The sequence below is a fragment of the Bubalus kerabau genome, chromosome 17, assembly GCF_029407905.1.
Source record: "Bubalus kerabau isolate K-KA32 ecotype Philippines breed swamp buffalo chromosome 17, PCC_UOA_SB_1v2, whole genome shotgun sequence".
Classification (NCBI taxonomy): Eukaryota; Metazoa; Chordata; class Mammalia; order Artiodactyla; family Bovidae; genus Bubalus; species Bubalus kerabau.
Genome location: NC_073640.1, coordinates 41163496 through 41740211, shown reverse-complemented (window position 1 = coordinate 41740211; position 576716 = coordinate 41163496). Strand labels below are relative to the sequence as shown.

At 43.8% G+C, this 576716-nt stretch overlaps 1 protein-coding gene and 3 long non-coding RNA genes across 16 annotated transcripts; 2 read left to right on the top strand and 2 right to left on the bottom strand.

Moving 5' to 3' along the window:
- Nucleotides 1-204350: 204350 nt before the first annotated feature.
- On the bottom strand, nucleotides 204351-494491 carry ZFHX3 (zinc finger homeobox 3). Of its 12 annotated transcripts, none has more exons than XM_055554169.1 (12): nucleotides 493682-494490; nucleotides 492839-493203; nucleotides 374636-377427; nucleotides 369289-369785; nucleotides 310214-310445; nucleotides 253360-253467; nucleotides 235973-236106; nucleotides 235619-235819; nucleotides 226021-226123; nucleotides 219383-224821; nucleotides 209043-209093; nucleotides 204351-205144 (listed from the first exon to the last, which is right to left on the bottom strand). In XM_055554169.1, the coding sequence occupies exons 3-12, from the start codon at nucleotides 377379-377381 to the stop codon at nucleotides 205119-205121; spliced, it is 9537 nt and encodes a 3178-aa protein (XP_055410144.1). In that variant the 5' UTR covers nucleotides 377382-377427; nucleotides 492839-493203; nucleotides 493682-494490; the 3' UTR covers nucleotides 204351-205118. The 12 variants fall into 12 exon arrangements, 11 of the variants coding, with proteins under 11 accessions (XP_055410144.1, XP_055410143.1, XP_055410138.1 ...); XR_008704554.1 differs by lacking the exons at nucleotides 204351-205144; nucleotides 209043-209093 and adding exons at nucleotides 215189-215288; nucleotides 217565-217883; XM_055554168.1 differs by lacking the exon at nucleotides 204351-205144 and having other exon boundaries at nucleotides 205390-209093; nucleotides 493682-494491.
- Nucleotides 266749-268283, bottom strand: LOC129632491 (uncharacterized). The gene is made up of 2 exons (XR_008704555.1): nucleotides 267938-268283; nucleotides 266749-267263 (listed from the first exon to the last, which is right to left on the bottom strand). It is a non-coding gene; the product is annotated as an uncharacterized LOC129632491 (long non-coding RNA).
- LOC129632492 (uncharacterized) lies at nucleotides 441291-511059 on the top strand. 2 transcript variants are annotated; one of them, XR_008704557.1, is made up of 3 exons: nucleotides 441291-441415; nucleotides 469376-469453; nucleotides 510846-511059. It is a non-coding gene; the product is annotated as an uncharacterized LOC129632492 (long non-coding RNA). The 2 variants fall into 2 exon arrangements; XR_008704556.1 differs by lacking the exon at nucleotides 510846-511059 and adding an exon at nucleotides 477228-477632.
- A 44439-nt stretch (nucleotides 511060-555498) lies between these two features.
- LOC129631981 (uncharacterized) lies at nucleotides 555499-556650 on the top strand. Its single transcript, XR_008704248.1, has 2 exons — nucleotides 555499-555869; nucleotides 556052-556650. It is a non-coding gene; the product is annotated as an uncharacterized LOC129631981 (long non-coding RNA).
- The last annotated feature ends 20066 nt before the right edge of the window (nucleotides 556651-576716 follow it).

The following is a 576716-nucleotide window of genomic DNA, read 5'->3' as shown; positions in this document are numbered from 1 at the left end:
TGGGGCTGGTGCACTGGGACGACCCAGAGGGATGGAATGGGGAGGGAGGAGGGAGGGGGGTTCGGGATGGGGAACACATGTATACCTTTGGCGGATTCATTTTGATATTTGGCAAAACTAATACAGTTATGTAAAGTTTAAAAAAATAAATAAATAAAAATAAAAAATGAAAAAAAAAATAAATAAAATAAGCATTGCAGAATAGATTTTTATTGGAAAGCCTCAAGTCTTACTATTTTAATGTAGAGGAACAGTTTAAGATGATGACAATGAGGATATATTTTAAGATGAAAATGAAGATATTTTAAGAGTTAGGCTTGCAATAAGAATTATTAAGTTCAAGTTTGATTTCCTATTTTAAATTTCCTTTATAGAATGTTATCTTCCTAGAGCACTTATAAGAGGAGAAAATGTTTGTCTTAGAGACATCATTTCAACCCCTCTCTGCTCTGGAATTAGGTATGTTATTCAGTGTAACACAGAGTTTAGTCCTTCTATTTATAACACCACAGATATAAAAAGAAATGTTTTTGAGAAATGGAACTAGCATAAAAATCAAATACTGCAGTGATAATAGGCACATTTCCTTCCAACTAAACATAGAAATAAATTTTATAGTAAAGATTTTAAGTCATGTTTCTGATGTAAACTATCACATGCAAAAACTTCAAGAAAACTGAACTGATGTAGAAAATTTTTTTAAATATTTGGATAAGAAAGAAAAGTAGAAGATTCTTACTCTGTTCTGAGTATGATTGCTTACAATAGGTTGATCTTAACTATTAAGACTTGTCTGTGGAATTCATTTTGATGAAATTGACACGATAATAGCAAAAACTTTGGAATAAGCAAAAATTCTTACTTATTCAGGAACATATATTATTTCTGTGCTGCAAGCAGTCATATCAAATGAATGCCAATTGACTTAGGCAATTTTGGAGAAGATTTTTATATCAGAACTTAGACTGGTATGTACAGCTTTGAAATCACATGTTCTTGGAAATGAAAATAGATAGTCAAATCCAGACAGGCTTATAATCCAGGGACTCATTTAATCAAGATTTACTGATATGTAAAATATAGTCAATCCAAATTTTATTTCTAACAGGAAAAGAAAGACTAAATTCAATAAAAAAAAACATTTTAAAGGCGTGATCAAAATGTTAGAAAGTAGTAAAAGTTTATTAACTAGGAAATGAGTGTTTTCTAAATAGTTCTTCGGGGAAGGATTTTGTTTTGCTGATTGTGTTTTTCTTGGGCTTTGTGGCTAGGAAGATTTTCTTGGCTGATTAAGTCACATGTATAGACTGACCATCAGCTTTTGGAAAAAGCAGTACAAAATGCTCTAAGACTATTTGATTTCCTTTTGATAAAGCCACATATGTAAGAATCGAGGTATAAGATTTGGTTAACTAAAGTAAATAGTCATTGGGGAAAAAAAGTACATGCCTATAATTATCACATCTATGATGGATAACAAATCCTGAAAACAATTTCATAGATGATAATACACACTATATTTCTGAGAAAATATGAATGATATACATTGGTCATATATTCCATTCTTCTAAATGTGTATTACAGATTCTTAGATCTGGTACTCAAAGGAATATGCAATAATGCTGAAGAAAAAAAAATATCAAAGAATTCTAACAGCCCTTCTAGGCCACCTTTCCACAGAAATTCCAACCTATAACCTCTGAAGCAAAAATTACTATTAGACTCAACTTCTACACTTTGGTTTCTTAGTTTTCTTTATTTCAACCTAAAACAATTGTCAATATCCTTAAGATCTGTAGGGAAAGAAGCAATCAGAAAAGGTACTTTAAGTTCCAATTTCAGTCACCTCCATGAGAATATTGAGAGCGAGGTCACATATTCCTAGTAGGTACCCTTTCACTCTTCCTAGCTTTTCACTTTCATGCATTGGAGAAGGAAATGGCAACCCACTCCAGTGTTCTTGCCTGGAGAATCCTAGGGACGGGGGAGCCTGGTGGGCTGCCATCTGTGGGGTTGCACAGAGTTGGACATGACTGAAGCGACTTAGCAGCAGCAGCAGCAGCGGTTAAATCATTCCTGAGTAGTAAGTGAAAGGACACAGAAAGGTGCATTAACTCTGGCCGCTTGGGAACTATTTGGTATACAGCTATGGAAAGGCACTAAATGTGCCCTTTAGCGCATGGCTGACTGTCTCAAGTCACTCAAACAATTGAGAGAAAACTCTCTATTGCTGTTTAACATTATGTACTAGATTTTGCTGCAATTTAAACTGGGTCTATGCAAAAAGTTTTAGGAGGTGATATTCAAATGGAAATATATATACCATAGGCTCAGAAAATAATACCCCATTAGGCAACCATGAAGCTCAAAATTCTATTACACCTTGATAATGCAGTCTTCTTCTCAAATGTTTTCATGCAAAATGAGACCATTTGTTTAAGCCAATTGTGACAGTGACTTTTAAAAACTGAAGAGGATGCACATGCACACATACACACATGCATATATGTATAGACACACATTTATATGACATCCAGTTTAATATAGGTGAAATGGAGTAAGTAAATATTTCATAAAGCATTGAATGTATATACAAATGTGATTAGAAGACACAGAATATGAGATCAAATGTCCATCTTAAAATTTCACTACTTTGGTAGTTAAAACAGTAAGAGAAAAGCAACATTGTTTTACACTTAGAAACCTGTTTCTAATCAACTAAGCTACTCCTATGGGGTCAAATAAAAATGATTAGCTTATTAAAAGCATAGCTTTGCTATTTAATAAGCAAAAATGATTGAAAATTCTGTTCCAGATCCTGATAATTTTAGTGTTTCTAGTTAAGCCTGCAAAATTGCATTCATTATTAGTGTCTAGATTCATTAACAATTCAATTTATAGATATTAATGCTTATAATGCATGCTTCGCTTGCCAAAACTTGAAGAGAAATTGTTTCAATTAGCTTTCATGGATCATGAATCCTACCGGCTGGGTATTTTTAGACAAAAGATACAAACACATCCCCAAGCAATGCTAATGCACAGCTGGGACTCATGTGTAAGGTCACTTGAGCTAACAGTTTAAAAGGAAAAACAGTAAATGAGTTTTACCCAGATGAGCAAGACAGGAACAGTCTTCTATTTCCAACCAAATATTTGAAAGGCATATACACACCTTGAGAAAAATGGCAACAGAATTATTTGCTTTTGTGATTTCTAGAAGATAAAATCACTGGATAGAAATTGGTAATCTTAACTCAGCAAGCAGTAGCTAGCACATAAGACAATGTAGGAAGCCTCGGTGATCTTAAATCATTCTTTTGTAGGAAAGAAAGGGAATCTCTGGGTTGTCTCAATCTTAACAGAAATACAAATTCTGTCTCTTGCACAAGAGCCATGCTCTAGGTAGAAGTATAAAAAAACAAACAGATTTATGTCCCCAAAGATCTAGGCAACAACTCAAGTTTAGAGAAAATTATTAATTTTCTACTTCATTTTGGGCAGCACACAACTAGCTCAAAGTTGCTAATTAATGTCAACAGCAAAGGGTACCCTTTAGGTAGAAGAAAATTTTTGGACGATTTCCACCTCCTCCAGGTACGTTTCTCTCACACAAATCTTCACATAAATTGACGACAGCAGCCCATCCTTGCACTTTTCACTTACTGTAAAGTGGTGCAGTGTAGTGTAGTGAAACCTACATAGCATAACACCGTATCTCCATCCCTATGTGGTCTCTCATTGTTCGTAGCTCGGTATCTAGCAAAGTATGAAGAGAATGGGGTGACTTTCACCTTAAAACGAGACAGTTCACTTGTCTTCAATGAAATGAAATGCTGACTCACATCACATACTTTCCTGAGTGCCTCAAGAACAATTCCAACTCCCTCAAGCATCCCTTGAGAGAAACTTGGAGAAGGTTAAACTAGTACTATGAAACAAAAATTAGGTTTGAGAAAACCATGAGATTCCAGAAAACTGATGAGACACTAAACTCTATGAACATTAATGTCAGAAAAGCACAGCTGGGAGAGAGAGTATAAACTCTTCAGGAACATTTTAGATGAGAAGGTATGAAAAGATGTAAAATGTCTCTTCTAAAACTAACTGAACTTTGGATTAAATATTTGATATTGGTCTGGAGGAACAATAAATACATGTCTAGAACAAATGTTCATTTCATTATTATATTTCTTAGCCTTAATAGTGTTATAATATCTCCAATGACAACTGGGAGTCTGACACAAAAATCACCACAAAAATCATCACTGCCACAAAAGACACTTAATAATACTCACAAATATAAAGATTAAAATCTAGATTTCAGGGAAAATGTATATATAAATAAAGGGAAATATGATTGCCTCTGGAAAAGTTATAAAAACTAATGTATGAGAATGAATTAAAGGATGATGGGAGAAAATGGAAAAAGAATTTAGAGGGAAAAGTAAAAATTTCAGTTTCTGAAAGAATAACTTGGAGAAAGATCTTAAAGCCTGATAGAAAAAGGACTAGGCTAAAAGCAGTGTGTTTAATACGTGGGAATAAATACAAGAAATAATGATGTAACCTATTCATTTATTCAGTCAGTATGATTACAGAAACATATAAAGTGAATTTCCCACACTGCCAAATTAATAATAAGTAAATTATTCCTGAAAAACTACAATTTATTTTTTAAGCCAAATAGGTTATTTAATAAGTTAACTGGCCCAAATGCACACACATAAACTCACATATACCCAAAATGGAATGACAAGGGCCACGGCCACTGATGAAATCATTAGCACTACCACATTACTATTCAGGCCTATAATTCATTCTTTAGTATTAGAGTCCATAGGGGCCTGCTTTGCTTTGCCACACTGAAAATAGAGAACAGCAGGGATCCCTGTTACAAGAATATCACTTCCCCATTCTTTCATAAGCTTCCTCCAGCTTTTAAGCCCTCTGATTATTCTCCTGTCTCTCTCTGGCTAACCTATTACTTAAGGTACTTCTTCCACCCTGCTCCTTCCATACCTCTGTAATGGATGTAAAGGTCAGTGACCCCCTCAGGAATAGTAGTATTTTCCGTAAGGAGTGTGGTGAGGTAGTCATGGGATTCCCATTACTGTTAACAGGGCTTGAAGGCTATATTCCCTTACTAAAAATCCAACCCAGGCTTCTGATGCTGAGAATTATGTTTAAACATAATCTGTACTACCTACAGAGCCAATGGTTGTAAGACAACAAAGGATTTTTAGAGGATGACAGTGTATAGCAGTAAATATAACCAGGTATACAGATGATCAGAAATCCAAATAGGCATATATATTAACATTATGGAGCAGTTTGTGAAAGTGGCTAAGTATAGAGGTCTGGAGCTAACTATATCCATAACTTTGAGGAGACCAATTGGGTGGTGGGGTGACAGTTCATACTATTTCACTCATGAGATAAACATTTCAGCGCTTTTCCTATAACGACTTCCCAGAGGAACAAAAAGGAAATTAGTTCAATGTAGTGTTATACAGAACAAATAACATAAATATTACAATTCCATGAAGGCAAGCATACCATCTTACTCACCAGTGTATGCCCATGGTCAACCCTAAAATAATGCCTGCCACATAGTACACTCAAATATTTGTTGAATTAATAAATTACTCTTCACAATGTGGCCTAAGCTGCTTCTTACAGAAAACAAAATAGTAGCTTCTTTCAAAGGTTGTGTGAGGATTAAAATAAACCAAGGAGTAATATGATAACCTGAGGGGAAAGCGAAATCTGGTAAGAGGTATACTCAGACTCTGTACTATCTTTGCAACTTTTCTGTAAATCTAAAGTTATTCAAAAATAAAAAGTTCAGTTAAAAAAAAAAGTATCAAGCAAAACACTTGAGCCAGGCATCAGATATTTGGCTGGTATGATCAACAAGTGTTTCCTGATCTTCCTCACAACATCACCCATTCATGCAGAGGAATCAGGAGCATGTTAGTGATGTTGACCCAAAGGACTAACCAACCAACTGACAAATCACAGTAGAGATTTGTTGGCTTTATTTATTTGTTGGTTAGTGCCTGAAACCTGTGAAGTAATGTGAAACTTGCTCAGTCATGTCCGACTCTTTGTGACTCCATGGACTGTAACCCGCCAGGCTCCTCAGTCCATAGAATTTTCCAGGTCAGAATACTGGAGTGGGTAGCCTTTCCCTTCTCCAGAGGATCTTTCCAGCCCAGGGATTGAACCCAAGTGTCCCACATTACAGGAGGATTCTTTACCACTGAGCCACCAGGGAAGCACAAGAATACTGGCGTGGGTAGCCTATCCTTTCTCCAGGGGATCTTCCCAACCTAGGAATCGAACCAGGATTTCCTGCATTGCAGGCAGATCCTGAAACCTGTAATGGCCCTAAATTATTTTGATTATTCTCACTAGATACAACTGAAGGACTCTACCATTACCATTTTTTCTTTTTTTCTCTTATATTTTTTTATCCCATGGTAGTTTTCTTTGTTGTCCTCCCAACGGTACCCACTGACACTTACTGGCATTTCTTGGCGGTGACTCCTAAAATATGGTCACTAAAGCTACTGCTTTTGGAAGAGAAGAGTTAGACTTTATTAAAAATCTAACTCTGGTTCCCAGATGTTCCAATGCCTTAAGCCTGATATTCATGAATAGGATAGCAGCTAAGTTAAAATATTAAAAATAATCATTCCCTTGAAATGCAAAAATAATGTTTCCATAGACAATCTTCCAAATAATGGTGATATAACTGCCAAATCTCTATATCTACATATGAGGTTCTGGTGGGATATTTATTCCTACAACTGACAATTATATTTTTAAAGTTATTTCAGAAAAAAAATTGGTTCTTTCTAGAAGCAATCTTTTTTTATATATCAAAAAGTTGGGAAAAAAAGATTTAACATTGATTATCAGTTTATCTGTCCCATTTTTAATGAATATACAGAATCACTGCTGAAGGTTTAAAGGCGAAACAAATACTTAAATGACATCAATTTCCTCATGCATGTGTGTGTGCTAAGTAGCTTCAGTCGTGTCCAACTCTGTGATCCCATAGACTGTAGTCCACCAGGCTTCTCTGTCCATGTGATTTCCCAGGCAAGAATACTGGAGTGGGTTGCCTCCAGGGAATCTTCCTGACCCAGGGATCAAACCTACATCTGTCTCCTGGGTTTCCTGCATTGTAGGTGGATTCTTCACCACCTGCAATACAGGAGACCCTGGTTCAATTCCTAGGTCAGGAAGATCTGCTGAAGAAGGGATAGGCTAACCCACTCCAGTATTCTAGGGCTTCCCTTGTGGTTCAGCTGGTAAAGAATCTGCCTGCAATGTGGGAGACCAGGGTTCAATCCCTGGGTTGGGAAGATCCACTGGAGAAGGGAAAGGCTACCCACTCCAGTATTCTGGCCTGGAGAACTCCATGGACTGTACAGTCCATGGGGTTGCAAAGAGTCGGACACAACTGAGTGGCTTTCACTTTCACACTCTCTATGGGTGGGTACCAGAAATCCATACTTCTTGAAAACTTTCCTGGTGATTCTAACATAGCCAATCAGACAAGCTTTTTGATCCAAACAGTGCTGCTCCAGAGTTAATAGACAGAAATCAATTATAGCATAGGTTTTCATATCAAAATATATTTTTCTTTAAAAAGAAAAACTATTAAATTAGCTAAACAAACACAACTGACATCAATTTGCTCCTTTTGGTTCCTTGAACAGTAAAGTTCATCCTCATTCATTTTGCTCTTGTCTCTGGCTGCAAATTTTTTTTTCATCACACTCACCATTCATCCAGTTTACTCTTCCTCTCAGCCTACTGGTCTCAGGGTAATCATTTTACTTTCCTAGACTTCTTTAAGGATTCCTTGCCACCTATCACCAGCATTCCCTTCCTTTATTAATCTCACTTCCCTGTTACTTCTTTCATGCTACTCATCATAACCTAGAATTATATTGTCAATTTGTCTTTTTGCTCAGTCTCTCCCCACTTAACTTTGTCTTTCTTTTCACCATAATAATCCTACTGCCTAGAACATTTGGTGGGGTTGGGGGGTGGGGGTAGGTTATATTAGCCGGGTTTCCCAGGTGGCTCAGTGGTAAAGAATCTGCCTGCCAATGAAGGAGATGTAGGTTCTATCTCTGGGTCGGGAAGATCCCCCTGGAGAAGGAAATAGCAACCCAATCCTTTATTTTTGCCTGGAGAATCCCAGCATAGCGAGCTATAGTCTTTGGGATCGCAAAGAGTTAGACATGACTTAACAACTGAGCATACACAGTACACAGGTTATATTAGCCAGGGACTTTGGAAGTCAAAAAACTGACACCAATCCCAGTTAATCAAGCACATAGGTTACCCAGTCAGAAACAAAGCCCAAAGAACACGTCCAGTAGGATGAGAAAACTACTGTCTTTGGTTCTGGGTGTTTATACTGCTGACTCCACTAAAGTAGAGTCTGGTGATGGAAACATGGCCATCTCTGGAAAGTGGACAAGGCTTTACTCACTGTTCTGCTGGCACAGCACATCAATGAAAACAAAGTCCTAGTCCTTCACATCACCAGGTCCGATTACAAAATTTGTTTGTTTGGCAGAGCTTAGGTTTGATGCCTGTACCCCTAAGGTTGCATTTTCAGCCTCTACTGTGGTAGATGAGCTTGGCCTCATACAGAAGGGGTTCAAATATAAGAAGGGGTTCATATACACCTAAATATAGGTCGGTGGCCAAAATGAAGGATGCTGCTGCTGCTGCTGCTGCCAAGTCGTGTCAGTCGTGTCTGACTCTGTGCGACCCCACAGACAGCAGCCCACCAGGCTCCACCATCCCTGGGATTCTCCAAGCAAGAACACTGGAATGGGTTGCCATTTCCTTCTCCAATGCATGAAAGTGAAAAGGAAAAGTGTCGCTCAGTCGTGTTCCACTCTTCATGACCCCATGGACTGTAGCCCACCAGGCTCCTCCGTCCATGGGATTTTCCAGGCAAGAGTACTGGAGTGGGGTGCCATTGCCTTCTCCAAAATGAAGGATAAATGTGCCCATTTATCTCAGATATTTCTTCAATGAATAAATCCTAAAATATATTAAAAATATTATTAGACTAAGTTTTAAATAAATACATGTAATTATGAATGTTCTCATATTTAACTGCTATCAATTACTCTTTATTCTAATTCTGGTTTCCTCCTTCCAGACTTGAATAAAAAACACCTATATTTCCAAGCAGCTTGAATTTCTTTAACAACAATGTGGGAGAAAATGTGAGAATCTTTTCAGATTCCCCTTAGATAAAGGACTTATTACCCAGCTGCTGGGAGAGTGATCAGCCATCATCTGGCACGCCCTTCTACAATGGCATCAGCTGGAGGAAGCCATATTCCCTAAGGTTGGATCTCTTCTCAGGGTGGCTTGCATCCAAAAGCTGATCAAAATGGGAATATAAAGGCTTGATCCTTTGGCCCCAGCTCCAGATAACTTTAAAAGCCAATCAAAGCTGAGAGCTCCTCACAGGGTCAGTCCAGGCTGGCATTTGACTTTCCAAATGCTTGACTTCTCCTGCTACCCAGCTCTGCTCTCTTCCCCTGCCTTCACAAATGTTGACCCCAAGGGCACTCCTTAATAAACACTCTGCAAGCTAAAAGGCCTTTTGGAGTCTACATCCTGGGGAACAGCCAGGGATAGTTAGTACCACTAGTGATCCAAGAAAGCAGGCATTCAGGTGGAACTGAAACACCTCCTGGCTGACAGGAGGTGGGAACTTTGTGACGTAATGTAAGTATTCTATATGTAAATTGGGTTAATATTTAGATTTGTGTACACAAAATTTGTGTAAGTTTGTTTAATAAACAATTTTAAATAAAAATAAATAAATTAAAACATGTATATGTAATTTGTTTAATAAAATTTATTTTACCTTTTACAAATTATACCTCAATAATATATAAAAAGAGAGAAGGCAGAAAATTCAGAGTGTCTTATTGATTAGGTGGCTTCCAGTTCCTTTCATAGTGGGCACTGACATATGATGTAAAAAAGATAGCTGCTGCTGCTGCTAAGTTGCTTCAGTCTTGTCTGACTCTGTGCGACCCCATAGACGGCAGCCCACCAGGCTCCCCCGTCCCTGGGATTCTCCAGGCAAGAACACTGGAGTGGGTTGCCGTTTCCTTCTCCAATGCATGAAACTGAAAAGTGAAAGTGAAGTCGCTCAGTCGTGTCCGACTCCTAGCGACCCCACGGACTGCAGCCTACCAGGCTTCTCCATCCATGGGATTTTCTAGGCAAGAGTACTGGAGTGGGTTGCCGGTTGCCATTGCCTTCTCCGAAAAAAGATAGCAGATAATTCCTATTAAGAAATATCAGCTAATAGGTAGTCAGTGATGCCTTCTGGTCTTTAGTTGACAGTGTTAGTAGTTTGGAAAGAAGGCCTTTTGTGAGACATTCTCATTGTGAATATATAATTGACACAAATCTATTCAAGATGATTAGGTTCAACTGACAAACGGCTAAAATGAGATCATATGCTAGCTGCCATATTCTATCTGAATAAGTTAAATTATTATCAAGACAGTACAGATAGAACAAGGTAATTACAGGATATTATAATTTTCTCCCTTAAGCTAAATAGCTTTTCAACATAAATACAAATAGCAGGTATTGCCTGAGAAACTATTTAGTGTTTAGCACCCTTTTGATTTTGCTTCAAAATTCTAGTGAACACAGACCAAACAATTAAATTTGAGGGCAATACATAACTAAGTCTTTATCTAAATAAGTACCTAAACATCTCAAGGATCAAAATTTGAACACCTTGGTGATCTTTCATTTACATATGCAGAGAAACTGATAGAAAATTGAATATCCTCAACCAAAAGTCAAATGAAAACCAAGAAATACCACTGAGAACACTTTCTCTAGTTTTATTTTTAAATGTCACTACTATATAGAAGTCTGGAAAATAAAAATTTTAAATTAAATTTGTACTTTTCTTTCCCTGTAGTTTCCCCTCCTCCTCACTGCAAAAAAAAAATTCCCTTATTTTAAACAAGTAGAATATTAACACTGAAGTTACCTCATAGCTATGGTATCTTTAATTATTATTTTCAGAATATAGGTAGAAAAATGGAACTGAGAAATAGCTTGCCTCAAGGAACAATTCAGGTTGTAAAGCACTGAATCAACCAAAGCAGGAATTCTCAACCTTACCATCCTACTAACAGATTCTAGGTTGTAGCCTCAAGAAAAATATGTACCCAAACATCCTATGCTGAAAAATAATTTAGCTTAGAAAATAAGTTAAACCTCCTTTATGCAGAAGCAGGTTTTTTGGCGTGACTTCAGGTTAGTGAGAGGAATCCACTCCCTTATTAAGACATACCCAACTATGGAAATAATGTGCAACTCCAAAATTAGTAACAGTTTTATTATTACCATGGTGTGGAAATAAAGTATGTTCTTTTGCTCTGTTATTCAGTCTGGTTAATTATCCATGTAAAGTTATTCCTGGCAACTCCAAAGCCAAAATTCTAACTTGAACGTTGTTAGTGTTAAAAGAGAGAGATTTCTGCTAAAGGAAAAGTCTTGCTTAATTCTAATATATATGCTATACTTTTCTGACTCAAAGGAATGTGATCCAACAACCACTAACACTGAACACTCTGGTTTCAAGGCAAAATAGATAACATACTTTTTTTTTTTGCTAATCAGACCACTCACATGATATGAGGAACATTGGTTTTATATATCTATACCCAACAATGGCAGCATTCAAAATGCTAAAATAGGAGCAGGAAGAGGAAGAAAGTCAGAAAGTACTCAATATAAAGCTTCCATGAGCACCACTGTATTTAGGGGGTTTACTTAGGCAATGAAGCATAAAACAACAATTTACAGCACAAATACACTATTATAAATCATGACAATGTAGAGACTGAAAAAACAAATATACTAAGAGTGGAAAAGGGAAGGACATTAGAAAGTTGCTGCTATATCCCAAAGATGCCTGAACTAAGGCAATAGGAGGTGTGATGGGAAACATGAACCAAATTTGGAAGACACTAAGTGAATTAATGGGACTCAGCAGGCAATGGAGGACAAAAGGGGAAAAAAAGGAGGATTCATAGGAAGCTCCTACTTCTGTGGACTCTACTTGGGCATCACCTTTTCCAAGAAGCTTTTCCTGAGTCCACTATTTGAGTTCTATGTTCTTTTTTGTGATATAAATGTCTATGGCAGACACTTCTACCATTGTGTTTACTAAATCGTGATGTTATTCTCTGTTCACGTGTTTTCTCTCCTATTAGTCTCTGTGATAGAGGGCAAGGAACTTATCTGCCTCTCTAACAGCTCTGTACTCCAGAACTTAGTGCCTGGCACAAAACATTTAAAAACAAAAAGAAAAAACTTATGAAATAAAGAAGGATGCAGATGATGCCACCAACTAGAATAGAAAATACATAACAGAAGCAGGTTTATTCTGGGGAAGGAATATGCTGAGGTAAGATAATAACGTTAGGTTTTCCTTATGTGACTATGACATGTCCAAATACAAACTGTGAGTCTGAAAGTTGAAGATCAAGAGAGAGATTCAAAATAGAATTAGTAAGTATCAGAAAGTAGGAGGTACAGGCAGTAACTAAAACCTTGTGCATGTGGACCAGATTGTCCACTAAATGCATAAGATAGAAGTAAGGCCAAATAAAAGCCGAATCTTGGAAAACTCCTACATTTAAGGGACAGGGAAAATAATCGAGTTCCCAAAAGGAGTCTGAGGAGGGATTAGAGAGGAAGAAGGAAAAAAATCAGAAAAAAAGATACCAAAGAAGGAAATTTAAAAACCGGTGATTCTGGTAGAAGCAGTTTCAGTGGAGAAAGGTTGGTAAAAAGCCATCCTACTGTTGAGGAAGAGCAAATGAGAGATCAGAAGGGGAAAGAGTGAGAGGAGTCAAGAAGCTTGAGTGTGAGGTAAAGAAGAAAGGAGGGTGGTCCAGGGTCAATGGCAAACTTCATATTAACTTGTTTATTTAATTGAGACATCTTAACCATGTATATATACTGAGCAGAAGTCAACAGAGAAGCTAAGGGGGAAAAATCAAAAGGGATGTAATCACAGTTTCAGACAAAAAAAATGGAATATGGTACATAAATACAGGGGAGCAATGAGAAGGCCACATAGAGATAAGGGAGCTCCCTTCTGAATGCCTCAACTTTCGTGGTAACCTAATAGGTGAAGTCACACACTAAGAGTTTTTTTCATAAGAAAGAAACTCTGAGGACAGTGACAAAAGTTTGAAATAACTGTTGAAAGAAAAAGAAAACTGAATTGGAAACACAGAGAGCTGCCACATAATACTAGAGGTTCCAAATGAAGTTAAATCCAAAAATCTACACCAAGTATAGCAGTCTTCAATATTACGTGATTTTCCCCTCCAGCCATAGAAGATAGAAGTGTAAAAGTTAAATAAAATGGAAGTGGGAAAGAGAGAAATGAGTTACACATATGCGAAAATTCATTTAAGCTGTAAACTGCTGATCTGTTCACTCAACTTTTAAGTTACACCTTAATATAAATATTAATTTTTTTAAAAAAGAACTCTATTATACATCTCAGTTCAAGTATCCTATTCCTTTCACCTTCAAATCAAGAGCCAAAAAAGTACCTCTAAAACAAACAATATCTATTTAAAACAACAGATTAAAAAAGAAAGTAACAAAAAGACTAGAAATAAAAACAAACAAAAACCTGGGAAAAGACCCTCCTCCCCTTCAAATGCTTGTTTTTAATCTGGAGTAAATTACAGACCACCAAGTATAGTCTGACTTGGATATCAAGCACCAGTTCCCACATGAAAATTGTTATTGTTGGCTTTAGCACTTTAATCCAAAGAGGACACAAATTCTGCTCATGTTTGAATAACCCTTGCCAACAAATTGATCCCATAGCAGCAGGGCTGCAAGGAGTAGTTTCAAAGATTGAAGAGAAACATAAATGGGGAAAAATTCAGTAAATATATTTCTTCCTACTTAGAACCTAGGCTAGATTCCTTTAAAAAGAAAAAAAGCTTTTAGTCTTTCCTCTTTTTTTCAAAAGCAACCCAAAAGGGCATTAGAGAACATCTGTAATTTACATAGAAGGGAGCAATGCCAAAGAAATACAGATTCCACAGCTGTTAACCCAGGGGACAACTCAAATCAAGCAAATCTCTAAATAAGGTCTGAAAGGCAGATGATCTGCTAGAGGGCAGCCAACTTCCAAAACCAGGAGTATGGAGTGGGCACTTGGAATGCTAATGTCTGCCTTTCTGGAAAGCTACCTTTTGTCTTTATACGGGCAAGCCAGAACAATTCATAATTCCTTTGCCAGTTAAGATATACCCAAAGAAGACTAGAAATTTTGCCTGGCCACTATCTAGCACATGAACATAAGAAAGGACTTTCCTTGTGATTTTACTATTTATCTTCTTCATCTATTCAATATTACATGTTGGTTTAACAATGTAAAAGCTCCTAAATGTACAATATCGAAGTTGATAAACTTTCAGAAACTCTCAAAAAGAATAGGCTATAGAACCAAACTCCATGGATTCAAAATCCAGCTTCTTCATTTCCTGTGTTGCCTTGGGCAAGTTACCTTACATTTACAGGCCTCAGGTTACCATTCGCAAAGTGAAGATGATATTATTACATTACCTATTTATAGAGCTATGTAGATTAGACAGTCAATACATCAATACATATAGACACATAAAATGTAATTTCAGATACAGACAAGTGTTCCCTTAGTCTTAGTTCTTTTATTAAGTCCCTATCTTATCGGTTTGCAGCAAGCCTGTCTCTTTACTATGACTTCTAAAATTTGCATGGCACCCAGCATTAATTAATGTGGTTTATACCCTGTGAATCGGAGAAGGCAATGGCAACCCATGCCAGTACTCTTGCCTGGAAAATCCCATGGATGGAGGAGCCTGGTAGGCTGCAGTCCATGGGGTTGCTAAGAGTCAGACACGACTGAGCAACTTCACTTTCACTTTTCACTTTCATGCATTGGAGAAGGAAATGGCAACCCACTCCAGTGTTCTTGCCTGGAGAATCCCAGGGACGGGGGAGCCTGGTGGGCTGCTGTCTATGGGGTCGCACAGAGTCGGACACGACCGAAGTGACTTAGCAGCAGCAGCAGCAGCATACCCTGTGAATGCCTGATAGGTAGGAAAAGAGTCTCAAGCTGTGGCATGGTTGGTGAATTTGCTAGCCAATAACTGTGCTTAATCTCTCAGTCATGTCTGACTCTTTGCAACCCCATGGGCTGCAGCTCGCCAGGCTCCTCTGTCTATAGGGATTCTCCAGGCAAGAATACTAGAGTGGGTGTCATGCCCTCCTCCAGGGGATCTTCCCAACCAAGGGATCAAACCCAGGTCTCCCACATTGCAGGCAGATTCTCTACCAGCTCAGCTACCAGGGAAGTCCCCACCACTAATTAGCAAGCAAATATTAATGTCTCCATTATAAAAATAAATACATTCAGACCTGTGATTTGAAGGTTAAAGGCTCAATACACTAACTCCATTTCCCTTGACTAGTAGCCCTCTTCCACATAATATATGTGTTTACAGTTATGACCAACTGACTGCCTTTTCTACAAAATATTAATATATTTAATATTAATGTATTAATTAATAAATATTAATATATGCATACACAGCATCTAGAAGGATTAAGCAGAACACTAGGAAATTAAGAGATACAACTGAGTGAAAATTAAGAAGGAAATAGAAAGAAAACTGGATTCTAAATCCCTAGAAAAGAGTTTTAGTAAGCTTTCGTACTTTTCCCCCCCTTTTCTGTTAGGCTAATATTAAATAGAGTCTGTCCCTTTAACTGTCAAATGGCTTTTCAGCCTACAAGTAATCTTTCTCCACAGAGGAGTCTTTTAAAAGTTATAAATAAAATATCCCAAATATTTTCTTTTTCCCACAGATGAGAACATTAGAACACTGACATTTTAATCTGTTCTGTACAAGAATGAGTTGTGTCAACACAGTGCTCCCAGCTATAACACTGAAAAAAAAAACAAGTTTAATTAAAGACAGAGAAGAAACTGCATGTGGAGCCTAAGCCACTGAGATACAATGAAGTGTGTCATCTTCAGAGTCAGTTCTCTAGGAACAAATCTCTTTGTCAGTGTCGGGAAGAAAACAAAAGACATAGCAAAGTAAAGGTCTGATGCTATAAAGGAAAAACATGGTGGTGTCAAACTTTAATATTAAGATTAAGAATTGAAACTTAATATTTGTGCAGTACTCGCTACTTAATTCCAGAGTCTGAACACTACTCCTAACATCATAAAACATTTTTGGATATAAATAAATATCTATCAACTATATGTTGTACAAGATAGAGCTGAAACACAAAAAGGGAAAGAAGCTTAGCCAAGATCACAAGATAATGGTTTAGCAAAAATGAATAAAGCTTTTACTAGGTTTATTCCAGAATATTGATTATATTCCTTCCTCAAATTCTAACTTGAAGACAAAAAGTACCAAGATCACAGCACTAGTTTCCATTATTAAGCACAGCTCTATTCTAACAGTGGCTTGTCTGCCCATCTCCTGCACTTCTGCCAGGGCACCCTACATCAGAGAGGCAGGGCAGCACAGTGAAGAGAAAACAGGGCACACAGGCCCAGGTTCCCACCTCAGCTCTACCACTCCCCAGCTCAGTAACTTTTGAGCAGCCTACCTATTTTTGATTCTTTTTCCTCATCTATAAAATAGAGATGATAGCAAAGAGTCAATATTATCGTGGTAAGGCTTCAATGTGATAATACATGTAAAGTACCCAGTTCATTTCTTGTCGTATATACTTGATGCTCCATAAATAATATTCCTTTTAACTTTAGATTTTTATAACACTGATCATTTGCTAATTGTATGTTATAGATACCATCCTTTCCAGATCGTATATTTCTTATGACTATAATCTCTTTTCTTATCTGTAATATTCTCTAACGCACGACAGTGGGAATATTTAGCATTAGGTATAAGTATCTCCTGGTCTGTTGTTTGGTTGTTGTTTAGTTGCTAACTCATGTCTGAGTCTGCCACCCCCTGGTCTATAGCCCACCAGGCTTCTCTGTCCATGGGATTTTCCAGGCAAGAATACTGGAATGGGTGGCCATTTCCTTTTCCAGGGGATCTTCCTGATCTAGGGATCAAACTGAAGTCTCCTGCATTGGCAGGCAGATTCCTTACCACTGAGCCACCAGGGCTCACATATATATAACCTGGTTTTCTTGCAGCACAGTATTACAGAATAGTTATCAGTATGGGCTCAGTGTCAACACTGCCCACAGTAATGAATTATACTTCAGTTCTGCTGTTAATATTTATTTATTTATTTAATTTTATTTTTTTAAACTTTACATAATTGTATTAGTTTTGCCAAATATCAAAATGAATCCGCCACAGGTATACATGTGTTCCTATTTAATACTGATCAACTTTTGGTAAATTAATTTACCTGTGTTTCAATTTTCTCATTTGTAAAATGGAGATACAGCATTTTTGATTTATACGGCTGCTGTGAAGATTAAATACATTCAATGCAGTTCAGTTCCATTGATCAGTTGTGTCTGACTCCTTGCAACCCCATGGACTGCAGCATGCCAGGCTTCCCTGTCCATCACCAATTCCTGGAACTTACTCAAATTCATGTCCATCGAGTCTGTGAGGTCATCCAACCATTTAATGTATATCCAATCATTTTATGTATATTCAATACATTAAATAGACATAAAGGTATTAGAATAATGCCTGGTTCAAGTATGGACTTGAAAAACATTTCCTATTACTTGATAAAAACATAGGCATAATGAACATCATTTTGTATGTATTGTAATAGTATTAAATACTTATCAGAATTTTTTTCCAGTAGTCATGTATGGATGTAAGAGTTGGACTGTGAAGAAAGCTGAGTGCCAAAGAATTGATGCTTTTGAACTGTGGTGTTGGAGAAGACTCTTGAGAGTCCCTTGGACTGCAAGGAGATCCAACCAGTCCATTCTGAAGGAGATCAGCCCTGGGATTTCTTTGGAAGGAATAATGCTAAAGCTGAAACTCCAGTACTTTGGCCACCTCATGTGAAAAGTTGACTCACTGGAAAAGACTCTGATGCTGGGAGGGATTGGGGGCAGGAGGAGGAGACAACAGAGGATGAGATGGCTGGATGGCATCACCGACTCGATGGACGTGAGTCTGAGTGAACTCTGGGAGTTGGTGATGGATAGGGAGGCCTGGCATGCTGCGATTCATGGGGTCGCAAAGAGTCAGACATGACTGAGTGACTGAACTGAACTGATATAATATAAAGTTACAGGGGGAAGGAGTAGGGTAAATATCATTTTAAGAACAATAGGAATATATATAAAGGGAAAATACTGACAAATATAACACAGAAAGTAAGTGAATAAGAATTAACATAAAGAAGGAATCCAGGCTTTACAGAGGACACCAAACTTGAATGAGTTAATGATGTAATCAAATGGAAAAGAATACAACAAACAAAACTATCGTATTTTAACTGTATTAGGGATAGCATCAGAGAAGACAGAAGATTCATATAGATGACAAAGGAAATACAAGTTATTCAAAAACAGTAAAAGACATGAGCAAAGGTATAAGAGGAATATGCAAGTCCCATTGGGAGACCAGTAAACAGATTTGTTTGCATGGAACTGAGGTCTCATGTAGAATACCTGATACAGTGCTCTCAATTCCATTCCCCAGAGCTTAGCACGGACACAAGCAGTACTCATTAAATATCTATGTAAACCAATGAATTCCAACCGCAGTCCGTCTATCATGATAGATTAAGGGACTTCTCTGGAGGTGCAGTGGCTAACACTTTGTGCTCCCAGTGCAGGGGGCCTGGGTTTGATCCTGGGTCAGAGAACTAGATCCCACATGCCGCTCCTAAAAAAGATCCCGTGTGCCACAAATAAGACCTAACACAACCAAATAAATAAAATAAATAATTACTAAAAATAAATAAGATTAAGCAGTGCTTTCCAATAAGTATACCAAGGCATACCGGTGTGCCCAAATTAGGTAACTACTGTACTGAGAGGGTGATTCAGCCTTTAGAATAAAACCCTCCAGTCCTAAGATGGCTTGCTTCCTATCCTAGTATACCATATTAATATCATCATTTTCTAAGTGTAGTATGCCATAAAAAAGTTGGGAAACATTGAGTTTAAAACATGTCTATGAGGAAGTATGCAATGGGATGAAGATAAAGATTAAATTGAAGAGGGTATACTGGCGCTAGTGGTGAAGAATCTGCCTGCCAATGGAGGGGACACAAGAGATGCAGGTTTGATCTCTGGGTTGGGAAGATCCCCTGGAGGAGGGTGTGGCAACCCACTCCAGTATTCTGGCCTGGAAAATCCAATGGACAGAGGAGCCTTGTGGGCTACCGTCTGTAGTGTCACAAAGAGTCGGACACAACTGAAGTGACTAAGCACACATGCACACACTCTATACAACAGTCATTGCCTGGTTTGATGGTTCTATTGAAGATCAAGAGAGAAAGACAAGGAGAAGAAGGAGTCATTCAAAACAGCTCTAGTAGCCAAGGCACCAAACATATAGGCCTAATTAAGAGTAGCTACAAAATACATGAATTCAAAACAGATTATGAAAGAATAAGTTGCTTAGAAGTAAGTTTAGTTCAGTTCAGTAAACACTGCTGCCTGTTAAATATCAGCCATTTGTCAGGGACTAGGGATTTAAACTGAAGAAATAACTCCAGTCATTAGGGATTTATTTTTAGTTGTAGAAACAGAATTGCAGGTTTTCCTTAATGCATTCTATTTCACATTAGCTCTAAGGAGAAAGGAAATATTACAAGGTATTACATATTGCACTATAAATCAAAGGTTGCTTTTGTTCAGTCGCCAAGTTGTGTCCAACTCTTTGCCATCCCATGGACCACAGCACGCCAAGTTTCCTTGTCCTTCACTATCTTCCGGAGTTTGCTCAAATTCTTGTCCTTTGAGTCAGCGATGCCACCCAACTATCTCATCCTCTGCATCCTTCTTTTCCTCTTGCCTTCAACCTTTCTCTCCTGCCTTCAACCTTTCCCAGCATCAGGGTTTTTCTAATGAGTCAACTCTTTGCACTGGGTGGCCAAAGTATTGGAGCTTCAGCTTCAGTATCAGTCTATTCAATGAATATTCAGGGTTGATTTCCTTTAGGATGGACTGGTTGGATCTCCTTACTGTTTAAAGGACTCTCGAGATTTTTCTCCAGCACCACAGTTTGAAAGTATCAATTCTTCGGCGCTCAGCCTTCTTAATAGTCCAACAGTCACATCGGTACACGACTACTAGAAAAACTATAGTTTTGACTATATGGACCTTTGTTGGGAAAGTAATGTCTCTGCTTTTTAATATGCTGTCTAGGTTTGTCATAGCTTTTCTTCCAAGGAACAAGGATCTTTTAATTTCATGGTTGTGGTTTTAACTTACTTATTAAAGTTTCCAAAAGTAAGCCTTTTTCAGTTAAAAGGCTCAGGTACCAGGAGTCAGAGGGCTATAAACAGAATCCTGTGGAATGGTCACATAAATCCAATGGCTGTAACAATCATTCTTAATATATTTTTACCCAATCAAGTGTTAGAATGCATGCTGCTGACAAATCTCTTCTAGCCTTTATGAGAAGATAATACCAGCAATCATTTATTATGGGATCACTATTTATCAACATTGTGCCATTTTACATATATTATCTCATTTATTCTCTAAATATCCCAAAGGGTAGATATTATTATTCCCACTTTGTTCATAAAAATCAAGGCTTAGAATATTAAGTCACCTGTCCAAGGTTATCCAGCTAGTAAAATGGCAGAGCCAGAATTTAACCCAGGCCCATACTCTCAAGTCCATGTTTTTATTAAATGCATTTTAATAAATAAGTCATTCAAGAAAGGGCTTTGAGGAAGACACCTGAGATATAAAGGAAGAGCTACTGAGGCAAACGTGGGCAAGGCCCACCCACGCAATATTCTAGGAGACAGTGTGCTTGCCCAAGGCTTACTGACTAGATTCATATTATAAGAAATCTAGAGGTCTGTGTTTTAGGTTTTCATTGCTGCTATAATCAAATAATTTAGTGGCTTAAAACAACACAAATTCATTACAGTACAGTTTTATAGGTCAGAAAGCTGACATGATTCTCACTGGTCTATGATCAAAGAGTCAGCAGGGCTCTATTCCCTTCTGAAAATTCTAGAGGAGACTCTACTTCCTTGCCTCTTTGAGCTGCTAGAGGCCACCAGCAATCCATGGCTATGGCCTCTGGTCACCATCTTCAAAGCCAGCAATGGTGGGTTGAGCTCTCCTCTGACTGCCATTTCTATTGTTCTTCCATTATCCCATCACCCTTTCACCACAAAAGAGTTCTCCAATTATAAGAGAACAGGTGATTAGATTGGACACACCTATATAAACCATCATAATCTTCCCATCTTATATACTTTAACTTAATCGCATCTAAAAAGTCCCCTTTGCTGTGTAAGGTTAACAGTTTCCAGGGATTAGGACAGGTATCTATGGGGATTGGTAGGGAGCATTATTCTCAGTATGATTAAGAGAATAGTGTCACTCAAAGTTTAAACCATGTAACTAGCCTCCTTATTCTAGTTTCACAAGCGTGAGGCAACTTACTGACGACACTTTAGCTTGCCCTAAAACCTACTTATAGGAGAATGTGCTGTTTGCTGGGGGTGGAGTGGGGGAGGTGGGTTCGATGTCCTATGCCCTGAGCATATACATTTTATATTATATTGACTCATTTTTTTCCTGAGTCACACATTAGTATCTTTTGAGTGCTGATAGCCAGAATGAGCCAGAACATTTTGGCCAGGAACTGCAGGATTTTGACAAAATCAATATTCTGAAACTTTAAGTTAAGGATCAGAGTTGGGGTATATTTAACAGGTCTATATCTATGATAAAAACAACCATTTGAAAACCATGTTTAAGAAACTATATCTATGAATGCAGTTATATGCCACCTTCTTTGGGCTTCCCGGTGGCTCAAATGGTAAAGCAGCTGCCTGCAATGCAGGCAATGCAATGCAACCGGGTTTGATTCCTGGGTCGGGAAGATCCTCTGGAGAAGGGAATGGCAACTCACTCCAATATTCTTTCCTGGAGAATTCCATGGACAGAGGAGCCTGGTGGGCTCCATGGGGTCACAAAGAGTTGGACATGGCTGAATAACTAACATTTTCACTTTTTGATTTACAAAACTTCATTCAAAAAAGACAATAATTGTGCTTTTCTGATTGTACCAGTGTAATCAATCAAATGGCTTGAAGTAGAATGTCCTTGGAAGGCAGGAGGGAGTTTCAAATCAACAACTTTTAAAACTTGGATCGCAGAGATAAGTGGTTGCCTAGAGCTGGGAGACTAAGGGAGAATAGGGAGACACTGCTAATGAGTATGGGGTTTTGTTTTAGGAAAATAAAGTGTTCTAAAATTGGTTGTGGTGGATGAGGGGAGGAGCTAAGATGGCGGAGGAGTAGGACGGGAGAACACTTTTTCCCCCACAAATTCATCAAAAGAACATTTAAACGCCGAGTAAATTCCACAAAACAACTTCTGAATGCCGGCAGAGGACATCAGGCACCCAGAAAAGCAACCCAAGTCTTCGAAAGGAGAGAAACTTTTCATCTTTAATGTAGATGCTTTATCAGTGGTGCTGTATAGAAGGAGAAGCTTTGAAACTACTGAAAAATAAGACCAATAACTGGAAGCAGGAGGCTTAAGTCCAAACTCTGACTTCAGGGAACTCCTGACTCCAAGGAACATTAATTGATAGGAGCTCATCAAAGGCCTCCATACCTGCACTGAAACCAAGCACCACACAAGGGCCAACAAATTTCAGGGCAAGACATACCAAGCAAATTCTCCAGCAACAAGGAACACAGCCCTGAGCTCCAAGATACAGGCAGCCCAAAGTCACCCCAAAACCACAAACATCCCATAACTCATTACTGGACATTTCATTGCACTCCAGAGAGAAGAAATACAGCTCCACCCACCAGAACACCGACATAAGCTTCCCTAACCAAGAAACCTTGAAAAGCCACCTGTACAAACCCACACAGAGAGAGGAAACGCCACAATAAAGAGAACTCCACAAACTGCCAGAATACAGAAAGGACACCCCAAACTCAGCAATTTAAACAAGATGAAGAGACAGAGGAATTCCCAGCAGATAAAGGAACAGGATATATGCCCACCAAACCAAACAAAAGAGGAAGAGATAGGGAATCTACCTGATAAAGAATTCCGAATAACGATAGTGAAATTGATCCAAAATCTTGAAATCAAAATGGAATCACAGATAAATAGCGTGGAGACAAAGATTGAGAAGATGTAAGAAAGGTTTAACAAGGACCTAGAAAAAATAAAAGAAAGTCAATATATAATGAATAATGCAATAAATGAAATTAAAAACACTCTGGAGGCAACAAATAGTAGAATAACAGAGGCAGAAGACAGGATTAGTGAAATAGAAGATAGAATGGTAGAAATTAATGAATCAGAGAGGATACAAGAAAAACGAATTAAAAGAAATGAGGACAATCTCAGAGACCTCCAGGACAATATTAAACGCTACAACATTCGAATCATAGGGGTCCCAGAAGAAGAAGACAAAAAGAAAGACCATGAGAAAATACTTGAAGAGATAATAGTTGAAAACTTCCCTAAAATGGGGAAGGAAATAATCACCCAAGTCCAAGAAAACCAGAGAGTCCCAAACAGGATAAACCCAAGGCAAAACACCCCAAGACACATATTAATCAAATTAACAAAGATCAAACACAAAGAACAAATATTAAAAGCAGCAAGGGAAAAACAACAAATAACACACAAGGGAATTCCCATAAGGATAACAGCTGATCTTTCAATAGAAACTCTTCAAGCCAGGAAGGAATGGCAAGACATACTTAAAATGATGAAAGAAAATAACCTACAGCCCAGATTATTGACCCAGCAAGGATCTCATTCAAATATGAAGGAGAAATCAAAAGCTTTACAGACAAGCAAAAGCTGAGAGAATTCAGCACCACCAAACCAGCTCTCCAACAAATACTAAAGGATCCTCTCTAGACAGGAAACACAAAAACAGTGTATAAATTCGAACCCGAAACAATAAAGTAAATGGCAACGGGATCATACTTATCAGTAATTACTTTAAACGTAAATGGGTTGAATGCCCCAACCAAAAGACAAAGACTGGCTGAATGGATACAAAAACAAGACCCATACATATGTTGTCTACAAGAGACCCACCTCAAAACAGGGGACACATACAGACTGAAAGTGAAGGGCTGGAAAAAGATTTTCCATGCAAATAAGGACCAAAAGAAAGCAGGAGTAGCAATACTCATATCAGATAAAATAGACTTTAAAACAAAGGCTGTGAAAAGAGACAAAGATGGTCACTACATAATGATCAAAGGATCAATCCAAGAAGAAGATATAACAATTATAAATTTATATGCACCCAACACGGGAGCACCGCAATATGTAAGACAAATGCTAACAAGTATGAAAGGGGAAATTAACAATAACACAATAATAGTGGGAGACTTTAATACCCCACTCACACCTATGGATAGATCAACTAAACAGAAAATTAACAAGGAAACACAAACTTTAAACGATACAATAGACCAGTTAGACCTAATTGATATCTATAGGACATTTCATTCCAAAACAATGAATTTCACCTTTTTCTCAAGCGCACATGGAACCTTCTCCAGGATAGATCACATCCTGGGCCATAAATCTAGCCTTGGTAAATTCAAAAAAATTGAAATCATTCCAAGCATCTATTTTGATCACAATGCAGTAAGATTAGATCTCAATTACAGGAGAAAAACTATTAAAAATTCCAACATATGAAGGCTGAACAATAAGCTGCTGAATAACCAACAAATCACAGAAGAAATCAAAAAAGAAATCAAAATTTGCATAGAAACTAAAGAAAATGAAAACACAACAACCCTAAACCTGTGGGACACTATAAAAGCAGTGCTAAGGGGAAAGTTCATAGCAATACAGGCATACCTCAAGAAACAAGAAAAAAGTCAAAGAAATAACCTAACCCTACACCTAAAGCAACTAGAAAAGGAAGAAATGAAGAAGTCCAGGGTTAGTAGAAGGAAAGAAATCTTAAAAATTAGGGCAGAAATAAATGCAAAAGAAACAAAAGAGACCATAGCAAAAATCAACAAAGCCAAAAGCTGGTTCTTTGAAAGGATAAATAAAATTGACAAACCATTAGCCAGACTCATCAAGAAACAAAGGGAGAAAAATCAAATCAATAAAATTAGAAATGAGAGACCACAACAGACAACACAGAAATACAAAGGATCATAAGAGAGTACTATCAACAATTATATGCCAATAAAATGGACAACGTGGAAGAAATGGACAAATTCTTAGAAAAGTACAAGTTTCCAAAACTCGACCAGGAAGAAATAGAAAATCTTAACAGACCCATCACAAGCACGGAAATTGAAACTGTAATCAAAAATCTTCCAGCAAACAAAAGCCCAGGTCCAGACGGCTTCACAGCTGAATTCTACCAAAAATTTAGAGAAGAGCTAACACCTATCCTGCTCAAACTCTTCCAGAAAATTGCAGAGGAAGGTAAACTTCCAAACTCATTCTATGAGGCCACCATCACCCTAACACCAAAACCTGACAAAGATGCCAAAAAAAAGAAAACTACAGGCCAATATCATTGATGAACATAGATGCAAAAATCCTTAACAAAAGTCTAGCAATCAGAATCCAACAACACATTAAAAAGATCATACACCATGATCAAGTGGGCTTTATCCCAGGGATGCAAGGATTCTTCAATATCCGCAAATCAATCAATGTAATACACCACATTAACAAATTGAAAAATAAAAGCCATATGATTATCTCAATAGATGCAGAGAAAGCCTTTGACAAAATTCAACATCCATTTATGATAAAAACTCTCCAGAAAGCAGGAATAGAAGGAACTTACCTCAACATAATAAAAGCTATATATGACAAACCCACTGCAAACATTATCCTCAATGGTGAAAAATTGAAAGCATTTCCTCTAAAGTCAGGAACAAGACAAGGGTGCCCACTTTCACCATTACTATTCAACATAGTTTTGGAAGTTTTGGCCACAGCAATCAGAGCAGAAAAAGAAATAAAAGGAATCCAAATTGGAAAAGAAGAAAAACTCTCACTGTTTGCAGATGACATGATCCTCTCCATAGAAAACCCTAAAGACTCCACCAGAAAATTACTAGAGCTAATCAATGATTACAGTAAAGTTGCAGGATATAAAATCAACACACAGAAATCCCTTGCATTCCTATACACTAATAATGAGAAAACAGAAAGAGAAATTAAGGAAACAATTCCATTCACCATTGCAACGAAATGAATAAAATACTTAGGAATATATCTACCTAAAGAAACTAAAGACCTATATATAGAAAACTATAAAACACTGGTGAAAGAAATCAAAGAGGACACTAAGAGATGGAGAAATATACCATGTTCATGGATTGGAAGAATCAACATAGTGAAAATGAGTATACTACCCAAAGCAATCTATAGATTCAATGCAATCCCTATCAAGCTACCAACGGTATTCTTCACAGAGCTAGAACAAATAATTTCACAATTTGTATGGAAATACAAAAAACCTCGAATAGCCAAAGCTATCTTGAGAAAGAAGAATGGAACTGGAGGAATCAGCCTACCTGACTTCAGGCTCTACTACAAAGCCAGAGTCATCAAGACAGTATGGTACTGGCACAAAGACAGAAATATTGATCAATGGAACAAAATAGAAAGCCCAGAGATAAATCCATGCACATATGGACGCCTTATCTTTGACAAAGGAGGCAAGAATATACAATGGATTAAAGACAATCTCTTTAACAAGTGGTGCTGGGAAAACTGGTCAACCACTTGTAAAAAAATGAAACTAGAACACTTTCTAACACCGTACACAAAAATAAACTCAAAATGGATTAAAGATCTCAACATAAGACCAGAAACTATAAAACTCCTAGAGGAGAACATAGGCCAAACACTCTCTGACATACATCATAGCAGGATCCTCTATGACCCACCTCCCAGAATATTGGAAATAAAAGCAAAAATAAACAAATGGGACCTAATTAACCTTAAAAGCTTCTGCACATCAAAGGAAACTATTAGCAAGGTGAAAAGGCAGCCTTCAGAATGGGAGAAAATAATAGCAAATGAAGCAACTGACAAACAACTAATCTCAAGAATATACAAGCAACTCCTACAGCTCAACTCCAGAAAAATAAATGACCCAATCAAAAAATGGGCCAAAGAACTAAATAGACATTTCTCCAAAGAAGACATACAGATGGCTAACAAACACATGAAAAGATGCTCAACATCACTCATTATCAGAGAAATGCAAATCAAAACCACTATGAGGTACCATTTCACACCAGTCAGAATGGCTGCGATCCAAAAGTCTACAAGTAATAAATGCTGGAGAGGGTGTGGAGAAAAGGGAACCCTCTTGCACTGTTGGTGGGAATGCAAACTAGTACAGCCACTATGGAGAACAGTGTGGAGATTCCTTAAAAAACTGGAAATAGAATTGCCATATGACCCAGCAATCCCACTGCTGGGCATACACACTGAGGAAACCAGAAGGGAAAGAGACACGTGTACCCCAGTGTTCATCGCAGCACTGTTTATAATAGCCAGGACATGGAAGCAACCTAGATGCCCATCAGCAGATAAATGGATAAGAAAGCTGTGGTACATATACACAATGGAGTATTACTCAGCCATTAAAAAGAATACATTTGAATCAGTTCTAATGAGGTGGATGAAACTGGAGCCTATTATACAGAGTGAAGTAAGCCAGAAAGAAAAACACCAATACAGTATACTAACGCATATATATGGAATTTAGAAAGATGGTAACAATAACCCTGTGTACGAGACAGCAAAAGAGACACTGATGTATAGATCAGTCTTATGGACTCTGTGGGAGAGGGAGAGGGTGGGGAGATTTGGGAGAATGGCATTGAAATATGTATAATATCATGTATGAAACGAGTCGCCAGTCCAGGTTTGATGCACGATACTGGATGCTTGGGGCTCATGCACTGGGACGACCCAGAGGGAGGGTATGGGGAGGGAGGAGGGAGGAGGGTTCAGGATGGGGAACACATGTATACCTGTGGCAGATTCATTTCGATATTTGACAAAACTAATACAATATTGTAAAGTTTAAAAATAAAATAAAATAAAATAAATCCTTAAAAAAAAAGTAAAGAAAAAAAAATTGGTTGTGGTGATGGCTGCATAACTCTGTGAATAACAAAAAAATCATTGCAGTCTATATTTTAAGTGAATGAATTTTATGATATTGAATTATATCAATAAAGTTGTTAAAAATGGGTCACAAGGAGAAGGCAATGAAAGGAAGATCCGATTAAATACTAGAATGAAATGCAGGGGAGTGTCTTATGCAATTTATGATCTTAATGAAGAATCTTCCTTAGCATTTGCTACTTTCCTCTTTCTGTTCTCTACTCTAGCTTTTTAAAGATTCTGCTCTTCGAAAAGTCACAACTTTCTACCTCTTTCCTTTTTTGTTTACTAATTAATTAATATACACCAACATACACAGCAAACTCATTCCAAAAATTATAAACAATATAGAATGTGATTCCAACGTTAATTCCCACTGCTAATGTATGGATGTGAGAGTTGGACCATAAAGAAGGCTCAATGCTAAGGAATTGATGCTTTTAAGCTGTGGTGTTGAAGACTCTTGAGAGTCCCTGGGAATGCAAGGAGATCAAACCAGTAATTCCTAAAGGAAATCAATCCTGAATATTCATCAGAAGGACTGATGCTGAAGCTAAAGCTCCAATACTTTGGCTACCTGATGTGAAGAACCAATTCACTAGATGCTGGCAAAGATTGAAGGCAGGAGGAGAAGGGGACAACGGAGGATGAGATGGTTGGACCACTGACTCAATGGACCTGAATCTAAGCAAGCTCTGGGAGATGATGAAGGACAGGGAAGCCTGGTGTGCTGCAGTCCATGGGGTCACAAAGAGTCAGACACGACTGAGCGACTGAACAACAACCAAGTATGAATAAAGGAACATTCCCATCCTGATCCTCTTTTTAGATGCTCATGTTTTATTATCCTTGTTCTGTGTTGTGTGCTGATTCTCCATATTCCCTAAATCATTCCACATGCCACAATAGGCCTGTGCAAGATTCATGTGTCCTTGTATCATAATTCTCATATTAAATTCAAAGAATTATTGCTTTGTTTTATAGTTGTAACTATTACAGTGCCTAATAGTGACTCCACTGATGTGTACAAAGTTACTGAATGAGCACTATGCATTTCTTTTTATCTTCACTTTCTTTCTCAAGAGCAATGATACCCCCCTTATCCAAACACCACAGCAGAGGAAAAACTGCTTGTCAGAGGTCACTAGGTAAGTTATGCTTAAAAGTGGAAGGTCAGGCAAGGTTTTTCATGAAGCTTTCTTATAGTTGATATGAAAATAATCAACTACTTTTCAAATAATCACTTTGAACAAGTGATGAAGCCATTTCAAAGAAAAAAACCTTCCTGAAACTGACACAATAAATTTATAGTTTATTTAAATTAATAAAATACCATTACCCAAGCCATAAAAAGGGGTTCCTTCAACCATGAGATGAAATACTTGCCTCGTATGAGCTTAGATGAAATGATTGTTACTTTTCTACATGAGCATTATAAGAGATCAGCCTCCATTCTCTGACTATCAAAAGAACTGAAGATGCAAACCTTGAGTGTAACTGTGCTTATATACACTGGGTTATCCATAAATCACCAGTCTATCACATTCTGTCATATGACTCCATGAAATTCAATTTATCCCACATCATAGTATACCTAGATGATATGCAGAAGGAACTTGATGCTCTAAGAAGTGAAGATCAATATGTACAATTCACACTATTACTCTTTTAAATATGAACAACTGACCTTGTAGAACTAAAATACCAAAAATTCAGTTCCTCATATAAACCCACTACCTTTGTCAAATAGTTTATATTATTCATTTTTCCAGGTTTCTGCAAAAAATAAGTATTATAGTTGAAACTGAATACCACTGAATGTTGTTATAAAATACCTTCAGTTCAGTTGCTCTGTCATGTCCAACTCTTTGTGCCCCCATGGACTGCAGCGCGCCAGGCCTCCCTGTCCATCACCAACTCCTGGAGTTTACTCAAACTCATGTTCACTGAGTTGGTGATGCCATCCAACCATCTCATCCTCTGTCGTCCCCCTCTCCTCCCTCCTTCAATCTTTCCCAGCATCAGGGTCTTTTCCAATGAGTCAGTTCATCACATCAGGTGGTCAAAGTATTGGAGTTTCAGCTTGGGCATCAGTCCTTCTAATGAATATTCAGGACCGATTTCCTTTAGGATGGACTGGTTGGATCTCCTTGCAGTCCAAGGGACTCTCAAGAGTCTTCTCCAATACCACAGCTCAAAAGCATCAATTCTTCGGCACTCAGCTTTCTTTATAGTTCAACTCTCACATCCATACATGACTACTGGAAAAACCATAGCCTTGACTAGATGGACCTTGTTGACAAAGCAATGTCTCTGCTTTTTAATATGCTTTCTAGGTTGGTCATGACTTTTCTTCCAAGGAGTAGGCGTCTTTTAATTTCATGGCTGCAATCACCATCTGCAGTGATTTTGAAGCCCCCAAAAATAAAGTCAGCCCCTGTTTCCCCATCTATTTGCCATGAGGTGATGGGACCGGATGCCACGATCTTAGTTTTCTGAATGTTAAGCTTTAAGATAAACAATTTATAACACATTTATAAGTTGGTCAAGATAGTGTTTTAATATACACAGAAATTCATGTTTATGTTCTGAGAATCCTTTTACATGATCAAAGGCTGAATTTTCCAAGCAGGCAGATGTAGCTCATTAGATTTGCCGTGGACTGTGAAAGCCACTTGCCAATAGCATCAAAAGACTATTATTCATTTTAATCTCTCAAAGAGGACAGATCTTTCTTTGACAAACATTAGTGAAAAAACTAAGTTTGGGGCTTAGTGACTGGAATAGCTCAGCACAAGGAAATAACAGTGAAACTAAAGCCAAATGGAGATAGACTGATGTTCTAGCTTTTCACCTTCAGAGACCAGAGCTTCCACCTAGATTTCAAAGAAAAAAAAAAAAACAAAACCAAAACACCCGCTCCCCACAAACCTACATAGCAATAATGCACTTGCTGCATGCATAATGATCTTACCATCTGACCTGACAGAACTGTCAGTCTGAATGGCAAATTCTCTGCATATGATTGAGTTTTGTAATCTCAACAGCTCAAAATAGAGAACTTAAGGGGCCAATCAAATCAGTTTTGACTGTCAATCACTGTCCAAGCAATGTAGTTAATCAGAAAAGTCGGGATGACATTCAGAAATTGTCTAAATCCTTGTTCAGCAATCATAAAGACAACTAAGAAAACTCTAGATATTTAAAATTCTGTAGATTTAAACTGAATACTGACATAGCTAGTATATCAAAGATGAAAATGTAACTATCTGGATAATTTGTGCAAATTAAGTAGTCTTGCTTTTCAGGCAGTTTTAAATCTTGATAACTAAATATTCAACTAAAAGTTTAGCTGAGTAAATAAAACCTGATGTTAGGTTTAGAAGTTATCGCTAACAGGGGTTCCAGGGTGCAGCTGTTCCATTACTTGATCAAGGTGCTAAGTTACATAGGTATCATCAGATTATAAAAATTTACTGAACTATACACTTAAAATATATGAATCTTTGTGATCAAAGAAACGCCACATCCTCTAGTCAATTGCCCCATGAATTTAGTCTCTGAGAATTTGGTATCAAATTCCCATCTTATCTAGATGCTCCCTGCTTTATACTTACTTGTTTTTTAGCTTTTCAAGCTAAACAGTTTAAGGATAAACTCAAGTTAGATATATTACAGCAACAGAACATATTTCATTAAATTTGGGCCAATTATCTTTTAACTTATAACAATGAAAATGATTTCTATGCTAAAGACTTGTAAAGGTATTTTTTTAAATAGTCTTGATAATCATGATACTTTATTCCTGAGAATATCTACCAAACCACAATTCATGCATATTATTCTTTAATAGTCACAAAGTAGTTTGTGAAAAATATATATAAGATTGAGTATAATACTTCAGTAATAGAGGGCACTCAAAATATTTGATATCAATGACAGAGGTAGATCAAGAGATATACTAAGACAATGTCAAAAGTATTTAAGGAATATCATGATGGGAAAAAGAATGAAACCCAGATATGAGTTCCAATTATGCAAAATACTAGTCTTTAAGTTAATTTCTTAAAATCCTATATTAGCTTATTATTTTTCTAAGGTAGAATCATTGCTTAAGTTGGTTTAGTCCACTTTATGCACAACTTGGAACCATAAAGGGATCTTTTTTTTTTTATGAGCCAAGTGTTATACAAATGTGGGATGAATGGGGCAAAAGAGAAAAAAGTATGCTTTTAATATAAAAAATTAACATGTACAATTTTATACATACCACAAGAATCTCAAAATTATGATAGTATATGCTGCTGCTGCTAAAGTCGCTTCAGTCGTGTCTGACTCTGTGCGACCCCAGAGACGGCAGCCCACCAGGCTTCGCCGTCCCTGGGATTCTCCAGGCAAGAACACTGGAGTGGGTTGCCATTTCCTTCTCCAATGCATGAAAGTGAAAAGTGAAAGTGAAGTCGCTCAGTCCTGTCTGACTCTCAGCGACCCCATGGACTGCAGCCTTCCAGGCTCCTAGTGTATGAGGCTAAGATAAATAGTAACTGGCTACATTTCTTAAAAAAAAAATTAACAGTTACATCCTGTGTTTGTTCTAGAAGCTAAATAATCCAAGAAGGCAAATCCGAAATTAGACTGTCGAAAAGGCACAGAAAGTAATCTTATTGGTTGATATTTTTTCTGTTAGTAATACAGCAACAATTTTAAATCAAATTCAATGAAAGGAGCACTTTTCTTCCAAAAAGAAAATTTACATTACCCACTATAGCTTAAAATTAATACAATGGGTCAAAATTCTGAGAAAGAAAAGTGGTTAAAGTTGGTCTTAAACTTTGGTTAAAATAAATTTTTATTTATTTATTTTTTATTTATTTTTTTTATTTTTTAAATTTTATTTTATTTTTAAACTTTACATAATTGTATTAGTTTTGAACTGTCTAATATTAACGGCTGTGCAACACTCAGTTTTTCCACATGAGTTATACTTTTTAAAATGTAATTTAGCAAATTGGCAGCATAGAGTAATAAGTCCAAAGTTCATCTCACTTCCTCCATAATATTAACCAGGGTTTCAATGGAATACTCTGCTTAGATTTAGGTTAGCACCCCAATGTTTTCACATAACCAAAAGCCGAATTAAATATTAGTTGGGTCATATGACAATGCCATTGCTGTATCTCATAAATAGCCAAATCTTGGCAATTTCATGTGTTTTAACCTAATACGAGTTTTTTGACAGTTCAAACTTCAGAAAACATCAAATACACACAAAAAATTGTTTACATGATGTGAAAATACATGTAAAAGATGTTTCCAAAGGAAACAATTAAATGCAAGGTATAAAGAGAAATAAAGATAGTGGGCTTTATGAGAAGGGGAAAAAATCAGGCAGTTCAACAGGTTACTGAAATACTGGTAGTGATCGATAAATTGACTTCTGCTTCACCTTTTATGAAGAGGCTGTACTTAGCAAATCACTGTGTAAGCTGCCTCAATAACAGGACTCCTGCTATCAAGTTTATGTGAAATGATTCCAACAAAGAAATTAATTTCTTCATGACAAGAAAAGGTTATCCGAAATGGGGAAAACACAGGAGACTGAGCTTTCTGCTAATAAAACAGACAAATATCAGTTTAGGCACTGAATTCAAAGCTGTTTTATGCTCTGCAAAATCTGAATTCCTTGTAGCTCATCTACTATATTGCTTTAGAGACATACACACACATATACATACATGTATATGTAGATACATACTTGCCTGTTATCTGTTTTTGCAAGTTTCCTAGTTTTAGCACTGAAAGTTTCATGATCTAGAAACTCAAGCCTAGGCAAACTGGGAAGATTAGTTACCCTAATGTACAGCTCCCAATCCATGCACCTTGCATGTATGTGCTTATGTGTATAACCCCCACACACTCACCATCCCAAGCCCCCCAAAATGGTTTCCTATAACTTACAATGAATTTATTATCTCTTTAGAAAATAAATGGTGTTATAAAAATAATCTAAAAGCTGTTACATGTTTTGTGACTATATTAATAAAATATGTAATCAGCAGTGATCAAATCTGAGAACTTAGAAATAGCCATTCATCACAAGCGATCAGACCTACTCTTTCCTAAAAAGTTTCATGTTTCATTTATATGTTGATAAGCATCAACCTCTTACAATTATGCTCCATTTTATAACTATGAGGAAAAACTCAGGCATTCTATAGGTTCAAATCTCAGCTTCACCACTTACCAACAATGTAGCTTTAAGAGAAATTACTTGACCTATCAATTCTCTACTTTCTATTATAGGGTTTTCATGATTATTAAATAATGCTGCTGCTGCTGCTAAGTCACTTCAGTCGTGTCCGACTCTGTGCGACCCCAGAGACGGCAGCCCACCAGGCTCCCCCGTCCCTGGGATTCTCCAGGCAAGAATACTGGAGTGGGTTGCCATTTCCTTCTCCAGTGCATGAAAGTGAAAGTGAAGTCGCTCAGTGGTGTCTGACTCTTTGCGACTCCATGGACTGCAGCCTACCAGGCTCCTCTGTCCACGGGATTTTCCAGGCATGAGTACTGGAGTGGGGTGCCATTGCCTTCTCCTATTAAATGATGCAATATATATAAAATGCTTAGCATAAAATTAATTCTCAATAAAAGTTACTTATTACTATCATTGCTATTAGTATATTGTATGGGTAAGAACTTGCAAGTGCACTGAAGGAGGCAGTCACCCATTCCTGTCTTCTTTGATGGAAACATTTTCTATTAAAAACAATTTATTTCCTTTTATAATATTAAGATTTTCAGAATTATTCTTTCTGAATGTAAAAACTAAGAGAATTCTCAATAGTTTACAAGGTTGTCCTTATAATAAGATTAATTACTTCTTTACATGGAACTTCTTCCAATTACTGAATTTCAACATTGGATATAATAGTAAAAGAAGAGAATAAAAATCAAAGCTCCTTGCTCTCTAACTTTAATAAAGTATAATATTTAATGGGCTAAAATACAGGTGGTAAAGTTCTACTTGTACTAAAAAGAACAAGTAGAAACATTAAATCAAAATAGAGTCAAATTATATTTTAGAGTTTGAGGAAATCTTTAAAATCATCTAATCCAATGCCCTCATTTTATAAGACCCAGAAAAGGTGATTTGTCCCATGTTATATGGCCAGAATCAGAAATAATACAAGAATTCAAGTCTCCTGACACCTACTGCAATTATCTGTTAATATGCTTCTCTCCAAATCACAAGTGAAAATCATAAGACAAATTCCTTTTCCAAAATTTCTAATAAAAATTATCTTCGAATACACAAAGATAATTATGGGGAAGTGTGACGAGAAAGATGAAGGAAAAATAACTAGTATTGGGTTGGCCAAGAAGTGCCTTTGGTTTTTTTAGGTAAAAATAAGAGACACATTTTTTGTTTTCACCAAGAACTTTATTGAACAACATATTCACCGTTTTGTTCCACTACTTTCTACCATTATCAAGGCAACTTCATAATTCCATCTTCCCAAAACCTTTTTATCTTTTTGAGCAAAGAACTATTCCAGGTACCTTTTACAATCTTCCAGGAAACTGAAATTCTTCCACTAAGAGACTTCTGTAAAGATAGAAATAAAAAGAAATCCAAAGGTGCGATTTCTGGTGAATATAGCAGATGAATCAGAAGTTCCTAGCCAAGTAACAGTTTTGCTTGGTCATCAAAGAAACATGCAGTCTTGCATTATCCTGATGGAACATGTGTTTTCTTTTGACTAATTTCAAATGCTTTTTGTCACGTGCCGCTTTTATTTGATCTAACTGGGAGCACTACTTGTTGGAATCAATTGTTTGGTTTTCCAGAAGGAGCTCATAATAAAGGACTCGCTTTCAATTCTACTGTAGATACAACACCACCTTTTTTGGATGAAGATTGGACTTCGATGTGGTTGGTGGTAGTTCATTTTGCTTGTCCCATGATCTCTTCAGTTCCACATTATTGTACAGTATTTACCTTCCATTACCCATCACAGTTTGTTTTAAAAATGGAACATTTTCATTAAGTTTAAGTGGAGAATTGCATGCAGAAATGAGACCAAGAAAGTAAGAAGGTCTTTTCACTTAACTTATGTGAAAGCCAAACATCAAAGTGAATAACATAACCAAGCTGATACAAATGATTTTCAATGTCTGATTTGGATATTCTGAGTATATTTTGAGAGCTATCTCCTCCGTGGTGTAACATTAACTGTTCTCAATTAATATTCGAGTTGACTGCTATCAACTTCAACTGGTCTATCTGACAGTGGAATATTGTCCAGCGAGAAATCTCCAGCATGAAATTTTGTATGCCACTTCTGACATGTTCGATCAGTCACAGCACCTTCTCTGTACACTGAACAAATCTTTTTTTGTGCATTTCAGTTGTGTTTTTATCTTTCTTGAAATAATAAAGCATAATATGCCAAAAACATTTCTTTTTTCTTCCACCTTCAATATTAAAACAGCTATACAAAATTCACCAGTTTTGTGAAGTTTTTTTTTTAAATGAACACTGATATGACAGCTGTCACAATACAATCTAACAAAATTGTTTCGCATGAAGTTAAAGACAACTAAGCACTACTAGAGTTATCTTATAGGAAAAGCCAAAGAAACATTTTGGCCAACCCAATACTATGTCATAGAATAGACTTTGAAGTCTAACAGAGCCACCTCTGTCATTTCTCCCTTCTGCAACAACAGCCAAAGTACTTACTCTATCTGATCTTCAGGTTCCTCATTTGTAAAGTGGGAATAATACCACCTAGAACAAATAACATATAAAAATGGTTAGAACAGTACAAGTTGGGAGTCACACTACCAAACTCAGAATTTTAAAAGCACAACCTACTTGTTTGACCAAATTATATAACCTTTTTGAGCCACATAAAGTACTTTAGCACAGAATATGACACATAAAAATTGCAACAAGTTTTAATTTTATCAATACTATACATAACTCACCAGGCACTTAGTGGGCAGTGAATAAAAAAAATAACTACCACCACCAAAACACCTGCTTTTAGAAGTAAAATAGATGACAAAGGTAACATGCTTTATAATGTTCAATATCATCTATCTTAAAATATGCCTACATATATAAAGTTCATTAGACTGGGATTAAATGTCAATTTTTATAAGTACATTAAGCAAGAGAGTTCCAGAAAAACATATACTTCTGCTTTATTGACTATGCCAAAGCCTTTGACTGTGTGGATCACAACAAACTGTGGAAAATTCTGAAAGAGATGGGAATACCAGAACACCTGAACTGCCTCCTGAGAAATCTGAATGCAGGTCAAGAAGCAACAGTTAGAACTGGACATGGAACAACAGACTGGTTCCAACTCAGGAAAGGAGTATGTCAAGGCTGTATATTGTCACCCTGCATTTAACTTATATGCAGGGTACATCATGTGAAATGTCAGGCTGCATGAAGCACAAGCTGGAATCAAGATTGCCAGGAGAAATATCAATAACCTCAGATATGCAGAGGACACCAGCCTTATGGCAGAAAGTGAAGAGGAACTAAAAAGCCTCTTGATGAAAGTGAAAGAGGAGAGTGAAAAAGTTGGCTTAAAGCTCAGCATTCACTTCATGGCAAATAGATGGGGAAACAACGGAAACAGTGACAGACTTTATTTTTTTGGGCTCCAAAATCACTGCAGATGGTTACTGCAGCCATGAAATTAAAAGACACTTGCTCCTTGGAAGAAAAGCTATGACCAACCTAGACAGCATATTAAAAAGCAGAGACATTACTTTGTCGACAAAGGTCTATATAGTCAAAGCTATGGTTTTTACAGTAGACATGTATGGATGTGAGAGCTGGGCTATAAAGAAAGCTGAGTGCCGAAGAACTGATGCTTTTGAACTGTGGTGCTGCAGTCCCTTGGACTGCAAGGAGATCCAACCAGTCCATCCTAAAGGAAATCAGTCCTGAATATTCATTGGAAGGACTGATGCTGAAGCTGAAGCTCCAGTACTTTGGCTACCTGATCCGAAGAACTGACTCATTAGAAAAGACCCTGATGCTGCAAAAACTGAAGGCTGGAGAAGGGAATGGCAGAGGATGAGATGGTTGGATGATATCACCAACTTGATGCACATGAGTTTGAGTAAGCTGCAAGAATTGATGATGGACAGGGAAGCCTGGTGTGCTGCAGTCCATGGGGTCATAAAGAGTTGGACGCGACTGAGTGACTGAACTGACTGACTGATATTATAAGTATCAAGTAAATAATTCTATAGTGACATATTTAAGAAAATCTGTGGCTTTCAAAGTATTAAATTTTAAACTTCTCATTTCACAAGTCAGAAAACATGACATAAAGTCAGAAGTTAGGTGAGAGCAGAAGTATTACAAACAATGAAATAAAGACAAAATTATAGCATCAGTACATTTGAAAATCTGTAGAAGACTGTATATAGAAGAAACCATATGTTTATTATGACATGGTTTTCATAAATTCCTAATCAAAAATATAATAAAAGGAAAAGAAACAGTAGAAAAATACATTCAACATATCACCATTTAAGAGAACCAATTCCCTGGTGATTAGAAAAGATCTATCTCTGAACTGGGTGGAAAGGCACGATTCCTAAATCCAAAGGGAAATTAAAACCACAAAGTTTAAACAAAACAGCATGAAAAAAAAATCAATACCTTACAAAATAAAAAGGTATCATTTAGTTTTCGGCTTTCTCTTTACAAAAATTCTATTTTTATATCTGATACATTGGTTTAAGATACTATCATGTGTTCAAGCTCCAGTTGTAGGAAAATACCTGTTTCTCTCTGCTACTTTTAAAGGTAAATAGGAGATTTTGTATTTAAGTTACAATGTGGAATACTTCAGAGTAACCTCATGCCAAAATGGCACATTTCTGAGGGATGCAAAGGTATTCAATAAAAAGCTTTTAAAGGCATATTTTTAAACTTGCAGCAGGAAAGCTTTTCTGTGTCAAGACAGTAATTCTTTTAACAGCATTGATCAAAATGTCATTCTTTTATGAGTGTACAATACCTTTTAATGGCATACAACAAGCCATTAGGGTTATACACCTCTGTATAGCAGACAGCTTACTGGAAAAAAGGAACACTGGCCAAGATACAGTCAGTAGGTTTTATGCTTCTAACAGGCAACCTTTTCCCCTCTAGCTGCTTCATTGTGAAGTCCACAACTGAAATTATCCAAAGATTAAGTGTAAGCTCTCTTCACTTCTGTAATTTGGAAGCATTTTCACAGAGGCATAAACTGCAAGGTCTAAACTGTATCTCTGTAGATACCATGAGATGGCCTTGAAAACTGCCTCTCACCAAGGGCCAGTGAGAAATTATTCATGAAGATTAGAAAAGAATGATGGTTTTATTTACTTTCTGGGGAAAGAAGAAAGTGAATTTAAAAAGTGTTATGAGATAATTACTTTTCATATTTATTTATAAAGCCAAATAGTAAAGGAACATTAAAGTTATATAATATTTTACCATAAAATATCTATCTTCATCAACTAATGTTGATTAGGTAATTTTTTGTAAAGGAAACCTATTTAAAAATCATCTTAAAACAAGTCCTTGTCTTTGGGACATTCAGGCTTTAAGAGAGAAAATAAATTCTGAAACTACTTATAAAACTTAATCACATGATTATACAAACTCACACAAAAATACTTTCTTCAATTTACTAAATTTCTAACCATGCAGGAAATGAAGAGCTGAGGGATAGAACATAAACAGAAAGGGAAATTATTCCTGCTTTTCATGTTAAACCTTTACGGGTTTTTCACTGTTAAAGCTAATATGACTTGAGTGTAAGTAAATTCTTAGCATAACAGAAATATCCCAGATATTAATATATTGACTGTAGCCTAAATCTCTACCTTCTGAAAACTATTCAAGGCCTTTACAGAGCTTAAAAAAATGTTACTGGTAATAATTACAGTCCTGCACCAAAAAGTAAAATTCAACCTTACAGACAATACCAGATGAATCTCATAAAGCTTTTCCCTAAAAGAAAGTTTAAAAAGTAGAAGAATCTATCTCCTTTTAAAGGTGTGAATATGTAGGTGAGGGTGTGGGTATGTGGATGCATAATGGAAAGACAATGGTAAGAAAATAAGATATGTATACCTGTGGCGGATTCATTTTGATATTTGGCAAAACTAATACAGTTATGTAAAGTTTAAAAATAAAATAAAATTAAAAAAAAAAAAAGAAAATAAGAAAGCTTTCTTTCCAAATTTTATCAAATTTTCAGGCAATGTAGAGAACAAGAGTATCTGCACTGACTCCATCATTGTGAAGTCGCTCAGTTGTGTCCAACTCTTTTTGACCCCATGGACTATACAGTCCATGGAATTCTCTAGGCCAGAATTCTGGAGTGGGTAACTTTTCCCTTCTCCAGGGGATCTTTCCAACCCAGGGATTGAACCCAGGTCTCCTCAATTGCAAGCGGATTCTTTACCAGCTGAGCCACCAAGGAAGCCCAATTCTTTGTGACCCCGTGGACTATACCGAAAACAACTGAAATGCAAAGTAATAAACAAAAACATTTTAAAATCATACCAGTTGATAAAAATAGTTAAAAAGAAAAAAGAAGAAGTACCAATACAAAAATCTAAATGAAAGTGGAAATTCAGAGAAGGCGGTGGTGTGCTGAATCTGCTTTTGCCCATTTTAAACAGAGTTAAGATGTACAGATCTGGTTTGGAATGAAGGAGAGAAGACAAATAAAAATACCACCTAAGAGGTTGTCCACCCAAGAAGCTGAGAACTTGGTTACGGTGATCCAAGAGTCTGGGTTTAAGGGACTATAAGGAAAGCTATCTTGGAAATGAGCAAAACAGGGGAAAAAAGAGCAACAAGTTGCAACCACAATCTAGCACTCAAGTAAATGTACACACCAAATTCACATCACCTGAATGGGTCCAAATAAATAAACAAACATAAAATGGCATGCAACTCTTCATACCCCAAGAAGCCAGAATGCAACAAACACAAATGTTAACTGGTGGAACAAACTTATTAAATACATAAATAAACAAGGCACTGTGAAAGAGAACCAGTAAAAACAAACCTATAATGATTTCATGTCTTGGAATTATCACAAAAAGATTATATAAAACCCAGTTTAATATGTTTATAATAATTTTTAAAGTGAAAAAACAACTTCACAGAACAGGAAAAAAAAACAACATATGACATAAAATGCTCACATTTATACAAATTAAATATACAGTAGTTGAAATTTTAAAACCCAGTCAAGAGGTTTTCACACATTATCTCAGAAGAGACTAACCCGCCCAAGTAAAAAATAGCTAGAGAAAGTAGGTAAAATATGGAAAACAACAATGTGAAGGTATTAAAGAGCTACCAAAGGCAGTCAAGAAGTATAAAAGAGAAGTTCAGAAAGCTAAGCTCAACTTTCAGCATGGGCTTTATTAAGTCATTTGTCAATCCTCAGACAGGAGGCAGAGAAGCTAAGCAGAACTGTTCGTAGTAATCACATATAGGGGAAAAAATTTTTGAAGTTTCAGCACTCGGGCTTCCCTGGTGGCTCAGCCGGTAAAGAATCCACCTGCAATGCAGGAGACTGTCTGCAGTGCAGGAGACAAGAGTTCGATTCCTGGGTGGGTGGGGAAGATCCCCTGGAGGAGGAAATGGCAATCCACTTCATAATTCTTGCCTGGAGAATCCTATGGACAGAGAAGACTGGGGGGTTACAGACCATGGGGTCGCAAAGAGTTGGACATGACTGAAGTGACTTAGCACGCATGCACACATGTCTTAGGGAAGCACTGCTTCTAGGGGAGAGGACAGTGAGTGACTTAAAAGTGATACTATTTGGATGTTTAGTGGTAAGGAGAAAGAAGAAAACAAGAGAGAAATAATAAATGATCCTTCAGAAATAAAAGGAAGCACAAAATTAAAGAAAGGAAAACTTCACTTTCCAAACAAACGCACCATAAATTTAAAACACTGCCCTTCATTATAGCAACAGAATAGGGTCCTTTTGAACTAAGAAACCTTGTAAACTCTCTCACAACTTTCTATATAAACTAGTATCACTGGTCAAGAAAAATAAAACTTTTAAAATGGATCAGAAAACAGTAGGCAACAACTGTAAAAATTATTATGAAATAATATAGAAAATAAGAACAAAAACTCTTCAGCTGATGAACACTCCTCTCCAAAAAGAAAAATGGAAAAAGAAACCATAGAGAAAACTACAACACTGTCTCAAATTGAACCATATATCGTTAAACCAGTATTTACAGATATTTTTCAAAAACTTTAAATCAAACGTTCAATAATTCAGAACAGAAATAGAACAGAATTGGGCAAAAATCTTCACTTCAGGAAGATCTGAAATAAAAGATAACTGGTCTCATGAAAGAAACTGAGAAGACAAAAATTATTTTAGAAATAAAAAATCAATTATAAAGTACTCAAGAGAGAAAGGGATTGAATGAAAATACAAGGGGCACTGAACAAAAGCCTGAATATAACCAAGGGAATAAAACAAAATGAAGGAAGAGTGTAATAAGGATCAGGGAAACGTTATAACATACCAGAGAAAGAAAGAGGACCCAACATACATAAAATTAAAGAGCTAATATTTAAAACTAATTAAAAAAAATAACCAAAATAAGAAAACACATGAATATTATAAAGGTCTAAGAAGGGCCTGGGAAAACTGATACAAACAATTCTAAGATCTATTAAAAACACATAATTAGACTTTAAAGATAGAAAAAATTATCTGGGATCACTTGCAAAGGAAGAAAAATCAACTTGGGATCAGACTACTGAGCAGTAACCTACAAATAAAGATAACAGGAAGGTAGGAATCAAATTATTTTATTTAAACTGATGAAATTGAACAGTGAAATCTTAAGTAAGCAAAAGAGGGACAAAAATAAGGGCATTATAAATAATAATATAAAGACAACCACTAGAACAAAAATATAAACCTTCCAAACTGCCAAGGAAAATACAAAAAGGGAGGAACATAATACAAAATGAAAGCGAGGAAATGTAGTAACATATACATGTGTGTGTACGTGCTCAGTCACTTCAGTTGTGTCTGACTCTGCGGCCCTGCAGACTGTAGTGCACCAGGCTCCTTTGTCCATGGGATTCTCCATGCAAGAATGCTAGAGTGGGTTTCCATGCCCTCCTCCAGAGGATCTTCCCCACCAGGGATTGAACCTACTTTTGTTACATTTCCTGAATTCCAGGTTCTTTACCACTAGCACCACCTGGGAAGCCCCATAATATATGAGAGTCTCTTGGACTGCAAGGAGATCCAACCAGTCCTTTGTGAAGGAGATCAGCCCTGGGATTTCTTTGTAAGGAATGATGCTAAAGCTGAAACTCCAGTACTTTGGCCACCTCATGCAAAGAGTTGACTCATTGGAAAAGACTGATGCTGGGAGGGATTGGGGGCAAGAGGAGAAGGGGACGACAGAGGATGAGATGGCTGGATGGCATCACTGACTCGATGGACGTGAGTCTGGGTGAACTCCGGGAGTTGGTGATGGACAGGGAGGCCTGGCGTGCTGCGATTCATGGGGTCACAAAGAGTTGGACACGACTGAGCGACTGATCTGATCTGATCTGATTAATATAATATTTTGTTAGAATTGTGTCATATCAATAAATATACACTGATTTACCACTCCTATTAGAAAAAACCTACAACGTTGAATTAACTCACAAAGCCAAACAACTCTAAAATGTATTAGAGAAGCTCATCTAAAATAAAGTAATTCAATTATTAAAAATACAAGGGCTAGCCAATGTATTCTACGCAAACAGAACAATAAGAAAGTAGGTATTGCAATTCTGATATCAGGTACAGTAGAACTAACACCAAAAGCACTGCATACTAAAAGGAACATTTTATGATCTGAAAGCCAATTCAAAATAAATATAGAATAGGAATATATATGTGTCAAATAATACAATGAGTATCATGATAAAATAGAATCAAGGAGAAGTAAAGATGCAAAAAAATAAAGAAAACAAAAAGAAGATATCAACATACCAAACTCAATACAAAAATATAAAAGGATGAGGAATATATAAACTAAACAAGCTATGTCAATATCTTTATCTTTAAACTCCTATAACAAGTAATTTCCTTTTTAAGTACATATGAAACTTTCATAAAAATTAACCAAATGCATGTGTCTCAAAGAAAGCTTCAATATGTTCCATAAAGTAGAAACAATATAAAAATATTTTGATCATACAATAGAAGTAGAAATTAAAAACAAAAGATTATTTCACCATATAGTATTAAAATTTTGTAGCAATGTCTTTGGTGAAAGGGGAAATATAAACTGACATACTGAATGGAATGGTTAGATTTTAAACTACTAACAAGATCAAGAGCTGATGTGAATGTAGAATAATTAGAACTGTCATATGCTGCTTATTGGAAAACAAATGAAAACTTTGGGCAAAAGTTTGGTAGTATTTTAGGATGTTAAACATTTATCATATAATTCCTAGGTAGTCATCCAGCAAAAGTAAAAATCTATGACCACAAAAAACCTGTAGGGAAATGTTTATGGCAGCTTTATCACTAACAGCCAAAAACCTGGAAAAATCCAAATGTCCATTAACTGGCTAATAGATAAACAGATTATGGTACATATGTATAATGCAGTACTACTCACACACAAAACATAATAAACTGATACATGCAACAACATGAATAAATCTTAAATTCATTTGCCAACTGAAAGAAGTCAGATATAGGCCTCATACTACAGAATTCTATTAACATGATGTTCTCAAAGTACAAACCTACAGTGGCAATAAGCAGATCAGCAGTTGCTAGGGGATAGGTATGGGACCTGAGAAATGATGATAAAGGATCATGAGGTAACTTTACAGACTTACAGAAATATTCCATATCTTGATTCCATATATTGATTATGGCAGTAGTTTACAACTGTTTATATTTGTCAAAACTCATAGAACTATATTCCTAAAAAGTGAATTTTACCATATGTAAATTAAGCCTCAGTAAAACTGACTTCTAAAAAAGAAGCAATCAGGGAGTTGGAAAAAAAAAATTACATCCAAGAGAACAAAGATCAGAATGACTCCAAATAATCTTATAACACAAGGCAGAAGGCAATAGAATATTAAATTAGTACTAAAAACATAATTATATATCCACGTTAAAAATAAATCTTTTGGGCTTGCCTGGTGGTCTAGTGGTTAAGAATCTGCCTGCCAATGCAGGGGACATGGGTTCAATCCCTGATCTGGGAGGATTCCACATGCTGGGGAGCAATTCAGCCTATATGCCACAACTACAAAGCCAGTGTTCTAGAGCCCGTGGGCTGCGGCTGCAGCTACAGAGCCCGCAGGTCCTAGAGTCCATGCTCTGCGCCAAGACAAGCTACTACAATGAGAAGCCAGGACATCTATCTCAATGAAGAGCAGCCTCTGCTCACCTTAACTAGAGAAAGCCTACACACAGCAATGAAGACCCAGTGCAGCCAAAACTAAATAAATCTTTCAAAAATGAAAGTTAACCAAAAACATTTTCAAGTAAAAACAAAACAAAACAAAAACAGAATCCATTTCCAACAAGCCATCCCATAAGCAATATTAAAGGAAAACTTCAGACTGAAGAAAACAAATGAAAATTTGGATCTACAAGAAGAAATGGGCTTCTTTGGTGCCTCAGATGGTAAAGAATCAGCCCACAATGCAGGAGACTTGGGTTCAATCTCTGGGTGGGGAAGATCCCTTGAAGAAGGGAATGGTTACCCATTCCAGTATTCTTGCCTGGATAATTTCATGGACAGAGGAGCCTGGTGGGGTTGCAAAGAGTTGGACAACAACTGAGACACTGACACTTCATAAGAAGAAACAGAGTGCCAGAAATGGTAAGATGTAGGCAAATATTAATAAAATTTATGCTCATTTTCTTAATTCCATTAAAACCTTCTCACAAAGAAACTGCTAGACTTGGATGGATGCATGCTGTTTTCTATCAAATTAAAATAATACCAATCCTATACAAAATTTTTTTAAAAATAGAGAAGAATATAACACATCTCAGATCATTTAGTCAGACAGCATTGCCATAATGCTAAAATCAGAAAATCACAATAAAGCAAAACAAAGACCAATCTTCCTTACGAACACTCTAAAGAAAAAAAAAATTAAGATCACATTAAAAGACATAAAAACAATCAGGATATACAATATTCATGGATGGAAAGAATGAATATGGTAAAGATGACAGTTCTTCCCAAATTAATGTAGAATATACACATTAATTCCTATCAAAGCAATTCCTGTCAAAACCTAAGAAGATTTCTCATTAAAATTAATATAGAAAATCAAAGGGCCAAGAATAAATAAGAGAACAGCTTGGTGTGGGAGTAAGGGGAGCAGTTTAACCTACAGAATATTGTCTTCTTTCAGAGATAAGGTAATTAAAACACCAGAGGCAAATGAAATAGACTAAACGAGCTCAAAAACAAAGGCAAACATATATTTATAGAAACTGTATGGGAACATGACATTACCCATTCAGTCAAGAAAGGATGTCTTATTCCAGGGCTTGTACATTTTTTCTATTAAGGGCCACATGGTTAATATATTAGGCTTTGAAACTCATATAGTTTCTGTCACAACTACTCAATTCTGACCTTGTAGACAACACGAAAACAAGTGGATGTACCTGTGTTCTGATAGAATTTCATGTACATAAACAGATAGTGGACCAGATTTGGCCCGTGGGCATGTTTTCCCAAAAAGCAACAAAACAACAAAAAATTTTTTAGTTAAAATCATTTTTCACACATAATACAGAAAACTAAGTTTCAGGTGAAGTAAAGTTTTAGTGTGGGGGAAAAAAAAACACTTGATGATGTAAATTATAATCAGGACAAGCTACTGGAATTTCACAATAAAAATCATTTTAATATAAGGCATCCAAAACATTAAGGCACAAAAATTACTTTAACTCTTTAGGTTGATCAAGTATTTTCCTAATTAATGTAAAAAGATACAAAATCTCAAGTGTGAATGAACTTTCTACAATTCTAGAAAGCATTTCAGTGACTTCTCTAAAATTCTTAACCCAGTGCTCATTTGAAAGTGATAATACAACTGCTTCAAGGTTTCTCACTTTCCCACTTTCTTCAGAACAAGTCTCAATTCAGAAATTAAATGACGGCCATTTAAAAGAAGTAGAACATTTAGCTGCTTTGGCTGTTTCTTTCTACTTTTAAGAAATAGAAATACACTTCTAGAATACTAGAGTTCTTCCGTACAGATTTAAAACTCCCTGAAACTGATACAAAAAATTTGCGTATTATATGTCATATTGTACACAAAAGCTTCAAGGTTTTTCTTGCTTCTTAAAGGGGACTATCCCCCCACATATCCCCCAACCCCAAGAAAGTTAAATTCTGTTAAACCTCGGTTCCAGAGACTGGACATACAGAAAATCAAGTTGAAATATCAAATTAGAAAGAAAAGAGGATTTTCATAGTTATAGACAGGGATGTCAGACAAAATGTTCATTCATACTATAGAACTCCTTAAAGTGGTTCTGAATCTCAACTTGAAATTCAATAGTGTGGTGTGGTGAGGGGAGTCAGATCATAATAGACACAGAAGGTTAATGAAGAGAAGACTTTTCAATGGGAGTTATTTTGTTTGTTTCGTTTTTTAATGTTTCTGATCAAGCCTCAGAGTTTCATTTTATTCCAAAAGATCTATTGGGTTTCTTCTAAGATCCAGACAGTACTCGCAATGCCAATATGAAATGTGTCAACAGGGTCCGACCAAGGACAAAGTAATCATGTTTTCGACAGGAATCCGCTCATTCGGAATCAGCAACGGGGTCAAGATCTTACATTTCTGTAGCGTTTTATACAGAGCTTGCACTTGCCGCTTTCCACGGGACCTTTATTAAGTCTCAGTTGGGAGCAAGTGGACAGCAGCATCCTATTCCTTGATAAGGAAAGTTCTGGACTCAGTTTGTGAGATGTGGGGCGCTCCCCAGGACGCTCGGGAGTTTCCCACCCTATCACGGACAGGTAGAAAGTTCCTGACAGTGTGGGTGATGGAGAGCAGACTATAACTAGGAAAGAGGTGGGAGGGTAGGAATGAGCCGGGAGTCAAGTACGCTTGGGGGACGTGTAAGCACGTCAGAGTTGGAAGGTTGCTACTGAGGAGGGTTGGAAGGTGAGAGACACCCGTTTGTGAAAAGGGAGGGGAGACTCCCTCCTGGAACGACAGAAGCGGGGCGGGAGCGTTGTCTCTGAGATGAGAGGAAAACGTCGTGAGGGAAGATCTAGAGGCTGTGAGGAGGAGAACGGTGAGCCTGCCTCAGGAAGGGAAGTTCCAGCCCGACTGAAGTCCCCCATCTCTAGGCGACCTGTTTAACGCAGCGCCCCTGCTCCTCGGCCGCCCTTTTCGTCATTCTCCCCTCAGGGTCTCTCACCACCGAGTTTGTTGGCTCCTGCAAGACGCCCAGCACCATTGTCGCCTCATGAACTGTCCGCGCCACAAATTCAAATCAGAGTTCCAGAGCCTAGCGCTCCGAACTTCTCCCAGAGTGAAGGACAAATGGACCAATGGAAGCCCCGCTGGCCACAGACGTACAAGATGGTGGGCGGGACGAAGGGTTGGGGTGGGCTGAAGAGCGTTGTCTTGACGACGGCTTCCGGTGCTGCGGTGACTTACCGCCGGAAGGCGAGAGTCCGCGGGAAAAGCGGTCTTGTTAGGTGGTCACTGTGGCTTGGGGCTGAGGCGGTCCCCTCAAGAGTAACCGCGGGCCTGTGCCACGGTCACGCCACTGGCCTTCGTTTCCTTTAGCCTTCTCGCTCACCAAAAGATTTTCCCGTCCAGTTATAAAGTGCAAGTTGTTTGCCAAAGGTAAGCGTGTAGTACAACACCATTCCCTTGTTTTTTGAGGGTAACGGAAACTTGAGTCCACTTTGTCACCAGGGAGCGGGTACTAAAAAAAAAAGAAAAAAGTGAAAATTTGGATTTCTAAACATTTAGTAAAGTTTTGCCGTGTGCATTTTTACTGTATTGTACGCAGTTTGTAGTCTGAAATATTGGGTGCAATTTTATTTACAATTAAATTTAAAATTCTGGTTCTTTAGGACCCGCAAATTTCATCTGAACCGGGTATATTAAAGACCTTTAATTTTAAAATTTTATGTAACCATCTAGAAGCTTCTCTAACTTAAGTTCTTACTCTCCCGTAAATCTCAAGTTAGATGGTATAAGATGGACGGGTTCTCTGAGTCCAGACCATTACAAGAATCAAACTAATTCAGCTGAGGTGCCTCCTTTCATAGAGAATCACTTGAATCTAAAATAATTGAAACCAGATGCTAAGCATGGCTCCTTTAGTTCAATGTGTATCTCTTGGCGATAATGGTCTCACTTCAGTCTCTCCTTTATGGAAGAAAGTAAGCACTGTTGAGATGAAGGAGGAAAAATAAGGCTTTTTACAGACAGGTATTAAAAAAAAAACCAAAAAACGTAGGAGCTTTGAAACACATCTTTTAACAAAAGTCGTTAAATTCTTGTCACCAAAATCTAAAAGAAAAAGTTCATAATTTATCTGCTTATCAAGAAGAATTTCTTCCTTTACACTTAAGACAGGGAAACATTTATGAAAGCTTAGATCTATATGTTTAGGTCCCTGCCAACCCTTTTCTTAAAATTCCAACTTCAAAACTCCCTGCTAATGAGCACTTTTCCAGCAGCTTGGATGAAATGTTCTGAATAACTTCTTCAGCCTGGAGGTTAGAAATTTCATTAAATAAAAAATTAAATATATTAGAATACTTAGGTATGAAACATTAACGAACTGAGTAACATTCTTCAGAAGAAGAAGCACTTAAGAAAACATAGGCCACCTGCATTGTGGAGCCATCTAAAATGATGAGATTTGATAGATAGGCGAGAGATCAAAAAATGGCCAGATTTCAAAAGAGAATGTTCTGTGAGCTGCTTATTGCCCTCATAGACCATTCAAAAATAAAACCAACTCTCAGCAGAAGCCCAAGAGTTATTAGAGATGAACTAGACTATCCTTTGGATGTCAGTATTGTACTGAAAAAGTCAGTTACACTGTTATTTATCTGCAGGGGGAAATGCCTAAATTTTATAAGGATTTAGAACTTTAATTTAAAAGTGTATAGTGACTATAGAGTTTAGAAAGGAGACTTGAATCTAAGTTAGATGAACTTGGGAAAACAGTGTTGTCTGTAGTAGCATCTGACTTTGTACTCTCCATTCCTCTTACTTAAATGTTCTGTTACTCCTGCTTTTTTGAATCTTATCTCGGAATACTCAGGCCAAATTCTGAGTTTTTCTGACCTGTAACTCATAGTTAACTGTCTCAGAACACCTATAGAATTAAAAATACACTGTTTTTTTGGCTTTTTTCTTTCCATTTAGGCCTGGTAATGTTTTTCTCATTTATGTTGATGAATGTATCTTACATATAACTTGCCTTATCTGTTGGATTCTAAGCTACTTAGAGTTGTATTCACCACTGTACATGGCAGAATGACTTGAACATGGTAAACATCATTCTTTTCAATCACTTTTTTTTGGCTGTGTCGGGTCTTAATTGCAGCATGTGGGATCTTCATTGCCGAGTGTTGGATCATTATTGCCTGGTGTGGGCTCTTCGTTGCAGCCTGTAGGATATAGTTCGCTGACCAGGGATTAAACTTGGGCCCCCTGTGTTGGGGGCACAGAGACTTAATCACTGGACCACCAGGGAAGTCCCAGTAAACATAATTCTGATGTAAAAATGCCACTGTTAAGATTAATATTAAATATAGTGGCAGCTGCATTAGTTTGCTATAACAGAATACCACAGACTGAGGGCGTAAACAATAGAAATTTATTTTCTCACAATTCTGGAGGCTGGAAAGTTCAATACTAAGGTATCAGCGGGGATAATTTCATTCTGAGGCTTCTCTCCTTGACATGTAGTTTTGCCTTTGTCTTCACATGGTCTTTAATTCATGCCCATCTGTGTCCAGATTTCTTCTTATAAGGACATTAGTCATACTGGATTAGGACCCATCCAAAAGACCTCATTTTAATTTAATTACCTCTTTAAAATCCTTATCTCCAAGTATGGTTGCATTCTGAGGTACTGGGGATTAGGACTTCAGAATATGAATTTGGGGTACACAGTTCAGTCCATACAATAATCAACATTCAGAAAGCAGAAATGATTGGCAGTAGTTGTCCATTAGCACTCTCATCTTCAGACCTGTAGATAACATAATTGTGTACATCAAGTTTGTTTAAGATAATAGGGAATGGAAGTGAAAGTTGCTCAGTTTGTGACCGACTCTTGGCGAATTCTCCAGGCCAGAATACTGGAATGGGTAGCCCGTCCCTTCCCCAGGAGATCTTCCCAACCCAGGGATCGAACCCAGGTCTCCCACATTGCAGGTGGATTGTTTCCCAGCTAAGCCACAACGGAAGCCCAGGGAATGGAAGAGCCTGTGGTAAATCAGAGAATATTTGCCAAAGACTTTCAAATTGAAATTTGTCAAAAAAACCAGAAAACACAACCCACACACATACACCAGCATGCCACACAATCCTGCGTCATCCAAACAAATAAACAGCAACAACAAAACAAGCAGGCTGATTGGTTTTGCCTCACAGGGGGCTGGTTTACAAAAACCACCAGCATATTTCATTTGGAATCTGTAACCTCTTAAGTGGATACTGGACATAGTATGTTTTTCCATATCCAAAAGACGTTTTCCCCAGACCCCATTGGTTCACACAAAACTTTAAGTACCTACTTTGTTGAAGGAATTGTACTAAGTGCAATCACTGAGGTTAAATCCATAAATTTGTCCACATATATCTGAGTGTTACAAGGACATCCAGTTTTTGATTAAATTTATAAAATGTGTGGGCTTCCCAGGTGGCTCAGTGGTAAAGAATCTGTCTGCGAATGCATGTTCAATCCTTGGATTGGGAAGATCCCCTGGAGAAGAAAACGGCATCCACTCCAGTATTCTTGCCTGGGAAATCCCATGGACAGAGAAGCCTGCTGGGCTACAATCCATGGGGTTGCAAAGAATCGGACACAACTTAGCGACTAGACAACACCACCACCATAAGATGCACAACCATGCATAATTTAGTATTTTGAGTGGTACAGGTTTATCCTATAAATGAATTAGAACTCTTGGAAAAAAAAGTCTTTATGAGATTATGTGCTCTGATAAGGTCAAGGCTCTGATCTTAAGTACAAGTGGAGACGACAGGACACATATAAGAAAATAATTATAGTGCAAGATAAAAATGAGACCATAGGAGAGTTATAAAATACTGTGGGAAATTAAAGGAGGAAAAGATTTCTTCAAGGTTGGCGTATTACTAAAGGTATTTAATGCAGTTAGGATTATTCTTTTTTATAGCACTTGGTACTTCAAATATAGCATTAATCAGTGTGTTGTATCTGAAGAAACAGACTCCAGTATTCTTGCCTGGAAAATCCCATGGGCAGAGGAACCTGGCAGGCTACATTGCCATGGGTTTACAAAACAGTTGAACATGACTTAGTGACTAAACAACAAGTGTCTTACATGTTATTTGCATATGTTCACATTTCCCCAGTACAATCTGAAATACTCAAGAATATTTTAATCTTTATATGCTCCAGTCTAGTGTTGTTTAGGGAGAAGGCAATGGCCCCCCACTCCAGTACTTGTGCCTGGAAAATCCATGGACGGAGGAGCCTGGTAGGCCACAGTCCATGGTGTCGCTAAGAGTCGGACACAACTGAGCGTCTTCACTTTCACTTCACTTTCGTGCCTTGGAGAAGGAAATGGCAACCCACTCCAGTGTTCTTGCCTGGAGAATCCCAGGGACGGGAGAGCCTGGTGGGCTGCCACCTATGGGGTCGCACCGAGTCAGACACGACCGAAGCGACTTAGCAGCGGCAGCAGTGTTGTTTAAAAGTATCAGGGTCACCTGGGTAACTTTTTTTTTTAATTAGAAGATAATTGCTTTACGATGTTCCATTAGTTTCTGCTATACAACATGAATCAGGTGTCAGGTCAGGTCAGTTGCTCAGTCGTGTCAAGCTCTTTGCAACCCCATGAATTGCAGCACACCAGGCCTCCCTGTCCATCACCAACTCGTGGAGTTCACTCAAACTCATGTCCATCGAGTCGGTGATGCCATCCAGCCATCTCATCCTCTGTTGTCCCCTTCTCCTCCTGCCCCCAGTCCCTCCCAGCATCAGAGTCTTTTCCAATGAGTCAACTCTTCGCATGAGTTAGCCAAAGTACTTATAGGTGTACATATATTCCCTCCCTTGTGAACCTCCCTCCCCTGCCTCATCCCACCTGTCTGGGTCATCAGAGAGAACCAAACCGAGCACCCTGTATTATATAGGAACTTTTTAACAGTAAACTTTTTTCAACTCTGGCTCTGTAGATTCTAATTTAATAGGCCTAGGGAAGTGGTAGAGAATCTCTTTTTAAAATGTTTCTCCCGCTTAATGATTCAGATTATCAGCCCCACTTAGAACCTTCTGCCTTGAAGCACCTGGTATATAGTATGCTCTCAATAAGCTCTTGTTACATTAAATGAGTGGAGCTGTGATTTAGTAAGATTAATAAGGCCCCTGTGTGTAGGATGAATTAGAGTGGAAAATATCCTAGAGGCAAGGAAATCCTATTACACAAGTCCAGCTAAGAGATGAAGCAGCCTTAAACTAGAGTAGGGGCCATAGAAAGGGAGAGAAATAGATGAGAAACGTTGAAAAGGTAAGAGTCTACAGAACTAGGTAAACTTTATATAAGGCACTAGTTTGCAAAACAGTGTGGCTAAAATTTACATGAAGTGTTTATTTCATAAGCAGGTTGCCGGACTCTGTATGAACTCCTGTTTGGCTGGTCCAGGGTGAAGCACATGAATTTGCATTTTTAAAAAATTTATACTGGAGTATAGTTGATTAAGGGACTTCCCTGGTGGCAACAGTGTTGTGTTACTTTCAGTTATACAACAAAGAGATTCAGCTATGCTGATTTATGTATCCTTTTCCCGTTTAGATTATTAAAGAATATTGAGCAGTACTGTGCTATTGAGTAGGTCCTTGTTGGTTATCTGTTTTAAATATAACTGTCAGTCCCCAATTCCCAATCTGTCCATTCCCCACCTTTCCCCTTTGGTAATCACAAATTCATTTTCTAAGTCTGTGCATCTGTTTCTGTTTTGTAAATAAGTTCATTTGTATTAATTTTTTTTTAGATTCTGCATACAAGTGGTATCATACAATATTTGTCTTTCTCTGACTTCACTTATTAAGATAATCTCCAGGTCCCTCCATGTTGCTGCAAATGGCATTATTTCATTCTCTTTTTTTGTTTTATGACTAACATGCTTTTGTATATATGTACCACATCTTCTTTACCCATTCATCTATTGATAAAAATTTAAGTTACTTCCATGTCTTGGCTATTGTAAATAGTGCCTCTATGTATATTCTGGTGCATGCATCCTTTCAAACCATGTTTTTTGGGTTTTTTTTGATATGAGCCCAGGAGTGGGAATGCTGAATCATATGGTAGCTCTATTTTTAGTTTCTTAAGGAACCTCCACACTTTTCTCCATAATGGCTGTTTAGTTCAATTCAGTCGCTCATGTCCAGCTCTTTGCGACTTCATGGACTGCAGCTCACCAGGCTTCCCTGTCCATCACCAACTCCGGAGCTCACTGAAACTCAAGTCCATCAAGTCAGTGATGCCACCCAACCATCTCATCCTCTGTCGTCCCCTTCTCCTCCTGCCTTCAGTCTTTCCCAGAATCAGGGAAAGATTCTGTGAGTCAGTTTTCCAGTGAGTCAGTTCTTCACAAAGTATTGGAGCTTCAGTATCAGTCCTTCCGATGAATATTCAGGACTGATTTCCTTTAGGATTGACTGGTTGGATCTCCTTGCAGTCCAAGGGACTCTAAAGAGTCATCGCCAACACCACAGTTCAAAAGTATCAATTCTTTGGCGCTCAGCCTTCTTTGTGGTCCAACACTCACATCCATACATGACTACTGGAAAAAACCATAGCTTTGACTATATGGACTTTTGTTGGCAAAGTAATTTCTCTGCTTTTTAATATGATATCTAGATTGGTCATAGCTTTTCTTCCAAGGAGCAAGCGTCTTTTAATTTCATGGCTACAGTCACCATCTGCAGTGATTTTGGAGCTCAAGAAAATAAAGTCTGTCACGGTTTCCATTTTTCCCCATCTATTTGCCATGAAGTGATGGGACTGGATGCCATGATCTTAGTTTTCTGAATGTTGAGTTTTAAGCCAGTTTATTCACTTTCCTCTTTCACTTTCATCAAAAGGCTCTTCAGTTCCTCTTTGCTTTCTGCCATAAGGGTAGTGTCATCTGCATATCTGAGGTTATTGATATTTCTCCCCGAATAATGGCTGTACCAATTTACATTCCCACCAAGAGTGTAGAAGGGTTTCCTTTTCTCCACACCCTCTGCAGCATTTATTGTTCTTAAACTTTTTGGTGATGGCTGTTCTTACTCCTGTGAGGTGATATCTTACTGTATTTTGGATTTACATTTCTCTAATAATTAGTGATGTTTAGCATCTTTTCATGTGCCTCGTGGCCATCAGTATGTCTGTCTTGGAGAAATGTCTCTTGAGGTCTTTTTTCTAGTTTTTTGATGGACATGAACTGTTTGTAAATTTTGAAGATAAATCATTTGTCGGTTGCTTCATTTGCAAGTATTTTCTCCCATTTTATGGGTTATCTATTCCTTTTTTGCCATCCTGGGATGTAGTCAGGATGTGGGCTCTGCTACACTCTTTTTTTTTTTTTTTAATTAAAACTTATTTTTGGCAGTGCTGGGTCTTTGTTACTTTGTGTAGGCTTTCTGTAGCTGCGGCAAGTGGGGGCTACTCTTCGTTGCCGCGCGTGGGCGTCTTCTTGCGGTGGCTTCTCTCGTTGCCGAGCACAGGCTCCAGGCGCTCCAGCTCCAGTAGTTGCAGCACGCAGCTCAGTAATTGCACTCACCGGCCCTGGAATGCACGGGCACGGAGGCTCGGTCACTATGGCAAAAGGACTCAGTTTCTCTATGACATGTGGAACCTTTTCCTACCCGGAATCAAACCCTTGTTCCCTGCATTGGCAGGTGGTTTCTTATCCACTGTGCAACCAGGGAAGTCCTCTCTTTTTGTTTATGGTTTCCAATGCTATGCACAGGTTTTTTAGTTTAATTTGGTCCCATTTGTTTATCTTTTGTTTGTATTTCAATTACAGTAGGAGATAACTGCTGCAACTTAAGTCAGAGAGTATTCTGCTTATGTTTCCCTGTAAGAGTTTTCTCACTTTCTTTCTTTCTTTCTAGCTGTGCTGGATCTTCATTCCTGCATGCAATTCTTGAGTTGTGGCGAGTGGCAGCTTCTTGTTGATGAGCTCAGGTTCTAGGCGTGCAGGCTTCAGTAGTTGCAGCACGCGGGCTCAGTAGTGGTGTTGAATGAAAGTGAGAGTGGACATCTTTGTCTTGTTCCTGATCTTGGAGGAAATGCTTTCAGCTTTTCACCATTGAGAATGATGTTTGTTGTGTGTTTGTCATATGTGGACTTTATTATGTTGAGGTAGGGTCCCTCTATGCCCACTTTCTGGTGAGTTGTTCTTTTTTTTTTTAATCATAAATGGGTGTTGAATTTTGCCAGAAGCATTTTCTGCATCTATTGAAATGATTATTTGGTTTTTATTCTTCAATTTGTGGATGTGGTATATCACACTAATTGATTTGCAGGTATTGAAAAATTCTGGATTCACTGGGATAAATTCCACTTGATCATGGTGCATGATCTGTGTAACATATTGTTGGATTCAGCTTGCTAGTATCTTGTTGAAGATTTTTGTGTGTATGTTCATCAGTGATATTTGCCTATAATTTTCTTTTTGTGTGATATCTTTGGTTTTGGTAATGGGTGGTGGTGGCCTCATAGAATGAGTTTGGGTGTGTTCCTTCCTCTGTGAGGATATTTTTTTTTTTTTTGGCGGGGGAGGGGAAAGGTTCAGGATAGGTGTTAATTCTTCTCTAAATTGTGGTTTTATTCTCATGTGTTCTGCTTGGGGTTTGCTGTGCATCTTGGAGCTATAGACTTATATTTTAATTAATTTGGGGAGGTTTGTCTAGTATGTTATCAAACATTTTTTCTGTACTTTTCTCTTTTTCCTTTTCCTCTGGGGCTCCAATTTTAAGCATGCTAGATTGCCTAATTTTGAACACATGCATCATTAATGATCTGCTACCTTTTTTCATACTTTTTCTTTCTGTGTGCTTTGGTTTAGGTCATTTCTGTTGAGTTGTCTTCAAAGTTATCGATCCTTTCTTCTACACTATTCAACCTGCTATTCTGTTCAGTGATTTCATTAATCATTTTGGATATTATGGTTTTCAGTTCTTGTGTTTCCATGTTTGATTTTTAATTTTTGTTTTTATATCTTGACTGGAATTCCTCATGTTTTTACTCTGACTCATCATCACTCGAAAACTGCTGAAATTTCTACTTGGTTCCTTTAGTCTTTTGTCTGTAACTTTCTTCTAGGTTTCATGGATATCATTCTGTACATGCACAGTTCAGGAGTCAGCCAAGGATCTGAGGAGAGAGATTATGCAGATTTTGCTACCTTTCCCTCTTAGCCCCCAGTGGCTTCCCCTTTATGGAGGCTTTCTGTTTCAACTTCTAGCTGCTCCTGTAGCCTCAAACTCCAAACTTTTTATCCCTCAGTCCCCCAAACTGTTGCTTTCTGTTTAAGTACTATTCCATGTGCAGTATGCAGACAAGGAGGTAATCTTAGCAGAAAAATTAGAAAAATGTAGATCTTATTTATTGGCTACTCTTCGTTCAAGGGTCATATCCCCTTCAGCTTCTACCTGCTATTGATTGCTCCACTGCTGCTGCTAAGTCACTTCAGTCGTGTCCGACTCTGTGCGACCCCAGAGACGGCAGCCCACCAGGCTCCCCCGTCCCTGGGATTCTCCAGGCAAGAACACTGGAGTGGGTTGCCATTTCCTTCTCCAATGCGTGAAAGTGAAAAGTGAAAGTGAAGTTGCTCAGTCGTGTCCGACCCTTAGCGACCCCATGGACTGCCGCCTACCAGGCTCCTCCGTCCATGGGATTTTCCAGGCAAGAGTACTGGAGTGGGGTGCCACTGCCTTCTCCTGATTGCTCCACAGTGCCTTCCAATAGTTGTTTTCTTTTAGTCAAAATTTATAATTGTCATTGTCAAGAGTTATTGAATTGAATGTACTTCAGTACTTAAGAGTACCAAGTATCATTACATCTGTATTTATAAATGGAAAAAACAAAGGTATGGTTTCTAATACATTGTTGGGTATTATTCAGTAGCTCAGTCATGTCCAACTCTTTGTGACCCCCATGGACTATACAGTCCATGGAATTCTCCAAGCCAGAATACTGGAGTGGGTAGCCTTTCCCTTCTCCAAGGGATCTTCCCAACCCAGGGATTGAACCCAGGTCTCCCACAATGCAGGTGGATTCTTTACCAGCTGAGCCACAAGGGAAGCCCAAGAATACTGGAGTGGGTAGCCTATCCCTTCTTCAGCAGATCTTCCTGACCAAGGAATTGAACTAGGGTCTCCTGCATTGCAGGCAGATTCTTTACCAACTGAGCTATGAGGGAAGCCTATTTCTCGGAGTACATATCCAAACTCATATCCATTGAGTCAATGATGCCATCCAACAATCTCATCCTCTGTCATCCCCTTCTGCTGCTTTCAGTCTTCCCCAGCATCAGGGTCTTTTCCAGTGAGTAGGCTTTTTGCATCAGGTGGCCAAAGTATTGGAGCTTCAGCTTCAGCATCAGTCCTTCCAATGAATGTTCGGGGTTGATTTCCTTTAGGATTGACTAGTTTGATCTTGCTGTGCAAGGGACTCGCAAGAGTCTTCTCCAGCACCACAGTTGGAAAGCACTGATACTTTGGCATTCAGCTGAAACATATTGTATATGCAGCTATATTTAGAGAAGTAAAAAGACATCTCCTAGACTGGGGAAAAAATTAGGTAATATTCTTTAAAAAATAATTTCTGGTATTTTAATATTGTGTAAAATTATGGGCTGTGGTGGGCATGAAAATGTCCTTTCTTCAGGGACCATAATTGACTGGTGGATCCAGATACTGGTATGTTTTGGAACCCATTCCCATATTCATGTCAAGGCCATGATTCCCAAGTGATCCTTCCAGGCCATGAGTCCATATGGTGCCGATTGTAATCCAGGTTCTTTCCTATAACATAAGGGACTGTATTAATGGAATATTTTGTCAATGGGCTCCCATTTGACTGGTCCAAGACCTTAGATGTTCAGCAGCCTGAGACTCTTCCTACCCAGTTCTCCCTCTTTCCATTTTCTCCTTCATAGGTGTCCTAAGGCTTCTTGCCCTCCTTTGCTCCCTCTTTGTTGCCTTTCTCAGGTAAATCCTCTAGTGCATGCTCAATCCCATCTTTGTATCTGCTTTTTGGAAGACCCAGACTAATACATAGACTCAAACCATCAACAGAAAATTGACCAAAGTTGACTTTTTAAAAAGAATATTTTTTAGAGAAAAATACCAAATAGCATATGTAGCAGATACTTCCTCCTCTATTAGTTAGAACTTTATTTCCATCCGCTTGGATATGGGCTGGACTAAGTAATTTGATCCTAATGAATAGAGAGGAATTTGCCAGTCCCTTTTTTTTTTTTTTTTTTACTACCTCCTCCCCCACGCACACACATAAACATTTTTTTTTGACATTCTCCCCCACACTCCTGATGAAGTTTTAATATCACAAATATACTTTATCTGTTTATGTATTATATGAATATCAATGTTTAATGCATAATAGAGTAAAATTTCCCCCCAAGATCAAATTTTTATTCCTTTAGGGGCATTGTAATAACCCTCACAAAGAATGCACAGTGTAGAGTAAAGATAGGGAAAATTTCTAACTTATTCCAGAGGAAGCTGGCAAATGATCAAACAAGTGATCAGAGTTTATATCACCAGTGGTGATATCATCTTAATACCCTATACCTCAAGTTGATGAAATGCAAAGGGTATTTTTAACCTCTGTGATAGTCTACCCAAAAAGCTGTAACCCCAGTCTTATTGTGAGAGAACATTAGACAAACCAAAAATGAGGGGCATTCTATAAAATATCTGACCAGTACTCTTCAGGAATGTCATGGTAATGAAAACACAAGACTGAAAAATTGTCAAATATCATTGAGATTATGGAGACATGACTGCTAAATGCAGTATGATGTCCTAGATCATATAAGGGAACACACTGTATGATCTTTGTAACTTTTCTGTAAATTTAAAATTATTCTAAAATTAAAAGTTAAAAGCACATGACAAAAGTAAAAACCATAGTGTCATCAGTATTCATTATATGAAAATAGTGATTCTAATATTGAAAGCAAAGTAAATACATAGCAATTGCTACAACTATAAACATTGAGCTAAACTGAAAATATCAGTTTTCTACATATAATACTAGTAAATGAAAAAATATGGTACATTTATTAAATTTAGTGAAGCCTATGATGCAGTGTCTCATGACATCTATGCACAATTAATTCAGATTGTCCTGGATATAAGCAGAGTCACACGGATTCAAAACTGGCTGCAGAGTCATAAAAAAATATTGATAAACCACAAATGGAAATGGATCAAGTTGGGGAATATGTGTAGGTGCTGCCGAGATCTGTATTTTGTCCTATCTTATATAGCAGCTGCATTAATGATGTAGAAGAGGGAGTATAACAAATGTTAATGAAATTCACAGATGATATTAAATTGGCAGGTGATGCAAATAACAGTAAGAGCAGCAAAGCAATATAAAGGTACCCAGAGAGCTCAGAAATATGGAGTGGAAACAACAAAATGAGATTCTGCCCCTTCAAAATAGAAACTACAACTGCTTTAGGAGAAAAACAATAAAGTAGGTATTCAAAGGGAGCAAAATCTGAAAGTCATTAAATGATCAAAAGGCCTAAGAGTGAAAATGAATTATAAAGTAGATACGAATTTATGACGTAGTGATTTTGAAGATTATGGCTATGTATACTGCTTGCTACAGAGAAAGAACAGAAGAATCTGTTCTTCATACTAATGGTAAAATGACATCAAAAGACAGAACTCGTTCTGTGTCAAGTTGGTACCTAACTGCCATCAACACAATAGGAGTAGTAATAAAAATGATTAAGCTGTGAACCCTACAGAGAAGTATATTCACCATCAGCAAATTATACTGAGCTATTTGACTAGTCTTGCCATTTGTAGTTGCTGATTCTACTTCATATCCCATGTAGGTGACCCTTCCTTCAAGATATATAACTTAGGCTAAACCTCAGAGCAGTTTACCTAACTGTTTAATCTTCTCCCCTCTATCCCAAATTAAATTTACAAACTGCTTCTTTCTAATATGTTCTTATTTTAATTTATATTCAGTTATGTATAGGATTCCTTGATTGCTCATTAAAACTGACTTCTGCCTTTGTCACATCTTCATCTAAATGCTGCACACCTTATTTGCAAATACATGCATATGCCCCTACCAGCATAAGCAAAAGTAACATCTGAGGAGATTATTGGAATTAATACTTAAGTAAATAACAATCAAAATAAATAAACCACAGATCAAAATTCCTATAGCAATGCAATATTCTAATGATCATAGCGTGAATCAGATTGCCCCAAGATGTTATCATCCATTGGCAAGAAGTCATGTAGAATAATAAGAAATCTCTTCAGGATGGCCACATATGCTTATAAAGTGTTACAAAATAGATGCTTTTTTTTGCATTTGGTGTCTTTTTAAAAAATAATTTTATTGGTGTATACTTGATTTACAACATTGTGTTAGTTTCAGCTGTACAGCAAAGTGGACCAGTCATACATACATCCACTCTTTTTTAGGTTCTTTTTCCATATAGCCATTACAGAGGTACTGAGTAGAGTTCCCTGTGCTATACAGTGTGTCGTCATTAGTTATTTTATACATAGTAGTATGTATATCTCTCCTGGAGGAGGGCATGGTAACCCACTCCAGTATTCTTGCTTGATGAATGCCATGGATGGAGGAGCCTGGCAAGCTACAGTCCCTCAGATCATACAGAGTTAGACACAACTGAAGCGACTTTGCTTGCATGCATGCATGTATATGTCAGTCACGATTTCCCAGTTTATCTCTCCCTCCCTTAACCCTGGTAACCACAAGTTTGTTTTCTACATCTGTAACACAGCTTCTGTTTTGTGGATAAGCTCAATTGTACCTTTTTTAAAAAAATCCCATAGTAAAAAATATAATAATTTGCCTTTTTTGTCTGACTTCATTCATTATGATAATCTCTAGGTCTATTCATGTCACTTCATTGGGCATTGTTTTGTTCATTTTTATGATTAATATTTCATTGTATACATGTACCACATCTTTGTCCATTCCTCTGTCAGACAGGTTGCTTCCATGTCTTGGCTATTGTAAATAATGCTGCAGTGAACATTGGGGCGCATGTATCTTTTTGAATTTTATGGTTTGCTCTGGATATATGCCCAGGACTGGGATTTCTGGATCATAAGGCAGTTCTATTTTTAATATCTTAAGGAACCTCCATACTGTTCTCAGTAATGGTTGTACTAATTTACATTCCTACCAACAGTTATATAAGAGTTTCCTTTTCTCCACACTGTCTCCAGTATTTATTGTTTGTATGTTTTTGATGATGGCCATTCTGACCTGTATGAAGTGATGTCTTATTATAGTTTTGATTTTGTTGCTGTTGTTGAGTCACTCAGTTGTGTCCGACTTTGCAACCCTATGGACTGCAGCATGCCAAGCTTCACTGTCTTTTACCATCTACCAGAGCTTGCTCAAACTCATGTCCATTGAGTCACGGGTGCCATCCAGCCATCTTGTCCTCTGTCGTCCCCTGCTCCTCCTACCTTCAATCTTTCCCAGCATTAGGGTCTTTTCTAGTGAGTCAGCTCTTTGCATCAGGTGGCCAAAATAACGGAGCATCAGCATCAGTCATTCCAGTGAATATTCAGGGTTGATTTCCTTTAGGACAGGCTGGTTTGATCTCCTTGCAGTCCAAGGGACTCTCAAGAGTCTTCTCCAACACCATAGCTCAGAAACATCAATTCTTCGGTGTTCAGCTTTTTTTATGGTTCAGCTCTCACATCCATACATGACTACTGGAAAAACCATAGCTTTGACTAGATGGACCTTTGTCAGCAAAATAATGTTTCTGCTTTTTAATACGTTGTCTAGGTTTGTCATAGCTTTTCTTCCAAGGAGCAGGTTTTGATTTGTATTTCTCTATTAGCTTTTTAGCCATCTGTATGCCTTCTCTGGAGAAATGTCTACTGAGATCTGTCCATTTTTTCTTTGGGTTGTTTTTCTGTTGTTGAGCTACATGAGCTGTTTGTATGTTTTGGAGATTAATCACTTATTAGTTCAGTTCAATTCAGTCGCTCAGTCGTGTCCGACTCTTTGCGACCCCATGAATTGCAGCACGCCAGGCCTCCCTGTAAATCACCATCTCCTGGAGTTCACTCAAACTTACATCCATCGAGTCGGTGATGCCATCCAGCCATCTCATCCTCTGTCGTCCCCTCTTCCTCCTGCCCCCAATCCCTCCCAGCATCAGAGTCTTTTCCAATGAGTCAACTCTTCGCATGAGGTGGCCAAAGTACTGGAGGTTCAGCTTTAGCATCATTCCTTCCAAAGAACACCCAGGGCTGATCTCCTTTAGAATGGACTGGTTGGATCTCCTTGCAGTCCAAAGGATTCTCAAGAATCTTCTCCAACACCACACTTCAAAAGCATCAATTCTTTGGTGCTCAGCTTTCTTCAGAGTCCAACTCTCACATCCATACATGACCACTGGAAAAACCATAGCCTTGACTAGACAGACCTTTGTTGGCAAAGTAATGTCTCTGCTTTTGAATATGCTATCTAGGTTGGTCATAACTTTCCTTCCAAGGAGTAAGCGTCTTTTAATTTCATGGCTGCAGTCACCATGCGTAGTGATTTTGGAGCCCAGAAAAATAAAGTCTGACACTGTTTCCACTGTTTCCCCATCTATTTCCCATGAAGTGATGGGACCAGATGCCATGCTGTTCGTTTTCTGAATGTTGAGCTTTAAGCCAACTTTTTCACTCTCCACTTTCAGTTTCATCAAAAGGCTTTTTAGTTCCTCTTCACTTTCTGCCATAAAGGTGGTGTCATCTGCATATCTGAGGTTATTGATATTTTTTCCAGCAATCTTGATTCCAGCTTGTGCTTCTTCAAGCCCAGCATTTCTCATGATGTACTCTGCATATAAGTTAAATAAGCAGGGTGACAGTATACAGCCTTGACGTACTCCTTTTCCTATTTGGAACCAGTCTGTTGTTCTATGTCCAGTTCTAACTGTTGCTTCCTGACCTGCATATAGGTTTCTCAAGAGGCAGGTCAGGTGGTCTGGTATTCCCATCTCTTTCAGAATTTTCCTCGGAGAAGGCAATGGCATCCCACTCCAGTACTCTTGCCTGGAAAAATCCCACGGATAGAGGAGCCTGGTAGGCTGCAGTCCATGGGGTCGCTAAGAGTCGGACTGAGCGACTTCACTTTCACTTTTTACTTTCATGCATTGGAGAAGGAAATGACAACCCACTCCAGTGTTCTTGCCTGGAGAATCCCAGAGACGGGGGAGCCTGGTGGGCTGCCGTCTCTGGGGTCGCACAGAGTCGGACATGACTGAAGTGACTTAGCAGTTCAGAATTTTCCAGTTTATTGTGGTCCCCACAGTCAAAGGCTTTGGCATAGTCAATAAAGCAGAAATAAATATTTTTCTGGAACTCTCTTGCTTTTTCCATGATCCAGCAGATGTTGGCAATTTGATCTCTGGTTCCTCTGCCTTTTCTAAAACCAACTTGAACATCTGCAAGTTCACGGTTCACCTATTGCTGAACCCTGGCTTGGAGAATTTTGAGCATTACTTTACTAGCGTGTGAGATAAGTGCAGTTATGCGGGAGTTTGAGCATTCTTTGGCGTTGCCTTTCTTTGGGATTGGAATGAAAACGGACCTTTTCCAGTCCTGTGGCCACTGCTGAGTTTTCCAAATTTGCTGGCATATTAGTGCAGCACTTTCACAGCAGCATCTTTCAGGATTTGAAAGAGCTCATCTGGAATTCCATCACCTCCACTAGCTTTGTTCGTAGTGATGCTTTCTAAGGCCCACTTGACTTCACATTCCAGGATGTTTGGCTTTAGGTGAGTGATCATACCATCGTGATTATCTTGGTCGTGAAGATCTTTTCTGTACAGTTCTTCTGTGTATTCTTGCCACCTCTTCTTAATATCTTCTGCTTCTGTTAGGTCCATACCATTTCTGTCCTTTATCGAGCCCATCTTTGCATGAAATGTTCCCTTGGTATCTCTTAATTTTCTTGAAGAGATCTCTAGTCTTTCCCATTCTAATCACTTAGAGGTTATTTCATTTGCAAACATTTTATCCCATTCTGAGGGTTTTCTTTTAATTTTTTTCATGGTTTCCTTTGCTGTGCAAAATCTTTTAAGTTTAATTGCTGCTGCTGCTGCTGCTAAGTTGCTTCTGTCGTGTCCGAATCTGTACGACCCCATGGACGGCAGCCCACCAGGCTCCCCCTTCCCTGGGATTCTCCAGGCAAGAACACTGGATCGGGTTGCCATTTCCTTCTCTAATGCATGAAAGTGAAAAGTAAAAGTGAAGTCGCTGAGTCTAGTCCAACTCTTGGCGACCCCATGGACTGCGGCCCACCAGGCTCCTCTGTCCTTGGGATTTTTCAGGTAAGAGTACTGGAGTGGGGTGCCATTGCCTTCTCCATAAGTTTAATTAGGTCCCAATTATTTATTTTTGTTTTTATTTTCATTAAGAGTTGGATCGAAAAATTCTATGACTTATTATGAAGAATATTCTATGTTTTCCTACAAGAGTTTTGTAGATCTGGCCTTTAGGTTTTTAATCCATTTTGAATTTATTTTTGTGTATGGTGTGAGGGAGTGTTCTAATTTCACTCTACACATGCAGCTGTCAGTTTTACCAGCACCACTTACTGAAGAGATTGTCTTTTCTCCACTGTATATTCTTGGCTGCTTTGTCATAGATTAGGTGACCATAGCTGTGTGGGTTTACCTCTGGATCTTTTATCCGGTTTCATTGATCTATATTTCTGATTTTGTGTCAGTACCATACTCTTTTTTAAATGTTTTAAATTAAGTAATTATTTTTGGCTGCACTGGGTCTTCATTGCTGCACGTGGGCTTTCTCTAGTTGTAGCATGCGGGCTCTGGAGCATTCAGGCTTCAGTAGTTGTGGCTTGTGGACTGTAGAGTGTGGGCTCATTAATTACAGCACACGGGCTCGATTGCTTCACGGCATGTAGAATCATGCCGGACTAGGGATTGAACCCATGTCCCCTGCATTGGCAGGGGGATTCTTAACCACTGGACCACCAGGGAAGCCCTGTTGAAAGATTTTTAATCGCAGTTTCAATTCCAGTACTTTTAATTAGTCTGTTGATTATTTTATTTCTTTCTCCTCAATCTTGAAAGTTTGTACCTTTATAAGAATTTGTCCACTTCTTCTAGGTTGTCCATTTTATTGGCATATAGTTGCTTGTATAGTCTCTTATGATCCTTTGTATTTCTGTGTGGTCCCTTGTAACTTCTCCTTTTTCATTTCTAATTTTATTGATTTGAGTTCTCTCCCTTTTATTTGATGAGTCTGGCTAAAGGTTTATCAATTTCGTTTATCTTGGACAACCACCTTTTAGTTTTACTGATCTTTTCTATTTTCTTCGTCTCTATTTCATTTGTGCTATAATTTTTATTTCTTTCTTTCTACTATGGGTTTTGTTTGTTCTTTCTGTGTGGCTTTAGGTGTAAGGTTCAGTTCAGTTCAGTTCAGTTGCTTAGTCATGTCCGACTCCTTGCGGCCCAAGGAATGCAGCACACCAGGCCTCCCTGTCTATCACCAACTTCCAGAGTTTACTCAAACTCATGTCCATTGAGTCAATGACGCCATCCAACCATCTCATCCTCTATTGTCCCCTTCTCCTCCCGCCTTCAATCTTTCCCAGCATCAAGGTCTTTTCTGATGAGTCAGTTCTTCGCATCAGGTGGCCAAAGTATTAGAATTTCAGCTTCAGCATCAGTCCTTCCAAAGAATATTCAGGACTGATTTCCTTTAGGATGGACTGGTTGGATCTCCTTGCAGTCCAAGGGACTCGCAAGAGCCTCCTCCAACACCACAGTTCAAAAGCATCAATTCGTCGGTGCTCAGCTTTCTTTATAGTCCAACTCTCACATCTATACATGACAACTTGAAAAACCATAGCTTTAAAGCTATGGTGTAAGGTTAGGATATTTGAGATTTTTGTTTCTTGAATTAAGATTGTATTGCTATAAATTTCCCTCCCAGAACTGCTTTTGCTGCCTCCCAAGGATTTGGATTGTCATGTGTTTGTTGTCATTTGTCTCTAGATATTTTTTGATGTCCTCTTTGATTTCTTGAGTGTTCCATGGGTTATTTGGTAACATCTTGTTGTTTAGCTTCCTTTTTTTTTTAACAGTTTTTTTTTCCCTGTAATTGATTTCTTTGTTGTTGTTGTTGAATTTTTTTTTTAATTTATTCATTTTTAATTGAAGGATAATTCTTTACAATATCGTGTTGGTTTCTGCCATACATCAACATGAATCAGCCATAGGTATACACATGTCCCATCCCTCTTGAACCTCCCTCCTATCCCATCCTACCCCTCTGGGTTGTCACAGAGCACTGGTTTGAGTTACCTGTATCATACAGCAAATTCCCACTGGTGATCTATTTACATATGGGTAATTGATTTCTAATTTCATAACATTGTGGTCAGAAAAGATGCTTGATATGTTTTTCCATTTTCTTAGATTTACCAAGGCATGTTTTTTGACTTAAGATGTGATCTGTCCCAAAGAATGTTCATGTGCACTTGAGAAGACAGTGTTTTCTGTTGCTTTTAGAGGGAATGTCCTATAAATATCAATTAAGTATCTGGTTTAAAGTGTCATTTAAGGCTTGTGTTTCCTTATTAATTTTCTGTCTGGATGATTTGTCCATTGATAAAAGTGGGGTGTTAAAGTCCACCGGTGTTATTGTGTTACTGTAGATTTCCCCTTTTATGATGATTAGCATTTGCCTTATATATTGAGGCACTCCTTTGTTGGGTGCATATGTATTTGCAATTGTAATACCTTCTTCTTGGGTTGATTCCATGATCGTTAAGTGGTCCTTCCTTGTCTTTTGTAACAGTCTTTATTTTAAAGTCAATTTTTTCTGAGATGAGTATTGCTACTCCAACTTTCATTTGATTTCCATTTGCACAGTGTCTTTTTCCATCCCCTCACTTTCAGTCTCTGTGTGTCCCTAGATCTTAAATGGGTCTCTTGTAGACAGAATGTATATGGGTTTTTTGTATCTATTCAGCCATTTTATGTCTTTTGTTGGAGCATTATTAATTCTGTTTACATAAGGTAATTATCAATACGTGTGATTCTGTCGCCATTTACTTAATAGTTTTGGGTTTGTTTTTGCAGGTCTTTTTTACTTCCCTTCTTTTTTTTAAAGATTTATTTATTTAATTTATTTTTGGTTGTGCTGGGTCTTTGCTGCAGTGGACTTTCTGGTTGGTGGCAAGCGGGGGCTGCTCTTTGTTACTGTGCACAGGCTTCTCATTGTGTTGGCTTTTCTTGTTGCAGAGCATGGGCTCTAGGCTGGCTTCAGTAGTTTTGGCACACGGGCTTAGTTTCTCTGCCACACGTGGGATCTTCCCAGACCAGGGATCGAACCCATGATCCTTGCATTGGCAGGTGGATTCTTAACCACTGGGCCACCAGGTCCCTTCTTGTGTTCTTTTCACTTATGGTTTGATGACATTTTTAGTGTTGTGTTTGGGTGCTTTTTCATTCTTGTGTGTTTATCTATTGTAGTTTTTTGGTTTGTATTTCCCACGAGGTTTTAAAAAAGCAAGATTGTAGTTCTTGCTTCTGGTGTTTGCCCTTTGGTGGATGGGGTTGTTCCAGAGGGTTGTGCCATTATCCCCTTGATGGGGGGTTTGACTGGTGGTGTGATGACCAGAGCCTGCCCTGAATATTGAATGGGGCCTCCTCTTTGCTCTGTGGTTGTAACTGCCCTGCTAGGGGCAGTGTCTGCTCCCTAGATGTTGGAATAGAGGCCCCCATACCTGTTTTTAGCTGTGTTTCTGATCTGCGGTGTGAGCTAGGCAGGATTGGAGCACTCCCTCTAGGAGAGAAGCCACTGAGGATTCCTTCTCTGGAGCTCTTCACTTGTGACTGTGCTCTGTTGCGTCCCCGTTTACCCCTTGTGTGGGCTAACAAAATACATTGTTGTTAGCGGTGTTTGCAGTCCCACCTTAACTGTGCGTGTGTCGGCAGTTGGCCCTGGTGACTATCAGGCCTTGTTTTCACCAGGCCACTGGTGCAGATCCGCTGAGGTCAGGTCCCAGGGAACTGCAGTAGCCTGCACCTGGACCTGCAGTGGGAGCTCTTATCCAGGCAGCTCAGACTCTGGCCTTGCTCAGCCTCTGTGTGTTTGTGCCCACAAAGCCGACAGCTGCTCAAGCCAGACCTGTCTCAGCTGCAGGAGCACTTGCTGTCCTTTCAGATATTTCACTGGTGGTGAATTTAAGAAGCCATTAGCCGAGGTGTAACTCTGTGATTCGTGCCACAGCAAGGAGAGATTTCAGCTCTCTATCCATAATCACATGGCTCTTGGGTCTCAGCCATGATTTCAGCCCCACCTCTGCCTGTATTCCTCCCATAGGGGTTTGTTCCAGAGGTTGCTAGAGCAGACAACCCCATCAGGCAGGTAGGATCCTGGGCGAGAAGGTGCTGGTGTAACAATTGGAATCCGTGGGCCCTCACGTGGCAGTCTGGGCAAGTGGACCACCCCAGTGGGATGGTGCTGGGTAGAAGTACTGGGTGGCAGGAGTGTGATATGTGTGTGTGAAGGAGGTGATAGCAGAGGCATACAAGCTGCCTACAGTCAAAGCCCTTCCTAATGCATGTGGAGGCAAGGGCCAGCATGTGAGCAGAGAGGCTGCAACGGCAGCCCGGTGCTTTGTACCAGTCAACGATGGTGCTTCGCTTCTTTCGTGGTCTGGGATTCCTCCATTAGCGTTTCTGGTTGAAGAGCTCCTCATCTCCATCCACTCAGGCTGTCTCCTTGCAGCCAATAATAGCAGTCCCTCCCTGGGTCTGCTCTCCAGACTACACATTCCAGCACCCAGCCCCTGTGTGCACTGGTGGACAGGAGTTTTAGGCTGGGGCTCTTGGGGCTGTGGCATAGACCATCTGTGTCACTGTCACTCTGTCCTGACTGCTACAGGAGGACTGCTGGGCTCCCCTCTGAGCTGAAGCTGCCTTATGTCCCAGCTGATCTCCCTGCTGGTGAGGGGGCTTCCCCAGATACAGGAACTGCTCCTCACCTTCAGCTCCCTGCCAAGGGTGCAGGTCCCATCCCACTTCCTCTCCTCTTCCTTTTACCTTATTCTTTTCTTTCATCCTACCTAGTTACATGGGGATCTTTCTTGTTCTTTTAGATGTCCAGGGTCTTCTGCAAGTGTTCAGCAGATGCTCTGTTAGAATTCTTCATTTGTAGCTGTTTTATTGATGCGTTTATGGGGAGAAATGAACTCCACGTTCTACTCTACTGTCAACTTGGAAAGCCTCTGTGCTTTGTAAAAATTTTCTTAACACAAAAAAGTATATGAATCTTCATTTTTTATGGCTTAAGAATAAGAATACTTATTTCTTTAACTTTCACACTTAAATATTCAAAAAATACTCATAATCATGAGAGTACACATAATGTTTAAGCTCAATAAGTTCCAGGTGGCAACAAATATGAGAATCAATGAGTTAAAGAGGATATTTGAGATTTTGTCTCAATGGGCTCACAGACTTGAAGAAAAGACCACCCTCACAGAGTTGGTGAAAGAGTGTTGAATGATAAAATAAGTTGGTTTTTCTTGTGTGTGTTTTTGAGAAACTGAGGATAATGCTACATTGGATGGAGGACTGGATCAGATCTTTTCTAAGGTCCCTTCTCATTCTTTGAGAATATTTTGTGTTAATCATTTGGCCACTTGAATGCCTGTAAGTACAGACATAATTTTTGTTGTCTTGAAATCTGTACAAAACAAAATAGAATATCACCCATTCACTTCTTTCAATAAACCTCCCCACTGTTGAACAGCTCTTCAAAATAAAATATAGGAAATTTCACATGTATCATAGTAAGAATATATAAAGTACAGTAAGAACACCCTTAATTTTGGGTTCTAGTTGCCTAGGTGGTATGTTTGGTTATTACATTATTCATTATTAGACAGCCTAATCTTAAGTCTCATAACATTCAGAACTCCAAATACCAGAAGGATGGAGAGATTAAAAGGTTAGACATAAGCACTTCTAAAATTAATCTTTTTAAAAACTTCATGATGACAAATAAAAAGGGGCATAATGCTTCTGTACCTGAACAGCTCATACTGTTCATTATTGTCTTAGATATTTTTATAGCAAACTCCAAGAAGCTGCCTCCTTTATATTCTTGGAGTAGTTGTCATAATTTTATTCTCAACCATCTGACATAGGCATATCTGATATTTCTACAGTCACTTCAACAATATAAACTGATCATGTCCACAAATTTAAAGTATAGAAGAATCTTATTTACTAGTTGTGCTTGTCTAGAATGTAGTTTCTTTAGAAAGCATCATATTCCTCAGTATCCATGTCTCCTAGATGCCATTAGTTTACTATTTTAAAATTCTTATTTAGGTCTTAAGATCTGTATCTCTTCCTTAGAAACTAAGACTGTTCCCTTGACTATGAGTTCTTTGCTGCCCAGCATATCTTTTTATCTTTCACCATGTTATAGTCAAAATATTAGGAACCATTTTGACTATTTATAGTTTGGAAGGGCTCCTTGTCTTCAGTTCAGTTCAGTCGCTCAGTCATGTCCAACTCTTTGCAACCCTATGAACCACAGCACTCCAGGCCTCGCTGTCCATCACCAACTCCCAGAGTCCACCCAAACCCATGTCCATTGTCTTAGGAAGGGTCAATTATGTTTCACTGTAATCATTTTCCAAATATTCTTCATTAAAATGACGGCCTTGATCTGGCTTTTACCAGCTTCCTGTATTTCCATCAAATAATTTTTATGATAAATTGTAAAACAGAAAAACTGAGCAACAAGATGTTTGTTACAATGAAATGCAAACTTGGTTAACCAGTAGTGAAATTAAATTGTTGGCTGTTTGTTTTTCTTTTTACAGGAGCAGGATTTTATTAGCCCATTCATTTTGCAGATTTCCAGATTTCTCTGGATTTTTCTTTAATCTTTGTATCATGGTGGGTGGTGGATTTCTCTTGCTGGCTTCACCACCTGGAAGCACCTTTGAAAAGATATGGCAAATAGACTCCCCACTCTTCAAATTTTATCCTGAGACCCATTGCCTTAGCCTATGACTTTTGATCCTCTCCATAATAAATGAGTCAAAATCCATATCCACCCTCTAAGAAGTCTTAAGATATTTGTGTGTTTCATTCACTCTGAAGCTTAGCTATCATGGTCCCTTTTCATCATCCTTCTTGCTTTACTCCATCTGTCATCACCTGTGATATATTGGCCTTTACATAGCCATGGATTGGAATAATCCCATGTAACTCTGGCATCTTTAAATGAACTCTGTGTTGTTAAAATGTATTTTATATTTGTAAACTTCCAGATAAGTTTTGGTTAAATGTAGAATATGTTTATTTCCAATGTCCTTACTACTGCAAAAATATAAGACAAACTGGATTCTTTATAATGTTCACAAAGGTGAGAAATGCTTTCTTTTTGCTACTGTAGTAACTCTGAAGTTATAAACCTTCAGTCTTGACAGCAGTTAAAATATTCAAACACTTGTATGTATATCTGTAATTTAGAAATAAAGACCTCAGGGGAAAAGGAGTTGATGTGATATAGCTCAAAAAATTTGTTGCTAGACCTGGAGTTTTGGTAGAATATGTTCCAACTTTCCATTCTGAATATAATCAATATAGTGATAATAGAAGATAAAGAGTCTTTTTATGATCTAAGAAACATAAGACTTGCCATACTTTGTCATGAGTGAGTGAGTGAGAAAGTCGCAAAGTCGTGTCCAACTCTCTGCGACCCCTGGACTATACAGTCTATGAAATTTTCCAGGCCAGAATACTGGAGTGGGTAGCTTTTCCCTTCTCCAGGGGATCGTCCCAACACAGGGATGGACCCCAGGTCTCCCGCATTGCAAGTGTATTCTTTACCAGCTGAGCCACAAGGGAAGCTCATACTTTGTCATAGTCATTGCTCACCCAGAATGGTACTGAGCTTCTAGATGTAATGCCAAAGTATGTTTTGTGGAAGTCAGCTGTTCACCACGCTTCAAATCTCAGAAGGTTAGAGATTTCTAGGAGTCCTTATAATTTACTATGGATCTGACATTTATGATGTGTAAAAAAAATTTTTTTTTAATTTATCAGGTTCTACTGCTTTTGAGTAATGGGTCACCGAAGTTTGGGAGCCATGGTTATTACCTGCATTTGCGTTATCTTACCATATTGGTTTGTCTTAGATTCTAAAAAGTATTATCAGGGACCACTTGGAAGATTATGGGGGGATATTTTCTTGCTGCTTCTATGAAAAGTAAGGTTAGAATTACTGATTGCCTCAGTTTGCCTAGTTATTTCAGAAATTCATCATTTTAACAATATGATTACTATTTCACTTTCACAAATAGGTAATTTATTCTGAATCTGACTCTTCAGTTTTTGTCTTGGTCTTTTACATTACTCAGTTGTTCTGTCTCTTTAGAGAATTTCCCTATGAATTTTTTCCTAATTTCAGATTATTGCCCCTTATTTTTCATATTTTTATTTAGACTAACCAAATATTAAAACAGTTACAGAATTGTTCTAATTATGACACTAGATTTCCGTTCCGTTATTATTGTCATTCACATATTCTAGTCATGAGATAAGATCTCTACACACTTTTTTGTATAATTATAATCCGCTACCTACACTATATAGAAAAAAAAGCAAGTAATATGCTAAACTTTGAGTTACAAAATGTAACAACATTTAGATTATTTGCAAAACTTCATCTAGTGTTTATCTTCTAATTCTTTCATTATAATTTGAATTCACTTGAGTTATTGTTACTTTCCTTTATAGGGATGTTGACATTTATAGAGGTATTCATAATAGAATCTATAATATCTTTCAAACTGATGTCCCTATACGGATTTCTGAAGCATCCCTGAGTACTGCAGATATCTCTAGATGTCAGTTTAAAATGTTTTCTCTTTCTTCCCAACTCATTTTGTCCCATATTACTCTGTCTTTTCCACAAAATTTTGATAGGAGATTTCAAAAGTCACCATTTTTTCCTTGTGCATAAAATCTAGAACTCAGATATGTATTCCATTAACTTAAAATGAGTCAGTGCTTAGTTTAGACACTGATAAAAAGGGAAAGTAATGTGGAGTTTAACTCCGTTTCTTCTAGTTTTTCTATTATTATTCCTTTTACCATAGATAACTATTCTTTATCCCCGAGTTATTAATCAGACTTGAGCATATACTATGATGAACTTTTAGTTCACCTTCTTTTGTACTCAGTTCATTACAACTGCATGTAATCAGGCAATATTTGACGAAAATGAAATACTGGGACTTCAGTGTCACCTTTACAGACTCTGTCATACAGAAATCAGCCCACAATAATTTTATGTTTTTGGAATCTCTTCCTTATCACAAGAGATTTTTAAAATAATAAGTAGCTATTGCAAAATGCCTGATGATATCCAAATATTCTTGCTCTCTCCATTCTAAATTACCATTTGGTAAATCCTGAGTTTTATGAAAAGCCTATGTGGTTTATTTGATAAGGATTATTTAGGAAAAATTAGGGTTGCTAGTAATCAGTCATCTTTCTCTTCACTCTTTACATATGAATTAGTGAGTTTATCGTTTCCATGAAGCTTATGCCAGGTTATGTAACACAAGGTTTCTAATTCTGTTACCTTGAGAATGTGGAAGTAGAATCTTTTTGTCTGTTTGGTTTTTTTTTGTCCTTTGATAACGGATTTAACCCTGGACTCCAAGCTTTATTATGAGTGTTCTATAGTTTTTCATTCTTGAGATTACTTCATACAAAACTGTAGATTCAAATACAATTACAGAAACTGTTCTTTCCAATTTCTTTATTAACCCTTTAGGTTTGTAGTTTTTTTTTTTTTTCCCCCAACTTTTGTCTTCAATTGCTGGTGTCTTATATAATGTTCTTTATTTTCTTATTATTAACCTTTTTGCAGAAAGTTAAGAAAAGAGCTATTTAACATTCCTGCCAAATCTCCTTTGTTGTTCTTTGTAGAGGTCCTCTCCCAGTCTTTTCTGAATCTATTTTTAATCCCTTTTGATTTTGTTTAACTGCCATACTGAGCATTAGTTCATTTTGGTTTTTTGTCTATTTTAAGTATGCCTTTCTTGATGATTAGCATATTATACCCTTTTCAATTTCCTATACACTTGTTTTTTAAAATTCATTTCTCCATTTCATTTATAATAGTCCTCAATTTAACCATATGTTTTTCAAAAATGCAGTGTCCCTCTGTGTCTAGTTGTAACTGCAACCTTCCTTTACATCATAAATTTGATTAACTTGTGGCTGCAACCCTCAGGTTTTTTCCTACCTTTAAATATGCTTTCATTTATCTTAAGAGGTTAAAAACTCAAGATCAAAGACAAACCATGGTTAACTAATAAAAGGAAATTTATGCCAGTTTGGGAGTGGCAGAAATTGGGGTGGCATTATGGTTTCTCCTAGAGCTACTTGGTGGGTTTGGTTAACCCCAACAGTTATTTAGTACATCACTTAGACTGGCACTTACATCTGCCTGTGCCCTTTATCACAACTCTTGCTCTTAAAACTGGGTTTTAGGGTCCATTGTATATTCCTCTATAAGCGTATCTCAACTCCTAAAGGTTGCTTAAAAGGAGGAAGGATTGGACGTACCCTAGTCATGACAAGCAGTTCAGATCTGAAAGATACACAAATTCGAAATGCTTCACTACCTTTCTGAAACACATCTATGATCTCATTAGAGGTGGATTCAATGAAGCAAAAATGCTTAGGTTTGCTTCTCTCCATTGTTTAAGGCTAAGTCTATAGACTTGGTATCACATTGTCAGTGTTCTGTCCTTGAACCACAGCTGATTGTGCTTCAGAGTCACCTAGCAATATGTTCACCGTCTTAGCTGTTCATGTCTCCTCCTATCCTACATTTTACTTTGAGTGGGCTATATCATTTAAGTCCTATTATTACTTTATAGGTTCACTTTAATTTTCAGTTACAATATAAAGATTTTCATTTACCAAAAAAAATTATCTACCCAGATATTTAAAGCCATATTGATAACTGGGGTGTATTTTTCCAAAGAGTAAGAATTCTTGAATAAAATTTTGAGAGAATAAAAACTGAAATTCTGAGATTCTGTTTATATAATACCACTCTCATGGACAAACAGAAAAGAGAAGAGAGAGAAAATAGCAGCTTTTAAAGGAATAAATGATTAGAGTAAAATCTGAAGAGAAGACAAAAATCCAGAACAGTGATTTTCAGAGTTAATCTAAAGCCTTTAAGTAGAACTGAGGACAACTGATATATTAAAGGGATAAAAAACAAAAATAATATTTTACAATAGGATTATTTCACTTGGCAGGTACCTACTGCTTGTGGAAAGTGTTAAGGAGATGGAGGAGAGAAGACTTAGAGAAAACACTAAATTATCTTTGAGTCTTTTAAAATTCTTTCTGCAGATCCTATTACAGTTGTTATTGTTTAGTTGCTAAATCATGTTGGACTCTTTTGTGACCTCATGGACTATAACCCTGCTAGGCTTCTCTGTCCTTGAGATTTCCCAGGCAAGAATACTGGAGTGGGTTGCCATTTCCTTCTCCAGGGGATCTTCCTGACCCAGTGATTGAACCCGCATCTCCTGCATTAGCAGATGGAGTCTTTACCGCTGAGCCATCTGGGAAGCCACCTGTTACAGTAGAGGGTTTGAAGAAAGGCTGCAAAGCAAATCATAAGAATGCCTGTATCCACCATTCATGAAAGAAAACTGGGAGAGCAATAAAAGATATATTCATGTCCCATTCATCACTACGTCAGCTTCAGTTCAGTTGGTCAGTTGTGTCCGACTCTTTGTGACCCCATGGTCTGCAGCGTGCCAGGCCTCCCTGTCCATCACCAACTCCCAGAGTTTACTCAAACTCATGTCCACTGAGTTGGTGATGCCATCCAATCATCTCATCCTCTGTCGTCCCCTCCTCCTCCTGCCCTCAATCTTTCCCAGCATCAGGGTCTTTTCAAATGAGTCAGCTCTTCGCATCAGGTGACCAAAGTATTGGAGTTTCAGCTTCAGCATCCGTCTTTCCAATGAACACCCAGGACTGATCTCCTTTAGGATGGACCGGTTCGATCGCCTTGCAGTCCAAGGGACTCTCAAGAGTTTTCTCCAATACCACAGTTCAAAGGCACGAGTTCTTCGGTGCTCAGCTTTCTTTACAGTCCAACTCTCACATCCATACATGACTACTGGAAAAACCATAGCCTTGACTAGACAGACTTTTGTTGGTAAAGTAATGTCTCTGCTTTTTAAGATGCTGTCTAGGTTGGTCATAGCTTTTCTTCCAAGGAGCAAGCGTCTTTTAATTTCAAGGCTGCAGTCACCATCTACAGTGATTTTGGAGCCAGCCCCCCAAAAAATAAAGTCTGTCACAGTTTCCATTGTTTCCCTATCTATTTGCCATGAAGTGATGGGACCAGATGCTATGATCTTAGTTTTCTTAATGTTGAGTTTTAAGCCAACTTTTTCACTCTCCTCTTTCACTTTCATCAACAGGCTTTTTAGTTTTTCTTCACTTTCTGCCATAAGGATAGTGTTATCTGCATATCTGTTATTGGTATTTCTCCCAGCAATCTTGATTCCAGCTTGTGCTTCCTCCAGCCCAGCGTTTCTCATGATGCACTCTGCACATAAGTTAAATAAGCAGGGTGACAATATACAGCCTTGACATACTCCTTTCCCTTTTTTGAATCAGACTGTTGTTCCATGTCCAATTCTAACTGTTGCTTCCTGACCTGCATACAGATTTTTCAGGAGGCAGGTCAGGTGGTCTGGTATTCCCATCTCTTTCAGAATTTTCCAGAGTTTGTTGTGATCCACACAGTCAAAAACTTTGGCATAGTCAATAAAGCAGAAATACATGTTTTTCTGGAACTCTCTTGCTTTTTTGATGATTCAATGGATGTTACCAATTTGATCTCTGGTTCCTCTGCCTTTTCTAAAACCAGCTTAAACATCTGGAAGTTCACGGTTCACGTACTATTGAAGCCTGGCTTGGAGAATTTTGAGCATTACTTTACTAGCGTGTGAGATGAGTGCAATTGTGCGGTAGTTTGAGCATTCTTTGACATTGCCTTTCTTTGGGACTGGAATGAAAACTGACCTTTTCCAGTCCTGTGGCCGCTGCTGAATTTTCCAAATTTGTTGGCTTACTGAGTGCAGCACTTTCACAGCATCATCTTTTAGGATTTGAAATAGTTCAACTGGAATTCCATCACCTTCACTAGCTTTGTTTGTAGTGATGCTTCCCAAGGCCCACTTGACTTCACATTCCAGGATGTCTGGCTCTACATTGCTGATCACACCATCGTGATTATCTGATCTTTTTTGTATAGTTCTTCTGTGTATTCTTGCCACCTCTTCTTAATATCTGCCTCAGGGGCAGGGGCTCTGGGTGTAGCAGACCTGGGTATGGCATAAGCCCTCTTGGAGGAGGTTGCCTTTAACCTCACCAAAGAGCTGCCAGAACTTACACAGGACTGGGAAAACAGACTCTTGGAGGGCACAAAGAGAACCTCGTACACACCAGGACCTAGGAGAAAGGAGCAGTGACCCCACAAGAGACTGACCCAGACTTGTCTGTGAGTGCCAGGAGTCTCTGGCAGATGTGTGGGTCAGCAGTGGCCTGCTACAGGGTTGGGGGCACTGAGTGTAACAGTGATTACATGGCACCTTTTGAAGGAGGTCACTATTATCTTCATTACCTCTGCCATAGTTTGGCCCCAGGTAAATAACAGGAAGAGAACACAGCCCAACCCATCAAAAGAAAATTTGATTAAAGATTTACTGAGCATGGCCCTGCCCATCAGAACAAGACCCAGTTTCCCCCTAAGTCAGTCTCTCCCATCAGGAAACTTCCATAAGCTTCTTAGCCTTCTCCATCAGAGGGCAGACAGGCTGAAAACCACAGTCACAGAAAACTAACCAATCTGATCACTTGGACCACAGCTTTGTCTAACTCACTGAAACTATGAGCCATGCTATTTAGGGCCACCCAAGACAGATGGGTCAGGGTAGAGAGTTCTGACAAAATGTGGTCCACTGGAAAAGGGAATGGCAAACCACTTCAGTATTCTTGCCTTGAGAACCCCATGAACAGTATGAAAAGGCAAAAAGATAGGACACTGAAAGATGAACTCCCCAGGTCAGTAGGTCCCCAATACGCTACTGGAGATCAGTGGAGAAATAATTCCAGAAATAATGAAGAGACGGAGCCAAAGCAAAAACAACACCCAGTTGTGGATGTGACTGGTGATGGAAGTAAAGTCCATTGCTGTAAAGAGCATTATTGAACAGGAACCTGGAATGTTAGGTCCATGAATTAAGGCAAATTGGAAATGGTAAAACAGATGGCAAGAGTGAACATCGACATTCTAGGAATCAGCGAACTAAAATGGACCAGAATGCGTGAATTTAACTCAAATGACCATTATATCTACTACTGTGGGCAAGAATCCCTTAGAAGAAATGGAGTAGCCATCATAGTCAACAAAAGAGTCCAAAATGCAGTACTTGGATGCAATCTCAAAAATGACAGAATGATCTGTGTTCGTTTCCAAGGCAAACCATTCAATATCACAGTAATCCAAGTCTATGCCCCGACCAGTAATGCTGAAGAAGCTGAAGTTGAACGGTTCTATGAAGACCTGCAATACCTTTTAGAACTAAAACCCAGAAAAGATGTCCTTTTCACTGTAGGGGACTGGAATGCAAAAGGAGGAAGTCAGGAAATACCTGGAATAACAGGTAAATTTAGCCTTGGAGTACAGAATGAAGCAGGGCAAAGGCTAACAGGGTTTTGCCAAGAGAATGCACTGGTCATAGCAACACTCTCTTCCAACAACACAAGAGAAGACTACCCATGGACATTACCAGATGGTCAACACCGAAATCAGATTGATTATATTCTTTGCAGGTAAAGAAGGAGAAGCTCTATACAGTCAGCAAAAACAAGGCTGGGAGTTGACTGAGGCTCAGATCATGAACTTCTTATTGCTAAATTCAGACTCAAATTGAAGAAAGTGGGGCAAACCACTAGACCATTCAGGTATGACTTAAATCAAATCCCTTATGATTATACTGTGGAAGTGAGAAATAGATTCAAGGGATTAGATCTGATAGAGTGCCTGAAGAACTATGGATGGAGGTTCATGACATTGTGCAGGAGGGAGGATCAAGACCAAGAAAAAAAAGTGGAAAAAGGCAAAATGGTTGTCTGAGGAGCTCTTACAAACAGCTGTGAAAAGGAGCGAAGCTAAAGGCAAAGGAGAAAGGGAAGGATATACCCATTTGAATGCAGAGTTCCAAAGAATAACAAGGAGAGCTAGGAAAGCCTCCCTCAGTCATCAATACAAAGAAACAGAGGAAAACAGCATCAGATGCAGATAATGTTTAACAATACTGCAGAGCTAGTGAAAGTGAAAGTCACTCAGTTATGTCCAACTCTTTGTGACCTCATGGATTGTATAGTGGAATTCTCCAGGCCAGAATACTAGAGTAGGTAGCCTTTCCCTTCTCCAGGGGGTCTTCCAGAGCTAGAATTTGGTACAAATTAACATGTATTTTCTGATTTCTAATATTTTCCCTCCCACCAATTCAGAATAACTCAGCACTTTTCCTTTTATTTTCCAAAGCAAAACATCATGTGATTCATTTTCCTTTAGACAAATTTTTACAATGTAAGAGTGAGTTTTTGTTCTTGTACCAGAGTTAATACTGAGTTTGTGGTATAATTTTTGAAAGACCATAGCTGTTCTTCCATTCCATTGCTTCTTTCTTCAGTAACAAAGTGTCACAACTTCTCTGACTTGTTTTTTAAACTGCTCTATTTTCATTCTTAATATTTTGGGCTTCCCTCGTGGCTCAGTGGTAAAGCAGGACTGCAATGCAGGAGATATCTACAATGCAGAACATGTGGGTTCGATCTCTGGGTCAGGATGATCCCCTGGAGAAGGAAATGGCAATCCACTCAAGTATTCTTGTCTGGAGAATCCCATCGACAGAACAGCCTGGCGGGCTACAGACCATGGGATTGCAAGAGTCAGACATGGCTTAGCGACTAAACCACCACCACATTTGAGGGGTACTGAACAGAAAACAATAAATAAGTGGTAGAGTTGAGTGTAAGCTCCAGTATAAAGTTTGTAAGGGGTGTGTGTGTGTGTTCTGAACCAGAGATTATGACACACAAGAAGAAATTATCAGATGAGTATTGTCAACGGTAAGTAAGAATCCCAAACCCAAACGATGAGTTGAGTTAGTAAGCAAGAGCTATTTGGGATAATTTAATGGGCAGGAATAGAAATATCTACCTATTTTCCCATTCAATTCAATAATACTTTAATAGTTACAGAACTAAAATTTGAAATATATTTTTGCTAAGTGAATCCTTTCCCCTTACTATCCAGGGTTTTTGCTCAAAGCAAAACTTTGAGAGAAGAGGTCAGAAAAATGTCATTGATACAGTCTCACTCATCATGTGGTTAAGGCAACAATAACTTCATTTCATGTACTTCAAAAACAGTTTTTTGAGTCCTTGAATTATTTTATCAATATGTGGTTTCTCTTTCATTTTTGTATTAAGTTCTATTTCCAAATGTCCAAAGTAAGAAAAAGTATTTAAATATTTTATACTGAAGAACATGCCATAAAATTAACATTTTATGAAACAAGCCTGTGATCTCCTGGATGAAAACCTAAATAATAAATATATTAATTCATCAGTGTTTTTCCTAATTTTATTTATTGTTGGCTTCTTCCTTTTCTGCCCATTTCTGTTTTTAAAAAATAATTTTAAGTTTGGCTGTGTTGAGTCTTTGTGATCGCATGGGCTTTTCTCGAGTTGCAGAGAGGAGGGCCTCTCTCTGGTTGTGTGCGGGCTTCTCTTGTTGCAGAGCACAGGCTCTAGGGTGCTCTGGCTTTAGTAGTTGCCGCACATGGGCTCAGTAGTCGCAACTCCCAGGCTCTAGAGCACAGACTTGATAGTTGTGGTGCACGGGCTTAGTTGCTTTGCAGCCTATGGGATCTTCCTGGATCAGCTATTGAACCCATGTCTCCTGCATTGACAGACAGGCAGATTCTTTACCAGTGAGCCACCAGGGAAGCCCTGCCCATTTAGCCTTTATTTTGTCTGGCCAGGAGTATAGATATTTATCAAAACTTTAATTCTTAGTCCTACCTTTTATCACTTTTGTTTCATTATCTTTTGGTTAGGTAATCTGTAGTTTTTTATTTTTTTTATTTTTTTTTATTTTTAAACTTTACATAACTGTATTAGTTTTGCCAAATATCAAAATGAATCCGCCACAGGTAAAGTATATTAGGCATCAAGGCAATCTTGCATCCAGTATTATGGCTGTAAGGAATATGGGAGTCACAGAGATTGAATTTATTGTATTTACTGAGATTGAGTATTGTATTTATTGGTTGGTCATTGCTTCTGTGAAAAATTAGAAATGTTTAAAGGTTTGCAGGTTTTGAAAATGTATCTGTGAGCTTGTTAAATACAGTGATTTCCGTATTTGAAATGATTCATGTAAAATTCCTTTAAAAGACCATATCAAGATAAATGTTTATTATAAAATTTCATTTGGTTATTTGCATAAACCAAGTCACTTAAATGGTTCTGTATTTCATGGATAGCATTTTTTTATGTTGTTGTTCAGTTGCTAAAATCATGTCCAACCCCATGGACTGTAGCATGCTAGGCTTCCCTGTCCATCAGCATCTCCTGAGCTTTGTTCAAACTCATGTCCATTGAGTTGGTGATGCCATCCAACCATCTTATCCTCTGTCGTCCCCTTCTGCTTTCAATCTTTCCCAGAATCAGGGACTTTTCTAATGAGTCAATTCTTCGATCAGGTGGCCAAAGTATTGGAGCTTCAGCTTCATCATCAGCCCTTCCAAAGAATATTCAGGACTTTTCCTTTAGAATTGACTGGTTTGATCTCCTTACAGTCCAAGGGATTCTCAAGAGTCTTCTCCAGCACCACATTTCAAAAACATCAATGCTTCGGTGCTCAGCTTTCTTTATGGTCCAACTCTCACATCCATACATGACTATTGGAAAAACCATCAGATCAGATCAGATTAGTCGCTCAGTCGTGTCCGACTCTTTGCGACCCCATGAATCGCAGCACGCCAGGCCTCCCTGTCCATCACCAACTCCCGGAGTTCACTGAGACTCACGTCCATCGAGTCAGTGATGCCATCCAGCCATCTCATCCTCTGTCGTCCCCTTCTCCTCCTGCCCCCAATCCCTCCCACCATCAGAGTTTTTTCCAATGAGTCAACTCTTTGCACGAGGTGGCCAAAGTACTGGAGGTTCAGCTTTAGCATCATTCCTTCCAAAGAAATCCCAGGGCTGATCTCCTTCAGAATGGACTGGTTGGATCTCCTTGCAGTCCAAGGGACTCTCAAGAGTCTTCTCCAACACCACAGTTCAAAAGCATCAATTCTTCTGTGCTCAGCCTTCTTCACAGTCCAACTCTCACATCCATACATGACCACAGGAAAAACCATAGCCTTGACTAGACAAACCTTTGTTGGCAAAGTAATGTCTCTGCTTTTGAATATGCTATCTAGGTTGGCCATAACTTTCCTTCCAAGGAGTAAGCGTCTTTTAATTTCATGGCTGCAGTCACCATCTGTAGTGGTTTTGGAGCCCAGAAAAATCAAGTCTGACACCGTTTCCACTGTTTCCCCATCTATTTCCCATGAAGTGGTGGGACTGGATGCCATGATCTTCGTTTTCTGAATGTTGAGCTTTAAGCCAACTTTTTCACTCTCCTCTTTCACTTTCATCAAGAGGCTTTTGAGTTCCTCTTCACTTTCTGCCATAAGGGTAGTGTCATCTGCATATCTGAGGTTATTGATATTTCTCCCGGCAATCTTGATTCCAGCTTGTGTTTCTTCCAGTCCAGCGTTTCTCATGATGTATTCTGCATATAAGTTAAATAAACAGGGTGACAATATGCAGCCTTGACGAACTCCTTTCCTATTTGGAACCAGTCTGTTGTTCCATGTCCATTTCTAACTGTTACTTCCTGACCTGCATACAAATTTCTCAAGAGGCAGGTCGGGTGGTCTGGTATTCCCATCTCTTGAAGAATTTTTCACAGTTTATTGTGATCCACACAGTCAAAGGCTTTGGCATAGTCAATAAAGCAGAAATAGATGTTTTTCTGGAACTCTCTTGCTTTTTCTATGACCCAGCGGATGTAGGCAATTTGATCTCTGGTTCCTCTGCCTTTTCTAAAACCAGCTTAAGCATCAGAACGTTCACAGTTCACATATTGCTGAAGCCTGGCTTGGAGAATTTTGAGCATTACTTTACTAGTGTGTGAGATGAGTGCAATTGTGCGGTAGTTTGAGCATTCTTTGGCATTGTCTTTCTTTGGGATTGGAATAAAAACTGACCTTTTCCAGTCCTGTGGCCACTGCTGAGTTTTCCAAATTTGCTGGCATATTGAGTGCAGCACTTTCACAGCAGCATCTTTCAGGATTTGAAATAGTTCAACTGGAATTCCATCACCTCCACTAGCTTTGTTCGTAGTGATGCTTTCTAAGGCCCACTTGACTTCACATTCCAGGATGTCTGGCTCTAGGTTAGTGATCACACCATTGTGATTATCTGGGTCGTGAAGATCTTTTTTGTACAGTTTTTCTGTGTATTCTTGCCATCTCTTCTAAATATCTTCTGCTTCTGTTAGGTCCATACCATTTCTGTCCTTTATGGAGCCCATCTTTGCATGAAATGTTCCTTTGGTATCTCTGATTTTCTTGAAGAGATCCCTAGTCTTTCCCATTCTGTTGTTTCCCTCTATTTCTTTGCATTGATCGCTGAAGAAGGCTTTCTTATCTTTTCTTGCTATTCTTTGGAACTCTGCATTCAGATGTTTATATCTTTCCTTTTCTCCTTTGCTTTTCGCTTCTCTTCTTTTCACAGCTATTTGTAAGGCCTCCCCAGACAGCCATTTTGCTTTTTTGCATTTCTTTTCTATGGGGATGGTCTTGATCCCTGTCTCCTGTACAGTGTCACAAACCTCTGTCCATAGTTCATCAGGCACTCTATCTATCAGATCTAGGCCCTTAAATCTATTTCTCACTTCCACTGTATAATCATAAGGGATTTGATTTAAGTCATACCTGAATGGTCTAGTGGTTTTCCCTACTTTCTTCAATTTAAGTCTGAATTTGGCAATAAGGAGTTTATGGTCTGAGCCACAGTCAGCTCCTGGTCTTGTTTTTGCTGACTGTATAGAGCTTCTCCATCTTTGGCTGCAAAGAATATAATCAATCTGATTTCGGTGTTGACCATCTGGTGATGTCCACGTATAGAGTCTTCTCTTGTGTTGTTGGAAGAGGGTGTTTGTTATGACCAGTGCATTTTCTTGGCAAAACTCTATTAGTCTTTGCCCTGCTTCATTCCGTATTCCAAGGCCAAATTTTCCTGTTACTCCAGGTGTTTCTTGACTTTCTACTTTTGCATTCCAGTCCCCTATAATGAAAAGGACATCTTTTTTGGGTGTTAGTTCTAAAAGGTCTTGTAGGTCTTCATAGAACCGTTCAACTTCAGCTTCTTCAGTGTTACTGGTTGGGGCATAGACTTGGATTACTGTGATATTGAATGGTTTGCCTTGGAAACGAACAGAGATCATTCTGTCATTTTTGAGATTGCATCCAAGTACTGCATTTCGGACTCTTGTTGACCATGATGGCCACTCCATTTCTTCTGAGGGATTCCTGCCCGCAGTAGTAGATATAATGGTCATCTGAGTTAAATTCACCCATTCCAGTCCATTTGAGTTCACTGATTCCTAGAATGTCGACATTCACTCTTGCCATCTCTTATTTGACCACTTCCAATTTGCCTTGATTCATGGAAAAACCATAGCTTTGACTATATGGACCTTTGTCAGCAAAGTGATATCTGTGTTTTTAATACACGGTCTAGGTTTGTCATAACTTTTTCCCCAAGGAACAGGGTCTTTAAATTTCAAATATTATCTTTCAGTTCCAAAATATTGAACACAATACCCAGGTTATTTTAAAAAGACTTAATAGAAGAAATATGCAATTGTGAGATATTTAGGCTAATGCAATAAATCAGGTTTTTCACAAATATAAAGTGAGTAAAGTTGGTAGGACAAATTTTCTGAGCCTCAAGTTTCCTACCTGCTTCTACTTTATTTATATGAAAAGGTATATTTCTGAAGCAAGATTCTGACAATTTGGTAGATACATTACCTGAAAACTGTTATCGAGTATTTCTAGGTAAACTATTTCAAAATCCTTTTGAATGCATAAATGGGTTAATAAGAAAATAAGAAAAATCATTTCCCAGGAGCCCAAAACAAAGATAAAGAAATTGAGTCAATGAGAGCTAACATCTAGCTGCCTGGAGGAGTTTGCCAATCTCTATACCCAAGGATCTCAGGTTTCAAGTCCAGGACTTAGAGCTACAATTCGGAAAGCACAGAATTGTAGGTAAGATTGCCATATATAAAACCAAAATCCTCCAAAGACTACATCTCAGGTGAAAAGGATGACATTAAAAAGTCCTCGTTTGGGGACAATAAGAGCTCAAGAAAAGTTGTCTAACTAGCCCTGGGCTCTGGATTAAGAGGATGGGGAGAGAGAGAGAAAGAAACAAAGTGAAATAAAGAAATAAAGAACCTGGATGGGAGGGGAGTCTGGGGGAGAGTGGATACATGTATGACTGAGTCCCTTTGCTGTTCACCTGAAACTATCACAACACTGTTAATCAGCTATACTCTGGTATAAAATAAAATTTTCTAAAAAATGAAAAGTTAGAAAAAAAAAAAGAATTAAAGAAAACATTTGGGTTCAACCCAAAAGTTTTCCCAGAAAGTTGGGGAAAATAAAAGTTTTAAAGAAAAGGCAATTTAGTTTGCCAATGCCCTAAAAAACAGACCATATTAGTAGTTATCTTTTGAAAGTGTCAATAAAGTCAGAAGGCCTTATGGATTTCTGTAAAATTAGAAGTACTTATGTTTTGGATTTGTGTTCTACAGGAACATAAGGACTGGAATTTTTACATAACTTGATTCTGCATGTCAAAGCAATGCCTGGTTATTTCAGATGTTTTAAGGGTAGAAAAGCATAGACAAGAAAACTATGGATTTGCCTGTTTTCATGGCTCACCCCATCCTCCATAAAAGGCAGGTAGGGGGCGGGAGGTGGGGCTATTGGCTTCTACAAACAAACCTACTGCATGGGAGACCTTGCATCTGGACCCCCAGCTCCACTGGGACCCCTCCAGCTCCCAGCTCCTGGACATTAGCACCCAGGCCAGCACATCAAATTGGCCTCAGCACACAGGTCTTATGAGAGCACCACCATTTATAAGTCCTCCAGCAGCCCCAACCTGCTCTGGATTCTTAGTGCACCTAATATTTCCTTTAATTGAAGGAAAGCACCCATGGCAACCAAACAGGTGCTAAGAAATGGGGAGAACAGAGAAGAGAAACCCAACTTCCATCAAAACCACAGTCCTCAAAGAATGGAGGGCAGAGACAGGGAGTTTGGGCTGGACATACACACACTGCTATATTTAAAACAGGACCACCAAGGTCCTCCTGTGTAGCACAGGGAGCTCTGTTCAATGTTATGTGGCAGCTTGGATGGCAGGGGAGTTTGGAGGAGAATGGATACATGTATATGTATGGCTAAGTCTCTTGGCTGCTCACCTGAAACTTTCACAACATTGTTAATTGGCTATACCCCAGTACAAAATAAAAAGCTTTAAACCTACCCCCCCACACACACACAAAAAAACAAATTATTTAGTTTCTCCTTAGTATCCACTGCCATGGGCCTGCCCTCATTCTGATTTGGGATCAGATTTACTTTACTTGCATTGTTCAGGGATTCCCAGGCTAAGAAACTGATGTAAAAAGTTAACCTAAGCTGGAAAGATCCATGTAAGCACCTGTAAAAATCAAAAGTTTTGAAGAAATACACCCTCATCCAAGGATTCCCACAGAGAGAACCCCACCAAAAATAAGTGCATAACCCAAAATTAGAAAATACAGAAAGTAGTCCATCTGAAGAATCAACAGACATAACATGGCACTAGTAGATTCCCAAGAATTTCCAATAATAGCATTATCAGAGAATATAAATAACTGTTTTAAATACTTAAAGAATAGAAAACATGAGGTAAGAACAGATAGTATCAAATATCCAGGCAGATTTAAAAAAAATTTTTTTGAGATTAAAAAAATTGAATTTGTATATTTAAAAAAAATGTTTATTGAAATCAGAGGATTTATGTTCAGATACAAATATTTTTTTCCCAGTGTGGGGAGAAAAAATTACTTCTGAGTTGAACAATGAGATTCTTCATAGACACTTTTTTTTTTTTTTTTAACTCATACAGCATGCCATTTTGCCAGTGACTTCTGGATCTTTCCATGTGACTCTTATAACCTCTGAGAGCTAGCTTACTGAGTTCTAGCAAATCCTAAGCCAGCATGCTATGTGTTAGTTACACTGAATAGAGCCTCTTCAAAATAAACCACACAGTAGTGATGTTGATCCTGTTAGATTAAGACAAATTAAAAATCTAATACATAGTTTTGCTGTCAGGTCCTAAAGGTCGAAGGTCAATATAGTATATTGCATTAAGGCTATAGGTTACCCATGACCCAATATTTTACCATAATAAACCAAATAGGGCTGAAACACCCAGCAGTAGCCCATAAATCTATTAGCAGTGAACTGTCAATGTCCTATATACCAGGGTAATTTGTTAATTCAGAGCTGGGTCTCTTTTTTCACTAGACCTTGTAAACTCCTTTCTGAAATATCAATAAACCATCTGCTTTGACTTGTTAATCAAATGACTTTATTCAGTCCAAAGCAATTTTTTCCTAATAAAAACAGAGTATTTATCTCCATGGCTATAAAAGAGGATTGTTTTCAACTGTTCACTTATAGTTAAGAAGCACATTTAGTTTGGATTGATTTCCAATGCTTCGGTCATATCTTGTCACTTTCCATTTCTTACACACAGCATCTCAGTTTAGCCATTTGCAGAAGGAAAAACAGTCAAATTCTAAATTGTGGTACAGGGCTAATGCACAAAAACTGAGGAAGAAGTTTGAGAGAGAAAAGAATTCACCCAAAATAATTGTAGACCAACATTTTAATATCACCATTTCCTTCTGTTTGGAAGTTTCCTTATCATTCTAGATAAAGTATTTATACTAGCCACTGTTTCTGCTTTAACTGAGGTTCCAGATGTTTGCCTGTTAGTTAGTGTTGCTCTGTTCTGAATCGAAGGGCAGATAATGTTTATCCATAACAGAAACTTTTTTATCCTCTTAAGCTTTATTGTGCTAGTGTAAAATAAAGTCGCTTGCAGTGAGATGGGATCATAGCATGTGAAGCTCTGCAAAGCTACTCTAGAAAATTGACTCCCTTTTCTTCCAACCCACCAAACTGAGATAAAATGAGTATTTCTGAGGTATCCGTGGGGATACTCTGTATGCTCTGTGAATGAGCATCTTGAGGAATCGTCACGCTTCTTGCACCCTCTGTCCTTGGAGCTTACTGCCAGCTGGCAAATGGAGCACAGTCTATGACCTCTGACCTTGAATCAGCTTCTCTTGGACTGTTAAAAATGATGTCTGGGGAGAGGTCTGGGCGTTTGAGTTATTACTGGATTCTGCCCTCTTAAAAAACAAAGAAGAAACTCATAGGTGTTCTTAATGAGCAGAGGTCTCAAATGCAGCACAAATCATGGTGCATTCTGAGAATTCTTTCTCAGGGGGCACAAGTTCCTTTCCAATTGCAAGTCCCTGAACAAAGGAAAAAATATGCAGCAAACAAAAAGTGTAATTAAAATGCCTCAAGTGTCTTACAGACACTTGTTTTGATTTTCTTTACTCAGGCATTCCTTGGTGAGCCACCATCTAGTTTTTTATGTTGAAGGTGGCATCATAGAGAGAAGGGAGGACACAGTCCTGTTTCTCTCTACCTCTTTTATCTCCTCATTTTCAGAATGGAGAAGAGAAAACCTTCTAAGCCCTTAAATCAAGTCTTAGGCTCTTTTTTGAGCATAAGAAAGAAAATGTGAGACATATGAAATTTCATGGCCATACCAATTGGTTTCTCACCTAGCAAGTTTTTCTCAACATTTTAATTTCATTGATTGTTAACAGTATCCCCTTGAGATTTTCCTCTTAATACTATTTCTCTAAAAAGTATGAACCAAATACATTAAACTTAACTTCCTCCCCTCAGGCATGAAATTTTTACCAAATTAGATATCAGCTGTTTTTTACTTAATGATTTCATTTATTGACTCTTAGCCTTCACTCCAGCATAAGGTCTTCTCACCCACTTCATATCATAACTAGGAAAGATTACTCTGCTAATGTTCTCTACACTGTAGTGTTCTCCCCAGTGTAGGTTATTTTCATGACAACTAAAGACTGTTACTGGAAACCTTAGTAAATACAGGCCTTCAGGTATGGTTGAGTAATCCAGTCTTTGCATGAAATGACCTGATAGATTCCCTGACTTTAATATTCAGAAGCATAAATTGGGCTGGAATGAGAATGGGAGTCCCAGAAGTACAAGAAAATTGAGTACATAAACTAAAACATGTGTTAAGCAACATAAAATTTTTTTAAAACCCACACTGTCATCATCAAACTCAGTGTTGTAGATGCCTAGATGCTTCTTAGGATTGATTTATGGATTCAGGAGTAGTATTTGCGGGATAGAGAGCAAAACATGATACAAATTATACATAGAATTCAGAATCAAATAAACAGCCAATTCATCCTATTCATCCCAAAGCAAAATACGCTTGGCCTGAGTAAGTTGGATTGACCATCAGTATGGTCCCAAATTCCCTCAGTAGTTGAGTTGTTTTCTTTTAACCTTGTTGATTTGTTTTATTGACTTTCTCTTTTTCTATAGTAACATATAGTTTGGATTTGGATTTTGTAAAAATGTTCATAGAAAGTTTTATTAAAGAGATCAGTTACAGAGCAGAGAGGGAAAACACATTGGTTTTAAGAGGCAGACTGTCTGTGACTCAAAGTCCCACGAGAATTGGCAGCAGGATTGAAGGTCATCTCTCTCTCTCTCTCTCTCTTTTTTTTTTTTTGCTAGAAATGAAGATTCGAAGAGGATGAATAGAGTGCTGGGAAGTGTTATAGATGGACTGGGTTAAAAGATCAAAGACTGTGCAGAAACTTTATGAAAATGACTAATAGGTAGAAACAGATATTAGGAAAACAAATTGATTAAAATGTTCCTACCTGGCAAAATAGTAAGTATATGAAAAATCATGTGGCATATAACTGGAAGGAATATAGTTATGTGCTTCTGTTTCTTTTAGCAGAACTTTACAAGAAAAATTGTGTTGCATTTTGAAGATGTTAAAAAAAAATTAATGACACCATATTTTCAGACATTGAGGAGTTAAAAGAAACTCATATCTCAGTCAGGTTTAATAGAAGTTAATGTATAAGGCTTGGCTAAGCAAAAGCTAAATGAGAACTGGCTATAAACATTTAAAATTTCAAGGAGAAATATAAGGTGTCTAACGTTCCACTGGGGATTACATATGTAAGACAATAAAATTGTTTATCATTTTTTCCTAAACATGAAATTTTAAGCTTACCATTAGGAAATTTTAATCAAGATTTATTAGGCTAAGTTTTAAATATGTTCTGTAATGTTTACCCTTACCATTTATCTTCATCTTATAATTCTTTGATCTAACAATTCACTAAATAAAAAGCCTGAATTAGTATAGAAAAGATAAAATGGTTTCAGTTATTGGATAGTTTCTTATTATAACACACCTTGATCTTATTAATGAGATGAGCTTGTCTTGATTTGTATCTTTTCATTTCATATTTTACACATAGTTACAGATATCCTAATCATGTTTTAAAATAAAAGTTTACATTTAAGTAAAAGATCAGAAAGATAACATTTTTTTTTATGTGCAAATTTGCCAGTATATATTTGCTTACCCTTTTAAGAAAAATTGTTTTGAAAGTATGGACGTTTGCTTAGTATTTGTCCTTCTTTTCTTCTAGTAACATTTTAAAGAAGTAAACTATACTAAGAGCTTTTGTTTAGGGGACAAATACTTCCCTTAGCTCTTCTGTAAAGTAGTTACTTTATGACTGGAGGATCAATTATCATTATATAAATGAAAGTCTCTCCAGTTAGTCATTTTTAATACACACATAGATACTCAGTGAACCGAGATGTGGGCTAAAAATGTATTTCTGACTCAGAGATATAGGAATTTGCATTTTTTTTAATATATATTTATTTTAATTGGAGGCTAATTACTTTACAATATTGTATTGGTTTTGCCATACATTGACATGAATCTGCCACAGGTGTACACATATTCCCCATCCTGAACCCCCCTCTCACCTCCCTCCCCATCCCATCCCTCTGGGTCATCCCAGTGCACCAGCCCCGAGCACCCTGTATCATGCATCGAACCTGGACTGGCGATTCATTTTACGTATGCTAATATACATGTTTCAATGCCATTCTCCCAAATCATCCCACCCTCACCTTCTCCCACAGAGTCCAAAAGACTGTTCCATACATCTGTGTCTCTTTTGCTGTCTTGCATACAGGGTTATCGTTAACCATCTTTCTAAATTCCATATATATGAGTTATTACACTGTATTGGTATTTTTCTTTCTGGCTTACTCCACTCTGTATAATAGGCTCCAGTGTCATCCACCTCATTAGAACTGATTCCAATGTATTCTTTTTAATGGCTGAGTAATAACTCCATTGTATATGTACCACAGCTTTCTTATCCATTCATCTGCTGATGGACATCTAGGTTGCTTCCATGTCCTGGCTATTATAAACAGTGCTGCGATGGACATTGGGATACACGTGTCTCTTTCAATTCTGGTTTCCTCGGTGTGTATGCCCAGAAGTGGGATTGCTGGGTCATATGGAAGTTCTATTTCCAGTTTTTTAAGGAATCTCCACACTGTTCTCCATAGTGGCTTTACTAGTTTGCATTCCCACCAACATTGTAAGAGGGTTCCCTCTTCTCCACACCCTCTCCAGCATTTATTACTTGTAGACTTTGTACAGCATCTGTTGCTTCTATAGCAGCCATTCTGACTGGCGTGAAATGGTATCTCATTGTCATTTTGATTTGCATTTCTCTGATATTGAGTGATGTTGAGCATTTTTTCGTGTGTTTGTTAGCAATCTGTATGTCTTCTTTGGAGATATGTCTGTTTAGTTCTTTGGCCCATTTTTTGATTGAGTTGCTTATTTTTCTGGAATTGAGCTGCAGGAGTTGCTTGTATATTTTTGAGATTAATTCTTTGTCAGTTGCTTCATTTGCTATTATTTTCTCCCATTCTGAAGGCTGTCTTTTCACCTTGCTTATAGTTTCCTTTGTTGTGCAGAAGCTTGTAAGTTTAATTAGTTCCCATTTGTTTATTTTTGCTTTTGTTTCCAATATTCTAGGAGGTGTGTCATAGAGGATCCTGCTCCATGGAGAGTGTTTTGCCTATGTTCTCCTCTAGGAGTTTTATAGTTTCTGGTCTTACATTTAGATCTTTAATCCATTTTGAGTTTATTTTTGTGTATGGTGTTAGAAAGTGGTCTAGTTTCATTCTTTTACAAATGGTTGACCAGTTTTCCCAGCACCACTTAAAGACACTGTTTAAGACATTGTCTTTTCTCCATTGTATATTCTTGCCTCCTTTGTCAAAGATAAGGTATACATAGGTGTGTGGATTTATCTCTGGGCTTTCCATTTTGTTCCATTGATCTATATTTGTGTCTTTGTGCCAGTTCCATACTGTCTTGATGACTGTGGCTTTGTAGTAGAGCCTGAAGTCAGATAGGTTGATTCCTCCAGTTCCATTCTTCTTTCTCAAGATCGCTTTGGCTATTCGAGGTTTTTTTGTATTTCCATACAAATTGTGAAATTATTTGTTCTAGCTCTGTGAAGAATACCGTTGGTAGCTTGATAGGGATTGCATTGAATCTATAGATTGCTTTGGGTAGTATACTCATTTTCACTATATTGATTCTTCCAATGCATGAACACGGTATGTTTCTCCATCTATTAGTGTCCTCTTTGATTTCTTTCACCAGTGTTTTATAGTTTTCTATATATAGGTCTTTTGTTTCTTTAGGTAGATATATTCCTAAGTATTTTATTCTTTTCTTTGCAATGATGAATGGAATTGTTTCCTTAATTTCTTTTTCTATTTTCCCATTATTAGTGTATAGGAATGCAAGGGATTTCTGTGTGTTGATTTTATATTCTGCAACTTTACTATACTCATTGATTAGCTCTAGTAATTTTCTGTTGGACTCTTTAGGGTTTTCTATGGAGAGGATCATGTCACCTGCAAACAGTGAGAGTTTTACTTCTTCTTTTCCAATTTGGAGTCCTTTTATTTCTTTTTCTGCTCTGATTGCTGTGGCCAAAACTTCCAAAACTATGTTGAATAGTAGTGGTGAAAGTGGGCACCCTTGTCTTGTTCCTGACTTTAGGCGAAATGCTTTCAATTTTCCACCATTGAGGATAATGTTTGCTATGGGTTTGTCATATATAGCTGTTGAGGTGTGTTCCATCTATTCCTGCTTTCTGGAGAGTTTTTATCATAAATGGATGTTGAATTTTGTCAAAGGCTTTCTCTGCATCAATTGAGATAATCATATGGCTTTTATATTTCAATTTGTTAATGTGGTGTATTACATTGATTGATTTGCGGATATTGAAGAATCCTTGCATCCCTGGGATAAAGCCCACTTGGTCATGGTGTATGATCTTTTTAATATGTTGTTGGATTCTGATTGCTAGAATTTTGTTAAGGATTTTTGCATCTATGTTCATCAGTGATATTGGCCTATAGTTTTCTTTTTTTGTGGGATCTTTGTCAGGTTTTGGTATTAGGGTGATGGTGGCCTCATAGAATGAGTTTGGAAGTTTACCTTCCTCTGCAATTTTCTGGACGAGTTTGAGTAGGATAGATGTTAGCTCTTCTCTAAATTTTTGGTAGAATTCAGCTGTGAAGCTGTCTGGACCTGGGCTTTTGTTTGCTGGAAGATTTCTGATTACAGTTTCTGTGCTTGTGATGGGTCTGTTAAGATTTTCTATTTCTTCCTGGTTCAGTTTTGGAAAGTTGTACTTTTCTAAGAATTTGTCCATTTCTTCCACGTTGTCCATTTTATTGGCATATACTTGCTGATAGTAGTCTCTTATGATCCTTTGTATTTCTGTGTTGTCTGTTGTGATCTCTCCATTTTCATTTCTAATTTTATTGATTTGATTTTTCTCCCTTTGTTTCTTGATGAGTCTGGCTAATGGTTTGTCAGTTTTATTTATCCTCTCAAAAAACCAGCTTTTGGCTTTGTTGGTTTTTGCTGTGGTCTCTTTTGTTTCTTTTGCATTTATTTCTGCCCTAATTTTTAAGATTTCTTTCCTTCTACTAACCCTGGACTTCTTCATTTCTTCTTTTTCTAGTTGCTTTAGGTGTAGAGTTAGGTTATTTCTTTGACTTTTTTCTTGTTTCTTGAGGTATGCCTGTATTGCTCTGAACCTTCCCCTTAGCACTGCTTTTACAGTGTCTCACAGGTTTTGGGTTGTTGTGTTTTCATTTTCATTAGTTTCTATGCATATTTTTATTTCTTTTTTGACATCTGTGATTTGTTGGTTATTCAGCAGAGTGTTGTTCAGCCTCCATATGTTGGAATTTTTAATAGTTTTTCTCCTGTGATTGAGATCTAATCTTACTGCATTGTGGTCAGAAAAGATGGTTGGAATGATATCAATTTTTTTTGAATTTACCAAAGCTAGATTTATGGCCCAAGATGTGATCTGTCTTGGAGAAGGTTCTTTGTATGCTTGAGAAAAAGGTGAAATTCATTGTTTTGGGTGAAATGTCCTATAGATATCAATTAGGTCTAACTGGTCTATTGTATCATGTAAAGTTTGTGTTTCCTTGTTAATTTTCTGTTTAGTTGATCTATCTATAGGTATGAGTGGGGTATTAAAGTCTCCCACTATTATTGTGTTATTGTTAATTTCCCCTTTCATACTTGTTAGCATTTGTCTTACATATTGTGGTGCTCCTATGTTGGGTGCGTATATATTTATAATTGTTATATCTTCTTCTTGGATTGATCCTTTGATCATTATGTAGTGTCCTTCTTTGTCTCTTTTCACAGCCTTTGTTTTAAAGTCTATTTTATCTGATATGAGTATTGCTACTCCTGCTTTCTTTTGGTCTCTATTTGTGTGGAATATCTTTTTCCAGCCCTTCACTTTCAGTCTGCATGTGTCCCTTGTTTCAAGGTGGGTCTCTTGTAGACAGCATATATAAGGATCTTGTTTTTGTATCCATTCAGCCATTTTTGTCTTTTGGTTGAGGCATTCAACCCAGTTACATTGAAGGTAATTATTGATAAGTATGATCTCGTTGCCATTTACTTTATTGTTTCGGGTTTGAGTTTATACACCCTTTCTGTGTTTCCTTTCTAAAGAAGATCCTTAGCATTTGTTGGAGAGCTGGTTTCATGGTGCTGAATTCTCTTAGCTTTTGCTTGTCTGTAAAGCTTTTGATTTCTCCTTCATATTTGAATGAGATTCTTGCTGGGTACAGTAATCTGGGCTGTAGCTTATTTTCTTTCATCACTTTAAGTATGTCCTGCCATTCCCTCCTAGCCTGAAGAGTTTCTATTGAAATATCAGCTGTTGGCCTTGTGGGAATCCCCTTGTGTGTTATTTGTTGTTTTTCCCTTGCTGCATTTAATATTTTTCTTTGTGTTTGATCTTTGTTAATTTGATTAATATGTGTCTTGGGGTGTTTTGCCTTGGGTTTATCCTGTTTGGGACTCTCTGGGTTTCTTGGACTTTTCCTTCCCCATTTTAGGGAAGTTTTCAACTATTAACTCCTCAAGTATTTTCTCATGGTCTTTCTTTTTGTCGTCTTCTTCTGGGACTCTGATGATTCGAATGTTGGGGCATTTAACATTGTCCCGGAGGTCTCTGAGATTGTCCTCATTTCTTTTAATTCATTTTTCTTTTTTCCTCTCTGATTCATATATTTCTACCATTCTATCTTCTACCTCACTTATCCTATCTTCTGCCTCCATTATTCTACTGTTGGTTCCCTCCAGAGTGTTTTTGATCTCATTTATTGCATTATTCATTATATATTGACTCTTTTTTATTTCTTCTAGGTCCTTGTTAAACTTTTCTTGAATCTTCTCAATCCTTGTCTCCAGGCTATTTATCTGTAACTCCATTTTGTTTTCAAGATTTTGGATCATTTTCACTATCATTATTTGGAATTCTTTATCAGGTAGATTCTCCATCTCTTCCTCTTTTGTTTGGTTTGGTGGGCATTCGTCCTGTTGCTTTACCTGCTGGGTATTTCTCTGCCTCTTCATCTTGTTTATATTACTGTGTTTGGGGTGGCCTTTCTGTATTCTGGCAGTTTGTGGAGTTCTTTCTTGTGGAGTTTCCTCGCTGTGGGTGGGGTTAGATGGGTGTCTTATCAAGGTTTCCTGGTTAGGGAAGTTTGTGTTGGTCTTCTGGTGGGTGGAGCTGGATTTCTTCTCTCTGGAGTGCAATGAAGTGTCCAGTAATGAATTATGAGATGTCAGTGGTTTTGGAGTGACTTTGGGCACCAGGTATATTGAAGGTCAGGGGTATGTTCCTGTGTTGCTGGAGAATTTGTGTGGTATGTCTTGCTCTGGAACTTGTTGGCCCTTTGGTGGTGCTTGGTTTCAATGTAGGTATAGAGCCATTTGATGAGCTCCTGTCGATTAATGTTCCCTGGAGTCAGGAGTTCTCTGGTGTTCTCAGGATTTGGACTTAAGCCTTCTGCCTCTGTTTTTTAGTTTTATTCTTACCATAGCCTCAAGACTTCTCCATCTATACAGCACCAATGATACAACATCTAGGTTAAAGATGAAAAGTTTCTCCACAGTGAAGGAACTCCCAGAGAGGTTCACAAAGTTACATGGAGAAGATAAGAGAGAGGAGTGAGATAGAGGTGACCAGGAGGATAAGAGGGGGAACCCAAAGGGGAGAGCACAAGCTAGCCAGTCATCACTTCCTATGTGCTCTCCACAGTCTGGACCGCTCAGAGATGTTCATGAAGTTACACAGAGAAGAGAAGAGGGAGGAAGGAGACAGAGGTGGCCAGGAGGATAAAGGGGGGAATCAAAAGGAAAGAGACAGATCCAGCCAGTAATCAGTTCCCTAAGTGTTCTTCACAGTCTGGAACACACAGAGAGATTCACAGAGTTGGGTAGAGAAGATAAGGGGGAGGGAGGAGATAGAGGCGACCTGGTGGAGAAAAAGAGGAGAGTCCAAAGGGGGAGAGAGGAGTCATGCCAGTAATCTCACTCCCAAGTAAAAATGAGTACTGAAGATTGGATTCTTAAAGGTACAAAATTGATAACAAATACCGAAAAGCAAAGATTAAAAATCTACAGTAGAGGTTGGATTCTTCAAAATACAATTTTAAAGAAAAAAAAAAAAGAAAAAATTACAAAATATATATATATATATATATAATTTGCCTTAAAAAATAGGGTCTTTTTTTTTTTGCAAAGTAATAGTAGGTTACAAAAATGAAAATTAAAGGAGTAATAGAGGACTTAAAAATATATATTTTTTTAAATTTAAAGAATGATAATAGTAAAAATATATCTAGGAATTTCTCTGATGTTGTTGCGGACAGTGTGGGGTCAGTTCATTTTCAGATAGTTCCTTGATCTGGCTTACACTTCTCAAGATCTATAGGCCCCTTCCTGTGTACTCGGTGCTAACTGCAGGATTTTAATCTATTGCACCTGTCACTTCCCAGACAGTTCCCTCTGTTTTAGCTTCTTCTTTAGCTCTGTTTGCTGGTCTCTTCAGTGTCTAATTTCCACCCTGACACACGGGGGCGGTGGTGGACACTTTTTTAGGCTCACTTGTTCAGTTGTGCTGTGGGTAGGGAGGAACGCTGCAAACAAATAACACAGGTGTGTGTGGGGAGTGCTTGCAGTGTCTCAGCCACACTGGGTTTGCCCCTCCTCACGGCGTGTGTGCTTTCCCTGTGTATACTGCTTAGACTCTAGGCTGCTCTACTAGGAACTGTCTGAGGCCAGCCCTGGGTTGTAAGCACTTCCCAGGTCTAAGCCGCTCAGGTTCAGGCACTCGGGTAGTCCTCAGAGGCGCAGACTCAGTTGGGCCTGCATTTTGTGCCCTTCCAAGGTCCGAGCAGCTCAGGTGACCAGGTGTTTGGCGAGCGCGGTCGCTGTGACTTACTGCCTCCCCCATCCCTGCCGCTTGGTTTTCTGGGTGTACAACTGGCACACCTTCTCAGGTGGATGTCGACCGTCCAGAATCCCAAGACGTCTTGGTTAGCAACGAAGCCTGCTTGCAGTTTGGTAGTTGATGCCTCTCTGGGGCCGCGATTGCCCCCTTCTGGCTCTCCCTGCCCTCACCTGCCTGTCTCTGGCGGGGGATGGGGTGGTCCGCAGTTGGCTAGCTCTAGTCAGTCCTTTGTTCTGTGAGCGGGCCTGGCGGTGTCTTAGTTTAGGGCTTTTTGTGCGGTAGCTATCCCACAGTCTGGTTTGCTATCTCAAGTTAGTTCCCTCAGGTTGTCCTCGGGGCATTCAGGCCTGGTCCTTACTCTAAGCAATGCAGCCCGTGCCTCCATGCCCAGCTCCCGCTTGCTAGTGGCAGATGCAGACCTCTGCACTGCTTCTCCACTGGGAGTTACCGTTGGGCACATAATCTGTGGTTTTATTTATTTCTCCTCCCGGTTATGTTGCCCTCTGAGGGTCCAGGGCTCGCCACAGACTCGCCAGTGAGAGTGTTTCCTGGTGTTTGGAAACTTCTCTCTTTTTTAAGACTGCCTTCCTTGGACGAATCTCCATCCCTACCTCTTTTGTGTCTCTTTTTATTTTTTATATTTTTTCCTACCTCCTTTAGAAGACAATGGGCTGCTTTTCTGGGTGCCTGATGTCCTCTGCCGGCATTCAGAAGTTGTTTTGTGGAATTTACTCAGGATTCAAATGTTCTTTTGATGAATTTGTGGGAGAGAAAGTGGTCTTCCCGTCCTATTCCTCCACCATCTTAGGCTGATTTCCTCAGGAATTTGCATTTTAAACCAGCATCATATATGATACTTATATAAATGATCTGCAGACCAGTTTGTGACAATTTACTTTGACAGGTAAATGTGCTTTTAAAAAACAAGGTATGGAGTTTGGCTTCTTGTAATGATGGTAGACAAAGTAATTTGGACCATCCCCCCTTCTAAGAATAATTAGAAAAGCTGGATGAAATAGAAAAAAAAAAATCTGTTGAAGGCCTTCTAATGCTAACAATATAGTGGAAACCTATGAGACCACCTCAGAGTTCATGCAAGAGTGATAAATCTGGCATTTAGAAGTGCTTTTCCCCAGGCATGTCTGCCATTTCCTGCAGATCCAAGTTATCTGTGATTTCCAATAAAGTCATCCAATAAAGATGGCTAGAAGACTGAGAAGCTAAATAGAGATACTCAGAATCCTGAAACCTGTGAGAAAACCTGGAGTTCAAGCCTACAAAGAGGGGGAGCAATACTTGATTAAGTCTAAGAGGAAGGATGAACCTGAAGTAGGCCAGCCTACCCAGGGATTGAAAACCAGCTTCACATTATTTCAAATTTTGTTCTGATTTAGATGACACAAAATTGCTAGTGTCTTTACCCACTCCAAAAAATAAAGTTAAGTCTTTCATAGTGGAAGATAAAAGAATCCTAGTTTGCTAACTGTCTCTCTGCAGTTGTTTATATACACTGGTGCTCATTCAGAAAAAAAAACAGGGACAGGAAAAGATGATAGAAAATCAAGAGAAACAACACCAAATAGAAAGAGACTTAATCAGATGAGTCAGATAATAGTTTTTAGATAGAGATTTCATAATGAATATCCTTTTCTGTAGGCTGAATTTTTAGTCTATTGATAGTATCCATTGATGCACAGAAGTTTTTAATTTTCATAAAGTCCAGTTTGTTTATACTTTTATTTTCTGTACCTTTAGTGTTACATCTAAGAAATCATGGCCAAATCCAGGATTGTGACTCTTTTGTCATATATTTTCTTCTGACTTTTATAGTTTTAAATTTTATATTTCAGTTTTTGATCCACTTTTAACTCAAAATTTTTGGATATAATATTTAATAAGGTCTAACTTCATTCTTTTGCATGTGGATATCCAGTTTTCCCAGCATTGTTTGTTGAAAAGATTGTCCTTTTCCCTACTGAACAATCTTGGCACCCTTGTTGAGATCATTTGACCATTGTATTAGTGAGCTTAGGATGCCAGGACAAAACATGATTTTGTGTTGGTCTTTTCTATGCCTTTATCTTTTGCTGGGCCTATGCCATAACTTGCTAAATTCTGTATATACAGTCAGTTTTGAATTTCCTAAATATGTGGTTTCCAAAGGGGATAAAATAAGGGGGGGAGAAAAGTGTGTGAGTCCTTTAAATCCACTGGCAGTCACTTCAGGTGGAGGAAAAGGCTTACGGTAGTGGCTGCCTAAATCTTCATCTGTCCTTCCACTATGAGGAACACCAGGCAGCAATTGGAGCACATGTCCCCAGTATTTGGAGACTGGTTCCCTATTGCCCACTGTGACTCTCACAGGCTACATAAAAGCTGCTATGTGGAACATAAGCTAGGCTGCTTGCCATGGGGCTAGGGAGTGTGGGATGGCTACTATAACAAAATTAACTGCTGTTTATTGTCCAAGCCTTCATCTGAAAGTTACTAGCCTTCAAATAGACTCCATAGTTCCAAAATAGTTACATTAGACATATTCTGTCACTGCAATTGTCACCCAGGTGGGGAGAGAGATTCCTGGTACAGTATATTCAGCTCATTATCTTCCTAGAATCCTTTTGCCACAGAAGTCTTTTATTTTTTTTTGAGACCTTTTAATTTTTAGAACAGTTATTGGTTCATAGTAAAATTGAGAGGAAGGTACAGAGATTTCTTATATAACCCTTCCCCTCATGCATACTTCTACCTCAATATCACTGTCCTCCACCAGAGTGGTACATTTGTTACATCTGATGAATCTACACTGACATAGCATTATCACAAAGCCCACAATGTACACTAGGGTTCATTCTTGGTGTTGTCCATTTCATAGGTTTGGTCAAAAGTATAATAGGTATCTACCATTATATGTACAGAGTCTTTTCACTGCCCTAAAAAGTCTCTGTGTTCCACCTGTTCATTCCTCCTTCCTCTTCTCCTGGCAAGCTCTGATCTTTTTGCTGGTTGCATCATTGCCTGTTCTAGAACAGCATACATTTGGAATCATATAGTGTGTAGAAAGCTTTTTCAAATTGACTTCTTTCATTTAATGATTATCCATTTGAGATTCTCCATATCTTTTCATGGCTTAATAACTGATTTCTTTTTAAGCACCGAATAATATTCCATTGTGTGGATATACCACAATTTATTTATCCATTCACCTAATGAATGACTCTTGGTTACTCCAGGTTTTGGTAATTATGTGTAAAGCTGCTATAAACATCTGTATCACACATTTTTCTGTAGACATGGGTTTTCAACTCCTTGGAGTAAATACCAGTGAATACAATTGAGTCATACAGTAAGAGTATGTTTAGTTTTGTAACAATCTGTCAAACTGCCTTCCAAAGTGGCTATACCATTTTCCATTCCCATCAGCAATCAGTGAGAATTTCTGTTGCTCCACATTCTTGCCAGCATTTGATATTGTCACTGTTCTGGATTTTTGTCATTCTGACAGGTGTGTAGTGGTGTCCAAAAGTCTTTTTACATCTTGTACATGCAGTTGCTCAGTCCTGTCCAACTCTTTGCGACCCCATGGACTTGAGCCCACCAGCTTCCTCTGTTGGGATTCTCCAGGCAAGAATACTGGAATGGGTTGCCATTTCCTTCTCCATTTTACACTTCACTATATAATTGTTTTATTTCAAGATGGCAGTGCTTCTACTGATTTATCTCTCTCAAAAACTGCCTGGAGTTTCATATTAGATTCTATTCTGATCAACTATATTCCAAAAACAACACTCAATTTTTTAAAAACATTTTTACTGGATTATAGTTGGTTTACAATTTTGTGTTAGTTTCAAGTATACCCCAAAGTGATTCAGTAGTATTGGGATGGCCAAAAAGTCCATTCGGATTTTTCGATAACATCTTACAAAAAACTCAAATGAACTTTTTGGCCAACCCCATACATAATATTCATTCTTTTCCAGACTCTATTTTCATATAGGCTATAACAAAATATTGAGTAGAGTTCCCTGTGCTATACAGTAGGTCGTTGTTGATTACCTGTATTATATATGGTAGTTGTTGTTGTCTAGTCTCTAAGTCATGTCTGACTCTTTTATGATCCCATGGACTGTAGCCCACAAGACTCCTCTGTTCATGGAGTTTCCCAGGCAAGAATACTGAAGTGGGTTGTCATTTTCTTCTCCAGAGGATATTCCCAACCCAGGGACTGAATCTGCGTCTCCTGCATTGGCAGGCAGATTTTTTTATACCAGTGAGCCACCAGGGAAGCGCCATATATAGTAGCATGTGTATATTAATCCCACCTCCTGATTTATGCTTCCTCTCTCCACATTTCCTCTTTAGATCAGATCAGATCAGTCGCTCAGTCGTGTCCGACTCTTTGCGACCCCATGAATTGCAGCACACCAGGCCTCCCTGTCCATCACCAACTCCCAGAGTTCACTGAGACTCACGTCTATCGAGTCGGTTATGCCATCCAGCCATCTCATCCTCTGTCGTCCCCTTCTCCTCCTGCCCCCAATCCCTCCCAGCATCAGAGTCTTTTCCAATGAGTCAACTCTTCGCATGAGGTAGCCAAAGTACTGGAGTTTCAGCTTCAGCATCATTCCTTCCAAAGAAATCCCAGGGCTGATCTCCTTCAGAATGGACTGGTTGGATCTCCTTGCAGTCCAAGGGACTCTCAAGAGTCTTCTCCAACACCACAGTTCAAAAGCATCAGTTCTTCGGCGCTCAGCCTTCTTCATAGTCCAACTCTCACATCCATACATGACCACAGGAAAAACCATAGCCTTGACTAGACAAACCTTTGTTGGCAAAGTAATATCTCTGCTTTTGAATGTGCTATCTAGGTTGGCCATAACTTTCCTTCCAAGGAGTAAGCGTTTTTTAATTTCATGGCTGCAGTCACCATCTGTAGTGATTTTGGAGCCCAGAAAAATAAAGTCTGACACTGTTTCCACTGTTTCCCCATCTATTTGCCATGAAGTGGTGGGACCGGATGCCATGATCTTTATTTTCTGAATGTTGAGCTTTAAGCCAACTTTGTCACTCTCCACTGTCACTTTCATCAAGGGGCTTTTTAGTTCCTCTTCACTTTCTTCCATAATGGTGGTGTCATCTGCATATCTGAAGTTATTGATATTTCTCCCGGCAATCTTGATTCCAGCTTGTGTTTCTTCCAATCCAGCGTTTCTCATGATGTACTCTGCATATAAGTTAAATAAACAGGGTGACAATATACAGCCTTGACGATTAACCAAAAATTAGTTTTTCATATCCATAAGTCTGTTTCTTTTTTGTAAATAAGTTCATTTGTATTGTATTTTAACTTAGATTCCACGTATGAGTGATATCATATGATATTTGACTTTCTGTGAGTTACTTCTGACTGACTTCATATAGAATGATTATCTCTAGGTTCATCCATGTTGCTGCAAATGACATTGTTTCATCCTTTTTATGGCTGAATAATATTCCATTATATATAAGTACCACATCTTCTTTATCCATTGCTCTGTAGAGGGACATTTAGGTTATTTCCATTTCTTAATAGTGCTACAATGAACATTAGGATGCATGTATCTTTTTGAATCTGAATATTTTGCACTCATCTCACATGCTAGTAAAGTAATGCTCAAAATTCTCCAAGCCAGGCTTCAGCAATACGTGAACTGTGAACTTCCAGATGTTCAAGCTGGTTTTAGAAAAGGCAGAGGAACTAGAGATCAAATTGCCAACATCTGTTGGATCATTGAAAAAGCAGAGAGTTCCAGAAAAACATCTATTTCTGCTTTATTGACTATGCCAAAGCTTTTGACTGTGTGGACCATAACAAACTGTGGAAAATTCTTAAAGAGCTGGGAATACCAGACCACCTGACCTGCCTCCTGAGAAATCTGTATGCAGGTCAGGAAACAACAGTTAGAACCAGACATGGAACAACAGATTAGTTCCAAATCGGGAAAGGAGTACGTCAAGACTGTGTATTGTCACCCTGCTTATTTAACTTATATGCAGAGTACATCATGAGAAACGCTGGGCTGGAGGAAGCACAAGCTGGAATCAAGATTGCCGGGAGAAATACCAGTAACCTCAGATATGCAGATGACACCACCCTTATGGCAGAAAGCGAAGAAGAACTAAAGAGCTCTTGATGAAAGTGAAGAAGAGAGTGAAAAAGTTGGCTTAAAACTCAACATTTAGAAAACTAAGATCATGGTATCCAATCCCATCACTTCATGGCAAATAGATGGGAAAACAATGGAAACAGTGACAGACTTTATTTTTTGGGACTCCAAAATCATTGCAGCCATGAAATTAAAAGACGCTTGCTTTTTGGAAGAAAAGTTATGACCAACCTAGACAATGTATTAAAAAGCAGAGACATCACTTTGCCAACAAAGGTCCTTCTAGTCCAAGCTATGGTTTTTCCAGTAGTCATGTATGGATGTGAGAGTTGGACTATAAAGAAAGCTGAGCACCGAAGAATTGATGCTTTTGAGCTGTAGTGTTGGAGAAGACTCTTTGAGAGCCCCTTGGACTGCAAGAAAATCCAACCAGTCAATCCTAAAGGAAATCAGTCCTGAATATTCATTGGAAGGGCTGACGTTGAAGCTGAAACTCTAATACTTTGGCCACCTGATGCGGAGAGCTGACTCATTAGAAAAGACCCTGATGCTGGGAAAGATTGAAGGCATGAGAAGGGGATGACAGGATGGTTGCATGGTATCACCAACTCAATGGACATGAGTTTGAATAAGCTCCAGGAGTTGGTGATGGACAGGGAGGCCTGGCGTGCTGCGATTCATGGGGTCGCAAAGAGTAGGACACGACTGAGCAACTGAATTGACTGGGATAAATCCCACTTGATCAGAATATATAATCCTCTTAATGTATTGTTGGATTTGGTTTGCTAATTATATATATATATATATATATATATATATGTTTATATATTTGATTGTTTTTGCATCTTTAGAATTGTCACTCCTGTTGCTTCTAGTGTCTGCCCTCTGGTGGATGAGGTTAGTCCTGAGGCTTGTGAAGGCTTACTGGTGGTATGGACTGATGCCTGTCTACTTGTAGATGGAACTGGTGTTATCCCTCTCAGGGGCAGGCCTGAGTCAGTGGGTGTGTTTAGAGGTGTCTGTGAACTCAGTATGGCTTTAGCACCCTGCCTTCTGGTGAGCAGGTCTGTGTTCTTGTCCTGCTGGTTGTTTGGCCTGAGGTGTTTTAGCACTGGAGCCTTTAGTTTTTTAGGTGGGGCAAGGTCTTGCATCCCTTGATGACAAAATGGTGACCTCTAGGAGAGCTCACGCTGAGCAGTATTCTCTGGGGTCTCTGCCCTCAGTGTTCTTGCCTGCACGGTGAGCCACAGCTGACCATCACCTCCCCAGGAGCCTCTTCGAGATCAGTAAGTAGATCTAGCCTTGGCTTCCATGGAGTTATTGCTCTGTATTGTGCTGGGTCCCAGTACATGTGTAACCTTGTGTGCACCCTCCAAAAGTGGAGTCCCTGTTTTCCCCAGCCCTGTGGAGCTTCTGCACTCAAGCCCGAGTAGCTTTCACATCCAATTGCTCGTGGGTTCCTCCTCTCAGTGTCAGATCCTCGTGCTGGGGAGCCTGATGTAGGGCTCAGGACTGTCTCTTAGGTGGGAACACCTCTGTGATAGAATCATTTTCTAGTCTGTGTTGCCTACCAGGTGTTTATAGGATTTGATCTTTCACGAAAGAACCCTCTTGTTTTGGCTTCTTTTTCTTCTTTGAATATAAAATATGTTTTTTGGTGGATTCCAGTATCTTTTGCTGATGGTATTTCAGTAGTTAGTTGTGATTTTGGTGTTTTTGTGACAGGAGGTGAGCTGGAGTCCTTCTATTTGGCCAACTTTTCTAGAATCTAGAAGCTGTTTTTAGTTTGGATGTTCGCAGCCTCTTTCTTCAGTATCTGCTGGCCATGAAGCTCTTGAAAAGGGGTGGGCAGGCATGGTGGTCCTTGTGTGTCCGGGACCGCAGGGGCAGTGCTTGGTGCCTGCTCACGCGTCTCATGGTGGCTGCCTGTGTCTGCTCCTGGGGCCCACAGTGGTGGCAGTGACTTGTGCCTGCTCCCGGTGCTCCTCTAGGTAGTGTCCTGTTGACTGGGAGTGCTCACAGGGAAAGAACCTCTTATGGTAGTTGCCCCTCTCCTCATGCACCCCACAATAATGATGCCTTGCCTCTCTGGTGGCCCAGGCTCCTTCTGAGCACACCCTCAGTTGCCACATTCCAGCGTCTTCGGGTTTCCTCAGCACAGCCAACTCTGGTTCTCTCCATGCACTGGGAGAGGACCCAGCCTCCAACCCCCATCCCCGCTAACAGATGAGTCTGTCAGGCTGGGGAGTCCAGGGCAGTGGTGCTGACCTTCTGTGCTGGTTACTCCCCATTTTGCCTTCTGCAGACAGTTGTTGTGCTCTCCTCCTAGGCTCCAAAGTTCCCCCTTCATCCAGGCTGATCTCCCTGCATATGAGGAGACTTCTCTGGGTGCTGGAACTATCCCCCTTCACAGCTTCCTCCCTGGCATGCAGGCTCTGTCCCAATTCCTTCTTTTTTTCTTTTTCCTCTTGTTGCACCTGGTTATATGGAGGTTTTCTTGCCCTTTTGTAAGTCTGAGGTCTTCCTTCAGTGTTCAGTAGATGTTCTGTGTGAATAGTTCCACTTATAGATGTATTTTTAATATTTTTGTGGGAAAAGATGAGCACCATGTCCTACTCCTTCCCCATCTTGATCCTCTCCCACCCCCAAAATTCTTTTTGAAACATGTTCTTCTCTCCATATTTGAATTACAGGTACTTGGTGTGCATCACACTTTTGTGGGACTGTGCCTTTTATATTTCTAAAAGTCACCTTTTTCTCCCCCAGTAGAGATGACCTGCAAGATAACCACCTCAGTTCTTCCAGGGGTCTTACCATAAGATCTAATAGCCATAGCCTTGATTTATTCTTTACTTGGTACCCTGGATTTGGTCTTTTCCCTGAAGCTGTTTCTTAATGGCTTCAGCTTTTATTTGATAAGAAAGTTTTATTTTCTAACCTTGAAATGTCTTCTCAATTTGTAGTCTGTTTAATTCTACCTCTAAAGAGACCACTTTTTTTTTCATCAAGTTACCACTTTCTCATCTGACCAGATACGACTAGAAACAAGACATTTCGTGCATTTAATATTTTCCCTCAAATTCTACTCCCCCAGTCTTTTATTAGCTACCCTATGTTTATTACATAATTTTCTGTCAGGTAATCTTATGCAACATTTTTACAAAATATTTTGCCATTACATGAGTCATAATTTCCCCAGTCTTCACTAAAGATTTCCTTGCTATTTTTACAGCTTCTTCTTATAGTTTCCTCACTACCTGCTTTCTGGTTCCAAATCTACTATTTTATATTTTATTAATAGATTTTTACTTCTGGAGCACCCCACTTACATCTTACCATCTATATAGGTTCACTTTTGCCACAATAATGCCCCTGATTCAGTGGCTTGAAACAAAAGTATTTCTTCTCATACATCTTTGGATGAGTTGATAGACGTAGCTTGGTTGCAAACTGGAATTTGAGTCCAGATTAGGTCCTCTTCCTTGGACCAGCAGTACAATCAGGGCATATTTTTGTTTTCTTCTTTTTATTTTTAAAAACATGTATTTATTTGGCTGTGCTAGGTCTTAGTGGCAGTCAGGATCTTCGTTCTTCCCGCAGGATCTTTAGTTGTGACATGAAAGTGAAAGTGTTAGTCGCTCAGCCGTGTATAACTCTTTGTGATTCCATGGACTGTAGCCCGCCAGGCTCCTCTGTCCATGGAATTCTGCAGGTAATAATACTGGAGTAGGTTGCCATTCCTTTCTCCAGGGGATCTTTCTGACCTGGGGATCGAGTCTAGGCCTCCCACATTGCAGATGGAATCTTTACCATCTGAGAGTTGCGGCATAAGAACTTTAGTTGTGGCATGTGGGATCTAGTTTCCTGACCAAGGATTGAAGCCAGGTCCCCTGCACTGGGAACACAGAGTGGTAGCCACTGGATACGACAATGGTAGAAGCATGAGCAAATTCTACTGAACAAGCACATTTCAAATCTCTGTATGCAGTGTAGCTACAAACATCTCAAGGCCAAAATAAATGTTATGACTGAACCCAAAGGTAAAGCTCAGGGAGGTACTCGGCCTCTAGTGGAATGAAGAAGCAGTCCCCTGGCAAAGGATGTAGACGCTAGAAGGGGTGAAGAACTAGGGTCAATAATACAGTGTCCCCCAAAATTTAAACACTAACCAAAAGATATATGTGAATGCTGTATTAAGATCATATGAAGTCATTTAAAGTATCATTAGTTGTAAACAGTGACATTTCTTGACAAAATACTTAATTTACCTGGAAGCTAAAATAATTCTAAGTAAGTATGTCCCTAATAACACAGCCTCAAACTATAGAAAACAAAACTTTATGAGACAAAAAGGAGAAATATGGAAACTCATGATCACAGTGAGTGATTTTATCACACCATTCTCAATGACTTTTAGAATAAACAGACAGAAATTAATAGAAGGAAAATGTGAACAACTCACTTAACAGTTGTGACTTGTAAAACTTCAGAATTCATGTAACAACTACATAATACCCATTTTTAAAAAAATAAAATTAAATTTAAAAAAATTTCAAAAAAAAAAAAACTGAATTGCAAAGCAACTATACTTCAATAAAAATTTAACTAAAAAAGAAAAAAATAAAAAGTAAAAAACTGAAGTATAGTTGATTTACAATGTATTAGTTTCAGGTGTACAGCAAAGTGACTAGATACATTTAGATACGTATTCTTTTTCAGATTCTTTTCTGTTATAGGTTATTATAAGATACTGAATATTAGCTTCCTATGTTATACACTAGGTTCTTTTTGTTTATTTTATGTATAATAGTATCTGTTAATCCCAAACTTGTAATTTATCCCCTTTGGTAACCATAAATTTGTTTTCTGTGTCTGTTCCGTTTTGTAAGTAAATTCATTTGTATCTTTTTTTTGTAGACTCATATGTAAGTGATATCATATGATATTTGTCTTTCTTTGTTTGACTTTTAATACCCATTTTTAAAAAATGCACACAGAATAGTTTAAAAACTGGACTGTAGTTCTATCACTAGAGATTACGTAAAAAGTCAAAATATTGAAAAAGAACAGTATATTCTCAGATCACTAAGGACTTAGACTAGAAAAGAGTATCATGCTTAGAAGAAAAAGAGAACATTTTTAGAAGGAAAATTTTGGCTATAGAAGTGTATATTAGAAAATAAGAAAAGCTGAAAACTCAATGATCTAAGGATCCATCTGAAGAGGGTGGAGAAAAAAGAACAAAACCAAAAGAAATTAGAAGAAAAAAAATAATAGACATTCAACAAATCAATAAAGCCAGCAGTTCCTTTATATAATAAAATTGATGCTTATTACCAGGCAAGTTTCATCATAAACTCATCATTTAAAAAAAAAAAAAAAAGAAAAGAGATAACTAGCTAAAATCAAGAATTACAAAATGAGGAACCTTACTCTACATCCTAATTCAGTATTTGGCAACCTGTAGTAATATTAACAGTATTCTGCTTGTGACATAACTTTTCACTGCATGAATAATCTATAATACTCATGTATATAATTTAGAAAAACGGATAAAATAAAATATAGTCCCACCACTTAGGAAAAGTATTTTCAATCCTAGATGCATATTGGAAACACCTAGAATGCATTATTTAAATATTGACACCTAGGCCCCTTAGAGAATCAGTTAAATCAGAATTTCTAATTGTGACCCTATATCAGTTTATTATTTCAGTTCCTCTCTTGGTTTTAACATTTAGTCATATTTGTGAACAACTTGATATAGGAAACGATGACATTTTGATGTTGTCCTTCCTGTCATTTTGCTTATATAGACATACACTATGGAGTTTTTTCGGAGAAGGCAATGGCACCCCACTCCAGCACTCTTGCCTGGAAAATCCCATGGATGGAGGAGCCTTGTAGGCTGCAGTCCATGGGGTCGCGAAGAGTCAGACATGACTGAGCGACTTCACTTTCACTTTTCACTTTCATGTGTTGGAGAAGGAAATGGCAACCCACTCCAGTGTTCTTGCCTGGAGAATCCCAGGGACGGGGGAGCCTGGTGAGCTGCCATCTATGGGGTCGCACAGAGTCGGACACAACTGAAGCGACTTAGCAGCAGCAGCAGCATGGAGTTTTTTTAATAAGTAGATTCTTATTAAATATGCAACTTTGAAACCTTTTCAAGTTTAAAATCTAAACAGAGATTTACCAATGTGTCATAAACATCTTTCCATACTAGTGAATATACTTCTTCTGCTGCATTTTTAATAGTTATGTAGTATTTCATTATAGGGATTTATTATCATTTATGTAACTAATCCACAATTATTGGGCACTTAAATATTCAACAGTATAAACACAGTGCTAAGAAATATCCTTATGAAAGTACATTTCACATATCTATAAAAATCATTTATTCAAATACTTTTGTACCAGTATAATGCAAATAGTTTGTGACAATTGGTAACTAAATTTTCATCTTAGGTGCTCACCTAGGCATCATGTAGGTTATTTAGGTTGAAAGAAATACAGTAATATATTTTATCTTACTAACTTTATCATCCCCAACCCAGTGCATGATATACAAGAGACATATAGTACTTGTTGAATAAATGAATAAATTTAATTCTTGGTGCTAACTTGAATTCCTAGAGTATGTGGACCAGTCACATTCAAAAGAAAGGTACCTTGGGAGCATATCCGGTATGAGAAGCCAAACTTGGAATGTGTAACCCAAAATCTTTTACTTTCAAATTAAGAAATGAACTAGTTATTGAGATCTTTGCTCACCTAGCCATGACACTTTAAATATGGCCATTTCAGCATATATGTTTTAAGCTACCATTTGTTGAATGTTTTATATCCATTATCTTATTTAATCTTCCCAACCATCCTATATAGTGAATACTATTGTTATCTTCATTGGAAAGGCGCAGTTCAGAGAGGCAAGGTGAGGTGGCATGCTTAAGGTCACAGAACCAGCAAACTTCAGAATGAGGAATTCATCTCTGGTTTGTCAGGCAGGGAAAAAAAGAAGCACTCTTATTTTTAACCACTGTGAAAAGAGAAAAGTCGCTTAGCCATGTCCTGCTCTTTGCATCCCCATGGACTATACAATCCATAGAATTCTCCAGGCCAGGATACTGAAGCCTCCAGGCCAGAATACTGAATACGGAATACTCCAGACCAGAATACCAAATACTGAAGCCATTCCCTTCTCCAGGGGATCTTCCCAACCCAGGGATTGAACCCAGGTCTCCCGCGTTGCAGGCAGATTCTTTACCAGCTGAGCCACAAGGGAAGCACTTTAACCACTGTACCTCCTAAGTAGTTTGGCTTTGTGATGCATTGAAGTATAATTTTTGATGTTGCAATTAAAAAATAACATCCTTACAATACCAGTGCATGATGATGGAGAAATACTTGAAAAATCAGATAAATGAAAAGAATACAAACATATATATGGAATTTAGAAAGATGGTAACAATAACCCTGTGTACGAGACAGCAAAAGAGACACTGATGTATAGAACAGTCTTATGGACTCTGTGGGAGAGGGAGAGGGTGGGAAGATTTGGGAGAATGGCATTGAAACATGTAAATATCATGTATGAAATGAGTTGCCAGTCCAGGTTCGATGCACGATACTGGATGCTTGGGGCTGGTGCACTGGGACGACCCAGAGGGATGGAATGGGGAGGGAGGAGGGAGGAGGGTTCAGGATGGGGAACACATGTATACCTGTGGCGGATTCATTTTGATATTTGGCAAATCTAATACAGTTATGTAAAGTTTAAAAATAAAATAAAATTAAAAAAAAAAAAAAAAAAAACAAATTATGCCTAAACTAATTATAGTATCTTTTGAGAGAGCAGTGAAGTGAAGTGAATTCTCCAGGCCAGAATACTGGAGTGGGTAGCCTTTCCCTTCTTCAGGGGATTCTCCCAATTCAGGGATCAAACCCAGGTCTCCCACATTGCAGGTGGATTCTTTACCAGCTGAGCCTCAACGGAACCTCAGGAATACTGGCGTGGGTATAGCTTGTCCCTTCTCCAGGGGATCTTCCCGACCCAGGAATTGAACCCGGGTGTCCTGCATTGCAGGCGGTTGCTTTACCAACTGAGCTGTCAGGGAAGCCTAATACTTGGGAGAGCATTACTTTTTTTCAATCTAAAGTATTTCATATTCTGACATCACATTTCCCATCATTCATTTTTGCTTACTATCTATAATCTTAAAATTTGGGTACTTAACATGCACGGAAGCAGCACAACAGCATGTATATTTTAACTGACCATTGGCTATTTTTCCCCCAAGCATTCATCCATTGATAATTCAATCATAGATTTTTATTAAACTCCTGTTTTGTTCCATGCATTCTGCTACTTTTTAAGAATTCATCAGCGATCAAAAACAGACATGGTGCCTGCTCTCATGGAACTCTCAGTGGATATGAAGAGTGTGATATGAATAAAAAATGATATAAATAAATGTAAACCTGTCACTATAATAAACACTATGCAAGAAAAGGATGTGAGTTTGTAAGAGGAGAATGTGACCTAGTCAGAAAAGGCTTTCTTGATGATAAGATAATAAATAAGCTGATATTTGAAAGAAAGGTCTTTAAGGAAGGAGGAGCCTTCCAAGGAAAGGTAATATTTGCAAAGCCCTGAGGGGCCTGGTGGGCTGCAGTCCATGGAGTCGCTGGGAGTCGGACACGACTGAGCTACTTCATTTTCACTTTTCACTTTCATGCATTGGAGAAGGAAATGGCAACCCACTCCAGTGTTCTTGCCTGGAGAATCCCAGGGACGGGGGAGCCTGGTGGGCTGCCGTCTATGGGGTTGCACAGAATCGGACATGACTGAAGCAACTTAGCAGCAGCAGCAGCAGAGAAAAAGGAAACCTGGAAAATGAGGAATATAGAAAGAAAACTCATGGCTAAGAATACAGACAGCAGCTGGAGACTGTTATATGTGACTGGAGAGGAAGGTGTGGACTAAACTATGCAAAGGTCCTGAGGCAGGATCATACCTGGTATACTTGGGGAGCAACAAAGATCCCAGCATGGCTAGAGTAGTATAAACAAGGATGGTAGAAAGTGAAATTAGAGCATCAGTAAGGTGCTAGATAATCTTGTAATGCTGCCCAATAGCAGTTTGTGCAGTGATAGGAATGTTCTGTATGTGCTGTCCACTGATAGCCACTGTTCACTTGAAATTGAGCACTCAAAACTATAGCCGGTACAATTGAACTCAATGCTTAGTTTAATTTAATTTTAATTTTAATAGCCTCTAGCTGCAATGATGTCCAATATAGTGGCTGTTGAACACTGAAAGTGTTGCTAATGTAGCTGGAGAACTTAATTTTAAATTTGAATTAAAATTAAGTTAAATAGGCTAGTGGCTACCATGTTGTACAGTACAACTGTAGCCTTCTGGCCTTTGACTTTTACTCTAAAATTAATTTAAGTTGCCAAATTTGTCTTTTGTTTTACTTTTAAGCAAAGTAACAAAATTTTCTTCTTTGATAGGATAAATGAGATGTGAAGCTATGCATGCATGCATGCTCAGTCACGCCTGACTCTGCAACCCTATGGACTGTAGCCTGCCAGGCTCCTCTGTCCATGGGATTCTCCAGACAAGAATACTGGAGTGGGTTGCAATTTCTTCCTCCAGGGGATCTTCCCGATCCAGGGATTGAACCCTCATCTTAGGTTGCCTGCATTGGCAGCTGAGTTCTTTACCAGTAGTGTATAAGTAAACCTAAATAAATACATCAGTTTCCTGACACTTGTATTTAATTGATATCTTGAGATGTACCTCAGAAGATGAAAATGGAATTAGAGCATATCTCACTTTTTCTTTCTGGGCTTAGCGTAACTGTCTTGTCTTCATTAAAGCCATCCCTGACCCCCTGCTGAGGAGGTAGGTCCTACCAGTTAATATTCTCATAGAGCACTGCTCTTTCTCTTCATATCTCTTGCCAGATGTTTATTTATTTAGATATTTGTATAACTATGTAATATCTTTACCACCACCCCTAACCACATATAGAATTATTATCTAGGGCAGAATCTTAGTAAGCCTTTAATGAATATTTGATAATAGAGTAGATGAATAAAGAAATGAATAACTATTTAGCATTCTTTTCTCTAATATTGGAGAAGGAAATGGCAACCCACTCCGGTACTCTTCCCTGCAAAATCCCATGGACAGAGGAGTCTGGTAGGCTACAGTCCATGGGGTTGCAAAGAGGCAGACACAATTGAGCGACTTCACTTTCTTTCTTTCACTTTCTCCAATATACTGATCCATTGGTACTACTAACCCCTACCTCTGAACATGTAGCTTTAGGGGACTCCCTTTAACCATTTATTCATCCCATTTGCTTAAACCTTTGATAAGAATAAGTGTCAATATCATCCTAATCCGTTAAGCAGTCTTTATTTAGAGATTTTTTCCTACCCAGTTAGAAGGAATTTAACCATCTTAAAGTAAGACCCAAAAGAACTTGTAAAAGGTTGCTTGGTGAACTGTGTGGCTCAGAACTGAATTACTCTACAGTAACAACCCACGGTCTGTCCCTCAGCTTTCATGTAACTGGTATGATTCTACTTTATTTCAAATGAATTGCCCACTTTAAGACAGGGAAGTAAGGTGTATGACAAATGGCAGTTACCTCATGGCATTTTGTTTAGCTAGCTTTACACAACTCCATCATCGTTAGGCTGCTTAAGGATGTATATGCCCTATGTTGAGTTTGTCTTTGGAATTCAGTCTCACCAAGGACCCTCAGTTCTGGTTCTGTAGCACCTGACACTGACTTTCAGTTACTTTGGTTCGCAGTGGGACTGCTTTCTCTACTACATTTGAGAGTAGGAGGACTGTCAGAACATCTTAGTATAATTTCTGAATTGTACTAAAAAATAGAAGCGTATCATTGAGTCATTTCTTCTCATGAAACATACGTGATAGTTAGGCCTGAAGTGAGCATCCAGTGACCTGGGTTTCACTTTTAGCCTGCCTCCAGCTTACTGTATCACCCTCATGTACTTAATCATTAATCACGCTGTGCTTCCACCTAGAACTTGCCAAGAGAATCTCTTTTAATCCCTACCTCTTACAGTAATATTAGAAATAATAAAATGATTCACCTCTCTGAAGCTTACTAAAATCCTTCAGAACAAAGTCTATACAAAGATTGTTGAATGTATATGTATAGCATTACTGCTATTTCAAGCCAGGAAAAACAGTAGCATCTATTCAGGTCACCACCACAGGAGGCCTCTTAAAAACAGGTTGACTCAGCTATGTGATAGCTTATGATTTTTTATTGATATATGGTTCTCCTTTTCTGCCAAAGAAAAACCTTGAGTCTGGAAGGAAGAATTAAAAATAGGAGCTTCCTGGGAAACTAGTGTCACAACGAACTGTATATCAGTTTGTTCTTTAAGCAGGTCTGGCAATTACCTTGGAATAGTAGGCCTTTATATTTTTTCTAAAGTGTTTTTCTTTATGCTTGATGATTCCTGATGAAAGAAACAAAGTAGTTAAGAGAAAAGCTACAGGTTGTTCTGAAAAGACACCAACTTCCTCAGGGAAGTGGTTGTCACCAGCAATGCTCTGACCACAGGGTTGAGAGCTGCACTGGTCCAGTGAGTAAAGCATGGCCTTTTTGAATCATAACATGCGGTATGTTTTCTATTCCCACTGCTGATTCCAGGATTTATTATCTCCTGCCCTGGGAAATCATAGCGCGCGCACACACACACACACACACACACACCCCCACCCCACCCCACACCCCCGTCCCTGTCCAGTGCACCCAGTGGGGGGGAGGGGACAGAAAAGACAAAGTCATTTATATAATGTGTCTCCCTGCTGAGCCCCTAATGGCCGAAGCTTTTGTTCTGCATTCAGTGGCTGCATGTGATGGGCAGGAAGCTGCAGTCTCCCTTTGTTCCATGGCCTTATTCAGCAATTTAGATCCATCATAAAAATCAAATATGCATGTTGCAATCGCCTTGCCTACAACAGCTTCAATTTTCACCTTTCTTTAATTTGAACTCCACAGGGGAAGAAAGAGAAGGAAGGGAGAAAGGGAGAATGAGGGAAGGAAAAAAATTGCTTTGTGTTTTTGCTCAGTGGACTGTGAAAATAGGCAGTAATGAAAAAATATATTTTAATCTCATGATGCATCCCATTCAAAACAACATATACCAACCAAACCAGGCCAGTAGAATCTCTTCTGAAAATGCCCTCAAACCATACCAGTTGGCTAAAGCTCCAAAACTGGATGTGAAATGATAGGAAAAGAGAAAAGCATGAGAGTATTACAAAAGATTAGAAACAGGAAGACTGAGAAGGCTGGCTTTTGGGCTTGAGAAGTCATCCTGTTCAGGGAGGTGACATCTACACCACTTGTAATTATAGCCAGAAAGACTGTTTTACATTCATATGACTGTCATGAATTTCTTTTGTAAAAGAAATGATTTGGGGAAGGGGTTCATAGAGGGAGTGAGAGTTTACATTTAAAGATATATTTCCTCTCCAAATAAAAATGAACACATTGACAGATGTTTTTGTCCACTTATTGATTTGCACACTGTTTTTAAAAATTTGCCAGAATTTCAAAGGATATGTTCCCTGGGGTTCAAATAAATTTGCATCAGCAGCTTTGATATTGATTATTTAGAAAAATACAGAAAACCTTCACCTATTTCATTATTAGACTTAAGCGGTGACTTTACAGAAGACTTTGTGCCCTAATGTAAACAATATGGCCAATATTTATCTTACTTATTAAAAAAAAAAAAGATACGAAGAACTATGCCTCTTTATGCCTGGTTTCACTTACTAATATAGATTTTGAAGGCTCAGGCTAAAGTTGAAGCTGACCAGTTTTGAAGAGTCTTTGCCTGTTCTTATAAATGGAGCTCTTTCAGGGTAATTCCAGGGAGATTTGCTGGAGGCAACATTAGACAGACATTGAACATAATATAGGATGGATGCACACTGAAAGAGTGATCTTGGTGATCATTCAAGGTTGAAAAGCCTTTGATTGTCTTGAGTGGAGCTTCTAGAAGATGTACTGAATGAGTCTGGGATCAAAACCAATTTCACAAGTTTGATCCAGTTGTAATATGGAAATCCACCAGATTCTGCCATGACTAATTAGAGATGTGTGAAGAAGGTTTCTCTTTCCCAACATTATTGATTTTCCTTTCAAACCCCCCAGTTTCACAGAGAAAATCTCTGGCATTTAAAAGTGTTCAATTTAGTACAGTTCACTGATGCATGTAATCTTTGCTAACTGCATCCTATTTTCTCTGAACTTGGTTTTTCAGGCCCTCTCATGTTCTGAATGTATTTTAAATTTGCTTTAGGTTTTGAGTAAAATAAAAAATGTGCCCAGGACATGTGAGCACTGAGAATAAATTTAATACTGGGTTTTTTTTTTAGTTGTAATTTTCCCCTTCCTTCTGTTGGAAAAAATTTTCATGCCCATAAAAAAAGTGTAGTTTTAAAATGTAGATTCTACACAATTTAAGCTTACATATGAGTCAAGGGATTTATGTCTTGAATCTTATCTGTTCTGGAAAAAGTGAGAAAATTAAGATGGCTAATAGTACTTGGAAATTTTTAACATTGGAGGAAATCTGTGATTGAATAGTATAACTCAGGCAAAATCTATGGCTATGGCCATAACTATGGCCTTAACTCCTCTCTCCCCACCCCATCTTTTAACACTGCCCCACATCTCTTAGAATATTGTGAACAGATATACTGGAAGGAAAGTTATGACCAACCTAGACAACATATTAAAAAGCAGAGACATCACTTTGTCAACAAAGGTCCTTCTAGTCAAGGCTATGGTTTTTCCAGTGGTCATGTATGGATGTGAGAGTTGGACTATAAAGAAAGCTGAACACCAAAGAATTGATGGTTTTGAACTGTGGTGTTGGAGAACACTATTGAGAGTCCCTTGGACTGCAAGGAGATCCAACCAGTCCATCCTAAATGAAATCAGTCCTGGGTGTTCATTGGAAGGACTGATGTTGAAGCTGAAACTCCAATACTTTGGCCACCTGATGCGAAGAGCTGACTCATTTGAAAAGACCCTGATGCTGGGAAAGATTGAGGGCAGGAGGAGAAGGGGATGACAGAGGATGAGATGGCTGGATGGCATCACTGACTCAATGGACATGGGTTTGGGTGGACTCCAGGAGTTGGTGATGGACAGGCAGGCCTGGCGTGCTACGGTTCATGGGGTCACAAAGAGTCAGACACAACTGAGCGACTGAACTGAACTGATAGCCTGTAACTTCTCATTAAAGTCTGGTCCATATGCCATTTTGTGTTTTCAACTTCTCTCATGAGGAAAGATGCTTAGACAGATGTATCAAATGATAAACACTGCATATTGAAGAGTGAAGCCTTTTCTCTTTGAATTTAAAATTATTTAATGTGTAAGGTTTATCTTTAATTGAACATTTTCCTCTCCTCTTTCATATGGGAACTTTTTAACTTTTGGTCCTTCGTTTGTTCTTCTTAAGAAATAAATTGTGGAAGCCATAGAGGTAAAAATTGTTTGATTATTTTCTTGACCAGTCTTCCTTTTCAGGCCACCTGGTTTACATTTCAGGTCATTCCAGCTGCTAACATTATTCTTGCCTATGCTTTAAACATAAATGTTAGATATCTTTTCCCTTTAAGATCTGAGAGTCCTCACAGTGCCTCTTTCCCCTCCGTGTTAAATACATGTTGAACTAATGACAAGTCTCAACATAAACAGTCTGTATATATAGATTCTGTCTCTATATATACAGTTTTATAGAAATTTAGGGTATAGCCTCTAGAATTATACTTCTCTGTTCAAATTCTGTTTCCATCCTTGACCAGCTCTATGACCTTGGGAAAGTTAAACCTTAGTATTTTCATTTGTAAAATGATTATATGAGAATAATAGCATCTGATTCATAGGATGGTGAAAGTTAAATGAGATTCTGTGAAATGTTGTTTCAGGTTGGGTTCCTAGGGAAACAAACTCTCAGGTCAAAGTTAACATTCAGTATGTTTCTTATTTATTAGGGATTACTCTTTGGATTAACACCTGTAGGAAATGAGCTGCACTGCATCCCAGCGAAGACCTCAGCCAACCCCACAGGTAAGTTTTTTCAGTGAGACCTGGTAGTTGAGGGCTGTCTTCTTTTGGAACTCCCATCAACTAGTCCAATAAGTCCTTCATTCCTGAGGGGGATCTAGGTCACATGTTACAGTGTCTTCCAGAAGTTATTTAGTGAGTGTTCAACAAGTATTAGTTATATGGCAGTACCAGCATATATTTACAGGTGAGACCATTCTCATTTTTCATGACCCCAGTCAGTTGCTCCCATTATATATTTTGATTACAAGAGGCAATATAGGGTTGTGGTAAGAGCATAGCTCTGAAACAGGACCTCCTGTGTTTGAGTTGCATTTCCCCAACTTTTTTAATAGTGCCTACTAGCATGTGATATACTGTATTGTGCTTATTGTTGTTAGTATTTTCTTTTTTCTCAAGTTAAACATGTAATCAGAAAGTACTTTGGAATCAGAGAATTCTTAGTTTAAAACCCAGCTCTTCGACTTACCAACTCTTTTGATCATGGGCGAGTTATTTAATGGATACTCAGTTTTTACGTGTGTAAAATAGGAATAATGATGTCCTTAAAAGAATGCACTAAGAATATAAAGGTGTTACAAGCCTCTGTTTCAGTTCCTTATCTGAAATACGGGAATATCTTATACTTGCGATGTTGTAAAGACTGTACATTACATGAGTTCATATATGAAAAGCACGTAGAATGATGCTTGACATGAGGTACACATTCAGTTAAGTGTTAGCTATACGACAACTGCATAAAGCCCTCTACATGGTGCCTTGCAAATAATGAGCACTCAGATACTATTTTTGGAGTCCGTCAAGGATGTTTAATTCTTTCCATGTAGCCTTTATTTCCCATTTTATCTGGCCTGCTGTTCCTTTGTTTTTGATTTGTTATATATATATAATATATTATTATATATAATATAATAATATATATTATATAGTATTATTATATAATATATAATATATTTATAATATATATTATATTAAATATAAATAATATATAAATATAATAATATGATATATAATATATATATATATAAATACATATATATAATCCTTTGTTTTGATTATTCCTTTCCTCTTCCCTCACTTCCTTAGAGTTCTAGGATGTCACATGTAGATCAACATTAAATCATATTTTTGTAACACAAAAAAAGTTACTTTTTTTGTTCTTGAGATAAAAAAACTGATCAGGGATTAAACATTATCTTCAGGTACAGGAAGGCTTTTGTTACGGAGACGATGGTTGCCAGTTCTTGTCCATCTTCAGGACAGAAGAGAAATAGACTTAAATGTAGCATAAGTACTGTATGAATGACAAAAAAGAATGATAGAAAAAAAAGAATGATAGAATCTCCAACCCTAAGAGAGACTAAACATGAAGAATGTTCTTAATTTACCTAGAATAGCTGTGTATATGTGTTCCCAGCCAAAGGAAGGGGATTAAGTTTTTCCTATGCATAATGAAAATGTTATTTATTTTTAACATTTAAAATTTTTATTTTATATTGTTGTATAGTTGTTTTACAATGTTGTGTTAGTTTCAGGGGTACAGCCAAGTGATTCAGTTGCACATTTATATATATATATATATATATATATATATATATAGTTTTAGATTTTTTTCCAAAATAGGTTTTTATAGACTATTGAGTAGAGTTCCATGTGCAATACAGTAGGTCCATATTGATTATTTTATATATAGTAGTGTGTTAATCCAAAACTCCTAATTTATCTTTCCCCCTTCGACCCTTCCCCTTTGGCAACCTTAAGTTGTTTGTTTTTCAGTCTGTTTTTAAAATTAATTCATTTGTATCATTTTTTAAGATTCCATATAGAAGTGGTATCATGATATTTCTCTTTCTCTGCCTGACTTCACTTAGTATAATAATTTCTAGGTCCATGCATTTTGCTGCAAATGGCAATTTTTCATTCTTTTTTATGTATTTATTTACCATATCTTCTTTATTCATTCCTCTGTGGATGGACATTTAGATTGCTTTGTTGTCTTGGCTATTGTAAACAGTGCATAAAGAACATTGGGATGCATATATGCTTTTGAACCATGTTTTTTCCCAGATACATGCCCAGGAGTGGGATTGCTGGTTCATATAGTTGCTATTTTTAGTTTTTTTAGGGAACCTCCTTACTGTTGCCCACAGTGGCTGTACCAGTTTACATTCCCACCAACAATATAGGAAGGTTTTACTCCATACCCTCTCCAGCATTTATTATTTGTAGACTTCTTGATGATAACCATTCTGACTGGTGTGAGATGACATATCATTGTTTTGATTTGCGTTTCTCTAACAATTAATGATGTTGAGCATCTTTTCATGTGCCTCTTGGCCATCAGTGTGTCTTCTTTAGAGAAATATCTGTTTAGCTCTTCTGCCCATTTTTTGACTGAGTTCTTTGTTTTTTTTAATATTGAGCTATATGAGCTATTTGTAAACTTTGGAGATTATCATTTGCAAATATTTTCTCCCATTTTTTCTGTTGTCTTTTCATTTTCTTTATTGGTTTCCATTGTTGTGCAGAAGCTTTTAAGTTTAATTAGGTCCCATTTGTTTATTTTCATTCTCTAGGAGGTGGATAAAAAAGATGTCACTGTGATTTATGTCAAAGAATGTTTTGCCTATGTTTTCCTCAAAGAGTTTTATAATACCTAGTCTTATGTTTAGGTCTTTAATCCATTTTTAGTTGATCTTTGTGTATGGTGTTAGAGAATATTCTAATTTCATTCATTAACATGTAGTTGTCCAATTTTCCCAGCACTGCTTGCTGAAGAGACTGTCTTTTCTTCCATTGTATACTCTTGCCTCCTTTGTTGTAGGTAAATTTGCCATAGGTGTGTGGGTTTATTTTTGGGCTTTCTATCCTGTTCTGTTGATCTGTATTTCTGTTACTGTTCCAGTACCATACTTTTTAAAATGACTGTAGCTTTGTAGTATAGTTTCAAATCAGGCAGCCTGATTCTTCTAACTTTGTTTTTCTTTCTCAGGATTGCTTTAGCTATTTGGGGTCTTTTGTGTTTGCATATGAATTGTGAATTTTTTTTTGTCTAATTCTGTGAAAAATATCATTGGTAATTTGATAGGGATTACAGTCAATCTAGATTGGCTTTTGACAGTATTGATTCTTCCAATTTAATAACATGTTATATTTTTCTATTTGTCGATATCATCTTTGATTTCTTTCCATCAGTGCCATATGCTTTTCAGTATAGGTCTTTTATCTCTTTAGCTAGATTTGTTCCTAGGTATTTTGTTTTATTTTGATATAGTGGTAAATGAGAATGTTTCCTTATTTGAGTATTGCTACCCAGCTTTCCTTTGATTTCCATTTTCACGAAATACCTTCCCCCTCACTTTCAGTCTGTATGTGTTCCTAGATTTGAAGTGGGTCTCTTGTTAACAGCATATATACTGGTTTTGATTTTGTATCCACTTAGCCATTCTGTGTCTTTTGGTTGGAGTATTTAATTCATTTTCATCAAAGCTAGTTATTGATATGTGTGTTCTTATTGCTATTTTGTTATTTTGGGATTTGTTTTTGCAGGTCTTTTTTCTTGCATTGGTCTTTTGTTCTCTTGTGACTTGAGGACTATCTTGAGTGTTAGATTTAGATTTTGTGTGTGTGTGTGTGTGTATCTGTTGGTTTTTGGTTTGCAGCTACCATGAGGTTTTGATATAGTAGTCTATAATCATACAAGATTGTGTTAGATTCCTGGTCTCTTACTTTCAAATGTGTTTCCAATAACCTGCATTTATATTCTTGAAATATGTGTGCGGATGATTTCCAACCTTTCCTGTATGTTTACCTTTACCAGTGAGCTTCCCCGTTTGTAATTTTCTTGTTTCTAGTTGTGGCCTTATCTTTTCCACCTAGAGAAGTTCCTTTAGCATTTGTTGTAAAGCTGGGTTGGTTTTGCAGAATTCTCTTTTAGCTTTTGTTTGTCTGTAAAGCTTTTGATTTTTCTGTGAATGAGAGCCTTGCTGTGTATTCTTGGTTGCATGCTTTTCTCTTTCATCACTTTAAATATTTCATGCCATTCCTTTCTGGCTTGCACAGTTTCTACTGAAAAATCAGTTGATAACTTTAGGGGATTCCCTTAGATGTTATTTTTTGCTTTGACTTGTTGATTTTAACATTTTCTCTTTGTCTTCAATTTTTGTTAATTTGATTTATGTCTGTCTTGGCATAATCCTCCTTGGGTTTATCTTGTATGGGACTATCTGTACTTTCTGGACTTGAGTGAGTCTTTCCTTTCCCATGTTAAAGATGTTTTCAGTTATTATCTCTTCATATACTTTCTCAGGCCCTTTCTCTTTCTCTTCTCCTTCTATAATGCGAATGTTGATGTGTTTAATGTCCCAGAGATCTCTTAGACTGTTCTCATTTCTTTGCATTCTTTTCTCTTTTTGTTCTGTGGCAGTGATTTCCACCAGTCTGTCTTCCAATTCACTTATCCCTTCCTCTGCCTCAGTTATTCTGCTGTTGATTCCTTCTGGTATATTTTTTGCTTAAGTCATTGTATTGTTTAGCTGTTTGTTCTTTAAATTTTCTGCCTGTTTGTTAAACATTTCTTATATCTTCTCATTCTGTGCCTCCATTCTTTTTCTGAGATCTTGTATCATCTTTATTATACTTATTCTGAATTCTTTTTCAGGCATATTGCCCATCTATACTTTACTTAGTTGTTCTGGGGTTTTATCTTTCTTTTTTTTCAACCAAATTTGTCTCCCATCTCATTTTGTCTAGCTTTCTGTGTCTGTGGGCTCTTTTCCATAGGCTGCAGGATTGTAGTTCTTACTTATGGTGTCTGTCCCCTAGTGAGTGAGGTTGGTTCTGAGGCTTGTTCAGGCTTCCTGGTATGAGGGACTGATCTCTGTCCACTGATGGTGGAGCTGGATCTTGTCCCTCTAGTGGCTGGGTCATGTCAAATGGTGCATCTACAGGTGACTGTGGGCTTAGAAGGACTTTAGGCGGCCTGTCTGTTGACAGGTGGGGCTGTGTTCCTGCCCTTCTGGTTGTTTGGCCTGAGGCTTTTCAGCACTAGAGCCTGCAGGCTGTTGGATGGGGCCAGATCTTAGTGCCAAAATGACAGCCTTCAAGAGAGCTCACACCAATGAATATTCCCAAGGGGCCTCCACCACCAGTGTCCTTGACCCTGCACTGGGCCATAGCCAACCTCCACCAACCCCAGGATGCCGTCCAAATCCTGTAGATAGGTCTGGCTCAGGCTCCTGTGGAGTCATTGCTTTGCCCTGGGTCAGAGAAGAGTCTCCTTTTTCCAGACCTGTAGAGTTCTTGCACTCGAGCCCCACTGGTCTTCAAAGCCAAATGCTCTAGGAGCTCCTCCTCTTGATCCCAGACCACCAGGCTGGGTGGTCTGACATGAGTTTAAGAACTCTCACTCTTGTGGGAGAACCTCTGTGGCATAATTATTTTCCAATTTGTGGGTCACCCAACTAACAGGATTTGATTATATTGCAAAAGCGCCCCTCCTATCTTGCTGTGGCTCCTTCTTTGTCTTTAGATGTAGAGTATCTTTTTTGGTAGGTTCCAGGTTTTTTTGGTGATGATTGTTCATCAGTTGTGATTTTGGTGTTTTCGTGAGAGAAGGTGAGCTCAAGTCCTTCTATTCTGCCGTCATATCTCCAGTCCCTCAAGAAGATTCTAATGAGTCCTTTTCTAACCTCACAATCCTGTGATTCTTTTTTCCCTAAATATTTTAACTATAGGATGGGGTGGGAGGTAGGAGGGGGGTTGAGGATGGGGGACACATGTACACCCATGGCTGATTCATTTGAATGTATGGCAAAAACCACTACAATACTGTAAAGTAATTAGCCCCCAATTAAAATAAATAAATAAAATTTTAAAAAAAGATCAAGGTGTGTACCTTGCTTGAGCTATAGTCTTCTGTTTTCATGTTGTCATTCCTGGTTTTATAATAACTGATGCCTCTTATAAACACATCAGAAAGGATCTTGGTTTGGCACGGCCATCTACTATTTCTAACAACTTATAAACCTTTCCTCTTTACAAAAGTGTATCAGTTCAGTCAGTTGACTTGCTCAGTCATGTCCAACTCTTTGCAACCCCATGGATTGCAGCACTCCAGGCTTCCCTGTCCATCACCAACTCCTGGAGCTTGCTATAGTAGTAAATAATAAGGTAGCCATAACTTTCGTTTGCATTCCAGCAAAAATAAATAGCCTGAATAAATTCACCTTATTCCCACACAGGTTTTGAAAAATTACTACGTTTTAGAGTTAAACAGTGCCAAGTGTTAAGATTTTGCATTAAATTGTTGTTTTGAAAGAATTTGATAGTATAATTATGGCCTTTATAGTCAATCATATAGAAAATCATCTTAATTAAACAAAAACTGAAAGAAAAGAAACATTTTGATTTTTATTTCATAGGAATAAGAGGAAGAGTAGCTCAAAATAGATGCAGGATGCAGGCATCTGTAGAAATAAAAAAAAGAAAAATTCTCAAAAACTTAGACTTGTCTTTTGCCTACGGTGAATGTATTTATTTTCATGATTTCACCCATCAGTGCCGGAGAAGGCAATGGCAACCCACTCCAGTACTCTTGCCTGGAAAATCCCATGGACGGAGGAGCCTGGTGGGCTGTAGTCCATGGGGTTGCTAGGAGTCGGACAGGACTGAGCGACTTCACTTTCACTTTTCACTTTCATGCATTGGAGAAGGAAATGGCATCTCACTCCAGTGTTCTTGCCTGGAGAATCCCAGGGACGAGGGAGCCTGGTGGGCTGCTGTCTCGGGGGTTGCACAGAGTCGGACACAACTGAAGCGACTTAGCAGCAACAGCAGCAGCAGCACCCATCAGTAGTTCATTTATTTCAATTGTAGCAATTGCCTGCCAGTCTTCTCTATTAGTAACTGACACTGAAGGGGTCCAATGAAAGTGAGAAATGGTTCTGCTCCTGCAAGTTATAATTTAGCAATGTATGTACAAATAGTACAAAATACAGTGTTACACTATTTGTAGAAGTATCTCAGTGAGCTTCATGGAAAAGATGATATTTCAGATGGAACTTGATGGATGTGGATAGCCAGCACAGAGAGAATTGTAACCAATACCCCAAAGCAGAAAAGCATTTGGTTTAGTCAGAGAAGGATGAGTCATAGTTAAGCTAGGAAAAGAAACAAGCAGGTAGAATCCTGGAGCCAGAATCCGTGGGTAAAAATCTCAGTACTGAAGCCTATTATCTGTGTTCTTTGACAAGTGACTTGAACTCTGTAAAATGGGGATAATACTTTATCTGTAAAATGGGGATAATATTTTTACCTTCTTTACAAAGAAGAATAAGTGTAACTACCTAGAATAGTGCTGGGCACATAGTGCGTACTATGTAAGTGTTAGAAGGCGAGAGAGTGGAGAATCTTCCCTGGAAGCCACTGAGCATTTGTGACCAAGAGGGTAAAAGACAGAAGAGTTATGCTTTGAGAAGATGATCTTGGTGGTAGTGTGCATAACTGATCATCAGAAAGACATTACTTAAAAGACAGAGGTCTGGGAAGGGGAAATGAGGACTTGGACTGGGGCATTGACTGCAGGAATGAAAAAGAAAAGATGGATGCAAGAGATGATATAAGGTCCCCATGACACATGTACTAACTTTTACAACTCTTGATAGTATCTTTGTATTTGAAACAGGAGTCATTTGGAAATAGGTCTAGTAACCAAGGTGGGAGGTTTTTGGTTCTATAAAGAAAAAGATGAATTTTAAAAGTAATTAGATGGATTTTGTCTGACTTCCTAAAATGATACTAAAGCCCATTTCAAAAGAAATTTGCTAGAAAACAAAAAATGTACAGTACATTTATCAGTGGAATAGACATATAATTTTCCCCACAGTAAGGGAAAATCCTCACTTAGTTGTATGAATGTTAGTGTCCTTAATCAGTAATATTGCATATACTAACTTTTTAGTGAAAACATTTAATAAAGTTTAAATTCTATGAGGCCACCATCACTGTGATACCAAAACCAAAGACAATGCACAAAAAAGAAAACTACAAGCCACTATCACTGATGAACATAAATGCAAAATTCCTCAACAAAATTGTAGAAAACAGAATTCAGCAACACATCAAAAAGCTCATACACCATGATCAAGTTGGGTTTATTCCAGGGGTGCAAGGATTCTTCAATATATGGAAATCAATTAATGTGATACACCATATTAATAAATTGAAAGATAAAAACCATATGATCATCTCAGTAAATGCAGAAAAAGCCTTTGACAAAATTCAGCACCTATTTATGATTAAAACTCTTCAAAAAATGGGCATAGAAAGAACCTACCTCAACATAGTAAAGGCCATATATGCTAAGCCTAAAGCAAATATTCTCAATGGTGAAAAACTGAAAGCATTCCCTCTAAGATCAGGAACAAGACAAGGCTGTCCACTCTCACCAATAGTATTCAACATGGTTCTGGACGTCCTACAGCAGTCGAGAAGAAAAGAGAAATAAAAGAAATCCAGGTCGGAAAAGAAGTAAAGCTGTCACTGTTTCCAGATGACATGATACTGTACGAAGAGAACCCAAAAGATAGTATCAGAAAATTACTAGAGCTAATCAGTGAATTTAGCAGTTGTAGGATACAAAATCAATACACAGAAATCACTTGCATTTCTATATACTAACAATGAAAAATCAGAAAGCAATTAAGGAATCAATCCCATTCACCATTGCAACAAAAAGAATTAGATATCTAGGAATAAACTTACCTAAGAAGACGAACTGTACACAGAAAAATCTAGGAATAAACTTAACTAAGACGATAAGATGGCATAAACAGATGGAGAGATGTTCCATGTTCCTGGGTAAGAAGAATCAATATTGTGAAAATGACTATACTACCAAATGCAATCTACAGATTCAATGTGATCCCTATCAATTTACCAATGACATTTTTCACAGAACTAGAACAAAAAATTTCAAAATTCATATGGAAACACAAAAGACCTCGAATAGTCAAGGCAGTCTGGAGAAAGAAGAATGGAACTGGAGGAATCAAACTTCCTGACTTCAGATTTTGCTACAAAGCTACAGTTATCAAGACAGTATGGTACTGGCACAAAAACAGAAATACAGACCAATAGAACAAGATAGAAAGCCCAGAAATAAACCCATGTACCTATGGATACCTTATTTTTGACAAATTAGGCAAGAATATACAATGGGGCAAAGAAATCCTCTTCAATAAATGGTGCTGGGAAAACTGGACCACTACATGTAAAAGAATGAAATTGGAACACTTCCTAATGCCACACACAAAGATCAACTCAAAATGAATTAAAGACCTAAATGTTAAGACCAGAAACTATAAAACTCTTAGAGGAACACATAGGCAGAACACTTGATGACATAAATCAAAGCAAGATCCTCTATGACCTACCTCTTGTTGCTCCTGCTGCTAAGTCACTTCAATCGTGTCCAACTCTGTGTGACCCCAGAGACAGCAGCCCACCAGGCTCTTCCGTCCCTGGAGTAATGGAAATAAAAACAAAAGTAAACAAGTGGGACCTGATTAAACTGACAAGCTTTTGCACAGCAAAGGAAACTATAAACAAGGTGAAAAGACAACCCTCAGAACAGGAGAAAATAATAGCAAGGGAAACAACTGACAAAGGATTAATTTCCAAAATATAAAAGTAGCTCATACAACTCAATACTAGAAAAACAACCCAATAAAAAGTGGGAAAAAGACGTAAACAGACATTTATCCAAAAAAAACATACAGATGGCTAATGAACATATGAAAAGACACTCAACATCGCTCATTGTTCAGTTCAGTTCAGTTGCTCAGTCGTGTCCGACTCTCGGCGACCCCATGAATCACAGCACGCCAGGCCTCCCTGTCCATCACCAACTCCCGGAGTTCACTCAGACTCACATCCATCAAGTCAGTGGTGCCATCCAGCCATCTCATCCTCTGTCATCCCCTTCTCCTCCTGCCCCCAATCCCTCCCAGCATCAGAGTCTTTTCCAATGAGTCAACTCTTCACATGAGGTGGCCAGAGTACTGGAGTTTCAGCTTTAGCATCATTCCTTCCAAAGAAATCCCAGGGCTGATCTCCTTCAGAATGGACTGGTTGGATCTCCTTGCAGTCCAAGGGACTCTCAAGAGTCTTCTCCAACACCACAGTTCAAAAGCATCAATTCTTTGGTGCTCAGCCTTCTTCACAATCCAACTCTCACATCCATACATGACCACAGGGAAAACCATAGCCTTGATTAGATGGACCTCTGTTGGCAAAGTAATGTCTCTGCTCTTAAATATGCTATCTAGGTAGGTCATAAGTTTCCTTCCAAGGAGTAAGTGTCTTTTAATTTCATGACTGCAGTCACCATCTGCAGTGATTTTGGAGCCCCAAAAAATAAAGTCTGACACTGTTTCCCCATCTATTTCCCATGAAGTGATGGGACCAGATGCCATGATCTTCGTTTTCTGAATGTTGAGCTGTAAGCCAACTTTTCACTCTCCACTGTCATTTTCATCAAGAGGCTTTTTAGTTCCTCTTCACTTTCTGCCATAAGGGTGGTGTCATCTGTGTATCTGAGGTTATTGATATTTCTCCCGGCAATCTTGATTCCAGTTTGTGTTTCTTCCAGTCCAGCGTTTCTCATGATGTACTCTGCATATAAGTTAAATAAGCAGGGTGACAATATACAGCCTTGATGAACTCCTTTTCCTATTTGGAACCAGTCTGTTGTTCATGTCCAGTTCTAACTTTTGCTTCCTGACTTGAATACAGATTTCCCAAGAGGCAGGTCAGATGGTCTGGTATTCCCATCTCTTGAAGAATTTTCCACAGATTATTGTGATCCACACAGTCAAAGGCTTTGGCATAGTCAATAAAGCAGAAATAGATGTTTTTCTGGAACTCTCTTGCTTTTTCCATGATCCAGCGGATGTTAGCAATTTGATCTCTGGTTCCTCTGCCTTTTCTATAACCAGCTTGAACATCAGGAAGTTCACGGTTCACATATTGCTGAAGCCTGGCTTGGAGAATTTTGAGCATTACTTTACTAGTGTGTGAGATGAGTGCAATTGTGCGATCGTTTGAGCATTCTTTGGCATTGCCTTTCTTTGGGGTTGGAATGAAAACTGACCTTTTCCAGTCCTGTGGCCACTGCTGAATTTTCCAAATTTGCTGGCATATTGAGTGCAGCACTTTCACAGCAGCATCTTTCAGGATTTGAAAGAGCTCAACTGGAATTCCATCACCTCCACTAGCTTTGTTCGTAGTGATGCTTTCTAAGGCCCACTTGACTTCACATTCCAGGATGTCTGGCTCGAGGTGAGTGATCACACCATCGTGATTATCTGGGTCGTGAAGATCTTTTTTGTACAGTTCTTCTGTGTATTCTTGCCATCTCTTCTGAATATCTTCTGCTTCTGTTAGGTCCATACCATTTCTGTCCTTTACTGAGCCCATCTTTGCATGAAATGTTCCCCTTGGTATCTCTAATTTTCTTGAAGATATCTCTAGTCTTTCCCATTCTGTTGTTTTCCTCTATTTCTTTGCATTGATTGTTGAGGAAGGCTTTTTTATCTCTCCTTGCTATTCTTTGGAACTCTGCATTCAGATGTTTATATCTTTCCTTTTCTCCTTTGCTTTTTGCTTCTCTTCTTTTCACAGCTATTTGTAAGGCCTCCTCAGACAGCCATTTTGCTTTTTTGCATTTCTTTTCCATGGGGATGGTCTTGATCCCTGTCTCCTGTACAATGTCACAAACCTCATTCCATAGTTCATCAGGCACTCTGTCAGATCTAGTCCCTTAAATCTATTTCTCACTTCCACTGTATAATCATAAGGGATTTGATTTAGGTCATACCTGAATGGTCTAGTGGTTTTCCCTACTTTCTTCAATTTAAATCTGAAAATGGTAATAAGGAGTTCATGATCTGAGCCACAGTCAGTTCCCGGTCTTGTTTTTCTTGACTGTATAGAGCTTCTCCATCTTTGGCTGCAAAGAATATAATCAATCTGATTTCCGTGTTGACCATCTGGTGATGTCCATGTATGGAGTCTTCTCTTGTGTTGTTGGAGGAGGGTGTTTGTTGTGACCAGTGCATTCTCTTGGCAAAACTCTATTAGTCTTTGCCCTGCTTCATTCCGTATCCCAAGGCCAAATTTGCCTGTTACTCCAGGTGATTCTTGACTTCCTACTTTTGCATTCCAGTCCCCTATTATGAAAAGGACATCTTATTTGGGTGTTAGTTCTAAAAGGTCTTGTAGGTCTTCATAGAACTGTTCAACTTCAGCTTTTCAGCATTACTGGTTGGGGCATAAACTTGGATTACCGTGATATTGAATGGTTTGCCTTGGAAACGAACAGAGATCATTCTTTGAGATTGCATCCAAGTACTGCATTTTGGACTCTTCTGTTGACCATGATGGCTACTCCATTTCTTCTGAGGGATTCCTGCCTGCAGTAGTAGATATAATGGTCATCTGAGTTAAATTCACCCATTCCAGTCCATTTGAGTTCACTGATTCCTAGAATGTCGACATTCACTCTTGCCATCTCTTGTTTGACCACTTCCAATTTGCCTTGATTCATGGACCTGACATTCCAGGTTCCTATGCAATATTGCTCTTTACAGCATCAGACCTTGCTTCTATCACCAGTCACATCCACAGCTGGGTATTGTTTTTGCTCTGGCTCCATCCCTTCATTCTTTCTGAAGTTATTTCTCCACTGATTTCCAGTAGCATATTGGGCACCTACTGACCTGGGGAGTTCCTCTTTCAGTATCCTGTCATTTTGCCTTTTCATACTGTTCATTGTTAGAGAAATGCAAATCAAAACTACAGTGAGATATCACCTCACACTGGTCAGAATGGCCATCATTGAAAGGTCTACAAACAGTGAATGCTGGAGAGGGTGTGGAGAAAAGGGAACCCTCTTGCACTGTTGGTGGGAATGTAAATTGATACAGCCACTATGGAAGATGGTATGGACATTTCTTTAAAAACTAGGAATAAAACCACTATGTGACCCAGCAATCACCCAACTAGGCATACAACCTAAGGAAACCAAAATTGAAAGAGACACATGTATCCTATTGTTCATTGCAGCACTATTTACAATAGCTAGAACATGGAAGCAACTTAGATGTCCATCGACAGATGAATGGATGAAGAAGTTGTGGTATATATATACAATGGAATATTACTCAGCCATAAAAAGGATTGCATTGAGTAAGTTCTGATGAGGTGGATGAATCTGGAATCTATTATACAGACTAAAGTGAGTCAGAAAGAGAAAGATGAATACTATATTCTAATACACATATATGAAATCTAGAAAAATGGTGCTGAAGAATTTACTTACAGGACAACAGTGGAGAAACAGACGAAGAGAATAGACTTATGGGCTTGGGGAGAGGGAAGGAGAGGGTGAGATGTAAGGAAAAAGTAACATGGAAACTTACATTACCATATGTAAAATAGGTAGCCAACGGAATTTGCTGTATGACTCAGGAAACTCAAACAGGGGCTCTGTATCAACCTAGAGGGGTGGCAAGGGGAGGGAGATGAGAGGGAGCTTCAAAAGCAAGGGGATATATGTATACCTATGGCTGATTCATATTGAGGTTTGACAGAAAACAACAAAATTCTGTAAAGCAATTATCCTTCAATAAAAAATAAATTAAAAAAAAGTTTAAAAATAAGTCTTAATTTATAATTTTTTGCAGACATTCTTATGAATTAAGGTAAAAGTACTCACAGGATAAGGACTAAAATTTGGCCTTTTATTTATTTTCTGGTAATATATGTTCCTCTTGGATGTCGCCAAAATTTGTTGATTTTCTTTCTGTTAATATTTGTTTTTATATTCTTTTTAAAATATACCAGCTACTTAAAATGGAAAAAGGGAGGGAGAGTGTTCAAGCCAGGGTTTGTCAACTTTAGTGACTACTAAAGCTGGGGCTTTTATTACACTTAGGTAATCTGAAAGGTTTTGCACAGCTATTCAAAAGAGCATTCTTACACTGCTATTTTTCTATATTCTATTGCAATCCTGATAACAGTGGATTTATTATGGGTCTCCTTACCATATTGTTTGCCTTTATGCATTTCACTAAATATTGCCCCATGTTCTAATTCTATGAGCTTTCTCACTTTACACCTGCCCTGGAATGATAATAAAGTGCCAAAAGCTTTTCTAGGAGAATTTCACATGAAGCATGGAACATTATGTTTTACTAAAGACATCCTTTTCAGATATATGAACCACAATGCAAATTTTTAAGGTGAAATTACTAGAAATGTTTCCAAGATAAGCATACAACTTATAAATCTTTAAAAAATTATCAGTTAACGAATACATAATAGGATATACATTTTCACAGTAACCCACGAAATAGAATGATTAGTAATGTGCATTCTTGTGACTGGAGACTATTCTGGACTACAGTAGGAGTGGGGTTTCTTTCCACCAGATATGTCCAAGGATCTCAACATCTGTTTTCACTTCCATAGTGAAAAAAGGTTTGAAACAATGTGATATCCTAAAAATGAAACAGAACTCCTTGATGAATAAAGAGCAGAAATCTTGATGTAAGTCTTTGTGAACCGTGGTTTCTTCCTTTGGTTGAAAAGAGAAGACAGTAGAAAAAACTTTCAGTATCAGTTTAACCAAAAGCATCAAGACTTCCACTGGAGATAACGGAAGGAACTGGGTTCTCTTTGTCAATTCTAGTATAGAATTTTCTTTTGATACTTGTTACCTAAGCCTCATTTGCAAGAAAACATAGAAAAAATCATGTAGCAGCAAAAATGCCAGTAATTGTTTTTGAAACATAATTGCTTCTCAGTTTAAGGTTAACCATTTGCTACCTATGCTGCTGCTGCTGCTAAGTTGCTTCAGTTATGTCCGACTCTGTGTGACCCCAGAGACAGCAGCCCACCAGGCTCCCCCGTCCCTGGGATTCTCCAGGCAAGAACACTGGAGTGGGATGCCATTTCCTTCTCCAACGCATGAAAGTGAAAAGTGAAAGTGAAGTCTCTCAGTCGTGTCCGACTCTCAGCGACCCCATGGACTGCAGTCCACCAGGCTCCTCCATCCATGGGATTTTCCAGGCAAGAGTACCAGAGTGGGTTGCCATTGCCTTCTCCGATTTGCTACCTATATCTTCTCCCAAATCCAAATATGGGTTTTTCCAAGCCCAGAAGTGGGAAATTGAGAAGCAAGAGACAGATCCAAGCTGTTAATCTTTCAGTATAACATCAGGCCAGTGAAAATGGAATGGGATGGAACCCATGAGGGCACATTGCAAATTCCTATATAAATCATCAAAGGAAACATATGAACATCCAAAGTATAAGACTGAATTCTCAGCCCTGGTTACCATTCTCTCCTTGAATATTCACAAAATTCCAAAGTAACTCGGGGTTATAAACAAAAAATTACCTGATCTGACTGGCTAGCTTTCATTTCTTAGCTGTGACATCTTAGTCTGTTTGGGCTGATAAAAAAAATACCATAGACTAGGTGGCTTATAAACAATAGAAGTTTATTTCTCACACTTCTCAAGACTGGGAAGTTCAGGATCAGGTTATCAGCAGATTTTGTGTCCAATGAGAACCTGCTTCTTAGCTCATCACTGGCTGCCTTTTCTGTCTTCACATGGTCAGGAGGAGTAAGGGTTTTTTTGGGGTCTCTTTTATAAGGGTACTAATCCCATTCATGAAAGCTCTGCCCTCATGACCTAATCATCTCTCAAAGGCCCCAGCTTCAGATGCTACCACATTGAGGGAATAGGTTTCAACAGTTAAATTTGGGGGGAACACAAATACTCATTCTGTAGTACATGATGTTACCTTGTAGCTACTCTGGGCAGTATAACTTGTACTAGTCCAAAAAACAGAAATAAAAACCTCACTTTTTTCAGGGACATTTTTGGCAAATGAAAGCAGAAACTTTAATGTCTGTTGGAAATGGCAATAAAAACTTCAAAACTCATTGAAATAATACAGTTTGTTACTCTGTACATTCTACTGACTGTCCTTCTTAAGCCATTGCTTTGAAAGGAATTTCAGCAGTAACTGGTCACACAGTTATGCCAAGCATTTAAGTTGGGCTGAGGGCCTTCAAGCAAATAAGACTTCTGATAGAAAACAGAGTTCCCTGCATTATAGGTGTTTAATATAACTAGTTGGCATGCAGTATAACTTCCTGTAGGATATTGATTATTGATGAATATGGGTGCACTTTCTAAATTGTGAAGCATGACCAAACATGTCTCATTTAGGATTATCCCATTCCCACTGACTGATACAGTGGTATTCATTCATTCAGCAAATGTTTACCAACTACATAGTATATACCAACTAATTTTATAAGTACTTGAAAAGCACTAATGACTAAAACACACAATTTTATACATAACCATGTAAATAAAGCATAACTTAAAAGTGGATTAATTAATAAAGACCTTCTGAAAGTGCTATTCTGAGGAGAAGAAAGCAGGCTCTTGAAATAGAGTGTGAGGAAGATTGAGTTGTGGATAGGGAAAAAGGAGAAACGTCTTAAAATAGGTTAGTCAGTCAGGAAGGGTCAACCTGAGGATCTGATAGCTGAACAGAGCCGTGGGTGTTGAGAAGTTTGCCGTAAATTCCAAGTGGAGAGAACAAGTATTGTGAAAATTCCAGGTGATAGGAACAAGCCTGACTTAGTCAAGAAATGACAGGCAGGCCAGGTCATAAAGTAAGTAAAGCTCCTTGGAACTTGTAATCTTACAGTCACAGAATGATAAATGACTGAGAGAAGATAAGAAATGCTAAAATCTTTTATGAATTTTTATTTTTATGTGTCCCTTCATAGCTGAAGAGACAAGATGAACCATTTTGAAGAACAAGAATTATCTTCACTGTTTTACAACTTTCCCTTAGTGTCCTAAGAAATCTTTATCTTTGAATATCATACCTCCATTCCGCTTCCTTTGACTATGCAGAAATATTCTCCCCAGCGGTTACTTTTTGATAAAATTTACACAGGAACTGAAGATTATTTCTTATATGCCTTTTCGTTATAATCTTATCAGAGGAAATGGAGGAGAGGAAAATGCGGACAAAATCCATACTATAGTAATTATGTGTTTGAAGTAAATTCTGCCTTTGTTTTAATAGATTCAGGCCATTTGTGTTCCGTCAGGTCTATGTCACTTACTATGTGGATTTGGACAGGTTATGTAACGAACGTAACTTGAACTCTGATTTCCTCATACATAATGTGTGGAGGTAACTACTCTTCATCTTCGGTTGTGAGGATTACATGAGGTCATGCACACAGTGTGTTCATAATAGTACTGGGCACATAGAATAGCTCATGTTTACTGTTATCATGTATTTGTGAACATCTTCATTGCTTCCAGTCACCTCCCAGTAAACGTTTGCTGTAAATTTTTCAAGGAACACCAGTAAACTTTTATGTTGGCTTTCCCCCTAACTCATGCCGCTGATCACATGTCTTTCTATTTGGTGTCCAGCTGAAAGAAATTGTATATTTATGAGACCATCTACGCTAGGAACCAGTGCTTTGTTAGAAACCTAGTATTAATTCAGGCTCCTGTCAAGCTCCTGACAAAGCTACACATACTGTGTAACTATGCCAAGGATTCCAGAGCATAGGTGAAAATGTGTGAGTACGTAGCCCTTGATCTCCTGAGATGCATTTGGCAAGTATCCAGTCATTCGTTTCTGTCTAATTAATGACATTCCTGGCATACAGGGATCATATAACACAGAATGCGTTCATACTCTGCCTGGGAAAGCCGACTCTGTTCTGTACCTGCAAAAAAAAAATTTTTTTTGGCAATGTCTTTTTGCTTCTTTATTATGACATTTTGAATACAATTGTTCTCCTTTTCTTTCTTTCCTTTCCCTCCCTCTCTCCCTCTTCCTCTTTTTTTAATTTTTTCCCCTTCCTCCTCTCCCATCCTCCCCTGACCCCCTCCTATCTTCCCACATCTTCCTTCCCTCTCTCTTTCTTTTCTAGTAAAAGGAGAATAGCAGAACCTTTGTTCAGTTGAAGGTGATGGTATAATAGGAAGAGACTAACATCATCATCTGAATTGATTCAAAGTTTTCTTGAAACTCAAGAATGGTTTGCTTCAGTGAAGTTAACATTATCATGGTCCTTTGGCAAGACTGTGACCATTCCCACTGCCCCATTTTAGCATCTGCTATTTCCTTGCCTAGATGCTTTTTTCTCTTCTCTTCTTCCATCCTTCAAGACCAATCTTAAATCTCATGCCTTCCAGTAAATCTTACTATCTTTGGACTTGATTGATCTTTGTTCTCCCCCCACCACTAGGCTGGTAGATACTTTTGGCTATTTAATAAAAATGATAGGACCTTGCGTGTAAGTTTAAAGGCTTGTTTTCCCAGTTAGATTTTAAGATTATTTTTTAGAGCAGTGATCATGTCATAGTCATTTTTTGTTTTTCATTGTTTCCATTTTCTTCCACCCAGCAATGATCATGCTTTTTAAAATACCTGAACATTCCTCCTTCCAAGGAAAAGGCCATGTTAGCAGACTTTTAGACCTTCTGAATGGAATCAGAGACAGCTGTTTATAACCTTATAGATAACACAAGGCAAAACCTAGGTGTTCTTGTAAGAAGCCTATCTACAGTAACAGACAGGCCAATTAGAATGCTTCAGGGCATACATGTACATCCTGTTTCACCCCAGATTTCTTTTTTTTTTTTTAATTTTTTTAAATGAAGGCTAATTGCTTTACAGAATATTGTTTTTTTCTGTCAAACATGAACAAGAATCAGCCATAGGTGCACCCATGTCTCCTCCTTCCCAAACCTCCCTCCCATCTCCCTCCCCATCCCACCCCTCTAGGTTGATACAGAGCCCCTGTTTGAGTTCCCTGAGTCATACAACAAATTCCCATTGGCTATCTATTTTACATATTGCATTATAAGTTTCCATGTTACTCTTTCCATATATCTCACCCTCTCCCTCCTTCCCTCCCTGTGTGTCCATAAGTCTGTTTTCTATGTGTGTTTCTCCATTGCTGCTGCTGCTAAGTTGCTTCAGTCGTGTCCGACTCTGTGCAACCCCATAGACAGCAGCCCGCCAGGCTCCCCCGTCCCTGGGATTCTCCAGGCAAGAACACTGTGCTACCCTGCAAATAAGTTCATCAGTACCATCTTTCTAGATTATATACATTAGTATACAATATTTAACTTTCTCTTTCTGACTTACTTCACTCTGTATGATAGGCTCTAGGTTTGTCCACCTTATTATGAGTGACTCAAATGCATTCCTTTTTATGGCTGAGTAATATTCTATTGTATATATGTTCTGCAGCTTCTTTATCCATTCATCTGTTGGTGAACATCTAGGTTGCTTCCATAGTGCTGCAGTGAACATTGGAGTACTTGTGTCTTTTTCAATTTTGGTTTCCTCAGGGTATATGCCTAGTTAGGGCATTGCTGGTCATATGGTGGTTTTATTCCTGGTTTTTAAAGAAATCTTCATACCGTCTTCCATAATGGCTGTATCAATTTACATTCCCACCAGCAATGCAAGAGGGTTTCCTTTTCTCTACACCCTCTCCAGCATTTGTTGTTTGTAGACTTTTTGATGATGGCCATTCTGACTGGTGTGAGGTGGTGTTTCATTGTAGTTTTGATTTGCATTTCTCTAATAATGAGCGATGTTGAGCATCTTTTCATGTGTTTTCTAGCCATCTGATATCTTCTTTGGAGAAATGTCTGTTTAGGTCTTTTTTCCACTCTTTGATTGGGTTGTTTGTTTTTCTGGTATTGAGTTGTATGAGCTGCTTGTATATTTTGGCAATTAATCCTTTGTCAATTGTTTCCCTTGCTATTATATTCTCCCATTCTGAAGGTTATCTTTTCACCTTGTTTGTAGTTTCCTGCTGTGCAAAAGCTTTTAAGTTTAATTAGGTCCCACTTGTTTATTTTCGTTTTTATTTCCATTACTGTAGGTGGTGCGTCATAGAGGATCTTGCTTTGTTTTATGTCATCAAGTGTTCTGCCTGTGTGTTCCTCTAAGAGTTTTATAGTTTCTGGTCTTAACATTTAGGTCTTTAATTCATTTTGAATTGATCTTTGTGTGTGGCATTAGGAAGTGTTCTAATTTCATTCTTTAAATGTAGCTGTACAGTTTTCCCAACACCACTTACTGAAGAGGCTGCCTTTGCCCCATTGTATATTCTTGCCTCCTTTGTCAAAAATAAGGTATCCATAGGTGCATGGGTTTATTTCTGGGCTTTCTGTCTTGTTCCATTGAACTATATTTCTGTTTTTGTGCCACTGCCATACTGTCTTATGACCGTAGCTTTATAGTATAGTCTGAGGTCAGGAAGGTTGATTCCTCCAGCTCCATTCTTCTTTCTCAAGACTGCCTTGACTATTCGAGGTCTTTTATGTTTCCATATGAATTTTGAAAGTTTTTTGTTCTAGTTCTGTGAAAAATGTCATTGGTAAATTGATAGGGATCACATTGAATCTGTAGATTGCATTTGGTAGTATAGTTATTTTCACAATATTGATTCTTCCTTCCCAGGAATACGGAATATGTCTCCATCTGTTTATGTTGTCTTTAATTTCTTTCATCAATGTCTTATAATTTTACATACACAGTTCTTTTGTCTCCTTAAGTAGGTTTATTCCTAGATATCTTATTCTTTTTGTGGCAGTGGTGAATGGAATTGATTACTTAATTTCTCTGATTTTTCATTATTAGTATATAGGAATGCAAGTGATTTCTGTGTATTGACCTTGTATCCTGCAACTTTGCTAAATTCACTGATTAGCTCTAGTAATTTTCTGACAGTTTCTTTTGGGTTTTCTATGTATTGTATCATGTCATCTGAGAATAGAGTTTCACTTCTTTTCCAATTTGGATTCCTTTTATTTCTTTTTCTTCTCTAATTGCTGTAGTTTGTACTTCTAAAACTAGGTTGAATAATATTGGTGAGAATGGACACCCTTGTCTTGTTCCTGATCTTAGAAGGAATGTTTTTCACCATTGAGAATAATGTTTGCTGTGAGCTTATCATATATTATCATATACTGCCTTTACTGTGTTGAGGTATGTTCCTTCTGGGCCCATTTTTGAAGTGTTTTTTTTTTTTATCATAAATGGGTGCTGAATTTTGTCAAAGGCTTTTTCTGCATCTATTGAGATGATCATATGCTTTTTATCTTTTAGTTTGTGTATCACATTGATTGATTTGCATATATTGAAGAACCCTTGCAAACATGGAATGAACCCAGCTTGATCATGGTGTATAAGCTTTTTAATGTGTTGTTGAATTCTGTTTGCTAGAATTTTGTTGAGAAGTTCAGCTTTCTCTGTTTTCTCCCCTATAAGTCCTAGCTTTGTCCAGCTTTTTGACATTCTGCAACTCCCCCTTGGGACCCCCAAAATAAAAAGCTCCCTGTTAGGGAGCTTCTCAGTGCATGGGAACTATTCCAGCTTCATGACTCCCTCCCTCCCTCCCTCAGGGCACAAGCTCTCATGCAGAAGTTCTCCATCTTTTCCCTTTTTATGTCTCCATCCTCTCTCCTATGTCATTCCAGGGAGCTTAGCCTGGCCCCCGGGGGGCCTGGGGTCTTCTGAAGTCGCCTAGAGGTTGCTTTGTAGGAGTTGTTCCATATCTTGATGAGTTTTTGACGTGTTTGTGGGGCGGCTGGCAATCTCCCCGTCTCACTCCTCCACCATCTTATTCTTCCTCCTCCCAAATTTCTAAGTGAGTTTAGAACATCTGAGTTGGAGCATCAGAGTCACCTCTGGAGAACTCATACTAACCCCCCAATAAGTTAAAAATCCTTGAAGGAAAACTAGGTTTTTTGTTTCTCCAGTTACATGTCTTTGATTCTTCTAGCTTCTCATTTATGCCACCACTAGAAGATAAAAAATGAACACCAGTCATTCCCATTTTAAAATATTTTGTTAATAGCCTTAACAATTTGGTTAGAGAAGTTAGGGAAAAGTCTGGAGTAAGAAGAGATTTAGAGGCCATGATTTTCATTTATCCACTCCTTCATTTCATCAGTTAATGGCAAACCATAAGAACAGATCAACAGTTAAAATGAAGATCAGTGTATTTCTTCAGAAGGGAATACTTGTTGAAGTTTATAAAAAATGGAGATTTCAAAATATAGAGAATGGTAGCTAGTCAGCTTTATTAAGTAAACCAAAGAATGTCATTGGAATCCTGAATAAACAGACCATCTAACAGAGGAAGCTATCTCTACTTAGTAACTGGATCCTGCTATGTAGTTTAAAAAGGAAGAAGAAAAGACAGTGCTGAGGTGCCATGTATACCTGGATGTGCTCTATTAAAACAGGCGCTTGATTGCTCAGTAATTGCAGAGCTAGGCTCTTGGGGAGGCCTTTGTCATCCCTCCTTTGCTGACACCAGACGATGGTGTGACTCTGTGATAAGAAACAGAGGACCAGTGTCTCCATGGTAACTAACTGAGCACTATATATTACACCTCATTACAAATGTGGATAGATAGTAAAAAATATATGTATATAAATAATAAAAATATTAACACAAAGAGGGACTATATATGTACAGGCATGTGTATGTGTGTATTGTCTTCTATCTAGAAAGTGAATAAAATAAAAATGTGATTGCTTGAAAGGACAAGTTTGATAGGCCTTTTGCCCCACTTCTGCAGGTAAATATTTCATTTTTCAGTTCCTCTGATGGTTTTGTTTTGAATCTACCAGCTGTAGCTTGAAAGATTAATGATGAGCAGCAAAAGAACCCGAGAAGAGGCAGTGAGTGAATAGAAACCAGCACTGAGAAGAAAGAGCACCGCCTGGCCTTTTGGGACAAATAAATAAGGATTTACTAAGTCTGCTAGTTTCATCCCCTTAGCAGGAAAACCTGGAACCCATTAGAACGGAAACCTGGAGACTTTTATAATATAATGATTCTTAGAGTTCCAAACTTGTACAGACTAGTGAGTGACAGGAAAGAAGAAAAAGGAAAGGAAAACCAGCAGTTTCCTTTCTAATTTTCTTTTCTGTAGGTATTGATTTTACTTTAACACAACTAACTTTACTGTGTCTCGCCTCACATAAGACCATTACACCTATGTGTAGATCTTTATAAGGTTAAACACATCTCCTGAAAACTCTGCCTGTGTCATGCATTTTAAAGAAAAAGATCAAATTAAAGAAGTCATCAGTGAGTAAACTGTTAACACTAGAAATTAAAAGTTTTGATTCAAGACACGGAATGCAAATATTTGGTCAAAGGACAAAGACCCGGGAGCTTTTTGCAGCTGTTACACTAGCTTTGATATATTAGTCCATCTGCTTTTAAATGAATGACTTTAAACTCTGAAAGGATCCTTGGTAGCCCAGCAGGGATTTTTACTGATCCTTAATGTTGGTTCTTCCCTATCTAGTGTCTCCTCAAACACTTTAATTTCTGAACAGTTACTTGGGTCATTGCTAGAAAGGGAATAAATGTATTTTTGAAACATAATAACTATTTCACTTATTCTAAGTAACACAGTTTTCTACTTTGAATCCTTCTTACTTATTGCTTGCTCTTCTACAAAGGCTTATGAAAACTCTTCATTAAGGTCTTCTAAGGTAGGGGTGACAAAAAGGGAGGTGGCATTGGTATATACCTGAGAGGAATCAAAATATATGTCCACACAAAACTTCAACACAAATGTTTGTAGCAATATTATTTTTAATAGCCAAAAAAGTGGAAACAGCCCAAACATCCATCAGCTGATGAATAAATAAATATAAAGTGGTATATCCATACCATGGAATATTATTAAACACGGAAAAGGAACCAAGTACTGATACATGCTACAACATGGAACCTTGAAAACATTATACTAAGTGACATAAGCAAGTCATAAAAGACCGTATATTGTATAACACCATTTCTAGGAAATTTCAAGAATAGGCAGTTACAGAGACAGAAAAGAAATGAATAGCTGCTTAGAGCTTGGAAAGGAGCATGAGGGATAAGGATGACTGCTAAAGGACACAGGGTTTCTTTCAGGGGTGATGAAAATGTTCTAAAATTAATTGTGGTGATGATTGGAAAACTTAGATTATGTTCAAGTAAAAAAGTATGTTGGACATTTTAAATGGATAAATTGTGTGATACATGAAATATATCTCCATAAAACTGTTACAAAAAAAAAAAAAAAAAAAGGACCTAGGTGGAGATGAACATAGTGATCTATATCCTGAATGACCATATGTTCTGATTGGTCCAGAAATGACCCAGTTTTTGCCAGTTGGGCCAATGAATTAATAGCCCTGCTTTTCCTTTTGAGAGTGTCCTATTTAGATGGTAAACTATATGGTCACCACATATTTAAGTCAGAATTATTATGACTTTCTTCAGTTTGTCCTAAAGTCACCTAGTGAAAATATCACTTGGGGTTCCTATTAAAAGTAAAGATTTTCAGAGTCCCTCTCATGGATTCTAATAGGTCACAGGTAGAAACTGATGTTTCTAATAATTATCTAGTGATTCTTATAAATTTTTGGCATTCACTGTTCTACTTTTTTAAAAAATAATTTTGTTGCACTGGGTCTTAGTTGCTGCTCAAGGACTTTCTCTAGTTGCAGCTGATGGGAGGTACTCTGGTGCCATGCATGGGCTTCTGAGGACAGTGACTTCCATTGTTGCTATGGGACACAGGCTCTAGGCATGTGGGGTTAGTAGTTGTGGCTCTTGGCCCTAGAGCATGCAGGCTTTAGTAGCTGTGGCGTGCAGCCTCAGTAGCTGCGGCTCTTGGGCTCAGCACATGGGCTTAGTTACTAAGCTCCATGACGTGTGGAATCTTGCTGGATCAGAGATTGAGCCCCTGTCCCCTGTATTGGCAGGCAGATTCTTATCCACTGTACCACCAGGGAAGTCCCACTGTCCTACTTTTTATTAAAAAAAAAAAAAAAGATGACTTAATTACCTTTTGGGACAAATGAAATTCCAGGGAGCTATGAGAAGGCTCTGTAGGAAATTTGCCTGTCACAGAAGGCTGAAAATGAATTCTGTGATGAGGATCGGGAGAACAATGGGAATAACATACAGTACATATGATGCTTCCAAGAAATACTCTTCTCTTCCTTTTCTTTTTAGAAGAAGAGAGATATAGCATCCATTGTTCTGTAAGAATGAGTGAGGGCGAAACTAGTACCAGTTCATCTGGAAGTTTGATCTCTAACAGGCTCAAAGTAGAGGAATGTGGATTCCAGGGAGGCTGTCACTGGGCAGTGCTGTCCTACCTCAGAACTTTATATCCACTGTCATCAGTCAGACCCATCTGGCTGGTTGCATCCTACCCATTAACACCAGTGAAAGTGTCAGTTGCTCAGTTGTGTCCTACTGTTTGAGACCCCATGGACTGTAGCCCGCTGGACTCCTCTGTCCATGGAATTCTCCAGGCAAGAATACTGGAGTGGGTTACCATTTCCTTCTCTGGGGGGTCTTCCTGACCCAGGGATTGAACCTGGGTTTCCTGCATTGCAGGGAGATTCTTTACAGTCTGAGTCACCTGTAATCCTGGTGGCTCAGACTGTAAATCTCCAGGGAGAACCCCCTCCTGCTCCCTCATCCCCACCACCCGAGATTCTTTACAGTCCAAGCCCTTAGGGTCAGAGACAAAAAGAAGAACCCTCAGATGAGATAGAGTAGTATATTAGAAACATAGGAAAATATAAGAAACTTGAGCCTCAGGACAATTTTTTTAAATTGCTGTAGACTGAAGTCTTATGTTCCCCCAAAGTTTATGTGCTGGAACTTAATCCTCAGGGTGATGGTATTTGGTGATGAGACCTTTGGGAGATGATTAGGTAGTGAAGGCAGAGTCCTCATGAATGGGATTAGTGCTCTTATAAATGAGACCCCAGAGAGGTCCCTCATCCCTTCTGCCATGTGAGGATGCAGTGAATAGACAGCTGTCTGTGAATCAGGAAATGAATTCTCAACAGACCCTAAATCTGCTGGTGCCTTGATCTTGGACTTTTTAGCTGTCAGAACTGTGAGGAATAAATTTCTGTTGTTTGTAAGCCACCTAGTCTATGGTATTTTGTTATAGCAGACTGAGCAAACTAAGACAACAAAGAGGAACAAAGGAAATTGGGCCATAGGTTTTAAAAATAAACATGAGCATTAGGATATATGGCACAGTGTGAACCAAACTTTGAGAAAAAGCAATCTGTCATAATATGCATGTATATAAAATGTATATTATTGAATCTTTGAAATTATTTGTGACTTACTGTAATGCATCATTAACTTCTATTTTATCACATGTTCTTCATATACATGAGCTCTTTAATTTCAGAATCTGAAATGAAAGTTGTGCTAAAGAAGCCAGTATATTCCCACATGTGCAAAATGGTCATGAAATGTCTTAAGGAAAAGGAAAAAGTCATTATGAACCTGTTTTATCATTTGTCCAGATTGCTTTAATTCTTAGCCTTATTTGCTTCTTTAATCAATCAAGAAATAGCTCTCTTACAGAGTCAGAACTTAAAGGAAAATGTCTCCTTGCTCCTATCCGTGTCCAAGCCTCTTGATCTCCAGGGAAAAAGTTGATGTCTGGGAACATTTCTTTGTTTCACTTTGTTCCAGCAAACTGAAATATTCAGTACTTTTATTGAAATTTGAATCTTCTTTCTCTCTTTACCATCAGTGCTCAGTCATGTCTGACACTTTGTGACCCCATGGACTGTAGCCTGCCAGGCTCCTCTGTCCATGGAATTTTCCAGGCAAGAATACTGGAGTGGGTTGCCATTTCCTTCTCCAAGGGATCTTCCCACCCCAGGGATCGAACCTGTGTCTCTTGCATCCCCTGCATTGGCAGGCAGATTCTTTACCACTGACAACCTTCTTTTAAAGAGGAGAGTAAAAAAGTTGGCTTAAAGCTCAACATTCAGAAAACGAAGATCATGGTATCCAGTCCCATCACTTCATGGCAAATAGATGGGGAAGCAGTGAGAGACTTTATTTTTTTGGGCTCCAAGATCACTGCAGGTGGTGACCGCAGTCATGAAATTAAAAGACTCTTACTCCTTGGAAGGAAAGTTATGACCAACCTAGACAGCATTTAAAAAAGCAGAGACATTACTTTGCCAACAATGGTCCGTCTAGTCAAGGCTGTGGTTTTTCCAGTAGTCATGTATGAATGTGAGAGTTGGACTATAAACAAAGCTGAGCACCAAAGAATAGATGCTTTTGAACTGTGGTGTTGGAGAAGACTCTTGAGAGTCCCTTGGACCGCAAGGAGATCCAACCAGTCTATCCTAAAGGAGATCAGTCCTGACTATTCATTGGAAGGACAGATGGTGAAGCTGAAACTCCAATATTTTGGCCATCTGATGCGAAGAGCTGACTCATTTGAAAAGACCTTGATGCTGGGAAACATTAAAGGCAGGAGGAGAAGGGAACAACAGAGGATGAGATGGATGGCACCACCGACTCAATGGACATGAGTTTCAGTAAACCCCGGGAGTTGGTGATAGACTGGGAGGCCTGGCATGCTGCGGTCCATAGGGTCGCAAAGAGTTGGACACGACTGAGCGACTGAACTGACTGACCTTCTTTCTGTCTTAGGAACTGTATAAAATTTTTCAATGTTTTAAAAAGGATTCCTGAAATGTTTTAAAAAGGATACCTAATTAGTTGATTAGACCACCAGGGTGAATATTACTGTTATTATATAACACAAATTAAACTTTTATTGTTTCTAAACTTGCTTTTTAATGGAACATTCCACGCATGCCATTTAGGCTCCAATATGATATTAATAAGATATGTTAACTGAACAAATCAATGTGGTAATATTATTTATCACAAGAATGTTTACTTGCCCAGGTTTGGTGCTTCTGTATGATTGGACTTCCATCACTAGAAAGGAAAGCATAAATTTAACATTTTCTAAAAGACAAAGATTTGGAAAGTTTTAAAAGGTTTTTACTACAAAGATTACAAGTTTTAGGATTACAGTGATACAGATTTATTGGATCCTGATAAGCAACAGAAATGAATTGTTTCATTTTTATTTTATATTGGATTATAGTTGACTTACAATGTAGCATTACTTTCAGGTGTATAGCAAAGTGAATTAGTTATATGAATACATTTTTTTCCAAATTCTTTTCTCACTTAGGTTATTAAAGAATATTGAGTAGAGGTCCCTGTGCTATACGGCAAGTCCTTGTTGATTTTCTATTCTTTAAAAGATTTTTATTGGAGTATAGTTGATTTACAATGTTGTTTTACTTTCAGGTGTACAGTAAAGTGAACCATTTATACATATATGGATATCCATTCTTTTTTAGATTATTTTTCCATTATAAAGTATTGAGTAGAGTTCTCTGTGCTATATAGTAAATTCTTATTAATTATCAGTAGTAGTGTGTATATATCAATCCGAGTCTCCCAATTTATCCTTCTCTGTTTTGAAAATTAGTTCATTTGTACCTTGTTTTTAGATTCCGCATATAAGCAGTACCATATGATATTTGTCAGGTTCTTGTGAGAGCTCTATTCCTGGCTTTCAGATCTCAGCCTTCTTGCTGTGTCCGCACGTGGAAGAGAGAGTGCTGTGGTGTTGCTTCCTCTTCTTTTAAGGGTACCAGTTCTGTCTGCTCAGGGCTTTACATTTATGACCTCATTTAACCTTAATCGTTCTTTAGAGGCCGTATTTTTAATTCAGTCATATGAAAGGGTAGGCCTTCAACATATGAACTTGGAAAGGGGACACAGTCCAGTCTGTTACAGCCATACATGTGAGGCTTTGTTTCTGGACACTCTATTCTATTCCTTTGGTCTATTTTTATGTCTTTATGTCTGCACCACACTATTTTGATTACTGTAGTTTTGTGGTAAAATTTGAGATCATAAGTGTGAGTCTTACAACTTTATTGTACTGTTTCAAGGTTTCTGTTTTTGTTTTTTTGTAGCTAATCTGAGTCCCATATGAATTTTAGAGATTCCAATTTTGAGATTCCATATGAATTTTAGAGTCTTTTTTCTCCAAAGTCATTGAGATTTTGATCAAATCTATTGATCACTTTGGATAGTATGGACATCTTAGCAACATTGTCTTCCAGTCCATGAACTTGGGATGTGTTTCTGTTTGTTTATGTCTTCTTCAGTTTCTATTTTTTCTCGATATAAATATATCATTATGTAAATTTAAGATATACATGCAATGATTTGATATATGTATAATTGCAAAATGATTACCACAGTGAGGTAGTTAACACGCCCATCACTCCACATAGTTACCATTGTCTGCGTGTACAGTGGGAATTTTTAAGATTTACTTTCTTAGCAGTTTTCAAGTATAGAGTATTGTGAACTGGAGTCACTATGCTGTACTGGATCCCCAGAACTTATAAATGGAAGTTTGTACTCTTAACACCCTTCAGTCATTTTCCTGCTCCTGGCAACTACCAGTCTATTCTGTTTCTACAAGTTTGGTTCTTGTAAATTCCATATATTAGTGAGATCATAGAGTGTCTTTCTCAGTCTGACTTATTTCACCAAGTATAAGGCCCTTGCATGATAAGATTTCCTTCTTTTTATGATTTGAATAATAATCCACTGTATGTATCACATTTTCTTTATGTATTCATCTGTTGATGGACACAGGTTATTACCATATCTTGCCTATTGTAAACAGTGTGGCAGTTAACATGGATGTACAAAATACCCCTTTGAGAGTGGGATTGTATTTCCTTCAGCTAAATACCCAGAAGTAGAATTGCTGGGTTCTATGAGAGTGAAAGTGGAGAGTGAAAAAGTTGGCTTAAAGCTCAACATTCAGAAAACGAAGATCATGGCATCCAGTCCCATCACTTCATGGGAAATAGATGGGGAAACAGTGGAAACAGTGTCAGACTTTATTTTGGGGGGCTCCAAAGTCACTGCAGATGGTGACTGCAGCCATGAAATTAAAAGACGCTTGCTCCTTGGATGGAAAGTTATGACCAACCTAGATAGCATATTCAAAAGCAGACACATTACTTTGCCAACAGAGGTTCGTTTAGTCAAGGCTATGGATCTTCCTGTGGTCATGTATGGATGTGAGAGTTGGACTGTGAAGAAGGCTGAGTGCTGAAGAATTGATGCTTTTGAACTGTGGTGTTGGAGAAGACTCGTGAGAGTCCCTTGGACTGCAAGGAGATTCAACCAGTCCATTCTGAAGGAGATCAGCCCTGGGATTTCTTTGGAAGGACTGATGCTAAAGCTGAAACTCCAGTACTTTGGCCACCTCATGCGAAGAGTTGACTCATTGGAAAAGACTCTGATGCTGGGAGGGACTGGGGGCAGGAGGAGAAGGGGATGACAGAGGATGAGACGGCTGGATGGCATCACTGATTCAATGGACATGAGTCTGGGTGAATTCCGGGAGTTAGTGATGGACAGGGAGGCCTGGTGTGCTGCAATTCATGGGGTCGCAAAGAGTCAGACATGACTGAGTGACTGAACTGAACTGAACTGATGGTAGTCCTATTTTCAGTTTTTGAGCAACCTGTATTCTGTTTGGAACCAGTCTGTTGTTCCATGTCCAGTTCTAACTGTTGCTTCCTGACCTGCATATAGATTGCTCAAGAGGCAGGTCAGGTGGTCTGGTATTCCCATCTCTTTCAGAATTTTCCGCAGTTTATTGTGATCCACACAGTTCAAAGGCTTTGGCATAGTAAATAAAACAGAAATAGATGTTTTTCTGGAACTCTCTTGCTTTTTTGATGATCCAGCGGATGTTGGCAATTTGATCTCTGGTTCCTCTGCCTTGTCTAAAACCAGCTTGAACATCAGGAAGTTCACGGTTCATGTATTGCTGAAGCCTGGCTTGAAGAATTTTGAGCATTACTTTACAAGCTTGTGAGATGAGTGCAATTGTGCGATAGTTTGAGCATTCTTTGGCATTGCCTTTCTTTCAGATTGGAATGAAAACTGACCTTTTCCAGTCCTGTGGCCACTGCTGAGTTTTCCAAATTTGCTGGCATATTGAATGCAGCACTTTCACAGCATCGTCTTTCAGGATTTGAAATAGTTCAACTGGAATTCCATCACCTCCACTAGCCCTGTTCGTAGTGATGCTTTATTTATTTTTTTTTTGCATTTGTTTTTTTTAATTATTATTATGTTTTTTACTTTACAATATTGTATTGGATTTGCCATACATCAACATGCATCCACCACGGGTGTACACATGTTTCCCATCCTGAACCCCCCTCCCACCTCCCTCCCCATACCATCCCTCTGAGACAACCCTGTATGTGACACAGCAAAAGAGACACAGATGTAGTGATGCTTTCTAAGGCCCACTTGACTTCACATTCCAGGATGTCTGGCTCTAGGTGAGTGATCACACCATCGTAATTATCTGGGTCGTGCAGATCTTTTTTGTACAGTTCTTCTGTGTATTCTTGCCACCTCTTCTTAATATCTTCTGCTTCTGTTAGGTCCATACCATTTCTGTCCTTTATCGAGCCCATCATTGCATGAAATGTTCCCTTGGTATCTGTAATTTTCTTGAAGAGATCTCTAGTCTTTCCCACTCTGTTGTTTTCCTCTATTTCTTTGCATTGATTGCTGAGGAAGGCTTTCTTATCTCTCCTTGCTCTTTGGAACTCTGCATTCAGATGCTTACATCTTTCCTTTTCTCCTTTGCTTTTTGCTTTTCTTCTTTTCACAGCTATTTGTAAGGCCTCCTCAGACAGCCATTTTGCATTTTTTACTGGTTCCAAATAGGAAAAGGAGTACATCAAGGCTGTATATTGTCACCCTGCTTATTTGACTTATATGCAGAGTACATCATGAGAAACACTGGGCTGGAAGAAGAACAAGCTGGAATCAAGATTGCTGGGAGAAATATCAATAACCTCAGATATGCAGATGACACCACCCTTATGGCAGAAAGTGAAGAGGAACTAAAAAGCCTCTTGATGAAAGTGACAGTGGAGAGTGAAAAAGTTGGCTTAAAGCTCAACATTTAGAAAACGAAGATCATGGCATCTGGTCCCATCACTTCATGGGAAATAGATGGGGAAACAGTGGAAACAGTGTCAGACTTTATTTTTTGGGGCTCCAAAGTCACTGCAGATGGTGACTGCAGCCATGAATTTAAAAGATGCTTACTCCTTGGAAGAAAAGTTATGACCAACCTAGATAGCATATTGAAAAGCAGAGACATTACTTTGCCAACAAAGGTCCGTCTAGTCAAGGCTATGGATCTTCCTGTGGTCATGTATGGATGTGAGAGTTGGAGTGTGAAGAAGGCTGAGTGCCGATGAATTGATGCTTTTGAACTGTGGTGTTGGAGAAGAGTCTTGAGAGTCCCTTGGACTGCAAGGAGATCCAAGCAGTCCATTCTGAAGGCGATCAGCCCTGGGATTTCTTTGGAGGAAATGATGCTGAAGCTGAAACTCCAGTACTTTGGCCACCTCATGCGAGGAGTTGACTCATTGGAAAAGATTCTGATGCTGGGAGGGATTGGGGGCAGGAGGAAAAGGGGACGACAGAGGATGAGATGGCTGGATGGCATCACTGACTCGATGGACGTGAGTCTGGGTGAACTCTGGGAGTTGATGATGGACAGGGAGGCCTGGTGTGCTGCGATTCATGGGGTCACAAACAGTTGGACACGACTGAGCGACTGAACTGACTGACTGTATTCTGTATTCCCATAGTTTCCAAACCAATTTACATTTCCAAGAACAGTGTACAAGAATTGCCTTTTTTCCATATCCTTGCCAATACTTGTTATTTCTTGTCTTTTTTATAGTGGCCATTCTAAAGGTATGAGGTGATAACTCATTGTGGTTTTGATTTGTATCTCCCTCATGATGAGTGACGCTGAGCATCTTTTGATGTACCTATTGTCCTTCTGTATATCTTCTTTTGAAAAATGTCTATTCAGGTCCTTCACCCATTTTAAAAATCAGATTGTTTCTTTCCTGTTGAGTTGTAGCATTTGTTTGTATACTTTGTGTATTATCTTCTTATCAGATATATATTGTTTGTAAATATTTCCTCCTGTTCTATAGGTTTCCTTTTCATTTTGTTTCTTTTGCTGTCCAAACCGTTTTTAGTTTGATATATTAATAGTGTCACTTGTTTATTTTTGCTTTTGTTTCTTATTCTTTTGATGTTATGCCCCAAAAATGATTTCCAAGATCAATGCTAAGGAACTTTTTCCAAGCAGTTTTCTTCTGGGAGTGTTGTGGTTTCAGGCCTTATTACATCCACTGTGTGGTAGTTTTTGTGAGCTGTATAAGATATGGGTCAAGTTTCTTTTATGTGTGAATATTCAGTTTTCCCAATAAATTTTTCAAGAGATTATCCTTTCCCTACTGAATATTCTTGGTTCCCTTGTCAAGTATTAGTTGACCATGTATACCTCAGTTTGTTTCTGGACTCTCAGTTCTGTCTCACTGGTCTATGTGTCTGTCTTTATACCAGTACCATACTGTTTTGATTGTTGTAATTTTGTAATCAAGAATGTGATGCCTCCAGCTTTGTTCTTCTTAAGATTATTTCAGCTATTTAGGATTGCTATATCAAACACTATTAATATATGAAACTAAAAAAGCTTTTCACAGCAAAATAAAAGTAAATTCTTTATTTTCAGCAGTGTTTTATAGTTTTCAATGTACACATTTAACCTTCTTAGTTAATTCCATGGTGTTTTATTCTTTTTGATGCTATTGTAAATGGAATTGTTAATTTCCTTTACAAATTCTACATTGTTAGACTGTGGAAACACAACTGATTTTTGAATTTGATTCTATATCCTGCTATTTTGCTGAATTTGTTTATTCTGACAATTTTTTGGTGGAATATTTTTGGCTTTCTACATATGTGATTACATCTCGTGGGAACAGAGATACTTTGACTTCTGCCCTTTTAATCTGGATTTCTTTTTCTTGTTTAATTGCTCTGGCTGGAACTTTCATCACTGTGTTTAATAGAAGTGCCCAAATATGGCACTTTTTGCTTTGTTCCTGATTTTATAGGAAAATCTTTCTATCGTTCATAATTGAATATGATGTTACTGTGGATTTTTCATGTATGATATTTATTGTGATAGTTTCTTTCTATTCCAGGTTTGATAAATGTTTCTTAACAATACAGGATGTTGAATTTTGTCAGATATTTTTTCTGTATCAATTGAGATCATCATGTGGGTTTTTCCCTTTATTCTGTTAGTGTGGAATATTGATTAATTTTCATATTAAGTTAGATTCCAGGGATAATTTCCACTTCATCTTGGGGTATAAGCCTTTTAATACACTGAGTTAGATTTGCTGGTATTTTGTTGAAAATATTTGCATCAGTGTTCATACAGAGTTTTAATTTTTAGCTTTTTTGTAGTGCCTTTTTTGGCTTTGGTATCAGGGCAATGTTGGCCTCATAGAATGTGTTAGAACATGTTCCTTCCTCTTTAATTTTTGTAAAAGTTTGAGAAGAATTGTATTAAATCTTTTAATAATGTTTGGATGAATTCACTGGTGGTATAATCAGATGCAGGGCTTTTCTTAATCTGGAAGTTTTCATTACTGATTGACTCTCCTTACTAGTTATAGATTGACTCTCCTTACTAGTTATAGATCTATTTAGATATTCTATTCATTCATGACTTGTTCTTGATAGGTTTTGTGTTTTTAGGAATTTGTCCTTTTTATCTAGGATATCCCATATGTTGACATCCAGTAGTTCATAGTATTCTCATATAACTGTTTTTATTTCTGTAGGATTGGTAGTAATGTCCCCACTTACATGTCTGATTTCAGTCTTCTCTCTTTTTTTCTCTTTAGCTAAAGGTTTTTCTGTTTTGTAACCTCTTCAGAGGACCAGCTTTTCATTCATTTTTCTCTATTTTTCTATTCTAATTTGTTTATCTCTGTACTAGTCTTTATTATGTCCCTCCTTCTGGTAGCTTTGGGTTTTAGTTTGTTTTTGTTTAAACTGTAAAGTCATTGATCGGAGATATTTTTTAATAGACACATTTGTAGCTACCAGTGTCCCTCTAGCACTGCTTTCACTTTGTGACATAAATTTTGGTATGATATGTTTGGGTTTTCATTCATCTCCAAGTATTTTCTGATTTTCTTTGTAATTTCTGACCCATTGGTTAAGAGTGTGTTGTTTAATTTCCACAAATTTGTGAATATTCCAGTTTTACATTGATTTCTAAATCTTCCTGTTGTGTTTGGAGAATATACTGTATTTGATATCCACCTCCTGTCATTTTGTTTGTTATCATATGCCTTATAGCTATGTCATCCCTCGTTTCTCTGTCATCTTCTCTGTATTATTTAAAGTAAAATTTCCTTCTCATTTCTTTTTGTGTATGTTTTATAGCTGTTTTCTTTACAGTTACCATGAGAGTTAAATTTAACATTCTTAAATTATAACACTCTAATTTGAATTTACACCAGCCTAACTTAGAAGGAAAGTCAAGCGTAGGAAGGCACAAGTAAGAAGTCAAGAGATACCTCGAGTAACAGGCAAATTTGGCCTTGGAGTACAAAACAAAGTAGGTCGAAGGCTAACAGAGTTTTGCCAAGAGAACTCACTGGTCACAGCAAACACCCTCTCCCAACAACACAAGAGAAGACTCTACACATGGATATCACCAGATGTTCAAACTGAAATCAGATTGATTATATTCTTTGCAGCCAAAAATGGAGAAGCTCTATACAGTCAGCAAAAACAAGACCAGGGGCTGACTGTGGCTCAGATCATGAACTCCTTATTATCAAATTCAGACTTAAACTGAAGAAAGTAGGGAAAACCACTAGACCATTCAGGTATGACCTAAATCAAATCCCTTATGATTATACAGTGGAAGTGACAAATAGATTCAAGGTATTAGATCTGATAGAGTTCCTGAAGAACTATGGATGATGGTTCATGACATTGTACAGCAGGCAGTGGTCAAGACCATCTCCAAGAAAAAGCAATGCAAAAAGGCAAAATAGTTGTCTGAAGAGGCCTTAAAATAGCTGAGAAAAGAAGAGAAGCAAAAGGCAAAGGAGAAAAGGAGAGATATACCCATTTGAATGCAGAGTTCCAAAGAATAGCAAGGAGAGATAAAAAAGCCTTCCTCAGCGATCAATGCAAAGAAATAGAGGAAAACAATAGAATGGGAAAGACTAGAGATCTCTTCAAGAAAATCAGAGATACTAAAGGAACATTTCATGCAAAGATGGGCTCAATAAAGGACAGAAATGGTATGGACCTAACAGAAGCAGAAGATATTAAGAAAAGGTGGCAGGAATACACAGAAGAACTATACAAAAAAGGTCTTCATGACCCAGATAACCATGATGGTGTGATCACTCACCTAGAGCCAGACATCCTGGAATGTGAAGTCAAATGGACCTTAGGAAGCATCACTATGAACAAAGCTAGTGGAGGTGATGGAATTCCAGTTGAGCTATTTCAAATCCTAAAAGATGATGCTAAGAAAGGGCTGCACTCAATATGCCAGCAAATTTGGAAAACTCAGCAGTGGCAACAGGACCGAAAAGGTCCGTTTTCATTCCAATCCCAAAGAAAGGCAATGCCAAAGAATGTTCAAGCTACTGCACAATTGCACTCATCTCACAAGCTAGTAAAGTAATGCTCAAAATTCTCCAAGCCAGGCTTCAACAGTACATGAACCATAAACTTCCAGATGTTCAAGCTGGACTTAGAAAAGGCAGAGGAACCAGAGATCACATTGCCAACGTCCATTGGATCATCGAGAAAGCACAGGAGTTCTAGAAGAACATCTATTTCTGCTTTATTGGCTACATCAATCAAAGGCGTTTTGATTTTGACTTTGTGGATCAAAATAAACTGGAAAATTCTGAAAGAGATGGGAATACCAGACCACCTGACCTGCCTCTTGAGAAACCTATATGCAGGTCAGGAAGCAACAGTTAGAACTGGACATGGAACAACAGACTGGTTCCAAATAGGAAAAGGAGTACGTCAAGGCTGTATATTGTCACCCTGCTTATTTAACTTATATGCAGAGTACATCATGTTTGAAATGCCATGTTGTCTGAAGCACAAGCTGGAGTCACTGACTCCAATATGATTAATGAGGTTAATATCAATAACCTCAGATATGCAGATGACACCACCATTATGGAAGAAAGTGAAGAACTAAAGAGTCTTTCTATGAAAGTGAAAGAGGAGAGACAAAAAGTTGGCTTAAAACTCAGCATTCAGAAAACTAAGATCATGGTATCTGCTCACATCACTGCATGGCAAATAGGTGGGGAAACAATGGAAACAGTGAGAGACCTTACTTTTGGGGGCTCCAAAATCACTGCAGATGATGACTGCAGCCATGAAATTAAAAGACGCTTACTCCTTGGAAGGAAAGTTATGACCAACCTTGACAGCATATTCAAAAGCAGAGACATTACTTTGCCAACAAAGGTCCATCTAGTCAAGGCTATGGTTTTTCCAGTAGTCATGTATGGATGTGAGAGTTGGACTATAAATAACTGAGCGCCGAAGAATTGATGCTTTTGAATTGTGATGTTGGAAAAGACTCTTGAGAGTCCCTCGAACTGCAAGGAGATCCAAACCAGTCCATCCTAAAGGAAATCAGTCCTGAATATTCATTGGAAGGACTCATGCTGAAGCTGAAACTCCCATATTTTGGTCACCTGATGCGAGAACTAACTCATTGGAAAAGACCGTGATGCTGGGAAAGATTGAAGGTGAGGGGAGAAGGGGACGACAGAAGATGAGATGGTTGGATGGCATCACTGACTCAATGGGCATGAATTTGAGTAAGCTCCAGGAGTTGGTGATGGACAGGGAAGCCTGGCATGCTGCAAGTCCATGGAGTTTCAGAGTTGGACACAATTCAGTAACTGAACTGAACTGAATTTCAATAACATATAAAAACTGCTTCTTTACAACTTTATTCCCATCCTCTTTTACTTACTGATGTTACGATATTATATCTTAATACATTCTGTTGAAAACATTGACTAATGATTTTATGCCTTAGTTTATTAAACCAGGAAAGAAAGAAAAGGTGGATTTATAAACCAAAATTATAATAATGCCAACTTTTAGACTAGTAATTGTTTTCTTAAAATAGGTTAATTATTTTTGTCTTTTGTTTTAGTTTAAATTAATAGAATAAAAAAATTTTAAGTTAATATAAAAAGTGTTAGTCTCTTAAATTACATCGAAAATAAGTGGAATTTCAAACCATAGTTAAAATAATGCTAGATTTTATAATTGCTTGTGTTTTAGTATTGTAGAGACATTTATTATTCTTTATAACATTTCATATTTCTGTCTAGTGTCAGTTCATTCCATACTGAAAGAATCCTTTTAATATTTCTTAGGGCAGATATAGTGGTAGCAAACTGCTGTTTGTTTATTTGGGAATGTCTTATTTTTCTCTCAGTTTTGAAGGACAGAGTTACTGGACATAGGATTCTTGATCGACAGTTTTCTTCTTTCAGACCTTTGAATATATCAGTCCTCTGGCCTCCAAAATTTCTGATGCTAAATCTGCTTATAATCTTACTGAGGATCCTTTATGTGTCATGAGTTACTTCACTCTTGCTGCTTTCAAGATTTTGTCTTTTGATTTTAACTATTTGATTAGTGTATGATCCTCTTTGAGTTTATCCGACTTGGAGGTAGCTGAGCCTTATGAATAGTCTAGTTTGGCTTCATAAGCAGGGAAAGAAAAATGAAAGTGGGGAAATGGGCCCACCCTTTAAATCTCCTAGAAGCCACTTCAGCTGGAGAGGATGGGCTTGCAGCAGTGGTTGTGGAGGTTGCAACAATGACTAGACATTTCTTTGTCTATACCCTTGCATGTAAAAATAGAAATCAGTGATCAGAGCGTAGATCCCTGATAGTTGGAGGACGGGGTTCTTATTGTGTACATTGACTCTTGCAAGCTTCTGCAAGCTGTTCCTGGAATATGTTCATGGCTGTCTGCCACTAGGTTTGCTTGTGAGCTAAGAATTGAAGTTGGCCTAAATTAATTTACTGGCGAGTCTTCCTGTGGAAGTTGTAAGCCTTTGAATAGACTCCAGAGTTCCAAAACAGTTATACCAAGCAGATTCTTCCAGGACAAATGTTGTCTAGGTATGGAGATGAATTCCTGGTGCTTCCTACTCTATCATCTTACCCGCTTCTCCTCCCACCTTTAGTCTTTCCCAGCATCAGGGTCTTTTCCAATGAGTCAGTTCTCTGCATCAGGTGGCCAAAGTATTGGAGTTTCAGCTTCAACATCAGTCCTTCCAATGAACACCCAGGACTGATCTCCTTTAGAATGGGCTGGTTGGATCGCCTTGCAGTCCAAGCTACTCTCAAGAGTCTTCTCCAGTACCACTGTTTAAAAGCATGAATTCTTCGGCACTCAGTTCTTTAAAGTCCAACTCTCACATCCAGTTCTGATTTGTCTTTGTTTAACGATTGTACTTTTCACATATCTCTCTGTTCTCTCATTTTGTTATAAATAAGCAAGAAGAAATTAGTAATCTCAGCAGATTGTTTGAAAATCTTAGGTAGATCACCCAGTTCATTCAACGCATATCCTGCTTTCCATGTTAATGAAGGCAATAGTGTTGCTAAGCTTTCCACCACTGCATAACAATGATCCGTCTTTTTCTACATAATCACTAACATGTTCTTCACTTCTTTTTGTGTCCTTAATGGCAGTATCCTTAAAGTCCATATTTCTACTAATAGTCTACTCAAGGCAAATTATGTCTTCTCTAACATGCTTCTCAAAATCCTTCCAACTTCTACTCATGCCAACTTCTAAAGATAAAACAGCACCCCACTTCCAGTTATGGAAATGCATGTTAGTCATCTATTGCCATGTAACAGAGTGGCTTAAAGCTCAATGTCTTTTTAACAAACATTTATCATCTTCCAGGTTTTGTATGTTGGGAATCAGCTGTGGCCAAGCTAAGTCCTCAGGCTCAGAATCTGTCATAAGGTTGCAATGAAATTGTTGGCTCAGTGCTGCGCTTATCTTAAGGCTCAGTGGAACTCACTGGAAAGATCTACTTCCAGGCTCACTCCCATGATGTTGGCAGGCCTCAGGTCCTTTGGGCTAGAAATTCCAGCTCCTTGCCTTGTGGGCTTCTCCAAAGAGCAGCTTATAGTGAGTTTCTCAGAGTGACTGAGGGAAAAATCAAAAGAGTGAACAAGATGGAATTTACAGTTATTTGTAATCAAATCTGAGAAATAATATCTCATCACTTTTGCCATATTCTTTTGGTTTAAAGAGAGTCATTAGGTCCTGCCCACATTTAAATGGGGAGGATTACAAAAGAGCATCAATACCAGGAAGTAGGGATCATTAGGAGCTATTTTAGAGTTTATTTACCTTTCTTTATTATAAAGTGCTCCTTTTAATTTAATACTTTTTTCTCTGAGTGCCTCTGTCCCACAATCTTCACATAATACACCATACATAAGGTGTATTAGCAAATTTGAACATAATATGTCAAATTTTTATTTTCCTTTAAGAGAGGTTATGTATATTTCCTATAGCATACTACTGATGAATAAATTTAGTTCAGTTCAATCTCTCAGTCATGTCACACTCTTTGCTACCCCATGAACTGCAGCATGCCAGGACTTCTTGTCCATTACCAACACCCGGAGTTTACCCAAACTCATGACCATTGAGTCGGTGATGCTATCTAACCATTTCATCCTCTGTAGTCCCCTTCTCCTCCTGCCCTCAATCTTTCCCAAATCAGGGTCAAATGAGTCAGCTCTTCACATCAGGTGGCCAAAATATTGGAGTTTCAACTTCAACATTAGTCCTTCCAATAAACACCTAGGACTGATCTCCTTTAGGATGGACTGGTCCTAAATCCAGGGGACTCTCAAGAGTCTTCTTCAACACCACAGTTAAAAAGCATCCATTCTTCGGTGCTCAGCTTTCTTTATAGTCCAACTCTCACATCCATACATGACTACTAGAAAAACCATAGCCTTGACTAGATGAACCTTTGTTGGCAAAGTAATGTCTCTGCTTTTTAATATGCTGTCTAGGTTGGTCATAACTTTCCCTCCAAGGAGCAAGTGTCTTTTAATTTCATGGCTGCAGTCATCATCTGCGGTGATTTTGGAGCTCCCCAAAATAAAGTCAGCCACTCTTTCTACTGTTTCCCCATCTATTGCCATGAAGTGATGGGACCAGATGCCATGATCTTCGTTTTCTGAATGTTGAACTTTAAGCCAACTTTTTCACTCTCCTCTTTCACTTTCATCAAGAGGCTCTTTAGTTCTTCTTCACTTTCTGCCATAAGGGTGGTGTCATCTGCATATCTGAGGTTATTGATATTTCTCCTGGCAATCTTGATTCCAGCTTGTGCTTCTTCCAGCCCAGCGTTTCTCATGATGTACTCTGCATATAAGTTAAATAAGCAGGGTGACAATATACAGCCTTGATGTACTCCTTTTCCTATTTGGAACCTGTCTGTTGTTCCATGTCCAGTTCTAACTGTTGCTTCCTGACTTGCATATAGGTTTCTCAAGAGGCAGATTGGGTAGTCTGATATTCCTATCTCTTTTAGAATTTTCCACAGTTTATTGTGATCCACACAGTCAAAGGCTTTGCCATAGTCAATAAAGCAGAAATAGATGTTTTTTCTGGAACTCTCTTGCTTTCTTGATGATCCAATGGATGTTGGCAGTTTGATCTCTGGTTCCTCTGCCTTTTCTAAAATCAGAAGATCACACAGAACATAGCTTGTCTAACTCAATGAGACTAAGCCATGCCGTGTGGGGCCACCCAAGAAGGACGGGTCATGGTGGAGAGGTCTGACAGAATGTGGTCCCCTGGAGAAGAGAATGGCAAACCACTTCAGTATTCTTGCCTTGAGAACCCCATGAATAGTATGAAAAGGCAAAAAGATAGGACACTGAAAGATGAACTCCACAGGTCAGTAGGTACCCAATATGCTACTGGTGGTCAGTGGAGAAATAACTCCAGAAAGAATGAAGGGATGGAGCCAAAGCAAAAACAACACCCAGTTGTGGATATAAATGGTGATAGAAGCAAGGTCCAATGCTATAAAGAGCAATATTGCATAGGAACCTGGAATATTAGGTCCGTGAATCAAGGCAAATTGGAAGTGGTCAAACAGGAGATGGCAAGAGTGAACATCAACATTCTAGTTGTCAGCGAACTAAGATGGACCAGAATGGTTGAATTTAACTGAGATGACCATTATATCTACTACTGTGGGCAGGAATCCCTTAGAAGAAATGGAGTAGCCATCATAGTCAACAAAAGAGTCCGAAATGCAGTACTTGGATGCAATCTCAAAAACAACAGAATGATCTCTGTTCGTTTCCAAGCCAAAGCATTCAGTATCACAATAATCCAAGTCTATGACCTGAGCAGGAACGCTGAAGAAGCTGAAGTTGAACAGTTCTATGAAGACCTGCAAGACCTTTTAGAACTAACAACCAAAAAAGATGTGCTTTTTCTTATAGGGGACTGGAATGCAAAAGTAGGAAGTCAAGAGATACCTGGAGTAACAGGCAAATTTGGCCTTGGAGTACAGAATGAAGCAGGAAAAAGGCTAACAGAGTTTTGCCATGAGAACGCACTGGTCATAGCAAGCACCTTCTTCCAACAACACAAGAGAAGACTCTACACATGGACATTACCAGATGGTCAACACCGAAATCAGATTGATTATATTCTTTGCAGCCAAAGATGGAGAAGCTCTATACAATCAGCCAAAACAAGACTGGGAGATGACTGTGGCTCAGATCATGAACTCCTTATTGGCAAATTCAGACTTAAATTGTAGAAAGTGAGGAAAACCACTAGACCATTCAGGTATGACCTAAATCAAATTCCTTATGACTATATAGTGGAAGTGAAAAGTAGATTTAAGGGACTAGATCTGATAGAGTGCCTGATGAACTATGGACGGAGGTTCGTGACATTGTACAGGAGACAGGGATCAAGACTATCCCCAAGAAAAAGAAATGCAAAAAAGCAAAATGGCTGGCTGAGGAAGCCTTACAAATAGCTGAGAAAAGAAGGGAAGCAAAAAGCAAAGGAGAAAAGGAAAGATGTAAGCATCTGAATGCAGAGTTCCAAAGAATAGCAAGGAGAGATAAGAAAGCCTTCCTTAGCGATCAATGCAAAGAAATAGAGGAAAACAATAGAATAGTGAAAGAGTAGAGATCTCTTCAGGAAAATTAGAGATACCAAGGGAACATTTCATGCAATGATGGGTTCGATAAAGGACAGAAATGATATGGACCTAACAGAAGCAGAAGATACTAAGAAGAGGTGGCAAGATTACACAGAAGAACTGTACAAAAAAGATCTTCACGACCAAGATAATCACAATGGTGTGATCACTCACCTAGAGCCAGACATCCTGGAATGTGAAGTCAAATGGGCCTTAGGAAGTATCACTATGAACAAAGCTAGTGGAGGTGATGTAATCCCAGTTGAGCTATTTCAAATCCTAAAAGATGATGCTGTGAAAGGGCTACACTTAGTATGCCAGCAAATTTGGAAAACTCAGCAGTGGCCACAGAACTGGAAAATGTCAGTTTTCATTCCAGTCCCAAAGGAAGGCAATGCTAAAGAATGCTCAAACTACCGCACAATTGCACAGATCTCACACGCTAGTAAAGTAATGCTCAAAATTCTCCAAGCCAGGCTTCAGCAATATGTAAATTCCATTAGTAATTTATTTTTTCTGTACATATCTTTGGATTATTTTATGTTATTGGCTTTTAGATTGTTTTTGTTTTTTGTATTATGTGAGGAAATTAACCCCTTGTCTGCCATCAGTTCACTCACTCAGTCATGTCCAATGCTTTGTGACCCCATGAACTGCAGCACACCAGGCTTCCCTGTCCATCACCAACTCCTGGAGCTTGCTCAGACTCATGTCCATTGAGTTAGTGATGCCATCCAACCATCTCATCTTTTCCAGCATCAGGGTTTTTCCCAATGAGTCAGTTCTTCACATCAGGTGGGCAAAGTTTTAGAGTTTCAGTTCAGCATCAGTCCTTCCAATGAATATTTAGGACTGATATCCTTTAGGATTGACTGGTTTGTTCTGTTGTCTGTAATATATGTGGTTAATATCTTTCTCACATTGTCATTCATCTTTTGATTTTGTTTATGATGGTGCCAGGTAAATTTTTTTTATTGAAGTATAGTTGATTTACAATGTTGTGTCAGTCTCTGCTGTACAGCAAAGGGACTCATATACCTTATGCACATACATAGCTTCTTTTTCTATATTCTTCTCCTTGTGGTTTATCCCAGGAGATTGGACATAGTTCCCCGTAGTATACCGTAGGAACTTGTTGTTTATCCATTCTAAATGTCATGGTTTGCATCTGCTAACCTAAGCTCCCAGCCTATCCTTATTCTTCCCCTGTACCCCTTGGCAACCACAGCTCTGTTCTCTATGTCTGTGAATGTGTTTCTGTTTTGTAGATAGGTTCATTTGTGCCATATTTTAAGTTCAACAAAGAAGTGATATCATACAGTATTCATCTGTCTCTTAATGTCTTATTTCACTTAGTGTGGTAATCTCTATTTGCATCCATATTACTACAAATGGCATTTTGTAATTTTTAATGGCCAAGTAGTATTCCATTATACGTGTACCTCATCTTTTTCCATTCATCTGTCAATTGATATTTAGGTTGCTTGCATGTCTTGGCTGTTGTGAATAATGCTGTTATGAACATAGGGATGCATGTGTCTTTTGGAATAATAGTTTTGTCCATATATATGCCCAGGAATTGGATTGCTGAATCACATGGCAATTCTATATTTAGTTATCTGAGGACCCTCCATACTGTTCTCCATAGTGGCTCCACAACTTACATCCCCACCAGCAGTGTAGGAGGGTTCCCTTTTTGCCACATGCTCTCCAGTATTTGTTATTTGTCGATTTTTTAATGATGACTATTCTGACCAGTGTGCGACAGTACCTTTTTGTAGTTTTGATTTGCATTTCTCTAATAATTAGTGATGTTGAGCATCTTTTCATTTGCCTACTGGCCATCCATGTGTCTTCTTTGAAGAAATGTCTATTAAGGTCTTCTGCTCATTTTCTGATTGGGTTGTTAGGTTTCTTGTTGAGTTGTATAAACTTTGTATATTTTGGAAATTAAGTCTTTGTCTGTTGCATCGTTTGCAAATATTTTCTTCCATCCTGTAGGTTGTCTTTTTTATGATTTCTTTTGCTGTGCCAAAGCTTGTAACTTTGATTAGGTCCCATTTGTTTATTTTTGTTTGTTTTTATTGCTGTTGCCTTGGAACACTGACCAAAGAAAACATTACCTTGATTTCTGTCAGAGAATGTTTTGCATATGGTCTCTTCTAGGATTTTTATGGTGTCATGCCTTATACTTAAATCTTTAAGCCATTTTGAGTTTATTTTTGTGCATTGATTTACATGCAGCTGTACAACTTTCCCAGCAGCATTTGCTGAAAAGACTTTTTCCCCTTTTTATTTCTTACCTCCTTTGTCAAAGATTAATTGACCGCAGGTGTATGGGTTTATTTCTGGACTCTCTATTCTGTTTCATTGATCCGTATATCTGTTTTTGTGCCAGTACCACACTGTTTTAATTACTGTAGCTTTTGTAGTGCTGTCTGGAGTCTGGGAGAGTTATGCCTCCTGCTTCACTCCCCATCCCCCAAACCATGCTTGCTTTGGCAGTTCTTGGTCTTTTATCAGTTCAGTTCAGTCGCTCAGTCGTGTCCGACTTTCTGCAACCCCAAGAACTGCAGCACACCAGGCCTCCCTGTCCATCACCAACTCCCGGAGTCTACCCAAACCCATGTCCATTGAGTTGGTGATGCCATCCAACCATCTCATCCTCTGTCGTCCCTTTCTCCTCCTGCCCTCAATCTTTCCCAGCATCAGGGTCTTTTCAAATGAGTCAGCTCTTGGTATCAGGTGGCCAAAGCAGTCTTTCACGGTTCCATATAAATTTTTGGATTATTTTATTTCTGTGAAAAATGTCATGGGCAATTTGATAGGGGTCACATTAAATCTGTAGATCACTCTGAGTGGTATTGCTCTTTTTACAATATTAATTCTTCCAATCCAAGAGCATAAACTATCCATTTGTTTGAATCCTCTTTAATTTCCTGTATTAGTGTTTTATAGCTCTCAGTGAATAAGTCTTTCTCTTCCTTGGTCAGGTGTATTCCTTAGTATTTTTGGTGGGGGAGTGTGATTTTAAAAGGTTTTTTTTTTTTTTAAATGTTCCTTTATGATGTTTCGTTGTACTATAAAGAAATACAACTGACTTCTGAATGTTAATCTTGTATCTTGCTACTTTGCTAAATTCACTTATTAGATCTAGTAGTTTTTGTATGGAGTCCTTGTGGTTTTTTATATATAGTATCATGTCACCTACATATATTGACAGTTTTATTGTGGTTTTTGACTTCTCTTTTGTTAATGTGCTATATTACATTGATTGATTTGCATATGTTGAACTCCTTTGTGAACTTGGGATAAATCCCAACTTGGTTGTCGTGTACAATCTCTTATATGTGCTGTTGGTTTGGTTTGCTAGTATCTTGAGAATGTTTGTATTTATATTCATCAAAGCTATTGGCCTGTAATTTTCTGTTTTGGTGGTATTTTTATCTGGTTTTGGTATCAGGGTTATGGTGGCTTTGTAGAATGACTTTGGGAGTGTCCTCTTCAGTATGTTGGGAGAAGCTGAGAAGGATTGGTATAATTTTTTGTGTTATTGGTAGAATTTGCCTTTGAAGCCATTTGGTCCTGGATTTTTGTTTATAGGAAGTATTTTTGTTTTTTAGATTACAGATTTTATTTCACTTCTAGTGATTGGTTTGTTCAAATTATCTATTTCTTCTTGACTCAGTTTTGGTGGGCCTCCTTTATGGCCTTTGTTTCAAAGTCTGTTTTTACTCATACAAGTATTGCAGCTCCCACTTTTGTGTCATTTCTGTTTGCATGAAATATCTTTTTCTATCTCCTTCCTTTCAATCTGTGTTGTGTCCTTTGTCCCTCCAAGGTGGGTCTCTTGGAGGCGGCATGCTGTGTGTAGGCTTTTGGTTTTTTATCCAGTCTGCCACTCTGTATTTTGATTGGAGCATTCAGTCCATTGACATTTAAGGTAACTGATATATATGTTTCTCCTGATTTCACTAATCATGATCACATACTCTGTGGCCCAAACCAGACATATTTGAGTCATCATACCAAGCTTTTTCCTTTTCTCTAACCTCTTAGATAAATTCAGGCCTGAAAATTTCTGTTTTTCAGATTGAGGTTCATGTGTATATACATACTTGGTCATGTCCAACTATTTGCGAGCCCATGGACTGTAGCCCACAGGCTCCTCTGTCCGTGGGATTCTCCAGGCAAGAATACTGGAGTAGGTTGCCATGCCCTCCTCCAGGGGATCTTCCCAACCCAGGGATCAAACCCACGTCTCTTATGTCTCCTCCATTGGCAGGAGGGTTCTTTACCACTAGCACTGCCTGGAAAAGCCCAATATTACTCTTAGTTACCTGTGTGTTATGTGTGTTAGTTGTTCAGTCGTGTCTGACTCTTTATGACCCCACGGACTGTAGCCCACCAGACTTCTCTATCCTTGGAATTCTCCAGGCAAGAATACTGGAGTGGGTTGCCATTTCCTTCTCCAGAGGAACTTCCCAACCCAGGGATTGAACCCTGGTCTCCTGCATCGAAGGCAGATTCTTTACTATTTGAGCTACAGGGTAGTCCTATGTATTGCCATTTTAAATGTTTTCTAGTTGATTCTGTGGTTTTTCTTTTTACTTTTTTTGTGTGTGGTTTGATGATTTCCTTTTATGCTTGAGTTGGATTTTTGTTTGTTTTTGTAGATCTATCGTATGTTTTAGTTTGTGCTTTTCAAGTATGTTAACTCCTTCATATTAAATATATCTGCTTGTTTTATTTAGACTGATAGTCATATAGGCTCAAATGTGTCCTAAAAAAAGAAGAATTTTCTTACTGTCCTTCCCCACATTTTATGATGTTGATTTCCTTTTTCACGTCTTCGTGCTTATCCTTTAGCTGTTCTCGTCTTTATCATCACTTTCACAAATATTTTTTTTTCCCTTTTTGATCTGTATACTAGCTAATTTAAGTGATTTAGTTTCCAATTGTGATTTTCCCATTCCTTTATGTTCCTGCTGCTTTTCTATTTAGAGAAAACCTTTCAATATTTCCCTTAGGGTAGTTTAATATTGCTGTATTCTTTTAGTTTTGCTTATCTGAGAAATTCTTTATTTCCTCTCCTGTTCTAAATGATAATCTGGCTGGGTGGAGTATTCTAGGTTTCAGACTTTACCCTTTCAAGACTTTGAATATACTTTGCCACTTTGTCTGGCCTGCAGCATTTCTGTAGAGAAATCATATGATAGCCTTACGGGAATTCTCTTGTAATTAACACTTTGTTTTTCTCAAGCTGCTTCTAGAATTCTCCCTTTAACTTTTGCCATTTTTATTATAATAAGTCTTGGTGTAGGTCTGTTTGGGTTCACTTGTTTGGGACAGTCTGTGTTTCTTGTATCTGGATATCTGTTTCCTTATATAGGTTTGGGAAGTTTTCAGCCAGAATTTCTTCAAATACATTTTCAATTCTCTTTTCTTCTTCTTCTGGAATCTCTATTAAGCATAGATTGGCATGCTTTATATTATCCCATAGGTCTCTTATATTGCTTTCCTTTTTTCTTCGTTTGGTTTTCTGTCTACTGTTGTGATTGAGTAATTTCCATTATTCTGTCTTCCAGATCACTTATCCTTTCTTCTGCTTATTCATTCTGAGCCTTTAGCTCAGCTTTCATCTCGGCAAATGAGTTTTCTAATTTTTCTTGGCTCCTCATAGTTTATAGTTCCTTTTTACATTAATCTGCATTTCTGTTGATAGCCCTTCTTAATGCCTTCAGTATTTTCATTGCCTACTTTTTGAACTTGGTGTCTGTTATACTGAAGAGGTCTGTTTCATTGTTTGTTCTCTCAACAGAATTTTCTTGGTCTTTTAACTGGGAGTGCCCCCTCTGCTGCTTCATTTTGGTTTTATTTCTCTTACTCTGTAGGTCTAGGAGAAAGAATTATCTACCATAGGCTTAAAGAGAGCTATGTGTGTTAGTATTCCTGCATAGCTCATGTGGGTTTAATAATTTTTTTTGGTTTGAGGCAGTTTTTGGTTTGGATGCTTGCCATCTGTTTCCTTAGCTTGTGCTGGGCTTTATCCCCTTGATAGGTGGTGTGCAGGTGTCCAGCCTTTGCACGCTCCCAGGGAGGCAGGGCCTGTGGTTGCCACCCAGTTGTGGGATCCTCAGTGGTGGCAGTGGTCTGTGCCTGCCTTTGGAGATTGAGATGGCAGTGGCATCTCATGCCTGCCACTGGAGCCTATGTAGGTAGTATCCTGCCTCCTGAGAGCACATGAAGAGAAAGGAACTCCTATAGCAGTCCTGTCTGTCTCCTCCTGTGCCCCGCAACAATGTCACCTTGCCTCTCTGGTGGACCCAAGCTTCTTTCCTTATTCCGTTGGTTGTGGCGCACCATACCCTAGCCCCTCAGGCTGTCTCCAGGCAACCAATCCCAGTCCTTACCCTGTGCCTGACCTCCAAAGCTCGAGCCTCAGCACCAGCTCCTGCCCACCCCAGCCAGGGAGTGTCTCAGGCTGGGGAGTGTCTCAGACTGGGGAGTGTCAGGTGGCAGCACGGACAGACCAACTATGCAGGTCTCTCTTCGCTTTGCCCCCTGCAAACTGGTTGTTGCGCTCTTCTCCGAAGTTCCCCCTCTGTTCTGGTTGATCTCCCTGCCAGTGAGGGAACTTCCCAGCATGTGGAAAGCTTTCCTCTTTCACAGTTCCCTCACAGGGGCGCAGCTCCCATCCCAATTCCCTTCTTTTTTTTAAAATCACCCATTTTATTTATTTTTATTTACTTATTTAATGTCTGTGTTGGGTCTTTGTTGTTGCATGAACTTTTTCTCTAATTGCAGTATGCAAGCTTCTCATTGCGGTGGTTTCTGTTGTTGCTGGATGGAGAACAGGCTCTAGGGCATGAGGGCTTCAGTAGTCACAGCTTCCAGGCTCTAGAGCACAGGCTCAGCAGTTTTGATGCATGGGCTTAGTTGCTCTGTGGCACGTGGGATCTTCCCGGGTCAGGGATGAAACCCATTTCTCCTGCATTGGTAGGCGTATTCTTCACCACTGAGCCACCAAGGAAGCCCTCCCAATTCCCCTCTTCCTTTTCTTTTTTTTTAATTTTGTCCTACCGAGTTATGTAGAGATTTTTCTCACCCCTCTGGCAGTCTGAGATTTTCTGCTAGCGTTTAGTAGGTGTTCTGTGAGAATCAGTCCACATTTCAAGTATTTTTGATGTATTTTGTGGGAGAAGGTAAGCTCCATGTCTTATTCCTCCATCATCTTGATGCAATCTATTCACCAAGTAGATTTTCAAAAATATTTTCATATGGTCAAATTGATGAAGCATCTCTTTTAAAGAAGGATCATAGCCTTAAAAATGAAATCTATTTATGTTATTTCTTAATTTATCTTTGGTATTTCACTATTGCCTTTTACTGGTTAAATTTGAATCTTCTTATTCTGACATATAAGATTTTTTTTTACCCCTTTTCTACTTCACTTTTCTCCTTTTGTCTGCCAAACAAACTCCTTTTGAAAGTCTCCCTGAAGTTCCATGTTCATGCATATTGGTGTTTTTGTCTGACTGCTTCACATGGGAAGATACACAAAGACAAGTCCTCTGTTAAAGGTGATTTTGTAAGTCCAGAGTCTTGTACAGTATCTGACATGGTTACTTTGTTGATTAAATAAATGATTGGAGGGAGGAGCTAAGATGGTGGAGGAGTAGGACGGGGAGAACACTTTTTCCCCCACAAATTCATCAAAAGAACATTTAAACGCCGAATAAATTCCACAAAACAACTTCTGAATGCCGGCAGAGGACATCAGGCACCCAGAAAAGCAACCCATGTCTTCGAAAGGAGGTAGGAAAAAATATATAAGACAAAAAAAGAGACAAAAGAGGGAGGGACAGAGCTCTGTCCGGGGAAGGGAGTCTTAAAAAGAGAGAAGTTTCCAAACACCAGGAAACCTTCTCACTGCCGAATCTGTGCCGAGCCTTGGAAGCACAGAGGGCAACATAACAGGGAGGAAAAATAAATAATTAAAACCCGCAGATTAGGAGCCCTATGGTAACTCCCCCAGCGGAGAAGTAGCACAGACGCCTGCATCCTCCATTAGCAAGCGGGGGCTTGGCAGGGAGGTGCAGCGCAGGCTGCATCGCTTAGAATAAGGATCTGGCCTGAATACCCCTGAGCACTATCTGAGCGAAATAATTTGGGCTAGCAGACCAGACTGTGGGATATCTACCACGCGAAAAGCCAGCCCTAACCTAAGACACCGCCAGGCCCGTGCAGGGAACAAAGGACTGTACAGAGATAGCCGGCTGCAGACCGTCCTCCTCTGGTGACAGGCAGCCAGAGCCAGAAGGGGGCAATCGCAGCCCCAGAGAGACATTATCTACAAAACTGTAAGCAGGCTTTTTTGCTAACTAAAACTTCTTAGGGGTCTGGACGGTCAACATCCGCCTGAGAAGGTGTGCCAGTTGTACACCTAGATAACCAAGCGGCGGGGAGGCAATTAGTCGCAGCAATCACGCTCGCCAAACACCTCATCACCTGAGCTGCTCGGACCTGGGAAGGGCACAAAACACTGGCCCAACCGAGTCTGTGCCTCTGAGGACTACCCGAGTGACTGAACCTGAGCGGCTTAGACCTGGGATGTGCAAGCAGCCCAGGGCCGGCCACAGATGGTTCCTGGCGGAGCAACCTAGAGCCTGAGCAGTGTGAGCAGGGAGGCTACACCTGCCGTGAACGGAGGCAGGCCCAGTGTGGCTGAGGCACTGTGAGCACACGCCAGTGTTATTTGTTTGCAGTGTCCCTCCCTCCCCACAGCGCGACTGAACAAGTGAGCCTAAAAAAAAAATAAGTGTCCACCACCATCCCCTTTGTGTCAGGGCGGAAACCAGACACTGAAGAGACCAGCAAACAGAAGAAGCTATAACAGAGGGAACCACCTTGGAAGCTACAGGCAATAGATTAAAACCCTGTGGTTAGGACTGAATACATAGGAAGGGGCCTATAGATCTTGAGAAATATAAGTTGGACCAAGGAACTAGCGGAAAATGAACTGACCCCACAATACCCAAAACAAAACCAGAGAAAGTCCTAGATATATTTTTACTATTTTTATGATCATTCTTTCTTTATTTTTTTTAATTAAAAAAATTTTTAATCCTCTATTATTCCTTTAATTTTCACTTTTATAACCTACTATTACTTTGCAAAAAAAAAAAAAAAAGACCCTATTTTTTTTTTTAGAAAGCAAACTTCATATATATATTTTTCATAATTTTTGTGACCTTGTTTTTTTTTCTTCTTTTCTTTAACATTGTATTTTTGAAATTCCAAACTCTACTCTAGATTTTTAATTTTAGCTTTTTGGTATTTGTTATCAATTTTATACCTATATATATATATTTTTTTTTTTTATAATTTTTGTGACTTTTTTTTCTCTCTCTCTCTTTCTTTCTCTTCTTCTTTTATATAACATTCTATATCTGAAATTCCAAACTCTACTCTAGATTTTTAATTTATGTTTTTTGGTATTTGTTATCAATTTTGTACCTATATTTTCTTTATAATTTTTACAACGTGGTTTGTATTTGTTTGTATTTCTCTCTTTTTCTTCTTCCTTTTTTTTAACATTGTATTTTTGAAACTCCAGACTCTAGATTTTTAACTTTTGCTTTTTGGTATTTGTTATCAATTTTGTACCTATATTTTCTTTATAATTTATGCGACTTGGTTTGTTTTTGTTTGTTTGTTTGTTTGTTTTTCTCTCTCTTTTCTTTTTCTTCTTCTTTTTTTTAACATTGTATTTTTGAAATTCCAGACTCTACTCTAGATTTTTAACTTTTGCTTTTTGGTATTTGTTATCAATTTTGTACCTATATTTTCATTATAATTTTTGCGACTTTTTTTTTCTCTCTTTCTTTTCCTTCTTCTTTTCTTTAACATTGTATTTTTGAAATTCCAAACTCTACTCTAGATTTTTAATTTTTGCTTTTATGTATTTGTTACCAATTTTGACCTTTAAGAACCCAATCTTCAGTACTCATTTTTCACTAGGGAGCGAGATTACTGGCTTGACTATTCTCTCCCTCTTTGGACTCTCCTTTTTCTCCACCAGGTCACCTGTGTCTCCTCCCTAACCCCTCTCTACTCTATCTAACTCTGTGAATTTCTGTGTGTTCCAGACGGTGGAGAACACTTAGGGAACTGATTACTGGCTGGATCTGTCTCCCTCCTTTTCATTCCCCCTTGTATCCTCCTGGCCACCTCTGTCTCCTTCCTCCTTCTTCTCTTCTCTGTATAATTCCGTGAACATCCTGAGCGGTCCAGTTGTGGAGTGCACATAAGGAAGTGATTACTGGCTAGCCCGCTCTTTGCTCTATTGATTCCACCTCATCTCATTCAGGTCACCTCTAACTCCCTCTTCCCTCTTCTCTTCTCCATGTAACGCTGTGAACCTCTCTGGGTGGCCCTCACGGTGGAGAAACTTCTCATCTTTAACGTAGATGTTTCATCAATGGTGCTGTATAGAAGGAGAAGTTTTGAAACTACTGTAAAAATAAGACTGATAACTGGAAGCAGGAGGCTTAAGTCCAACCGCTAACTCCAGGGAACTCCTGACTCCAGGGAACATTAATTGACAGAAGCTCATCAAATGCCTCCATACCTACACTGAAACCAAGCACCACACAAGGGCCAACAAGTTCCAGGGCAAGACATACCAAGCAAATTCTCCAGCAACACAGGAACACAGCCCTGAGCTCCAAGATACAGGCTGCCCAAAGTCACCCCAAAACCATAGACATCTCATAACTCATTACTGGATACTTCATTGCACTCCAGAGAGAATAAATACAGCTCCACCCACCAGAACACCAACACAAGCTTCCCTAACCAAGAAACCTTGACAAGCCACCTGTACAAACCCACATACAGCAAGGAAATGCCACAATAAAGAGAACTCCACAAACTGCCAGAATACAGAAAGGACACCCCAAACTCAGCAATTTAAACAAGATGAAGAGACAGAAGAATACCCAGCAGGTAAAGCAACAGGATAAATGCCCACCAAACCAAACAAAAGAGGAAGAGAGGGAATCTACCTGATAAAGAATTCTGAATAATGATAGTGAAATTGATCCAAAATCTTGAAATCAAAATGGAATCACAGATTAATAGCCTGGAGACAAGGATTGAGAAGATGCAAGAAAGGTTTAACAAGGACCTAGAAGAAATAAAAAAAGGTCAATATATAATGAATAATGCAATAAATGAAATCAAAAACACTCTGGAGGCAACAAATAGTAGAATAACAGAGGCAGAAGATAGGATTAGTGAATCAGAAGATAGAATGGTAGAAATGAATGAATCAGAGAGGAAAAAAGAAAAACAAAAGAAATGAGGACAATCTCAGAGACCTCCAGGACAATATTAAACGCTACAACATTCGAATCATACAGGTCCCAGAAGAAGAAGACAAAAAGAAAGACCATGAGAAAATACTTGAGGAGATAATAGTTGAAAACTTCCCTAAAATGGCAAAAGAAATAATCACTCAAGTCCAAGAAACCCAGAGAATCCCAAACAGGGATAAACCCAAGGCGAAACACCCCAAGACACATACTAATCAAATTAACAAAGATCAAACACAAAGAACAAATATTAAAAGCAGCAAGGGAAAAACAACAAATAACACACAAGGGAATTCCCATAAGGATAACAGCTGATCTTTGAATAGAAACTCTCCAAGCCAGGAGGGAATGGCAAGACATACTTAAAGCAATGAAAGAAAATAACCTACATCCCAGATTATTGTACCCAGCAAGGATCTCATTCAAGTATGAAGGAGAAATCAAAAGCTTTACAGACAAGCAAAAGCTGAGAGAATTCTGCACCACCAAACCAGCTCTCCAACAAATACTAAAGGATATTCTCTAGACAGGAAACACAAAACCGGTGTATAAATTCGAACCCAAAACAATAAAGTAAATGGCAATGGGATCATACTTATCAATAATTACCTTAAACATAAATGGGTTGAATGCCCCAACCAAAAGACAAAGACTGGCTGAATGGATACAAAAACAAGACCCCTACATATGCTGTCTACAAGAGACCCACCTCAAAACAGGGGACACAAACAGACTGAAAGTGAAGGGCTGGAAAAAGATTTTCCATGCAAATAGGAGTATGAGTAGCAATACTCATATCAGACAAAATAGACTTTAAAACAAAGGCTGTGAAAAGAGACAAAGACGGTCACTACATAATGATCAAAGGATCAATCCAAGAAGAAGATATAACAATTATAAATATATATGCACCCAACACGGGAGCACTGCAATATGTAAGGCAAATGCTAACAAGTATGAAAGGAGAAATTAACAATAACACAATAATAGTGGGAGACTTTAATACCCCACTCACACCTATGGATAGATCAACTAAACAGAAAATTAACAAGGAAACACAAACTTTAAATGATACAATAGACCAGTTAGACCTAATTGGTATCTATAGGACATTTCATCCCAAAATAATGAGTTTCACCTTTTTCTCAAGTGCACATGGAACCTTCTCCAGGATAGATCACATCCTGGGCCATAAATCTAGCCTTGGTAAATTCAAAAAAATTGAAATCATTCCAAGCATCTTTTCTGACCACAATGCAGTAAGATTAGATCTTAGTAACAGGAGAAAAGCTATTAAAAATTCCAACATATGGAGGCTGAACAACACGCTGCTGAATAACCAACAAATCACAGAAGAAATAAAAAAAGAAATCAAAATTTGCATAGAAACAAATGAAAATGAAAACACAACAACCCTAAACCTGTGGGACACTGTAAAAGCAGTCCTAAGGGGAAAGTTCATAGCAATACAGGCATACCTCAAGAAACAAGAAAAAAGTCAAAGAAATAACCTAACTCTACACCTAAAGCAACTAGAAAAGGAAGAAATGAAGAAGTCCAGGGTTAGTAGAAGGAAAGAAATCTTAAAAATTAGGGCAGAAATAAATGCAAAAGAAACAAAAGAGACTATAGCAAAAATCAACAAAGCCAAAAGCTGGTTCTTTGAAAGGATAAATAAAATTGACAAACCATTAGCCAGACTCATCAAGAAACAAAGGGAGAAAAATCAAATCAATAAAATTAGAAATGAAAATGGAGAGATCACAACAGACAACACAGAAATACAAAGGATCATAAGAGACTACTATCAGCAAGTATATGCCAATAAAATGGACAACGTGGAAGAAATGGACAAATTCTTAGAAAAGTACAACTTTCCAAAACTGAACCAGGAAGAAATAGAAAATCTTAACAGACCCATCACAAGCATGGAGATTGAAACTGTAATCAAAAATCTTCCAGCAAACAAAAGCCCAGGACCAGACGGCTTCATAGCTGAATTCTACCAAAAATTTAGAGAAGAGCTAACAGCTATCCTACTCAAACTCTTCCAGAAAATTGCAGAGGAAGGTAAACTTCCAAACTCATTCTATGAGGCCACCATCACCCTAATACCAAAACCTGACAAAGATCCCACAAAAAAAGAAAACTACAGGCCAATATCACTGATGAACATAGATGCAAAAATCCTTAACAAAATTCTAGCAATCAGAATCCAACAACACATTAAAAAGATCATACACCATGACCAAGTGGGCTTTATCCCAGGGATGCAAGGATTCTTCAATATCCGCAAATCAATCAATGTAATACACCACATTTACAAATTGAAAAATAAAAACCATATGATTATCTCAATAGATGCAGAGAAAGCCTTTGACAAAATTCAACATCCATTTATGATAAAAACTCTCCAGAAAGCAGGAATAGAAGGAACTTACCTCAACATAATGAAAGCTATATATGACAAACCCACAGCAAACATTATCCTCAATGGTGAAAAATTGAAAGTATTTCCTCTAAAGTCAGGAACAAGACAAGGGTGCCCACTTTCACCATTACTATTCAACATAGTTTTGGAAGTTTTGGTCACAGCAATCAGAGCAGAAAAAGAAATAAAAGGACTCCAAATTGGAAAAGAAGAAGTAAAACTCTCACTGTTTGCAGATGACATGATCCTCTCCATAGAAAACCCTAAAGACTCCACCAGAAAATTACTAGAGCTAATCAATGATTACAGTAAAGTTGCAGGATATAAAATCAACACACAGAAATCTCTTGCATTCCTATACACTAATAATGAGAAAACAGAAAGAGAAATTAAGGAAACAATTCCATTCACCATTGCAACGAAAAGAATAAAATACTTAGGAATATATCTACCTAAAGAAAGTAAAGACCTATATATAGAAAACTATAAAACACTGGTGAAAGAAATCAAAGAGGACACTAATAGATGCAGAAATATAGCATGTTCATGCATTGGAAGAATCAATATAGTGAAAATGTGTATACTACCCAAAGCAATCTATAGATTCAATGCAATCCCTATCAAGCTACCAACGGTATTCTTCACAGAGCTAGAACAAATAATTTCACAATTTGTATGGAAATACAAAAAAACCTCGAATAGCCAAAGCTATCTTGAGAAAGAAGAATGGAACTGGAGGAATCAACCTGCCTGACTTCAGGCTCTACTCAAAGCCACAGTCATCAAGACAGTATGGAACTGGCACAAAGACACAAATATAGATCAATGGAACAAAATGGAAAGCCCAGAGATAAATCCACACACCTATGTATACCTTATCTTTGACAAAGGAGGCAAGAATATACAATGGAGAAAAGACAATGTCTTTAACAAGTGGTGCTGGGAAATCTGGTCAGCCACTTGTAAAAGAATGAAACTAGACCACTTTCTAACACCATACACAAAAATAAACTCAAAATGGATTAAAGATCTCAACATAAGACCAGAAACTATAAAACTCCTAGAGGAGAACATAGGCAAAACACTCTCTGACATACATCACAGCAGGATCCTCTATGACCCACCTCCCAGAATATTGGAAATAAAAGCAAAAATAAATGGGACCTAATTAAACTTAAAAGCTTCTGCACAACAAAGGAAACTATAAGCAAGGTGAAAAGACAGCCTTCAGAATGGGAGAAAAGAATAGCAAATGAAGCAACTGACAAACAACTAATCTCGAGAATATACAAGCAAGTCCTACAGCTCAATTCCAGAAAAATAAATGACCCAATCAAAAAATGGGCCAAAGAACTAAATAGACATTTCTGCAAAGAAGACATACCGATGGCTAACAAACACATGAAAAGATGCTCAACATCACTCATTATCAGAGAAATGCAAATTAAAACCACTATGAGGTACCATTTCATGCTGGTCAGAATGGCTGTGATCCAAAAGTCTATCAGTAATAAATGCTGGAGAGGATGTGGAGAAAAGGGAACCCTCTTACACTGTTGGTGGGAATGCAAACTAGTACAGCCACTATGGAGAACAGTGTGGAGATTCCTTAAAAAACTGGAAATAGAACTGCCTTATGATCCAGCAATCCCACTGCTGGGCATACACACTGAGAAAACCAGAATTGAAAGAGACACGTGTACCCCAATGTTCATCGCAGCACTGTTTATAATAGCCAGGACATGGAAGCAACCTAGATGTCCATCAGCTGGTGAATGGATAAGAAAGCTGTGGTACATATACACAATGGAGTATTACACAGCCATTAAAAAGAATACATTTAAATCAGTTCTAATGAGGTGGATGAAACTGGAGCCTATTATACAGAGTGAAGTAAGCCAGAAAAAAAAACACCAATACAGTATACTAATGCATATATATGTAATTTAGAAAGATGGTAACAATAACCCTGTGTACGAGACAGCAAAAGAGACACTGATGTATAGAACAGTCTTTTGGACTCTGTGGGAGAGGGAGAGGGTGAGATGATTTGGGAGAATGGCATTGAAATATGTATAATATTATATATGAAACGAGTCGCCAGTCCAAGTTCGATGCACGGTACTGGATGCTTGGGGCTGGTGCACTGGGATGACCCAGAGGGATGGTATGGGGAGGGAGGAGGGAGGAGGGTTCAGGATGGGGAACACGTGTATGCCTTTGGTGGATTCATTTCGATATATGGCAGAACCAATACAATATTGTAAAGTTTAAAAATAAAATAAAAAAAAATGATTGAGGTGATCAGAGAACAATAGTTCAAAAACAAAATATAACCCTAATTCTATTACCTGTTCTTCTAATTTTCAAGTTTCCAAGAAAACAGCGTAGTTGTGCTAGTACAGTTTATAACTCTCACAGTTTCACAATGCCCATAGTTATCTGAAACAAAATGCTAAGCAGGTTTCTGTGGCAAAGAAGACCAGCGGCTGAAGAATTTGTGCCCTAGTCTCCATGACAGCTAACTGTGGCCAGGTGATTAGGTTCTGGCCAGTAAAATAGGAGAAGTACTAAGTACAACTTAATACTTTTAAAAAGGGAAATGCATGCCCTCCCCTCACTTTTTGCCTTTCCTGCTAGCAGGAGTGGAAATGTGAGGACAGGAACTGGAGAAGCAATCCTAGACTAAATGATGGAAACTGTGTTGAGAATAAAAAAGCAGTAGGAGAGAGGGAGTCAGGGTGTCTGAGATGATGGTGCCTCCTTTTCAGCCCCATGCTGCTCATGCTTGGACTGTGACATGACACAAAAAGTAACTACTACCTTGTTTAAATCATTGTTATTTTGGCCTTTGTTACAGAAGTCATGTTTGTATCCTAGGGTAATACAGTGCCCTTGGGTATCACGTCCCATCCCTGGGATTACTCCTTGCTAATCCTGTGTGACAAATCGGTATCAGGCAGTTAGGGAATTAGCAATGTGGATGGTTTGGATCAAGGAAATGGTAACAGTATTATAAATTGAAAGAGGAAGAGGAGGAGAGAGGGAACAAGAGATGATTGTCAGCAGAGGTCATTGTTGAAAAGCCGCTTGTGAGGAGATAAGCCTGCTCTCCATGGCTGTGATGTAGAGTCACTCATGAACCTTTTCAGGACCAAATGGGCATCCCAGAAGATGAAAGGAAGATTGTATGAAATAATACAAGGAAACACACTAAAAGCGTAGGCTAGGCTCTAGTCTGTGGCCATAAATTAATGAGGCCTAAAGCCTATGATTGTTAAAATGAAAGTCAAAAGTACCAATGCAATAGGGAAAGGGCAAAAGATATGGTTCTGGCAAAATGGACCCTGGGCTCCCATTTCAGGCACCTGGTTCCCATTAATCTCTCATCCCTATAGACTTACAGAGCCTTCTGCCTGTCCCTAACTTTGCCTGAGCTGGTATGTAAATTAAACCAACAGCTTTAATCTTTATAACATTATAGCAGAAAAAATGAAGATAGTAAAAATCGAGGATGGAGCCAGAATCCATAGGATTCAAATAGGTAGTAGCAAAATGCCCCAACAAGGGAACTGGGACAAAAGAACAAACCACCATAAAACCAGATTTTATTTCTTCTTTGAACCCCTATCTTCCCTTTACCCCTTTCCAAAATATGCATACATAGGTCGTGTTAAGAAAACCCTTTCCAGTTGGCCTTTTTCCAAGACAAGGGTACAGCTGGGCTGAAGGGCCACATGTTGAAGTTATTAATATGCCTATGCCCTTCTCCCCCACCGAGTTCACTGATCAAAGGCCCTGCCAGAGTAGCAATGGATAGCCTCGCATAATGGGAACTGAAATTCTACTTAAGAAACCGGCTTTGCCAAAACACACTACCTTTTAAAGTGAAACATTCCATGCACATATTAACCTGATTACAGAAAGGAAGGGGGCTCTTTTTTCCTTCTGTACCCTGCTAATAATTTTCTGTCAAGTCTGATTTGGCTTTAGCTATACTCCAAGTTCTTGTGATGTGCCCTGATCACCAGTAAACTGAAAACAGAAGGTGCTGCACTAACTCTGAGACAGGATGCTCTGGCCATGAATTCAGACGCTGCAGAATTCAGTTCCTTGCCAACAAGGAAGGCCAGTGACTTTTTCAGTCTCTGACAACCAGCAGGCCTGCCTCTGATTCACACAGCTAAGGAATCACATGGAGAAAATGGTGGAAATAATTAAGGGTTCTTAGAGTTAACAGAAGCATCAGCTCATTACATGGGGCCCCTGCCTCCAAAGGGAGTGAACCATTGTGCTGCTTAGGAAAACAACAACTAACAAAGCATTTTGAAGTCTCAATCAGTTCCAGCCCCATGTTGAAGAATTGGTTAGGTAACAGAAATGGGAAACAAACCATATTTTAAGGAAGCAGTGTCATTTTTTTCTGTCCAATAAGCAAAAAGAAATACTTCATGGTTTATTTCACTGTATTACAGGATAACCTGGTACCTGCACAGCTGAGAAAATTTTGTCCCTAGACAGAGTATCAAAGATTGCAATATTGTGCAGCTGTCCAAATAGAGGGCCAGTCCACAAAGGGTCTGCACACGATGGCCACCTTTCTTTCCAACACATCAGAGGACAGTTCTTGGTGGAAGATAGGCAGATGAGCTACATGGCTGCTTTGGGAGCCTCAAGCACTAGAATGTGGCAGATTGCAGACTCTGTCAAGTTTTACAGTCTCTCAAATCCCAAGCTCCTTTGCCTACAATTATAAACATAAAGAAGCACAGACTTCTCTGGGAAGAAATATGTTTTATAAGAAGGATTTCTTGTAGGGCTCTGTCCTTATGTTTGCACAAACTCTAAGGTGTGGAGCAGTTGCTATATCCTCAAGAGAGTCCAGCAACACCCTAGACAAACAAGAAGTAAAGAAAGGGCAGAAGTGGTCTAAGCTAGTCATTTTCTGTTTGTGTTCGGCAACTAGAAAATTATTTGCTAATAAGGACCAAGGTCCTTTTCAGTGATGTCCTATAACTTCAGGCAAATGTCCTGTCAAAACATATTAAAAACTTGAGGTTTTATCTGAATGGACCACTGGATAAGCATAAATAGACATGCTATTCCATTGTCCCTGGTATGTCTGCTGGCTTCCTTTTCTTCTTTTGATATGTTCTCCTATTGTGAAAGCTAGAGGACTAACCCAGAGTGGATGTTCTGGATACCTTGCCTGGGTTCAGTGCTCCTCTTGACAGCCCTCCAGCTGTCTCCTAGAGTCCTGAAAGATCTGTTGCTTATAGATCAGAATATCTCATTAGCATGGGATTTATTTTCTCTTTTTCTTGGGCAATCAGAGGAGGCCATCTTCTAGATTAACACTGTTCATAATTTCTTATAGTTATGGTAGAGAAGACAAGAACAAGGTGTTTACTTAAAAAAATACACGTGGCCTTTCAATCTCGCTTTTCTCTAAACAAGGAATGACTACTGATGAAATTCTCAACCACATGAGCCAAGAATCTGCAGTGATTCACTTCTTGGCACTCAGTAAAGAAGAACATGGTTTTAAAGTGCTGAGTCCAAACCCAACTGAATAAACGGGGATGCTTTGATCTTGAGTGCTTATCTTTATAAATTGTAGCTGCAATGGTTGTAATTAGGTACCAAAATGTAGGAAATCATTTGTAAATTCTTGTTAGAGATTCACATGCAAGAAGTTATTATAGGCAGTCTTTATATCTAATGGACCTTTAGATTTAAAAAAAAACTACAATATAAATTATTCTTTAGAAAGAAAGTGAGGTTTCAGAAAATATTTCATTTCCTTTTGTAGATTTCTTTCATTTATCTTTATCACACTATGATATAGTATGTTTTACCAAAAGAACATTTACTAAAAGGGTTGAGCAGCATGACTACTTTACTTGAATTTTTAAAATATAGAAAAAGAAATGAGTATCCCTCAGTGTATTGTAAGCAAAGCCATTATAACCAGCCACTATAAATGGGATCCCAGTGCACATACATGGAAGGAAAGGAAGGAGGGAGAGAAAGAGAAGAGGGTGAGAAGGAGTGGGTAGAGAGGGAGGGGAGAGGAAAAGAAAGAAAAGTAAAAAGAAAGCATGTAAGCTGAGGAGTGTGTACACATCAGTTCAGTTCAGTCGCTCAGTTGTGTCCGACTCTTTGCAACCCCATGAACTGCAGCACGCCAGGCCTCCCTGGCATGCTCCGACTCCCGAAATTTACCCAAACTCGTGTCCATTGAGTCAGTGATGCCATCCGACTATCTCATCCTCTGTTGTCCCCTTCTCCTCCTGCCCTCAATCTTTCCCAGCATCAGGGTCTTTTCAAATGAGTCAGCTCTTCACATCAGATGGCCAAAGTATTGGAGTTTCAGCTTCAACATCAGTCCTTCCAATGAGCACCCAGGACTGATCTCCTTTAGGATTGACTGGTTGGATGTCCTTGCAGTCCAAGGGACTCTCAAGAGTCTTCTCCAACACCACAGTTCAAAAGCATCAATTCTTCAGCACTGAGCTTTCTTCACAGTCCAACTCTCATATCCATACATGACTACTGGAAAAACCATAGCCTTGACTAGATGGACCTTTGTTGGCAAAGTAATGTTTCTGCTTTTAAATATGCTATCTAGGTTGGTCATAACTTTCCTTCCAAGGAGTAAGCGTCTTTTAATTTCCTGGCTGCAGTCACCATCTGCAGTGATTTTGGAGCCCACAAAATAAAGTCAGCCACTCTTTCCACTGTGTTTCCCCATCTATTTGCCATGAAGTGATGGGACTGGATGCCATGATCTTCATTTTCTGAATGTTGAGCTTTAATCCAACTTTTTCACTCTCCTCTTTCACTTTCATCAAGAGGCTCTTTAGTTCTTCACTTTCTGCCATAAGGGTGGTGTCATCTGCATATCTCCCGGCAATCTTGATTCCAGCTTGTGCTTCTTCCAGCCCAGCATTTCTCATGATGTTCTCTGCATAGAAGTTAAATAAGCAGGGTGACAATATACAGCCTTGCCGCTGCTGAGTTTTCCAAATTTGCTGGCATATTGAGTGCAGCACTTTCACAGCATCATCTTTCAGGATTTGAAAGAGCTCAACTGGAATTCCATCTCCTCCACTAGCTTTGTTCATAGTGATGCTTTCGAAGGCCCACTTGACTTCACATTCCAGGATGTCTGGCTCTAGGTGAGGGATCACACCATCGTGATTATCTGGGTCGTGAAGATCTTTTTTGTATAGTTCTTCTGTGTATTCCTGCCACCTTTTCTTAATATATTCTGCTTCTGTCAGGTCTATACCACTTCTGTCCTTTATTGAGCCCATCTTTGCATGAAATGTTCCCTTGGTATCTCTAGTTTTCTTGAAGAGATCTCTAGTCTTTCCTATTCTATTGTTTTCCTCTATTTGTTTGCATTGATCACTGAGGAAGGCTTTCTTATCTCTGCTATTCTTTGGAACTCTGCATTCAAATGGGTATATCTTTCCTTTTCTCCTTTGCTTTTTGTTACTCTTCTTTTTCCATAGTCCTTATGAAAAGATTTCAGACAGGAAGTTAAGGAGTAGGCAAGAAAATGGAGCTGGATGGAAACATAAGATATAATGGGCCTTTAGAAAGAGGATTAAGTGAAGTATTCTCAGCTATATCAGCTTTAACAATTGTTTAAAATTTTCTTTCATATTCCTTGCATTAAAACCTTACTGAAATTATTAAATTTTTACTAAATTCCCAAACAAAAGAGTCTCATTTTTTTCAGTTTTTCCTCCTGTGCCTATTGTCATCCAGAAAAGTTTTTCTGAGTGTTTAAAAAGCGCATCATAATTCACTTACAGTAGTCTGAAAGAACAGAACATTCGAAGAAAAATTTTGAACTGTTTTAAGTTCTGTAAGTGTGCCAGGCACCTCCTGATTCTGGGTACTTGCTTCAGTGGATTTGCTTTGCTGTGATGTCCAAGTGATAAGGGTGGGAGTAAATCGCCAGGCTTATGGGAGAGAGATACCTTCATCCCCCAGAATATCAAGATCAAACCCAAAATAGGTCAGTGACACAATTTTAAGCCTCAAAGTTCTTAACAATGATACAGGTTCAGGGTCCATTGTTCCCAGAACCACAGTGACTTTTTCATCACTAGCGTGATGTGTGATGCAGCTCATCACGGTGTCACTGTGCCAGAACATGCAAAACCAGGGCTGTGAGCTGGCTTTAGGCCGACAGAGGCACAGTGTGGCTGCACGAGACAGTGTTTGCATCTGAGCCTCTTCTCCATTGGGGTGCACCTGACATGGACCCACTTTTCTTGGCCCACTGTAATACTAAGCTCATTTGGTATAAGGTGTGATTTTTCTTTTGTTGTTTGTTATGTTTTAAATAACATTTAAAACACATTTTGTAAAAGTAGTATATTTGGGATAAAATTCAAACAGTTAAAAGGGAATACAATGAAAATTCTCTCTCTCCCACCCTGACTCCCACTTTCCTCAAAAGCAAGCACTGTTATTAGTATCTTTTGAATCCATCAGATACTCATTGTGCACATACTCACATTTTTGTACATATAGATTTATATATGTATAAAGTAAGAAGGCAATGGCACCCCCACTCCAGTACTCTTGCCTGGAAAATCCCATGGACGGAGGAGCCTGGTAGGCTGCAGTCCATGGGGTCACGAAGAGTCGGACAGGACTGAGCGACTTCCCTTTCACTTTTCACTTTTCACTTTCATGCATTGGAGAAGGAAATGGCAACCCACTCCAGTGTTCTTGCCTGGAGAATCCCAGGGACGGGGGAGCCTGGTGGGCTGCCGTCTCTGGGGTCACACAGAGTTGGATACGACTGAAGTGAGTTAGCAGCAGCAGCAGCTTATTATATAACCTGTGTTGCATCTTGAATATTTAAAAACCCATCTTGTATATTTACTGTGAAAAACACACAAGCAGAAAAGGGCTTAAAGAACTTAGAAGTCGAGTTTAACTGAATCATATAAAGGAAAATCTTATCACCCAGGTTAAGAAATAAAACCCCAGAAATCCATAAGCACCTTCTTTTTTCCACATGCCCCTTTCTCATCACACCCTTAACATAATCACTGTCCTGGCTTTCATGGAAATTCCATTCTTTGTTTTCTCTAAAGTTTTACTTTGTAAGTATGCTGCTGCTAAGTCGCTTCAGTCGTGTCCAACTCTGTGTGACCCCATAGACGGCAGCCCAGCAGGCTCCCTCTCCCTGGGATTCTCCAGGCAAGAACACTGGAGTGGGTTGCCATTTCCTTCTCCAATGCATGAAAGTGAAAAGTGAAAATGAAGTCGCTCAGTCGTGTCCAACTATTAGCGACCCTATGGACTGCAGCCTACCAGGCTCCTCTGTCCATGGGATTTTCCAGGCAAGAGTACTGGAGTGGGGTGCCATTGCCTTCTCCCCTTTGTAAGTATAGATATATAAATAAAATAATTTCCAGTTTGGGGTCTTCACAAAAAGGGCTGCTAGAAGAATGCTTTTGTGTTGCAAGTGAGTGCGTATGGATGAGTTTCTTTAGGGTATACAAATATGAGTGGAATTGCTGAGTTATATGTCCTGCATATCTCCATCTTTACTGTATAATGCCAGAGTGTTGTCCAGTTCACATGCCCACATTAGTTTCTAAGAGAATTCAAAATCTATAGCAACACTTGGTATTGTCAGATTTGTAGCTAATCTTGTGGATATGTGACATCAGCATCATTTTTTGCCTTTAATCTCTATTCCCCTGAGATTATGTTTTCACATGTTAATCAGCCTTTTGAATTTCTTCTTTTGTGAAGTGCCTGTTGAGGTTTTTGCCCATTTATCCACTTCCTGTTGTTTTATTAATGACTTGAGTGGGAGTTCTTTGCATATTGGAATACTAGTACTCTGCTTCGTTGTACATGTTGCTTTCTCTTCCTCCATGGCTTACATTTCATATTCTGCCTAGTGTCTTTTGATATGCCAAGAAGTTCTTAACGTTAATACAGTCAAATTTGTCAGCATCTCCCTTTCTCATAAATTATTTTTTAAAAAAGGAATCTCCAAGTTCATGAAAATATTTTTCCGTATTCTAAAATTTTAATATTCGCTAAAAGAGATTTTAGGTCAATTATCCATCAGAAAATGATGCTACAGAGGGGTGCAGTTTCATATTTTTTACCCTTGGATAGCTAGTTTTTCTGGTACCTTTTATTGAAAGGACCATTATTTTCCTACTCTGAATTTTGTCATAAATTAAGTATCCAAATATGTGTGGGTTTGCTTCTGGGCTCTCTCTTCTTTGTTCTCTTTGTCCATCTATGCACCTGTTCACACAGTTTTCATTGAAAGTGAAGTTGCTCAGTCGTGTTCAACTCTGCGACCCCGTGGACTGTAGGCTACCAGGCTTCTCCATCCATGGGATTCTCTAGGCAAGAATACTGGAGTGGGTTACCATTTCCTTCTCCAGGGGATATTCCTGACCCAGGGATCGAACCCAGGTCTCCCACATTGGAGGCAGACGCTTTAACCTTATAGCTCTATAATAAGCCTTTATATTGATAGAATGAGATATTCTATATGTTTATTATTCAAGAGTGTTATGGTTCTTCTTGGTCTTTTGGATTTCCATATGTCTTAGTCTTCTCAGGCTGCTATAGCAAAATACCACAGACTAGATAGCTTACAAGGAGAAATTTATTTCTCCTAGTTTGGGATGCTAGAAATCTGAGATTAGAAAACCCTTTTGGTCAAGTGAGGGCCCTCTTCCATGTTGCAGACTTCTTGTCGTATCTGCATGTGGCAAAGAGTGAACTAGCTCCCTGGGGTCTCTTTTATAAAGGACACTAATCCAGTTCATGAGCATTGTGCTTTCATGACCTAAGCACCTCCCAAAGACCTCCACTTGCTAATACGGCCACCTTGGGCATTAGGTTGTCAACATATGGACTTTGGGAGAAGACAAAGATTTAGACCATAACACCACATGAATTGTAGAATTAGCTTATTGAATTGGCTACACAGTGCAGCCTTTTCAGTTTTTGGTGGGTATGATATTGAATCATATACATCAAATTAGAACTGACAATTTTGAAATAGAAGAAAGCTAGAGGACTTCTGGTACCTGATCTCAGGACTCAGGACTATGAAGCTGTACTAATCAAGACAATGTAGAGCTGCTGATTTGGATAGAAGTAGAGATAAATGATGCAGAATAGGATGTTCAGAAATAGTGCCATACATATATGGTCACTTGAGTTTCAACAAAGATGCCGAGGTTATTCAATGGAGTAATGATAGTCTTTCCAACAAATGGTACTGGAACAACTGGACATCTGTATGCAAAAAAAAAAAAAAAAGAGAATCCCCACCCATGCTTCACATAGTATACAAAAATAGTAACTCAGAATGAATCATAGATTTCAATGTAAAATCTAACATTATAAGACTTCGAGAAGATGTAGGGGAAAATCTTGAAAAGTCTAAAGTGACCTTAGCACAGATTTCTTAGCTCACAGAAGGTACATATTATGGAGGAAAAGTTGACAAATTTAACTTGAAATTTAAAGCTCTGGTATTCAAAATACAATGTTAATAAAATAAAAACATGGGTGGCAAATAAGCAAATGAATAGATTGTGCAAGTCATTAGTCGTAAGGAAAATACAAAATTGAAATGAGATACCAATACACATTTTAGAATGGTTATAATTTAGAAAAATGGATACTACTGAGTACTTGTGGCTATGCAAAGCAATCCGAACTCCTGTTTCTGGTGGGAGTGTAAATTGGTATTATCATTTTAGGAAACAGGCAGTGTGTTAGTCACCAGTTGCTACATAGATTATACATATTTAGCAGTTTAAAACAACACACATGTGTGATCTCACAGTTTCTATGAGTCAGGATGCTGGGCTTTACTGAATCCTCTGTTTAGGTCTCTTAACAAGACTGCATCTGAGGCTCAGTTGAGGGAAGATCTGATCTCAAGCTCATGTGGTGGTTGGGAGGATTCAGTTCCTTGCGGGCCATCAGATTGAGAGCCTCAATTCATTGTCGGCTGTTGGTTGCTCTCAGTTTCTTGCTAATGGGCTAAATCATATGGTATCTTACTTCATCAGAACCAAGAAGAGAGAGAATAGAGGAAGTCTTCTAATAAGACAAAAGTTAAAATTTTATGTAATGTAATCATGGAAGTGACATTCTGTCACTTTTGATGTGTTTTGTTGGTTAGAAACAGGTTCCACCTACACCTAAGGAAAGCATATTACACAGGGCATGCATACTAAGAGGCTGGGATAACTGGAGGTATCTTAGACTCTGTCTACCTGAAGTGTCTTCTTATAAAATTGTATATTACACTTACCATTTTTGTTGTTTTTGTTTAGTTGGTAAGTCATGTCTGACTCTTTGAGACCCCATGGACTGCAGCACACCAGGCTTCCCTGTCCTTCACTATCTCCCAGAGTTTGCTCAAACTCATATCCATCAAGTTGGTTGATGCCATCCAACCATCTCGTCCTCTGTCATCCCTTTCTCCTTCTGCCCTCAATCTCTCCCAGCATCAGTCTTTTCCAATGAGTTGGCACTTTGCATCAGGTGACCACACTATTGGAACTTAAACATCAGTCCTTCCAATGAATATTCAGGGTTGATTTCCTTTGGGATTGATTGGTTTGATCTCCTTGCTGCCCACGGGACTCGCAAGAATCTTCTCCAGCACCACAGTTCAAAAGCATTAATTCTTCAGTGCTCAGCCTTCTTTATGGTCTGGCTCTTACATCCATACATGACTACTGGAAAAACCATAGCTTTGACTGTACGGACTTTTGTCTGCAAAGTAACATCTCTGTTTTTTAATATGCTGTCTAGGTTTGTCACAGCTTTTCTTCCAAGGAGCAAGCATCTTAATTTCATGGCTGCAGTCAGTGTCTGCAGTGATTTTGGAGCCCAAGAAAATAAAGTCTGTCACTGTTTGCATTGTTTCCCCTTCTATTTGCCATGAAGTGATGGGACTGGATGCCATGACCTTAGGTTTTTGAATGTTGAGTTTTAAGCCAGCTTTTTCATTCTCCTCTTTCACTTTCATCAAGAGGCTTTGTTCCTCTTTGCTTTCTGCCATTAGGGTGGTATCATCTGCATATCTGAAGTTATTGATATTCCTCCCAGCAATCTTGATTCCAGCTAGTGATTCATCCACCCTGGCATTTTGCATGGTGTACTCTGCATATGTTAAATAAGCAGGGTGACAGTATACAGCCTTGACATATTCCTTTCCCCATTTGGAACCAGTCCATTGTTTCATATCCACTTCTAACTGTTGCTTCTTGTTGTGCATACAGCTTTCTCAGGAGGCAGGAAAGGTGGTCTAGCATTGCCATCTCTTTAAGAATTTTCCAGTTTGTTGTGATCCACAGTCAAAGGCTTTGGTGTGTGTAGCCAATGAAGCAGATGTTTTTCTGGAATTCCCTTGCTTTTTCTATCATCAAACGTGTGTGCATGCTGAGTCACTTCAGTCACATCCAACTCTTTGGGACCCTATGGACAGTAGCCTTTTTTGTACAGTTCTTCTGTTTATTCTTGCCACCTCTTCTTAATATCTTCTGCTTCTGTTAGGTCCATACCATTTCTGTCCTTTATTGTGCCTTTTGTTGCATGAAATGTTCCCTTGGTATCTCTAATTTTCTTGAAGAGATCTCTAGTCTTTCCCATTCTGTTGTTTTCCTTTTTCTTTGTATTCCTCACTTAAGAAGGGTTTCTTATCTCTCCTCGCTGTCTTTGGAACTCTGCATTTAGATTTAGTATTTCTTATCTCTCCTCACTGTTCTTTGGAACTCTGCATTTAGATCTTTCCTTTTCTCCTTTTCCTTTCCCTTCTTTTCTCAGCTATTTTGTAAGGCCTTCTCAGACAACCATTTTGCCTTGTTGCAATTCTTTTTCCTGAGGATGCTTTTGGTCACTGCTTCCTGTACAATGTTACAAACCTCTGTCCATAGTTCTTCAGGCGCTCTTTCTGTCAGATCCAATCCCTTGATTCTGTTTGTCACTTTCACTGTATAATCATAAGGGATTTGATTCAGGTCATACCTGAATGGCCTAGTGGTTTTCCCTACATTATTCAATATAAGTCTGAACTTTGCAACCAGGGGCTCATGATCTGAGTTACAGTCAGCTCCTGGTCTTGTTTTTTCTAACTGTATAGAGCTTCTCCATCTTGAGCTGCAAAGAATATAATCAGTCTGATTTCGGTATTGACCATCTGGTGATGTCTGTGTGTAGAGTCGTCTCTTGTGTTGTTAGATGAGGGGTTTTGCTATGACCAGTGTATTCTCTTGGCAAAACTCTGTTAGCCTTTGCCCTGCTTCATTTTGTACTCCAGGGCTAAACTTGCCTGTTACTCCAGGTATCTGTTGACTTCCTACTTTTGCATTCCAGTCCCCTCTGATGAAAAGGACAACTTTTTTTGGTATTAGTTCTAGAAGGTCTCATAGGTAGGTCTTCATAAAACATTTACCATATAACCCAGCAATCCTATGCCTAGGTATTTACTCAAGAGAATATAAAACATATGTCCACATAAAAATCTACACAAGAATGTTAATAGCAACTTTATCAAAAATTGTCCCAAACTGGAAAAAACTCAAATACCCATCACCTGGTGAATGGGTAACTACATCATGGTATAGCCACTGCTGCTGCTGCTGCTAAGTCACTTCAGTCGTGTCCGACTCTGTGTGACCCCATACATGGCAGCCCACCAGGCTCCCCTGTCCCTGGGATTCTCCAGGCAAGAACACTGGAGTGAGTTGCCATTTCCTTCTCCAATGCATGAAAGTGAAAAGTGAAAGGGAAGTTGCTCAATTGTGTCCGACCCTTAGTGACACCATGGACTGCAGCCTACCAGGCTCCTTCATCCATGGGATTTTCCAGGCAAGAGTACTGGAGTGGGGTGCCATTGCCTTCTCCAAGGGTATAGCCACAGTGGAACACTATTCTATGAAAAAAAGAGATGGAACTCTTGACATATTTAGCAACATAGATGAATTTCCAAAGCCTTATGCTTAGTGAAAGACACCAGATGCAAAAGTGTATATACTGTTCAGTTCAGTCACTCAGTTGTGTCTGACTCTTTGTCATCCCCATGGACTGCAGCACGCCAGGCCTCCCTGTCCATCACCAGCTCCCAGAGTTTACTCACTCATGTCCATTGAGTCGGTGATGCCATCCAACCATCTCATCATTTGTCATCTCCTTCTCCTCCTGCCCTCAATCTTTCCCAGCATCAGGGTCTTTTCAAATGAGTCAGTTCTTCGCAATAGGTGGCCAGAGTATTGGAGTTTCAGCTTCAACGTCAGTCCTTCCAATGAATATTCAAGACTGATTTCCTTTAGGATGTTCTGGTTGGATCTCCTTGCAGTCCAAGCGACTCGCAAGAATCTTCTCCAACACCACAGTTCAAAAGCATCAATTTTTTGGCACTCAGCTTTCTTTATAGTTCAACTCACATCCACACATGACTACTGGAAAAACCATAGCCTTGACTAGACGGACCTACATACTGTATGAAAGTGAAAGTGAAAGTTGCTCAGTTGTGTCCGACTCTTTGTGACTCCATGGACTATACAGTCCATGGAATTCTTCAGGGCAGAATACCGCAGTGGGTAGCCATTACCTTCTCCAGGCGATCTTCCCAACCCAGAGATTGAACCCAGGTCTAAGCATCTGCCTACAATTCAGGAGACCCGGGTTCACTGGTGGTGCCATAGTTAAGACTCCATGCTTCCAATGCCAAGGGCAGGCATTCAATCCCTAGTCAAGGAACTAAGATCCCACATGCCTCATGGAGCGACCAAAAAAGAAATATTAAACCCATCATTCTTAACCTATAAAAAGCTAATGGGAATTAGTACTCTTCACTTGCTCCATGGACAGTGTAAGAAGTATAAAGGATTTTAACTCCATTTACTTTCTCCTAACCTAAATGCTAATGTTGTATATTTAAATTCTATGTATTTTTTAAAAACTACACATCTGTTTTTTATACCATCAGTATTTATTTTATTGAAATGTAATTGATATATAATGTATTAGTTTTAGATGTGCATAATGATTTGATATATGGATAGATTGCAAGTGAATGTCACAGAAAGTTTAGTTAAAATCCGTCACCACATGGTTTTTAACTGAACTCCTGTGGCATTCACTTGCAGTATATCCAAACAGCAAATCATTATGTCCATCTAAAACTAATACATTATGTCAGTTACATTTCAATAATAAAAATAAATAAATGAATACTGATAGTATAAAAGAAATCCATCACCACACATAGCTAGGGCTTCCCTGGTGGCTGAGTCACTGAAGAACCTGCTTGCAATGCAGGAGACACAGATTCAGTCCCTGGGTTGGGAAGGTTCTGTGGAGAAAGAAATGGCAATCAGCTCCAGTATTCTTGCCTGGGAAATCCCATGGACAGAGGAGTCTGGTGGGCTATATAGTCCATGGGGTCACAAGAGTTGGACATGATTTAATGACCAAACTGCCACCACCTCACATAGTTACAGATTTTGTCTTGTGATAAGAACTTTTAAGATCTACTGTCTTAGCAACTTGAACATTTACAACACGGTGTTGTTAATAGAACTGTAGTCACTATGCTATACATTACATCCCTAGGATGTAATTATCTTCTAGCTGGAAGATTGTTCCTTTTTACCACCTTCACTTAGTTCACTTATTTCACCCACTTGCCCAGTCTCTAGCAATCACCAATCTGTTCTCTGTATCTCTAAGTTCGTGTTTTTTTTTTTATTCCACCTATAAGTTTGAGCTTAATTTGATTTGTCCTTCTTCAGCTTACTTAGTATAATGCCCTCAAGGTTACCGAACATGTTGCAAATAGATTTCCTTTCTTAAAACTGAGTAATATTCCATTGTATATATACATCACATTTTTGTTTTTCATTCACCCACTGAGGAACATTTAGATTGTTTTCATGTCTTTGGCAATGCTGCAGTAAATATGGGGTGCAGATATCTCTTTGAGGTAGTGATTTCATTTCCTTTGGATAAATACCCAGAAGTGGAACTGCTGACTCATATGGTAGTTCTGTTTTTAATATTTTGAGGAACTTCCATACTGTTTTCCATAGTAGCTGCACCAATTAAAAAAAAATCATTAGAATATAGTTGATTAACAATGTTGTGTTAGTTTCGGATATAAAGCAAAGTGATTCAGTTATACATATATACATTTTTTTTTAGATTCTTTTCTCATATAGATTATCATAGAATATTGAGTAGAGTTCCCTGTGATATACAGTACATCCTTGTTGGTTACTCTCCATGGGCCAAGGAGACACAAGGGACAGGGGTTCAATCCCTGGGTCGGGAAGATCCCCTGGAAAAGGAATTGGCAACCCACTCCAGTATTCTTGCCTGGAAGAATTCCATGGACAGAAGAACCTGGTGGGTTACTATCCAGGGGGCCACAGAGTCTCAGATGTGACTACACAGACAAGCACATATATAGCTGTGTGCATATGTCAATCCCAAATTCCTGATTTTAACCTCCCCCCTGCCTCCCCCTCACACTGCATTTCCCTTTTGGTAACCATAAGTTTGTTTTCCATATCTGTAAATCTGTTTTTATTTTGTAAGTAAGTACATTTGTAACATTTTTTAAAACCAGATTCTACATATGAATGATGTCATATGATACTTGTCTTTCCCTGTTTTACTTATTAACCTAGCATGATAATCTCTAGGTACATTCATGTTGCTGCAAATGGCATTATTTTGTAATTTTTAATGGCTAATATTCCTTTGTATATTTGTATCACAGTCTTCTTTATCTGCTTCTCTGTTGATGGACATTTAGGTTGCTTCCATGTCTTGGCTGTACACAGTGCTACAATGAGCATTGGGGTGCATGTATCATTTCTTTTTTAAAAGATTTTTTTAATGTGGATTATTTTTTAAAGTCTTTATTGCATTTTTTATAGTATTGATTCTGTTATGTTTTGGTTCTTGGCCCTGAGACATGTGGGATCTTAGGTCCCAGAGGATCTTAGGTCCCAGACCAGGAATTGAACCCGCACCCCCTGTATTGAATGTGAAGTCTTAACCAGTGTACTGTCAGGGAAGTCCCTCATTTCTAGTGATAATTTTCTCTGGATATATGCCCAGGAGTAAGATTGCTGGATCATATGGTAATTCTATTTTTGGTTTTTTAAGGAACATCCATACTGTTTTCCATAATGGTTGTACTAATTTACGTTTCTACCGACAGTATAAGAGGGTTCCATTTTCTCCACACCCTCTCAAGCTTTTATTGTTTGTAGACTTCTTAATGATGGCCCTTCTGACCAATCTGAGGTGATACCTCATTGAAGTTTTGATTTTCATTTCTCTGATAGATAGTGGTGATGAGCATCTTTTCGGGTGTTTTTCAGCCATCTGTGTCCTCTCTGGACAAATGTCTGTTTAAATCTTCTGCCCATTTTCTGATTGGGTTGCTGTTTTTTTTTGTTTGTTTGTTTTACGTAGAGCTGCACGAGCTGTTTGTATATTTTAGAAAGAAATCCCTTGTCAGTCACTTCGTTTGCAAATATTTTCTCCCTTTCTGTGACTTGTCTTTTTGTTTGCTTATGGTTTCCTTCATTGTGCAGCTTTTATGTTTAATTAGGTCCCATTTATTTTTGTTTTTATTTTCGTTACTTTAGGAAGTGGATCCAAAAGGATATTGCTGCAGTTTGTGTCAGAGAGTGTTCTGCCTATGTTTTCCTCTAAGAATTTTATAGTATCTCAATTGACATCTAGGTCTTTAATCCACTTTGAGTTTATTTTTGTGTATGGTGTTAGAGAATATTCTAATGTTGTTCTTTTATATGTGGTTGTTTAGTTTCCCAGAACCACTTATTGAAGAGACTTTTTTTTCCCATTGTAGATTTTTGCTTCCTTTGTCAAAAGATTAATTGACTATAGGTGTATGGGTTTATTTCTGGGCTCTCTATTCTGTTCAGTTGATAATGTTTTTGTGCCAGTTTCATGTTGGTTTGATTACTGTAGCTTTGTAATATGATCTGAAATCTGGAAAGCTTATGCTTCTAGCTTTGTTCTTTTACCTCAAGATTGCTTTGGCAATTCTCAATTCTTTTTTTCCTCTACTTTTTTAAAAAAATTAAAGTATGGTTGATATACAATGTTGTGTTACTTTCGGGGATAGAGCATAATAATTCAGTTATACATGCATATATGATGTATGTAAAGTATGTATATATTATATAAATTCTTTTTCAGATTATTTTTCCTTATAGGTTATTACAAAATATTGAGTATAGTTCTCTGTACTATATGGTAGTTCCTTGTTGGTTATTTTATATATCAGTTCAGTCGCTCAGTTGTGTCCAACTCTGCAACCCCATGAATCGCAGCATGCCAGGCTTCCCTGTCCATCACCAACTCCCGGAGTTCACCCAAACTCATGTCCATCGAGTCGGTGATGCCATCCAGCCATCTCACCTTCTGTCATCCCCTTCTCTTCCTGCCCCCAATCCCTCCCAGCATCAGGGTCTTTTCCAATGAGTCACCTCTTCGCATGAGGTGGCCAAAGTATTGGAGTTTCAGCTTTAGCATCAGTCCTTCCAAAGAACACCCAGGGCTGATCTTCTTTAGAATGGACTGGTTGGATCTCCTTGCTGTCCAATATATATAGTAGTCTGTCTATGTTAATCCCAAACTCCTAATCTATTCCTCACCCCCTTTCCCCTTTGGTAATCCTAAGTTTGTTTTCTGTGTCTGTGGGTCTATTTCTGTTTTGTATATAAGTTCATTTGTATCATTCTTTTTAAGATTTCACATATAAGTGATAGCATATGATATTTGTCTTTCTCTCACTGCACTTAGTATGATAATCTCCAGGTCCATCCATGTTGCTACAAATGGCATTATTTCATTCTTTTTTATGTCTAACATTCCACTGTGTGTATGTGTACACACACCACGTCTTTCATCCAGTCATCTGTTGATGAACATTTAGATTTCTTCCATGCCTTGGCTATTGTAAATAGTGCTGCATTGAAATTGGGGTGCATGTATCTTTTCGAATTATGGTTTTTGTTGGATATATGCCCAGGAGTGAGATTGCTGGATTATATGACAACTCTATTTTTGGTTCTTTGAGGAGTCTCCATACTGTTTTCCATAGTGGCTGTATCAATTTATACCCCCAGCAACAGTGTAGGAGGGTTCCTCTCCAGTATTTATTATTTGTAGTTTCTGATGATGGCCATTCTGACCAGTGTGAGGTGATTGTAGTTTAGATTTGCATTTCTCTAATTAATTAGTTAGGGCGTCCCTGGCGGCTCAGATGGTAAAGAGTCTGCCTGCAGTGCGGAAGACCTGGGTTTGATCTCTGGGTCAGGGAGATCCCCTAGAGAAGGAAAAGGCAACCCACTCCAGTATTCAAGCTTGGAAAATCCCATGGATAGAGGAGCCTGGCAGGCTATATAGTCCATGGGTCTCAAAGACTTGGACATGACTGAGTGACTTCACTTTGAACTTTAGTGATGTTAAGCACCTTTTCATTTGTTTTATTTGCCATCTGTATATAATTCTGGACCTTTTTTTTGCTTCCATATAAGTTTTAGGATTATTTGTTCTAAGATTCTGTGGAATTTTTTTCTAAAGTTCTGTGGAAAATGTCATGGGTAATTTGATAGGGATTGCATTATATTTGTATATTGCTTTGGGTAGTATGGCCAATTTAACAATATTAATTCCTCCACTCCAAGAACATAGGATATCCTTTCATTTCTTTGAATCATATTCAGTTTCCTTTATCATTGTTTTCTATTTCTCAGTATATATGTCTTTCACCTCCTTAGCTAGGTTTATTCCTAGGATCTTTTTTCTTGGGGGCGGTGTGGTTTGATGTGATTTTTAAATGGGATCATTTTTTTACTTGATCTTTTTGGTATTTCATAATCAATATAAAGTAACCCAACAGATTTTTGTACTTAATCTTATATCCTGCTACCTTGCTAAATTTCATTTATCAGTTCTAGTATTTTTTGTGTAGAGTGTTTAGGGTTTTCTATTAGATTATCATGTCATCTACATATAATGATAATTTTACCTCCTCCTTTCCAATTTGGATACATTTTCTTTTCCTTATTTGATTATTATGGCTATATCTTCCAACACTATGCTGATGAGAAGTGATGAGTGTGGGCATCCTGTGTATCATTCTAATTTTAGTATATGTGCTGCTGAATCAAGTACATCACTCCCTCAATATTCAGTGGGTACTCTCAATTGCCCTTATGCTAGCTCTCTCCCATATGCTTTCTCTGTCTCTTTCTTCCTTTCTCCTTACACTCCCTATTCACCATGTCTTGCTGTGTGTGCTTTGTTTAGTTGTTCAGTAGTGTCTGACTCTTTGCGACCCCATGGACCATAGCCCGCCAGGCTTCCCTGTCCATGGTGAAAATCTAGGTAAGAATACTAGAGTGGGTTACCATACCCTCCTCCAGGGCATCTTCCCAACACAGGGATCGAACCCAGGTTTTGCACATTGTAGGCAGATTCTTCACCATCTGAGCCACCAGGGAAGCCCATCCATGTCTTGCTTGCTTTTAATCCTTTTGATTAGTTTCTCCTAAATGTGGCATTTTAATTGCAGCCCTTTCAGGTCTTACCTTGCCTTGCTCCCCAGCTCCCTGACCCCATAAGGAGAACATGTAAAACCTCTCCTTGTTTTAGCCATTCTCATGAGTACTGGTTGGCTATTTTAGTGTTTCCCTTTTCTCAGGCTAATCTGATTCCTCTTCTCAGATACTTGTTGATGCTATGCAGGGCATGTAGCTTTGATGGTTTGTCCCTTTCTACTCATATTTGGGGTTTGTGAAGATACTGTGTTTATGGATTTTGGTTTTGTTATTCTAATCATTCTGTTTTCATGGGGTGATTTTGAGAGATTCTGAGTTATCTTCCATTACAATTTTTCTAGAATTTCTTTATCCTTACTCTTGAATGATAGTTTAGCAGGATATAGAAACCTACATTGTTAGTTCTTTTCTCTCAGTACCTTGTGGCTATACGCCATTGTCTCCTGTGCCTGTTCTTAATGATTAAAAAAAAAAAAACAAACTTCTCACAGTCAAATTGTTTTATCTTTGCCAAATGTAAAGAGGAAATCTTAAAAGCCATCAGGGAGAAAAGTAGCTTACAGAGTACATGTAATTTCACTGGGGTACATCTTAGTGTGGGGTTAGTTCGTTTATCTTTCTTGGTATGTCATGTGCACTTTCAATCTGACAATATTTTTCCATTCTGGAGAACGACCATATCATTGTATTACTGATTATCACTTATTATTGAATTAAATTCTGTTACTCTGTTTTTCACATACAGGATTTTGTTTTTTCTGGCCATACCATGTAGCATCTTAGTTCCCTGACCAGGGATCAAACCCTCCCCCTCTACATTAAGGGTTCAGAGTCTTAACCACTGGACCACCAGGCAAGTCCCATATATAAGATTTTTAATTAGATTATTTTCTTCAGTCATACTTAACCTGTTTCTGTTTCATAAAGAGTAGTCATTAATATCATAGGCCATTAGATTTTAAGTAAATCCATCTGATTATTAAGTTGTTAATTATCTTTGTAAATTTTATTTTTCATGTGATTGGGAATTTTAATTTTGGAGCTTATGTGAAAGGTTTCCACTCCCCCCCCCCCAGCCCCCACCAAATCTTTATAGTCTATTATTCTTCTCTAGTGGCTTTGAAATTGCCTCTGCACTGGCCTTAATGACTTGGTAAAAGTTATCCATGAAACATTCTGGACCTGCTCCTTCTCCTGGGGAAAGGGAGAATATTTATTTGTATAGCTCTTTGATGGAAGACCCCCTGGAGAAGGGAACGGCAACCCACTCTAGTATTCTTGCCTGGAGAATTCCAAGGACAGAAGAGCCTGGTGGGCTGTAGTCCATGGGGTCACAGAGAGCTGGACACGACTGAGGCAACTGAGCAAGCACTCATGGTTAGCTCTTTGATAACAAAATAGTCTTCAAAGTTAGAGGGGTGCCTTATATAGCTCAGCTCATTAAATGGAATTCTGGAAGTCTGCATTTCTTTTTTCTGTACTCAACTTCTTTCTGTTGCACTTATACATGAATGACACATGGAAATATCTGTACTAGTATGAGATTTTTACAGATAAAAAATCATAAAAAATATTCTATGCATCTTTTTTCTAATGAATCAACCAAAGAAACCAGGTAGCAAAAACTGAAAACAAATTTGAAACTTCATAATTATCTAACTCTATTAGGATTATATTCTGATTTTTTTCCCCAGGTTTGGGGTGAGGCCTAGCTTTCAAATATTCTATAAACATTTGCATTTACTTAAAAAAAAAAAACCTTGTAACTCCTTTCAAACAACTGTTTAATACCACCCTTCAGTTTGGAGACAAAGATACAAAGGGTTTCAACTAGTACTTCCAAATTCCTAGACTGTTTTTTTAACTGCAATTATTTTCTCTCCTAGAAAAACCATTTGTCTAGTATAGTTTTTATCCTGTCCAACCTAATTTTTTTTTAAAAAAATTGATTTCTATTTTCCATTTCTCTGTGCTGAAAAATGTCCCTCTCCCTTTACTTTGCAGGAAGTTTGGGAACTGAAAAAATTTTGAATTTTTCCATCCTCATTTTATAAAATTCTATTAATATCTGTACTCACTCATTTGAGACCTTGCCTCCCATGAAGATGAAGAATGAGGATGAAGATGAGGATGAATACCCTTTGCTTCATTCTTTAATTCATTTAGTTGGTCATTCAAATTGTAAATGTAGGATAGCAGGCCATCTACATTTATACCTACACAAACGCATGTGCTGCTGTGAGGGGTCAGAAAAGGGACTGGACAGATGTGATAACATAGATGTCATGGAGTGAATGACACTAGCTAAGCCTTTAAATATAGAGGGAAGAGTATAGGGTGTGCTTTGAAGGTGGACTGGTTAGTGGAGCAGATCTGCAGATCAGTATAGTGGGAAAAGTACCCTGAAACAAATCTTGAATTTTTAAAAGCAGGTAATGAGTTAACACTTGAAGCTTTTCATTTATCATGGATGTATTACTGTATTCCCAATTTAAGTAGGATCAAATTTCTGTCAAAACATTAAACAAAAACATGATTTGACTTTAGCAAGAATGACTAGTGTCTGCTGAAGCCTGATTTTTATCATTCTTCTGTATTACTTAGTGCAATGAATTCATGTCAGAGTGCGAATCATACTTCCACATTAATGGATTTCCTTGAGCCACATTTGGTTAGCCTGAAAAATTATCTGTGTGAAGGATGTCATTGAAATGAAAGTGATTTTTTTTTCTAAGACTGGAAATAACTTTATGAATAGTGATAACCCTTATATCAAGGGGGAAGAGCAGAAATAGTGTTTCTACTGTCAGTCATACCTCTGCTCCATGGGCTGACTTACAACTTCAAAACCTAGGAAGTGGTTTTTCCACTCTCCATGGCATTATGGCAAGGTAAAAAGTGGCTACAATTATGCATTTACCTACCTTTCTTGTAACTCCCATCACATAATTAAGCAAAAGGATAAAGTAGTTGCAACCTTTGATTCTAAGAGTGAGTCAGCATCTATCATGTCCAGGGAAGTCTGTTGGGGAGATCAGACTCCTAAGTTAATTCAGACCTTTTGGGAAACTTCATAAACAAAGGTAACAACTTAGAAAGTTACACAGAACTCTTACACACTATCTAAAAACTAAACTTGACTTCTGCTTTCAGCTGAGATGGAGCAGTAGCAACCAGATGTACCTTTCCCAGCTGAAACAACTAAAAAGACAAAATAGATCAAAGAATGGTTCTTGAGACACCGGACATCACACAGTGAAGAACAGCGATCCCCGGGAGAGAAGAAACAAGGTAAGCCCTTTGATTATCTCACCTTACCACCTTAAGAGAGTTTCCAGCCTGCAACACAGGGTGAGGAACATAGGTGGAACCCAGCAGATGCCCTGAGCTGAGAGAAAGGGAAGTCTGGGGAAACCAAGGCAGCTAGAATTTGCAGGACAGAGTACCAGAGAAGCGAGCTCTGGAGATCTTCACTGGGTCCTCATTACGCATGCATGTTAGCAAACTACTTCAGGTTGGGAAAGAACCAGCTCAAAAGAGAGAAGAGCACCTGGTACACATACAGGGTGGGGAAAAGTTCATGGAACATTTGAGCAGAGATCTCAGAAGCATCCTTCTTCAGTAATGGGGAATAATTAGCCCTTGATTAGTGTTCTGGTCCTGCCCAACAAAACTTACATGTAAGATTTGAAGGGATCGGACTGGTTTGTTTTTCTGTAATAATTATTTGGCTCTGCCAGGTCTTAGTTGCAGCATGAGGATCATAGATCTTTGTTGCGGCATGTGGGATCTTTGGTTGTGGCGTGTAAACCTTTAGTTGCAGCATGTGAGATCTAGCTCTCTGATGGGGGATCCACCCTGGGCCCCTGCAATGGGAGTTTACAGTCTTAGACACTGGACCACCGGGAAGTCCCTCAAACTTGTTTTATATACCATAAGTGCATCCCAGAACAAACTGGAAGTTTATAGGAATATAAAAATATCCAGCACCCAACAAGGTAAAATTTACAACTGGTATCCAATCAAAGATTACTAGTCTTGTAAAGAGGCAAGAAAACACAATTCATAATGAGGAAAGTAATCAAACCAACTTAGAACTTACACACATCTTAGGATTAGCTGAGGATGATAGTAAAGCAATTATTGTTACTGATATGTTCAGAAGTTGAAGTTTAGATATGAAAGATCAAAAATGAAGCACATTTGTTCCCTGTAGGAGCCACCATAGAGGGGTGGGAAGCGCACAGAGTAAAGAGTACCCTGCCCCCACACCTTGCCGATGAAAAAGTAACCTCCCCAGACCAGAGCCTCAGTAAGCTATGAGTTAACTTCAAATGACCTAATACATATATAATTGGAATCCCTGAAGGTGAAGGAGAGAAGGAGGGAAAGAGATGGAAAAAAGATTTGAAAAATGTTTGAAGAATTTCCAATTTTGACAAAAAGTAGTATTTCACAGATGCATGAAGCTCCCACAAATCCCACATAACTAAAACTACACCAAAGCACATCAGGACATGATGTGATGAAACCAGCGGTACAGAGAAAAATCTTCCCACTTAGCTGTCTCTTTTACACACGATAGTGTGTATATGTCAGTGCTACTCTCTCTCACTTCATCTCACCCTCTTCTTCCCCTCCTGTGTCCACAAGTCCATTCTCAACGTCTGTGTCTATTCCTGCCCTGTAGAGGGTTCATCTAGAGAAAAAAAAATACATTAAAAATAAGGATGGCAGCAGATTTCCTACTGGCAACAATTCAAATCAGGCAACAGTGGAACACCATCTTTACACTATTTGAAAGAAACAAATAAGTTCAACTGATTACAAATCAGACTTTGAAAACTACTCAAAAATCAAACTTAGAACCATATAACAAAGAAATCAAAGCAGATACTATATAATAGTGTCCTATCTACAGGCAGTATACCAAAGCTTCATTTATATGTTGTTATCCTCAAAGAATCCAACCAGTCCATTCTGAAGGAGATCAGCCCTGGGATTTCTTTGGAAGGAATGATGCTAAAGCTGAAACTCCAGTACTTTGGCCACCTCATGCGAAGAGTTGACTCACTGGAAAAGACTCTGATGCTGAGAGGGATTGGGGGGCAGGAGGAGAAGGGGACGACAGAGGATGAGATGGCTGGATGGCATCACTGACCCGATGGACATGAGTCTGAGTGAACTCCAGGAGTTGGTGATGGACAGGGAGGCCTGGCATGCTGCGATTCATGGGGTCGCAAAGAGTCAGACACGACTAAATGACTGATCTGATCTGATCTTCAAAGAAAAGGAAAAATGGCTCACCAGCCATCCACCATAGCCTTTACCAGCCCTCTCATACCAATATCAGCAATCTTATTTCCAATACCGTCACTGTTTCTGACTAAAAATGGAGAAAGTTCACAGAGCCATAGCCTCCTAAAACCTGTGTCCCCGAGTTCATATATGCAGAGGCTATCAAAGAAATAGCCTACTCAAGCCTTTTCTCTGTGTTAGTGTAGTTTTTACTCAGTTGTTCCCATGCCTCTTCCTGATGTTTATTTTGCTGGTTACTAGAATAATAGTATTTTTTTAAAGCTCTTTCAGTGTTTTGGGCTGGAAAGATCTTGCTGCATTCCTTTGGTGCTTTCCTTTTTCAGTTTTGTTTCATGTACAATTCATTTACCCTTACAATCTCATTTTAGATACTACTGCTCCCAACCTGTGTATTCAAACCACCTCAAAAAAGGCAATGGCAGTGGGCAAGTTGTGACAACCTATTCCTTTGCTTCTAGTCTGTCTCTGTAACAACCCCAGACATTTAAGCTGTTGACCCACCAGCATGGCGAGGCAGGAATGCCTATTCTGGCAAACAGAAGCCAATTATAAGCCATCCTTTTCTGTGACCACATTAATCACTAGAAGCTGGATATGGAGAGAATGACGCACAGACTCAGTACAGTCCTCCTGTACAACTCATGGGCAGAAACACCCTGAAGAGTCTCTATGCCCTCTGAGATATGTACAGACAGGGACATATCAGCTGTAAACATTCATCAAGCAAAGGCTTGATGGGATTGCAGTCCCTCCACTCTTGAAGTAAAGCAAGAGTTAAGAGAGCTGTGATTCCAAGGGATCTACAGCAAATAAGTGGAGAGTTAATACTGACAATGATAGGAGCAACAGATACTCAGCACCAAGTATGCACCAGGCAGGGTTTGAAGCATTTTATGGATATTAACTTATCTAATCTTCACAAGAAGCCTATGAAGCAGGTACCCTTATCCTCATATTAGGGAGTAAGTGATGCTGTCCAGGTCACGGTGGTGAAGCCCGTCAGACTGACTCCTGCTCTCTCAACCCCTCTCTCCGAACTGTGGAGGGAGGAGGAACACCGGACAGAGACTGAACACATGGTCAGTGCCTTCTCCCCTCACTCATTACTTCACCATCCTGAACACCTGGCATCGATGTCACCCACTTTGCCTTCTTTATAGATCATTTTGAAGAATAAGCAGGAAGTAATTTTGCAAACCTTCACAGTGTATTTTAAGTGCCATGCTAACAGAAAGGGTTACAGAGGGGGTCAAGAGGCAGTGGTGATGCACCAGGGGGCTGTGCTGGAGGGCAAGGCAGTGTGAGTGTCCTAAGCAGCTTTCAGTGTTACAGAGACGGAGAGTGTCTGCCATTCTCATACACTGGGCTTTGTTGTTTCTTAGCACTCATTTCTCAGGCCAGAGGATCTTGCCCCAAGAGTAAAACAGTTTATCTGAAAGCTTTCATTCTTATATTAGTACGAGATCCGTAAATTCGATTAAACAGCCTCTTTGTTCCATATAGATAAGAAATGAAACAGTCATAAAGGATAAAGAACAACTTTTTTGTATCTGGAATTTAAAAACTCCAGAAGATAGCTTGAGAGGAATCTAGGGTAATTGGCTAAGACATTTAAAAAACATATGCCTCTCTCTGAAAAAAAAAAAAAAAAGAAGAAGAAGAAGAAAGAAGAGAACAAAGAAGGAAGGAAGATACCCACCATCTTTGCTATGAAATAAAGGTAATGGAAAGCTCTGGCTACTTCAATGGCCCTGAGAGCACTAATTTTGCAATTTTTGCCAGATCCTTGCTGGTCTGCACCCAGCAGTAATATACAGAGACTGAGCGGGCATGCCTGTCCTGTAATTAAGGATACAGAGCAGAGCAGCAGGTGCAAACTTCTCATCCTTCAGCTCAACTCTTAAACTGCTTGTGCTCTTGTAACTTAAACTCTAAACTTGTTAAAAGTGAGATTTGTAAGATCATTAGTCTATAACAGGAGCTAGGCACTACAGACATTTCTTTAAAGCAAAATTAGAAACAGCTACCCGACTAACACATATCAGCCATTCTAAGATGTTGCCATTTCACATTTTCTGGGGGAAAAATGTTAATGCCAAGTAGATTAATATCCACATGAGCATGATATTGAAGCCAGATTGGAAGACCTCTTTTCCCTTTTGTGTAAAACTTTTCTAGTAACAGGAGGAGTCCCTCCTTACCCAGCCCTCTCTTAATGTAATTTAGGTGCTTAGAGGTTTTTCTGATACAAAGGCCCTAACCATCACCAAGGTTTTGTCTTATTTTCTTATTAAAAATTTAAGAATTTGAATTGTAGTCACCTTCCTGCAAAGAGCTGAAGCAGCAAAAACCTCACTGCAAAACTAGTTCCATTTAAAACATTTCAGTGTGATCATGTCATATCTTAAAATAATTATAGCCTAGGAAGGCAAAGGTGGCTTTGGGTTTGAACAGTTTTTATCATGCTGTATGTACCTTTCTGTGGGGTCAGAAGAAAGATCAGTGACCTAACTGTGTGCCTGGAACACGTACTAAGATGGAAGCCACGTGCCTCTGCAGGAACACCCAGGAGAAAGTACAGTGCCCGGAGAAAAAGCAGGGTTTCCTAAGGGACAGTGACACTACCTGCTTGGCACAGAGGTTCCAGCTACCAGTGAGGGAACCAGCTTCTAGTGATGCCTGTACCCACTGTAGGATTCTTTGAGATGTTGAGTTAATAGGGTCACTGATGCTTCTTGAATGCCTGTGGTAGGAACTAAGAAAAAAGACTTGGTAGACAATGGCTGTCTGAGCCAATAGAAGCAGGTTTCATAGTTCAACTCCTGGTGTAGAAAAAAAACCCTTGTTGCAAAAAGACCCTTGTTGGCTGAGGACAGATGGTGCAAACCTTGCAAGAAGACAGCTCTTTTGCAGTGCCATCCAGGCCTACTGCTGGAGTTCTGTAACTTATTTATGGGCTTTGGCTATAAATTAGAGATGGGTGGAAGAGCCTTTGGGTCTGATCTTGGATGTAGTCCTTATTAATGAATTTCACACCTTTTCTGCTGGAAGGGAGGGTTTTTGATAAGAGGACGAAATTTCCTCTTGTATATAGGAATTACTAGTGCTATTGCTGTTTTGAAGACTGTTCTTATTTCAAATTCTACTCTAACAGAGTTTAAAAGCCCTTTGCTAGGAAAGGTAAATGTAGTCAATCATTCATTTAATTCAACTCACTTTTTGTATCCTTGCGTTGTAAACAGTGGATCTGATTCCCATTTCAGAGAAGTTAATCTTACCTTTTTCCTCGCTGTCAGCAAAACTTCCTTGCTTGTTGTTGTCCCAGGTACCTAAAATTTGCATATAAACATGTGAATTAAAAGTATCAATGCTATTAGAACTCTCTGGGGCCAAATATCATCCAAGCTGTCAGGCTTACCCTTCTCAAGGAAATAAGCTAGTCAGTCAGCTCCATCACCAACACTTCCTGCACCTTCATAAGTGCCAGGAGAGACAAGGACACTCAGAAATATCAAAGAGCCGTGTGCCCTGGAGTAAGTGTCCTTGCTCACACAACCTCAGGATCAGCCATCCACCTCTCTCACACACACAAAATCTGGTGACAGAGACAAGAACTTTTGCTCATATTTTTTTAATGTATCACAATGAGCAGGAAACATACTTGATGAAATATTTTCAAAGGAGTATATTCAATTACCATCTACAATCAACTTAACTATGACAACAAAGTTTTTGTGACAAATTTTTTTCAGTTTGAAAGTTCCATGTGGTTCTGTTAGTCTCCATGTATTTTGGTACAGTTCGAGATCAGCATTGTTACAGTAACAAAAAAGCTAACAAGACTACATTATAGAAAAACACCAAGAACATCATTTTTGGTTTCACTTGCTCTATTTTTTTTTTGTTTTTTTGTTTTTTGTTTTTTTGTACATTGCAAAGGCTGCTCATATACCTCTTCACCTCAGGGTCACGTTCATGTATGCTTTCTTTCCTACCCAAACTTGCCCCCCTCCCCCCCGAAGGAAGTAAATAAACAAAAAAACTAGTCAAAGCTTTGTTTCACAGTGGGCAGTATCTCAGCGCCAACAACCAACCAACTCAACTTATGCTTCTATTTAAAATGTTTTAATTTAATTTATTATTTAAAAAAAATATATGTCCATGAACATCAAGTGCACTGGCTTGGGTCACTGCCTCTCTCTCCTGCAACTTCCTGCCATGCCTGATAAACTCAGGTTTAAACACATGCCGTCTGTTTTACTTTATTTTCAATTGTGTAAAACTTTGGCCACATTCATATCTTTAAATAGTTTTTAATTAAAAAAAAAAAACTTCCTAGATTTATTAAACTTTTCCGTGTGTGTGTGTTTCCTTCTTAAGTTTCTTTTTGGAGGATGGAAGAAATAACTCCCATTCTGTGGGCACATTTGGTGCTGTGACTGAATGGTGCCCAGCACCAACCCACACTGTGGAAAGTCAGAAAAAAACCAACCAACCAAAATATGAAGTGTTAATGGAGGTGAAGAACTAATTTTAAAAGTGAGTTGAGATATCCTATTCAGCTACCTACAGGAGTAAATTCTCTGAGTGAGACCAGTCTAAACAGTTGAGCATTGTAGTGAATTCATGCTTTGTAAATGATTCTGGTCACAGCCATGGTGGATGTCAGCCCACAAACATCAACTAGCTCATGTCTGACCTCTAAGCTTCACCATCACTGACTGCTTTGCTACTTCTGGGTTAATGTGGAGAATTATTATTTTTTCTTTCTGAATGAACATACACATGGGTGGTACAATTGTAGAGGAAAGCATTAAGCATGCAACCCACTCCAGGCTAAAACACTCACATAACCCCTCTGGGGAACACTGGTGGGCAGAAGCAGGCTTAGCCACTCTACCCAACCACTTTGCTGTTGCCAAACACACCCACAAGTCGAGGCATGGCATACCAAAACACTGACAGTCACTCTGCCTCACAGAGGGAGGATGGCATAGTAGCTCAAAAAAAAAACAAACAGACAAAAAAAAAAAAAAAAAGCCATTGGGGAGAAGGTGGCAAAATTACAAGGAAATGAACTTAAAGTTGAGGGGGGAGGAAAAGGGGTAGAAATTGCACTATTACCAAGCAGTTATCATATTTAAAAACAAAGTTTTCAGAAAAGACCTAGCAGAATTTGATAGGTAAAGCTAGTATTAAATTGTTAATTGGTATCACATAGAGAACCAAAAACAAAAACAATTTTTTTTTCTATATGATACAGACACAGAGTAACATACAACAGTTAAATGGCAAAAAATATATATATATTTCATAGAGTTACAAACAAGATAAAATAATGGAAAACAAAACTGTACAACTTCAAAATTTAAAAATGTTCATCTCAAACACAGGGAGAAATACAAGAATTCTTGTCAAACAGCTTGCTAAAACAGCAAATATTTTGCGTACTTGTTTTTGACACCTTATGCTACAACTGGATACTGGTATGAATAGTTAGATGGTATTCTTTAGTATTTCTACTTAAAAAATTAAAAAAGGAATTTGCACTGTGCATCAATCAGCCTAGTTAGAAATATATACAACAGTTCAGGATCTACTCTTTCATTAAACTAAAAACAAATTCATAAAAATAAAATAGTCCCGGCTAAAAAAGAAAAAGAGAAAAAAAGAAATCCATTTTCAGATCTTGGAATGCTCCAGTCTTTTTGCAAAGTCGATGAGTGGCTTCTGCACTGGGGAAAGAAGCCCAAAAGGTGACCAGATGGAACCTGCATTCACAGTCTTCAAAGTTCCCTTTTGAAACATAAGGAAGAGAATGAAAGGGAGAAGGACTTCAACTTTCGGGGTAAGGGGAGATTCTTTCGGTTGATGTTTGGCTATGAAAGTGAAACAGCAAAGCATCTATTTGTCTCCAAAATCTACGTTATAGCAGCACAAAGTTTTCCTTTCAAAGTTCAGACCGCTTTTTTTTGTAAGATGAGAAAGGGTGTATGTTGCGTTGTGTTGCGTGTTACAGGAATATGGATATTAACATAAACACAAGTGCCTCACACACGGTTCCTTTTTTGCTCTCTGTACGTACAAGTGCTATCTGCTTCTTTGTTGGCTGCGCTCTGGATCACTCACCGCTCAGACTGCCTAACACAAGGACAAAACTTTGAAGTGAAAAATGTGTCTTTTGGTATATGGAATTTCATTAACAGTTGCCTCTCTGCTTGCAGAAGAAGCACATAACAACCTGGGAATCTTTTGTTTTACTCTTTCTTTTATTAAACTAAGTCTTGTTTGTTTAAATCAGAAACAAATTCTCAAGTAACAAGAACCCTTTCCCTTTTTTCTGCCTCAGCAGTGAAAGGGTGTGTCTTTGGATTTTATTTAAAGCATGAAATTTCTTTTTCTGAGAGAGGAAAGAAAACAAAACAAAAACACAGAAACCAAACCCCTAACCAAAAACTTTTTTAGAAAAGAAAAGCACACAGCCCAATTACACAAACCGAAACGAATGCTTTAGTTTAGGAAAAGAATATTTGAAGCATCTACCAAACAAGGAGGGGGAAAATCGGGTGAAAAGAAAAACCAAAAGAAGGATAAATAAAAACTAAATGTACAAGGCTAACAGACGTAGATAACTAGAATTATATGCCTTTAAAAAGTTTCAACTCCCCAACCAAAAATAATCTGTGAGGATCCTAATGACCCCTAGAACCCTTTGAAATTCTTTCTTTAGTTTTATAAAATAATTTTGCAGCTACCTTCTAAGAAATGAAGGCAGCTACCTTAATGGGAGATTATAGGGTGGGAGGAGGAAAGAGAAAGTGGAATTAAGGGGCAAAGGGGAGAAAAGCTTAGGCGAATCAACGGATTGCAATCTATCTGCTAGGAATGAACAAGACAACATCAAATGAGGAGCTGTCAGCTGGACCATACAAAAAGCTAAATGTACACAAAAGGTTTTTTTTTTTCCTTTTAAATCTACCATACTGCTTCAGTTCATTTCCAATGCAACAATCTACTCAACACCGAAAATGGTCATATCTATCATAAATACAGAAAGTCAGTTTTTAAAACTTATTTTTTTTTAAGCTACAAGTCCTCAACACTCTGTGTGGGTTTCTTTTTTTTTTTTCTCTCTGAAAGTGGGAGTGCTTAACTTTTCCCCTTGAAATTGGCTTCAGCAAAAAAGCTATCCTTAAAATCCCCAGAAAGCTAAAGCAGTTCACATTGTTTTTCTCAAATACTTTCTGCCCGTTTTTAAATTAACAAAACAAAAAATCTTTTCTGGAACGAAAATAAAAACAAACCAAAAAAAAAAAAACAAAAACAAAAAATAATATATATAAAACAATGATTCTGAAAACAGAACAAAGTGTGAGCGATTGACCTGAGAATAAAAAGACATTACATTTCTTTTTTTCTTTTAGCAAGCCATTGGTATCTGAATGCTAAGATAGCAAGAAATTTTTTAAAACTGTAACCAGGTGGACTGCTTTCCCATACAGTGCATGCCGGGCTCCTCTGTGCTATCAACGTGGGGCGTTTATTGGAAAGGGGCAAATATACAAGGGGTTTAAGCTCCAAAGACATAGGGAGGCCCTGTGGACTTCTGTTTCCCAGACCAATAGTACCTTCAAAAGGACACAATGTAACAGGGATAAGGGTTTTTTTCTTTTTAATATTAAAAGAGAAAAAGAAAAGACAACAATGTAAAATCACCGGCATAGATAGGTATATGGGAAAACAACCCACGCTTTTTCTTTTTTTTCCTTTTTTTTTTTTTTTTTTTTTTGGTTAGAAGCTTTGGAATTGCAGTTAGTCTATTTTTGAAATTGGTTTGTTATTAATTTTTTTTATTTAAATTCATTTGTGTGTATTGTTCATCTTCAAAGCTTACAATCTGAAGGTGTCCGTTCCTACACTGGTCAGACCACTGTCCTTGGGGCAGCTGGGGTCTTTGGGACCCTCCACCGGGCTCGCCGGTCCGTCGGACTTTTGGCTGAGATCCGTGTCAGACTCCTCCGAATAGTCGTCTGTTGGCATCGAGGGCTGAACCCCTGAGGTGCTGCATGAACTTGAGGTAACCGTTGAAGATGAGGAGAGAGGAGGAAAAGAAGGGGGCTTCGCGGCCGAAGCCCGGGAGACCACTTGCGGCCAAGACTTCCTGGAGGCGTGGGGGGAAGCGGAGGACGAGGAGGGGGCGGCGGCCGACGGGGGAGGGGGGCTGTCGTTTGAGTGAGCGGCAGACTGCGAGGTAGATGCGGTGCTAGGATCGGGGAAGCAGGCAGAGTGAGGTAATAAACTAGGGTGCTCTTTGGCGTTTCTTGCTGCTCTCGTGATTGTTCTGTGTTTGTGCAAGGCCGACTCGAGATGTTGACTCAGAGCTTCCTCCCCACACAGCGCGCTCTCGCACGCCAGGCAGTGGTACGAGCCGCCACCGCCGCCGCCCGTGGGGACGTGAAGCACCATCTCTTGCAGGTTCACCACAGACTGGCCGAAGAAGCAGAGGGACTTCAGGTGGCTCCTCGCCGCCTCCTCGTCACCGAAGCCCGCCTGGCACTTGCGGCAGACCAACTTGTACTGCACCTTTGGAACAATGAAGGGGTCGGAGAGGGAGTCCGCACTTTTGCTTTCTGCTTCTGGCTCTTCGGGGGGTTTCGGCAGGAGGGGGGACACCTCACGGGGTGCGTTTTTCTGCTCTTCTGGTTTGGGGGATTCTTTGGCAGGGTCTTTGTCTGGGGAAGCAGCCCCCGGGGGGACTGGGGTTTGGCTTGCTTTGGGCTGCTGCTGCTGCACTTTTTGCTGCTGCTGCTGTAGTTGCCGTTGCTGCTGCTGCTGGAGGGCCTCCTGCAGACTCTGCTGGTATTGTTGGTACTGCTGCAGCAGGGAGCCCGGGGACAGCCCCATCAGGGCCTGCGATAGCGCAGGGCTGTAGGGGAACAGGCCTTCCATGCCATACATCGGCTGCAGGTACCCGCTCTGCAGGGCGCCGGGGATCTGGGGGGTGTAGTAAGGAGAGAAGCCTGGTACAAAGTAAGGGAGGAACTGGCTCGTGAGCAATGCCGTGGGGTCTGAAGTCAAGGCCGCCTGCAGGGCCTGCAGCTGCGCGGGGTCCACCGCATACTCCATGGCGGGCAGTGGCGCTGAGAGTGTGGCTGCGGCCACCGTGGGGGCCTCTCCTTTCTCCTTCTTGGGGACAGGCAGGGGTTCCCCTTTCCCTTTGTGTGCCTTCTCCTTCTCCTTGACCTTCTCACCATCTTTGTCCTTGCGCTGCTGAGGCTGCTGCTGCGGCGGGAGCTGTGGTGCAGGTGGTGGCTGGGCTGCTGGCGGCGGCGGCTGCACCTGTGGCTGCTGCTGCTGGGGTTGGGGGGCTGGCTGAGGGGCCATCGCCATGGTGGCTTGTGCTGGGGTTGGGGAGCTCAGCGATGCTGAGGACGGTTTATTTGGTAATCCAGATGTGGGGAGGCCAGGGGAAGGAACTGTTGTGCTGGGCAGACCCATCAAGTTCGGTTTAGGAGACGTTAAAGCTGAAAGGAATGGAGACAGAAGTCATATGTCAGTCTGGGTGGCGAGGCTGAAGCTTGGGAGGTTTTGCTCAGGAGGTTTCATCTGTGTCACTGGCACAGGGTCTAAGAGCTCAGAGCTTGAACTTAAAGGATCCTCTCTGTTGATTTAACGTTTTCAGCAGAGCTTTCTCACCAGGCCCAGGGTTGGCCAACCTGTATTTTAAACCGGACCCCACCCTGGGTTAACTCCCATACTGTCCCTATTAGCGAAACAACTCCTAACACCTTCCTGCCCGTTGTGCCATACCCATCCCACTGGGTCATATTTTCTTTGCCACGCTCCCAGCTACCATTCACTCTGTTGTTTAGCTGCTAAGTTGTGTCTGATTCTTTGCAACCCCATGGACTGTAGCCCACCAAGTTCCTTTGTTCATGGGATTTCCCAGGCCAGAATACTGGAGTGGGTTGCCATTTCCTTATCCAGGGGATCTTCCAGACCCAGGGATCGAACCTGCGTCTCCTGCATTGGCAGGCAGATTCTTTATGACTGAGCCACCAGGGAAGCCTTTCCATTCACTCTACCCAAGGCAATTAGTCTGGAGGCCCTCAGACTAGCTGTTGCCAGCTGGGACCCATTTGAACCAATGGCATTCAACAAAATCCCTGTAGAAGTAATACAGTACGTACAGTATGGAGAAGAGAACAAAAGCAAGGAACCCAGTTAGGCACCAAGACCACATGAATAAACACAACAGGCTCTACACATGTGCCTCTGACCTCCACTGATGCCACTGAATGGACATGTTAGGAGGCAGAGAGAGGAGGAGGGCGGGGAAGAAATGAAAACAATCCATCCATTCAAGGTAAACAGAGCCACTGCTTTGACTCAGCTGGCCTGCTTTAACAAATCTGTTGAAAAATATGACCATCTAGGAGTAGGACTCTGGAGTCCAATGGAAAAATGAGCATTTTCTTCTCCTGCCCCTACTTGGTTGACAGGAAGGTTTGGAAACCAGACACAGAATGAGGGAAAAGCAATGTCAGAAATGGAACAACCCAAAGTGCTGGCACCAGCAGTTCCTGACACATCACAACCTAGGCTCCACTGCTTATGGGTGGCAGGCCATGGCACTAGGCCCATGTAGGGTAGAGCTGCATTCTCAGTCACACTCAGGCCTAATCTACCACACCTGCAAAGCCTTCATCAGGCCCAGAGATTGCCATCCTCCCTGACCCTTAGTCATCTCCTGGTTTGACTCTTCTGTTCCAGGGTGATGGAAGGCTGCTGCTGGTTCATGTAGACTAGCGAAGTGCTGGAGGACAGCACTGACCGCATCCCAGACACTAGACAGCAGGCATCCCTTCTCTTCATCCGGACCACCTTCAGCAAGAAAGTTGGGGCGGGGGGTTCCAAAGAAGTCACTGTCTTCATGAGAGTAAACATTCCCCAAGGCCAGACCCAGGTGAAGACAATGTTGATTTCTGGCTCCAGTGGTATACAGTTCCCTGGGCTATCACACTGCATTAAAAACCCTCAAATTTCAGGTGAGGAGAACAAGGTTGCCTCCAGTTACCACGCAGAAAAAAACATGCATTAACTTCGGGACAGGGAGGAGGATGCTTCCCTCAGCATCACATGACATCATTAACTGACACTTCTAAAATTACAGAAAGGGACAGCTGAGATTAAGTCATCCAGTTTCCTGAATGCAGTTAAGGGACCAAAATCAGAGGAAAAGATGTGTCTCACTAGAAAAACCCAGTAAAGGTTAGTTAGTTAAGGTAGCACAAATAAGGCAGGGACAGACCAGATAATGAATTTCACACTTGGGACATGGCTCTGTCTACTTCGAGGCAACACGCTTGCTCTAGGTTTTAGGTTGGAGCTGCAGCCAGAGCCAGGTGCTCAGCAGGGCAGAGAAGAAATGCCTCCTGATTGCCCTGTCCCTATGGCATCAGGCTCCCAGAGAAGAACTGACAAGACAAAAGAGATTCAATTTTAAGGAACATGTACTGAACCTCTGCTAATTACCAGGCTCTGCACTAGGCATGTTCACTCAGTAAAGTAGCTCAGCACATTCTCACAATAATCCTGTGGCTTTTCTCATCTGTAAGGTCAGAACCAAACAAGCCACTTCACCCCCCTGAGGCTGAGTCATGCACTCCTGGAGTGGCTGAGTCCACTCCTGACGCGGTGTGGACTATGGCTGACACGTCTGCCATGTGATGCTTGGAACCTCGGCTTTCCACAGTAGATGGGTGTGGGGAAGAAATGGAAGGTCATGGAAGGAGCTTACCATTGGGCCTGACATACTCCTTTCTTTCCTAATTCCAGATGCAGTACTCCTGGGAGCTGTGGTTCAGTCGGTGGTGGTAACTGGGGCATGCCTGGCTGCCTTGAATGATTAAGAGCATATCTTCCTACCTGGAGTCCACTGTAAGTGATCAGAACCTGAGGAGCACTAAGCATATACCCGTTGACTGACTGGCTCCTACTGGGTGCTGTGGAAGGAGTACAGTACATAGCACTGGGAGCCTGGAGGCCTGGGCGGGAGCTCTGGCTCCTGCCCTAGCTTGCTGAATGGTCTTGACCTCTCTGGGCCTCAGTTTTCTCATCTGTAAAACAAGGGGAACAGATCAGACATTCTAATTCTTTCTCATTACTATGAAATGTTGGGCCTTCCCAAGCCCCTCTGCCAAGGTCCCAGGCTGCGGGAGTAGTTCAGTACTCAGCCACTTCCCATCGCCTGTTTCCTGGTGACTCTATCTAGCTGACTCTTAGCATCCTGTGACACTACTTGTCAACCCAGGTAAGCAGCGACTTCTACCTCTGAATGCTTTCTTCTCTTAGGATTAGAAAGTGGGATCAGGAATGAGGTAGCTTCATGTCCTGTAAAACCACTGCCAAAATTATAAACTTGGATTTAATTCAACCAGAAAGCAGGGCCGCTCTGGGAAGCAGCTGAACCACTAGAGCCCCTGGGAACTGGGACATTTTGAAGGAGGCACACTGAGGGGCTCTGCTTTGGTGAATGTGCACTGGTCAATACAGGCTGTGGGGGACTTACTAACTCATGCTAAGCCTCACAGGATCCTAGAGGTGAGGGTCCTATTTAGGAAAGACAGCTGGATCCAGAGAAGACAGGTGAGGAATGAGGAGGAGGAGGAATAAGAGAGGCACACAGGAAGAACTGTGGAACTCCCTATGAGGTAGAAAAATGAGTACCAAGTATGTGACTCTGCATTAGAAAGGGAAATGGGCAGAAGGAAATGAAGAGGTGATTGAACACCCCTAAAAATAAACATTTTCAGTTCAGACGACTATAAAACACATCATAATTCAGAACCACGTTGCCCGATTCAAGTTCCTGGTCAATGCATTCCAGTATAGAGGTAGTCTAATTAGAAACTAGAGGGCGGTCCAGTGGTTAAGACTCCATGCTTCCACTGCAGGGCGTGTGGGTTCAGTCCCTAGACAGGGAACTACGATCCCACATGCCACATGGTGCAGCCAAAACCCCAAACTAACACACCACTGTGTTTCTGACTCAAAGGGAACCCCAGGAGTAAGCCTCCACCTTGTGAGAGCTACTTCCTGGTAGCATCTCTCCTGCCAGAGCAGGTCTCTGAAACAGGAGGCAGGACCTCAGGGGACAGCAAACAGTTTATTTAAACTCTCTTGAATCTGTTTCCAGAGGGCACAACCCAGAATTAGCTAGGATGTTCAAATGTTTTATATTTTCAATAGATTTCTAGATGCGATCTGCATTTCCACAAAAACTGAATGGAAGGGTCCATAATGGAAACTGCTGTCTCAAAAACACCCCAGGATCTAGTACACCAGAACCCTCCAGTTCATGCCCACAGCATACACCCTGGTCTGTGCTGAACACCAGGCAGGAGTATGGTTTCAGGAGATCATTCGAACTCCAGGGTCCCCATTCTTGGAAGTGGAAGGGTCATGTACATCACAGCTCTAGGGCGACTCAATGGAAGGGACCTGAAATTCTGTTGCAGTTAGAGAACTAGGAATGTGGAGCCTCCCACCTGCCCAGCACTCAGGTTTTGTGTGGTGGCTCTTTACTACTGGGAGAATCATTGAGAGCAGAACCCACCTGTGTTGGATGGAGTGAAGCCTGGAAGGGAGGGGCTGTTGAGGCCGGGGAGCAACACAGGAGGAATGCCCTGGAGCGCCGGGTATGCTGTAGGAAGGTTGAGAGCCTGCAGAGGGGCGTTGTCGAACATCCCTTGCTGCTGAGCTGCTAGTCCAAGGACCTCATTGGCCTTTTTAATCCGGTCCAGCTCTTGTTGAGCCATCAGCTGACGTACAGTGGCTGGGTCAAAGTATTCTTTCTCCTTGTCCAGCTGGCTTCCAATGGTGTCTTTAACTTTGGAGATATGCTGTTGGGAAAAGATATGGTCACGTACAGACAGCCGAGCGCTGTACTTGATGCCACACAAAGTGCACTCTGTTTTGGGTCCCTCGTAACTCGTTTGGTTTATACCAAAATGCTTGGCCATGCTTAACTTGGACTTCTTTTCTTTTGCCCGGGCGTTCTGGAACCAGACCTGAACAACTCTCTTTGGCAGTCCAATGTCATTGCCCAGGACTTCACACTCCAGCATGGTGGGTGTCCGGTAGTCATTGAAGCATGACTTGAGGACCTTCAGCTGCAGATTGGTCATTTGAGTGCGAAAACGTTTCTGCCCGGGCCGATCCCCACTGTCTCCAGATTTGCCTGCTGACCCACTCACACCAGGGCTTGGAGAGCAGGGGTCTGCAAGGCTTGAGGTTTCACTGTAGTCCACGGTACCTTCATTGTCATATTCCTTGCTGTAAAAGCTGGGAGCTGGGCTGACCAGGCCAGATGACAACCGATCTTCATACTCAGACATTGCCATCATGGCCGCTTTGGTCAACCCTTCACTGGGCGCAGAGGAGGATTTGGTTTCAGTTGCTATTCCCGTCGCACTATCATTATCTGCATTGCCCTCGTCTCCAGTAGTGGTATCTGTGATCGCTGTGTTGACTGAGGAACAGTCATCGTTGTCCAGCTTAGTCTGGTCAAAGTTTAGATTAACTGAGGACATGGAGGGGCTTTCAAAATCTTCCATGCCTTCCACCTTGATGGAAGAAGGGCTCAGAAGAGTCCTGGGAGACAACTCCATGGTTTTGCTCACAGGTGAGAGGGGAACACCTTGGCCATCACTGCTGCTTGGGGGTAGGTGGGAAAAGCTAGTTCCATCAAAAATATCTCCCTTCATCTGCAGTCCCCCATCACAGTCTAAGAGCATTGCAGACAGAGTTAGGTTGTAGCCAGCTCTCTTGGCTTCATGCCAATGACGGGACCGGATATGAGCCTCCAGGGCCGTCTTGGCTTTGAAGAGTGCTCTGCAGAAAGGGCACCTCCTGTGGGCCTGCGCTGGGCCCACCGCCCGGAACTGTCCTTTCCTTTCCCGGGCCCGGGTGTTCTGAAACCAGACTTGGACTACACGTTTCTTCAAGCCCACCTCATGCGCGATGTGATCCAACATCTTTCGAGTTGGATTGGAGTCCAAGAGATACTTTTGGTAGAGAATTTCTAGCTGTTCTGGCGTGATAGTTGTCCTCAGACGCTTGTCTCTCTGAGGTTCTTCTCCCCCTGTCCCACTGTCATTTTCTCCAGGGCTTGCACTGGCCTTTTCCTCCAGCTTCCTCTTCAGAGTGTTCATCGTGGAGGTGGGAGTTGAAGGGGAAGTGGCTGAGCTTGCAGGAATCTGAGGTATGGCCCCAGAGAGCAGCTGGCTTGCCAGCAGTGGGTTACTAGGGTCAAACAGCATGAAAGGCATATCCAGTGACCTGTCCAAGAACTGGGGGTGGATGAACTGGTTCTGTGCACTCAGGAAGTGAAGCTGCTGATGCTCCTGCCAGTGCTCAAATGATGGGAAGGCCAACTTGCACTGATCACACTGGTAGGGGATTAGCTGAGGAGGTAGGTTGGCCAGCGGCTGAGGAGTTGACGTATGGAGGGGCTTGAGGGGTAGGTGGGAGAGCTGGGAGGGGCTGGGGCTTGACTGGGGCAAGGGGCACTGAGGTGGGGGCGCTTGTGGAGGAGGCTGCGTCGGTACCGGTGCGGGGGACGTCAGCTGTGGGAGCTTCTGCTGGGCAGTGCTCATCTTCTGTTCGGGCTGGTCTTGCTGCTGCAGCTCTGCCTTTGGTTGTCCTTGCTTATCTTGGGTTTGGTTCGGCTGTGCACTGGGAGGTTCAGCCTGCTTTGGTTTTTCATCACTCACCTCTGGTTTTGCACTGAAGGTGGCCAGCTCATCGGCCTCTGATGGAAGCTGCAAGAACGCAGAGGATGCTGTACTGGCTGCAGGTGCTGGGGTGCTGTAAGCCTGGGAGGGCATTGGGGTGCTGCAGGAGGAACTGGTGGGTGTCAGAATTTCCATGGCATCCATGGAGTCCTCATTCTGGCTGTCATCCTGCCCTTCCTCATCTTCATCCTTGTAACACAGCTTCTTCTGGTGCTTGATGAGATCAAAGATGCGCTGGAACACCAGGCTGCATTTCTTGCACTGGTAGTTCAAGTTGCTCGTTCGAATATACCTATCATTTGTAAGCTCACGCCGCTCTCCGTCTTTGCCCTCTCCCTGATTCTCATAATTTTTCCTGGCCTTCTGTCGGGCGTTTTGAAACCAGACCACTATGACTCGGGTTGGAAGGTTCAGTAAATTAGAGAGTTGCTCAAATTCATCGTCCTTTGGGTAAGCGTTGGCATCAAAGAAGTCCTGCAGGACCCTCAGCTGATAGTCGGTAAACCTTGTTCTCGAAGACCTCTTGCTCCCCCAGTACTCCTGCTTCTGAGGTTCTGGTGAAGGGGGCCGAGAGTCAATCTTGAGTTCCTCCAGGCTGGTGATGGGAGGATTGCTGAAGTTGTAAGGGGAGTCCTTGTTCCGCTGCCGCTCTTTGAAGAGCGTGTTTCTGAACCAGTGCTTGATCACTTTCTGGGGCAACCCGGACTTGTCTGCCATCTCTTTGATCTGCTCTTCACTGGGGGAGTTGTTAATGTCAAAATACTGCCGCAGGACTCGGAGCTGGTCATCCGTGATCCTGGTACGAGGCCGCTTATTCTGCTGCTGGAGCAGACTTGGATTGAGCTGATGCTGGTACAGCTGGGCCAGGTCCGCGGGCAGAGGCTCCACGGGTCCAAGCTGAGGGGGCAGCTGAGCCGGCAATGTCTGCAGCGGCATCGTCTGCATCATGAGTGGCGAGAAGATGGGCAGCTCCATGGGCATGGAGAGCTGGGTGAGTGGCACGGACGGCTGGGCCGGGGCAATCGTAGGTGAAGTGATGGGTGGGGCCGACGTGGGGATGGCTGGGGTGGATGCTGGCTGGGGCGGCGCTGCTGGCAGCGGGGGTGGAGGCGGGGGTGGAGGCGGGGGTGGCGGCTCAGGGGTCTGAGGCCTCAGGGGGTACAGCTTGTCGTAGTGCTCACGGTACTGTTTGGCAAATCTCTCTAGCTGTTTAAATGGAAAGTAATTTTGATGAACGTGCTCTTGATGACTCTTTAAAATCAAGATGTTAGAAAACAGCTTGCCGCAGGAGTCACACTCGAGCTTCTCTGGGTTCTCGCCCTGCTCCATCTTCCCATTCTTCTTCTGCACCTTCTGCTTGTTCTCGTTGTACTGGATGACCAGCTCAAAACCAAAGTTCTCCAGCAAGGCCTTGGTAGCATTCCCTCTGGCATCCGAGGCAATGCGTGGAGGGAGCATGGAGGGCTCAGAACTAACCCCCGGGGCCAGTTCTTTCTTCTCTTTGGCCTTCAAGGCATCGGGCAGTGATTCCTTTGGTCCCGAGCTGATCTCTCCCCCCTCAGCACCATCCCTCTCTCTCTGGCTTTCTTTCTCCTTCTCTTTGATGACCAGTTTGTTTTTCTTTTCAGTGTGCTGGCTGGGCTGTAGGAGAGCAGGGTGACTCTGGGGCACAGGGAGCTGGCTCTGCTGCTGCTGCTGCAGCATCTGCTGGTGGCCCTGCTGTGGGATCTGAACCTGGGCCTTCAGGTCTTCCAGCAGGCCTGGGCCCGTCCCGGTCAGCGTTAGAGCCCCACTGGTCACCGGCAAGCTCACCTCCGGGTTGAGCTGGAATTCGGCACTGGGGATGTAGAAGGGGAAGAGAAGATGCTGCTGTTGCTGCAGCTGGAGCAGGGTCTCGGTGGTCATGGGGAAGTGAGGCAGAAGGGTGGGGTTGAACAGCTGGGACTGGATCAGAGCTGCCTGCTGCTGCAGCTCCTGCTGCAGATGAGCTTGAACTTGGGCCTGGGCCTGGGCCAGTGTCTGTGCTTGTTGTTGTTGTTGCTGCTGCTGCTGCTGCTGCTGCCTGGATGCAATCATGTCTGCCAGCTTCTTCCGGTTGGCTTCCTTGGGCTCTGCAGGGGATGCAATGTTGGCACTGATGGGATTCCCCAGGGGTGGCATTCCTACACTTTCAGCGGGCACTTGACTCAATAAGCTGGAGCTCGCAGCGATGCCAGCACTGCTCGGGTTGGTGGTGGTAAAGGTGTTACTGCCACTGGTGCTCACAGGACTCGGGGTGGAGGAGCTCAAGGGGGCTGTGCTGCTGCCCCCAGTGCCATTGCTGCTGCTGCTAGCAGCCTCCAGCTTGGCTGCCCGGGCCTTGGTCTGATGCAGCACAGAGCGCATATGGATCTCCAGGGTGGAACTCTGGCTGTAGGCCACGTTGCAAGTGTTGCACTTAAAAGGTTTGTTGTCAGGGCTGCTGGTGGGTTCTGGCTGACCGGTGGCCGACTCTTGAAGGGCTCTCTTTAACTTGTGTAGGTGGGAGACAGAATTGTAGTGCACGAGCAGGATGTTCTTTTGAGTGAAAGATTCCTTGCAGACGGTGCACTTGTAAGGGCGAGAAGGGTCCAGGAATTTTTCCATGGTGAAGTTGGGGCCTTTGCGGAAAGGTAGGGCTCTCTTTGGCTCAGAGCCCGAGTCCTCTTGTACCGACCCAGAGTCACTGCCCGTCGGGCTCTGTTTATCCTCCAAGTCACTCTCTTCCTCCTTGTCTTCCTCCACGATTATGGTGTGGTCCTCGGCCAGGGTGGGGTCCCCCATTGCCAGGAGGTCCCCATTGGCCAGAAGGCCACCATAAAGCTGCTGGATGTCGGCCTCACTCAACTCCAGGTGGCTTGTCTCAAGGTGTTTTTTCAGAGCCTGGAAAGTTCGGAAGCTGCGCTGGCAAAGACAGCACATGGTGGCAGCTCTGATCACGTGGTACTGAGAGTGGAGCTGCAGCTTCTCCACCGTCTTGAAAGCCAGACTGCACTGGTTGCAGCGGTACTTGTACACATGGCGATCTGACACTGGCAGCTGAGGCCTCTTGGCGTGAACCTCATTGAAGTGTGTCTGGAGGGTGGCGGAAGTTTTGAAAACCTGGTTGCACCCCTTCTTCCAGCACAGGAAGCCTGAGTCTTCTCTCACAGAGCCCGAGTCCACAGGAGAAGGTTTCAAATCTCCACTGTGTTCTGTGCTCGCAGAGGGTAAGATGTTCTTTCCCAGATCCTCTGAGGTTTCTGTAAAGAAAATAGAAATCAAGCCCAATGATAAAGAGGGCTTCGAGCTGCCTACCTAACAGGGCCTCGTGATCACAGAATCTGATGATGAGGGAAATACCCAACCTGCAGACACACACTCTCCATGGAGCCCCACCCGCCCAGAGAGCACATGCTATACGAGCAGACACACAGGAAGAAAAGGAAATACAGAGAGTCTCAACTCTTAGTAGGCCTATACCATCACACAGATCTGTCTTTTAAACAATATTCGTTTCAGTTTCTCAAGAAATTAAAGGATACCCCTTTTACATGGATCTAAACTGTAGAATATGTGATTTAGTGCCCTGCTAAGATGTGGGGCATTTGTAAGGACTGCTGTCCGTTGTAACAAATTTTGGATATATTTCTTCGGCATTAAATTTCCTGTTACAGTGTGACTTCTGACTGTCCTCTCTATTCGATAAGCAATGAATGTTCAAGTGGCCAATTATGAAAATAAAATACATTAAAATTTTTTTCTACAATGAGATCATCACACCCATAAATATTCTAACCCTTTTTCAGGTCAGTGGTACACTGCCTAGTATGGAGACATCACAAGGGAGAAGGTGGGGCAGAGCTCTTCCCAACTTAAGTCTTAGCTGCTGACAAGATGTCAGTGATGGAGGAGAAACTCAAAAACAGAGGTCCCACCCAGCGAGGACTCACCCCAGGGCACCACCAGCATCTATATCTACAACAGCGTCCCTTCCAAATGCTCCTTTCTGCTGCCTCCTATGAGACAGTCCTGGAAGTCTCAGAGAAGAGTTCTGTGCAGATACAGTGCCTAGAAAGATACCTAATCCAGTGCCCTGAGATCACCCGTGTGCTCCACAAGTCCCTCATGTTTAAGTCCTCAGAGAGGGAATATGTAATGGCTTAAGATGGTAAGTTATGAGTGTACTGACTGAGTGTCTGGTCATTAACTTCCTCACTGTACAGTCTAAGGGGACATGTGTCCACCAGAACCTCACTGGTTGTCACCTGAGCTTTTCTCACTTCAAACCACATGAAGAGCAACAGATACCCACTAAGAGCCCGAGTATCCAGTGCTGACAACAGCGCCCCTCGCCCCTTGAAAAGGCACATCCAGCTTAGGAGTACAGTAAAGAGTCTGCGGCACTCTTGCCCTATGAACGTTCTGTTTCTCTTCTCAAGGTCAAGAGTATGACACTAACCAGGTTGCTTTCCTGCCTCCTCCACACTGGAGCTCCCGTCTCGATCTGGAACAGCCGCTGGGAGGAACATGCTGCTGGGCATCACCATCTCAGGGGTGGTCACCTGAAGAGCAAGCGGCAGAGACATGAGGCAAGTCAAAAGGAGAGGAAAGAGACCCAAATAGGAAAATGTGTAGAAATTATTTAATAAGCAAAATTAGCCTTCACCAGTGTTAAGGCTGGAGGTGTCACTTTCCATAGCTCACTGAAGATTCATGTTTATTAGACAAAGCTCACATCAGTCAAAAGTGTTTCTACGGTTACATTCTGGACATAATTAGCAGTGCACACTTGAAGAATAATCTTATTATTAATATTTTTCCTTTATGCAGAATTTTGACTTTGATCACTGACAATGTTTTGTCATGGGCTGTGAAACTTCTTGTGCAACCAATTAGGTAGATAAGTTGAAAGGCCCACCTTAAGCTGCTGAAAACATAATAAGGGCCCTAATTAAATCATACCTAGTAAAGTACACTGTAATCTTGAAGCAGGGAGCATTGTAGTACTATTTTCAAAATGTATTCAGGCAAGAAGAGGAGGGGAATGAGCGAGAGAAAGGGTAAGAAGAAGAGAGGAGAACAAAGGGAAGGCTAAGGACATGCAGACACACTGGCAGATTTTCTAGGAAACAACATTGTGTAACCCTTTATAAACTGAGATCAAGTGCAAATGAGCATTTCTTATGACTGACTTCAGTCAGGATTTCTCCCAGGGTCTCTGCCTGAGGTACACAGCATCGGAGGGAACTTCCACCTGTGTGGTAGCCCAGAGGGTGTCCTGCATCCTACAACAGGGCAGCCCCACCTTGGCCACGGCTATTGCTGCCCAGTATAGCAACCTGGGTCAAAAGAGCTACAATTTAAGGTCAGATTTTAGGGATTTATTTCTCCAGGCTGTCCTGCCATCTGGCCAGAAACTTGTCCAAACACATTATCATTTGCCTTCCATTAATATGATAAGAAGTCCTCAGTATGCAACATAAGGCTTAAAAGCCTCCTCATTTAAAAAGAAGCAGCGCCCCTTTGCCTGCTACAGGACAGCAAGGTAGTTGAGGATATGCCCAGATGAATCAGAAATCGTCCCGTTTGAATGCAGCCTGAGACATAAACTGACCCCGAGGTAACAGGAACAGAAACGTACAGTCACCACTAGCCTTTCTACGAGGCACCCAGCCCACATGGAGACATTGTTTCCTCATCAAACATACCACTGAGATAGTATCTTCTCTTGCTGTTGCAAAGACTGGAACATCTAGATTACTGTTCAAAATTAAATATTTAAAATAAATTTTACTATTCTTAATGGTTTGAGGATTCTGGCCTTGTTCAAAATCACTGCCGATGCATTCACTAGAATCATCAGTGGTAGGTTCCACCTCAAGGGGAAACTCGGGACAGCTGTCCTCATAAATACCAAAAAGGTAACTCCCCCTTACGTTTCAGGGTGTTAGGATAATCTCAGCAACCCAGATGCCCAAAGGTGCAGAAATTAAGCAACAGGCACTGTGGAGAAGGACTCTGAGGAGCCCTGTGTTTATGAACAGCAGGTGCATGGTAGGTGCACGTGAGTGACACAGAACCCCTCTTGCACAGACATTGCACCCTCACACAAAGCTTGCCAGCAGCTGGTTAAGGCTAGCTGTTGATGAATCGTTAGGAATGGAGCAGAGATTGCCAAACTCATTCCATCTATTTTCTTTTTAATAGAAAGCATGTCTGACCAGTGTGGTTGGGGAGTCCAGCGGGAATCCAAGAAGTGAAAGGTCACCGATTAATTTATAGTCCTCAACCGAGGGGGAGCACGAGGTTGGGGGCAAGATGGGGAGAAAGGGAAAGGAAAAAAAGACTCCCCACCACCACCTTTCTCAGTTGTAGCTGCAGGATCAGTCCTTTCCTGGGATCTTTAGGAATTATGAAAAATGAATCATGAGAAATAAAAAAAAGCCCTACAGAGTAAAAAAGAATAAAATTATCTAACACCTCAGCTGCACATCATTATAGAAAACTGTGGGCTCTTTATACGCATTACAGTAAGGCAGACATCCCCTCTAACAGACTCAGTACGACGGATCAGTAATTGTTTTCATACACTTTAATTAGAAAAACTCAGATGGCTATGAATAATAATGGAAAAGAGAGACTTTTGCACTTGAAAGGTTGAAGTCAATCAAGTGTGAATGACGGCAAAAAAGAAAAAAAAAAAAAAAGACACCAATTCATCAGCCCTCTGTTGTCTCGCTGCGACTTTAATCATAATTCCTGATTGGGATTCAAGAAGGCAGTAAGCAGCGGTTCTTTGTCTGCCTTCACCTTCCATCAATTAACTCTCCCCGAAATATAATCATCAACCTCACATGCTCCTCTGCATCTTAATCTGGGCCTCCAAACCTGTAAGTCTTGCCCCATATATGTTTAAGTAATTACTTTTATCTACCTGCATCTTCTCATCTATAGTGTACCCAACCTCTCCCTGAAAGCAAACAAATGAAAAAGATTCAGCATATAAAATCTTAATGGACAAGAAGTTCCCAGGAGACTTGAGAGGAAGACTCCTGAAGGGAATCCTGAGGATCTAGAAATTCTGACGGGGTCTATCTGCCCATGTGTCTGAACAGAGAGATTGCAATGGAAGCCGCTTTGCTATGCAGGACACTGACGGACCCCATGTCAGCTCTTGGATGTTAAATGTTCCTGTGTCTGTGTCCACTCCTCTTTCTCCTACCAGCTTCTCAACCCTGTCACTCACAGTTTCCACACTTTTTTGGTCAACAGCCAGAAGTACGGTCCTGCCAATGCCTCACTGAGGCGCTGTGCTTACAGAAGATGATGTAAGTTGGCCATGGCAGAGTTCCTTCAGCACCCCTTGTTTCCCAATCAGATCTGGCGGCCATGCAGCCAGGCTGGAGGTCCCTGGGAAAGACGGTCACTCACCAGTGCCAAGCACAGTTCTGTAAAGGCCTTCCTTTCACAAGGAGCATCAGAGCACACTGGCAGGCGAAGGGACAAAACCTGCCCACAGTATAACCAGCCTCCACCCACCCTCACCAAACGTGTCCAAGCCGCAGACCCCCCCAAGCACTGGATGCCACCATTACACACTCAGCCCCAGCACCCCCAACCACAGACTCAAATGCCGAACAAAGAGATTAAGGTTTGGCCAGACCACACTCAGTCCAAACACCTACTCATCCCACATCAACATCCATGTAGACTGATTCTTCCAGTAACCTTACACCCATACACAATGAGTATGTTAAATTACATTCTCCCATACTTGACACTAATGTATAAATGGGACTTAAGACTATGAAAACAGACGTTTGACTGAAAGTCCAAGTTTTTGAGGTAAGAAAGTTCAATCTGTTAGAGCCATGACTTCCTCAGAATTTGAGTCTCTCTTGATTGGTGGCCGTCTGGATAGCACACGCCTTCTTCCTGCCTCTCTGAGCCAAGTCAGGTATGCAGAGTTGATGGGAACACAGGAACAAAGTATCATCTGAGCAGCGATAGAACCTTCCAAACAGGTAAACAGTCTCACATAGAGTGAGAAATGGGGAGTTCTGTGCTGATGCTGGAAATCTTCAAGTTTCAGCAATTTTCATATATGACAATAGAAGTAGAAGCATTCTACTTCTTCACGTGAAGAAAAATCTTCATGCTTAAGCAATTCCAAAACAACTCAGTTGATGAGAAGGGAGGGCCTCAAGTGATTCTGCTTGTCCATTCATTTGACCATCATTCACTAAACTTTGTACAAGGTCCCTATGCCACTTGCTTGTGAGACAGAGCGAGACCAGGTCCCTGGGCCCAAGAAGCTCACATCCAGAATAATTAACCTTTTAGATATCATAAACTCATTAGGAAATCTGATGAAAGTGGCAGGCTCCTAGAAAAAATACTTTCAAACAGACTATTGCAGATAATTTCAGGAAATCACAGGCTCCCTAGAGAGAAATTCCTGGACTCAAGTTAATTGCCCTTGAACTACTAGGAAAGGTGATATGGCTTTGTAAATACCTCCTGTTCGGTTCACCATTATTTAGGATTATGATTTAATGCCTTTCAAGTTTCTATGACATGAGTGGGCCTGAAAGCCTCAAGGACTCATTTTATAAAAGCCAGAGTCTTAGATGTGGGCCTGGTCCCCACTGTGACATGCAGGAGGGGCCGCTGATGTTTACTCTTTCTCAATGGAAGAAGCTGGATTATAAGGAGCCGCCACACTCTTTGCTTTCTTTGGGTCATGGACGTGAAATGGCCAAATACAACACCTTGAGCAACCAAGGGGTATATAAATTTTGCTAAATTCTTAACGGGACTGTTCATGCAAATTCATCCCTCAAGGCCACCCTGAGGTTAGATCAATGCAACCAACCAAGTTCCACATGCTGGCAAGCAAAGGTATCTTCTCAGACCCAAGTACTGCACCTCACTTCTCTGAGACTTTCATCCCCACAGCCTTGGCAGTGCTCACCTGAGTAGAGTTGCTTTCTGAAAGGCTCCCTATTCCAAGTGAAAGGACAGGTTTGCCAAAATCTAGACTCCCAAAGAGACTGAAATCCTTCATATTTCAGTAAAAAATAAACAGACTGAAGAGCCTCAGATGAAGGGAAAGAAAGAGGAAATGATGACAGAGGGAAAGACAGGACCTCAGACACAGGCCTTCCCAACAGAGACCTGGCTAGTCTGTACACCTGGTGAATGAGGTATTGGTCCTATTCTTTAAAAGCCAACGATTCCAGACCTTAGCATTCTAGCTAGTGGGGGATCTAGAGTTGATGGTGCCAGTGAGGGTCTAGCTGCTCACGTTCTCCTCTGACCTCAATGGCTGCCAGGATGCAGGAGCTGTCTGCACGCCTGCAGCCAGCAAGCCAGGCACTGCTTAGCAGCAAAGCCTCAGAGTTTTGTTTTGTGTGTGTGTTTTTTTTTTTTTTTTTTCCTACTACCTTCCAGTTGTGCTAGGTTGGGCGCTGGACCCTGGTGTCAAGAAGGCCATGTCTCTGTCTCGTTTCCCTTCTAAAATGTCATCTATGTGGCTGTCTTTTTTTTTAATCTAAAACCCATGAGGAAAAATTATAGAGCAATATTAACATTCATATGGGCCAAAAACAAATGTAGCCCTGAACCAGATTTTAAAAATCTAAGAATCAGAAAGACTGAAAAAAGGAGATAGGTAGGAGAACAGGAAACACATGAACAGTTGTCTCTCTCTCTCACACACAGACACACACACACAGCAGAAGAGAGAGAGAAGAGAGCTGAGAAGGAGACTGAATTGGAGAGAAAAGCTTCATTAGACTCAGAGAGGCAAGCAGTGGCAGTATACCAAGGTCACTTCTAATTTAGACCATCTAATTGGCAAACAGGCTCCAAATGGCTATCATCTCACAGGACTTGGAATTAATGAAGCCCGATTATTTTCATTACCTTCCTCTGAGATGGAGACAAAGTGAGAGCTGGTACCCAAGTGGGTGCCACAGCCTCAGGGCCAGTGGCCACCCGAGAGCCCTGATGCAGGGGGGCCAAGCGGCCAGCCTGGTCTAGAGACTCAGATGTATGGGCACACGGGGAGCACAGAGAGAGATGCTGACCGAAAACATCACAGGAGTCAGACAGCTGTGGGGTGGGGTGAGGCGTGGGGGGTGGGAGCTGTGGAATTGCAGGCAGCGTGGGTCCAGGAGCTGTGAAGGGGAATCAGTGCATGTACAAAACATACAGGATGATTAAGAACTACTAAAGGGAACAAAGACGAAGGGCTAGAGAAAAAGGTGTTCCTGGCTGCTCCAGACTTAGCCCCATTCTCCGCCATGAGGTCACACTTTGCTAAGTGATGGAGGAACAAAGACAGTTTCCCTGTGTTAATGCTCTGCAATCCCAGTGGTGTGTCCTGCCACTTAGAAGAACAGTGATTAGTTAGAATAATTCAGGACCACTGAAAATTATTGTAGGTGGTCTTTCCTATTCTAACCTGACCCCCTTGCCCTCAACCCTCCTCCCCTAGAAAAGTGAGCAAAAAGAGGTGGCACAAGCAGTGACCCCTATACCCCCATCACTGACTCAGACTCTCGAACTTCCCTGTCACTAGATGAGAGTGCTATATGACTGGCGTTGGGGACCAGCCGCTCAGTGGGGCCTGGAGGGGCACTTGTCTCACTGCCTTAAGCTTTATACATTTCCTTCTTTCTTACCATGTGTGTAAAGACAACCTTTGGAGCTCTGTTTCCCACAGGCCCAGCAGAATGAACTGCTGTGGGTGCAGTTTCCATAGCAGAGGGCCAGAGCTGCAATTGTTCCCAGTGGAGAATATTTTTCAAGCCCCTTCATCGGTAAAAAGAAGGGGGCCCATGGAGGACACAGATATGAGATGCAGAGCATAAGCAAGCAGCTGTTACCATAGCAACAGACATATTAGACACTGCAGGTTCCTGAAAGCTGTCTGATAAGGTATTATTAAATGAAGCCTCCTCAAAACACTCTCCATTTACAACTGAACGGAAAGACATTGTATAGAAAGTAATCTATTTCCATTTATCAAGGTGGAATTTACTTTTAGAGAGACTGAAACCCAATTCAAGCCAGATCCTGAGACCTTGGGCCCAGACAGCAAAAAATATTTACCAGAATTTACAGCTTCAGATACCATGGACACACCCCACATCTGCCAGGAGGTGTCTGTTTGGTAGATTTTGCCAGGTTTTCCTAGTCTGCACCAAAGGCAGTGCATTCAGTCAAACCATCTGGCAAGGAAGAAGATTCACTCCTCTCACTGCCATTCATCCGGGCCACTCAAAGATAAAGCAGACGTAACTTTCTCCTCTGGGAGGATGAATGACTGGACATTGACCATTCCTTAATGATACAGTTTAGAAAATGGAGCTCTGATTTGAGGGGCATATCTCATCATGCTGTTTTCAGAGTTTCCTGCTCTAGATAGCCAGGAACAAACAGATACACCATCAAAAAGTCTAACCAATACTTCCTCTTGGACAGTTTTCTAATAAAATTGCCATAAAAATAGCCTCCAGGGGCATGATTTTAACCACAGGTTCATTATAAACAGTTGTAAAACAATTTCAAAATTTCATTTTAACACCATACTTTTCAGAGGGAGGACAGTGGCAGCTACTTAATTGTTAGGGTCAAGACCAAGATGAGCAGTCCAGCCCTCAAATAGGGTGCCTGGGTTCACCCCAAAGTATGGCCACAAACTCCCCTCCAACCTTGGCTACTTGTCTTTTTCTTGCTGATCCTGCTAAAGGATGGAGATGGAACTGCTTTCTTTAGCTTGACACAACACATCCTCATGACTTAAGAAACCAGTTCAATACCAACAGCCATGCAGTGACTCCATCTTCATGCAAAGAGAGGGCATCAAACTGACCTTACAGACACCTTTAGTCAAATGTAAAACCCTTACATGATTACAGTTCCCACAACTTTCAACTTTATTTCTGAATCCATTAACTGTCTCCCATTGCTAGCAAATGAACTTCCTTACAGTCAGCACATTTCCCACAATTTGCACACTTTTTCAGAAATGTCTAGAAAACACCTCCATTGTATGCTGTGGGAAAATGAGGTAGGTTTACAGGGGTTTCTGAACAGGTGCCAAGCACAGCCCCTTTAGGGAGCGCATTTCTCCTACACAATTATGTTCTTGGGGAGTCTTCTCAAACAGGGATTATTAACCTGGCTCCATGGGTGAACTGTGGGTATCCTTATGCTCCCTGGCATTATACACACAATTTTGTACATGTAGGGATGTACCTGGTGGTCCCATGGCCAAGTCTTATTGCTCCCGATGCAGGGGGCCTGGGTTTGATCCCTGGTCAGGGAACTAGATCCCACAAGCCACAAATAAGAGTTTGCATGTCGCGACTAAAGATCGCACATGCTACTCTGAAGACTGAAGATCCTCCTGCAGCTAAGACCCAGTGCAGCCAAGTAAATTTTTTTTTTTTTTTTGTACATGCAGAATACTTGAAAGAGTTCTTAATAACGGATGTCAAACTAGCATGCATAGAATACCCAGTAAGGCTACTGAATCATATTCACCAGTCTCCCGCAAAAAGGATTTGAGAATCACTGCTTGAGTAACACCTCCTAAATTCTTCGGAATTTAGTACCCAAGCAAACACAGCAGTAACATCCTGTTGTTAAATGAAGACTCAAATGACCACCAGACTTGCTACCTTGTACCACACTGTTGCTGTTATAAAAGAATTAATATGACAAACAATGGCTATTTGAGATAAAATTTATATACTGGCCCTTAAGAATATATAAATGAAACACTGTCTAATGTAAACCAATCATACAGATTACTACAGGCTCATATTTCCTAGACCAATGTGATCTCAAACAGGAAAAATAATCACCAGAGCCAAAGAACAATGTATTGAAAATGCCTCCCTCCTCACATCTCTTCCTGCTTCTTTAGGCTCCCACGGTTCCAGGTCAGCTGTGGGAAGTCCTGGGTTGGCCAGAAAGTCCATTCAGCTAGGAAATATGTTGTTCATTAGTTTTTGGTGAAAATGGGAAAATGTGTATTTTATTTTTACTTAGACCCAAATGAACTTTTTGGCCAACCCAGTATGACAGCCTGAGGAAAATCCCAAGGCTGGAGAGAATTCCCAGGGAACTTGTAACATAGAAACCCACCATCCACAAAAGTAAGTTTCCACTTACAGAGACCCTTTCAACATGTTCACCAATCTATTTGAAAATAGCCATGGGAAGTTGCACTTGCAGCACAGAGGCCACCATAGTTTCTCACTGGCTGCTCAAGTTCCCATGACACAGCACCGAACGCATACTCCTCATGACGGAACATCACTTAGGACATACATTAGTATCACCTGCAGAATTTTGAAAAGTTTTCACGTTATATTTAAATCTTTGTACTAATCTTTTGCACCATGTTTACAGTGGCCACTTAGAGACATGCCCTGCAAGTATAGCAACTTCATGTTCAAAATGCAAAGCCCTTGTTCATGATTCAACACGTGCTACCCAAATGAGCATCTTCCTGCCTTGAGAACGAAAGCATCCACCCGAGGGACTCCCCTGTCACGGGGCTGCATTCCTAGAGTGGGAGAATCTGGGGTCAAATCTCAACTTTGCCACCTAAAAGTGGCATCACAGCAATTAACTTCTCTGAGCCTCAGTTTCTTCAGCCATAATGTAAACATGTCAAGCCTTTTTTTAAACAGAGTGGCTGTGAGGATGAAATGAAACATAATGAATCTAAGAACAACCTAGAATATGACTTGCTCAGTAAAGGCCTGGAGAACCTGAATGACAACTTGCAGTTAACTCACCCCCAGGCCTCTGCATCTGGAGGGGAGAGGATGATGAGGGATGCTGAGAAACACAGAGCCCTTTGGGTCACCGTCATGCCAAGACTAAGGTTGACAGTGGTCACAGGACCATCTTTGACCTTTCCAACTCTGTCCTGCCTCTGGCGTCCAGCAGCACAGCCTCCTGCCCATATCACAGTGCCACCCTTGACCCCTGGGGAGAGAAGAGCCCTGAGGAGCTGCTCCCGGCCGCCTTACCGTCATGATGAGCTTCTCCACACAGTCGGGTGCCACGCTGTGTAGGTGGGTGAGGTGCAGCTGGAGGTGGATCTTGTTGTTGAGCATGTCCTGGCAGAGGGGGCAGCGGAGCATGGGCTGCACCGAGTGCTGCGTCATGGCGTGCACGCGCAGCCGGTTGACGTCGGCATTGCTGTACTTGCAGTAGGGACACTGGTACATCTGTGGGGGACACAGCCACCCCGCCGGTTGACTCTTCAGTTCCCGTGGCAACAGTGTCTGTCCCATGCCCGCCCACCCAAGACTTCACTCCCCATCCCACTCCCCCCAGGTAACTGAAATACTCTCCCACAGCACAGCCCCTCTGGGCCTCACCTGCTCCGGCTTGGTCTCCTCTGATGTTTTTGGTCGCTTTGAAGAAAGAGGGGACTCCGAGCTACCTGGGAAGGAGATGCGTTTGGAGGTTGCGGGAGAATCTGTCAGCTCCTTCTCTGCTTGGCTTGATGATGCTGGAAGGAAAAACAGAAGATGTAATCCAGCAGCCAGGCCAGGCCAGCTCCCAGAGGATGCGTGCTGGGTGAGAGTCAACATTCATTCATAGCTCAGGGTGTTTGTGAAACACCCAAGTTAAAGGAGGATGAGCATCTGGATGGGTTTATCGGGCACGGTGGGAAAGAAGCAGGCATTGCTTTCTGTTGCCATGAATTTCTGTCACTACACAAATTTAACAACTGAACACCAAGGAAAAAAGGTGAAGAAATGGACTAAAAAGCTCTGAGTTGGATAAACCTACATTCAGTCTGTTCTGACCCCCCTCCCCGCTGATCAAGACACAACCTGTTGGCTAATGAGGGTGGCTGGGGAAGTCTCACCAACTGCTCTGCCAAACACGAGTCAACCCAAGAACCAGACAGACTTTCATAGATGTAATCAATGGTATGCACCCAACTTTATTGTCACAGCTCTTGAAATCAAAGGAGACCTGATCAATGTGAACCAAAGCTTGATTTTTTGCATGTATCTTGTTCACATGCAAAAAATCAAGCTTTGGTTCAGCAACTTGCTTTTGGCGGGGAGACGTAACTTAAGAGTGGAACTAGGCAGGGCGTAAATCCAACTTATAAACAAGCCAATGCTCCAGACACAAGAGTTTACTCAGAGTGGGTGGTTCAGAGAGAGAGAGTTTCCTATCTGCTTGCCTAGACCATGCCCTCTCACCCCCATGTCACCAAAAAGACAAAATACTGACGAGGGAGGAGGGCGACCTGAGGCTTAAGCAGCAAACAGTGGGCACAGAGCAGCGGCGGAAGGAGTTCTCTGAGTCACGGAAAGAGACATGCAAGATCTGGATGAGAAAACAGTTGGGCTAACAAGGTTTAACCAGGATAAATAAGCAGAACTCCTTTGGCATAAACACAAATCCTCAAGTGGTCAGATCTGGTTATTCCGAAACCTGGTCAGTAGCTTAAGGCTGGCCCTCTCACTTGTTTTGGATGGAGAACTCCATTTTTTAGAATCTCATTACAAGAGGCAAGAAGAAAAATCCTAAAAATGGTAGCGAGACAAGACATACCCACTGCGTGCTGCCCTCACTGAAAAATCATTTGACTCCATGTAGAGGTCATTGGTATGGAAAGCCTCATTTCTACTCTTCGGTCACACTGCTTTCTGTCTCATCCAGTCTAGTTACCCAGCACGTGTTTCCAGCTTTGAGATTTGTTCTGATGTGGATACACAAGATGCTGTCATTACAGATGTGTGCTTTAATAAACAGTTGTAAAAAATCAATTTTGTTCATTAAAATCATAAGGCCACACAATAATTTTGAGGGGGAAAAAAAAGTGAAATGCAGGAAATATTCCAGGAAGTGGATGCTCTTCCCAGAATGCACATCTTATGACCTTTAACCCCAGTATCTTGGTAACCTGGTCTACATAAGTTTGTAGAACATCTATTATTTAAAAAGTACAAGGACAAGCATATTACATACAGACCCCTCCTCCTCCCAACACACACATTCATAACAGTACTTTAATCTGTCTCGAATCGACTTCAAACCCATTTTGCTCTTAATGGGAGTTATTCATTTTCACTTGAAAGGTAATACGTGACGGCTGGATATTTAATGTGATGGACTGGCTGCCGATTAACTAGGTGCTGTAACATTCTAGTCTGGTTCCCGCATGGCCCACTTCCCATTTCCCAGACCCCCTCAGATCTGATCCCTCGAAACCCTGTGTCACGGGTTTTAGACCTCTGAGTATGATGGGCCGCTGCCTGCACACTCCCACAATAAGAGTCTTTAATTAATGTTTCAAGGACTTGAGATCTTCCTTTCCCCAGAAGATTCTTTATTCTCCATCATTTTTCATTTTTGCTTATTGGTTGTCTTCTATGTGTTAGCTCTTCAAATTCCTCCTAAAGATGGGGTGGCAGTGGTGGAGGCATTAGGTGATGGCCACTTCAGATGCCTGTTTGTTAGAGCCATCCTCCACCTTCCTCACTTGCAGCTCCAATCTGTAGGATTCAGGGCTTACAGTTAGGAAGAAGCTGCCGTATGGCTCTCCCTTCCTCTGGGGCGAGCCAGGATACAGAATTCTCCTCTGAACGCCCATCTCCATCTTTTTAGTTAGTCTGCCTGACCTGAAACAACACTTGCTTTTAAAGGACCGTGATGCCACCTTGTCAGTGCCCTCCATCTATGCTACCCACCCCCCTGCCCTGCCCAGAATGACTGTCAGCCCTGCAGTTGACGAGCAGTGTGGGTGAACAAGTCGGAGGCTGAGACCACCGGACTCATCTCACTCACTGAAAAAAGCAAACCCAGTGCAGCACTAGTGTCCTCATACGACCGAAGGGCCCATCCTCTGCCTCCAGTGCCGAACGCGTGATGAAACGTGAAGAGGCTGCAGAGGTGAGAATTCTGGTTTCAGAAGCCACTCTTCTTTTCCCTTTGGATGAAGAGGGGGACTTTTATTATCTGCCCCCCCTCCCCCGGCCCTGCCACCACGGTACTCTCATATTGCTCTGGAATTCTAAAGGCTTCCTTTGTATGCTCAAGCTAAGGAGTCCTTCTAAAGCGTTTTTAAAAAATAAAATCAGCACTCATGCACTCATTCCTCTTTCTCTGGAGCAGCACAGCAGCCCTGCTCTAATACGAAACCCTGCATCCACTGGTGTAAAAACTTCAGGGCTCATCTCACTTCTCTCTGGGGCAACCTGCATTTTTATTAGATCAGATTTGTCTAGAGGTGGACGTTAGCCACCTAGGCTTCTTCTCTAAAGATAAAGCCATGCCTTTATCATATCAGAGTCTGTTAACACCCAGTTACAATTCCATTGTGCATCCCTGGGTGATGTGGGGACTGCTCCAAAGAGTTAGGTTAACGAGGCTGACAGGCCTCCTCCTAGCCTGACCCCAGACATTAAAATGTCAGTCCCTATCAAACATGGTGCCAAAGCCTTTATAAAATTTCTGTAGATGGGCAAACAGCTGTGCAAGTTCTCCATCAGCAGGTTGGAACAGGATTTACTCCTGGCCATGACAGTCTAACCTTTTCTCAAGCTGCTTCTCTCTGATCAACTTCTCAAGGGCCAGAGTCCTAAAGTCAGTTCCTACTTCAGTTCCGTCCCTAGCATACATTGTAAGCCATCAGTGAATGAGGGAGTACGGACACCAAAAGGGAAAGTAATGTGGTTTGAAGACTTTCCAAAAGTTTAACTTAAATTCTAAGAGATGTCACAAGTCTAGAAAACATTTTATTTGTTAAAAAACTAATGAGTGGTCACTTGAAGGCCACTCTGACACCACAGCAGTAAAATACAAACATGCATCCAGAGACAAGCCATAATTTTAAACAGTGCCTGGAACCACTGGTTTATACTGGTCACAGCTTGAAGGGTTACAACCTGTAGTGGCTTCTTCAACGAAGACAAACTGAACAGGAGTGAATGTTAGCCACCTGTTCAGTTAGCCAAACTGAACAATCTAGATCTTTTACCAAAAGGCATGGTTAAGTAAACCATGGGACAGCCTCTTCACTATTAGATGAGGTTACATATGATAGCTGTGCAGCAATGTGGAAAAGTCCTTGAGAATGTTAACCTGAAGGAACAAAGAAGATAAAATGTGCATTATGCCATGATACAGCTCTGTAAAAAAATAGGGATTGGGAAAAAAGACTGAATGAAAATGACTGCTGTATTTAGGTGATGGCATCATAGACCATTTCCCCATTTCCTCAGTTTGTCATGTAGTTATATTATTTTTAATATTATAATTAAAGTGTTTAGAATTTAAATTCAACTGTCCATGAAAATGTGGATATTTGGATCCATACTGTGCAAAACCTCGGGTGGTATTTTTTAACTTTGTCGGTTAAAGCAATTTTTCCTCATTTTGGCAGCTGTGTCATATGAAAATATGTGTTAAATCTCAATGAATCTTCCATAGGCAACATGCTGGGCTCCTGGCACTTCAAAGGGTTTAAAAACATGGCCAGGAATCACGCGAGCACACACGTCGTGGATGACATACTCTGTAAAGCCAGGCAAGAGGGATGCTGGGACAGCGAAATGCTGGGTCAACCCCCAACCACAGTCTGACAGTGTGAGCTGTGGATTCCTTACCATGCAGACTTTCGAAGGAGTGAACAAAATACTTGTTCAACTTGTCAGGGGTTGAGGCTGCTCCACCCAACCGACTGGTGAGGCACAAAAAGGAGCTGCACGTGGTGCTTATGGAGGACAGAAAATTCAAAATCAACCTTCTGGGCCGAAAGCCACCATTCCCCCGTAAACTGGGATGCGCTGGCCACTGTATCTAACAAAGTCAGATGCTGAGGGAGGCAGACCTGATCCATGACTCTCTGTTTTATTCTCTGAGGTTCCTCCACATTCCAGGCAGAAGAATTTCATTTCAAAGGGAAAGACAGTAGTCAGTGCATGGCTTCCTCAGGAAAAACTAAAACCATTTCTATGACATCAACAAACAGGTATCCTTTGTTTGTAACATATCTGCTTAGGGAGTGTTTAACTTCTAAAAGTAATTACTTAAAAATTTACTTCTCCTGTCATATTAATTAGAGGGGAGCAAGGAACAGAAGAGAGGTGATCTGAATTCATGCAAGTTTTATTTGCAGTTTTGAAGACATGGTCTTACTCTTGTTCTAAGCACACAGAATAATTAAAACAAGCCTAGTAAGGGGCTTCAGGCAGGAGGTGACTAACTGTGAAGAACAGGCAAGAATAATATCATCTGGGGGCTTATCAAGTGGTCAGGTATGGTAGAAATACACAGTACCTTTAACTTGACTTGATAAAACCACTCTTTATAGAGCAAATTCTCACCCAATTCCAATCCTCATTAATAAACTAAAATCCAAGTCACTGAAATTTTGGTGGCAGAAAACTTCAGAGTTGTACTCACGAGACCGTGGACAGCCTGCAGACTTTCTCACCTAGTGAGGTGGCTGTACAACTCAAGCCAAGGAGGGCAGGGATTTGCTGCCTCTTGAAAAAGAAACCTGAAGAAAAACTGGCAATGGAATAGAAATGGAACCTTACGGTATGCAGTGTTTGGTTTTCTCTAGTCATTACCCAAGACATTGACTCGCCCTCGAAGATGATTGAAAGTACCAGAAATTATAGTTTCATGAGCAAAATTCACCTGCTCGTCACTCACCACATTAGTGGTGCTGTTTGCACGGTGGACATTCTCTGTCACAGGCCTGTACTTGGCCAGAGTCCTCCCTTGAGGAGATCAGGGCCTGTGCTGAGCGTCCACACTGCTGGACATCTGCTTGCCATCTTGCCACCTGCTTGCAATTCCCTCCCCAGAGCAGAGGCTAGGGTTTTGTGTCACATCTTCCACAGAGGTACTACACTTGATAAGTGGCCAGAGATCTGGTTAAACTCTCCCTTTCCTACTGTAGAGAACGATGGTTCCTCTAAAGGGTCTGCTCTGCTGCCAACTTGGTCGTTGAACATGCATAGCTCTCCTTCTGCCTCCAGCCGACCACTCAGTCATTTCAAAGAGGAATCTGGAGTCTGTGAGGTGAAGGTGAGCACTGGCACAGCCAGCGGGGGTCTTCACGCTCATTTCCTCCCTTCTTGGCATGGTGGAAGTGGTGTTCCACCAAAGTGCCAACCCTCTTCCTTCTGGTGAAGGCCTGGGAGGCTGCCCGAAGTGTCATCCTTGTGAAAGACCAAAGGCAGCTACCACCCCCACTTCTCAACCATCAGACTCTGAGCTAAAGCACCACTGACAGCCCCTCCATCTAAACTTCCATCTCCCAAACCAGCAACATAATGGAGGAGCCAATTAAATGATTATTAATTCATGCTACTTTCCGTAAGCCAGAGGTTCTCATCGCCTTGTGTTCCGTAAACCAGCTTGCCACCTGCCCCAGAAATTTACAGCAATCTTTTCTATCTATCTCCACTGACTAAGGAGAAAAAAACATATTCGTACAACTCCAGACTTGATGCTTGAGTTTGAGATAATGACCCCAGCATGCTAGTCACAGAAGCTTCACTAGACCTGAAAATGGTCATTCAGTTCGTAACAAAAATGCAATGCAAGGGGCAGTGAGCTCTCTCCACAGCCAACCCCCCACCCCCACCCAGCTTTTCAGAGGTCCCACACTCCCCTCTAGAAAGCAGCAGTGCATGGTTTCCAGAGGACGCTCTGTGCTCTGTGGTCCTCACGGTCGTTGGCTGTGGGGCCGCTCTTGCCATCTGCTTGCAATGCCCTCCCCAGAGCAGAGGCTAGGGTTTTGTGCTGGATCTCCTGCGGAGCTACTACACTTGATAAGTGGCCAGAGATCTGGCTAAACTCTCTCGCTTCACTACTATAGCGAACGACAGTTCCTCTAAAGGGTCTGCTCTGCTGCCAACGTGGTGGTTGAACATTCATGGTTCTCCTTCTGCCTCCAGCCAAGCACTTAAAGTCATTGCAGAGGAATCAGGAGACTGTGTGAGGCGAAGGTGAGCACTGGCACAGCCAGGGGGGTCTCTGTGCCCTGGCCAGTGCCCTTCCCCAAGAACTCTGTCCTAGAGTCCAGCCCGGTGAGGTGAAAAGCCTTCCATTCAGAACAGTCCCAGTCTGCGTAACTGCAGGCTACGCTGCTTCTGCACATCTCTAGATAGAGAAGTTCAGACTCCCGCTCAAAAAGGGAGCCGAGCACCCCTAGGTAGGTGGAGTAAGACACAGGCTTCATGGACTCATCACGTACAGCTTCCCGTTTCCATGAAGCATTTCAAAGAAAACTTGAGCTCTACTACAGATGGGTGTGACTGCTGCTGGGGAATGGCTCATTAGTTTTCTCCACCAACTCGAAGGTGAACCAGATAGCTTGGCACTTTGAAAACCCAGAAACTCTTTGCTGTTGTTATCTTTATTTTTATTTGGAAATATAGATTCATAGTTAGTTTCAAGAATAGTACAGTGAGGTCTGTTTCCCCTTCACCAAGTGTTACTTTTTAACCAACCAGGGTTGAGATAAAGAGTGCTAGGTCTCTGATCACTCCTCAACATGACCACGTCTCCCCCCTCCCATTACTATGATCTAGATTCCGTTGGCCAGACCAGGACTCGTGTCTCCTCTGCACACTTCTGTCTTATAGGAAAGCTTAGTCCCTCCCTCATATGCCGGGGACTCAGAGGTCTGCCATCTAGCTAAAGGAGAAATAGGTCTCAAACTTCATACCTGTCACAGACCAGAGCCCCAACATTCTCAACTTCAAATGAGTCCCAGAAATCCCCCAGAAAACTTGCTAAAAGGCAGCCTGCACCCCCTGGAACAGGTCTGATTCAGAAAACCTGCATTTCCAGTGGGTTCCCAGGTGATGCCGATGGTCCCCCCACATTCTTGAGAACCACCATCAGAGCTGAAGCTCTCTGTAATCGGCAGGGACCATACCACTTCTCGACTGGACTAGAATGAAATACGGGGGCCTGGCAGGTGTGGGCGATCAGGGAGTCCACTTTCAAATGATTCTTGCTGCAAATGATACTCTCATCATCCACACGTGGGGATGAGAGCCAGGCCTGTCTCAAAGCTCGATGTTTTCCCCCTCAGGCCAAAGGTGAAAGATTAAATATGGCTGTCCCTCAGGGAATGTGCCTGCTCTAAGCCAACACAAATACACTTTCAAAGCCAGAAAATCAGAAGGAGTAACCTCCACGTGTTCTGACAGCTGTGTAACCCAGAAGGACGACAGGCTGCCTTGCTATCAAAGACTCGGTCTTTCCACGTGTCCTGGAGAACCTCTGTGAACAGGACAAACACCTCTAGGATCTCTCCACTCTGCAGAAGGAGGCAGCATCTTTTTGGTCTTGGCACGTGCAGGCCACACCAGCCGAGGCTCCCTTGGCTTGGATCCTGGGAAGGGTACAGAGGCCCACCCTGGCCCCTGTGTCCTCAAGTCAGCACTCTGGGAACGGGTGTCACGCCACATTTTCCCAGCAAGCAGCCAGGGTGCAATGGTGAGTCCGTGCTGAGTGCCGGCTGCTGTGGCTTGTCTCCATCTTCGGGGAAAAAACTGTGCTAAGTCCCACATCAGAGGCATCAATCTGTTGTACTAATTCCATGTTGAAATATGCTTAAGGCTGCTTAACTACACTGATTTGTGCTCCCAAAAGGCCATCCCACAATTCGGTTTCAAGATACCTTGTACCCTCTGTGTCAAGTTTCTGAATGAACCACCAGTCAAAACAGAGCCACCAGCCGCCACTTCATTTAGACCAACAGCAGCTGTCGGGGTACTTAATAATAACTTCTGAGCCTGGGGCTGCCACCTGGAGCCTGGCTTGGGCCAGCAGGCAGGGACCAAAGAGGCCAAGACCCAATTCCTCACTTAGAGGTATCAAATCCGTCTGACTGCCTCTGGGCTCTGGTCAGCTCTGCCCGTCTTCTCCCAGCAGAGCCCGTTGGGCTGTGCACAGATGCCCCCTGCAGCTGTGGTCACAGTGCCCAGTTGGGGGTACCCTGGGCTCTGCATCATCACTCTGCCCTCTGGCTTCACTGCAGATTGTGACAACCATGGACTTGGAAAAAAACTAGAACAGGAAGAACCTTAGAGACACTTGAATTGACAGCAAAAAGTCCAGAGGTGTGAGATGTAGGTCAGAACAGGAGGTGATGTGGGTCATGCTGGGACCAGACCACAGTTAATTAACAGAAGTTCATCCCACCCGTATCAGATCCAACCTTAGTGAGGTTAGTTAGGGCCTCTGAGCCCCAACGCAGCACAGGCTCCCAGAGACCAGGCTAGAAGGATACTCTTCCAGGTTCTTTCTCCATTTCAAACCTATCTTTATCTTCGTAAGATACTTCACTAAATTTTAAGAGATGGCACTCGTGCAACACACACAATCTGCGTCCAGCATAGTGACAGACACCAAGAGTCCCGCACTTCAGTTCTCTGCCACCCCCTCGACAAATCAACCTGCCTGGGACCCACCAAGGATTGCTCTTGGTTCGTCCAGGTTTGGCAGGAGTTTGACAGTCTGCACTGGAGGAGAAAGACATTGACTCAGATCCCTGGAAGGCCTGAAAAATGGGAATAGCAGTCCACTTTCCCCTGTGGGTTTCAAATACTGAGCAGACTGGAGATGTCGCCCCTCTGGAATTTGTACAGCAAGGGCGGGGGAGCCCACACCGAACACTGTTTCTCACTCTCCATGTGGCCCCCAGCTCAGTTTGCACACAGCCTCCAAGGGCCCAGAAGGGACAGGGTGTGTGAAGGGGTGGGCAGACGGCTCGAGGGCACCTCGGGGGACTCCTTGAGAACTCTTGTCTTCCCTGGGCAAGTTTTCTTTACACAAAGGCACCAGCCCCCTTGCTAAGGAACAGAGCTCACGGTCTGCAGGGCTGCTACGACCTGCCTGGAGTCCTGCTGTGTGAACTGGGGCATTTCAACTGACTACAGTGGACTTCCAGCTTCACGTCTGATGGTGGGAGGACAGTGTCCACTCACAGGGCTTCTGGGAGGCCAGGAGGAGAGAGGAGGCACATGAAGCCCACCAGAGCCAAGCACATGGTGAGAGTACAAACATTTGTTACTATGGGTTTCATCTTTAGAAGCATCTCTCGGAAATAATACAGGTGCACGTGCAGCCATGGAACCACAGGGTGAGGAGAGAGGCCTGGCTTTAAGGACAAGCACAGGCATCCTACATCCATCTTTTCTGTAAATCAACACAGGAGAATCCTACTCACTCTGTGGGCTTAATATCTAAAAGGCATAAAACCAAATAACTTGCACTTGAAAATGTTTATGGTTATGCTGTTTCACCAGCTGATTGTTAATGAAATATTCAGACAGTATTAAGCGCTTGCTAGGAGATTACAAAAATGCGTATGTGGGGTTGGGGACAAGTGAACAGGTAGAGCACAGAAGATTTTTAGGGCAATAAAAACACCCTGTATGATATTATAGTGATAGCCATATGTCCAAACCCACAGAATGTATGTCAAGAGTAAATCATAAGGTAAACTGTGAATTTTGGATTATTAGGATAGATCAGTGTAGGTTCTCCATTGGTTAAAAAAAAAGTGCCATCCTGGTGAGTGATGTTGATAATGGGGGAAGCTATGACTGGGGATGGGGCAGAGGGCATATCAGAAATCTCTGTCCCTCTCAGTTTTGCTGTAAACCTAAAGCTGCACTAAGAAATGTCTTTAAAAAACAAAACACAAAAATATGAATGAATGCCATGTGCCCCTAACCATAAAGAGCTGACAATTCTGCTTGACAACTAGAGAACCAGGACCTTCAAGTCTCCTCCAATCTTCATACAGTTAAGAGAATGTTCCTATGTCGTGTGGTTCTTCAGCTTTATACTCCAGGGAATATACCCCGACCCAGAAGGCAAATCACCGTTTGATCACAAATCTGACAGCCAGGACTTCCCCACTGACGAGTTTTGGTTCTCTAGCCTGATAGGTAAGATCCTGTTGCACCCGGGGAAGAATGTGAGGACCTAACGGAAGTGCTCTGACATCCCCTGAGAAAGGCACCACAGTGTGCTTTGTTTTCTTTTTTTTTTTAGACCTTGGTCATGATTCTAATAACTGAGGTGCTTCCCCCATCAGGACAAAACCTAACACTGAAACAACAGGAAGATTAACATGGCCAAGTTCCAGAAATAATAGGCAAACCTATAAGTTATTTTCTACAGCCATGGAAACAATCTACTCCTTCACGTCCAGGTTCACTGCCTTCTAGCTATACCTTGATAATTCTCATCACACCATTAGCATAGTTATATGCTTGCATATGATGTCCTTTCTAGAAAGTGAGTTCCAACTATTTTTTTTTTGCATATCCCACATCTGCACAGAGTACTTGCTCAATCGATGTGGTGTCTATCTCTCTTAAGACTTTATATAAGTTCTCAAAGCTGAGACCTTTGAATTACTGGAATTCAGGCAAGTCCAGATATACGCCATACCCTGTATCTATTTTTGCTTCTCAACATAAAAATAGTTCGAATGGTTTGTTTTCAACTGTGAGACAGAAATCCGCCTGCAGTGACTTAAGCCTTCAAGTTATACTGAATGTGGCCTGGGGGAAAAAAAAAAAAAAGAGGGTGGAGGAAGGGAAAAGCTGACTTAGTCACACAATTCCCATCTGCGTGTGGAAATGTAAAACCAAAAATGGATTCCATCAGCAAGGATGGGAACCACAATGGGGCCATGCAAGCCAGGCTCCCAGCATTCCCTTTCACATACCCTACTGCAAAGACAAATTTATTTTAGGGTCAGGTGGAGAGATGGAACCAGATTCCGAAAGGACACAGAATTAGACCAAAATGATTTTCATAGAGGCAGTGAAGGGCCTGGTTTCCAGCCCACAACAGGTCTGGGACACAGGATCCACTCAGAGATAACTCGAGAGTCTCCAAAGATTCCCCCAGGGATATCGTCATCACCGGCTCTGACAGTTTGTGTGATATGCCCAGTAACAGGGGCCAGGTGAGAGCGACAGTGTTCTGTTTTTGTCATTCAGTCACAGAGTCTTGTCCAACTCTTTGCGACCCCAAGAAAGACCTACCACAGAAAAAGACTAAGGGGCTGAACTCTCAATCCACTCCTGATCCATGCTTTCTCCACTAGCGGGAAACCAGGAACATCCTCGCAAGTTACGAGCATTCTGACCTTAGAAGTGAAGATTCTCCAAGATTCTACACCACTGTACAACTGTCCCTCCTCCATTCACAGTTTTAAGAAGTCCCAGAAACGCAAGAACCCACTGAGTCCAAACCGGCTGCTTTACAGACTGTGAAACGGAGGTCCAGAGACGAGAGGTCACATAGCTGAACACTGGCAGAACCAAGGCAGTGAGCCCTGGGCTTCTGCCTCCTGGTAGCACAGAGCGATTCCTCTCAGCACATACCTCCTTTTGTCTTTAAGAACTCAATTTTTTTTTTAAGTATTGTTTCAGCCTCTTTCCTTTCTCTGCCACAGATTACATTTCAAGCACTCAGTTCCCCATACAATGGCATTCCTATTTATACAAAGCTGTAAACAACAGCGAGAAGAGGGGGAGGGCTGGTAATAGATTTCCACCAGGATGTGCCTGACCTGCTTTTTTTCAACTTCAATAATTAGAAAGCCAGTGGGTCTGCAGGAATTATTCATACACAGCAAGAGCCGTACACTATACATTTATGTTAAACATGTCAAATCCGATTGAAATCATGCCTGCCAGCACCATATTCCATAAACACACTTTTCCCCAACAGTCGTCCAGACCTTGCCAGCCCATTAATACCCCCCTTTAATAGCAATCTTCCATAGATTCGAATCAGGGATGCTCCGCTGCACTAATTGCTGTGTGTTAGGTGAGCATCATGGATTGAAAAAAATTAATAAAATAAAATCCCTTCAAGCCATTCCCCTTGAAGAGCAAAGCTCTAACTACAATTCTAACTCCAAATGTTACAAAAATGCAAACATTAACTTCAGTAAGGGATTTCTGAAGTGTTACCATGTTGTCATTTTAAGTTGGATTGTGGCCCTATCTTTTGTTTGTTTGTTTGTTTAAAGCACTAATACCCCGAGTCATCCTGTCTCAAATTAGCTTAACTAGACCCAGCCTAGTGCTCTAAGCCTGGAAACCATGGCGGCTACAAGGTTTAAATAACCATCTTGCCATGATTCTTTGCCAAGAGTTCAATTTTTTCTCCTAATTATTGGTGATAAAGCATCACATTAATTGTATATCACTTAATTTATAGCAATTAATGATGGATTGGATAATCACTGCATTAATTATTGTTCAGTTGCTGACACTGGGGGCTCTTCAGTCTACAGCACGCACTTTCAAATCCACACTGCTGAAAGAGAACACGCGATCACTTTCACATTTTAAAAGAGAAAACCACAGAGTTGGATGGTGGAAATGGCTGTGCATTAGGCTCTGCTTCAAAGACCCTTCCTGCGTGCTCCAGGGGCCCAGAGGCGCTTCACACTTGCCCTGAGTAGCTGTGACTCTCGGGCACCTGCCAAGGGCTTGTCCGTGCGCCGCCATGCCCATCGTGGAACCCAGGCTGCAGCTGCTGGGTGTCACTTGTCTGTGTTTTCAAGGGGAGGCATCCAAGCCTCCCAAAGGCCAAAGTCATTCACTAACCGTTGGGCTTCCTGACTCCAAACGTATAGAGGTCTTTCCATTTCACCAGACTGCTCTCAGACTGAGCATCACGCCGTCTTACTACAAGGCACATTCATGGCTGACAGCCCCACTCAAGCTGAACGTACAGGTGGCGGTCATGTTACTATTTTCCGTTGCACCCCTTTAGAAGAGTGAGTGTTACTCTCTACACTCAGAATGGGGGTGAAAACCGGATCAAATGGTTAGACTGAAAAAGCGCTCTTGGAGAGGAGTATAGCAGACTTAGCACCCTATATTAGAATATATGGAAGAGCCCGTATGCAAACCCAAACCATCTGGCAACTTGCTAGAGCTCCCTGGGACTCCACTTACTTATCTGGAAAATGGTGGAAAGGGGCACAAGGAAGTGGGTCCTTCCAGTATCTATTGTATTTCACAGAGCAGGGGGTGAGAATCAAATGAAATAATGTCTAGAAGGCAGTGCTGCCTAACTCTTCCTCACAAGGCAGGACACACAGAAAACAATGGCAAATTAGTATCAACAGATGAAGGTGCACCTGCCTCTGGCCTGAGCACGGCCCCCTGCCTCGGGGGGCCAACCCGAGGATGGTGGAGATGGCTACCTGTGAGCCATTCACTGGCTGGGCATGACGCTGGAGACCAGTGCCTGCCTCACAGTTACAGCTTAACACAGCCTGAGGAGCAACTGGAAAGTACAGGGAGAACTGGGACACAGTCTTTCAGGGTTAGTTTTGCTCCTCCTGAGTATCTGTAGGCTGATATGCTAGCTGCTAGCCACAGGCTGTTGAAATGAAATAAAATGTAAAGCTGAGCTAGCTCCTCTGTGGTACTAGCTACGTGTCAAGTACTCAACAGCCATAGGTGGCCAGTGGCTGCTGTATTGTACAGCAGACGCAGAGCATCTTCATCCACACAGGAAGTTCCACGCGACAGCACTGATCTAGAGTGACACTGGTGACTGGGCATTCCTGTGGAGTGTTAGCTCCCTGAAGGCAAGGCTCATAATCTCAAGGAAACTGGGGTCAGTGGGACTCTGCTCAGCGCCCGGCACATGGCAGGGACCAAACCACTGACTGTGGGATTGACGCGCCCGTGATTCAAGTCACTCTCCTGCTTGTCTTGTTGCTGCTCAAGGTAAAAGACCTGATTCCTCAAGGAAAGAAGCTCAACAGACATCAAACAGGAAATCAGGAGTCCCATTCCAAAGTAAATAACAAATTTTAGTAAAGATTATCCGTTCCTGCGCAAACCCTTGAATTACATAATCAATAGCTGAGAAAATGCCAATTATCCAGGCCCATTTCAAATATGACTCATCTGCATCCTGAGCAGCCACTAATCTACAGGACAAATTGTGAAATCGCTACTTGTTTATTTGCTGGGAGGAAGCACTCCCCATCCCATTTAATCAGAGAGGAACAGCTCAATTTAGGGAGTAAATGGAACAGACAGACATTTTTTATAAAATACTAAGGATCCCAAAGAAAGCTCAGGAGAGGCTGCTGGCACCTGTATTGATTCCAAGATCAAATTGGCCCAAAGCACCTTAAAAAGCCTGTCATTACACACGCAAACAACAGAGACAGTATTATGCTTCAGGTCAAGAAAGAATCGTTTGCAGGAGTCACGGAAGAATTTTCCCTTCTTTCTTTACTTCGGTGCAACTGGCAACATGTGTCTCTGACTTATTCATTCTCTCTCTGCCTTAGAGATAAAGATTAAGTATGGCCTGTTGCTTGAATGACTGAATGAGAAAGCAGAGTCTTATTACAGACAGTGGCACTTTTCAGTGCTCATTTCAAGTCTTCATATAGTCTCGTGACCGCCCGGCACTGTCCACCAGTGCTGTGAAGACATATTCCTACTGAATTACAAACACTATGCTGTTTGTTGCTGTTCAGTTGCTAGGTCGTGTCTGATTCTTTGCGACCCCACGAACCGCAGCATGCCAGGCTTCCCCGTCCTTCACCATCTCCTGGAGTTTGTGCAAACGCAGGTCCATTGAGTTGCTGATGCCATCCAACCATCTCATCCTCTGTCTCCTCCTGCCACCAATCACTCTGAATGAGATTTAATGGAACTGCCCTCAACAAAGGTTACCCTAACCTGGTCTAAGGATCAGAGGAGCACATACCAAGTGCCTTCCTGGCACACAGTAGGAGCTTTGCAAATGGTTCTGTTGTTCTCTCAGGGTCCTTTGCTCACAGAATGCAGGAAGCACACACCGCCTGCCATAAGCACAAGCCCACTGAATCCTATGTCACTTCCCCCAGGTTCTCAAAACAACTGCCTGGCAACAGTTCTACATTCAAATGGGAGGATCCAAGAGAAAATGCCGCTAGGTTTCCTCATCTTATTTAACTAAACTACAAATGAAACCAAAAAAACCCCTCCTGATACTGAGTTACTGTATGCCAGGCACTGTTCCAAGCTTCCCAGATTCAAGTAACCCTCAGAGCAATGCTATGGAAATAGGGGGTTTTCTTAATGCCCATCTCACAGGAGAAAACTGAAGTGCAGAACGGTGCCTGGAGCAAGGTCACTGAGCCAGAATATCCCGGGGGCGGGATTAGAGACCAGGCACCCAAATCGTGAAAACAAAGGACGGACCGGCCTGGACTGCAACTCAGACTTCAGACTGTGTCGGCAAAATCCCCCTAACCCAGCTCACTTCCTCCGGGCAGATGTGTGTCGGCCAAGTCTGTGTAGACCTCATCTGAACATTACAGCAGAGTCTGCGATCCTGATCCCTGGGAGGCACACAGGACAACCCTCCCCGCATGCTCAGGGCCTCCGAGTGTGGATGCCCATGCCCTAGTCCCTGGTCCTACCTTCCAGACCATCCTAGGGGGCTCGCCCTGGCCGGCTTTAGCTCGAGCACAGGCCTCTGGACACCACAGCGCCCAGTGCAAAGGGGGATGATGTGCAGCATGGAAGGGAAAACCCGCCCAGGAAACAGGACAGTGACACATCCCTCTCGATACCTAGATGCTGTCACACTCAAATTTCTCTTTTCTAGGCTGAACAGCCCCGATTCCTTCAGCCTCTTCTCAGGCAGTATTGCTCAGCTTTCAGTCATTTTCATTGCTCTCCCCTGGCCTCCCTCCAAGATTCTGTATCTTGTTTAAATAGTAAAGGCCAACACTGAACGTGATTTAAGAACAGTCATGCCTGGAAAAGTAACAAAGGCCCAACCAATACGGACTCCAGAAGGCAAATATTTTCTCAAAAGAAAAAAAATCGAAGTATTACAATATTAATAATGGAAGGCAATAAGAACCAGGTTGACCAAATACAATGATTTCTGTGGCTTGTCACATCACATCCTCTAATTACAGTGGTGTTTCTGGGGGGAGACGTCTCTGGCCTGATAAGTCTTCTCAGAAGCCATCTGCTCCCCCTCAAAAAAGAACCAAGATTTTCCTCTAAGTCTCATCAAGTCTCTCCCTCGATACAGAAACCCTATCATCCTGAGAAGGCCACTCCCCACTTCTCTCAACACCACCTTTTCCAAAAACAGCACTTCCTTTCCTAACTTCTTCCATTTCCTCCGCTTTTGCTTAGACGTCCCCCTGCCTCACCGCTTCATCTGCCTCCCCTTTGGGCCAAGGCAGGATACCAGGGATACAAAGAGGCTGCCTGGGACCCCAAATGCAGGATGAAGCCCACCCTCCACACTGCTGACTTCTTAGAGACTTGGGGGTGACCCTGATCAAGTTCCACGTGGCAAGTCCCTCCACTGGGTTCATGAGCAGTGGGGCAGGGCCCCGGACCTTCCATGGAGGAAGAATCACACCAAGGGCAAAAACGACAGGGAGGAGGCGCGAAGGAAACGTGACCCCAAAACACAGCAGCCCCCAGGACAGCGCCAGCCACCTGGATGCCTGCTCGATCAATAAGCTGGCTCTGGCCATTTCAAGCAACTTCTAAAATTCTTAATATAAAGTAATAGGAGAAGGAAGGTGACCACTGCAACAGAGCAAAAATACAATCCTTCTGCCACCCGCAGAGAACCAGCCGAGCTGTTCCGAGCGGACCAAGGCTGCGCCTGCCCCCTGGCCTGTTTGCCGCCCTCCTCCAGGAGAGGAACATGGGGGCTGGAGGGCAGCCACACACGCTACCTGTCCACTTGCTCTGGTCCTTCTCGCCTCCACTCTCCTGGTCTTTAGCAAGCTCCTCGGGATCAGCAGCCGCTTCACTGGGCCCTTCAACATCTTCAATGGCTTCTTCTGCAAGAGAAGAAAATGAAAACGTCAAGGACTAAAAGTAGACAGAAGATGGAGGACTCTTGGCTGCTACTCCAAAGAAGTACCCGCCACGAAACGCAGGCAGCCAACGACTGTCCCCCAGCCACACGGTGAGCCCCGAGAGGCCGGCCACACTAGGGATGCACGGGCTGGGGCGGTGGTGGGAACTTTCCTTCCTGCCCACTGGCAGGAGACTGCAGCTTGGTCTAGACGTGTAGACACTCGGTATTCTGAGATGGATTCCAAATACCTCGTTTGAGCTTTTCTTATTGAAAAGCCAATCCTGTTGAGGAAATAACTCCAACTGAGTTCTGAAATCACATGCAAGTCTTTAACACTTGCAGATGCAAGAAGTGCCACAGGCTTGCTTCTTGCCTAGCTCTGACCACACTGAGAACTGGCATTGAACTAGACCTCGCATAAGGCTTCACGGTGCCTGAGCACCTGCCAGATTGTGGTGGGTGTTTTTTTTTTTTTTTACAGTCATTCATATTCTGAAGAGTCACAGAATATCAGTGATATGATTTCATCAGTGTGAAGAGGTCCAGGAAACAAACATCTATGGGTTTGCCAGGCATCAGTGGTGAGAAGCTAGATCTGTAGAGAAAGGGAAACAATTCCTTATCCAAATCATACACTCCCCGTTTGAAGTCATTCCATTCTCTACCCGCCACTGGCTTAAAACAAACCAAGGAAAGTCTCTCCAGCTCAACACACACTACTTTAGTGAAGGAAAAAGAATGGTCGTTTCCAACATGAGGTTAATCACAAAGTAAAATGCCACTCGCTTGCCGCAGTGGGACGAAGAGGGTAAAACAGTCTGGATGTTGAGGGAAAGGAAGTGGGGCATCGCTCACTTGTTCTCCTGGACCTATGGACCATTATTTAAAACATTCAATAAGAACAGGCTAAACGAATGAATAAGGCGAGCAAACCAAAGCAGGTTGATGATGAAATCGTTAGACTTTGAAGAGCACAGCTTCCTGGGTGTGGAGACACTGAAGCCCACGTCTGTCACCCAAAGCCATTGCCAGACGAGATCCATGGGACTAAGGCTGTTGGCCCACGGACCTGGGGTTATTCTGACACCACGCTGGGTCTCTCTAGCCCCAACTCCACTTTTCAACATTTCAAGGAGTGACACTAACGACCCTCCAGAAAATAGTGTCTGAATTTCATCTCATAAAAGGGAGTAAAAAGAGTTCAAAGTAAACCGACCTCAGAGGATTTATGAAACACTTGAGGAAGAAAGTATCTGTTTAGAGCCAGATTTTCCCAACTCTTCCCAACAAGACAATGAAAGACCAAGAGCTGGAAGATGGAACTAGAGGTCGGGGAACATTTCTTCATTACCGCCGAGAGGGCATGTAAGAGTCAGTCACGGGGAACACGCATGAGAGGAGATACTGCTTGTTTTCCTCTTCTACTAAGAGGCTTCCGCAAATAATTTCTATGTCGCCTTTCTGTCTCACTGCACAGTCAAGTTAACATCAAGTCTTCCCACGCCCACCCCTAGTTCAAACAAAGAAAAAGCATGCAACCATGGTTTGAAGTCAGTCAGACATACAGCACCATATTAACACGCTACAGCCTTTAGTGGAGGAAAAAAATACAAAGTGTTAGCTGAGCAATAATAAACAAGTTACACAGCATGCTATAGGTTATGCCATCTTAATTCAGGCCAAATAGTCAATGCATACTTTTGGCTTTTGATTAAATTGTTTAGCACTATAATTATAAAATCCATCTCTGAAAGGTGATACCAGCATTCAATGGATCAGAATTAAGTTGGGTCTACCCAAAGTAGCTAGGTCTCTTAAAATATACTCATTTGCCCAAATACATCCTGTGATACAAAATCCCTACAAGTGCCCATACGTTCATCAAATGCGATTATGCAGAGATGGCCCCTCCTCTCTGGGGCACACACACCACCCCAGGTGGAGCGAGTCTGACACCTACACACAGGGGACACCCTGATGTGATGAGCAGTGTCGGGAGGTGCTGCTCTGCAGAGGTGGGAAGGAATTTAGCCACTGAGAGGCCGGCTCCAAGGCCAGCACCTCTCTCGGTGTACTATGTGGGCTGAGCCATCCAAGCAGAGAGTTAAGAACTCACGGTCACTCTGGCACTGACCCCAGCTCTTTGAACCTTTTCAGACAAATCCATCCAGAGACAGACTGAAGAATGAGCACGTCATTCACTCAACAAGCAAGGAACCCACATGGTGCTTTGTGGCTGTCCCAGACCCTGGGTCTATGAGCCCGCCTGGTCCTCTGCTTTCTTCCCTCCCTGCCCTGCCAAGGGTGGGAAAGTGACGGTGACCAAGCTCCAGTGAGAGGGTGAATGACCAAGGTTGGCTCAGGAATTTCTTTTGCATCTCTTTTTCTTCTTAAAGATTTAAAAATCAAGTCCTCTTCTCTTGAAAGGGATTCCCTAGTGGCTCAGATGGTAAAGAACCTGCCTGCAATGCAGGAGACTTGGGTTCAATCCCTGGGTCAGGAAGATCCCCTGGAGAAGGAAATGGCAACCCACTCCAGTATTCGTGCCTGGAAAATCCCACAGACAGAGGAGCCTGGCAGTCCATGGGGTCGCAAAGAGTCAGACACGACTGAGTGACTTCACTTTCACTTTCCTCTTCTGAGTTTTTAGATTTAATATTATAATTTCTGATATATTAAACACCCCAAATCTGTTGCATACTTTGTGGAAGAAGAAATGATTAAGAAACTCTGGGACAAGCCAGCTTACTTTATGGGCACATCAGTGTCCTCACCCCCAGCTAGAAAACCAGGTCCCATTCAGCCCGGTAGGCGCTTCCCTGTAGTTCCGCATGTGACCTACAGGTGTCGCCCTCTGCAAGGCGAGCCCTGGAAGGGCAGCTAGCTGCAGGAGGCAGACACTGTCTGGGCCGCCTAACCTGAGCATGTGGAAATAATATATGTCTTCAAGTGAACTGTCTGGTCCTGGGGAAATAAAATAGGACATTCATAAGCAGTTACACCATCTGTCTTTATACCATCATCATCAACAGCAAGAGGAAAAATAGCTCTTTAAAATGGATGAAAGCCCAGGCTGACAGTAACCAGAAAACTGTGAGCTCTGAATACCAATAAAGGTAGAGATATGATTAAAAAACAGAGATGTAAACTATGAATTCATCTGGATAGCTCGGCCCCACAGTGCTGTGCAGACAGGGTCTGTTTTGTTGGTCCCAAAAGTCCCCAACATTGTCACTAAGACCGGGCCTTGAGCACCCACGGGCAGGGCCTGGGGCTCTGTGCACTGGGAGCGCGTGGGGCCAGGGGCAGGATGGCGTCCAGCTCTGAGTCCCTGGGGCTGGCCGGGTAGCCCACGCTCCCTTTAGGAATGTGTATTTGATACCCACATGCTCACAGAGCACAGAGCAGAGGGGACGTGTTCACGGAACGCATTTCTCCCCCACAGTTAAGTCAGTGGCAACTGGCCGGGGTCATTACAGAAGTTGTTTCCCCCCCCCCCCCATAATGTCAGCTACTGACAGATGGTGGGAAGTGAAGACCTGATGGACGACGATCCGGTTTTATCTGGGAAATTCTGTCTTTCCCTCAGAAGACAAAGTTACTTTTCTTCCCCAAGAAACACAACAGCCACTGTGCCATTTTTAAGGCTCAAAAAAAAAAAAGACAAATCAAAACCATCTTCTCCCCAAAGAGTTGAACGCTATTTCAGAACCTAACCGGAACACACCAGGAATGCTTTCTCAGGGGCACAGCCAGCGCCTGGGTGAGGAGGTCATCTCTGCACCCCATGCCTGGCCTGTTCCAGCCAGAGCAGCAGGCCCCACGCGTTTCAGACAGATGAGATGGTCTACTGCTCACAAGACTCCAGAGGTCGTGCCTCCAAACCCCTTGCAGACGCCCACCCTCATGGATACAGTCCACAGCAGCCCTAAGACCAGAGCACCCCTCCTGTTTGGGTGTATTTTCATGTTGAAGGGTTCAGGGAAACAGAAGCAAATCTCCAATAATGGTGAGGTCCTCTGGTGTCCCTTCCGTCTTCAGTTTCCACGTAGAACACTGGCTGAAGGCCTTTCAAAAACCTATTTCCATCACTACCTCTTTGTACAACTGCTTCTCCCAGACAGCACTCACTCATGTCTGCTGGTTAAGGTCTGAGCCCTCAGGTATGAGGGTTTCAGCAAATGTGGTTGTTTGCTCGCTCAGTCGTGTCCGACTCTTTGCGACCCCATGGACTGCAGCCTGCCAGGCTCCTCTGTCCATGGGATTTTTCAGGCAAGAACACTGAAGTGAGTTGCCATTTCCTTCTCCAAGAGATCTTTCCAACACAGGGATTGAACCCTGGTCGCCTGCCTTACAGGCAGATTCTTTACCACTGAGCCATCAGGGAAGCCCCATTTCAGCAGATGATACATTCTAAAAGGGAAGGGTTCCCAGGGCAGCATAGATTTGGGAGGTGGGGGGAGGTGATGATACCACAGCTCCAGAAAATGTCCCTTCAATTAAGGTGGCTTTCTTGCCACAAATGCACACTGTTCTCTCAACACACCTTACACTCATCATGTTGGTAAACATGACTGTACGATTTCCCGATTTGTGGTAACATCTGCTTCTGAAGGAGGTGCGTGTGCCGACTAGCAACCCCATGTGAATTCGCAACGATTTTATGAACCACTTGGAAACTGGTTTGTGGAAGGAGCATGAGGCTGAAGCAAAAACAGAGGCGGCATCAGCACGAAGTCAGCACCTGCCACCATGCGCTGGGTGTGTCACCAAGATACACCCTTTGCTGAAAAAGGACACCGTTCACCAAATAACTAGGGCCAAGGGGAGTACTTTACAAATCACAGGCTTGAAGGAAGGGGAGTCCATCAACACCTGAGACTAGTCCTAACTGTTCCTGATTCTTTAACAGGATAATGTGGGCTCAGTCAAAGTGAAAGTCACTCAGTCGTGTCTGACTCTTTGCAACCCTATGGACAATACAGTCCATGGCATTCTCCAGGCCAGAATACTCGAGTGGATAGTCTTTCCCTTCTCCAGGGGATCTTCCCAACCCAGGGATCTAACCCAGGCAGGTGGATTCTTTACCAGCTGAGCCACAAGGGAAGTCCAAGAATACTGGAGTGGGTAGCCTATCCCTTCTCCAGTGGATCTTCCCAACCCAGGAATCAAACCGGGGTCTCCTGCATTGCAAATGGATTCTTTACCAACTGAGCTATCAGGGAAGACTAAGTCAAACCTTCCTCCAAACCTGACAAAGCCCTGCCATGGGGCCTTGATGATAGGAATTTGGAAATTCTCCTAAGAACCAGGGTGCTGTTCCCAGAACTCAGGCGATCACATTACTTAAAGAATACAGATACACTGAAGAATGAAATCATTCTTCCCTTTTTCTTTGGGGGGAGCTACGTTTGAGGGTGGGGGTGAACTAAAGTGCGTTTGCCTGTCGGCAGGCTCAAGAGCTGAGAAACATTAGCTGTCATGAACCACAATCAAATCAGGTTTGAAATATTTAGCAGTGGCTTGGAAAACGCGGCAGTGCAGCTCTGACAGGCGAGATGCGCAGACACCCACTTTCCATTATAATGGAAATATCAGGCCTGTTCTGAATATGTATAACCCAGAAAAATGTATTGATTTTTCATTCGGCATTAAAAAAAATGAAATAGCCTGCAGCTGTCAAAAGCCTTTTGTTAAAAGCTCGTCTTTCCTGGAATGAGGGTTACCAGAAACAAGTTTTAATTGTATATTGGACCTCTTCTTTGAAAAACAAAATAACCAATCTGCTTACTTTGAAGATAGGGTTCAAGCTTTTCCTTTCCCCATTTTCAACCTAATTAACCAAGGACAAGCGCTGAAGCGGACGGGAAAGGCCCGGCACGCTCTGACCAGCAGGATGGACACGGAGGGTGGCGGCCACTTGTGCTGGAGCCTCCATGGTGGGTGGCTAGGGGATCCCATCACCGTGTCTTGTCCCCTTGTACCTGTAACTACAGACTCACCCCACAGGACACCTTGGCCGACCCCTGTCCTCTTGTAGGACCAAATGGAACAACTGGAGAATGAGGGCCAAACAGTCCAGCTTGCCCAACCCTCTCGGCCCCTTGTGCTTCCACAGGAAACCTCTGACAGCTGGACATATTCTACAAAAGTATGCACGCTTTATTTTGCAGACAAGAGGTCAAATCAAATCCTACAATATGAAAGATGATGGCTAAGGTCTAGACCACTTATTTTGAATAATATCCAGTGCATTATAATTCTGCTGCAAGAATAACCTGTAACAGGATGTGACCTGCAATGCTGATGGATGGATGCTTCTGCTGCCCCCAGCTCGTCACCCTCTCTAGGCCGCGGAGGGAGAGGTGGCCGCACTCACTGGGGCAGGTGGCTAACTGAGCCAGTCTCCCTCTTGACACTTTGGCAAGTGTGATCCCATTGAACAGTAACCTCAGGTCCTACAGTAGGTGACACTCCATGTGCCCTGGGCTACACCTCAAATGCACAGTGACTCCCAGACTCAGGATGCAATATTCTACTCCACGACATCCCCAAACACACTTTTTCAAATGTTGATGCTGTGGTTTTACTCCATGGGGTCTTTCTAGCCCTGATGACATGGTTGGAAACTGCCTGAGAGGTAGTTCAAACAATTAGGTCTTCTGAGTGACAATACCACACCCCAGGAAATTTCCCTTAAATCAGGTTGTTTTCTGCCTACCACAATGCAAACTGTTCTTCTAACACCCCAGTCCTTAGACCTAGCATTGTGGTGGAGGTGACCGCACGTTCTCACTCTGCCCACTAAAGACGGAACTTCCACACCTCCCTGGAGGTCCTCTGTGGGTAATCCATCTGAATATTATTTTTAATTGTTGGCAAACTTTGGCCATTCTGTTTCCTACATCTTAACAGGGTAGAGATTACTTGAGGAAGAAGTCAAATTGCAAGATGAAGGGTCCACGGTCTAAATCAAAGCTGGTGAATGAAACACTCTGAGCAACTGTGACAGTCCAGGTGGGAATCCTTACAGGGGTGAAGGATGAGAGTAGGAAGAGCAGGCGGGGGCCCCAAGGCTGGCGTGCTGCTTTATGCATCCGGGACCTGGAATGTTTTCCCACCTTCTCAGGGTATGTTGCCATTTCTTTTCCAGAGACAGGAGAATCCAGGGCGCTAACAGAGACGAAGGTGTTTGGTGAAAAGTACGTTCTCAGAGCAGATGCCAAGCACTCAGACTTCCTGCACCCCAGCCTGCCCAAGTCTGGAGCACACAGCACGGGACAGGTGTGGGGGGGTGTTGTCTTCCCCTCGAGGTCACCCTTGTCCTTAGCATTTCCCATTCTCCCCCGCCATCTAAGCTCTCTGCCGGCCAGGCCATCTTGCTGAAGACCCTTCTCCACCCGCTGGAGTGAAGGGTCGCCAGTCAGCCACAGGTATCTTCCCACCCCAAGGAGCTTTTAAAAAAAAAAAAAAAAAAGTGACCAAAGTGCTAACTAGCTGTTTTAAATGCAACTGCCCTCTGGAAGATGATGTTTATAAAAACAAGTTCCGGTCCTCTGAGAGATAAGAGGATGTGAGGAGGAGAGGAACAGAGGACATGGAGAAGATCAGACCCACTCCAGCCCTCCACTGACATATTCTTTTCCTTTCAGTGATCATTTTTCCACAAGAATTTTTTTTCATTGCTGGGTTCATTCACCAAGTATACTGGGGGCCGCTGGGCCCAGAGTCTCTGGACCGAGCCTGCGAGGCGGTGGAGGCCCAGCAACCTCAACACGGGCCCGGGAGAGGCTCTGCAGGAAAATCCACTAAACTCAGGCACACTAGTGGCGAGGAAGCAAGCGGCCCCCTCAGCCAGGCCCCTCTCTCCCGCCCCTGCCCCACCACCCCTGGCTTTGGCACCAGGCTGCAAGAGTCAACACTGAAGGCAATGCCGGGTATTATTAAAATGACTAATTGGAGAATAGAGACCATTTATGCTTTTGTATATTTGAAGATCTTGCCACTGTTTATAGAAACAAGAAAAATGGGGCTTGGGCAGCCTGAGGGAGCCTGGGAAGCTGCAGCCTGCGTGCACAGCCCCTGCCGGAGAAGGTGAGGCCCCAAAGACTCGCCTGGGGGAGCCCTGCGCCCACGTGCTTCACCTCCAATGTGAGTGTGGACAAGAAGGGGCCATAGCCCCTGCTGGAGAGGGTGAGGCCCCGAAGGCTCGCCTGGGGGAGCCCCGCGCTAGCGTACTTCATGTCCATCGTAAGCATGTATACGAGGCGGCATCTCCTGGGCCATCTGGAGCACACCGCTCGCCCTGGGCTGCGCACACAGCACCGTCACCCGCCAGGGTCCTACCAGCTTCCCACTTCCGGGCCAGGCCATTCGGTCATTTGAACGGTTTGTCAAAACCTCGCTGGAATTAAGGGGGTGGGTGGGGGTCACGAGAGGAGAAAAAGGGAGGAAACGCCTAGAGCCGGGATTGCAACCGGCTCCATTTATCTGTGTTCTCAGCCAAAGCACCTGGGCTGCCCCCTGCGGAAACGCAGAAAGGATGAAAGCCGCGTGCGGTGACAAAGCACGCCGGAACGAACGTGTCACTGACTCGCCTGGTGGCTGTTCCCAGGAAGGTTTTTTTTTTTTTTTTTCTTTTTAAATACTGAAAGATGTGCATTCCGGGTTTTAAAATACCAAACCCGGCCCTGACTTGGTTGGGGAACCCGCGCTAAACCAGAAACCCAGCTCCATGCCGGAAGTCTGAGGAACACCGGGTTCAGGGGGATTAATCCCCTTGGGTTTCTACGGAGCCCTGGCTGCTGCTGCGACTTCCACACATGAAATGTAAAAAAGGCAAACTCCCCGAGCATGTTTGTAGCGGAGCGTGATGTGATTGTGTTGTCATTTATGGGAAATAATCGCAAGCCCATCTCTCCCCTTCCCTCCCCCCCACCATTTTCCAGTCCAAATAACCATGAAAAATTACACTTCAATGTCAGGGCGACGACAAAGGAGGCGCGCTCTCTGGGAGCTCAGCGCATTTGCAGGGGTTTTTCCTTTCGATGGACAAAAACTACCTTCAATTGTACTTCGTTTAAAACGTGATCTAACAAATGCATTTTGACAAGGCTTTTTCTCTTTCTCTCCCTTCTTTCAAACAGTATTTTGCACAGTTTAACCTCGCACCAAACTGGAATGTTCTGGAAAGAAGGGGGCAAGGAAAATAGAAAGGTCCTTGAAACCAAGAAGGGTGGTTTTCCCCTCCTTCCATTAAAAACAAAGTCATGGAGAAGAATAATGATTCTAACTCAGTGGACTACTACTGAGAAAGAGGGTGGAGAGTAAACGGCCCCTTCTTATGGGCAGAATCTTTGATAGGCAAAGGTGAGAAAAGCCAGGGTGAGCAGAAGGGGAGGAGGGTCTTGATGGAGGAAAAAAGCACCCCCTCCCCAAGCTCATTCTTCGGAATAAACCATTTTGTGGATTTGAAAGCATCCTCTGAGGGTGTGGATGTAAGTCAGAAGTGGGGGTGGGGCGGGGGGGTCATGACCACGAGGCTGAGGAAGGGAAGCTCTCAGGTGGAGTACTGCTTCCCCCTCCCCCGTGGAAAGGGACGTTTTTCAACCCAACTGATCTGCCTGAAAGCTTTTTAGCATTCCAGGTGTGAGGCCTGAGCAGTCCCTTCAAGCATCTGTCTTTCAATAACACCCTGTTTGAAATAAACACTGCCAGGCTCCCATGGTTGGAGGGTGAAGACAAGATAGATAAACACACATGAGTGATAGAAAGCATGTAAATAAAAAAAAAATTAACAGTTTCCATTAAAGAAGGCTGGTATCACCTGAGTCAAAACTGACTAGGCTTGTCAGAGAGAGATCTTATGTTTAATGTAAAAAAAAATATGTATATACATATATATGATGTGCTTCCTAATTTATTTTTACATGAAAAGAATGTTGGAATTACATAGATTAAAAAAAAAATCAAGGCAGGCCTATAAATGTACTTAAGTATCCATATACAAATGAAGGTGTATGGGAAATGAACAGGATGTACCAGAGTGATATTAGATGATGCTGATTAGAACCTAATGGGTGTAAGTGAACCTTGTGGGAGGGCTCTCGTGACGGGAATGCCGTTGCTGATGGACGCAATCTATACGGGAATGAAGGAAGCGGGTGGGGGGTGACCATGCAGACCTGAGGCGTTACAGCGCGGGGAAGACAGAATTGGACAACGCTGAAGGCAAAGAGGGAATACCGGGGGCCTGGACATGTGAAAAAGCAAACCAAAAGCAACACAGGTGAACATTTTGTTTCTGGCCACCAAAACAAATAGCAGTCGACTGCAAAAGATGAAACCATGACGCCAGGGGCTGGAGTCACATGACACACAAATGAAGGACTTGAGCTTCCAGCCCCTTTGTGGCTTTACTCTGATGTCCATGCCGTCCAAAGGGGCTCCAGCCTATTAAGGAAAGAGCTGTGCCCTGTGAAGCACAGGGTGCACACAGAAATATTAGTCTCCGCTTGTCTGTGGAGGGCGGTGTGAGGGGCTGATTGTCAATGAGCTTCATTTTGCATGATCATAAGCCACTTATATGCACAGCTGGGAAAACCAGCTGATTCATAAAAACAAAGCACAAACAAAGGCTTACACTTTCCAAACCAAATCTGGGAAACAGACATCGGGCCAACTTCAGACAATGCTGTGTCCAGAAAAGCACTGGCTTGCCCTGCCCTCTTTTGGCCAGACCCAAGCCGCGCAAAGGTCGCTGCATGTGTGATGGCCTGGCATGTCCCAGAATGCAGCCCTAAACACACACGTGAAGCCGGCGGTGGCTCACGACAGCTTCACCCCTCCTTTCACGCTGGGGGTCCCCGGGTGCCTACCGCAGGCTCACGGCCTGGGGCAAGCGGTGAAGAGCCTGTCTCTGTTGTGAGCACTTACAGTCACACTCGAGATATCGAGGGGTGCGCCTCAATGTGGAGAGTCCAAAACCGGGCCGGCCCCCCAAAACTATCAAGCCCCCAAACACGCTTCAGTCTGAGACAACTGGGTGACAGAAGCAACGGGTTTGAGTCGACATCTCCTAGGAAACTGCAAACAAAGTGAAGCGGGAAGTCGAGGTGAAGGGAAAACCCAGAGATTTATGTTCAAGAGCTTTCCTGCATCAATGGGAGAAAAAGCAGATGGAACTGCTAAATTGTGGTCATTTTTTTTTTTTAAAGCTTGCTATTTTATTATGCCAGCATAACGTTTATGACGAAACTTGACAAAGGCATTACGGGGAAAAATTGCAGACAAATCTAACTCATGAACATACAAGCAAAATTCGTAAACACTGTATTGGCCAGCCACACTAGGAGTAATACATGGAGTAATACATCATCATGCATTTTTGACGTGCACCTTGTACAGTTCTTTTGTGTCCAAAGGGAAAAAGAAAATCCTCGGATCTTCTTCCTCCTTTTGAGAAACTTCCAAAGGTATGCCAATGGCTGCATACAAAGACTCTGTATTTTAAAAATCTGGATCCTATACAATGAAATGGTCCTTTTCTAGGGTTTGACAACACTCCTCACCACACACACACACACACCCCTGCCTTCTCACAGTGATTTTAGCTACAGCAACCCATCCAGGAATCTGCCAGAGGTACTAATTGTATTTTAGTCTCAGCCTTAGGACCCTGTGAGCATCTATTCCGCTTTACTTCCCGTGGGATGTTTCTTAGACTAAGAACAGGCTGGTATCCTTTAAAAAGCAAGGCACCCACTACACACCCCCAAGTTTATACGGCAATATTTCTCAAGGCACAAAGACACACAGTTATGGTCATTAAGGCAAACAAAGAATTTAAATTCTAGACTCACACCATTCTCTTTAATGGTGGGGACATTTGTAAACAACTAAAACACGAATTCAAAGAGAATCAAAATGCTGCCATGACATGAGAATGTCAACAAGGATCTGGGCAGAAAGCACGATTCTGTGACAAACAGTTTCTGGGACAGTTGTGATAAAGTCTGCAGCCCACAATCACATTTTAAAGAAACAATTCTGGAGGTTTAAGTTCTTCTGTGTGTACACTGCAACTGGAGAAAGTACCAGAAGGGGAAATGCTTAAGTCAGAATCCTACCCAAACCTTCAGAAGTGGATAATTTTTTTAAGTGAATTATGGATCCTATGCAGAGCCAATAAGGAAAGGAACCCTCACCAAGAAAACAATTTTTGCTTCATTCTGTAAGTATAAAGTAGTAAAAACCAGTCAAAGGTGTGAATGAAAAGTAGTCAAAAAGCAGTGCAATAGTAAAGATTAGATGGTCCCATGATTAGGAAGAAAAATCAAATGATTCCTCACTTAGGGAGCAACATCTTTAAACACAGAGAGGAGGAAGAGTAAAGAGGAGGACTTAGTAACCAATGAGAAACGTAAAAAATAAATAACCTAGGTAACCAGTGCTCACTGCGGCACTAGGATAGCCAGGACACAGAAGCAACCTAGATGTCCATCAACAGATAAACAGATAAAGAAACTGTGGTACATATGTACAATGGAACAGTACTCAGCCATTAAAAGGAACACATTTTGTGTCAGTTCTAATGAGGTGGATGAACCTAGAGCCTATTGTACAGAGTGCAGTAATGTCAGAAAAACAAATATCATATATTAACACACATATATATGGAATCTCTAAAGTTCGTACTGATAAACCTATTTGCAGGGTAGGAATGGAGATGCAGACATAGAGAACAGACTTTTGGACACGGGGTCAGGTGAACGGAGGGAGTACTATGGAAACAAATACATGTGTACCATATGCAAAACAGACAGCCGGTGGGAATTTGCTGTATGATTCAGGGAGCGCAAACTGGTGCTCTGTGACAACCAGAGGGGTGGGATGGGAAGGGAGGCGGGAGGGAGGTTCAAGAGGGAAGCAACACATGTACACCTGCGGTGATTCATGTTGATGTATGGCAGAAACCATCACAATATTATACAGCAGTTATCCTCCAAGTAAAAATGAATGAATTTAAAAAATAACCTAGGTGAGAGCCTATCTTAAATACATATTACAGCAGGAAAAAAAAAAATTCTGAAAAGAGTCTATGAACTGACTCAACTACTAAAAACCTTTGGTGACAGGTTGGAAAGCACAGGAGCTGTTCTAGGAGAAGGGAAATGACTGAAAACCGGGCCTTAAAGAGAAATAAGTGGAAGAACGGAGACAAAAGCAAGAAAGACAAATGGGTCAATGGACTAAAAAATCAAGGTGTGTAAAATTTATTTCGATACCATTAAGGTGGTTAAATTAAAAAAATTTGTGTTTTAGAAATTCTAAAAGGATATAAATGTAAATGTGTAAAATATAAGATAGGTGGGGAGTCCAAACAAGAGAAGGCATAAAAGCACGAAAACGGTAAAAACAGGTTCAAGAAAGAGAAATAATGGCGTTTGCAGCAACCCAGTCATCAGAAGGACCTGCCTTTCCTTGGAGGGATCTGGAGGAGCTGCAGCACCTCAGTTCTACAAAGTAGGAGACCAGGACCTGGAGAAGGGAAGGGCTCCAAGACCACTCAGTGAAGCAGACCAAACTAGGGTCTCCAGGTGAGGCGTGGGGGCAGCAGCCACAGGGGACAAGCGGCCATGACGACCCTTGCACAGCCAGACATGAGAAGGAGTGGGCAGCGGGCTCCTTGGGAACCTTCCTCAACGAAAGCTGTGATGCTGAGGAAGATGGATTCTAACAGTGGCACCACAGCGGTTCAAGCGACTTCCAGTTGTCCTTTAAATGATGAGACAAAAGACACAGCATGGATAAAATGGTCTCCCCCTAACCAAAAGGAACCACAAACCAGCCCCTAAGAACACAAGTATCCATGTTTCTAAGCAGATAGTGCCCTGTTAACGTCTGGTCAGTGGCAACATGGTACCTAAAGGAAAACATGACGTTAAAGACCAGACGAGCCTGCCTCTTTCTCCTCCCATTCATTCATCTTCCCTCTCCTTCTCTATCTGTCCCCCCGCCATGCTCTTTCTGGAAAAGGGGGATCCCGGAAGCACTGTCCCAAAATGGCTCAGGGTGGGCGCCCGGCTAAGAGTCTCTGGCTCCAGGAGGAGGGCCAAGGGGCCACTGCGGCCCCAGATCCTTGCCAGAGAGAACTAGCAAAAGCCAAGTAATTGCTTTTTCCCCTTCCACTAATAAGCTTTTCAGCAGAGGAAGAATTCAGCTTCCTGTAGTCAACAAACCCTTTTTCCCTGCCTCTCCTCACTCCAAATAATCTAAAGTGACTGCAATTTCAGTCCTGGCTCTCCAGCATTCAGCTCCACCGGCTGAGGTCAGAGGGTGTCAAGTGAGGGCCCTCCATTTCTCTCTGCTCCGCCTTCACGCCACCCGAGCTTCTTCGTCACTGAGGCAACCAGCCACCCCAGCGCATCACCAGTCTCCGGCACACACACCGACTTCACTCAGGATTCCAGGAAATGCTTTTGAAGGCCCAGAAAACACTGGGGGAGATGAAAAAAAATCTCTTTGCTGTAAACAACTGATTAGTAATGACCAGCTTCAGATGCCCCGGTGACCTGAGCCACTAATTCCCTGGTTTTGAGAAAATGCATTACAGTAGGACTTTTTCTTTTTGTGGTGGTGGTTAAAACCACGTGGCTGGTTATGTGGTTTTTAGTTTAGTTTTATGCAAATGGCTCTAGTTCCTAAATTCTTTTCCAAGATGTGCTGTGTGTTCGTGGGCTGCTTATCTTCAAGCCTAGCCTCCTGTCGAATCGGCTGCCGGTGGAAAAGCGCCCCGCCCCCGCCTCTGCCTCATTTCCCAGATGAATGAAATGCGATTTCAATTAAGAAGGGCAGGCCCATAGCTCCCTGCTCGCTGTCTTCACGGAGATCTAAGCAGAGAGCGCAGACAGCGCTGAAGGTGAACAAACAAACGGATGAAGGGAGATGGATTGAACGAGAGAAAGGACAGGTGTGTGAACAGGCGCCCCCCCAGCCCCCGGGCAGGCCCGCGGGTGTGTGAACAGGCGCACCCCCCCCACTCCCCACCCCCCGGCAGGCTCGCGCCCCTCAGGGTGATGCAGTGACTGCGGCACAGGACGCCAGAGGCTCCAGGCAGGGGACACAGAGGCAGGGCCGCCCACTGGGCCCACAGGCAGTGCCGGGAAGGTTCTGGAAGGGAAGGAGGGCAGGGGGCGCATCCAGGGAAGAAAGTGAACACCTGCCCACCCACCCCCATACACACACACACGCGCACACACACAGGTGGACACTCACTTCTGGCTGTAGCCAGGCCTGTGATGGGAATTTATTTCCGCCAATTATGCGCTCTTGTCCCCAGACTCAGTTCATCAGCACAGTGTGGCCGAGTCAATGAAAGGCTCCGTAATGAAGGAATCACATGCACGGGGATGGCCCGGCACCTGCCACCAGGCTGTGGGGCTGCAGCCACACCTGGTCCCGAGTCTAGTTGACGTGGGCCCTCCCGTCTCCCCTGACCCTCCACCCACCCCACCCCGTGGGCTCCCGGGCTCCACGTCAGGTCACCCCCATCCTGCCCCAGGAACCCCTGGCCAGGATGACATCTTCTGTGACATGATCACAAGGGCCCTGACTGGAAGGAGGAGGAGGAAGGGACTAGCCAAATGGGAATGATCGGCACAGCATGCCAGCTGCTTTCCTATTCTGCTGCCTGGATAAAACCCTTCACTGCAAAGAGCCTGAGCGTGGAAACCAACAACAGCCACCTCTGAAAGCTCCCATGTGCTCGTCGTTATTATCTAACAATCATCATAATGGCAGCGGGACAGTCATCGCTCAACCAAAGCAGATACAGTTACTACCCCCATTTCCCAGATGAGGAAACTGAGGCTCAGCAAGGTGGAAGACGTGGCAAAGGTCACAGAGCTGAGACTAACTGGGCTTCCCTGAAGAAGCTACACTTGTGCCATCTGCCCACCCACCGACCCACCACACATCCACAGAGCACCTGTTCTGGGCACTGGATACAGCTGTGAACAAGACCAGAGGCACTGCGAACACATGAGGTACTCATGTGAAAATCAGAACAAAGCCGCCCCCCCGGTACCCCTCCCTCTGGGCAGATAAGACGCTGGACTCGCTGTCTTGCTTGTTGGGTCGAATCTGTGGTGGCCTGGGTCCTCGCTCATCCCCTTCAGCAGAGCAGAGGGCTGTGCATACAGCTTGACCGCTGCCCTGAGAGGGATTCCCAGCAGAAAAGCTACCGTATTTCTATATGTGTATGTATAATATATAAGTGCAGACAGAGATAAAATCTCCTTGAGCCTTTCCCTTCCTGAGGAGTGGGGAGGAGCTGACCTTGCGGTGGGGCAATGCCACAAAGAGAAAGGGAACACTGACCATCCCTTATGCAGCAGCACGAGGGCGGGCCCGACAGCCGTACACCAGGGGTACCCACCACACCAGCGTGGGCCAGAGCACCTCCCTGCGAAGGTGAAGGAACAGCACTGGGTGAAGGGCTCAAGGCTCAGAAGGGCTGCAGCGCCAACCTGCAAATTTGACACCCACCATTTGGCATGCCCCTTCTCTGAAACTGCGTTGCCCCTCCACATCCATGAATTTCGATGCATTTTGCAAACTTAATAGCCATCTAAAGCTCTGCCACCTTGACAGGACTGCTATTATAATGCTAGCTCTTCTCAGTACTAGATGAATCTGGGGGGCTGGGGTGGGGGGTGGGAGCAGGGCTGTTGTGGAAGAAAGTCTGCTCCCCTCACCACTCCATAGGAGGTGTCTCCCCCTAGTGACCACCACCCGCACCACCACCCTCCACTGTCTTGGGGCTGGAGCCAGGTAGCCAGGTCCAGGCAGACAGCCATCACCCGTCTTTGCAGGTTGCCTTTGGCCCCGATCCTCAGACCAGCCTTCTCAAAGTACCCCGGGAGTGTGAAGAGAGAATCAGTAGTCGGGCTCTCAGGTGTTCTGAGCTTTGCTGTAAATGCTAATGGGGGATCCTCAGCACCCACAGGATACCCGTCCACACTCTGCTTCTATGGCCAGGAGACAAGAGGAGCTGGATACGGGCCAGAGGGAGAAGAGAGGAAAACAAAAGAAGCGAACAGGGGACAGGTGACGGGGGCCCACCTGGAGGAGCACCCTCCAGGCCTGCTGGGGACCCACAGGGCACCCGGGGACGGACCAGAAAGGCAAGACGTGATGCCAGAGCAGGACAAGAAGACTCGAGGCAGGGGATGGAGGTAAGTAGTGGGCGAGGAGCCCAAAGCCAGAAACTGGGAGGTGAACGGAACAGGATGCAAAATGGGGCCAAGCACATCACTGCCTAAAGTGAGCACTAACTCAGGCTTCCAGGAATGGGAAGATGGAGGAGGAGGCTGGGCGGAGAGAGCCCCCTCCTCAGGTCATTCTGTTCAAGTCTTGCGGAGAACTGTGTTTTGGGGAAGGGGCCAGAATAATGACTGGAGCCTTCACTTGGCTGCTGCCTTTTACAGTACACTTCCCAGAATAAACTGCCCCAAGACTTCATCCATCACCAAAAAAGGCAACCATAAAAACACTCGTGGCCAGCCCTTGTCTCGCACCAGCTCAGCCATCTTCCCCTCTGCTGGGGACCGGGTGGCTTGGGGCGGGGGGGGCGGCCCAGGCCCCGACTAATTGCTCTGGCCAACGACGCTGTGTGGTGTGGGGCCGCTCCCCGTGCTGAGCGGTGAGGAACTTCCCGAATCATTAACCTCTCGGAGTGCATTGTACTGGGAGGCGCTCCCTCTGCAGCCTGTTCAGGGGCCCTATTGATCTGCAGCACACTCGCTGCCTTCAAAGTTGTTTATGATCAATATGCAAATTGCCCATGGCATTGATCTAGTATTAATTTTCAATTAGGGAATCCACAAGGGGTCTTGGAGGGTCAATACCTAACAATGCAGAGGAAACTCCGCTGAGGAGTATCGGCCTGATGCCGAGAAGTCCTTCCCTAAGCCTCCTCCTCAGCAGTTCCAGGCCCTCGGGGCAGTCACCTTCGCTTTGGCTCACTCGCTTCCCTCTGAAGTCAGACCCCTCTGGCCACCACCCAGGCTGCATGTGTGGCTGTTGCCCTCCCCTCCCCCGCCTCCACCCAGGGCCACAGGGACAGTCCCTGCCAGTGCGCTCCCCCAACACCCGCCCTCCTGATCGGATGCCCCCGCACGTGCCTCTACATCTCCCCACAGCAACCCGCCCCGGGACCACTCTCTCCCCCGGCTCCCCAACCACACATACCTTCTTCCTCCCTCTCTCCCTCTCCCTCGTTTCTGCTTAGTCACAGAACGTCACCTTGGCACGCTGCCACGGCTGGAGCTGGCGAGCTGCACGGTCCCCAGAAATCTCAGGCAGTCAGGCAGAGCCGCCAGGCTGCCAGGTTATGCTTGGCAAACAAGCCACTGATGTCATTTCAAAAAACCAAGGTGGGGGGGGGGGCAGGAAAAGAGGCACAGCTTCAAATCATCTGTTTTTCCTTCTTTCTTCTAGCAAAATGTTCCTTCCTAGTGAAACACGGAGGCAGGGGCTGGGGTTGGTTGGGGGGGATGTTAATTACTTCACCACTTGTCCATGGTTTTCCCAGAAGAGGCCACGGCCCGCCCTCCAGGAGCACAGGGCCGTGCGTGTGAGCCACTGACAAGGGGTGTCCCTGGGGAGTGCGTGCCCAGCTGGGACTGGAGTGACCCGGGAGTGCAGTCATTCCATTACGCCCCTAACAGCCCCTGAGAGGCTCGCGTGGGAAAGCTCTAAGACCAAAGGAGTCAGAAGAGACAAGTGTGGCCGACTCTCCGCCCAGCAGGTATGGGGACGAGGCAGGCACAGCTGCGCCCAGCCTGGGGCCCAGCAACGACCCCATCTGCCTTCTCTGCTCAGCCAAGGCTCTCAATGCTCCAGGTCTTCTTTTCTTGCTCCACTGGGAGCAAACCTCCCAGGGTCTCAGGCTCCCTCACACAGCCCATGACCCTGCCTGGAGGCCCACGTGGAACTCCACATGGAACAGGGTGTTTGCCCGGCCACTTTTGGCACTGCCACTCATGGCACGAACCAGAACACTGGCTAGCCAGGCTAACTGGTTTATGGATAACATTAATTACCATGTTGCTCATTAATGGATGAAATCTTTATTGGTGCCATTGATCAGTGGACTTGTTAGCTGGCCTCCTAACCAATGGCGGATGTAACAAGCTCTCTTATTGGCATATCAATTAATGCAATCAATTCCTTGCCAGCGGCTGCCGTCCACTCCCTGGGCTGTTCAGAGGTAGGAGACAGAGCCATGTCAAGAGCAACCCCTCACTCAAGAGTCTCTGGTTCTCAACTGACCTCCAAGTGGTCTCTCTGCCACTTGGGGCTCAACTATCAAGGCAAAACAAAACAAAACAAAATCACACCTACCCCCGCCTCCACTTCCATTTGAAAATCACCTCTCCATGTTCTAAGGTGACAAAAGTATGGCTCTCTTAGGACACATGAGACAGAAGGACCGGTGTGAGGGGCCAGGTACTGTTTGAGCAGACAAGAGGACTGCAGGGGCCACGAGAAGCTTCTAGATGAGGCTCCGGCAGAGGTGATTAGGTCTTCAGACTGGACGCTAGACAACACGCCAGACAACGATGGGACCAGCCAATGGGTCCCAACGATGCGACCAGCCGAAAGACACAACCACCATCACGGACCCACTGCTCACCTGGGGAAGCCAGCCAAGGCCACCGATCCACAATCCCACCTGCCGACTGCACCTAACAGCATCCCCATCACTCAACACCTACAACAGATGGGCTCGGTAGGAAATCATGACCCTGACCTCATAACCCAAGCTCCAGGTATGGGAAGGACTTGTCGCCTAAGAATCATCACCCTACCATCACCCCACTCCACCCCACCACCACCAGCAAACTGACGTCCACGCCTGGCATTCTGATGTTTGCTGAAAGGCGTGCAATGGATTGTTTAGACAGCACTAATATCACTGTCAAGTCACAGCTGGGAAAAAAAATTTCCCTGGGCGGTGACATGTCTGTAGGTAGGTTATATTAGAAAAGCCTCGGGGACGGGGAGCGTGCAGTGGAACAGACCATGGGTCCAGAGCTGGAACCCCTCCGAGGAACAGTGATCACCAGGGCATTTACCGCAGAGGGGATGAGCTGCGATGCCTACGACTGTGAGAGGGTACTCCGGGAATGCCTGACCCCCAAGATGTGCTTAAATGGATTAACTGGAGTTTGCCTCAAAAGGGAGCAGCTTGAAATATTCTTGCAGATTTGTTACTAAAAGCCAAAAATAAATTAAATTAAAAAGGGGAAGCAAATCACTATTCCACTCAGCAGTGCTGGTGCTATTAATAAACTTTGCAAGCACAAACATTTAACTCGAGGAGAGAGGGTACAGGCAACCAGAAGTGGTGAAAAGCAGAAGGGGGGTGGGGGGTGGGGAAGAAAGCAGCTTTGGGTAGAGCAGTGACAGAGCCCAGGAGGCCAGTGAGGCCACGGCCGAGAGACATAATTCTCAGAGCCTGAAAGCGCGGCTCGGGGCTTCTAGCATAAACAGTAGAAATATTTCCTCTCATTTATAAATAGAAAGTGACATTTTTCCACGTGGACCATTAGTACTCCCATATTCACAGGACGGAGGCAAGCACTGAACAGACCGACGCAGAGGCCAGAGAGAGAAGGCCCTGACGGGCGACCCTCTCTGAGGATGGAGACGCACAGACAGCAGAGAGAGGAGGGCAGAGGCTGCAGAGCCAAGGCTGAGATCTCCTTCACCCGTAAAGCCACTCCTCACGTGGGACAGAAGGCTGCCTTCTACGCGGCAGCCGTCATCCAATCCAAGGGGTGGGGAGACGCCCAGACCGGAGGCCCTCCATCAGTCATTCAACACCCCCATGCCTTAGGCTGCTCCAACGATAGAGACCCAGTGTGTGTCTGAGGTAGATTGCCGTAGTGCAGCGGTGCCTGAACTGTCTCCGGGGAACCCCGGGATGCTGCAGGGGTTTGGCAAATTCTGATTCTAGTTTCATTTTAAGTTGGTTATTAAATTACTGGTTATTATTAAATGCTAATGGTTATTATTAAATGCAATAATAAAACATACTCAACTGTGACATATGCCAAAACTTAACACGTTGGAGGCCAGGGCATTAACTTGCACAGCTAAGGTAACTAGTTTTTGTGTAGGCTTCCGAGTCAAACAACGTCTGCATTTAGACTACAAGGCTAAAAGGCTGCTGAAAACTGTTACCATTTGGAACTACTCCTCCATATGAAGATGTGAAAAATAATGGAACCAAACAAAATACACAAAACAGAAGCTTCATCCAGACTATCTAACTAGCTTCCATAACTCTTAATTTTGACCAAAGGGTTGATCAGCTCTGCTTTATTATTCTTTTGATACAGAAATGCTACTAAGTCACTGCAGTCGTGTCCGACTCTTTGCGACCCCATAGACGGCAGCCCACCAGGCTCCCCCGTCCCTGGGATTCTCCAGGCAAGAACACTGGAGTGGGTTGCCATTTCCTTCTCCAATGCATGAAAGTGAAAAGTGAAAGTGAAGTTCAGTCGTGTCCGACTCTTTAGCGACCCCATGGACTGCGGCCTACCAGGCTCCTCCATCCATGGGATTTTCCAGGCAAAGTACTGGAGTGGGGTGCCATTGCCTTTACACATCTAAACTCAAATCCTAAAAGATGAGGCTGTGAAAGTGCTGCACACAATATGCCAGCAAATCTGGAAAACTCAACAGTGCCACAGGACTGGAAAAGGTCACTTTTCATTCCAATCCTAAAGCAAGGCAATGCCAAAGAATGCTCAAACTACTGCACAATTGCACTCATCTCACACACTAGCAAAGTAATGCTCAAAATTCTCCAAGCCAGGCTTTAATAGTGTGTGAATTGAGAACTTCCAGATGTTCAAGCTGGATTTAGAAAAGGCAGAGGAACCAGAGATCAAATTTCCAACATCCATTGGATCATAGAAAGAGCAAGAGAATTAAAGAAAAACATCTACTTCTGCTTCATTGACTACAGTAAAGCCTTTCACTGTGTGGATCACAACAAACTGTGGAAAATTCTTAAAGAGACGGGAATACCAGACCACCTTACCTGCCTCCTGAGAAATCTGTATGCAGGTCAAGAACCAACAATCAGAAGCAGACATGGAACAACAGACGGGTTCCAAATTGGGAAAGGAGTACAAGGCTGTATATTGTGACCCTGCTTTAACTTATATGCAGAGTACATTATATGGAAATGCTAGACTGGATGACGCACAAGCTGAAATCAAGATTGCAGGGAGAAATATCAATAACCTCAGATATGCAGATGACACCACCCTTATGGCAGAAAGTGAAGAGGAACTAAAAAGCCTGTTGATGAAAGTGGAACAGGAGAATGAAAAAGCTGGCTTAAAATTCAACATTCAAAAAACAAAGATCGTGGCATCTGGTCCCATAACTTCATGGCAAATAGATAGGAAAACAATGGAAACAGTGACAGACTTTATTTTCTTGGGTTCCAAAATCACTGCAAATGGTGACTGCAGTCATGAAATTAAAAGATGCTTACTCCTTGGAAGAAAAGCTAAGATCAACCTAGACAGCATATTAGAAAGCAGAGACACTACTTTGCCAACAAAGGTCTGTCTAGTCAAGGCTATGGTTTTTCCAGTAGCCATGTATGGAGTGAGAGTTGGACTATAAAGACAGCTGAGCACCAAAGAATTGATGCTTTTGAACTGTGGTGTTGGAGAAGACTCTTGAGAGTCCCTTGGACTGCAAGGAGGTCAAACCAGTACATCCTAAAAGAAATCAGTCCTGAATATTCATTGGAAGGACTGATGCTGAAGCTTATCAATATTTTGGCCACCTGATGCAAAGAACTGACTCATTTGAAAAGACCCTGATGCTGGGAAGGGTTGAAGGAGGGAGGAGAAGGGGATGACAGAGGATGAGATGGTTGCATGGCTTCACCAACTCAACAGACATGAGTTTGAGTAAGCTCTGGGAGTTGGTGATGGACAGGGAAGCCTGGCATGCTGCAGTCCATGGGGTTGCAAAGAGTCGGACACAACTGAATGACTGAACTGAACTAAAACTCCTAAAATAGCTATAGATATTTTTAGGAGTTTTAGTTCAGTTCAGTCATTAAAAACTACCCAGTGGGTTCAAATCAAGTTTTCATTTTTTAAGAAAGGGGGCTCCACTAATAAAATCGTAGAAACCACTGCTTCAGTTCAGTTCAGTCGCTCAGTCATGTCCGACTCTTTGCGACCCCATGAATCGCAGCACGCCAGGCCTCCCTGTCCATCACCATCTCCCGGAGTTCACTCAGACTCACATCCATCGAGTCAGTGATGCCATCCAGCCATCTCATCCTCTGTTGTCCCCTTCTCCTCCTGCCCTCAATCCCTTCAAGCATCAGGGTCTTTTCCAATGAGTCAACTCTTTGCATGAGGTGGCCAAAGTACTGGAGTTTCAGCTTTAGCATCATTCCTTCCAAAGAAATCCCAGGGAGGATCTCCCTCAGAATGGACTGGTTGGATCTCCTTGCAGTCCAAGGGACTCTCAAGTGTCTTCTCCAACACCACAGTTCAAAAGCATCAATTCTTCGGTGCTCAGCCTTCTTCACAATCCAACTCTCACATCCATACATGACCACAGGGAAAACCATAGCCCTGACTAGACGGACCTCTGTTGGCAAAGTAATGTCTCTGCTTTTGAATATGCTATCTAGGTTGGTCATAACTTTCCTTCCAAGGAGTAAGCGTCTTTTAATTTCATGGCTGCAGTCACCATCTGCAGTGATTTTGGAGCCCAGAAAAATAAAGTCTGACACTGTTTCCACTGTTTCCCATCTATCTCCCATGAAGTGATGGGACCAGATGCCATGATCTTCGTTTTCTGAATGTTGAGCTTTAAGCCAACTTCTTCACTCTCCACTTTCACTTTCATCAAGAGGCTCTTTAGTTCCTCTTCACTCTCTGCCATAAGGCTGGCGTCATCTGCGTGTCTGAGGTTATTGATATTTCTCCCGGCAGTCTTGATTCCAGCTTGTCACCACTGCTTCATCTGCCGTATAATTCTAGATCAACAACGGAGGGCACTCTTCAGACAACCTCTCTGGGAAACAATGTGGAAAACCTTAAGTTTCTGGGAAGATTTTAAAAACCCACAGCTCTGCATTGACAAAGCACTCTGATATACATGTTACCTGCCAGTCACACCAGCCTAGCCTGAGAAAGACACTGCAGGAAGATGGAGGGTGCTATGCCTTGGTGTAAGATCACAGTTGACGTAAAAGTACTGTTTCATGTGCATTTTCTTTGTAAGAAAAAAATAAAAAATCAAGGAGCAGAATGTCCTTTGGATGACCTTCCATGGAAGCAAAAACCGAGTCCCTTTAAGAAAGGGCTGTCTGCTTCCTCTGTGAGAATGTATGCTCAGAGAGGTAGTTGATAATCTAACCAGAGAGAAAGCTTCCATGGTGGGTTTCTCCCCCTAAAGACAAGAGCTTAGAAGCTCTCTAAGACAGAAAAGAAAATTTGTCTATTCATTTACTGACTCATCAAGTCATGAAACATATCCATTAGTTTGTACCTACTACATTCCAGGCATTGTGGATCCAACTGGACAAGGAGATATTCCTGACCTCACGGAAATTATGCTCCAGCAGACCCACGCTGGGTGACACAGGATGTCTGTGTCACACCCAACTTGGTCACTGAACCTGCACGTCAGCGTGCACCCACACAGGAAAATCACCTCCTTTACTAAGATTTCTGCTTGCTCGCTGTCGAGGTTGGCCAAGACTGGTCTAAGTGGGCTCCCATGTTAGGGTCCCATGTTGGCCACATTCAATACTCTCAGGAACAGTAGGAATCTTGAAAGAATCAAATGCCACTTACTCTAAAAAGGCTCTTCATTCCCAAGGCTCCAATCCACACTTTCCTGAGTCTTCACCTGAGTGATTTTGTATCATGATTCTTCCACACCAAACACGATAATAAATCAAATTTTATCAGAATTGAGCTATAAATCTGTGAAGACTCCAATAATTTCTAGCCGAGGGAATAACACCACAAAAGTACTTTTTAAACTAATTACTCTGATTCCGAAGTGCTGCCCTAATGAGCCTTCTTTCTGCCCAGAACTTACTAAGAGGAAAAACTACCTTCTGGTACGGTAATTACTGCTTTCCCCTTCAAACTTCTAACTGGAGATCGATGCTGCATTTTAAGACCCATTGATTTACAATTAGCCTGGCTTTCCTGCTAAAGTGTTTTTTAAGCAGAGTTTACTTTTATTTTATTTTGAAATCTCTGAGATCTGGTTCTTGGATTTTTACATCCTCATGAGAGGGGACTGGAAATCTCAAAGAGGAAGATACACATCAGAAGAGAGAGGAGGAGAGGGATGCAAATAAGATTCAGGAGGGTGGTACGGGGAAAAGGGAAGTTGGTTGGTTCACAGGATAAATTCAGAAGCAAAAATTTTAAAAAAAATATCTTTTTTTAAAGCTCAGAAGCATACTGCATAGGAGGGAATGAAGAAATCCAGAGAGAGGAAGCAGAAGGCAGGGTGGCAGGAGGAGAGCGTGAGACGCACAGCCTAGTATGTGGAGCTGCTGTCAGGGTGGCTAGAGCAGCCCTTTATTGCCTCTGCTGTTTATTAGCATCCTAGGGAAGGGGAAAAAAAAAAAAGGAAAGAAAAAGCTTTGTGCATCTTTGCAAAACAAAGCACTAGTTAAAAATAGTGTGTGCAGTAGGGACAGTGCGCTAACATGAGGGTCCTGGCAGCTCCGGCATTTGCACAATCTGTCCCATGAGGAGAGCAGAAGTAAGCGAAGCAATTAAGAATTTCACGCTGATTGCTTCAAGCATGTTTCTCGACGCCATAAAGATAATAGCATAAAGGATATGGCCTTGCTTCCCCCGCCCCCTCCCCTGCCTGGCAACTTCTGTCTTTTGCACTCTTCCTCTCCTCCGATTCCCGATTCCCGTGGCTGAGGACTCCAGATGCTGGTTACCTGACCTGGCACCACTGGGTGGAATCTGTCACTTCCGGCCTAAAGAGACAGCGGCTGTGACGCCCCCTCCCGCCTCCCTGACCCAGAGCAGACCCTGGAGCGGAGACATACGTTGAGCTGCCTTATCAAAGTCCCAAAGATGGGAGGCTGAAAAAACGGGGAAAACTGCCGGTGAGGCCTGGACGTCAGGCTCTCTGTGGGCCCCCTCCTGACACTCTATTCTGGGCTCTTCACTTACTGCTGGCTCCCAAAGGTGATGGGTGGAAGATGGTCTAGAGAGATAAATGGGGAAAATAAAACTCCCAGCAACAATAAAAGAGGGGAAGAGAAAAGCTACTAACTTTCTGCTTTAAAAAAAAAAAATGTTATTTTATAGCAAGATTGTATAGGCCAATTTCAAAGACTAATACGAAAAAAAGTGCAATTAAATCCTTGAAAAACTGACAGATCAGCAAAACAAAACCACCCGGAGGAGAGCCCGATTGAGCCTCATTAAGAAAGAGTTCAGCCTGTTTTTAAAACCCTTCTTAACACTTAGCTGGGTACCTCCCAGCAGTGAGGGCTCCCAATGCGGCTGGCATAATTAGTGTCAGAATAGAAAGGAAATGGGGGGGGGGGATCAACCTAAGAATTAGATATTAAAACACAAATTTGAGGGGTAGGGGGAGGTCCAAATGGAAAAACCATCCCCAGGTTCAACAAGCTGCCATCTGTTCATCTGAGTAACAGGGAGATGGCAAAGCCCTCCACCATCCACAGAGATAAACATGTTCCAACTAAACAGAGGACGGGTTGGGGCAGGGTGAGAAGATTTATGCTGCAAACCTCCATCTTCGACCTCTCTCTTCCCCCCAAAATACATTCTACATTGTGGTCACATCAACTCCAGGAGGCTGGGCTAATGACGGACGGACGACAAATCACACCGACCTCTACAGCAATTACAACCCTCACGCCTGACCACAGAGAGGAGGAGGGCTGGTGAAACATTTCCACGCCTTCAGCCACCAGGATCCCCCAAAGCTGGCATGTGCACACACGTGTGACACTGTGCCCGCCTGAGAGTGCAAGGGAACACACGACATGTGAAACCGCTCTCCTGCAATGAGGAGATACGGTGCTGAGATCCGTTATAGAGGAGCAGGCCACTACGGAAGGAATACTCTGGAGATGGGGGAGACGGCAGGGAGATGAAGCCATTTTATTAAATCAGGCAAATTCTAATTTATTCTGCAGAGACAGAGGAAAGAAAATGGATTCATTCTCAGTATATCCTCTGAGCCAGCTCCTATCACCTCGGCAGAGAGAGGAGGGAGCAGAAAAGGTGCCAGGACTCATCTGGAAATCGAGGAGGGGAGGTTTTCTCCTTTAAAGAACAAACGTGAAAACGTATCTGTTTCAACTCCTAACCCAGGAATACGGAAAATAATGCTTATGCCAGAGAAACCTGGGGGGTTTGCTCTCTTTCTGATTATTCCAGCAGGTATACCTGGAAGGGGCTTACCGATTTGATTCGTTGCAACATAAAATCAGAAAGGCAACTGCGGCCAAGAGAAGATGCTGACCAGGACTGACAAAAGGAATTCTGGCACATCTCCCCCAGTGGTGAGAAACACCACCTGCCAGCTCCCCACGGTGGGAACTTAAATGGCGATTTTCAACTTGGAAAAAATAAAAACAGGGATGAAACGCTGTGCACAAGAGCACCAAGCACAGAGGGCGGCCGTTCACGAACAAAAGGTGTGTGCGTTTAGACTGCAATTAGAAAACTAAGGTTTTAATTAAACAATTACATAAAGTTCGTGTGGCTCCCCATATGGGCCAACACTTCCCCGGTGTCTTGGGGTGAGCTTGGCGACGAGCATTTACAGCTCTGGTTGCTGTGAAGGGGAAGAAACCCAGGACGGCCTCCGTGTAACTGCAGAGCTGCACTGGGCCTGTCTGCCTGTGGCTCCCTGCCTCACTCTGGAACCAAGAAGCGCCGAGAATGACAGAGTGCCTGCCCTGGGCGGACCACCCCGTCAGCAGCCTGATCGCTCAAGAGTGTCTGGGGGTGGCATGGGGGGCTTCCGGTGCCCCCAAATGGTGAAGGCCCTCTACCAAAGGGCCAGATGCAGCGAGCTCACCAGGAGGCTTCTTTGAACTAGGAGGAATTCTCAGGTGCTTAGACACCTTCAGACTCCCAAACCCGCTCTGGGAGGGAAATAGAAGCCCACTGCTTGTTCGTTTGCTGCTTTTGCACCGCTGGGTGGTGGCTGCCCACGGCAGAGGGAAGGTGCATCTGGGTCCCAGGGCCCAGATTCCCAGGGGAGACTGAGGTGTTGATGATGCTCCCTAAGCCCAGAGAAAACTCCTCTGTGGCTCCCAGTTACCAACACTCTGAGCCCAAGAGCTGCAAACTGACCTAAAACTGGTTCTTCCAGCATCCGCAGGAGCCTGGAGAGAAAGAAAGTGGCTCGCCTCTGCTGGGCCCCGTGAATGAACAGCTCAGAGTAAAAGCTGTTATCAGGAAACAGCTCTGGTATCTGGTAACAGCTCCTTAGTAAAGGAGACTTCACCAAGTCTTGGAAGGACAGACAGGCCGACTGACCAGCGTTCATTCCCCACCAGGGCAGCTGATCCAGGAGCTCCACACTGGCACCTGCAGGCCACGCTTCAGACAGCACTTCCCTCAAGCTCAGTGCAGCCTACGTTCCAGAATTCCACCTTCCCCTGGCTTCCCAGCCTCCTTCAGACACTGTTTGGAAATGCCTCCAACTCTGCAAATGGTCACGTCAGATGCTGAAGAATCCGAGATGGCCAGTCAGCTGACACGGACGGACGTCCTCAGACGTGCCCAGCACAGGCCTATCTTCCAGACAGTTCTCATAAGTCACTGCAAGAAACCTCAGGAGAAGCCCATTAGTTGGCAAAATGCTCTACCCTACAGAATACCCACAGCTCCCCAAATTAAACGGCAATCAATATGCCTAGGTCTCAGAGCCCACCAACACCATTTTGGTTTTTTAAGAACAGGAAACTCTCCAGACTGCCTGGATAATGGAAAAATTAAAACAACAACAAGTTTAACTAAATACACTTAATTTGAGGTTAAAACAAAAAGCAGAGGAGTTCTTTTTCCCAACTGCAGCCTACCGCCCTGCTAGGTTTGTGAACAGCTGGGCAAGTCAAGGGTGGCTCTCAAGCATGGTTAGCTAACTCATCCCACTGAACTCGAGCCCAGTCACCTTCCAGAATCTTTCATCTTCCAGACAAAGAAAGGTCTTTCTTGCTATTTTCACCACCTGATTATATGAACTGCTTTGAGAGTGAGGAAGGGACCACAGCACCTCAGCCTGAACGTGAGGCAGCCAAACAGAACTAACCTTTGCTCTGGAAGTACATTCTCTGCAGTGGTTCCCTGATCTGGTTCCCAAGAGGGCTCAGGCAGTGGGGCTGGACTTGTTTCCCTTTACCCACTCCCAGCCTGTACCCCTCCCCAAAATGAACAGGGGACTTTCTGGGCAATGCCCTTCAACCCAATCAGCCACGGAAGACGTTAGTTTAGATCGGGTCCAAAACTAAATCCAAAGCGATGAACTTGACTTTATGACATATATTTACTTCTTCCTTCGTGAACAGAAGGTTAATGTAAGAGCAACTCCTTGGCAAACCTTTAAGGGTAATTCAAGCGACACTGATGTGAATCAATGTTCCCTTTGTGAACACATTACTTGGCAGAAACTGGCTTTCTGTAACCCCCTTAAACCTAGCCGGCAAAACAAAAAGAAGGGGGAAAAATGTCCTTCAAACAAAAGGATGAGGTGAAAATACAGAGAGAGTCGACTGCACTTTATTCTCTTTCATAGAAGCAAATGGATCTGGTGCTTTTATACATTAATCAATCAATATCACTGACTGTACATCAGCAGGGTAGCCAAGTTATGAATGACCTTTCTGGCAAAGAGGACACTTTTAATGCTCATAAGACCGCTCATAGCTTAGCAACTTTCCGAATTTATGCCTGCATGATTACCCCTTAGAGGCGAGTGGCCGTTAGCGCTGCACTAAATATGGCAAGGTTAGTCGTTTCCAATTTGTGCAGAGGCAAGGAGAGACGTGGACAGGCTGCCCCCTTTATGCACCAGCTGCCCCAACCCGGGCAAGGTGGAGGGCACAGGCGCGCGCAGTGCAGTTCCTGCCCGGCCGGCAGGGCAGGCTTCCCCTTCCAGAAAGCCGGCTGGCTTCCTGCTCAGCCCTAGGCCAGTCCACACAGGGCTATTTGGAGGAGCTAATCTAGAAAGCTACGCCCTGCTCAGCCTCAGCCTGTCTGCTTCTCACAGTAGGTTCCCGAGGCCTCCTCTTTGGCAGATGGGCGGGGCTGCCACGTGGGGCCATTCCCAAGCCACCCCCACGCTGCCTTCTCTCTGTAAGCACCCCCCACCCCACGCTGACTGGAGACTCCAACCAGACAATGTAACTTCATGCTTCCAAAAAGGGAACTTTCACCTTGAAGTTGCTTGTCTTTTTTTTTTTTTTTTTTAAAGCAGCATTTCTACCAAAAAGATGCTGACTTACTCTCTCCAGAAATATCCAACTCAGATGAATAAATGGCTGGACCAATCCTCTTTATTTCTGCCTCTCACCAACTCAGCCATTCTCTCCATTCCAGTCCCTGTGGGTGGAAACAGGGCAAAGGCCTGTCTGTGGGTGTAGGTTTCCATGACAACCATCATCCTCCCTCGAGGCCACATGGGGGCACGAGACGAAAGCCCACCGCCCATCACCACCTCAGCTTTCTTCCTGCAACTTCCCTTCTACAGTTGTGGTGAAAATCTCTGGAAATCTGCTGGTCCATCAACAAGGCCCCTCTTTTTCTGTCTCCCTTGGAGGGAAATGTAGACACTATGAGAATTTAAAATATAGCTTTAACTTCATGTGAATTTCAGCGCATGAGACCATAGGCTGAAGCTCACCATCTTCATGAAAACCCAGGCAGAGTCCAGGGCACCATTCTGCAGTCTACAAAGGGCTGGCCAGTCACACGAGAACACACAGGACACCAGTCAGATGGAACAAGGCACTTTGATTACAGCCACTTCTGCTCAGGGATGTAAGAACACATCTCTCCAGCTGCTGCTTGTTCATATTCCTGAAGTCAGGAGGGTTTATTTGGGGAGGACCCAACCCCAGTGGTGGTACTGACCTGCAGACAAGAGGCTCAAAGCCTAGTGTACAGAAACAGGTGATGAATAACAACACCCACCAGGAAGAGAGAAACTTACTTTAAAGGCCCTAACTGGGGGCCCCCATGGGGGCTGAGAGTTCTTACTTGCCTGCCTCTCCCATATGACAGACGTTTGCAAACCCTCGCAGGGCGGGAAGAACTCGGTTCTCCACCAGCGGAAATTTTTCCTCTTCTTTCCAGACCAAGTCCCTCCCTCTCAGCCTTCCCTACTTAGATAAATCATACTAGGCTCTTTGTCCATTATTTTTAACAGATTCAGATTCCCATCTAGAAAATCTACCTTCTGTCGAAAACTGGGGAGATGTGGAGCCCATCTGAGCAGGGCACCCTGAGGGAGTGGGTCAGGGTGGTGCTCAGAGAGCTCCTCTTGATTAATCATGGATTAGTTCAAATGTCTCTGTTTTCCTCTGGGAAGCTGCACATCCACAATTTAACAACTCTAGAAGACTTGCTAAGTTCAGTCTGGCTTTCCCTTTTCTTCACTTAACCAACAAGAAAAACTTGTCCCTCTCTGCATCCTTCATAATTTGCAAACTTTTTAAGCCACCTTTGGAGCCGCCAGCTGTGGCTCTCCCTCCTGCACAGGACAGGCTTGGTTAAACCCTCAGTCGCCCTTCCTCTCCAGGTCCTTACCCAAGCCTGGCTGTTCCTCTGATGTCTCTCAAGTTGCTTTTATGGCCGTGCAGGCTTTCCCAAGTTACAAACACCACCTGCGCTTCTTTTCCTCACCTTCTCTTACCTCGCTGACAGCAACTAGCCAGCTGGCTTTCTCTGCTCCCCACCAATTCTAATCCACGTCTGGCCGGCAGACACGTTAAGTCCCCTGCGCTATGAACATCTACATCGCTCTTCTGGAAGCGCCTTGGTAGCTACAGGTCCCTACAGTCACAGGGCCGTCTTGTCACAGACTGTCTGTCATACATTATGCCCCGCTTCTGCAGATCCAAATCTCTCTACCAAGAGTAATATCAGCAAAGATAAAGGGACATTAAGGTCTCTCCTCCAAGAATGTGGTGGAGCCACTCACATTAGTAACACAGTGAAGTGAATGTCACCCCCCAGAACGAATTCAGTTCAGTTCAGTCGCTCAGTTGTGTCCAACTCTTTGCAACCCCATGGACTGCAACATGCCAGGTTTCCCTATTCATCACCAACTCCTGGAGCTTACTCAGACTCATGTCCATTGAGTTGGTGATGCCATCCATCTCATCCTCTGTCATCCACTTCTCCTCCCGCCTTCAATCTTTCCCAGCATTGGGGTCTTTTCAAATGAGTCAGTTCTTCACATCAGGTGGCCAAAGGATTGGTAAGCTTCAGCATCAGTCCTTCCAATGAATATTCAGGACTGGACTGATTTCCTTTTGGATGGACTGGTTGGATCTTTTTGCAGTCCAAGGGACTCTCAAGAGTCTTCTCCAACACCACAGTTCAAAAGCATCAATTCTTTGGCACTCAGCTTTCTTTACAGTCCAACTCTCACATCCATACATGACCACTGTAGCTTTGACTAGACGGACCTTTGTTGGCAAAGTAATGTCTCTGCTTTTTAACATGCTGTCTAGGTTGGTCATAACTTTTCTTCCAAGGAGCAGTGTCTTTTAATTTCATGCCCAGGATGAGGGCAAATAGCAACTGAGATGCAGACAGGCTCATGTGTTGTGGCTGGCACGAGCAGGCCACGCAGGCATCCATGCAGCCCCAGACATGAGAACGGGTCCTGAGTGGGATCTCAGAATACTCTTCCAAGTCTGAAAAACGAGACCACTCCCCACTCATACACGTTTCCTTACACCGGTGAGGTATTTCAGTCTCACAAAAGCAGGAGAACAACCTGATACCCACGAGGAAGCCCCATATGCTTCCCTGCAAAGCAGAGACTGGGACCAGAAGATCACATCAAAGAAAAACCCGATCTGAAAAAGTGAAGTCAGCAAGAGGCAAAAGAACACAGAAGTCCATATGTTTTAAAACTTTGGCACAAGAACAGATGTAACTAGTTTCTGTCTCATTTTTGGTCTTCTCTGGAGCAGTAAGCTCTATGAGGACAGGAATGTGTGACAAATTGTATACCAGGTAAACTTTGAGCAAGTCCAATCACATCAGGCCACTTTTCAACATCTCCTTCCATAGCCCCTCAACCCCGAACTCAGGACCTGCTTATAAAAGGCAGGTCCAATGACCTTATGCCCTCTGCCTCTCGTCTCCCCAGGACATAGCAGCTGCCGGGTCCTTAGCCTGCCCTCCCATGCTCACCACCATGTCCCAGGGCTCTGAAGGTGCCTGGCCCAGAAGAAGCTGCATGAAATAAACATTAGAAAACAGACGGGCACGGGTACAAGCATGACCATAAAAATCACTGGACATCATTTCACAGTACTACACTCCCATGTATCTGTACACAATTTTGAGGGGGCATTCACCCCATACCTTGGTAGGACACAAAAGTATCCCCCTGCCATTTCGATTCAGGATGGGGAACACATGTATGCCTATGGCAGATTCATTTCGATATATGGCAGAACCAATACAATATTGTAAAGTTTAAAAATAAAATTGAATTAAAAAAAATAAACACGATCTTGGCAGTAGATTCCTGTATATCAAAAGACATAAAGTATTGAAACCTTCCTATAATCTTGCAAAGGAAGCACCAAATTGTGCTGGCAGAGAGGCAGCCGACCTTGCAAATGGCTTCAATGTCACCAAGTCACGTTGGCAGGTGCACACCAGGACTACTAGCTCCAACCACCGTGGCCTAAGCTGGATTCTGAACCAAGAATGAAAGCTGTCAGTCATCCACACTGGGACTTCCCTGGTGGTCCAGCAGTTAGGACTCTGTGCTCCCAATGCAGGGCGGTCCGCGTTCCATCCCTGGTCAGGGAACTAGATCCCATCTGCCACAACTAAGCATGCACGGCACCCCTAGAGAGGCCACGCACCGCCACGAGAGAAGGGCCCAGTGCAGCCCAAATACATTAAATAAAAATGTTAAAAAAAAAAAAAATCATCCACAGGGCAAGCTTTTTTGGAAATGTCAGACGCTACAGTTGAGGTCAGGGTCACCTTCAACCCAGAACAAACAAGCGTTCCCGTTGCTGGGACGGGCTCTTCCCAGTTCCACCAGTGAGCCCGCATCTCCACTGCTTGGTGGAGCCCAGTGCTCTGTGGGCCAAGGTCATGGTTACGCTATTCATGCCTGTTTGAAGCATGAAATCTGGAGCAGGGCTTCCACTGCCCTCAAGGGTAGAGGCAACGCCACCATGGGGAGTCTGCGTGACTCCAGGACAGTGGGAGTGGAAGAGGCGGACGAGGAGCTTCTCTGAGCTCAGCCCCCTCCTGCAGGAAAGAAATGGGTATGAGAGAGCTGCAGACCAAAGAGATAACGCGATGCTTCCAGCCGTGAGATGCCCTGAGAGGAGGCAGGGAAGAAAGGAACAAAGAACTCATTGTGGACAGACCAAAAAAAAAATCTGGCAAGGTTCTATCCTAACAAATGATCCAAAAATGAAATGAGACTAACCCTCCCATGGCCAGTGTACTGGAGGCCAAGGCACAGAGAAGGAGAGTGAGAGTGAATGAGGGACAAAGGAACGGACGTGCCCGAGCTGCGTGCTGGACTTCATATAAATATCTTCTCTCACTTAACTGTCATGAGAGAATTAGCGACAGACCTCAAACTGTGAATGAGTGCCCCCCGCTTGCACAGATAAAAGAACTGATGCTTCAGAGGCGTGCTGTTGGGAGTCCCGGAAGTAAACACATAGAATCTTTCGTATTCGGGAATTTTTCTGAGCTGAGGGACCACTTCGTGTATCAGGTTACCCAGAATGGTGAAGAATGCCTGGATTATGTAACTTGACCAAAGTCAGCCAGCTCAGAAAAGCTGGGATATAAACCACCGTGCGACTTCTAAAAGGTCTTGAAACCAGGTCTGATCTGAAAGTCCCCCGTGTTTGCTGTGAGAGGGAGGACGAGAACCTGGGTGTTTCCTTGGAGTTGAGGAGATGCAGAAGGAGAGGAGGTGGGTGCTGGGTCAGAGTAGGAAGGTCAGGGTCTCCCCCAACTCAGAACGAATGAGTGTTCCCGTTGCTGGGATGGGCTCTTCCCAGTTCCACCAGTGAGCCCGCATCTCCACTGCTCAGTGGAGCCGAATGCTCTGTGGGCCAAGGTCACGGTTACACTATTCACGGGGCCTTTTCACCCCATCCCATGCTTTGCTTCAAAGCGATCTCATCTCTTTGAAAACATTCAGTGTCCAAGAGAGACTTTTGTTTCATGGAACCCACCTCCATTCCCCCCCTCCCTCATGGACACAGGTACAAACCCACCAACTGTGGCCCAGCTCTACCTGAAGTCAGAAAAACGACCTGGAAATGACAGACTAAGCATTCGATATCAGATTCCCTAAATTACAGTCTTTCTAGAAGGAAATTCTGAAAAATATGAATAGCTATTGTCTTTGGGGGGACGGGGGTCTCATCCTTAAAGCTGTGGGGTTTCCCAACCCCTTATACAGGCATTGCAATTTTAAAAATAATAAGCATGTCTTGCTTTCCTTAGTTTGGAGGGGGGCTGCTTGTACACTAAGACTGCATCTCATGACACAAATTCACATTTCCCAGCTACAGGCTGAGCCAAAGTGGCCTGGTGGGTTCAGCGTCAAGTCTCAGGAACACAGCGTAAGACTGCCAGGTCGGGATTCTTTGCCCCAGCCCTAAATGCTCTGGAGCCCTGTCACCCGTGACTCTGCTGAGAGAAGCACACCTTTGGGTGGTTCTACTCCACACAGTGAATGACGGCGGGGTAGCATGTTATGTGATAGAACCCCGAGTAGCTTCACTAAATTTAGAAATAGCAGCCCTCCTCAAGCGGGGTTGGGGAAGTCGAGAATGGCACTGCCCAGATGAGAGGACAATGGAAACGCGACCTTATCAAAGCAGAGCGGCACATCCCGGGTCACCCTGAGGAGGAGGACAAGCACTGTCTCTCAAGGGCGCCCCCCCCTCTATCAGAGGGTGGGAAGAGGCAACCTTCGGAAGATAAGACATGCCCAACTCTGAAGACTGTAAGGAGCAATGCCGTGATGCTGCTATGAGCTAGGGGCCCTGGAGCCAACGATCAGCTCTTCTTCGGTTTGCTGCCGACAGCGGTTTAAACTTGTAATCCACGTTTGTTCTGGATGGATCATCTGTTTTGGCTTGTGGAGTCACATCCTGCCCAATTTCTGGCCGAGGTGAAGAGCAGTGGACCCTGCGAGAGGATGATCGTTCCCAGAAACAAAAAGATGCCGGACGTGATCGGGAGGTACTTCTTTCTCAAGGTGGCAGCCTTCCTCTTCGGAAGGTGCCCCCGGTCAGGGCACAGACCTGGCGAGTTCTCACTAATCGTAGAAAGGGGGCGGCCGCTTAGAGATGCAGGGAAGAGGCAGGAGCAGTGAGAGCACGGCAGAGCACGTGTGGGGTGGGGCAGGCTCGCAGCCAGCCACAGGACCCAAAGCGCTCGAGCAAGGAGGACACTCGCTGGCTGAGCTGCCTCTCAGCGGGACAAGCCCCAGCCCAGGTGCCGCACAAGCAGCAAGACGCAGGCCCGTGTTACACAGACGTCTACAATTCTGGGGATGAACAGTAAGCAGATATTAAATAATCAGCCAGACAAGGCTGTCAAATCTTTTCACAACAGTATGAGATAAATAAACAGTACATAATTATAATTATGTGAAAGGTTCTGAAGTAGAGATTAAGAATTATATTCATTATGTTCATTACGAAAACTGGGAGATGAGGCAGATGAAGAGGGTTTAACGATAACTTCTTTTTTCACCCACACCTCCATCTCGACTTGCTCTCTTCTACTTGAAGTACCAGTGCCCGCCAGATACTGTACAACCATCCTGAGCTGCTTTGTCTCCCAGATGGAACCACCTCAACAGCACTAAGCATTCACTCGTGCCACCACCCCCACTCCCTGCTTCCACTAGCTCAGATCCTCATCTGTCACGGCACGTGAGCTTCGCTTTCAAACCCTTCCGTCTTCCACCCAGGAGCCAGTGTTACTTGCCTAAAAGAGGGTGAGGTCACGTGACTCTGCTAAGCATCTCATGGCTCCCGGCTCCCCTAGAGGGAAGTCTGAGCTCCCTTTCTTGTGGAGAACACGGCTCATGCAGGTCCCACTGGGGGGTTACTTCCGCTTTCTCCGTCTGTTCACACTCAAGATACGGCCACAGACAACATCCCCATGCCCTTCACATTATCAGCAGGGTTCCGGGCCCGTGGCAGTGGTCTTTGTAAGAATCTTTTTCTGTTAGACAGTGAGCCACCTTGGGCATAGAGCGCATCCCGTCCAGCTTCTCCATCTCCCTTGTTCCGCTAAAGGCTCACTAGACCTCTGTTCACTTAAGGGGTTGGGAGGCAGGGCCCTACTGTTCGTACAGCCTTGAAGATGAGAGACGGAATAATCACCTCTGGAAAGGAAGACAGGTAAGAGTGGGGCAGGGATTCTAACAATGGACAGGAGGAAAAGCTAACCGCAGTGTGATACATGAAGAAGAAAAATGAGGAGGCTGTGGTTCCAGACACAGAAGCCCCCCTTCCCTTCTGCACGTGCCTACTGACCCTGTCCTGACGGGGGACCCCCGGGCCAGGGGCCCACTTACTCCTGAGCACACTCATGCGATCAAGAGGTGCTCACTCTCTTTAAACAATGGGATAGGAATTGAATTAAGATTTATCATAGCCCCAGCTTCCACATTCCTAAGACCCTGCTCTTCAGGATCTGGCCAAGCTAATGCTATGCTTCCTTCTTTCACCAGGATCACTCCTTTAGTTACTTTCCATGCTTCTCATTCACTTCTACCATCAAGTGACACTTCTGAGAATTCTTTTCACTCCTTCAGTATTTTGAATTACTGAGTTACTTAATCATCGAGAAATTGATAAATTATAAACTTTAAAAGTCAAGTTTAATAACTATACCACTTTTTTGCCAAACATTTCTTCCTATTAATTTTTATTAGCTATATATTTTTCCAAATAATTCCATTTAAAAATTCAATTCCTTATTAAATATACTCAGTGGATCCTTCCACTAGATCCTCATTAGTTACAAAGGGGGAAATAGTAATTTTACAATGGATAAATAATCACTGTTAACTACTAATTCTTCACTAATGTAACTAATCAGTATTTGTCACCACATCTAACTGATCAAAGTTGACATCACCAATAAAGAGACAAATCAATACCACGTCCCACCTGATACAGTGTACTAGAAGAAAAGCAACACCACTTCTGGGGAACTTCTATCAACATGCAAACCCCGATTCAAATCATGAGGAAACGTTAGACGCACTCAAGTTGAAGGGCACTCTACAAATTAACTAACCTGTCCTCACCAGATACGTTGAGTCTGTAAAAGACAAAGGAAAGAATGAGAAACTGTCCTAGATTATAGGACTCTTTTAAAAAGAGTTGGACATCCAAATACAACTTGTGGTCTGTGTTGATTTTTTTTTTTTTCATATAAATAGTATAACTGGGAAAATTGGGAAAATTTGAAGACGACCTACAGATTACCTAGTGCTTCTGTACTGATGTTAATTTTTTTATTTTGATAACTTTTCTGCAGTTATGTAAGATAATGCCCTTGTTCTTTGGAAATATACACTAATATACATTTCCAAATATACATTTGGAAAATACACTAATATATTTACCAATCAAGTGGCACCATGTCTGAAACTGACTCTGAAATGGGCAGAAAAGATAACAATGAATATCTGTGTGTGTGTGTCCTAAGTAGGCATGTAGAGAGTGAGAGTGTGTGAGGAGGAGACAGACAGATAAACCAAATGTGCTAAAATGTTAACATTTGGGGAATCTGGGTAAAGATATACAGGAATTCTTTCTAATCTTAAGTTTTCCGTAAGTCTGAAATTATATTAAAAAAAAAATTTTTTTAAGTACAAATTGAGAGGCGGAGACAAGTAGAAGGAGGTAAGCTCACCCCCTTTCATGAAAACACCAAAATCACAACTGCTGGAAAACCATGGACCAAAAAAAAAAAGTACAAATTGAAAAGAAAATGCATTAAGATTCCTAGCCTTTCTAGTCCCATTATATATTTTCTGTACTCTTTAGTATTGGCAATTACACACATTATTGCATAAATATTTTAGATTGTATGTAAATTTCATTCACTATTTGTTTTCAAGTTACCAATGAAAATGTTGGATAAAAACAGAACCCTTGCCAGCACCAGCACGTGCAGTTCCCCTCAACACAAATAGCCTAGAAATCAAAATATTATCCCTGCTTATCAGTCTTTCTTGTAGTCAGAATTCAACACATATAAAAATTTCTCTTTACGCTCAGAATTTGATTAGGAGGTTTTGGGAGAAACAGTAGTTCTGAGGTATGGTTTTGTTTGTTTTTGTTTTTTTTGGTAGTACCAGGTGGCATGCGGGATCTCGGTTCTCGGACCCAGGAAGGAACCTGTGTCTCTTGTATTGGGAACATAGAGTCTTAACCACTGGACTGCCAGGGAAGTCCTTGATGTATTTGTTTGGAATACACCTATGATATTCACACTTGCAATTCTATCTGCCTCTCACATGGGCATACTGGTGTGGGGCAGGGGAAAGTGGAAGCAGCTAGATACGATCAACGGAAGGAGATGGGTCTGCAGCCTGTGGTCCTTGCCCAGGGCTCCTTCTCCAGCTGAATGGCCTGCTCCCTGGCCCCGACCAAATTCCTGAACTTGCCCAGAACCCCAAGCATCTTACTCTACCTGCAGCTACCAGGATTGGGTTCACCTGCTCCTTGGAGCTGCCCCAAGGATTTCTCCCAAGAATTCCTCACACTTCGGAAGGCCCGGGGTCTTTACTGCCCTGCCCACTATCTGGTGATTACCATGGACCACCCTGAACTGTGTTAATCATGTGCGCATGTGTGTGTGTGTGTGTGTGTGTGTGTGCCTGCACGCATGCATGCGTGCGCGTGGGTGGCTGATATCCTCCCAGAATATGATAGGCAGGGGTCATCTCTCTTATTCTGTTATATTTTTCCACAGTAACTAGTGTTTACAATGAACTGGGGCTTGAACAGCTGCAAACCTCAACACCCCCCACCCCAAATTTCCAGAGTTAAAATAGGGCAAAGAACAACCCCTGCCTGAGTCACCTTGAAAGCAGGCTTGGAGATGGCGGAGGCCTCTGAAGTACATTTACAGCCTCCAGAATATAAGTTTGCATTTGCACAATACAACTTCCCTTTGCAATGAGAATTGATGTACATTATTTCCTTTTATCTTATTAGTATGATGGGATTTGTTCTTGATGAATCCATAGCACTACAGTTACTCATCATCATTCCATTATCACTACAGGTTTATAGATTTTCCCCTTTATTACTCATTTTATTTTTTCCATCAAGTATATTTCATACACGAGATAGTAATTACCAAGTTCTCTATTCCTTACACTTAAAGTTTGCCTTTTCCCCCTGATCATAAAAGCAGTAAGTGCCTATTGTTGAAAATCTTGAAAATACAAAAAAGTGCGAAGGAAGTAAAAATTGCCCATAATCAGTGATAACATCTCAGTATATTTATATATACTTTAAAGGGAACTAGGCCAATTATATGATTTGGGGTCTTGCTTCCCTGTCTATTGAGCTTTCTTCCATGTCCTTAAATATTAATCAAGAACATTATTCCTAATGGCCACCCAGATTTCCACTACATTTTCATAACACAGTTTACTTAATCCTTCCTCATCTTTGAAAAGATGGGTGGCAGAGGCTCCTAATTGCCTTCCTAACAACTGCTCTTTCTTGTGAACTGAGCACTCACTTTATTCGGGGCGGCAATACCCCCTAGTTAAAATCAGTATCTCCCAGTCTCTTGTGAGTCCAGAGAGAGTCATGTGACCAAATTCCAGCCAATGAGATGCAAGTGGAAGTAACGGGGTGCTTGGGGAAAGCTCCTGGAAGGGGCAGGCTCGGGGGGCAAGTGTGCTCCTCCCCTTCCTGATTCCTCTTGCCCAGGGCACAGATGGAGTGCGGTCATCCTTGAGACCATGGGGATGGCCGAGAGGAAAGACGGAAGGAAGCTGGGTCCCCACTGACCTGAGGGGCCTTCACTCCTGCACTAGACTGCCCTCCTTCCAAGTCTGCTTATGTGAGGGAAAACGGAACCCCTAATTTGCTTAAGACACTTCTGGGGTTGCTCTGTGGCTCACAGGTTAAAGCTATGAGATGAAAGAATATACATATTTTTTGTTTCCCCACCTTCTACTATCTTCATAGTCTATACAAAGCTTTGAATATATGAGATTAAGGCCGCATACACAAACCAGAAATTCTGCAGCCATCCAGTCCAATCTGAGACAAAAGTCCAGCTGAGGGAGTATCTGAGTCTCTCATCTCCTGGAGGGCAGCTTAGCCGGGGGCGGTAAGAGCCTTTAGGGAATGACACGGGCCTGCATTTGTGTGAGCAGGAAAGCTGCCCTTCACCAGTTCAAGGAATTCCCATAAAAGAATTCCAAAATGCCAGGCTGCTGGCATTCTCTCCCACATGGAGCGCACCAGCAAGGGCACGGCGGAGGCCTGAAAACCTGGGACAGCCTTTGAGCTCTTTCTCAGAAGGGAGGCTTGTTTTTGGAAGCTTTCCACCCACCACGCTCCTCACAGAAGCCCCTAAGGGAACCTGTATGGAGCGCGTGCCTGCCCATACGGCCTGTGTGGGGCCCAGTCATTCACTCTTACACAGCGGCTGAGGCAAAGCCGCCTCTCTGCAGTTTCTACTTGATTCAGGAAGCGGAGGTGCAGCCGCCACTAGAAAAGCTGCTTCTCTACTGATGAACCGACCACCTTCCACAACAATGGCAGAGAAAGTGCTATAAAGACGTAGCCCAGAACTTCAGGACTGGTACGTATCCCAGGTTAAGTGAGCTATCTGCTTAAGTCAGGTTTAACAAGATGACAATGCTTTCATTCTACTGCTTTAAAAAGTGGTTCAGGTGTGCAGAAACGATTTCCAGCCTCATGAACACAGGCATGAACACCATTTCCTCGTTCTCAGGCCGTGCACCATCCCGCCTGGTCTAGGTGCTGGGATTCCAGACACCCCTGCCTCCATGGGGTTTTCCAGCCGTGGAGGAGAGGGAAGGCAGCACTGAGGTCACAGGGACTCCAGTCCACACCCAGGTGATTTGGGACAACTGAGTCTGACATAAGCTTATTTTTACTGCCCTGAACGGAAAACGAGCCAACAGCCCTGTTCATCTAGGATCCTAGCTGCTCTGTTTCACCGTCATGTATAGGACAGTTTTCCTACCCCAAAATGAAAGACTATTTTTATCCCAACTTTGCTGTTCCATAAAACACACACAGACAAGATCTGAGGGATTCTGACCTAAAGTAAGTCTTCAGGATATCCAGGTTCACATATTTTCATTGTTATGATAAGGGGCAGAAGAATCTAATGGAAACGAATTCTAATATTCTCTACAAATTCAGGCTTCTTTATAGCTAGAAATGGCTTGGGGATCCAGTCCACTTGAGGATCATGATAGAATAAGACAAGAGTTAAGCTTCCTCTCTCTGCTTAATGAAAGCCGTGAGCTCCCCGTGGCAAGTATCTGCTGGAGAGGGGCCGGGACGCTTAGGAGATGCCGACCACGTTTCCAGGGTTGTCACGGCATGCCCGGGTCAGCACTTGTCCCCAGCCAGCCAGCCACTTCCTCCCCACACGGGCCCGCCCCTGAGAGAGTTTATTAACCAAGTGCTTGGGGGTTTGTGTGTATTTATATTACCTCCTCTTCTCTCCCTTCTGTTCTACCAGGGCACATTGGGGGGAAAAGTTATGATAAACTTTAATAAAAACAAAATTAAAATGATTAAACCTTTCATATCCGTTAGAGATAATCTCTCTTCTGCTGGCTAGTCAAATCTGGAAGAAAACAAATGCAAACCATCACTTTGTTGCCTCTCTTCAATCCCCTGCTCACTCCCCCGCCCCAAAGAAACAGACAGAAAAGGCTGCCTGTGGCCAAATTTTTAAAATAAATTACATTTGTCCTCACACACGGCAGCCAGGTGTGGCTGAAACATTCTTTCCAAATATCCCGTGATATATATAACGGACGTCCTTCCCTCCAGGGGCCTTTCCACGCGAGCCTGACAATCCCAGAAAGACTAGGACCCTGAGGGGGGAGGCATGGCTCCTTTTTATTGAAAAAGAAGCACCATTTCCCAATTAGCCATGTAATTCTGACTCATGGAAGGGAAGGAAGGCTGTGTGCCTGCACACCATCTACTGGAAGTACACACACACCCCAGTCTGCATTCCTGATTACAGCAAAGCCCAGAGAAAACAGACCAGTGGGGCACAAATCTCCCTGGTCTTATGTGTTCTAAGGACGTCTTCAGATCTGCCTGGGGTCTGGGCACATGCCTATGGAGGGGAAAATGGGTGCAGAAATAGACCAGGCCTGTCTGTCAAAGGCTGGCCAGACACACAAGTCAGGGCGAGGTTTTCAGCCCTCCCAGAGCGGGATAATGACCTCTGACACGCAGCATCTGGGATGCCAAGAGAACACAGGTGCCTGGGAACCGAGCACTTTCTGGATTATGATACTATGTAGTGGAACGGAATTCCAGTCCGGGAAAACCGCATCGTCCTCTGACATACCAAGGCTCTGCGTGGAATGTGGGATCGCCCATTGGCAGGTGGAGGGGAGGAGGAGGAGAAAGGTTCTTACTCCGCTACAGTCAGCCTGACACACACCCCCGGCAGAGCCAGCTTCCCCTTTTTCATCTCAGTTGTTTACGCTGTAGCAGAGACAACGTATCCTCAAGTCTAAAGGATGCAAGTCTGTCCTGCACTTCGCACTTGCGTCATGAGTCACCAGAAACAGATTTTGTTTTATGAGAAAACCATTGACCCCTGGGCTAAACCAGAGAGCTCCAAAGAATGCCACTGATCCCAGAAAGTGGCTTCTAAGCAGTGCAAGGTCAACACAATCTGTTCTCCTTGTAGTCATCCCCCTTCGCAAGGACCCTGCCCACACTGCACCCTGCGGTGGCCCTCCCATCCCTGCCCAAGGGGCTCCTTTTCCTGGGGGCGATGGGGAGGGAGACCAGTCACCCCTGTGCGACAGGGGTCGTGCAGGTCAAGTTGTCATGGAAGCTGCAACAGTGGAAGAAGTTACACTGTCACTCCCCTGCTTCAACCTTCCCATCCTGATGGGAGCAAAATCTGATCCCCCTTCCCCTGCAGCCTGCCAGCGTCCGCAGCCCCCCCTGCCAACCTTCCCACTGCCCCTCCAACTGGCTGAGGGGCTGTGCACCCGCTGGGTCCTCTGCCAGGGCCGCTCTGCTCAGCTCCAATGTCACCTCCCCAGGGAGACTTCTCAGAGCACCTTATGTAAGACGACTGACCCATCTCGCCCTGCCCTGCCTGGCTCTGTATTTATAGCACCTTGCACACCTGACATCCTCTATTTGTTTATCTGGTGTCTGTCTCCCCCTCACTGGAGGGAAAAGTCCAGACTTTGTGCTCACTCCCTGCTGGCAGCTTTCCCAGAGCCCAGAGCGCCATGGGCCACACTCAGGACACTCCATGTCTGCAGGGCTAAAGAACTCCACGCCTGGACTCAAACCAGTCACTCTTTCCCCAGCCGTGGTTCTTGTCTAAAAGAGGCAGGGAAAGTCAAGTACATCCTTCCCCAACTAGTGCCTCATCTCTGCCTCTTCATTTGCAAACTCTTCAGCACGTGCCCCCCTCCTGAGCCTTGCTCTCCCTTCTGAACTCCAAAATCAGCCCCAATTTTTATTTTGCTCTGAATTTAAGTGCCTACACAGTTTTGAATTTTTTGACAGTTTTGTTAACAATTCAAGACTCATATCTACTACAGAATTAGCATGAAAACTTTGGGGTGGACGCACCCTCATCCTGAGTGTCTCACAAGGCCAGGAGTCACTCCAGCACAGACCCCCAAGCCCGGCCCCCAGAGCAGGGCTGCCCTTCCACACTGTGGGGTTTCCAGTGCCCCTGGAATTGACTTGAACAGGAAAATCATAAAAGGGTTTTTTGAATATTAGGAAAACCACTTAAATCACTGCCAATTCTCAGAGAAGACTGAGGTTTGCACTCGATGGGCTGAAGAGTCACAAATGACCACTGCCCCTTCTTGCCCTGCCTTATAGGTTTCCTGGTGTCTACCCAGAGAGGATCGGGCAGTGGGTCATAGTCCTTTCTGGACATGAAGAACCCTGTCCCTGGGGCAAAGTGCTGCTGGTCTCTTGGGTGAGCTTGTCAGCCCCCAGCAAGAAGGCAAGACACTACAGGAAGAGTCTTGACAGAGAGCAGCAGAGCGCAGGAGGACTTCTGCAGCGAGAGACATGCCCTCCGTCTGCAGCGTCTAGTATGGCAGCCACGTGTTACAACAAGCACACAGTCTGGGAACCTGGAGACTTGAGACCTGTGATGGCTGAGAAGCCATGAACATGCCCTTGCTTTACACTCTCGCAGAGGAAGGCCCTTTGGGAGGTCAGCTGAGAAGCCTGTGTCCTGGGCTTGCATTTGAGAAAGATGAGGGTTGGGGGTGAAGACAGACCTGCCCTAGGGATACACATGAGGGGTGGGCCCTAAATGAGAAGGATGAAGGCTTACGCACCAGGGCCCTTCTACAGTGTCAGGTCTGGAGGACTCAACACACACACAGGAAAACCAGGGAGTCAGAATCCTTCAGTACTTGTGGTAACTGGGATCCTCTAGACGGAAGCCCAACCAATAGACACGGTATGGAATTCTCTACCAAAGCAGGTCACAGAAGGTGACAAGGGGAGTGGCATTTACTCTAACCAGAGCAAAAAAATCACCCCCAAACAAACAAAAAACGAGACCACTAAATACCATCCACAAATCCACAAGCACAAAAAAATGTGCTTATTCTTAAAAGTGCCAGTGGGTAACAGAGGAGAGGCTCCTCGTGTAAATCCTCGCACTTGAGCCTCACACGCGAAGGCGTCCTGGAGAGCTGTCATAATGGAAAGCCATAGGCCGAGTGCCTTAAACAACCCAAGTTCACTTTCCCGCAGTTCTAGAGGCTGGAAGTCCAAGATCAAGGCGTTGGCAGGTTTCGTTTCTCCTGAGGCCACTCTCCTTGGCATACAGAGGGGCAAGCTGTCCTGAGGCGTAGGTCGCCAAGTTTCACAGGCGCGAGAATGTCCCTCCATGGGCTGGCTGTGCCCTTGGGACTCATCAGTGGCAGGTCTGGACAGAGGCTGTGTTAGGACAGGCCAGGCAGAGCGCTGCTCCCCATCTGATGAGCTCAGCGGGCACAGTGCTCTGACCTCTTTTCTGACCTAAGCAGGGGGCACTTCCTACAGAGCCCCCTGCCAGGGAGCTTGCTCTGCTTCTTCACAGACCACGGCCCACACCTAGAACCGAGATCTGGGAGCAGGAAGCTGCGGAGGGACCAGCAGGCACCGACTCCGCGGCAGGAAGGTCTGGGGTAGCCCCGTCGCCCTCCGCCTCTGCCTCCTGTCCTCCTTCCACGTCCAAAAAGGAACAAGACACTGAACTCAGATGTCAGGAAGTGGGTGGTCACGGCCTAAAATGTGTTCCCCAGATTCATACGTTGAAGCTCTAAGCCCACAGAACCTCAGATGTGGCTGTATCTGGAGAAAGGGCCTTTAAGATGGTGATTAAGTTAAAGATGAGTGTTAGACTGGATTAGGGCACCCTGGCTGGCATCCTTATAAGAGGGGATTACGACACAGAGAGAGAGAGACAGGCAGGTCTGAGAGCAGAGTGAAGGCTGTGAGAAGAGGAGAAGACAGCCCTCTGTACGCCAAGGAGAGCAGCCTCAGGAGAAATGGAACCTCCCAACGCCTTGATCTGGGACTTCCAGCCTCTAGAACTGCGGGAAAGTGAACTTGGGATGTTTAAGGCACTTGGCCTATGGCTTTTCATTAGGGCAGCTCTAAGCAAACTAAGGCAGTCTAAAAGGGAAAAGCCTGTCCCAGGCAGAGGACTTTAAATCGAGCAAAATGGTGAGAGGAAGCACGTAGATTCTTTTTCTGTCTTCATGAGATGACGACAGATCTGGATAAAGCTGAGTGAAGACAACAGACAGGCTTGTTCCAAGAAAAATCACATACTATCCAACCTCTAATATTCTGATTAGAGCAGAAGTCAAGTATCTTTTAAAAGTGATAAATAGCTCTTTTTTCATTAACAAACACACAAAAGGTCTCAAGATAGTTTGGAAGTGTAAAACTATAAAAAGCCCTTTAACATCCACTCTGAAGGCTACATCTTGACCAAGTCCTTTCCAACTCCCTCAAAACTGCTAATGGATTAGGCTTAAGTGGCAAAACCAAAAGTAAATGCCTATTTGAAAACGTGCTTCTCTCATATGGAGAAAAACCGAGGTGGGGGGAAGTGGCAAATAGCAGAAACAGACGGGAAGGCGCGAAAGAACACACCTTACTCAGCCCAACAGAAAGCAGGAGGCGCGTGGGCACCACATCCGTTTCTTTAAAATGGAAGTCAAAGTGTTTTATGGAAAGTGCGGCCCAAATCCAGGCTGGGCCAGCAGGATCCCAGTGAGGAACCAGCGCCAGGGCAAGCGTATTGCGCGCCCCGTGGCCGGCCAGCACTGTCCATTAGAAACTCCCGAACTGCTCGGAGCAATCTGGTCTCTCCCCCAAGGCAGCCGTGAACCACACGTGACTAAGAAGCACTTGAAATCTGGCTGGTATGACAGAGAGACTGGATGGTAAATCTTTATTCAACTTTAATTAATTTAAACTTAAATAGCCACAGGGGGCTCGTGGCTGTCGCGCGGAACAGGCCGAGAACCTGGAGACGCTCCCTTGTCACTCTCAGAGGGTCGAGAAACCCCAGAAGCAGGAGGCTCTGGACCGCGCCTACTCCGATGTGGGCGGTCAGAAAACTTCCCACTGCTAGTCAGCGTTTGGGGAAGAAAAAAATCATGCAGGACTATAATTCTCCTAATTGGGTCACAGTTTGAAGGGGGTTCCTTAACATCCGTGACTCTGAGGAGAAGGCTTTGAGCTATTTCTGTGAGCAGAGAGACCAATGCATGCTCCACTTTCCTCCCGGACCCCCTACCAAGGTCAGGAGCAAGTTTATTAATATAGAGCGTAAGCGGCCCAAGAAACGGATTCTTTGGGCATGTCTGAAGGCGTATGAAGTTAAAATCATTGTTTCTCTTGAAAAATTACATTTGAGCAGCACGGGATGGTGTGAAGTGAAGAGGCTAGAATGAAGACGTGCCCACAAGACAGGGGGCAGTGGGTGATGACCACCATCCCCAACCCACCCAGGTACAGAGCCCCGACCCCAACTCGCTGGCTAGCTCCCATGCTCACCTGAGGAACAAGTTTCCCTCATTCAAGCTCCTTGGATCCCCTCTTTCAAAGGGACCCCCCATAAGTGTTCCCCTGACATAGCAACTGGTGGGACATGACATTCTCTGTCTGCCATGGGATCCCTATGTTTCTGAGCTCTTTGGCATGCTTACAGCCCTAAACAGGAGACCCCTAATGCTCACCCTCAATACCCACCCCCCTCCAAAAGGACTCACGGTCTCTCCTCTTTACGTTCATCTACATTTTCCTGGGCCACTCGGTATCACCCCCTCTGGAAGGGAGCAGCCACAGTGTTAGCACCTCTCAGAGTGGGCAGTGTGGGGTGGCCATGAGGGACCCCCCCACTACCTACCGAGGGGACAGCATGCAAGACAGCTCGAGTGCCCAGACGAGGAGGACAGGCAACGTATAGTCATACATACAGCCCAATATATTATATAGGGGAACATACACTCCAGTGTCAAACACTGAAATTAAACCCAAAACCCTGACAGCTTTGAACCTCCCATAAAAATAAAGCAACTACTAAATGGTGGATCCAGAAGACGAATGGGCAAATGAATGATAATCACTGTAACTCAGGCTACAGCAGCCAGATCTCAGATCATTTCTAAAAGGTGGAATGTCTTGGTGCATACGCTTATCTCTTCCGGAGAAGACAGAGAGGAAACAAGCTTGGTGGGAATTTTCATTGGAAGGAGTGATGCTAAAGCTGAAGCTCCAATATTTTGGACACTTGATGCGAAGGGCTGACTCACTGGAAAAGACCCTGATGCTGGGAAAGATTGAGGGCAAGAGCAGAAGGAGGCGACAAAGGATGAGATGGGTGGATGGCACCACCGACGTGATGGACACGAGTTTGACCAAACTTAGGAAGATAGTGAAGGATGGGGAAGCCTGGCATGCTGCAGTCCATGAGGCTGCAAAGAGTCAGACACAACTTAGCGACTGAACAACAACAATGACTCCAGTCAAAAAACCTCCTGGATAATGGCTCTCAGAGGTCTTCCTGGTATCCATGTAATTGCCCTGACTCTGGCTTCAGGACATTCCTAACTTAGAAGCAGCAGCCTCTCCAAGATGCTTCTTTATAACAGACTCTGACGCTGCAGGGAAGGCGGTGCTATCACTACAAAGCTGTCTTGTATGAAGAGATGGAGCCTTAGCTTCCACACTGGTCGGGGGGAGGGGGCTGTGTGTGTGTGCGTGCGTACATGCGTTTGTGCACGCATATGCACGCACAGATGTGCACACACACGTGTGAGAGGAGGAGTAGACATACTGGCATATACTTAGAGGAAGGACTTAGAGAAGGTGATGGCACCCCACTCCAGTACTCTTGCCTGGAAAATCCCATGGACAGAGGAGCCTGGTAGGCTGCAGTCCATGAGGTCGCTAAGAGTCTGACACAACTGAGTGACTTCACTTTCACTTTTCACTTTCATGCACTGGAGGAGGAAATGGCAACCCACTCCAGTGTTCTTGCCTGGAGAATCCCAGGGAAGAGGGAGCCTACTGGGCTGCCGTCTATGGGGTCGCACAGAGTTGGACACGACTGAAGCAACTTAGCAGCAGCAGCAGCAGAGGAAGGACTAAGACAAGGAATATGTAATCAGAAGCCATCACACTTACAAATGTAAATGAACAGGCAATTGGCGCTGACCTTTGTAGATTGTTAGAGGACTAATTAAGGCAAATCAGGAACTCTGTTCCAACAAAAAAACAAGACTGTAGACACCCTAAGAAGTACTCCTGTCCTCTTCATGTGGATGCAAAATGCAAGCAAATCAGACGGTAATCAAACTACATGTGCTTTACACTGACAAAAGGAAAACTGTCTCCATGAACAAAAAGACAACAAGATTCACCCCTTGGTCTCCTGTGAGTAATTTTGCTAGTATCTCCGTCAACGAGCTCAGCCACTATTTGAGCTCTTGCCATGCGGCTGGCACTCTATTAGATTCCATACAAACAGATCCCACCCATGAAGTAGTCAGAAACGCCAATTACAAATTTTGCTTTGAATGGCTATTTTAAAAGCTTTAGAAAAAAAAAAAAAAAAGGAACAGAATCAAAGTATACATCATTCAGCAAACTCCATTTTTCATTCAACAATATTATATTCTCTCTTCATGTCACTATATAATGAAGTCTCTTTAGCCTTGCATTGAAAAGCAGCTTTCTAAAAAAGCACCCTGAAATTCATAATTCTCATCCCAGTAGTCCCTCATCAGGAAATGGATTTAAAACAGATGAAGTCATGTTTTCTCTATTCCTTCATGAGTGCTCAAATTTTCAGTCACCCCAATTTGTTCAGATGCCCTTTACACATTTAAATTTTCTGGCCAGAATTACTTTATCCCTATGCTTCCCCAAGCCTCATGGACAAGACATACAATCAAAAGGAAAAAGGAGAGAGAAAAAACTCTGGTGGTTTTACAAAAACAATACTTTAGAACTGCAGAACTGGTCACAACCTATTTTAGTGTTAAAAGAAAAACTGTACTGAAATTGCATATAATTTAGCTATTTACAAAAAAACCAAAACAAACAAAAAGAAAACAATGCTCTTAATACTCCGAGGGCAGCTTTATGCCAGTTTTGAAAAATCAAAACAAAAACAAATGACGAACTGGAAAACACTGCATTTTCTTATTCTCTTAAATTGTACAAGTAGAACTCCTCGGAACTTGCTTCAAAAAAATCATCCATCAAGTGAAGCCGGTGAGTGTCTCAGTAAAGGCTGTCGTCTAAACCACATCGTCACTTGGCCAGCTCCCTGACCCCAGGAATTCACTACCTTGAGCGCTAAAGATGTGTCAGTGAAGGAGGCTGCCGTCTTCTGCTCCAAGCAAAATACTCCCCTCAATTCTGAATGAGCGCGCCATCTGTAAGCTGAGCCATCGTTCGGTTGCCCTGAACGCACGAGTCGGCATCTAGAACAACGTATCCACACCAAGAGCTGAGAGACAGCATCAGCTGTGCCCCCAGCTCAAAGTCTTGCCCAGAGTAGGTGCTCGATGAAGAGTCATGTCATTACTTCTGTGCAACGTTTGGAGGGCTACGTCCCCATGTGAGAAGTGGTTAAGGGCAGGGTAAGAGAAACAGGAGGAGGAAAACAGAGGAAGGCTGAGGGCAGAAACACAAAGTGGCTCTTGTCTTCTGGAAGCTCAGGGCACTGATAGAGCGAAATTAACCACAGTTTCACCTGGGAGCCAGAAATGCCTTTTTAATAAGCAAACAGGGAAGCTGATCCTACACATGATCCACCTACGGGTGCGTTCCATCTTCCAAGGGCTTCTGGTTAACTAAGGGGAGGCAAAGAGCCAAAGCCAGCCACTGGGAGATATGACCCAGGTGCCGCGGCAGCAACGAGCTTTGTCTGCCTTTATCTGTGTGCATGTGGGAAGGAGTGGGAGTGAAACAGGAAGGCCAAATCCCAAAATCATCGAGAGAATACTTGGTCCTGCAGAAAATACATTCAAGCCAAAATCAAAAGACGAGGTCACACACAAAAACTGTTGGGAAGGCACGAACCTTGGTAGTGTGGTTACCTTCTCTTCTGTGAGATGTACATTTCCAAGACATTCTTTTTTAAATGGGAAGGCCGTGTGTGTGTGTATGTGTTTCTAGCACAGAGGTGAGGGCGGCAAGCATAACCACAAAGACCATTGCACTTGGTAAAAAAAAAAAAAAACCAATACACTATGGGACTCACTGATGTAAGTAAGGGTGACGCTTGACCACAAGCAGGACTGTGTCGGGGAGGGTGGACTAGGTATTAGCATGTGGTCAGCAACCAAGACTCAGCCCTTTGGTGCAGCAGGGCAGGACCTCGATACTTTAAGGCTGGTCAGGAGGGCTCTCGAGGGACTTAGGCAGCCAGTGGTGGGTATGTATCTTGGCCACTGCTACAAAATTCTGAAGGCAGAGGAGACTTCCACCATTTCTCCTTCTCTGCACTTCCATGTGAGACTGAACTAACAAGTAAGGTTTGAAGAAGTGGCATTTCTGTCACCCCCAGGCGAGAAGCCACAGGAGAGTCCACTCCATCAGCCTCGGCAAGAGAAGCCCCGCCACTGCAGAAGGTGACAGGAGCTCTGAGGCCCTGGGCTCACGGAAGGGAAGGACGTTATTTTCGGTGGCTTTTGTATAAATCTTTCTGGTGTGTGGACAAGACAGGAGGAACGGAAAGGAGAGAGAACACCGTCTTTTAACCAGGTGATGACAGAATGCAGGAAGGAAAACCCTAGACAGCACCACTGTTTACACGCGGCTTAGAGTCAGAACGCAGGGCTCCCGACAGGTGCCCAAAGACAGCCCTGAGGCCTCCTCACACCACACGGACGACCTTGCCAGCTGAGGATCAGTGCCCCAACCTTTATGTTCCAGAGGAGAGAAGTGGGAATTACAGGCACACCTCACAGATGTTGTGATAAATCGAGTATGACAACAAAGTGAGTTAACGTGATCTCTGTGGTTTCCCAGTGCGTATAACAGTTACATTTACGCTACATGGTAGTCTATTAAGGTGGGGGGGGGGGGGATAAATTATCTTAACTATCTTAATAAAAATAAATAAAAAATACATATCTTAATTAAAAAACACTTCAGTGCTTAAAAATGTTGATCATCATCTGAGCCTTCAAGGGGTCGAAATATTTTCTGCTGGTGGAGGGCTTGAAATAACGTGAGAATTACCAAAACGTGACACAGAGACGCAAAGTGAGCAAATGCTGATTGGAAAATGATCCCCACAGACTTGCTCCAAGCGGGGCAGCCACGAACCTTCCATCTGTAAAAGGTGATGCAGTGTCTCTGAGCATGGCAGAACAACGGACACCTGTTTTATGAAGTCTGTGTTTACAAAACCAGACGATGATGACTTTCAGTGTCTTAATTCTACCAGGTCCCTGCAGCCCTTCTCTTGAAGACATTCTTCCAAGAAGTTTATAAGAGTCCCTTCCCAGTGCAAGGGAGGAGGATATGTTTTAAGATGAGTTTTCTTGATGGAGTTTCTAAAACAGAACTGAGTTATTGTTCATGTCAATACGAACATTACCTAGTAATTTATGCCTTTGTCATTAGTAAAGAGTATACACTTAACTAGAGCGTATGGGTGGAAGGGCGGTGCAGGGTGGGGAGGGAGGTGGGTGGAGAGTGAAAACATGACTCCAGGCCGAAGACAATACAAAAGGATTCTGAAATACAGAAAGGAAGTCTATCATCTAGATGAAAGTTGCTCATACACTTCGGAGAGGGAGGAAAAGAAAAAAAACACTAATACGCATTAAATGAGAGAAACCCAGAAGGCAATGGTGTAAGAACGCAATTCCACAGTGACTGCATAAATAGAAGTATTACATTATAAAACAGGGGACTGTTTGTTCCAGCTCATAGACCCCGGGTGAAATGGCAGCTGTACACTATTTAGTTTGGGGCACCTCATTAATAAAAAGGGAATTCTGAGCAGAGTGAAAGAAAGAATTGAGGGGGCAAAAGGGACCAGCTTTTAGTGGAAGATTAAAACAATGACGTATGCAAAGCTGGTTTAAAAAAAAATTAAACCCTGAAATAAATAGGTCTGAGTATACTGGTAGAGGAAGAAGAACCCCGTGAAATGATTTAACAGCAGAATAAACAGACTGGCAGAACAAACAGGCCAAAATGCCCTCGTGGGAAGCGGGGACCCCCACAGCCGGATGGCCCAATGGTCCCAGTCTTGGGGCACTGGTGTGTCTGTGGGTGCTGGGTCCCATCCCAGGGCAGAACCATGGGGTCAGACATGAAACACAAGCCCGAGAGGTGGAGAATGATGAACTTTAAACAAAAGAGGCATACATGATACACGCGGGAAGGCACAGTCCATCTTGCAGTGACCTGGGGGTGACAAAAATCACCCTGATCCCCATGCAGGACTTTCCCAAAGCGGCAATTCAGGCTGACCGCTAGGAGGACTGGCCCCTCCTCTGTGATAACCCTACTCGAGCAGAGAGGAAACGGTCTCAAATTCTGGTGTATCCCATCATTTGGGGGATCGAGCTCCACCCATACAGAACAAGGGGGAAGAGAAGCAGCTGGGTGATGGACACAGAAGCTGTGGGCAGAGAGGTCCATGGGGGCTCTGGAGCGATGCCTCCAGTAGGAAACGAAGCTGACAGATAAAGCGATACATCAGAGCCTTCAGAGCAGAGAAAACGTCTACTCTGGCAGAGGGCTAGCCATGAATTAATCATAGGTACCTAGAAAACCAGAGAAAACAAAAAGTTGTACAAGAAGGTAAATGAAATTATAAAACTCTACATGGCTCAGCTGTGATTAATATTTATAGAGTTAGAATAATGAAAATACTGAATATTAATATGCCCCCAAATTATTATTTAATCATAACGGAAGACGGATCGGAGGGGAAGACAGAGTGTATTGAGGGGCTGGGGTGTGTGGGTACCGAGTCTTGTGTGCAAGACGGTGTGTACAGAGTGGGGGCGGGCTGGGAATGTGAGTTTGTGGATCGGGTGTGTGTGAGTAGGTATGAGTGTGTGGGCCTGCAGAATGGCATACTAGTAAAATCCTTATCTTCCTGTGTAGAAAGCCGACAGGTAATGTCTAACACTTAGCCAAAAAAAAAAAAAATTTCAAACAACAATAGTAGAGGCATGTTAAGAAATATGGCCATGAATAACAAAAGGAACAATTAAACTTGAAAGCCAGGGCTCTGGGGAATGGCACTGGGGAGGGCCGTGCCATTTTTCACAGTAAGGTTTATATAACTTTTTGCCTTTAAAAACTGTAAAAATGTGCAATCTGATAACATTAGGATTAAAACCCCACACAGTCATGACAGCTCCATGGCTGACAGGGTGCTGCAGGCAACAGAGAGGCCAAAAGGCCCGCCCGAGTCTGCAGCCTGGCCAGGTCGTGCGGCAACACGCCATCGGAATGAGCAAAGGGGTTTGTCTGCAGGATAAGTCGTGAACCTGGGCCTGTGAGGTGGCCCCAGTGAGAAACCTAGGGAGCCACCTGAAGGGCACGTGCCAAAGGCAGGAGAGCAAAGTTTCAAGAGGCTGGGAGCCAAGGGCCAGGCCTAGTGCCTGGCGATGCTGGCCTGTGGGGCAGACCAAGGACCACGAGCCAGGGAGGGGCATGGAGGATGGTCCGGAGCAGCCGAAGAACAAGACAGAAACACGGCCAGGCAAGGGCGCTTCCAGAAGACACTGGGCAGCAACCTCAAAGACCAAGCAAGCAGCCCAGCACGTAGCCACTGGCCTGGGTACATGCAAGGTCAACAGCTCCTTCTCAAGCACGGTTTGATGACGAGAGGAAACAGGCTCTGAGAGTCTGATGGGAACTGGAGATGGACTAACACAGACTGTTCTTTCAAAATCTGAAGATTCTGTTGTAGACAGACAGCGGAACCCAGGATTAAGGGAGAGCTTTTGCTGTACGGTTTTTAAAGAGACAGGTGACTGTCCTATGCTTCCAAGTGGAGAGAAAGGGATTGGGAGTCTGAAAAAAAGTGAGAGAGAGGGGACAGTCTAACGTACGAGGTTCCCGCGGGAGTAAGTCACATGGGGAAGACAGGAGAAGGGACTGCAGGCTAGAGGACAGGCGGGAAGCAGACACGGGGCGAGGGCTGCGGCAAGGTCCCCACACCCTCTGTGAAGGAGGGGGCAGCTCTGAGCCGGGAATAGCCGGGGCGCTCGGATACAGTCACGATGTTTTTAATAAGCACTCACTCTTCGATCATCTCTGAAGTTCATTCTTACAGACCAAACTCGAGGCCACAAACTGCCCAATCTCAGTTCTGAGCAAGACATACTTTAGCATTTTCTTTATGTCGATCTGAACCCAAGACTGAATCTAGAACGCACGCCGGACGCACCTGGGGAGAGGAGACAACACACGGTCTGTCGACTTGCTCACCGGGCAGTGGCTTGTGACGTGCAAAGAAAAGCGGTGCTAAGTTCCTCTAAAAAAATTGAAAGTAAGAGGAAAGTGACAGTCCCTGCGCGTCCCCTATGCCCAGAGCACAGCAGCCACCCGTGCCCGCGAGACCACTCACCGGGGTCGGTGGAGGGGCACCTGCGGATGGTGAAGATCTGCCCCAGGTCCTCGTCCTCCTCGGGGAGGCCCTTCTGCAGCCGCTGCAGCTTGCGCAGGCTCTCGCTGCGCTGGTGTTTCATGGAGCGCACGTGCTGGATGAGGTTGAGCTTGGCCTTGGTGGAGTAGCTGCACAGAACGCAGTGGTAGTAGCAGCTCTCGCCCTCCACGCCGCTCTCGTGCTGCTGCAGGTGCTGCGAGGGTGAGAGAGAGGGACGTGCCCTGGTCAGCCGCACCAAGCCCAGTCCCGCCGTGAGCCCGCCCGCCCTGCCGGCCGCCCCACAACCCCTTTCCGGAGTGACTCGGTTTTCCCAGGGGGCCCTTCCCCCAGCAGCTTGATGAGGACAGGGAGCAAGGTGACTCTTGTTCCTGCCTCCCCTAGGTATGTCAGAGTGCTGAAAATGCTGATGGATCCGACCCTCCCAGTGTAAAACTGGGCTTTCTGGCACAATAATCCAAGGTTCCTCTTTCCGCTTATCTCCAAAGTGTTTGCTCTATGTGGAACAGGGGTTGGCAAGCTATGGCCACAGGCCAAGTGCACCCTTCTGCCTGGTTCTGCAAATAGGGTCTTGGTGGAACACAGCCACAAACTGTGTTGGTTTGTGCATCATCAATGGATGCTTTCTGAACACCGGATGGAGTTCAACAGTTGCAACAGAGATTACGTGGCCTGCAAAACCTAAAATCTTATTATCTGGACCTTCATGGAAAAAGTGACAAGCGCCCACTTTAGGGGATGGCCTACAGGATGGTCACCTTACCTGCACAGAATCTTAGGTCAGTAAAGAAGCGCCAAAGCTGCTGTGTGGCTATTTCACAAGAAAGATGACTCAAGCTTTTGTATTTAGAACTAGTCTATTAGGAGAACCTGAAATTACGTTTTCCCTTAAGATTAGGAAAAAAGGAAAAATAAATTTGTCCAGACCAGTTCTCTCTCAACATCTCAACATCATTTGGCTTAGAGCTCAGATGGTCAAAATTACACTCTGGGCTGTGTTTGTGTCGATACAGAACTTTGATTCCAGAACATGGAAGCCCAGGCGTCAGTACGAAGCAGACGCGACAGGGATAAAAGTATGGTACACAAACCAGCGGAGGCCATGGGGTTAGCAGAACCCAGACTTCTGCATCTTGAAGAAGACTTGTATCCAAGCACAATATTCACATCCTTTGGGGTCCCTGTGAGAACACATGGAAAGCTACGGACCCTTTTTATTAAGAATTAGAGAACTGACATGCTCCTGGTATAGAAAGCCCACCTTCTTCATTTCAAATGACTCATTTTAGGCGAAGAGGGAATTTTTCTATTGGGTACACATAAAGCAGGAAAAAAAAAAAAAATCCCAAGAAGTTTTGAGTGGTTGACTCAAGGTAACACAGCTAATTAATGGGAGAAAGAGAACTAGAATCTGGCAGCATCCGCCCCCCGTATCCTTCTGGAGGAGGAAATTGACATCATGGATTTTATGGGCTCATGTTACCACCTGTCCTTCCCTCTTTCTCCTCACCCCAATTCCCACCTCCAGTCCCCTGAGCCTGGCCCAAGAACCACAATAAAGCCTTGGGGCTGCTCTGTGCTGCTCATCTCCTTTCTGACCACACTTGTTCTATTTGATGCCCGTGCCCAGTAACTATCTCTGGTCCTGCTTGGACCTCTGTCCTGTCCTGATTATACCATGGGACACTCAGGAAGTGCAGAAGTCAATGTCCCGCACTCTGCTCAATGCTAACAAGAGCGGCCCAGCTGTTCCTACTGGATGACACAGCTTTGAGGCTCATGTGTTCACATGCACACATCCTATGTTCACAGAAAAAGTGTGAACGTCCCAGAAGCAGGTCTGGACCTCACTGGAAGAGGAAATATGAATGCACCAACAGAGGGCTGAAGAAGGGGAGGGGGCGCAGGCCCTCGACCATGTAAGCTGGCTACACGACATTAACTTTTGCTCTGAGGCCAACCTGCAGGTAACACCATGAAGGGCTTCACAGGTATCAGCAGATAACAATCCCTTCTTTCCCAGAAATGGGTGATTTAACACACTCAAGTGCAGAGCCTTGGAGCAAAACGATATGTCTTCCCCTGGCCCTGCCTCCAGTAAGAGCTGGCCTACAGAAATCACAACCAGAAAGAGATTGAATAACAAGCAAGCTCAATGTTAACTGTCAGAGTATAACCACCAAAAACACAAAGCTACTTTTCTTGAAATAAATTTGAGCTGTTTCTTTTTTTTTTTTTTAATGGTTTCTCTTCAGTTTGCCCCCTCAGACTTAAGTCTCCTTGCCAAGGATGGAAAGCTCCAAAGCTACATTTTTTGGAGGGTGGGACTCTGGGGAGAGAGACTGATGGGCTAGATGGAAAGTAAAACAAAATGAGCTTGCCCATGCTGATTCTCCCCAAATTCTCCATGCTGCTGCTAAGTCGCTTCAGTTGTGTCCAACTCTGTGCGACCCCAGAGACAGCAGCCCACCAGGCTCTGCCATCCCTGGGATTCTCCAGACAAGAACACTGGAGCGGGTTGCCATTTCCTTCTCCAATGCATGAAAGTGAAAAGTGAAAGTAAAGTCGCTCAGTCGTGTCCGACTCTTCGTGACCCCATGGACTGCAGCCTACCAGGCTCCTCCGTCCATGGGATTTTCCAGGCAAGAATACTGGAGTGGGTTGCCATTGCCTTCTCCAAATTCTCCATAGGCACCCCCGAAAGCCAAAAATGGAACCCGGGTATTCCCGGGAGCAAGCATTAGGGTTGGGACTGAGGAACAGGGAACCCATACAAGAGCCAGGAATGGCCACCTTGGATCACTAAGACCCAACAAATTACGTTTATTAAAATTTCAACAAAAACTGACTGAATGAAAGGTAACAGGAAAATAACCATGGAATTCAAAGCGTTAAGTCCTATCAAGGGATTCTGGTGGTATTGTAAACTACGAAATCACAGAAAGGATCATTGAAGCCTTAACCTCGAATTCCCATTACCTTCCCATGAAACAGGACTTCCTGACAGTAAGGCTCTGAATCTTAAACATGAAATTTTAATATGGATGTGAGGGTTCTTTTCCAAATGTCTGGGGTTTTTAGTCTCTGAGCCAGAAGAGAGGATAACACGGCCAGAAAGAGTTGGATGGGAGCTGAGATACGAGATGTCTTTCATCCTTAGACTCAGGGGCTCTTGGGTGACAGGGCTGTGTAAATCCTCAACTGAAATAAACATCACACTGGGGACTCCTGCTGGAAAAATAACTGATGCAACGATGATGCCCCTATACCACCTCACTTGACTCCTGGTAGTCACTGGCAATCTCTGCTGCCACCAGGAATCCTTTTGGTCTGCTATGTGAGAACCATTTTGGAAAGCAAATGGGTGCCTGATGCAAATGGTAGAGACAAGAATAAAAACAAAAAATGCGGAAAACAGAGCCATGGCCTCTTCCTCTGAGCCGGGTGTAGCAGACAGTTAGGGTCCCCTCTCAGAGACTTGCACAGAAGCTTAATTCAAAATTCCAAGCTTGCTTGCACACTCCAAGTTCACTCTCCAAGACATACACATGGAAATCCAGAATAAATGATTTCTCCATTCCTAGGAAACACCTGCTCATAAAGGTTATACCCCAACCCAAACTTCCACTCACAACTGGAGTCTCTGGGGGTCCTCCTGCACGTGAGAGCTCCTGTTCTCACCACATCTTACAGGCTCCTGCTTGGGCAGTTTTCAGGCTGTCCAACGTGGAGCAAACGGGGGTCCAAAGCCAGCAACAGGGCCTTGACCTCTCCGCACCATCTGGTCCCTTCCCAGGCCTTCGGTGGGTCCAGGCCCTGACCTTGGAGGCCAGGCACCCTCTCCCTCCCACGAGGCGCTGTACCATCCCTGGAATTCCACCCTCGGAACCTGCCTAGTAAGAAGCAGCAGGAGTGGGCAGGACTGGAGAGACTGACTCCACAGTGGCGGCCAGCCCGTCACCCCGGAAATGCTTTCCCTGCAGGAGAGAGTAGATGTTTTCATCTGGAGAAGGAGGGAGAATGATTTGTTCCTGACCCAGCTAATTAGGATACCCTCAGTTGGGATCACAATGTATTTAATTAAATTCACTGTAATATATGAAGAATCCACCGAGGCACAAACCCCAGTGGAACACTCAGTGAAGGGGCTGCCTCCTCTCAGACTTCCTGCTCTGATCTCGGCAGGCAGGAAATTCTTCTCCCACACAGATACTGGACTCCCCCAAGCCTCTCCCCCTCCATCACAGAGCTCGCCCACCCTCAGGTAGGAGGACCCACGTCTTGTTCAGCTGTTTCCATTTATTTCTTTACTTTGTGCTCAAGATTCTGAAGTCTATGCTCAAGATTTCTTTATGCTCACCTCTAGCGGGTCAGTTGTGCAGCCTAAAAAAGAAAACAGGGGACTTTCCTGGTGGTCCGCTGGTTAAGAATCTGCATTCCAAGGCAGGGGATATGCGGGTTCCACCCCTGGTTGGGGAATGAAGATCCTACATGCCACAGGACAACTAAGCCCATGCATCACAACTGCTGAGTCTGCGCACCTCACCTAGAGCACCTGCACGCCCCAAGTAGGGAAGAAACCCACACACCGCAATGAGAGGCCCCACAGGCCGAAATGAAGATCCTGCGTGCTGCAACTAAGGCCTGATGCAGCCATAAATAACTAAAGGTTTTTTAAAACACAAAATAAAGAATAAGAAAACAGAACAATAACTTCAACTGTGGTCAGTGTGCTATAAGACACGTGTGCTACATGTGGACCCAAAGAAAAGTGGTCACTGAGCCCCCTGGGTAGGGTTTGGTTCGATGCTAGATGTCAACAACACATGAAACCACACACTATGTAAACACACACACACACACACACACACACACACACAGACTATGCCCCACCCGCGGGCCTGACCCTGCAGGTAACAAGGCAGTGCTGGTGGTAACCTGGCAGACAGGCCACGAGATATGAGGAGGGCAACCTTCTGGCGTGAATACCATCGTGAGAACACTTCCTCCGGTGGCACAGGAAAACCAGTGGATCACTCAAGAAAAACCAATCAGTGAGTAATGAAGAAGCAGGACCAAGAGATTAGTCAAGGAAGGGCGACTGACTCAGCTAAAGGAAGACCAGAAACCAAGGTCCAGTCCAGCACTCCATCCAGCCAGCCTCTCCTACAACCTTGAATCCTGAACCGCGGAGGGCTTCCCTGATTTCCCCGGTCTTACTGTCTGGTTTTAAACGTGCCCGCAAGGGCTTCCCTGGCAATCCAGTGGTTGGGACTTCTGCCTTCTAATGCAGGGGGTGCCGGTTCCATCCTTGGACAGGGAGCTAGGATCTCACATGCCTCATGACCAAAAATCCAGAACATAAACAATGGAAGCAATACGGTAACAAATTCAGTGCAGACTTTGAAAAACGGAACACATCAAAAAAAAAAAAAAAAAAAAAAAAACTTTTAAAAAAAAGTGCCTGCAAAACCCTGGCTTATAGGAACTGCAAGTGTGCAGTTGTTCTCACTGAAAGAAAGTTCTACACGTGGCAACAGGACTTACTTCCTGAAAGCACAAAGAAGTACAAGGACCCACAAAAAGGAAATAAGTACCCGGTCTTACTCATAAATGGAAGCAGGGAAAGAACTCTGCAAACTCCAACTTCTCCAAATGACCACGGTGCAGCAGAAAACAGATGGCCCTCAGCACGTAGGAGCTGGACTGGCACACGCTGGGTGAGCAGCACCTGCACTGGAAATGAGCAAGGGGGCTCCCTCGTGCTGACCAAGGACCCTGTCCTGTCCACCTGTCCAATCCTGTTGGAGCACTTATATTTTATCAATAAAATGCTGGGCTGGGTTTAGCTGGCAGGTGACACTCCCGTGCCCCTGACCTGGAGATGTCCAGGGTCCCCTGTCTTTGCTTCTAGGTCTGGTTCTGGGGGAAGAACTTGGAAAAGACAAGACCTCAATACAGTAAAAGGCATCTCGGATAACGAGCCTGGCACATGAGGGCGGGTATGAAGAGGAAATGAATAATTTAAAAAGAAAGGAAAGGAGCCGGCTGGCATTATTTGTGGGATTTCACCCCATTAGTATGTTGGGCTCGTCCACCCTGGCCAGCGACTGAAAGTCAAAGAGATGAGAAGAGGGCTCTTGTTAGAAAATAATTCATCGCAAAAATCAAAAAAATGTGTTCCTGTTACTTGTTTCCCAGGAAAACTAACCAACTTCTGTCAGAGACCATCGATTTCTATAAATCTGGAGGGGCCCCGGCTCCCTCCTCCTCCCCAACAAGAGGAAACTTCTAACATCTGGTTCTTCATGCATGGAATGCAAAATATTGATCAGGTTTTGTCAAAGCCTCCCCTTTAAAGTAGAAATGGACAAAGTACAGTCTGACACGTGCGCACACACTCTCACGCACGGAAACACACAGGATTCACGAAGGAGGCTTCCTTGGGGAATAATACCTGTTATGAGGCACACACAAAGGCCCACCCCTGCTCACCACACTCTCCCACGGATACAGCGCGACCGCACCCCGAGGGCAGATCAGACACTGAAGCTCCGTGATGGGTAAAGCGGCTCCCAGGGAGCCACCCCTCCTGGGGTACGTGGGCGACCCTGGGGGAGACCCACACCTAGAGGGGAGGGCCCCACAGCCCACACACGGAAGGCCTTGGTGGAAGAGGCCGCTGTCCCATCAGACCTCTGGAGGAGAAAACTGTTAACCAGAGCAAGCCAGGGGCTCAGGGAGAGGGCTGCAGAAGTCTCACCAACACCTCCGGTAAGACAGGACAGGAAGATGAAGGTCCGGAGTGAGCCCGCTAATTACCCACTAAGACGGAATAAGGAAGACGTGAGGGGGGTTAATTCACCATCGTAACCGTGCACGGCAGGTACTGCTGAGGACGCACCTTCGCACACTTCATTTTCCCATTACAGCCCGAGGTGGGCGGCGTTTGGCTCCTGTCCTTGGAGAAACCCAAAGCTCCGAGAGGTCACGTGACTCCTTCCCCGCCCCTCCTCCCCCCACCCCGACCCATGAGTTCCCACAGAATGTGGACAAAACAGGACTGGAACCTGGGGCTGCAGGCCGGGTCCATGGTCGTCCAGAGACGCTGTACTGACTGCAGGAGGCTGTCATGGGGCCCGAGACGCCCCAGACCCAGGTATTCACCTTGAACATCTAAAGAGGAAACTGTTTCAGGTGTAACTCAACCTGGAAGAGGGGTGGTTAATTTTTTAATCAGGGGTGGTGTTACCGTTCCAGATTTAATGTCGCATTCTTAGGAAGGCTTCCGGAAGGTCAACCTAAATATATATGTATTTTCTGTTTCATGTTGGCTTTTCACCCACTCAAGCCCTCGACCTTGGCACATGTTAATTTAGTCCTATTTCACTGCAGGAGCCCAGCAGACAGCGTTAAAATATAAGCCCCGACCACAATTTACAAGAGAAAGTGAAAGGAAGTAAAAAACGTTCCCTTAGATCAATCTCTGACCTATTTTCTGGTTTCTAGGCCAGACTCCTCATGCCCTGGAACAAGCCCTGACTGTTCGCTCTCGGCATCCGAGTTCCAAGGCTGGAGTTCTGGCTTTCCAACCCTGGATCTCTTGGCTCGCAAGAATGACATCTCCTCATTCAAAAGTCTCAAGAAGATGAATGGTCCTTAGAGAGAAGCACAATAAATTTTAGAAGTAAAATAAGCAGGAATCTGCAACCATTGAGAGGGTGTATCAGACTCGGCTTTGAGTCTTTTCTAGAAAAAATCCAAATGTGGGCTCTTGTGGAATGCTGGTACTAACAGATTTCGTTTCCCTCTGTTGGGAAAACTCCAGAGAGGGGCGTGGCATAACCACACAGAGATGAACCTTCTCAGAGTATGCAGGCATCTTTCCTAAAGGAGGGGGCCCATCAGAGCACAGGGTCTCAAGCAAGATAAGGGCTAGTTTCCATGCTGGTCAAATGAGCATGTACATCAGCTGGGAAGCCAAGGGAAATACATGGTGAGGAAAAGAGTCGGTCCCCAGGCTAACACCAACCTGACCATTCTCCAGGGACGAGCCCAGGCTCCTCGAGTCCGAAGGTCACCCCTTCGTTAAGACAGGGCATGGGGAACAGTGACTTTCTTCATTTGTGAAGATACGCTTCCTCCCTGGAGCTACTCTTCAGATCCCATGGGTTTAAGTCCCCACAAGAAACAAAGGCCGCCGTATTCGTGCTACTCAAGCTGGTCCCCATTCAACTCCAGGTCACACTGTTGCCATAATGGTGGTTTATGAAGCACTCTGGATTAAGGCAGGCCGGGGAAAACCCTCCCTCTGTGCTACTCTGGGCAAGACATACATATGGGTTGGGGCTCAGTTTCCTCGTCTGCAATACAGGGCCCCTCTCACAGCACCAGTGGGAGGGGTCAGTGGGATAATTCATACAAAGATGCTTAACACGGCACCTGCTCTATGGTTTGCCTTCATAATTAATAAGGTTATTATTATTACTATCATTACTTTTCAAGATGGTTAGGCTTTTGGGATTAGGGATAGGAATGAATGTTACTGAATTTACCTATTTGACATTTCCCTCAGGCCCAGTCTGTCCTGCCCACTCCCTGGGAACCGCCACCCCACACCCCCAGTCCCAGAGCAGGATTGCTTGTTGACAGTAAAGAAATTTCGATGTGCAGAAATTATGAAACAGAGGGAAAACTGTACATGCACGGGACTGACTTCTTCCTTACAAGAGGCCCTTAATTATTATTTTTAAGTCATTTGCCCAAAGTCACACAGCTGGTGTGGCAGAGTCAGGACCCTCACCCCAGGCCCAGGCCCTTGCTCCAGAACTACATCTGTTCACTGGATCTCTCTGTCTGTTGGCGCCCAAATAGTGAAAAATCAGAAACCTTGTTCTTTAGCACATCTGCCAACACCCCAGGTGAGGACCAGGGAAGGAGAACTGAGCTGAAACAGACACATCCCTGGTTTCCCACACGCTGAAGGATTTGCTTATTTGTATCTCCAATCCCATGACAGTCAACACAGCAGAAAGAAAAAAAAAAAAAAAAAAGAAATACTTGTCTGGTGGTCAAAACAGGTGCGTTACTTCATCTGTGAAACACAGACGTTTATACTTGCCCTGTCTTCCTCGGAGGCAATTTGGAAACTACGTGAGCAAACAAATGGGAAAAAGATTCAGAAGGCGGGAAGGACTGCCCAAACGTCTGGCATGGGCCTCATCTTTCTACCTCGAGCCTGGACGTTGCTTCCTCACCTGGCTGGCAGGCACACACCACGGGCTCAGCAGTTAAAGATACAGACACGTTCCCACGCTGCGGTCCTCTGGCTTGAGCGTGCCTCAGAAGCACCTGGGGCGGGAGGTGGGGTGTCCCGCTGCAGAGCATTGGGGCCCACCCTGAGGGTTTCTAATTCACCAGGTCCTGGTTCGGGGTAAGGAAGGAGAATTCCTGACCGTCTCCCTGACGCTGGTGGTCTGGGATCACACTCCTGAGAACAGCTGCTTGGGACAGCAACCGCCACGGAGGAGAGACCCAAGTTGGAACCCCTGAAGGTATTTCCTTCTAAGAAGGAAAACTGCCCAGGCCTAAAATCTCCGCATCACCCACCCTTTCCCAAAGAGCATTTCAGATGCTAGCAAACTGCACTCGATAAATCACGCAGTGCCAGCACTCAAGAATTCACCTCTTTAATGAAAAAGGCCCACGGAAGCAGCTGCCTGCTACCGGCCCGCTCCAGATACTTTATAAAAGTCGGAATTGGCTCCATTCATCTTCCTCTCCCCTTTCACACCTGCAGTCTCAAATTTCCTGGGGCTGGGGCTGAAAGCGTGCCTCTTGATGGCGAGGCATGAGGCATCACTTTTTCCTCGTGAGCTCGGCACCCCGCTGAGCACACCTGTCCAGATGTCTTGCTGGAACCCAGCCCACCAGAGAGTTTCCACCAAATATGAGAAAAACAAAACGGTCTTTAAAATTCCTCCCGTGCTCTTGAACTTTCCAGCTGCTGCTGCTGGGAGTCTGAGTGTGGTGCTCCAACCTGGAGGCACCTCTCGAGCTCCCAGCATCTGTTGACCAACACCCTCACGACCCTCATTATGAGAGGGGTCAGTGAGCACGTGCAGAGCTTTCTTCCTCATAAGTGGGGTGGGGGGATGGGGTGCTTCATTTTTTATTTCATTTTTTTCCCCTCGAATCAGAAAATGGGAAAATGACTGCATGGAAGAGAAAAATTCCCTTGACACAAATGCCTTTCGTGTCGCTCCTTCTGGGTGCTAAGACGTTTCACCCTTTCTCCTTAAATTCTGTGGATTTTATTGATGGCCGAGGAGGAGAAGTTAACACTTGTGGGAAGGGGACAAGGGACTGAGCGAGTGGAAAGAGAGAAGTGCTTCTTTGAGGAAGCGGAGTCAAGAGAGCAGGAGACGGCTGGCAAGAGGGGACACAGGTTTGCGAAAGATGACATGCGCGTTTCTCTGCCCTGCCTTTGGGTCCCCCCCATAAACAGCCCCGACAAACACCCTGCGCTCTAGGTTTTGCTCTCCTTCCCCCGCTTTTTAAGTCTCATTAAAAGCCGATATTGTTCGGCCTCAAGATGGAGAGCTCAGCATGGATTTTACTGAACGTTAAATCAACCAGCAAGCGTAGCCAGCAAACTCTGTGGCACTTTAACTTTAAATAATGCAATAATTATTGAATTTCCTTTTTATAACTGAAGTGCTGGAATGTAAACAATGGAGCTGTAATTGCAGGAAGGGGGGATCAATAGAGGCAATCGTTTTCAGCCATGTTAATTGTAAATACAATTGCTCCAAGATGTCAGACTTGTTCTTCTTGCTCCCAGAATCATCCTAACGGATGACAGAGTCCAACTTTCCCATTACAGCTGTTCGTTTCTTTAAGAGGTTCTCAATCAGGTCTGATCAATCTGTCAAGATAATGCATGGAGTAAGTAAGACTCTTCCAAACACAGGCTCCCAATCAATAGCCTGGACCAGCTTAATGAGGTGGGGCTAAGGCCCAGAGGGAGGCAACGGCCCCCAGCTTGCGCCTAGGTTTGGCAGGCTGGCTTCCTCGCCTGGCCTTGGTAAACAGATCAGCCCTTAATGAGGACATTAGTTATGCATGCTTCAGCAAGCAGCAAGGCACCCATCCCTGGGGACAGACGGACAGAAAACAAAATAGATTAACAGAAAACAATATGGTGCCAAATTGGGTCCAACTGAAGACCTTTCCCTTCTTCTCCTGCGCTCCTTAATTGTCCAGCAGAGTGGAGGACGCCAATTAATCATTCCAATGGGCATGAGCTCAAGGACCGGGAGCATCCGTTAAGAGCTGGAAGATCTCCGGGTGTCTGCTGGCCTCCCTGGGGCTGTCACTCTTAGCACCCGCATCCCCAGCATGACATCTCCTGGGTACAAGAGGGGCCTCTCCCAGAAGGAGACAAGGGAGACCACACTGGGAGGCCGCACACCCAAGCCAGACGAGAACAAGTCTGGTACTCTTCACGGCTGCCGTCAGTTTTTGAGATCGAGTCTTGGTCCTGGGAATGGGTGAGCCCTCATAGACGGGGAGGAAGTCAAGAGTCTAGAATCCCACTTCACCCATCCCAGCATCTATGCCATTTGCACAGGCATCACAGGAGTCTGGATTCCCATGAGATAACCTGGAGAGCTCTTGGGGAGTCTGGAGAGCCGTCTTACCTCCCTCCGAGGCTGCCGTGCATGCGTTGTGCACACCTGTTCTTGCTGTGACTGGCCAGGCAGACTGCTGGGAAGTCCTCTAGAAAGGACCATGTTCCCAGGTGGCGCTGGTGGTAAAGCACCCGAACCCCCCTGCCAGTGCAGGTGACGTAAGAGACATGGGCTCGATCCCTGGGTCAGGAAGATCCCTGAAGGAGGGCACGGCAACTCATCCCAGTATTCTTGCCTGGAGAATCCCACGGACAGAGGAGCCTAGTGGGCTATGGTCCATGGGGTCACAAAAAGTCAGACACGATTGAGGTCCAATAAGGGGATGAAGGTCCAAGCAGGGATGAGCAAGAAAAAAAAGGAAAGAAATATACAGCTGGAGAGATCAGAGCCCTCCTCTGCGCAAAGGCCACACCTTATCTGAAGCCTTTCCCAGCTCCCAGCTCCATGCCTCCTTCCTCTGGGCCCGCAAAGCCCGCTGTAGCAGCATCTACTCTGGACTTATCTGTACTTCAAACCACCTCCAACTCCTCTGCCACACCTTGGACCGCACCTCACAGGTGGGGAGAACTTTCAATCCTGGTTCAGGGCACAGCTCCTGGCCCACAGTAGGGACTGAAAGATGGCTGGCTGGAAGTCTGAATAAACTGAGACACTCCTCTAATGCTCTCCTGCTGCTCTTGGTCCTCGGCTGTCACTCCAGACCAAGCTGGCCGCATCCGATTCCCTCCTCCATCTCAGATGTCCAGCCTCCACCCCATGCCACACCCCACACACCATGAGACGCCTGGCTGTTCCCACCTTACCCACCAGCCCTGGCCTTTCTGGTCCTGGTCCATCTCCTGCTTGGAGACCCTCCCCAAACCACCCTCCACCTGCTGACAAGCTGCACGGCAGCTAAGGCAGGCGAGGGGCACCCTTCACACCTGGGCCAGAACCCCATCTCCCCGCCTCTGGGATGTCAGAGCACAGGTGGTCCCACCTGCGCCCACCACGTGTCACTCTTTTCAGCAAATGCTGCACTGGACTCCCACGTGGGAGTCTGCAGTCCAGGTGAGATGCCGGGGCTGAGGAATAAATACGTTCGCTAATATACACCATTTGTTTAAATAAGATTTGGGGGGCTGGAGATAATTATTTTAAATGGCTGTGTTTAGTGACTTCATTATTTCAGCCTATGGATCGCAGAAGTGCTGTCCTTTTCCCAACAAACCAGCCAAATGCTCCCCAGCCAGAGGCCAGTTCGGTCACTGTCATTTCACCCTGGGCTTCGTATACACCCTCTGCTGTGTTCACCTGGCTTTAGCATGGCCATCCTCTTTCACTACTAGACTGACAAGGGGCTGTGAGACTTGGGGATACTAAAAGCAGCCAGAACACCCAGCCGATCACAGAGACAGGGGCGGAGAGCACACAGAACAGACGCCTCTGCAGGCCAAGTGACTCGGCCGAGACGGCTGCAAGGATGAGTACGGGTGTCGACGGCATCTTTGTAGGTGAAAACAGCTTAGTACACAGGTTAGTTCTAACAGAAAATGTCCACAAGCCAACGGAGTGACATGACAATGCTCGGACTTCTGGAAGGAGGTGGCCGCGTGGGAACCCCCACCCCACGCCTGACAGAGCAACTCGACTGTCTCCAGATTCGAAGCACCAGGATGAAGATGTGTTCATTTGTTCACAAACGCACACATACATCTTTACTTTCTTCCCGAGTTTCCTGTCCTCCTATATGCTGAGACCCGCTGCTATCTGGACCCCAAGGAACTGGTTATATGTTGCACTTTCATCAGTTTTCAAGTTCTGAGACCTTTGAGGAAGGTACCATTCTCCATCTGGGCTCAGACGCTGAATACCTGGATGTGCCCCCCTCCCTTTCCAGTTTATGCCCGAGCTCCAGGCTCCTCAGCCTTCTGACTGGCCGGCCCCGCTTACAGCAGACCCTTCCCAGGGTGACTTGGTCCAGAGATACCACACCTCCTGGTTCCGCTCTCAACCTCCCAACAGAATGTAGCTGTGAGGCCGGTCAGTGAGTTATATTTTTCAAAACATATTTCCAAATGGTGAAATACAGGGAGGGTTTTCGCCAACCAGCCCACATTGACCAAAACATCCCTTCCTCATTTTCAGCAAGTTCACTCTGGCCAGCAGGTCCAAGAGCCAGTGTGAGGTGGGTGGGACCCACAGGAGAAGGTCTGCTGGGGGCATGGATAGTTTCATGCTGGACAGATGACGGTTCACAAAACCTGCTGGAGAACTGCGAGGGAGCTTCTGCAGTAAATCCAAGTTTCAGAAAACTGCATCTATAAAACTGGCAACTGGGGAAATTTCCTTGAGCAAAATGATGGGGTGTAAGGGGCGGGGGGGTGGTGGTGTTGGGGGAATGTTGAAGAAGGCAGGACTAGGGAGAGGATGGCTGAGATCCTGCCAGCCCTGGGGCACCAGGGCGCTCTGATGCACACTGCACATTAGTAGGGACTGTGCGACCGGGGCACGGTGACACGTGGACACAGACCAGTGTGCGGTTGCTTCCTGGGGCCCCAGTATAAAGATGTGGCTGGTCACTCCCCACACCTCAACATGCTGGGTGGCAGCTGTGTGGAATCTCAGATCCAGGAGTCTGCTCTGTATTAATATAGACTATAGATCATTCTTTTAAAGGCTGAAAGTATTAAAATAAATATTTTTCAATGACCTTTCCAGATGACTCTATAACAACATGAGGCCAGAGGAACCAACAGCCAGTCTGGTTTCTGGTGACACATATGTTTACAGTGGGGGTCTTTCTGCCAGCTTTGGACCCATTCATTCCCCATCTGTCTATCTACATTCCTGCTTCCTGTTTCCTCACACAACAATCAGAGGTACTATTCATCTTCTCTAATCACTGTCTCCATCATTCTCTGTACATGAGAAAGGTCCTCAGTTAGAGCATCTTCTCACCTTCTCTACTGCAGCACCCCCTTCTCCAGCCAGTTCTGCTGTCTCCTGAACTCGATCCCTCAGTGGCCTCATGTGTGTGCAGGCGAGTATGTGTATGTATGAGAGAGACAGAGAGAGATACTGGCTCACACCACTCCCCTCCGTGCATACTTCCCTCCCAGCTCCAGCTCGTGTGTGTGTATGTGTGTGTGCGCACGTGCGCGTGTATGAGAGAGAGAGAGATACTGGCTCATGCCACTCCCCCTCCGTGCATACTTCCCTCCCAGCTCAACCAAATCCTGCTCCCCTTTCTGAGCATCACACCTCTGCCCCTATTTCACAGTCCACCGTGATTCTTTCTCCTCTGATCTCAAAGCCTCCACCTCACGGCACATCTTTTCCCACTGAGACCCTGAAAGCCAGTTACCAGCTTTACGTCTGTGGCATATTCCCCAAGAGACTGGAAGGCTCCTGAAGGCAGGGACCAGGTGCCTTCCTATGGACGCATGTTATTCAGGTCATTCTGCAACAAGAACACAGGCTTGGGAGCCGGGGGCCATGCTGGGGAGGGGGACTCAGACGCCGAGCTCTCTCCTCAGGTTGTCAAATGGAATAAGGCCATCATTTGATACAGGGCCATGAGGATCCAGAAAGTAAATCAACAGGAATATACTTCATAAACGGTCAGGCAAAGTTAAAAGAAAAAACATTTCTGGGTGACGAGAATCAGTTGGAGGGGGGCATGTGAAGACTTGGGAAGCCTTCCCCCCCATCCGATTTCACTGGGTTCCTAAGTCTAGACAGAGACGAATTAATTACTGGATCACCCGCTCACTCACCTCGCTAATGAAATCGCCGGCCTTGCTGGGCAGGAGCCGGTGAGGAGGACCGGCTAGCCCCTGGGCGTGAGTCCCACTGGTGCCAGCTTCATTTCCCAGCGCCAACATGACTCACGAGATGACACAAATTGCCAGTGGGCTTTCTCATTATGTGACCTTCAGCAAGCCACCCTTTCCCGCTCCGGTGATAAAATCTGGATGGCGACGTGAAGAACCTACTTCACGGCATTACGGTGAGGAATGATGGTGGCGCATAGCTTGTAATGACCGGGAAGCACTCTGTCTTTGTGGACAGCTAGATTACTTAACGTTTAGAATAATACTGCCTGTTTCAGGTTGAGAAGGCATTCAGATTTTAGCTGAGCTGAAGGCTGAACATGTTCACTAATGAGCAGTGTCCTTCCCATAGAAACACTGAAAGCTACTCAGTCCACTGAATAAAATGACTAGCAGTACATTAGCGAGAAGCTGATGCAGGCTTAGCTACCACGAAACCAGGGCCACTGCATCCAGCATCTGATACGCAACTTCTGAGATCACAGAAATAAACCAGAGCAGACCGAGCTGACAGCTGCATTTTTAAGGATGGACAGGGATAAAACAATTTCTTAATCCACAAGTTCCCCGGAATTTATAAAAAAATACAACTTCTTAAAAGACATAATTTTATCATGTAGATCAGCTGTCAGCCAATTTTTTTCTGTAAATATCTGGACAGTAAACATTTTAGGCGGAGGCCATCTGGTCTCTGTCGTCACTGCCTAACTCGGCCACCAAAGCACAAAAGCAGTGACGGACTGTGTTCCAATAAAACTTTATTTATAAAAACAAGTAACTGGCTGGATTTGTCCATCTAGTAGCCATGTGCTAACCTCTGATGTAACACTTGTGAAAGCTTTACCCAATCATTCAGAATATCAATGAAGAGAGGTCATGTGTACACAGCCATGTGTACACACACACACTTTTTTAAGCAAAATAAGTTCCTTCCAACTCGTCAAACCCCAGTAAGAGCCAGACATGCAAACTTGTTATAAAAGTAAGCTGTTTCAAAGTGAAGGTCAACAGTAATTCAAGTACCATTTAACTTGGAATGATGAAGTCACTCCAGAACAATTCATCCTTGTTTTCAGACATCTGAACGTAAGAACATGTGTGTAAACGTGCTCTGCAGTTGGCAGCACGTGTTCTCAAGTTCCACATCTCAGTCTATAGCCACTGTGAACACCACCACATAACAGTTAAGGTTATACATTTATTCAGAACTAAACAATACCTGTAACCGATTCAAATTTTAACCAACCTAATGATGGAATTACTAATGACAATTAAAAAAAAAAAGTAGGCATCCTCTGTGCCCTTTAGCAGCTGAAAACAACCTGTGTTTAAAGAGCCCAGGGAGCAAAACGAAAAGGTGAAAGGTCACGATCGTCCCTGTGTATCTTCCTGCACACCACACTTCTGTTTCCTAAGCATCTCTTAAAAGGAGAATGCCAGCAATGATCTTGACATCCAACAATGAGTAATCAGGAAGTCTGGATTTAGAGAAATAAAATATTTAAACATTCTCTCAATAACACCATCCATGTTTATCTAGCCTTGCACAGACTTCAAAGGGCTTGGTCCTTCATTAGCTCAACTGGTTCTCACAACTACCTTGTGAAATAAGGGACATACAGATGCCTTTTTTCACTGTCATGGACAGAGGAGAGCGTTAGGTCAAAGATGAGAAACTGGCCATAACCGAGGAAACTGTGGGTATGAGCTTCGAAACTCTGAGTTTTAAAAAAGTCTTAACTTCAGGACTAACACATTATGATTGGCAACTCTGCTGTACAACCAAGACTTAACAGACTGTGTTTCACAGTTATCTGGGTAAGGTCGGGCAGGCATTCTCCAGCCAGCATGAGCACCCACAGAAGATGCCTGCACGGCTCCTGCAGGCTCTTGGGTTTGTCTCTGCCACTTGTAAATGAGAATGGGGCTTGTATGCGGGGGGCCACGCAGGTTGACCCCCGGTCTTCTCATCCTGGCTCTGCATTGGTGGTGCCACACTGCGCTACGCTGTGAATAACCCAGTGCAAAGATCCCCTGAAAACCAGTGCCTCTACTGGGAGCACCGGACTGAAAAAGCCAAGGGCGGAAAGCTAAGCTGCACCACGCTTGGGCGAGAAGGGTGGGCAGGATGAAAGTGGCTTCATGAGGGAAGCCAACTTAATTCTGCCACTGGAGTTAATATTTGTTAATTGGTAGGAAAAGGTAAAATTAATGAGGACATTAACATAGCTATTTAAAAACAGCTCCATGTTCCTCCCATTGTAACACATGGAACTATCAGGAAGTAATTGAGGGAAAAGGACACTGTCAATTCTCAATTATCTGCATGAATGAAGCGCTCAGTGACACGGATAATCCAAGTCATTTACATTTGGATTTAGAAAGTAACATCTTTTTCCCTTGGAAAACTTACCTTCCTAATTACAGCTTGCCGAATGTGATGGAGAAATCAGTTCACCTTCTCTGCCAGAGAAGAAAGTTGTTGGGGAGGGTATAGAAACTGCCAGGAATTTCAGAGCTGCCACAGATAACCCAAGGCAGATTAAAAAAGAAGTACCCAGTGGTGGTCCAATATGGCAACCATTAGCCACCTGTGATGATGTATGTCTGAATTAACTTAAATACAATTTGAAGTTCCACTCCTCAGCCACGCAGGCTGCATGTCAAGTGCTCACAGCCACTTGTGGCCAGTGGCTACCATGTGGTAGCAGATACAGAACACGTCCATCATCGGGGAAAGTTTCAGAGACAGTACTGAACTCTAGGTTGAGGACAACCTCTTTACTTTCTGGATCAAGTATAAAGTTGGGGGCAGGGAGATGCTCTGCTGCCACTTTTACAGAAAACAAAAGAGAACTGTAATTCTTGACTCTCTCAGCCAGTTTAATTTCAGGCCTGGTAATGTAGACTCTGTCCAGGGAATAGCACACACAAAAATAAGCATTCCATTCTAAGTAAAATGAGGCTTTTTAATTAACACAGCAGAAAAACGGGTGGATAAAAGGTGAGGCAGAAGAGCCCGGTTTTGGGCAAACTTTGGATATCTGTACTGCACCCAGTGTGGCCACAGGGCTGAAGGTAAACAAGAGGGAGCTGGCACCCCCGAGGGGCCCACCCGGGGAGGTGGCTGCTCAGGTGCCACTCGGGAGCCGTGTCGGGCCTGGTGTCACTTCACATCCTCATTAATTATCTTGAAAGGAGAGGGTTAGTAAACAGCAAGTTAATTAAATTCTCAGATGATGCTAATTCGGGAGGCTTTCTCAAGACTGGCAAGGGCAGAGGCAATATAAATGGGACCTGGATGGGTTAGAAGTCGGAGTGGAAAATAAAATTAAGCGCTGGCTAAACAAACGCCGCTTTAAATAAATCTTTCAGAAGAGCCAAAATGTGCCCAAAAAGGAATCTGGAAAATAGTTGTACTAAAATGAAAAGGTTTCCAACAGTCTAAGGCATATAAGCAGAATGGGAGCTTTTTTTTTTTTTTTAAGGCTTTTTTACGATTTTTTAATGCAAACGTTTACATGCCCTTGGGATTCCCTCGTGGCTCAGCTGGTAAAGAATCTGCTTGCAATGCGGGAGACGTGGGTTCGATCCCTGGGTTGGGAAGATGCCCCAGAGAAGGGAACAGCTATCCACTCCAGTATTCTGGCCTGAAGAATTCCACAGACTGTACAGTACATGGGATCACAAAGGGTGGGACACGACTGAGTGACTTGACTTTACACGCCCTTAGGAGGAGGTCTATAGGAGGAGCACCCCTGTTCACCATCACTACCCTTGAGAGGCGTGGAGACAGAACAAGGGGCAGTGCAGGGCCTTCCACTCTTACTTCATATTCTTTAAAACTCAAGACATTTTTCAAACAAGCAGGTAGGATGAGTTGGTTTTTTTTTTTTTTTAACTTGTTTTTGTTGTTGTTGTTAAGCTTCTTAGTTTGAAATAACTTTAAATGTACAGAAGAACAGCAGAGATGTGGTACAGAGTTCCCACGTGTTCTCACCCAGCCTCTCCTGCCGTTAATGTCTTGGGTCTTAACATCCGGACATTTGTAAAAACCAAGAAACGGACGTGGGCTCAAAGCTGTTACTGAAGAACAGACTTTGCACATTTATGGTATTTTCCACTCATGCCCGTTCTCTGTGCCAGGTTCCAAGGCAGGATGCCACCCGGTGTTTAGATGTTACATCTCCAATCCCTGCTGCTTCCTCCCTATGTCTCTGGTGATTTCAACACTTTTGGAGAGAACTGGTCAGGTGTCTGTAGAGCGTCCCTCGATTCTGATTGGTCAGATGTTTTCTTACAGTCTGACTGAGGTTACTGCATCACTTCCGGGGAACATGACGTCAACATGACTGACTATTCACCGGTCGGGGTTAACTTTCATCACTCAGAGAGGGTGGTCCTGCCAGGCTGCCCCACTGGCAAGTTATTCTCTTTTCCTTTCCATGCTTGATTCATCAGAAGTGAGTCACTAAATTCAGCCCATGGTCAAGAGGAAGGGAATGAAGCTCCATCTTCTGGTTACTATGTTGTTAAATAAAATAAAATTTTTTCTAATTTTTAGAAAATTAAAATTTTCAATTTTTAATTAAAATAAAAAATTTCTCTTCATTTAAAAAGAAGTATCTAAGGACGATGTCTATCTAGAAAGTTAGACTTGTTGTCTTCCTGTTGAATACTTAGATTCTCAACAACACAAACGAACGTACGCCCACAGCTGCAGAGCCCTCATCCCGTGCCAGGCAGTCCCCTGCCCATCTAATACAGTTATGTAAAGTTTAAAAATAAAATAAAATTAAAAAAAAAAAAAAAAAAAAAAACAGCCTGATGAAAGTGGGACTGTGACATTATATTAATCGACCCCAAGTTACAAGTGGGGAAAGGTGGCACAATCGCTTGCTCGTGTGAACACAGTTATTAAATGGTGGGGCGGGATTTGAACTCAAGCCTCCTGGCTCTAGAGGTCATGCAGTCTAGAGAGCTCTCTGTAATCCTGCTTCTCAACATACAATTCCACAAGTTCAGGACAGTCAAATGCGTAGCAAAGTGTAATTCACAAAGACAAGCGACCTGGGGCAGGATGTCTAGACCAAATGAGAGACAGAAGCACAGTCACAGTGGCTTCCGAGGATCCGCACTGCGGGGCTAAGCGGCCCAACAAAACCGAGATGCTCTGGGTGGGAAGAGGTCAGGGTTTCAACAGAAGACAGTCCTCCTCTACCTTTAGAGTGAGGCAGGGAATGCCAGACACCCGAGCAGGTCAGAGGAACTCTCTTCATCCCCAGGTACAGAAGATGCTCAAAATCCACGAACCACAGTGCTTACTGACACCCCAGCCCATCTGTCACAGAGACCAGCTTGGAATTGCCTCTTCCCAACCACATTCGCTTTTCCTCCTCTTCTGAGGGTTCACTGTGACACCCTCAGAAGACACTTCTGGAGTCAGCAACAGAGCACAAAGGTCAGGGCTGCAGCAAGTCTGTCTGTCTGGGGGGAGAGAGCATGCTAGCTCACAAAGAGCCAGCCACCCAGATGTGCAGTGGGTGCGTGGGGAGGGAGACACTTGGGCCCATGACCTGCCTGATCTACAACATGGGCTTGTTTAATCCCAGCCATTAATGATGTGATATCCTGACACCAGAAAGAAATAGGGAAATGCACTGCTTCTAGAAAAACAAGAAAGGAATCAGAAATGTGTGGACAGCTACCTCTCTCCCCCGATCACCCACGTTACTCAAGTTCCCACACTGATCTTCATCAGTACCCTTCATCACTGAGAAAAATGATGAAGTGAGCAGGGAGCAATTCCTTTCCCCCCTTGCTGGGTGCCCACCCCACACCACTGCCTTCTCTAAATATCCCCTTCATTTCTTCTCCATCTAACTCTTGCTTGTACTGTTCTCCAACTGATTCATCTGCAAAAGTTTGCCTTTAAGATTGACACTAACATAGAACCACATCGATTCTAACACCACCCTGATCCCATCTCACACATGGACAGAGAGCAGATCTTTCATCAACACCTAGAATCACACAACAGGGAAGAGAAGGCGCCACCCCTGATGGCTGTCTAAGTGTAGGTTTTCCAGATCAGCATGGTTGGCTTTAGTTTAAACACATCCATCAAGCTAGATCTTGAGGGGAAAACAGAACACCTCTTCTCAAGATGGAGTCTCAGTGTGCATTTTAAAGGCACGTCTACACATTTTATTAAATGCAGAAGAGTGTTAACAGCAGATATCTGGGTGCTTACTATGTGCAAGCCATGGTTCTCAGGCCTGTTCTAAAATAAAACAGATATATCACCAACCACCCTAGAGGGAACTGTACAACACTTCAATGTATTCTTTCTCATGCATTTCAATGCTTTATTTTGGTTAGAAAAAATAAAATCCTATTCAAGAGGGGCACATTTCCCGATTTTTAATGGCCCCCAAATCTAAAACTTATGGACTGGAGCATGATGTTGGCAAACATCGAAAGTCACTTAAGCAGATGTTTGTAAGCACTTAGAAAAGTGATGAATCACGAGAAGCAAACATACATTCATCAAGTACAGAACAAGAAGCTAACATCTTTCTTTCCTTGACTTTCTGCTTTATCTTCCCCTCAAGAAATGAAAGTCACTACTGCTCTTATTACTAATACTGCACTGGGGGTCATCAGAAATTAATGACATCTCATTTGTCTCTCAGGATATCCTTGAGAAAAATCTGGAAACAGGATGATCTGATTCTAATATGGTAAGGTGTCTCTGCGCTTAGGAATGTGGCAGAAAGGACACTGATCATAAATGAAAGCCCACTTGGGAAAAAATGTCCACAGGAAATCACAGTGACCTCAGTGGACCTCTCTCATCTAACATTTCCAGTAGGATATGCATAGAAATAGAGGTTCTGCCCATCAACAACTCGCCACCGCCCCCCACCACCACCACGCGGTCTAAAAGTCACAGGGAACAATAAACAGGTGAGATTTAGACACTTTAAAAGATGACTGATGAGAATTACGACACTTTAATACCCGGCAGTATTTAGTTATATTTAGTTACACAACTAGAGTAACTAAAATAGTTCGCTATGGGCCCAAGTCAAGGCAAATTAATGAAACAAGAGAAAGTGTAGAAACGGATCCAAATAAGAATTTAGTGTGTGACACGGTGGCACATATAAGTGCAGAAGGAAAGGATGGGTGGGCTGCTTCATACGTGGGGCTGGGAAGATAACTGAGAAATAAACATGGAGGATCCTTGCCTCACGACATACACCAAAATAAACTCCAGATGGATGATCGTGTTCAGTGTCCACACCCCACGGAAGAACCAACAGCAAACGTTCACGGGAACATGGTGTGGGCAGGGGACGGGGATTCCTGAGCGTCACAAAGGCGAAGGAACCAGAAATGAAGAGATGCCACTGTATAAAAATCTGTAACCTGGGAATCTCAAACGTATCAACAGTAAAAGATAACGACGAGTTAGGGTTGCGGGGGCAGAATGAAACCATAACAGAGAACACACACATGTTTAGCATTTTTTTATACAGAAAGAGCTCTTCTAATCTGTTTATTTACATTATACCCTTGCCAAAATATTATTTACAATAGTGAGATACTAGAAACAATATGAATGTTAAGTGGAGGAGAAGCTGAATGAATTGTGGCATCTTTGTGTGGCAGCATCTCGTCCAGTTGTTAAAAATCGTGTGGTACAAGCATATTCAGTGACATCAAAAAAGCAAACACTACAAAGTTAAGAGCCAGTTACAAGATAGAACATCATTAAAATTCTACAAAATACTAATATCCCACCTGCACAGAAAAAGCTAAAATTATGTATGCCAAAATGCTTAAAATTAAAACTGTCTTTGGGTGATGAAATTAGGGGGTTTTCTCTTTTGTGCTTCTCTGCATTTCTAGAAGTTTAAAAAAAATAGACAAGAAATACTTTTGAACTCAAAAATAAAACTGAAAAAATACCTATAGAAGAGGATTACTTTACGGTCACATTTCCAGATATTATACATGTGGGATGGTGACCAGCAGGGCTGAGAAACAGAATCAAAAGGATGAAGGAAAACAGCCTAAGTGTCAAGTCTTGTCCTCAGGTTTGGAGGACAGAGAGGCCTGGTAACTGTCAGCTCCATGAAAATAAAAACAGCAGTAAAACCTGTTCCTTTCAGGAGACCCCACGCTCCATAGAAGCCAAGGGTTTGAGGTACCTCCTTAAGAAAAGGACAGAAAGTTAATGACTCAGTATCTACGTCAAGGAAGGAGAGAGACTCTGCAACCAACCACTGAGGTTCCACCAAGAAGACATCCCATAATAAGCCTCGTCACCCTGAAGAAGCGTCCACAAGCAAACACGTCAGAGGCAGGTGACAGGGATGATAAAGAGCTTGGAAACCACGTCATGGGAAAAATTAGAACATCAGAGATGTGTACTCAGTTGAATGGAGAAGGAACACACGTGGGGCCAAGTGACGAAACGAGGTGGGAGGACAAAGCTCAATTAAAACCGTGGCACCTTCATGCTGGGGTGCCCTGTGCACCTACTGAAAAACAAGTGGCAGAAAAACACTTAGTGGTGTAAGAGAAAGCAGATATGGCTAAGTCTGACAGCAGCCTTTTAGGATACGCACACAGTCATCATTTACATTCTGTTAATATGATAAACATTCTAGGAATTAGCGAACTAAAATGGACTGGAATGGGTGAATTTAACTCGAATGACCATTATATCTACTACTGTGGCCAGGAATCCCTTAGAAGAAATGGAGTAGCCATCATGGTCAACAAAAGAATCCGAAATGCAGTACTTGGATGTAATCTCAAAAACGACACAATGATCTCTGTTCGTTTCCAAGGCAAACCATTCAATATCACAGAATCCAAGCCTATGCTCCGACCAGTACTGCAGAAGGAGCTGAAGTTGAACAGTTCTATGAAGACCTACAAGACCTTTTAGAACTAAAACCCAAAAAAGATGTCCTTTTCATTATAGGGGACTGGAATGCAAAAGTAGGAAGTCAAGAAACACCTGGAGTAACAGGCAAATTTGGCCTTGGAATATGGAATGAAGCAGGGCAAAGGCTAATAGACTTTTGCCAAGAGAACGCACTGGTCATAGTAAACACCCTCTTCCAACAACACAACAGCAGACTCTACACATGGACATTGCCAGATGGTCAACACCAAAATCAGAATGATTATATTCTTTCAAGACAAAGATGGAGGAGAAGCTCTATACAGTCAGCAAAAGCAAGACTGGGAGCTGACAGTGGCTCAGATCATGAACTCCTTATTGCCAAATTCAGACTGAAATTGAAGAAAGTAGGAAAAACCACTAGACCATTCTGCTGCTGCTGCTGCATCGCTTCAGTCATGTCCTACTCTGTGTGACCCCATAGACGGCAGCCCACCAGGCTCCCCCATCCCTGGGATTCTCCAGGCAAGAACACTGGAGTGGGTTGCCATTTCCTTCTCCAATGCATGAAAGTGAAAAGTGAAAGTGAAGTTGCTCAGTCATGTCCAACTCTTAGCAACCCCGTGGACTGCAGCCTACCAGGCTACTAGACCATTCAGGTATGACCTAAATCAAATCCCTTATGATTATACAGTGGAAGTGAGAAATAGATTTAAGGGACTAGATCTGATAGAGTGCCTGATGAACTATGGATGGAGGTTCGTGACATTGTACAGGAGACAGGGATCAAGACCATTGCCATGGAAAAGAAATGCAAAAAAAGCAAAATGGCTGTCTCAGGAGGCCTTACAAATAGCTGTGAAAAGAAGGGAAGCGAAAAGCAAAGGAGAAAAGGAAAGATGTAAGTATCTGAATGCAGAGTTCCAAAGACTAGCAAGGAGAGATAAGAAAGCCTTCCTCAGCAATCAATGCAAAGAAATAGAGGAAAACAACAGAATGGGAAAGACTAGAGATCTCTTCAAGAAAATCAGAGATACCAAGGGTACATTTCATGCAAAGATGGGCTCGATAAAGGACAGAAACGGTATGGACCTAACAGAAGCAGAAGATATTAAGAAGAGGTGGCAAGAATAAACAGAAGAACTGTACAAAAAAGATCTTCACCACCAAGATAATCACGAGGTATGATCACTCATCCAGAGCCAGACATCCTGGAATGTGAAGTCAAGTGGGCCTTAGAAAGCATCACTACGAACAAAGCTAGTGGAGGTGATGGAATTCCAGTTGAGCTATTTCAAATCCTGAAAGATGATGCTGTGAAAGTGCTGCACTCAATATGCCAGCAAATTTGGAAAACTCAGCAGTGGCCACAGGACTGGAAAAGGTCCGTTTTCATTCCAATCCCAAAGAAAGGCAATGCCAAAGAATGCTCAAACTACCACACAATTGCACTTATCTCATACGCTAGTAAAATAATGCTCAAAATTCTCCAAGCCAGGCTTCAGCAATACGTGAACTGTGAACTTCCTTATGTTCAAGCTGGTTTTAGAAAAGGCAATGGAACCAGAGATCAAATTGCCAACATCCGCTGGATCATAGAAAAAGCAAGAGAGTTCCAGAAAAACATCTATTTCTGCTTTATTGACTATGCCAAAGCCTTTGACTGTGTGGATCACAATCAACTGTGGAAAATTCTTCAAGAGGTGGGAATACCAGACCACCTGACCTGCCTCTTGAGAAACCTGTATGCAGGTCAGGAAGCAACAGTTAGAACTGAACATGGAACAACAGACTGGTTCCAAATAGGAAAAGGAGCATGTCAAGGCTGTATATTGTCACCCTGCTTATTTAACTTATATGCAGAGTACATCATGAGAAACGCTGGGCTGAAAGAAGCACAAGCTGGAATCAAGATTGCCAGGAGAAATATCAATAACCTCAGATATGCAGATGACACCACCTTTATGGCAGAAAGTGAAGAGGAACTAAAGAGCCTCTTGATGAAAGAGGAGAGTGAAAAAGTTGGCTTAAAGCTCAACATTCAGAAAACGGAGATCATGGCATCTGGTCCCATCACTTCATGGCAAATAGATGGGGAAACAGTGTCAGACTTTATTTTTTGGGCTCCAAAATCACTCCAGATGGTGATTGCAGCCATGAAATTAAAAGACGCTTACTCCTTGGAAGGAAAGTTATGACCAACCTAGATAGGATATTCAAAAGCAGAGACATTACTTTGCCAACAAAGGTCCGTCTAATCAAGGCTACTGTTTTTCCAGTAGCCATGTATGGATGTGAGAGTTGGACTGTGAACAAAGCTGAGTGCCGAAGAATTGATGCTTTCGAACTGTGGTATTGGAGAAGACTCTTGAGAGTCCCTTGGACTGCAAGGAGATCCAACCAGTCCATTCTAAAGGAGATCAGTCCGGGGTGTTCATTGGAAGGACTGATGCTAAAGCTGAAACTCCAATACTTCGGCCACCTCATGCGAAGAGTTGACTCATTGGAAAAGACTCTGATGCTGGGAGGGATTGGGGGCAGGAGGAGAGGATGAGATGGCTGGATGGCATCACTGATTCAATGGACATGAGTTTGAATGAACTCCGGGAGTTGGTGATGGACAAGGAGGCCTGGCATGCTGCAATTCATGGGGTCACAAAGAGTCGGACACAACTGAGTGACTGAACTGAACTGAACTGAACTAAATATGATAAATAGCATCAGCAGGAAGATGTTCCTCTTGGAAACAACTGCCTCTCCCCTTGCAGGTAACAGAGTAGACAGTATGTCAACAGAAAGGATTCTAACAATTAGAGATGGCCCCTAGAGTCCTGCACGTAAAGAAAGTGGAAATATTCGGAGACTTCCATGATCATTGGTTAGAGGTATTTCTACAGGACATTCCTTCAACAGGGTCAGTACTTCCTAAAGGCCCTTCAAAGACCCATGAGCTTGTTAGAAATGCAGATCCCTTGTATTAATATTTCTCCAACTCAGATGCAAAGAATCAAATTCATGGGAAAAACTCCTGAAACTATACTTGAAAGGATTCACCAGCTGATTCTGACACACAATCAGGTTCAGAAACCCTTGGTGAGGTGAAATCTTTAATATATTTTAAGAAATATCTGGGGTTTTTTGAAGGCAATAGATTGAAAGAAACAAACAAACAAAAAAACACACCAAATTCTGTAATTAAGATTAATCTTTCCCTGGTGGTTCAAACAGTAAAGAATCCGCCTGCAATGCGGGAGACCTGGGTTTGATCTCTGGATTGGGAAGAGCCCCTGGAGAAGAGAACAGCAACCCACTCCGGTATTCTGGCCTGGAGAATCTCATGGATGGAGGAGCCTGGCCGGCTATAGTCCATGGGGTCACAAAGAGTCAGGCACAATTGAGCAACTTTCACTTTTAGCCAATATCCATCTAAACATCTCTAATCTACATGCAGAATATTCACAATTTCACATAAATGAAATAAGCTATATATATAGCATTTTTATACTATGTTGAGATCATCTTTCCAACTAAAGATACATACACACCATCATTTTTAACAGCTGCATAGTAATCCACAGCAAGGACTTACAGTAATGATTTTATACAGTCCCAATGACCAGTTTACCAACTTAAAAAAAAAAAAAAAAGAAAACCTGAAATAAGCAATGGCGTAATGAGGAGCATTTCAATAGCATATCAACAACCAGAAGTCAGAGTGCCTCATCAGAGACCTAAGGCCACTACACATCGGCAGAAAATCACACTCTTCTGCATGCTTACCGACAGGACACACAGGCCCCTGGGGCCCCTCACAAGTAGGAAGATGATAACCATTTAGAGGGAAAACGGCCAGTCTGTGTGCAAGCTGCAGACCAGCTTCCCCAAGTGGAAGAAGACAACTTTCTAAAATTTTAAAGCAAATCCATCAAAGATCAGAAGAAAACCTCCCTGAAGAATGCATGGACACTCTTTGCCTCTGACTCCAGGGCCAAAGTCTCAGTTGCAGAGCCGGTCCTCTCCTCCTGCCCCTGTGCCCAGCACCAGGCTCACACGCAGGGAGGTAACAGGGCGACAATCAGCAGAGCGTCTGGGAGATGTGGCTGCCAGGGACTTGCACGAGCCCTTCACAGAAATGTGACCAGTGACTTCCCTCCAGGACTCCATGGCCCAAACTCCTCCAGCTTCTCTTTCCTTTGGAAGGCACAAGGAGCTGGAAATACAGGGGGGCTCTTGCAAGAGACCATGAGGCAGTAGAGAGGGGGAGACAGGGCTGAGGGGGGCTGGGCTGCTCAGGTGTGACCTGAGAAAGACCTTAGAAAATGCTTTAGAGGGAATCTCACTGTCATTTGGATTTAGGGCCACCCTTGCTCCCTGATAAAGCATCTGAATACCAAGGAGTCAGGCATGACAGAGATGGGGGACGTGGCCTGGCCTCTGCTGGATGCTTCTATGCTACAAAGGCCACCATATGCAGAAAGGAGGTGAGGCGTCTGGAAGGAAAGGACCAGGGCAGAGAGGGGCCATGTATCCAGACTGGCTCTCATGTGCTGTGATGTGTGCTGATTCCAGGCCCTGGGAAGCTGGCTAAGGCCTTGTCCTAAGGAAGAACATGGGTCTCCGCCGGTCTCCTAGCAACACTTGCCAGCAGCAGGCAGTGTCCAGGAAAAAAGTAAAATGGCCACAGGCACAGATGCGAAACTGAAGTAGGCCTAGCTCCCAGTTAGGCACGGGGAGACCCAGGGCCCCTGGTCCCCAAACCAAGTTCTGCCGAAAGGCATTTTGTGGCCCCAGTGACCAAGGTGGTCTCACTTCTCAGCCCTGCGGCATCTGCAGAACTCCACCACACCTGCTGTCTCATGCCCTGCCTCCATGGAATAGAAAGGTCGGATTTCCTCTCCACATGTCAGGGGCGTGATAACCGGAAGTGCATACCCCATTGTCCTGAGAACTTTAATCCCAGGCAGTGATGCCCAAGACACCCACGTCTTGACTCTTCTCTTTGCACCCCGGTTCTTCCCTCTGCAGTTGTTTGGACAAGCCCACTCCACTCAGCGACCCCTCTGCTAAACAGGCTGAGCTCCCATCATCTCCCAACCACAGCACCAGCTCAGGACCATCCATACTAGAGGACGTTCCCTCTGGCCACTGTCAACTGTTCCTTCTATCAGCCTAAGTTCACCACATTCTACTTAACCCAACATGCCGATGAAAGCCAAGCGGGAGGCATGACGATTAAAATGAAACTGTGGAACTGCTTTGTGTGATTAGATACAAATCATAAGAAATTTGCTTTCAATTGCTATGTTCTGTACCATTTTTGGAATTCCTTCACTCAAATGTATCTTCTTTATCTACTTAACTCCTTTATCAAATTTATCACATTTATCCATTCCTAATAACTGGGAGGTGGACGGGTCCATTCTACAGATGCTATTAAGGCACCTGTGCAGGGTCTGAGGCTGGACCATGTCATCTTTGTTATTGTTTAGTTGCTCAGTCATGTCTGACTCTTTGCAACCCTATGTGCTGTGGCCCGCCAGGCTCCTCTGTCCGTGGGATGTCCCAAGCAAGAATACTGGAGTGGGCTGCCATTGCCTTCTTCAGGGGATCATCTCAACCCAGGGATCAAACCTGCAATCTCTTTCATCTCCTGCAGTAGCAGGTGGATTCTTTACCACTGCGCTACCTGGAAAGCCCAGTACATGTCAGAACTAAGAACAAAATAGAGTCCCACTCCCCAATCTAGTTCCCTGCTCTGTCCATACCAAGTCACTCAGATATGAGCATTAAGCTCATATATGGTGAAGACACTACAAGGACTAATTAATTTAGAAGTATCTAAGGTACCACACTGTACATAAAAATTACAGCAAATATATACACGTATGTGTGTATTTACATGTGTATCTATTTACACACGAAATACATATACATAAATGGCACCCATCATCTATCCATTCAACCAGGTATCAGGGACATAAGGGATATGCTCGTAACCCTGATACAGGCAAACTCCTTGTTCCATTTATGAAAATCAGGTATTGCGTTCATGATTTTCCAGGGTCTCCACGTCTAGGGCCCTGATTCAGGCCAGGCGGTCAGTCTCCAGGGTCATTTTAGACACGCAATGAAAAGAAGCACCGACACCCCCAGGAATGAACATTATCCCACCGCCAGCAGTGCTGTGCCCCAGATCTCTGTCCCGACCTCATCAATCTCAAGTCGCTTCCCCCTGGTGGTAGATGAAGTGGGAGCTAATGAAAAAGCACCACTAAGAAAATGCCAATACTCATTCCACATCGACATCAACAGTTGACCGTTTTTATCCTCCTCAGAGCAGCCTCATCCTTCCTGGACTGCCTCCCAGGCAGCTTCATGTTGGTACGTTCCCTGTAACGCCTGCCTCACGGCGCTATTACTCAGGAGGCGTCATAATAATAATTACCCCAATGGCAAATTCACAAGTGGGTTAGTCATCGGCGCTGACGAGGCTGGCTCGCACTTGCCCTGGGCTCTCAAGTTCAGCCACCAGAGTGTTCTGCAACAGACTGTTCATTCTTCTGGTGGTGATTCTTTTTTCTCCTTTAGAATTGGTTTCGATAGGTCAAACCTCTTGGAACCACAGACGACGATTTTCAACTTAGTAGCGCATAACCAAAACTAGAATGACTTTAGATGTGACTGTACTCTATACAACACTTCAACCCAAGGCGTATTTTTGTGGAGGCACCTCTAAAGCCACACGGCAGGAGCTTCCTTGGAGCGTTTCAAGAAAATTATCGCTGCTTTCCTCCAGTGGCAGTCACTGCTGGGAAAACTATGGCGGAGGCAAGCACCAAACGGTTCCTAACCAATCACTTGCTTCCTCCCTGACTCTGTTCCTCCTCGAGAAGCAAACAGTCGCCACTGGCTGCTGGGTTTTGCCGTAAGTTGTTTCAAGTCAGCGGAGGGGATGCTGCTTCAGTGCCACCAGAGCCGTGCTGGGGATCTTCAGGCAGAATGGGGGGTGGTGGTCGGGGCACCGAGGCAGCAGCCTATGGGCTGGGGCTGGAGGGTGTAAAGACAACGCCAGCCTTAAAAAGCCAACAGGCTGTTGAATGCCAAGCCTGCAACTATTAATTTGCATATGACATTAATTTTGCTGTCAGTGTGTTAATGTGTGATTAATTCTGTCATGGGTTAGAGCAAGGAGAATTAGTTAATTGTCAGAAACTCTTCTCATTCACTCTCTCATGCATCCCCGCCTCCCTTGAACGTCCCTCTTTTTCTCTCTCTCTCTCTTAGTTTAATAACTAACCTCCTGGGTTTTCTTCCTCAGGGCGCTTCTTTCCCCGCAGGATTTTCATCCCATCTCCTCCCACCCTTTCTATAAACGCATTTTCAGAAGTGAGAACGCCGATGGGTTGGGCATCCCCCCCCCATCCCCCAGCAAGTCTGGACTCTGTCCAGGCAGTCGTGGGGGTGGTTTGGGACGGTCTCACAACAGGGACACACAGATCTCATTCATGTCCATGGTCCATTGCCAAGGCCGGCGATACCTGTAATGCATTGTACAATCCGCTGTTTGTGTGCTATGCAAATAACCCGTGGGGCTGGAACGAGCTGGAATGTGGAGCGAACACAAAGCCATTGCTGTGCTATAGAAATGGGTCAGTCACTGCCCATTTTCCCTGGCTGCCCAGAGACTGGCCAGCTTCTTCCTTCGGAGCAAGCCTCGGCTACTGTGCATGAACCTGAGTTCAGCTCGGTCATCAATGGCCCACTGCATTTTCATTCGGAATTATTCCATCAGCTAGCTAGCTAGCTAGACTTTAAAAAAAAAGAAAAAAAAAGGTCCAATAAAAAGAATCTCAGGGCTCCTAACTCTATTATGGGCATGAGAGTTCTACGGTCTACAGCGAGTCAGAAAATTTCATGGGTTATGAACATGTCGCAGGTCAAACTGAATTGACCCAACCACAGTGGCAATGTCAAAGACACCAGCCATTGGTGAAGAACTGGCAGTTCTGAAGATGACAGTTCCCGGCTATGCCAAAATACGGCCCCCAACTCTTAACCCATTCTTGGGTCCTTCCATTACACTGGGGGTTGCCTTGATTTTTGAAGAACTAAGACTGAGGAAGAAGGAAGAAATGAACAAAAGTAAATTCACTGACACCCTCAATTGCAATGCTATGATCACCCAGAATTCTCATTTACAGGCTGAGAAACCAACTGTCTCCATGTGGCCTAATCCTTTCCAGATCGATTTTCTAAGGGGCTGGAATGGGCACCTGCCAAGGGCGGGCAGGGATCGTAAGTTTCACATCCTCTGGAAGACAAGAAAGACATGACAAGAAGCACAAGTTCTAACCTCTCTCTTCAAGACAAGCTATAGAATACATGTCAGGTTGTTGAAAAGGGCCCTAAATTTATGTCTCAAAGCATGTTTCCAACATGCTTTGTTGGAAATGCATGAAATATAAACAACTGTTTATATTTCCCATATAAACAGTTAACTGCAATATAGAGGAAGTAGGTAACCAAGACAGATGTACCTGTTGCAAACAACATTTTATGATATTTTTACAAAGCACAGGGCTCGTTTTAAAGACTGGAAGCCACTGTGTTTTTTATTTTTTTTTTAATTTGGAAAAGAACACCAACTGGGACTTTTTTTTTTAATTAGGAAAGAGTAATGTTCTTACGGGCCATATGATTATAATCTCTTGTCATTTTTTTCACATATAGTCTTACCGCTAAACTCTAGCTAGATGTTGGAAGGGGACCAAGTATGATTTCTCATGATAACCAACTGAACAGTGCTCCTAAGGAGTGTACGTTTCTCTTTCTCTCTCACTCACACACACTCTCTTCCCTGTCTCCCTCATTCCATCCCACCCTCTAACTCACATCCTTCACCAAGTAATAAAAGCCAGATAAATCCACAGAGGAGGCAAAAGAAGGCATCTCAGCAGCAGCTCCACTTTCCAATCACTTGTTTGTATTACACCTTTCCAAAAATGAATTAAGAATCCAAAGGGGGAAAAAAAAAATCAACTTTCCCCAGCATTCAGGGAAGTTACCAGAGAAATCGATGAGCTGCAAGTGTATGTGATCAACAGGAATTTGGGTCCCTTTCTCCTTTTCAGATTATGTGTAGCTCAAATTGCTTTACTATGGGCATTATTCACACATGAAACTGGAATTACTCAGCACGTGGGAAATAGGTCCCGACCACCCATGGCCATGAAGGATCCCATGACATTTTTGTAAGTCAGCCAAACAGCAACACAGACAGCAGGCCCAGCAGTTGCTGGATTCGGAGGAGGAATGATTGCATTCAAAGCCAAAACCACCGTTCCTCCTTCTGGTCCATCCTCAGGGTCTATCAGTGACATCATCGTGGCCAATCTCGTCCGGGCACAACACGTCCGACCTCAAAATGGCTAATTCTGGCTTTTGTGAGCACTGACATACTACATACAAAGCATTGCCAAGAAGTCAGCTCCTCTGGGGTTGTTAGTTTTAAAGGGAAGTCCCAAGTAAGGAGAGCTCAGAAGCTGGTGTCAAGCACAGGGGGCTGGAGCAATGTTCTAGCACAGGGTTTCTGGACTGTTCTTGCAGCAGAATGGCCTCTTAAAATCCATTTCAACATTTTGTCCCTTGGTTTTACTTTTGGGATTTTTCTTAACATTTGGTATCTCCCGTTCCCTTCCCACACAAATGGCCAGTCTGCCCCTTTCCTCTCTATACCTTAATAATCCTCACTCTACACATTCTCTCCTTCCTCAGCTTCACAACCTCTGTCAATCATTTCTTTAAAAAGCCTTCTGGAACCACTTTCCCCACTGGAGCAGGGGAGTTCTCTCCAGGGGAATGCTTCCCTGCCCTCCTGATTTGTAGTTACCTAGAACAAGGTAGCCCTTCTCCAGGTGCTGGGGACCTGGGGAGCGGGGGAGGAGACATGCCATGCAGGAGGGGCCGAGCTGCACGGGGACTCTGGGGAAGCGCTTGGCCATCCATGAACGATACTCTGTGACTTGGTCCCAAAGGCAGTGGTGGCCCTCCTGGCAGCCTGGAAGTGGGGCGGAGGGCGGGCAGTGGCAGGGCGCTGGGGCTCCTAGCAGGGCCCGTGCACGCTCGCCCACCCACCCACCCTCCGAGCCTCCCAGGGTAGCTTGAAAGGCTTTCCATGCTGGGCAGGCTCCCAGCGCTGCACGCTCTGCAGCGCTCTCTCCCCCACCAAAAAGCCTGAGGCCTCCGGAGTGTACACTAACCACAAGCCTTTCAGTGGCTCATGTATTTACAAACTGAGGCATGTCGAAATCAAAGGGGATACCACATGACATAATTCGCATTAAAATGTCAACAGGCTGACAATTTATAGAGTCAATCCACGGAAGGTGGGGAGGACTAAGACTTAGTAATTGTTTAATTCCTGCTGAAACCCAGGGCCGCTGAGCCTTTGGGAAGCCGGGGTGTGCTGGGGGCCTCCAGCCGGTGCAGTGCCCCACGGGGGCTGGCACCAGGCCAAGGCCGGGGGACAGCTTTAACCATTTAGGGCACTTGACTATGAGACAGGGAGAGGGGGAAGAATGGGAGCGGGCGTGGGCAGCCGAGCTGTGTCCTTCCTCAAAATGGCTCACTAGGGGTCCTGGAGGGAAAGGTCCTCGCTGCCGCCCCCACCCTCGTACTCCCTGTATTTCCCACGTGCCCAGAAGCTGGAGATTTGAATACATGCAAATGGACCCCCAGCCATGGTTTCCTGACTGCTCTGCGGCAGCAGTCTGCTCACCAAGCAGAAGGCAGGTCGGTTGAATCTGCACCTCTTGAATATGCCAGCCCCCAAGCACCAGGGCCCCGCCTCCCGAAGGAGTAAATGCAAAGTCATGACCCAAACCAGAACCCTGACTCACAGAAAATCACCCTCAAAGTTTCTTCCACGTCTCCTACCGTCCCTACCAATAGCACTGTTCTGACCTATGGCTCATAATACACAAATTCTTAGTGCCCGTTTTGGACTCAATATTTCCTGCCCACAGGCGTGGATGCTCTTGGACTTCTGAAAATAGTTTCACTTGCATTATTTCTAATGAACTGATTGCTACCTGGGGAAGGATCCACCTAGGGTTATGGGGTTGATGGATGAAACTTGGAGTTTAACAAAGTTTTTTGGTGGGCATGTATGTGCTAAGTCACTTCAATCGTGTCCAATTCTGTGTGGCTCCATGGACTGCAGCCTGCCAGGTTCCTCTGTCCATGGGATTCTCCAGGCAAGAATACTGGAGTGAGTTGCTGTACCCTCCTCCAAGGAATCTTCCTGACCCAGAAAATCAAACCTGTGTCTGGGGGTGGGGGGTGGGGAGGCATGGCAGTATCAATGCCCTTGAATGCACCCAAGCTCTGAGACAAGTTATACCTTCTCCTCATGACACATGAGAGACACACCAAGAAGTGCCATTATAAAGAGTATCAGGAAATCTTATAGCTAATGATCATTATCAGCATTAGCCACAAAAAAAGACATGTTCCAAAAAGGAGGCTTTGCTCTGTGGGACCTGCCCCCGAGGACGCCTGGGGACCTGTGGGCTGTGGTGGGGCTCCCCGCACAAACTCACTGTCTGTGTATAAACAGTAACACCTCGTTCTCTCTTCTACCTCATTAACTGAAACACATTAAAACAAGTGTGCACTGGGAGCAGAAAATGAGACTGCTAAACCAAGCTGATATAATCCTCATCACTGTGGGAAATGAGACTGCATCAATTATGCTGAATCAACTACAGTCACAGGAACGTGCTGGGCTCTGAGACCCCCAACACGAAAAGGGGGACAACAGGAAAATAAACCTTCACTTCAGTTCAATTCAGTCGCTCAGTCGTGTCCGACTCTAAGACCCCATGAATCGCAGCACGCCAGGCCTCGCTGTCCATCACCAACTCCCGGAGTTCACTCAAACTCACGTCCATCGAGTCGCTGATGCCATCCAGCCATCTCATCCTCTGTCATCCCCTTCTCCCCCTGCCCCCAATCCCTCCCAGCATCAGAGTCTTTTCCAATGAGTCAACTCTTCGCATGAGGTGGCCAAAGTACTGGAGTTTCAGCTTTAGCATTATTCCTTCCAAAGAACACCCAGGGCTGACCTCCTTTAGAATGGATTGGTTGGATCTCTTTGCAATCAGTGCAAAGAAATAGAGGGAAACAACAGAATGGGAAAGACTAGAGATCTCTTCAAGAAAATCAGAGATACCAAGGGAACATTTCATGCAAAGATGGGCTCGATAAAGGACAGAAATGGTATGGACCTAACAGGAGCAGAAGATATTAAGAAGAGGTGGCAAGAATACACAGAACTGTACAAAAAAGATCTTCACCACCAAGATAATCACGATGGTGTAATGACTCACCTAGAGCCAGACATTCCAGCCTGGAATGTGAAGTCAAGTGGGCCTTAGGAAGCATCACTACAAACAAAGCTAGTGGAGGTGATGGAATTCCAGTTGAGCTATTCCGAATCCTGAAAGATGATGCTGTGAAAGTGCTGTACTCAAAATGCCAGCAAATTTGGAAAACTTAGCAGTGGCCACAGGACTGGAAAAGGTCAGTTTTCATTCCAATCCCAAAAAGAGGCAATGCCAAAGAATGCTCAAACTACCGTACAATTGCACTGATCTCACACGCTAGTAAAGTAATACTCAAAATTCTCCAAGCCAGGCTTCAGCAATACATGAACCGTGAACTTCCTGATGTTCAAGCTGGTTTTAGACAAGGCAGAGGAACCAGAGATCAAATTGCCAACATCTGCTGGATCATGGAAAAAGGAAGAGAGTTCCAGAAAAACATCTATTTCTGCTTTATTGACTATGCCAAAGCCTTTGACTGTGTGGATCACAATAAACTGTGGAAAATTCTTCAAGAGATGGGAATACCAGACCACCTGACCTGCCTCTTGAGAAACCTGTATGCAGGTCAGGAAGCAACAGTTAGAACTGGACATGGAACAACAGACTGGTTCCAAATAGGAAAAGGAGTATGTCAAGGCTGTATATTATTTAACCTTCACTTAAATATATATATATATATATATATATATATATATATATAAAAAACATCTATTATATGTATATACACACACGTACATATGTGGCGGGGTGGGGTGGGGCGGCGGGAGGGGCTTCCCTGGTGGCTCTGGCAGTCAAGAATCTGCCTGCAATGTGGGAGCTGCTGCTGCTGCTGCTGCTAAGTCGCTTCAGTCGTATCCGACTCTGTGAGACCCCATAGACAGCAGCCCACCAGGCTCCCCCGTCCCTGGGATTCTCCAGGCAAGAACACTGGAGTGGGCTACCATTTCCTTCTCCAATGCATGAAAGTAAAAAGTTAAAGTGGAGTCTTTCAGTTGTGTCTAACTCTTAGTGACCCCATGGACTATAGCACACCAGGCTCCTCCGTCCAGGGGATTTTCTAGGCAAGAGTACAGGAGTGGGTTGCAATGTGGGAGACCTAGGTTCAATACCTGGGTTAGGAAGATCCCCTGGAAGAGGGCATGGCAACCCACTCCAGTATATCCTTCTGGAGAATCCCCATGGACAGAAGTGCCTGGTGGGCTACAGTCCATGAGGCGCAAAGAGTAGGACACGACTGAGCGACTAAGCACAGCACAGCACATTTATGTATGTATATATAACACACTTTACACCTACTCCCCTTATGAGCTCTTTCTTGCTATCATCCCATGAGACAGCAGTGCTATCTGATGAAGTACTCCTTTAAGATTGTTTAAAAACTCAAACTATTTAAAATTGGAGGAAAACAAAGAAAAACAAAGGTAAATTTATTTTTTAGATGGTAGGGTGAGGGGCGGTGGATTCCGTGTGATCTACTCTTATAGAGTGGCTTCTGAAGTCCAAAGTATGTGGAAGCCAACAAGTCCTAATACCCAAAATGACCAGGACACCAACTGTGTAAGAAACAGCGAGCACACTTCAAAACAGAAATAGCTAGGAAGACAACGGCAATTCAAGCTCTCCAGCAACAAAACCAAACTGGTGTCTGCCTTCACCTGCCACTGCCAACTGTGAGAAACAGCTCAGAATCAGTAACATTTAGAAATACCCATAAATCCTACTAGAGAAAAAAGTAAAGATAACGTCTGTATGTTTCCAAAATAAGGAAGGTTATGATTACATTGAAGATAAGTGACGGAAATATCCCCTACATCCGAGTGTGTAAGAAATGCAAAAGATCCACATGATAGTTATAAAATGTAAAATTTCACCCAAGGAGTAATAATTGTGGCGCATGATAATGCCCCATGTCCTACGTATTAGAATATCGCATTTGGTGGCAATAATCACCACATGTGAAGTGAGTGTTGTTATGCAAAACTTCCTTCTGCAATTCCTCATTTGTGTCCAAATTTGCAAACTTGGCATGTTACTGCCATTGATTTGCATTCTGTGCCATTGGTCTTTCCTAACATCAGCCATGGACACCTTCCTCATGCGCCTGTGGACACGAGCATGAAACTCAACGTTTCACAAGTTCAGTCCTCGGAGCAGTCATTCAACTCACCATTCAAATGACAAAGAGCGGCTCTGTTTCTCAAGTGTACTTGCCAGGTCGGCTCATGCTGACCAACCATCAGGCAGGCAATGAGCTTGGTGAGATCGTTCTGTTGCACACACTTTTTTGCACATTGTTTTCAGCTATTAAAGACTGCTTCATATTAGGTCTTGCTTCTTTAAAACCAAGGAAGGAGGCCTCTCCTCCCGCTTACTGACTCAGAGCTGTAATCAGAGGTCCAGGTTTACTCATTTCGTTCATTAAACCAAAAAAAAAAAAAAAAAAATCAGCTTTCAAAAGAAGAGAGGAAGGGAGAAAACATCCATAACTTGAGTAGCCAAGGAGATTAACTTCCAATATACAAATAAGGGGAGAGGAGGAATGCAGAGTTTAAAGGAAAAAAAAGTTTCAGCTGAAGAAAAATTTTGGAATATTGTAAATTAATGGATAACAAATGGTTGCCATGGAAACGGTTTGCGCATTTGACTGCAGGTGTTTGCTGCGGTGAATGGAGACGGGATAGTACAGCCATAAGCACGGCCACAAATGTAAACACTGAAGGAAGACTCCTAAGGCAATGTTAAGCCATCCGTGCCACCAACACGGTGGTTCTCAATAGAAACGAACCCACGTAGGCAAGGTGGGTAAAGCAGCTCTGCAGCTCTGGCTAATACTTCATTTGTGCTCAGAGGCTGCTCCCCCTTTACGACAATCTGTGGTATCGCCAAGGTTACAAAACATAAACAGACACAAATACAAGACATTAGAGAGACGCCAAAACCAAAAACATTCCCATTTAACTAGAATGTAACTTTCACTTTTCAGTCTTCACGCTCTGTGCTGTGCATTACTGTATTATAATTTCTTTAGTGAGAATTCACATTAGCCTTTTAATCTGAAAACTATATATATATATAATGTATGTATAGATATACATACATATGGGCTTCCCAGGTGGTGCTTATGGTGAAGAACCAGCTTGCCAATGCAGGAGACTTAGGAGACAAGGGTTTGATACCTGGGTTGGGAAGATTCCCTGGAAAAGGGCATGACAATTTACTACAGTATTCTTGCCTGGAGAATCCCCATGGACAGAGGAGCCTGGTGGGCTACAGTCCATGGGGCTGCAAAGAGTTGACCACAACTGAAGCGACTTAAGCACACACATACATATACATACACAAATGGGAATGGGGAAAACTTCAATTCTTACTTGAACCTAATTCTGATCACATAAGGGAAATGTGGGTCTATTGGGGCTAGTGGGGTAGCCTTGCTTTAAAAAAAATCAAATTCTAAAGCCCCCAGGTTAGGCAGGATATTATTATAAAATTATGTCAGTAAAAGTAACTTTACTGCTTATTCCTCACACAGCTCAGAGAAGGGGTCAAAGAAGAAGTAGCAAAAATAAAGCTGTACTTGGACCACTTTCTAACTTTGCTAAGTACTTCACTAGATAACTTCTTGCTCCATTACAGAGGAAAAGAGATCGATATATTCTCAAAAAAAAAAAAAAAAATTCCTGCAAACACACTCTCTCAGTGCTGAAGGGGAACTCAGTGGTCTCTCGCAGCCCCTCATGGCGGATCACCCGAAGTTAAGTAACTTGCCCAAAGTCTTCACTACACATTGGTCACATCTCTTAAGACAAATGCTTTTTTCCTTCTAGAAAACTGAAGCAATCCACCAGCCTTTCTATTCCCCAAACCCAAGGTGTGCCAAGTTCAAAACTAATGAAAACCAATTATAAAATGACTTCCCTATGTGGCCTGAATATGCCAATGGAAAATCTAAGGCAGGAAAGTGGCATTCCTAGAGGAGAGCACACTGCACTGAGCTGTGCGTGGACTGCACTGCATGCGGGTACATCCCAGGCAGGATCACACGGAACTTGCTCAACAGTCCTGCCAGGCAGGTCACTTCAGGAGCCTGTTTCACAGCAGAAGACAGAGGGATTAAGTTCCATGTCCAAAGCCGCACATCTGTGAAGGGCAGGAGTTGAGATTCAAATCCCAGCAGCCTACCAGGGAGCCTCTTTCTCTTTTTAAAACCCCAAGAGCTATGTGGGTTTCCCCTAAGACACGTGGGCATCCTACCTTGAAGTTTTCTAGCACCTGGTATTTAATGAGCATCTGAAACTTCTGGAATGGACACCAGGGAGCCTATCTCTCTCTTTAAAACCCCAAGAGCTACCTGATTTTCCCCTGACACAAATGGGCATCGCATCTTCAAGTTTTCTAGTGCCTGGCAACTAGTGAGCATCTGACACTTCTGGAATGACCAAGAGCCTGTTCGACTCCCATCGCCTCTCCTGCGCGGTGTGAGACCTCTCAGTTGGGTGTGTTTCTGTCTTGTGCTTCTGTTCTTCTGCAAAAAAGCAGAAATCCCTGAGCCCAATCTTCAGAGACACAACAGAACATTCTGGTAGGAAGCTGGAGGGGAAGACAGTGTGGGTGAAGAAGAGAACTCACAGCAAACCTGCAGCTTCCACGTATGGACTTCAGAGTGGAAATACCACCTGGCCATCAGGTTTTAGTATTCTGCACTCAAAGTTATATCATGAAAATTTCAATAATAGAGAAGAGTTTTATTCAAAAAAAAAAAAAAAAACCATAGAGTAGATGCCTCTCACCCTGATGCTAAAACTAATATAATACAGGACTTCCCTGGTGGTCCAGTGACTAAGATTCCACGCTCCCAATGCAGGAGGCCTGGGTTCGATTCCTGGTGAGGGAACTAGATCCACAACCAAGAGTTCGAGTGCTGCAACTGAAGACCCCACAAGACACAATTAAGACCTAGCACAGCTAAATAAATAAGATAATATTTTTAAAAATAACTTAAAAAATAAAATACTCTGTTATATATATTGTGTATCCATCCTTTTGTCCATCTATCAATGATGATTCCATTTTGGTGCATTTCAAAGTCAAGTGCAGACGTGAATAAACTTTACCACCCTCCCCAATACTTTAGCACACACAGTACTAACTACAGTTCAAGATTCACTTATGTGGTGAAAAGTCAAAGTCGCTCAGTCGTATCCAACTCTTTGCAACCCTGTGAACTACACAGTCCATGGAATTCTCCAGGCCAGAATCCTGGAGTGGGTAGCCTTTCCCTTCTCCAGGGGATATTCCCAACCCACGGATCAAACCCAGGTCTCTCACACTGCAGGCAGATTCTTGACCAGCTGAGCCTCAAGGAAAGCCCAAGACTACTGGAGTGGGTAGCCCATCCCTTCTCCAGTGGATCTTCCTAACCCAGGAATTGAACCAGGGTCTCCTGCGTTGCAGGAGGATTCTTTACCAATTGAGCTATCAGGGAAGCCTATTTATGGGGTACTTTTTTAAAAATACTTTTTTATTATCTGAACAGATTATTTGAGTGGACTTTCTTACTAGTAAAACACTTAAAAGGCCCCAATTCCACTGTATTATCAGTATGAAATGTTTGGCTCATAACTAATTTTTTTTTTTTTTTTTTGAGAAGTTTCAGTAACCACGAGTGCATGAAAGGAAGTGCTAGTCACTAAAATCAGTTTAGAATTACGGCCTCGGGTTTAGGATGTAGAAGAAATCAATCTGCCTTTGTCCTCTGTCTGGCTTGCCCATCTAACGTGATTACTCCCTCTCCAAAGCTGGTCCAAGCACACTCCAGCCTTTCTCCTTCCAGGAGGTCTGTTCTGATCTGACCACCAGAGGTGATTCCTCCCTCCCTCTACCTCCTTCCAGACTTGGGTAACTTTCATGTACACATCTGCCAGCACCAATCAACTCCTCTATATATCCTGCATGACAGTGTTTGTCAAACTACAGGTCCTGATCCTTCAGGGCTGTGGTTCTGAATCTGGAACTTCACATTAGAAACCCACAGTCAATGAATCAGAGTCTCTAAGGGTTGGGCCAGGCAGTCCCCCTCACTTCTTTTCTAAGATCCCTTGCTCTGCTCTGCTTAGTCACTCAGTCGTGTCCAACTCTTTGTGACCCCATAGACTGCAGCCCACCAGGCTCCTCTGTCCATTGGGGAGTCTCCAGGCAAGAATACTGGAGTGGGTTGCCAGGCCCTTCACCAGGGGATCTTCCCCACCCAGGGATGGAACCCAGGCTTCCTGCATTGCAGGCAGATTCTTTAATGTCTGAGCCACCAGAGAAGCCCTTAGGGGGTCATAAAAATCTGTGTCCTAAATCCAATCAGCACCTGTGTAAAAACCAAGGGAACAGGATAAAAAGGAAAGTATCACAATGTAGCTCATATAATAAGCATAAAATTATTTTGTCAAACTTTTATTTCAATTATATATACAAAATATCACTCCCACACATGCTTAGTCACCCATTAAAATGTATCTCTTTTTGGACACTAGTCAACAAAGTTAACAAAGTTTAGAAACACAGCCATAAAGAAGTTAGTACATTATCCTGCTCCTTAAAGGTACTCCAAGATATATGACTTGAACATGGGGCAAGAGGAGAGGGAACTCAAGTTTCTCTCTTACTGAGAATACATTTTGACACACGGTTCTCCTGGGGCTAACTAACATTATTCAGAAGCAAAGAGTTGGAGAGTAAACAATGCAGATTTGAAGGAAACAGAAGAACCTAGTCTTTAAGTTTCTATATTTAAGATTTTTGTCCTTAGGTATCAAATCTTCAGTTGATACTGACTGTCCATCTGATACCTGTAGGACTGGGAAGGATACCAAGTTGGGTAAGAATAAACAGATCCTGCTATAAGTGAGTGAGTGAGTGAGTGAGTGAAGTCGCTCAGTTGTATCCGACTCTTTGCGACCCCATGGACTGTAGCCTATCAGGCTCCTCCTTCCATGGGATTTTCCAGGCAAGAGTGCTGGAGTGGATTGCCATTGCCTTCTCCAGGGGATCTTCCCGACCCAGGGATCAAACCCGGGTCTCCCACATTGCAGGCAGACGCTTTACCATCTGAGCCACCAGGGAATAAACAGATTCTGCTGTAAAGGATCTTGCAATTGAGTAGAGGAGACAGACCACTATAAAAATTGGCTATACTATGAAGCAGGAGCAAAGTACCATCACTTTTTCTACCTCAGCATCAATCTCTATGACTGCTGATCGAAAGAGTTGTGATTTTGGCTGATAAAACATGGGGGGACACAGAGCCAAGACCAGCTGCAAGTGAGAATTTTCAAAATACTTGGACACAAGCTAATTGTCCCAGGACTGTTTCTCAGTGGGTCAGTACAGAAAAAAAGCTGCACAAAACTGACAGCAAATAGCATGGTTATAAACAGCTCTGGAAAGCTCCAGTCCACACAGGACATCCAGTTTATTCTGACGTACACTTTTGGACTGACAACTATGTCAAGTCAGGGGTTCAGACTGGGCTGCTACGCTAGGTCTTAGAACTGAAGGAAATCGTAGGCACATTCTGCAAGTACTTTTGTCATTCAGTAAGTATTTATTGAGCTGGTGTCAGACATTGTTCTAAATGCCAAGGATACAGCCATTAATAAGACAACCGAGGTCGCCGATCTTCTGGTAGACAAATAAATAAATGAATGAACAAGAAAAACAGATAATAACTGTCAATGCAGAGAAGCAGGCTCAGATGGAGCTCCTCTCAGTAACTACTTGGGAGTGGGTGGTCAAGGGGCTGCCTCTCTGAGGACCAGAGCTGTGTGTCGAGGTCAAGGATGCTCACTCCAGGCGGTGGGACCTCGAGTGCAAAGGTGCAGCAGGAGGTGCAGGCTTGGCCCGCTGAAGGGACAGAAGGCTGGTGCGGCTGAAGTGCCATGGGAGGGGAAGCGGGATTACAACACGAAGCTGGTGTGGTGGGTGGAGTCTAGGTCACGGAGAGGTTTATAAGCCAGCACTGAAAGGCTGGCTTGTCTTTTGAGGGATGGAAAGCCACTGTTGAGTCTTTGCAAGGGAGTGATATGACCTGATTTTCCTCTTCATGAAATTACTGTGTGGAGAGTGGACAGTCAAGGGCAAGAGGCGCAGCAAGGAGGGAGCTGACACGGGGAGAGATGGCAGGGAAGGTGGTGGAGACATGTTTTGAAGGTGGAGCTGACAGGGCTTAGTGATGATTTGGCTAGAGGGGAGTGAAAGAAAGAGGGGGCCACAATAATTCCCAGCTTTCAGGCTTGAGTGAACGGTAGATTGGTGACAGCCCTGACTGAGGTGGGGGAGCCTGAGGGAGAGGGGGCTTGGCAGTAATATGGTCAGCAAGACTTCTCTTCAGACCACACTAAGTCTGGGAGTCAGCTATCAAACATTTGACCAGAAACACCCAGTACAGGAGCAAATGCAAGGAGAGTGCAGGACTCAAGGGCAGATTCCGGTGTCACCAGAAGCGAGATGTTGTCGGGGGAGAACTATCAAAGGAAAAAAGAAGCGGGCCTGAGCCAAGTTCTGAAGTCTTAAGTGTTTACCGTAAATAACAGAAGTGAAGCCAGCAAGGGACCAGAGAAACCAGAAGACTGGTGTCACAGAAGCCAGGAGGGGACACAGTGATTTCACTCACAGGTGGGCACGACCAAGGGAGGGCAAGGGGGTGTTAGCAGGGAGAACTGTCATCACGGCCTTGGGCGGGGGGCAATACCCCCCCCCCTACTAGGAGCTAGTCAGCTTCAGCAGGCACAGGCTGCCAGCCTGAGGTTGAGGACAACCTGCGAGGTGCACAGCACCCCCAGGTCACCTGCAAAAAACCAAGCCTTGCAGTCTGCCTGATCCATTCCTATCACTGAGTGGCGGAGGAACCACAAACACTGCCTTGCTCCTGCTTCCCAACATCCCTCCCCGACTCCAAGAACCCTTTTTGATCCTATCTGTGCGTTGTTCCATTTCACTCGCCCAATTACGGGTGTTCTATACGTTTTCACCATCCGGTATCAAAACGGCACCTTTCAAATACTCTTCAGCTACCTTCGTGGCAAACCAACTTGCTTTTGGGAAAGACAGGAGAACGGTGGGAAAGAAATCAGTAACCATCTGTGGGTATCTCCTTGTCTTGTGTGGTGGGGCATTCTCAAGAGATACTTGCAGGTTAAGGCAGCCTGTATTCTGAAGAGGTTTCCTGGAGAAACAAATTGACATGTAACACAGAGGCTGAGCCTAGTGCAAAATGGTGTGACACGCACTCGGGGAGGAGAAACCATCTGTGGCTGCAGTAGCGGGAGAGAGCTCTCTGGAAAACCAGGGATCTGTCACCAGAACATAAAGGCAGGCCAGGAAACCTGCTATCCCTTAAAGTCTGAATTAAAAAAAAAAAAAGACTTTCATCGTGGCCCAAAGCCTATCTCGGAGATGTGGATCCAAATTATAAAGAAACGAGCATTTACGGTGACATCTGCTGGATTAATTAGCTGTGTAATTAGTCTCCCTCAGTGGAGCTGGGCTTTGTCATTGCTGTCTGAGACTTCCCCAGGTGAGACTGGATTCCAGTTGCCATGTACCAAGAGGAAGAAAGAACAGGCCAGGCAAAGGGGGAAAAGCACACGACACTGTTTGTGGGAGGTGGTGAGAACGGAGGAGTGTCTCAAGGACTTTGGAGGTCCTCTGGGTCCTAGAACATCAGAGAGGAAAAGTCAAGAAGGAAGAATGACATGAGGACTTACTACCTCGTAACAAACCCACAGATGCCCCGAGGCTGGACTTTGGATAAACTCAAAGGACCAAAGGCCCAGAAATGCAAATATGATCACAGCAAGAGGACAGGGATGGGAAGGGTGGGCGGGTGTGGATTCAAACTTGGACACGATGAGCCTGGACCAAGCTTACAAGCTTACAGAACTCTGGTCCCTGGAGAGACAGTTGCATCTTTCCACACTGGCAGCTGTGGCCATCACTAACAGGAACTCAGACTGGGCAAAAAAAATAAATAAATACAAATGGTTGGATCCTAGTCCGAGAACCAGAAGTGGAAGAACACACGCAAGCAGATGCCTCCAGCCAAATCTTTCCCCACAGTGCTTCCTAAACCACAGCTGGCTGCGGAGTCACACTGGCTGACTCACGTCTAGGACACTGAGGAAATGGCAGTGCCGGGACCCACGCCTGCTGGCTCGGCTGACTGGAGGAACCGAGGAATGCTCCCCAGGCTCCATCTTTGACGATTTTAGAAAATGAGAGAGCTAGTAGGAGAAGGGAAATACAGAAACGTGAAGGCCCAGCAAGAGTGAGACAATTACCCTGAAAACCATCCTGGTTTCGAGGTGAGCAACTGGGGTGATCTTTTATCTTCCCGAACGCTATGAGCCCAGGGTACAGGAGAAACATGTGACAACTTGTGTGCCCTAAGTTTTTGGAACGGTGACCTTCTCCTAATTCAGAAGTACACCTGGTGTCTGTTCATATTCTCTGGGCACTCTTCCAAAGGGACGAAGACTCAGAAAAAAGAGCAACGGGAAAGGCAGACAGGAACTGGGATCCTTGTCAGAGTACAGACACTGGAGGTGAAACGTACTCCCAGTGCCTGCCGCTCACGACAAGCTCCCCACCCAGAAGAGGTGTTTAAGTAACATTGTCACAAGATTGATACTTGAGCCAAAAATTCTACTTCAGGATTCAGCACAAAATCAGACTCAATACAAGCTGCTGACGCACAGGAAGGAAAACCCTTCTCATTTACGGGTGTCCTAGAGATGAAGCCAGGGGATGGTGCCCTACGTGCTGGGGTCCAAGCCCGCAGCAGGAGAGGGCAGCAAGGTGATGGGTGCAGAGACACTCCCAGCCTAGAACCAGGGGCCCTGGGGCCTCCTCTCCTGCAGACAGACAAGGACAACGTGGTGTGGCAGGGTAGCCAGACAAGTCCAAGGGTCGGCTCCAAAGTGACTACAGGGGCCCAAAAGCTTCAAGAAGGAGCCTGTGGTCAGAGAGAGAGAGAGAGAGACTCAACAGGGACTGCAAGGACACGAGAAATTCTTCACACAGTTCCAATGTACAGGCAAACAGGCAAATGAAAACACTGGTTCAAAGTGTTGACCTAAGAGACCAGGTAGGCTTTAGAGGCCCCGTCCTGGGCCTGGGAACCTGCTCCGCTAATTAACAGGTTACAAATCAAATATTATCAGTAGATAAACATTTCTAACCTTCTAACTAGTTTGGCTTTTACAGAATGAGGACACAGACCCTAGAGAAGGTTTGCTACTCACACCTGATGATTAGTCCCGATTCAAAGCCGCTTGAGCATCTCCTATGAGCATCCCGCATGTGGGAGGCACAAGCAAAACAGCCAGTGCTCAAGGGCTGTGAATTTTTACCACCTACATACAAGTTACAGCTGCAGGAAGAGGCCCGAGGAGTCAAGCAAGAGCAAGGACAGTGGAAGCGCTGGACAAAGCCGCAAAGCACCGAACGGGGCATATGCTGCCATCCGTCTCGCCGTGTGATGTGAGAGCACTTCAAACAGAAGGGAATAATGAAAAAATTATTGAGAAACAAATTTTAACAAATAGCTCTGGAGAAATTTTCAGATTTCATTATAGGAAAAGCACTTTATTTAATGTAGAAAATGCGAAAATCTGATATGACAGTTTTCTATAAATAACAAAAATTGGAAATCATCATTAGAGGCTTCTGTAATTTTCCTCTTTTGTTGGGACCCATTAAAAAAAAAAAAAAAGCTTTACCAACACGGAAACCACTTATCTCTCTTCATGCTCCCGTCGGGCCAGTTGGTAGGACTGTGAGAGAATTTCTTCATCCTCTGGAGGAAAGGTTGCCAGCAAAAATACAGGGTGCCCAGGAAAATGTGAATTTCAGATAAGAAACAGGATTATTATTGTATGGAACATATTTACAATAAAAATTATGTGGTTTTGTCTGAAATTTACATTTAGCTGGGTATTTCATACTTTTATTTGCTAAATTTGGCACCTTGACCTTGTGTTTGCTGTGGTATTTTTAAAGGTAAGTCATACATACATAAGTGTGCATATATATGTATATATATATACACACACACACACACACACACATATATCAGTTCCGTTCAGTCGCTCAGTCGTGTCCAACTCTTTGCTATCCCATGAATCGCAGCACACCAGGCCTCCCTGTCCATCACCAACTCCCAGAGTTCACTCAAACTCATGTCCATCGAGTCGGTGATGCCATCCAGCCACCTCATCCTCTGTCGTCCCCTTCTCCTCCTGCCCCCAATCCCTCCCAGCATCAGGGTCTTTTCCAATGAGTCAACTCTTCGCATGAGGTGGCCAAAGTATTGGAGTTTCAGCTTCAGCATCAGCCCTTCCAATGAACACCCAGGACTGGGCTCCTTCAGAATGGACTGATTGGATCTCCTTGCAGTCCAAGTGACTCTCAAGAGTCTTCTCCAACACCACAGTTCAAAAGCATCAATTCTTCACCACTCAACATATATGGATCTAAGTTCCCCGACCAGGGATGGAACCAAGTCCCCTGCATTGAAAGGTGGATTCTTAGCCACTGGACCTCCAGGAAAGTCCCTGTGCTATTTTCAGCACTCCACAGGGTCACCAGTCTGATGTTGCTGGTTTCAATAACCTCCAATATCTCTGTGAGCCATAGAATTTTTTTTTTTTTTTTGGCTGTTAACATTTTTAACTTTCACCGTACAACCTGGTTGCTTAAAAAAAAAGAAAGCACTGGAAACCTAAGTTTATTAAATATTAAAGTATAAAATGACTCAGTGCTACCAAAATGGTTTTCATAGCAACAGGCTTTCCTACTCTACACTTAAATAGTATTTATAGTTTCTTGTTATGTTAAAAAAAAGAAAGACTCAAGGCTTCGGTTCAGGTGTATTATGTAACTATTTAAAAACTCTTGCCTTCCAACAATGTTCCTGACAATGCTTAATTGTTCCCTTATAATTTCCCTTTCAAAATAAAAAACCAGAAACACCTGTTGGGACTAAATGTATTCAAATTTGCCCTTTTAGTCCAAGTCGTGGGCAAGTTGAAAGGACTCAAAGTTGGGCTTACACCTTTGCCCGCTATGAGCTGGCACAGCTTTCCTCCAGACGGGGTTTACCTGGAGCAACTGCAGCACATGGAATTACTCTGGAATGTGGAGGCAATGGAATATTCGCAGCAAAATTCTCCTAAGGGTCACAGACCACCCGTAAGATGGCAGATGGCGTCCATGAAAAGAATTCCACTAGGAGTGTGGGGCTGGGGTGGGGGTGGGGGATGGAGAGTTTGAGATTCTTCTTTCCCAAGAAGGACTAGGGCTCACTTAAGGATTTGTGGGGGTGAGGGAGAGGGGAGATGGGAGGGTTAAGTGTTTCGACAAAGTGGTATAGTTCCTAGACTACCCCACTCCTCAAGCTGGGGTGAAGGGCCATGGCCCATCTTCTCTGGAACCCAGAAGGAGACCTGAAACCAGTAGCTGAAAACAGCCCCTCCTGGAAACCAGCAGACACAGCCATGCCATCTCCACACTACCCAAATAAGAACTTCGGAAAAGCAAACTTCTCAGACATTCAGTATTTGTTCTTTCTCTATTAAATGGTGAGACCCATAGTCTTCACTGCTGCTGCTGCTGCTAACTAGCTTCAGTCGTGTCCGACTCTGTGCGACCCCAGAGACGGCAGCCCACCAGGCTCCCCCGTCCCTGGGATTCTCCAGGCAAGAACACTGGAGTGGGTTGCCATTTCCTTCTCCAATGCATGAAAGTGAAAAGTGAAAGTGAAGTCGCTCAGTCGTGTCCGACTCCTAGCGACCCCATGGACTGCAGCCTACCAGGCTCCTCCGCCCATGGGATTTTCCAGGCAAGAGTACTGGAGTGGGGTGCCATTGCCTTCTCCGACAGTCTTCACTAAGAAACAAACAAACAAAAAATTGGCCCCTCTCTCAAGCCCCCTTCTCTCCTAGAGACTCCCTCATCCCGGTGAATTTGATGAAGGTAATTAATCCAAGAAATTCCACCCCGGAGGATATGTGAGAGAGGACGAGGAAAAGGGGCGAGGAAGAAACATCATCCATGGGGTTTCACAGGCCTGGAAAAGAGAACATCTGTCTCTGTTACCTCTTCTTGCACCTCAGTGCTTCTGACAGCAATACTTGGTAAACATGCCCAGACTGACCCAATCTGCACAGTACTCAGGGGTGCTCTGTAAGATCTACAAATGGGGGACAATGAACAGGACTTCTCACAGCAGCAAGGGAAGAAGAGCTATTTGAGAAACTGCTGACCAACCAACCATCTAATCTGAAAGAAAACGTAGTTCTAAATCACACAATATAGAGTCCTACAATATACCATATGTACCTCTCACAGAGGAAAGTCTTAAATGTGGGGAGAAAGTACTAAAGAAACTATGCATCAAATGGTGTCAACCTGCCTGGGTTTGAAGACAGACTCCAACAACGCTCATTTGCTGGTGACTTACAGCGCCCTCTGCCTCGGTTCCCCCATTTGAAAACAGGTGGGTCAACAGAAGAATAAATCAATGAGTACCTGTAAAGCAGGTATGACAGTACCTGCCAGTGGTAAGTGTCATGCAGGAGCTAGCGATTACTTTTATTATAATATTAGCAGCAAGACAGAGTCCCCCTGGGAAAAGAGTCAGAACCATAAAGAAACAGATGTGCAGATTGGACAGCACATAGATGAGAAGTTCCTGTAGGTTGAAGCATATTATAAGCTAAGTGAAAGATGAATAACAGACCCAGAGAAACTACTGCAATATCCACGGCACAGAAGGAACTGGGGCCCCGATAAACCAAGGGCGTTTGCAAATCAATCAGAAAAAAAGACCAACCCAACAAAATAGATGAAAGAATGAATGAAAACAGGGCAAAGACTATGAACAGAAAAGCCACTCGAGAAATTCAGATGGACAATAAATGCATGAAAACATCTTCACCCGAACAATTAAAGAGACGCACACTGGGACAAATTCACAAACAGGATGAAAACAGAAAAATAAGACTGTGTTGGTCACCATGTGGGAGTCTGAACATCATCTATTAGAGGGAGGGGATAAAATGTTCTTAATAAACCTTGAAATGTTTACTAGTTAAAATACTTAAAACTTAATGTTTAAAATATTCCTAATAATGTTAATAATATTCTGAAAGGGTCTTCTTTCTGAAGGGCCACTAGGGAGGACTCTATCTATGGGCACAGTGCCCTAAAACCAGCAGGCCTTTTTCTTGGAACAGCTCGAGTGTGGAGAGACTTCCCTACCATAAGCTCAGAACTGCAGGTAACAGGAGTGCACATCAGCAAGGGCCTGGTCAGTGAGTGGAAAACTACACAGCCACTAGAAAGAGTGACCTAGATCGATACCTTATGACCTGAAATCATTTTCAGGATGATAGGTTACATGAAAAAGGCAAACCAAAAGCACAGTGTGTGGCTAAGAAATTTCATTAGGGAATAAAATGTATGTATACACTCATGCACACTTTCTATCACTATAAGCATAGGAAAAAAAAAAAACAACAACCCCCCCAAAAGAGATAATTAGATAACTTGTGATCCGTATCTTAAGAGAAGAGTTGGAGAGCAGAAAAAGGACTTCCACTTTAAAGAGTATTGAAAAGCACTTAAAGGTATGAGAAAGGGCTAAGGTGTAATACTGTATACATGCAACATAATTCCAATTTTTTAAGATGCCTGACCCATCTTGTTAAATCAAAAAGAAAGAAAGAAAAATATGCTATCCTCTTTGAAGGGATTAGGCAAATGATTATATTCTCTTATACTTACCTGGATTTCTCAAAATTTCTACAGTGAAGACATATTACTCATACTAATAATTTTTACTATAAAAAATAAGGAATCCACATTTTATTATTCATTTACACTTGAGGTAAACTCGGAATGGTAGTCTTGTAACAAATAAGAATAATAATATTCTGAAGGAGTCTCCTCAGTTCTTTACCATCCACAAAAAAGGATTCAGGAAGGGTGAGAGAAAAGAAAAATATTAAAAGTACTTGGGGGACAAAAAGGAGGAACTGTTATGGAAAATGATTATGAAACCAGTCTTTCAATAGGTAGCATATTTAGTTGTTTATTTTGACCATGCCGTGCAGCGTGCGGAACCTTAGTTCCCTCGCCAAGGATCAAACCCATGCCCCCTGGCTTTGGCAGCACTGAGTCTTAACCACCGGACTGCCAGGGACTCCCAAGGTGGCATATTTACTACTGGACATATTAAAAACAGGCATACCTAGTAGGATTCCGATTCCATTATTCGATATCTAAAGTGTGGAGCCAAACGGTTACCAGGGATCCAACCTTCCTGACGTAAAGTCTGTGTAGCCCAGTGACCAGAGGGCAAAGCCTGGCTTAGAGCCAATCAGCTGAGAGATCGTGTTGAATCACATGGTACACTGGAGGGATTCACAGATGCAGGATGGTTCTGGAGGGAGGGCAAGGCTGCAGTGAGGTGTCGACCTTCCACATGGCACCCACTGGCCATCTGCTGGCCAAGCGCTCCTACATCACGTGTTGGCCACAGCTCCTACCGCACTGAAGGGTTCAATCTGTCCCAGTATGAGCCCTGCCTCTAAAAAAAAAGATTCGATCTTTCCACCTTCCCAGAGCCCCCCCTGAAGTTAGCTGGTGGCCAGAACCACTGCCAGGGCTCGCCCAGCTCTCCAGGGATGACCAGGGGCCCGTGTGCACACAGTCTCCCAGTCCGGCCCCAGGAGCCCCCACCCCGCGAGCCCAGCCATCAAGTGAGGGAAATGAACTTCAGGCCCCCAGCTGCGCTGGGAGATGGAAGGCATGAAGGCAAAACGTGCTAAGATTTACCAAAACATCTGGCCTTTCACACCTTCTAAATCAGCCACAGGAAAACACTCCCCGCCTTTCATTTTTGGTTGAAGGCACCAAAGTATAGAGAGAAGAAGGCAGAGGTATGCACTTAAAAAATAAGTAAATAAACAGTCGCCCTAATGAGAAAACAAGGTTTAAGGAAACTGGTTCCAGAGTGACGATGTAAACCAGATAACACCTGTAACAGGGCTTCAGACGCGAAGCCACATCAGGGCGGCAAGGAGGAGCGAGGCGGGAGGGGCAGCTTTCTGCTTTCCAGGCAGGACAAAGGCTGCCAGTCACCACCTGTGGGCACAGAGTGTGCAGCTGCGTGCCTAAGACCCCCTGTGCTGTGCACCCATAAAAGGGCATGAAGAATGCAAACTTCAGACCAAATCTCTTTGTCTGACCTGTTGTACATCTGACCTGTCCATCCATCCTTTGGTGAACTTACGGCCCTGCCGGGAGAGTGAACCATGAGTTTCTTACACATCAGGGAAACAGCTGAGAAGATAGATTCCAAAGTAATGCAGAGTCTGGCGGAGGGTTTCTTCCTTCCTTCTACCTCAAATAATCCCAACAGCATCAAAGTCCACTACATAGAGAATCTGGGTGCCTGTTTTTCAGTCAATTGGTACCATACTCTACTTCTTAGTTTAGGCCAAAGAGACTTGGTGTCTCCCCCTCGGTTTGCCTGGGGGGCCCTACACAACCCACATGGGATCCAGACTCAACTCTGGGGAAAGACAAGCTTCTTTGTGTACAACTTAAGATTAATATGAAAACTTGGGGCTGGGCCCAATCAAAGGAAAGTCAGCTGGGAACTGTTGGAGTAACAGATTCTGGTGCGGGTCTTAATCTATCTGCTCAAGTTGATGGATTTCCATCCCAATGACTCTCAGGTGAAGAAAAACATCAAAGTGAAACCCAGATTCTGATAGTTGGCAGGTGTGCACTGATCTCCAGCTGCCCTTTCGGCACCTTCCTCCCCAAAGCAGAAAACACTTCAATGGTCAGAGAGCTCTCCAGGGACAGCAGGGAAGTCCAGATAAATACAGAAGGGCTCATGTGAGCCCTGAAACCCACTCCCTGGCTCATGATCTGCCTAGCACGGAGGAGAGTGGAGGGCAGGCGTTATCAGTACCTGCTGCCCTCCCCCCTCTACTATTTAAGACAAGCAAGGGCACCCTGCATTGCTGTAGGGGGAAGGAGTGAGAGACTGGGGCCCAGGAGCAGGTCCTCCAGGAGAAAAGTGAAAACATTTATGTGGGAAAGCAGTCAGGGATTCCCCTTCCAGACCTCAAGCCCTCATGAGAGACAAGCATCTTACCCACAACACGCTTCCATTCTGGCTCTGCTGAATCGCTATAGACAAAAACCAAAAAAACAAGAGTTCGGCTTCTAAGCCTGACTGGGGTCCCTGGCCTTCCCGCTGCGTTGCAGCGTCACTCAATCACAGTGCCCATGATGGCAACCATGAGGGTATGAACATACGATCACTGGGGGCTGGACCAGGGCCACCACGACAGTAAGTCCGCTATGCACGAACCTTCAAGTTGTGAACTTTCAAAGATGTGAACATGTATTCCATCAGTGTCAGGCATGAGGGAAATTGCAGCCGGCCCTCCGTCTCCTATTGCTGATGATACTTCAGCCCTACTGTCTCCCGCCTCCTCTCCCTCCTCCATCAGTAACTCTTCTTGCCTGTTCACTCGATGCCTGCCCCTGTGTGCCAGATGGTGTACTGTAAGAGTAAACTGTTACAGCTTAATAGTATATAAGGCTGTACTGTAGGATTAAAAATGTTTTATTCTTGTGGTTTTTTTTTAATGTATTATTGTTTGCGTGAAAAGTATTATAAACCTATTACAGTAGAGTACTATATCACCAGTTGTGTTAGCTGGGTACCTAGGCTAACTTGGTTGGACTTACACACACCCTCTCAGAGTGGAACTTGTTCATATGTAGGAGGACTTAATGTATTTAAAGACTCAAGGAATTCAATCACAAGCATTTCAGAAAATTAACCTGGGAGCCAAGCAAAAAGGAAACAGCTTCCATCTGATGCCAGGGGCTCTCCCTCTGAACCCTACTTTCTTTTACTTCCAGGAGGCAGGAAGAAGTCGATGAACATTAACCTTGATTTAAAAACCGCTCTCACACAATAATCCAAACTAACCAGACAATCCCAGGCAAGGGAGATAGAATCACCCGTTTCTCCATTTTGCTGATCAGCCCAACGCTCTCCTGTGTCCGGATAAGAAATTATCTCATGCTTTCAGACGGCTCAGTCCTAATCCAGCAACGTACGCACCAGGATTTATGACACCAAGAGGGAGAGACTCTGGACCTGAGACCCAGTGACAGACCGGAAAGCCACACTTCTGCCAGTGTCCCCTGAGCCCGCTGGTCTGTCTCCTCAAGCATGGAAAAGGAAGAGGCAAGGGTGGGAAGAGAGGGTGGGAGACCCACAAGGAAGTCAAAGGCATCACGGCCACTTGAGCAGATGCAGCAGAAGGCAAGTGTGGGCATCTTCTTGACTGATCCATGAGCAATCTGCCAGGGAACCAAGATGGGGTGAGGTGGGGTGGGGGCGGGGCGGGCCATGGGGAAGGGGGCAGTGAGGAGGGCTGTGTGTGAGAAGCTGGGGGCCCTCCCCGGGTCAGCAGCATCTGGAGCTGTTTCTCTAGCAGACAGTAAAGAACTCGATTATATCCAGTTAACTGTGCTCTAAACTGATTATGCATGTGCTGGGCTAATGGATTACATTAGCAAGAGGAAAAATAACATGCAATCAATCTCCATTTACCACAGGCCACACCAGGGCCTACAGAAAAGCTGATTCTCGAACCACCTCCAATCCCCACCCCAAATCCCAGGACTGACAACAAGACCTTGTGCTAGGGACCCCCTCGGTGGCGAGAGAAGTTTATCTCAGTCACATCACGGGGCAGAAAGGCCTTGAGGCGGGCACTCAAATGGTAAGGTTCCGGGTCACATCTGGGAGTGGGTAGGAGAGCTCCCCGCCCCCCACGGCAGAGTCACGGGGACATTTGTTACCCAAGCTAATGAGACCAGACTAACGACCTTCGGCTCCTGACCCAGGGAATTCTGTCCTGAATGTGGGTGGAGGTCACCCCTGGCGGGTGCCAGCCATACACACTGCCTGGGCACCTCTCCTCCGAGCGCTGGTCCCTGCATCTCACCCTGCATTCCCACATCTTCATTTCTGCAATGCTGCCTTTCCTGAGCAGGAGACTCCTCCATCTTTTCTAAGGAAAAAAGATGAGAGAACTACGGCCGGGGAGGATGAGCGTCTGGGGCTAGCTGAGCAAAGCACAAAGGGTGACACTCGAGTCGCTTCCCTCACATCCACCCTGAACACCACCTCTACCCGATTCTCAAGGTGTGCCCAGAGGACAGGGAGTGAGGACCAGCAAGGGATGCAGTCAGCAAATCCCCCAAGTTCCAGGCCCTTTGGAAGGAAGCAAACCCAAGGCTGCTCTTACTGGAGGCCGCAGTGTGGACAGTTAATGACCACCCCACGCATTCTATAACCTAAAAGGCAAAGTTTCTCCCCAGATGGAAGAGGCCAGCTTCATGCCACCTCTAAAGGACCACATTCAAAGCTGCATACGACCTTCCAGGGCCACACCAAGTCCTTCGTACTAATTTTTGCTCAGTTGGGTCATTCAGAAACTCTTTTTTTTTTCCCATGGGTAATCTCCATCAGGTTTTCGTGACCACACCGGCACCACCCTGTGGCCAGTGAGAACCTCTGATTTAAACTGATGGCCAGGAGCCTCTTTTTCCAAGGGTGGCACTCAGGGAAGCCAACCAGTGAGGGTCCAGCTCACGGAGAACAGGGCGGGCTTGGCTGTCTGGTGTCTAGACCCTCCCCTCCACACTGCTTGAGCCCATTCATGCCTGAGTCAGCAGTCAATTCCAGAACATTCTATTCCCACCACCTTGTGCCTGCTTTCTCCTCCTTTCCCGAAAATGGTTTCTCATCCATGTAACACAGGCCTCTAGACAAGCTGAGAATGAGTGACTGTAAAATGAATCACACTTATCAATCTCAGCAGAGGCCGATGTGGGGACAGGATCAGGGTCTTCCTTATTTGGAGTCTCCGTTTAAAATCACTGTAAGCAGAGAGGGGATTCAAGGAGCTCATGGTGAGGGGCAACCCAGCGCACACTGGCCCACAGATGTGGGAATCGGTGTAAATGGAAAGAGGAGAGGCTGATAACAAGAGGGAGGGAAATGGAGAGACAGGGCGAGGCCGTGGAAAGGACGTGGAGGGAGGCTGGGCAGATTTATGGCGATTTGTACCTGATTGTTCATACTAAAGCCATTATGGGATGATTAGAGAAAAAGGTGAGGCTTTAAGTCCAGTGAAAATCAATAGAAACGTCTGGAGCAATTCTGCCGTGCAAGTGGAAGGACTATTACAGTATCCGAGCACCTCCTCCTCGTTACCGTCTATGGACTGAGGGGAAGAAGGAAGGGGGCAGGGAAGGGTGAGAAAGGAGGGCTGGGGTGAGCAAGGAGGGATTTGAAGGAATGAGAGGTGGAGAGGACTTAGGAGGAGGAGGAAGGCAGAAGCCCAGCAAAAAAAAAAAAAAAAAAAAAAAACAGAAAATACAAGGAAGAGAACAGAGGCAGAGAACACGGCCAACAGGAAAAAAGAAAAAAGGGGCCCTTCACTTGACCGTGTGTTTCCCCACAGCACTCGCCACCTTCTAGCCTACCGTATAATTTATTTACTTTGTCGATCACCCATCCCCCAAAAGAATGGACGCTATGGGAGGGCAGGGACTTTTTGTCTGCCTTGTGCATGGATGCAGGCTCAGAACAGGCCTGGGTTATGGGAGGGGTTCAATGTGTATCTCTTGAATGAATGAATGAACAAATAAACAGAGCACCCCAGGGGGCATTCAGGGAGCAGAGGCTAAAAACAGGGGGGAATAACCAGATGGAAAAGGAGAACAGAAAGCCTGCAGGGAAACATGTGAGCACAAAGGTCAAGGGGGAACTAGGGAAATGGCAACTGTGAGTTAGGAAAGAAGTCAGTTCTAAGGAAGGTAGGTGGAACAGTGCATAGTATTGGGCTGCTATAATACAACCTGGCCCCCAAGTGAGGCACCCCACAGAGAGATCCTTCAGTTCCCAGCTGAAGCCCTCCACCCTGTCACCAGCTCCCCTCCCAATGCCAGGGCACCAGCCAGCCGCCAGTCCCTCCAGTTAATGGCATGAAGTGTCCGTCTGCCCCCAGCCTGCTGGTCACCCAGGGGATCTGCTCCACTCCTTCCAGAGACAGTCGGGGCTTACCTTGTACAGCTTCAGGCTGGCCTCGTGCCTGGAGTTGACCGTGTGCAGCCGCAGCTTCTCCAAGCTGTTGGTGTAGTAGTCGCAGGCGTTGCATTTGAGGTGGACGGGGTTGCCGATGGCCACGCACTTGAGCCGCCACTCGTTGGCCTTGCCGCCCTCCTTGATGTGGGCCACCAGCTGGTACTTCTGCACGTGCTTGTCCGTCTTGCAGTGCAGCTGGAAGTTGGCCTTGAGCTGGGTGTTGTAGCGGCAGAGCTTGCACTGGTACGAGTCCCCCATCACCGCCTTCCACTCCTCCTCCGGGAGGCTGCGCTCCACGTTCATGTGCAGCCCCAGCAGGTCCAGGGTGTCCGTGGTGAACTTGTTGCAGACGGCGCACTGGAAGAGCTTGAGCGACGGGTCGTTGGTCTGGATGAAGCTCTCGCCCAGGTTCATCAGCTCCTCCGACACCAGCTGCCCGCCCCCGAGCCGCATGTCTAGGGGGATTTCACCGCCCACTGCGGGGAAAGAGAAGGGAGAGAATCAGAGGCCGGGCTCGCAGTGTTCCTACCTGAGGCACTGCCCACCCTCCACCATCCCTGACCCAGGTTCCAGCAGAGAAAAGATCACATTTCAAGAATCACAGCGTGCTATCCACTGGGAAAATTTACAACGAAAATCAGCTTCGTGTGGTCAGATCTCTCTCATGGACATTCTGAAATTTGCAGAAGGTTATGGTTTTTTTTTTTCTTTTGTAAAAGAATGTCTAGAAGAAGGTAGGAACCATATAATCTCTTGAATGTTTGAATTCAGCTCCTCTCACTCAGATTGCAAAAAAGACAGACATAAAAGCATCATTTGCTGGACGTAGGAGAATCTGAGGCTTCAGTCCCCAAACTGAGTCACAGCTGCGTTCTAAAACCCCAAGCCTTCACGGCAAATCAGAACCGGGCTGAGCAGCAGCGCTGCCTAGCAGAACTTTTTGTGAAGAGGGAAACTCTGGGTATCTGGACTGTCCAACGTGAAAGTCACTAGTCACGCGTGGCTATGGGACACCTGACACGTGGCTAAGATAGAGCTGGGGAAGCTGCATTTTTCATTTTTACTTCATTTACAGTTAGGTCAGTGGCTACTGTAGTGGACAGCACGGCTCTAAATCTGAGATTTCCAGAATGATCTCCTTATTCCTCACCACACCTACCTGTCAGAGGCACTGGCTCCTCCCACTTCTCCCCATGAGTACAATCATCTCCTGCCCATGAGCCCCCACACGGCGTGGAATGTAAGTCCACTCTGGGACCTGTCATGTTCCCCTCTGGCATTATCTCAGCCATTCAATACAGGTGCAGCCTCTTTAGGACAAGGATCCAATCTTCTCCTTGCTGAACCTCTAGAGGGTACCCAGCTCTCCGCACAGGGGCCCAAACATCTGCCATGCCAGTCAGGGTACAGAGCAGCCAAAATGTTACAGGTTTGGCAAGTTGGGTGGAGATGAGCAGTGAAACGCAAAGGTCAGCTCACAGCCCTGGAAAACGGGGGTCTGAGACGGCTCTGCTCCTCCCTCTCCAGCCCGGCTTTCTCAGTCCATCATGGCCCTGCATAAACCAAGGGCTGGCTCTCACTCACCAACCGTAAGTTAATACTGTGAGCTCTTATTTCTGTCACGAGAAAGGTTTGGAAAGAGCAGCCTTCCCTCCATTGCCTAGAAGCCTATAGTCAAGCAGAATGCCGAGCGTCGGCTTCTATTTTTTGCTTCTCCCCTAAACACACACACGCTCAAGCTATGTCTCCCCGTGCCACTCCCCAACTGATATTTAAACCTGACCTTTCACATGTGGTTGAGCTGAAGGTTTTTTGTTTTTGTTTTTAATGACTGATTAGAATCCAACTTAGTAGCTAATCAAAGAAAAGATGTTACTATTTAAAAAAATTTTTTTTCTTATTTCTGCTGTATGAGGTACTCTGAGTGAGGAGCTCAGTCCAGGCTCGACTGGGCAGAGTGGCTGGATTTGAAGCCTGCGGACAGTCTAGCAAGCCACAGAAATCTTTTGCATACAAGTGCCAGCAGACTCTGGAAGCTTTCTGCCTGTCTTCTCTCTTGCCATCTCCCCTGGTGAGAGGAGCCATAGCTATGACATTCTTCTTAGGACAAGAGAGAAAAAGAGATGGGGGGAAAAAAACCTAAAAGCTCCATCCCTTAATAGGGATGCAGGCCAGGCAGCAACCACAAAACACATTCAATGTTCAGTGAAAGCAGAAACTGCCTGGAGGGTAAGACAAGGAGCAAACATATATTTGTTTCTGATGTCGACCACCTGAAGCATCAAATCTTCTTCAGTTTTAAAATTTAACCTCAACACATCAATACCACTCCAAAGAGAAATTCAGCTGTCACTTGCTGGGTGCCTGAGTGAAAGTGAGAAGTCCTTGGCACACGCAAATGAAATAAGTCCCTGTTGCCATCCCAAGCTCTTAAAGTGAAATGCAAATCCAAGACAGAAGCAAAGAAGCAGTGAAATGGGGGTGATGGGCAAGCCAAAACTCCCTCTGAGAACTATACCCTGGAGAACCACACACAGGGCTTGTGCTCCCACACATCCACTGGGCTGGAAGGAACAAATTCAGTCCCCAAGAAGTGGAGGAACCTCATCCAATTCACAGGCAGGTCAGGTGTGGGGGGAGAGAGAGTGCACACTGAGAACTTAGCTGGTGCCTACTCTTGAGTCACGCCAGTTGGATGGTCTTGAAGAGGACCCCATCTCCCCCCAGTTTTAACTTTAAGGCTGGAGACTGACACCCTGGCACAGAGTTCTGCCCTGAGCACATCCTCAGAGAGACACAGGGATTAAAAGATACCTCCTACAATCAAAAGCAGAATCTGAGGAGTTCTTAAACCTGGTGCAAATGTCCCATGGCCAGCTGGCTACTTAGGAAATAACGTAGGTGCCTTGGCGAGCCACCCATGTCTCCATGCTGTGCTAAACTATAATCCAGATGGATGTCTGGAAGGATGGTCACCTGGACTCAAGCCTAGCATCTCACCTACAGATGGAGGCAAATTCAAGCAGACCAGACCAATGATGCCGAGCTTTTCCTTGACAGTGTCTAGAACGCACACGTCCCCAGGATCAGTGGAGGTTCCATCAAAGGGAGGAAGAGAACACTGACTTTGTGAGGAGGAGTGCAGTTCACAACTGCTACTTCCCCTGCAGAGCCCAGTAATGCCTAATAACGCCCACAGCCTTCTCCTAGCGCGCCTAAGGACCAATCAGCCGGGCTGCACACAGAACTGAAAGCTACGCTCTGTTTTCCTACGCTGCCTTCTGCTGAGGTCCCACGACTGAAATAACAGGTCCGGGCGGACACATTCTATCGCTCCCACAGGCATGCAGGCTTCTGGCATCAAGTATTTTTGTGACTCTCACCCTCATCTCAACAGCGCTCATGGCTTAAGGCAGGCACGGGAGGTGTTCAGGGACTCACCTCGATTGCCAAGCAGTGATGCTGGAAATTCAAGGGCCCTCCGTGACTACCTGGATAAGGTCTTTAGAAGGAAGAACACTATTCTCTTTAAGAAATAAAGTCCGGATCTTCTACGTATGTGCAGAACTCAAGGATCCGTTTCGTTATCTTTCGCATCTGCCCTCTGCTCACGATGCACAGTGTCCCGCAGATTCACAGACAGTGGGTGCTAAAAGCAAACCATTTATCTACCACTCAATTCAAGCCTCAGTCAGAATTACTGGTTTTCAAGGTAATTAAAAAGTCTTCACTTTGACCCAGTATGAACCCATACATTTTCTGTGTCTTCGTTCCACTTACATTATATATGATTTACTCCAAGACCTGCTTCCCCAAGATTCTAAATCTCCAGATGAAGAAAACCCCAACCGCTGTAGGCTTTAAAAGCAGTACAGTCTTTGTGAGTACCGATGCCACTCATAGGTGTGCAACCCCCATGGTCACTCTTTGGACAAACAGAATGACTGATCCCTGTGCATCCATGATTGACCAGTGGGTAAAACATCTTCAAACTGCTTGGTAAGAAAGGATCAACCAGTCAATGTTCCAAAACGGAGAAGAAGATTAAAGTTGCCAGGATTCAAATTTAAATGCATGGCAGGAAAAACAAATTAAATGCCGTGAAATATAACTCATCAGCAGCAATTAGCACTGAAAGACCACACAAATAAAGATGTGCCCGCTGGGGAGGTTCAGCCCTCTGTGTGAACCTGAGCCATCCTAGGATAAAGGTGCTTGCTCATGCTTTGTTGCCAAGAACAACTTACTCCCATGTCAGTAAGGGGGTCCTGTGTCATTCAGGACGTTGCTGCTGGTCTCAAGAGGTTAGCTGGGTCAGGAAACAGAGACCAGGCTTGTGCAGTTGGGGCAGGTGGGGCCCGGCCACCACACTGGTGCTCAGAAACTGGTTTGTACATTTGCTCGCTATAGAAGCTCTTCCCTAGAAGTGGTCACAGTTCTTTTTACATGAAGAGTCGTGGCTTTTGGCATCCAAATCCTGTCCTCTTGGTCCCATTCTGGCTCAACGAAGCCAACGGGTAAGACAGTTTTCCAACAGGAAGCCATGTACTCCATGGCAACAAAGGCTCCGTTAACCAGGATCTGATACTAAAATCAGGCTTTCTTTAATGTGCCATTTTAGAACTTATGTATCACTCATCTATCACATCACTCCTCACAGTGCCCCCCAGGTCAATCGATTCCCAACTATACTAATCACTGGCAACTCACGCAAGGTAATAAAAAGAACCCACCTCTTTAAAGCATCAAGATCCCAGTAACAACACTGGAGAACTTTGGGAGACGTATCTGGGTGGCTCCTGGTCTGCTCACAACCAGACCTGGCTTATTTAAATAAGTTACACCACAGTCCTCAGATCCTATTTCAGAGGTGACCATCCCTACTGAAAACTACAGCGATACTTTCCTGCACATCTCAATAATTGTTTAATGGAACCCGAAAGTCGAGGGGAAATGTAGCGATTTTTCAAATCAAGAAAGGGACGGATAAAGGGGGGGATGGGGACAGGAAGGAAAGTTGACCCAGAGCCAAATACTAGAGGAAACACTCAAACTTCACTACATCTCCGTGGAGCTGGAGGGCACCTGGGTCTCATGTTGAACCCAAACCACTGTCCACGGGCTCAACACAAGAGTTCAGGGGATTCTAGAGAAAAAAAGATGGGACGACTGGATGCTGAAGCAGAGCGCAGAACGACTCACAAGAGAGCAAAGGTTCACGAAATTCACAGGACTCGACAGAGTCAACGGGGACCGTGGCCCGCGCGCGTGTCCTCCCCGGTTTGACTCCCATCGCTCAGGACAGACACACACGGGGCAGCCTCACCTAGAGCAGGCGTCATGGCGGCCACGGGCCCGGCGGGGTCCAGCTGGAATCCGCTCATCACGAACGGGGCGTCCGGGGCCGCGCTGTCCACCTTCAGGTTGGGCAGGTTGACGTTCTGGGCCAGGTAGTACTGGTAGAGCTCGGCCTCGGCCGGGGAGGGCAGGCCGCCCAGGCCCAGGTGGCGGCTGTGCTGCATCTGCGTCATGTTCTGCTGCAGCAGCATCATGTTGTGCATGTGCTTCTCGCTCGTCATGTGGATGCGCAGGTTCCGGGCCACATTGGTCTCGTAGTCGCACACCTCACACCGCCAGGTGGGCTTGGTTTTTGGTTTGGTGGGCGAGGGGGCCCCACAGGAGCTGCCCATGTTGGCCGCAGCCGCGGCTGCTGCAGCTGCGGCCGCCGCCGCCCCGGCCGTGTGGCTGAACACCTGCTCCCCCCCGCCATTCTGCAGGTTCTGCATGTTGTTGAGATGCTTGTCGGACTGCATATGGATACTGAGGTTGCCTTTGGTCGTTGTGGAGTAGTTACACACCTCGCAGCGGAAAGGCTTGTAACCGCACGTGTAGCTCTCGCCTCGTGCCAGCCGGGGGTGGGGCTGCCCGCTCTTGCAGTAGACGCAGGAGCCCCCCGGCTCCGGGTGCTTCTCCTTCATGTGCGCCTCCAGCGTCTGCTGGTACTTGTAGTGCCAGTTGCACTTGGGGCACTTGAGTGTCTTGCACGAGTTGCGAGAATGCATCATGGTCATGTGGCCGCCCAGCGAGCGGGAGGAGCCCAGGACCGTGTCGCATTTGGGGCACTCCACGCCGCTCCCCGAGGGGCACTCCCCCACCCCGAGCTCGCAGAGGGAGCCAGCGTGCTGGTGATGGGGGACAAAGCCCCCCTCGTCCCCCTCTGTGCTTTCATTTGGTTCTGGTGCTGTGGCATTGTCTTTATTGGCACTTTCATCAGCAAAGTCCAGCCTCCTGCCGCCCTCTGCCACGTTGGCCCTGACGCCCTCACTGTTAAAGCTTAAACGATTCCTCCTGTTCGCACCATCAAAGACAACAAAGGAAGAAGCGGAATTAGAACTAGTAGAAGCTGCGCCCCTCGACAGGGTCTGGAGCACATTAGGCATTAAGGGGGAGTTAGAAATGCTTTGGTTTGAGAGAGCAAGGTCCTTTTTGCTGCTACTACCTGCCGCGGCCCCAGACTCCTCAGGGGGCCTGTCCTCCAGCTCGTCATCCAGCTCGCTTGGAAAGAGTCCTTTGCAGCCCTCCTCCTCCTCTTCTTCCTCCTCATCTTCCTCCTCCTCTTCCTCTTCCTCCGCCTCCTCTTCCTCCTCCTCCTCCTCCACCTCCTCCTCAATGGGCTCCACCTTCTCCGAGAAGCAGTCCGGATCACCCACTTCTTGCTTCTCTCCTTCTGCTGCCCCAGAGTCCTTGCCCTCTGAGGATTTGGTAGGACTGGAGGCCAGAGGCCCCAGGGGGACTGAGGTAATGGGGGTCTTCAGGACGGAGCTGGTGAGCCCGCCAAGGTTCAGGAGGGTGCTGGGGGTCAGGAGACCCGCCTGGGGCTGCTCGGGGCCCGCAGTGGGGCCGGTGGGGAGAGCCTCCTCCCCTTCCATTCGAATGCCACTGAATTTCCCATAAAAACTGTGTCCAGGGCCTATGAGGTTAGCGGTGGAAACTAAAGGGAGTTGAAAGTTTTTGTTTTTTGGTTCCAGAAAACTTACAAGGGGTTCCTTGTCTTTGCCGATCCCTTGGATGATGGCGGAGATGTTCTTATTGCTAAGAATCTTCCGCTCCTCTTCACTCAGGGTCATTCGATGGTCGTGCACCGCGTGGGTCACAAACGAACGGACGTACCCGAAGGAGAGCTTGCACAGGAAACACATCAGGATGGGCTTCCTCTTGCCGTAAAGCACGAAGCCATCAAATTTGGACAGGTCCACGTTGTTGGGAGCATCTTTGGATACGCAGGAGCTTTTGGCAGAGCCGTCGCTGTTTAGGTAATCCTTGCTGCTTTTGTGTCGCACGTCGAATACGCGGAAGCTGTGCAGGACGGGGCTGATCCCCGCCAGGGCTGAGGTATTCGGGAAAGCCTGGTCTGGGCCCTCAAACCACTTCCCGAAGGATGAGGCTATGTGGAAAGTGTTGATGATCTGGGGGTAGACGGGTGCCGCACAGGAAGGGTCCCCTTGCTTGCCCCCCGAGGCGGCGGCGGCGGAGGGGAGAGAGTTCAGGAAGAGCGACGGTAGAGGCCCGCCGCCGCCCACGCCCCCGCCCTGGGTCAGCTGGCTCAGACTCTCGACGATGTACGCCGAGCCGTCCGGCTGGAACACGATCTCCCCGGCCAGGTTCTCCACGTCGCTCTCCTCGTCCCCCTCCTCGCTGCTGTCGCTGCCGCTCTCCTCCCGCGGGGGCGGCGGCGGCGGCGGCGGCGGGGGGCGGGCGCCGGGGCAGTGGTGCTCCATGTAGGTCTGCAGGCTGGCGAAGGAGGCCGAGCACTCGTTGCAGCTGACCTCCTTGCCGGCGGTGGCGGCGGCGGGCTCGGAGGCGGGCCCGGCCGGGGCGGTGCTCTCCGCGAGGCGCTCATTGAAGGGGGCCCTCAGGCCGTCCAGAGGCCCGTGGCTCTCGCTTGTGGGCTGCTCCATGCTACTGGGTTTGTCGGGGAGGTGGGTGCTGTTGAGTTCAGTCCATTGCTGGTGCTGAGAGATACCGCACCCATTGTCCTTCCCCGAGACGACGGGCGAGTCACAGCCTTCCATGGTAAGGCCTGCGTGGAGCTTTCATTGCACCCAGTACGGATCGGACCTGAAGGGCAGAGGCAAGGGGGAGAGGAGGGAGAGAAGGGGGAAGAGAGAGAGAAAGGAAAGAGGTTAGGAGGGCCGAGGCTAAGGTCCTACACAGAGCACTATGCCCTGGCAGGCTTCTGTCTTCCACACCCACAACAGAGACGGAGGGGCAGCAGGGACCCCGGCCGTCGCCCCACCCCGTCCAGGCTTAGCGGGCGGGCAGTGCCCCTGGGTGTCACAGGAGGAGGGGGATGTCGGGGAAAGGGGCGTCAGGAGAAGCCCTTTCTGTCTTCAGACTGTCAGCTGCTGCACCCCTGGAGACCAGTTTGAGTTTGAGATCTTTGCACGCACAGTGTTAGAGTCAGGGCCCGGCGATCAGGCAGGGGTCAAGGAGGAGGCTTGTTTTCAACTTTCTGGGACACAGAACGGTGGCCCCACCACATACAGAGGGCAACACAAAGCCACCTCTGTTGCCCACACTGTCTGTGGGCCAGGGGAACACCTGGAACAGACAGAGAGACAGGAGAAAGACAACTTTGCAGCCCTAGAGAAAGGATGATGAACCTGGGCGGGGACATGCCGTTTGATTTAGAACCGAAGTTGTGCCCTTGCTCTTACTGACCACACTTTTAGTTTGAGAAATTCACGGAGAAGTGTTTGAGGGCGCAGGGGTCAAGGGCAAGTGTGCAGGCCTGGGCAAGCTCTGTGAAGCCCCTCAAAGGCCCCATGGCTGCAGTCACCCTGTCCCAGTCTTGAAAACACTGTCTCATTTTACAAGTAGTAAAACTGAGGCCCCAGATCTAAAAAAATGACTCCAATGCCACTGGGACACTGAGAAAGGTGGCATTCTCAATTCCCGTCTCCTCCCCACAACCCACAGAACACCCTTGCTTGTGACTCAGCTGGCTTCAGACTCAAAATACGGAGGTGCAAAACATGAGCGGGATGTTTCTAGGAAGATCCACCCAGACTCTCAGTGGGCTGAGTCCACCGCCAGCAGGGAGGATCTCACCCTGCCTAGATGGAGCGCGTTCACCACTGACTGGGTGGGTTCTGCTGTCAAGGATCTCACAGCGAGCCGAGATGGCAGCTGGGCTCCGCCAGCCCCAGTTCCACACCTGCCTCTTACTTATTAGTCGTTACCCAAGCAGCTGTCCTTCAGCCCTGGGGCTTTTCCGTTTCCGACTCCAAAGTGCCACTGAGCTCAATCTGCCCTCTGAGACCTCACGTCCCTGGGGAGGGAGACATTAGATCGCTTGTCTCTGCTCTGCTCCTGTGGCAACAACATCACAGGAGCGTTTCTTCTGTCTGGCCCCGCTCCTACAGGAGACTCAGCGCCTCGCAAGGTTTTCAGAGTGCTCTCTGTGAATCCCAGGCCACCCTCCCCACCACACCTCCTTCCTGGAGAACACTTGGCTGCTTCTCCACCCACCATCTCATTCACACACAGTGCATGAAGGTTTTGGCTGGGTTTGTTCCCCTCAACCCCCGCCTCCATCTTCCCATTCTTTTTTTCATTGCTTGATTCTCGACTGCACAGTGAACCAATAGCTCCCTCTCGGGAAAAGATGGGGAAAGCAGGTTTACCAGAAGTTTCAGGAGAAACAACTTTTTGGAAGAACGTGTCATATTTTGTTTGTTAACACGCAAGTACACGCGTGCACACACACCAGCTCTTAGCTTATAACCTCAAATTCCACTACAACAAAGTTTCATGTGCCTTAGAAAAGATATATTGATTTTAAACAAACACAACTACACTAAACCAAACCAAACAGCAAATGCAATGAGACATCCTCACAAGGCTCAGTTGGGATACAGGTGAGAATCCAGGGTGGCTCTTCCCGAAGGACACGTGTGATTGGCTAGATGATATCTGATTGACAGCTTGGGCCAAAAAGGTTGGCAGGCCTGAAGAGGCGGGAGGGTTAACAGCCCGATTGTAAAATCAATGTCATAAATGCTTGGTAAGTTACAGGAACATGCGGGAAGGGGAGGCCACGATTGATAAAGGAGAACAGCTTTGATGCTTCACCAGGGACTTGTGTATTGACAGCAAAGCCAATCTCTTCTCCAGCCTGGACTGGGCTGAGAAACCTGCAAAGCGTTTACCAATTAATTGGTGGGCTTTTCTTGCTCTGCTCTCTTCTTCCTCCTCCTCCTCCACAAATCATCTGGTTAAGGGACTGGGACTTTTAAAAAGTCACCCAACTTTGTTTTCTATTCCTCAGCAAAAGATGTCAAGAAAAGATGACCTTGTGGGCAAAGACAGATATCCTGTGGCAGTGACACTTGCCCCATGAGGGGGCACATGTAGGGGACCCCTCATTCGCAAGGGGGCAACAGCCCACTGAGATGCTGGTGGGAAAGACAGAGCCTGCTCGGGATCCCAAGCACCTGCTCTGGGCTTCCTGTCAGTGCCTGCTGGCCAGGGTAAGCAGGCAACTCTTGCCACCTTGCTAAGCCAAGTGTGGTTCGGGGCCAAAGAGCCTGTCTTCACCAGGGAGCCTGTGAAAAATGTAGGCTCTCAGCCCTACCCCAGATCAGAATCTGCATTTTTAATACCATCCCCAGGGGCTGTGCATTACTGAAGCTTGAATGAGACACTCTGCTTTATGACAAATCACTGCTCCTCTGCGCTTGGAGCCTATGCTGCCAGGTAACCAGGCAGGGTCAGTCTTGGGCTCACTCACCAGTCCCTGGGAGGTGCAGGGATGGGGGGAGGGGGGAGGCAGAAGGGGACCAGAGCACAGAGATGCAGTAATCTCTTAACTCTGCCCCACCTTTGGGCCCCAGGATCTGAGGCCTTCTCCCACCCGGCCGGCAGTTCCTTTCGCTCTGTTTATCAGCCAGTCAATAAGAAAAAGGTAGTTCTTACTTAAGGAGGCAGAAGTCAACTCAAGGTCGATCAGCACGCTGTCTGTAAACATGGTTTCCCGTAAAATCAATGATCTTCAGTTATAGAGGGCAGCCTGGGAACCCAGCGGGTCCCCGTGCTCTTACAGGCGGCCCCCCACCCCCGCTCTGCACCCCTTCCTCATCCTTCGGTATGGCTGCGGCTGGCTCACACACCATAAACCCTCACCCCTTCTGGCCGCCTGCTCCTCTCCAGCCATCTGCACCCTCGAATCCCCTTTAAACACAAGACCACCAGTGTTGGACTCAGCGTAGGTTGTTCTTTTTTTTTCTTGGTGCTGGTGGTTTTAAGAATTTAGTTAGATTTCAACAGAGCACATCTCTTCAGTAAGAGAGTTAAAGGGAGGGACCTAGCACTCGCACTCTCTCTGCTGAGCACCTTCCTCTGCCATTTGAGAAGTCCTCTCGTGGAGAAAAGTTCTAACATTTTCATCAGGAACCCTTCCCCCATTCTTGTTCCTCTCACTGTTACAGTTTCCTCAAACCTACCTGTAAAACCTCTGCATTTTTGCCAGTCTCAGTCTTTTATTTTTCAAAGACGGTTAAAAAATGGTAAGACTCCACCCTGTTATCCCGGGGGCCCCCCATTAACAAAGTCATCCATCTCCCTCTTTCAACTGAGAAGACGTGATGTGACAGCTTTATCACTCTCCCTTAAGGAGACAGGCCAGGGCTCCATGCAACAGTTACAGGGAAGCTGGTGAAGTTACAGGGGGTGCAGCTATGAGGAAGGGGAGGGGGCTCTGCTGTTGCTCCAGCTCCTGGAGAATTAAACACCAACAGTCGCACTGTGTAATTTTAAATTGTTAATTAGCACAGGGTTAATTAGGCGGTCCTTTCACAAGAGGCTGTCTGGCAGAAAACCAAGAAAAGAAACAAAGGGGGAAAGAAAAGAAAAACAGAGAGAGAGATGGGAGAAACTGTTGCCTCCGTGAATAACTCATGCAGCATCACCAGAGAGACGTGAATGGGCAGGCTCCTGAGCGTTCCCTGCTCATGCAGCATCGCCAGAGAGACGTGAATGGGCGGGCTCCTGAGCGTTCCCTGCTCTGCTGGAGGGGGCTTCAGTGAGCACCACCTTCCTGAAGGCGATTTGGCAGTGGGTGTCAAAAACCTCAAAAATGCACGTGCCCTTTGACTCAGCAATTCCCCCGTTCCAGGAAACAATCCAAGATACCCACAGAGATAGAAGATTATTCATCACAATGTTAGTAACAGGAAAAAAAAAGATGGCAATAATCTGGAGAAACAAGGTATTTTCTAAATTACAGTGCATAGCATTCCATAGGATGGTATTAAATAGCACTTTTAAAAGAAACTATGTGCAGGGGTGGGTGGGAAATGATCACACAGGATGCTGAGTGAACAAAGCCTATATAGGTTCTGCATGTGGAAATCCGTGAGATTTATGTCAAAAAATTTTACAGAGGTAATTGCTAGGGGATGAGGTTACAGGCGACTTCATGTCCTACTCTGCGCCTTTTTTCCCAAAGGTTTTTAAAAATGAAAACCATCTGAAGGGAAGCCATCACTTCTTGAGTGTAGCATCATGGTAAGGCCTGTGGGTCCAACACCACCTGGATGCTTATAACATTCCATAAGATGGGTGCTATTTTTAGCTGCATTTTGAGGCTGGGAAAACTGAGGTTGCTTGACCTAAATGACAGATGACATCAGATCAGATCAGATCAGTCGCTCAGTCGTGTCCAACTCTTTGCGACCCCATGAATCACAGCAAGCCAGGCCTCCCTGTCCATCACCAACTCCCGGAGTTTACCGAGACTCATGTCCATCGAGTCAGTGATGCCATCCAGCCATCTCATCCTCTGTCGTCCCCTTCTCCTCTTGCCCCCAATCCCTCCCAGCATCAGGGTATTTTCCAATGAGTCAACTCTTCACATGAGGTGGCCAAAGTACTGGAGTTTCAGCTTTAGCATCATTCCTTCCAAAGAAATCCCAGGGCTCATCTCCTTCAGAATGGACTGGTTGGATCTCCTTGCAGTCCAAGGGACTCTCAAGAGTCTTCTCCCAGATGAAGAAAACATCAATTCTTCGGCACTCAGCCTTCTTCACAGTCCAACTCTCACATCCATACATGACCACAGGAAAAACCATAGCCTTGACTAGACGGACCTTTGTTGGCAAAGTAGTGTCTCTGCTTTTGAACATGCTATCTAGGTTGGTCATAACTTTCCTTCCAAGGAGTAAGCGTCTTTTAATTTCATGGCTGCAGTCACCATCTGCAGTGACTTTGGAGCCCAGAAAAATAAAGTCTGACACTGTTTCCACTGTTTCCCCATCTATTTCCCATTAAGTGATGGGACCAGATGCCATGATCTTCGTTTTCTGAATGTTGAGATTTAAGCCAACTTTTTCACTCTCCACTTTCACTTTCATCAAGAGGCTTTTGAGTTCCTCTTCACTTTCTGCCATAAGGCTGGTGTCATCTGCATATCTGAGGTTATTGATATTTCTCCTGGCAATCTTGATTCCAGCTTGTGTTTCTTCCAGTTCAGTGTTTCTCATGTACTCTGCATATAAGTTAAATAAGCAGGGTGACAATATACAGCCTTCATGTACTCCTTTTCCTATTTGGAACCAGTCTATTATTCCATGTCCAGTTCTAACTGTTGCTTCCTGACCTGCATACAAATTTCTCAAGAGGCAGATCAGGTGGTCTGGTATTCCCGTCTCTTTCAGAATTTTCCACAGTTTATTGTGATCCACACAGTCAAAGGCTTTGGCATAGTCAATAAAGCAGAAATAGATGTTTTTCTGGAACTTTCTTGCTTTTTCCATGATCCAGCAGATGTTGGCAATTTGATCTCTGGTTCCTCTGCCTTCTCTAAAACCAGCTTGAACAGCAGGAAGTTCATGGTTCACATATTGCTGAAGCCTAGCTTGGAGAATTTTAAGCATTACTTTACTAGCGTGTGAGATGAGTGCAATTGTGCAGTAGTTTGAGCATTCTTTGGCATTGCCTTTCTTTGGGATTGTAATGAAAATGGACTTTTTCCAGTCCTGTGGCCACTGCTGAGTTTTCCAAATTTGCTGGCATATTGAGTGCAGCACTTTCACAGCATCATCTTTCAGGATTTGGAATAGCTCAACTGGAATTTCATCACCTCCACTAGCTTTGTTCGTAGTGATGCTTTCTAAGGCCCACTTGACTTCACATTCCAGGATGTCTGGCTCTAGGTGAGTGGTCACACCATTGTGATTATCTGGGTCGTGAAGATCTTTGTTGTACAGTTCTTCTGTGTATTCTTGCCATCTCTTCTGAATATCTTCTGCTTCTGTTAGGTCCATACCATTTCTGTCCTTTATTGAGCCCATCTTTGCATGAAATGTTCCTTTGGTATCTCTGATTTTCTTGAAGAGATCTCTAGCCTTTCCCATTCTGTTGTTTTCCTCTATTTCTTTGCATTGATCACTGAAGATGGCTTTCTTATCTCTCCCTGCTATTCTTTGGAACTCTGCATTCAGATGTTTATATCTTTCCTTTTCTCCTTTGCTTTTCACTTCTCTTCTTTTCACAGCTATTTGTAAGGCCTCCCCAGACAGCCATTTGCTTTTTTGCATTTCTTTTCCATGGGGATGGTCTTGATCCCTGTCTCCTGTACAATGTCACGAACCTCATTCCATAGTTCATCAGGCACTCTATCAGATCTAGGCCCTTAAATCTATTTCTCACTTCCACTGTATTGTCAAATAACAAACAAAAGCCTAAATGACAAAACCATAATCTGGCTGTAGAACCTGTGTTCTTAGCCATTCTACCATGTTTTCTTGTCTTTTTTTTTAAGTTATTTCTCTTTTTTCTGCCCCACCATGTGGCATTCGGAATCTTAGTTCCCCATCCAGGGATCTAATCTGTACCCCTTGCATTGGGAGTGCAAAGCTTAACCACTGGACCACCAGTGAAGTCCCATCTTCTCTGTTTTACTTTAATGTCCATTTCTCAAAGAGAACTTCAGCTCATCTGACAGTCGCATTCAATCTTAGGTAAGAGGGTCTGTTCCAAGATCACGGGCTATCAGGATGACTGTGGAAAGGAACACTACCAGTTCGCAGACACATTTCTCCCTCCTTTTTTTTTTTTAAACTTGGGAGTGATAGAGGAGATGAGAGTTCAAAATGCACTCTCCTACTTGGATATCTTCACACAGGAAAGAAGGGATAAAAGGCCCATTATCTTGACTTCTTTCAAGGAAAAAAAAAGGCAGTTCCAGAAACTATAGATCAAAAAATGTATTCATCCATTAACTCAGCATTTACTGTCCACCTATTATGTGTCAGATACTCAGAGAATCAACAATAGGAATCAGCTTACATTCTTGTGGTGAAAGACCGCAAACAAATAAATATAATGTTAAATGGCAAAAAAGCACTCAGAAGTAATATAAAACAAGAAAAAGGGGAGGAAGATGTGTATTGTCATTTTGGATAAAGTATATATATTAGGTTTAAAAGGATGTGTTATAGACTATATACTGCAAGTTCCTCACAGTTTTAGAAGAAGAGTCGACAGTTGTTGAATAGCATCTCGGGGACGAGAGGTCCTGAGGACTCAGCAATTAGGTGTAGGTTCAGTAAGAAAATTCACATAAACTGGAAAATAGCTTCACTTAGACTCAACGATCTACGCAGTAGAGGGTCCTTTTTGATTTTAATAATGTATCCCAAAGTTTATCATTTCTGTGTATCTAGGGGACCAAATGTCTTTCAGATAATAAAGTCTGCCTGCTCTTATAGCTGGAAGATGTTATTACCTAAAGTACCCACTCAAAGGTCAATGTTTCTAGGGACATGCCTTAAAGTCCTGCCTTATCCCTGGTTCCCTTCACTTAAATCAACAACTTTAGGGGTGGACGAGACCAAGCACATACATCAGTTGAGGGGACTAACATGCTAAATGGTGGAATCAAGACTTTAAAAAAAAAAAAAATCTCAGTAAGTTGGAACAACAGGCTGAAACAAACAAGATGAAATTTTGAAAGGAAAAATAGGAAGCCTTGTGTATAAGTTCAAGCAAGCAGTAAAACCAACAGGGAATTAAGGGACTTGGATTAACAGGAGTTCATGCAAAAAACAAAAAAACATACCTGGAGGTGTTCTTTCACTACAAATTCAGAGGCAGCCTAAAGCTGACACAATGGCCAAAGATGTAGATGTGGCCTCTGGGCTACAGGGGTGCCTCTATCTGTTCCAACTGAGCAGAATCACAGCCCTCTCGTTTTCTCTAACTGCATGAAGAGTGTTATGAGCCATGTGGGGGAATCTGGTAAGAGGTGTACTGACTAATGAATGGCTGACCATGATCAGCTCAAGAGCAAAAAAAAAAATCAAGGTTCCCATTGCAGGGCAAGACAACCATCTTCAACCACGCGAAGCCCTGCCTTCCAAATACAATGAGGATTAGTTCCACGTCTTCTACTGAGCTTTAGGGTTTAACTAGGAGTAAATGAGAGGCGATTTATTTAAAAAATAGAGTTCAATTCAATATAAACAAAAATCTTTCTCTGGATTAATTAGAGTTCCCAAGTGGAATGCTGACCCTGGTTTCATGCGTGGAGAAGGGCATTTTGCTATAGCCAGGAGGTTCTGCATCAGGCAGCCTCTTGGGTCGTTTGAAAGGTGAAGATTCTATTCATTCCTGGTGACCCACTGGGTTATTCAGTCAGCTTTATCAGCTTTAACCTCCTCCTCTGTGATCCCAGTTTTGCATATGGCGACACATTGCAATTCTAGAGTTATCACACTGCTATAATGATATGTTGACTTGTCTATTTCTGCCATGAGGCTATGAGCAGTTGGAGAGCAAGATCCATGTCTCATTTATCTCTGTATCTTTCACATCCACAATGTAACAGGTGCTTAATAAAACCATGGGGAAAATTAACGTATTGGGAGAAATGATAACACTTTGAGAGAGGAAAAAAATAAATGATCCCTGGACACATTCCTTCTTTTCCTCTAAACTGAAGAAATGTCTGGTGCAACCCTTCTCCTCTAAATGGAAGCAGGTCTCCTTGGAGAGCTGGGCAATTTTTGGGCTGGGGCAGGGAGAGCGCAAGATGAGTGTGGAGCACCTTTCTGAGCCAGGACATAAGGAAGTGCTCTAGGATTGAATGAAGAGCATGCCCAAAGGCTCAGGAGCATCTGCAGGGGCTCTCACTGCCTGAGCCTGGGACAGTTTCAGCAAGAAAGTTACATGAGAGTAAAGGATTACAACCCAATATATAAAATTAGAATCCATGATTCCATACTTTGGTAATTTTTTTTTTAATGTGGCAGAAGGCAGAGTTCTTGCTTAGGGTGGAAATCCCACTAACAAATACAGAGGGAATGATAAAGTTAGAACAATACCATCTGGTAACCATCATCATAGTAGTAACCCATTCAGCAAAGAATCAATGAATACGAAAAGCAGTGGGTGAAAGTTTGAGTAGTTACAGAATATTTACAGCCTCAAAGAATCTCCCCACAAGACACTTATTAATTACAGAAGGAAAAAACAGTGACTTTGCACTGGAGAAGCCGGGCAGCACCACCTCCCTTCGTCACATGGTCGAAGTGAGGATCACCAGGAATGAGACGAGTAGCCACCCTGTGCCTCCGGAGAGGATGCACTAGGAAGAACGTGACATCTCTTCCGTGACGTGCCTGCCGAAAAGGCAAAACCCAAGGCTAATCATGAAAGAACAGCAGGCAAATCCAAACGCGGACAGTCTAATGGCCTAGGCTCTTCAGAAATGTCAGTGTCAGGAGGCAGAAAGACTCACTGTTTCAGATTAAAGAGTTAGACTAGAGAGACGTGACCAATGAACAAAACACAGACTCTGGACTTTTCCCAAATAAAGGGCACAGTTGGGACAACTTGCAAAATCTTGATTAAGGTCTGTAGATTGGGAAATAGTGGTAGATGAATGTTAGTTACTAATTTTGATAACTGCAGTGTGGTTATATAAAAGAGTATCTTTGTTTTTAAGAAATAGGCACAGGTCCATTTAGAGGTATTGGAGAAGGAAATGGCAACCCACTGCAGTGTTCTTGCCTGGAGAATCCCAGGGACGGGGGAGCCTGGTGGGCTGCCGTCTATGGGGTCGCACAGAGTCGGACACGACTGAAGCGACTTAGCAGCAGCAGCAGCAGGGCATGCTGTCTCCATTTTCAAACTGCTTAGCAAATACATGTTTGAGAGCGTGTCTCTGTGCAAACATGCATGACGACAAACACACAGAAGGGAGAAAATGGTATTAATAACATGGGAGAGGACTGGATGAAATATATGTGAGAATTCTCTATTCTATCCTTATAACTTTCTTGTACATCTGAGATTATGTTAAATGAAAAAGAAAAAAAAAATTGTCCAGTGTGGGAACTCTATGTGTTGAATCTCCCAAAATACTTATAAACAGCCAACCCAGCCTGATCATCCACCCTTATCTTCGTTTGAAATCCATTCCTGGCACAGCTTCATGACAGGAGGGAGGCTTCGACAGGGAGGTGCAGACAGATAGAGAAAACTGGTCTTCCCTTTCTTCACCCAAAAGGTTCTAGATAGAACTCCCTGGTTGGAGAAGACAAATGGCCATTCTAATTCAGGCAGGATTTCAAGTAACACATGCTGAAACCTATTTACTGTGGCTTCCTGATTCAAGACAGATTTCCCTAACCTGGTTAAGAGCAATTCTAAATATAATAGCAAGGATAGCCACCACGGAAAGCAAGAAATCCAGCAACCTACAGAGAGTGGGCATTGCTTAACGCAGACTACAACATATTAGCAAAATACACAATGATGAATAAACTATCCCCATGGTCTAAGAAAAAAAAAGAGAGCGAGCACCAAGGGTAACCTAGGTTTGGAGATAAGTAGAAACCTCATTCAAGGGGCAAAGAAATAATACCCTCAACTGTTTAGCCTGGAATCCACTGAAGAATCATATCCAATTCCATTCTGTGCTTTACACAACAGTATTTGTATATTGCTGCTGCGTGTTAAGTCAGTAAGTGTTAAACCATAAATAGGCGAGATTCCATCCTCTTGGTAGCTATTTCCCTGTAGCCTTGAGAATCATTCTGTAACTATGGCTAGATCAGGGAACACACACGTGCTGGAACAGGTCTCCTGTGTTGCAGGAGGACCACTGCCCGGAAGGCCCAGAGAATCGTCCAGGCCCTGGGCTTCATGTTTGCTAATAACTGCATCTGTGCTCTTTCCAGCGTGAACATAAATCAGCCTAGAAGTGAAAACTGCTAGCTCAGTCCATTCTGCAGGGAATCCACAACTAACGCGATATTCTGGCTCTGACAGAGTCATGCAGGGGAGGAGGAGAGAGTCCCGAGATCCGCAGCAGAGCCAGGTCTAACAGGCCAGGCTGTGGGTGTCAGGAGAGAGGAGTTGGTATTTACTGGAACAGATTTGTTACTATGTATGCAGACACACCCGAAGTTCAAAAACGACCAAACCCATAATACAGTAATGAAAAGTGAAACCACTCAGTTTTTACTGATTCTGTGTTTTTCTTTAAAAAAAAAAAAAAAAAGTGGGGTGGGGGGCGCAGAATTTGGGGCATTTTAACCAGCTATATGAATATTTTATCCAACACTTAGGTACTTCCTTCAGTGTCTACCCTGAGACCTCTCCCCCATATCCTGAGAACAACGGGCCAGTATCCTTTGTCCATTACTGGCCTGAATGGTTCTCTCCTGACCTGAATTTATTCACCATAAAGCATGGATCCCCCTCCCAGATGTGAAGCAGCCCCTCCTTCCAGCAAATACAGCCCCTTGAACTTCCCACTTGGATCATCTGCCCCTCCATCCTCACCCAACCTCCAGTGCTTTCTCTGCAAACTGGATACCTTCCCCACTAAGTGTGAACATCTACTTCAATGTCTTCTGTGCCAGCACCTGAAACTTTTCAATTCCAATTTCCTAAAAATCCATCTCGAAAGATCCCATTTCTGATCTCTCCGTTTCTCCTATTGGGCTGTGGAGCAAAAGTTAGGAAATGATGTAAAATGTACCATCTGGCCCGTTAAGAGTTTCAATCTGGCGTTTCATGATGTTAAGACTTATTTTAAATAATGTCTTCTGACTAAAGCAGCATGAACACACTATTTTTAAAAACTTGGGTATCTGTAGAAAAACTCAATATCTGAAATAAAAACCACCTACAGTATTACTGGCCAGAGAGCCACTGGGAGGTATGAAGTTTTTAGGTTTTTTCCTTCTTCATTTTTATAGTTATAGATCTTTACCAACCTCAGATTACACTGCTCCTTAAGTAGACTGCCCCTTTAACTTAATTTAGGCATTGAAGTGCTCCCAGGACATGAAATATCCTTCATAGGTTGGAATTAATGGCTACATAGATATTGCATCTTACAGACACAGCATAATTAATAATTACTGGACATTTAAGCAATCCTTAATATTTTGCTGTTTATGCTGCACAGCAATAAACTCTTCACAAATTTTTCTGCACATATAATAACAAAATAATAAAAATAAGCAGTAGCTCAATTACTACCCACTTAGTAGGGCCAGGCACGGTTCTAAGAACTTTTTAAAAAGACATTATTTCCTTCGATCCTTTCAACAGCCCATTTTACAGATGAGGAAATTGAGGCCTAGAGGATTAAATGTTAATACCTTATACAAGTTACATACTACCAAAGTCAACCTTTGAAACCATAAGCCTTCCTTCCTACTTTAAAACCTAGGCTTTCACCCATAACGTTCCATCTCTATTTCCGTGGGACATATTTCTGGAAGTGTAACTGCTGGCTCAAAAGCTAGGAATATTTCAGGCTGCCTGGCATAGGCCAAGCGGCCCTCTAGGAAAGCCTTTCCAACATATGCTCACTGGCACAAGAGCCTCAATTTTCCTGCACCTTCATCAATAGTGGGTATTATTTTGCTTTAAAAAAAAAAAAAGTTGCCAATTTGGCAGGCAAGAAATGGCATTTCATTCTCACTTCCATTTTTTGCCAGTAAGAGAACCCATCTGCAGATACTTACTGGCTATTTCTTTTGTAAATTGCCTGTTATTCCTACGGCAGGGGTGTATTGTCCTTTCCATGATGATTACTAAGAGGGCTTCGTAGGGTTTTGCTGGCCAATCCCCCTCCCACTTGCCAGGCTACCACATTCCACGCCCACGTAAGCTTCTGAACGGGAACCTGACTGTTCACATCGTGAAGGCACATGACACTGCTCTGTCCTTCCCTCAGGGCTCAACTCCTTTCAACAAGTGGACTGCATCCACAGCCTCACTTTCCCATCACCGATCTTCTAAAGCCAGGTGACTCCACCAGCTCTGCGTGCTTACAGAGAGCTAGACTGCATCGCATTAGCAGTTCTCAAGCTTCGCTGCACAGCAGACCCAAACGTAGACCCGAGTGAAGATACACACAGAGGCCAGCCCACCCCCCCACCCCAGAACACAGGCTCAGGCTCTCTGGAGGGGGTGCTAGACACTGTTTCTGCGGGAAGGGGTGTTAGAAGGCCCCGTGTTTCCAAGATGCAGCTCCCTCTCCAAGGTCACCAATGCCCTTCTCAGGGTAGCCAATGGCTCTTCCTCTTTTCCTCTTATCTTCTTCCATCTCCACTGCATTCAGAACTGCTGACTGTCCCCTTGCAGTCTTTTCCCCGCCTTGCTTCTCTGACATGGCTTTCCAGCTTTCCTCCTACGTCTCTAACCATATGTGGGTGCACTTGTCCAGTTACTTAATAAAATGCCCTACTATGTTAACCCCCAGAAATCTCTCCTCTCTGTTCTATAGAATTAACCAGCATCGTACTTCACCATCTCCCTTGGTTCTCTGCTCTTATCTCTACATCAACTACCTTAACTACTTCTGTGGTTTCGATTACTGAAATTATGAGTTGACTCCCAAAGCAGAAATCTCCATTCCTGACTTATCACCTGAATGTGCATCTCAGACTTTCAGTGGACCACAAGATGTCTGTAAGCGGCTTGCCTCCCATCATGCCACACTTGGCGTGGCTCGACACGTCCAAGCGGTACTGCCCCTCACCGACTGCCCTGGGCTCTCTGGATGGAACTCTTGGTACCATCTTTGATTCCAGAAAACAGAAAGGAAAGATCATCCCAGTCTTCTTGCTGTCATCTTCACCCAGTGCCTTTCCCACGCAAAAGACAGTTGCCAAAATATTCAAACAGATGCTCCACACACTGGTTTTAACACACTCTAAAATCAACCCTACACTATGAATCAAGTCAGCTCTCACTTCTCCGACAGCAGAGTCTCAACCCCATCAACACATTCTTGCCTCCGTTTCTGCTGCCCCTCACCCTGTGGATGGCCTCTCTCTTCCTCAACATTCATCCAAACCTTGGACGTCCCTTAAAAAGCACAAGCTCCAGTTTCGCAGAGGCAATAAAACTCCCCTTCTATCATTCAAACTGCAGTCAAGAAATTAAAAGATGCATGCTCCTTGGAAGAAAAGCTATGACAAACCTAGACAGCATAATAAAAAGCAGAGACATAACTTTGCCGACAAAGGTTCACATAGTCAAAGCTATGGTTTTTCCTGATAGTCATCAATGGATGTGAGAGTCAGACCATAAAGATGGCTGAGCACCAAAGAATTGATGCTTTCAAATTGTGGTGCTAGAGAAAGACTCTGGAGAGTCCCTTGGACAGTAAGGAGATCAAACCAATCAATCCTAAAGGAAATCAACCCCGAATATCCACTGGAAGGACTGATGCTGATGCTGAAGCTCCAGTACTATGGCCACTTAATGTGAAGAATGGACTCACTGGGAAAGACTCTGATGCTGGGAAAGATTGAGGGCAGAAGGGGAAGGGGGCGACAGAGGACAAGATGGGTGGATGGCATCTTCAACTCAATGGATATGAGTTTGAGCAAACTTGGGGAGACAGTGAAGGACAGGGAAGCCTGGCGTGCTGAAGTCCATGGGGGTCGCAGAGTCAGGCACAACTTAGTGAATGAACAACGACAAATCACTCAAACCCACCAAAGTATTTCTCCTCGCTGAACTCCAACAGTAATCACCACCACACTGACACTAAAACAATTTCTCCTTGTACCACCTGGGTTACTTCTATCTCTACCAATGGACTATAAGCTGCTTGAAGGCGAAAACCAGCTTATAATTCTGTTCATCTCCCAGCACAGTGCGAAGCAGGTAGTAAAAACTTGATTAAGAGCACTCTCTCTGAGACATCTTAAATTGTATTAGTGGGAGAGCGCTGATCTCAACATTACAAATAATTGACCACCAAAGACCCATTCCTCCTCATTTGGAGGCTCAGGTACGACACCTGAGTATTTCAATATTATTTCCTATTCCAAATAATCTGGGAGATTTGAAGTCTACAGGGGCAGCCCTCATTCCAGTCATCCTAAATAGACTGGTCAAGGAGACGGAAATCCAGAAAGCCAAGAAAACCCCTAAATATCTGGGTTTGGGGGACAGAATGAGGGGAATTGGGTATGGACAAAGTTTTTCCTTGTGGAAAGAGCCATAAAGCCATCTGTGCTCTTGAGTAGAAGAGGACCATGAGTCCACTGGTTCCTGAATTCTTAGGAACTAGTGACTGGTCAGCGGAACTTTTAATTTGAGTCACAGGAGAAACTGCAGGGGTTCATGGCTGCACAGACGCGAGAGAGACTGACTTGGGCAGATTCTCTGTTTGCAAGGAGTAGAAGCAGCCATGGGCCTCGAGCTTTCTTCTACACAGATCTGATCTGTGAGAACAAAGGAATAACCTGTGAGCTGCCTTTCTCTGGTCCTGCAGCAGCACCTGGGAAACCCCATCCAGCCTTCCCGGCAGAGGAACTTCTGCTCTCCACAAGCTCCACCACAGGACATGGTCATGCTGGGATGGTCAGGAAGCCAGGCAAGGGCAAGGTGAGAGGTGACCTTGGGGAAGGAATGTCCCCCTCAACGCGCATCTCCAAAATGACTCTCTGAAAAAGGAGTGCGTTTTCCTCTCAGCAGGAAGAAAGCCACATGGCGGGCTCCCCATCGGCAGCGCGCTCTGGCACAAGGCTCCGGAGTTGGCACCAGGACAAAACAAACAAGGGTTGCCCTTCGAAGGCTCATTAATGGGGCAACACACACACAGGGCCTCTCACCAGTGCAGGCACCGCGCGGGCTTCAGATCTTCCCTGGCTCGTTAGCATAAACAGCTTTTCAAGCAGCAGGGAGCAAGAGGCGCCACTAAATGGAGCAGGGATGGAGGCTGTCCAGCCCGGCCCCTGGCAGTTCCTTCCCTTACGGCCAAGTGGACCAGCAGCCATGGTGACCTCGGCGGACTTCAAGACGGACTGAAGAGGGTACGGGTTCTGTTCGCCCTCTGAGTGTATGTGAAGAACTTCCAAACTCTGAAGCTTAAAACCCAACCGGGTGTTGGGTGGCAGGGTGTGTGGGTGGCAGGGGTAGGAGCGGTGAAACTGACATGTGTGCCCTACTCTTCAGAGCCCCTTCTCCATCCCAAGCGGTAATCAGAAAGCCAATTATTTGCACCATTACTTTTAATCAAGAAAAACGGATTGAGACGTATTTACCACTAGCCACTTCAAAGAGTGGCCCTGGGAATTAGGCACATCAACAAAGGAAAATTCCTTCTTCAAACGTAAGGATCCAAGAGTTTGCACTGCCTTAGCCTTCCAGAAGCCACCTGTAGAACCAAGTGACAGCGGGTAACAATGACGCCCTCACAAGCTCAGCACAAGTGGCCCAGATGGACTTTCTCTTCTCACTGCTCCAGGCGCTGCTCTTGGGTGAGTGGCTGCTGTGAACAATCGTCGAGGCCATGTTAAATAGGACGTGGCTTAATCATGCTGGAAAGTCTCTTATCCAGGCACTGCTACGACCAAACAATTGAGTCTGGGAATGAGTGTGGTTATGTATTTTTCCTTAATGGTTTCCTGAACACCCTGGTTAGGTCTGATCCCTGGCGGGGAATTGCCAGTTCAAGTCATAAAAAGTGATCAATGTAGATCAAGACCTTGGGCTAAGTGTCTGAGATGAGAGGACAGAAATATATCTGTACAACAAAATTCTGTAAAGCAATTATCCTTCAATTAAAAAATAATTTTAAAAAAATGAAAAGAAATATATCTATACAAACACACAGACACATGAAAAACGCATGTTGATGTCAAGAACTTCAGCATCCTTCTGAAGTGACACCCTCTGTCCTCTCCCCCTAGAGCTTGGGTCGTCCCCTCAAAACTTCCAGCCAGCAGCCCTAATCCCAGGCAGTGCCAGAACAAGTTGACGAAAACTGTTCCCACAGCTCCAGAAGGCCCCAGCGTTAAGCCATGCTGAGATGGGGGTACCCAACCTGGCTGGTTAACAGGCCCATCTCTTAGGCCACGACAGTGAAGAGCCTGCTGGGGTTCTGGCCCTGGTGCTCTTAGCTTTAAACCCCCTGTGAATCATGCTTGGCCAAAACCTCGCTGGCTGCTCTAACGATTTTAACCGTTCACACAACAGATGGTCACCAAGTGCCTACAATATGCACAGCGGCCCTCTTATCGATACAGACTCACAACTAGCTTGCTCTCATTAGAGGCCAGAAATGCAAAATAAGAACCTGGACAGTGGTGACCATCCAGACAGGGCACTAGCTGGAGGAGGCGCAGAACTCCACGTGCTGCCGGATTCACAGTATCAACACAGTTATCCGGGTTACCACTGCTCCCCACATTCCTGAGCCTTCCTGCTCTAAGGCCAGAATCCGTCCTTCTATGAACCAGAGGTGGCCTGTAACGACCTCTGATGTCCACTGCATTTAAAAACATGGTTCAACTGCTGCAACACATGGTTTGGCAAGTTGTGCGACTGGCCTGAGCCCCTTGGGTGCTGGGGATACCATAACCCCTCCCCACACCCCTGCCACTAGGTCTGCCCCTGCCATGCTCATCTCTCTCAAGGGTCTCATCCTCAACCTACATGGGAGTCAGGAACCTAAAGGGAGTCAAATTCCTAAAGGAAACTTAGGGATGTCTGAGATTTCCTGATGACCCAGGAGGAAAGCATGCTGTGCCCCAAACAACTTAAGAAAAACTGCCAGAACCACTGAACCATCCTTCACACGAGCACTGCTTCTCCTCAGGTACTTGGGTTCACCATCCCCAAGCCTTACCCGGAGGTGTTAGGACTGGCCTGTCCCACACTCCTGCTTCCATGTGACCAAGCCATGCCCCTCAATAGACCCTCCTTCTTTTTGTTCATGACATGGTCCTAGGAGTTTTGGAGAATAACGCAGAGGTGGGGAGTCTGGTTCTTAATGGACTGATAATTGAAGCATAAAGTCTAGGAATTAAAATAAACCAGCTCTGAGAAGCCTATTCACCAACCTTAACTCAGCTTCCAGTTGTCGCCCACCCCTCCCCCCAGCCCCCCTTGCAACCATCTGGTTTCCTGTCACAGGTCGGTGGGAGAAACTGAAATTTCTGAAATTCATTTGGTGTTTGTCTGGGGTGGGAGGTGGGCTGGGGAGAAAGAAAAGTGAAAGCCCCCTCCCTCGTGTGTCCCTCTCACAGCTGTTCTGCTGAGCTCACCTGGAGGGCAGGACAAACCTGTGCACAAGTTTGAACCATCCACACATGAAGGGCGGGGGCCAGAGTTCAGGGGAAGAAGGGAGAAGAAAAGGACCAGGAATCTTCCTTCTTTTATTTGAAGGAATCTTTCCTAAGCGTTCACTCCCTGGCCTTCTGCCTCCGGCATGGAAAGTGTTACTCAGCTGCAAGGCCTCTTGCTAATTGTGGGTTTTTATTTTTATTTCCTATTACCCTCTTGCACGCCTGATGAGATTATTTTACCGGAACTGACACAGCTGGAAGCAGCAGGCATACGTGGAGCCTCTGAGGAGGTGATGCAATTTCATTTTCATTGATCAGAAATCAGCAGGGCAGTAAGTGATGGGAAATTCCATTAGAAGAAAACTTGCAAGCCATGAGCCTCAACTTCCTCGCCACACCCAGGACCCCTCACCCAAGGGTCTTGCCTTCCCTCTGGACTAGGTCTGCATGGACCTATCTGGTTTGCAACCAGATAGGTTGTGAAACCAGAGGCTTGGAAGCATCTCCTCGGTGTGGGGAGGAGAGAAGCAAGGCCAAGCCGCTGGCCTGGGAGGGTGTCTGGCTGGGAGAAGAACATGGGGAGGACTCCGTCAACCAACAAGGGCACCTCGGTTCTCTGTGGTTGAGACAGAAGTCATCCGGGGACCCAGAACAGGAGCCTTCAAAACCACAGCCCCTCAAAACCAGCGCTTAGAAGACTGCCTTCCCAAGTGGCAGAAACAACGAAAAAGGAGGCCACTAGCAAAGGTTGTAAATATGTCCTCTGATCACTTGTAGAGCTGCTCCTGAAGGCACCGCCCATGTGTTTACTGAGCACCTACTGTGTGCTGGGGGCTCAACAAGCACAGACTCAGACCCTCTCCTAAAGCTGCAGGAAGAACATCCTCTCCTGGACAATCAAGGAAGCAGACGTCCTGGGTGGGGGGGTAAGGGAGAGAGTCCATCAGAACCATGGCCTTACTGAGGAGAGCAGGCACAGCCTCCCCAAGGCCAAGGCAGGCTGCTGGAGAGCCAAGAGGAGAACTTGCTCACCAACTGCCTAGCCTGCCTTCTCCCAGGGGTACATCCACCTCCATCACCCTGTGCATCTCCACAACAGCGCTCCTGGTGTCCAAGGCTGGAGCCAGAGGCGGACTCTTCAGAATACGTAAAATGGCTACTGTTTCAGGATTTAAAACCCCCTGTCCCCAATGTTTGCCCAGCAAATACTGCTTCACTCATCAAAAGCCTAGGGGGAAAAGGTAGCAAGGAGCTATTGACAAAGATAAGTTCTACCGAAAAATAAACATCGTCAGCCAAATCCACTGCATTTAAAAACTGCCCGACTTCCTCTGGCAGTTTTGCCATAAAAAGATGAATCCAAGAAGGACTGGGGCCACACTCAAAAAAATCAATACTGCTCCCAACAACTCTTCACCACTAAAATGGGAAAAAATGTAAATGCACAAGTGATGACAATATGTCCAATTTAAACTCTATTGGTTAAGTTTTTACTGAGCACCTAATGTGTGGCTCAACAAAGCAGAGAACAGGTAAGACAGGGACCCTAGGTAAATGAGCTTGCAGACCAGATCAGAGTCACAAGAGAATACCCAGCATGGAGTCATTTATTCACGCTGCTTGCAAGAATACACAACACAACATGATCGCATAAATTGAGGTCAGGGCAGAAGAAGAAAGAATGAACAACAGTGGAGGAAATCTGAGCCAAAAATGAGCTTAAAATGCATATAACAGGGACCTCCCTGGTGGTCCAGTAGTTACGACTTTGCCTTTCAATGCAGGGGGACAAGTTCGATCCATTATTGGGGGACTAATGTCCCACATGCCTCATGGCCAAAAAAAAAAAGGATAAGGCAGAAGCAATGGTGTAAGAAATTCAATAAAGACTTTAAAAAACGGTCCACATTAAAAAAGCTTAAATTTTAAAATTTCAGAAAAAATGCATACAATAATAACCAACACGTTGAGCCATAAACTTGGCTCTAAGCTTTCTGAAAGTTCAGAAGGAAAACATAATAACCTTGTTTAAGGTATACTATTCACAATGTTCAAGAGAAAAAGAACAAGTTAATCACTCAGGATTATTTAGTGCCAACAATTTCTCAATCACAAAAACTGGGATAAGGAACAGGTAGCAAGTGTTCCCTTTGAGGAGGTCATAATAAGAAGGCTTGAGTCTAAGGTCATTCAGACTCACTGTCTCCTTTGATGGACAAGAATAATGACCCCAGAGGGTGTCGGTGGCTTGTCCAAGGTCAGTGGCAGAGTTAGAAAGGGGATGTGAGTATCTTTACACCACGACAGTGCCTCTTCTGCGACATGGACCTATTCCCCATCATTGTTCTAAATCCACGGGATGGTCAGCGGGGAGGCACATGTGGAGGCCACAGTGAGGGGTGAGGGGACTGATCCAGATTTGAGAGCTAAGAATCAAACACCTAAATGCACTAGGTAGACCTCACATGGAAACCCCTTCAAACAAATCAACTGTAAGAAGCCATTCTGGGGACAATCAGGTAAGTGTGAAGAGCAATTTGATATTTGATTGTGTGCAAGAATGTGTTACTTTTGTTATGTCGACATAATGTTACTACCACCTAAGAAGATGATGAAGCCTCATGATATCTTTGATTAGCTCTAAAATCAAAGCCAATGAACAAAAAGAGTAAAGAAATCCAACAAAAAGTGAATTGTTGTCAAGTGTAGGTAATGGAGATCATCATATTATTATTTTTATTTTTTTACATAATACACTTTTTTTTTTTTTTTTTAAAAAAAAAAAGAAAGCTCTGTCTTTATCCAGTTCAGGAGCACCTTCTGAAAAAAGAATGGCCCTGGCCAGAGCCAAGCTTCTCAGCCTTGAGTTGACATATTCATCGCAAGCTAAGCCTTTTTTCAAGGAAATATGGATTCTTCTTTATTTAGAAGAGCTAAAAGACTTCCAAAGAAGTACTTTAGGCCCCAGCTACCTCCAAATCTTGTTCAAAACTCACCATTTGCTGACCCCACCCTTACTCCTACCCTTGGAAGGTACGAGGCACCATCCTACCACTAATACAGGAAGGGGTAATAGGCATCATGCATTGGGCACAGTCTCTGACACGTTTATACATGGCCACTATCAATACCACGGCTGAGAAAAAAAAAATGAGCCCAATGTAACAGCCTAAGATTACATAAGAGCTTGATTTAGAGTTTGGAGTCAACCTCGTGATTAAGAAAAAACACACCCACTGATAAGTGAAAAGCCTCCACTGGTTGATTTAGTGGGTTAAAAAATAACTTTAAACACTTCCAGTGAATTTACGAAATAAGGCAATATTTACCAACCATTGTTTTTGAGCTCATTGTCTTTCATCTCAGTATGAATGTTTTATAAGTCACCTTAATTGCTTTGTAAAGTCTGAACAGAGCTGGTTCCCACTGGGGCTGGCTCTTTGTGCTCATCTTCAAGTAGGCTGAGCCAATGGTAAGTGGGCTTCTTGCCCCATGGAGGCCTTTACACGCCCATCATCACGCTGCAGCTTCCTGGGAAATACTCTTTGCAAAGCACTTTTGCACAGCAGCGTTGGTGTTTGACCAAGAAAATAGTCACACCCGGCACCAACTTCCCTAGGAACAAATAACAATGCTCCTTCAATTTATACGGTGGTTTATACATTCTGAAACACTCATATTCATTTCTCACTTGACCACCAACAATCGTGTTTTGTTAAGTAGGCAGAATAGGAACCATAACTCAGATTTTACAGGTTCAAAAAAAAGTCTAAAACAGGAGAGTGACTACTATGAGTCATTCTTTCCCAAGGTCACCAGCTGGTGAGCAGCAAATCAGGAACCAGGATCCATTCTCCGGTTTCTACTCCAGGGTTCTTTTCTCTATGAAGACACCACTTCCTGAAAAAGAATCATCTTTCCAAACCCTTCAAAAATAATATTTCATCTTCTAAATAAGAAAGAAAGAAAGAAAAAAAAAACCTGAGTATACCAAAGACCCAAAAAAAGATACTTCACTTCTCTGCTCACACCTAAAAAGCAGAACTATAAATAATACCAAATACCGGGTTGCTCCACACAGCCAAGAACCTTGATGTGAGACATCAAATCTTAAAATTTTACATAGAACGTGATTCCCTCTAAAACATCCTCTACCACATAGACAATACTGCTGCCCAGAAGTCTGACCATGTGGCTCAAAAAGCTATTGGTGAAAAGAACAGAGCAAAAAGCTGTCAACATCTAGGAGCTCTTCATGAATGAGGTCAAACTTAGAAGAGCTAGTATCAATGCAGAGCTCAATTTAAGACCAGTGAGGCAACACAAAGGGTGATTTGGGCCACAATATTATAACCCAATCAAAATGCACACATCTACATAAAACTAAAAAATGGAGGTATCATCCCCATCATAAATATTGCTTAGTCTACAGTGGCAAAGTAAGGGCCATCTGGTCTACCCTCTGCTGTCACAGTGGAGCCCTTTGAGCTACTGTCCCTATCATAATGGAAAGTAATGGAACTTGGGTCAACTTAACCACTGCCCACCCTCTGACTGACTGATGTAGCTAATATGTAAGGAAGAATGTTGTTCTTGTGTAGTTGCTAAGTCGTGTCCAACTCTTTTGCAACCCCATGGAGTGCAGCCCACCAGGCTCCTCTGTCCATGGGATTTACCAGGCAAGAATACTGGAGTGGGTTGCCATTTTCTTCTCCAGGGGATCTTCCCGACCTACAGATGGAACTCACATCCCCTGCCTTTGCAGGCAGATTCTTTACCACTGAGCCACCAGGGAAGCCCATTTAGGAAGAACATTATGCTTAAAATAAAATTTACCAACTTGTGGAACCAAGGTAGTCTGGGTACAGGGAGATTGAGGACAAAAGTAGGTGAGTACAGAAAACAAGACAGTGATGGGGATCCCTTGACATCCCAGTGGGAGAGACGGTGACCTGGTAGGATGGGGTCAGGAGGGTAAGCTTGGCCCTGGTTAGATTCCCGGACCACACCTAGAGAACCACTCCCACCAACTTCCCACCATTACTCCCTGGGACCATTCCCCTCACCTGCACAGGCCTCTGTCTCCTCAAGACCATCTGTGGGCTCAGCCCTGCTTGTCAAGCCTTTGCCTGGATTCTGCGGTCACGTCTCGCTATTTCTCCCCTAGACACCACCAGATAAGAGTCTATAGCCTTACATCTTGCTGCCCAGACTCTCTGACCTGGCATTCTGACCCTCTCTTATATGGACCCTTGTTTGCTGGGACTTGAATTCCATGCTCTGGAATCCCATACACCTGGCACCCCCTCTTGCCTGTTACCTACTTACACTTCTCCAAGCTCAGTCTGAAGCCAAGCCCCTTGCCTTCATCACACACCTACTGGCCTCCTCCCCATCTGATAAACTTTCATTTCTGGATCCTCTTGAGGGATTAGGAAGCCAGAGGCTGCAGCCTGGTAGGGAGGGCAGGATAATGTCAGCTGCCAAAGCGATTCACCCTGCCCAGGTCCCACTACTGCGACCTCCTCCTCCTCCTCCTCCTCTCCCCAGCGACTCCATGAAACTCACCAACTTTAAAAACTGACTCCTAGATGTAGCTGCTGGCTTCTCACTAGAGGTCGTCACTCTGGTTGAACAGCACACCTGTGTTGTTTGGTCTAGAAAGGTAAAGACCCCATGGCAGTTTGCACTAAAATTGGTTTAAAGGGGTTATGTTGCCAGATATGCTGTGCAAGTTCACCCCCAGCATCATTTATACTCATTTTATATGTGAATACATATACACACACACACACACACATATACATACAGACACATATGCATACACACATACACACATTTCTCATTTAAAACAAAGTAGAGTAGTTACTAAGAGAAAAACGACATAGACAGTCAACACACACACACACCATCGTCCCCACTGCTGCTAGAAAGACCTTGTCCTTAAAGTTTCTGGATGACTATCACTTAGCACTACCTAATTCTTAACTACTGGCTGCGTCTCCATCCCTTGGGACTCACTCCATCCCTTGCTCCCTAGAGCTAAGTATCCATGTTGCTATTGTTTCATCAGGAGAAAAGGGGGGTGTAAACATGAATCAGACCAGAGACTGGGGACAGCCAGTCAGAGTGATGTAATCTAAAGTGGCACCAAAATCTATCTCCAGCATTCTGTCATCTTATGATCGACCATTTCACTTCAGACACTCACTGGTCCGGTGGAACCTGAATCCTAGAACGAGATGTCCCCAGGTAAGTGGTTACTCTCTAAAAGCAAACTGTGGATCTCAAAGCAGAATGCTCCAAATGTCCCAGGAATGCCTGTTACATAAGGGCCTCAGCACTGCAGTGCTCAATTCCATCATGGGGGCAAGAGGGATGGAATGGACATGACCACTGGACATGGCCAAGGCAGAGAAAAATCAGGATTTTTTATCTTAACATTCAAATTCCTGAGTATCTGTTGAAATCCCACTGTTACAATTATTTTATACACTGTCTACACACACACACACAAACACACAAACAAGATGCCTTTAAAGACCTGCATTAACTTCCCTGTTTAAAAACCTTCCTTCTGTTGGGTGCCTTGAGATAAAAGCTGTGTTTGACTCTGGCCAGCCTTTGAATTCTGGCACTTGCCTGGTCTGGGACCAGAGCAGTTTTCCATCCAACCAGGGAAAGCACAGACCCTGCCGGTAGAGCAGGGGTTAATGGAAGCTGACCGCAGCACAGTTGTTAAGGTAATCAATACCACTGAGATACTAAAGCAGCATAAGCCACAATATTGATTGCCAAGCAGATGATAAAACTGTTTATTATGATAATTGCAGGGTCCCTGCAAGATGCTCCCAATGCTTCCTAAAGCTGTTTACAAAACTAATAAAGATTTGCCATTTCAAGGTCTTCCATTTAAACCACCCTTCCTCCCCCAAACTCCTGGTCCACCACCAAAAAGCAGGCCACACCCCTGGGCTATGAACATGTTCTTTCCTGGGGCAGCACCAGAGCCTGTCCTGGGTGTGTCATGACCCTCGGGGGCCTCTGAGGAAAGGGCTGACCTTCCACACCCTCACCCTGCCCCCAACTTCAGGAAAGGGAGGCCGGAAGCCCAGCCGACCAGACACTCAGGGCGTGAAGATTTCCTCCTCAGAGCCCGCCATGTGATAATTATGGGGTTTTATTGATGGAGGGGGCTGCTCAGGGCTACTTGAGCTAACATCCATTTGTTATAGCACATTTAAGAAACCACATCACCTTGGTTTGTAATTAAAATTTCTCTGGAGGACTTGGTGGCCATGGAACTAACTGAAGATGTTCAAACGCTGATTCTAGAATGCATTCCTGCAGACACAGCTCAGTGGTGACTTTCGCTGCTACACTGGACTCATGTCTCCAGTTCTATCACACCCAACACAACAGCTTCATGTTTATTGAAGTAGAATTAACTCCTTGGTTATAAACATAGCCATCTGCCTTGAGACCCAAGTCTTTAGATTAACAGCACTGTTAATGATGACTGTAATAATATTTTCACATGCTATGATATTATTTTTCAAGATGAACTAGACGAATGTGGAAATGTTTCTCAATAGAAGCAAGCATCTCACAGGTAATCGTGAATGCTCTTCAAATCGTTCCAGGGGAAATTTCACTGGGTCCTGAGGATAAGTATGGTAGCTTCAGGACGCCAAGCCTGCCAATAGACTAAAAGTGTGTTTGCAGAATGTGCAGGAAGAAAAAACGGAGCCCGAGTTCTGAGAAGAAGCCAGTAGCCATTCCATTAGAAGGAGAAGGTAAAGGCCCCATCCTTCACTCGACCCTCGACAGCGTTGGCTCGGCCCACAGTAACCAGCAGGATTTTCCCCATGACAGAATATGACAGGCCTTCAAAACCACATTTGCTACTGTCAGGAGCACTACTCTGAGAGTTGATGGGCCAGAGAACTATGAGGTGGGGGTAGCTTCTTTCTTTTCCATCAAAGCATGGAGAAATGGTTAACCAACGCCCCTGTCTTGACTATGCACCAAGACCTCAGCTCCGGCACTGAAGCCCTGACTCTCTCCCGAGTCAGCTGCGCCGGCAGCCTTTGGAGCTCACTGCCCACGTAGCCTGCCTGTGTGTGCACACCACAGTTCAGTTCTGTGGACGAGTAGAGACACGCAGCTCCTCTGTAGACACCTGTCTGCTCCGCCTACTCACAATCACACAGAAACCAGGAGACTGGAGCCAGTTTTATGGGGAGTATAATCCCCTTGCCAAAGACCTTGCCATGAACTCACAGATACCACAGCATGGCTGGAAGGGATGCACTGAGATCAGTTTAACCTGGTTACCCGCTCTTACAGGAACTACTTGGCAACCAGGAAAGGCAGGAGGAAATCTGAGGCATCCCTATTACTGCATTTCATGAACAATACACTCTCAGGGAAAGTGGCAGAGGACAATCATCAACTACTAAATGCCCAGCTGGACGCCCTGGTCACGCACCATATGCCGATGGGGCCCGTGTTAAAAAACACATCCCTGGATCTGATACCAAGAGAAAGTAGAATATTAAGTGTGACTAATTCTGCTGTTACCTTTTAACCTCACTCACACACACATAGAGTTATCAACAGTAACTTCAACAACAACAAAAAATATACCCTCGGAATGATATGGTCCACACTTGGAAACCCGCCCACAATGGCCAGCCAAGCCCGCCTAAGTGCTAAGAACCATTTAGGAGCATTGTAAACCATTAGGGCCATTAGCACTAATTTGACCTCAACAAAATAAATCAAACCCACTAGGAACAAATTTAGAAGCTTTCCAAAGTCAAGTTCTCAATCCTTGAAAGGCTCACAAGCTCAATCCATGGCAGGGACCAAACAGCCAGCCTCTGGACTACTCTCCCCACTCCTACCTTCCCTGTAGCTCACAGAGCACGCTCACCTGGGACCGGGGTTCTGGGGGGTTCTGGATCCTTCTCGACCCACTGGATCAGGAAGCCGTGACTATCAAGATTTAAGGGATTCACTCTTCTCCTCTCTCCGAGTTCCCATCAGATACAATTTTCCATCTGTACTGCGCTAAACGTCCTCTTTCAAAGTATGTGAACATTTAGATATATTTTCAAGATATCCTGATTGGCTTTCAACTATGCTGGTTCTCTACTCTGGGTCAGAGTTCACACAGCCTTTTTTATCTTTCAATAGGCAGGGTTCATGTATATTAAGAACTGCGATTCCCCCTTCCCATTAATATGTATCAACATAGTAAGTAATTTCTCCAACAAAACTTAGAACCACCAGCATACACTGTAAATTTAAATTGCAAAATCGTCCTAAGTTTTCATCTTTGTTCTTCCCTGATAATTACTTAGCACATTTTTTAATACAGATGGTGCTGCCCTGACAAAGAAACAGGAAGTGAAATAAACTATGGTACCCCTGAATTTCACCAGTCAATGGGAGAAGATAGTTAAGAACACGTTGACTAGAGAAGCAGGCAGTCTATAGCCCTTCAGTTGTTAAAATGATTGGAAAAAAAAAAAAAAAATATTGTGTCATTATTTGCACTCATCTTCAAGGAGGGGGAGGGCAGAAGGAAGAATTAAGTAGCAAGAATACTGGCAAACCAAGTTAGTAACAGGAGACCCAGGATAGGGCACATGGCGTTCTATAAGCCAAGAGTCTGAATTGCTAAAAGCTGAGTAATCCTTTCCAGCTCCACCCAGCATGAATTTCCAGGTATCAAATTATATGTTAATTACACAAATGTGAAGTTATATGAGGGGAAGTGGTGTTAGTCAGCACCCAGGGGGTGGCAGTTAAGTAAAATGGTTTTCTAAGGCATGTCTCACACGCAGGCCCGGGGCTCCCTGGGCTCGGGATGAGAAGAGGAATCATGAAGCCGAGGTCTGGGTTCTACCTCCAAACCGTCTGTGGATAGACCTTCTAGAGCCCTCTCAGTAGACAACCCCACCTCCCCACCCAGCCAAACCTCCCTAACATACAAAATACCCAGGGGCCTTTTCCTCTCTGCACATTTGTTCTATAAATCAAAACGTGGTGGGGCTCCTTTTAGATTCAGCCAATCCAGAGAGAGGCCCTGAGCCCTGACCACAATGGTGAGAGGGGTAGTGGTGCCACTCCAGGTGATGGGAGGGCCCCCAGTGAACCCCCAGCGCCCACCACCCCTTGACTACTGTGGAGGGTCAGGACAGCACAATGTCCTCCTGGGTCCTGGCAGTGCCAGAGTCTCTGGTGCTGGGGAGACGCTTTGTATCTGCAGTGAGACTGAACATGGAGTTCTGGAACGGCTCCGAATCCCAGGGCTCGGGCTGCAAAGCCCTTTATCAACGAAACACATCGTTCCCCTCTGCCTGCCAGGCCCCCACCGACCGCATACTGATCTGGCCCTGATTTGAAGCGAGGTAGTTACAGTGAAGCCCAGGCCTGTCCCAGCCAGTGAAGGGTTGAACAGATGACTGGGACTGAGCACTCAGGACTTGCCACACCTGAGCAGGGAATATATAGAGATCCGCCCATGAGGAGGAGCAGAACGCTCTCTTCTTTCCACTCATCACTTCAAACGATTTTTCTCTAATACTGCGCCCCACAAGCAGCTATCAGAGAGGCTCTAAACTAACACCTTGAAGTGGGTCAATGACAAAAAATAAAATAAAGAAAACCCGTATATATAACCCAGTACAGTATAGCATAGTATAGAACAGGCTACAAGCATGTGCCCTGGGCTGGCATTTCAGCACGGAGGCCACTGAAAAGCTGCAAACTGTTAACTTTGGGTTTCTCATACCTATAATGGTTGTAAAGATGTTTGCCCCATATGGTTGTAGGGATTAATAACCGAAGTATTTATTTAGCACAGTAAATGCTTAGTAAGTGTCAGTTATTCATCTTTATACACACATACGTATACAGAGAAAATCTGTATAAAATCGTTTCACTTGCATAAAATCTAATGGAGGCCAAATCCTCATTTCTAAGGCTCAGAGAAGCAGGGGAGACTCACCCATAGTCTCACATCTCATGAGAAAGTAAGGCTGGCCTGGAAAACAAGTGCTCACACTTCCGGACTGGTGTCTTTTGCATCATTATTTCCCAGAGTGTCCAACCAGCACCGCTGGCCACAGGCAAGTTGATGAGTGGGTGGACATTTTAAATTCAAATCGTTACCTACTTAACATTTATTTGAGCCAATATGACTAGCCCAAACCTGTGATTCCCCTGCTATCACTGCTTGGGATGATGCTAGAGCAGGTATTTATGGTTTTAATACAGGAATTCATGAAAAAAAATTTAAGTAAATAATGCAATTTGGGTGGTAAAAAGACAGAAAAAGGATACCCATGTTTGGGGTGCTCTCTCTGAGGCCCTGCATTCCCTCTCAGAAGCTGGGGCTGAATGGATCTTTCTAACAGAGTCAAGCGTGAGAAGCCAGCAGCGGGCACGTCCTGGTTCCCTGTGTGCCTGCCTGGCCCTCTCTAAAGCACAGCCTTTCAATGAAAGGGCTGCGCCTTCCTCCAGGCTCTCTGAGAAAGGCTGTGAGAAGGGTTATCAGCCTCCGTGACCCCTTTAGTCAGCCGCAGCTCTTTTCCCACTCCCATCCCCCCCACCCCACCCAGCGAAGACCCTGCAGCCCGGATCTGGTACCCAGTCTTCCCTCTTAATGCCTTTTTCCTTGTACAGCTATCACCAAGAGGGCTGTTTAGTGAGAGGACCTCAGGTTGACCTTTGCTGACAGGCTCCAAGCTCCCTCTGTAAACTGATCTAATGTGAGGCCCGGTAATTAGCGACCAAGTAGTAATTGCAGCTTCTAACTATGCTGGACCAAGATTGCGAAAACTCGCCCCCACTCTGTGGAGGTGGGGGATGGAGTGGGGGGGCGGCGCTGCTGAGGACCCCAACCCACACAGAGCATCTGCTCACAGCTGAAAGGAGGGACTCAGTGACATTTCTGAGGGAGGCCAGCACTCTTTCAGGTTTTAATGAAAAGTGGGACAGGTAAGGAGACAGCTACACAAGGAAATCAGAAAGGAAAGAAGAGGGGAGAAAAAAAGAAATCCAGGGCCTGCCTGGAAGAAGAGCCCTTTCAGGAAAGCACCAGCTCTGGAGGCGGATGGCCCCGAGCAAGAAGCTTTCATTTCAGCCTCAGGAGGAACACAGCAAGTAGCCTTAAAGAGGCAGCAACAAGAAACGCACACGGCAGGAGGCACAGGGTGGCTCCGCAGCTTCTACAAGCCCCCCACCCCACCATCCTCCACTCAGCTCAGAACCATTCCCCTCCCCAGACAGCTTGGGTGCCCCACCTCAAACTCAGAATATTCGAGATGCCAGGCCGCTAGCCTGGTTCTGCGTGATCATCTGCTTGTAATTCAACCAGACCCATCCAACAGACCATCCCCACTAGCAGCCCACACACGTATGTAACGTGTGTCAGAGTAGTGTGCAAAGGCCCTACTGAGAACTTTCAAGAGGCAGTGTGTCTGTGACTGGCAGGGTGCCCTCATTGTGACTCTAAAAATAAATCTAACAGCACAAAAGATAACATGGTCAGAAAGACTGAAAAGGTGTCCCTCCTTTCTAATGCAGCAAGCCAGTGAGACACCGCACAGCACAATAGCCTGCTTCGTCCTTCCTAAGGAAACCCTTTATTTTTCAGCCCCACCCCATCCCCATTTCCTCTGTCTGATCCAAAAAGGCCACTTTGCTGAACTGCCGTTGCCCTTGATGGCTTCTGAACCTCTTTCCTCAGGAGAAGCGGCGAGTTCAGGGGGCACTGCACCCCGTCTGTGTGGACTGGACTTTCTGCCAATCTGAGCTACGCCATTTGTTGTTGTTGCTTAGCTGCTAGGTCACGTCCAGCTCCTTATGAACCCGTGGACTGTAGCTTGCCAGGCTCCTCTGTCCATGGGATTTCCCAGGCAAGCATACTGGAGTCGGTTGCCATTTCCTTCTCCAGGGGATCTTCCTGACTCCAGGATTGAACCCACGAATCCTGCATTGGCAGGCGGAGTCTTTACCATTGAGCCACAAGGGAAGCCACAGACTTAGGCCACAGACTTCTGCAAACTTCATTTCCCTGCACCGCCTCTTCCCCCAGTAGGTTCCAGGCAGTACGGACTCTCTGGGTTGAAACCAGTGACAAAAACCAGGTTAGCAGCAGCTGACTGCACTAATTCACCCTCCGTTTCCTTCTCCAAACAATTAATGCACTTAATAACTCCAGCCCCAACAACGGACTCCTCAGGCACCCCTCGATTAACCTCTCCCCACTCTAAGCAGTGGGTCTCCACTGGAATTCTTCTGTTCCCTATCACTTAATCATTTTTTAATCCACAACAAGGACTCCGCGCCACACTGTGGTTTTGTTCTCTCTTAATCTTTTATGAGGGACCTTATCAAAAGCTTTTAGAAAATACCAGTGAATTTTGCCTACCAGGTCATCTTCATTATTTTAGAATTTTTTATGAAGAAATTACAGACCTTAATGTTGTAAATGAATACTGAAGACTCAGCACTCACTTAGGCATGCAAGTCTGACTCAGGTTACACTTAAGTCGCCGTATTACCTCCCTTTTTAGAAAGATTCTTGTCCGGCTGATAGTAAGGAATGAGGCCCCTCCCCAATTCCCAGGTGTGGGATTCCCCTGCGACTTTCTGGACCAGTCAAAACAGAGTACCCACTGAGTACCAAAAGAGATACATGGTATGGAACACAACTTCAAACCAGGGAACAACGTGCACGGAGTCAAGGAAGGCCGGGATGTGGCAGTCTATCCCACCTCCACCATCCCTACCTTACCCCAGATGGATGGAAGTAAGCCGTGAGCTCTCGGCATCACCACTGGTCCACACAGGGCACCAATGACAGTTTCTGGATGCTAACACTATGTATGATCCCTCCTAATCCCTGTTTGGTTCCTACCATTCCTCATTAGTACTCTGCCCACAAACCCAGCCCTGAATGGAGGGGCAGGTGTCCCCATGACGGAATAGTCACAGATGCGCAACAGGAGGGGTGTTTCCTAGTCACCTCAAATTATTTTCTTGGCAAGTTTACAGGTAAATCATTTAGTCAAATACACATCTTTTCAAGAGTTGCCTGGGAGCAGGCTTCAAAAGTCGGAAAGCAGTTCTGAAACCCTTGTCGGAAGCCCTCTTCCACGGATAACAGTGGGGGCTAAGGGAATCCACACTTAAGCCTGACTCGTATTCCTGATCACCAGGGAGATCTGCAGCCTTCACTGCACACACATCAGCTCCTAACATCACATCTGATCACCAAAGATGTAGGCAAGGCCCCCGTCCTCTAGCCAGATGAGACCAGCCTGCCTCTTCTCCATAACATAATGGTGGGATGGGCAAGTTCAGAAAGTAGTCTCTAGGGTCCAGAGTACAGGGTAATTCTGTATCCTTGAGGGACACAATCGACATTGAGTCATAACTGGACATCTAGTAAAAGGGGCAGGCTGCCAGGGCTCTCCTCCATCCTCGGCGTGTCCTTGCCACCGTGGGGGCCCTAGTGGACAGAATGGGAATTGTGGGTCCGGTTGCTCCATGACGGGGAAGCCGCAGCTCCGCCTGGACTTAATGAGCTCTTGCAAGGAAACAGGAAGTCTATAAAGTAATTTAAATAACTTCCAGTTCTGAAATAAAGGAAATTAAACTGCTGGCACAAACCTCTCTAATGGACACCTTTTTTGTCCCTCCAGTCGCATTCACAACTACAGCCGTCACAGTCCTCTCCCCCAGGTCAGCACCCCCAATTCCTCTCACGTGAAACACACAGAGGCTACCGGTCAGCCTTCAGAGTGCACCAAGCTTCTGCAGAAACCATAGGTGAGGGTCGTAGCTTGGGGTGTAGTGAAAACACATGCATCAGCCCCCCCAGCCCCACATGGAGTCCTGCCACTCCTGAGCTGTGGGATCCTGGGTGAAATCACGTTAACTCCACAGGGGCCCCAGCAGCTCACCAGCCAATACCGGGAATGTCTTGGTCTGACCAAACGACCTCCGAGATTATTAAGAGGGTCAATGGGCACAGTGGAGAACAGTGCAAACTGAAAACGCAAATAAACGCTGATATTATTCCGGCCGCCAAAGCCCTTAGGCTCCGGAATTTCTCAATTTTCTGTTCAAGAGGCACTGTGCTAGCCTTGCCTTCCTGTTCACTATGCATATTTATTCACAGGTTCTTCTGCTCCTCCTGTGCCCCTAAATATGCATAATTATTTGTGTGGATAATTATCAATCCAACTAGACACGGTCTCCTGCCAGACAGGGATTGCGGCTTTATACCTTCTGCAAACCAGTGTGTGCAGACCACCAGTCAGTACCATGGAGGTTCTCCATACATGGCTGGAATCGACAGCCCACACGGTGACCCATTCATTCTCAAACACCAATAGCTAACAACTATCCGTCAACCCTCTATGAAAAGAGACCAACCTCGTGAAAGACTTGGCACTGGCAGTGAGTCGACAAGAGGGATGGGGGTTCGGGTCCCCCCCTTCTCTGTGGGGAAACAGTGGACCCAGCTTCTCACATTTAAGAGGCACTGCCCTTCATGAAATGCAAACCTGTCACTACGGCAGTTTCACCAGGTAAATCTAAGCTGCCGGATGCCAGAAACTTTCTGGCCACAGAGTTAAGTTTACTTTATTGATAATAATCAGCCAGATACGGACTGGTTTGACCAGTACTCTGGATGCAGGATCACAAGAGAGACAAACTTAAAAGCAGCTTAAGGTCAACCTCGTTTTGCTAGCCCTCTAGATATTACCACTGACAACTGGTATCGTGAACCCTTGACCCCTTGACTGGTAGAAGCCCATAGCAAGGCTGGACATTCTGTGCCAGTGAGAAAGCCTGTCAGGCTCCCTCCATCCAGGAGGACAAGCCCAGGCACTCCACAAAGAGAGCTGGTGTATTCTGCTCCCAAAGGGACCCTCCACAAACACACTGAGAAAGGGAATCACCCACGGGAATCCAGTTTTGCTTTACATAAAGGCACAACTTCACCAGGAGGCTCCATCCCAACAGTGGGGTAAGGTCTACCACCACGGAAGAATTACCCAGTGCTGCCTTGCCTGTGGGCCTGTGCAACTGGAATGATTGGATTCAGAGGTCCAGAGGTCCGTTTGAGCAATAGCTGTCTTCTCTTAAAGGTCTCACCATTGAGCAAGAGCTCTGTGCCCTGGAGGGCCACTCCAGCTCTTGAGTAATCATCCCCCCACCCCTCTGAGGGCTTGCCATGGTTAAGACCCACCGCCTCTGCTCATCTCAGGGCACCCAGGCCTCCCCAGGTACTTGGGGAGACTCATCCTCCCTGCCACAGACTCTGCTGCACTCCTTCACAGTCCGACCACAGCCAGGAGGACAGAATCTAAAAGAATTTCTGACTAGAATGGGTTAAACCCCAAATGCAAACGCAGGTTGTCTCCCACAGCATTACTCATGGTGCTCCCAAGTGGAGCTGGCCGTGACTTTCCTCAGAGCCTACTGTCAGAGAACCCAAACCAGCACATCTCTGGGTCTCCCTTGTTTAGCCATCCTTCCTCTAAAACCTGCATTGAAAATGGGAGCCACAAAGGTAATTTTAAATTTCCTAACAGCCATGGTAAAAAAAAAAAAGAAGAAGAAGAAAGAAAGAAAGAAAAGAGGAGGGGGTAAATAGGTAAAAATTGAAATATATCTTATTTAATACCAGTATATCCAAAATATCACTTCCAGAAAATTCCGTGGCAGTCTAGTAGTTAGGACTCCATGCTTACCCTACAGGGGGCATGGGTTCACTCCCTGGTCAATGAACTAAGCTCCCACATGCTGCGTGGGTGGGTGGGTGTGATCGTTTAGTCGTGTCCAACTCTGCAACCTCATGGTCTATACAGTCCATGGAATTCTCCAGGCCAGAATACTGGAGTGGGTAGCCTTTCCCTTCTCCAGGGGATCTTCCCAACTCAGGGATCAAACCCAGGTCTCCCACATTTCAGGTGGAATCTTTACCAGCTGAGTCACAAGGGAAGCCGAAGAATACTGGAGTGGGTAGCCGATCCCTTCTCCAGTGGATCTTCCTGACCCAGGAATCGAACCAGGGTCTCCTGAATTGCAGGGCGATTCTTGACCAACTAAGCTATCAAGGAAGCCCACATGCTGTGTGGCATGGCCAAGAATAAATAAATATCACTTCCAGTGCAATCCATTGAAATGTTACTAACCTATCTCCCCTTTCACCACCCCTCCATTATCAGACTAAGCCTTGAGAACCTGTACATGTTTACTTACAGCACAGATCAACGCCGAATGGCCACATCTCAAGGGCTCAGTAGCCACACGTGGCTGGTGGCTACCATATTGCAGGGATCTCAAGAGCACTGCCTTCCTCTGCCGATGAGAACCTAAAGCAGAACTCTAATCTTGCTGTGCTGTAATAATTCATGCTTGTTTTTCCCACTCACAGACTTCACAGAACTTACCCCTACTCAAGATTCTTTCCCACGGCATTTACAATTACATTTGGGTGACATGTCAAGAAGTTAAGCTGCTGGGGTTGGAGTGAACAGATTTTCAAGGAATCACATACAACTTATCTGGTCAATCAGATCTTCTCTCCAGGGCTTGTCCACCATTCAAGTAAACCCCCAGGGTTTCTTAATTTTAAATCCTTGTAACCCTGTAACTTGAAAATCCACCATCTTCCGGGTGATGTATATTTAACTCCTTGGTGCCCACCTCCATAGCTCCTTGTTGATGTGTTCTCCACTAGGACAGACCCCATCTCTAATTCAAGATCACGCTCAATGGTTTCTGCCCTAGTTGCAGATGATGAATCTACACGAAATTTAACAAAATTATGCAGAATAAAGGACTGAGGTCATGTCTGCAGAATCCTAAGGCACAAGGAGGCTCAGGACAAATCCACAGGTTTGGCAACTGCCTGTAAACAGAAGGAAAATTTTTCACAGAAGGTAAGATGTTCAGGCTGTGTTCTCTGCAACTAGTAACCAGAAAACTTGCTAAGTTCAGTCCAGATCTATGCAGGAGGGTCACAGAGCTACTTAAAATACAACAAATAGCTCAGAGATCTGAACCCCCAGCCTGCAGAGACACTTAGCACAGTGTAAGTGGGTCTGTGACAGCATGCTTCCCAGTGCCAGGGCGGGCCAGGGCAGGGTCCCACTGAGCCACCAGCCACACTGACCCCGCAGCAACTCCTCAGTCAGCCCCCTTAAGCCATTGCTGGGTCAGTGGTAGAATCCTCGCCTCCCCATTCAGCCCTGTCCCCTGCATTTACATCAGCCCTACCCAGAGGAATAGAGGGTTGATCTAGAAAGAACTACTAGAAAGCCAAAGACTTGTTTGTTTTTTAATAGGCTCTTGCATCCAGATTCAGCTCTAAGAGCAGGATAACCAGGGGAAACCTGAAACATACAGAGAACAGTTCACTTCTGGCTCACTGCTCTGGCTTTAGGCAAGAGAAGGTGTGCGCGGAGCTTGGAGGAAGGGCTGGAACGGGCTGAGGCCGGGACTCGTTCCAGGAGCCCCCAGGGGACAGGCCTGGCTCCTGAACCTGGAAATGCAGAGGGCTGCTCTCCAACAGGTGGAGGGCCCCCCATCCAAGCACGCCAGGCAGGGGCAGGAGGGGAACCCTCTCAGCCAATGCTACTCCTGGCATCCTCCCATCCCGAGTGGCCCTCAACCTGTCCCCAAGGCGCTGGGGAGAGGAGCAGGGGACGAGCATGAGGGGAAAGGAAGGAAGGAGGCGGCTCTTCTTGGCGAGCTGATGGGTGTGAGTGGTGAGCATTAATTAAAAAGCCATCCAAGGAACAATGGTCTTTTCATATTTGGAGCCTGTTCTGCACAAAGCTCAGCTTGTTCTAGGGGGAGGTCTCTGCTTCGGATTTTTTTCTTACTCATTTCCGAGGGCTGTGGCAATGTCTGGCACCCAGCGCAACCCGCTGGAGCGTCCCTCACCCAGAGGCCGTGCCAGGCAGACCTTCTTGACTCCAGAGGTGGTGGCATTCAGACACAAAGAGGGGCAGCCCTGGAGGGCTTTTATGTTTTGACCCGCAGGCTCCCAGATTGCTCCCGGGCGTTCCCCCGAATGGCTGCCTAACCTGCGGAAACACACACTGGACGTTTTCATCAGCCAAATACCCATTTCCCTCTCAAATTATGCTAGACGCGCCACACCCAGCAGGCTCGGGGTGAGGAGTCATGGGTCTGACAGACATTTCAAGACTTCAGTGTAAGAAGACAATGAGTGGACGTTAGACCGTGTGATGAGATGCCCTCCTGGTTTTAACCTACTCTGCTCAACCCCACAGACTACCCTTAAGAAAAGCAGTTTTTAAACCAGAAAGACAGATAGGAGCATCTAAGACATTCTTGACACCCTACAAAACCACCTCCACTCTCAATCTTTACAGCTTCTGGTGGTCAAGCCCCTCTGAGGCCAACTCTTGGAATCCACATCCTTGAGGAGACCCCTCCCCTTTGGCACAGGCTGTGCACAGTGACTTACCTCTACCTGCAAAGAGGTCACTTCTGAGATGTGGTTAAAGAGACACTGTAGTGCCTGTCTCCTACACACTCCTCGCTCCCCCTGATGGAAGCCAACTGCCATGCTGTGTTCTGCTCTAAGGAGGAGTCTGTATGGCCAGAAACTGAGGGTAGTCCCCAGCCAGCAAGGAACAGAGGCACCCTGTCCAACAGCCCACACAGAACTGCATCCTGTCAACAAGCACACGGATCAGTTCAGACATGGGTCCTTCCCCAACGCAACATTCAGATGAGAGCGTAGCCCTGTTCAGCATCTTCATGGCAACCTCATGAGAGATCTGGAGGCAGAGGGTCTAGTTTTGCCACACCTACATTTCTGACCCATGGAAACTCTGAGAGATTAATAATAACTTGTTGTTTTAAGCCATTGAATTCAGGAGTAGTTTGTTACACAGCAGTAGATAACAAATACACTCTCCATGTTAAAATGAAAAGGAGAGAATTTTAGCCAGAATGTGGCAGGGCTGAGATTCTCACTTAGGCCAGACTGATCCTTTACTGCCAACTTTCCTCTCACCATGCAATTTTGGTTCTCATACTCACATTTGGGCCCACACAGCTAGGAAGTGACAATACTCACTGGGCCTCACCATCACCACAAACGGCACATGCATACCTAAAATACATGCTTTAATATCAAAAGACACAAAAGTCCTGCAGAATGCAGATATGAAAGTCGAGTGAAGAGAGGAGCTCAGCTAATCTCCTTTTACCAATAAAGAAATTAACACTCACAGTCATAAAGCAGCAGAGATGGAACTCAAACGCTGGCCAAGATGACATGTGACTCTTTAAGGATCTGGGAAACTTCAGCCCAAACATTCTGGACACACTTTTGATCTGCTGGCTAGGAAAATTCCATCAGGAACGCTGGTCTTCTCTTTTCGGCACCACTGTTAACTCTCTGTGGATCTTGCCCCTACTTTGACGTTTCCCCTCTAACCTGGCAGCTTCCTCTGTACCTGTCCTCCAGAAGTCCTTCCACACTGATGGGTCACAGCAGGTAGACTGTTTGCCCCTTGGTGAATGTGGGAGTTGAAAATTCTCAGCCTCAGCTCACGCCCAAGTGCAATCCAAGTGTACTTTGAGATTCTATGACACACCAGGAAGACAACGCACCATTTCCACCAAGAAAGTTAAACAGGCAGAGGTATTCTTGAATCTCCAGCAGGACTCTACAAGCATGCACAACACTGACTAAGACTTCCACTATTTTTACAAACACATACCCTAGACACTTACAGTAAAGATCATAAATAATTAAGACAAAGTAGCCTGAGGACATTGTGGGAAGCATTCTTGCTGATTTTTTTTTAATTAGGATCTTGCTAATTCGAAAAATTTTAAATCCCTAAAATATTTCTAGACATAGCCACAGATCAGCAAAATTCAAGTGATCCTACATTCTCACTAACATTGAGACATTTTTTTTTAATTATGAAACTAACAGATACTCACTATCCTGGGTTCTGAAAACAGTATTAAAAGCAGCCTGTACTTCTACCGCCTGGATGTAACCACTCAAGTTAATATTCTGTTACAGGTATCCTTCAATCTTGCCCTTATGCATATTTTTAAAAGTTAAACTGAAGTCCTATAGTACACACAGCCTCCTTTCATTTAACACCACTGTTTTCCCACATTCCTAACCATGAGACAAGAGTTTTAAATAACCACATTAAGAATCAACCATATGGATGCACCACAGTTTAAATCAGTCCCCTGTGAGAGAATTAGATGGTTACTATTTTTCACTATTATAGACATCTGTAATGACAATCTTTATTTATAAATATCTTCTGTACAACTGGAGATCTCTATATTATATTATACATGAAGGTACTGGGTTACCAGTCCTATTCTAGACATTAAGGATAAATTTGTGAAAATGCAAAGATCCTTCCTCCTTGTGAAGCTTACATTCTTAGCAGGAGAGAAAATCAAGGGTAATAAATTCAAAAAATTCTTTAATATTATTAAGTATTTTATTAGGCAAAAATAGGCTATGGTAGAAGAAGTGGGACAGAGTAAGGAGAATCAGGAAATTCACAGTAAGACAAGTTACAAATTTATATAAATCTTATTTTAAAGCTTCCTGACAAGCATTGTCAAAGTACTCTCCAGAAAGAGTTTACCAATTTTTCCACTCCTTCATCATAACCACTCCCTTTTTGCTCTATAAAAAAAAAAAGAAAAGAAAAGAAAGCACAATCTTCCTAGTAAACAAATAAGTGAAAATAATGAGCTATCATTTGGCTCTTCAAATGGGCAATCTGAATTTATTCTTTATCTAAGTTTGCTTATTTAGTATTCTTTGCTCATTCTCTATCTTTTTCTATTGTTGATTTTAAGAGCTCTTTATATATTAAGGATATTGAAGACAAACTTTTTTGTGTGTTTTCAATATCTTTTCTCAGTTTGTCATATGCCTTTAAATACCGATTATCAGTGCCCAGGATAAAGAACTTTTAAAAATGTAGTACATCAGTCTTTTTTGTTATCATTTCTTCACCAGAAGAGCCGGGCCTGATGTCCCTCCCTGTTCCATATACAGATTAACATTCACCTATACGTTCTACTATGGGCTGAAAGTAGAATCTGCCTGCAATGCAGGGGACCCAGGTTCAATCCCTGGGTCGGGACAATCCCCGGGAGAAGGGAATGGCAACCAGGCAATCCAGTATTCTTGCCTGGAAAATTCCACGGAAAGAGAGCCTGGTGGGCTACAGTCCATGGTGTCACAAAGAGTTGGATAGACTGAGTAACTTTCACTTTAACTTTTCACACTTTCTTCTGGCTTCCCAGGTGGTTCAGTGGTAAAAACTGTGCCTGCCAAGCAGGAGACACGGGTTTGATCCCTGGGTCAGGAAGATCCCCTGAAGAAGGAAATGGCAACCCCCTGCAGCATTCTTGCCTGGAAATCCCACAGACAGAGGAGCCTGGTGGCCTACAGTGCATAGGGTCGGGTGGAAGAGAGTTGGACACAACACAGTGGCTAAATCGCAGCAGCAGCAGACTTTCTTTGAGCTCTTTTGTGATTTCAGGTTTACTAATAGCTCTCTAACTCATGTAGATATATGATAATATACACTATGAAGAATAGCTCTAACTCAGTTTTCTCTATTTATCTAAGTTAATTTTTTCCTATTTACCCTATAATTATTCACTAGAGACAGTAAAGCACAGGGAGGGAGGTCACTGGTTTTACCGCCAATCAGATCAGTGTTCAATCCTTCAGGAATCTGGGTAAGTTACTGCAACTCTCTGAACCTCAGTTTCCTCATCTATAAATTGGAACTATAGGTAGCGCTGACCTCATACAATTCTTGCGAAGATTAAATGAGATGACCTCATGTAAAAGTGTTTAACATAATGTCTGGCACATACAAGTATGGGAAAATGTGAGCTGCTACTATTTTAATTCCTCTCATTTATTTGAAATGCTACCTTTCCCAGACACATTTCTATTTGATTCCATTCCACTGTGTGACCTCTGGAATATTATCCAACCAAGTTTTCCTAGTATATGAGAAAACTAATGATTTTTGAAATTTTACTTTGTAACTGAACTCCATACTTAATTCCATGTAAATGTGTCCTGGGTATTTTAGGAAGACAGTTACATCTGCAAATAATTTTTATTGTTTAACTATTATTTGACTTTGGTTTGTACACCCTGGCCAATTCAATAAGGCAGGAAAAAGAAATGAGTACAATGGGCGATCTTTGCTTTATTCCAATTTCATTATGCTGCCTCTTTTGATTCGCCATTAAATCTCCAAGTGTTGTAGCTGCTGGTTTCTTGATCAAATTAATGCAATCTCTCTGTAGCAAAGTTGTTTTGCTTTTTAAATTTCTAAGCAAACTAGAAATAAGAATAGAGATGCACGATACTGGATGCTTGGGGCTGGTGCACTGGGACGACCCAGAGGGATGGTATGGGGAGGGAGGAGGGAGGAGGGTTCAGGATGGGGAACACATATATACCTGTGGCGGATTCATTTTGATATTTGGCAAAACTAATACAGTTATGTAAAGTTTAAAAATAAAATAAAATTTAAAAAAAATAAAAAATAAATAAATAAAAAATAAAAAAATAAAAAGAATAGAGATCTACCAAATGCCATTTTTGGATATATGTTTTTCTTCTTTGTTCTACTTACACGGCGTATTTTGAGACTAGACATTCTAATCTTAAGTCCCTCTTATATTTCTGGGATAAACCCTATGTGGTCACAATTCTTTTAAAATACTGCTGAATTCAATCTGTGACTGTTTTATTTGGCATTTTTGCATCCGTCCTCATGCCTGAGCTAAATCTTCAGCCTTCTTTTTGTGTAATCTTTGTAATAATGTTGGTTCCCAGAGTTGTACTAACTTTGTAAAATCAACAATTTTCTATATTCTGAAACAGTCTACTGAGCAACAAATTATTTTGTCCCCCAAAGTTTAAAAGAATTCATCCATGAAACTGCTTGCATCCAGAGCCCACTTTGGAAGTATTAAATTTTTTTAGTGCTTAGTTTCTTCCCTAGTTCCTAGTTTAAAGACTCAGACTTCTGAGTCATCCAGAACAGACACGTCAACTGAGATTTTTCAAAAATGCTGTATTTTAAGTTACTAAATTTTATTTTTATAACATAAAATAATTATCTCAAGTGTAACTTTTAATTTGTTAACTTTTTTCTAACATAACAACTTACTTTTAGTTTTACTTGGTTGTATTTCTTTTTAGATATGGTACTTGCTTAGTCTATCCCCTTGACTTTTTCCCCAAACACACAGCTCTTAGGTTGATCGTTTTAACGTTTCTGTTTTCTAATTCATTAGTATCACTTGCATCTTATTAGGCTTCCTTTATTCTTTTCAACTTTAAGTTGAATACTTAATTATCTTCATTTTCTCTTATTTAATAATGAAAGGATTTAAAGCCATGAATGCGTCCCTGAATAAAACTTTGGTAATAACCAATACATTCAGATGCACAGAGTTCTCAGTTTTTCCTAACGATTCTGTAACAGTCATTTCACTTCCTCTTTGACCCAAGTGATTTAGGAAAGCTACTTTTTTATTTTCAAGTAACTGGATTTCATTAATATTTTTAATATTAAGTATTCTATAGAGGATAAATACATCTCTGAAATAAGATGGAGAAACTCTGATAAGGGGAGGAAATCTTTTAAGCAGAAAACACTACTTAATGCTTAGTTTAAAAAAAAAAAAAGAAAAGAAAAACTATTTCTATAACGCTGTGATGGCTGTATCCAAGTATATGCCTTACCCAGGGGATTTCATGGCAGGGGTTTCTGGAGGAACTGAGTGACTGAGGGGCAGGCAGCACAGGAGGAGAGGGGAGAGGAACACTCTCCTGTACCTTCTGAAAATTTTATTATGGGCATATTGCCTCTTTAAAAATTAATTTAAAAAGCAAAGCCATCTCTCAATAAAAGGAATGAAACCATCCCAGATATACTCAGTACACAGCCAAGTAAATTTCCATACTTTCTTTGATAAAATTTAGCGATTGGTTTTATTAAGCAAGACTTGGATCCAAGATGATAAAACATCTGGACCTAGAAAAGGGAAGAGGAAAAAAAAATGATCCCTAATTCTGCAATCTCCAAGTTCAGAAGAATTAAGAGTTTCGAGGCAAAGAAAGTATAAAGGGCGAAAAAAAAGTTCAGTCAGGTTTCTGTCAGGCTACAGTTTTGAAACCTGAAATTCCTGAATGTATGGCCGAGAGGATAGCAGACTTCCTAGTTTCCTCCACCTCCTCACCACGGCATTCCCATTTCAGGAATGCTCCATATTATGCATCTTGGTTGTTGCAGTCTTCTCCATTATTACTTAAAATGAATTCAAGTCCCAAATTAATTCAATTAAATGAAGTTTTTAAGCATTATGCCACTGTCAACTCATCTGCCACAAACTTTGAAATATCAAGTTAAAAAAAAAAAAGAATGAAAGGAAAAAGGAAAGAAAAAACGAACTCTGTAAATCAGTTTTCCAATTTATGTGGAAGAAATCTGTTTTCCACTTTCTAATTTCTGCAACTGGGAAATTCTGTATATTATGTTACCATATAATGAAGGATGCCAGTAAACAGAAAGCCCACACGCCTGTACACACAACAGATTACACTGTGTGTAATTGCAAACACTACCACGTTATGTACTCCTGGGAGTATTATTACTGAGAGATGTTGTTATTTAATGCCTCATCTATTTAAAAAAAAATTCATTCCATATGGATGAAAAATGAGTATACTAGCCTGAGTATGGGGGGAAAAAATGTAATCATAGATCTCTTAAAATTCATACCGTTTTATACAAGCACAAGATGGTACAACCAAAACTTAGGAATTCAGATATCTCAAATTACAAGATACAAGTTCACTGCTAGTTACTGGGATCTCCACCCTGGCAGTGGGACCAGAGGAGGCCCACAGAGGGAGTCACGGCCATCCTCTACTTTCCTGGACCACTGAAGGACCTCTTAAGGTGGGGGCACAGCCCCTGGGACCACCACAGACAGCACCCATGGAGGCACAGCACTGTTGGAAAGGAGCACTTAGCAAGACCCTCTGACAAGGCTCTCCTTGCTGGGGACACGCCATCCAGACAGACACCCACAGAGCCCAGGGAAGAATGCCCGGCTCCGGGGAAGGAAAGTGTCCCACCTCCGTTGACCGAGAACCAGATGGAGTTCAGGGCTCTACATGCAGCCCCAGCCACTCCCCTTTGACTTGGTGAGCACAGGAGGTTCAGCAGCCGTGGCTGCGCTAAAACAAAAGACAGATGACAGGAAAACCTACTGCCCTTTGGCCGTTCGGAGCACAGGGGAAGTGTAAAAGTGCAGAGGGGGAGAGCAGGCCAGCTGCACTAATCCCTTTTTGTCCAGCAGTAATTAATAGTATAATCCACATTTAAGATGCATTAAAGTGAAAATGCTGCATTATCAGAGAGCCAGCGCATTGCCCCAAGGCAGAGCCTCCCCTGCTGACCTGTGGAACCAGGTTACCTCATCTTGGCCTCCTCCTCTGCGGGGAGCTGACTCTAGACACCTCTTAAAAGGACAGAGCTGGCAGCCACAAGTCGCCCCTCAGCCCAGCGCTCTGTCTCTGGAAACCACTCTCCACACACAGGCCATCCTGCACCGGGGCTCCACGCAGAATGAGGAGTCGTTTAAATCAAGTCATAGAGTCTCTGGCTAACACACAACACTTCAGTATCATGAGGTCCCTGACGGAATTTTAAGATTTCAGCGGACTCCCCAAAACAATGCTGGGATGATACAAGGGGAATTAAGATGCCCTTCAACTCAATTTGGTGGGAAGCCCTTTTTGAGAGTTTCCTACAAACTATGGGGGCACCAGGAGAGATTGTATCAAGCAGCAGAAGCCGGCTGTGCTGTCCAGCCCCGGGGAGGATGCCTCTTCCATTGTGACTAAAATACTATCTTTAGAGAGAGGCATGCTATTAGCTCATCAAGCACATTCAAGCTACAGACGTCACCGCCGCTTAAAGCTAGAGGCGCCTGAAGGAGCGGTCCTCTCAACTACGCTTTGAAGCCACCGCCAACTAAGAACTTGATCTCAGGTCTCCAACACTGCCCATCTGGTGGAATAGGTACAGCCAACAGTAGGAGGAGAGCCCTGAACTCCTTTTCAACTGCTCTACACATTGATGTCACCATCTCAGCTCCACCCGTCTCCACGCTTCGCCGTGGCCCCGAGCCCGTGGCAGCCTTTGGATAGTGGCCCTGTGCTATGGCAGCAACTGACCTCCATCCTGGAAGACCTCCTTGGAACTTGGTACAGCCACTTGTTTCTTAAACTTGGCAGTTGGATATAAAAAAGAGGAGTGAGACAGAAATTATTTTGACCTCAAGTGTTTGAGATTCTGGCACAGATGGTATGATAATGATCTGGGCACCTAATCACCTATAGTTGCTCCAAAAACTTTACCTTCAAGATCCTTACCTAGAACTTAACACATTCCTCCATGAGGATATTTAATTACTCCCCTGTAATCCAAAAAAGGGGCTTCTCAGGTGGCTCATGGGTAAAGTCGGCCTACCAGTGCAGGAGACACGAGTTCAATCCCTGGGTCAGGAAGATCCCTTGGAGAAGGAAATGGCAATCCACTCCAGGATTTTGCCTGGAGCATCCCATGGACAGAGGAGCCTGGCGGGCTACAGTCCACTGGATTTCAAAGAGTCAAACATGACTTAGAGACTGAGTGCTAAGTCCACACAATCCAAAAAAGAGCAATTCCACGTAGTTTAAACTACCACTACCAGGGACTAGCCAAGGAATGAGGTGCCATTTGCACTATCGCCTCTAGAGGAAAACACATCCACAGGGGTTCGAAAAACATGTCCCCATTCTATGCACACGCTTCCCTCTGAGGCTGCCAAAACAGCCACAGCCCTGTGACTGGGCACCAGGAGCAACATGCAGCAGACCTGGCTCCCACATAGGGGGGCACCCAGCCTGGCAGCAGACCTGGCTCCCACATAGGGGGGCACCCAGCCTGGGAAGCTGTGCAAGAGACACAGACAGGAGACCCCACCTTACCCACACCTGCGGTCTACTGTACCCCACGACTGACCTCTGAGGGCTGTCAGGTTCTCCGAACCTCTGTTCTTAATCACACAACGTCAGGATTCTTCTGGAGGAACGCTCTATAAACTCTCTCAAGTTCTACTCTTGGTGCCTCAACAGAATATGATAAAAACAGTATCACACTATTTGGGGAGGAGTGGTTGGTCAGTCACTCAGTCTCCCAACTCTCCATGACCCCATGGACTGGCATCTGCCAGGCTCCTCTGTCCATGGGATTTCCCAGGCAAAAATACTGGAGTGGGTTGCCATTTCCTTTTCCAGGGAATCTTCCTGACCCAGGGATTGAACCCACGTCTCCTGCATTGGCAGGCAGATTTTTCACCACTGAGCCACCAGGCAAGCCCCTGCAGAGGAGGGAAGCTAGCAGATTTTACCACAAAGCCTTCCTCTTATACCCCAGGAAACCTCCTTTGCCAGAACAGGCTTCAGTTTTCACAGGGACACTGGTTGAGCTTTGCCATCTAACACCATCCGGGTCCCTGTGAGGCTTCCCCTCTTTGCAGACTGTATTGATTCCAGTGGTGGGCTGACTCAGAGCTCCCCAAATGTCCATGTGCTCATAGCTGGAGCCTTTGAAAGTGTTACCCTTTCGGCAAATGAGACTTTGCAGAAGGGATCAAGATTATCCTGGATGACCTGGGAGAGGACACCTGACGTAATATCAGGGGTCCCTATAACAAGACTGCAGGAGAAGTTCAGAGTCAGACAGAAGATGTGATGATGGAAGCAACAGGCGGTGTGACGTGAAGAAAGGATCATGAGCCAGGGACAGGGCAGCCTCCAGAATCTAGAAAAGGCAAAGAAACTGCTTCTCCCTCCACTCAGGAGTTCCAGAGGGAGCCAGCCATGCCAACACCTTGACTCTAGCTCACGGAAACTGATTTTGGACTCCTGGACTCCAGAACAGTTAAGACGTCAATTAAAGCTGTTTTAAATCACAAAGTTTGCAGTCATTTATAACGCCATCAATCGGAAGCTAATGTGACCCCTTTGGAGAAAGGGGACCGTGACAGCACATACACAGAACCAGGAATGCCCTGGAATTTCAAGAATGAGTCATCCTTGTTGGGATCCACACAACCTCCCTCTCTGGACTCAAAGAGCCAGCTGAATCCTCTCTTTCTCCATCACCAAAAAGCAAAAACCAGAGGTACCTGATGCAACAAGTAAGGGTTATGACTTGTGGGTGGTGCTCAGTGGAACTTCTCAGCATTAGCCTACTGCATTGGAGATTCACAAATAACCACAATGAACCATGAGAACAACAGAAAAACAGCAGCTGACTCAAGAATACATGCGTAGGACATTCTGATTTGACACTGGGCTAAAAAAAAATCTACAGGGAAGAATTAGGGTCAGATCCAAGGTTCTTTTATTGGACTGAAGGCAGGCCAAGCCGACCTTGCCCAACAGATCCCACAGGTGGGCCAGTCCAAAGCCCTGGAAAGTCAGGGCTGTGGTCCATGTGACTCCTGGAGACAAAGAGAGGAGGAAGGCTCTGGAAGGTGGTGGCATCCTGCCCACCTCAGTGGTAGCCTGGGGCCTTTGGATCTCACCATCTCGCCAGCACCTGAGAGGTGTGAGCCAGGCAGCCAACCACATCAGAAGCTGGCTGCCAGCCGGCCCCCGTTGCCCAACACCTCTGCAAGAGCCAGCTTTCCAGGATTGGGCTCTAACACTACACAGGTACAGGCCACTGCTGACCGAATGGAGGCACAAGCGCCTTGAAGAACTTCCCGCACAGGGACTGGCCACACATGGACTGACTGCCTGCTGCAGAGTCAAGAAACGCATCTGCGCTCCACATGGGCCCTCATGCCAAGGACATTCTTCTCACTGCTTAGACCAAGCAGGGTCCCACCTGGGTCTTCTTCCTACTCCGGTCTACCCGGGCTTGCTTCAATCACAAGTCAGATGTTCCATCCCCTGAACCCTCCATCCCATACACTACTTAATTCTCCCTATCCTCCAAACTGCTTATACTCTCCCAGTCTAGCCCACTTTGTTTATGCTTCACAAGGAACGTCTAGGACTGTATCATGACTTTGAGGGCCAGGGTAACTAGGCTTCCTCAGTGGGACTTAAACACACGATTTCAGTGTACATGTGTACAAGGCGCTACTCAAAACAAAGTTGTCAACTAAAAAAAAAAAAGTTTTACCAACCTTCCACACAGGGCTGTCATTCAGCCTTTGCATAATAAAGATGCAACTCTGAATATTCAAAGTCCAGGAGAAGGTGACTTGTGGCAAAACTGACATCTAATGTGCCCAAGATTCAAAATCTTGATGCTACTTGGCCAGATTCTCTTTACCTACTGCTTCTTCTGATGCCCCCACCCCCCCTCACAAAATAAAGCAGCCCTAGGAATAGAATCCCATCTTCCTCAGTTCTTATGACTAATTTATGGCCTTCTTTGAAAGCCCTCGCACCAGAGCTCTGACTCCAGTAATTTCCTCCTCTTCTATACGCATGTCCATTTACAGCCATTCTGTAACCTCTGCGTGAACCGAGCATGTTCTCCGGGCCTCCCACGGATGTGGGATCCCGCCCGGGTGAGAGCAGGGTGGCTCAGGGGCGGCACCTTTCCTCTACAGTGTGAGCTCACTCGGCACCCTACCCAAGTCCCACTCCCCAGAGAGATGAATGAGTATTCTTTTGCTTTAGGGTAGAGCGCCTTTAAAAACGACAAAACAAGACTAAAAAGGCTGGGTGGGCAACTAGCGTGTAAGCTCAAGACACTGTGGGGTTTTTGTGTTTTGTTCTTTTTTTTTTCACTTGGATTAAAGGGAGTGGGGGGAAGGTCTTGAGTTTGTTTTTATTGAGGGAGGGGGGATATGGGAAGATGTCCCAGAAAATATCCTCCACAGGCCACAGGAGGAGGGCTACTTAGAAGGAATTTCTGACAGTGCTCCAAGGTGTTTCCAGGCCACACCCCAAAGGCCCCCTTCACCAAGCCACACTGTTCCCCACCGCACTTCTCTGGGCCCCCCACCCACGGCTTGGCTGTCCTCCCATCTCAAAAATGCCTTCTCTTCTGTTCAGTAAGGCTGCCCTGAGGCTCTCTGATCTGTAGCTGGCTTCTCTGATGCCAGGGTGCTAGAAAACCTGGGCCTACATGAAGTCCTCCCAGCTTAGCATCCCATAGTCGGTGCCTGTCTAGAGAACGGTCAGTCCATGCATGCAAACATCCAGGGGGCCCAGGTGTGCCAGGGACTGCCCTGTGGGCTAAGGATGGGGTGAGGCCAACAGAAGATGCCTGCTGCCTACACACAGCTCCCATCCAGCTCCTCAGACCCTCTTTCTGTCCCTACTTTTACTCCCTTCTGTTCTGGGAAGGATTTCCCCATTTTAGCTGAAATTTTTCTTTTTCTTTTTTTTTTTTTTACGAGGGTTGGGAGGGAAAGACCTATGTTTTCATGAATTTAAATCTTATTTTAAAAATTAATTTAGACAATAAATGACAAGAATTTTCTTTCATTGACATTTTCAGGGGTTCCTGAACAAATCAACCCACACTTGATTATGTGGTCACATTCTCCTCACCTTGGAAATCTGAAGTCGCTCTTTCCCGTGAAGACAGAAGCCCGTCTCCATACATTCTAAGCGCTGAACTCCCCAGTCCTCGTCTGCCATGCTTTTATCCCCAAAGCTACAATTCTCATTCAAAGGCTATCCTCCTCAAGCCAACCCCAAGCTAACTTGGCCTCTGGCCTTGCACGTGCCCTACTGCTCATGCCTGAGTTTCCAGCCCCCAAAAGACTCTTACCGTGATTTCCACCAACAGGCACCTGGAAGATCTAGAGGTCCACTCGATCACTCTCATGACTTCTTTAGATGTGTCACCCAAGATTCCCAAGAATTATCACTGGATGTCAGAGCAAAACAGTAACTCATATGGCACTTTCTCATCCTGCCTCCAGTCAGAGCTGGGATTCACTCACTTGGGACCTTAAAAAGCTAGCCCTATGAGGCAGGGATACTGTGGCCAGTTCATCCCGGGAAGTGGTCCAATGAGCCAGAAAACATCTGTCTGGAGTCTTCTCCTATCAGCAACAGTGTGTGTGTGTGTGTGTGCGCGTGTGCATGCGTGCGCTGTGTGTGTGTGTGTGTGTGTGTGTGTGTGTGTGTGTGCAGGGCCTGGAGTCTTCTCCCATCAGCAACAGTGTGTGTGTGTCTGTGTGCGTGTGTGTGTGTGCGCGCGTGCGTGCGCAGTGTGTGTGTGTGTGTGTGTGTGTGTGTGCAGGGCCTGGAGTCTTCTCCCATCAGCAACAGTGTGGGTGTGTGTGTGGGTGTGTGTGTGTGTTTTGACAGGCCACTGCCATCTTCCCACCTCATCTGAACACATATACCCCTTCCCCACTAATGTGCCCACCGGGGGTCTCTACCTGGACCCCCACCCCCACCCCAGACCCCTCTCAGCCTCACTGCAGCATGGAGCGAGTGGCACTTGCCCGTCCAAACCTGAACTGGCCCCGGGCTCCACACCACCCGCATCCTCAGCCTCAGAGTAGCATTTTCGCTGTGCAGACCTTCCTGCTCTAAAGGGCATGGACCTGAAGAGCATGAGTCATCAGTGCGAGCAGGAAGCAGCGCTCGGTCTAAGGCCTGACCCAGTTCCTGGAGAGACTTCTCTGCCTCCAGCCCTCTGCCCCGCGCCCTGGTTCTCATAACATGCTTGGGCTCAGCCACCCTGTCCCCTCTCTCTGCAGCCTTTTCAAGATCTCTCCTTCCATGGAGCCACAACCAGGACTGTTTGTTTGTTCAGTCCACTGGTAAGAAAAATGAGAGAGCTGTCTGCCATTCCTGGCAGGGCATAAACACTTTTTCAAGAAATGTATGTTCCAGCTCTGCTTGGGTCCAAAACTGAGCCCTTTAACCTTTGGAAAGAGCAGAGGACATTCCATGGGAACTGACTATCGCTGCTCCTTTTCATCGCTGAAAGACAAAATCCACTTTGCCCTGCCCCATCTCACATGGACCCCTCACATTCTTGGTCTGGGAGCTGAGCATGTGAGAGAGAGGAAACCCCAGAAACGTGGGAACGGCCACTGTCGCCAGTACAAGAGGCACCAGTGCCCCGATTACTCTTCAGAGATGTCAGGATACTTTATTGTAAAATTTGTTTAAATACATGTAATGACCCACAGACAAAGACTTTACATTGGAAGAACATTTCTTTGGTGATCAAGACCAAACTTCAGATCAGATCAAAATGGAGATTGCCCGGGAAATCATCAAGAAGCCTACCACTACTATCCCTCTATTGAAAAGATACAGTTCTGATTTCTTACAAGGAGTTTCATAACAAGAGGTCTCTATCTTAACACTCTGAAAGAAAAACATCCATCCCCCCGGCCTCCCCAGCCTGGAAGGGCCGGGAGTGGCCTCACAGTGTGGTACAGCAACACAGAGCAAGTGGGAGGCGCAGGACACGTGGGAAGAACCACAGCGGAACCAGCTGCCCCAGCTGGACCCCACCGTGCTGACTGGCTGCGCCTGTCAGTTACCGAAACTGCAATCAAGTGGAACTGATCAGTGCAGACCCCCAGTGCTGGGTTCCACGAGATGGTTCGTCAATGTCCTGTGTGAGTCAGGCATTTCTCCACTCAAATATTGACCGGTTTAAGGGTAGGCTTAGGGAGTCACAGGCACGGTCATTGGTTCTTTTCTTTCTTACCTATCTCGTTAAAGCGGGGACAATATTAGAACTCATTAAGTACAACTACACTGATTGATGCTTGTTAATGCTGGGTGTCAGGAACTATGGTAAATCTTCTTCCTGCATACTTGCTTTCATTCTCTGGACGACCTGTGAGGCGGGCACTACCACGGCTTCTATTTTGCCCACAAGGAAATCAAGGTCCAGGGAGACCCAGTTACTTCCCAAGGTCACACAGCTAGGTAACAGCAAAGTGAGAATCCAGTTCCCTGGTTCCTCAAAACACCAGAGCTTTTGTGCACACACTGTCCTGCCAGGGTCACCTGTATACCCACCGTGAGCGCTGCCTGCAGAATGTCTGGTTCGCACATGGAATAGCCCCCGGCCAGGAGCGCCTCCATCTGTCCCTCTTCTCCACACACTGTGCTCGCTCTGGAAAAGCTGTCCCTCCCTCGTGCTCGCACTCAGTCGTGTAAGATTCTGTGACCCCACAGACTGCAGCCTGCCGGAGTCCTGTATCCATAGAATTCTCCAGGCAAGAGTTCTGGAGTGGGTTGCCATTTCTTCCTCCAGGAGGATCATCCCAACCCAGGTGTCAAACCCGTGTGTCCTGTGCCTTCTGCACTGCAGGCGGATTCTTCACCTGCTGAGCCATGGGGCTGAGCTCCCACCGTGCACTCAAGTGGTTGCTTCTGAGGCCTCCCTCTGTCTGGATTCTGAGCCATCCTGGGGTCGGAGAGCAGAGAACATCTCCTTACGATCCACCCCTACTCCATCCTCCCAACACTCTTCCACTTGATGCCCTGCCTGCCCATTGGAGTTCAAAGTCAGATCTCAACCAACTGCTAGGCAATCCTCTTAAGGCACTTAGCCTCTCAGTTTTTCCAAAAAAGATGACGCGTCCCCACCCTACATACCTTACAGAACAACTGCGGGGATTAGTGGAACGGACACAGGCTCCAGGGCTTTGAAAAATGAAGCCACTTACATTCCTTTCCAGTCCTCCTCAGACAGATGTAGCACCTCTCCCTTCTATTCAGAATGTATTTAGAATTAAACCATTAAATATTCGGGTGGCTAACTCAGGGGCCTCAAGTGATACCCAGTACACATGTAGTAGCTCAGGAAAACATCGATGGGGCTTGGAGCCGAGGACACAGCCCAGTGGGTGGGGCTGGAGGCACTGGGGCAAGGGCGGGGGACGCTGCTGAGGAAGGGCCCTGGCCAAGCTCACAGCCATCCTTCCCGCCACCCAAAGCATCACTGTCTCCTCATCCCCTCCAGCCACTTCGATCCCACACTCACCTTCAAACCACACTCAGAGGATGAGTGCTCACAGCGCCTCTCAGCACTTCCTGTCCACCCGGAACCCCAGGATGTGACCTTATTTGGAAACCGAGTCGCTGCGGGTATGACTAAGTAGAGGTCATAGTGGATGAGGGTGGATCCCAGATCCAGGGACTGGAGTGCTGAGAGTGGGAGAGGACCCACAGGGAAAAAGGCCATGCCGAGACCCAGGAACTGGAGGGATCCATCTACAAGCCAAGGAATGCGGAGGATTGCCAGTGCCTGATGGAAGCTAGGAAGGAGCCTTGGCTAAGACTTCAGTGGGACCGTGAAAAAACGCATTCTGTAAGCCACTCAGCTTCTGATACTTCCCTTTGCTCTGGCGGTCACAGCATATAGAAGTGCCACCTCTCACCCCTGCCCCGTGAGGGCTCTGGCCAGAACCACCTCTCATTGGGCCAGCCACAATCATCTCCCTGTGGTCTCCGTGCTCCCACCCTCCACCCAGCTCAGAACAGAAGGGAGAGCCTCGCCATGACCTCCCAGGCCTATAGGACATGCCCTGTCCCCTCCCATGCCTGCTCCAGCCGCGCGGGCCTCCTGCTGCTCCTTGGACATTCTGACGGAGTCTCCCCTCTGCCCAGAGCTCTCTCCATCGCTTACTCCCTCCAGCCTCTGCGCTCAGGTCACCCTCCTCACCTGCAAACCACTGTCCTCCATGGCACGCCCTCTTCCCCTGCCAGGCTCTTTCTCTGTAGCATTTCACTTCTTTTCAAACACTGCGTTTTTCTTACCAATTACACATACTGAGGGAGTGGAGGGAGTCTAAACTCCACGAGGACAAGGATGGCTTCCTTTTCCCCTTCCCCCATTCAGTAGCACCAGCGCCTAGCAGTGCCTGGCACCTGAGATGTCCTCAAACATTTGATGAAAAAGTGGACACAAGGCCAAGGGGTGGGAAGGAGACTGAGGTGAGGGGCAGCAGCAGTGTGGAGGGCAGCCAGGACTCTGGGAACTCCAGTGGAGTCTGCAGGCTGAGCACCAGAGGCTCCCAAGTCCTTGCAGGCAGATGGAAAGTGCTGGGCATCATGAAGCGCCTGCAGGCCGTGATCAGGAGAACAAGAGGAAGGAAAGAGAGCAGGGTCTCTTGACCTTGGCACTATGACACTCTGCATATTCTTTACGGGGGTGGAGGGCTGCCCTGTGCACTGGAGGAGGCTTAGCTGCATCCCTGACCTCCCTCAACCAGCTGCTGGGAGCATCTCCCACCAGGTTGCAACAACCCCAAATGTCTCCAGACACTGTCACATGTCCCTGTGGAATGAGGGGGAGGCAAAGTCAGCCCCTTTGAGAACCAACAGAATGTGGTAGTGGTGTGTGCACAGAGCGACCCCTGAAAGCATGGACCTAAAAGGACCAGCCGGAAGCACAGGTGGGCGGGTTGGCCAGACACAGGTGTACCTGCGACAGGGCCCACCCCTGGTGACCGAAACAGCACACACTCCTTCTAAAAGCGGAGGTCACCATGCTAGCTGGCTTTTGTCCTCAAGTCCTAAGAAGTGCCAAATCCCCTCTGTTTCCAAGAGGAGGTTCCAGTCTAGAATCTTATGTTGAAATATATCTGCTTTTAAAATACCATATTGCTGAACCAACTCAACTCTAGCCCAGATTTTGCCTACAGGCCACGACTTTGAAATCTCCGGCACAGAGGCTGCCTAGAGGCAGAAGCGGGGGCAGCCTGGAGATTCCTTAGAACCTGTAGGAATTTAGCCACAAGGAAATGGGGCCCTGGACAAGGCCTGTGAGAATGAGCTGAAGAAAAGGGCCAAGTCCCAGAAACTTAAGTTGAAATAAGACAAGCACACCGGAACAAATGGCCACATGTTCCTGAAACACGGGTCTTCAGTGCAAGTGTTAGCCTAACAGTTGCTGACTTTGGAGAGTTCCTTGAAGAGGAAAGTGAACGCAGGGAGGTCCCACCCTTAATTCGAAAAGGCGTGTGAGCTTGCGCCCACATGATCCTACAAGCCTTAAACCCATCCTGGACAAAGCCAAGGCCTCCCCATCTTCACGCTGCTCAGGAACTAGCCTGACCACCTGCGTGGACCTTCCCTGATGTTCAGTACACCCAGACCGCCAGCCAAGGAGCAGCCGGATTCAGATCAACCTCCCCCAAGAACTGGGGCAATGTCACTGTGCTAATGAGAACTCTTCCTGCCTCCCCAACCAGGTCTAGGCACCTTCTGGACTCCCTCCCATGATAATCTGGCCTCAGAAGGACCCCAAGGCATCCTTCAAGACAATCCCTCTGTGTTAAAGAAAACGGGGCTTAGGCAAGTGAGCGTCAGGAAGCCTGGTGGAATCACAGCCCAGGTCCACAACCTCATACCACCATCAGCGCATTTTGAGTTGTTTGGTCCCCACTCACACCGGTCCCGGAACCTGGATCAACGAGAAGGTCGTTCTGACAACACATACCATGGTGTTGGTTCGAAGGCAGTGTGGTCTCATTTACGTTAGACTGTGACAGAAATCAAAAGAGCTCTGAGTGACCTGTCCATTTCTGGACATGCTCAGGGTGGGGGCGGCGGTGGGTTACGACACCGGCGTTCACTGCCCAATCTGTAAACCGGGTAGAATGACCTCCTTGAATTGCTGTCATCTTCTCAGAGAGAGCTGCCCTACCACAAAGCTGATCCTAATTAAAGAACACCGTTCCCAGCATGGCGCACCATCAAGCACAGAGGCAAAGGCTGCCTTGACCAGCATCAGACGCTCGGTCTGATCAAGGTCACTGGAGAGAAGGTAAGATGGTCAGAGGCCCCTAATCTCACCTCCACACTGCTCTGCCTTGCTTGCTGTGAATGGAACACCCAAGTCTTTGGCAGAGGAAGGAGGAGGCTGGGTGAGCAGGGAAAGGGAGGGGAAGGGAGAGACAAGGAAGGAGGGAGGCAGGACTCTCTCCCATGGGCAGTACTGTGCAGGTGATGGCAACAGGCTCCGGGGAACTGCCGGCTGGTCTCCATGAGCCTCGTGACACCCCATAGGCACGGACTCCCCGCGTTGCCTTCCCTCCCGCTGCCCATGTCCACCACACCATCCACAGCGATGCTGACGGGGTTAGAGCGTCTTCAACCATCTTATCCTCTTACCCGACCGGCAAGAAGGGGCTGCAGAGAAGCCCACGTAAGACACGCAAGGAAAAAATCTCTGGGCTGGGGCCCGAGGCATGGGGACGCACAGACAAAACTCAGCAGCACCAGCATTCAGCGAGGCTGGAGCGGCCAGTGGGAGCCATGGACCGGTCACCCCCAAATCCTCGTGTGGTGGGTCCTGTCTCCCAGAATCCAGTTAGCCACACCCGTGAGCCGATTTCTGGGAGAAGAGTCCAGGGTCGGAAGGCATCTAAGTGGCTTGGCCAAGTGAAGACTCTGTAAATCAGGCAGCCGCATGCTCCGCACACAGACTCCAGACTCGCAGACGACCAGCTGCAGAAGTAATGGCGTGTTCTGCTGTGCCCCATCCCGGCAGCTCTGGAATCACACGTCCCCCTACCCAGCCTGTGGCATGGGGAGGCCCTGCCCCCCACCCCGGGTACCACGGGGTGTCTCTGCCCCTCAGCGTGGCATCCTCCCAGCCTTCCCCCAGAGGCCCACCCATCTTCTGGAGACCCTGCTCGGCCTTCTCCCACATATGATTTCCTCATGTATCCATTTTTAGGAATCAATGTTTTTGTGAAGAAGAGGAGGAGAAAGTTCCCACATGTAGAAAGCTCACACCCTAGGGAGGAGTGAAGAGGGGGGGTCACTGAGCACTTGTTGAAAGCAGACGTGGACAAGAGCAATGAGGAGCAGAAGAAAACCTCTTGTCAGCTCTGAAAGTTAAATAGGAACATCTCGCCCATCGCTCCCCCACCCTGCTTCCTCCCGGCCTGGCCTGTCTTCTCCCCTCAGCCCAGGAGGCAGCACACAGGCGGACCCCCGAGGCGGGAGGGCCCCAGCAACAGGAGGGAGCTCTGTGGGAGTTTGCGGGAGCTCCACCTCTGGGAATGGATTTGATGTCAAGTGTCAGCAAGTAAATTGCTATTGGCTTCTCGATAAGCAGCAGTAGTGAGCTAAGTGTTTCCCCGTATTGTGCGGGCTCTCGCGGACTCAATACGGCAGTATTGACAGCACAATCACACAGTAATCCAGGCTCCACTAATGCCTACACTTCCTCAATGAAAATACACTTTCCACTTGGACACCAGCCCATTAGCTTTGGGCTGGAATCTCCGGCCTCCTCTGCTTCCCCCAACCACCCCTGTGCCCTGGAACCGGCATCTCCCAGTTGGGATCGCCCCCAAACGCCCTGGCCGATGCGACCATCCCAGCCCGCGTACTGTCAGGGCCCAACCTGAAAGATAAACAGCCGGAGACCTACAGGAAAAGGCCTGCTCTCTCCATCTATAAATCACTGGTGGGCAGGAAAGAAAAGTGATCCAACTCTTTAAGGATAAAAATCTCAGCAGTCGCTGAGGAAAATTGATGTTCCCTTGCAAAGCAAGAGATGTTCACTCTGGGAAGATGCATGTCTTCAAGTTTTCGAAGACAAAGAAACTCAAACTTCACCCAGCATGACACAGGGATGGGACGAGCTCTAACAATCATGCCAGACTCTAGGTTTCCACAGGGTAAGTCCCCACACCCTAGCCAGTCTTAGATAGATTTACATATTGAAGGGCCTGCTAATTCAAAAATAAACACCACACAAACACAAGCTATTTTTCAAATCCATCTTTCATCAACCTTGACTTTCAGAACACCCTGGAGTAGGTAAGAGACAAGATTATATTACAGAGACCAATGAAACAGAGAAGTTAAGTGACTTACCTAAGGTCACACAGCTAGTTACCAGTGGGTTTGATCTTAGAGGCTCGACTAGAGGTTGGCAAACTTTTTTCCATGGAAAGTCAAGTAAATATTTTCGGCTTTGGGGCCTTTCAGTGTCTATTTGCAACTGCTCAGCTCTTGTCACTGTGGCATGGGAGCTGCCGCAGCCATGTAAAAGAACAAGCCCAGCTGTTTTCCAATAAAATCTTACTTACGGACACAAGTAAGATTTTTTGCATATTTTCATATGTCATGAAACAACATTCTTCTTTGGACTCCCCCAACCATTCTGAAAGGTGAAAACCATGCCTAGCTCGCGGACCATACAAAAACAGGCGTTGGGCCAGATGCGGCCTGTAGGCGTGTTTGCCGGCTGCTGATCCCAGCCCACTGGGGGATGTGAAGTGTCTAGACCACCACACAGTCAACCAGAATGGGCACCACCATTCCCAGGCTCATTACAACCGTAATAATCCCGTCCAGTGAAACTGCTTGACCCTCCAGCACCAAACACAACACCCAGCCCCCAGGTGTCCAACAGCAACACAGCTGTGCACCCATAACACACTGGCCAAGTCTTCACGCTTCTATAGAAGCACTGCCTTTTGTTGGGAATTTCTGCACAAATTTCAAAGTTAAGAAACTTTCCACAGACGTACGCCCAAGCCACTGCTGGGGTAATACACTAACGGCTGCTGCTGCTGCTGCCGCTGCTAAGTCGCTTCAGTCGTGTCCGACTCTGTGCGACCCCATAGACGGCAGCCCACCAGGCTCCCCCGTCCCTGGGATTCTCCAGGCAAGAACACTGGAGTGGGTTGCCATTTCCTTCTCCAATGCATGAAAGTGAACAGTGAAAGTGAAGTCGCTCAGTCGTGTCTGACTCTTAGCAACCCCATGGACTGCAGCCTACCAGGCTCCTCTGTCCATGGGATTTTCCAGGCAAGAGTACTGGAGTGGGGTGCCATGCCTTCTCCAACACTAACAGCAAAAGTCATTTATTTTCAAAACCAGCACACATATTTAACAGTGCCCTTAAATACAATGCTGGGATGAGTGACCCGCCCTGCACTACCACCCCCCCACCCCCCCCACCCAACCCCAATCCCCCGCCCCAAGGAGGAGTTTCGGTCTCTCTGTGTTTAGGAAGAAGAAACCCGGCCAGAGAGGGGTTAAGGCCCTTCCAGGCTGTGATCTGATAAATGGCTGTGCAGAAAGCAGGTTCCCTCACTTTGAGATATGATGTCACTAACCTTTATTGATCCACTATCAGAGAACTTTGCTTATCTCTCTCCTGTGATATACTGCCCCTCCTGTGCTCAACTAGTGTTTAATACACTGCCGGCTGCCCCGCACTCCTCATCGCTCAACACCGCGGCGCGAGGCTGCCACGGGGGCCAATATTTTACAGCCAGGCCTCGCCAGCACAGACACTCCCTGACGTGGTGGGGAGTGCACACCTACTCCCACCAGGCTGCCGGGCCCCCGGTGCACCCTGACTGTGGGCCTGGGTGTTGGTGGGGGCCAGGGCCCCTCTGAGCATCTATCTCCTGCTCGCCCTTTTAAAAAGCGCACCTCCAGTCCCTTCAAGCTCCAGCTTCTTCACCTCCATCCTGAAAAGACAACTGCCAGCCCACCAGGTTCATGAGAACAGAAGCACCTCCAAGTGAAACCTCCCATCGGAGAAACGAGCCTGTTTCTCCTTTTGCAGTCAAGACCTCAGCCTAATCAGGAGCTGGAAAACACTACCCATGGAAGCGCGGGACAGTCATTCAAGAGGAATCACGCCAGGACCAGAGCCAGAAGACATACCCAGGTGTGGCCAGGCAAGCTCTGATTCCGAGAGATAACAGGGTTCCACTGCCCGGGGCAGGCCTAATGCTGGAGCAGCCACACACCGGGTCTGGGGTCCTCCCAACCCACAGGCGAACTGGGCACGGTGTGCAGCCGGTGCCACACCCAAGGGTGGGTGAGCCAGCAAGTGCCAAGATTCAGGAGGAGACTGTTTCACTGAAGAGCTGGCATCAGCCTCCTCTGTTCCCCACTGTCAACCTCAGATGCCTTGGAACCACTCAACTCACGGGACCCCACCTGTTGCCCCCCAAGGAGCCAGTGGACAAGACTGTGCCTCCCCCGCCCCACCCGGCCCGGCCGACAAGGGGCCGTGGGCAGCCGGGGAGAACCAGCACGCCCTTCCACTGCCCCGGGGCACCCAGAATTTGCCTAATTGAACATTAACAAGTTGCTACAATAAAGTTCCTCTGTTGTGAGCTAGGAACCTTCTCGGCAACAACAACAGAAGTCTTGTTACAAACCGCTCTCTAAAGCCAGGCCTCAGCCTCGACAGGTGTGAACAAGATTTAAACACCTCCTACAATACAATGCAATCCAAACAAAGGGGAAAGTCAATCCCAACCTCCTGGGGTGAACCTTGTCTAACATCTTCTTCACTCATGCAGCCCAAGGGAGCCAAGTGAACGCGTGGAGAGACTGTCTCCAGGCCGGGCAAGGAGACCTAACCAACCCTGAAGCAGGTCTCTCTGCCACTCCAGACCAGCCACCAGCCTGGTCACCCTCTAGCAGAAGACGAGGCTATGAACGCCTCACATGCAATCCTGGGCCCCCACACGCACGTTCCATCCACCCCTACCTCGGCCAGCTGGTAGACCGTTCTGGCGAGCTCCCTACACTCCTGGCCCCTAGCTCAGCGCTCGGCTCTTCTATGAGACAGGTAAGCAGAGGAGGAGATCCCCAGGTCCCAGGGTCTGAGCCGTTCTTTCTCCTAAAGGGGGCCTGGGCAAGTCCTAACACATCCTCCTGCTGAATGCTGGGGAAGAGATGAGACTCTGGGACTGGATTTATCATTAAAAATTTTTTGAGGGCCGCTCCGGGTAGAAACACAGGAGGGGTGTGTGTTGGACAAGGAGGAATTATCCCTCCCATTGATTTTCCGCTCTGGAGTATTAGAGAGAACACAGCATTTATCTGGAGATTTCTTCCCAAAGCCAACCACATCAACGGGACTTGAAAGGGCTTATCTGCAACCGCCATCACTGCGAAAAGTGGGCACCCCAGTAGGGAACTCGATGAGCCCCACAGTTCCATGGTGACATCTTGAAGCCCTTGTTATTGTTACTCGACTTCAAATGAGTGAGCGAGAAGGCAGAGAGGGGAGTGGCAGAGGGGACACGGTGGGCAAGAGTGACAAAGGACAAAGAAGGGAATTCTCTCTCCCCCAGGCCTCTGCTCCAATGAGAACACAAAACGACTCCGGAACAAAACCCGAAAAAAAGCAGCAAGCACATACGCAGGCCTCCAGCCATTCCTATTTTGGGCACCCGTCCTCTGTTCTCCTTTTCCAAACTCTTGGGCATTTTTTTTAAAGTGATAAACACTAATAATCCAGCTTTTGATCCTAACTCTCCTCCTCTCCCAGTGCAAGAGAAAAGCTGTCGGCACTTTTTTCCCCCAAGTGAGAGAAAGCCGTGAAACATGCCAGGGAGACCTCCGATGGCAGCTACCCTCCACTTTTTCTACCTCCAAACTCCAGGCAAAGTCAAGGGTAAGAGTGACCTGCAGGCTTGTGGATAAAATGTTCGTGACCACCATGATGGAATTTGTTTTCCAGAAATTTTTACTAATGAACCTTGGAGCACAAAAACCAATCCCAGGCAAGGAGTCACAAGCTGGCTCATTTTCCTCCGTGCTCCCCGTTCTCCGACCTGGCTAGGCAGGCAAAGGCCCCCAGGCTCATGGAAAGCTAGCAGCCTGCTCACAACGACAACAAATAAAGGTTCAAAGGCTCAAGTCCCCTTTCCAGGTAGCTGGGAAGATGTAATTGGTGAGGCAGGAGATTAGAAATATCGGCAGCCTCTAAGTAAGACTTTAATTTACTGGCAGATCAATAGAGCTGGGGTTATATTGGCAAAGTGTCTACAGCTCCATTGACTCACGCAATGCCTCTTATCAATTTATCAGAAATCTGGAAGTCAGAAGATATTGTTTGAAGGGAAACGAAGAAAAAAAGAGACAGGGAGCGACAAGACAAGCGCCTGAGCAGTTAGAAAATGGGGTCCCCGATCAGGAACCTGGTACCAAGAGTTTTTACATCAACCTGTCTCCTGGAATGGAAGCCAGTATAATGCGACTCAGAGTTAACCTGACCCCCTAACAGCCCCCTCAGCCTTCTCACATGATTCCATTTTCCATGAACCTTGGGTTCTGAGGGGCTAGAACCCTACCAAAGCAGATGCCATTTGTTTATTAGTCTCGGCAAGGAGCTACTCCTTCTGTGGGGTCAATGTTTCCCATCCAAGTTGCAGGCAATTCACATGCACCTCTGTTTTCTTCACATTCTGGTCCTTCTCCAGGTCTGCCTTAGCCAGAATTCTTCATTTTAGCTTCTTTCCCACCAATCCATAGAAAAGATTTTAAGTAAAGGGGACATCTATCCTAGCATCCCAATCTTCTCCAGGGCTCATGAAGTACCAATCAAACTAACCATGGCACTTGGTCTCAGAAGCATAAAGAAGAGAGACTCAAGTTCCAGCAATCACCGACAAGGATATGCAAGTTTTCATGAATAATTAATCTTCATGGAAAGGGTTTTGAAATATCCAGGTAGTGGAAAGACCAAGGAAGAAGTAAACATTAACACTTTACCAAACCTAATCATCCACATCAGTGAAGGCAGGATGCAGGAAGATGCAAAGGAAGTTTGTATTTCTATCAGATAACCCTGGGTGGGGGGTGGAGGGGCAGATATTGGAGAGAGAGAGGACTTGCTGCATTCCAGTTATCAGGAGGCGGAAGGGAAGAGCGACTTGACTTGGAGGACCCACGACCTGCTTTTGACAATCCATTTTGGTTCCTGCCTCATACAACAAATTTCTGCTTAATTGCTGTTTTGCATTTCGTTGAGACATCGAGTAAACAGTACTTAAGTGTTTCCAGACAAAAACAATAACTCACTAATGACTAAGGCCCTGCTAATTAAAATACCCCTGTGATGGCGTGACTGGACTCAGAGCCACCACAGGGAACAGAACTGCCCCGGCCTTGAACACATGAACCAGAAAGCAAACGCATGGGGCAGTGGTGGAGGTGACGGGTGACTGCTCCTTCAGGTCACAATGCCCTCTGGTTGCAAAGAACGAAGCTCCTTACTGGAAGGAGACGGGGTGGAGGGGAGGGGAGGGGAGGGGAAGGAGTTGGGAGTGGGGGTGTGAGGGTGCTCCCTAACAGAAGGTGTGTTCTAGAACCTTGTGGGTGAAGTAACCTGGCATGACCCTCAGGAGTTCACATGATCACTTGAAGGGGGGGGGGAAAAAAAACGTGTCTGACCTTATTACAGGAGAAAACAAGATGTGTGAAACTGACCTGAGAGACCCTTCCCCAGAGACCACCCTTCTTACCAGCAGGAATGTCCAACTACACTGTGGGGAAAAAAAAGAAAAGACTGAGAAAGAATGAAGCAAAGGTATATGGTGCCACCTGATCTGTGAGAAAGTATTAACTTGACCAAACAGTCAAGATTCACAGTGCATTTGACAAAGCAACAGGGACGCAGAAAACGTCTCTTCCTCCCCAAATGAGAGATCAAAATAACCAGGCTTCCCCTTAACAGAAGCCGTGCTCTCTGCTCTCATCCACGTTCAGTCCTAGGGATGGAGGCCTCCAAACACCGCTCTTTAAGTCTCAGCATTCGAAACCAAAGGAAAAAAAGAGAAAGGAGGCACGGAAGCCCTGGGGCTTGCAGAGGACCTTATCTTCCCCCGGGCAGGTTAAAGACCTGCTGGTTAGCAAGAGAGGGGGTGGGGACAGCCATTGAAACCGCAGGGGCCTAATACCCATTTGTATTCACACTCGGAGCCTTTAGGGATGTAAAATCGGAGAGGATGAACTGTTTACATTCACCTAATGCTCGAGTAAACAAATCAGGGCCTGAGCGGAGGAGGGCTTTCCGGGCAGGGCTGTGGCCAGACCCCCTTCTGAGCGGGGTGGCAGGGCAGGGGGAGGGAGGGCACACGGCTGCTGCTGGCACATCTGCCATCAGGGGCTGGGCTCCCCTCCCCACCCCTGCTTCTCCCCACTGGCAAGTCGGCACCTTCCTTGATCCCATGCAGCCCATCAGGATTGCACCCACAGAGGCCACAGAAGCTTCCAGAAAAGCACAGGGTGCCCTTGGTTCAGGACTGCCAGCAGGCACAGAGGAGGAGCGGGCTGCAGACTTGCCCCCGACGGGGCCTAGCAGAGCATTTTAAGCCACAAGACCAAGACGGGGAGCAGAGCCCCTCACTGGAGAAGGGGCCTTGCCCCACCCCCAATCGGGCCAGCCAGGGCCACCACACCACCCACAGTGGCCTTGGAGGAAGGAGGTCAAAAAAGGAGAGGCCTGGCCAAGAGTGCCTGGGGACAGGGCTTAAACACCCAGCACCAGAGAGAAACTTTCCTCTCCTGCAGGGGCCTGGGGTGGGCGGGTGGGGGTCCCTCAACATCACTGGTATCCAAGAACGACACCTCAGGAGAGACCCCCACCCCCAGAGTCCCCACATCATCGGGGAGTGGCTGAAGGGAACCAGGAGCTGTTTAATGTCCCAGGGCAAGGCCTGACCAAATCCTCTAAACTCCAACAGTTTCAACTTGACTGGGGGGAAGGGAGGGGGTGGGGGGGTCCTGGCACTCCTTTTAAATGCAGATTTGAACTTTTCACCCGGGGTCAGACAGCTGCGCTCCTCCAGCCCCAGCAGAGGCCGGCGCCGCGGCCACTCAACCTCACACTTTCACAGTTTTTTTTTTTTTTTTTTTCCCTCTGCCTGCACAGGAGGTCGGCCCATTGAAGGAATTAGATACCCCCCTTCCCTAAAACTCCAAACCCACACTCGCCTCTCAGCTTACCAGGGGCACAAATCCCACTGGAGGCCCAAGGATGGGCCAGGGCTGGCTGGGCGCCCTGGACACAGCGACGGCGAAGGGAGAGGGTCCTTATCACATGCATCGACTAAGGAATGCTGAGATCAATAGTGAGGAAACCCCGGCGCTCAGCCACTGCTCAGCAAGGAGACGCTTCCTCCCCTCTGCGGGACAGGGTTCCCAGCTGCTCTCCTCCGGCAGAAGCCGGATGACAGCCATCCTTGCTATTCTACTCATCGGGATTGTACTGTTAGTCAGACTTATCTAACTTCGAGAAAAAGTCCCTTCAGGAGCAAGCAAAAGAAAAATATGACCAACCTTTAAAAAAAAAAAAAAAGAGTCTAGGCTGGGACTCCTTGCCTCTATCATATCCCTTCCCTTATCCTCATGTGCAAGGCTGTTTCTGATTTTTCCTTATCACCCTCTGCCTCTCCCTTTCTCTGCCTCCAACCAGAAAGGCCCACTGGCCCTAGATGGTGAAAGAGGACTCTCCACTGTGTGGCCTTAAGATAACATGAGAGGGACTTCCCTGGCAGTCCAGTGGTTAGGACTCTGTGCTTCCAATAATGCAGGGGGTGTGGGTTTGATCCCTGGTTGGGAAATTAAGACCAACATGCTGCAGTGTGGCCAAAAGGAAGAAAAGAAAAAGGTAATGTGAGAAATCCGAAATCTGAATAAAACCAGGGGAAGAAGAGGAGGGGGGGTCTCTTGTTGGGATTGGGGACCAGGTCAATAGCAGTACGTGGGCAGCAGAGAAGCCCCCCAAAAACAGGCCCCTCTAAGCCACAAGCCACGTGGGCCCAGGCCAACTAACCCAGGAAGCCTGTGTGATTGATGTCCGAGAGGAGAACGCAATGACTACCCACAAGTCCAATGTCCTCTGTCCTGCCACTGACTAGTAAGCCGCCATGGACAGAGTGAACTGGATGGCTACCAGAAGCTCCCTGCAGCCCTGCCATGCTGAGGGCGCAAACAAAGAGGGGGTGACGCAGGAGACAAGGCTGCTGCAGTAAATGCACCAGCGCTCACACAGCTACAAGCTGTCCTGCCCTCTCTCTGGGGCTAGGACCACCTTGCTGCCACTGCTGCCGTTCTTTGTTGGGAATGGCCTTCAGAGCCAGGTGGGTATCTCCACCGGCCACCTGCGAACCGAGAAACGGTTTAAGAAAGGTTTGCGTGGCCTCCTAACAATCCCATGAGGATGCCAGCAGACTTGGGTGACTTTTAGAGAGGAAAGCATGTGCAGATGCAGCCTGCACCCCCTGAACCCCAGGAAACAGAGGCAGCCCCCCAGTAAACGGAGGCAGCAGTCACAAGAGACGGGCGGTGACTCAGCTCCACCAATGTAATGTCTCAGAAGAGCCCAGGGCGCCATCCTGCAATACCAGCTCTGCCCTGTCTGACAGTCAGCCACTAGGCCCTCAGGGCTACTGAGCCGATGAAAGGAGGCTGGTCCAAAATGAAAGAAGGCCGCAAATATAAAATACACGTGGGATTTTTTTTTTTTTTTTGAGGATGCAAAATGTCTCACTGATAGTTTTCTTTATATTGATAACATGTTAAAATGATAACATTTCAGATATACTAGGCTACAGAAAATATAATTAAAATTCATTTCACCAGTTTTTTTAACATGGATACTAGAAACTTTTAAATTATGTACATAACTCCTGTACTGTATTTCTATTGGACAGCACTATTCTAAAACTTCAGTTTGGCTTTCAACTTCAGACTCAGCCAGCAGTTCGGTGTTCAGGACTAAGAATTTTCTTGTCTATTCTGAACATCCCCCCTAAAGCTACAACGTTCCGACTCCCAAGTGATACTTCTAATTGTGCTGAAAAATCTTAGTATCCAAATCAAATCGTTTATACTGGCAATTTGGCAATGGATTAAGGGGTGGCAGGGTAGGGGAGGAGGAGGAAGAAAGTCAGCTGTGCATTAGAAGCTGAACAAGGCCAGTGGAGTGACATGCCCTCTTTCAAAATGTTATCAATTACGTCTGAGGCCGATCTTTTTGCTTTGAAAAAAAAAATAATAAAAAGTTGTTTATTGTGGTTTGGTTCAAGGATTGCCCATTACAAGGCTGGCTGGCCTCCTCCTCCGGCTGAATTTCTCACTATGGAGAGCAGACTTCTCCCTTTTAACTGCTCTTCCTATAAAACATGCCCAGCAGGATGCTGGTCCCCACCCCCACACATACACACACACTGTAAAGTATGTGAGGAAGGGAAGGCGGAGCAAGGGGCAGAGAACACACAGACACGGCCCCTTTCCTCTCAGACAGTACCCGTCCTACCAGGAGGGATCCCGGGCCAGTCTCATTTCTCCATGTAAATGAACTTTTTGGCCACCTCCTCAGAGAAGAAAAGCTGCACAGATGCGGAAGGCCCATCCTGGGGCACACAATTACAGCCATTTGCATTCCTCCAGAGGCAGGATTAGCACAGGAATGTGCTTTGCAGCTTTGTGGGGGGAAAAGGAGTTTAGGAAGAAAGAAATAGGGGGGGTGCCTATTTCTCCCCAGTCTGTCCATCCAAAGCTCGATGATACACTTCCAGTTCTCTGAGAGTCAGAAAGTGGAAATAACTCCTACTCAGGCTTACTAAAGAGCGGGGAGGGTGAAAAGGCCTGAGAGGGGGAGTGAGGGGGGGTACTGCGTGTATGAGAACTGCCCCTCCTGGTGCTTTGATCCCCTCGGTCGCTAGGAGAAACCAACTTTTCTCCTAGGGTTAATCAAAACCAAATTACTCAGGAATGTGGCAGGACAGGTCTGAGCTTCCAGGTCCCTTTGTCTCTGAGGATTTAAAATGAAAAAATAAAAAAAATTTTAAAGCAGATGGCAGTGGCTTACAAGATAGGTAATGTGAAAATGTTCTGAAGGAACATCTGACCATATCCCCCCACTCTAAAAAAAAGGAAGCTATCTACAAACCTACTCCAATCTATCCATCAAGAGGTTCCAAACTCAGAAGAACTTCCTGTTTTCTTATCACCCCTCAAGAAAGAACCCCTCCACAAACCTGTATCTAGTCAAAGAAGAAATAAGAAATAAGCAAGACTTTGCTGCCAGTGGGGCTGCAAACCTGATTATAAAATGTATCATGGGAAGTACAGTCCCTCGAACTTAAGAACACACATTTTTCCTGAACAAAGTCTGGGAGTAGTCTGCAAGGTCCTTCCTTGGAATTCTGGGGTAGGAAGGAGACAGCATCCAGTCGTGGGGACCTGGTAAACTTGGGGATCTCTTTAAGGTCTAAGAAAGGGGGTGTTGAGGGAATGGCTCGGTTCAGGGATGAAAGGACCTTGTAGGGTATCAGAAGATACTGCTGGCACATCTGTAGTCCAGAAATGGCTGGGAACTCGCTGCCCAAAGCTGCCTTGTTTACTAGCAAAGTGTGCCGCCAGGGGTGCTGGCCCGGCCCGGCCCAGCCCAGCCACACCGGTTCAAGAACTCCAGAGGCAACAGGAAAAGGCTGACTGACCTCAGAGATGAAAGAAACCTGGGGCTCAGGGCTATATTAAGGACTCCACACCTCCTGCCCGGTCACATCCTTGGCAGGCTTGTGTCACCGAGCAATGTGTGGGCCCACGCTCCCGGGCTCCTGGAAACTTCATAGTGCAACGCCCGGCGGCATTATAATTAGGGGTGGCAAGGAGAGACACACAGCGCGCCCAGGAGCAGACCAGTGGCTCTCTGCATCATAAAATGACGCTAGGCTTCACTGCAGAACCTGACCAGCCGCCCCCCATGCCCTCCCCCTCCAAAAACTAAGATAAACAAAGAGAGCACCACCAGTTAAGCTACAGAGCCTGGACTCAAAAGATAAAATGAGGCCAACATTCAGGCCTGACTACCAGCTTGCCATAAATTGTAACTGGCCCTCGGCCTATGGTTATCTGGGAGGTTGCACTAAAGTAACTTTTAAAATACTCTTCACCTTATCTTCAGGCCCAGTCAAACACACACATACATCACCCGTCTTAGATCTCTGCCATTAGTGTTCCATTTAGACTTTCCAAAACAAGGTCATCCCAGTAGGCCCGTCCCCTGTTTCCGGTCACAGCTGCGGACTTTCACCCCCTTCTCCAACAAAAGGGACCTTGTACACAAAATTAACCCGAACCATTAGTCTGTGCGGTGTGAGAGAGTACACTGGGCCCTTGGAATTATTTACCCTCCTCCCAGGCTGGCCCAGGGTGCTCCCCCACAGAGGCCGGGGGAGCTTCCCTAGAGATTAGAGGCTCTGCTCCCTGGGCCCCAGCTCCACACAGCTGCATCTGTGCAGCCAAGGCCCCAGTTTGCAGAGAATAAACACAAAGCCCCTTTTTTTTTCTTTTCTTTTTTCTTTTTTTTTTTTTAAGAAAAGAAGAAAAAAAAACTTGCTCCCGTGGTGTGATTCCACAGCTGGAAAGGGCCACAGTCATTCTGGATATTGTTGAGCTGTCCAACACGGTGGCCACCACAAAACCATCCCAGATGGGGCTGTGCTGTCCAATATGGTGGCCACCGCTCATCTGCCACTGCTGAGCACTGGCAACAAGGCAAGTCCCAACTGCTACGGTGAGAAAGTCATGCCAATACTGTGCGGAAAAAGACATTTAAACTTCACTGCACCTGTTTCTTTTTTACTTTTCTATTAACGTGACTCCTAGCAAGTGTACAATTACAGATGGGGCCTGAGTTCTATTTCTCCAGGACAGCCCTCCTGGGGACGAAAATGTCACAGCCTGGAACACCAGCCCATGGCTGTGCCCTTAAAGGAAAGAGTCTTAATGTTTCAATGCTAAAGTGACCATGAAATTAAGCAAATGGCAACAACTGATATCAGCTAGGTCAAATCACAGACTTTAAGAGAACGCTCAACAAATATGTGTAACTCAGAGGCGGCAGGAATCTACCATCTTTTTATCCAAGAGAAAACAAACGCAGTCTCTAGCCCAGTGGTTCTCCATGCCTGCCAAGGAGACATTGGGTGATTCCTGGAGACATTTTTGATGGGGAGTCGGAGTTGGGGAGCAGGGACTCCTGGTATCTGACCTGGAGAAATGAGGGACACCCCTGACAACAAAAATTATCCAGCCTCCAATGTCAACCATGCCCCCACACACAATCGGACAAGGTTGATCTGAGGTCCACACAGTCATACTTTTAATACTCAGATTTCCAGGGGCAGGGGGCTGGAGGCGGCATCTCTCTGCACAATGGCTTCTCTGCAGGGCTCGGAAGTGGGCCCAGGTTTTAGTGGTACCCACAACGTGGGAATATGAAAGTCATAATGATGTTAAAACAATATTCACTTTCTCACCAGACTGAGAACTGAGTTTCAATGGCTGAAAGGTCTGGACAGCTGTTTTTCAGGTTATTTGATAGAAAATGGGGTTTAAAAGCTCAGAGCAGTAAAGTAACTATACTCCAATTAAAAAAAAAAAAAAAGCTCAGTACAACATGAGCCAGACCCCCCCCCACTCTGCACGCAGAGTGACACCTCCCATGGAGGCTCTGAATGAGGCGAGCCCCTGACGTGCTCAGCTCTCCAGCCCTGACCACACAGGTTCCTGGGCCGGGCCACAGAGCAGTGGAGGAGCTGAGACCAACCCTGCAGGGACAGGAAGAGGACAGGGCTGCACGGAGAAGGCCAAGACAGGAAGAACCCAGGGATGAATGTGAACAGCCCCTTTTCATGGAGCCAGGCTGGGAGGCTTGGCAGGAAGGGGGGTGGAGGGGGGGAGGGCACATGATAATTAACTCAGCAAGTTGATAGTATTTGCATATAAATGCCTCCACAAATCACTACAAACAAGCCAGGACAAGTCAGGCCTATTAGCATATACAAGCCAGCCCAGGAAGGCCTCTCTAGGTGGGTCATTGAGTGGGCTGCTCACTTCGAAGGCCGCCTGTCAGCTTGGGGTGGGGGGCACATGAGGGGAGGACGGAGACACTGCGTCTATTTCAGACCCTTTCACTCTTGAACGCAGTTGCAGGATGTCAAAAGGAGTTGGCTTTATTCCCAGCCCCTAAGGGCAAAGCAGAAGAAATGCTGGACCTTTGCATTTCTTCCTTCCAGGGTGTTGCGAAGCAGAAGGGAGCCAGGGCCATCAAACAAAACAAACACAAAGGGAAGGATATGCAGATGGGAACGAACATTCATGGAGAGGCTACTGAAAATGCACCGGGAAGACTTGTTTTCTACTTCGTTTCATTCCCTCTTGAGGGGTGAGGTGTGCGTTATGCCCGTTTCACAAAGGAATGAAGCAGTAAGGCTCAGAGAGGTTGCATGGTGGGTGCACAGTCACGCTGCCAGGCCGGAACAGAGCCGGGCCTCCACGCCTGCGACCCCCGCGGAGGGGTCTGGGCTAGAGCAGAGTGGAGAATAGAAGCTGGCTTCTCAAAGGGCAGGCTCATTTGATCCATCTCTGCTTCTCCCAGGGCAATGGAGTGTGGACACCAGCATGCCCATTTCAAGGGCTGACTCATAAGCGGCACTCTGATCCTGACCTGGCCCCTACCTGTCATACTCGTAATTATCTCACTTCTTCCACCAACAAGCAAGACCGCACCTCCCTCCAGTTAGACACTTAGATTTCCTTTAGCAGCCAGCATCTTCAATGTCTGGACAAATGTTAGATTCGCCAGCAAGTGAGAAATAAACCAAAGGTCCTTTCCCAAAAGGTGTAAAAGTTCTCTGCTTTCTCCCAAAGACATTTCAACCTTTGGTTTCGTATCTGTTGCAAGAAAAATCAGCTTCAACCTCCTCTCTGGAAAAGCGAGGGGGAGGGGAAGCCTTATTATTTTCAAGGCTGCACTCTTCACCTGCAACTACCTTTTAAAAGTAAGGCAGGTGGGCCTAGGTAACATGTACTCATGGAGTCAGGTACACAGATTGACAGCCTTCCCTGGACAAGCATTTCATATCTGGTGTGAAAGTGACACCATCCGGGAACCTGGCAGACCAGGGGCGGCAACTGAAACCAGTTGCTTTTGCAGCGACATCAACCTTCTAAGACACAGGATCCACGGGCCTCCTCTTTATGTCCACAAGTTGACACTTTAGCAACCGGGCAGATGTTTCACAGGGAGACGTGGCGATGTTACAGGGAAAGCAAAAAACATTCCCCCTACCAGCCAAATGCACATTAAGAACCAAGGCCCTGAGCCAAAGAGCCTTTTAGGAAGAGGGCCTGAAATGGTGGCAGAGGCTTGCATTGTTTCTTGAGCAGTTAAGAAAAACTGTTTAAAAAAAGAAAAAATGACAGGAAAAGTTGCTGAGAAGGAGGGAAAAAAAGGGCATACATGTGTTCCTTAGCACATTTTCATCAGGAAAAGTTGTCCAAAACAGGCTGCTGAGAAACCGTTTTGTGTGGAAAGCAAGTAAGTTGAGGACTACACATCTGCACTTTTTATAGGCTTACAGGAGTTTAAACTCTTTTGTAAAGAGCTTTTTATGTACTGAATCAAGGCTCCCATATTTGAACAGGGATCTACATGACTGGGGTTGGGTGGGGGTGGGGGGATAGGCTGAGGCCCGAAATCAAGGATCAAATTAAGCAACCCCAGTCTTTTCTTCACTCAGCTCATCTGACTCTGGCCTTTCCACTAAGGAGACTCAAAGAAGACAGAGAGCCTCCTGGAATTGTAACACAGAAATTCAGAGCCTACAGTGTAGCAGAGGTGTGCATGGGCGACAGTTCTCATTCAAAATCCAGCTCAACCAATAGGCTCAGACGTTTTCTCCAGCCACATTCCTGGATAAAGTCGGCACAACTAAGAACACAGCAAAGCTGCCTTTTTTTTTTTTTTTTTTTTTTGCCCACTCCCAAAGACCCACAAGTAATTGGTTCAGCCTTTCTCTTTAGCTAACACCCCTCCCAACACACACACACACACACACACACAGAGCAGGAGGTCTGAGTAGTCACCAACTCCTGCCTCCAGAAGCACAGAAGTGGGGGGCGGGCGGGGGCGGGGGTGGGGGCAAGTTTCACTCCCAGATCAAAGGTTTGTGGCCGAAATCACTTTCAGGACAGCGCGTGAAATCGGCAGCAGATGAAAATTCCACCGTCTTTTCACAGCGTCCAATGGAGCCAGCTTCCCCAGTTCAGAGTCTGCCTACAGATGACAGAAGATACTCCATAACTCCCAACTGTTGCCCCAAAAGACCCACTTAAAATTAAAGACAAGATAATCATTGAAGAAAGCCTTTAAAGCCATTATGTGATTAGCAGGATGGGAGGAGAGAGGGATCTCGGGGTTTCTCCATCTTCCCAAGGCACAGCCTACAAGGGGAGCTGACGGATTCCGTTCCAAACCTGCAGCAGCCAGAAGGGGCAACGGGCAGGAGGGGAGTATATGGTTTGCACACCCCATTCCTCCCTTCCTTGGAAGCCTTAGACCAACTTCAGGGAGGGAAGAGGATGGTGAAGTCTTGGAGGTGACACACGTGTTAACACCCAAACTCAAACAGAGAGGAACTGAACCTTCTAAGACCCCACCCCCAGGACACAGGAGGCTAGCTAAGGCTCCTCTGGAGGGGCACACATCAAAACCTGCGTGCATTAATTCCGGTGTTGACAAGACTGCGTGGCGACCCTCCTGTGCGAAGGGAGAAGGGCTCACCCAAAGGCAGATTAAGCCCCAGTGTTTTGTTAAGAGGCCCCTGTCTGAGGTTAAAACCAACAACACAGCAGTCTTCTGAAATGAAGTCAAATTTGCCATCTAGCAAACTCTGTTTCTTTCTCTTTTTTTGTTCAGACCCTTATTCTTGCAAAAGCAAGAAACTCCAGGAATTAAGGGTGAAAGAAGGGCAGCAACATCGAAGGAAACAAAAAATCACCTTTTAAAAGTGATAAATAAGCCAAGCCACCTTCCTTGGGCACAGACCTCTCTGGAAACACACCCATCACTGCTATGACCACTCACGGCCTTGTCCTCACCATCTTGTCCCCTGGCCCCAAAGAATGAAAACCAGAAAAAAAGCATTCACACTGTCTCACTGCCTCTGAAGCTTTAGCACAATACTGCTGTCAATTCCCCAGTTCCTATCCATATAAGAGTCATTTACTTTATTAGCTAAAGGAAAAAAAAGCCCTCTAACATCTGACTGTCAGTTCACACATGTTCAAAGAGAACAATCTGGCAGCCAACTTTAAATCATATAGAAGAGAAATCTGACAGTTGTTGATTTTGCAGTTTTCCTCCTTAATCTGGACTTTGAGAGTGGCCTGCCAATGAGCCAAGATTTTTGCCTGGGTCTCTCCCTTGGGGCAGTCTGACTCAATCTCAGCTTCTGTGTGTGTGTGTTCCTCAATGCGAGCAGTCTGAGGACTCGGCACACTGCTTTGGACAGAAAAGGCACCTTTTAATATTTGATTGAGACTAGCTCCTGCAGAGGGATTCTCTTGCCTGGATTCTATTAAAACTAAGTCTCCATTTCCCTGACTACAGTTTCTAACCCAAGCAGAGGATGGTGGTTCTGAGCTGTGCTGTGATTTCTAAAACCACCACCTTTAACAACCAAAATCTCATACCAGAACCCTTCAATACCCCTATGAAGCCCACAGTAATGGAAGCTGCCTTCTTGCTGTGTTTTTAAGGTAACGCCCCATCCTGGTTAATTACACCAGCCTTGGGAACCAGAGAAGGCCAGCAGGCTCAAGCACTACAGAAATAGGCCAGGCTAAGAGCAGGCAACGATTTTAATGACAAACGCAAGTATAAACCACAGCACATACTGTACTTCTTGAGGTTACTAATGTTCAGCGTCAGGTACATTATCTCTGGAATACCAGCAAGTGTGAGATGGAGCTTGCAAGTTTCTTCAGGCCAGAGTCACCACTGCCTCCCCTGTAAGACCAGGAGGCAAACCCTTCCAGTTAAGAGGCAAGGTGAGCTCCTCTAAAAAGTGGGTGTCAAGACAATTGACTTTTCCCTTAGAATAATTCCCTACCCTTTTATAAAATGTTGCTTAGTCACCTGAATATTTACTTTTTAACATGAGACGGTTGCAACCCTGTAAAAAAAATTATTTCTTGGGTGAAGATCTGCTTTGGGCCCTGGGGTATTTCTAGGCTCTCACACTAACACTTCAGAAGCAAGGGGAAAAAAAAAAGCCCCAAGGTCCAAAAGAAACACTAGCCCACCGTGACAGTAAGGACACACTCCCTGGACCCCACTAGGGCTGGAACTGAAGTAGCCAAGCTAAACCATATGCAGTCCCAGATAAGACTTTACTAGCAGTCTGCAGTCACAGATTTATTCTAAGGAACTAACCACCTCTGGGTCACCCAAGGTGAGCCAGGCTTGTCCAGGGAGTGTCTTGCGCCAGGGAGTGTCTTACTAATCATCATTTAAAGTTGTAATGATGAAAACTGAAATCTCGCTTAGTTTAGCTCCTGGCCACTGGGAGCCCAATTGGCACTGAACTGATATGGCAGTTAAATGCAACCCTAGAGCAGCAAGAAGGCAGGCGCGGCAGCGTCCTGTTGGGAAGAGTCAAACAGAGGCCTGCTGAGAATTCTGTTTTATTTGGGTCCCTTCCACCCTCCCTGAGTATTCGTTTGTGCAAATAAAAGACTGAAGGGAAGAAACCAAAAATTAAAGTTTCAGGTGGCTGGGGAAGCAGCTCAGAATTTTTTTTTTTTTTTTTTTCTATTTTGGAAGAGTTAGCAAGTGTTTCTCAATAGTTTCCTGTCAATCAAAACTGTTCTCAGGAGAACTGGAAAATAGCAGCTCTATCCCATAGAAAATGCAGCCATTTCAAAAGAGAGTTGGGAAAAGGAGGTGACCCATGTCATCAAGACAGGAGGTCTCTAAGTCACTTAATTCCTTGTGATTCCAAAAGGACTGTTTTTAAAGTGTAAAAGTGCTTGCTTCTGCCTCTGCCCCATGTTGTTAAATAACACTTGTGTAATTAAATAAAAGAGCAAAATGTGACCCTAGCCCATTCTGAGAGGCACTTACATGCTCTCTGAAAACATGCTGTAAACTAAATGCAGACAACCTCCTTAGTCCTGTAATTTAAGGAAGAGAGAGAGGGAAAGTTTCTCTTGGCCTTCACAGCCACATGCCTCTGAGAGGGGGCCTTTGGGGTCTCAGCGAAGGAGAGTGCACACAAATACAGGTGTGCAAACATCCAGGTATGGCCCTCTCTCTAATGACCCTGTTCTTGAAACCCTTAGATTATTTAGAACCCTGTCTAAATAGGGTTAGAACCCTAGACAGGGTTCTCCTGACTTCCCTTACATTCCACCATCTCTGTTTCCTAATTGCTTTTCGGGTTGGGTAACAAGAAGGATTCAGAACCTCAGGCTGCCAGTGACTGTTCTGATAGCAAGGAACAGGCTGGTCTCGGCCTTTCCTGATCAGGTTGCCCTGCAAGGTGTATGTTTTCCTCTCAGATGCAGCCTCTGCCCTCTCACTCACGCTTCCCTCTCCAGCCCGGTCTACTGGAGCTCGTGATTTTTAGGGTTTCCCCTTGAAACCTATCCAGAAACCACAGGCATTAAAAGAACATGAGGGTTTGACACCTCCTGAATTTAGGAATGAGGGGACTCCGGGGGCCAACTCTGCGAACTCACACCTGCTGTTTGATGGCAGAGAAATGAAGTTCCCCGGCTAGCGCGAGCTCGAAATTATACTCTTATTTAGTGACCTTTCCCCAAGGATCGCAAAGCATGGGATGAAGTAAGATGACGTGTAACTTTCTCACTATCTACCTTCAAGGCTCAAGGTTGTTTTCCTTGTTTTGCCTTCATGCATTCCACCATGGCAGGCCCTGGCCTGAGGGAGAGGCCTTCTCTCCGTGCCCACGTGGGACCATGTGCCCTCTCTGAGATTATCTGTCAGCGGCTTTCAGAGTCCTCAAGGCCACTTAAATGACACAAATAGAAGGCAGGAGAGAAGACCCTCTTGGATTCACCTGCTAACTCTTTTCATTTAAACCAGTTTATATACCATGCACCACTGTGCCAGGCAAAGCACTCTTAAGACTACACCAGGCAAAGAACTGTAATCTTTGCCCTCCAGGAATGTTCTCATCATTATAACACAGGTATGTCCAAAGCAGAAAGCACCATTTTCCAGAAAGTTCTTTCCCTTCCCGCTCACCATGATTACTTTTTTTTTCTTCTTTTACTGACCTAACTTGGGCCTTCCTCCTCTTTTTTAACAGGACAAACATCTAAGTTTTCTCTCTCTCTTTCTCTCTCTCTCTCAACCACCCCCCTCCCTACAGAAATGAAGGCTGCTCTGGTTTTTCCAGAGGGCCAACCAACTCAAAGTAGAGGGTGGGCTAGTCAGTCTCCAAAGGTGCCTCCCGCTCCAAAGCTCTGATTCTCCCTTTAATTACTCTCCAATAAGCGCACTGGTCACACTGTTTCCAACTGGCCAGTGACTTCTCCTGCAATGAAGAGCGTGTATTTTTCGGCGGCGGAACTCAAACTTCTAAATGACGCCAGCACCGCAAATATTCAGAAGGCAGGAACTAATCCAAAAGCAAAATTAGGAAGGCAGGAGGGAGGAGAGGAAAAGATGAACGGGAGGAAGGAGGGAGGGCTTTACTCTATGCCCAGCAGAATTCAGAGGCTCTCACCCCAGGTAGGTTCCAAGTAGAGTCTAGCAGTTCAGGTGTATCCAGCCTGCCCCTCCCCCACGTGCGCCAAGAGAATGGGAAGTTCAGCCAAGACTCGCAGCACCTGCCCGCAGCTCCAGGCCGGCTGCGCGGACCGGCCGGGGGCGGGAGGCTGCACTCACCTGGCACACAAAGGCTCCGCACACCTCCGGAGGGAGGAGGCACTCGCAGGTCCGGGGGCCTCGGCGGGCGCGACAATGGGAAATTCCAGCGGCACCGAAGCCCCGAACTTACCCACCACTCCAGGCGGCCTTCTCCCCACCTCCCGCTGCCCCCGGGGCTCTAAGGTGGCTCTGGCTAGGTGCGGGGGGGCTTGGGGCAGGGGAGGGGGGCTCATGGTGGCGGCCGGGGCCGGTGGTCGCTCCTCCCCGGGAGGGAGGGTCCCCGGGCGCGCGGCGGGGATTCACCCACGGGGCGCGGCGCTCGGGTCCCCGTCCCCGGCCTGCCCGCTGCCGGCTCGCCCGCTCTCCCGCCCGGAATCGCTTTATGTAAATGAAGCTCAACTCGCAGTTTGCAGCGCGCACCGCCCGGGGAAGGGGGGCGGGCGGGGCGGGGGGCCTTCGGGGATCCACATTACACAGCAACAAAGCGGAAGGTTAATTTGAAACTCACAGCCCCGCCGCCGCTCGGCTCCCCGGGCAAAGCCTGACATCTACAGTCGTGCCGGGTGCAGGCCGGGTGCTCCGCGGCGGCCGCGCCCGCGGGGACACGGGGACACACACGGGCGCGCGAGGCCCCAGCGCTCGGCTGCGCTCCGGGGACGAGCCTCCGGGCAGGCCGGGCCTCGCGCCCGGAGACAGAGCTCCAGGCGGCTCGGCCTGCACCGCGCGAAGAACCAGCCCGGCGGGAACAAAGCCTGGTCCTCCCCAGGCGCTGACCCCTCACTCATCAAAAGTCAGGGGCCGGCCTAGAGTCGGGCGAGAAGAAAGGGACGCGCCCTCGGCCAAAACAAGAAGCCTGGGGCCTCCGAACCGGAGCCCGAGGTCTCCCGGCCCCAGCCACGTCACAGCCAGGCCACTCCAGCGTACGGACATTAGCCAATGTGGACAGGAATTTATTTGAAACACACACCCAACCTATTAACTGCTTTACAGAGCACTTCTGTTTTTCAGCTGCAGAAACTTATTAAAAAAAAAAAAAAAAAAAAAAAAAAAACCTGCTCTCCATTGAGAGTTTAAGGATAGAGTTTTTCATGGGAGCGAAAGAAAGAAAAAGGAGACAGAAAGAGAGAAAAAGTCCAGTCTGCAATTAACCTTAGTGTCTTTAACAACATGCCTTAAAAAGCCACAGGTCATGTCCCTTCCTAGGGAGATTCTACCACCTGGGGCAGATTTAATGTGGCCACTCCAGTTGGTCAAAGCAGTCGCTGGACACTTTTCTATCTCCCCAGGTTCGTCTTCTCCATTCAGATAGGCAAAAGGCAGCACCACAGAAATCTCACCGGAAGTCCCCTGTCCTCCCTGCTGGAGTCCCAGGCTCAGTCTGAATTCACTCCGGATTCTCAGCACAGAAAGGCACCTGCTTTCGCCCTTTCTGAAAGCCACCCACCCCGGCTGGCCCCACAGCCCTGAGAGTCCTTTCTGACTGCACAATAATGAACCGTGCAAGTGTTAGAAATATAATAAGCTCACAAGGCGGAGGAGCTGTATGTATGGAATCGTATTAGCGTTAAGCACACACTGATGCAGGAGGGAAAGGGGCAATGAAAACTAGAAGTCATTTCTGCACAATATAATTTGGGCTCAAATTAATATAACTACCTTAACCTGTTGGGGAAGGACAGCCCCTCTCTACATTTTAGTTCAAAAAAAGAGCCTCCAAAAAAAAATTTTTTTTTTTCCCCAGCTAAAGTCCAGGGAGAAAAGACTGCCTCTAGGGAATCATGTCCGATTAGGGACAAAGGACAGCACAAGCCAAATTCTGTCACACATGAGAGAGTGAGGGGGGCAGGGGGACTGGAGATGGAAAAGGGACAAGCAGAGGGTGATTTTCTAAACCAAAGTATGGCCACTGCAGAGCTGTTTCCAGACCGCCTGACTTCAGGTCCAAGAACAGGTGGTATTTTCAAAACACTATTATTTATTTTAGCCACATAAGTTGAGAACACCTTAAAGAAAACCAATTAATAATTTAATTGAAAAAGTGACTATGAATAATACATGAAGATGATGATGCTAGCAATAATGCAAGTAACATGGCACAGACAATTCAGAGATGTCTCTGGAAATGTCTTCAGGCGAGTGGAGACTTCAGGCTTCCATGTCTTACCTGGAAGCAACCCACAGCCCAGCAGATAAACACAATACAAAAATGTTTCTACTCCCAGAAAATCTAATTCTGCTGCTTTGTCTTAACTTTTATTAGCAGGCAAAAACCTCCTAATCCGGTGACATCATAAACCCAGTGGGCCAACAGATAGGTATCTTTAACAAAAATAAAAGCTGGAAAGCCCAAAGATCCAGCCATCTAGACACCTGGAAGGATTGTGGAGGTCTGGGCAGTCTGAAACTGCCATCCCAAGCGGCAGACACTTGCATCTGTCTCCCAGACACCTCAGAGGCCTGACAGGTAGAACCAGTAAGGACCCTGAGTTCCTTCCCTTTAATTCGACACCAAGCTGCAGACAAGGTAAAGGCCTGGTCAGGCCTGCCTTTGCTACAGGCACAGATTTAACAGGTAACCCACAGGCAGGTGATCTATGGCCTCTGCATCATCATCAGAAATACAAAGGATTACACACAAGTTGGCATGTTACTGCAACCAAAACTTATTGTCATCGCTAACCAAAACAATACCTCTTCAGTGAGTTTTGCAAGTTTCGCACTTCCATATGGAATCAACAGTTTTTCTGACATACGTGTTGCAAATTCTGTCCCCCGGCTCTGAAAGGCCCCAGCTCTTCCCAGGGCAGCTGTCTGACGTGACACCCACAGCCTACTCAGCAGTGACAGGCAGGCACTCTCCTCACTCCATCCTGGACACTGTTGACAAATAAACCCACTCTCAGAAAAGACAATTCTTCCCTTCCAGTTCTCCATAACTAGTCTTGTCTCATCTGGAAAGCGTAACTGGCAACAGCCAAAAGGATAAACATTTAAAAATAAATCAGGGAATGCTAACCCCTTTCCTACTCCTCCCCTTAGCCACTTTCCAAGTCAGAGGCCAGTCCCCTGGCGCTTACTGAGCTGGCTGGTAAATTACAAAGACCCCATCCAGCCAAACTGGTTGTTTCTCTCTCTCTCCCCTACACACACACACACACACACACACACACACACACAAACACATACACACACACTCTCTCTCTCTCTCCAGTGCTGCTCCTTTTACTTCAGCAAAGGTAAATATGATCTCTGAGCTAAGAGACAGCGAATGTCAGCATTCTAACTTGTAGCTAAACCTGGGCTCTTGTCTTCACAGCACAACTGGGTCGAGGCAGATTTGGGTATTCTTCCAGAGCCTTCTATTTTTATTAAATTATACATACACATTGATTTTTAAAACTAGTGCTTAAATAACCTTGAGGCTTTAACAAAGAAAAAGCCAGAAGAGGGCACAAAACAAAAACAAAAGTCCCTGAAATAAGCAAGGAAACATTTGGAGCTGAACTGCACTGCATGCCCTGAATTCACCCCATTCTTTCTAGGCAGTTATATTTAGGGGCCTGGTACCTGCTGGGTGGCCAGGCCCTCCTGGGTATGGTACAGAATGCACGCTTTCCTCAGAACAGCCCACACTCACCTCCAGAACGATTAGAGGCTGGTGTGCCAACAAGGCCTAACAGATGTTCTGATTCACATTTCTCTGTCACAAACCTCAAGGCCTCCATCTCTTGCTACAATGCTAATTCCATGGATTAATTTTTACCCCCCAAATCGTAGGTGGGATGCTATCTGATTTACTTCCCCAACCTCCCCAGCTCAGAACCTAAGTCTATCAATGACAATTTTAAAAAGATATAAATGAGGAACCATTTAAAGAAGAAAAAAAAAAAACTGTAATAGAGAGCTTTCTTCAAATTTCAGTTACAAAGCCCAAGTTTTCAGAAAGCAAAAATAAAGACCTTGCCTTAAAACAGCTTTAAAACATTAGGTGAGGAGCTTGTTTAAAAAAAAAAAGAAAGATATATATATATATATAGATATATATATATAGATATATATATATATATAATTTCTGAAAGGGCCAAGAGAATTTGCCATGCAAGACTTTTATACCCAGGGGGATTCTTACATTTGTGTTTCTAAACCTTGAAATCGAGAATTTTAATGAAAAGGCAGACAGATTCTTAAGGACAGCATCAAAATCAGGGTCTATATACATTACAGGAGAGAGGTGCTTTGTCTGCGCCCAGGAAAAAGAGGTGGGCTATTCTGCTCATGGGCCATCCCCACTGTCTGACCCATCCCTCTGCCTGCAGCCTGATGCAAACCGCTGAATTCTTGGAGGGGAAGCAGGTTGAAAGGAGAAGAAAGGAAAAAGGAAACGAGGGAGGAAAGAAAAGGGGGAGGGGAATGTGGCCTTTCTATATATAAAATCATGGTTTAAAAAAAATTCTCAACACAGCCTGTTCCACAGTGCGTACCAACAGCACCCGCCATACATGCATTAAAACAGTCCCTGAAGCACCAGGAGCACAGTAAAACAGAACCAGAATTTTTTTTTTTAATGAATCCAAATTGCATTTGGATTTGTGATTCCTTCCTATCAAGCGACCACTTCTTCGGGGCAGGATCCTAAGAGAGAAACAAAAGATGACCCTTTTCACACTTCCCCCGGATGATCCCAGAATCCCATTGTCTTATCTTTTCCTTTTAGTGCATTTTTTGTCCGAAATTTGTGGTAAGCTCACTTAAGAGCCCCAAGCTGAAATTTCACATCTCCTCCAAGTCAGCCGGTGTTTTTGAGAATCTGGATTTCTATTGAGGCCATTCCAATCGTCAGTAAGGCCTACGGTAAAATGCGCTTGCTTCATGCTGTTCCGTTTGTCTCTCTGCAGACAAATAGAAACTGTGAAATTTAAAGAATGGGTGGGAAAAAAAAATCTAAAACAAAGAGGTTAAAAAAATAGGACAAATGTTTTTGCTTTTGTGTCTCCCTGGAGCAATTGTTTGGGGGAGTCTGCATTGACAATAACCATGAGAAGGCCATCTAAAGGCGATGCGCACACAAGGGGACTCCTTGCCTGCTGCCTTTGGTCTGGGAGAAAAAGCACCTTAGCTCCGTTCTCCAGGAACAAAAGGCCAGGGCCACGGAAGGGGGGAGAGGTTACTGGGGCTTTCACATGAAGCCAAGTGTCAATGCAGCTTCATTTTTCACCCGTCTTAGTTGGAAAGCAGCTCAGTGAACTTCCTAATGACTGCTTTTCCCTCTCTCCCTATTATTTCTAAAGCTAAAAGAACAAAACAATAATATTTTTTTTAACCTAAAACCCATCATCCTATTAGAGGAAAGCCTTGGGGGCCTACACACTCAGTTTTTCCTCCTTCCTCTCCTCACTCTATTTTTTTTTTCTTTTGGAGGAGGGGTTCCATTCCGATTGTAGATCACATGGAAATAAGAGACACTGGACACTGCGGTCATTTTCAGTAACACCAGAATGGCCTTTATGTCTACAAAAAGGCAGGGAACAGAAAAATAAACGCAAAAGGAGAAAAAAACTGAACAGGGATAGAAGGTGGTGAGGGAGAGACTGTGGGGCAACGCCTGGAAACGTTTTCTTTTTTTCACAGCATGAAGTCCCTAAAGTCAGCTTCAGATTTGCAACTGAATCAAAGTCATCATTATGAGATTAGGGGGTTTTTTTTGGAGGGGGGAGTTGCTACATGGAGATGTGGACAATAAGGATGTACTAAAGACATAGACAAGGTGTGTGTGTATGGGGGATCCTTCAAAGAAAGAAAGCTGAGGTGAATGACTACATGCCATGAAAATACCAGGGCAAGTGGATGTCGGAGTGTTTAACCAGATTGGAAGCTGGAAACATCTTCCCCAGCGGGCAAACCCTAGGACGAAGCAGTGACACGAAAGCCTCAGCCTTTGAACCCAGACCTGGCAGCTTAGAAATGTGTCCCCTCTTCCCCAGGCAGCCACAGGCTCTGGCTGAAATGCGAGGTGGGGGTAGGGATGTGAGGGCCCTGCGAAGAAGCACAATAAACAACTCAAATATGAACGGAAATGACATCAGCAAAGTGAAGGGCCTGTTTATTGCAGATCAAAACAAAACAAACTTCCAAACCTTTTGTGTACACAAGATAACTCTATAAAAAGCCCTCCTAAAATGTCACCAGGGTCGACATATCAGTATGCCAAGAAAACAGATGACAGTTACTGTGGGGGGGGGGGTGCCATGGGAGGAGGCAGGGATGATAAAGGGAAGACGATGGGAGGGGATATAAAACCAGAAGGGGCCAAAAACCCAGCTGACTATTTCCCCCCTCTGCGGATCCTTAATATTTATTGGTGTTTATAATCTAAAAGCCATGCTCTGTGTTTCACTTAATACAAGGCCAGACAGTGCTGTCTAATGAGGCAGCATTACAATCAGCTTGTAATACTGAATTTTTAATGCTGCCAAGGATTCTGTTACATAATAATATGAAAAACAGAAGCTGAAAGTGGGTTCATGGTCACAGGACACTGGAGGTCCCAGGCAGGCAAGTGCCATGGGCCTGCCTTCTCTCCCCTCTGCCTATCCCCACCTCCAGATTTGCATGCTGGCCCTCCATCCCTATACTGGAGGTGGGTATGAAAACCAAGAGGATTTCTTAGGAAATCTACTTTTTAAATTATTATTACTCTCCTCCCTGATCCAAAGTCTTATTTTAAGAGTTTGAATTCTACCTTATCTGGGGTTAGAGGTCTCAAATTAAAAAAAAAAAATTGTGTGTGTGTCAGGGGGGGCGGAAGGTGTGAAGAGAAAAGGAACACAGGAGTTGGGGGGATGGTTTATTTTAAGCAAACTGAACAATTTGAAAAAAAAATCACAGAGGGAAAAAGAAATAAGATGCTGGGGGGCGGGGGAGAGATGAAGTCTGCCGACCATATTCACAGCCGCTGTACTCAGTTTACATGGGTGTAATTTAAAAGCATATATATACAGCCGCCGTTGCTTCTTTCTGTAATACCCCAAGACTGTAAATCTATAACCACTGCAATGATTTAGTGATTAAAAACATGATAACATATTGTGTAACTGCAAACCACAGAACCCCTGCCAACTCTCCTCTAAGATAAAGGAAAAAAATACAGAATATGTGTTGCTTGCAGCGATCTTCCTAAATCCAAAGATTTTAATAAAGGAAACTATACAATAGACAAATCGGGAAAGGGTGAGTGAATTCTGTGAAGCCAGCAAAGGAAGGCAGGGGGAAAAAAAGGCAGCTTTATGTGGGATTCTTTTCCTTGTACTAACAAATTACGACCTAAACATGCCTTTTCTTTTCTCTCTCTCTCTCTTTTTTTTAATAGTTTGCTGTAACTGGAATAACTGGTCCTGTGTGCTGTCTTGCATATTCAAAGCTGCTTTGTAATCGGATCTGGAGATCCAACCTTATTTGCCTGAACTCAATAGGGTTGTTTTTTTTTTTTTTTTTCCCTCCCCCTCCTCCCTTGTTTTGTTTTGGATTTGGTATTGTAGGTTTTCTGTTCTTGCTGGGAGCAGACATCTATGCAGGCAGAGGCTCTGGTGCCTTTAAGCTACAGAGCAAACACCTGAGAGGGGGAAGGCCCAATTTGTAACATGGCAGGAGGAGCCTAAAATATACACACACACAAAATAAAATCAAAGCAGCTGTAGGGGTTTTGGCCTCTGAGCAGCTGACCTGACCCCATTCTGTATATTCTTTTATTTCCCTGTTGCAGGATTCCCGCACCTTGGGTCAGATTCAAACTCAATGTGACCCTGAGGAGAAGGCAGTCACCAAGCCCTGGAAAACTGCTCCATATTTAATGGGGGGCGGGGTGGGGGGGGAGTACTGTAACTGCAATGCATTTAGACTCCCACAATGTAGACACCCACACAGTACATAAACGTACACACACATATGCACACGTGTGCGTGTGTGCACCCATGTGTCAGAACTGCCAGATCTTGGGGCCAGTTCCCACACAGAGGCCCTGGACTCTTCTTGCAGCACCCCAGAATCTTCATGTCTACAATTCTACCCATAAACACACGCGTGCACAGACCAACCCTCCTCCAGAGACTGTATGTTTAAAAAGTCCGCAGATCTGAATTGCCTCCTCTCTGGACCTGAGTAGGGCAGTTTATTCAGAGAAATCAATAGGAAAGAGCATTTGCAAATATTTATATAAGCCTTGTGCGTTTCAGCATTAAGTAATTAAAAACTAGAACTCAGGCAAGGGGGAAGGGAGGAGACACAGACAGAGGAAGGCGGCTGGCCTACAGTGGGTTTTCCTGCCCACACCTCACCTCCCCAAACCGCAATCCTTTCAAAACTGACTCGGTGTACACTTTTTATGAAATCCTGCTTGTGCACCATTTGCTAGACTATTTCAAAATCATCTCCAAATATGGATTCACCTACCACCAAGCTTTCAAGCCTGACTGTAAGATAAGTGTCTGTATTCTCTCTCTCTCTCTCATATGCACACACACAGCAATCCTTACTTTTGACACTGCTTCAGTCTCTGGTGGAATACTCTCTCTCGGATTCTTCTCTCTAAATTCCTTGCACTAGTTAAAGATCTTTCACATTATAAGATAAGCAGAGGGCGGCCGAAGTGGTAATTCAATAAGTGAATTCCTATCCCCTCATTTCCCCCCCAATACTTTCCACTCCCAACCTATATAGGATACCAACACTTTGGGGGTTCAATACCGGAAACCCCCACATGTAAATAGATTCACCAAAAAAAAAAAAAAAAAGTACAGTAAAATGAAGGAGTTCTAAAATGAGCCACAATCCAGTGGACTTCCTCTATATTATTCCGGACAGCTGGCAGTAAATTCTGCTTGCACTGTTTCTAAATCTCCTCTAAGAAGCCAAGCAAGGCACTAGAGCACCCACGCTGCACATATTGTAGAAATTTACAGTAAATGTAGGTACAAGATTGCAGCACGCTGCCCTATCGATTATGCAGATTGTGATCAATCTTCTCCCCCTCTCCCATTTCCCAAGCCTCTTTCCACAGACCTCCAAATAAGTTGGTCTGGAACTAGCCATTCTCCCAAAGTAGGGAGAAAAAAAGTAATTTTTTAAAAAACATAATAAATCCTCAAGTGTCCCCACTGAAAGGGCTCGAGTCTCTTTTTTTTAATTTCAAAGTGAATTTATGTTCTGTAATTTGCATTACAGCCAAGCGATCACCGTATGTCATATTCTTCAAAGGTACTTAACAACCCCCCTTTTAAAAGTCACCAGAACTGGAGGCCAGAAAAAGGCAATCAGCCCCCTTCTTCCATATAGTCCCTTAGATCAAGTTTCAATAATTGAGACCAATAAAAATTGTCATATTTACCCTGCTTCAAAGCAACAAGGGGGAAAAGTTGAGTGGGTGATTTTTTGCAAGCACTTGTAATCAAAGAATTTGCCACATTCGAAGGAACTGCACATTTTGCCAAAGTCAGAGTCTGAGCAACAGATTAATTGGCAAAGTAAAATGTATTTTTTTATAGCTCCACAAAAAGCCTACTGATTCCATACACAATTTAAATACCCGGCATAAAATACACTTAGCTCTACTCTCCAACAGATACGCAAAAAGATGTACATGAAAATGCGTAATGTAAAAATCAGGAACGTGTTTTTTGCATCTAATGGGGAAAATACATGGAAAAGAGGAATGAAACAGGACGAGGGGTAAAAGAGGGGAACGGAACGTAAACAATCCCAGATTCGCGTGAGCAAAAAGAGAAAAGAAAGAGAAAAGGGGGAGTTAAAAAAAAAAAACAAGCAGGGATCCTCTGATGTGTCTCAACTCAGCTCGGCAAGGAGAGGCCGGCCAGGCGACGTCTGGTCCCGGCCGGCGGCGCAGCCTCGAGCCCCCGGGAGCCCCTAGTGTCCAGGGCAGAGCCCCCTCAGGGCGTTCGCGGCGCTGCTAGTGGGGCAGGGCGGAGAGCGCGCAGGTAGAAGGTCAGGCGGCCACGTCGCCCCTTCGCCCTCTCTCGGACCCCAAGGCTCCGGTCTGGCGGCCGTGTCCCCGGCCAGTGGAGCACTGGCGCGGAAGGCGGCCGGCCAGCCGGCCGGCCAGCGGCGGCGGCGACGGCTGCCGGCCGGGTGCGCGCCCCGCGCGGCGGCTCAGCTCGGGGCTCCGGCGCCTCCCGGGGTGGGGCAAAGTTGGGGGCCGGGGGCGGCGGGGGCGGGGGCACTCTGCACCGCGAACCTCCCCCCCCGCCCCGCGCCGACCGCCGCCTTTGTCTCGGCGCCCGGACCCCGGCCGCCCTCCCGCCCTCAGCCCGCGCCCCGGCCGGCCCTGCCCGGAGGCGCCTCCAAAGTCGCCGCGCGGGCCTCGCCCCGGGCGCCTCCACCCTCTCGGGGGGTCGCCGGCAGCCGGCGGCGGCGGCGCGGGGGCCGGGGAGGAGGGGGCGGCCCAGGGCTCCGTGGCGGCGGCGGCGGCGGCGGGAGGAGGAGGAAGAAGAAGAGAAAGAGAAAGTTTGGCGCAGGGGGAAGGCGAGCGGGACGCAGCGAGCGAGCAGGGCGCGGGCGCGGGGAGCGCGGGCGGCGGCGGCCGGGCGCGGGAGCCGGGAGGGGGCAGGACGAGCCCCATGCAAAGCAGCCCCGGCGCCCCGAGGAGCCCCGCGTCCGGGCGGTGGCGGCGGGAGGAGGAGGAGGAGCAGGCGGCGGCGGCGGCGGCGGGAAAAAAAAAAAAAAAAAAAGAGGGAAAAGTTGCCACTTACGCGGTTGCTTCTCCGGCGGCGGCGGCTGCAGCGGCGCTGCTGGCGGCGGCGGCGGCGGCGGCGGGAGCTGGCGGCGCTTTTAATCCCGAAAAGAGGCGCTCGGGCCGCGGAGCCCATCAAGGCAGCAGCGGCGGCTGGCGGGGGTCGGCTGCGGCGGAGGACGCGCTGCTGGCGGCGGCGGCGGCGGCGGCGGCGGCGGAGCTGGAGCGCGCTCGGCGGAGCCCGGGGCGGGAGGCGGCCGCAGCCGGGGAGCCGGAGCCGCCGCCGCCGCTGCCGCCGAGCAGCATGGTTGGCGGGGAGTTTACAGCCCCCGGAGCGGGCAGGGGCCACGGAGGAGAAGCGGCGGCGGCGGCGGCAGCGGCTCTAGGCTGTAATTGGGATGCAAAGCAGGCGGTGGCGGCGGCGGCTGCGGCCGGGAGGAGGAGGAGGAGGCGGCGGCGGCGGCGGCGGCGGCTGCAGCGGTCGGAGGGGACGCGCTGGAAGTGGGAGCTGATGAGTGAAAAGAAAAAAAAGTCTTTGGATCTTTATTCTGCTAATTAGTTTCCTGCAAAAAATGGCTGTGATTAATTCAGTGCGCATGTGCTTCATTACCCAGGCACGACGGGAAGGGCTAATTAGCCACCTTCTGGATCAATAAGATTCAGCAAAAAAGAAAAGGGGGAGGTGGAGGGAGGCAGAGGGGAGGAAGGGAGGGAAAAAAAAAAAAAACAGGGGAAAGTGATGAGCAGGGCGAGGAGAGCAGGAAGAGAGGATGGGAGAAGAGCCCAGGAAGAGGGAGAGAGGCACCAAAAGTTTATGCATGTATTAAAAACACATACACACACACACACGACACACACGCGCGCGCGCGCGCACACACACACACACATACACACACACACCGAGAAGTGAAATGCAGAGAACCAACAATAGGAACCTGGCTAAGATTTTTTTTTCTTTCCTTTCTTTTTTTCTCTCTTTTCTTTCGCTCTTGTTTTTTCTTCCCCCCTTTCCTTTTCTTTCTTTCATTTTTTGGCAAACGCAGAAATGCTTAAATTAAAAAGGAAGACAGCATCCTCAAAGAGGAAGGGGGGGGCATTAAAGGAGTGGGACAGCTTAAAGCAAAGATTTAAGTGAAAGAACAGAGAAAGAGCAGAGACTTAGAATAGAAACCACTTTAAATTGCAAATCGGAGATTTTTTTTTAAAGGAGGAAAATTACCTCCCCCCACAATCAGAGGACAAATGGAGAAAATATGGAGAAAACTTTAACACGTACCATAGACTAAGACAAAAAGATATAATATGTTAATTTTGTCTTCTGAAATAAGACGCAATCAATCTTCTCTGGTTCTTTAGAAGGAGGGGGAAAAGAGGAGTGATGATTAGAAGAAATAAAAGGGGGAAAGTGAATCAGAACTGAAAAGGGGTAACTTAAAGAAAGACTTGGAAACAAGTCCAACTTTCTACCTTTCTGGACTTAGGAGAAAAGTAAAATCAATTTTCTCGTGTAAAACCTGGAAAGCAGATGTTTTCAAAACACAGGAAGCTATTTTGCCATCAAAAGCAGGGATGTAATAAAGGCAGTGAAAAATAATTTCAGACTAAATTCGTAAGAAAGAAAGCCAATATATTTAAATAGCGAGGAAAGGTCTAGAGTGTGTGTGTGTGTGTGTGTGTGTGTGTGTGGTGGTGTGGTGGTGTGGTGATGTGGGGGGTGGGAATTACATACTCTTTCCCTAAATGCCAAAAAAAAAAAGTCTTACAGCTACCTCCAAGAGTTTGGAGCAGAGTCTCAGAAGCCAAAGGGCTTGAAATGAGAGGATGGATTTCAGATAAAGACTAGGCGCGGTACATCCCACCAGAGCCCGAAGGAGATCCCTAGAATCAAAGACAGCATCCAGGGACCCTGCTACTGTACCGATTCCTAGTACATCAAAGCCATCACTTAGGCGGGTGCATGATACCTCCAAAAAGCAAGCAAACAAACGCAGGAAGAACAGGAGTCTCTCTCTCTCTCCCCCCCCTTTCTTTCCCTTTTTTCTCCCCCCCCCCTTTTAAATCCTAGCCTTAGCGTCACTGCTACTGCAATAGATTTTTTTAAATGACAAGTATGCATTCATGCAAGTTCTAAATATAAACTAGTACCATTGAAATTACAATATCTGGAATAAAATAAAATGCAATTTGCACTTTAAATGATCTGCAAACAAATGTAAAAACATTTATGTTTTTGAAGGCATTATTCATGAACCCTGTAACATCAGGTAGAGAACGCACACTAAAACTTATTTTTTTGTAGAAAAATTTTTTTTGTCCCAGCCTTGCTGCATTATTTATTTTAGAAGGAATTGGGGAATTAATCGGGAAATCTGTTTGATTAGAAGGGAATTCTTCATTTTGAGAGATTTCCCAATGCTCTTAAGAGCGTACAGCTTCTTAGTCAAGACTAGGAGGAGAAAACCGGTTTAGGATTTTGCAGGGTTACCTCATCTAATCCTTCTGAATTCACTCTGGGAATAATGCTGTTTTATTTAGAAAAAAAAATACATTTAGAGAAATCGGGGGTTTCCTCTCTATGAGCCAAATCTGGATTGCCATTCAAACTTTTCCTGGCTGCTTTCCATGCGGGACAGTAGATCAATAAAGCCAAGTCCAGCCTGGCTTGCTACAGGTTTCACCAGTCAGTGCTTGCAAAACCTTTGTCATTTTCTAAAAATAAAAAAGCTAAAAGTTATTGTAGAAGAAGGGGCTTTTTTTTGTCCTCTGCACAATGTGTCTTTTGTGAGGTTAATGCCATTCTGGGCTCTCGATAGCCCTGGACAATGGGAACTCTCCAGGAGTCTGCAAAGACTCTGGCTTTCTTCTTGCTTGATTTTTTTTCTAAAGGGAAGGATGAAACATTCCTACAGTCCAAACACAACTTCTACTTTGATTAAATAAATATTTATCTTTATTGTAGCCATTGTATATTTTTACCTTCAGTTTGTCCAGTTTCTGATTATTATTTTAAATTTTTCATTGGCAACAGTTAATCTTTTTTTTTTTTTCCCTTTCAGTCCAAAGTGCAGGTCAGTGTAAAATGTAGCTGACTGAAGGAAGACTGGTAAATTCTGAATTTTCCCATTATACATCAGGTAAGGAAAATTGTTCAGACCCTCAGGAGTATATTTGCTTCCTCTTTATCTGTCTTCACAAATCTTCATAAATCTGTTTTTTTTTTTAGGATGTATCAGAATTCAATTTCTCCTTGTAAATGTTGAAATCTCACTTAAATGCTATGTATTTGTTGTTTGTTTTTTTTTTAATGTAAGTAGTATTAGAAGCGAACTTGTAGCTTGTTTCTTATACAAAACGGCATGGAAGAAATCAGTCTCTCCAGTGGTACAGACGATTTGAGGGAAATTCTGGATATAAATGTATTTTGTGTTGCAGTATAGGAAAATGTCAGCTTAATCTGGTAAATACTTATGCTAATTTCACTGAGTGAATTCGTTATAAGGAGGAGAGGTACCAAGCTCGTATCACTGAATAATGCTTAGGCGATAATCCAGCATCTATATGGATTACTTTATGTACAGAATGAAAAAAGGAACCAAGAAATTCAGAATCTAAATCCTTCATTTAGCTGGCAAGGGGACAGAAAATATTAGACCAATCTGTTTTTAAACAATTTACAGTAGGAAGGGAAAGTGGAAAGTAGGCTAAATATTGCATTGATGTGTATATTTCCCTGCCTCTCGCTCAAGTGCATGGCTGTATATATAAACACAAAGATATCTGCATAAATGAGTACATAAATATACATTTGGATGACTTCAGATGTCTGTGCATCCCTGTGTGTGCATAAGTACATGTGCACACAGATATACAAGGTGTACACAAATGTAGGTAGTGGACAGGGGTGTGCTTTCCGGCTGGGGGGTTCCATTTCCAGATCTGTCTGAACCTCCTTTTCTTGCAACTATAATATAGAAATTTCGGTTTAATGCTGAAGAAGTGGATGGTAAATTTGATTAAGAATCTGCTCCCCTGCAATTTTCAGAGTCTGGGGTTGCAATGTGAGCAGCTGTTATTTGGTCACATTGGGCTCAAAGATGCGATGGGCCAAAGATGCGATGGGCCAGTCTTTTTTAAGGGGGAAGGGAGGGGAACGGGATCTTAGGAGATTTCACTCCCAAAGAGCCTAGCTCTGGGCCCTGGGTTCTCTGCTGCTGGGGGACTGGGGACACAAAAACAAAAAAGGGAGGAGGAAGAAAAAAAGAAAACCTCATGTGGAGGCATGGGAGGTTGAAAGGACGCTTCTCCGTACAACTCCAGAGCTAGATCTAAGAGAAGGGTTGCAGGGTGAAGAATGTGCGGTCCCTTTTTGAATGTGTATTGTTATTCTAAGTCTATTGTATGTACGTGTTACTGTCCTTTCATTTGCCACGACAACATATGGATTCCATAAATGCAGACATGCCGAAGTGCATCTGTCTGGGTAGTTAACACGATCCAAACATCCCTCTTCGTTCCGCTAACTTCGGCTCTTCCTCCAGCTCTCAGGCAGCGCTCCGGGCCGACTGGCCCGTGCCCCAGCATTACAGCGCCCCGCAGTCTTGCCCTTTTGTGGTCTCCTGGTGGGATCCAAGGTGCCGCGCGGAGGAGGCGGGCTGCTCGGCAGTGCCGAGGTCAGAGGCGCCGCTGCTGCCGGCCCCTGAGCGCATGGGGAGGAAAGGGTTAAGCTGCCCGAGCCTCGGGAAGGGGCTGCGCTCATTCCGGAGCGAGGTGCAGCCACCAGCAGCTGTGATTTAGGGGTCAAGTCCGAGATCACCTTTCTCCTGCCTCTGGAAATGGCAGAAGATGAGGTAGGGAGGGAGAGACAGGAGAGAGAGACAGCCTGGAGCGGCACTTTGGCGCTCCAGCCATCCGTTCCCTCCCCCCACCCTGCAGCCTACCTCCTGACCCCTAGACAAATCGAACGGTTCCCCCTTTCTCCTAAGGGTGCAGGGCGAGGTGCCTCTGAGCATCTAGAACGGCTCCACCCTCAAGTCTGTCCTGCGGCTAAAACCACTGTGCCCTGAACCTCAACCACCGATGAGAAAGTTTGCTCTTAATGTACCAGACAGTGAGCAGCTAGATATGGGTAGAAACTGCTCCCCGTTTATAAAAAAAATCAGGGGTGCCCTTGGCAGAATGGGGAACTTTGGATGTTGGCACCAACTCCTCAGACTCGGGTTGCGCTCCTCACAGTGGAGGACAGATGTACACAGTGGTGCCCATTACTTGCAGCTTCTTGCTTTGTGCCCGCATTCTTGGTCAAAGAAAGCTCCCCCCACCCCGCCCCAACTCAGGCAGCCTGGAGAATACTTTTGTAAAAATATTTGTCATGCCTGAAAGATAACCATAACCCAATTCAGATTTGTTTCTGAGGCATTTCACTGGAAAAGAGCAAAGCGACTGGAGTCCCCTTTTGTTTTGGCGCCCTGCAGGTGTGCCAAGGGGTGGGTCTCAGCGCCCAGGTGGTGTCTGGGGACTGTAGGGGGACACATATGATGCCCAGAGAAGGATCTCTGACTGAGAAAGAGTTTCCCAAATCCACCCCGGCCAGGCTGGACTTCAGGACAACGACCGCTCTTTTGGAAAGTTATTCCAAGAAAAGGAGTTTCTGGTGGGAAAAGAGCTGGCTTGAAATGACAGTCAGGGGAACTAGATCCCTGGGGGACAGAAGGCAGGTGTGTGTCGGGGTAGGGGGTGGGGGGTGTGGAGAGTAGCAAGGGAGAGAAGTGAGCTAGGAGGTCCACATACAAGGGCGCCGCCGGGGAGACTCCGCGACTCGTTCCCCAGACACTCTCTCCAGCTGCCAGAGCAGAGCCAGGGCAAATCACCCCGATTTCAGCTTCTGCTTCCAGGGCCAAGAGCTCGGACCAGCTGGTCCAGAAGGCAGCTGAGGGATGTCTTCAGAGCCCCACCGCCCCTTACCCCGACAGAGCCTCCAAACCGCGGAAATCAAACCAAATTGGCCGCTAGAATCTAGAGAGGTTTCATCCCTGGGGCAAGGGGGAGGGAACAGACTTTTTTTTTTCCTTTTGAACTCCCGATTCAAAAGAGACCACAACCTACTCTGGAGTGCCATCCCTAGTACATGGATTGTGGGTATATTTCATTCTTTCATTCTTTTTTCCCTATTTCTCAGAAGTAAAAACCTTTAAAGAATTAGCCCCAAACTTGGAGCGCCCGGGTCCTTGAAAGAGTTCCAAATGATAAAGCCTGCCCTTCATTTCCAATACATGGCACATTGTAAAAATGCAGGGCAACCAGACAGTTCCAGGGTTTGAGTCGGATTCCTAGTTTCCCCAGCACCTTTGCAATGGAAATCTGAAATCCAGCCTTGGGGCAGGAGGCGCCTGGGAGCTGGTGGCTCCCCTAGGTTTTGCACCGCCCACACCACCAGCAAGCGCTGACTCCCCTTTTGGTGACCTGGTGCCAGAAGTTTGCAGTACATCTAAAGCCTGGGGCGGGTGAAGCGGAGAGAGAGAACTAACCTCTTAACGCAACAAAGTGAACAACTCGAGGACAAGAGACCCTCGGTCAGGCTATATTCTCTTTGGGGAATTCCAAGAGCATAACTTGGGCGGGGGGGATGATGACCAAGGGTTCTGATTGCCAGCTGGAGGCAGGAAAAAGGAATCATTGAGAGGAACGTGAGGCGGGCTGGGGAGCAAGGCGGCGAATGGGTAACAGACCTGGCGCCTTTTCCCCCCAGAGCCCGCTAGGACCGGTGTGGGGAGTCGGTGCCCATGGTAGCACGTGCATTGTTGACACGCAGACACGCAGGCATGCGCTAATGGAGGGATGCGCGGCTGAGCAATCCCCGATGCCTGCATTTCTTGCAGACATGGCTTGTTTAATAGCCTGGGAATTGAGTGCCTGATATTCAACCCCCCCCTTTTTTTTTTTTGCTGAGAATGTAAAAGGGACCTATACTGTGTATGTATTCTGAAGAAACATGTGCATTTTTTTGACAAATACCTAGCGCCATAATATTTCTGATTTAAGGGGCGAGGGAAATCTTTGAAGTGAAGGAAATCAGTGGGGGACGAACCATCTTTTCCTGATTTTTTTGTGCCTCTCCTCAAAGCCAGTAATGGGATTTAAAATGAGAGATTCCTAGTTCTCATCCTCCCTCCCGTTCCATTTCACTCTCTTGGCCCCAGAAAACATCTGTGGCAACCAACTGCCCGTCTAAGGGGACAGTTTAAAGAGAAACAAGGTTTGGGGCGCGCATCAACTTTCCATTTCTTTTTCAAATGAAGCTGGAAAAAAATTCAAAGGACAATTTAAGCACCAAACGACATCGAACAGATATTTTTCCAAAGCAAAAATTTTCCAATTCGTTTGTTTCCTATTCTTAGAAATAGAGGAAAAAGGCAAACCTAATCTTCCTGCCCGAGGAGAATGGCACGAAATCTGGAGCCAACGCTCGCTCGCTCGGTTAAGGCTGGCGGGCGGAGAACCCGGCGCGGCCCCACGGGTTTGGAAGAGTCCGGCGCACGCCAGACCGGGGGGCGGAGGGCTCTGGCTAGCTAGACTTTGCGCGCAATTCTGCGCACCCACCCACCCCCGCCCCCCCCGCCTCTTGCCGGGGCAGCGGGCAGGGCAGTGGTTCCCTGTGGACGCAGCCACCTCCCTGTTTAATTCCAGGGCCCAGCGGGGCAGCAGGGACATTCGACGCCACCTTCCTCTAGCTCTGGCATGGGGCGCACGCTTTTCGAGGCTGGTCTCCTCTCCTCGGGGCTCAGGATAGACTGAGCGCTGTTCCCTCCTCCCCATGAACCACAAACCTCGCGGATCCCGACAGTTTCCCGAGACACTGACCATACAGTTAACTGAGCCAGGGCTCGCGTCCCTCATGCTTGGCACACCCGGCCCCATTTCGGGGAAGCTTTATTCTCCTGCAGGCTCTGAACTCCGGACAGGAAGCGCGGGGCGCTCAGGCCCCTGGAGAGGCCAGCTGGGGAACTTACAGCGGCGCAGAACCGCTGTCCCGGGCTGGGCAACCCTCACAGGTGTGCGCAACACACTGCGGCTGGCTCTGCGGGGAAATGAATCCCCATGGAACAACTGGAGCACCCCATTGCGACCCTGCGGGACGCCTCCATAAAACCAGCAGGCCGGGTACTGGCCCCTGCAGCACCTCGGAAGGAAAGAGGTCAGCAGCGGGCGCACCTCTTGCGCACGCACGACCTGAGATGCCCAGGCCCAGCGTAGATTCCCATGACCTCCCATTCCCCATGCCGGCGCTCATGGTGGCACCCCCTCTCCACCGCCCTGGCCAGGCTGCCCAGCTCCTTCAGGACACAGGTGCCCCAAGCCCATCCTGTGGGGTCACCAAGGTGGGGGCAGTTTGGGGGTTCTGCATCCAGGAGGGCAAGGGGTGGAGTTCCCACAAAACACTCCCATGGAGGCTTGGGGGACTAGAGGGTGGTTCTACACCCCCACAGTCCCAGGGGTCTGGGAGCCAGGGACCCCTTGGGAGACACTCAGGCCTGCAGAAACTCGGCTGGCCGAGGGGGTAGAACTGGATGCTTAGGGTTTGCCGGGGGTCCACTCGAAGAGTGCCCTGTCTGCGTTTTGGGTCCTGCAGGTCCCCCTCCCTTTCGTTTTTGTCTGGGAAGAAAAAGCAAAGCGGGTGGATTTGCGCCGACCCCTCTTCCCCTAGTCTGGGAATGCTGCGGCAGGAAGAATTGCTCATAACGACACTTAAGCCTCGACACTTGAATGCTAAAGGTTAAACTTACAGTCTTCAGGGAAGGGCTTCCTGCCAGCTGGAACAGTGGTGTGGCCGCCACAGGCTCTCCTCCACCCACCCTGCCCCCACTCCAGGTACAGCCAGAGTCACTAATGCTTTCGGGGCCTTCCTGCACCTCAGGAGAGGCGGCCCTGGGTGCTAGCTCTTCCCATCCCTCCCCCACCTCTGGGGGGCTTCTTCCTGGTCTCCTGGTCATCTTGTCATAGTTGCTTATACCTCAGTTTGCCCTCAGCAGGCAGGACTTGCTGGTTCCAGCTAGTTCACACAGGTGGGTACTTGTCCCTCTTCCCTTTGCTGGGGTACTTAGTAGCCCCTACAACTCGGTGCAGACAAAGCCAGAGCTAATACACTGAATGCAGTGCCCAGAATGGGAGGGAGCTGCAGGGAGACCTTGGTTATAATGGGCGGTGGCGGGGGAGGGGGTTGATCTTTCGGCTGCGAAGATTTCCCAAAAGGCACATCCACAGGGGCACAGGGGTCTGTATCCCAGGGACCCTATGCTGGTGTGCTGAGAGGTTGGGACCAAAAGCAGAGCATTTCTTAGCTTTTCCCCTGATTCCCACATCCGCTCCCCCCCCCCACCCCACCGCAACCCCCGCAGCAGCCTGAAACAGGGCCTTCCCAGGGAGAGGGACAGAGGGATGGCAGAGTGAAGGGGTTGGAGCTCTTAGGAACTCCTTAGGAACCCGGTAAACTGGCCCTCTCCTCTTCCCCTCCCTCCTCCCCTCCTTCCCTGAAGGCCTGCACTTATTGAGCACCTACTGTGTGTGAGTCCCCTGGAAGATACTTTGTAGGTTTCTGGATTCCACTCTCCCAGTAGCCTTAGGAAATGGGTGTTATTAGTCCCATTTTATGGATGAGAAATCAGACTCAGAGATTAAGATCACATAGCTATTCAAGGCTCAGCCTGAATGTGAACCCAGCTCCATCTGGCTTTAAAGTTATTTCTACTATACCGTCAGCCTCTTGTTAAGATAGAACGATCAGGGACCCAAGGGAAAATAAAAATGGGATGCCGTGCTGTGGGCTGAGGGAAGGGAAAGGAAGACACTATGGGATGGGTTCTCTGGTTTTGCTATGGATTCCTGACTGGATCCAAGGCTGAGATAGGTACTGAAGGCCACGGAAGACACCGTCTCAGGGCCCAAAGGCAGGAGTGATAATGCAAGAGGACGGCATGGACAAGCCCCCTGGCCCGCCATGAATGTGGCCAGATGAAGGCCACATTACTGGGGCCCCAGGACAGCCGCCCAATGTGCTGCTGGGTCTGCTGGCCTGCACTGGCCACGCCAGGAGAAGCGCACACCGGCCCTTTTTTTTCCTTTGTAAATTTTCTTACTGTGTCTGAAGCTCAGACAAATTTGTGACTTCTGTGAGTCAGTAGGTTAACAGGAAGGAATGATCAGATGACCAGTTACTCATGAGCAAATATGAGGAAATCCCAAGACCGGGAAGAAGACTGCGCAGTGACATCCAAATGGCAGCTTTAGAGGCTCTCCCGGTCCCTCCAGGGCTGGCCCTGGAGCTCAGTGCTACAGGTGGGGTGGGGGTTGGGGAGCACAGGGGAGGGTCTGTGCCTCAGCTGGCCTGCAGCCCCCTCAAAAGAGGAGAGCCTGCTTCGTGGACAGTGAGGTTTGCCGTGGGAGTGAGTCTTCCCTGACTCTGGCCACCAGGCAGTAAAACATTCCTTCTAGGGGCTCTGCAGCAAGGGGATGCAGTGGGCAGGTCAATAGCGACAGCTGACATCTCTCCGCTGTCTTTCTCTGGGTTGACCTGGGCAGTTTCAACTGCACAAGAGTGAGTGTGTGTAACTGGGCAGCAAACTGGCCAGGCCCCCATGGAGGGGTTGCTGAAAGCCTTGTTAAGAAGTCCTCTTGACCAAGCAATCCAATTACATAATGCTGCAAAAATAACTCTGGGCTGGGAGTCTTGTCAGAGTGACGTATTTTGCTAACAGACAGGGGTATCAAATATCTATCTTTCAACCCAAGGGCCAAAAGTAGACTATGGCACTGATGGACCCCTCCCCTAGACACACAACGAGTGGGGGAAGTGGAAGGCAGGGAGGAGTCAGAAGCAGCAAGGAGGCATCATTTTTTCTTCCTTCCTTTTTCCAGGTGCAACTAAACCCAACTGCTCACCTCGGCTCCATTCTATCCAAGTCAAGGCATCAGTCACATATCCTCAAATTTGTCTCACAGTGGTCCCTGCTCTGAAAGGATCAAGGAAGACTGAGGGGGAAGGGATGATGGGGGAGAGAGGAAGAAATGAGTAGAAAAAAAGTAAAAGAGTATTGCTTTGTTTGTTGATGGAACAGGGTGAGGATGAATTATGTTACTATTTCTATGTCCACTAGGCTAGGCCTCCTCCTACTGTGACCAACTGGTAGTCCCACTTTGCCCAAGACTGTCCTAGATTTAAAACTGCATCCTAGGAACACCCTCAACCCTGGAGAACTCAGATAGTTGGCCACCCTCCCTCTCACAGGCTTTGGCTAAATTTCCACAAGGACATAGAAAATAATGACCAAAATGAGGTAGTTCCTTTCACTTCAAAATTATTCAAAGGATGACCCAAATAAGCTATTCCAACATAGATGCAAAGGCCCTATTTTCAGGAATTTGAAGAAAGCCAAGTAATTCTCCCCACCCCAGCCCCACTATGGATTCTAGAGCTTTCTAGGTGGGAAAATTACCTGTTTCACCCACTTCGCTTTTCAGATAAAGTTTCCAGATATGCCTTTGCCACTCTTAAGATGCTCTGCCCTGCTTTGGTCAGGAAGCAGTATTTTGAGGGGGAAAGAAGTCTGTTTGAAAGGCACGGTAACTTGTCTTTTTTTTCACCTAATCTCTTTCATGGGGTCTCTATTGCTCTGGTACCACAGTCACATACTGAGCTGTATCAGACTCCTTTAATATATCCACCTTGAATCTGTTAGCATTTTCTTTTTCCTAATCTTGATAATCACAGCATCTGATCCTTTCATTCTAAACTGCAGCCTTCCAATCCATCCTTAATCTAGACCCATCTGACCCTCTTCCAAAGGAGACAAATGAGGATAAGCAATCCAGCCCTCACCAAGACACAGCATCGGAGCTTAAATTTACATTCATCCCCACCTCCATTCTTTTTTAAAATCAAAATGTCTCTTTAACTCCTAGAGCTAATTATAAAAGCAAATAGCTTTCCCTCCCTGAGTCATATTCCTTGGCTTGTAAAAAGGCAATTCCACTCAGAGACCACCTTGTCACAAACATGAAGAAACCCGGCTCGTTCAGGACTCCTCAGAGAGGAAAGGGTGAAGTGGCAGCACCCTCCCCCACCCCCCGCCCCCCAGCAGGCTCGGCCTTTATGGAGTCTATTTCCAGTCTGTTTACCTGGCAAGGATCATGTGACCAGTCCAGAAGGAAATGCTGACATCATTGTCTCTCTCACACATGTGCGGCCTCCCTCCCTCCCTCCCAGCTCGCCCGCATTCCGACATCCATCCTCCGGCCTCTCTCTACCACCCAGCCTCCTCCCCCACCACTCACGCCTGCTCCCGCTTATTTCTCTGTCTTCCTCGTGTCACACTTTCCTTTGTTTTCTTTTTCCTTGTAGGCTGTCTCCTAGACTGTCTTGGACACACACACACACACACACACACACACACACACACTTCTGGGTGCCCTTTTCCTTTCCCTTCTTCAACAAGCCTTTTTCCCCCTTTTATTCTCTCACAGATCAGTGGCTACTGAGTCTTCACTCGGGTTTAAAAATACACTTCCTCTTTCTCTATAGGTTGGACATTTCTTTAAAAAAAAAAAAAAAGTCAGAAAGGCCCAGAAAAGCTTCCAGACCAAAGGTGGGGGAGGGCAGAGCAAGGCAGCTCCATCCAGCCGCTCAATTTCCTGCTCCAGTGGGCTTGGAGATTTAGGTGCAGGGACTTTGGCCAGACAGGCCTTATTTATTTATTTCTTCTCCATCTTTCCCCTCTGGTGTTTTGACCGCTGCTGCAGGCAGGGGCACCCTTCCCGCCCCACAGCCAGACCACAGGTCCCAGCAGCCCTTGGCCTTGTGCAGAGGGATCGTGAGTAACTGGCACCTGGGATTCTCTAGGCTGCTGCTCTTCATCCCGCCCCAGGGCCCAGGAGGCTTCTCGCATTTTTCTGGCCAGCCGGGATCTGGGGGAGCTGGGAAGACCCAGGGGGCAGGGAGGAAGGCCAGCGATCAGCACAGGTGCCTCCTACCTCTTCAAAGGGCTGTTTTTACAAGCAACCCTGTCTGTGGCAAGGCTCTGGGGTTCAGCTGCTCCCAGAAACCTTTCTTGGTGCACATGGGCACAGAGCCAAAGCATGCTGCTTAGAGGAAATGTTTAATAAAGACACAAGAGCCTCAAACTGTTTATCCTTACAGACAGGTGGAGATGTGTCCCTGGAAACTGCCTCCAAAATAGACCACGAGGTGGGGAGACTGGAGGGTGAAACAGCTGGGGGGAATCACAGGGAAGGGCTCGCCTGGCCAAAGCCATCTCCCCTTTTACTCCCACCTGCCACCCCCGGCTGTGCCCTCCTGGGTTCCCACACCTTGTAGGTTTGGATGGGGCAGTGAGGTAGAGGAGGAATGGGACAGTCATGCAAAGGTGAGGCCATTAAGTAATCATTACTTAAGGTGAAGGCATACAATCCCCAATAGGCATAAAGGTGGGACTCTACTGGAAGAACATGCTTTCGTGGGCAAGTTTACCACTAGGTTATATGGAAAATCAGAAACGCAACGTCCTGTTGGAAGACCCTAGTAAAATCAATCCTAAGATACTAAAACAATATTAAGACAGTACTAAAGCAATTAAGATACTAAAACAATATTAAGATACTACTGGTCTTCAATGTTCAGATGCATTCCTATTTCTTGAGAAATAGAAATTTTCTTTCCAGTACTGTGGAAGTCATATCATGACCTTCTGGAGACCTTGTCACCAATCAAGGTACAATACTAGTAGAAGGGTCTGGTCTAGTAGGTCTACTGACAGATTTTGCCTCTTTGGAATCTAAATCCTCTTCAGACATGCTGGAAATTCAGAACTTTTGACAAGCTTCCAATACGTTGTAAAAGTTCTAATTTTAAACTTCTAAATGTTATAGACCAAGGACTTGCTGTTTTGAGTTGTCAATTAGGCAGATGGCTCTGTTGGTCAATTAAATGATTTTTGTGGTTTTAGAACCCGCATAAAGTGGTGTTGAGAGTCTCAATGTCATTCTTATCATCTCCATGAATATTTATGGAGCCCTTCCTGAATTAAAGTACAAAAGAGTAAGATGGAGCACAGGTTCCCAGCTGTGGGTTTGAGATGCCTGTGGCAGGTTTCTATACTACCCCCATTTGAAGCCCACAGTGGTAGAGAGAAGTGACAAGCGTGATGGGAATTATGCAAAATATATATATATATATATATATATATATATATATATATATAAAAGGGTTCTTGATCTTTCAACATGGCACCTTTCAACTTTGAAGAGATCTGGGAAAGGATTTCCCATCCTTGAGCCTAGCTCAGGCTCACCTCCTCGTGTGAATCCTGCCCCCTGGCCCAGTGTTAAAGCTGACCTCATCCAGTTTCTCAGATTCCCTCTCTGGGTAGACTTCCTGGATTAGTTTATCCAGGTGCCAAAATAGCATCCTTGAGATCCATTTGTTTCACTGCTCAGGACCTGTGGTGATGTGCAAATGCACATGGGTTTATGAATAGATCTGCATTCTTTGTTATGGGTCGCCCCACCCTGCAAGGGTAGCATATGGAGCTTGCATTGAACACATCTCCATAAATGCCCACAGTGCTAATTGGTGCTCACTGATGTGCCCATGATGAAGAGGAGGATAATGATAATGTTGATGGCGATGATGACGCCAGTGATGACCCTGAATTGCTAATGATTCCAGGAGGAAAACAGTTCTGGGCACAGAGATATGCTTAACAAAGACAGAATGAATGCTTAATGTTTACGACTTATACTATGACTTTACTGTGTTTTTCTGAGATCTGGTTCTTTATTTTTATTTTTAAAAAAATATTTATCCTTATGATTATCCATACTTACTAAAAGAACTGACCTCAACAGCTGAGCCTATGGGCTGGATTACAATGGCATAACAATAGTACAAAGTGGATTGGCAGTTGCTTGCTTGCTTTTTTTTTTTTTTTTTTACCATCCATCTATTTTTAAAAACATGATTTAGTTACCTAACATTTCTCTCTTAAGGCAAATGACCACAGAACAGAAAGTGTTTTGCTGGTACCTAAATCAGAGACCCTCTCTCCTGATCTGCTTGGGGCAGGTCAGCAGAGACAGATGTGCCTTATGGTCAAGACATGAAGAAAGATGGTGAGCTAGAGACAGATACACCTTGCAGTGATGTGTGACACATAAATCAGTAAACAGATTTTAAAGCATACAGAAAAGGAAACAAATATAAGAAAGAACTCTCTAACCACCTTGAGGAACCAAGATCTTTTCTTAAAATGTAGATCACATAAGACTTGGGTCTTATGCCCACTCTGCCCACTAAAGGCTGGATGGCCTTGGGGAGTCAATCCTCAGAGTGTATTTTCTCCTTATAAAATGGAGATGACAGTACACCCCCGCACGGGGCTGTTGAAGGATTAAATGAGATGGTACATTTCTAGCGCAATGCCTGACACGTGGCAGGCGTTCAATGCATGGCAGAAATGCGGAACATCATCCCAATACTATTTACCTGTCTGCACTACTGGGTTGGAATGTGAGGATCAAATGATGAGGAAAGTGCTGCATAAAATAGAGGGCCCTCAACAAAGGGAGTTTGAGTAGCCCTAAAGTGGAGGGCTACTCTTTTCAAGATTAGGCTCTGAGTTAAATCTGTTGGTATTGGCAAATGAGGCAGAGATTAAAAAATCATCAAGGACACACTTTCTCTGTATACAGGTACCTGATATACCTAATCCCATCCATAAAGTTACTGAAATGTGAGGAACACAAGCGCCCACCAGACTTCCTCAGGCGGGGGCTTGTGAAAATTACTAGTTAAAAGTGACGCAGGTTATGAAGGTAGCTGGGCGCCCTGCAGCAGGCGGGATATGTAAATCTGAGGCCGAATCACCGGCATAACATCATCACCATTTCTAGCAACAGACGCTTTCCTAGCCTGGAATAGAATTTCCAGAAGTATCTTTCCCTTTTTGGAATTATGGAGTCTGACAGATTTATTTCCACACATCTCACTTGCTTTCAGAGTTATTGTTTCCTCTTATTTTTTCCCCCTCCTCTTTGGTGACAGAGAAGCCTGAGAACCAATTCTGTCAGGAAGTTCTTGGGGAATTTTCAGAAGGATGTACAAAGCAGGGTGTATGAATGACTGTGAGCAGCCAGCATCCATTTCACTTGATAAAAATATATATTCATAACCGATCTTCCCAGCACATCTAAATAATCAAAACCATGAATGACAAACACATCAGATACATTTTTTAGGGCTCAGAGGATCTTTTTGGAGTAAGCTGCCATCATTTCTTCCTCTTAAAGCAGATCAGGTAACTTCTTCCCTGCTGCAGAGCCTCTCAAAAAGGATGTGCTATTAGATCCAGACCCCAGGATGGGAGCTCAGCTGCCCCCAGACGTCTAATGCCAGTCCCCAAATTTTCTGAATTTATTGACCAAGATGTTGGATGGAACAGGTTCAAGCATCTTGCTAAATAAAATATAGATTACATTTATCATTTCCCCTCAATCTACTAAAATCTTGTTACTCTTTCATGGAAGGAAATGAATCAGTTTGACAGGACTTATTCTGTCAAGCGATATAAGTTCCCAGTGCTGTATTCACTACAGATTATTCTAGAAATGATTTGGTGATTTTTTTTTTCAGGTAAAGTTCCAGATTGGGACATTACGAACTTCCTTTTTGCTTTTTAAAAATAGAGTCATTAATCCTGCTTCTTTTCAGTCCTGCCAAGTTTTTAAAAACAACGTTACTCTCCCATGATTTTAGCCAATAATGAAATTCCTTTATAAAAAAACTTTTGCCCTGCAAAGAATCTACTTTTTAAAAAGAGAATGTATTTCTATCAGTGTTTAAGGACTATTTAAAAGTTGATCATGCAAAAACAATGAGGAACCAAATGATCAAGGCTTAAGATTCCACTTTGACAGGCCTGTTTCCAGTCTCCCCACCCCCCTACCGATTTAGGTATTATCTGAAGAGATTTCTATATTGAATGGGTTTGAGGCCAAAGACAGCTATGGTGACTTTTCAGACTGTGTCAATCTTGCAAGTTTCAGGCAAGTCAGAGCCATTATTTTCCATAAATATATTGTAAGTCCACTAGGAAATACATGAGAAAACTAGAAGAAAACATGTAAGAAGTCTCGTAGCTTATCTCTCTTAACATGAATTACAGCGGACATAGAGTCTGTACACTTCCTAAAATCTCAGGGCTTATAAAAGCCCAACATTTCTAGGACATATGCCGCACGATGCCATCTCCAAGTCAGAAGAGCCCCAGTTCTATAAAGATGAAGATGGAGGCACAGAGATGACACCCTTGAAATAAAATTCAGATACCTTGAGTACTTATGAGTAGGCATCCCTAGAGTGTGGAGTTTCCACACTTCATGAAGACAGGTGCTTGTTCAGAGGCTCTGAAGAAGAAAACCCCATTGCCCTGGAACGTCAAAGCTTGGCATTAACCAATCTTTGTGACCCTGAAATTCAAGTTTTTTAGCCTATCTGGGTCCACCATGCCGATTGCAGCCCAGGTTTCCCCCCACTGCCTGCTCACTCACTTAAGCCTCTGGATTGATCAACACTGCTGGGAATGCAAGGAACTTGAGCTGAATGTACTCAGTTGAAAGTTCTACAATGCAACAGCCAATCAGGGATGGTTGTTGACTCCTCACTGAATTCCACAAACCTGCTACTCCACACTTCTCCCACATTCCTCAAGCCCTCACCAACCCTACTCTTTCTTAACTCTGGATAACATATTTCAACCCCTTGTTTCTTGAAACCATAATTGGAAAGACCCTTGGCTTGCCCACTGCGTGACCTTAAGGTGCCTTGCAGGGCACCCTCTTTTCCTCCATAAAATGCCTTTGTATCCTTACCTCCTTTCTTCTATTCTGCTTGCTTCCACTGCAAATCTTTCCTGGGTCTTAGAGACCACCCTTCTAGGTCCATCTGATCCCCTGCTTCTTCATTTATTCATCTCTCTCTGCTCCTGTCCCCACTGAATGCCTGCCCTCATCACACTTTTATCTTTCTGTAATCAATCCATTTTTATTTGGAAGTCTACACATGCTCTATTCTCTTCTATGAAAAATGCAATGAACAAAACTTCCCTTGATCCTACCACCTGTTCAATGTCCCACTCTTCCTCTTATCACCAGCTTCCTAAAAGAATTATTTAAATGTGTTCTCCAGTCCTTTACTGAACACCTCCAGCCCTGTGCACCTCTGCCTGGAGAAGTTGGTCATTATTCTGAGCTGAAATTGATGCCCTGACACTGATGCTAGCGTCGTTCTGTGAGGCCGCACAGAGCAAGTTTATGCAGATCACCCTTCTCTGCTTCTGTCCTCTTCCCTCTGATCTTTCTAGGCACTGTCAGTTCCCTCAATTATTCTTTGCATGCCCTGGTTCTGAGTCCCCTGCCTCCCTGTTTCTAGTTTGATTCTCTTCTTCCAGGGTCATGGCCCAAGATTAAATGTAAATTGTTCATGTCTGCTCTGCCAAGCCCAGTAGAGCAAGGTTCCCACCTCCTTTGTCCTCCTCATTACACTTTACTCAACACTATTGTTGAATTCTCTTCCTATCAACTCAGACCTCTAAGATAGTAGTTTGCAAACTGTGGCTTCCAGACCTTCCACCACAGAATGGCCGAGGAGCCTTAATAAATGCAGATTCTTGGGCTCCACCTCAAACTCATTGAATCTGACAATCTGAGGGTGGCACCTGGGAACCCACATTTTACACAGGTATGCCAGATGATTCCTAATACACACAAAACCTGGTGAAAAAAATGCTTTCTCAACATTTGTTGCCAAGCCTGGCCCCCTGCCCCTGCCTTTGTGCAGGTAGGTTTTTGGATCCAAGACAAAGCCTTGTATTTTCTTGTTTTTAGATTTCATCTCGTTAGGTGTGGTGCATTGCCCCAGCCTATCAAAATTTGTTGAGTTCTTTATCCTTAACGTATGACTTCATGACAACCACACATGATCAAGATGAAAAGCCTTGGAGTCACAGCACCAGATGTGACTCCCTCCACATCAGGTGGTGTCTCTTTCCACACTGACACCAATGACGATAGTCAACTAATTACCAACACACTCATACTTGGGTCTTCTTTCCCATGAGGTAAATGGGCAACTTGTCATTTTCCAAATGCCTCAGGAAAGCCCAGATTTTTTTTGCATTTTCCATATTCCATGAAATATTTTCCATATTTCCCTGATCCACTGGTCTGTACCAACTCTGTCCAAGATGGCAAAGACACATTCTCACAGGCGATTTACACAAGCATTCTGGAAACTGTGGCCAGGCAAAGGACTGGAGTATGCAGAATACATCATCTCTTCCCATGACATTTTCCAGAACACCTATGGCACTCATGTTCTAGGACCCCTAATTTGTATTGTGAATGTTCTTGTTCACATTGGGCTCTATCACTGGACAAACAGTTCTTGAATTTTGTGTCTTATGTGTCTCTAAATACACAGTATTTAGAGTAACTACAATAACTAGAGTAACTCATAGTACTAGCACGATGGTAACTTTTTCTTTGAAAGAATGAATGGTGACTTTTCTTTGAATGACTTGGTAACTTTTCTTTGAGTGAATGAATGGATTTTGCGTTTTATTCCCACTAATTTACTTTCACTTTTTGTGCAAGATGGAAGCAGACCCTGCAGTGAATATTGGGAGACTATGCTTCTTAGACATGAAGGAAGCAGTGGGGCCTGGACAGATCTCCACAGGTCCAGTTTTTTCTCTTAGTTGCTGGTCATTCAAATGAGCTTGTTAGAATAAAGGCCTTCTTTGAAATGAAGTGTGTTGAAAACACTGAGAAATGATGACACAGTTTCTGAAGCATCGCAGATTTACTAGAATCTGTGGCAACGGCCAAGGGAGACACAGACAGGAAAGGGCGTTTCAGAAAACCCTTGGCTTCCTGCAGCATAACAAGCTGATAAAGCTTCTTATGGGTTTTCTAATGAGTCCTCTTTTGATGACAGAGACAAGTGTTTCCACAGGACAGGAGATGGCTGGACAAGAAGATCTAGCCACTGCCCCCGTTCCCCGCTCCACATCAGAACTGCTGACACAACTGAGTAACTCTCATATAGAAGATATAAGAGAGTGAGGGTAAAGAACTGAGAGTGAATGGTGCAAAGTCTTGTGGTTTCCTTGGGTCAAGTGACTTTCCCTGTGGTCATGTCTTGTCTTTCCTGTTTCTTATAAGCCAAAGAAGATGCCACAAGCACTCTAGAACATTCCCTCCACTGGAAAAGCCACAAAGCCCCACACAGCATGAATTCTAGAGCAGTGATTCCCAACTAAGGGGGTGAATTTTTTTTTCCTCATCCCAGGGATATCTGGCAATGTCTGGAGACATTTCTACTTGTCACAACTGAGGGGCAGGTGCCACTGGCATCTAGCGGGGAGAGGCCAGTGATGTGGCTAAATATCCGAAATGCACACGACAGCCTCTCCCTGCCAACAAAGAAGTATCTGGTTCAAAATGCCAAGAACAATTGTCTCAGTAAAAAGTTTCAGGATGAACATGTACACATTACTGTATTGAAAATATCAACAGAAAACCAACAATGGCCTACCTATTATATAGGACAGAGAACTCTGCTTGATATTCTGTAATAACTTAAATGGGGAAAGAATTTGAAAAAAGATACTCATGTATGTATAACTGAGTCACTTTGTTGTACACCTGAAGCTAACACAGCATTGTCAATCACAGGTGACAACACTCTAAAGGATACTCTGTGGCTCCATGCTAAGGTGAGGGTACCAAGGCTGGAAGGCCTTCCTAGCGCGCTGGTTTGGACAGCAGCCTGAATGGAAGAAGAGAGGTTCTAGATAACTTCTGATAGCTGTAAGTTTAACCCCAAAGTAGCCTGGAGAATCCCAGGGACGGGGGAGCCTGGTGGGCTGCCGTCTATGGGGTCGCACAGAGTCAGACACGACTGAAGTGACTTAGCAGCAGCAGCTTACTGGAAAGGCCCTTGGTGAACTCCACTCACAGGGCAACTTCCTCTTCCCCAGATGGAGGAAGGCAGGCTCAGTAGAAGCACACAAGAAGCATCAGTGAGCCATGCTCACGGTCATACAAGGGCCTGGAATGACAGCTTTAAAAGATGTGACTGGACACGGGAAGGCTCCAGGAATGTGAGGTAGACATGAAGCAAATGTACCAATTGGAAAGAATGCTGTTCTTATGCTGACTGCAGGAAAGCCCTGGTCCTACAGGAATGAAACAGGAACGCATTTTACCTGAAGCCCCCAAAACTAGACAGTGTATTAAAAAGCAGAGACGTCATTTGGCCAACAAAGGTCCACATACTCAAAGCTATGGTTTTTTCAGTAGTTATGTATGAATGTGTGAGTTGGACCATAAAGAAGGCTGAGCACTGAAAAAGACCCTGATGTTGGGAAAGATTGAAGGCAGGAGGAAAAGGGGGCAACAAAGGATGAGATGGTTGGATGGCATCACCAACTCAATGGACATGCATCTGGGTGAACTTCAGAAGATAGTGAAGGACAGAGAAGGCTGGCAAGCTGCAGTCCATAGGGTCGCAAAGAGTTGGATATGACTTAGCAGCTGAATGACTACAACCCAGATGATATATACATTTCCCCCAACTTCCTAGTATTTTTTATATGGCCAAGATTTTCAACATCACCAGTTTTATATATCATAGGGAAGCTGATAGAGTTAATGAAGCCTCCAGGTGCCCCTTGAGAGATGATTGCAGTTCTAATTAAATGGAGGATGACCGACAAGAACCACATGGGGCTCTATAAGCAGGTGGCATTCATACATCTTCTTTCATGGGCAAGATTACTTTGTTCATGTCAATGCAGTCCTAGCTCTTTCCAGTGGTAAAGGATAGTGTCACCAAATTCTAATACACTATAAGATTTAATGTGGTTCAAAGATCAGGAAATGTTTTAAATTGTAAGGGACAAGAAAGTTTTATTGGCCAAGCCAGACTTTAATTTCTTTCATTTCACATACCTGTACTTACCATCTACGTGATTACATATAGCCTATGAAGTCAGTGTCAAGTCTAGTCCATCCATTGTGCTTGTGTCAAGAAGCACAAAGGAGAAATGAATGGGGAAAATGAATATTAGGCCTCAGAGTGGGTTGTGGGGGCCACAAATCCAGGTAATCACATGAGATTTAATACATGAATAAGAGGGTCTTGAAGTTCAGGGCTGTCCAATCTACAAGCTCAGGAGGTCAGGGGTATTGAGACACCTATTTCATAAGATAGAACTGTTAATAGGAGCTTGCCTTATCACAAGAAGGCTGGTCTTCTAATCTCTAGAGTGCTGGCCATGTGGGCTAGTCATTGGAGAGTCTTGGCCATACCTAGGTCCTAAAAGGGAGGTAATTCTACTTAATCTCCAAAGTAGGACTGTGAGGGTGGGGTGTAGGCAGAGAGGGCCAGAGGCAGAATGTGGTTCATGGGAAGGCTTAGGGTTGGGTAGGGCCTCTGCCTGTGGATATAATACAGACCTGGATCTCAGTAGCCTGCCTAGCCATACACCTACTTTCAAAGGCAAAGGTGGTATTTCATCTTTACATATGCACTTGGATCTCTTCAATCATTGTCTATCTTTTAGCAAGGAGAGATAAAAAAAGAGAGAGATGGGCCAATAGGAAATCAACTATATCATTGAACAAAGGGTCTAACTGGAGAAAACTATAGTCCGAGAAGATACATGAACCCCAGTGTTCACTGCAACACTATTTACAATAACCAAAACATGGAAGCAACCTAAATGTCCATTGACCAAGAAATGTTGATAAAGAAGATGGTGCATATATACAGTGGAATGTTGTTATTTAGTCACTAAGTCATATGTGATTCTTTTGTAACCCCATGGACTGTAGCTCACCAGGCTCCTCTGTCAATGTCCAGGCAAGAATACTGGAGCAGGTTGCCATTTCCTCCTTCAGGGGATCTTCCCAACCCAGGGACCCAACCCACATCTCCTACATTGGCAGGTGGATTCTTTACCACTGAGCAACCAAGGAAGCCCAACAATAGAATATTACTCAGTCATAAAAATGAAATAATGCCACTTTCAGCAACATGGATGGACCTAGAGACTCTCATAACAAGTGAAGGAAGTCAGACAGAGAAAGACAAATAACATGTGATCACTCATATGTAAAAATCGAATTTAAAATAAAAGTTACAAATGAACTTATTTACAAAGTAGGGACAGACTTACAGATATAAAAAACAACCTTATGGTTACCAAAGGGGAAACATGGCGGGGAGGAAAAATCAGGTGCTTAGGATGATCTGCATATAAGATAGATAACCAACAAGGACCTACTGTATAGCACAGGAAACTCAATATTCTGAGATAACCTACATACATGAGAAAAGAACCTGAAAAAGAATTTTAAAAATACATGTATATATATAACTGGATCACTTTGTGTATACCTAAAACTAACACAACATTGTAAATCGATCACAATCCAATAAAATTAAAATTTAAAAAGAAAGCAAAGCAGGGGCGCTAGAAACACCAAGGGCTCCACTGTGATGAAATCATGCACATGGCGCCCACACTATCCATGGACCCTGCGCCGATGGCACTGTTAGAAATCAGCATACAGGTCTTAAGACTCATTCCTGCACAGGATGCATGCACCAGGCAGAGCTCTCATCCTTACAGACGTAGCGTCTGAGGTGGGATGCCACTCTGAAAGAACGGCCTGCAGCCTTTGAAAATGATCATCAAGCTTTTTACGAATGACAGGTCAGGGTCTGGATATCCCCTACTCCTCTCCTCACCAACGTCCAGGCATAGGCAACTGTCTGCAGGGTATAAGTTGAAGAGATATCCCTGAACCCAGGCTGTGGTTGCTTTGAGGCTGTGTATCTCAAACTCATCCCCGGTGTGGATGCTTCTTTAAGTCTTGGACGTGAGCCAAAAAATACCCACCCCCACCCTCTGCTTTCTAAATAGGCTGTGTTTGCTTTGCTGGGAGTGCCTTATTCCCCTCTACCGATATCCACCATAAAGATCTCTTCTGAGACCCTCTATAGCCTGAGCTGCTTTCTTCCTTCTCTGTGCTCTCCAGCTCAGTGTATGGAATTCTAAACTATACTTGTGATTATCTGTCTTGTGAGGCAGAAAGTACTTCCAGCTCAGACTCATTTGTTAGTACATGAGGACTGTGGGCCTCCCCTAGTACCTGCCAAACAGTATATATCCCGTCAGTGCTCGTGGAGGGAGGGAAGGAAGGAAAACTGTAGGCTAAAGAAGCAGTAAAGACCTCTAGCCAGGCAGATGGTAGTGTCAGCCTCCTCCAGAAAGGATTTCCACCAGCCAGCCTGGGAGAGACCCCCCTCACGGAGATCTGCTAAGGGGTGGACCACGGCGATCAGTGGCTGCAGGGCTGTGATTCTCAGTGAAGCTTCTGGTAGAACCCTGGGGAATCCCTCCTTCTTGGCCCAGCTAGTCACTTACCTTCCTGGAAGGCCAGGACACGGTTCTGTGCCGGTGATGCTTTCACAGAGCCAGTCAGCAGTGCCAGCCTGAGGCTGGCTGTGCCAGAGGGCTCCTAGCATCCCAGAGGCTGGCCCCAGCTGGGTTCTGTCACTGCCCTACTGGTTTCCTCTGAGGCCTCTGATAGGCAATATTATTGTTGCTTAACCATTATTGGCAATGAAAAATAGTCAACCTTAGTTTTGGTGAATTGTTTCTTATCTATTTGCCGTTCCTCAGCCAATGAAAAGAGTTTTCAGAACTGGGTCCTCATTCAGAAACCTCCAATATATAGCTTTTGAAAATGCTTCTTACTTCTCCAAATATTATCCATTGGTGACAAAGTGTATTGTAACTGACAATCCTGAGTATGACTGTAAGGATTTTTCAAGATCCCAGAACATGACAGCACAGATCTCTTCTACTTTCCGCTTCTTGCCATTCACATCTGCAAAGCACTAACTTCAGCATTCAGGAGATTCAATAGAACATTCAGCACACATCGTTGACTGCTCTTAGAAATCAGGTCTGTCAACGGATAAGCTATTCAAAGAAAGTTCTTTTAAGCTTATTGTTGAACATGGTAATGTAATATCTTGCAATCACAGGGTCAAAGTATGTTTGAACTAGAAGGGATCTTCTAGGTAGACTTGTTTGAACTGAGATGCTAATGCCTTGCTAATACCCTTACTGAGAAGGTAAGTTAGTTGCTCAAAGAAACACAGCGAGTGAGGGGCCAAACCTGGTTTGAAAGTAAACATGATGATCTTAAATCACCTTTCTGCCACTCAATACTGGTGATATGTATAGGTGTATGTACATCTACATACATAAAGAAGAGTGAAAGTGTTACTCGCTCAGGCCTGTCTGACTCTTGGCCACTCCATGGACTGTAAGCCCGCCAGGCTCCTCTGTCTGTGGGATTCTCCAGGCACGAAGACTGGAGTTGGTAGCCATTCCCTTCTCCAGGGGATCTTCCTGATCCAGGGATCAAACCGGGAACTCTTTTCCGTCTATGAAAAAATATATGTACATACAAACTAGAAGGAGCAAGTCTTGCATCACATACACCAAATTGTCTATAGGAACTGACAGTCCTGCTAAAACAATAACCCATTTACAGTTTAGGGCAGCCCGGCCAGGAACAGGCCCAGAGCCTCACCAGCCCCCAGAACACAGGGCATTGTTTCCATTCAAACCTCGCACCGAAAGGCAAGCCTGTCAGCTGGCAGTGACCTCGTGAGACAACTTTGGGGAGAGCAAAGGGCCGAGAAGAGAAAGGCCTCATTCTCACTGCAAACAGGAAAAGGAAAGAGAAAAAGAAAGCTCTGTCTCCGCACAAGGTTTGCTGTGCTGGCTATGAACTGTTCCAGTACGTTCCATCAAATAGACGCCTTCATAGAATCAAGCCAAGTGCGAACAGCGGGTCTGGGACTCCCCATCCCCGGACACACATGCTCCCGTGCTCTCGCACCCCGGGAGAGTGCTTATATGGGCTTCATGAAGCTAAGTAATAAACACTTTGTCTTCGCCCTGCTATTTATGGGTTGCTTGGGGCATCCTGTTCTCTCCACTGCCCTTACCTTACTCCTTCTAACGCCACGTTTAATAGGGCAACAGTGAATGTGAAGGGTTCCTTGTGCCCCTCCCCACCCACTCTGGTTTTCCTGGCCAAGAAAGGTGGGTCCGCATCCATCCACCTGTCCTCGGGGCTCCCTTCTTCCAGGTTAAACCTGATCTCCCTTTCCTGCCTTCCAGGCATCTCCCTAAGACATCTCGCTAAGATATCTGTTTCTATTTTACCACTGCCAGCAATTCTTTCATTCTTCATGATGGATCAACCATCTTGGAAAACAAGAGCGACTCAGAAAATTGTCAACCACCACGGACACCCCTCCGCAGGGGACTGTGGGTCTCTGGACGGCCACGCATGTGCAGGATTAAGGAACAGATGGGTCCTACCTCTTGCTGACTTCCAGGTTCACTCAGAAGCCTTGAGCTCCCCCTGCACACATGGTGTTGGGGTCACAAAGGGGTGGGATGCCCACGTGAAAACAAGAAGTGCATCCAGGCCAAGGGGCTGTGCAGAGGCGGGCATGGATGATGCCAGAACTGTCCACAGGGTGCAGGACCAAGGATGCAACTGACTTTGGTCAGTTTTGGGGCCTCCTGCACTTGGCTCCTTTGGGGGTTTCAGGGTTCTCAGGGCTGATGGGTCCCGAATGAAGAGAGTCATGACTACATTCTGTCCACCTGTGGGTTTTCATACAGGCCCAGCGCCCAGCTGCCTCTTGGCCCAGTCTTCATCTTGGGCTACCCGCGGTACCCTGAAAACACACAAGACAGGGAAGATGCGTTAACTCGGCTTCTCCCCACAGAACATGGCTCGCCATTGCAGCCGTGATTAAATACAGGACATTATCTCACCATAATGCCCTCCTGGCCGCGTTCCCAGGAAAATTCTAACTAATCATAAAAATAGAAAGAAAAACGCAACCTAAATTCCATTCCTCTTCTTAAATGAGTGATGTGTTCACTTTTATTTATTTTTCTGTAAGCGAGGCGGGAAAAGAAAATGAATTTTAGGGCTTAGAAAAACAAGCTACTAATAGTACTAAGTAGAGCAGGGCGGTGGTGCAGACAGCGGGATGTAGCGGACAGGCCAGGGGCGGGTCCGGCCCTACCCCTGCCTGTGAACCTGGAGTTTTAAACGGGAGCACCTCGTGGAGCAAAGACAGCAGGAGGAGAGGAGGTTGGGTGGCTGTGGGGCCAGGTGTAGGCACACATGCACACAGATGTACGCACCCCCACAAGCGAGGTGCTCAGCAGCATCTTCACGGCCTGGCAGGCAAGCACAAAGTCAATGCTCCTTTCACCCAAAGCCTGCATCTTTCTCTAGCACCATCCTTTCTGGAGGCTCTGGCGTGATTTAGCTAGTCCCTGCCTGAAAGAGTTTCTCCTGGAGATTCACCTAGCTCATTTCTACTCACCCTTTAGGGATTAGAGTGAATGGTACTTCCTACGGGAAGCCTTCTCCAAAAACCCCTACCCTGACTCCAGTCCAGGTGCCAGTGGCATTCTAAACCCGCCCCTCCTAGCAGTCACGAGGCTGTAATTAAGGCACTAATTGCATAGTTGGTTGTTTAAGGGCTCTCCCCTGTCTTAGATCTGAGAACCTGTTGGTCTCATTAACTGCTTTGCACGTGCCTGGTAGGCAGTAGTTTTTCAATAAGTGCCTATGTTGGATGAATGCTGATGGCTTCGCCCAGCCTGTGAACCATCCCCTGTATCCACAGCACTAAGTACCGTGCCCCTCCCAGGTCATTTCTGCCCTTTTTGCTGGGAAGACTTCCTGGGGAAACCATGGGAAAGCTCAAAATCCTGAAAACCAGCTTTGAGATGCTTCTAATAATTGTGCCCTGAGTTGAAAAGAAAGGACGTGCCCACACCCCTCCCGCCTCTACCTGCCCCGGCTCCTGCCATTAGAATCCCAAAGCTGCCATCCCCCATCAAGGCAAGTGCTGCAGTAATGGGCGCTGCTACTTGATGGCAAAGTTCTAGCTGGGCTAATTAAGCATACTGAGCTAATAACCTTCCATTTTGGGACTGGTATTATTCATAATTTAATGTATTGCTGCTGAAACATTAACCTTTCGACAACTGGCATGCTGCCCACAGCAGTCCAAGTGCTGACCATCTTTCAGTAAAATGAGTATTATTGTTAAAACAGGTATAAATCATTCATGGCTGCCGCTTTTGTGTCAGACCCTACGTGAAAATAAGCAGTAAGCTGGGTAATTTATTTACCTTTTGGTGATTATTTTTTATGATTTTATGATCATATTCAATGATTCATAAACATTGGCCCGGTGCCATTCTGTAATCATTTCACATTTTAAATATTGTGCGGCTGTTCTGCTTTTCATCTTTAAAAATTTCAGGATTGATACCAGGCAACTTAATCCAGACACAAATGCAATTTCATCTGAAAGAAATAGGGTGTGTGTGTGGGGTGGGGGTGGCGGGGGGTGTGAGAGAGGAAAGAGTCCCAGCCCTATTCATTTGAACAAAACCATTTTCAACAGAGCTGTTTGCAGCTTTCCCCTTGCTACAGCATGGCACTTACTGTAGCAAACTTTCTTTGAAGTTTAACACACAGAGGGTGCCTTGAAATCTGGATAAAAGCACAGGAAAACAGTTAACAAGCTTCTGGTTGGAAAGATGATGGGAAGGAGTTCAGGGTGGAGGGAAGCCTGGAAACTCTGGCCTCAGGCCAAGAAGGTTGGAAGCCACCAGCCTCACTTGCAGCACCTGGCTGGAGAATGGGATTACGTCCCCTGGGGATCTGGAAACTTTACTGCCTGCCCGCTTGCTCCTGCTGCCCGTGCTGCCTTTGGGCTCCTGTCACCATTCTAGAAAGTCGCCTTTTCTCCTTCTGGCAACAAGGAGGAGCTGGAGGCTGAGAGGTGAACAGGTCTCTCATGGCCACAGAGCTCAGGAGACCTCCCTGCTTTCCACAGGCCCTCTCCTGCCACTGAAAACATGGAACCGCCAGTAGGTAGGAGATGAAGCTGATGGGAAGGAAGTGGTGCCAGGAGCTGGCCGAGAAGGTGACACTGTGTTACAGCTCCGCCTCCAGAACATTCTGGAGCCTCATCTCATTTCAGGCGTGTTAGCACGGAGAGGTGCTTGCCCAGAGGAGACAGGCGCCGTCACCCCACACGTGGGAGATGAGGTCTGGAAAAGTGGCCACCAGCATGTGCTATAAACAAACACCCATGTCCACTGGGAAATCTGGGCAAGGACGAGATAAGAGATGGATTTCTTTCTGAGACAGTTTGAATTGTGGAGCTCTGAGACGGCTGCTTACTGTATTTTCTACCTTCAGTTTGTTTAATTTCCCAGGTACAGTTTTCATAGGTTTCTTTAAAAATCTGACTGTCTGGTTTTAGATTTTAAAAAGAGCTGTTATCCTAATGTCAGGAGGCTGTAAGCATGAGCACCATATGGGGCCCATGACCACATGAGGTTGGGCTCATGGTCTCCCTCTGCCTGTACCTAGAAGTTGAGAACAGAGTCCTCAACCTCCTGACATTAGGGTATCAGCTTTAAAAATATATATTAATTAAATCATTTTATATATATATATATATAACTATTTAATTTTTCATTGTGGTGAAATATATATAGCATAAAACATGCTATGGTAGTCATTTCTGGGGGATTGCACAATCCGGTGATGTTAATCATGGGATTACATTTACAATTTTGCATATGTCTCATCACTATTTCCAAAATTTTTCAACATCCCCAAAAGAGACTCTGAACCCATTAATCATCAACTCCCCACTCTCTTCTGCTCCTAGCCCTGGAAACCTCTAAGCTACAGTCTGCCTCTGTGGATTTGCCTATTCTGGATATTTCATATATGTGGGATCATACAGTATTTGTACTTTTGTGTCTGGTTTATTTCACTGAGCATGTTTCTAAGGTTCATCTATGTTGGGGCATGTATGGGAGCGTCATTCCTTTTTATGATTGAATAATGTTCCCCTGTATGGATATACCACATTCTGTCTACCCATTCATCTGTTCATGGCCATGTGGGTTGTTCAGCTTTTTGCAATTGAGAATGATGCTGCTATGAACACTGGTGTACAAGAGACTGAGTCCCTAGTACATATGGACTAATATTTTTTTCACATTAAAGTTCATTGCCCATTTTAGGCAATGATCTACCTTCATCTTGAATGCTCTGGTTGTTAGCTTGGCGGCACGTGTGGCAAAGTCATGCATGCCTGGAAATCAGTCTCCGGCCATCCTGTCAACTCTGCTGCCTCAGACTGCTTCCTGTAGTCACTTTCCAGCGCTGCTGAGGCTGCTGCCCGTTGTGAATGCTTACCAGTAGCTTCCATTCTCCATATTGGACTTGATAAAAGATGCTGCTTCTCCAGGTATGATAAAGCACAAATTAAGAAACAGAATAACCTGGCATGAGTGAAATTCTCTTTCAATCATGTCAGCCAGAGCAGATGTTGTCATGAAATTTGATGTTATGGATTTATTTCCTAATATAAAGTCTAAGAGGGAAAACAGCATTAAGAGCTGAAATGTGAATTGGACATGTCCACAGAGTGTGAATTGAATTCAAGACAAAATATTGTGAATGGTTAATAGGGTCAGTCTAAGTATACTCGCTGAAATAATCTCTTGGATATGCAAATACTCTGAGAACTACACTGTCAAATATCTATTGTATCCTCTTATCTATGTGTTCACAGAGCTGCTACATGGTATAACAAATGAAAAATGTGAATTTAAAAAATAATGTCACCCTAAAATAATACTTTACTTTGAATAGTAATTTTTGTTGTCAGGTCTTCTTTAAATTTTTGTCACACACTAGCCAGCCAGATTCTTAAAACGGCATTATTTGGAAATATTAAGAGGTGAGCTTTGTGTGTCCTGTTCTTAGCAGAAACAGAAGTGGGGGGGGGCAGGGAGGGAGCAGGGATGGGTCTCAGGTTCATCTTGACCTGGATCCCTAAGTATGCCATTATCATCTGCCATGCCTCGGTATTATTGCAATGGACTTTTTGCTTCTGCTATCTGGGGTCCCTCAGTGGAATTCCTTTCCCTGGGAATACTGTCTTGAGGACTTAAGATGTTAGCCCCCCCAGGCTCCTCAGTCCATGGGATTTCCCAGGCAAGAATACTGGAGTGGGTTGCCATTTCCTCCTCCAGGGGATCTTCCTGACCCAGAGATCAAACCTAGGTCTCTGGCATTGCCAGCTGCCTCCTGCATTGCAGGCAGATTCTTTACCACTGAACCAGTAGGGAAGCCCACGTGTTCACCATCTTACTATTCTACTCAGCCCGTTATACCTGAGGATGAGGGCAAGCAGAATTTAAACAAGGGACCTGGAGAGAAGCCTTGGGTTTCACTGTTAGTAATTTCCAGGATTCCACCATCAAGTAGCTCACTCAAAGCCTGAGTAACTAAATTGTGAGTTTCATTTTGTTTCTTTCCCTAACTTCTTAGAGTTGGACTGATGACCAGAGAAAAAATGAGAAGAAAGACAGCATATAGGTGGCCCAACCATACTACTCATATTCTAGAACAGTCCCTGGCCCACAGCCAGTCTTCAAAAAAATATTTACTAAATGAGTGAATAAATATTGGTCACTCATATCATCAGATACTCAAGAGTCAACTGAACTGATCAACTGGGTGTGCCTTCTTTCCTCTTTGTTGTCATGAAACTTGATGTTATGGATTTATTTCCTAATATAAAGTCTGCTGGAGTCTGTTGGGTTTGATGAACTTCACAAATCTTTGGTAGAATTTGGCTATCAGAAGTATCAGGAAGTGGCAAAGCTTAAGAGAGCCCTTTCACCCCACTTAAATCAGAACATCCCCCAGTTTTTTTGGTTTACAGGTTAGACTTCCCTGGATTCTCTAAAGAAAGGATTCTGTGGATAAAACCTCAGAAAGCCACTGGTCCCCAGCACCTCCCTATTCTTCTGATCTACCTTCCATCAGCTCAGAGTCATGCCTGCCTCTGCCCTGCATGATCTGATATAAACTCCTCTACTTCATTCCCTTCTTCACCCACCCCTTCATACTCTTATAGCAAGACTTTCTCAACTATGGCCCCTGACACCCCCCTTATCAGGGTTCCTGGAAATATTAAGCCCAAATATGTACGTTTCTGAGCTCCATCCAAGAACTACCCAGGGTTTCTAGGTGGACTTTGGACCCCCCAGAATTGCTCATAAAGTTGGGAACACTGTCTTCTGGCATGAGTCATACAATTGCCATGAACAACAGGATATTGTTTTATTGTAGAGAGAGGATGGGTGAAATTCTGTCAGGTTACTCTTTCCTTGCATGTGTGTAGAAGGACCCAGGAACAGGGCACTGGGGTGGTCTGAAAAATGACATCCTGCCAAATGTGTTGACTGGAGAAAGGAGGAGTCCAGGCAAAGCGACATTATCTCTTTAGAGGTCTAGAATGTAGTCAGCATACGTGGGCATCCCAGAACCCTGATCAAAGCTTTCTGTTGCCCTTCCTAAGATTTTTACAACTATAAACCTGTACATTGGAAAGCAATCCGTTTGTTAATGGGCTTTGAATTACCCTTGTTTCTCCATTTGCTCATAGGGTACTCAGGTCACCCTTGAGGGGATGCTCTAGGACAGGGTTCCTCAACCTAGCACTATTTTGGGCCAGATACCTCTTTGTTTCGGGCCTCTCCTGTGCATTGGTGCAGCATCCCCGAATCCTACCCACTGGATGCCAGGGGCACACACCCTTCCAGAGCTCTGACCTCTGAACAAGTCTCTAGGCAGAGTGAAATTGCCCCAGGGGGAAAACTGCCCCTGGTGGAGAACCGCTGCTCTAACAGAAATCCAACTTGGCACCACACAGAAGTTTATCATTCTTTCTGCATTCAAGCCCATGTTGAGATTGGCTTCTTTCTGACTACACTACTTTTGTTCATGACACCACTGCTCTGCAGGCCACAGGCTCAGACCTCAACCCTCCAGTCACCCCCACCAGGGTGACCATCCCTCCCAACACATCCCTTCCTAATCCAGTGCCACCTCCTCAGTACCACTTCCTCCCCCGTCTCTGCCTCCCTCCCGCACCTTCAGATTAAGAACTGTTAGTCCTGTGAATAGTTCTCTACCTGTCTAAGTCCTAGTCAGCTTCCAACATGCAGCTCAAGTCTCACAGACTTCAGGAAGTCTTCCTTGGCCACCCCTGAGACCCTGCCCTCTGTCCCCCAAAGTGCTCCCACCGTGTTTCATGTTCGTTTCCATCATTACACTGTTGAGGGGTTGAACGTGAGTCTGTCCCTTGTGTGATGGTGTGCTCCCTGAAGGCAGTGGCCTGTCCAGTATGTCTGTCACTGGGCCATTGTGTGAGCATGTGAGATGATGGAAGTGTCCTGCAGAGGAGCCATGATTACCAAGTATCAACTTCTAATGCTCAGCTATTCACTCTGCTTGATGACACAAATTCTTACCTAAATATATCTTTGGCCGGTGTTTTTTTTTGTTTGTTTGTTTGTTTTTTAAAACACTTCCTGTTTGCTAATTCTAAAAATACCTGAACAACGCTATGGTCTTCTAGGTCAAAATTTGTTCTTGTGGCCTTCAAGACTTTTACAATTGAGATTTCTTTGGATTCAGTCTTCCCTCTGCTTCCTCATCTCTCTCACTCCACCATGTACACTCTGACCTACCATCTCCAACCTCTGTGCTTCTGCACACACAGTCCCCTCTGCCTAGAACAGTGGCCCCAGAACCAGGAGAATCCTCTCCATCATCCAAAACCCAGTTCAAATGTCCCTCTGCAGACTTCTGGGACGCTTGGCCCCAAGTCATGTGAGGGCTTTTTCCCTAGTCCCCTGGGCTTCTGCTACTGCCTGACTTATCTCATCATGCTCTGGTTATTTCTTTTTCCTTTAATTAAAGTGCAAGCTCTTTAAGAGCAAAGATCTTGTTTTTTTTTCCCCCACACCCAGTACCTGGTGCTAGGTAACTGGATGCATGTTTGCAAAAGAAGAATCTGTATAATTTTATGTTTCTTTTTCATTTAATGAAGTTGAAGTTCTGTATCAGCTCTGAAACTTTAAACATACCCTGGTTTTTGTATGGTGTCAGGTTTTGGCATCCAGGACTTTTGTTCTAGCAAAATGAGAACCCAGGACTAAGCAAGTTGCAAATGTACAAACTGTTCTTCTCTAAGAACCAGAAGAGGTTGAGCAGTGAGATGGCCGCCATGCTGCTGTCCAATTTCACCCTCTTGATTGTGATCTTGGGCCTAATCAAGATGGCCGATGTGACATTTGCAGCTAGTTTTATGCAAGATGCAAACTCTTGCACCACAATTAACGAGAGAAGCTGTTGCAATTCTGTGCAAGTTGGAAAAAACCGGAGGCTGATTTGGCCTTTGAAGATGTGACTTCATTTCCTCATCTCCATCATTTATCACAGAGGCCCTGCTTTGGGAACTTAAAGTAATTAAAACCTCTATCAGCTATCCATTGACAATGATGGTGATGTGCCTATGTGTCGTCAGTTGGTTCCATTCCAAGGGTGTTCTTGTGTGATGATTATGTAACAACACCCTTGGTCACTATGTGGGTAATGAGAAACGGTTCATGACACAGTTATCTTATCAGGCATTGTCAAGTTTTGCTAATGGATGAGACTAACTTTCTATCTCATTGGTTGGCAGGTAGAGCCACTTGTAACACCAAAAGCAAGTGTTTAAGCATCTGTTTTTAAATTAATTACTAATAAGTTTTATTTATTTAAATCCAACCTTATATAGAAAGAAAAAGGATTTAAGGCAGCTTGAAAGACACAGGGAGGTCTGTGTCACAAGTGGGTGTCTAAATGGAAGTCCTTCGGGCAACCAATAGATGCTGTCATATCTATATACTGTGAGATCTCACTTGACTGGTGTTTTGCCCTCCCTGACTCACCCAACAAGGCTGATAATTCCTGCCTCTGAACCAGCCTGGGCCCTGAATAAACCTATCCCCTAGTATAGCTCCTATCATATTGCAAATCTTTATTCCTGCGTCTGTGAGCATCTTGGGGGCAGGACCCTGGCTTATTTGTTTTTGTACCTCATGCACCTAGCACAGCTCTTCCTTTAAGCATGATGATGTTGGGTAGACTTGATTTCAGATGTGCCCCCTTCTCCCAGATTCCCTTTTCAGCCCACCGCTGAGCACACCCACCAGTACCTCTCCGGCTTCCCCATCCATCTCCTCTCCATCAGGCCCTGTTCAGTGAGGGGCAGAGTCCTGCCAGGACTCTGGTCGTCTCTGCTGTGGTTATAACAGGGTTAAAGCTGAGGTTTCTAATCGCTCCCATGAGGTCTTATTACCTGTTGATTAGATCCTTTTGGGATCAGCATCAAACCGACAACAATAATAAACACTCCCTTCTTGGAACTCAGTAATGACCCTGCCCGCCCCGCAGGCCTGGTGGCTATGGGGAGGGGCACTGTGTGTGCCTGGAAATGGCAGGTCGAGCTAAGGGGTGTTTCCTGGAGATTCTGTGGGGCAGGCGCAGAGGTGCAGCTAACAAGCCGATGGGCACCAGCTTGAGATTTTTGGCTGGCTGGAGGCACCTCTGTTGTTATAGCACAAGGCGCTCGGAGGACCCTCCACAGCCCAGCCCAAGGACTCGAGAGATGGAGCTGGGTGGTCTTTCCACAGGACTTGAGGAAATTTCTGGAGAATGATCTGGTAACTGTTTCATGTATATTTCTCCAAATCTTTTCCTATGTGCATATAAAGGTGAATAAGTTATTGAGTGAGTGAGTGTGTGTGTGTGTGTGTGTAGTTTCAGTGTTCTTATTACAAAAATACAATCATACCAAACATCTTTTTTTAATTAAAAAAAAGCAAATTGCTTTTTTTTTGTAAACAGTTCATACAACTCAATAACAATAGCAAAAAAAACCCCCAACTCAATTAAAAAATAGGCAGAAGACCTCAATAGATACTTCTCCAAAGAATACATACAGATGGCTAACAGACACATGAAATGATGCTGGACATTGCTAATTGTTAGAGAAATGCAAATCAAAACTACAATGAGGTACCACCTCATATCAGTCAGAATAGCCATCACTAAAAAGTTTATAAATAACAAATGCTGGAGAGGGTGTGGATAAAAGGGAACCCTCCTATGCTGTTGGTGGGAATGTAAACTGGGACAGCAACTGTAGAAAACACTACGGAGGTTCCTTCCCCAAAAATGAAAAATAGAGCTGTCTCATGATCCTGCAATCCCACAGCTGGGCATATAGCTGGAGAAAACTATAATTTGAAAAGATATATACACCTTGATGTTCATTGTGGTGCTATTTAAAACAGCTAGCACATGGAAGCAATCTAAATGTCCATCAATAAATGAATGGATAAAGAAGACACAGCACATACACACAATGGAATACTACTCAGCCATAACCAAGAACGAAATAATGCCATTTGCAGCAACATAGGTGGACCTAGAGATTATCATACTAAATGAAGTCAGATAAATATCATATCACTTACTTATCTGTGAAACAGAAAGACTCATGGACATAGAGAATAGGCTTGTGGTTGCTAAGGGGGAGAAGGGGTGGGGGAGGGATGGATTGGGAATTTGGAATTAGTAGATGCAAACTATTTTATATAGAATGAATAAACAACAATGGATAAACAATGTATAGCACAGGGAACTATAATGAATATCCTATGATAAACCATAATGGAAAGAATATGAAAAAAAAATCTGAATCACTTTGCTATACAGTAGAAATTAATGCAACACTATAAGTCAACTATAATTTAATAAAACAAATTTAAAAAATTGTTTTGTCTCAGTGTGGTAAAGAGCTTTATTGTAATCTAGAATAAGAAGAAAGAAAATACATTTAGCAATTCTCTTATTGTTGAATATTTCCACTCCATCCAATTTTTTGATAATACGAACAAAGCTACAATGAAATCCTTATACATTTTCTCATGTACTTGTGCAACTGTACATGATAGAAGGTTGTGTCTATTTGCACACCTAACAGTAATGTCTAAGTGTGTCCTTTCTGTGGCTCCTGGTTAGTATAATTTTATTTGTGACACTTTAATTGTAATAAAATATACTTCAGTAAGATTTTAATTTGAACTTCCCTGAGATGACACTGCATTTATTATTTAATTAAAAATATGTAATTCAAGCCTAAAGAAAAATTACAAGAATAATCCAAAGAATTTCCTCATTCCTTTATATAAGTTCACCAATTTTTTACATTTCATCTTATTTATTTTAGTATTTTTTTCTCTTTCTGTTTGTAACCTTGCTGTCCAGCATGGTAGCCACTAGCCTTACGTAGTTATTTATATTTCAATTGGATAAAATTAATGATTCAAGTCTTCAGTTGTATTAGCCATATTTCAAGTGCTTGGTGGTCACATGACACTCTTGGCTTCCATATTGTCAGAGCAGGTACAGAACATTTTTGTCATCATGCTCCACTGGAAAGCTCTGACTTACATGGTAGTATATTTTTGAGCCATGGAAGAATCAGTTGGAGAAATCATGTATATTTCCCCTAAACCCTTTACTGTGTACTTCCTAACAACAAGAATATTCTCTTACACGACCATAGTACAATGATCTAAATCAGGAAATTTAATATCAATACATTATCTCATCCACTGACCTCATTTGAATTTCACCAAATGTCCCAGTGTGCTTTTCCTGGTCCAGGATCAAGTCCGGGATCAGACCTTACATTTAGTTGTCATGTTTCTTTTAAGAAAGAAACATGACATTTTAAGAATTAAGAATGTAAGTATTCAGTCCAGACTGTGAAACTCTCTGGGGTGTGTAGAAGGTCTTGTTTATCTTTCTATGCCCAGCATTTGCAGCAGGGCCTACAATGAAATCAATAGTTGGAAAAATGAATGAATAAATGAATGGATTTCTGTACCACCTCTTATTTTATTCTAATTCTAATCATTCTAATCATCAAACCTCCTCCTTTCCTGAAATCAAAACAGAGAAGGGCAACATAGGATTATTTTGGAAACATATTGTCAAAAAGACACCTAAAGAAACATATTAATGTGGGGCTGTAGACTGGTGCCACCTCTTTAGAAGATACTGTGGTAATCAATATTTAGAAAAAGATGTCTTCCTTGGCCCACCAATTCTACTCCTTAGGACCTACACCAGAGAAATCCATGCATACGTGCACAACAAAGCAAATGTAAGAATGTTCACTGCTGTTTGTGATAGGGAAAAAAGAAATAACCTAAAAGTCGATCAGTAGGGGAATGGTTAAAAATGCATGTGGTTACATGCATATTAATTCATTTAAAATATTTTCAGAAATAGTTATAACTTAACATAGTAACAAAACACCTATTATGTCACAGGTAATGTTAGAGGTTTAAGATTAAGAGATGAAAATGACAACACCTCTTATTGAGTCTATTATATTCTAGCTAGAATATAATTCTAGAAGGATTATGGGATGCATGGCATAATTCTAGAAGGATTATGGGGTGCATGGCAGCAGGTAGGAAAAATGAGATGGGGCTCTACATAATGACAAGAAAAAATCTCCAGAATACCTTAAACCAATAAAGAAACAAACAGCCAAGTTGCAAAATAATAACAGTAAGGATACATTTTGTATTTAAAATTATAAAATAAATCTAGACATTTCTGTAGGTCCACATATGCATGTGAATGAAAGTTCTTCCTTTTGGTCTGAACGGACACACGCCAAGCTGTTATTACCTCTGGGACCGAATTAGGACTTCTGGGGATGGCCAAGGGGCATTTTCGTTTTATCCTATCTTGTTTGATTTTGCTTTTTCCCCATGAGAATGCTTTCACGCATTGCTAGTGAAATTAAAAATAAATAAATAAGCACACTAATGGGAGGTCTAACATCACGCCAGCTAAGTGAAAGCAGGCACTATTTAAACATTAAAGAAACGAATGCAGTTACTACAGCAAAGCCAGAATAAAAATTGACCTGTAGGCTCCTGTTATCCACGGGAAACAGCACCAACCATTACATGAAGTGTTGTGCTCTCACTAGCTTTAATTGCTGAGCTTTATTATTTTTCCTAAGTCTTAGCAGTTTCCATATTCCCTGGGAGGAAAGTAGGAAATTAATATTCACTGCAAACTTATCGCCTTCCAAACACTTGTCCTATTTACTATTTTACCCTGTGCCTGGAACTTCAGAAATTATGACTATCTTTCCATTTTACAGATAGGAAAGCCAAGGCTCAGAAGGTTTAACATGCTTGGGCAAAGTCTCAAATATACCAACTAGCAGGTGATGGTTTCCCAAGGATAGAAGCCTCCATCCTTCCCAAATCCCAAAGCTCACTGACTCTGCCTTTCAAGAATCCCTTGGGGATGGCTGGAAAGCAGGTTTGCAGCCGCAGGATCCCAGATTTGTGAGTCTGGGTATCTCCATGTCCTTCTCCTCCATTTTTAGGGATGTTCTAGAACAAGCTTTGGGTAATGCCCTGGGCATATTTGACACACTTCTCTCCAGAGTGCCTTGTTTTTCTTTGCTCTCATCTGCCCATTGTACCTCATCTCAAGAGAGATAAGAGAGAAAAATAAGGAACAATGTCCTCTAAGAAGAGAGGGTGAGATAGTCCGAGAAAAAGAGGCAGGAGACCACAGAGGACCTGATAAAGCAGGAGACAGAGAAAATGAGTGGAAGCAAAGTGGAGGGTGGGGATGGACCTGTGATACAACCAATTATGGGAATCTTGGTTTCATGAATGACAACAAAGCCACGCTGGAAGGATTTTTTTTTTTTTAATGAACACTTTTCCTAATAAGATGGGAAGGGGGAGGTTAGCGAAGGGTGAAGAGGAGAGAAGAACCCCAGACATCACCCACTTTCCTTGTGCATTAAGGGGAGCTGGTGCAGGGTCCCCAGCCACTTCCCTGGGGCCTGGCTGACCGTGAGGGTCGTCTGCAGCCCCTCCGGCTTCACACGTGGCAGGGCTCCTCCACGCCCTGGGAACATGCTTCTGGGCCCAGCCACCCACAGATGCCCTGCACCTTGGGTGCTACTGTCGTAGGGGATTTCAAAGTTTGCTCTTGGCCTGAAAGTTTTGGGGCATCCATGCAAAAAGACAAAACAAATTAAACAGTGCAGCAGCAAACTAGCTACATTAGCCATGGGAGAGAGAATAAGGGAAGGAGAGAGAGAGAGAGACAGGGAGGAAAAAAGCAGTTAGGACAAGCAACAAGCTGGAAGAAGGAGGATAACAGGAAGGAAGAGGAAAGATGACAGGAAAAAGAGAGGATTTAAGAGAAAAGGAAAGACGGAGAAAAAAAGAAACAAGGAGAGAGGGTGAGAAGCTGGTAAAAAGCAGGGAAGGGGAGGGAAGGGAGGAAGGAAGGTGTTTTATATTCGTAGGAAGGGACATATAATAATATATAAGGATAACATACAAAAATATAAGAATAATATAAGACTGTTCCTCATATCCTGAAGGTCAATAAACCTGGTTGGGAAATAAAGAACAAGTTCTAGTTGAGGGTTAGCAAAAGCCCCAAGGAAGTATGAGAACTTCTACCAGCTTACACAAAGCTGCCTCCTAGAAATTAAAAATCCAGGGCCAGTTACAGTGAGCATGGCCCACATCTATCCACACCCACGTCCATATTACAGCCTAGGGAATGAGGCATCATCCAAGGCGTTGCTTTAATGTGAGTAATTACAATTAAGCAAGAACTCTTGTGGGCTATAATCACATACATCCACTATGTGAACTACTGGGGTGGGGCAAGGAGCCGAGTGCCCCAAATGCACAGGAAGGAATGTTCTAGAAAAGATAACGGGAAGTGGAATCAAATACAGAAGGGAGGTCTTGATTACTACAGATGGGTTCAATTTCCATACACAGAAACAGGGAGGGCAGAGGGTTCCTAGGAAATGAGCTTGGGACATGACAAAAATTCGGACTAACTCCCTCCTAGGCTCTCCTAGCACATCCTGTATTAAACAGTCTCTAAGACAGGGGAGACTCACATGCTTTGTATAGTTGTGTTTGGTAGCAATCTGAGGGATAGAAGAAATTATGAGAATATCTCTATCCAAGGCTTTGGTTTTTATTTCCTTCAAAGCAGAGGCTAAAACGAAAGGAGAGGCCATTAAACTAGGCTTCAACTAAGGTAGTGCTTTAAAACTCTGGGTGTGACCCATTAGCAGGTTGCAAAATCAATTTGGTGGGTTGTGACCAGCTTTTCTTCTCTCCCTTCCTTTCTTCTTTGTTCCTAACAGAATAGAAAATATCAGGAAATGTCTCATGCAGTGAGGGTACATACTTCTGCATGAAACTTGTGATTTGGTTATGCATGTACACATATTAATAACATACATGTATAATTATATACGGGGTTGTGAAGTAAAATTCATTTCTTATGAGTTATAAACTAAAAGTTTGAAAGCTAGTAGTCTAGGTATATCAATAAAGCATAGAGGTTTTTGGCTAGAAAATAGAAATTTCTAGGTTTGAAAAGCATGACCAAGCAAAACCTCTGGCTGTGGTTGCTACCCAGTGCAATAGATGGAAAGTCCATTAGCTTTTCTTGAGGTGTGCATTGCCACAGAAACTCCATAAAAGGAGGACAGCAGTCTGAAATTGCTCAAATCTTAGGACAAACTTTAGGATAATCCCTAGCCTACAAACTGGCACCAAATGGTTGTGAACTGCTAAAGCAGAAAATTCCCAGAGACCACGTCTTTCCAATTCCTTTCTCAGATACATTCATGGAGGACAAATGGGAATGGATGATCCTCCTTGGTCCATACTGGATACAAATAATTCCTTCTACTGCCAGGATTCTTAATTATTTCTGTTCTATACTATACGCTATGCTCTTCCCTCTGTTTCTTCCAAACCAAGGTTTTATTGTCTACATCCTGCTCTTTATTCACTGTATTGGGTGTACCTGGGGTAAATAATTTGCCATTTAACCACTGGTCACTGACATATGTTTTAGCTGATTTCTGCTGGTTGTAGCAAATACATACTTCATCCACTCCACTTTGTTTTGCCAAGCTCCATCATATCAGGTGTGGACTTGTTGAGCTTCCTCGGCTGCCAGGAGGGTAGATTCCTTCACTTAGGGTTTGGTGGCCTTGAGTGAGTGAAGTCGCTCAGTCACGTCCGACTCTTTGCGACCCAGTGGACTGGTAGCCCACCAGGCTCCTCCATCCATGGGATTCTCCAGGCGGGAATACTGGAGTGGGTTGCCATTTCCTTCTCCAGGGGATCTTCCTGACCCAGGGATCGAACCCAGGTTTCCTGCCTTGCAGGCAGACGCTTTAACCTCTGAGCCACCAGGGAAGCCTTAGGCAGGGCCTATACCTGAGACTTCTCTCTGTGCACAGCTTCCCTCATATGATCAGTACATTCTCACGAAAGATATGATCCTTGATTTTTCAGGAGCACTCAAGGCTCACTTTGATTGTCTTGCCTACCCCTCCACATTTGGTTCTTTCCCCATCACTAGACTTGCCCATTCTGTCACAGTAATACTGAGCCACTAAACTGCATAGTCCAAAGCCCGTATGATTTTAGTGCCTTTGCTGATACTGGGGTTGTTTGTTTTTTTCCTGCCAAGAATGCTTAATCCTCTCTTTGTTTGCTTTACATTTATTTATCCTTTAAAACCTGAGTTCTCCAATATGGTAGCCACAAGTCACACATGGCTATTGAGTTCTTGAAGCCTGGCTAGTGGAAGTGAAAAACTGAATTTTAAATTTTATTTCACTTAAATTAATTTAGATTAAAAATTTTAGATTGGAACAAGACAAAATATGTCTCGATTAAACACAACTTTATTGCTTTGGTAGGACTACATTTTACTTTAACTGTTGAAAATTTGCTGTCCAAATTGAGATGTTTTGTCATTATAAACACTAGATTTCAAAGACTTAGTACAATAAAAAGAATGTAAAATATTTCATCAATGATTTTTATAATGATTGGGTAGTAAAATAGCAATAACTTAGATATATTGGCTTGAATGAAATATGTTATCAAGGTTATTTTCTCCTGTTTTCACTTTTTTGATGTGGCTACTGGAAAGTTTAAAATTACATACATGGCCAGTAATATACTACTGGACAGTGCTGGACTAGACCTAATCAGGCGTTATCTCCTTGAGAAAGCCTTTCCTGGTCACCCAGGCCAGGTGCAACGGCTTCCCGGCTTATCATGACACCCTTGTACATAGTACGAGTTGGGTTGGCCAATAAGTTCATTCTGACTTTTCCATTAGATGTAACAGAAAAACATGAAGGAGCTTTCTGGCCAACTCAAAACTTATCTTGTTAACTGATATGGTCTCTTCATGTCTCTGTCTTCCCCCCACCCATCCCCAGACTACAAATTTCTCAAGGGCAGGGGCCATGTTTTATATTTCCAGTGCCTGGCACATAGTAGGTATTCAATAAGTACTTGTGAAATAAATTAATGAAGGGCTGACCTCATCAATTTCATGATATCACAGGTATTTCAAAGTGAAAATTTCACGTACAGCTACTTTCTAGATTAATAGTCTGTCTTAGGGCTTCCTGGAAGGCCAGTCTTCTGGCTGAGTCTCTTGGCTACTGTGTGCAGTGCCCAACCTGGGGGGATGTATTTATAGAGCAGTTCTATAGGCTAACCTTTCCTCCTTTCCTAGAATCCTGATCCTGAGAGGATGGGTGCAGAGCAGGAATGAGCAGAAGGGGATGAGCTCCAGGAGCAATGGAGGGGAAAAAAGAGGAAGTGAGGCGAGCAGGAAGCAAGACTTCTCCCACTGCTGTCTGTGGCAAAGTGAGCTGAGCATTGCTGCCAAGCAAACAGTGGTGTGGAAGCCCGGGGAGGAGAAGCAGGGCTGGCTGTGGTATGCCACTGGGTGGAGTTAAAATTTATAACAAGGGAGAGGCCACTGAAGAAAAGAAAGATTCTTTTAAAAATTCTGCTGAAGCCTAATTAGAAAAAAATTCCACTCCCTCATGCTAAGTTTTAAGAGACTTCCCTTTCAGAATTATTTTCAGTCTGGTGGTAACAGGCAGGAAGAGTGTCAGATGTTCACCAAGCTGTAAAACGGATACTCCCCACCCCCTAAACACAGAACCTGACCATACTGCTTTTCTGCCTTGGGTTATGAGGATACAGGATATGAAGTTGTCAAGGCATAGATCTTTCCAGAAAGGAGTGCCCCTGTGGTAGAGTGAAAAAAAGAATGGCTGAAGTATTTTGCAGCTGTTTTCACAGAAGAAGTGGAGTGAATTTTGCCAGGCCTTGAATCCGGGTTATAACCATGAGACGTGATATAGCCTGATATAAGCAGAGGCTTGAAAAGTGCCTGCGCATTGAGGCTTGCTCTCTTCTGCTTGTTTTAGAACAGTCACCATGTGAAGCAGCCTAGGCTAACTTGCTAGATACTGGGGACATGTGGCTGGTCACCCCTGTGGAACTCCCCATATGCCAGATATGCATGTGACATTGCCAGGGACCACCAGGCCTCAGAAAATCCTCCAGCTGACTGCACCATGCAAGCAAACGTGGACAACTCCAGCAGAAGAACTTCCCAGCTGAGCCCAGCCCAAATCGCCAACCCCCAGAATGGTGAGCTAATAAATGTTGTTGAAGTCTCTAAGTTTTGGGGTGTTTTTTCATGTGGTGAAAAGCAAACTAATGTGTTCTGATGAAGAGGTGTGGAAATACACAGAGAAATAGCCACCTTACTTACTCTTTATTATAATAGAGTGATTCAGAGTATGGGCTAGAATCTCAGGCAAACTTGGTAAAAATGACAGTTCTTACCTTGTAGGGTTGTAGTGAGAACTGTGTTAACCAGTGTGACACATGGGGTAATTAGAGGATAGTTTATAGAGGGACAATTGTATTTACAAAGGTGTAGTCAGGGTAGGCAAGGCAATGGCAATGGAGAAGGCAATGGCAACCCACTCCAGAACTCTTGCCTGGAAAATCCCATGGATGGAGGAGCCTGGTGGGCTGCAGTCCATGGGGTCGCTAAGAGTCGGACACGACTGAGCGACTTCACTCTTACTTTTCACTTTCCTGCATTGGAGAAGGACATGGCAACCCACTCCAGTGTTCTTGCCTGGAGAATCCCAGGGACGGGGGAGCCTCGGGGGCTGACGTCTATGGGGTCACACAGAGTCGGACACGACTGAAGTGACTTAGCAGCAGTAGCAGTCAGGGTTCAGGGACCCAAAAGGGAGTCCTTTTTCATGTTTTCATCCCAGGTGTGAAGAGACAAGGAGATGACTGAGAGCGAGGGACAGAGCAGGGTCCAGAGGGCCACCTGGCAGGAGCCATGACCTTGAGTTGAGAGAGGAAGCTGTTCTGCAGTGACATGTCTGAGAAGGAGCTGGAAGAATAAAAACTCTGACCCACACATTTTCCTGCTTGCTTCTTTTCAGTGTTCCTTGTTGGCCAAATACAACTAGGAGCCACTGGGCATACAGATGAGCTTCCTGTGGCAAAAAGCAAGGTGACATAAGAGGGAGAGTGGATTTGGGGCAAATGGTAGGTATCCAGTCTAAGGATTTAAAAGCAATAATGCCTATAAAAGAACTGAGCATGTACCCAGCACCCAGTAATTATGATGAATTATCATTCAAGTATAACCAAGGGCTATAAGAGGCAGAAAAGGAAAGGAGTATTATTTACTAGGATGGCCTAGCAAATGTTCATGGACAATATATGCTTTGGAGGGGTTGGGAAAAATAACAAAAGGATAGAAAATGTTTACTTGGAATTTACTATATACAGGTACCATTATTTATGCCTTACTTACATTATTTAATCTTCATAAGCAACTTATGGGGGTAAGTACTGTCATTATCCCTATTGCATAGATTAGAAATTGAGGCAGAGAGAGGGTAGATAACTCAGTTGCGGTCACACAGCTAGTAAGTAGTAGAGCCAGGATTTGAACTCATTTCAAAGGCAGTGTGGAGTGTGACATTTGTTTTTTAGGCACAGAGCTACAAAACTCTTGTAGAGGAAGTAGGGAATTGTCCAGATGGAATAGGGTGTGGGGTTTCTTCTGGAGGACAGCAAGAGACAGTCTAGAAGAGAGGTAAGGACCAGACCACTGAAGACTAAAGTGAGAAGCTGAGAAATTTACCTACATTCTGATAGGCAATGGGAAGCCACTGGGGATTTTCAAGAAGAGAAAGGCAATTGTAGCAGAATGCAAGGAAGATAAATCTAGGTGCGAGGTGAAACTAACAAATCAGGGAACAATGGGAAGCCAGGCTATAAGGTACTGTGGTGGTTCAAACATCAGGAGAGGAGGGCTTCAATAAGACGATAGCAACTGAGACGAAATGCAGGACACTGGAACTGCCCAACTGCATGCAAGGGAAGGCTCAACAGAACGAGGGGACGGGTGAGCTGGAGAGACAGAAACAGGACAGGAGGTTTGGGACCCAGGTGACAGGGTCATGATGGTATCAGATGGACCACTCAACCACACTTGGTGTACATTTTGGGGAAAAAAATGTATAAAATCCAGTCTTGCCTGTTTTTGAGTTACAGTGCAAATGCCAGGAAGTTGTACCAATCCCTAACTAATTGCAAAATAACAACTGTTTTTGCAATATCAGCTTCTGGCAGATTCACTGGTGAGCCTGGAACAAGGATGGGGGTAAACTCATTGCCTTCTAAGGTGGTGAGAGACCAGGGTTGCAGGATACAGTGAGATTAGTTCTGGAGAAGATGGAAGGACGCTTGGTTGCCTGGCGACAATGCTGCCTCCATGGTAGCCCTAGGTTTCCAGTGGTCCAGATGCAACTCAAAGGAAAGAGGGATGGCTGGCTGACACATTTCCTGAAGTAGCATTTTCAATGTCCCAAGTCTTGGTATCTTGTTTATAAGTAGCACTTATAACATACAAGGGAAGGGGGAAAAGGGGGAGAGGAAGAAAGTTCTCCTAGGAACTTGAGCACATGAGGAGTTGATCTTGACTCTATGATTTCAGCTTGTCTAACAGAGATGGGGTGCGGAGCCTCCTTGAAATCCACCTGAAATGAATTAGCCTGAAGTAAAAGTAGGTGTTTATCTCAAGTCATTGCCTCAAATAGCTGACTACCTGTTGGAAGAAGCGTCTGATCGATGCAAACCAGAGCAGCCATGCGTGAGCTGTTACACAGCGGTTAGTATTGATCAGAGCTAAAGGCTGCCGATAGGAATGTGGAGTGAACTGACAGGCAGAGAAGAGGAAAGGAGGAAACAGCCTTCGCTGGTGGCAGCAGTACAGAGGAAAGCTGATAAAAAGTCAATTCCACTTAACTGAATGGCTGCTAACTAAATATTTTGGGGGCTAGAGCCTTCCCAGGTAGTGGCTGGCACATCTGTTCCAGAACTGAGATATCAAGCCAGAGCTAGGCATAGACAGGTGAGATCGCAGGGCCCTGGTGATTGATGGGGGAAGAAAAGGAGCCTCTAGATGGAGTTGAGTGAGTTGACTAGGCACACAGGAGGACAGCCATGGACCATGGAATGATGCTGATGGGCAGGAAAGGGACAAGAGGCAGGCTGGGTTTATAAAATAGTCTCTGATTACTTAGTTAATTTAAAACTTCTATGATTTTCTCTGCACTTAAGGGGTATTAAAATTAACTGCTGCAGTAAGAGAAAGTTGACCAATGGCTGGTCCATTCATGGGCAGAACAGTGCAATCAATTTTGCATTGCTTAGAGACTGGTGTTGAGGGGTTGGTGTTCACTAATAACTTGTGTTCTGAACTTGCCTGTGCTCAGGATTGGGCTTCTTTCTTGAACTAAGAGTGACTGTGTAACTTGTTTTGGTCAGTGAAATGTGAGTAGGAAAGACATGTGTCCCTTATGGGTGGACATTTAATTACTAGTACACAACTTTCCTGCTCTTTGCTTGCCACTATGGTCATAGGTGCTTGCGTTCATATGGATAAGAGCAAACCTCCCTGGAATGTTAAGCTAATTCGTGGACAGTTGTCCAGAACTGCATTTGTGTGAATGAGGAATAAACTTTGACTGTGTCACAATGCTGAACTTTTTGGCCTGTTTGTTACCCAGCATAATGGAACTATTTCTGATTAGGACAGGGGTATTGGATTTTAGAATCTTGGGTCTAGTAGTTGCATAGTAGTTGAACCATTATTTGGTTCATTACCTAATCCATCCTAATCTAATTGGACTATTCATATAAAGCATATAGAAACAGCAACAACCACAATAAAAATTACTATGCGTTGAAAGCTTACCACATATAAGCATGACATAGGCTCTGCATATATTAACTTGTGTAATTCTCAAAGCAATTCTGCAAAGGATGTATTAATATTATTGTTCTCATTTCAGAAACGTGGAACTCAAAGTTCAGAGAGGTTTAAAGAATTTTCCATGGTCACACAGCTTGTAAATGACAGGTAGGAATTCAAGCCTAGCCAGATCACTTTAGAGCAGTTTTTCTTAACCATTTTCCTATCCTGGTTCTCAGCTTAGGTGGTCAATATATAGCAGGATTGCTAGTATAGCTTTGGATTAAATTCACAAATAGCTTTGCACTCAAGCACTCTGTATGGGAGGAGAAGAGAAAAATGTAGCTAGTGTTTCCTTTGCTCTCTCACTATTCTGTCTACCCCACCCCTTCCCACAAACCTCTGTAAGGTTTGAGCCTGTCTGGAGTAACCTTCTCCATTTGTTACCTTAATCTTGGGTATTTCTGAAGCTCCAGATCAATTCCCTACTCACTCATGATATAAGCAAGGAAACTCCTATCAGTGGAAGAGACTGAATGGACTTCTGTAAAGGATGCTATTCTGAGGAATTTCTCATCTGTATAAAATGGGGGTAATAACACCCATCTCACTGGGTTGTTATACCATTTTTCATGTTTTTTAATGTTGTATTCTAGGTTCTAGACACTGTGTTATGTGGTTTTATGTGTGTAGGTGTTTGTACACACATACATAAAGGATAGATCTATCTATTTACCGACCTACTTATCTTGTAATTTTCACAGCAATCCTTGGAGGTAGATATGTCTACCTTACAGATGAGAAAACTGAGGCTCAGAGAATTTAAATACTTTCTCAGAGGTCACCCGACTAGAATGAAGGGTGGGGAGTTAGTTCAAATTGCAATTCCAAAGGGCTTCCCTGGTGGCTCAGCGGTAAAGAATCAGCCTGCAATGCAAGAGACGTGGGTTCAGTACCTGGACTGGGAAGATTCCCTGCAGAAGGAAATGGCAACACACTCCAGTATTCTTGCCTGGGAAAAATTCCATGATCATTCCAAAGTTTGGTCTTTTTTCTGTTAAACTCTAGTGCTTTTCTCTCACTTGTGGAGTTGAACTAGAACAAGACAGTTAAGAATCTCTTGGAGTACAGGGCCTGGCACATGGTGGCACTAATTATGGTTCATTCATAAACATACATTTATTTAACTTATTTATTATTATTTGCTGCGTGACTTGTGGGACTTTAGTTCTTCACCAGGAATTGAACCTGGGCCATGGCAGTGAGAGCGGCGGGTCCTAACCACTGGACCACCAGGGAACACCCCATAAACATTTATAGAGCAGCTTCTCTGTACTAGCTAGTCTGCTCCAAGAAATTCTTACAAAGGAATTTGAGAACAAACATATAAGGAAACCATTTCTTATCCATACTGCCTTTCAAGATACTCCTGGGCTTCCTGCAGTGCCAAATCCATAGAAAGCACCAAACAGAGGGGATCCCAGGCCAAGCGAGTGATGGGAGATGGGGAGGGGCAGCAGCCCCCTTCCTACTGGTGAGCCTTCCCAGTGGTCTGGTCCGCAGCCAGCCTGCAGGCCACTGGACGGCTGTGCAGGCATGAGTGAGGCCCTCGAGAGCAGAGCAACCCAGAGCAGTTAGGACCCTGCTGCCCGGTGAGCGCTCGCTGTTTAGCACTGCAGGCACGCCTCTTCACAACCCTCGGGAAGGCCACGTGAGTTGTCTCATATTCAAAGCTGGTATTTGAACCCAGGATCAAGCTTTACCCACTACACCACACTGCCCTTTCCTTATGACCTTGGGTGACGGGAAAAGGAAGATGATGGAATACTCTTCGATCATAGTTGGAATTTACCTGGATTGACCTGTAGCTTCCAGCCAGCCCCATGGGGAGGAGAAAGAGTGCTCATCTTTTGCCAACTGAACCACCATGAGATCCCCAGGAATAAGGAGCCTGACACTACATACCTCCTGCCTTTGTTCTCGGGATCACGCCCGGTATCTCCTTCTATCTACCCCGCATCCATCCATCCATCACTGACCCCCTGGGATTGAAGAGAAGCTGTTTCAAAGAAGTTAAATGTTATCTAGGATTGGTTCTTATTTTCTCTGTGCCCTTTTGAGGCTGTTTTATAACTTTTCTGAGTAACTGGCCCTTAACTGGGGGGGATCATCTTTGCTCTCTGTTTGTCAAAGGTTAGTTACTTGAGAAATGACTTCGATTTACTGATATATCAATGTATTGATGTGTGTGTGTATGTGTGCACACCATCTTTATGCTTGGGCTCCTTGCAACCAATAATTTGGGTATATGCTGAGGGGAGCGTGCCCAAGCTATTTTGAGTCTCTGTACTTAACGCCTAGCAATTTTAATAAACTTCATTCCTTTAGGTAGTATACTTAATATTTTAAGTATGGTTTTAATTACCATCCTTCTCATGTTGAAGGCAAAACTGGGAAAAGGAGGGAAAAAAATCTAACCTATGAGCACTGCCAGCGATTCCACTCTGTGAGAACGAAGGCCAGAATTTCAGAACATAGAGGCTAGAGTCTCTAAATTGTTTCTTCAGGCGTGGGCACATCATGCGTAACTCACTTCAAATTTCACTGGGTTCCGTTCTCCCAGCACACGCTGTAAACATTTATCTTTGGGCTTTCCCAGAAATGTGTCTTATGGAAGGGATTAGCTGTTTGCGCATTTAAAGTTCTGAAGGTGAACTCCTCTAACCTAACCCACATAATTAAAGTGGAAAGTTTCTGGTGGAGAAAAAAAAAAAAAACATCAGGGAAAATACCATGTTTGGGAAGAGAGCAGGACTCCTACGGTCTCAAGAGATGGCTCTGCATTCTCGGGCACTTAATTATAACCCGTCTCGCTGGGCACTTGAGTTCTTCACTCTGCAGCACGTTATCTCTGCATTGAGATGATCAGCAGTTTGAGGGCGTGGTGTTGGAGTGGGACAGGTGGTTGGTTTTACAGTATAATTTTTAAACATGACATTCATTAATTTTTACTGTGAGAATACATGGAAGAAAAGAATAAATAACAAAATAAAGCAATACTCTTATTGTTCTGATAAATTCTGTTGGTATAAAACAAAATCAATGTGCAGAGCTGGGTTTGAAAACTCAAATCATACAGAAAAATACAAAATGAACATGAAAAACCCTGCTCTCCTCACCCAGGCTTGGTCCTGTCTAGAAAAACTAACACTGTTAATGTTTTCTTGCAATTCCTCCCTTCAATTAAAAAAATATATTCATGGTATAATTTTAGCAGGACCCAGAAAGCCCTTGTTCCTACTTATTGTCTGTCCTCTTTGTGATCATGGCTGATTTTTCACCCTTACAGATTCATTCCTTTCAAAATCCTTTAGCTATTTCTTTTAATTCAAAGATACTGCTATTTAAAGATGCAAGTGGCAAAAAAGCAATATTAAAGGTTTGTTACCTACCCTCCCTCCAATTGGAGATTGTGTCTGAATAAAGAATTCTGGGTCTGGAGTTATACCACTTAGATAAAATCCAGGGTCTAGCCCTTGTTGGCTGTATTCAACCTCTCTGTGTCTCAGTTTTTTTATCTGTAAGGTGGGTCAGTAATAGTACATGCTTCCTAGAGTTGTCATGAGAAATCAATTAAAGAAATCAATGAAAGAAAAGTACTAAGAACAATGCAATACATGCCATCACACAGGAGGTCTTGAAAGACACTAGCTGCTATATCTATTATATAAAATTAATAACTAAATATAAATAGTTCCAAAGCAAGTGTCCTTTGTGAGTGTCTAATACATGTTAGACATGGTTTGGAGCGCCTCATGTACATAACACATATAATCCTCCATGTAGCCCTAAGAAGTAGGTACTAGAAATCATCCATTCTACAGAGAAGGAGACTCAAAAGCATAATGTAACCTGCCTAAGGTCACACAGTTAGGTCTCAAGGGTGAGCTGGGCTTTGAGGGCACATCCATCTTTTTACAGCTAAGACCATAAGACAAACTGAAGAGGGGAGCACAGAGAGACTTCTGGAGATGTTAGTGAAAGTGTGGGTGTGCAATGGGGCAGTGCAGAAGGGGAGGGATGTCTGGAGGAGAGAGGGAAAGGCTGGTGTGTGGATGAAGAAGACATTTAAGGAGCTGCGCCTGGCATGAGATTTTGCTTGGGGACAGTGCAAGATCTGATTTCCTCTGTGTTCTCCCACATTGCCTGAAAGTTGCTAGAAGCCACAGGAACAGAACTGGAAATGGAACAACAGACTGGTTCAAAACTGAAAAAGGAGTACATCAAGGCTGTATATTGTCACCCTGCTTATTTAACTTCTATGCAGAGTACATCATCCCAAATGCCAGGCTGGATGAAGTACAAACTGGAATCAAGATCACTGGGAGAAATATTAACAACCTCAGATATGCAGATGACACCACCCAATGGCAAAAAGAGTAGAAGAACTAAAGAGCTTCTTGATGAAGATGAGAAAGGAGGGTGGAAAAGCTGGCTTAAAACACAACATTCAAGAAACTAAGATCTTGGCATCCAGTCCCATCACTTCACAGCAAATACAGGGGGAAACAGTGGAAACAGTGATGGATTTTATTTTCTTGGACTCCAAAATCACTGCAGATAAAAACTGCAGCCATGAAATTAAAAGACACCTGCTCCATGGAAGAAAAGCTATGACAAACCTAGACAGAGTAATAAAAACCAGAAACATCACTTTGCTGACAAAGGTCTGTTTAGTCAAAGCTATGATTTTTCCAGTAGTCATGTATGGATGTGAGAGAGCTGGACCATAAAGAAGGCTGAGCACTGAAGGACTGATGCTTTCGAATTGTGGTGCTGGAGAAGACTCTTGAGAGCCTTTTGGACTGCAAGGAGATCAAACCAGTCAATTCTAAAAGAAATCAACCCTGCATATTCACTGGAAGGACTGATGCTGAAGCTGAAGCTCCAATACTTTGACCACCTGATTTGAAAAGCCGACTCATTGGAAAAGACCCTGATGCTTGGGAAAATTGTGGGCAGGAGGAGACGGAGGGGACAGAGGATGAGATGGTTGGATGGCATCACTGACTCAATGGACATGAATTTGAGCAAACTCTGGGAGAGAGTGAGGGATAAGGAAGCCTGGTGTGCTGCAGTCCATACGATTGCAAAGAGTTGGACATGACTTAGATTCTAAACAGCAACAATAGCATTCAAGTCCTAAACCTGGGTGTTCCTGTTCCACCAGGAGTTCCATGACCCTGGCCACTCACTTCACCTTCCCAGAAAGTTTCCTCTTTTATAAAATGGGGGTCAGGAATCCTGGCTTACCTACTTACCTCACGGGGCTGTTATGAGGCTCAAGTGAGTCTAGGGATGTTTAAGTGTTTGGCTAACTGGAAAGCACTGCTCAGAGATGCTAGTTACTGTTACTGACTTGATGATTACTGGTGAGTTAAAAGCAATGCATTTGATTCTATAAAACTTAGCTTTAGCGAGAACCACAGAATGTTCCTCCATGAGGACGAGTTTATAGTACTGGGGATGCCGCTACTGTCTGTGACCAATTCAAGACCAGGTAGGGAGCCTTGGAGCCTTGTGGATGGATAGTAGCATCATTATCTAGTTGCAGTGATGGCAGGTTGGGGGATCACACCCCAGTCAGCCCTTTCTTCTCCGTACTTCTTCTCCCAGAAATTTGGGGCAAGGTAGGGTTTGGTGACATCCTCTGACATCCTCTCTGATGTGTTAGAATTTGTCTTGCTTTAATGTCTGGCCAGCTGCATGGCCACATATCACATGGAGGCACAAAGCAATTGACAGCATCCTGGCCATTTCTTATGGATCCAATATCTTGTGTCTGGGTTGTATTTCAGGCCAACTTTTAGTGAACTGGACCCATGCTTGAAGCACATAATGTAACATGATTCTTCAAGAGTTTGATTAATTGTTTCACAGTCACAGCCTGAGTTCAGGTTCAACCTTTTAAAAGTTTTATTATTGTATAAAGTGATCAATCAGGAGGAAAGGAAAGACAAATGCTCAGCTTCGGCCATATCTCTCCCTCTTCTTTGTCAGCAAATGTTCCTCTCCTAGTCAGTTCATCTGGACCATGCTGGAGAAACTGGGGTTAAGGCAGCGCCATGGTAGAGCAAACTCTGAACCAAGGAGGAGGCAATCAGGTGCTCTGAGTGGAAGGCACACTGCTCCTGGGCTAATCAGCCTTGGTTTTACAGAAAAAGAGCCTGGGGAGCTTTAAGAGCTTCAGAGTCCTGCATCCCACCCACAGAGATTCTGATGTTTTGGTCTAGGATATGGTCTGAGCATCCTCTTGATTCCAATGGGTAGCCAAGGATAAGAACCACTGGTCTGGTTCTGGAGTAGCTCTTGATAAAACCATCCAGTATGGCAAATTTATTATGGGGGCTCCTTGTTTCCCAATTTCTGCTTTCTCTCTCTGTCTCCAGGACCCTCTTCTATATCTCATTCTGCTCAAACCTGCTTTCAAAGGGTTCCCCAACAGGGAATAAGTTGATAAAAACTTAAGGATTTAGATCTTCTAGAAGTGCATGCATTTTCACATAGGATTCTTAAAGTCAAAATGGCCCCAAGTAATCTAGCTGTAAGAGAAGGGTGACAGAGCAGCTGAGATGCATTTGAGCCAATAGCTTTATAAGTCATCGTCACTTTAATAATAGTCAGTACTTATTATGAGCAAAACACTGTTCTAAGTATTCCACATATAAATACATATCTTTACTCATTGAATCCTCCAAACAGCCTTATAGGCAGGTATGCTTACACTGGAAAAACGAGACACAAGAGGGTTAAATAATGTGTCTAAGGTCTTAGGGCCAAGAAATGGTAGAGCCAAGGTCTGAACTCAGGAAGTCTGACTCCAGGTACCATCTTTTAACCATTCACTGATCAAATGGCCTCGATGGTCCCTACCAAGAGCAGAATGGAGCCTGAGGGCTGGTTTTGTTTCTCCAAAAGGAGATGTTGGGGAACTGGCTCTTATTTTTCCCTTTCAAAGTCCCTGAGGCAGCACCCTCATGGGAGATGGTTTCATTGTTCCTAAATGTTGCCCTTCCCTGCCAGAGGATAACACTTCTCTTGCTTCATCAACATCAGGCTTGGCTATGCGACTTGGTCACCAGTAAGATGTGAGAGGAAATGACATACGCTACTTCTGAGCAGAAGCCTTAAAAGCCATCTGGTTGTTCCTTTTCTCCCTTCTAGCAGGATATGGTTTTGAAGCCAGGGAGGAGCTGCTCCTTCATTCAGCCTAGGACTCAGAATAAAGATGAAATGGAGCAAAGATACAACCATCTAATTCAAATGAAATGGAGAAAGATGAAATGGAAGGATTACTTTGGTGCAATTTTGTACATGAAAAAAATATATATCTTTAAGTTACTAAGACCTGGGGTTGTTTGCAAATGCAGCATTATTTGGTAAAAACTGATGGATACCTGTGCTAAATATAAAAAATTTTAAGCTCAAATGATAGAAATGCTCTAAGGATAATACTCTTAAATAACCAATTAAATACATTATAATCTGTAAAAGAAATATTGCAAAGAGGTTCAAAACAGCTTTCTACCTTCTACAGATTCTTCTTATGCATTAACCCATCCCTAGCTCAGAACATTAAGAGATGGGAAGCATTTGCCTGGCTCAGTACATCCAGAATTCAGTCACCAGTGTAATATTTACAAACAGAATCAGAAACAAAGAATGAAGTAAATTAAAAGTTTTTTTAGGTTCGAGGGCATTGGATAGCATGGGAGAGAAAAAGTATATTATTTTTCTTCATAGATGGGAATTAGCAGCAAGACTTGATAAGCCTCTCTCTTATCTGAGACAGAGAAAGAATCCTTAATACAAATTTTCTGTTCCATGCTTCAGAATCTGTTGCTCCTTTTAATTCCCAACTACTTGCTTCTGTCTCTATATAGTTTACAAAGTTACAGCCCATGAGCTGAATGTGGCATGTTGAATCTTTGATTTGGTTCATATGTTGTGTTGGTGTTTACATCAAAATGATTGCCAACATTCAAAATTTGAGATATTTCAAGTAAAAAAACAAGTATATTTCTAGCTTCTTTTGAAAAAATAAAAAATTCTGGTTTCACTGGGCCTAGAAACTGTTGATTAGAATGGAGCAGCTGCTTCCCCCTAAGGCCGAGCATGTACTCCATAGTCCCCACCCCTCCCTACTGCCTCATACTATTCCCACTTCATTTACTGGTATTCTTTGCTTAATCCATGCAGTCATTGGAGTTTGCCAATCTGCAGATCAAGTTCCTTCTTTTTAAAATTCTCTTCTGGCCTTATCTTCATTTCCTTTTCTTTCTTTTTTTCTCTTACTTTGTCCATAGAAAGGAAGGAGATCTCTCTTTGCCACCCTGAGGGCACTTACTCTTTGCCTTCTTCTTAGAAACTGAAGTGACCCTGCTTTGACAGTCCAGCTCTTTGGGTCCCAGAGAGAGTCACCTAACACTATCTAAGACCATTCTGGGGATGGAGGGAATGGATGCTTGCCTCTGGAAATCCTGACTATGCTTATTCAATGGATTCTATAATATTTACTGATTTGCATACTTGCGTAGCTCGAAGGTCTTAGAACAGCATAAACCTCCTGCCCACTAGATAATTCTGTTGCTTAACAAACCATAACAGCTCTGATTACATGCAGAATACGAGCAGTAAATGGTTTGAAAATGATTTTACTGTTTTCTGTTATGGAAACTCACATGTAGGGACATTATGGAACTGTTTTGAAATGTCTTTAGCCTTCCAAATGTAAAATAACTAGACTTAGATATTTCAGCAATTCCGCATTTAAAATATCAGAGTTAATGAGACCTGCATCTGCTTTATTGACACCCCCACTGGAGGAAGCCATCCGACACCATGTGGATGAAGTAGTCCTCCGCTTGGTGGATGGGTGTTTCTACCCCTCTGGCATGCCCTGTTCTTTCCCTCACCAGATTCATTGCTGGGCCAACTAACTCCTCATTGCCTAAGGATTATACACCAAGGACTAGGACTGTGCAGACTGCAATACGGACTGAGGGCATCAAGACATACACTGAGGGGACTTCCCTGGTGGTCCAGTGACTAAGACTCCACACTCCCAATGAAGGGGGTCCAAGTTTAATCCCTGGCCAGGGAACTAGATCCCACATGCTGCGACTAAAGATACAGCCTGCCACAACGAAAATGGAAGATCCCATGTACTGCAACCAAGACCCAGTGCAGCCAAATAAGCAAATAATAAAAATTTGAAAAAGCACTTATATAACTTAAAAAAAGACATACACGAGGGTTCCCAAACTCAGTAATAAAGTCATTCTGAGAGTTCTCACGCCAGCACTCAGCTAGCTGCAACCTTCTCTGGCATACCTTCTAAGGAGATTAAGACTGGATACTTTATTTTGTTTCTGATTTAGTTTATTTGAAGGTTTTATGGTATCTTAGTTGAGCGGCTCGTGGGACTTCCAAATAAACATGCTGATTTTAAAAATGGCACGTTGTTTTTATTTATTTCTTTTAGGTGCCCGGTAACCTCAGGGTATATTAGGCAGCTTTAAATTATAATTAAAATAATAACTGTGGACCTAAAACAATAATAGACATTGAATTATGTGAACACCAAATTAGGATGTTCAGAAAATCTGTTCGAAGGAAACCAGGGTAAGCATGGAATTAAAAAAAAAAAAAATGATCTTTGTGGCAATGTGACCAAAAGAAATTTCTCCCTAACAGCAGCCTTTTCTTGCTTTCCTCCAAGGCTACTCAAATTTTTATTTTTTGCATTTGGTGGACTTTGGGTGTGTGCAGGGGCTATCCAGTTCTTTAACTGACCTTGCTATGATTTTGTAGACAAGAAAAAAAATCTACTTGTCATCTGAGAAAAATCACTGTAGTTTAATGATTTCTTGAAAATTTCTCAAGTCCGTGGACACAAGCAGTAGAGGCTGACACTGTGCTGCGCTGAATGCCAAATCCTCAGAGTGCTTCTGAGTCCTTCTAAGAAACACACATCTGCATTCCTCCATCTGTCATCTTAGCTCATCTTCTTCTCCCAACTGTTCTTAAATTAAATGACTATGTCTAATGGGAGATTTTCTCGGGAAAGCTTATGAGAATTTGTCCAAAGGCAAATTAAAACGTTGCAATGTAATCACTCAATTCAACTCACTGCTTGGCTGGTCTCCGTGCCCACTCTTACTCAAAGGAGTTCATCAGGGCCCCGTATGGGGAAAAGCAGGAAGAAAATCCAGTCAAGGGAAAATGGGACCCACCGGCTAACAGAGCGTCAGGGCAGGAAAGTGCGGCAGAGAGGATCCAAAGGCCAGGGTGAAAGGCATGGGAGTGTGAAGTAACGGAAAACAAGCATCTAGCTCTAGACCCTCCTGGCAAGATGCTCAACCTCAGGGATGTGAGAATTCACCTTCCCTCACACCCATGTCCCCAGAGATGAATGGAGAAGGGCTCCTGCAAGCGTCACAGGCCACTAGGATCGACAGGACTCTTCAGCTTGGCTGGCCATTGCCCTTTTTTACCCCAATGCTCCACGTGAATTCTTTCTTAACATTGGGTTGACAGCTTTCCCAGAAACTCCACCTTTGTGGGAATTTATGCCAAACAGATAACTGGGAAGATTGACCAAGCACAAGGATGTTCCTTTAGAGCATTGCTGAAAATACCATAACGACCCATGCATAGAAGATTTGGTAAGTAACTGGCAGTACGTCCAACACTGGGATGCAACACAGTCACTGAAAAGAAACACGCAAATCTGTAATTCACCGGTGTGGTACACGGCTTCGGACAACAGGTAACTATGATACCACTGATTTAAAATAAAAGACACATACAAGTATACGTCTACAGACTAAGCATTTGATAAGACGCCATTCAGGTTAACAGTGTTTATTCTGGGTGGTAGAATTTGGGGTAATGCTACTTTTCTGTCTGCTTTGACCAATCACTTTGAAAAGAGATTATATATTTTCTTTATAATAAGAAAAAAGCTTAATGTTAGGTGTATATTTGAGAGATCAGCCTTGGTTAATGGCATATGAGTGTCTGTGCTGCTCCGCTAGTGTTGTCAAACCCAAAAAAGTCCTAAGGGACTGAATCTGGATAAAGGGGCTTTGCTGGGTCATGATGGGAACAGGGAGCTGATTGCCCCAGTGATGCTCCAATTCCATATTCCCAGGCGACTACCGTCTAATCTGATCATTTTCATTGGAACTTTATGCTCCTTACTAAACATTCAAGGTGTTTCCTCAGATCAATGCTTTCAGTTTATCCTCAGATGACCTTTGCAAGGCAGCAGAGGGCAGGGAATATGAACTGTTAATCTGGGGACCTGATGAACCTGTGGCTCTGGGACTGGAGGGAAACCTCAGCACTGCTGGGACCAGCATCCTCCTTCTCCATCTCTCCATTCAGTGCTTCTTTGCCTAACCCATGGACCTTCACTTTCAGAAATGACAGGGAAAACCTTTGAAAGAATCTTTTTAATAACTCAGGAAATGGAATGGAAAACTTCTGCCCTTTCTGTGCATTGAAATGTCCAAGAACTGGATTATCTCTGATGAGACTGCCAGTTAGGAGAAATGTTTTTGGACCTTGTAAGGCTATCAGTGATCCCAATTCCTTCTGATGCTGCCGAAAAGGCTTCCTTCTGAAAGTCTGGAGACTGGGACAACAGTCTCGTCCTACCATGAGCTGCTGCAAAGGAGGCAAGGGTTAACTTCTTTGGGTCTCAACCTTTTTATACATACAATGAAGCGGGGAGCTACATCAGTCTTACCTGTCTCAAGTCATCCTTTGGAAGATCAAGTGATATAACAGATATGAACGTCCTCAACTCTTGACTTCTCTCTGACCTTCTCTAGAAGAGCTGGCTGTCCCCACTCCTTGCCATATTCTTATAATAGACTACCACTTATGTTATAGGACTTGTTATTTCTGCCTGCCCAGCAAGACCCTGAAGAACAAAGTCAAGAATGATTCTGGGAGGACTTCTTTGGTGGTGCGGGAGGTAAGAACCCACTTGCCAATGCAGGGGACAAGGGTTCGTTCCCTGGTCTGAGAAGATCCCACATGCTGCAGAGCAACTAAGCCTGTGCACCATAACTACCGAGCCCGAGCCGCAGAGCCCAAGAGCTGCAACTACTGAGCCCACGTGCTGTAACTACCGAAGCCTGTGTGCCTAGACCCTGGGCTCCGCAACAAGAGAAGCCACCACAAGGAGAAGCCTGTGCACCGCAGTGAAGAGTAGCCCTCACTCGCTACAACTAGAGAAAGCTCACACAAAAGCAACAAAAACCCAGCACGGCCAAAAATAAATAAATAACTTAATTAAATAATTAACTTAAAAAAAAAAGAATAATTCTGGGGACTTCCCTGGTGGTCCAGTAGTTAAGACTCCACACTCACAATACAGAAGGCTCAGGTTCAATCCCTGGTCAGGGAACTACATCCCACATGCCACACAAGTAAAGATCCTGCATGCCACAATGAAGGGCAAAGATTCCGAGTGTGCAGCTAAGACCCAGTGCGGCCAAGCGAATGAATGAATGAATAGATAAATATTTTAAAAAGAATGATTCTGATTCAGTACAAGTCCATCCCAAGACCTAGCACAACACACAGCAGGCAGTATTTTCAATTAAAGCTTGTTGACCAGATGAGACGAAAGTGCTCCCCCAATTGGACGCATCAGGAGTTGTCACTGTGAAACTGACGGAACTGTCCTCTTTCTGTACAACAGACGGCTTACTATCCATTTTTTAAAAACGCCACACTTTCTCTCTAAGGCTATAAGAGCATGTGGAATAAGAGTAACAACTGCTGACATCTGCGTGACAATTTGTGCCCAACTGAATGAATGAATAGGGATGATTTGCACATGAAGCCCACTACATGAACTTTCTCATCTAATTCCACCAACCTCCCTTTGAGGTGGGTACCAGATACTGAAGCTGAACCTCAGAGGGCAGTCTGCTTGGAGTCCAGAGACAACCAGTCTGGAATGCATTCTCAAGCCAGTGCTCTTGACCACTTTTCCTTGCCATGCCTGAAACCAACTTGAGCCAAAGAACAGTCTGATTTAGTACCTCCTCACTTTCATGCATTGGAGAAGGAAATGGCAACCCACTCCAGTGTTCTTGCCTGGAGAATCCCAGGGACAGGGGAGCCTGGTGGGCTGCCGTCTATGGGGTCGCACAGTCAGACACGACTGAAGCGACTTAGCTGCAGCAGCAGCAGCATTGTCATTCTGACTTGGGATTTCTATAGAGTTGTTGTTGGTGGTTTAGTCACTAAGTCGTGTCCAACTCTTGTGACCCCGTGGACTAGAACCTGCCAGGGTGCTCTGTCCACGGGATTCTCCAGGCAAGAATACTGGAGTGGGTTGCCATTTCCTTCTCCAGGGGATCTTCCGCAACCAGGAACTGAACTTGGGTCTCCTGCATAGCAGGCAGATTCTTTATTGACTGAACTACAAGGGAAGATCTATAGAGTTAGCCTCTTCCAAATCCTCTTTCAACCAGTCTGTGTTTGTCAGGTTAAACTAAACAAGTCCACAAGGAAGGCTCCGATGGGCTGGGTTTTATCCCCTCTGCCTTCTGACAGCAACAGTTCACCTTTGGAGCCTTAGCTGAAATGTGGTCTTTTCCTTTGTTTCTTAAATGTTCCCATTTTCTTCTACTTCCCTCTCAGTTTCCTGTTAACCAGCTGAGTGACAGAAACTCAATGCTGACCACTTCATTAGCCGACGACCTTGTCCCTCTGGCCTCCTGCCCCGCTGGTTCTCCTGGGCAGGTTGCCTTACGTCATAAGCCCTTGTTAAGGGTCAGGACCTTGGAGCCATCAGCACCGGGCATGTTGTTTTAATATACATCTAGAGAAATCAGGCCTGTCGGATCACATTAGGCCCTATTTGGGAACCGAATGCCAATCCCCATGGTGGAGATGAACTGTTACCTTTGACATACAATCAGGGCTGGTTAAGGAAGGCCCTTCTAATCTGTCTCTGCCCTCATTGGCTGGGATGTCCCTCTTCCTGTACAGAAAAAGTCCTCATAAACAGCAGTGTTGGTTGAAAAGGACCGAGGCTAAGAGATGCAGCATGTGTCTAAAACCAGATGTGTTAATGAGCATGAGGGTGGGCGTGGTTATGTGATAAGTCAATACCATGGGAGCCCGATGGTAGATGGGCGAGTTGTTGGCATGGTGCTAAAATCGTAAAATTGACAACCTCCATCTGTTGAGTGATTACCCTGTGGCAGGCATCAGACTAAGCATCATATGCATTAGGCCATTTGGGCCGCATAATAACCTGGAGGTCAATCTACCATTAAGCCCATTTTACGAATGGAGAAACTGAGGCTTAGAAAAGCCCAGTGCTTTGCCCAAATTCACAAAGCAATTCAGTGATAGAAGAGTGCAGATTCCAAAGCTGCTTCCAACCACCAGGCCACCACGATCCTGCTGTGATACTCCGTGGTCTCTTCTTCAGGGTGGGATTTTAGGTGGTGTTCCAGAGAACCATAATGCAATTAGGGAGGGGCCCCAAATATCTCACTTGACCCAACAGAAGATTTGTTTTAAAACAGAGTCTGAGACTAAGCCAAGACTCTCTCTCTTTCTCTTTTTCTTTCTTCCCCAGGATTGGTTTTAAACTCATTGCTACCTCCCGTGGGAGTCTGGCTGGACAGATCCCTTGACAGGGGCTAGAAATAGCTCTCAAAGCCTATTTTTAAGGGAAATGTGATGTCAGAAAATGAGGCAGCGATGGACACCACGAAAAAGAACACACCAGAATGGAGTCAAGGAGTGCTTAGGCAGGAAATGCTCAGAGAGACCAGGAGGAGGAAGGCTGACAAAGAGAGAAAAATTGGCAAAGACATACTGGGGAGATGGAACTGCCTTCCTACCTGGGCAGCATATTTCTGTCACATTCCTGTGTCCCGCCCATAGTAAGCTCATTTTTCTATCTAGACAAACAGGGCCTGACAAAACACACGCAGAATTGCCCGCTTGCCTCTTTCCCGGAACCTCAGGGCACAATGCAGAGGTGTCTAGTAACACTTTTATTTCCTTTGAACTGTTTGGTTTTGTTTGGTGTCCTTGTCTGGCAGGTTAGCCTTTTGATTGCGTTAACTCACCTGGTATAACATTTTCTTTCATTGAGAAACAAGAAGGCTGGAACTCACCTCTCTGATTCTGGCAAGGCTGGACACCATCCAATCACGCTCGGCTAGACTTCTGGAGGCTGTAAATTATATCTTCAGAGCTGAGGGAGAGAAGAAAGAACAAAAACACGGTTGGGGAGATACTCGGTGGACCTTCATAGGCCAAGTGGGAAACGAGAGAGAGAGGATGAGCCCATCCTTTCCCACTTATTTTTCTTGGGTACAATTTGCATTTAAGGGAAGGGTTTATCAACGTCGTTCCCACCTGGGCCACCAGCAAACAACCCAGCTACCTGTGTTCATTCCACGCTGACCAAGCTGGAGAAAATCACCTTCTTTCACTGGAAAAGGAGACTTTATAAAGGCGACTCAGGACTGCTAGCCTCAATAGAGCATCTGATATTAATCAGAAATTATACAACGGTCTCAAAGTTGAACCAAAGAAATTTTGGTAGAAGGGTCAGGACAAGAATGAGGAAAATCGAAAGTGAAATCCCGCGCTGATTGAAAGCGACTGCGGCGCCTGCATCTCTCCCCAGCCACCGCCTAACTGCCTGCCTATCCCGGGAAGGCCTTCCGAGGGTGTTAAACTACAGGACGCTCGCCTCTCTTTCCACTCCCCTTTCCCTGGGTAGCTGCGGTGAGCTGGCTGCCGAGATGCCGCCCTGAACCTATCCATCAAGTCGAGGGAAGAGAGAGTTAGAAAGGCAAACATTATCTGGGATCAATATCTTTACAAATCCAAAGGAAACCCCAGCTCCCGAAGGGTTAAGCCTGGGAAGGAAAAGCCATCAGGCTGTTTAGTGAGCTAATGTTTTTATTGATGGGGGGGTGGGGGGTGGGGAGGCCTTTAAGTCCCTAACAGGAAAAGTGGGGAAAGTGGCACATTGTTTGGCTGGGCAGAAAGGAGAAGGGAAGAACATTCTATATGCATAGTTTATATATACATGACATACGTATTTGCCATGCTCTCATTCTCCCGGCTTTCAAACCTCTGAAATTCATGTAATGCGTAAGACTCTCTGTAACCTTGAGTACTATTCAGTACAAGGTATTTTTTTTCCTTGCTCTTATCCCCCTCCCCAAGTGGAATCCACATCTCCCCCTAACAATTCTGCTATAATGCACATCTCAGACTAATGCCTGCGTTGAAGAGCATGTCTTCATTTAACAACTGTGTTATAAAGCACATCTCAGGCTAACATTCCTAGGATAATCCATATTTCAACCTAACTACTCCGGCATAACACTTCAATCTAATTCCCCCACTGTAAAGTACATTGCAATCTAACACCCTCATATAATGTACATCTCAGTCCATTATTTTGTATTTTGTAAGCCATATTTTGATATGTCTTTTCCATTAAGGAGCGGGACTGTCTGGAGACAACGGCTAGCCCTACGCTGAAAGCTCCCATGGTTCTCACAGTGTCCTTTGGTGACAGGCTGCTGATGGATATGTTTCTGAACTTTCACCTTTGCCATCTTGGGTTCAACTCTGGCTTGTTTCTGTACTGCAAGCCTTCAGCCTCCTGTGGGGAGCAGGGCTGAGCAAGGAGCCCTGCTTGGTCCTGATGGGCCTCCTCTCATACTAACCAGCAGGGCAGGCCACCTCAAATGATCAGAGTCTACCTCAGGAGAGGGCCATCTGAGGCCAATGTCAGGGTCAGAGGTCAGGGTGTAGCTGCTGGCTAATAGAGTGTAAGCTAACACTGTTGTCAAATTGCTGCACTGAACGACAATGCCTGCCTCCTGCTGATGACCCTACCCTGGGGGAGGGGGTGCTATTGGCTTTATTGGAAATCTGCCAGTCTCAGAGGTGATGGAAGCAGCTGATCACAGCTAAAGACTGTTTGATTGTTGAAGGACAGCCTGTTCTGTGGTTGGTCCCCAGCTGAAAGGCTTACAGAGCTGCTTATTGATGGCTGAGTTTTCTACATGTGATGGAGTTCTCCATTCAGTTGTGAAGGTGGGCTGCGGTGGCGGGGACATGGGATTTTTCGGAATCAAGAGCCATGAAAGGTGATGCTGTCACTGACTTCTGGGAAAGCACCAACCACCTACTGCTGGTTGAATGGGGCTGACTGGTTCTTGAGAGGAAACCAATGCAGAATGAATTGACAATAGATGTAGGAGGTCCTTCTCTTCCAAAGCATTTTGGTGGACGTGAAAGAAGACAACAAATGCATGTTCTAAAGAGATTTAGTGTTGCAAGCATCAACATTTCAGCCTCAGATTTTCAACCTATCCTATCTATGCAGGAGGAAGACATTAGATTTATCTAGTGGTGCCATATAACCAAGTTAGTAGTGCCATTAAGTATTTGATGAAAGGAGTTACTGAGACTTAGAGTTCCAAAGTTTTCCAGAATCGTATGAATTCTAGAGAGACAAGCACAGGAGGCAGAGAACAAAGTTTAGAGATAAAAAAATGATCTTTATAAAACACATATGGATCATGGAGGTACCAGGTAATACAACCCTCATTGCAGCCTGCTAAGATAGACAATAGAAACTAGAAAGCATAAATAGGAGAACAGCTTATTGAAGTTGCAACATCCCCAAGCCACCGCAGCCCACCTTCACAACTGAATGGTAACATAACTTCTTGTGTGATGCCTTGAAGAAACTCATACAGATATGGTAGCACTCATCTTTAAATCTCTCATTTAATAGAGATGGTGACACATTTTGTGGGGAGAAAAGTAAGCTTATAAAGTGAACTTGAAGGGTTTTTCCTAGAAAAGAATCAACTGAGGGTGACTTATCGATAACCTTCCAGGCTATTACATGACAGAACAAGCCATGTGGCTTTCGGCCAGGTCAGCATGGTATAATCACACACAGTGAGGCTCTGGCTTGACTATCATTACTATTTTCACCTCTGAACATCTCAGTTTTCTTTTTTTGTTGAGGGGAATCCTACTGTTCACCCTCCACAGTTATGAGGAGGATTAATTCAGCTGTTGAACCATTAGCAGGGTACCTGACACAAAGTTTGCATTCAGTACATGTTAGATCCCTTTCCCTTAAACTGTGGCCTGGACTTCCTGATAACAGGCATTAATAAATATGGGGGTCTAGAACTTCATACCTTCTCTTTGTGAGTAAGCAAGACAACCAGTATTTGGAAAGTTTAGGTCCACTTGACCACAGAAGGATGACCTAGACCAGAAGTTAGCAAACTATGGCCCACTCCCTACTTTTATAAATAAAGCTTTATTGGAACACGACCATGCTCATTCATTTACATATTGTCCATGGCTGTTTCTGCACAGTAGTAGAACTGAGTTGTTGTAATAGAGATGGTGTGGCATGCAAAGCCTAAAGTATTTGCCATTTGACCCGTTACAGAAAACATTGACCAGCCCCAAACCTGTGATGAAGGAACACTCTTTCTCTCTTTTGTTTGAAAACAAAATGCCATGTGGAAATCCAACATGCAAAGCAGGTTCAAGCAGCAAATATTTCTTCAGGGAGTTAAACTCAAACCTATTTAACAAACACAATACTGTTGGTGGAACTTCTGAAGCAACTTTCATGGTTCCATGAACTACTCTGAAGACTACAGACTGGAAAAATCCCTGGATATCTTTTGGAAGTTCCTGGAAACTCAGTGATCTCCTGAGAGATTAGAGAATGGCATAGTAAAAAAAAACTAACTAACCATGTGGTGTTGGGTAAGTCAGTTAACTTCTCTGAGCCTCTACTTTCTCATTTTAAGAATGAGGATATTGGCCTCACAATTTGTTGTCAGGATTAAATGAGGTAATATAAAAGTGAAGTCACTCAGTCGTGTCCAACTCTTTGTGACCTCATGGACTGTAGCCTGCCAGGCTCCTCTGTCCATGGGATTTTCCAGGCAAGAATACTGGAGTGGGTGGCCATTTCCTTCTCCAGATGTAATATAAAGCACTTGAAATAGGGCCTGGCTCATAGCTATGTTGATTATTACGTACTAATGTTACATATTATTGCAACTGTTGGGGGCCTTCATGTGCACCATAGAGTCCATCTATGTATTGCTCTAAATACCCCTAGCAACATATCCTGTTAATTAGTTAATTCAGTTGGTCACTCACTCAACACATACGTTGTGTGCGGAAGCCAGTAAATGCCAGCTGCACACCTAGTCCCCTCTTGCCCTGTCTCTTTTGGCAGCTCGCGTTGGTGTTTATTGCTCCACATTTTAAACGGAGTTTCAAAGTGACACCACTGCTCAAAACAGCTTCCTACTCCTCCATCTCCGAAGGCTCCACAATTAATTTTTCAACTATCAGTTTGGTTTCAATGCCTACCAAGTAATTAGACCTTAAAGGCTCTTTATGGGGATTTTATCCTGTCAGCGAATGTGAAGGAAACAATAATTATTATTTAATATTTATCAAGCCTTTTCATTGTGATATGTAGATTCACGGAGGTAACTTGCCTTCTTGTTGCAGATGACAGCACAGTACAGTCAAGTGTGTCTTAGGAAGGTAGTCGGACAGTTCTGGAGACCCAACACGGAAGGCCCGAGTTCTCAAATCCTGCCCTTTGCCATGCTACTTTGTGAAACGGCACATCTTGGGTGTTGAGAGCTCCCTAATTTGTTATCGTTAGGTGTATCAAATTTTTGATTCAAAAATGATGAATTCCAGAGACGACATCCACTGATTTCAGTAGCAAGCAGAGGGAGCTCTTCGGCAGGGTGGGGTGGCAGGTAGGTTTCCTATCACTGTCAAGGGAATAATGGAATGAATACAACTAACAGATACCATAGGATGAAGATTTGAGACTCTGACTTTAGATTTTATGCCTAGAGACTAGTTCAGGATGCCCAGACCGAGGTGCAGAGCTGCCTGCCAGAGCGGTAGGTAGACAATACCACCTACTGGCTGCTTAGAATGTCCTCCATGCAACTGGGGGCAGCATGGTCCAGAGACCACCCTTACCATGCCAATGACCTTCTGCAAGTTGCCTGGTCACTCTGAACCTCAATTTCTCCATTAGCAAATGGAAATAACAATGACTACTTCACAGAACTGTTTTATAGATCATATTAAATATACAGTAAATGGTAGCTTCTAATATTAATTAATATAATAGAGTCATTAATATTATAATACAAAACAAAGGAGCATAGATCTTGTTTTGGAATAGCTTACAGAATAGCGTGGGTATAAACATAAGAATGTAACTTGAAAAAAACATTAATATGCTTACATCCAATTAATGTAAATCAAAATATTAATTAAAAGCTAAAGGTATCAGAAAGACTAATGGACGTGGTTTGCTCACATGATTTGATGTAAGTAGACTGCAAACTCCTGGATGACAAGGGTTGTGTTTAGTTATCTCTGTATCCCCAGCATTTTATATCTGTGGAACTGAACTGAACTGGATTTTTTGGTAAGTTCAGTAGAATCCTACCAAAAATCATCACTGGAATGAATAAAGGGTGCATAGATGGGAGATGTAGGGCCATTCAATTCAGTAAGGTACTAAAATAAACATCACTAAAACAAAAACAGAACTATTTTTTTTAAATGGGTAAATAGAATGGAATATTATTTAGCAATAAAAAGGAATAATGGAGTATCTTCCCTGGTGGTCCAGTGGCTAAGACTCTATGCTCCTAACACAGGCGGCCCAGGTTTGATACCTGGTCAGCGAACTAGATTCCACATGACACAGCTGAGAGTTCACTGGCCGTAACTACAGATCCCTCATGCTGCAACGGAGACTGAGATCCCATGTGCTGCAACCAAGACCCAGGCACAGTCAAATAATTTTTTAAAATAATGTTAAAAAAAAAAGGAGTGAGGGAATGCTACAAAGCCTAGATGAATCTTGAAAACATGCTAACATGCTAAATGAAAGAAGCCGGTCATAAAATCACATATTGAATGATTTCATTTTTATGAAATGTCCACAATATGAAAATTCATAGCGATAGGAAGTAGATTGGTGGTCGACAAGGGCTGAGGGGGTTTGGAGAAAAATGGGAGTGCTAATGACTGCTGGTGGCTGTGGGGACTCTCCTTGGGGTGATGAAGGTGTTTTAAAATTGAATGTGATGATGGTTATACAACCTGTGAATACACTCTGACCCATTAAAATGTATACTTTGAGTGAATTGCTTGGTATGTAAATTAATCTTAATAAAGCTGTTACAAAATTTAAAAAAGAATGGGCAAACATATTGAGATATCTTTGGAATACTGGACATGTAGGTATATCACCTAAGGTTATTCAGTTGCATGTTTTAGGCTCTAAACATTTACAGATAACAAAGTTTACAGATTTTTCAAGAGAGTACATTAAATGTGAAATATATTTTTGAAATATTTAATATATTTAAAAATATTTTTTAAATGCATGTAAAGTTCAGATGCACAGTATATATGCTTTTTTCTATGTATAATATATAGATATATGATCAGCTTATTAAGGTATAATTTCTATATAAGATATTATAAAATTCACCCACTTTAAGTATATAATTTTTTTTACAATAAAAAGAAGTATTTCATAAAAAGAGAAGTATATACATCAATATGGTATCTATATATCCTAATGAGATTATAAATCAACTTGATTTTCTACTTTTTGGTATATCTATATTTTCTAAAATTTCTATAATTAGTTTATAGTACTTTGGAAAGAGGTAAATGTTATTTGAATAAAGTATACAGCAAAAAATGGTGAAGAACATAGAGTCAGTTAACTGGAGCAGATATCTTAGCAGGGAACAGAGGGTGTGTGAAGGCTGGAAAGCTTTCTGAATGAGAAAGAAACATCACATGTGGCCTTAAGAGGAATGAAGCTGGTGAAGTGTTCAGAGGTACATTGGAAGAAGGTCTTGAAGAATTGGATGAAGGCCCTGACTCTGGTATAATTGGTTCTGAGTGGCTGAGTCCTAGAAGATGACCCCAGCCACCTTCTATCCTGGCCCAAGTGACTGAGGGATGCTGAAGGAAGTTCATAAGAGACAGACTTTCTGGGGTTCAGGAACAAGAGTGGGGTGGCTCCTCCTGAGCAAAGGTTTCCAGTATGCCTCATTAGTACTAGTGATTTTGGAGGCCACAGAGGTTAAATTCCCTCCTTCTGGAATTGTTCCCCACACCATGTCCCCATATAATCAAAAACAGAAATAGGAGATGGCAGCAATGTATAAGGTAGGCTGAAGGGGAATGCTAAAAGCCAGATCAGCCAAGAGTTTCAGGGCCCAGCAGGAATGACAATTGGCTTTCAATATGTGTCCTAAACTGGATCCACTGCAGGTGGCTTTGTGTTGTGAAAGATACAGAGGCTCCCCCCTGGCTCAGTGGGAAAGGGTGCTGTGGTTGATTAGTGATGTCTGCCATGGGTTATCGGAATGGAAAGTGATGGTAACCATGCTGTGCTATTTTCCATCCCTGGAAGAGGAGCACTTCTTGGATTCAGCTGAGCTTCATTTCGCAAGAAAGCAAAACATGCCTTAAGTGCTGAGGTCTCACAAAGTAGACTTGGAGGTCTAATCTTAATTCCTTTAAATTCCCATGAAAATATTCTAATCTTCATGTGTGCTTTGAGTCAAATCCAGGAAGAACTCCCTTGATAACACTGGTCTTGCTAGGGCTGGGGGATGGTGGTGGTGGTAGCTACCCAAAGTGATGTGAACTTTCTATATCTAGTGTTATACCAGTTAATAGGCTGAAGAATGCAAACATGGGAAGGATGGGTAGGAAGGGGCCGGAGTTAATTAGTGAGCAGCCTTTCTATGAGTGATGGATACAGGTTGCTGCCTCTGAGAAGACAACCCTCTCTTATGCCAAGTGGAGATATTTTTAGTACATCCTGGGCACCAAATAACTGTTCATATGTTGTGAGTGATGATGAATTCATTCAAACAACAAGTCAAGACCCTGGATATCACTCAACTGCGGTCAGTCATAACAGCTGACGAATATAAAATATAACACACACCCTGTTGGTCTTGCTTCTCCTCTTCTTCAATATGCATATTTGAGAATCTCATTCCATTCCTGGCTGTCAGACATGGTGACAGTTGTGGGGGTTTTCGAGCTTTATCAAGGGAGATTATTTTTTTAACCCAAATTATTTTCCATTGTAAATGTTTAAATCCATATTAAGTCCAGATTAAAGCAGGAAGCAGCTTCAAAGGATACCGACTGGGGGAAAAATAATAATAAATGAAACTGTGAAGGAGGGGACCCATCTCAAGGAATATTTTCAGTTTAGAAAAGAAAGTTGCTTGGATTTAAAAGATAGCTAAGGAAAAATATGTTTCCTAAGGATCGCTGGTCTTTTTTAATAAACACCCAAACTTTGTATACAAACCAAGGCCTGGAGTACTTTCTTCATGATTAGAATTAATAATGCAGATAAACCCTAAATAAATCAGGATTAGTGTTAACCGCATCTTGAGGTTTAGGATGCTACAGGAAAATGAAAAGAGAGGGGGAAAATAAATTGGTTGCATTAAAAAAAACCAAACCAAACCAAACCTGCCTGAGCTACTGGGTGCGTTGAAGGGGGCTGAGAGAGGGGAACAAGGAAACACAGAGAAGGGAGAACCAGCTGAGCTGAGTAATCAAAGACCGTCTAATCGCTGCTGTTCTGGAGACGTGTTCAAAGGCTCTTTCCTGACCGCAGGCTGTGCAAAGTCACAAGCGAAAAGCAGTTGCCTCCAAGGGGGAGGGGTGTCTGGGGTTTTTGGATGGTGTTGCCATCGGGCTTTGTGAGGAGGACGTCAGCTGGATTGTCAGATTTTAGCATCTCCTCAATAAGCAGGTTCGGCTTTCTGGTGGTTAGGGAGCATTCGCTCCCCTCCTCCTGCGCCCCACTTACCAAACCATCAAAAAAAAAAAAAAAAAAGAACAAATGAAGTCTGGATTCCTACCTGGGAAAACAATCAGCATCCATTTCTCCCAGAGCTCTGAACTTGGGCACAGGAATCATTTTTAGACAAGCCACTGAACCTTGGGATGAATGTTAATGAAACCACTTAGATTCTTTGATAGTTCTGTCTTTTGAGGGGGGTTACTGAAAATGACCCCCACCCACTGATTCCATACTCTTCTCCTTCCTTTCCCATACGTGAACCCCCCTTACACGAGCCCTAAAGGCTGCAGGTGTAGAAGACTGAGTCTTTTCCCTCTGGCCATCCTTACAGATTTCATTCCTAGTAAATTACCTCCCAATTTTTAGTAAAGAAAGAAGTATACTTAATACCCAATCACATGGTTGCAGAGATTTCAGACCTCGATGTGCAGTTAGAGTTGAAGAGGTTATTGCAAGAGCACGAGACTGCTCCCCACCTTTCTGGGCCAAATTAACTCAGAAATGGTCCAACTTTCTCACTTCCTTCTGGTGCCGCTGGCCGCACTGCGGAAACTTGGATTTGGCATCCACGTGACATGGCTCCCTGCTGTGCCGGCTTTGCTGGCCTCTCTTTGGTAAATGTGCAGACCCCACTTTTGTCCTAATCTTCAAGCAACCAGGCTTGTCTGAGGTTTTTCAGAATTTGGGGAGTTTTAAGAGATCACATCTCCCATCTGTTTCCTGTTCCGTTTTTCAGCACTTCCTCTTCTCTCTCCTGCACCACTGACCAGGCACACACAGCAACTGGACAGTCTCTCACCGTCTGTGAGATAACAAGAAGAATCTGCACAGATGATTTTCTTCTCCTCCAAGGACTGCCATTCGATCTCCCCCAACACACACTAAAATGGAAAGAAATGAATGACATGGGGGTTGGTGGCTCTCTTTGAAATCCTGGATGTAATTCTTATGTAATTTCTGGGGCCATTTGTGGTGATTCTGCCGTAGGTTGAGCACAGAAAAAGCAAATACATTTTTTCGGGCCTCTTGATAGTTACCATAGTAATTTGAGATTTTTGGTCAACAGAAATATGTTCTGGGGAAAAGCTGTAGGTCAGATACAAAATGTTCAACCTTCAAAAAACCTTGTAAGACTAAAGAGAGGTGAAGAATGGGGGAGATATGTGTAGTGAAGGCCATTAAAGAAAACAAAACTAAAAGGCAAGCTTGTGGAAGTGAAGTAGGATGAATAGAATTCTAGTATAAAGATTTTTTTTTCCCAGGTGGCACATAAAACAGTTCCATGTGCTCCAAAGCCGAAACAGCACACTCTTAAGGGTAAGTAATCCATGGGGCTCTAGGTTTTAATGGTCAGTACAAAAAAAATGTTATTCTTACATGAAAATGGGAGCATCTCCTAAACACAAAAACTCTGGTTTCCAAAGAGGAAGCTGAGTGGAAACAAAGTTCCCACCCCAATGTCTAGATCTTCCATGTAAGCAGAACTGCCGGTGGTGACCAGATGCAGCCCATTTCAAATGGATGCCTGTGATAGAATAACATACACACATATTTCAGATACATGTCATTACACCACCATACAGAATATATACACATACACACGTGTGTGTGCATGCTAAGTCACTTCAGTCATGTCCGACTCTTTGTGACCCTATGGACTGTAGCCCGCCAGGCTCCTCTGTCCATGGGATTCTCCAGGCAAGAATACTGGAGTGGGTTTGCCCTGCCCTCCTTCAGGGGAGCTTCCTGACCCAGGGATCAAATCCACGTCTCCGGTGTTTCCTGCACTGGCAGGTGGGTTCTTTACTACTGAGCCACCTGGGAAGCCCCACACACATGTTCAAACATTTATTGTTGATTTTCTTTACTGGTAATGCAAAAGTTAGGTTCATTTTAAGAACCACTTGATAGGTAGGTCGTCTTGAGAAACCTGTATGCAAGTTAGGAAGCAACAGTTAGAACTGGACATGGAACAACAGACTGGTTCCAGATAGGAAAAGGAGTATGTCAAGGCTGTATATTGTCACCCTGCTTATTTAACTTATATACAGAGTACATCATGAGAAACACTGGGCTGGAAGACACACAAGCTGGAATCAAGATTGCTAGGAGAAATATCAATAACCTCAGATATGCAGATGACACCACCCTTATGGCAGGAAGTGAAGAAGAACTAAAGAGCCTCTTGATGAAAGTGAAAGAGGAGAGTGAAAAAATTGGCTTAAAGCTCAACATTCAGAAAACTAAGATCATGGCACCTAGTCCCATCACTTCATGTCAAACAGATGGGGAAACAGTGGAAACAGTGGCTGACTTTATTTTTTGGGGGCTCCAAAATCACTGCAGGTGGTGATTGCAGCCATGAAATTAAAAGACGCTTACTCCTTGGAAGGAAAGTTATGACCAACCTAGATAGCATATTCAAAAGCAGAGACATTACTTTGCCAACAAAGGTCCATCTCGTCAAGGCTATGATTTTTCCAGTGGTCATGTATAGATGTGAGAGTTGGACTATAAAGAAAGCTGAGCGCCGAAGAATTGATGCTTTTGAACTGTGGAGTTGGAGAAGACTCTTGAGAGTCCTTTGGACTGCAAGGAGATCCAACCAGTCCATCCTAAAGGAGATCAGTCCTGGGTGTTCATGGAAGGACTGATGCTGAAGCTGAAACTCCAATACTTTGGCCACCTGATACGAAGAGCTGACTCATTGGAAAAGACCCTGATGCTGGGAAAGATTGAGGGCAGGAGAAGAAGGGGATGACAGAGGATGAGATAGTTGAATGGCATCACCGACTCGATGGACATGGGTTTGGGTAGACTCTGGGAGTTGGTGATGGACAGGGAGACCAGACCTGGTGTGCTGCGGTTCATGAGGTCACAGAGTTGGACATGACTGAGAGACTGAGCTGAACGGAACTGAACTGATAGGTAGGTGAGTAGGTCCCATTTAAAGCAGTGATTTGGCTGCACCAATTTACATTGCATAAATCAGTATAGTCACCATTGAGAATAGTATAGGAGTGTCTTAAAAAAAACTAAAAATCAAGTTACTATAGGATCCAGCAATCTCACTCCTGAGCATATATCCAGAATAGACAAAAATTTGAATTAAAAAAGATACATGCACCCCAGTATTCATAGCAGCACTATTTACAATAGCCAAAACAAAAACAACCTAAACATTTCCCAACAAACGAATGGATAAAGAAAATGTGGAACATATATACAAGAGACTATTACTCAGCCGTAAAAAGGAATGATATAATGCCATTTACAGCAATATGGATGGACCCAGAGATTATCACACTAGGTCAAACAGCGAAAGATAAATATCATGATATCACTTACATGTGGAATCTAAAAAGAAAAATGATACAAATGAACTTATTTATAAAACATAAACAGACTCACAGACATGGAAAACAAACATGGTTATCCAATGGGAAAGAATTGGGAGAGGTAAACTAGGAGTTGGGATTATCACATGCAGACCACTGTATATAAAATAGATAAACAACAAGGACCTGCTGAGAACACAGGGAACTGTATTCAATATCTTATAAGAACCTATAATGGGAAGGAATATATATGTATATATATGGATATCTAAATCACTTTTCTGTACACCTGAAACTAACAGTGTTGTAAATCAACTATACTTCAGTAAAAAAAAAAAAAAAAACGAAAAAAAGAAGTGATTTGGGGTACTAACAGAAGACCGTTTTTTCTTTTTCAAAGATGATCATTAGAGAAAATGGACTATATTGCAAAGCATACTGAAACAGATTTTCAGCGAATTGCTACCATTCAATAATGAATCCATCATTATTTCAAGCCAATATCTCCTCAGTAGGTAGGACTCTCTTGAAGGACGCCTTTGCTGGTGGCTCTGCGTTCCCAGCAGCCCTGTTCTAAAGCATAGCTAGATGTACCTGACTCTGAAGCCTAACTTTTCACAGGAAGAAGGGCAAGTTATGAAAGAGACCCTTTAGAAGCCCCTTAAGGTGCTGCAACCCTGTTCTTTTTCCTTGCCCAACAGATGGTGCAGAAGTTTGGCTTAATGGCAGCAGTTAAGTCCCGGATTTCCCATGCCGATCCTTATTTAAAATGTCCTCTGCCATCAAAGCTTGCATCACTTGAGCTCTCAGATACAGATTTTTGTTCTGCGAAAGATGGGCTCTATGGCCAAATTAGATATCGGGGCTCATCACAGGTTAACTTCATTCTTGCTTGATGATAAATATGGAGAAATTGATTTACGTGATTTAGGGAAGTTCAGTAAAGAAATGGCCAGTTGACAATAGAAATTGTATCAGGAAGAGATAACAATTATACCACTTGCCTGCTCTCCCTTTAAAAAGGAGTCAATTTTCCATTTTTTTCAGCAGTAGTAGTTCATTATTTCCAATTTTACATAATTGAAAAGGAGAAAGTTCTTAAAGTTTGAGCAGTGGTAATTAAATTTGAATTGGATGGGATATTTATAATTTTAAATGCTTGAATTCTGAGAGGAAAAAACTGTGTAATGTTGTTGGCCAAATGACCCTGGTCATTAAGATTCCTACGGCATTATTTAGTGAGTTGGCTTTTCATAACGCCCTGAGGTTTGTTGTCGGATAAAGAAGAATCCACCGGCCTCATGAGGAGGAGAAGTGTTTTAGAAAAGAGAGAAGCAGCCCCTAAATCTCTGCTAATTCTTTTCTTCAGCATTTCTGAACTCCTTGAGATCAAGGGACTAAGAGATCAGTTGAGGAAAACGAACAGAAATAACTGTTTTCGTGAGGCCAATGGAAACCACGTTCAGATCCAGGAAAAGAAAAATGAGACAGGAAAGGGAGGGTCACATTTTTTGAAGGAAATCATGCAGTATTTTAGTAATCTTTGTTGATGAAAAAAAATAGCACATTAATTATGTCCTGAGAATGGGGCGTGTCTGGTCAGCATTTTCGGCCTTTCCAAAGCTGGGCCTGCAGTCCGAGCACTTACCACTGAGATGGGAACTCAGGCGTCTGCTCTCTGGCGGTATCCCGGACATACAGTGCTGAGCACCTCCGCAGAAGCAGAAATCTGACCCACGCAGAAGTTCAGCAGAGAGGAGGCTAGTTTACAAGACAAGTGATGACAACCAAATAGTTTAGGGTCTTTATATGACTGGCAGTGTTCTGCCAATACACAGCAGTGAGATGGGATATGCCAACAAAGGTAGCTTTCTCTTTCCTTTCTCCTTTCTTATCTCCTCCCTTCTTCCCTTCCTTTTTTCTTCCTTTTCTTCCTTCTTTTCTTCTCTCTCTCTCCTTAAGACTTTTTCATCAGTAATCTCTATTTATGAATTTCTTTCACAGTGCTTCAAACATTCACTTTCAGACAAGTAGAGGATAAGCCCAGCATTGACCTTTATCCTTCCGATCCTTTCAGCAGAATTAAATAGAAAATTATACCAAGCGGGGGCATCTTTTTGTTCCACATGAAAACACACCACAGCCATCTGCTCTGAGATAAATCTCCCTCACTATCTGTTCCAGATCCTTAACATTTTCTTCTTTATAGTCACTGTTACCTTTTAAGGTTAGGCTGGGGGATCTGTCTCCTTCTTGGAGTTCTTTACCACCTGTGCTCACAGAGTGGTTCGGCTCTTGTGAGTCCTTCCCGCCCTTTGGGTCTCAGTCACTCATTGGTTATTGATGATCCAGGGTACACAGGGAGTTATCATGCTGTGTCTTCCAAGTTTTCCAGACTTGATTATGAGCTCCTTGCGGGAGATACTGCATGTCTACGTGTCTCTGAAGTGCCTAGACAGTGCCACTTTGAAAGCTGGAGCTCAATATACAGCCAGCAATGCACTGGTTTCTCATCTTTGAGAGCAGTATTTCTCCAAGTGTGGCTCCTGTATTCTCGCACTGAGCGACTTTGGGTGCTTGTTAAACACTCTGTCTCCTGGGCTCCTTCTCAGACCTACTGAATTTGCCTCTTTGGACTGAGGCCCAGGAATCTGCATGGTTAACAAGCCTCCCCAGGGGATTTTATGTTTATAAAAATTTGAGACTCCTTTTACTGCAAGTTCTCCAGGGAGAAAATGCAATCTATATATATATATACATTGCCTGGTGGCTGTACATATGTGCATATTTTCTTTATGTAAAACTTAGGGATCCTGAACTTATGGAAATTTCTGGAATCCAGAACTGATATTTTCAGCTGGGGATGGGGGAGGTGTGCCCTGGAGAGAAGAGTTTGAAAAGGCATGATGATAATATGATTTACACTGGGGAAAAATCCCATTGTTCTTATGACATAAACTACAGAAAACAAGCATGACCAAATCATCATGGTTGGTGTGCTGTGCAAAAAAACTGCATATATATGAACTCTGAGCTTCATGACTCTAGGACTTCACTTCTCCTATGTCCCTATGTCCTAGGTAATGTGCCAGCATACAGCAGACCCTTAACACACAGCTCTTGACTGTGAGTAATTCTTATAACTAACTAGAGTTTATAAAGGAAGGTTATGTATGTATGTCCTTGGTAAGTTTACTTAAACACTATGGATATATGAACTTTGATAACTAATCTTCTATTAAAATATATGTGTCCATAACACATTTTTTTTAAATGACATGCTTAAACTATAAACTTCTAGCTCATATCAAGGGCAAAGAAGGTATATACTACAGATTATTTTTTAATTAGAGCAGATAAGTTAATTCACTTTTTTAAAGGAAATGCCTTTTAAAAATATACAGTTTTATTGAGATATAATTTTTACCATAAAATTGACTCTTTTAAAGTGGTCTTAGTATTTCACAGAGTTGTATAATGACAACAATGGTCTATGCACCCCACTCCAGTACTCTTGCCTGGGAAATCCCATGGGCGGAGGAGCCTGGTGGGCTGCAGTCCATGGGGTCGCTAAGAGTCAGACACGACTGAGCGACTTCACTTTCACTTTTCACTTTCATGCATTAGAGAAGGAAATGGCAACCCACTCCAGTGTTCTTGCCTGGAGAATCCCAGGGACGGGGGAGCCTGGTGGGCTGCCGTCTATGGGGTCGCACGGAGTTGGACACGACTGAAGCGACTTAGCAGCAGCAGTAGCAGGACATTTTCATCATCCCCCCAAGAGTTTCATTGCCACTAGCAGTCACCCCTCATCCTCCCCTACCCTGTGCATGGCCCCTCCACCCCCGCCCCAGCTCCTGGCAACCACTGATCTATTCTCTGTCTCTACATGTTTGATGGTTCTAGACACTTCATCCCATACAATATGTGGCCTTTGTGACCACTTCTTTTATTTAGCATAATGTTTTCAAGGTTCATCCATGTTGGAACATGTTTCAGTATTTTTTGCTTTTTGTGGCTAAATAATATTCCATTGAGTGGATAGACCAACTCCATTCAACAGTGGATTGGTAGTGGGGTTGTTTCAACTCTTTGGCTACTGTCAACAATGCTGCTATGAACATTTGTGTGCAAGCTTCTAGTGGACATAAATTTCCATTTCTCTTGGGTATATGCTTTGGAGCGGAATTCCTGGGTCATGTGTTTAAAGAACTACCTTTTACTCTGTGACTTTGCTGCTACTGCTGCTCTCATAGATGCTAATAATTACTGGACATTTACTCTGTCCTGAGCCTTATACTAAGTTCTTCATATACCTGGACTCATTTAATCCTCACAAAATTCCCATTTCATAGACAGAAACATTGAAGCTTAAAGAGGTTAAGTGACATACTCAAAGGCTCCTAGATTTGAATTAGGTATCACTCCAAGCCCTGATGCTCTAAGCTACTACGGTACTAGCTCCTGGAGTGTCATATTTCTACAAATAAAGATATTTATTTTTAGATGAATCTAAATGGGAAATGATAGTGAAGTTATTCTAAATTCAAGAAGAAGAAGAATTGCTTCTAAAGAATGTCTGTGAGTTCAGTTATAATTGTGTCCTTAGCAAAGACTCAGACTCCCCATGTTCCTGGCCTTCTATGGCATTACTCATGCACAGAACTCAGATTTCAGGAACATGTGGTCTTCAGGTGTTTTCCATAGGTTTTCCCTCAGGACTTGACAGTGATCAGTGGGCAACGTTCTTCCACATTTGCCTGTTTGACGTGCAGATGGCCATCTCTCATTCTGTTAGGACTGCACATCTCTTTTTCCTGACTTAACTCTTCAGGGCATTCGGCCTGGCTTGGTTTCCTAAGTTCATCTGTTCATAAAAATATCCCATGCGCCAGTCTAATCTAACATATATGTACTGAACCAGGTGCTAGGCTCAGAGAAGTGGGGAATAGGGCATTAGGGACATCTAACAAAGATTCTTGTCTTTGAGATCCTGACAATGTAATTGAGTAATAGATAAAAAGAGCACAAATAAAGACTTTCGACAATAAAGCCAGGCTATGGATTAGAAATATCAAATTATAGTCTCTGGGCCTTACCTGTTCTATAAATAAAGTTTTATCAGTACACAACACTATTCCCATTCATTTACAAATTGTCTCAGGTGCTGCTGGGCTACAATAGCAGACAGCATGTCCCACAAAGCCTAAGATATTTACTATCTGAACCAATACAAAAAAGGTTGCTAGCTTCTTGAATTGATGATTAAATGCCAAAGCAACAGTAGTTGCTTTGAAAACAACAGTAGTAAGTGAGCTAATACTTCAAAGGGGTGAAAGTTTAATGTTGTGTTTGGGTGTGTGTGCAGGGATGGCTTTTCAGAGGAAGTGAGGCTTAATTTGGACATTAAGAAAGGGTAGAATTTGGACAATGAGATGGGAGAGACGGAGTACTCCAAGGGTACTTAGCAATATTCTGTATAAATATGAAGACATAAATTAATCTTAAAAGTATTATTATTGATTTCAAGATAATTTAGCAGCAGGATGTATTTCATAATAACAATGATTATATTTCCATATGTTTATACTCTCTTGCTTGCTTGTAATAGTCTTCTGAGGTAGGCATGGTGGTGAATCATCCGTTTGGCAGCGAAGGGTAAGAGGTTGGCTGAAAGTCTTTCTGGGGGTTGCAGACCCTGGTAGCCCACCCTGAGACCTTTGTGAGTTTCTGGCTTTTACAGAGAGTCCACCTAAGAACTCTGCAGTTGCTATCCATGGGCAGCAGAGGAAACAATAAGAATTTTGAAAGGAAGTCCTATGATTATTTTCACACCAACTTTTCCATTTCCTTAGTCTCCTTGTCCTTAAATAACACTAGGCTGTGAGAGGTTGAGTCACATGCTGACTATTGGTTTTGATGTAAGGTTGTCCTTGAATGTTGCCAAGTAAAGTACAGCAGGGATGTGCTCAACCCTCATCCCTTTAAGAGCTTGAGCATCTTAGATCTTTGAAGGACCAGTTCATCTCAAACCAAAAACAGCTAAGGAGTAGTTGAGATTCCTCAGAAAATCTGGACTATGGCCAACACTTATTGAAGGTTTGCCATGCGCCAAGCACTCTCATTAACTCTTGATGTGTTTAATCCTCACAATGACCCCAAGACGGAGGTACTATTATTCTCTATTATACAGATAAGGCAAATGAGTCATGAGGGCTAAGTTAACATGCTTGAGGTCAGACAGCTAATAAATGTCAGAGCTGAGATTTGAACCCAAGTGTCAGGCTTCAGAGCTTACATTCTTATTCACTGCGCTATTACACCCCCCCCATTCACCAACATCCATGTGTGTGCTAAGTCGCTTCAGTCGTGTCTGAGTCTTTGAGACCCTATGGACTGTAGCCCACCAGGCTCCTCTGTCCATGAGATACTTCAGGCAAGAATACTGGAGTGGGTTGCCATGCCCTCCTCCAGGAGATCTTTCCAACGCAGGGAGGAAACCCATGTCTCTTGAGTCTCCTTCCTTGGGAAATGGGTTCTTTACTACTAGCACCACCTGGGAAGCCCACCAACAAGACCAGGGGTACGTAATTTTGAATCATAGTCCAAAAGACAAACCAAAAACTGCTTTGCACAAACTGCAGGGAAAATGACCATTCGCTTCAATGTGGTCACGGTCAGATTTAGAAATCTGTGAGCACAGGCTTCGAAAGTTCCTAACAAATTCTCAGGCCTGCAAGTATGTCGGAGGTAAGACAAGAAGCTTGGGAGAAATGCATGGACCATGATGGAATGACCTCAGCCTGGAGACAGAATATGACAGCATCTCAGAGGGAACAAGGGGATAAGCTCTTATTCAGGAGCCAAGCTGAGAAAAGGCTCAAGTGTAGAAAAGGTTTCAACAGGCCTCCAAGAGGGATTACACAACTATGCTGAAACCACTGCATTCTTAATATACCACACTTGGCCCCACTGAAATCAGTTACGTGCAACCCAGCCTGGTGCCTAGTCTAAAGTGACTGGCTTTTGTTTCTTTCTGGAGCTGTTATGGAGGACTTGGACACCGACAGGATAAAATGATGGACGTGGGTCCATGACAAAAGCAACCAGAAATGGATAGAAAGCTCAAAGCACCCAACCTTCTGAGTGACCTGGATCAGTCCCGTTAATTTCAAGTCACTGGACTGTACTCAATGAGTGGCCAACCATGAGAGCTTTTTTTCCCTGCTCCTCATGATCAAAGTAAAGCCCACCTCTGGGGTGGGGCTTTGCCTTTCATTACCTCTCTTGGGAAAATCTTATGAACTGAATCCTCTAGAGAGTAAGGTTTGGGAATAGAAAGGACTACATAAGATATCAAAGAAAAAGTGAAAGCCATTTAAGAGAACAAGACAATTCCCAACAACAACATGGATAGTAGAGTCGAAGGTAATTATATTTTGTACCAGATTGGGGATAATAAAGTAGAGTACGATGCAGAATGCCTGGAAGACATTAAGGCTGTGGGCCTAGTAACAGGCTTATGTAATTTAATGAGCAGAAATAAAAGTTATAAAACAAGAAAGATAAACTAAGAAACAGGAGTATTCCTGAAGGGCTTGGGATGGGCTTTTGAATGATGAGGTAGATATTGCCCCAAATTATGGGGAATACAGAGGGCTGTATTGAGTCTAAGTAAATTATTCTCACTCTTGTGCAGCAAATATCAAGGCTTTATCTCAACACTGCACTCAGTGTGAGCTACTTATTATAAAATAAAAATGGACATGCTAAAATGGTCAGAAACCCACTCCAGAAGTCAGCACAACATGGAGATTTACAGGGTTCCCAATGTTATGAGCAGCCTTGACTGTAGGCCTCCAAAAGGAAAAGATTCTGAGCTGAGTTCAGAGAAACGGAGACAAATCAGAAGGCAGCTGGGATGGTGCAGTGACATTTTTCAGAGCAATAGGATAAAGAACTCGAGACAGGCAATGATTTGAAAGAACATTTCTTGATATTTTAAAGAAGTTTATAGCAGATGAAGCCACCAAGAAAGCAACCAACTCAGCTAAACCAATGAAGAGAAAGATCTGGAACTGGGCAAGAGCTCTGGAGCAGATTCACCAGGAGGGAAGCTGGCAGGTGGCCTGATGCCCAACCTCCTTTTTAGGGTTAATCTCCTGCGTGCTCCCTCCGATTTGGGGGAAACGCAAGGAGGATGTTTTCTCTCTCAAACATTTGAAATAGCTATTTTCAGCTGTTTTTAGGAAGGGAGGAACAAGAGCATTCCTCTCTGAAACCACAAGAAACCTTCATGTATGTGGCCAGAAGTTGAAAGTAAATTTGTTATTATGCTGCTTATGTGAATCAGGCCTTTTCAGAGTCACCTGAGGACCCTTCAGACAGGGAAAATCTGGACACGATCAAAGTCCCTTTCAAGCAAAGTGCCTCCAGTGTTGCCTGCCTTGATGTAACTGATGCACAGTGTCACCGCAATGTAACGGCAGCACACAGCACTCTCATCATGGTTTTAGCATTTAAAATATAACCCTGAATTAGATCAGTTTGATAAATTAGCTCCAAACTATAGCCAAAGTCTCCTGCCCATTGGAAGAATTTCTAGTAGAGCTTCTGTTCTTTGCCTTATAAAGACTCTACTATGAGGGTCCACGGCGGCTATGAGGGGAGTGTTTTGTTGTTGTTCTTATTGCTAAATGGGGGGAAAGAAAAACTGGTTTTGTAACTGTACTGGCCTTATGAATTACCTGATAAACAACTCTGAGTAATAAGATTGGAAATTCTCTTAAAAATTTTTGCACATTATTTGGTTACAGTCTCCATATGGTAGAAAGGCGAGGACAGAAACCCTTCCATTCCGCGTCTCCACCCGCACCACCCCCCCAACCACATATTTAATCCATGCGCTTATGTCAAACTTAATTACAGGACTTTTGGCATAAAATAACAGTCCACATCCTCAGAGAGAAGAACTTAAGCAGTTAATATGTGCGATTGAGTGAAATTGCTTTGCTGAATGTTTATGAGTAACCCAAGACCAGTGAAATGTGCTGATATTTTAACCATTTCAATGCTGAACTTGTGCCAAGAGGCTGTGGAATAGGGGGAAAAAAGGAATAATTTCTCCTGATCTGCTGTGTATTATATTTCCTGAAACTGAGAGCGTTGGGTAAGACAATTTTATGGCACTTTCACAAATAGGTTTGTAGAAGAAAAACAATAAAGCTACAACAATTATGGAATTTGTCCTCATCTCAGGGAACTGCAGGAATTCAACAGAAGAGCAGCAGGTTTAAACCCATGCCCGTTTCTGCAGAAAATCCTCTGGAACATCACAGCTCCCTACAAGGGGCAATTATTTTTGCCTTCGGGTTTTTTCTGACCCCCTTGAACCTTTTCAGACATTTCTCTTTCACATTCATTCCCAGTTTAACGTGAGTGGTTTTAAAATGTAGAGATTTCCGACCCTAAAATGACTGTTTCCCACTGTCATCATTGATGAAATAAACTACCTCTGTTGAAACTTTCTTTTGTCTAAATCATTCACAGTGAGACTTGCCTCTTTCAGACTAGAGGAGCCTCTTAAAATATAAAATCATCTGCTTGGTTTCCTTCTTTATCCAATGTTCTTTCTTAAGCCAGTGAGATTTGGAGCCACTTCTGACTTCATACTTCCTCTCATTACCTTTGTTTAAGAACATGGCCATATCACCTCCCACCTGCCCCATAAATGCCAGTCTTTTAACATGATAGTTTCTGAAGCTCCTCTGCACTTAAATATTCCACCGAGCCCAAATTCTATCTCCATTCTCTCCAAACCTAATCTCCCACCGCTAGACTTTTAGGGGTGTATTCATCACATGTCCCAAGGACAACAGAATCCAATTACATCATGCTCATCTACAAAATGTTCAGGAGCTTCAGGTTTTAGCAATGCTGCCCATCCATCTTGCCTCACACTTCTTCTCCCTCTAAAGGTTTTCTCATCCCACTTCTGTGACTCTTTGTACCTTTTCAGTTCATTGGTTTGCACCTTCGATTGCTATTTCAAAATACTCTTGGAAGTGCATTTTCTCTTCTCTCTGCTTCTCCAGATATCCTTAGAGTTATATTTTACATTTATTTTTAGAACTCTAGTTTAGTCTGAGCACATAAGCATCCCAGCCTTGAGATGGGTACAATAATGTTATGGTGTTGAAATTTGAGGGTATTTGTGAAATTACCTGTCACAGGCCCTGATCCATAGAAGACTTTCTATAAAAGTCACTGGTTCACTGATTCCTTTATTCATTCAATGTATATTGAGCACTTAATGCACAAAACTACTATTTGGTGATAATACTTTGAATCATGCTAGTTGCTGGGGATTCAGATATGAGAGACCCTATATTGCTAACATAGTTCTAGACATATGAATGCCATGCTCTGAGTACTTTATACATTTCTGTATACAGTTCTGCACTAGGAACATCACACCCGGCTAACGACCCAGCAGTGAGGGATTTTTACCCCTTGCATTATTTTTCATGCAGGTTATCAACATGTAGGTTTGAAGATTATAACTCCAAAACTCTTCTAGTCTCAAAGCGAAATATTTTAGTAAAGCATTAAGGTGATGTCCAGTATGGTAGAGACTCATGGACTATACAGAAATGGACTTCTTTGTTTACTTCTTATTCATATTTTGGGTCTTAGATTAAAGTTACTTTATTAGAGGGACTTTCCCTGGCTCATGCAAATACAAATTAGTTCTCCTTATACTTTCTCTCACACTCTGCACTTTCCCTTTGTGGTACTCACCACAATCTGCAGGTGTGGATTTATTGTGGGATTATACCTTTGGTGTCCATCTCCCTTGGAACACTGTAAGTAAGCTCTGAGAAAGTAGAGACCTTATCCATTCCGTTCAATACTCTACACCCAAGCTCTAGCACAGTGTTTGGCCCACAGTAAGTGTTCAATAACATTTGTTGAATTATTATTGTCATAATTTATAACATTGATTACAAAAGTGCAAGCAGTCGATTCAGTGTTGTTGTTTTTTTTTCCCCCACTTTGGAATCAGCCACCTAATTTTTGAAGCATCTTTCCCTCCCTTGTGACTTCCATGTGGCATATTACTGAACTATTTGGGGGTTTCACTGGCTGGCTGTAAAGAAGGGGACAGAAGCAATTGGTTGCTTTTACCCCCGTGACAAAAGCTGATGGCAATTGGAGAAGAAAGGCTGAGCTAGAAAAGGTCAACTATCAGACAAGTCCGGGAGGTGGGGAAAGCTGGACATGGGAAGAGAGTGACCTTGGTATCTTCCTGTCCTTACTTCCTGTCTCCCCAGGAAGTGTCACTCAGAGGTTTTCAGGAAAGGGTGTTGTCATGGCAACTGAATTGGCCCTTCCCCTCCTGGCTGTATGGGGACATGTGCCCTCGTGTACTCCGGCTGTTCCCGTGCTGCGGGGGGAAGAGGGCAGTCACTTTGAGGCTTCAGAAGCATCATGGAAAATGCAGAGCAGACAAGGTCTGCCACGAAAGAACCGACTACAGCATGTGGCAAGGACTCAAGCCCAGGATGCCGCAGAGCCTGTTCTTGAACTAATTAAAATTTAATCGGCCAAAGCCATTTTCTTGATAATTTGGAAACCCTCTCTTAACTTTTTCAAGTTCCAAAGAGCCTTTAAAATAGAGGACGCTATATTTTTGCACGTTTCTCTCTGTGGATTAGGTTTCAGACCCCAAAAGGCACTTCAGAGAGAGGAACTTTAGACGGAGTAACTGTGGAATTCATCATCCAAACTGGGACACTTTGGAGCACTAGAAGAAGTGCTATTAATATCTATACCAGGACAACAGCTATCAACTGGGCTGTCCTGGGCAAAATGGGATGTGCGCTCCAGAAAACTCTAGGGTCAAAAGCAGATTAAATGCACCCCTGGAATCAAGAATCCAGGCAGGCAGGTCTGTGTCTGTGTGACTCCAGGCCATGGCAGGTGCTAGGTATACAGTAGGTGCTCAAACTTATTAATTGAATGAGTAAATCCAAAGAGGTCCCAGGCATGCTTTCTGAAGAGGATTTGATATGGGGCCCACGAACCTAGATCAAACAGACCCAGCAGTGACACCGCAAGGGGTGGTCTGTGTTCTTCCGGAAGTCAAGTCTGCAGGAACACGATACAGAAGGAGATGTGTGTTCCGTGTTAGCTCATCCCTAACTGTTAGCAGTTAATTGCCTTCTGTTGACACACCCTGAGGGGAAATGTGAAGCAGTTCTTGATATTTGCATATTCATTGTCTGTCTACTTATTTTGCTGGGTCCTCATCTCCTAAAATTCACACGACTGTGCCCTGATTTTAAAATATGCCCATAACAGGCATCATACTTTGGGGTCTATTTGGCAAAAAGTGGGCTTCTCGGGATTTCCTTCTGGGTTAGCCAGAGATGCTGGTTGCAGCCTGGGACCTGCCCAGACTCGCTGGGTCACTCTTGTTCCCACCCCTCCTCCACCAGCCTGCCCAGTCCTTCAGAAAGAGTGCAATGGTCCATTGACCTCCAGGGAGCAAAAGGGCACGTTCAGCCTTTTTAAAGGTTATGGACACTCTGAGTGACACCAGAGCCCACGCCTCCAACAGCAAGGCCAGCGGCCCTGGAGAACAGGGGCGAAGCCTGGGTGTGCCTCCTCATCCACTTTTAGCCTTGCCCTGGAACTGACCAGAATCGATGCCCCTCTTCCTCAGGGCCGGCTGAGCGCTCTATCCTCTTCTCATGTCTCAGGAGAGACCCGTCTCCTCTGACAAACTCAAGATTCCAGGCCGAACTTTCCCATGCCATCGTCCCTCAAAATAGCCGGAGCTGAGCTGTATTTATAGCCGTGTGAGACTCTAATGGGCCAATTTGTTTGAATTTCCACTGCTTTTGTGTTGAGCATACCCCTCACCCGTGGACGTTCTCTTTAGGCCTTTATTGATGGGGTGTGTTAGGGTAGAGGGGGCCATGTTCAAGATGGTAGCTGTATAGAGTGCGGGGGCTGTTTTGCATATTTACTGTTCTTTCAAGCTGGTTTTTTGAGAGAGAGAAAGAGACAGAGAAAGAGGTTTCTGTAAGTAGCCCGGACAATGAGAACAAGCCCGGCTGTATGCCAAGCACGGGATCCCGGCCAAAACACATATCATTAGCTTGGACCAGCTATAAGCAAGGAAATGAGAAACATATGTTGGAGAGCAAGGTTAGGAGTGAGAGACTATGGGTCAGTGACAGTCACCCTAAAACTTTTCCCTTGTTCTTCAGCTGTGGCCTGGCGGTGTCAAATGTCATTTCGACTGCCTTGATTTCTCATGGTGGGGCTGCCTGTGTTTTGTTTTTTTTTTTTTTTTTTTTCTTCCTCCCCCTGTCGTTTCCTGATGGGAGTTTCTTTGGGGAGGGGAAGAGGGAGCTGGCGGGGAAGGGCTGGTGTGATAGTTTTTCTCAGTTCTGGGAAAATCACAACCTTGTTTCCCGTGATGCTCTCGGAAATTCCTCACTTTCTCTGAAATTACGGTGTCTCTCCGTTTGGGATTTGGACTTGGTTCGTGAAGGGAAGAAAGAGGGGAAGGCTTTGAAAGCATTTCTTGCTGTTTCTTTCTTAAATATAATTAGACGCGCCTCATTACCTCACGCTGAAGGACTTTTGTACTTTTTCCGAGCTGAGTTTGCTGCGATCTCTGATGGGCTGCGGCCTGTCGTAGCCACTTGGCATTTTATCATATTAGCAGTTATTTTTTCCCTGACACGTCTGTCCTCTCCTCTGGCTCTCTGCGAGGTATCTGGACTTGATTCGCTGGTCTGAAGGCCACGCCCGGGGAGTCTGTTGGGGCCCGGTGGCGGGTGACGGGCCTGTCCTCCTCCAGCCCTTCCCAACTTCCCTTGCCTCCTCCACATTCATTTTCCTTAAAGTTTTCCCCGGACAGTTTGCTAACAAGGCTGTGCTCTCTTCCATCCCAGGGTCAAGACCCTGTTCTCTATAAAACCCAGATGAAGAAGTGTATCGCAGGAAACTCAGAGGCGGTCCCTGGAGAACCAACTGTGGCTACTGTTCTGAAGGCGAGGATGGTTCCAGATGGCTGCCCGGGAAACTCACTGGGCTCCGAGGCCTGGTATTGGCTACAGGCACAAGGCAGCCAGGGGCACACCCGGCCCATCCTGCTGAGGGGCTGTCATGCCAAAAGGGTTTGTGGGGCTGTGCAAGCCTGGATGGCAGCAAGCTGGGGGGAAAGGCCCTCCCGTAAATTCTCCTGGCCAGCCTTTCTAACACTTGGGGAATGGTGTTGGGGTGGAAACCATTTCAAATAATTAAAACATTTGGTCCCTGTTTATCCTTTGCTTCCTTCTTCAGGCCATGTTCTGAAAATAAACTTTGCTCTGAGTTTCCAGGCTCCTAAAATTCCCGAGTGTGTGAGTGTCCTGAAGGCCCCAGGCAGGGTTAATGATTGGCTGGAGGTTAGCCAGACCTGTTTCCCCAGGTGAGCTGTCTTCACAATTCAGTCTTCATTTTCCCCCCCTCTTTTTCTGGGTAGCCATCTCTCTCCCCTGCATGGAGACAAGCCTTATCGTTGACTGTTGCTCAGCACTTAGTGGATCAGAAAGGGTGCATGCCGGAGTGTGTGTGTATGTGTGTGTCCATTTGACCAAAAAAAAAAAAAAAACAAAAAACAAGAGAGGAACTAGGGCAGCCAAACCACAACATGCAGGCAATGGATATTTTAAGTCTTAGATTGACGGCGAGGTAGGATCCTGGTTAGGTGCCTGAATGTCTTCCAGTTTCCAAGCGTCTGTTTCTCACCCCTCTCTCCCTTCCCTCGCTGTCATGGTGGAGGGCAGCTGGTATGAGGTTTGAGTCCATGTGTTTTCTTTCTGTGTCCTTACTGTTGGGCTGCCTCTCAAATCTCAACACAGCCAAAACTTGCCTCAAATCACCACTTCCTGCCATCTCCTCTACCACCTTCCTGCCCAACCACATCTATGCTCGCCTAGAATCCAGAAGCCTTCCAAATGGCCCCTCCACTTCCTCTTTCACCCTGTTTTGGTCTATTTACCAATAAGCAGCCAGAGGTAGCATCAGAAAACCCAAATCAGATTAATTCTATTTTCCTGCTACAACCCTGCTGGGCCCTGCCTACTTCTCCAGCTTGATACTGAGCCATCTTTCTTTGGTCCTTCATGTTCCAGACACACTAGCCCCATTGTTGTTAGGAATAACAACAATGCCTACTCAATGGGTTGGGAGGAGTAAATGCTTTTTAAACCCATAAAGCACCTAAGCCAGGGTCTGACCATGATTGGGGCTCAATGAATGGAAGTACCATTCCATTTAATTCTTTGAATTTGCCAAGGGCTTCCCTGCTTCAGGGCCTTCACAGACATCTGCCATTCATCTTTTTCTCTTTGTCAGGTAGGTTCTTTCTTAGCTTTCAAGTTTGAGTTTAAACAGTAATTCCTTAGAAATCTTTTCTAACTCGTCTATTGAAATAGGTTCCCATCCTTTTCATTCCCAATCTCAGTATTCTCCCGTAGTAGCCTATTTATTTCCCTCATATCACTTTTCCAACTTGTCATCATTTCTTATTTGCTTACCTGTGGGCACGGGTAGTTGTGTATATCCTGATCTAGCACAAGAAGCATTTGGTGAATCAGTATCATATAAAGGAATGATTCGAACTCTGAACCTGTCTTCTAATACGACAGCCACCTTCCAGCCACTGTGTCTCCTGGGCCACACTTTCCTCTCCAGTTCCTACAACTATTTATTTACTCTCTCATCCTTTTACCAGTATTGACCCTGGGCTCTTGGTGATGGAAATTCTCTGAATTTTCCAGGGGCTACCACATCCTCCACCATCACTCCATTCTTTCCTCTTGCTTGTGGGCCAGTTTTTCCAGTGAGAGGCTCACATTTTCATTTATATGTAAATGATAAATAGAATATGCAATGCCCAGAGTGAGTTCAGTGACTCACAACTTCTCACCTGTCTAGTTAGAAGGGTTTGGGGATGAATTAACTCATCATTTACCATTAAGAGATCAATGTCTATGCAATTACTCCATGAACACCCAAGATTAGGTATCTGAGAGCCCTACCTGAAAGCCTGAAGAGATAGGAGGAAACCAGAGTCCTCATTTTTTATCCTTCTTAAGTTCAGTTCAGTTCAGTCGCTCAGTCGTGTCTGACTCTTTGCAACCCCATGGACTGCAGCGTGCCAGGCTTTCCTGTCCATCACCAACTCCTGGAGTTTGTTCAAACTCATGTCCATCGAGTCAATGATGGCAACCAACCATCTCATCCTCTGTCATTGTCCCCTTCTCCTCCTGCCTTCAATCTTTCCCAGCATCAGGGTCTTTTCCAATGAGTTAGTTCTTTTCATCAGGTGGCCAAAGTATTGGAATTTCAGCTTCAGCATCAGACCTTCGAAGGAATATTCAGGACTGGTTTCCTTTAGGATTGACTGGTTTTATCTCCTTGCAGTCCAAGGGACTCTCAAGAGTCTTCTCCAACACCACAGTTCAAAAGCATCAATTCTTTGGCACTCAGCTTTCTTTATAGTCCAACTCTCACATCCATACATGACTACTGGAAAAACCATAGCTTTGACTAGATGGACCATTGTTGGTAAAGTAATGTCTCTGCTTTTTAATATGTTGTCTAGGTTGGTCATAACTTTTCTTCCAAGGAGCAAGTGTCTTTTATTTCATGGCTGCAGTCACCATCTGCAGTGATTTGGAGCCCCCCAAAACAAAGTCTCTCACTGTTTCCATTGTTTCCCCATCTATTTGCCATGAAGTGATGGGACTGGATGACTGATCTTTCTTACCACTCATCATGATCGTATGTTGTATTATGTAGAAATAAGAGCTAAGACATGGTCACCTGACCTGTCCTCATGAATCTCGCTTTCTCTCATAGCCAAGAACACAAAGAAGGAAAATGTCGTCGACTGAATTTTTTTTTATTATTTATTGATTAATAGCCTGTTTTTTTTTTTTCCCTTTTAGCCTCTGTGTACTTTACTAATTACTTCTCTGAAAATCTTTTTACTTTACCACTCACCAGAATGCTGCCACCTTTGGGAAAGAAGGTGGCAACATGATGGAGTATAAGCTTGATAAAAACTGAGCTTCCAGAAAAGTCTTACTGAAGTGCTGGTCCAGCCCCACCCTGCAATATAATGCACTGTGAAGGCAATGATGTAATCATGAGAAATAGCACAAAGCTTGCATCATAGTGATTCTTCTCATCCAACAGAATAAGCCTAAGGATGACTATCTTCATCATCTCATTCTTGGCCCCACCTGGATTTGCACCACTGGCATGACTAAATCGTGGAAACATGTCTATTCGCACATTTGAGACAGTCTGTTCCATTAATGTGATCTGAAGGTGAAATCTGTATATCCCCCAGACTAAACTATTTCATGATTTGAATTATTAAGAAAAGCCCAAATAGTTATTAATTCCCTTAAGAGGGAAAATAAAGGTCTCTCCCATTCATATGCAAAAAAGATTCCACTAGTTTATATATATTTGGATGGGTAGCAGATAAATGATTTTACTGAAATGAAATGTCTTTTCTCTTTGTGGCCATGTGAGGTGGCATGTAGGATCTTAATTCCTCAGCCATGGATTGAAACTGTGCCCCCTGCAATGGAAGTGTTGAGTCTTAATCACTGGACCACCAGGGAAGTCCCAAAATGAATTTTCTAGGATTTCATAGTGGGAACTCTAGGAGCGAAAAAAGAATGCTGGTGGTAAAGAGGAAGGAGAAAATGTTTCTTTAATGTGACATATATCATTATAATGGCACCTTAAATTCAGAGTTTACCTCTATTTGAAAGAATATGAAACATTATGTACACAGCATTGTAAACCTCAAAAATACAAGTATCCTTACTTTAGAAATGGGAAGAATGGATTTACAGATGAGTCTTCCCCCAAATACAGAACTCTGGAGGCATGCCAACATAGCTATATTGCCATTCCAGAGCCTCTGTGTTTCCACAGATCTCAGACTAGACCAAACAACTTTTTTTGGTATTAGACTTGAATCAAAGGGGCAGCCAGGTTGTATTTAACTCAACAAATAAAGTAAATGTTGATTGAGTGTCTACTATGTATAAAGAATATGAAAGGCACAGGCCTTGTTCTCAAGGAACTTGTAACTTAGTGAAGGAGACAGATATATAAACTAAATTTAATGTAAAGCACTATTGAAGTAAAGCAGTGAGAAAGAAGAACTGACGGCTCGTTGTGGAGGCATCCGAGGGGTGGAGCTGCTCTGGATGGGGGCTGCTTATGACAATCAGAAAGAGAAAGATCCACTGGTAGAATCAGGCTACTGCGCTCCTGGCACCAGGGGACCCTTCTGACTGGTGGAGATTTCCTCTTTGTTCTGAGCTGAACTACAGGTGGGTATCTGCAAAAATCCACCATGTGCTTCTGGCTGTAGCCGCCAAAGAAATGTAAATTGCTTTAATCCCTCTCATGTGCACCTGCCTTCACAATTCTAAATCTAGATGACATTTCTCTCCTTTCCCAGTGCCAAGACCACTTTGTTGCTGTTGTTTAGTCACTAAGTCATGTCTGACTCTTTTGCGACCCCATGGACTGTGGCCCACCAGACTCCTCTATCCCAGTCAAGAATACTGGAGTGTGTAGCCATTTCCTTCTCCAGGGGATCTTCCCAACCCAGGGATCGAACCTGGCATCTCCTGCACTAGCAGGTGGATTCTTTACCACCAAGCCACCAGAGAAGCCCAAGACTTCTTTGCCTTCTCCTGTTTCTGATTAAATATACCAATTTCTTCAACTCATTCCCCTAGGGATGATTCTCAAACCCTTCACGATCTGGACATTCTTCTCTTGACCCATTCTAGTTTATTCATGTCCATCCTTAAAATCAGCATTCAAAATGGAACACAATACAGGACCTTAGACATGTGTTGACCAGTGGGTCAATTTCTTCCCTTGTAATCCATCCTTGCCTCTGTTTATTCATCCATCCATCCATCTAAATGATACTTAAATAAGCTTCTGTAGTAGTAGGCATGGTTCTAGTTATTAACAGGGGATAAAAAGATGAAAAACTTCAATGAAAGTCAAGTTTAGAGAGATGATGATTGGAGAGAACCATATTTCTACCAACACAACCTAAGATTTTATTAGTCATCTGGCAGCCACCGTTAATGCTGTCAGCATCTACTGAATTTGTCCACCCCTAAACTTCTAACACATAGCTTCACAAAATGTATGCTTAAACACATTGTCCTTGTTCAGTGCTTTGTCATTTGATTTTGGAAACCAAAGTTCAGGACTTTCTATTGATTTTGGCCTTTGAAGTTTCAGCCCATCATTTCAGTTCATCGAGATCTTTTGGGAATCTAGACCCTGTCCTCCAATATCTTTTCCTTTTAGTTCTAGTCCACCTGTGGACATGAGTACGATCACCTTAGCCCAGAACCCTGCTGCATATCAAGTCAGCTTTGAACCCTCACCCAGCTCTATGACTAGCAAAGCCTCGTTTCTTTATCTTGGCCAACTAGGAGATCATTTTAGGTCAAATGTGATGCTAAAATCAAGATACAGCGGGCCTAAAGCATATTTTTTAAACCAGTTTACTAGTATAAATACTAAATAAATAAATGCCTGAATACAAAGTAGAACTGAGTTCCAGGCCTTTTCCAATCTGGTGTTTACACAGGATCAATCCGCTAATGTGGAAATTGGCAGGTCCAGAAGGTTTGGGATGGAGGATCTCCCTGTTCAACTCAGAGATACTAAATCAGCAGCTTAAGTCTCCACACTGTCTCTGAGGCTAGAGAGGATAACAGTGTTCTTTATAAGCATCTTGGATTTCTACTTTAAAAACGAAATCCACTGGGTCCCATCAGTCTGTGGTTTGTCTGCTCTGGTTTTCGCCAACTTGAGATGGAGTTGCATTGTGATTGGTTACAATATTCTGCTCTTTGGAAGGGGGAGCCCACTGACCCCTGACCACAGCCGGTCATACAGAGAGTATCAGAGGCGGACCAATTACCTAAGAGGATGGAGAAAAATCAAACAAGGGCCGGGCACAAGGAGGGGAAAAAACACACAGCAGGCCCAGCTTTAGTTCCACTGCTTGAATTACCACTATGTCAATAGAAGGTGATAAATCAAGGGAGATATTTACTGATTAAAATTACAGACTCCTACGGGAAACTGTATAAACAGATTGAAGAACAAAGCCTTCGGGGACTGAGCCCAGCTGAATCCATCCAGGCTTTGGCCAGTCGTTTCTGTCTCCAGCCAACTCTTGGACCCAGGGGTCATCGAGAGAGCAAGTTTCTCCACGAAATCTGACTTACTACGCACAGATCCAAATATTTGTGGGGAAAATGTAAAGCCACGTTGGGAAGAAATTCAGGACTCAGATCCATTCACCAGGGATCCTCTTATTTCATTTTTTTTTCTTTTTTTGCTTTTACTCTCCAGTCTGATCTAGACTCACTAAAAGGATCCAGAACACCTGGTCTCTGGGCCCTGCCTGCCAGCAGAGATTCTGAGGCCACAGATGCTGAAGGGAGGACATAGAAGACACGAGTGGGTGTGAAGCCCACTCCTGCAAGGAGGTTGAGAGGTGGTGACTATTGCCAATAAGCTTCCTCTGTCAGCCCATCTTGTCTACCCTTTTGGGCGTGTTCACATTGGCATTGCCAGGGTAACCCAAGCTCTGCTCTGCCACCCTGGTCTTTCCAGGTGCATCACACAGTCAGTGCCATTCTGTTTCTTTATATGATGATCTTCTTTGGGAATGTCAGGAGCAGTTTGTACAAGGAGGGCTTAAAGCGAGGTTGTGGCTTTGTTTTCAGAGCTGTACATCTCTTTATATCAGCTTTGTCTGTGTGAATGAGACTGACACTCCAAACCCCTCTGTTCTGATGTAGGCAGCACAGGTTTCTTCCTGATGGATGGGGAAGCCCGCATGAGGCTGTTGAACATCACACATCACTACCAGCTCCATTATCTACGATGAGTGGGCTGGGGTGAAATTTTGCCCTTCTAACCCAAGTTCCACTCCTTCCCTTTGGTGCCCTTGGCTGTGAATATCCAATCATCGCTCAAAGGGAATTGGGAAAAAATGTCCTGGGAAAAATAGGCTCTGATGGTTGGGAGGAAGGAGGCAATCAGCTGTACAAGGTCACACAAATGTGTTGGAGGCATCGTTCCTGTTAGGACTTCTGTGCATGCTTGGGGGTTTTGTGAGTTTGGTAAGTGTGCCTGGCTGAGGGGACAAATGGAGGCTGAAACCAGCTGATGTTCTACTTATCAGGCTGCCTTGTGGCGTGTCCTGACACAGGGCAGTGGCCATTTGGAGGGACAGGTAACTTCTTCATTCACAGGAAGAATCAGTCCTTCAGCCATGCAGTCTACCTAGTAGGGGCATCTTCTCCCAAATGTCCCTCCAGGGAGAGTGCCTTTTCTAAACGTCAGGAAGGTACAGAACATGCTGGGCAAGGCCCTGGTTCTTCTGGCCTTCTCTTTGGAGCTGGGAGGAAGAGTAAGCAAAGAAGTTCCCAACTAGAACTTTTAGAAGTTCATACTTGGCCTTTCAAAAGGCAGCGGTGGATAATAAAATGGATAATTGCTCTGGCTCACTCTCCTATTCTTTCGCAACTTGGTTACTGTAAAGTGAGGTGAGCCGCCTTGCTTGTGTTCCCCACTACCCCTCCGCCCACCTCAAAGAGATTTGTCAGGCCTTCCCCGTCTGTGTGAACTCTAGTCCTGGGGTGTCACTGCACCCGTCTCTTTCCTTTGGCCTCCGGAGATCGTGGATGTTATAGCTCAGACTGCCACTGTCTTAACTTCTGGAAAACTCTGAGATATCCTTCTGTTTTTTTTTTTTTTTTAAAGAAGTTATGTTCATAGCTGCTGCGCTTGACTGCTCTGCCCTTCGGAGCCTTCTCTGAGTGGTTTCCAGCATGCTCGCTTATCTCCGAATGGAAGTACATTTTGGAGATGGGGAGAAATTAATTACGATTTCCTAAGTGGAGGAGGTGAAGTCGGCTGTCGCAAGCTGTGGGGGCGCTCTGATCTCGTTCTTCTGCTCTGCTTGACGAAAAATCTCTCTTTGCCCTGGAATATCATGGCCTGGAGGCCTTTAAATTAAAAACAGTTGTGAAACTGGCAGCAATTTAGAACTTATGCCAGTGCATGAATCCGTAAAGAGCAGGGCCTCAGGGATGCAGGTCATGTGTCTATAAAGAGGCCTGTTTTGTATCCCTGGTTTTCACTAGGGTGAGCCTTTGGCCTGCCGCTTCTTTCTCTCCTAGGGGGAATGCCGGCTTTTTTGGGTGGTTTCCCACCCTCCCTTCTGAATTAACTTCCTGCCTAGTCCCACGTCCTGGGGTTTAAGGGTTTGCCCCATGCATGGGGGTGCTGCCAGGGCCTGGTGCTTCTCCGTGTCTCCCAGGCCAGCGATGGAAGCATCCAGTGGCTGGCGCCTCCCAGGAACACAGGGTGACCAGGAGACAGAGTGACAAGTGCGAGAGAAGACAACACAGCTACAGAGGAGGCCCTCGCTGACAACGCGAACACTAGCTTGCAAAGCCGAACGCCGTTTCATAGAAGACGTTTTTGTCAATTTCCAGAGAAGGTAGCGGAAATGCCAGACAATAAAATAGTGAGTTGAGGACGGGCCAGTAAAATTCCTCCTTAGTGTTTATAGCCTGCTTGCTTCGAAGCCAGGAGGCGTGATCTCAAACGGCCTTGGTCAGAGGGAGGGTGGTGAGACTGGAGAGTGGTGGACGGTCAAAACCTTAACTCTTTTCCTCACAGAAACCTTCCTACTGACGCTTTCTCTAGCATTTTGGCTACTCCACTGTGATGGGTCCTGCTCAGAGGATCCCAGAACATACTAAGATATCTGGCATCTTTAGTTAAAAAGTCCACCTTTAAGGACAAGGAGGCCCAAGGACCCACTATCAGTTCATCCTATTGGGCAGAAAAAGACTGCACACTTAAGTCTGAAAACGTAATTGTTTCCTTAGTCAAATTCAGAGCTGTATTCAACAGGCTATGCTGACAATCACTAACTGGCTGTCTCCTATGAGAGGTAGTAGGGAATAGCTTGCCACGTTTGGTGGGGCCAGTATGCCTGAGATGTTACAGACAGAGTTAAGGGATTCACGCCATCTCTTGTAGACAGTTGATGTTTTAAAGCAAAAGGATGCTTGAGCAGAGTTATGCTTTTGAAGAGCTATCATAGAATGATTTTGAAGATAAAGGTAATAGCTAATATTTCTTGAATACCTACTATGTACCAGAAACTGGGTTATTTTATTACATGCATTCTCTTCTTAAATCTCCATACAATGCTATGAAGTAGGCCCCACTCTTACTTTACCACATCCTCACTTTACAGCCAGGCAGCCCAAGGTTCAGGGAGGTTAAGAATCTTGCCTGAGGTCACACAGCTTGCGAGTGGTGGAACAAGGATGAACCCCGAGTCCCAGCAACTGCAGAGCCCACACTCCTAACTACTACAGATCAGGCCAAGTGGGTACATTGTTTGTTTCATCAAGTGTCCAGAAAAATCCATTCTTCATGTAGAAGAACGGGCGAACCTCTGGATTCGGGATCTTACGACCTGGATGTCAGGGGTGCCAGATAAAGCCAACAAAAAAACAGAACACTTGGTTAAATTTTAAAAGTAGCTCTAGGGATCTCCCTGGTGGTCCAGAGGCTGAGACTCTGCACTCCTAGTGCAGGGAGCTTGGGTTCGATCCCTGGTCAGGGAACTAGGTTCCACATAGCCCAACTAAGAGTTTTAATGCCTCAACTAAAGATTCTGAGTGCCACAACAAAGACTGAAGATCCCATGTGCTGCAACTAAAACCCAACGCAGCCAGATACGTAAGTAAATAAATAAACAACTTAAAAAGTAGTTCTCACAAGCTTTTGTAAGTTACTAAAAATAGCCAAATATAGGACATTTAAGGTGCCCCGCATCAAGAGGCAGGACAAAAATCATTAAATGTCAGACATGGCCTGCACACAGCGGAGACTTAGCAGTTCCGCCGGGCGTGCACCTTTTGTCTCTCATGCCACTTCCACGTCATCTTAGGCAAAGCCACCCCCCTTCACCTCATTCTTCTCAGCTGTGTAATGTGGATAATCGTATCTAAGTGAGATGGCATAGAACACCTGGTCGAATGCCAGGCATAGAATAGGTGCTCAGTGAAGCTTTTGTATGTGAACTGGGAAACTGCCTCGTTTCCAGGAAAAGTTGTAGACTTTTTTTTTTTTTCCTTCATTCAGAAAAACACTTAACTCTTACTGAGTGTTTTGTTCATCAAAGACCTGGCCTTTTCTTCATGAAAAGTATATCTTTTAATGGGGGTCACTTCTTGATGTTTCGTGTAGCCTGTATTTAAAAACACCAGCCATTTCCTCTAACAGTAAAGTTGCTACACAAGTGAAAAAAATAAAAATAAAAAGGCAACAGAAACAATGCCCATTATATTATCTTCAAGCCTTTATTATGTAGGTATTAAATTTGAACTTGGAGGTCGTCACACTCAGAAAGTGTTTCCATCTGGAGCGTTCCATTCTCTATTCTGTCGGTTCAATTAAGCCTGAGAATTTAAATTATCTCCCTAACTCTAAAAATATGTAGAGATACTTCTGAAAGTAGAAATGATTCCAGGGCTCAGAAGAAGAAATGCCATGGAGTGAATGTGCTCACGGCTCTCAGGCCAGGAGGGCTGACCCTTCCAGATCTTTAAAGGTTGTGGAAAGACCGTAAAAATCAAATCAAATCAAGTCAAAATAGACAGCCTTTCTCTCAAGAAGAGCATTTGGAAAAGAGGTGGAGGGACGGAAGAGTCGTGTATGAAAAACACAAACGGGCTCAGTGGGAAATGTATTTGTCTAAAAACATTAAATTAAAAACTCCGAGTGACAGCATTTCTTCCTTTCTTTCTCTTCTTTCCAGTTCATTCTTATCAGAATTCTGTCAGCTCTCAAACTGACATTTTCCTGTTCTGATCTTTTCTCAGATAGTAAAGAGGGATTTTTTTTTTTTAATTTTTTTATGGGGCTGATGCAAACAGCAGATCCGTCTACAGAAAAACGTCAAGGACGGTTTGGAGTCCTAAACCCTGACCCTCCTGCCCTCTCCTAACTAGCTATTGACATTGAACTTAAAAAAAGCGGCAATGGTGAGATGAGATAATGCTTTAAAGTGGAAGAGAACAGAGTTATAGAAAGGAAGGTGAGGGGGTGGGAGGTGGGGGGCTTCACAAACTAATGTGCTGCTGGCCTGTGTGTCAAACTTCAGGCTTTGGAAAGTTCAGTTTTGCTTCAACTATGCAGGAAAGAAAATGGGCTTCCTCATCGAGACCAGGTAAGGGGGACAAGAGTCTCTTTGGAGGGAATTCCTATCCCAGGAAATGGGACGTGGTCTCGTTTTCGAGGTCTTTGGGGTCGATGAGTTGTCACTTGCCACTTCTGCACTGGACCTGTGAAAGACTCCCTTCTCCCTTGGCTCGTGTCCTATAACAGAGCTGGACTGCGCAATGCTGGGATTTGGAATTTTTAATGTAAATCTCTAAAGGGACTTTCTCCATTGGTTCAGGATGGAGAACTAGAAAGGACACAGCTTGCATTCTGTTCTGATCCCTTTGTTCTCTGGATTCTATCAGCTTTGGCTTCTGTTTACCCTCATTTAAACAGTCTTCCACCTGAAATTGTGAATGTGACCTGCTTCCTCTCTAGTTGGGAACAGAGATAAAAAGAGGAATGATTTCTCAGAAAAACCTGGTTATTGTGAGCCATCTGTTCTTATTTTCCTATCTCTAGCTCCTGGATGTTCTAGAATATAGCCCTGGCATCTTGCAAAATGTTCCACCAGTTGGAAATGCAGTTTGGGGAACCCATGACCAACCCAGAATAAAATTTATAAGAGAGAAGACTGGATTTCTGGGGGTGGGGGCTAGGATTTAGTTCATTTGAACATGAGTCCTGGCACACCTAGATTCTCTCTTCTCCCCTTATGGCAATTTATTTACAGAGAGGCTAATACCTTGATGCTCCTGAAAGGCAGGGTGTTACTCTGCTTACACACAAAGAAGTGAGAAGTTCTCTAAATGTTTGCACTCTCTAGAAGCTGCTGGTGTCTTCTGAGCCAAGCCCTGGGGAATCCAAACCCTCTCTGGGCATGCCAAAGGCCAGCGAGCAGAGTGGAGGATTCTAATCACACGATCATTGTTCCCTGGCGTGGGCCGACACCACTGTCTCTGCCTCCTTTATGTTCATTGCTTGAGACACTTGAAATTAGGCCTGACGTAGTGCTAACAAATGTACTTCGGGGAATGAGGCTGCACTGGGCCCTAGGGAATGATCTAGAAGACTTAATAGGTCTTTTCCATCTTTAATTTCCATGGTTCTAAATATGCTGGCTGCTTATAAAGCAGTAGATTGATTTTTGGGCAGACTGGTTAGTTTTGAGAGCACTTAGTGGAGCGGATTTGGCTTTATGTAGCCATACCCCTAGGCCCTGACTTAAGTGGGGACCTGGTTTCTAAGAGCAGCTTCCACATAGCTCCTTTCACCTCCCTTTGGCAGAGAGCAAGTGGGCAAGGGGTGGTCCTAGGCTCCCCTCTGAGCTCACTGACCAGCTGCTATGGTCTCCATGCACTGGGGACTAAGCCTTGTCCCTTTGGTTATGTGTATGCAAATCAGAACACAGTGGTGATGCCAGCTTGGCTCACCAGTGCTCACACCCCTCACAGCCCTCTGAAATAAGCCCAGTGTTTAGGTTCAATGGTAAGCCTGCCCACGATGAAGTCTTCTCGTCCTCTCCTGAAGATCTGATGACTGCCAGGATTACTCTTTGTCTGAGCTCAAGGGAACAAGACTCACCTTAAAGAATGCACCTTTCAAATAGGGAAGTTGCTAAACTGTTGTGCAGTGGTGTGATTTCATATTATGACGCAGCTGGTGAATTCATTTTGGATGTGGCTGTTTGCGGGGGGCGGGGGTGGGGAGTGGGAGGCTTGCTATTTTTCTTTTGATAATTGTTCCCATTGGTTTACCCCACCCCCATCTTCACCATGATGCAAGGAAGCAATTATAGGCAATAAAACAGACACAGCTAAGTCTGGGGAGCAGGGAGGGCCCTCGGATGCTCCAAATTTTCTTTGAGCTCACACATAGATTGCCTTTTTCTGGACATGGGAATTGGGAACAATCTCAGTTTTTCCATCCATAAGACAGGGATCTTATGATCCTGTGATTGCTCACATGACAGGAAATGTTATAGGAACTAACTAGCTAACATGTTTACTGTGATCTGGAGATAAATACATATGAGGTCCATAGGATCTCTCATAATGGCTGAAAGTGCTCTTTCGAAGGAAACCCAGGCAACTGCTTCCTTTGCGTTTTCCATTTCTGGGTGAAATATACAGCTGGGAAAGCTACTTGTGACTAATGAAATGCTGAGACTAATATCAGGCTTTGAACTATTTTATCTGGAATTAAGGAGCCAGTTCTGATGATTTCAACCCCAAGGTCACTGGCTGAACCAGTATTTCAGGTAGAGAAAGGTGACATGTGGGTGAGAAAGGAGAGGAGGTGTGAGGACCACAGGGCAGAGGAAGGGAACAGAGAAAGAGAAAGAGGCGCCAAGAGGGCTTGCATTATTTTTCCTATGAACTGTCTGAATTTGAAATAATCACGGGTCAGCCTTGGTCATGTAGAAGCGTGCCAGCTCCTGGGGTCCTCCCGTTTAGTTTGCCATCCTCTAGAAGGAGGAGGCAGATCCTGGAAAGGGCCTTGTGTCTGCCTTGTGCCAGCCTGGTGGCTCTGCCCTGCCTGGACGTCATAGTCAGAGGCGTGGAGGAGGCAAGTATCTCTTCCTCCACCAACCATTTCATCAGGATTCTGTAAGCTTCCTATGTAACCCCTCTTAAAAATCTGAAAATGAAACAAGACATATTTCTAAGGTTGTCAGCAGGTAGATCCACTGGCTTGTGGTAAGTAATCTCTCTGGGAGGAAGTCTTGGCTCTGATGTCTGTGTTGAACGTTCCGAGGCTCCCCCTGGCTGCCCCCAGTGCAGGTCTGTTTGCTGGGCGAGGAGGCGGTGATGATATTGCTTCTAACAACCAGACTGAAGTGTAGCCTCAGGCTGTCTTGCAAAGCCCCCTCCGAACAGCCTCTAATTAATTTTTATCCTGCCATCCCAATGAGTCCCGGGAGTGCAGCAACCCCACAACAAAAAACCCCCATCAAGACACTTGGAGAAAGCTTTGACATAACACTTGCAGATTTCAGATCTCCAAAAGAGAAACTGTGGCAGGAAAAAAAAAAACTCTGACCCTCCCCTACATTCTTCCACCCCACTTGTTTCTTCTTTCTCTCTTTCTTTTTCAGTTTCTCATTTTTTCTTTTACAGTGGCGATAAGTCAGACCTTTCTCTGGCTCTCTCTGATCCAGTTTTTTCAGTGAGAACCTCGAGATACATATGTCTCTTACTGCAGGAGGAGAAACCCCAATACTCTGGGGTCTGGGACGAGGCTGCCCCAAGGATCCTGCTACCCTTGGAGGGGAGCCTTATGGCCTCTCTGGCTTGCAGGGGGCCAGGCCTCCTCTGGGCTGAGATAACACTCTTTAGTAGACATAATGTTGGAAGCTTAGGGAAGGTTCCACAAAGAAGAGTTTTACCCACTGAGTGCATTGGCCTTCTAGCCTTCCCCTTTGGAAGCGCTGGTGGTGGCAGCTCAGTGGTGCTGGCTGGCCGTCCATGCCAGGGGTCTATGCAGAAGCTCTGAAGGCCCCTGTTCAGGTGGCCTGCTTCAGGGATCAGAGACAGACAGACCCCTTCCCCTAGCCCTGGCATGTGAGCCTCAGAGTCCTTCCTGATCACCTTCTCCCACCAGCTTTTCAAAGCCTTCCTGGCCCCTCTGTGTTCATTGAGGATGCTTCTCCTGGGACTTTGGAATGAATTAAAATTTAAGAAGAGCGGCTGTTTGAAATAATGCATTCAGAAGTGTTGAAATTCAAACCACCCTCCGTCCTTGCTTCCTGGGTTTTCAGGACAGAAAGGTTGAGTGACTGTTCCCTTCCTGAGGTCTCAGCAGAGGAGAGTGATCTGGTGCCAGCTGCTCTGGTGTTAATTTCATGATCCCTGGGTACCAAAGAAATTCCTTTAGGACCCGCTTGACTCGACAGCCCCTGAGAAATGGGGCCATTGTTTCTAATGAGCTTTGGCAGTCTGGCTCCTTTAAAAGAGTTAATCACAGAATCACAGGCCTAGAAAAGACTTCTCTGACGGCTCCTCTGGGCCAGGTCCAAGTGAGTGAGAGCTGATCCTGTTTCTGAAGACGCCCATGGAGCCCCACTCCAGTGACTAATCGCTCGTAATTGTCCTCTTTAATTTTAACCTCATGTGCTAGTGTTTGAAACAGATTTCCGTTTGTACCGTCCTCGGAAAAGGTAAAAAGCATTGCTCATCATACAAGCGGGGCTGTTCATTTCCTGCCCCTCTGCTTTTTCCTGTCTCCCTGGACAGTGGCATGGCCCAGTGGTGAAGAGCAAATGCTGGGGAATCAGACATGCCTGGGTATGAAGTCTTGAGTTTTGTAATTGACAAGCTGTGCTCCTGTGTCTCAGTTTCCCTGTCTGTGAAACTGAGGAAATAACAGCCACCTCACTGGGTTGTTTTGAGGATTAAATGAGATAGTGGAAGTAATGTGGTTGTATTGGTTCAAAGTAATGTGTACTCTTTGGCCACAAGTAAAAAGGCGCTCACTGGAGCGGAGGTGAGTGCACGCAGAGTCTTGTCAAGTGATACTGACAGGCCAGGCAGCAAAGAGAAATGGAAAGAGAACTTAGACAGAGGGTCTGGAGACTGGGGCCCTAGACACAGCCCTGCTATAATCTAGGCTGTGATTGCTCTGGCCCTAGTTTTCTAGTCTGTGAAATGATCTCCACCGGTCTTCCTGGCAGGTGGGAGGGGAGGAGAGATGGGACTATGGACTGCCAACTGGAAGTGATCTTCAAATGTGAGGCGCTGGTGGCCCTGATGGTAGATGACCAACAAACCCCTGAGGCCCACAGATCTGCCTGATGCCCTGGAACCCTCTCCAGCACCAAGCAGTGCCCTGACCTTTTGCCTGCCTTGCCCTGCATCCTGGGAATGTGGAGTAGGAAGACACAAGAGGAAATTTATTTCCTTACCTCTTAGTGCTCACATTTTCTTTGACCCTCAGTTCTATTTTGTTTTGAAAGGGACAGCCCCTGCCCAGGAGGGCTTCTCAGTCAAGAGCAGCAGGCAGAGAGGGTAAGCACTGGTTAAGCCCAGGGCTACAGGGCCTGACCCTGCTGGTATCCCAACACTGCCACTTTCCCAACTTGTGTCCATGGGTGAGCTGCCCACCTGTCTGTGTTCAGCATCCTCAGCTATAGATAAGATATGGATAAAAGTAGTTTCCACCTGATAAAGATGAAATGACTGCACACAGTGTGCTTACAACTGTGCTCTGGCACATAGAAAACACTCAGCAAATATTACGGGTATTATATCATTAATTGACATTTCCAGGCAGTGGTGAAGCCTGACTAGGAGAGTTACAGAAAACGTCACTTAGGGAAGACACTCGAGTCTAGTGGGTTCTTAAGCTCCTGGGGTGGAGGGCGCATGACTCATTTGAGGAAATAGTAAAGGTTCTGGACTCCCTCTGCAGAAAAGTTAATATGAACCCCAAATTCCACATATGTTTTTCTGGGGATTTCAACACAACCATGGAATTGCTGGGATCCATAGACCTTGGTTAGAAATGTCTGTTTTATTGCCTTTTTATTTATGAGGCCATCATGATTATCCAAACACAGCTTTGGATATATTAAGGATGCTAATCTGACTTGAAAATTATATTATGGGTAACATCAACTGGTGAGCCAAAAAGAAAATAAAGTGTATGATGTAACTGAACTGGAGCTAGACTTTATACAATCTTTCTCAAGCAGTATGCTTCTGACGATGCCATTGCAACTTTTGTTGAAGCCTGCGCTGCCCTGAGAGCGCCTCGGAGAAATTCTCTCTCTCCTTCTTTCCCACCCTTTGGCAGCTGCAAATAGCCAAGGGTCACTGTGTTAAGAATTCCCAACTCTGGAGAAGTGGAATGTCAAAGTTGTGAGCCCCTTAGTTAACAATGAAAGTTTCCTTATTTCAAGTGAGATAAAGAACTTTCTTACGTACGGTGTTTATAGGCTAGAGTTTGAAAGAACTTAAATTAAAAAACAAATAATAGCGAATATGCCCTCTGATATGAATATATCCTGTACGGCTCATTGTAATTTGGTAGGAATTAAGGGTTGGACCCAAAGAGTTTAATTTTCAGGTTCGACAGAAGCATATTTCAAGTGTCCCCAAATACCTTCTTAACAAATACCACCTTTGGCATGGTTTTGATTTACTTCTCTACTTCTGTACCATTGGCTTTGCAAAATTAATTTGCTGGATAGAAATATCTTAAATCACTTTCCCACTAAACCATGATTGTTCCAGAGGAAGAAAAGGGGAAACCCTCTGTTTTCACTATCAAGAAATGATAATCCACAGAAAAAACTGACTGAAAGCTACACACAGAAATAAAAGTAATACCAATATTTTTCTTTCTTAGAGAAAAAAAGGCCTAATAAGGAAGAGAAATGCAAGTTATAAAATATATTTCAGTTTCTCCACTATTATGTATCGTTAAATAGGCTACAGAGAGAGAAAGGATGGGTACAGGTGAGTGATTGGAGTCCAGAATAATAGGAAATGCAGAAAAAAGCATAAGACCATGACTGAGCAAGGTGAGAGGGAAATGGTGGATGGAGAGGGGATATATTTGGGTAAGACGGAACAAATGGTGAGGACAGGGAAGAGAAAACCACAGCCACTAGTTACCTTCTGTGCACATGCATATCTTTCTATCTCCCCCACTGCCAGATGGATGGCTCTGCATATTAGGTACTCAGGCAATAAAGAGAATCAAAGAGACTCGATCTTTGCCTGGGTTCGATCCCTAGTCCAGGAACTAGATCCCACATGCCGTAACCAATTAAGAGTTCACATGTCGAAACGAAAGATCCTCTGTGCCTCAACTAAGACTGGTGCACCCAAATATGAAAATAAATAAATAAAAAATAAACACTTAAAAAAATCCAGAAGCTTTGAAATGAATTTTGACTTAGATGTGCATTTTATCTAGGCTATGATCTTATCATTATTATTAACTGCCATCTGTTTCCCTTGGAATATTGATTGAGTGTGTGTGTGTGTTGTTTAAATGCTGTTCACAGATCTTCAACTGCTTTAATCCTATCCTTCAGAAAGTCTACCCCAAAGGAGATAACTAGAGCTCTCCTACTTATGATGGTGGGGTGGGTAGCATTATTCTTAGGACTAAGGTAGGAGTGAGCAGAATCAGATCACTGTGAGGTTGTGACCTCCTCTGTACCTGGGCCAGCAGATTCCCATTCTAATGCTAGAGACCATGATAGAGCCTGGTGATAACATATCTGTAGATTTCAGACAACTGCTTACACTTCTTCTTTGGAAACTAGTTTCTGAATTGGGGATTGAAAACATAAAGAGATGAGAAACAAAGGAAGAGAAAGATTAATGTTTTAGTCAACACTCAACAGAATATCAATTCTGGCAAGTAAAAGAGTGTTGACACGGTTTGAGAGACTCAGGATTTAGCAGAGCATTTGAGTTGGCATACTGTGCAGCTATTGAATGAAAATGTTCTATATTTGGTTAATTGGCCTACACACCCCTTATAATTACCTCTAGCCCCAAATAATGGATTGATACTCTTTAGGTGGCCCTTAAAAAATGTCATTCACCAGAAAGAGGCTTAGAGAGGACTCTACCCATTGTTTCAGTGGTGCTTGAAATAACTGCAAAGGGTCACACATCATGAATGATAGGCAGTGAGCAACATTCCTTGAATAAACAGGGAGCCAAGAGCTCCTGGATGGTAGGCTCTCGGGAGAGCAATGGAGCCCAGACTCTGGTATTAATATGGTGACCCCTAGTGTTTCATGGTGGTAGCACCACTTGGAATCACACCAGCACCCTGGCCTATGTAGGGCTTCTCCATAATCTTCTGATTGAAGGAGTTATTGCCCATCATAATTGTTTACGTCTTTAAAACCATCATGTTAAACAAAACCCTCTTCAACTCTAATGCATTTTCCTGCACTATATCCATATCCAACCCCTGCCGAACAGAGTTGTCTTGACATTGTTTTTTTCTTATAATGTGTGGCGTTCTGTCTAAGCATTTCAAAGATCAAGACATATCAATTCATTATTGTGGTTGCAATGTCATAAACAATGGGTAATGGCATCAGTGGATGAATTGTTAGAGGAGGTGGGTATTGCTCTGTTCATGGTGTGGGCCTGATCAGCAGGGATTTACTCAGGGAGTATATCATGGAGCAGACAGACAAGCAAGCTGGGTGTAGCACAAGTACTTATCTGTTGTCTGTTGGATTTTTCACCTTGCTGATTCAACGGACATGAGCTTGGGCAAACTCTGGGAGATAGTGGGGGACAGGGCGGCCTGGCGTGCTTCAGTCCATGGCATTGGTAAGGGTGGGACCTGACTTAGGGATTGAACAGCAACAACAAGAACCCTCATTCAGACTTGGCAGAATATATAGGCACGAAGAAAGTGACATGATTCCATGTGCTCATGTAATTACGGAGAAGAGGAAAGTCAGACTACCAGATAACCCAAGCCGCCTAAACTACCTCTTCACTACTTATCAGAAAGTGTTTTTCTGGGGCCTGAAGTGGACAGATTTCTCCTAAATGTGATATATGTCTTCATTTCCCATGCTACATAGTACAGGGAGACACAGCCTAAGAGTAAAAAAAAAAAACAATTAAAACTAGTTCAGGTGGATGAAGGGTGGAAGGGATGAATTGTGATGAATAGTAACTAGACTTAGGGTGATCAGCACTTTGGAGTATATATACAGATTCTGAATTATAATGGAGTGTATACAGATGTTGTGTATCTGATACATATTAAAAAATTAGTTCATCGGTTATCAGGAAACATACCCAACATATTGTAAATGGGCTGGGAACAGGCTGGAAGTTGGTTCACATCTTAGTCCTTTTCACTTGATAGTTACTGCCCTGGTTTCATCAGATATGAAAGAGTCTGCTTGTCAGTGTTCCAAGTGTACTTGGGTGTTGGTAAAGGGAAAGGAGATAAGTAGGATATTTTATTTGGTGTTTTAAGACCCAAATCTCAATTCACCAAGACTACAAGTCTTTTAATTGTACAAACACTCATGGCTACTTTTTTCTCTTCCAGGCGGGTATCTTTTTTTTTTTTTTTAAAGTTTCATCTCCTGTAGCTTGAGTGACACCAACTGACCCAAAATAGAGGCTAATGATCAATTTTCATTGTTCTATTGCTAAACAAAGGACAGAAGTTACACACACACACACACACAAAGCAATTGTAATCCTATCATTTCAATCAGTTCTTAGGTAACATCTTTAGGGTTTCCTTTTTCTTGATTCATTGGGGGGATTCATTGGTGCCTGGCTCATCCTTCTCTAC

What these genes read in the sequence shown, in the direction of transcription:
- ZFHX3 (XM_055554163.1), bottom strand. Translation starts at nt 377,381, where the DNA reads ATGGAAGGCTGTGACTCGCCCGTCGTCTCGGGGAAGGACAATGGGTGC. An exon ending in GTGCCCCTCCACCGACCCCG is followed by an intron (nt 253,468 to 310,213) that starts GTGAGTGGTCTC and finishes CTTCTCTTGCAG; the next exon opens with AAGAAGCCATTGAAGATGTT. An exon ending in GGAGGCAGGAAAGCAACCTG is followed by an intron (nt 224,822 to 226,020) that starts GTTAGTGTCATA and finishes TTTTCTTTACAG; the next exon opens with AAACCTCAGAGGATCTGGGA.